General features: G+C 39.4%; 5 protein-coding genes and 1 non-coding gene across 6 annotated transcripts in view; 3 read left to right on the top strand and 3 right to left on the bottom strand.

Moving 5' to 3' along the window:
- Positions 1 to 7441, bottom strand: part of NIPAL1 (NIPA like domain containing 1) — a 22720-nt gene extending 15279 nt beyond the window's left edge. The window contains exon 1 of the mRNA XM_052642224.1: positions 7396 to 7441. Coding sequence (XP_052498184.1) covers positions 7396 to 7441 — 46 coding nt within the window. The remainder of the gene's footprint in view (positions 1 to 7395) is intronic.
- A 38608-nt stretch (positions 7442 to 46049) lies between these two features.
- CNGA1 (cyclic nucleotide gated channel subunit alpha 1) lies at positions 46050 to 59456 on the top strand. Its single transcript, XM_052642248.1, has 8 exons — positions 46050 to 46156; positions 47360 to 47479; positions 48414 to 48476; positions 54122 to 54163; positions 54247 to 54357; positions 55548 to 55655; positions 56429 to 56535; positions 58042 to 59456. The coding sequence occupies exons 1-8, from the start codon at positions 46050 to 46052 to the stop codon at positions 59454 to 59456; spliced, it is 2073 nt and encodes a 690-aa protein (XP_052498208.1).
- An 18144-nt stretch (positions 59457 to 77600) lies between these two features.
- NFXL1 (nuclear transcription factor, X-box binding like 1) lies at positions 77601 to 131842 on the top strand. The gene is made up of 22 exons (XM_052642181.1): positions 77601 to 77844; positions 80648 to 80821; positions 84499 to 84608; positions 86425 to 86555; positions 87976 to 88154; positions 88383 to 88544; positions 88646 to 88746; positions 89336 to 89450; positions 91035 to 91159; positions 91767 to 91889; positions 94867 to 94957; positions 99476 to 99596; positions 99829 to 99988; positions 101237 to 101328; positions 111074 to 111095; positions 111820 to 111960; positions 116005 to 116171; positions 119088 to 119157; positions 124413 to 124517; positions 128530 to 128616; positions 129430 to 129483; positions 131494 to 131842. Exons 1-22 carry the CDS (start codon positions 77601 to 77603, stop codon positions 131665 to 131667), a joined length of 2748 nt encoding a protein of 915 aa, XP_052498141.1. The 3' UTR covers positions 131668 to 131842.
- A 9977-nt stretch (positions 131843 to 141819) lies between these two features.
- CORIN (corin, serine peptidase) lies at positions 141820 to 446788 on the top strand. The gene is given in 24 exon segments (XM_052642198.1): positions 141820 to 141891; positions 142121 to 142159; positions 142161 to 142322; positions 208590 to 208734; positions 224713 to 224913; positions 260756 to 260963; positions 284910 to 285091; positions 335281 to 335394; positions 352548 to 352655; positions 353785 to 353895; positions 356540 to 356656; positions 359906 to 360013; positions 367939 to 368170; positions 371215 to 371360; positions 372504 to 372611; positions 390003 to 390116; positions 391447 to 391557; positions 392621 to 392750; positions 416690 to 416806; positions 419360 to 419409; positions 419565 to 419739; positions 433312 to 433583; positions 435647 to 435780; positions 446606 to 446788. Coding segments are annotated over 24 exon segments (3339 nt in total).
- A 4898-nt stretch (positions 446789 to 451686) lies between these two features.
- ATP10D (ATPase phospholipid transporting 10D (putative)) lies at positions 451687 to 576356 on the bottom strand. Its single transcript, XM_052642271.1, has 23 exons — positions 576255 to 576356; positions 540719 to 541045; positions 538081 to 538275; positions 523352 to 523556; positions 521007 to 521092; positions 513420 to 513526; positions 512999 to 513130; positions 512476 to 512603; positions 512114 to 512366; positions 499370 to 499608; positions 491140 to 491328; positions 488187 to 488793; positions 487347 to 487453; positions 484129 to 484255; positions 482314 to 482498; positions 478823 to 479135; positions 475875 to 475951; positions 474100 to 474225; positions 467943 to 468143; positions 462899 to 462979; positions 461554 to 461658; positions 456974 to 457161; positions 451687 to 452017 (listed from the first exon to the last, which is right to left on the bottom strand). The coding sequence occupies exons 2-23, from the start codon at positions 541006 to 541008 to the stop codon at positions 451687 to 451689; spliced, it is 4272 nt and encodes a 1423-aa protein (XP_052498231.1). The 5' UTR covers positions 541009 to 541045; positions 576255 to 576356.
- On the bottom strand, positions 465437 to 465509 carry TRNAC-GCA (transfer RNA cysteine (anticodon GCA)). Its single transcript has one exon. It is a non-coding gene; the product is annotated as a tRNA-Cys (tRNA).
- Positions 576357 to 576716: the final 360 nt, after the last annotated feature.

Raw genomic sequence — 576716 nt, 5'->3', positions numbered from 1 at the left:
CCGTCTAGACTGTAACCCACCAGGCTCCTCTGTCCATGGGATTCTCCAGGCAAGAATACTGGAGTGGGTTGCCATGCCCTCCTGTAGTGGCTTCCCAACCCACAGATCAAACCTGCACATCTTTCGTCTCATGCACTGGCAGGCAGGTTCATTACCACTAGCACCACCTGGGAAGCCCTAGAAGCAGTATGAGTTATGTGAATTTTACCACATATACAGTTGAGAAACAATTATTAAGTTCAAGTCTAGCAAAAGGTAAAATAACTGAATTCAGTTTTTTCATGGTTATTCTTTCATTTATCTCTGTAATTTGAAAATGAACCAACTTTGATTCAGAGATACAGGATAAATTCTGAGACAAAACTTCTAAATATTCCAAGGAGAACTATATTACTTCAGGGATAGTTTACTGTAACTGAGGAATTTTTCAGGCTGGTTGTTTTAGTAAGGACTGCTGCAAATTTTCACATAAGCTAGCTGCAGCAATCTAGTCCTGGACACTGTTCATCTCATCTAACCCCCAATTACTACCAAAGTAATTTTTAGTAGTAAGAATTTTGATTACATGAATTTTTGTGAAAACATCTGACTGAACTGGACAGAAAATTCCATGGCTGCATCAGTATCATTTACTATGTAGTTAACATAACCATTCCAAAACTTTATCTCTGGAAACAGTGTGGGTGGATCTCATTCCAGTGAAACAATACTCTTTCTGAACTGTTTACACAGCAAAATGTTTCCAACATTTTAGGGGGCGTGGGGCAGAGGATGATAAGGAAGCGCAAATAATCTTTGTTGCCTTTTGTAAGTTCTCATTGTAAATGAACATTAATGTTGCATGTTTTATGGCAGGAAAAATAATAAAATCTTGTCTAGTTACTGACCTTAGAACTTAAATTGTTTTATGTTTGGGGAGCATATGAAAGAGGAAGGCCACGGCAGATATGAACGAATGAGGGAGTGACTGGTGGGTAGGTGGGTATGGAGTGCTGCAGGGCAGGAGTGGAGGGATGGAGGAAGTGGAATATGTGGGCAGGGACACTGGAGGGTTTCAGAGCAATTAGAGATCTCAAAATTGAGGTAGCTTCTTAAGATTATAGTAAGCAAAATAATTCTCCAGGAGTTTAATCCAAACTTTATCTAACACAGAAAATCTATTACATTCCTTCTTTTTCATTTTAATAGACACTGCCAATAGCCCTATCAAGTATCTAAACCAATTTATACTCCTGTCAGCAAAGAGCATGTATCATTTCTTTCATGTTGTGTTGTTTTAAATATTGAATAACATTTAGGAAATATGTGTCAGTTATAAAGAAAAAATAATATACACCAACGTATCAACCACCTAATTTAAGAAATAAAACATTACCCCTCAAGGTAACAACTAATCTGATTTTCTGTCTAATAGTCCTTGCTTCAAAAAAAATGATTTCCTGGGACTTCCCTGCTAATCCACTGGTTAAGACTTGGCGGTTCCACTGCAAGGGACATGGGTTCAATCCCTGCTCAGGGACTAAGATCCTACATGCCATGGGGAATGGCCAAAAGAAAAAAAAAGAAATTTCCCCTATAAGATTATCTTTAAATAATAAATTGTTTTATTTTCTTCTTTTTGCACTTTCTAAAAATGTAATCATATAGCATGCATTCTTTGGTGATTGGCTTGCTTTTGAGGTTTATCATTCTGATGCTCTGGCTGTAAGGTTTCCTTTTTTCCCTACTGGTCTGTAGAATTCCACTTTATGACTATCTCACCAGGAGTTTTTCTATTTTATAGTTTGTGGACATTTGGGTAATTTGCTGTGTTTTTGTTTTTACAAACAGTGCTGCTAACGTTCTCAATTATGTTAAACCAAATGAAGTTGATGATATTTGACAGTTTTTGACTCAACAGAAAATAGCAGTTTCATATGATTCAACTTAAGTTGTATCTTCTAGGTACAGGTGTGAATGTCTTTTTACACACACTTAAAAATTTAACAACAAAGTCAAATTTTCTATAGGATTATATGCCTTTTCCCACCTTAAACTCCATTACTGATTGTCTATAATCTTGGGAAAGTTGAGTCATTACTCTTAACTTCAGTTTCTTTATCTCTCAAATGAGGGAGTTTGACTCAATGAGTCCAAAGATCCCTTCAGTACCTTTGGGTTTGATAATAAGCTATCTTGGTTTCCAGACTAATTTTCTTATAATTCTGGTAGTTCATAAATATCGCTGATGGACCAGCTCTAAATTCATAGGCACTTGTATCTGGAAGATATCTTAAAGAAACTGATGCCAAGATATTAAGTGACTTGGCAAAGCCACGTAACAGCCAAAATCAGGGCCAAATAATCCAATTCCCAGACTACTATTCTATTTCAGAAACATAAGAACAAAAAGTTCAAATAAAGTCAGTTAAAATTTATTGTTGTTTATACAAAGATGAAATGCTTCGAATAGCTTTTTCAAGTCTTATTTGTCTATAAAGAATAATTTGGGGCTCCCCTGGTGGCTCAGTGGTAAAGAATCTGCCTGCCAATGTAGGAGACACAGGAGGATCCCTGTTCCTGGAAGATCCCACATACCTTGGAGCAACTAAGCCTGTGCATCACAACTATTGACCTTGTACTCTAGAGCCTGGGAGCTGCAACAACCGAAGCCTGAGCATCCTAGAGTTTGGGTTGTGTGTAATACAGCAATAGCTGACTGATAGTGGTGGTTTGGTGGTTTAATTGCTAAGTTGTGTCTGACTCTTGTACCCCATGGACTGTAGCCAGCCAGGCTCCTCTGTCCTTGGGATTTCCCAGGCAAGAATACTGGAGTGGGTTACCACTTCCTTCTCTAGGGGATCTTCCCGAGCCAGGGATCAAACCCACATCTCCTGCCTTGCAGCCATATTTTTTACTGCTGAGCCACCAGGGAAGCCCCTAGCTGACTGATACACTTGCCTGTTTATATTAGCGCAGGAAAGAATGAATGAGATCTCTTCTGTCTCCTACAATTTATTCTCCAAATATCAGCCAGTGTGAATCAGATTACATCACTCCCCTGCTTAATTCCCCATGATTTTTCATGGCAGTTATAACAAAATTTAAATTTCTAATTTTTAAAGAGCTTTATATGTTCTGAAGCTTGCTCACCTCTGACATTACATTGCATTACTCTCTCACTCATTCCCTGAAACAACACTTTTCATTCTCTGATTCAATATATTTTTATTGAGAATCTACCATCTGTCAGGCATTTTCTAGAAGCTGGGGTTACAACTGTGAGTAAAGTAAAATTCCTGGGAAAATAAACAAGTGAAATAAAAACTACAGAATATGTTGACTGCCATGGAAAGGAGTAAAAGCAGCATAAAGGAGTATTTTTTAGGAGAGAGCATTGAATAGAAAAACCTCTCTGCTAAAAGTAAATGCAAACACCCAGATGTGGGAATTTACTTGAGGAGGGTAAAAGGAAGTTTACTAGCCAGGTTGGCTGATGAGAGAAGAGAGATGTTATGAGATGAGGCCAAAGAGTAGTAAGACATAGGCTCAGGTGAAATAAGCCTTTTGTTAAGTCCATCCTTTTGTGTCACTTCTCCTTCCAAAATTCTACAATGGCTTCCATTTCCATTCAGAAAAAATCCAAAATCCCCACCACAGTCTAAAATGGCCTATAGAATCCTGCCTCCATGTATCTCTGTAACCTCATTTCCTAATTTTCTCCCTTCTTTCTTTAATAGGCTTAATTTCTTCTCATCTTAGAAGCTTTTAAGTAAGTAGCCTTCACTTGTTACTTAGTTCTAGTAGTGGCTGGTATGGCTAACTCCTCTTCACTCAACTCTCACCTCCTTAGAAAGACCTTCTCTGCCTTTCCAACCTAATTTCTCACTTTCCACTGTACAATTTAACACTGCCAACCAAACAAATGTCCTCTTACAGCTTAATTATGGCTTTGTAACAACACTGTATATCCACAGATTTCATTTATTCAATAAACTACCATGTGTGTGCTAAGTCACTTCAGTTGTGTCCAACTCTCTGTGACCCTAAGGACTGTAGCCAGCCAAGCTCCTCTGTCCATGGGATTCTTCAGTCAAGAATACTAGAGTGGGTTGCCATTTCCTTCTCCAAGGGATCTTCCAGACTCAGGGATTGAACCCACATCTCCTGTGTCTCCTGCATTGGCAGGCGGGTTCTTTACCACTAGCGACACCTGGGAAGCCCAAATTACCATACAAGGCACCATGTTAGGTAACCATTCAACAACACTTAAATTCTTATTATACTTTCTGTGTGCCCGGCCTGTTCTAGGAATGTGGGAGACAGTGATCAACAAGATAGGTAAACAGGTCTTTGTTCTCATGAAAACTGACAATTTTATTGAGAAAACTAACAAAAAGACAATAATAATGAGGGTAGAATAGGAATGAGAAATAATTTGGAGCAGAAATGGAGAGAAAATTTGGAGAATGAGAAATAATTTTGCTATAAACTGGAAGTTTGGAAATAAACTGTGATAGGACTGGGTAAGAAGCCCATTATTTCAATTAATCCAAATAAAATTGAGCAGATACTGTTGATTTTTTTAAGTTAAAAATTTGTATCTCTAAACAAGATCATCCCACTATCAGTATTTCTGGAAGCCAAATACTCTATGAGGACTGTTGACCATCAGATTTCCTACATAAACTGCTGCAATTAATAACATATTGTTTTCTGAACAACCTTTAGTGAAGATTTTTACTAGCTTAGAGCACTTAAATTTCCGCACTTAGAGCACTTAAACTTGGAAAAAAAAACTTATGCTTTTAACTTTCTTGTAGAAATCTGAAGAAAATCTATTTTAGTGTAATATAAAAGAAGCTATATTTTATATAGAAAATACAGCTTGCCCTGCTAATAAAAGTTATATTCATTTGGTGGAATTTTGAGAAATGTTTATGATATGGTTTTTTTAAGAGTAAAATCTCAGAATCATTAACATATACCATTGCATCCAAGAGGCCAGAGAATGCAGATGGGCACCTACAAAAAAACAAAGTCTCAAATAATTTTGTACTTGGTTTGATTCCTAATTATGAAGACTTATTCAATTATTTGGGCCTCTAGGCCCAGACTGTCTTGCAAATCTCTCTGTTCTATTAATAGAACCCAGGTCAACGTTTGACACATGGGACCAAGGTCAATGTCATTTGAATAAATGAACAAACGAAAAATGGATCCTTTACTCCATGTCAGGTCAGACTCTGAAGTGTTTGCTTCATATGTAATCCCACCTCAATCTACTCCTCAAACTCTAAACTGTAGGAATTATTCTCAATTTACAGATGAAGAAAGACTTAAGGAGGGTATCATAGCTGAGAAGACTGCCTGTGAGCTCAGTTGCTTCAGTCATGTCTGATTCTTTGCAACTCTAGGGACTGCAGCCCACCAGGATCCTCTGCCTGTGGGATTCTCCAGGCAAAAGGACTGAAGTGGGTTGCCATTCCCTCCTCCAGGTGATCTTCCTGATCCAGGGATTGAACTGGAGTCATCTGCATTTCCTGCACTGCAGGCAGATTCTTCACCACTGAGTCACCAGGGAAGTTTCACTGATAACAATTCTGGTTTCTCTCAAGTCTTTTCCCCCAGCTGTTGTTCAGTCTCTCAGTCGTGTGCTTAGTCGTGTGTCCAACTCTTTGCAACCTCATGGACTGCAGCACGCCAAGGTTCCCTGTCCTTCACCATCTCCCTGAGGTTGCTCAAACTCATGTCCATTGAGTTTGCGATGCCCCCACAGTCCCACACAATTAATTACCACAGTTAACCCTTGGTATTAAACATGGAGGGCTTCCTTGGTGGTTCAGAGGTAAAGAATCAACCTGGCAAAGCAGGAGACTTGAGTTCCATCCCTGGATTGGGAAGATCCTTTGGAGAAGGAAATGGCAACCCACTCCAGTATTCTTGCCTGGAGAAGTCCATGGACAGAGGAGCCTGGGTGGCTACAGTCCGTGGAGTCACAAAGAGTCTTACAGAAATTAATGACTAAAAAACAATGATTAAACATGGAGCTTGAACATTTCTTGTTGGAACTAAATATATGAGCAAAGCAGGAAAATCATCCCTAAGTTCAAACAAGCAGGGTAATTCACACTTCCTCCTTACAGATCCTTGGGTAAACAAGAGTGGATGTGTTAGTAACAGTCCGACTTACTGGTTTAGGAATTCTTTAGACAAAGATTGACTATCTAGGAAATACTTCTAGATCCTACTGCCTTCAAAACCACTTTCAAAACTACAACTTTCTAATAGTTTGTGAATTGTTCAGGCATTTTACTCTGTGTTCGTTCTTTCTCTTCCTGGCATCGTTCTGACTCGTTCACTGCGTTCTGGCTTAAAAACAAAACAAACAATACTTCTCCACATCAAGGAATAAGCTGGGAGAGCCAAGGAAAGAGAAACTCGGGGGGATTTGCCCGCAATTTTAGGAAGGTAGAGTTCTTGCCACGCCTCTCTTTGTCCCCTCCCTCTTTACATCCTTACTGGGTAAATCAGAAATCAGCTTTCCTCTGGACTTTGTACAAACTGAATACTGTGATTTCTCCTGATACAAACTGTCCGCCCGCGCCCCCTCCCCGCCTGCCTGGTCCCCAGGTCCTTAGTTTCATCCCGAATTACATGCGCCTTCGGTACTGAAGTTGTAGAAAGCTCAGGAGCAAAAGGCAAGGGGCGGCGCCCTAACACTTTACCCGAAGAGGGTGGGGGCAGAAACCCAGGCCACAAAGCAGTGAGAAATCAACAAATGATCGCGCCCAGTTGCGGTCTCGGCTTAAGCAGCCAAGTGACTCTGCAGCGAGTCAGACGCGAGGCTACTGGGGTTGGAGGCGTTTTCACCTCTCAAAGAAAGAGGAGAGAGGTGGGCAGCCCAGCCTTGTCCAGCCTCCTCCCCCGAGGGTGTTCAGGGCGCCTGACCCTCTACTGTTCTTGAGCTTCGCCAAGCCAGCGCTGTGCAAAAGACTGGACGCCCGCCGGGTCCACGGCCGCGCCCTCTGCCCACGGGATGACGTCGACCACGGACTCTGGAAGTGAGTCTGAGTCAGTGGAAGCGTCTTTCTCGGATGAAACTTGGGAGTCTTCCCACAACACCCTGAACACCCCGTCAAGACACTCAACTCTCCATAATTTACGTGGACCTGTCTTCTGGAGTGGGAGTGGGAAGCCACGTATGTCTTGTTCGACTCAGGCATTCCCATAGAGTCTGGCATATTGTTGGCACCAATAAATATCTGTTGACGAGCTGAGTGAATGAATAAATGTATGAATGAGTACGTTAAGAGTCGGCGTTTCCCTTTCTAGACTCCACAAGTACCCGCGACCGCCCGCCGGGTCTCATCGCCACCCGGACGCCAAGTCCTCCGGCCCGGAGTAGACACTCACCTTCCCGGCAGGGCTCTCCGGGCGGCAGCCTCACCTGTGCCCCCATGGCCCCCGACGGGGCTTCCCAGGCGCAGAAGCTCGCTCCTCAAGCACCGGATTTTCTCCAGCTCCCCATGTAACCGCGTTGGGGCGGAGCCGCGGGGTCTCGGACTGCGGCGCGCAGACCCTGGCCCTGGGCAGCCTTAGCCAATGGGGACGGAGGGGTGGGGCCTCCGCTAGAGCCACGCCCCCGATCCGCAGGGTTGGGTGCTGATTCCCACAGAGCGGGCGGAGGCTGCAATCCGCCCGCGCAGGTACAGGTGGTAGGTGTGAGGACGCCCCCTGGGGACCGCTGCTGGACCCAAGCAGAGCAGAAGCACAGGCACACTTCGCGGGGTAAAGCGTCTCTCGGAGCGTGGAAGTCGCCAGGTCAACTCCCGGGGAATTTTGTGACGTAAAAGTCTGTGCTGAGGCCCCCTTCAGGCTCCTCCCTGGTCGAAATGCCCTCTGCCGGGGGATTCTGAGGGCCCTGCTTTGGGTGTTCGCGGCTTTGCAGGGAAGCTGTGGCCCCTGGGATTCTGCTCTGGTTACCAAGTAAAGTTTATTCTGGCGGCTTGAGAAGAGAGTTTGTTGTTTTTTACTATTATCAGCTTTTCCCTAAGTCCAAGTTGTGACCAACCTAGATAGCATATTCAAAAGCAGAGATATTACTTTGCCGACTAAGGTCTGTCTAGTCAAGGCTATGGTTTTTCCTGTGGTCATGTATGGATGTGAGAGTTGGACTGTGAAGAAGGCTGAGCGCCGAAGAAGTGATGCGTTTGAACTGTGGTGTTGGAGAAGACTCTTGAGAGTCCCTCGACTGCAAGGAGATCCAACCAGTCCATTCTGAAGGAGATCAGCCCTGGGATTTCTTTGGAAAGAATGAAGCTAAAGCTGAAACTTCAGTACTTTGGCCACCTCATGCAAAGAGTTGACTCATTGGAAAAGACTCTGATGCTGGGAGGGATTGGGGGCAGGGGGAGAAAGGGACAACAGAGGATGAAATGGCTGGATGGCATCACCGACTCGATGGATGTGAGTTTGAGTGAACTCCAGGAGTTGGTGATGGACAGGGAGGCCTGGCGTGCTGCGATTCATGGGGTTGCAAAGAGTCAGACACGACTGAGCGACTGAACTGAACTGAACGTTTATGATGGTCTTACTTTTCCATGCATATGTAGGCACTTTATGTGTGTTAACTCGTTATATCCCATAACATAGTCTGTTAACTCCTAGTTTACCGAGGAGAGATCAGAGGAAAAGAATGAGATTAAGTACTTTAACCAGCTATTCATTGGAAGGCTTGGTAGCAGGTCATTATACAGCACGATATGGGTATAATTCCTGGTAAAACTCTCACCACAGGAATGGGGTGCCTCTGTGCTCTGGGGCTTCGGCAGGGAAGGAAATACTCTTGTCTGCCTATCTTGCCTTTGCTGTACGTAATCATGAGCAGTGCTATTAACTTTGTTACCTAGGAGTTGCATAGCAGAGGCTTGATCTTGCTTTTCTTGTTCTTTGAGTGAAGAGTTTAGATCAGCGAACAAAACAATACAAGGTACACACTTTCACATGTGATTGCCTTGGTGGAGAAGGAATAGCATGGGGAGGTGAAAGTTGGAAGGAAAGGAGATTTATGCCAAACTTGGATTACTGTAAAGCTTTGATTTCTATTTAAACGTTTTGTTTATACCTTAGAGTTGAAAATTTTACCTTATCAAAGATTGGTGATAATAGCCAACATGGATCTAAAGTACTATTTATTTATTACTTAGTTAACTGACACATATGTAGCATTTATATGGACAAATATTCTGAGATCTTTATGAATATTTGCTTTTTAAATTATCATAATAGATAGAAACTATTCTTAACCCTCACCTACAGATAACAAAGGGGAGGCACACAGAGATTCAAAAACTTGCCTGTGAACATATAGCTAGTAAGTGGTGGAGCTGGGATGCTACCAGAGGCCTCAGAGTCTGTGCTCTTAACCCATTTGCTAATTGGATATTTTTAAAAAACTGAAAAATGTATCTTTGAGATGATATATAGATCTAGATCTGCAACTATTGAGTGGTTTTCTTCCTGATTATAGATCACTTTTTTCTGCTTTTTTAAATAAAATTTTTATTATTTATTTATTTATCTTTGGCTGCACTGGATCTTCATTGCTGCGGCAGTCTTTCTCTAGTTGTGGAGAGTGGGGAGTACTTATTGTGGTGGCTTCTCTTGTTGCGGAGCATGGGCTCCAGGCACGCAGGCTCCAGTAGCTGAAGCATTTGGGTTCAGCAGTTGTGGTGCACGGGCTTAGCTGTTCCCAGGCGTGTGGGATCTTAGTTCCCTGACCAAGGACTGACCCTGGTTCCCTGGACTACCAGGGAAGTCCTTGAGCATGATATTTAAAATTCATGATTTATTTCTGAATCTAAGCATCATTTTATGACTTGTATTGACAAGCAAACAGTACAAAGTTTCTCCACATAGAAATTGATAAAATAATCTATGATGACTCAAGTCTTATTTAACTTGGCACTGCTATCAGTAACACACAACCCTCTCTCCTCCGTGATAGGTTCCTTACCTACTCTGAATCCTTTGGAGCCCTTCTATATTTAATTATGTTGTTTAACTAGAAATTTTGTGGGCTTTCCAGGTAGTGCTAGTGGTAAAGAATCTGCCTACCAATGCAGGAGATGCAAGAGACACGGCTTTTATCCCTGGGTGGGGAAGATCCCCTTGAGTAGGAAATGGTACCCCACGCACACACACACCCCACACACAACCAGAAATTTGATACTCTAACAGTAATTATTAATTAATAGTGAACTCCAGGACCTTTTAGTAAATAATACCTTAATAGTTGTCATAATTGATGTTCTAATGTATGCTATACCTGTTGGAAGAGTTTTGTGTAGAATATCTCTAATTACCATTAAGTGATAAAAAGGATCCCTTCAACTATCAACTATACCGATGAAAACAAACACTTGCTAATTGGCAGAGCCAGTGTGCAACTCTACATTAGTTTGACTCCAAAGTCTGTTCGGTATTCTAAGCAACTGTTAACATAAGGTGCTAAAATTTTATTACTCAGCTTCTTTTAGATATATGAGAATTAATCAAAATTCTATCAGTTTTTTAAGATCAGTTAAATTCAGTAATAATAAATGTTTTCTTTTAAATTACATGATAGTTTATGAAGAGTTGTGTAATTTTAGTTTCAATAGCACAGTAGTTACTTAGGTATGTACACTTCTTATGGGTAGGGCTGTGATTCTGTAGGCTCTAAAATCCTATTTTATTCATTCAGTAGGTCTGGTTTTACAGGTTGGATGCTTATGATCTGTAATTAGTGTGTGCTCTCCCTATAAACAAATCTACTTGAAAACCTAAATTATAATTAAGGAGTTAGTTTGCTCATTAGCAGAAATCTCACCACGTATTGAGGGCTTCCCAGGTGACTCAGTGGTAAAGCATCCACCTGCCAGTGTAGGAGACTCAGGAGATTCAGATTCAATCCCTAGGTTGGGAAGATTCTCTGGAGTAGGAAATGACAACCCATTCCAGTGTTCTTGTCTGGAAAATCCCATGGACAGAGGAGCCTGGCAGGCTGCAGTCCATGGTATCACAAAGAGTTGGACAGGACTGAGCGACTGAGCCTGCACACATAGCCATATATTGAAAACCTCATTTGTGGAAGAAAGTTTACTTACTATGTTAGATATATCTTTTAACTATGAAATAGAGAAGACTTAAAAATATTTAAAAAATTGAAGTATAGTTAATTTACTGTGTGTCAGATGATACCACACTTATGGCAGAAAGTGAAGAAGAACTAGAGCCTCTTGATGAAAGTGAAAGAGAAGAGTGAAAAAGCTTAAAACTTAAGTATTAAGTTTTAAATGGCTTAAAACTTAAAACAACATTCAAAAAACTAAGATCATGGCATGTGGTCCCATCACTTCATGGTAAATAGATGGGGAAACAGTGGAAACAGTGACAGATTTTATTTTGGGGGGCTCCAAAATCACTGCAGATGGTGACTGCAGCCATGAAATTAAAAGACACTTGCTCCTTGGAAGGAAAGTTATGATCAAGCTAGACAGCATATTAAGAAGCAGAGACGTTACTTTGCCAACAAAGGTCCGTCTTGTCAAAGCTATGGTTTTTTCAGTAGTCATGTATGGATGTGAGAGTTGGACTGTGAAGAAAGCTGAGCGCTGAAGAATTGATGCTTTTTTTTTTGACTTCCAAGAAACTCTTTATTTTTTTATTTTTTTTAATTTTTATTTTTACTTTATTTTGCTTTACAATACTGTATTGGTTTTACCATACATTGACTTTATTTATTTATTTTAATTTTAATTTTTACTTTATTTTGCTTTACAATACTGTATTGGTTTTGCCATACATTGACATGAATCAGCCATGGGTGTACATGAGTTCCCAATCCTGAATCCCCCTCCCACCCCATATCATTTCTCTGGATCATCCCTGTGCACCAGCCCCAAGCATCTTGTATCCTGTATCAAACAGACTGGCGATTCATTTCTTACATGATAGTATACATGTTTCAGTGCCATTCTCCCAAATCATCGCACCCTCTCCCTCTCCCACAGAGTCCAAAAGTCCGTTCTAAACATCTGTGTCTCTTGCTGTCTCGCATACAGGGTTATCATTACCATCTTTCTAAATTCCATATATATGTGTTAGTATACCGTATTGGTGTTTTTCTTTCTGGCTTACTTCACTCTGTATAATAGGCTCCAGTTTCATCCACCTCATTAGAACTGATTCAAATGTATTCTTTTTAATGGCTGAGTAATGCTCCATTGTGTATATGTACCACAGCTTTCTTATCCATTCATCTGCTGATGGACATCTAGGTTGTTTCCATGTCCTGGCTATTATAAACAGTGTTGCGATGAACATTGGGGTACACGTGTCTCTTTCAATTGTGGTTTCCTCGGTGTGTATGCACAGCAGTGGGATTGCTGGGTCATAAAGCAGTTCTATTTGCAATTTTTTAAGGAATCTCCACACTGTTATCCATACTGGCTGTACTAGTTTGCATTTCCACCAACAGTGTAAGAGGGTTCCCTTTTCTCCACATCCTCTCCAGCATTTATTGCTTGTAGACTTTTGGATTTCTGCCATTCTGACTGGTGTGAAATGGTACCTCATTGTGGTTTTGATTTGCATTTCTCTGATAATGAGTGATGTTGAGCATCTTTTCATGTGTTTGTTAGCCATCCATATGTCTTCTTTGGAGAAATAGCCAAAGCAATCTTGAGAAAGAAGAATGGAACTGGAGGAATCAACCTGCCTGACTTCAGGCTCTACTACAAAGCCACAGTCATCAAGACAGTATGGTACTGGCACAAAGACAGAAATATAGATCAATGGAACAAAATAGAAAGCCCAGAGATAAATCCACACACATGTGGACACCTTATCTTCAACAAAGGAAGCAAGAATATACAATGGATTAAAGACAATCTCTTTAACAAGTGGTGCTGGGAAAACTGGTCAGCCACTTGCAAAAGAATGAAACTAGATCACTTTCTAACACCATACACAAAAATAAACTCAAAATGGATTAAAGATCTAAGTGTAAGACCAGAAACTGTAAAACTCCTAGAGCAGAACATAGGCAAAACACTCTGACATAAATCACAGCAGGATCCTCTATGATCCACCTCCCAGAATACTGGAAATAAAAGCAGAAATAAACAAATGGGAACTAATTAAAATTAAAAGCTTCTGCACAACAAAGGAAACTATAAGCAAGGTGAAAAGACAGTCTTCAGAATGGGAGAAAATAATAGCAAATGAAGCAACTGACAAACAACTAATCTCAAAAATATACAAGCAACTTATGCAGCTCAATTCCAGAAAAATAAACGACCCAATCAAAAAGTGGGCCAAAGAACTAAATAGACATTTCTCTAAAGAAGACATACAGATGAATTGATGCTTTTGACTGCAAGGAGATCCAACCAGTCCATCCTAAAGGAAATCAGTCCTGAATATTCATTGGAAGGACTGATGCTGAAGCTGAAATTCCAATATTTTGGCTACCTGATGCAAAGAATTGATTCATTTGAAAAGACCCTTATTCTGGGAAATAATGATTGATGGCAGGAGGAGAAGGGGATGACAGAGGATGAGATGTTTGAATGGCATCATGGACTCAATGGACGAGTTTGAGTAGGCTCTGAGAGTTGGTGATGGACAGGGAAGCCTGGCATGTTGCATTACATGGGGTTGTAAAGAGCTGGATACAGCTGAGTGACTGAACTGAACTGACTGAAGTGTACAGCAGAATGATTCAGTTATACATATATTCTTTTTCAGATTCTTTTCCATTATAGGCTATTATATTATAGTTCTCTGTGCTATACAGTAGGTCTTTACTGCTTAGCTATTTTATATATAATAGTACGTATATAAATTCATTTGTGTCACTTTTTCAGATTCCACATAAAAGTGATATTATATGATATGAAATAGAGAAGTTTTATAACTTGCCGTCAGTAACACAGTTAGCAAGTAGAAGAACTGGATTTTGAACCAAAGTGTATCTAACATCCAAAGCTGATATTCCTGACTGTTAAGCCAGATTGCCTCTCATAGGGAGTCATATGCACACTCCCTATCCCAGTGCCTGACATGTAACACTCCCCATTTTTTCTCAACTGAATAAGGACACTAGCATTTTGTCAGTCCTGCACATTTTATGTAGTTTGGACTCTGAGTTTACTGAATGAAGAAGAGTGAAAAGATATTTAATAAATGTATGTTATGTTAATATGGATACATACTAGCTATTTGGGAGTGGTAAACTGATGAAAATCATGGATCATTTCAGAAAAGAACAAATTTTCATGTATATACCACATCATGTTATAGTATCATGGGGTCCTGGAGCCCCAAATCATGCTAATGGGATTTAAGAAATTTTGGGTTCAAAGGGCAGTGGAAGGCAGTTCTCCTGTTTATCAGTATTGCTACTCTCAAAACTGTACAGCCTCTACTTTCTCTTGCTGAAATCCTGAATAATAAAGTAAATATAGGTACAAGAAAATACATAAGTTTTTCATTCATCTATTTCAATGAATATTACTGAGGCACTGATATGCACTAACTCCTTATTTTCCAAACAGAACCCCTAATCTCCCTCTATCCCCATCCTGTTCTTCTTGATGCCTTCCTATCTCATTAAATTACAGCCTATTCTTTGGTTTCATAGGTCAAAAAGTCTAAAGTCCACCTTGACTTCATTCTTTCACTCACACCGCCTCCCCCACCCCTGCCTCCATGTAGTCAATCAGCAAATCTTATTGTCTCTGTCTTAAAAATACATCCCCTTTTCATCATCTCCACATCTGCCATCCTGTTCTGAACCACTGCCATCTCTCACTGAATTGCTGTCTTAGCCTCCTAACTGTTCTTCACATGATCTGTCCTCTAAGACCTTAACTCCTTCCCCTCCTGTCTTTGCTTCCTCTAACCTAGCCACCTGACCTCTTTGATGTTCTTTAAATACTCTAAGGCAGTCCTGTTTTTGAGCTTCGCACATGTTTTCTCGCCAGGCAGGATCTGCCCTCCCAGAACTAGGCATGACTAGCTCTGTGCCTATATGGAGGTCTCAGCTAGGTGAGGTCTTCCCTGAATACCCCATCTGAAACTGTCCTGCCTTATCCCCAAATCATTTTCTCTCCCCCTGCCTTATTTTATCATGTTATTAATCACTGTCTGACTTCTGTATTTACTGCTTAGTTGATTGTCTTGTGCTATCCTATCCCATTAGAATGTATCCTCTATGAGGGCGGGAACTTTTTTGTTTTGTTTACTTTTAATAGTTTTGTTTTGTTTACTTTTAATAGTTTTGTTTTGTTTACTTTTAATAGTTTTGTTTTGTTTTAGTTTTGTTTACTATTAAACTTCTTAGTGCTTAGAAGGGAGCCTGGCACTGAATATCTGTTAAGTGAATGATTATGCATGGTATTGAGCTAAACACTAAAGATACAGTCGTGAATAACACAGACATAGTCCTTTGTGGAGTTTACAGTTTTTATAGGGGAGACAGACATTAAACAATGTAGCTCAGCTGGTGAAGAATCTGCCTGCAATGCAGGAAACCTGGGTTTGATTCCTGGGTTGGGAAGATCCCCTAGAGAATGGAGAGGCTACCCAATCCAGTATTCTGGCCAGGAGAATTCCATGGAGTGTATAGTCCATGGGGTCTCAAAGAGTCAGACACTACTGAGTGACTTTTACTTTACACAAGATTTAATTATTATGGTTATAAGTGCTGAGAAGACATCATTGACCCTTCTGACTGCAGGTCTTGGTGCGCTGGAAGACATACTGTCAAATATTTAATAATTTAGGGACAAGCACCAGAATCCTTTACATCACACAATTTTTTGAAATGAAAATGCAAAAGAATCAATATCACACAAATGAGCATCTACAGTTAGAGGCAGTTTAAATAGGATTATAAAGATTTAGAGGGAGCTGACAAAGCAAGGCTGGGAACCAGACTAAAAGTAGCCTACTAAACAGATAATCTAGTCTGGCTATGTTCTTTCCATCAGTCAAGGTTACTGCAGGTTCCAGGAGAAGAAATCCATTGGCAGACTGGGTCAAGTTAATTGTACTTTGGAGGGGAAAACAAAATGAAACAAGATGAAACATACTTTTACCCTTTTAAATTCGGGTAAATCAGAAAAGTATCCTAGTATGTGTGTTGTATATATAAAAACAACATTCCTACTTACCTTTGATTTCAGCAGAGATAATTTTCCCCCAGAAGTTTTCTTGACCAACTCTTTTCCTCTCCAAATCTAAGGGCTTCCTTTGTGTGCTTCCTTAGCCCTCTGTCACACTCTTTGGTAAGCACCTCTTGCTTTGCCTGTTTCCTTCTTGTGGATAATCTCTAAGGAAAGGGCTTGTGGGTGTGCTCCCAGACCTTAGAATAGCACCCAGCATAGTGTGGTGCTCAGGAATTACATGTTGAATGAATTCTATGCCTTTATGAAGGACTATTATTTCACATTGTTAAGTACTGTACACACAGAAAACACAGATTTTCATTTTAAAAAACTGAAGAGAATTACTTGGTCACACTCTGCTAGAATTATGTAATAAATTGTTTAGAAACAAGGTATTAAAAAATAGCTCTGTATCTTTACCTATTAGTTATTTAATAGCCACACATACCTGGCTATCAAAAGTCCAATTGCAACATGTTGAATACAGGTAAGGCCTAAGCAATGTGTTGCAAAGATCCAGTTTAGAGGAAAGCGAAAGGGGAGAGAGTGCATTATTAAGTGTCATCTTATATACGCCATGAGTGTGTCGTATGCTGTAATCTTGCTCCATTTTTCTCACAAAATGTACTGAGGGAGATATTATATTTCCATTTTACAGATAAATTGAGGCTCAGAAAGATTAAGTCATTTTCTCAAGACTGCACAACTAGTATCTCAAGAATCAAAAATATTCACTTCATCTTTAATTAAGTTTTGGAATAGGGAAGGTGCACAAAGGCAGTGTAAGCTAGCAAGGGAAGATAAAATAAATGAGAGCTTCTTATGGTGTGTGTGTGTGATTCATTGGGGAATAGCTATTTTATAATGGCAAGTTCTGTGAAGTTTTATGTCAACCAGGGGTTGAGTCGACAGGAGGAAGAAAGGTATCAGAATTATTGCCTCAACTTTCTTATTTAATTCATTGAATCATTCTAAGAGTATTTCAATTAACAAGCAATCCAGGGGAAAATGAATGGCACTATGAGGGAACAAGTTCCTAATCTTGTCATCTCGTTTTATTTTTAGGTATATTTGTTTTAGTTACATCTTTGGGCTTCCCGCATAGCTCATTGGTAAAGAATCTGCCTGCAATGCAGGAGACCCCAGTTTGATTCTTGGGTTGGGAAAATCCACTGGAGAAGGGATAAGCTACCCATTCCAGTATTTTGGGGCTTCTCTTATGGCTCAGCTGGTAAAGAATCAGCCTGCAGTGTGGAAGCCCTGGGTTTGATCCCTGGGTTGGGAAGATCCTCTGGAGAAGGGAAAGCCTGCCCACTCCAGTATTCTGGCCTGGAGAATTACATGAACTGTACAGTCCATGGGGTCAGTCACAAAGCTCTGGCGTGACTTTCACTTGGTGTATGAGGTAAGATTAGAAAAAGATTGCTCTAAGTAACTGTAAGATATTTCCTGAGCAGAAAATGTATTTTTTTTTTTTTTTCTTCTTTTTGGCCATGCCACGTGACTTGTAGGATCTTAGTGCCCTGACCAGGGATGGAATCTGGGCTCCTGGCACTAGAAGTGTGGAGTCCTAACCACTGGACAGCCAGGGAATTTTCAGGAAAATATATTTTCAACTTTTAAAAGAAAGTATACACATTTCTGATAGTAGACCAATTATTGTAAAATAAAGTTTAACTCTGCTATTTATCTTTATAAATGTTTAATAGTCACTTATTAAGTGTTTACCATGCTTTAGGAAGTGTAATAAACTCTTCATATTATTATATCTCATTTTAATCCTCAAATCTGCAAGGTATTATCATGTCCATTTCATGGAAACTGAAACTGAGGCCCAGAGTGTTCACTATCATGCTCTAGTCTCCGAGCTGGTGAACTTGGAGCTGAGGTTCAAACCAGGCCTGTGATTCCCAAACCTCTGCGTGTAAACTTAGCATGGTGTCACAGACAACACCCCAACCTAAAGGTAGCTGTAGTTCCTGTAAGAGACGGAAGTAAAGTGAACATTGAATTTAAGAACAAAAGGTTCTTTATTATTAGACAAGTATAATTTTCTGAAAAATCCTTACTTCTAAGAAGAGATCTCTAACTAAGCATATTAAGGAGGTCTACAGTAATAAATCAGAAAAACAGTTTTGTGAGTATGTGAAGTGAAGTGAAAGTTGCTCAGTCATGTCCAACTCTTTGTGATCCCATGGACTATACAGTCCATGGAATTCTCCAGGCCAGAATATGGAGTGGATAGCCATTCCCTTCTCCAGGAGATCTTCCTAACCCAGGAACTGAACCACAGACTCCTGCATTGCAGACAGATTCTTTACTAGCTGAGCAACCAGGGAAGCCCTTAGTGAGTATGTAAACTATCAAATATTGCATTAAAAACTCTGAGGAAAATTTACTGTTTGGCCATTAGAATAATATTCGGACACTAACTGTCATATCTTATTGCCACACCTAAAGTATGCCTTATTCTTTCAGGGACTCTCAGACTCATCCAATTTTATTTCTGACTAGATATGTTTCAGACATGCAGCTCTTCCACAAAACACATTAAATGGGTCAATGAATAAATAAATATACCTTATTTATATTTTAACAGTTTTATTATGATGGCACTATATTTAAAATTTTAGTCATAATTTGTAAAAGCCTATAATTCTATCCAGATTGTAATGCTGGATGAAGTGAAAATAGAACTTTAATAAAATTAATTAGCCAATATTAAATTGCAAATTTGTTAAGAGGTATAGTATGAGAAAACCCCTTTTGTTCCTAAATCTGTCACATATTAATAAGCCTGGGCTCTAGCAAAGGATAATGGTGCTTTGCTGTTATTTTCATCTGTATATAAATCCGCAAATCCAATACTGGCTCATGAAAATCCTCCTTTGTCAATGCCACAGAACTGTTTCTTTCCTTGGGAATGATTAAGAAAACTAGCTGTTTGTGCATGTTTGAAGAAAGGAAAAAGATCAGTGTATTTATTTCTTTTAAAAATTAGGAGCTGGATTTTGACAATGTCCAGATTTACACTATATCCCTGTTTGCTTTGGATACACCACTGACTTCTGTTTCTGGAAGACACAGGTATAGCGCTTAAGCAACCAAAGGTAAGCACTCAGTGGTAATTAAAATTATATTTTCACATATGTTTATATCTCTGTTTCGATTTATTAATGCATCAGCATTTGCTGTGTTTTCCATGGTATATGCTTTCTAGCTACAACTGATGGTTTTATTTTTATTGATTTCTCTGTATTTTTGACAGATAAATGAATATTCTACTAAACACAATTTAGTTAAAGATACAATTTTAGTTAAAAATAACACTAAATAAAGTCTGGCAATATGGTCCTGCTAATCTGAATATCACAGCATAGTAAATACTGCCTTTTTGCTAGTTTCAAGTTCAGTTTTTACAAATGCAGATATAGTTGATTTACAATGTTGTCTTAGTTGCTAGTGTACAACAAAATGATTCAGTTATATATATATAAAACATATGAATATCTGTGTATACATATGTTACATATATATATATTCTTTTTCAGATTCTGTTCTGTTTGGGTTATTAAAAGATATTGAGTAGAGTCCCCTGTGCTATACAGTAGGTCCTTATTGTTTACCTTCAAGTTCATTTTTAGAAGTCAAAACAATACCTTTGTTCAGATGTGTCTTTCCTCAAAGAAAGTATCATATACTAGGTTTTCTTTCTTTTTAAGATATTTGAAGATGGAACACTGTAAAATTCATATAAATCTTAATAAAACGCCCTGAAAATATGAGCTCCAACTCATTGGAGACATTTAAGAACTTTTTCTTACTTTATAAACATTATTATAGCAACCTGCACACTTCCCTTTAGAGATAAGTGGTCTAAAGAGGTTTAAAGAATCTTTCAAGGTAACATATTACTCTTATGTGATGGAGCCAGAATTTAAATTATCTTGCTTTCTTTTATTTCTCCATGATAGGCATGTATAATTTAATTAGACTTTAAAAAAACTTATCACTTATTTGATAGTTTTACTTTCCTGGCCTTCCTGGTGGCTCAGAAGGTAAAGAATCTAAAGAATCTGCCTGCAGGGCAGGAGACTTGGGTTTGATCCCTGAGTCAGGAAGATGCCCTGTAGAAGGGAATGGCTACCCACTCTAGTATTCTTGCCTGGAGAATTCCATGGACAGAGAAGCCTGGGGTTCAGTCCACAGGGTCACCAAGAGTCAGGAACTACAGAGTGACTGACACTTTCTTTTTTCACTTTATTTTTATAAACTTAAAACTACTGTTTATCATGTTTTTTGTGCCAAGATTCAGTCAGTTCAGTTCAGTTCAGTTCAGTCGCTCAGTCGTGTCCGACTCTTTGCAACCCCATGAATCGCAGCACGCCAGGCCTCCCTGTCCATCACCATCTCCCGGAGTTCACGCAAACTCATGTCCATCGAGTCAGTGATGCCATCCAGCCATCTCATCCTCTGTCGTCCCCTTCTCCTCCTGCCCCCAATCCCTCCAAGATTACAGGATTTTAAATATTTGTGCTTTCATTCTGTATCAGAAAGTTAAACTTCATTAAACTGAGCTTTTAAAATGTTCCTACTGTTAAAGACATATCTTTTCACTCCTTGACCTTTTCTGTTTATATATCCCTCAGTCAATTTGTTCCATTATATTTATTCTTTCACTTACTGTTCTTTCTATAAACGTTACTTACGGTTTTGTTAGATGAAGCAGGCAGATAAAAGAGAATGGGGATGGTGGTGGTTAAGCATCATGGTGTTAACTGTAAATAAAAGACCTAATAATTATTGATTATACTTTATATCCCATAGTGCAGGGGTCCCCAACCTCCAGGATCTAATGCTTGATGACCTGGGGTGAAGCAGATGTAGTAACAATAGAAATAAAGTGTACAGTAAATGTAATGCCCTTGAATCATTACCAAACCATCCCCTTCAACCCTGGTCCTTGGGAAAATTGTCTTCCATGAAATTGGTCCCTGGTGCCAAAAAGTGTGGGGACCATTGCATAGAGAATACACCCTCTTTCCTCTACTCTTGGAATATTGGTACATATTGATCACAAAAATAATCTCAATTATCAAAAAAGTATACATTTTCTAGTCACAGTCAAATAAAGTTAAAAATTAATAAGTTTAAATTAAGGACCCTACCCCTTAGAATTTAAAAAAAAAAAGGTGGGAAGGGGGAGAAATATCAAATAACTCTTTGAAGATAATAGCAAGACACTATTATAGATCTTTCTCTTTTATATGGAGGTAATTTTTTAAGCTATGAAATTAATAGTGCTAAAAACTTAAAAGTCTGGATAAAATAGATTATTTTCTATATAAACAAATCCCTAAATTTAAATTGAAAAAACTTAAATTGACTAAAACTTATGGACATGATTTTAAAAAGGGGTCCAAAACTACCTCCAAAAAAGCTACTGTACCCTAGATATTTTTATTTATTATTCAATAAAGACTTATTTGGTACCTATTGTGTGCCAGTGATTGTCTTAGATAGAAACTTTGCTTTGTTTCCTACTCTGTCCCTATCAATAGTTCAGCGGGATAAATCCACATAGGGCCAGAGCCCATCACCTGACGTAAGAGTGCATGGGAACTTAGGCCGTCATATTTAAAGTTTTGGCTATGGCACTAATCAAACAGCTGGCACTTTCCTACATTCCCTCAAAGGAAAAATAGCATGTACCGTCCCATTAGCAGACAACCATTATGCCAAGATTTTGAATTATGGTAATCTAGATACTCTAGAGTGTGAAGCAAGTGCTTATAATTACATGTAACAGTTCTCAAATGTTACAAATCTTTCCAGTTACAAATCAGCTTTAGCTGATGAAAGGTAACTGGTGAAGTTTAATGTATATTCTTGAAAAAAGAGGAAATTACTTATATAAGAAAACTTCCTTAACACAATAAAGAAAATTTATCTGGAACCAGTGAGAAAAATAGGAGAAATTCTAGGGACTGAAACAGAAGCAGGATATAGTATCTATTATTTAGCAGTGTTCTATAACTTGTACTGAACATAATGAAATGAGAAAAATAAACAAGATATACATTTTGAAGTGATAAAATTATCATTACTTGTGGGTATCGTCTACCTAGAAAATGCAAATGGATCAATTTAAAACTATTAAAGCTAAAGTTCAACAATGATAGGCTACAAAATAAATATATAAATTGACAGCTCTCCTATAAATCAGTAGTAACTAGTGAGACAATATGTTAAAAAAATCTTATTTACAAATACAAATTTAAATACATGGAATATATTTAACTAGAAATATGCATAGCTTGTTTAATGAAAATTATAAAGACTTAAAACATGTACTTATATGGTAGACTTTAAAAGCCATCAATAAATGAAGAGATGTCCCTTGTCAGGTAATTAAAAATTTTAACATATTAAGTATGTTGATTCTCTCAAAATTAATCCATAAATCTAATGAAATCTCTTTTCAAAGCACATTGTTTTCTTGGGAATTGATAAAATTGTTCTAAAGGCAATTGGGATTAAGAAATGTATACATTGTATTGTTATAGAAATAGTATTTTAATGTGATCATTAAAATGATATAATGTAGATGTTTAAGTTTTGAGAGTAGTGTTTGTGCAATAAAATAATATCAAAAGTAAAGCAAAGCTTTTTTGGAAGGTTTTTATGAGCCAGGCATTACGTAAGTTGCTCAGTTCAGTTCAGTTCAGTCGCTCAGTCCAGTTCAGTTCAGTCGCTCAGTCGTGTCCGACTCTTCGCAACCCCATGAATTGCAGCATGCCAGGCCATCCTGTCCATCACCAACTCCCGGAGTTCACTCAGACTCACGTCCATCGAGTCAGTGATGCCATCCAGCCGTCTCATCCTCTGTTGTCCCCTTCTCCTCCTGCCCCCAATCCCTCCCAGCATCAGAGTCTTTTCCAATGAGTCCATTCTTCACATGAGGTAGCCAAAGTACTGGAGTTTCAGCTTTAGCATCATTCCTTTCAAAGAACACCCAGGACTGATCTCCTTCAGAATGGACTGGTTGGATCTCCTTGCAGTCCAAAGGACTCTCAACAGTCTTCTCCAACACCACAGTTCAAAAGCATCAATTCTTCGGTGCTCAGGAGCTCATTGGTACCTGATCTCAAGTCTGGCGGGACAGACACTGATAACTGGATCATAATACAATAATGGGTCAGGGCACTCACGAAAAGTGTTCCACATTACATGAGTGCTGAGGGGAAGGCACAAGCACCCAGGCATCCTAATCCTAGTCATTAGAAATATTTGCTCTTTTCTTTATTCCTTACCTTCTTCAGACGGTGTTTCTTCTGCCAGGAGTGCTCATTTCCACTATTACCTTAGTAAACTCCTACTCATCCTTCAAAACCCAGTCACATATTCCCTGCTTTGGAGAGCTTTCACGAATCTCCTGACTCCACAGGGTTGGCCATTATACACACAAAATTGTCATGTTGGGTTTTTGTTACTTACAGGGCTCTTTTATTAACTTCTTTAGGGCTGGAAGCCTGTCTTAACATTCCATCCTTCCTCTTTTCTTCCTTGCCTTCACACTGCAGCAAGCTATATGGCACATAGCACACACTCAACAAGGGTTGAGAAACAAAAATATTCAGTAAAGATTAGATTATGTTATTTTCAAATTGTTTAAAGTAAAAATATCAGTAGTTTTAATGTGTTCTTTTGGGTATAAAACATAGATTTGTAAGAAAAGCAGGGAAAAAATTATCCTAAATTTCAAATAGACATTGTAACTGACAAAATTCCTGTGTAATTAGAATCCAGGGGACCTCAAGTGCTGGGTTAGAAATACTTATTTGCCTCTTTGTATGTTTACTCACTATTGTTTCCGTCAAATTTTGTATTTGCTTTGTCCCAAGGATGTAAAGAGCAGAGAAAGTTCTCTGCTTTTAAGAAGCTTAGAGAAGAATTGGTAAAGTGGAATAGTCATATGCAAATGTAGATGTATGTACAAAGAAATAAATGCTTATGGCTAACATAATGGTTTAAAATGTAGTCAATATGTATAATAGATGGTGAAATCATAACCGATTTTATGGAAGATGAAACCCTAATTTAGACTTTCCCCAAAGGCTTCTCATCAGCATACATTTTCTGAGAAATTCCATTCTCATCAGATTGCATTTCCTGAGAAACAAATTTTTGAGTGAGGTACCCTAAGATAAAGGTCAAGCAAACCTGCAGGTAATCATAATTTATTAATTTTTATGGTCAAGTGTTAGAATTCAGAATACTTCCTGATTGAGTGGGGAAAAGGGGGAGGATAACACATTAAGGCTTCCAACCATTGCAGAAAGTCTTCATTCTTATCCTTGATCAGTATAACACATTGCTTCTAGAGAAAATTTTCTTTGATGATGTAGGGTCTTGTGGTGCTCCAGGGTTTTAATATATATGACTTTATTGTTATAATCTATACTTAAGTGAAAGAGGAGAGTGAAAAAGTTGGCTTAAAGCTCAACATTCAGAAAAGGAAGATCATGGCATCCAGTCCCATCACTTCATGGGAAATAGATGGGGAAACAGTGGAAACAGTGTCAGACTTTTGGTGGGTGGTGGGGGGGGATGTCTCCAAAATCACTGCAGATGGTGACTGCAGCCATGAAATTAAAAGATGCTTACTCCTTGGAAGAAAAGTTATGACCAACCTAGATAGCATATTCAAAAGCAGAGACATTACTTTGCCAACAAAGGTCCGTCTAGTCAAGGCTATGGTTTTTCCTGTGGTCATGTATGGATGTGAGAGTTGGACTGTGAAGAAAGCTGAGGGCCGAAGAATTGATTCTATTGAACTGTGGTGTTGGAGAAGACTCTTGAGAGTCCCTTGGACTGCAAGGAGATCCAACCAGTCCATTCTGAAGGAGATCAGCCCTAGGATTTCTTTGGAAGGAATGATGCTAAAGATGAAACTCCAGTACTCTGGCCACCTCATGCGAAAAGACTCTGACGCTGGGAGGGATTGGGGTCAGGAGGAGAAGGGGACGACAGAGGATGAGATGGCTGGATGGCATCACTGACTCAATGGACGTGAGTCTGAGTGAACTCCGGGAGATGGTGATGGACAGGGAGGCCTGGCGTGCTGCAATTCATGGGGTCGCAAAGAGTCGGACACGACCGAGCGACTGAACTAAACTGAACTGATACTTTAAGTTTATTTAAAAAATATTCTTAGTTCTGATCATTGGGAATGGAGTAGCAGTTTTGCTCTTAGGACGTTTACTTTTCTGGCATTTATATCACTGTTTTCTTGTAAAATGTTTGGCTAAAAAAATGAGTTTGGAGAATATATTTGGGTATTTGATGGTTTATTAACTGCCTTTTGATTAATTTAGATTTTACTTTATGATGGCCCCTTTGCAAATTCTGTGAATTGTAAAGGTGATGATAATGACTAGGATAATAATGACTTCTGTAGTGAAATTGTTGCTTCCTGAAAAAGTGTTGTATTTTCTCTGTAAGTTGATAACAATTGTTTTAACAGTCATTCCTTGTGTTTGTTTGCTACGGGCACACATAGCAACAGTTTTGTTCAGTTCTCTTTTAGTCTTCATGGGAATTACAGTTAGCTTATGATCTTCTAAAGATAATTATTAAATAGTTGCTCTGACAAAACTGAGTTCTCAAAGTGTTAGTTCAAGGTGGGAAGGGTTCAAGAAAGATTACTTTAAGCATCTTAGCTCTCTTTGTCTCCCTTAGAAAGTTGATAGTTGTCTCTTTCTAAGCTTGGTAGTTATATAATTACATCATCAACTTGCTGCTGCTGCTAAGTTGCTTCAGTTGTGTCCAACTCTGTGCGACCCCATAGACAGCAGCCCACTAGGCTCCACCGTCCCTGGGATTCTCCAGGCAAGAACACTGGAGTGGGTTGCCATTTCCTTCTCCAATGTATGAAAGTGAAAAGTGAAAGTGAAGTCGCTCAGTTGTGTCCAACTGTTCACGACCCCATGAACTGCAGCCCACCAGGCCCCTGCGTCCATGGGATTCTCCAGGCAAGAGTACTGGAGTGGATTGCCATTGCCTTCTCCGATCATCAACTTGAATTTGTGTAAATCTTCATAGCCTTCAATATTACTTTGTGTGTGTTTTCCATTAACTCCCCATAAAGAATCACTATAGTAGCCAGGACAGGTTTTAGCATATATCTCCATCCTATGGAAGGGGAAACGAAGCTCAGAAAGATCTCTGCCAAGTTCTCACTGGCAATTTGGTGTAGAGCTGGGGCTAGAACCTAAGCTTTGCCAAACAGTAGATGGTTGTTTTCAGGCACTGGCTGCTTCTCTGTTGCAGAGCTGGCAAAGCCTGTTCTGGATGGTTACACAACTCTGGGAGCATTGTTAGATATTAAGAAAGAACCTAGGTTCTGCAATAGGATATTGAGATTGGGAAAGGACTGGAAAACATTATTTTCAAGCAAAACTGCTGATATAAATTATTTTTGCTACTAACCAAAATCTCATTTATAAATACTGCTTTTTTATTCTCATTAAGAAAATAAATTAGGCAAAATTACAGAATACAAAGAAAAAGCCATATACTGATGATCCTACCACTAAACACTTAAAATGTATAATATTAAAGTATTTATCCTTTCCATGCACATATGTAACATTTTTAATAAAACAGGATGATACCATAGTGTTTAACAATCTGCTTTTTCTGTTTAACACTATATCATGAACATTTCTACAAGTTGTTTAGTAATATTCTTTTGAGAAAATATATTAATATTTATCCTTTTATTATAAAGTTAATATGTGCACATTGTTTAAAGTTCAAATAATACAAAGATCTAGTCTCCAGAGGTAACTATTGTTTACAGTTACTGCATGTTGTTCTGCACTTTTTTTTGAGGGTTGAATTTTACTGGTTGCATTGGCAGATTAGAGTACATTCTTTAGAATATCTTTGCACTAATGGAGAAGAAAGCATTTCTCTTTAAAAAGGTACCTATTTACTTAGTGTCAATATAACAAATAATGATGTTGTTGTTTTTGTTCAGTCTCCCAGTCGTGTCCAGCTCTTTACGACCCCATAGACTGTGACGTGCCAGGCCTCCCTGTCCCCCACCATCTCCCAAAGTTTGCCCAGGTTCATGTCCATTGCACCAGAAATGCCATCCAGCCATCTCACCCTGATGCCCTCTTCTTTTGCCCTCAATCTTTCCCAGCATCAGGGACTTTTCCAGTGAGTTGGCTATTCGCATCAGATGACCAAAATATTGGAACTTCAGCTTCAGCATCAGCTCTTCGAACAAATATTCATGGTTGATTTCTCTTAAGATTGACGGGTTTGCTCCTTGCTGTCCAAGGGACTCTCAGGAGTCTTCTCCAGCACCACAGTTTGAAGGTATTAGTTCCTTGATGCTCTGCCTTCTTTGTATTCATACATACAAATAATAGATGAATACCAAATACATCATTTTTCTCAGTTTTTTTTTGGACATTCACAAAGAATTCTACTCCAGAAAGCACCAACATATAGGAATCCTCATACAAGTTGAATGATCTTTGGCTAATGCTAAAGCGGGAGTTGGTGATAGACAGGGAGCCCTGGTGTGCTGCAGTCCATGGGGTCGCAAAGAGTCAGACATGACTGAGCGACTGAACTGAACTGAAAGCTGAAGCTCCTACTTTGGTTACCTGATGCAAAGAGCTGAGTCATTGGAAAAGACCCTGATGGTGGGAAAGATTGAAGGCAGGAGGAGAAGGAGGTGACAAAAGATGAGATGGTTGGATAGCATTTTCCACTCAATGGACATGAGTTTGAGCAAACTCCGGGAGATGGTGAAGGACAGGGAAGTCTGACATGCTGCAGTTCATGAAGTCTCAACGAGTCAGACATGACTGAGCAAATGAACAACAAATAAGTAAACAGTGTGGGTGCTCTGAGCTGCATAATATGCAACTGTCTTTGTTTAAAGATGATGCTTTAAAGTCTGCATGCTCTGCCAGACTTAGAAACTGGATTGTTCAGTTCAGTTTTCAATTTTATCCAGAAGTAGTTCACTGCTTGGGTGGTATAATACGGTCAAAACATAGTTGTGATAATAATTAAATGAGATTAAAGGAGTTAGATTGCTTAGTAAGCCAAACACTGGTAAACAAATATTTCTTGCTAAATACTTTAAGGGATTTACATGTTAGTAAAGTGTATGAATGGCATTGCTGTTCTGTGCTGTGCTTAGTTGCTCAGTTGTGTCCGATTCTTTGAGATCCCCTGGACTGTAGCCCACCAGGCCTGTCCATGGGGATTCTCCAGGCAAGAATACTAGAGTGGGTTGCCATGCCCTCCTCTAGGGGATCTTCCCAACCCAGGGATCAAACCCAGGTCTCCCGCATTGCAGGTGGATTCTTTACCATCTGAGCCAGCCACCAGGGAAGCCCATGAATACTGGAGTGGGTAGCCTATCCCTTCTCTAGGGGATCTTCCCGGTCTAGGAATCGAATCAGGATCTCCTGCATTGCAGGTGAATTCTTTACAGCTGAGCTACCAGGGAAGCCTCATGAATGGCATTCAATTCAGTTCATTTCAGTCACTCAGTTATGTCCGACTCTTTGTGACCCCATGGAATGCAGCATGCCAGTCTTCCTTGTCCATCACCAACTCTGGATCTTGCTCAAACTCATGTCCATTGAGTCTATGATGCCATCCAACTATCTCATCCTCTGTCGTCCCCTTCTCTTCCTGTCTTCAATCTTTGCCAGCATCAGGGTCTTTTTCAAGGAGTCAGTTCTTTGCATCAGGTGGCCAAAGTATTGGAGTTTCAGCTTCAGCATCAGTTCTTCCAATGAATATTCAAGACTGACTTCCTTTAGGATGGATTGGTTGGATCTCCTTGCAGTCCAAGGGACTCTCAAGGGTCTTCTCCAACACCATGGTTCAAAAGCATCAATTCTTCAGTGCTCAGATTTCTTTATGGTCCAACTCTCACATCCATACATGACTACTGGAAAAACCATAGCTTTGACTAGATGGAGCTTTGTCGGGAAAGTAATGTCTCTACTTTTTAATGAGTGGCATTAGTAGAGCACTAATTTTGGAATTTTATGCTTTATAATATTATGCTTAATCAGAAATGTAAAATTAAAGTGAAGTTAATAGAGGACCAGGGGTACATATTCACTTGGAGGATAATAATAATGCCTAGCACCTAGCAGGCATGTTTTGAATGAATGAAAGAACCCAACTGAAAAATGTACCAAGAATATAAACTTCTAATAAATCCAAATGATTAATAGACTCATGAGAGTTTGTCCAACTTCTTCAGTAAAGGCAAATCCAAAACCATAGTGCAAACAAATTTGTCTCAATAAATTCAGAAAAAACACCCTAAAATCCGACAATATGAAGGTTGGTCTGGTGTGGAGGAAATTATATACCTGTATAGGATTCACAGAATGTAAAATGATAGACAACCTTGAGCAGAAATTTGGCTGATCTCATAAGCTGAAAGTAGAACCAGCCATTTCACTTTTAGATGTAGACATAAGGACTACTCTTGCACAGGAGTCTAAGGAAACATGCAAAGGATTTTTATAGTAGCATTGTTCATAATAGCAAAAAACTGGAAACAACCAATTTTCCATTAACAGAAAGAAGAGGTACAAACAGAAAAAAGGAGCAAAATATAATCTATATAGGTTACAGTATTAACAAACAAAATTATAAAATGAAATGGGAAGTCAAAATTATACACTTAACATGTCTCAAACTATGCTTTGGTTATGAATGCTTATATATCTATGTAAAATGAAGAATTGATGCTTTTGAACTGTGGTGTTGGAGAAGACTCTTGAGAGTCCCTTGGACTGCAAGGAGATCCAACCAGTCCATTCCAAAGGAGATCAGTCCTAGTGTTCATTGGAAGGACTGATGCTGAAGCTGAAACTCCAATATTTTGGCCACCCCATGCGAAGAGTTGACTCATTGGAGAAGACTTTGATGCTGGGAGGGATTGGGGGCAGGAGGAGAAGGGGACGACAGAGGATGAGATGGCTGGATGGCATCACTGACTCGATGGACATGAATCTGAGTGAACTCCGGGAGTTGGTAATGGACAGGGAGGCCTGGCGGGCTGTGATTCATGGGGTCGCAAAGAGTCGGACATGACTGAGCGACTGAACTCAACTGAACTGAAAACGATGGAATGAGCTGGAAAAATACACACCAAACTTACCGTGGTGGTTGCTTCTGGGTAGAGGGTAGAAGGAAGACAAGGTTGGAACTTGGTGGTGGCAGCTTGGTAAAAGGACCTAAAGTTTGGATATAAAGTTTAATTTTATTTTTAATTGGAAGATAATTGCTTTACAATGTTGTGTTGGTTTCAGCCTTACAACTATGTGAAGCATTGTTATATGTATAACATATATGTTATAAGTATATAATATATAAGCATAAGTATATGTGACTCCCTCTTGAAACTCCTTCCCACCCAGGTATAAAATTTTATTTTCAAAGCCATCAAATGTGGGAAGCAAGTTTGACAAAAGAAAAAAGTTAACTTTGTTAATTCCTGGTGGTGGAACTATGGGTAACATAATTTTACATTGTTTTGCATTCTGAAATGAGGGTCACTATTCATATCCTCAAATTTATTAATGTACGTTGTACAATATTCAGAAAATACAATAGTCCCCTTTCTATGCTTATTGCCCATTCTCATCCATGGTTTTCTTTTTTCAGAGGCAGGTAATAACTGTTACCACTTTCTTGTTGCATCTTCCTTTCTCTTTCTCCACACACATGCATATACACACATGAATATATATATATATATATGTATGTATATATATATCTTTTCTGACATATGGTAATATACTATATCTTTAAGAACTTACAATACCTGTTCATCTAGAAGTATTCTGTCCTTTTTAATAACTATACAGTTTTTATCCTGTCTTTTTTGAAGTAATAAAAAGGGAGAAAGAAATTGAGAGGGAGGGAGGGAAATTGGGACTTTGTTGCAGAAGAAAGGGTAATAATTCAATAGACAATGGTGAAATCTTGAAGATTCTAGAACAAGAATATGCTATGTATACGCTCCTTAAGAAGATTAATTTGGGAGTACTTTGAAGGAGGAACTGGGCAGAGGGTGAGGCTGGGGATAAATAAATCAGCTAAAAGACTTAGTCAAAGATAAGTGGCAACAAGCACCTGACAAACCCCTAGTGATAATTAGAATGAAAAAGTGGGAGTGTGGGCAAGAGCAGTTGTAAGATAGGGTATGTAAGACTTCACAAAGTGACTGGGCGGGGTGGGGGAAGGAAAGAGTCAAAGACAATGAACTCCCAAGTTCTCAGAGAATTAAGTGCATGAAAGAACAGTGATTCTATGACCAGAAATAGGCAAGTCAGGAAGAAGAGCTGGTTTGACAGGGAAAGAAGTGAAAGTCTACTTTTGAACACATTGGACACAGGGCTCTGAAATGGCTACTGCAGAAAACAAATGAGAAGAGATTGGCTAATAGGAGGTATTCAAAAAATTTGAAATGAATTAAAGAATGAAATGCAGTATTGAAGCCAAGAAAGATGGTCAGGGCTATTTATGTGAAATTTGGAGATAGCTGCATAGAAGTGAAGGCAGAATTTTATGCAAGAAAATGGGTGAAAGTATGAGTCCCTTTGTTTCTCAACAGTGCAGGATGTTGAATGCAGGACTGTGCATGCTATAGATTTCTATGTGATATGTGATATTACTAGTATGAATGGAAAGACACAGTGGAAAAAATTACTGGAGCAGACAGAGCACTGGTGTTTCGGACGTCTAGAGCTTCTTGCGTGCATGCGAAGTCGCTTCAGTCATGTCTGACTCTTTGTGACCCTATGGACTGTAGCCCAGGCTCCTCTGTCCATGGGATTCTCCAGGGAAGAATACCGGAGTGGGTTGCCATGCCCTCCTCCAGGGGATCTTTCAGACCCAGGGATGGAAGCCGAGTCTCTTAGGTCTCCTATACTGGCAGACGTGTTCTTTACTGCCATTGCCACCTGGGAAGCCTATTACTGATTGGTGAAAAAGGGAGATCCACATCCATGCCACGTTGCTAGTGGCTACAGGATCTTCAGATTCAGTTGTCCTTACAGTCCTGATGCGCTACACCAGAGTTGGGAGAAAGTGATAAACAGAGGAGGTGGGGAATGAGACTTTAGTCAAGAGGTTGGAACAGAGGCAAACAAGGAGATTTGGATTCATTTCTTCATCACTTTCACCCCTGCTTCCTCTGACCTGCATTGATTCATTTGGTCATTCATTCTTTCCACAAACATCACTGGGTACTTGCAGAGTTTGAAGTGCAATTCTTAATACTAAGGATTATATCCATTATATGCCATTGCCATTGCCTTCTCCAAGGATATATATGAATGAAACACAAAACAAAAACAAGCCCTTCTCTTAAAGAGTTCAGTCTAGTGAAATTATAGAAAATCCTGTCTGGTATTTTTCCTAAGTGGATTTAGAATTTCTACACAGTAAGGGTTTAGAGCGGAGAAGGCAATGGCAACCCACTCCAATACTCTTGCCTGGAAAATCCCATGGATGGAGGAGCCTGGTAGGCTATAGTACATGGGGTCGCTAAGAGTTGGACACGACTGAGCGACTTCACTTTCACTTTTCACTTTCCTGCATTGGAGAAGGAAATGGCAACCCACTCCAGTGTTCTTGCCTGGAGAATCCCAGGGACGGCGGAGCCTGCCGTCTATGGTGGGCTGCCGTCTATGGGGTCAATGCTATCTGGTAAGAGGTGGCGGCTAGGAACTTAGTTTAAAGCTATTTTTATTTACCAAACCAACTGTTTTTTTTTTTTTTTAAGTATATTTTTGGTGGTAGCTTGGCTCCTAAAGGACATCTTTGGAAGTTAGAACCCCCAAGGCTGCCACTTTGCTGAAGTCAATGTTTTAAGACATGCGTTTTGAGTCTATCTCACTGCCTTGTAAATAACTGACTGAATCCAAAAGGCACACTTGCTTGGAGAAGACAACACTGATAGGCATAAAGCAGGGACAGACAGGTGTCACTTGGGGCCACTGGTGACTAAATTCCCATATCATGCCTTTCCTGAGCTGTGCCAGAAAGAGCTTGAGCTTTACAGCTTGTGTGTGCATACCGGCACTGCAATAAAAGTTACATGAACAAATCTTTTAATCTCTTACATCTACTACTGCAGGCAGGAATCCTTCAGAAGAAATGGAGTAGCTATCATGATCAACAAAAGAGTCTGAAATGCAGTACTTAGATGCAATCTCAAAAATGACAGAATGATCTCTGTTCGTCTTCAGGGCAAACCATTCAATATCAGAGTTATCCAAGTCTATGCCCCAACCAATAACGCTGAAGAAACTGAAGTTGAACGGTTTTATGAAGACCTACAAGATCTTTTGGAACTAACACCCAAAGAAGATATCCTTTTCATTATAGGGGACTGGAATGCAAAAGTAGGAAGTCAAGAAACACCTGGAGTAACAGGCAAATTTGGCCTTGGAATACAGAATGAAGCAGGGCAAAGACTAATAGAGTTTTGCCAAGAAAATGCACTGGTCATAGCAAACACCCTCTTCCAACAACACAAGAGAAGACTCTACACATGAACATCACCAGATGGTCAACACCGAAATCAGATTGATTATATTCTTTGCAGCAAAAGATGGAGAAGCTCTATACAGTCAACAAAAACAAGACCAGGAGCTGACTGTGCCTCAGATCATGAACTCCTTATTGCCAAATCCAGACTTAAATTGAAGAAAGTAGGGAAAACCGCTAGACCATTCAGGTATGACCTAAATCAAATCCCTTATGATTATACAGTGGAAGTGAGAAATAGATTTAAGGGTCTAGATCTGATAGATAGAGTGCCTGATAAACTATGGAATGAGGTTCGTGACATTGTACAGGAGACAGGGATCAAGACCATCCCCATGGAAAAGAAATGCAAAAAAGCAAAATGGCTGTCCGGGGAGGCCTTACAAATAGCTGTGAAAAGAAGAGAGGCGAAAAGTAAAGGAGAAAAGGAAAGATATAAGCATCTGAATGCAGAGTTCCAAAGAACAGCAAGAAGAGATAAGAAAGCCTTCTTCAGCGATCAGTGCAAAGAAATAGAGGAAAACAACAGAATGGGAAAGACTAGAGATCTCTTCAAGAAAATTAGAGATACCAAGGGAACATTTCATGCAAAATGGGCTCGATAAAGGACAGAAATGTTCTGGACCTAACAGAAGCAGAAGATATTAAGAAGAGGTGGCAAGAATACACAGAAGAACTGTACAAAAAAGATCTTCATGACCCAGATAATCATGATAATGTGATCACTAATCTAGAGCCAGACATCTTGGAATGTGAAGTCAAGTGGGCCTTAGAAAGCATCACTACAAACAAAGCTAATGGAGGTGATGGAATTCCAGTTGAGCTGTTTCAAATCCTGAAAGATGATGCTGTGAAAGTGCTGCACTCAATATGCCAGCAAGTTTGGAAAACTTAGCAGTGGCCACAGGACTAGAAAAGGTCTGTTTTCATTCCAATTCCAAAGAAAGGCAATGCCAAAGAATGCTCAAACTACCACACAATTGCACTCATCTCACATGCTAGTAAAGTAATGCTCAAAATTCTCCAAGCCAGGCTTCAGCAATACGTGAACCGTGAACTCCCTGATGTTCAAGCTGGTTTTAGAAAAGGCAGAGGAACCACAGATCAAATTGCCAACATCCGCTGGATCACGGAAAAAGCAAGAGAGTTCCAGAGAAACATGTATTTCTGCTTTATTGACTATGCCAAAGCCTTTGACTGTGTGGATCAGAATGAACTGTGGAAAATTCTGAAAGAGATGGGAATACCAGACCACCTAACCTGCTTCTTGAGAAATCTGTATGCAGGTCAGGAAGCAACAGTTAGAACTGGACATGGAACAACAGACTGGTTCCAAATAGGAAAAGGAGTCCGTCAAGGCTGTATATTGTCACCCTGCTTATTTAACCTATATGCAGAGTACATCATGAGAGACCGTGGACTGGAAGAAACACAAGCTGGAATCAAGATTGCCGGGAGAAATATCAATAACCTCAGATATGCAGATGACACCACCCTTATGGCAGAAAGTGAAGAGGAGCTAAAAAGCCTCTTGATGAAAGTGAAAGAGGAGAGTGAAAAAGTTGGCTTAAAGCTCAACATTCAGAAAATGAAGAGCATGGCATCTGGTCCCATCACTTCATGGGAAATAGATGGGGAAACAGTGGAAACAGTGTCAGACTTTATTTTTTTGGGCTCCAAAATCACTGCAGATGGTGACTGCAGCCATGAAATTAAAAGACGCTTACTCCTTGGAAGAAAAGTTATGACCAACCTAGATAGCATATTCAAAGGCAGAGACATTACTTTGCCAACTAAGGTCCATCTAGTCAAGGCTATGGTTTTTCCTGTGGTCATGTATGGGTGTGAGAGTTGGACTGTGAAGAAGGCTGAGTGCCAAAGAATTGATTCTATTGAACTGTGGTGTTGGAGAAGACTCTTGAGAGTCCCTTGGACTGCAAGGAGATCCAACCAGTCCATTCTGAAGGAGATCAGCCCTGGGATTTCTTTGGAAGGAATGATGCTAAAGCTGAAACTCCAGTACTTTGGACACCTCATGTGAACAGTTGACTCACTGGAAAAGACTCTGATGCTGGGAGAGATTCGGGGCAGGAGGAGAAAGGGACAACCCAGGATGAGATGGCTGGATGGCATCACTGACTCGATGGACGTGAGTCTGAGTGAACTCCGGGAGATGGTGATGGACAGGGAGGCCTGGCGTGCTGCAATTCATGGGGTCGCAAAGAGTTGGACACAACTGAGCAACTGAACTGAACTGAACTGAGCTTCATATCCTCCCCTGTGAAATGGAGAAGATAAAGCTGTGACTCAGATTCTTGTGTGGATTCAATATGCTAAACTGATGTAACGCCTAACTGTAGCAGGCGTTTAATAAATCCTTCTCACCTTTGTCTCTTTGTCTCTGTGGTCCCCAAGTACATACAGAGGCTGGTAGAGGTAGACTGATGCAGAGAATGGACAGCATATAGTTCTTTCTCACTTGCCTGTTCTCATCCTGCCTACCTTTGTCACACCCAATGGCAAGGAGTCGTGAGTATTTCACAGAGATGTTCTCCCAAATGCAATCAGAAATGCTTCATTTCATGTCTAAAAAAAATGGTTAGAATTTGGTCAGATTCTGATGATGCCCAGGCTAGATGCCCCTGATCCTCTTAGAAAGAGGCTGACATTTTCTTACCTTTCAACTGCCTCTTCTAAATCCTTCACAGCACCCTTTTCTTTTTCCACTCTTTTCCCACTGGAACATATCTTGAGCATCTTCTGACCCCCTATTGCTGCTCCACTTTCATTAAATAATTTGGCACTTACCATTCAGATGTCCCTTTCCTGTTGTGTCTCGCTGTCATTCCGGGCAGCTTCCACACCTATGAAATATGCATTCGAGACATCTGAGTTCCTAGCTTCACAAGGTCTTTCCTTCTCTTTTCTTCCACCTCTCCACTGTGGTCACCCGAATCCTTGACTCATAGCTGCTTCACCTCCGCAGTTGTTAATTTCAGTGCAGCGTCTCATTTCCTGACCACAGCCCCCTCTGCTTCCTGCTCTTACTCTCTGAACCTGTTGTTCAGCCTCATTGAGACATTTGTCCCTTTAACCTTTAATTTCCTAACAAATCCTCTTTTCCTATCATCCCCCACTCCTTCAGCTGAAGCTCTGTGATGTTTTCTCTCTCACAGCCTCCTTACCTCTTGTCCCTCCACCCCAGTTGCTGACACCAGTCTCAGATCATTCCAGATACCTTTTGGGCTCTTCCTGAATGACTAGGTGTGGTAGGACATCACAGCACCCTGCGTACTGTTGCTGGGACCCAGTGATAACTGTAATCCTTCGGTAGATTTCTACCCCAGCTTCTTCCTGTCGCCTCACCCAGTTGGAAAACTGACCATGGCCCCATTAGCATCATCCAGTGACTCCTCATCCTTGTTAACACAGCATTCAGTGCAGGTAGTGAATTAACCCCTGCCTCCCTCTTCCCTTTTTTTCTTGTCATTTACTCACACAATCGTATTCTGCATGATTTGATCTGCTGTGCCTCACTGATGGCATCCTGCTGTCTCACATGCTTGCTTTTCTGTACTTGTTGCTTCTACCTACAATCTTGTTCCATGTTGTAATAGGCTTGGTGGGTGCCTGCTCTGTGTACAAGGTCTCTTTCGCCTTGTCTTTTTAGGAAGTTTTATCTCAAGCTCCCTGCAGAGGATTTGGTACATCCTCTCTTGGCTCCCACTGCACCCCTGGCCTGACATACCTCTTTGTGCTGGATAGCAACTGTTTGACTCCTCGAATCCTCTTTCACCATGTATTAGTTTCCTAGGACTGCTATAATCAACTTACCTAAACATGGTGGCTTAAAAAAACAGATCTATTGTCTCAGTTCTAGAAGCAGAAGTACCACATCATGGTGTTAGTTGGGCCATGCTCCCTCTGAAGGCACAAGGGAAGAGTCTGTTCCATACCTCTCTTCTAGCTTCTGTTACCTGCAGCTATTCCTTGGCTTGGGGATTGCTGTTGTTCAGTCGCTCAGTGGTGGCTGACTCTGTGACCCAAAGAAGGTCCCTTTCTTCTTCTCCTTCTCTTTTTCTGTCTGACTGCAAGAGCTAGGATCTCCAGTACAATTTGGATACTGCTAGAATATCTTTACCTTGTTCTTGGCTTTAGGAGGAATATCTTCAGTGTTTTCATCATTAGGTATGATGTCAGTTATAGGGTTTTTGTATTTTTTTTTGAATCATGTTCATCAACATGCCCCTGTCCTTCACCATCTCCTGGAGTTTGCTCAAACTCAGGTCCACTGAATCAGTAATGCCATCCAAACATGTGGATATATCTTCCCATGGTATTTTCTTTGTGTATCTCCACAGTCTTCCTTCGGTCAGTGTCTCTGTGCTCAAATTTCCCCATTTCCAGCTATCAGTTTTTTCCTCATGATATAACACTATTAAAATGTCCACTAACTTTGAAGCAAAGAGAAAATAACCTTAGAAATTGAAAGAGTGATAAGTAATTATTAACACTTATTTGGTTTCTTTTATGGGCCCCAAACATTTTGTTCAATGTGGTGCTCTTATCTTTTTTCCCATTATTAGTTGTGATCTCTTCAGGGTTGTAGTCATATCTGGGCTTCTTTCTCAAAGTAGCTGACAGAGAATTTTGTACGTAGTATTTATGTTTTGAATTGAACATATAGAATTCATTTCCTGGAATGCATGTTTCACTTTCATATTATTCATTGCTAATATACAGAAATAAAATTAACTTTTTTACATTGACTTTCTGTTCTGTGACCTTGCTCAGTTCACTTGTTTGTTTTAATATTTATTTTTCTATAGATTCTTTAGAGTTGTTTACAGATACTACCATTTCCTGTCTGAAAATAAGGATATCTATCATTTCTGAAAATATAGTTTCATTTTTATCCAATATAAAACCTTTCCAATATAGAACCTTGCTTCCCCCCACCCCTTTCTTCTGCTTCTTCTTCTCTTTTTCTGTCTTTCTGCAAGAGCTAGGACCTCCAGTACAATTTGGATACCGCTAGAATATCTTTGCCTTGTTCTTGGCTTTAGGGGGAATATCTTCAGTGTTTTCATCATTAGGTATGATGCCAGTTATAGGGTTTTTGTACTTTTTAAAAAATCAGGTTGAAGAAATTTCCTTTTATTCCTGGTTTGCTAAAAGTTTTTATTATGAATAGTCATTAAATTTTGTCAAATGATTTTTCCACATCTGTTGAAATGATCAGATTGTTTTCTTACCTTTTTCTATTAATATAGAGAGTTTCCTTGTTTTTTAAATTTATATTTTTCATTTAAGTTGTGAAGTTGACTTTTTCTTATATTAGTTGTTTGTGAGTTTTGTCTTTGAGAATTGATCCTAAATGTTTCAGATTTGCAGATCTGAACTGTAAGAGAGGTAATAAGATCAGCCTTGAAGTCTTTCTTGACCATTATTTTCTCTCTCCCACTGCTGTATTCAGAAATACAAATATTATTGGGTTAGTGTAGGGCCAATAGCAATGCCAAAGAATGCTCAAACTACCACACAATTGCACTCATCTCACATGCTAGTAAAGTAATGCTCAAAATTCTCCAAGCCAGGCTTCAGCAATACGTGAACCTTGAACTTCCTGATGTTCAAGCTGGTTTTAGAAAGAGGCAGAGGAACCAGAGATCAAATTACCAACATCCGCTGGATCATGGAAAAAGCAAGAGAGTTCCAGAAAAACATCTATCTCTGCTTTATTGACTATGTCAAAGCCTTTGACTGTGTGGATCACAATAAAGTATGGAAAATTCTGAAAGAGATGGGAATACCAGACCACCTGACCTGCCTCTTGAGAAATCTGTATGCAGGTCAGGAAGCAACAGTTAGAACTGGACATGGAACAACAGACTAGTTCCAAATAGGAAAAGGAGTACATCAAGGCTGTATATTGTCACCCTGCTTATTTAACCTATATGCAGAGTACATCATGAGAAACGCTGGGCTGGATGAAACACAAGCTGGAATCAAGATTGCCGGGAGAAATAGCAATAACCTCAGATATGCAGATGATACCACCCTTATGGCAGAAAGTGAAGAGGAACTAAAAATCCTCTTGATGAAAGTGAAAGAGGAGAGTGAAAAAGTTGGCTTAAAGCTCAACATTCAGAAAAGGAAGATCATGGCATCCGGTCCCATCACTTCATGGCAAATAGATGGGGAAACAGTGGAAACAGTGTCAGACTTTATTGTTTTGTGCTCCAAAATCACTGCAGATGGTGACTGCAGCCATGAAATTAAAAGACGCTTACTCCTTGGAAGAAAAGTTATGACCAACCTAGACAGCATATTGAAAACCAGAGACATTACTTTGCCAACAAAGGTCCGTCTAGTCAAGGCTATGGTTTTTCCAGTAGTCATGTATGGATGTGAAAGTTGGACTGTGAAGAAGGCTGAGCGCTGAAGAAGTGATGCTTTTGAACTGTGGTGTTGGAGAAGACTCTTGAGGGTCCCTTGGACTGCAAGGAGATCCAACCAGTCCATTCTAAAGGAGATCAGCCCTGGGATTTCTTTGGAAGGAATGATGCTAAAGCTGAAACTCCAGTACTTTGGCCACCTCATGCGAAGTGTTGACTCATTGGAAAAGACTCTGATGCTGGGAGGGATTGGGGGCAGGAGGAGAAGGAGATGACAGAGGATGAGATGGCTGGATGGCATCACTGACTCGATGGACGTGAGTCTGAGTGAACTCCGGGAGTTGGTGATGGACAGGGAGGTCTGGCGTGCTGCGATTCATGGAGTCGCAAAGAGTCAGACACGACTGAGCGAATGAACCGAACTGAACTGAATAGCATAGAGTAATGTTTCTTTAAATGTAATTTATGAACGGCTTGAAATATAATTACTTAAGGTGCTTGACAGAATTGTAGATTCCTCTGCCCCATGACATTCATACTCTGAGAGCAGGACCTGGGAATCTGTATTTTACACAAAATTTTCAGGTATCATTCATCCTAAATTTAGAACTACTGCTTCATAGTTAATTATGTTCATGTGTGTGAGTACACAGCATATCTTTCTGATAGTTGATATAAAAATGATACGATTCTGATTTTGCAGATGTGAAAACCAAGGCTGAATAAGGTTAAAAATCTCACTTGAGTTCATTCAACTAACAAATGGTAGAGGTAGATTTTGAACCCAAGTCAGACTGCTTCCTGGGCATTCATAATTTATATTCCAAGTTAATTTTGCCTGAGATAGTCATCAGGTTTCTCAATCATTTACTTTGCTTTATCTAAGTGAAGTATTTGTTTTAGTCTTTTATTTTAATTGGAGGATAATTGTTCTACAATGTTGTGTTGATTTCTTTGTGAAGTTTTTTTATTGCCTTGCTTCAGTTCAGTTCAGTTGCTCAGTTGTGTCCGACTCTTTGCGACCCCATGAATCACAGCACTCCAGGCCTCCCTGTCCATCACCAACTCCCGGAGACCACTCAGACTCACGTCCATCGAGTCAGTGATGCCATCCAACCATCTCATCCTCTGTCGTCCCCTTCTCCTCCTGCCCTCAATCCCTCCCAGCATCAAAGTCTTTTTTAATGAGTCAACTCTTCACATTGCCTTGCTTAAGTGAGAAAATTTTGTTATTTATTTAAAAATGAAAGCTGAAGCTTTGCAAAAACAGTTGTTTCATTTTGATGCAAAGATTCATGTTTGAAAACCAACAAAGGAATGAATTCTCTAAAAGAATTTTTTGTTTTTTGTTCAGATGTCTTACTAATCATCTTGTGGTACCAAAATAAGTTGAAAAGTATATGGAAAAAATCAACTATTGCTGACATTAAAAACCCTTTCTCAAACTACAAATTTTGCCTTTAAAATGTAAAAAACTTTAATGTAAAATTTCAAAATAAAATATTAGCAGCTAAAATTCAATACATATGAAAAGAATAACTTACCATAGTCAAGGAGATTTTATTCCATAACTATTAAAATAATTTATTAATATAGTTCAGTCTATTAATAGGGAAAATTGAAAGGAAAAATATGATTATTTCTATAAAAGCAAGGGAGCCTTAATAAAAATCAACATTCATTCCAAACTCTGATTATTAAAAATTAATAAAATATGAATAAATGGAGATTTTGCTACCATGTAGCAAACATTTCTCTTAAGCTAACAGTCAGTAATATGCTTAAGAGTGAACCTATAAAACATTCTCATAAAGCCAAGACCCATACTAGGTGTCTCTTAAGATAGTTTTAATATCAGAATATCAAGACTGTTTCTTGTTATGTTCTGGAATTTTTAGTCAAGGTAACTAGACATCAAAAAGCTAAATACCTCATGAAAAAGACAAAGAATAATTTGTGTAAGTTCTATGATTTCATTACTGAAAGCAGAAATTGTTTAGCATTAAAACTATTAGAAATATTTTAAATTATTTAACTTTAACTGTAAAGGTCAGTTAGGTTGGCTGGTTTAAAATAAATAAGTAAATAAATATTTTTTTATGATACAGCAGAAGCAATGGGAAAAAGGGAAAAGCAAGGGGAAAATGTCTTGACTATCATGATAGAGATAAAAATTCAAAATATCTAGAAATTAATAAAAATATAGAATCTATACATAGAAACTTTTTGAAAAACATAAAGAAAAATAATATTCTAACATTTTCTATAATTTTAATGCAAACTCCACCAAAATCTTTATGGTTGACAAACAAATTTTGAACAATGACATTTCAAGCTAGTAGGGGAAAAATAGACTATTGATTATTGGTTTAGTGCTATTTAGATTATTGACTAGCCATTTAGAAAATGTAAAGTTAAATCCCTACCTCACACCTTACACCAAAATTAATTTGATAGATTAAAATTTAAATGTGAAAAAGGAAACCATAGAAACAGTGGAGAAAATGTGTTGATAAATAATTATAAGGTCTAGAGTGGAATTTTGGGTATTTTATTTTTCTATTTCTATATTTTTCTTTTTTCCTAGAGTGAAGATATATTAAAAAGTGATTATGTGATATAAAAAATTTTTTTCCTATATAGAACACTTAGGCTAACAAGAAATTATGGGAGAAGGGAAGTGATTCTTTGTTTCAGGTGCAAGCAAAGTCCAGGTTTGGTTCATTCTGACATATTGGATAATATTATTTGTCCTTATTTAATCTTTTTTACTCATACATAGTTTTTCCTATGTTGAGATGGATGAAATAATCATATATTCTCCTTTTACTAAATATAAGGTACAGGATCTCCCAGAAAGAGTGGTCATTGATGACAATAGGAAGCCAGCATGCTATAAATATAACCAGAATATCCATGCTAATGCTGAAAAGGAGTCAATGAGATAGTTCTGAGTGGTTGTTTCTTTAAAAGTTGCTTTATATATATTTTTTGCTTTATACTTAAATAAATATGCACACTTTTATTAACAAGCATCACAAAAATCCTATTTACTGTTTTTTGACTACTGACCACTAGTTATTTTCATTAGTTGTATGAATAGTAGGGTGAAATAAAGAACATTATTTATTGCCATCCTCACTTGAAGATGTAACATTTTAAAGAATGAAGGGTATTTTATACATTTTCTCACATGAAATGGTGTCTTTTTCTTAGTTTTTGCTTTTCTATTTTATTCATAACAAAGGCAAGTTTCCCAACAAAACCCAGAGATCAGTGGTAGAAGAATAACAAAGGAAAAATTCCCAATCTATATAATAAAAACCTGGAGTGCAGGGAAGTGGGGAGGGGGGTGTTGTGGGAGGAGAGGGATGGCTGGATGACCAGCCACAGAGCATAAGATGGAGGTTTGGGATCTGTTGAAGTTGTCTAGCATCCCAGTCATCCTCTCACCATGTTGGCCTTCTTTGGGTCTTTATCAGCAGGACCACAGCAAGTGGTATTCAGTACAAGAACTGCTGTTCTTAGAACCCATGAACAGATACTGGGGTTTTGTTTTGTCAACTGGAATAAACATACAGCTTAAAAGCTGAGAATTGTATTTTATTTGGGGACATTACTGGGAACTACAGTCTGAGAGGCAACCTTGCAGATAGCTATGAGGGACTGATCCAAAGAGGTAGGGAGGGAACAAGGATATATGTATGAGTTTTTGCTGAAAAAAAAAAGCAAATCATGTTGTTGACCATCAAAAGATTACTGCTAATCACAAAAAACAGACTTCCTAAGATAATGATTTTAGTGCTTTTCAATGTGTGGGAAGTGTCAAGAGTCTGGGCTCACTGAAATTACTCCTTTGCTATGCATCTTAATTACCTAAGGCCAGTGGCCTGTTTCACCCCACTCTAGTACTCTTGCCTGGGAAGTCCCATGGGCGGAGGAGCCTGGTGGGCTGCAGTCCATGGGGTCGCTGAGGGTTGGACACGACTGAGCTACTTCACTTTCACTTTTCACTTTCCTGCATTGGAAAAGGAAATGGCAACCCACTCCAGTGTTCTTGCCTGGAGAATCCCAGGGACTGGGGAGCCTGGTGGGCTGCCGACTCTGGGGTCGCACAGAGTCGGACACGACTGAAGTGACTTAGCAGTAGTAGTAGTAGTGGCCTGTTTTCTCCATTCTGAATCCCCTCAGGGTGCACCTGCTCTAGTTGCCCCAATGACTTGATGGCTTGATGGCGAGCAACATGTACGTGTTGTTTACTGGAATGGTGGGCAGCATTCTTTGTTTATTGAAATAGCAACATTTTTTAAAATCCACAGTTTCCTTTTTTTTACTGATACCTAGCACTTTAAATCCCATGGACGGAGGAGCCTGGTAGGCTGCAGTCCATGGGGTCGCTGAGAGTTGGACACGACTCAGTGACTTCTCTTTCACTTTTTACTTCCCTGCATTGGAGAAGGAAATGGCAACCCACTCCAGTGTTCTTGCCTGGAGAATCCCAGGGATGGGGGAGCCTGGTGGGCTGCTGTCTCTGGGGTTGCACAGAGTCGAACACGACTGAAGCGACCTAGCAGCAGCAGCACTTTATTAGTGGGGAGTCTTGGTCTTGGGGAGGAGCTGGTGTGGATACCTAGTGCCCATCTAGGCTCATTTTTCTGGATATCAGATGTTGTCTCTATGCAACTTTAAAGGAAACATCTTTAGGGATGAAATCCTGACAGGGTGGCTCTGTGAATACCAAGCAGCAAGGGTAAGGGGAGGATCCTGGACACAGCTGGGCCCTTGGGACAGCAGAGCTTCAACATGGGACTCCGTGTCCATGGTGGGAGAGCAGTGGTTGTACACACAGGCACACTGTCCAGGCCCAGCAGGAACTTGTTTCCAGCCATGTCACTGCAGCTCACTGGAGACCCAGTAAGGAACTTGGAGTCAGTCAGGATTGCAGGGGTGTCATCATGGAGCTACTGGTTAAAGAACCCACCTACCAAGGTAGGAGACATAAAAGGCGCCGGTTTGATCCTTGAGTTGGGAAGATTCCCTGGAGGAGGGCATGGCAACCCACTCCAGTATTCTTGCCTGGAGAATCCCATGGACAGAAGAGCCTGGCAGGCTACAGTCCATAAGGTCAAAAAGAGTCGGTCATGGCTGAAACACTGAGCATGCATGCACCTCTGGGCGCTAGTGGAACATCAGGAAGGAAGGCAAAAGCAGATCTGCCTGTTGGCCATTCACTTTGTGTAAAGCTGGGCTCCAGCCGCCACAAGATTGGGTTGCTTTGTTCTTGGTGTTTTCCTGATGCCTTAACTGGTTGTATGGAAGCTGAATGGTATGTATATCAGCATAACACAGGAAACTTGCTAAAATGTGGATCAGTCGCATCTTTATTCACTCCAAAGTTTGAATCCCACTTGAGACTCATTGTTTTTTTCTGAATGCCTGTAGAAATTCATATCTGATTACATCCATTTTGGTATTTTATTTTATAGCTTTTTATTCTTACTTCATTGTTGGGTGTGTATGTGAAGTCCCTGTAATTTTGTTCTACACTTACATTGTCTAAATATTTCAAAGTTAGGGTAAATCCAAATTAAAAGAAGTTCTACACTTCTGGTACATTCTTGAATTAAAAAAAAAATACACAAAAACCTTTCTAGTGGTAATTAAAGTATTAGACCATTACTATATTCTATTAAAAATAATTTCTACCTATAACTAGAAATAAGATTGTTAAGACAGCCTTGGAAGAATGATAGAGTGAAACTTTGGATTATATTTGTAAGTATATAAAAAGTCTTCCTGCTAACAAGACATTTTTCTCCCAGATATTAAACTAACCATGAAGAAAATGATTATTAATACATGGCGCTCTTTTGTAAATATTCCCAATGTGGTTGGACCAGATGTTGAAAAGGAAATAAGAAGGATGGAAAATGGAGCATGCAGGTAAATGCACACTCTTTTCTACATATTTTTAATACCAGCCACCATTCTTAAGTTTGGATGGGCTTAACTGCAGTTTAAGTTTTAATTTCAAACCTTGAACTTCATAATTTATTTAATTTAGTGAATTTGCTTCTACTTTGTGACAGCCTAACTTGTCTAACAAATGAACAGAGATATTATTGTGGGCATTCTTTAGAAGCACCTTTGCCAAATATTTCCTTTGTCACTGGCAGGACCTTTCCTCACGAAACATTTCACATCTAAAGGGACAACAGTGCCATGGAGAAATATGGGGAAGAAGAATAGTGTGAAATGCTAATGTGTTTTAAGAGTATGATTTAAAGTGGTCACCCTATAAATGAAGCGAACATGTATAAATATAGTTGAATTTATTTTTGGTGAAATGAAATGTTATTACAAGTTAATTTAAAAACCTGTATTTTTTGACCTAAAGTGTAGGTATCAAGGGCTACCCTGGTAGCTCAGACTGTAAAGAATCTGCCTGCAATGTGGGAGACCTGGGTTTGATCCTGGGTTGGGAAGATCCCCTGGAGGAGGGCATGGCAATCCGTTCCAGTGTTCTTGCCTGGAGAATCCTCATGGACAGAGGAGCCTGGCGCACTACAGTCCATGGGGTCCCAAAGAGTTGGACACGACTGAGCGACTAACCACATAGATATAAAGGGGGCTTCCCTGGTAGCTTAGCTGGTAAGGAATCCGCCTGCAATTCAGGAGACCCTGGTTTGATTCCTGGGTTGGGAAGATCCCCTGGAGAAGGGATAGGCTGCCCACTCCAGTATCTTGCTTGGAAAATCCCCATGGACAGAGGAGCCTGGTGGGCTGTAGTCCATGGCATAGCAAAGAGTCAGATACAACTGAGCGACTGAGAACACATGACACATAGATATTATACTTTCCATCTGACAAACACTAACATTATCATCTCAGTTCATCAAACAATACAAATTTGAGAGTCCTAGAGAGTAGTTTCCTAATTACACGTATTGTGCTGGATTGTGCATATACTCTAATTCTGTTCTTGAGAGTAAATTGCTACTTCTGCACAGTTTGCATTTCAGTCTTAGTACACATTGTTGTCTGTGTGTGTTTGAGAGAGAAGAGATCCCCTAGTGAGAAATGTCGTTCCCCTATAATGGTTTAAAACGTTGATCTAATTCATCTTTGCCACCTTTTGGACCGTAGCTCCTTTTCGGATGATGATGACGACAGTGCCTCTATATTTGAAGAATCAGAGAGTGAGAACCCCCATGCAAGGGATTCCTTTAGAAGTAATACACACGGAAGCGGACAACCATCACAGAGGTGAGCAATGTGATCGGTCCCTCCACACTTGTTTTTAAACTACTATTTAGATGAAAGAAAGGCACTATTCATCCACTTGGTGGGCTTGGCAACCTTGATAAGCTTGGCAAACCTTCCTGCTGCCCAGCTACTCTGAAGTACATTCTGTTCCTTGCTCTTTTCTTCTCTTGGGAATCTGCCACTGCCTGATGATAATTTATGTGCTCGGGGCTCCAAGTCATAAACACACTTTCCAATGTTTCCCTGAGACCCATGTCTATCCCTTAGGAAATCTCATACCTGAGTCCTCTCTGATTTCCTCCTCTTCTCTGATGCTTCTTCCAAGCAAATGTATGTGAGAGGGATTAGCTGTCTTTCTCTAAAATGCTCTCTCCCTTTCAACCCTACTTACAGGGAAGTCAAGTATTAGGGTGAGTATCGAGAAGAGAAAACTTAACAAATCCACCTCAAACTGTTGACTCTGAGAGTGTAAAAGAAGTGTAGTATTGGTGTGGATGAGGGGTTCCCATTCTATCATGCTTATTTACATTTTCTTTGGCTTTGTCCCTCTTTTTTCCCCTCTCCTCTTTCTTTCCCCGCTGACCACCTTCAGTTTTCCTGTTGTTTTCATTTCTCTTATCTTCCATGACAGTCTAAGACTTAGATCTCTTGCTGAGAGTTAGCAGCATCCAAGTTGGCTCACTCAGGTTGTAGAGAACGGTAATGTGATCCATTGTAAGCACTGATGAATAGACATTTACTGATCACTTTGATTCCCGGCACTAACATTCAGCAACTCACACTTCATGGAAGCTCTCTATTTTCAAAAATTGCCTAGGCACTATTTGTAATGGGTAGAAACTGGAAAGCATTTGTTCTTTAAGACTGTTTGCTTACCATGGACATTGTATATATGGTAACTACAAAGTCTTTACTGTATTTTTTCATTTCCCAGGGAGCAATACTTGCCTGGAGCCATTGCACTTTTTAATGTTAACAACAGCAGCAATAAGGAGCAGTAAGTATATCGGCAATAGAAAGCCAAACCTTTGTTTTTAAAGAAAACCAGTAAAAGGCATAAAAACATCTGAATGTGTTAGACTCCAAATACTTATTTGGCAAACTCTATCTAATACAATTGCAAGATATTTTTTTGTTTTGTCATTTGGTTATTTCCTTCTGAAAAATGGACCTAGCCATGTTAAAAGTAGTATGTGTTTATTTAAATACATGTAGGAAACCCTTGTCTAGAGCATATGTGCAATTGTACCTCCATGTGGTTAGGGTTAGGGTGGCTGACCAAATAAATGAAACATTATTAATCGTCCTCATTCTAAGTCAATATGTCTTAGATCAAGTTTCCCTGGAGACAGTCTCTGGGATGGAGGCTTGTATATGGAGGTTTATTGGGAGTGCTTTCAGAAATGACACCTAGAAGGGAGTTAAGGGAGGAGGACCGGGTAGAGAGAGAAGCTGGGCTTCGTAAATAGAGTTGATGTGCCATGTGGCCCTTCAGAATTGTTCTATAGTTAGGTGATAGGACTGGGCTTTGTATGCATGCACGGTCATTGGATGAGGGCTGCCTCAGGAAGGGTGGCATAATTTTGAGCATGGTGGCTTCCTTCAGCCAAGGCCACCCAAGGGAGAGGGAAACTATAAGCTGGTAGTAACCAAAACTGGACAATGGCGCTGGTCAAAGCCCTGAAGCGAAAAAGCAAATTAGTATCCATATTATAGAGCTCCGCGGTGTCTCAGCAGTAAAGAATCTGCCTGCAGTACAGGAAATGCAAGAGATGCGCGTTCGATCCCTGGGCTGGGAAGAGCCCTTGGAGAAGGAAATAGTAATCCACTCCAGTATTCTTGCCTGGAAAATTCCGTAAACAGAGGAGCCTAGCAGGCTACAGTCCACAGAGTTGCAAAAGAGTTAGACATGACTTAGCAACTGAGCACAGCATCCATAATATATATTGATTCAAGTCAGAATTATTTGATACCCTTTCTATGGTGTAATTAACTTGCCACCAAGTGACCGCTTTCCTCAAGTAATGGTACTGTTTTAGAGTCATAGCATTAGTCTTTGTAACTGGAAGGTTAGACAGTGTTAGCAGCAGTTAAATCACCTGGGTGAATGGGACCTCTGTGCTGGGCCCATACTTCATCTCCATCTCTGCCACCATGGTCTCTCCATTCATGTCCATGTTGTGTCAGCACTGAGGATGCCAGTGACAGAGGGTAGCTTTATCAGCAGGCAGGTTTTTTCTACTTGGTTGTTATTATTTTCCTTTTCCATGGCACCTGATATTTGATGGGCATTAACATGGGATACAGAGATTTTAAAACTTTGTGCCCATGCCCCTGAAGTCCATTTAGTCTGCCTGTTCTCCAGAATTATTTTTGCTGATCTTTCAGTATTTTTTCATCAGGTCCCTGACCAACCAGCCAATGCATTGTGACTGTCCATGAATCCTTGTACGTTCTTAATTTGAGCCATTTCTTTTTTTCCACCAAGTGGATGACTATGCAGTGTTTGACACTGTCCCATTGGTAAGATTAACCTCACTGTCTTTAAGGCTACCTCTCCATAGTGCTTTTCTGTAGACAACAGCTCATTTTGCCTTAATCCAAAGTGCCAAACTGACTCATGATAGATCATGCTTTATTAGCTGTTCATACAAAGCAAATATATGGCCACGATAGGGCAGGAGGAGTAGCTTTGAGACACCAGTGATAGATGACATGGGGAGAAGGTGCTGAGCCACCTGCTCAATCCCAAATATACCACTTTATCATATGATAGACTGCAATACAACTTTAGGACTTATTAGTCCAGCTCATGGTCAGCAATCATTGTCTATCCTATGGTTAGATAATCCTCCTTAAGGTCCCAGTTAACCTGATGTCATTGGTACAGATATAGTGGACCAATGTGATAGTCTGAGGAATGTCCAGATGGCCCAGGTCCCTTGAGATTGTCATGATAGTAGGTGGGAGAGTTAACATAGCCCTGGAAAATACTGTAGATGACATACTGTTGTCCATCCCTTGTGGATATGGACTGTTTATGACCTTCTTCCCTGATAGTGATTAAATATAACACATTCACCCGAATATATCACTGACCCCGAATCTTAGGAATCTAGTATAGATTGGGTGAGTGTATTGTTTTTCACATTCACCACAGTGGCTGCAATGGGAGCTACTATTTGGTTGATTTTGCAGTAGTCTGCTGCTGTCCAGCAGGATCCATTTGGTCATAGTAGGGGTCAGACATTGAATTAAATGAGAATGTGATGGGGAAACACCACCCCCGCGTGCATTAGGTCTTTAAGGATTGATTTCCTTTCCTGTCCAGGATGCAATATTGTTTGTTTGTTTGTTTTTTGCTGGAAGGTAGGAAACAGCTTTATGGCTTCCACTTGGTCCTCCTCACTACATTAACTCATATTCCACAAGCCAAGAAACTTGTGGAGATGTTGTTGTTGTTGTTCAGTTGCTCAGTCATGTCTGACTCTTTGCGACCCCATAGACTGCAGCACGCCAGGCTTTCCTGCCCTTCACCATCTCCCAGAATTTGCCCAAACTCATGTCCATTGAGTCAGTGATGCCATCCAACTATCTCACCCTCTGTTGTCCCCTTCTCCTCCCATTCTCAATCTTTTCTAGCATCAGGGTCTTTTCCAGTGAACTCATTGGAAAAGAGCTTTTCACATCAGGTGGCCAAAGTATTGGAGCTTCAGTTTCAGCATCAGTACTTCCATTGAATACTCAGGATTGATTTCCTTTAGGATTGACTGGTTTGATCTTGCAGTCCAAGGGACTCACGAGAGTCTTCTCCAGAACCACAGTTCAAAGGCATTAATTCTTCGGTGCTGAGCCTTTTTTATTGTCCAGCTGTCACATCCATCCATGACTACTGGAAAAACCATACCTTTGACTATAAGGACCTTTATAGGCAAAGGAATGTCTCTGTTTTTTTAATATGCTGTCTAGGTTTGTTACTGCTTTTCTTCCAAGGAGCAAGGGTCTTTTAATTTCATGGCTGAAAGTGGAGATGAGGTTTCTTCTAATGGTCAGATAGATTTATTCTGTTTATACTTGAGGAGCTGGAGAAAGTATAAACACATCACACCTACTATGACAAGTATATTCAGTAATGATTTCCCCAGTCTTCCCTGTAAAGAGAATCAATGGATTTCAAAGGAGGAGAAGGGGACAACAGAGGATAAAATGGTTGGATGGCATTGCTGACTCAATGGACCTGAGTTTGAGCAACCTCTGGGAGTTGGTGATGGACAGGGAAGCCTGGTGTGCTGCAGCCCATGGGATCGCAAAGAGTTGGACTTGACTGAGCAACTGAACTGAACTGAACTGGAGAAATGACCACAAGGGGACATCTTTAGACCCAATGGAGGCCCCACGAATTACTACCAAACCACCATATGTCCCCCATTTTAATGGAGGGGGCATGGTAATGCTTTAATTTAGTTCCTGGGTCTCAGTAACAAAACTTGGGTCCTCTACCAAGCGGTTTTTAATCTATCTAGGCATTCTTTTTTCCCCCTAGGGTGCGTGTCTGCATGCTAAGTCACTTCAGTTGTGTCCGACTCTGCAACACTATGGACTGTAGCCCACCAGGCTCCTCTGTCCATGGTGATTCTCCAGGCAAGAATACTGGAGTGGGTTACCATGCTTTCCACCAGGGGATCTTCCTGACCCAGGGATCCGACCTGTGTCTCCTATGACTCCTGCATTGCAGGCGGATTCTTGACTGCTGAGCCATCGGGGAAGCCCCACTAGGGTACAATTACCTAAGTAAATGACCATTGACTTTCTTTAGGGGAAAGACTGGGGAAATCGTTACTGAATATACTTGTCATTGCTGTTGCAGTCCTTCTTCGTGGGAGCTTGGCTTTTCCTCCAGTCAGTGGTTTCATTTTTGAAAGCTTACTCAGGTTTAGAAACTATTCAAGGGGTTGTGACTTTTTATTGGGGTAACTTGCCCTCAACCTCCTGATCATCCATTCTTGGTTTGTTTTTTTATTGTAAATGTTAAACAGTACCCTAACAAGTCATTGGGATGCCCACCTATCTAGGAACACAGTAGACTATTAACCCCTTCTATAGCTTTCTGTGGGTTAAAGGCCCTGGCTACTATGTGCACTTAACTGCTAATTACAACAATCAGCCCCACTTCTTTTCTGATGGGTAAGCACTGCTGCTGATCTCCATGATTTTAGATCCTGTCATCCCTATTGCTCTCAGGGAATCTGGTTCTATACCCAGGTCAGTGTCTCTCACTGCTCGCTGAAGTAAACAGAGGACAGCACCACTGAGCTGCTTAGTGACGCTGGTGCCCCCCTCACCAGCACAGTCCCTATCATTTTTGTATCCTCTCAGCCCTTTTAGGGAACACAATCAGTTGGTGAGCTAGTTTCCTTACTTAGTATATTCATTTTAGCATGCCACTTCTCTGAATCTTTCTGATACCTCCTTCCACCATCTGCCATGACATTTTGTAATCTTTATGTCACTTAGTGTGAGCCATCACCTTTTCCAAACTTTTAAATGCCATCCAAGAAGGTGCCAGCACCATCTCCCAGGGTCTGTGTGAGGACGTAAAATCCTGTATCATAGGAATGTACTCCTATAGCTGTAAATTCCATCTTATCTGACTTTATATTCTGTTCCTGTTTGTACATGACAACCTTAGGTGCCAAGCCCCAGCTCCTTGTCAATTTTATCTCCTGTTTCTCCTTGGTAGCAGTTTTCTACTTCCACTGGGCCATTCCTACCCAGATGAAGTTCATTGGTATATTTGCACCTGAAAGTTTCCCTCCCTTTAGCATTCTTCCTCTTCTTCTCAGCCTCTACAACTCTTACCTATACCTGGATGCCTACGTTTATTCCTACTTCTCTTTAACAGCATTCTCTGACTATCCCAGTAGTAATGAGATGCTTGTTCATTCAACTCTGAATAATATATTTTCCCAAGACATCTGAGCCAACAATGACAGCCTACTATTACTTTTGCTCTGACTCCAGAATCCATTCTTCTGCTGACAGAGAAAGCCAACTGCAGAAAGAGGCCTCTAATCACATACTCTCCACTCAAGAAGAAACTGGACATAGACGATGATCTCAAATCCAGTGAATGATTCTAAGAACTGGAATTGTAATTCTGTTACCACAGAACTTTTTGACTGCTCATAAAAGATTGCTTCAGCCAGGATTACCCCTCTAGAGAAATGTCTTGACATTTTCTGGAAATCTCAAAGTTCTTATTCAAGTATAAATCTAAGTGACATCAAGAAGCTGAAAGTTTAAGTAACCATTTTTTGGATATGTATTGAGACTTTGAAAGTGCACTCTTGCATCTGTTATTTTGTAAATTTCCCTCCTTGGGTTTATGCCTTTATCCACCTCCAGTTTCTCCAAATTTCTACATGCACTAATTCCTGGGAATTTTTATTTGCTTCTTATCTGGGTATGTGTCTATTTTTGGCTGAACGCTCCATTAAGAGACAAGATTTCTGGTCTCTGAACATGGGGGTGTGTCTTTGAACACAAAGCTCAGAATTCTTGCCCAATGAAGAGAAAAGTGAGTAAGAATGGAAGTCAGAACGTGATTTGTTTATGTGATGCAAACACTGTTTTTTCCTATAGAGAACCAAAAGAAAAGAAGAAAAAGAAAAAAGAAAAGAAGAGGTGAGACTTTGGCTTGAATGAACCCACATTTTTCTGCCCATAACGTTTTTGTATTTTACCAACTGTATCGCTCACTTTTTCAGCAAGCCAGATGATAAAAATGAAAATAAAAAGGACCCAGAAAAGAAAAAGAAGAAAGAAAAGGACAAAGACAAGAAAAAGAAAGAGGAGAAAGGCAAAGATAAAAAAGAGGAGTAAGTATTTTTAATGGCATTGAGATTGGAAGTAAATTTGTGATAGGTTTTGGATGCAGAGATAATTTCCCAGAAATTTACAGGAAAGAGGCCCTTAAAGGCTAAATAAATTGTTGTCCAATGTGAATTAATTTTTTTTCCAATTTCCATAAAATTAGCAATGGTAGTCTTAATCTTAATTTTCTCATCAAGAACTTTCAGTGTCATAGTTAATTTCCTTCCTCAAGCACTGATGAAGATAAACTTATTATTGGGACATATTTAGGATCCAGAGAAAATTGCATTTCTAGGCTCTTACCGTCATTTTTTTTATTTGAAGTAAAAATTTAATAATGAACGTTTTTGAGTCATCCATACTATATGGCAAATAATCTAAAGTAAAGTAGTCTCATTACAAAAGCCATGCTTAAGAGTTAGAATTTCATAAGAATAAGACTGAGTGATGTTTTCCGAGCTATCTTTTTACTTTATAATTAAAGAAAAACTTGTTCTTTTAGCTTACTCAAAGAAAACACTATCAGACAATGGTTTAATTATTTGTGTCTGTTAGAAATTTGTTGATGTTGTATAAAGGGAAAAATCCTTAAAAATAATAGGCTTGATACCAGAAAGTTTTTAAAAATGTCATTTGATGGTATAGTTTCTTCCTTTCTTCTTTCTCTCATTCTCTACTTCTTCTCAATTCTTCATGCACACTTAAGGATGAGTACTTTTTATTAGATTGTGTTATATTCTTCTCTCCATACAGATGAGAAAGAAGCCACGAGTCCCCCTCACAATGTGGTCCCTGATTGTTATATTACCTGGTAAGGGGAGTGGCAAAACCATCATTCTCCCACCACCCATAACCCTCCAAAGGCATCTGTGGAATATCCAGAGTTTGGCATGATCTATGCCGTTGTTCTTTCTCAGTAGCTGGAGTGATAGAAATGTCTGCAACATCACAGTTAAACAAGGGCTTAGATAAAGTGTAAAGTATGGTTTAATGTGAGACTAATAACTATCCACCCCTCACTAACCACTTTCTTATGATTAATGCACTATGTCAAACTGGTCTTCCCACTGTGGAGTGAGCTTCTCCATCTTGTTTTTATATCATTAATTGTGGGTGATGGGTGTAACCATATTTGATATGTGAAATAAAAATCTTGTTTCTTGGTAACCTTCCCTTTATTTCTAATTGCTGGTAGAGAGAAGAAGGAAGTCGTGGTTATTGATCCCTCAGGAAATACGTATTACAACTGGCTGTTCTGCATCACCTTACCTGTTATGTATAACTGGACCATGATTATTGCAAGGTGTCTGTATATTTTTATGGATCTCAACCCACTTCTAGTTCCCAATTTCACTGACTTAACAGTTTGGCTTAGAAGAACTCTTTAGGACATACCTTTCTCCACCACCAGTTTTCTAGATGTTACATTCTCTGTGTTTTCCTAAGATCAGAAGTTCTTTGGTTTCCAATATCCTTGGAAATCCAGAACTGGGATGGGGGCATAGTTTTAAACTTTTGAATTGCTCAATCATTTAATTAGAGTTTTGGGAAAAACTTTTTATTTTCTTTGGCCTGCAAGAAAAAGAAAGTTGCCGAGACTGGAAAAAGATCAAGGATCTAGGTTTTATAGAGCAAGATGGGTTTCCCAAGTAGTATCTATGATTCCTTGTCTTTTAGACAGTGAACATCTCAGTCACCTAGGGCCAAGTGTGATTTCCTGAGGCACTTTGGGTAGAAACAGTCAGTATGAACCTGGTTACCAATGTGTATCACCAAAAATTATCAGTATTTTGACATTAGCTTGAGACATTTATTTTCATTTAATATTTTCACAAAGCTGACTGGTATAATGGAAAGAATGTTGAAATTCAGAAAGGTGAAAAAACTAAATCTAACTCTCAGATTTGGGAATAAATTTGGAAAAACCATGGTTGAGTAAATGGATTCTAAGGACCCCTCCTCACCTTAGTGTATTATATTTCTCATCATGATAAAAATTATACAAAGAGGACTTTTATTTAAATTTATCTAAATCAGTCCCATTTCATTTTATTTATATAAGTTTTTCTTTTACAGAGCATGTTTTGATGAACTTCAGTCTGATTACCTAGAATACTGGCTTGTTTTTGATTACTTATCAGATATAGTCTATCTTCTTGATATGTTTGTACGGACAAGGACAGGTAAATATGTTTAGTTTGGATATTTTGCAATTTTGTGCTTTTGTCTCCATGTTTAATTTGAAATTTATTAATTCAAATATTCTTAAAGAAAACAAAGAGTTGTTTGAGAAGAAAAGTCACCATTGAAAGCAAGAGTACCATATACTCACCCATAGGCTGGTGTCTGTTAGTTGCTCAATTGTGTCTGACTCTTTGCCACCCCATGGACTGTAGCCTGCCAAGTTCCTCTGTCCATGGACTCCTCCAGGCAAGAATATTGGAGTGGGTTCTCATTCACTTCTCCAGGGGATCTTCTTGACTCAAGGATTGAACCTGGGTCTTCTGCACTGCAGAAGGTTCTTTACCATCTGAGCCACCAGGGAAGGCCAACCCACAGGCTTAGGCCACTCCAACTGATTCAGAAGGACATTACTAGCAACCTTCTGGATGTGGATTGATGGCTTTCCTCCATTAGCCTGTTCACTGGGTTTATACAAGGCAGGAGGAACAGAGAGAAGAGAAATATTCTGCAGCTCTGTGAGGAAAGGGTAATTGCTACTTAACAGAGGTACCTTGAAGAGACATGGGGGAAAAGGTCATTGTACTTAGCAGAGCTGTCCTAGAAATATTATAAGAAACAGGATATACATCCTTAATTCAACTTTATGGTTCATGGGGGAACATTATTGACCAATAATCTGGGCAGGATCTTATAGCTTCTTACTTAAGTATTCTTGTTAAATAGGTATAAGCTTATTGTTTCTATACTATTCTCTACATGCAAAGGTAACCTATGTATGCAGAGAATGGCTTTTAAGAATCCTTATGTAAAATAGTGACATTCTCTAGTATCATTTAAACAATATTTCAGTTCTGTTCTATGCACAGCTCTGGTAACCAAAATAGGAAGAGAAATAAAATTTTCCCTAGTGAAATATATCAAGCATTGAAATTCTGAGTTTAATACACAAGGCCCATGGTAGCAGCTTAAATGAAAGGAAGATCCTAGATGTCTAATTTAGCCTGGGGAAGGGCAAGAAAGAGATATGAAAATGAAGCCTCGAAGGAGATATACTTCACATTGAAGGGGTAAGGCAAGACTATGCAGGTTAGTCAAACAGCAAGGAAGATTACCCAAGCTTCAAGGGTGAGGCTGGGATTCTGACAAAAAAATGGCATGAGGAATTAAACACAGTGCTAGAGCGTGCAGAAGACTTTGTATGAACACTATTTATAAAAAGAATAGCTTAACCTGGACAAGACACTGAGCCTAGAGAAATTTGCATATATACCTTATAGATACATACATTGCATATAAACTCTCACTTTTGTACTTATAGAGCCTGATTTTTTATTTCTGCAAAAGAACATTTTCCACAGCCGTATGTTGATCTCATTACATTGCTGAAAGCGTATTTATTGAAATGAACTCTTGTTTTGAACTCAACGAAGTTGGTTGAAAGTTACTTTAGAAAAATTCACAATGGCATAAAAAGGAATAACATTTTTTTTTTTTTTCTATTTTAGGTTACCTAGAACAAGGACTACTGGTGAGGGAAGAGCGTAAACTCATAGAGAAGTATAAATCAACCTTTCAATTTAAACTTGATGTTCTATCAGTGATCCCAACTGATCTGCTATATATTAAGTTTGGCTGGAATTATCCAGAAATTAGATTAAACAGATTGTTAAGGATCTCTCGAATGTTTGAGTTCTTCCAGAGAACAGAAACACGGACAAACTACCCAAACATCTTCAGGATCTCTAACCTTGTCATGTACATCATCATCATCATCCATTGGAATGCGTGTGTGTACTTCTCTATTTCCAAAGCTATTGGGTTTGGAAATGACACATGGGTCTATCCTGATGTTAATGATCCTGATTTTGGCCGTTTGGCTAGAAAATATGTGTACAGTCTTTACTGGTCTACACTGACTTTGACCACTATTGGTGAAACACCGCCTCCCGTGAGGGATTCTGAGTATTTCTTTGTGGTTGCTGATTTCCTCATTGGAGTGTTAATTTTTGCCACCATTGTCGGTAACATAGGTTCTATGATTTCCAACATGAATGCAGCCAGGGCAGAATTTCAAGCAAGAATTGATGCGATCAAGCAATACATGCATTTTCGAAATGTAAGCAAAGATATGGAAAAGCGAGTTATTAAATGGTTCGACTATCTGTGGACCAACAAAAAAACAGTGGATGAGAGAGAAGTCCTGAAGTATCTACCTGATAAACTAAGAGCAGAGATTGCCATCAATGTTCACTTAGACACATTAAAAAAGGTGCGCATTTTTGCAGACTGTGAAGCTGGTCTATTGGTGGAGTTGGTCTTGAAATTACAACCCCAAGTCTACAGTCCTGGAGATTACATTTGCAAGAAAGGGGATATTGGCCGAGAGATGTACATCATCAAGGAAGGCAAACTGGCCGTGGTGGCTGATGATGGGATCACTCAGTTTGTGGTATTGAGTGATGGCAGCTACTTTGGTGAAATCAGTATCCTTAATATTAAAGGTAGCAAAGCTGGCAATCGAAGAACAGCCAATATTAAAAGCATTGGCTACTCAGATCTATTCTGTCTCTCAAAAGATGACCTCATGGAAGCTCTAACTGAGTACCCAGATGCCAAAGGTATGCTAGAAGAGAAAGGGAAGCAAATCTTGATGAAAGATGGTCTATTGGACATAAACATTGCAAATGCTGGAAGTGATCCTAAAGATCTTGAAGAGAAGGTCACCCGAATGGAGAGCTCAGTAGACCTCCTGCAAACAAGGTTTGCTCGGATCCTGGCTGAGTATGAGTCAATGCAGCAGAAACTGAAGCAGAGACTAACCAAGGTTGAGAAATTCCTGAAACCACTTATTGACACAGAATTTTCAGCTATCGAAGGATCTGGAACTGAGAGCGGGCCCACTGACTCTACACAGGACTGAAAAGCTAGTTTTTCATAAGGACATTACTCAGGATCCTTTTGGTAATGTGATGAAGGTACCTGTAAGCTGGAAGACAAGGATGACTCAGCTGGGAATTTTTCCATAGGGAAAATGTGCTTTGTTGCAGGGCACAAAGCCATACATTCACTTGTGAGGTACTGTGGTTAAAGAATCATCACACTTAGAATTTTTCGCAGTGAATAACCTGCGAAGATATGAACCAATTAACTTGTCAGCATCTCTTATCTTCTAATTTTTTCACATATGGTCCTCTTATGTAACACTGTTTATAAAAGTGAACAAGCATCTCTCACTTTCAGACAATTTATACTGCTCAGGAGCAACTGAAAATTATCATGTACCTCATGTTCAGGATGATATTTAAAAAGAATTAGAATGCAATAAAGTGAGATAAATCCTAAAGCTATAGAGAATATTATTTATTTGATAATTTAGTTGAGAGTTTAGGACATTTTAGAGCTTCCAAGTCATTTTAAAGACCTTCATCATTTACTCTAGAGCTTGGGAAGAATGGTTGAAACTTCTTACTGATATAAGCATGACAAATCATATTTATATATGTGTGTATGTGTGTATATATATGTACACACGCACACACACTTACATACACACATGGTGTGTGCATGCTCAGTCATGTCTGACTCTTCGCGGCGGCATGGGCCGAAGTTCGCCAGACTCCTCCATCCATTCTGTACATACACACATACACATGACTATGCTGTGCTTAGTTGTGTCTGGCTCCTTGTGACCCCATGCACTATAGCCCACCAGGATCCTCTGTCCATGGAATTTTGCAGGCAAGAGTACTGGAATGGGTTGCCATTTCCTCCTCCAGGGGAACTTCTGGACCCAGGGATTGAACCTGCATCTGCTACATTGCAAATGGATGCTTTAGTACTTGAGCCATCGAGTAAGCCTTGTTGTTGTTGTTGTTGTTGTTTTAGTTGCTCAGTCTTATCTAACTCTTTTGCAACCCCATGGGCTATAGCCCACTAGGCCCTGGGTCCATGGGATTTCCCAGGCAAGAATACTGGAATGGGTTGCCATATCCTTCTCCAGGGATCTTCCCGACCTAGGGCTCAAACCCACGTCTCCTGCATTGCAAGCAGGATCTTTACCACTGAACCACCTGGGAAGTTGAAAATCATGAAATTGAAAATCATAAAATATTATAAGAATCTTTATATAAATTTTAAAATTTATGATTATTAAGGCTTGATAGAAGTTGGCTACTGTCTCCTTTCTCTGACTGACCAGCAATAAGAAAAAGAGATAAAGCTAATACTTTTGCTGGGTGATGAACAAAGGAAATTGTTAGAAAGTGAGACCTGGAAGTACTATAGTCCAGCATGGGCATCATGGGAGCTTCTTAGCAATTCAGAATCTCAGGCCCTACCCCAGACCTGCTGTATCAGAATCCAAATTTTAGCAACCCCCTAGGTAATTCATACATTAAAGCATGAGAAGACAGCCATGAAGGAGTTAATAGGAGGATGGGTCTAGAAAAGAAACGGGAATTATATGACAAGTGTGTGTTCGCAGAAGACACTGACAATCAGTTATACAACTCTACTGCTAAACTCAGATGTGGCTCAATAAATTCTTACCACAGATCACTGGGATTGACTTCAGATTTCTGCTGCTGCTGCTGCTAAGTCACTTCAGTCGTATCCGACTCTGTGTGACCCCACAGATGGCAGCCCACCAGGCTCCCTCGTCCCTGGGATTCTCCAGGCAAGAACACTGGAGTGGGTTGCCATTTCCTTCTCCAATGCATGAAAGTGAAAAGTGAAAGGGAAGTCGCTCAGTCGTGTCCGACTCTTATAATATGACTTAACATGACTTAATATGACTTAACATAATATGACAATAATACGACTTGTTAATTTGACATTTCAGATATCCCTGTGGACCTCAATCAGTGTATGCCAATGGTAGAAGTTATCCTACTCTATCAACAGGATATTTGTTGAATTAAATGTTGTCTTTGCCTCGAAGCCTTTGAAGACTTCCCTTCAACATCTTACCTATATCTTTAATATCGACAGGCAAATACTTCACTGCAGAGGAAGTGGTTAGTCTTGGAATGGGTGAATCATAAGTAATAAAAAAATATGGCTTCTTCATGAGACAAGTGCTTCTTGTCCTCTCTTTTCTTTCTTATTATTCCTTTTCCTTCATCTCTGTTTTATTCTTTTCTTTGTGTTCTTTCTTGTCTGCTATAAAAACCTCTAAAACACTGGAAACAGGCTTGAAGGCTCCTCATAGCAGGCAGATTTGCCGGGAATAAGTGAGGGTTACACACCTGGCTTAGAGCTGTCTCCCAAAGGAGGAGCAGCCCCAACCACAGCATCCAGTGGAGGGCACATTGAATCTGATCTGAGCTAGAGACATATCCAAGGGCTTTGATTTGATGACTTCTGACCCCAAGCTCTCAGCTTACATCAGATAGGTAGCAGGTTCTTGGTACAAAGCCTTGGGCTAAGGAGGGTTTAGCCAAATCCTTTTTCATGACTCTTCCAGGTGAAGACTCCAGTTTTAGACACCTGGAGTGTGAAGCATTACTTTACAACTGAGCTCTGGCTTCATGCTGCTGTTGCTGTTAAGTCGCTTCAGTCGTGTCCGACTCTGTGTGACCTCATAGACAGCAGCCCCTGAGGCTCCCCCGTCCCTGGGATTCTCCAGGCAAGAACACCATTTCCTTCTCCAATATATGAAAGTGAAAAGTGAAAGTGAAGATGCTCAGTCTGGTCCGACTCTTAGCGACCCCATGGACTGCAGCCTACCAGGCTCCTCCTTCCATGGGATTTTCCAGGCAAGAGTACTGGAGTGGGTTGCCACTGCCTTCTCTGCTGGCTTCATGAGAAAATTGAAAAAAAAAAAAAAAAAAGACAGGGAACATGTGGCTTTGGTGAGACTGATGGTAAGTGTGCTGACTTGGGTACATGTGGATGTCAAAGCAGGAGTTCTCTTTTATCAATCCAGAGACCATCCACATTCCATCCTGATCCCGCACTCCAATGGCTGTCTGGGACTAGGATCTTAACATGTTAAGACTACGACAGGCTTGATGTAAGGACAAGTGAAGGCTGGCTGAAGTTGGAAGATCTTTAGTAATGGCATCTGAGAGGAAATGAGAGGGAGAATTCTGGGACTTGTAGATGGCAGATCAGAGAGAATATGACCCAGGCTTGCCAATGTGTCTGGTAAGTACTCTGCCTTCTTCCCAATTCTATTATAGTATGATATAGGAAGAGATTACTTCAAGGTTTTGCAGAATTTTTTAAAATCAACTTTTCTAACTTGAAATATGATGTGATTAAGCTTCTTACCATTAGGAGGCAATATCGGCCTATAATTATAAACTTCAGAGCATGAAGCTGTTTTTTTCTCATAGAAATTGTAGGTAGTAAAATCAGAGCTCTTTGGTAACAATAGGCAGTCTTTCTCTGACATGAATATTTCCAGAAGATTTTAGTATAGACTATATATTAGTCTAAAAAAAAAGCATGATCAAATAAAGTATAAAATACAAATGTAATGGGTAAAATAACAACATAAATGGAAGCATTTTAACATTTCTTATTTTCAGGAAGTTCATCCAGGCACTAATATAATTTCATTGCAAGAAGCTTTTGCCAATGTGTAAGATACATTTTAAAGGTAAGCAAAATGGGGAGAAAAGGAGCAAGCAGCATTTATATTGAGCTTCATTTTATATTTTTATTTTTTAAAAAGTCCACCTCTTTAAAATGTTTGAAAACCACAGATATGTTTTAATAGTGTTGGATGAATCTATGCGTGGCTTGGACATTGTCAGTTTAAGTTATATTCTTCCTTATGACTATTGAAATTGTATTAATGGATGTCCTAGTTTATAGACTATTCAGAATATAAAATACAAAAAATATAGTCTTATAGACTCGGAAGAAACAGTTTGCTATTTGCTGGACTAGTTAATATCAAGGTGAAGAGAGAAAGTGGGAAATTCAAGAAAAGGGAATCAGAGAACATAGAAAATGCATGCTCTAGGGATCATCTTATTTATCCCTCCTCATTTTGAAAATACAGAAATGATGATCAAACAACAGTAAAACTGATGAGTATATAGTAATGGGAACTCTGAATGAGACTGGAAATTTTTGCCATATGTTGGAAAGCAATATGCTAATATTTGCTAGAGCTGCAAGTTGGGTTAACCTAAAACCCAGAAAGTTCATTCTTAGGGGTTTATAGTCACTACAAATATTGGCCACATTCTTCAACAGTGAGACATGTTGAAGGGTGTAGTAGTAAAAAAATGTAAACAACTTAAATGATCATGGAAAGGAGATGACTTATAAATTGGAATACATTCATATAATGGATTCTATAAAATGTGTGAATACTAACAATTGCACCCATCTCACATGCTAGTAAAGTAATGCTCAAAATTCTCCAAGCCAGGCTTCAGCAATACGTGAACTGTGAAATTCCAGATGTTCAAGCTGGTTTTAGAAAAGGCAGAAGAACCAGAGATCAAATTGCCAACATCCGCTGGATCATCAGAAAAGCAAGAGAGTTCTAGAAAAACATCTATCTCTGTTTTATTGACTATGTCAAAGCCTTTGACTGTGTGGATCACAATAAACTGTTGAACATTCTGAAAGAAATGGGAATACCAGACCACCTGACCTGTCTCTTGAGAAACCTGTATGCAGGTCAGGAAGCAACAGTTAGAATTGGACATGGAACAACAGACTGGTTCCAAGTAGGAAAAGGAGTACGTCAAGGCTGTATATTGTCACCTTGCTTATTTAACTTATATGCAGAATACATCATGAGAAATGCTGGGCTGGATGAAACATAAGCTGGAATCAAGATTGCTGGGAGAAATATCAATAACCTCAGATATGCAGATGACACCACCCTTATGGCAGAAAGTGAAGAGGAACTAAAAATCCTCTTGATGAAAGTGAAAGAGGAGAGTGAAAAAGTTGGCTTAAAGCTCAACATTCAGAAAACGAATATCATGGCATCCGGTCCCATCACTTCATGGCAAATAGATGGGGAAACAGTGGAAACAGTGTCAGACTTTATTGTTTTGTGCTCCAAAATCACTGCAGATGGTGACTGCAGCCATGAAATTAAAAGACGCTTACTCCTTGGAAGGAAAGTTATGACCAACCTAGATAGCATATTCAAAAGCAGAGACATTACTTTGTCAACAAAGGTCCGTCTAGTCAAGGCTATGGTTTTTCCAGTAGTCATGTATGGACATGAGAGTTGGACTCTAAAGAAAGCTGAGCACCAAAGAATTGATTCTATTGAACTGTGGTGTTGAAGAAGACTCTTGAGAGTCTCTTGGACTGCAAGGAGATCTAACCTGTCCATCCTAAAGGAGATCAGAACTGGGTATTCATTGGAAGGACGGATGTTAAAGCTGAAATTCCAATACTTGGGCCACGTGATGTGAAGAACTGACTCATTTGAAAAGACCCTGATGCTGGGAAAGATTGAGGGCAGGCAGAGAAGGGGAGGACAGAGGATGAGATGGTTATATGGCATCACTAACTCAATGGACATGAGTTTGGGTAGGCTCTGGGAGTTGGTGATGGACAGTGAGGCCTGGCGTGCTGCAGTCCATGGGGTCGCAAAGAGTCGGATATGACTGAGCGACTGAACTGAACCGAACATTTATGTAGTTCTGAGTTTGTGCCAGGCTGTGTCCCATGTGTTTTCCAGATGTCAATTCATTTAATTCTCAGGACAACCTAGAAGTTAGGTTCTCTTATGTCTCCTGTTTAACAGACGAGGAAATGGAGCCACAGAGAGTTTACTTATTTTGCCTGATGCCCACAAGAAGAAAGTTACACAACCACTATTTGAATCCAAGCCCTGAGGTTCCATTGTGATTGTTCTTAACACTTTCATTTGTGCAGACTCTTGAATGTACATATAATTATTACCTATACAAAACTTACAAACATACATCAAAGTACTAGGTAGCACTTATGGATGTGTACCTGTGATATAACAGTTTAAAAACAGGCAGGGGAATAAGCAGAAATCAGGAAAGTGATTACTTCTGTGTTGAATGGAGAGAATGGGATGGAAGAGAGACTGGAAAATTCATAGGACTTCATTTATATGTTTTATATATTTTAAAACAATATGAAGGAAGTAACTCCAAATGTTAAGATCTGACAAACCTACATACAAATACGGACATATCTTCTCTCTATGATTTTTGGTATATTTGAATTATTTCACAAGAAGAAAAAAGATGAGTTAAGTATAAATTCACACAGCTAGTTTAGTGCCAAAGCCTGGACTTTTAACCCTTGGCTCAGTGTTTACTTCACTATGAGATTGTACTTGATTGCTTTCTACACAGACGAACTTGAGTGCTTTATGAGGCTCAACTTGGTGGTTACATGCCTATTACCTGTGTTTCCACTTGAAGTTAGTCAGAGTGCATCTTAAATCACTCGGAGACAATACCTTCTAGAACTACATTCCACGTCTGGCTCTTGGTTTCCTGATGAGTTCAAGGTGAAAGAATGCATTTTTCACCCATGCATTCCTTTGGGATTCTGAAAATAGCAATTTACCACAAAATTACTCACCAGCCTGACAATGTTGGCCCTTAAAAATAGTTGATATTCCCTTTCTTGTCAGATTGCCAGTTTCTCCTCTCTTCAGTTAGGTTCCTTTTTGTTTCATCTAGGCTGAGCTTTGGCCAGTTGGACTTGGTCCAAGAAGCTACTTGAGTCAGAGAGCAGGGAGCCTATTTCCTGGGTTTGTCACAAAGATTCATGATGCTGAGGAGCACAGGTATCCTGGTGGCACCCAAGTCCATGGTGCTCCCTGATATCCTCCAGTGGCCTCATTGTGGCAGAAAGAGTGTTGAAGGATGAACATCTGTCTACCATTACCTAGGGGGACTCCAGGATAGGAATGTAATTTGTTTCCACTCAGTTTTTAGTGTAACAAACCTCTCTCCCTAGTTCCTTAGTTTGCTAAAGATAAGGATAATTAATAGATCTACATTTCTGGTTTTTTCCATTGTTCCATTTCTGATATAATTTCAACGTGCCTAAAAAAAGCATAAAATATATAAAATGACCAAAGAAGCATACTATAGTAAAGTAACATGAAATTTACCTTGATTATATTCCTTTTATTTTTATGTCTAAAAGAACCGGGCATTTGAAATTCATTGATTAAAGAGAGACAAGACTCCTCAGTGGTAGAAAAATGAGAGTTGTTTTATTAATGAACTGAAATAATGGATATGTCTTTTTAAAAGAAATTTTAGTGCTAAACTCTTTAATATAGATCTCTTGACTTAATGCCACTGACCTAGTCTTATTTCTTTTACCTTGAGAGGTAGCCTTCTCCACTGGTTGTTGTTATTCAGTTGCTGAGTCATGTCTGACTCTTTGCAAACCCATAGACTGCAGCACACCAAGCTTCCCTGCTCCGCTGGCCCACATGCCAAACCAGAAAGCTTTTTTGAAGCTCAGAGAGAGTAACCAAAAATAAATCACACACACACACAAATACAAATACATAATACAGATTAATCATATTTCAAATACCTATTTGCCATCAAATGTAGTATACTGTGATACGGGCAATGCAGATTGAGCCTTTGCTTCCTGAGCCCAGTTATTATCACTTTCTTCAAATTATTTGAGCCTCTCGAACTGAAAGCCATAACTGAATAATCTATTTGAGCTGTAAATAAATTTGTGAACAAAAGGAAATCAGTAGATATCACTTATTTAAACTTTTAAAAAGTTATTGTAACAATGGTTACCATAATTATTTTTTGAATTTTATAGTAGACTTGGAACAGATATCATACAATAAGTGGTAAGGATAAATAGATTCCCTAGGTATTGACTCTGTTGGGACTGGTCACATTTGAAAGTGAAAGTGATGTCACTCAGTCCTGTCCGACTCTTCACGACCCCATGGACTGTAGCCTACTAGGCTCCTCCATCCATGGGATTCTCCAGGGAAGAGTACTAGAGTGGGTTGCCATTTCCTTCTCCAGAGGATCTTCCCAACCCAGGGATTGAACCCGGGTCTCCTGCACTGCAGAGAGACACTTTACCATCTGAGCCATTTAAGATGTTTAATTAAACAGCATCTTAAAATCAGTAGATGGGCTTCAGTAGGGGTAAGTTCTACTGGAGTGAGTACATTTGGGATAAGATAATGAAAATTATAATTTTAAAATAATTGGCTCTAAGCAATCAAAGGCAGTGAAGGCTTATATAAGGAATTTGCAGCTAGTAATGTTCTCAGTGGAGATTACAAAAAGATAAAAAAAAGACTGGATTTAATTAGGAAGTTTTAAGAAGAAACATGCTCTTGCCTTTGTAGGAAATCATGGGGCATCTGAACTTAGAATACTGTATGCATTTCTGTTTAGTGAACAGAATGTATTTTATTAGATGTGGATGGGGTCTAGAGATTGACTAAAAGGGTGATAGAGTTGCCACATGTGAATAAATGGTCCACAGGTAGGGGGAGTGTGGGACTCCAGCTGGGTGATCAGGAGTATAAGTGACAACCGAAAGACTAGTGACTGGCATCTGAAGTGAGGAGGCCAGTCTTGTGGGACTGAGCCCTTAACCTGTGAGATCTGAGCTCTCCGGGCAATTGTGTCAGAGCTGAATTAAATGCAGGACACCCAGTTGGTACCCACTGAGAATTGAATAATTATTTTGTGTGGAAAAATCCACACATCTAGTATCAAACGTGTTGCTGTACATAGAGAGAAATGTGAGAGCCAGCTTTTGGTGAACACTTGATGTGTTCTAAGCAGAACTCATGATTTTTTCCCCCAAATATGTTCCTTCCCTAATATTCTCTATCTCAGAAGAGGGCACTGCCATTGGCTCAGTTCCTTGGATAAAAAACTTTTGACTCTTAATTTCACACCTGCTATCATAATTTGTCAGTGAATTTTGTCAGCTCAACCTTCAAAACATATCCTGAATCTCACTATAAGTCATCATATCCAAACCGCCATCTTCACTTGGACTATACACAGCATATTAAAGGTGTCTATTGCAACTCTTACTCCCCTTTCCCCAATAGCCCATTTCGAGGTAGAGCTGCCATTGCAATCTTACAAAAACAAAATCCGATCATGTTACTTCCTTGCCTCAGCTTGCTCACAATTAAATCCAAAATCCTCACCGTAGCCCTACATTAAATGGCCCCAATCATCTCTCTGATTTGGTGTCCTACTGCTCCTCTGCCTGCTCAAACTCTTAGTTATATTGGCCTCCTTGTTGGTCCTTAAACATACCAAGTATGCCCCCTTTTCTGGGTCCTTGTTTTCTTTTTCTCTTTCTGGAAAATTCTTTCCCCAGTATCCAGTGGGTGTTGCACCTTCATTCAGATCTCTGCTCAAATGTCACCATGGTAGAGTAACTTCTCTGCTCAGTCTAAATTGAAAACCTCTTCACCGTACCTCCCCACACAGATCACTGCTTCATATTCTATCTTAATTTATATTTTACTTGTTTGCTGTCTGCTTTCCCCATTCAAATGTAAGTTCCATGAGGCCAGGTACTTTATTTCATGTGCTGCTCTATTTCCAGTATGTAGAAAATGTCTAGGCATAATAGGGGTCTGTTGAGTGAATTAATAAATGCATTTTCCAACCAATCCTGGGAGATATAACTCAAGAGTTCAAATTAAGGTAACTGAAAGATCATGATTACGGTAGTGTGATTATTTGCACATCTGAATTTGTAAACTGAATCCGACAAGTACAATTTAATTCTATGTAGCCATTCTTTTACAAGGCTCTTCCTAGCTCAAATTTTTCTATTATTTCTACATTCATTTTCCTGAAAAATCTCCCTTTTATAATGTCATCTCCCTTCTCTTGAACCTCACAGTGGGTACTTAGTGTCAATATTGAAACCAAAATTTTCTGTTTCAAAGTGTTCTCCAACCCCATTAGTCACCTTTGCCTGGGGATTCAAAGAATTTTCTTTTGTCTGGTTCAAACATGTGCTTTGTTTGTTTTCAGTTCTAAACCTTGGCTCATTCCGTCCCTACGAAATACAGTGCCTCTTACTTACAACACAAGAGAAGACCCTACACATGGACATCACCAGATGGTCAATACCAAAATCAGATTGATTTTATTCTTTGCAGCCCAAGATGGAGAAGGTCGATACAGTCAACAAAAACAAGACCAGGAGCTGACTGTGGCTCAAATCATGAATTCCTTATTGCAAAATTAGGACTTAAATTGAAGAAAGTAGGGAAAACCACTAGACTATTCAGGTATGAAGTGAAGTGAAGTCGCTCAGTCGTTTATGACTCTTTGCAACCCCGTGGACTGTAGCCCACCATGCTCCTCCATCCATGGGATTCTCCAGGCAAGAGTACTGGAGTGGGGTGCCATTTCCTTCTCCAGGGGATCTTCCTGACCCAGGGATCGAACCCAGGTCTCCCGCATTGCAGGCAGACGCTTTAACCTCTGAGCCACAAGGAATACCCATTCAGGTATGACTTAAGTCAAGTTCCTTGCAATTATACAGTGGAAGTGACCAAGAGATTCAAGGGATTAGATCTGATAGTCAGAGTGCCTGAAGAACTATGGACAGAGGTTCGTGACATTGTACAGGAGATGGATCAAGACCATCCCCAAGAAAAAGAAATGCAGAAAAGGAAAAATGGTTGTCTGAGGAGGACTTACAAATAGCTGAGAAAAGAAGAGAAGCTAAAGGCAAAGGAAAGATATATCCATCTGAATATAGAGTTCCAAAGAGTAGCAAGGAGAGATAAGAAAGCCTTCCTCAGTGACCAGTGCAAGGAAATAAAGGAAAACAATAGAATGGGAAAGAGTAGAGATCTCTTCAAGAAAATTAGAGATACGAAGGGAATATTTCACACAAAGATGGGCAGAAATGATATGGACCTAACAGAAGAGGAAGATATTAAGAAGAGGTGGCAAGAATACACAGAAGAACTATACAAAAAGATCTTCATGACCTAGATAACCACGATGCTATGATCACTCACCTAGAGCCAGACATCCTGGAATGTGAAGTCAAGTGGGCCTTAGGAAGCATCACAATGAACAAAGCTAGTGGAGGTGATGGAATTCCAGTTGATCTATTTCAAATCCTAAAAGATGAAGCTGTGAAAGTGCTGCACCCAATATGCCAGCAAAGTTGGAAAACTCAGCAATGGCCACAGGACTGGAAAAGGTCAGTTTTCATTCCAAGTCCAAAGAAGGGCAATGCTAAAGAATGCTCAAACTACCACACAATTGCACTCATCTCACACACTAGTAAAGTAAAGCTCAAAATTCTCCAAGCCAGGCTTCAACAGTATGTGAACCATGAACTTCCAGGGGTACAAACTGGAATAAGAAAAGGCAGAGGAACTAGAGATCAAATCGCCAACATCTGTTGGATCATCCAAAAAGCAAGAGAATTCCAGAAAAATATCTATTTCTGCTTTATTGTCTATGCCAAAATCTCTGACTGTGTGGATCACAACAAATTGTGGAAAATTCTGAAAGAGATGGGAATACTAGATCACCCTACCTGCCTCCTAAGAAATCTGTATGCAGGTCAAGGAGCAACAGTTAGAACTGGACATGGAACAACAGACTGGTTCCAAATTGGGAAAGGAGTACGTCAAGGCTGTATATTGTCACCCTGCTTATTTAACTTATATGCAGAGTACATTATGCCAAACTGGATGAAGCACAAGCTGGAATCAAGATTATCAGGAGAAATATCAATAACCTCAGATATGCAGATGACACCACCCTTATGGCAGAAACTGAAGAAGACCTAAAGAGACTCTTGGTGAAAGTGAAAGAGGAGAGTAAAAAAGTTGGCTTAAAGCTCAACATTCAGAAAACGAAGATCATGGCATCTGGTCCCATCACTTCATGGCAATTAGATGGGGAAACAGTGGAAACAGTGGCTGACTTTATTTTTTTGGGGGCTCCAAAATCACTGCAGATGGTGACTGCAGCCATGAAATTAAAAGACCCATGCTCCTTGGAAGAAAAGCTATGCCAAAGTTAGACAGCATATTTAAAAGCAGAGACATTACTTTGTTGACAAAGGTCTGTTTAATCAAAGGTATGGTTTTTTCCAGTAGTCAGGTATGGATGTGAGAGTTGGACTCTAAAGAAAGCTGAATGCTGAAGAATTGATGCTTTTGAATTGTGGTGTTGGAGAAGACTCTTGAGAGTCCCTTGGACTGCAGGAAGATATCAAAGCAGTCCATCCTAAAGGAAATCAGTCCTGAATATTCATTAGAAGGATTGAGGCTGAAGCTGAAATTCCAAAACTGTGGCCACCTGATGTGAAGAACTAACTCCTTGGAAAAGACCCTGATGCTGGGAAAGATTGAAGGCAGGAGGAGAAGGGGACAACAGAGGAAGAGATGGTTGGATGGCATCACTGACTCGAAGGACATGAGTTTGAGCAAGCTCTGGGAGTTGGTGATGGACAGCAAGCCTAGTGTGCTGCAGTCCATGGGGTTGCAGTGTTGGACACAACTGAGCGACTGAATTGACTGACCACTTACATCCACATCTTAGTCTGCCTTTAATACTTTTCTCAGTTCACAGCGTCTCAGTGAACCTTCTCATTCCTATTCTGGTTCTTTATTTACAATGAACCCTTCCCATCTCTGAGTACAAATATGCAATGCCTGGCAATACTGGATAACTGCCAAAGTCAGTTTTTTAAAAAAATTATTTATTTATTTTTGGCTCTGCTGGTTCTTGGTTACTGTGGGGGCTTTCCTCTAGTTGTGCTGAGCAGGGGCTACTCTAGTTGCTGTGCAGGGGCTGCTCATTGCAGTAGATTCTCTCTGTGGAGTACAGGCTCTAGGACACATAAGCTTCAGTGATTGTGGCATGTGGGCTCAGTAGTTTTGGTTCCCTTGGCTTTAGTGCACAGACACAATAGTTGTGGCCATAGGCTTAGTTGCTTTGAAGCATTTGGCATCTTCCTATACCAGGGATTGAACCTGTGTCTTCTGTGTTGACTGGCAGATTCTTTACCACTGAGCCACCAGGGAAGCCTCAGACTCAATTATTGATTGATGGATGGGTTATTTAGCTGAATATTAGAAAATAGTTTAGATGAAATATGAATAAATATTTGGTTAACTTTTGTTTCTGAAGGTTTTACTAGAAAAAGAAACTGATCACCCAGTTTAAAAATTATGCTATTTTAATGAATTAACATTATACAATACTACTTTTATCACTCAGTTCTCTCAGTATTAATAAGTAAAGCAAAATAAGAATCTATCCTTGAAAGTTATTTGTGTTTAACCTGGCTAGAGAAATCAGCCTGATTATTCAGTTTTCTAATTTTCTTCTGTCCCACGGAGAGCACTTCTGTCTCACTTATTTCAACTGGTATATTTTGCACTTTATGTTGTACCTTTTATTTTCTTGACACTTCCCCTCTTTATTTCCTTGTTAACTATTTTTATTTTTGCTGTCAATGTGATTGGATCATATCCAATATGTCAAGTAAAAGGTATTCAGTGCTTGTATCAGTCTTGGTCCAATCAACAATAGAAACCACACAGTGGGTTAAGTTTAATAGAAAGAATTATTAAGCTCTGATAGAAGAAGGACTAGAAGGAAACTACGTATGGTATTCTAGGACTGAGGGAGAATACCCAAGGAAGGACAAACTTGGAAGTGTTTCCCTCCCCAGGATTGATTCAGTCTGATTGGAGAAGGTGTAGTTTAGCCCACTGGATAGCAGAGAAGCTTGCTGGTTGGTTCTGGCCACAGCTGTTCTGCAGTCTCCTGCAGAGTGCAGTGATCAGAAACCAGAGGGGTGAGTTTGCAGAGGGGATGGGAGCCAAGGCTCAGGGGCGCTGTGGCAGGTGTGAGGAGGGTGTCAGCTGCAGAGGGAGTGGTGACTCGGGGGATCAGTGGTGAGCAGAAGACCCTAAGGTCGGTTTCCATGTTGAGAGGGCTGCTCTGGAAGATTATCTCCAGGCCAGGCAAATGCTGCAAGGTGGCTGACCTACTATATATACAGCAGCAGGAAATAACAGGAGAGCGTCTTGCTTCCTCCAATGCTTCTCCAGTGCCCTCTGCTGAGAACACTTAACATCTCTGTGGAGATGCTTCAAGTTCAGTCCTGTCACAGAGCACATACTAAAGGGTGAATAGGAGCTGAGGGGCAATGTATTGATAACAGGCAAAGTGTTTACCTGAGTCTAGATGTATTTGTCAAAGATAAATGTATTCAGGGAGCTATACTGATACACTGGCAAAACGAATCCGTATCAGGGAGACATGTCAGTAATGGACAAATAATTTTTAAAATGACTGGACAACAGGGGTATTCAGACATCCTATTTTTTTCTATATTTTATTTTAGGATTCTTTAAAAATTGAGCTGTGTCATACATATAGTTGGAGAAGGCAATGGCATCCCACTGCAGTACTCTTGCCTGGAAAATCCCGTGGACGGAGGAGCCTGGTAGGCTGCAGTACATGGGGTCGCTAGGAGTCGGACATGACTGAGCGACTTCCCTTTCACTTTTCACTTTCATGCATTGGAGAAGGAAAAGGCAGCCCACTCCAGTGTTCTTGCCTGGAGAATCCCAGGGACGGGGGAGCCAGGTGGGCTTCCATCTATGGGGTCGCACAGAATTGGACACCACTGAAGTGACCTAGCAGAAGCAGCAGCAGCAGCAGCATACATATAGTAAATTGCACAAATCATAAACGTATAATATTTTGAGTTTTAACATATGTACACACAAGTAAAACTACTACCCAGATTAAGATAGAATTTTCCCACCACTCAGGAGAATACCTTATTCCTCCTCCCAGTTAAAATTCTCCCACCCCTACCAGAAGTAGGCACTAATCTGGCCTCTGTTACTTGTTCAGGAACTTCATGAAATTGGATTCACAAGTAAGTCACCTGTTGTGTCTGGCGTCTTTCGTTCAACATGATGTGTGGGTTGTTCCTAGTTTTTGACTATTATGAGTAAAGCTGCTATAAAATGAGTTTTTGTGAAGCTGTGCACTCAGGTCTTTCAGGTATATATTCAGAAGTGGAATTACTTGGTCCTTGGAACATGCTTTAGTAGTGAGTCATGTTTAGCTTTAATAGATACAGCCCAACATTTTTCTAAAGAGTTTGAACCAATTTCCACTCCTACCAAAATGTATGAGAGTTCCAATTGCTCCATATTGTTGTCAGTAGTTGGCCAATCTTTTGTTTTTCGCTTTTCTTGAGGGTAGTATTTTTAATAATTAAGATTATTAGAACTATACAATTATATTTATCAATTTTTATAATCTTAACTATCTAGTATTTATCATCTTCATGTATTTCTCATGTTCCCCTTTGATAAATAGAACTTGTTTCTTTCAAATGTTATCTGAAATTTCAAAGTGAAAATAGCAGAAAATGGTAGCTTTTGAAATGTGCTTTTTACCTATACTTCCACATTATAATATCCATCAGCTCTCCACTAAGCTTTTCGAGAATACTATAATAAATGCTTGCTCATTCACGTAGCGTATAACATTCTTTTTGACACCACTGTAGTTATTATGATTATCAATTATCTTTGTAAAATGGCAAGGGAAAAATGGCAAGGGAAAAACTCTGAACATGTGAGCCTTTTGCCTGATTAGGGCCTCTAAACATAAGCGGAATTTCTATGTAAACATTGCTTTTTCACAGTAATTAAGTAGTATGGTGTTTTTAAGAGTATAGTACAGGAGTCACACAGCTCAGCTGCAGTCCTGGCTCTGCTAGGATACTTAATAAGAAAGTTTTCTGTGTCTTTATTTTCTAATTTACAAAATGGAATAGAAAACAACACCAGGTTATGTCAAGGGCAAGGAACTTAACCTCTCTATCCCTCAGTGTTCTCAGCTGTAAAATGGGGATAAAAATAGGATTATTGAGTATCACATTGTTAAAACATATATATATGTAAAACACTTTGCATAGTGCCTGGAACTTAATAAATGCTATATTAATATTAGGTATTTATTAATTAAGCTGAAGAGTTGTAAAGGGCCGTGTAGTCTCAAACAGCAATTAATATATTTCTCAATCCCAGACAGACTCCAGAATTTTTAAGATTTCTCCCACTCTTCTCTTTATCTATTATTGAAAACAGCAGAGCCAGAAGAATTAGGACCAGACCTGGCTCTTAACTACTTTTCCTGTTGTTGTGAAAGTAAAAATCGGCCTGCTTCAGAAACAGTATATTATAAACTATAAAGGACTTTGATACTAATGCCGTTAGATTTATCTTCTACATCCCTTTAGTTCAGTTCAGTTCAGTCGCTCAGTCGTGTCCGACTCTTTGCGACCCCGTGAATCGCAGCACGCCAGGCCTCCCTGTCCATCACCATCTCCCGGAGTTCACTCAGACTCACGACCGTCGAGTCAGTGATGCCATCCAGCCATCTCATCCTCGGTCGTCCCCTTCTCCTCCTGCCCCCAATCCCTCCCAGCATCAGAGTCTTTTCCAATGAGTCAACTCTTCCCATGAGGTGGCCAAAGTACTGGAGCTTCAGCTTTAGCATCATTCCTTCCAAAGAAATCCCAGGGTTGATCTCCTTCAGAATGGACTGGTTGGATCTCCTTGCAGTCCAAGGGACTCTCAAGAGTCTTCTCCAACACCACAGTTCAATAGAATCAATTCTTCGGCGTTCAGCCTTCTTCACAGTCCAACTCTCACATCCATACATGACCACTGGAAAAACCATAGCCTTGACTAGACGGACCTTAGTCGGCAAAGTAATGTCTCTTGCTTTTCAATATTCTATCTAGGTTGGTCATAACTTTTCTTCCAAGGAGTAAGCGTCTTTTAATTTCATGGCTGCAGTCACCATCTGCAGTGATTTTGGAGCCCTCCCCCCTCACCGCCCAAAGTCTGACACTGTTTCCACTGTTTCCCCATCTATTTCCCATGAAGTGATGGGACCAGATGCCATGATCTTCGTTTTCTGAATGTTGAGCTTTAAGCCAACTTTTTCACTCTCCTGTTTGACTTTCAGAAAAGCGTTTTCTCCACTCCAGCCACTTTACCGCAACACTCCCTCGGCTTTCCCTCCCTCTTCCCCGACCTCAAGTAATTTTCTCGTAAACGCCTTTTCCCATCTGCGAGAAAAGTTCTCTGGCACCAAAGACAGTGGGCAGTCAATTACGACCACTGGCACAGACTCCAGCTAGGTTCAGGGAAGTTGCGAGGAAAAAGCAGCAACCTTCGGTGTCTTGAACACCTCAGGGCCCCGCCCACTTCCCCATCTAGTTCGCTCTCTCTGCGCCCCGCCCGCCCGAAGTGAAAGTGAAAGTCGCTCAGTCGTGTCCGACTCTTTGCGACCCCATGGACTATACAATCCACAGAATTCTCTAAGCCAGAATACTGGAGTGGGTAGCTTTTCCCGTCTCCAGGGGATCTTCCCAACCCAGGGATCGAACCCATGTCTCCCGCATTGCGGGCGGATTCTTTACCAGCTGAGCTATAAGAGAAGGCCGAACCCCAGAGCATTTCGGGAACTGTAGTTTCCGAAGTCCCGATTCAGTTGGCGCATGCGTTCCGAGGACTTGCCAACACACAGAAAAGGTCCCGGATGAGGAAGCGGCCGGTGATGCCACGCGTTCTGCGATCTGTGGGCCTGGACTTCTGGGAATTGTAGTCGCTTGAGGCCGGCGCCGTCGGTAAGGAGACGTAGCTTTCCCTGGGGTTTGCTTATGCAGTTGCTTCCCGGCGGGATACGCCGGGTCAGTCGGTTGTTCTCCCATCACCGCGCTACTCTGAGGCCCAGGAGGCTCTTTCCTTCTCCCTCGACTCTTTCTCCGTGGCTGTATGCGCCTTGCTCTGCAGTCCATTTCTCTGCCTAGCTCTTTCCCTCTCCTAGCCATCTCCAAAGCCTGGGCGTAGTGGGGGCTCGCCCTCTGGGAGAGACAGGGCCTCGACCTTTTCAAATCCGGACCCCGTCCGGCGGAGACCCTCCTTACTCCACCCTCATCTCGGTTTCCCTCACTGTCCTTTTCCCCAGACTCCTCGGCACCACAGCCCTCACGCTCCTTCCACTTTTTTTTTTTTTTCCCCTCTGCAGGGATGGAAGCTTCCTGGCGCCAGGTGGCCGGTGGTCGAGGCCGAGCCCGAGGACGAGCCACTGCGGCCCCCTCCTCAGGAAATGGAGTCCATCTCCGCGGCGCCGGAGGAGGGCGGGAGAAGGGGTCGGTGGGCGCTGCTGGTCCTGGCCGCAGCCCCGGAGGAGCGGCCACCCCTGCGGCTGCAGGTAGCTCAGCGCGGCGCAGCCCCGCGGGGTCTGAAGCGTCGCAGACTTCCGTGGCCGGTGGTGAGAATGGCTCCTGTTCTCGGGCTCACCTGAATGCCCACCTCCTAAGGCACTTCCTAGTCTGAGCTGCCTCGGCGTTCACTACTTTCCTTCTCCTTCGGGAGTTTATAATTGGCCTCACTTCTCAAAGCTTTCAGGCAGCTGCTCATTCTAGGCCAATTCCCATCACACCTTATTCATCATCAGTTTAATTGATATTAATCTTTGTTATTTCTCCGTCCCGTAGTCTTCCCCTTCACTCTTGTCTGTTGAATCCCTAAGGTTGCAAATCGTAGCCCAGCGGTCTGATATAGCATATAGTTTGGTTAACACAGTGCGTTAAATCTGAATTGATTGCCGGCAGTTTTTTGGTTTTTCTTTTTAAAATTTCATAAAAATCCGGTTAGTAACTTTTCTTCTAAAACACTGTGGCTTTGGTACTTTTATGCGTGGCAACAGTCGGCTGGGCCGAGTTACAGAAGTCCCTTTTAGATTGGATTTAGGCTTTCCCCTTCGGATTTTGTCTCCAACTGGTTGTCATTTTCCATCTTTGTTTGATTACTTAGTTTAGTAACTTTAATTATCTATGTCCTGTACGCACTTGACTTTGTGGTACTGTTTTCTACTGGGGTCACAAATTCCTAGTCACAAATTTCATGTCCTTTCCTGGATATATCTGGTGTGGCCTCCTTCAGCTTGTCAATATCCTTCACCCAAGGCAAGAGACAGGAGTTGGAGCTAACTCTCAGAGATAGTGAAGGACAGGGAAGCCGGGCTTGCTGCAGTTCATGGGGTCACCAAGAGCTTAGTGACTGAACAACAAAGCAGTGTTTTGGTGGAGTGCACACATGCAGCTTTCAGTTGTCCACAGTAGTGAACGAGTGCAGAGGGATCAGGGAATAATCCTGGAAATCATTTTATTGTTGTATTTTTCAAAATATATTTTTTTAGGTGGAGGAGCAAATTGAGCTTCTGAATGTTTTCCCTCCTCATCTAACTTAAAATTTAGGTGATATTCTGAGTTTATGATAGTGGTGAGTTAGAGTATGATATTGGTGGTAGTGAGGTATGCAAGAGGGAGACTTGTGAACAGTTTTGGTGAACTTCCTTGGATTTTGTAGATAGAGAAAAGCAAGCATCCTTCAACTGGATAATTGAGGTTTGACTGTAAGAAATAATATATGGGAAGGTTTCTTTGTCAGCTGTCTTTGAGATGATCTGATCTGGGTCTGTTGATCAGGTTATGAATGTTTTTATTATATCTGCTTCAACCTTTAAAAAATTTTTGAGTCATATATCTTATATCAATTAGTTTTCTACTAGCACTCAAAGATTCCTATGTAAGCTCTGTACATTTTCCTCCAGTTTTACTTGAAATATCCAGGAGTTCCCAGCCAAGCCAGCTGCAATAAGAAAAGGAAAGCATTTCATGAGGAAAATGAAGATAAAACATCATTAAATACAAATACACCACCTAAAATAGGAAAATTTGTATGAATAGTGACTCATCAGTTTCAAGCATAAAGTGCATTTCTTAGTGCGCTGATGAATTAAGACACTAAAGAATTAAGATCAATTCAGTATGTTTGTGGCTCCTTTCTTGAACTGTGGTTGCTGTCCAAAGAGTTTATTAATGTTTGCAGAGAATTCTGATAGTCCTTGCTCTTGAGGAGTTTGAAGTCTCATTGGGAATGTGCTATGAAGTAGTCTAATTCTTTTTTGCATTATTTAAGCAAGTAACAAAGTCAGAAGTACAGACATTGCTAAACAGAATAATGGAACTAATTCAAAACTTATTTAACATTTCTTTTTGGAATGAAGTTGTGAGAAGCACATTTTCCATGTTAGCAGTGGGATTCCATGTTTGTGTGGGATTCCTGTGCTTAGTCACTCAGTCGTGTCCCACTCTTTGCGACCCCATGGACTGTAGCTCGATAGGCTCCTCTGGCCATGGGGAGCCTCCAGGCAAGAATACTGGGATGGGTTACCATGCCCTCTTCCAGGGGATCTTCTTGTGGCCCAGGGATCGAACCCAGGTCTCCCACATTGCAGGCAGGTTCTTTACTGTCTGAGCCACGTTCAATCACTTCTTGTGTGGGATTAATGTTCAGTAAATGTGTTTTGTGACCACATGCTAATAAAGACAAAAAAGTTCTTGTGCTTTCTAACCAGCAAATTGTAAACGTAGTGGGTACACAGTGAATATTGCTTGTGCTAAGTGTTTGGTGGACCAGGCCATGTTGGGTTTGTAGTATGGAAGAAGATGATTTGAAAAAGCACCTGGCTTTGCTGATTCTGATGTGCTCCCTGTGGGTATGTTTCCCACCTCTTAAGAATCACTGTGTACCATTCATGTAAAACTTTTTTTCATTATTGGAGTATAATATCTTTGCATTGTTGCGTTAGTTTCTGCTGTACAACAAAGTGAATCAACTATGTGTATCGTTTCCCTCTTGAACCTTCCTACCATTTATTTTTAAACATCTTACTTTGATTTTGTTAATGTCCTTGTCTTGAGGTTGATCACCAGTTTTTTGATACTTTAACATGCCTTTATAATTTAAAAAATTGATTTGTTAGTCACTCTAGAACAGTTTGTTGCATTTAGCAGAATATTTAACAAAAGTGAAAGTTTATATTGTGGTATTCTCTTTACCTATATGATAAGAAATTTGCAAATACTTTTTTTCATAGATGACAGTAAAATAGAATGCACCAAAGGTGACTTTTAAATCTGTATTTTAATAATGTGTTGGTATCTCATGTCTTGCTTTTTGTGAGATTGTTTTGCAGAAATGAAAAACATTTTTTTTCTATTAAGCAGAGCTAATGTCTCAAAAGAAATTTGAGGAAATCAAGAAGGCTAATCAGGCTGCAGCCAAAAAAATTGTTGAAGGACACTTTAGCTCTTCATCTGAAGAAGAAGGGGATGAAGATTTTGAAGGAAAAAGAGGAAAAATAGTTGCTAATACGTTTATAACTTATACTACTCAGACAGGTACTGTATGAGCTTTTACATTTTGATATTTTTACATCAAATGAAAAATATATTCCTGACTTTTTGTAACACCTTTACTCTGTGTGGGATACTTTTTGTATCTTAAGAATGAACATTCTTGTGCTGTGGAGTTGAATTTTTAAACCTTTTACTGTTTGCTGCCTTTGTGGCTAAGTCACTTCAGTTGTGTCCAACTCTGTGCGACCCCATAGATGGCAGCCCACCAGGCTCCCCCATCCCTGGGATTCTCCAGGCAAGAACACTGGAGTGGGTTGCCTTCTCCAATATGTGAAAGTGAAAAGTGAAAGTGAAGTCAGTCAGTCGTGTCCGACCCTCGGCGACCCCATGGACTGCAGCCTACCAGGCTCCTCCGTCCATGGGATTTTCCAGGCAAGAGTACTGGAGGGGGTGCCATTGCCTTCTCTGTTTACTATTTGAGTTGTATGTTTTATCACAGTAATAGGATGACAATGTCTTTTATAGCCTTAGAAATTCTCTTTGATGTTTAATTGGCATCTCATTAGTATGCCTGGGTAGTGGCAATAGGGAATCTTCCCTGAGAGATGAGTTGGGTCCAGTTGTTCCTGATGACGGTTTGATTGCACTTGAAGACTTTGAATACTCCTTTAAATTGATTCTTCATTTTTTTCTTTTTCATTATGTTAAATGTATCTTGGAGTCAGTTTCATTTCTTGACTTTATTCCTTTATTTTATATCTTACAACTTCTGATGTTTATGCTTTAAAAAAAAAATCTTAGTCTCCTCAGGTTCAGTGTGTACAGTCACATTGTATGTTGTATATATCTGGGTTACTTAGCCACATTTGTTTATGAGAGCAAGGGGCAAAGTGATGTTGCTGTGAAGATTTGGTACTAAGTGTAGAAATAGATTATTTTCAGTGAAGTGCTCTTATATGTTCCACATTTTATACTTACAGTCATTGCTGGAAGCATTCTTGTATGTATTATCCACATTAGTTGTTTGCTGAGTATATTGGTAGCATCATGAGCCTGGGTACATATCATCAAAATGGTTTCCAAGGAATTTACTATATCTGGCAAGGAATTAAGATTAGGAAGCTTGACTAAGAAGTCTGGCTCAGCCAGGTAAAAGTTGGTAAAGAGGAACCTTGAAGTTTCTTGCTTTTGAAGGACTTCATAGAAAGTAACTTAAGGTTTCCTTCAAGAAGACCTCACTTAAACCATTCTCGGTACAGGTGTTATTTTTAAATAGGAAATCCAGTGGTATAACTGAGTATTTCTGTCTAGTGTTTAGAAAACTTTTATCATATATGAGTTTTGTTCTTTTTTAACCCAGCTTTCATCTCAAAGTGTTAATGTTGTATTGTGTCAAATCCATAAGTATTTTGATATCCATTCCATTGTGTTCTGTACTTTGCCTCTACCAAAGTCAGGAAACTTGACTGGTACAGTAAATGCCAGAGTTATGAGATGGTTCCCATCTCGCGTTAGTGAATTGAACAACAGAACTTAACCGAAGAAATTGGATTTTTTCTGCCTGAGCACAGCCTTTATACTTTGATGTCAAGTTTCAGACTTTAATGGTCAGCTTCCTGTTGGGTATTGCTGTCTTGCTGGCCTATGGAAACATAAACATATGTTGAAAGATAACTTCTTTATTGTTTTGTTTTCTTTATATTAATTAGTAGTGCCACAGTTTTCCCAGTCACCCACCTAAGGCAGAAATCTGGGAGCAGGGTTGGCATATACATGACATGAGTATATTTTATTTGCTCCCACTCTTCCCCTCAGCCTATGTCAGACAGCTCTTCAGACACAACAGTCTTTTCCTTCTGAATCTTGGCATGAACATTGACTTTTCAAAGCAACACAATCTCATTGTCACCAAGTCCTGCTGAGTTTTACTTCCTAAATTTCGTAAATTCACCCCACCTTTCCCCATACTGTCATCACCTTAATTCAGGCCCCTACAGCTGTTTAATAGGTTTAATAGCTATTAAATAATAGTTATTTAAATCCATATAATAGCTCTGTGGGGTAGATATTATTATTACTACTATTTTAAAGATGAGAAAGCTGAGATGGGGCACATTGACTTGCTAAAGGTCATTTTTTGCTTCATCTGCTGTAACTACCTCCTCTCTGGTACTTCATGTTTCCAGGCTTGGCCTCCTCACAGTCATTTTTCTTCAGTTGCCGGAGTGATCTTGTTAAAATGCATGACTTCAAATGCCATCCTAGCCACCATGACATCTTGGGCAGTATACTTTATTGCTGCAGCCAAGTTTTAACACAATTTTCAAAGAAGTCTTACATAAATTTTATAAATATAAGATTAAACTATTAAAGTCTATTCATCTTGCTTTTTATCTTCTGTGTTACATGGTAGCTGTTAAATTAGATAAAATTTTAAAATGCTCTACATTTGTTAGAGCCAGCTATGTCAAAGAGCAAAATAAATACATAGAATATGGTTACTAAGTCTGCTTTTAAGGATTCTCAATCAAACTTTGATGTTTGTTCAAAACAATTGTCTTTAGTAAGTTTATAGTATTTTATAGTTTTGGGAGTGATTTTATATATATTTTATTGAATAACCTAAATTATACTTGTGTTTATAGTATGGTAGAACAAGATTTTGTGACTTTTGTGTTTACTTAGATGGTCTTAGGAAGTAAAGAATTATCCAAGTGTCCTTTTTATTTTTCTTTTTGATGACATAGATTTTGGCTTGTACAATTTTATTGCCATGTTCTGTACTTATGAGAGTTTATGCTAGTAGTGTACTTTTCTTGGAGACTTGGTTAACCCCTATTGAATAATCTTTATTATACTAAAGGCCTGTAGGTTTATTTTTCTTACACTAAAGTGACTCAGATTATTGTCCTTTTGGTGTCATGTGAGCTTTGGGGTTGTTTTTCTGCCTTTTATTGTGCTGTTATTTCTTGGACCTTCCTGTATTAAACCGTTGCTGCAGCATAGCATAGTGGTCAAGAGGGCTCACTTTGGAGCCATACCGAAGTTACTTAAATGTTATGTGCTTCAGTTTTCTCATCTGTAAAATGAAATTAAAAACATCTTATTTAATCTTACTGAAATACAAATAGTGCAGTGTCTACCAAGTAAATGCTTAATGATTGCTTAAAGAAAATTCAGTGTAGTAATTTTTTTTCTAAGTCATGCTTCCTTTTTAAGCAGAAATAGCATAATTTAATGAAACAAGGTTATTGTACTGGATTGATCTTTTCATTCGACAGATTTTTACTAAGAACATGCTTTTGTCAGACAGACTCGTAACACACAGACTCTTACGCACTTACACATTGATGGACATATGCTTATATTTAGGCTCAGTGGCTCTGCTGAGCTGCTTTTCAGTTCCTTTCACCTCGCTTTAGGTATGGTTTCTCTTATTACCTGGCATCTTGCTGCCTTTGCCTGAGGCTCTGCCCCCACCGGATTTGTTAAGGACTGTAACAGCAGGTAAACTCTGAGAGAAGGTCAAAATAGAATGCATGGACTTTGTGACCTCTTGGCAGTTCACTGGTTGCTTTTTTTCTTTAGCTTCTCCTTTTTTTAGCTGTAGTTTGAACAATTGATAATACCAGACAGTTCTCATGTAATGTAGTGTTGTTGGTGACTGTGTTATTTTCAGATGTTGCTTAACCTTAAGTTTTCAATTTTTAAATTTCAAGATGGAGATGTACGAGAATTAGAGCGAACGAAACAATACTTAAATGAAGCTTTTCAAGCCGGGGCTATGACATGCTTAATTTGTATTGCTTCAGTGAAGAGAAACCAAGCAGTAAGTTTTTGTCCTTATCTAAAATAATGTTATCATCTCCCTCAAATATCTTATTTTGCCTGTATAATTTGCAATCATTTATTACTCTTTTTGCTTATTTTTGTTCAAAAATGTTTCATTTAAGAATTCTATTTATAAATTGATATTCAGTTTTGGGGAATCTGTGATTAAAAGAAAAATACCTCTAAATGAGCAATGAATATTTTCAGCACTATTTATAAAACTGAAGCAAATATCTTCAGTTTCAATGCATATGTCATGTTGATAAAGCCTTTTTAGCATCAGTACGTTGTAGAGATTCACAAGTACTGAAATGTTAAACTATATTTCATTACTTTCACCAGGTTTTAAAAAATATAGTTGTGTTCCCTGCCTTCAAGGAAGTAAAACCTAGCAGTGACATTTATGGTTTTATTAGTGAGCTTCTCTTGTGTTGAAGGTGCTTCTGGAAAGTGGCTAGGGTTAATGGGGAGAGATGGATTCAGAGATAACTTATGTACTTAGAGATTCTATGGCCTAATGGTGAAGTTAATATATATGTAAATTTAAAGAGCATTAATAAAGCAATTAAGGGGAAGTGATGACTGAGTGTGATAGACTCACCGTTTAGACCTCAAGTTAATCCTCTGCTGTTGTAGCCCCATTGCCTAGAGAAGGGCAGTGTGGTCAGATGTGAAATGGATGGGTCATGTAGAATGAACCAGAAATTTAAGCTGTATCAGATAGGTTAGCATAGCAGCTGCAGGTGCCTTTAGTGCTTCTCGTTGGCTTACTCTGAATTCAGCTGCAGTGGAGGAATAGTCTCTGCATTAAACACTTGCTGTTTAATGCTGTTTTCCCAACTTCACTGCTTTCTCTTTGGGAACTAACTCAGCAGGAAGTACTGAAGCAGGGCAGAATTAATGCCCGCTGGGGCAACATTCTACCATAGGAAGCTGGGGGATGAGTGCCCCAGCTTCCTTTTTGCTAGTGGTTAGGGCTGGAGTTGTCCTAGGCATGTTTTATGTGGTTCTTCACAGCATTCCGAACGGGACTGAACTTTGGCCCTTAGTGGTAATCAGCTGAGTAATATGCAGTTTATTTGCATTTTCTTTTCTCTCTCTTGACCTTTTGCTTCTATATCACAGTTCTTTTCTTAGGCACTGCTTTTTTTGGGGAACTCAAACTAAGAAGTTAGCTTTTTTTCAGTGCTTCTGCTAGCTTATGATATTTATATATATATTTTCAAGTTTTTTTGTTCACCCAAGTTTTAGAATTTAGCGTTAATCGTGAGGCTAATAGATTTTTTATAACAATGGGGCAACAGAGATTATATGTACATTCTTGTGTTTAAGGATTCCTTTTGTGGTGTTATTTACAATTAGAAAAACCTAAATGTACAACAACCCATAATTTGTTAAATTATAGTATATAAATCAGTGTGATACCTGCTATACAGCTATAAATATCATGTTGTATGGACATATTTGATAAGGGTAAATGCTTATACTATGTTAAAAAAAAGGCTATAGTTACATATCAGTAAGTGTAGTATGACCTCATTTTTTAAAAAGTATGAAATATATACAAAAATATTAGAGATTTTTCAGAATGTTAGCAGTAGTTTCTAGCTGAATGAATCTGAATGGTTAATATTATTTTTCTTTTAAGTGTTCTACATGTAAATTAATTTTTTTAAAGAACATTTCTTCTATTATGCTAGAGGAAGGTTTTTTCCTATAATTAGCTCTTGAAAATGGTACTTATTTTAAAGTATTGTGGAATTATCAAAGAAAAATCATTTTGTGTTTGTTAATCTCTGATACCTTTGTCTTAGGTTTGGAGTTGTTCAGGATGTTTCTGTATATTTCACATGCCCTGTATCCAGAAGTGGGCTAAAGACAGCCAGTTTCTGGTATCTTCTCTGACGGATGATGATTTTGGAAAGAGAGATTATCCCTGGCCTTGGTAACTTTCTCTAATTTAGTTGGAGTGCTTAGTAGTAAGTAAATGAAAATTGTAGCTTTTAAGTTGCTTTATTGGCAATTTCATTGTCCATGCTTGGCCTTCAAGTAGTCATTTGGTTTGTGAAGATATGAAACCTACTAATGGCTCCCGCCATTGCACTGGTTCCTTTTGGTAACTAATAAATCATTTAGATTCTTCCCCCTCCCCTGCCCCCCCAACCACAAAGCAATGTCTTAGTTATCTTTTTTTTTTCCATTCTGGTTTCTTTATTTTTATTGTTTTTAAATGTAAATTTATTTATTTTAATTGGAGGTTAATTACTTTACAATATTGTATTGGTTTTGCCATGCGTCAACATGAATCCGCCACAGGTATACATGTGTTCCCCATCCTGAACCCCCCTCCCTCCTCCCTCCCTGTACCATCTCTCTGCATGATACTGGATGCTTGGGGCTGGTGCACTTAGTTATCGACTAGAATCCATTGAAATTCTGCAGCTTCTCTCAGGAGCTCCTGTTTGTATATTTTAGTATTACATTGTACAAGACTGTCATCTAACATTTTCATCATTGGCTTCCTAGTTTTATCCTCGAAATCTATCAAAGCTTCAGGTTATCCAATGTCATTAAATTTTCTACATCTATTATTTTAGTTTGGCTTCTAGGACCAAAACTGCTTTATTTTAGTCTTGCTGGGTAAGAATCTGTTTTAGCAGAGAATGTGAAACAGTATTTGAACTTTTCTTTGACTTAGGCATATTTGAAATATATATATTTTTGTATTAGATGTTAAATATGAATATTTTTTATTTTCAAATATTTTTCCCCTTCTAGATTTTGTCATGTTTCTTGCTGCTATATTACCTACCTGTAACCTGATTCCTCTCTTCTGCTTGCTATTGCTAATATAGTTTGCTTATTTGTAGACCACCCAACCAAACTTTTAAAATAGTGAGCCTTATAAAATTGGAATGAATAACTCAAGAATAAAGTTCAGGTGGTTAGTAGAAAGCTAATGATGCTTTCTTGTGTAGCTATATTTTAGATATGTGTTGTTTAATACAGTAGCAACTAGCCACATGCAGTTATTTATACTCTTAAAAATAATGAAATAAAAAATTGTTTCTTTCTCAGTTGTATGTATTAGCCACATTTCAAGTGCTCATTAGCCATATGTGGCTAATGGTTATGGTGTTGGACATGACAGGTATAAAACACTTCCATCGTCTCAGGAAATTATTGGACAGAGCTATTCTAGATGGTTGAAGTTGATTTTAGTAAAATCTTGTTTCTTACTAATATAGAGATGGAGCAGAGGTTACATTAACTGGTTGTATGTACTCCATTGTTAAGTATATTTATATCCCATCTCATGTCACTTTTATAAATGAAATTAACTTCAGGAATTTCATTTTTTGTAGTCCCAAATGTAGGTTTGAATACAAACGATCTGACACACCTAGTAGGTACTATTGCTATTGTGGAAAAGTGGAAGATCCACCTTTAGATCCGTGGCTCGTGCCTCATTCGTGTGGCCAAGTATGTGAGAGAGATTTTAAACCTTCTTGTGGCCATAAGTGTTTACTCCTCTGCCATCCAGGTGAGTTATATATTATATTTTTTGTCGTTTGTGGGTAGTTATTTCTTACATTGAAGCAAAAAAATCATTGTGAAAGTTGAACCCAGAGCTTAAGTGTACATAAGAAAATATTTGAAGGGATTGCCTTTTAAAGTATCAGGAAAGTGTTAGGAATTACTGATAGGTGTAGGAACTGAAAATTTTAATTTTTGACTTCTGATTTTTTTTTTTCCTTTCATTGGATTCTAGGTCCTTGCCCCCCTTGTCCCAAGATGGTCACAACTACTTGCTATTGTAAGAAAGCAAAACCTATCCCTCGCCGGTGCAGTGCTAAGGAATGGTCCTGTCAGCTGCCATGTGGACGGAAATTGCTTTGTGGACAGCATAAATGTGAAAATCCTTGTCATGCAGGTAAAAGGTCATAAGTGTTAGTGTTCCAGCCTTAAGCAGAAGTCAAAGCAGTCTCCATTGCTTTTATGATGTTCCATGCTTATTTATCATTTTGATTTTAGGAAGTTGCCCACCCTGTCCAAGAGTTAGTAGACAAAAGTGTGTCTGTGGCAAACGAGTAGCTGAAAGAAGCTGTGCAAGTCCACTGTGGCACTGTGATCAAGTAAGTGTGTATGCATTTTGAGGAGTGGGTGTTAAAGTCTATCAAAGCATATACAATTAGAAATGCTAGTTAGGTTTAGTTGGATAAAAAGAGAAGAACAGCAACTCAGATGAATTTTATTCATGTTTTAGGAAACTTTTCAACTTAGTATCATTTTAATTACCAGGAGAATTTTTTTTTTCAAATTAACAGCAACTTGTTGAATTTCAGATTTAGTACATATGTACTGTTTCTTGCTAGCTTTTTCTCCTTCTCTTTTCCCTCTTCTTGAGTTAATCCACTTGAGGAAGTAGGGTTGATTTTGTAGCTTGTCTTAGAATTGTCGTGGCTTTAGTACCATTGGAAATCTTTGGTGGATGACCACATGAAACTGTATGTTCCTTTTGCCTTTATTATATTTTAAAGATATACTCTGGCACATAAGAAACGTGTGTGTGTGTGTGTTTATGCACATTCATGATACCGATGTAAGAGAGAAAGCATAATAATATGAGGAATATAAAGAAGTTGCTTATTTGTGATTGAGAAATTATTATGTATACAAAGTCTTGTTAACTTTTAAGTCTTTAGCATTTATTGCATGTTCTAGGTGTGTGGGAAAACACTACCATGTGGTAATCATACGTGTGAGCAAGTTTGCCATGTAGGTGCTTGTGGAGATTGTCCTCGATCTGGGAAAAGGTTCTGTCCGTGTCAGAAGTCAAGTAAGGCTTTCTAAAAAATCTTTAATCAGATTATGATTAATTGTTATGCTAATTATTATATTTTCCCAATTAGTTTTCTCTGGAAATCTATAATGTCATTTCAATAATAATATAAATTCAATATTAGATACCTACACACCTGGGTAACAGGACAATGTAGCCTGCTGGATTAAGAACTCAGATTTTGGCCCCAGACTTCCTGAGCCTCTGAAATGGGTGTCTTGTCAATCTCAGACCAACCTCTTTTCAACCCATCAAAGCACATTGAAGGTGTATCTTCAGCTTCCATCTGAACGTTCTTCCAACTCCCCTATTCTTTTAACCCCTGACCAGTGAAGAGAAGTGATTCAGGGAAGTAAATGTCAATATCCTGCGCTGCATGCTGATAAAACAAACAAAAAACTGAACTAGAGTGATAATAATATGATCTTTGATTATATAAGGGTCACCATTCTGAATAGCGTGCCAACACATATAAATCTGGGTGAGTTAAGACTGTGATGAATATAAGTATTGCAAGATATATTCCTGATTTAGTTCCTTCCTCTGATCCCATTTCTTTCTTTCCTTGCATGAATAAATCTCTGCTAAAATTAAAAAAAAAAAACGAAAAAAGAAAAAGACTAGGCATATCTGGGTTGAAATCCCACTTTCTTGAACTATACTTTTCCCAAGTTAAATGGGGATAATAGTAGTACCTTCTTTATAAGATAATTGTGAGAATTAAGTGATAAAATGCACATAAATTATTTAGGATAGTGGCCAGCACATGAAGGAAACCTAATAGTTATAAACTCTTGCCATTATTCTGTATTAGATTGTAGGTGAATTTAGTTTTGACTACTTTGAGATAAAGGCATATAAGAGTTTCAGTTGACGTTCACTTTCTTGATTTAGCACCAGTACCAGCACACATATTTGTGAGATTATTGCCAGCATTAGTTATAAACTTAATGGCCAATTTCATAGTTTCAAAATCTAGATCTTTTTTTTTTTCATCCTATGAGCTTGTTTAGAGCAATTTTCTTTTTTTTTTTTTTAAATTCTGTATATTGTAGAATTCTTCCTAGTAGTTTCCAGGGACTTATTCATTTCTTTAGAAAAGTATTTCTGAAGTAGTTAGCTCATAAAAATGTGCTTCCTGAGTATGGTAACGTGTCATGTGTCAAATTGTTTTTAAAATGCATAAACTTTGGGACTTCCCTGGCACTCCAGTAGTTAAGAATCCTCCTTGCAATGCAGGGGACCTGGGTTGGATCCCTGTTTGGGAAGTAGGATCCCACGTGCCACAGAGCGGCTAAGCCTGAGTGCTTCAGCTAGAGAGCCTGTGCGCCACAACGAAGATCCCACGTGCTGCAACTTAAGATCTGATGCAGCCAAATAATTTTTTTTTTTAAAAAAACATAAACTTTACGAATATTAGGGGTTGTTTTCATTAAAGTGAACTTTTCCCATTAATTATGTAGATGCAAAAACTCATGTCAGAAAGGCCTGTCATTTAGGGAATCAGAAGTACGTGGCATATTATTAGTGTTTTATAATAATATATGTTATTAATACTGATTTTTTTTTGTCTGCTTCTAGAATTTTCCTTGCCTTGTACAGAAGATGTACCAACTTGTGGAGACAGTTGTGACAAAGTACTTGAATGTGGAATCCATAGATGTTCACAGCGTTGTCACCGAGGCCCTTGTGAAACATGTAGACAAGTCAGTCATCTCCTGTAATAGCTACTTTTTTAACAGCTGTCATAATATGTCAAATGGGATTGTTTTATAATTGTTCTCTTAAACATCTGTTGTCATGATCTAACATTTATTATGATGAAACAGGAGAGTATGCCAGCAGTTAAATCTGCAGTTACTGTTTATTTTGTATTCCTTGGTAAAAGTTTGAATGTTGTCATTTTTAGACTAATGTGGACTTGTTTGTTCTCAGTAGGCATTCAAAGCAACAATGAATTAGGCTTAGTGATGATGGAAAAAAATGCCTAGATGTCATTTTAGTTTTGACATACTACCAGATAATCCAGTTTTCTTGTTTTATTGAAACTAGATGTATAGATGTTATGGTGTAATTAGATATGAGATTTTAATTGTTTTACTATTTAATATCAAGTTTTTCCTAAATTTAATAATAGAAATTCTGTGAAGTCTTTTTGGAACAAGTGTCTTAGAAAATTCAGCCTTTGTTTTTTTTTAAGTCTTTAATACAAAAGGCTCTTAAAACTTTTCTCTTTCATTTTTTAGTAATTATAGAGATAGCAATGTGAAAAAAATCATATCAACAAAAGTCAATAGCGTTTGATTCTTCCAGGAAGTGGAAAAGCATTGTCGCTGTGGGAAGCATACAAAACGAATGCCGTGCCATAAACCTTATCTTTGTGAAACTAAGTGTGTTAAGATGCGGGACTGTCAGAAGCATCAGTGTAGGAGAAAGGTAATAAGCTTGGAAAACTGATTTTTAAATTCTTTTGAGTTTTTTCCTTTTGGGGCCCATGATAAGTGCCATCTTGACTTGTTCCTCAGATATTTAGACATATTCTTTGCTTCCTATATGAAATACTAATAAATATTCTACATTATTGTTTGTATTAGTGGGAATTCTACCACGGTTTTTAAATAACAATGGTGTCCTTTTGTCCTGTGCATAATTCTTTTGTCTTGATTCTCTGGCTGTTTCTGTTCCTTGACTAAAACGTCATAGCAGTGTTAGCAATGTTATTTGGTTTTGTAGAGGCTTAACTTCTGCTGTTCAGATCTTAATTGTAGAAACTTGGTTCAGTATAAGGAGTATTTTATTGAGTCTGTAGATTTGCAGTTTTTTCAAGCCTCTTTTATTATTATAAATTATCCCTCTCTCTCTGGTAAGATACCTTGTTCTTAAATTTATTAAATACAGTGATTTCAACTTTGTTTTTCATAGTGTTAATACAGTAAAGCTTTCCCATCCTTTTGACTTATTCATATCTTTATATTTAAAGTGAACATCTATGCAGAGCACTTAGATTTTTTTAATTTTGTTTAATCTTTAGTGTTTAATTTGAGTGTAGATCATTTACATTTCTTATGATCTTTAATAAAATGGTTGGATTTAAATCTATCATTTTGCTATTTATTTGCTCTTTGTTTCTTTTCCTTCTCTTGTGTCTTCTGTTTAATTGAGCGTTGCTTTTCAATGATTCTACTTTACCTCCTTTATTTGATTCTCACAAATTTTATACCATTTTTTAAAATAATCTTAAATATGTTGTTTTTGCTTTAAATAGGTATCTTTCAAAGAATTAGAAAAAAATAGGTAATCTTTTATATTTATCATCAAACTCATGACTTTTGCCATTTTTCATCCTTTTATAAAGATTCAGGTTTCTATCTGGTTTCATTTTCTTTTATCTGAAGAACTTCCTTTAACACCTTTGGAGTGCTGTTCATGGAGTCTTTCAATTTTTGTAAACTCTAGCTTTTGTTTGTGAAAAATATTTTTACTGTATGATTTTTATTTGACAGTTTTCCCCCCATACATTAAACAATTTTTGTTATCTTTGTTCTTCTGTATGTATCTTTTTTCTTTGGCTGTTTAAAAAGATTTTTCTCCTTATTATTAGTCTTCAGGAATTTATTAGTGATTTCCTTTGTATTGCCTTCTTCATGTTTCTTTTGCTCAGCTTTTGTTGAGCTTCTTGTATTTCTTTATAGTTTTCATCATACTTATGACATTTTCGATCTTTATTTCTTCAAATATTTCTCCTATTCTTTGCTTTCTGACACTCCAGGGATGTATATGTCAAACTACTTGAGGGTCTATAGTTCTAATGCTTCACTGATGCTCCATTTATTATTTAGTCTTTTTAAGGTTCATATTTTATGTTAGCTTATATTGCTTTATCTTTAAGTTCACTAAGTTTTCTTTTGCATTGTATAATCCCATTTTTAATCCCATCATGTATTTTCTCGTCTCAGACAGTATTTTTTCATCTGAGACTTGGAGTTGTGTCTTTTTCATCACTTCCATGTCTGTCCTTTTCATGCTCATGCTTTCTTCTATTGTCATCAGTATAGGTGGATGGGCTATACTTCACATGCCTATTTTAATGTCCTTATCTACTAATTCTGTCATCTGTCATTTTTGGGTCTATTTTTGTTGATTGAATTTTGCTTTCCTTTTGGGTTATTTTTTCCTCCTGGGTCACTTTTGATTGGTTTCCAGATATTAAGAACTTTATGTTTTGTGCTACCATTTCTCCACAAATTCTAACCATACTGGCTTCTTAACCTTGAATTTTGTCTCCTTAAATTGGTGAGACCACTGGACTTTGCTTGTAATTTTTCTCCTTGTGCTGCAGTGTGGAAACTTCCAGGTCTAAGCTTGTGCTATCATAGGACTCACCTTTTTTGTTTATCTCTTCATAGGGTTTCTGTCCAATGTTGCCTAATTGTCCAAAATCTGAAAACTGTTGTTTGATATATTTTGTCTGATTTTCTAGTTGTTTAAAGCAGGAGAGTAAATCTGGTCATTATTGCTCATCATGGTGAGAAACAAACACCTAAAACGCTTATTGCAATGATCTTCTTTTCCCCCATTGGCACTGGGAAAGTGATAGGCACATAGTATTTTTTGGTAAATACTTATTGAATTGAATCAACTATTTTAACTTTTAATTGCCTTTCAATAATGTATATTTTGTTTTGAGCTATTTTTATATTCTGAAACTTTTTCTTAAGTAGGTTACAAACCCGTGTTTCTTTAAGGCAGTTGTAGTCTGTATTTCGTTTCCAAGGTTTGGATATATGAGAAGTCAAGGAGTTAGAGTGGCAGATGAAACTTTTAAGTAATTGCTTTGTGTTCATGAATGAAAATTGGGACAAGTCTTAAACAGCTATATTTCTCACAGATTGAAAATTAAGAAGTAACAAACTAGAGAGTGCTGAAATCAATTAGCCTGTCTCTGCTTCTTTCCTTTAGTTAGACTCTGATTCTTTGGTTTGAAAATAATTGCCCACCTAATTTATATAATGCACTGGCTTTATTATAGTTAACTCTTAAAAATAGGCAGATTGTTTGCCTAAATTGATTGTAGAGTTTGACCACATGCGTTCCCATGGTTAATGTTGTCAGTCTCTGCATAGATAAGTAGAAGAGAATCTCTTATGGAACTATTTTAAATTATAGAATAGTTAACTAAAGGGCACATAAATTTAGTTTGATTTCACAAAATTAGGTCATTGTCTATTTAAACTTACAAGTTCATAGTATAATGTATTCTACACAAGAATGTTAATACTCTTGAATATTCTTATTCTTATAGTGAAAAGAACAATCTTTTGATTTCCCTAATTTCTGTGAATAACTAGTAATGACATTCATATTATGTATGATTTTCAAATTATCTGTTCTTTATATATTGCTTTCCCTTCAGTGTTGCCCTGGAAACTGTCCACCTTGTGATCAAAACTGTGGACGGACTTTAGGATGTAGAAACCATAAGTGTCCATCTGTCTGCCATAGAGGTAAAATTTAATAACAGCTGTAATTTTATGTTTATATTTACATAGTGCTTTATAGTTGATAGAGAGCTTTCACATTTATTACCTTACTCTTAACAATCTTGAGACGTTAGAGTAGTCGCTAGTATCCTTATTTTATGGTCGAGGACATTTAAGCTGAAGAGGATTCAGTGATTTCCTTAGGGAATTTTCTAGCAAAGCACCATAGCCAAGATTTGAACCCAGGCCTTCTGAATATAAACTTTAGTTCTTTCTGTAATACCATATTGTTTCCTTTCTTCTACCCAATCTTCCCCATATAGTTTTTAAGCTAGTAGGTTTTTCAGTACTATTTTGAATTTTAGACATTTATATGAAATTAAGTTTAGTAAAGGAATGAATATATTCTTTCCAGTGAGTCTCAAAATTTTTTATCTCAAGGCCCTTTTACACTCATTTTGGACCCAAAGACCTTTTGTTAATATGGGTTTTATCTATTGATATTTATTGTATTTAAAATTAAAATGTAACATTATTTTATTTAAACATAGTAATAACCCATTACATCTTAATACAGTAACTTTTTTGCGTGTGAAAAATAAGTATTTTCTGGAAAAAAAAATTAGTGGGAAGAATGGTATTTTGTATTTTTGCAGATTTCTTTAATGTCCAGCTTAGTAGAAGATAACAGGATTCACGTATCTGCTTCTGCATTCAATCTATTGTGATATCCCTTGGCACATAGCTTCTGGAAAATTCTAATCTATGTATAAGAGATCTGGCACACCACCTGAAAGGGTCTCAGGAGTCCCTGACATTGAAAACTGAGTTAACTTTACTCATTTGGAGTATGTTAGTATGAAGTGAAATCTCTGGAAAGATAGTATATGGTCTTGGGAAGAGCATGGACTTAAATTAAGAGGTCTGAGTCAAGTTTGAACTTAGTAGCTGTATGACCTTGGACAAACGACTATACTGTTTTTTTTTGTTTTTGTTTTTCTTTGGGATTAGGTGGATGCCAAATATCTCTGTTAATGTCTTCGTCCTTTCAGAAATCTTGGAAGGTGAATGACATTAGTGTTGTTCTGTGTAAGGAGGAAGAAGGCAAAGACTATTGGCCCAAGGTTATAGAACTAACTAGTTACAGAGTCAGGATGTGAACCCAAAACATCAATAAGTATTTTTGAGTGTCTTCTAAGTACCAGGCACCGGGATTACATGAGTGAATGATTTGACAAAGTACCTGCTTTTATGGAACTTATTTTGTAGTTCTCCCTTAATTAGAATAAAAATAAATAAATTAGTACAGAATATCAGATAGTGACAAGTATAATAAGAGAATTAGAGTGAAATTAAAATCGTGTTAGTGGAGATGATATATACTGCTTTAACCTAGTGTGGTCAAGTAGGATGATGTGTGAGGGGGACCCTGAGAGAAGTAGGGATCAGACGCTGTGGAAATGGGGATGGGGCGGTGGGATTGCAGATGCCTTAGGACAGAAACATTTGAGAGGACTGAAGTGACTGTCCAAGGAGATGAGGTCAGAGAGAGGGTGGGATAAAGGACTGCTGAGGAAAGGAGAATATGTCTAGGGCCTCAGAAGCCACTGTTAAAACATGGCCTTCACTTTAAGTTGAAAACTTGACTGGTTGTATGACCATCAAAGAAATTAGATCAGTAGTTGAGAATTTTCTCACCAAGAAAAAAAAGGCCTCATTGATATTTACACATGATTTTTAACAGATAAACATTTAAGGTATATAGAAGTTTAATCTCTTTGTAAATTATTTGATAGTATATGTAAAAAAGGATTGTGCCCCAGCTCATTATGTATCTTACAGAGAAAGAAAGAGAAAATTACAGGTCAATCTAACTTATGAACATGTTTGTGAAATTAGTTTTAACCACTCAAATCCAGCTAGGTGGTATTAAGATATCCATGCAGTAATATATGGTTGGTTTAAGATTAGTAAATCTAATATGTTTCCACTACATTAATAGACTAAAGGAGAAAAGAGATCATTTTAGTAAATGTCTGAAAAACCGTTAGTAAAATTCAAAATCCATATATGATGAAAACTTAACCAGGAATAGAGGAGAGCATCGTTAACCTGATATATAGAGTATCTGCAAAAAGCATAAAGCGAGCATCATACTTAGTGGAGAACTGTTGAAAGCATATCCCCATCTTGTACTCCTTTGAAGCAGATCCCATAAATACTTCAATATGCATCTCTAAAAGATGGATTCTTAACCTGAAAATAGTTAATCTGTTTCTTAATATCAGCAAATATGTGGTGTTCACATATCTTGTTGTTTCATAAATAGCTTTATTTTTTTACTTCAGTTTGTATGACTCGGAAATCCTACTAAGATTGACATTGTAGTTGGTTGATGTCTCTAAAGTCTGTTAATCTGTAATTTCCCTCTCTTTTTATGATTTTCCATCTTTTTCTTTAGTCACTTTAGAAACTAGATTGCTTTATACAGTTTATAGAGTCTGGATTTTTCAGAATGCATCTCTGTGGTATTATTGAATTTTTGGCATTTTCCTCTGTATTTCCTATAAACTGTTAGTGGGACTAGTGGTTTGATCAGATCTAGGTTCAATTATTATTATTATTGTTTGGCAGAATGTTTATTTTAAAAAAGCTTATTAGCCCCTAACAAAATTTATCTTAATGGAAAGTGTATGAAAATACCATTGTACAGCTCTTACCACAATTGCATAAGATATGTAAAATCATTATTTTATGTCATTTCCCATTATTCTAGACACCTTCATAATCTAAGTTATACTGTAAGTCATAGGAAGAGCATGCTGTCTGCATGTTTGCATTGTGAATATATGAAAGTTCAGTGTGTAGTTCTTTTAAGTTTAAGACCGTCTATGGTTATGGTTCCAGAATTATTGGGCTTTTGACCCACTGGTCACTATAACTCTATGCTCCTTTTTCATTAAAAAAATACTGTAACTGAAGTTATTTTAGTTTATCTGTCATGTTGTACTAGTGTCTGTAATGGGTTCATTAGGAAGACTGTTGAGGGAAATTATCCCTTATTCTCAAGATTTAATTTAAAAAAAAGAAAACTAATACTGAAGTTTAGGATGGCAAAAAGACGTTTGATAAGTTTCTCTCTGAATTGCTGAAGATGAATGAAAATTATCATTGTTAAATGTGGAAATTGATACAATGTGCTGAGTAAGAACAGACATAAATATTGCTATTAATTTTTAAAAAATGTGACATCTAGTCATTCTTTTGGAAGGAACAAAATAAAGTTTGTTCAGGTGAGTCAGGATGACTTGGTTTGCGTTACCATTAAGATAATACTTCATTGGATTATACTTACCAAAACTCTGAAGTCTAAGTCTGGTAATTTGTATGATACATGTGTGTTTTTTCTCTATGATGTTTTTTGTTTTCTTTTTCTGTGGTCATTATTTAACTTATTAAGTATTTTAAACTTTTGTTTGTTTTGAACTTACAGAATCTTTAACCAGACTATTTTTTATCATTAATCTGTTTTTTATTAGGTTAACTGCTGTTCAGTATTTTGCTTGGTCCTGACACCTAGGCAGCGATGTCTTGAGATACTTACTTCCTAGTTGAAGACTCTTTATTCCTTTTTTATTATTTCATTTTTAATGGGGTGCCCTACTGGGAAAACAGAGTAGAAAGAAAGCCCGTAAGAGAATGTCAAAGCCTTGGGGAGAACGTATTAGCCCATTTTAAAAGATTTCTTTTCAGTTGGTTTTGTGTGTTTCTACCAACCCATAACAAAAGAAGGTGAAAAACTAAAACTCTAAAGATGTTCCCTTTTGAAATATTTAGAAGAGAATTATTTGGAATTATAGCCTAAAATGAGATTTTACAATTTAGTCTTTTCTCAGAGCATGAGTAATGGAAAGTTGACTGTACTTGTTAATAATCTGATGAAAGAAGTCTCTCATATTGGGGAATTTATCTTAAAATAATGTACTTGAATAAATGTATGTATGAAATTAAGCCAAAAAGATTATTGCTAACAGATTTTCCAAAGACTTAGCTCCATTTTGCTTATATAATTTTAATAATGTGTTATTTGTTACTTAGAATAGAACTTTTAGCAAATTCTAAGGAAAATTCTAAAACTTTTTGTTGAAGTACCAGTGTAGATACAGAGAAGTATACAGATGGCAAGTGTACAGTTTGATGACTTTTTATAAACTGAACCTACCCATATAACCAGAACTCACATTATTAAACAGAACATTACCAGCATTTCCAAAACTATTTTTGTGTCCTTTGTAATCATCATCCTGATTTTAAACAAAGTAGATTTAGTTTTTCCTGTTTATTTTATGTAAATGGAATCATACTCTTGGTGTCGAATTTCTTTTGCTCAGTGTTATGTGTGAGGTCATTCATACTGGTTTTATTCTCATAGTAGAATCCCATTGTGTGAATATACTAAACTTATTGATTCTGGTGTTTATGGGAATTTGGATAGTTGAGGAACTTTCTCTTTAAGTTTCAGACATTTTTTTTTTTTTTCAGGTAGTTGTTACCCTTGCCCAGAGACTGTAGATGTGAAGTGCAATTGTGGTAATACAAAGGTGACAGTACCCTGTGGCCGAGAACGTACCACAAGACCCCCCAAGTGCAAAGAACAGTGCGGGTTAGTACAAAGCTCTGCACAGACTTACATCTGTTATCTTAGAGATTTAAATTCATATCGATTTTTAATTTTGTTAATATTTTCAGTTTTGCTTTAATGTTCTAAAATATTAATATTCACAATATGATCATTCTGTGTGGAATCAGAATATATATACAAATAAATAATTGCACTTTAGATATAATTGTTCAGTGATCAAAGTAATTAAAAAAAATTGTATTTTATAATTTAGTCGGCCACCAACTTGCCATCATACAAGTCAAGAAAAACATCGCTGTCACTTTGGTTCTTGTCCTCCATGTCGTCAACCTTGCCAGAAGGTTTTGGAGAAATGTGGTCACTTATGTCCTGCTCCATGTCATGATCAAGCATTAATAAAGCAAACTGGCAGGGTAAGAGAACAAATATTACTAAGAGATAATGCATTTCTCTGGGTTAGGTTTTCTTAATTTTACTTAGTCATACAACAAGCGATGATTAATTACTTGAAAGTGAAAGTGAAGTCGCTCCGTGGTGTCTGACTCTTTGCGACCCCATAGATTGTAGCCCACCAGGCTCCTCCGTCCATGGGATTCTCCAGGAAGGAATACTGGAGTGGGTTGCCATTTCCTTCTCCAGGGGATCTTCCCGACTCAGGAATCCAACCCAGGTCTCCCACATTGCAGGCTAACCTCTGAGCCACCAGGGAAGCCCAATTAATTACTGGGTATTAAACACTGTGATAGGAGCTGGGTCATAGGTATAGGGCTTCTCTGGTAGCTCAGCTGGTAAAGAATCTGCCTGCAATGCAGGAGACCCTGATTTGAGTCCTAGGTCGAGAAGATCTGCTGGAGAAGAGATAGGCTACCCACTCCAGTATTCTTGGGCTTCCTTGGTGGCTCAGGTGATAAAGAATCTGCCTGCAGTGCAGGAGACCTGGGTTCTAACCCTGGGTTGGGAAGACCCCCTGGCGAAGGGAAAGGCTACCCTCTCCAGTATTCTGGTCTGAGTCCATGGGGTTGCGAAGAGTCAGACATGACTGAGTGACTTTCACATATGGTTTAAGACTTGACCTTCTGTCTTTAGAAGCTTACAGTATAGAAAAGAAAAGAAACCAATAAACAAATGTTTGTAAGAACAGCATAATAGTCATTTTATAATCATGCAGATGAGTTTGTGGGTCCTCCATATATGGTGGTTTAGGGTTATAAATATCTCCTAATTTTTTCAAAGATTGCTTCACACATTCAGCAAATATTTACTGAATTCTTACTATGTGTTAAGCATTTTTCTAGGTGCTGGGGAGATAGCAGTGAACCAAACAATGGAGGTTAAATTCCATTGGTGGAATTTAGATTTTGTGATTCTGTTTTGTTTTGTTTTGTTTGGGCTTATAAGAAGTGGAGGATGCTATGCTGCCTTCGTTCTGTTATTTAAAAACTGCAATCTGCCTCAATTTTTAATATAAATGTGTTAGAGGGAAACAATGTAGTGGAATTTAAGGATGTAGTAAAATATTTCAATAAGCACAATTTGTTGATTACTTGAAAAAATTTCAACCTGCTTGAGCAGAGGATTTTTGGAACTGTTTTCTTAGATTCTTAAACTGGCCATACAATTTAATTCCTCTGACTTAAAATTGGTATGTATTTTACTTGTAGCACCAGCCTACAGGCCCTTGGGAACAGCCTTCTGAACCAGCATTTATTCAGACTGCATTGCCTTGTCCTCCATGTCAAGTTCCTATTCCTATGTAAGTATTAGAATTTTAGCTTTTTTTTTCTTTTTAATTTATTTTTGTTGTGGCATGTGGGATCTTTAGTTGCAATATGTGAACTCTAATTTGGGGTATGTGGAATCTAGTTTCCTGACTTGGAAACTTGGGCTTTCTGCATTGGGAGCAGAGTCTTTAAGATCTTTTGACATAGTCCGAAGCATATCTTAAGAAACTTCTCTCCTTTTTCTTTTTGTAGTTCATTATTATTTCAGGCCTAACCTGTAAAGTGGGCTTCCCTGGTGGCTCTGGTAACCTGGTATCTCTTCCCTGGTAGCCTGTAAAGTAGTCTGTCTTTCTGTTTCATTCTTTTCCAAATATATTTTGCATACTGCTTAAAATATTCCTCTAGATAACTTTTTTTGAGTCATTTTCCCCAACTAGCGTTTTAATGGGTCAGTTTAGCCACTCCTACTCTTCTTTTGGTTACTGTTTGCATGGATAAATGGACAGATTCTTAGAAATACATAACTGTACTGAAACTGACCCAAAAAGAAGTAGGAGATCTGAGTATAACTAGTAAAGAGAGTAAATTAGTAACAAAAACCTTACCACAAAGAAAACCTCAGGACCAATGACTTCACTGGTGAATTCTATCAAACTTTTAAAGAGTTAACACCAGTGTTTTACTAAGGAGGGACAATTCCTGATGCATTCAGTAAGGCTAGAATTTCCCTGTTAAAAAGAAAAAGACAGGAAAAATACAGTCCAATATCCCCTTTTTAATATAGATACAAAAATTTTTAGCTAGATATTAGCAAACTAAATCCAGCAATGTACAAAAAAGAATTACATACCATGGCCAAGTGTGTATATTCCAGAAATATGAATTTGAATCAACCTCAGTCATTCATTCATCAATGATTGATTAAAATCAATCAGCTTAGTTCTTCATCAGTAGAGTAATAGGCAGTTGATAGATGCAGAAAAACATTTGACAAAATCTGACACATTTTCTTGATAAAAACACTCAACAGTCTTGGAGTAAGAGGGAGCTTCCTCAACCCAATGAAGGATAGCTATGAAAAACCCATAGTTACCATCACACTTAATGGTGAAAGATTTAAAGGTTTCACCCTGAATATCAGGAAGAAGACTAGGATGTTTGTTCTGCCACTTCTGTTGAATGCTTTACTACAGATACTAGCTAGAGCAATTAGACTAGAAAATGAAGAAGTAAAACTGTTTGGATTTTCAGATAACATGATCATGTGTATAGAAGATCCTAAGGAATCTTTCCAAAAATTATTAGAGATATTAAATGAGTTTAATGAGGTTATAAGAATCATGAATATACAAAAGTCAATTTTATTTTCTATACACTAACAGTGAACAATCTGAAAATTGAACTAAGGAAACAGTTCCATTTCCAATAACATTAAGAAGAATAAACATTTTGTTTATTTAATAAATTTGATAGAAGAAATCCAAGATTTCCACACTGAGAACTATAAAACGTTGGTAGAATTTAAAGAGGACCAAAAACTATAGTACTGACATCAAGATAGACATAAAGGTCAAGTGCATAGAGCTGACAGCCCAGAAGTAAATGCATACATTTATGGTCAGTTGATTTTTGGCAAGAGTGTCAGAATAATTAAATAGGGGAAAGAATACTTTTTGTAACAAATTGTTTGGGGACAATTGAATATTCACATGGAAAATGAGCTCAAATTCTTACATCACAGCATATGTAAATAGTAACTCAAAATGGATAAGAGGCCTACAATTAAGGACTAAAACTACTAAACTCTGAGAAGGAAACATAGAATAAAATCTTTGTGTCCTTGGGTTAGGGATTATTTTATTAGATATGACACCTAAAACATAAATAAGAGAAAAAATAAATTGGAGTTCATAAAAAGTAAGTCAGAGGACATTATCAAGAAAGTGCACATTAAGGACACTATGAAAAAATTGAAGATAGCTCACAGAATGGGAGAAAATGTAAATATATATCTTATAGGAGTATATTATCCAGATTATGTAAAGAATTCTTAGACTGAGAGACAAAAAGACTAATAATCCAATTTCAAAATGGTCAAAAACTTAGAATAGGTGTTTCTTCAAAGATCTACAAATAGATAATTAGTACATGTGAAAAGATGCTCCATGTCACCAGTTAGGAAAATATACATCAAAACCACCAAGAGATAGCATTTTATACCCACTAGGAATGCTAAAATAAAACAGACATATGATGTGTTGGTGAAGATGCGGAGAAATTGGAGCCGTTATGCATTGCTATTGGGAATGTAAAATGGTGTAGCTACTTTGGAAACAGTTTGGTAGTTTCTCAGGAGACTAAACAGAGTTACCATATGACCCAGCAATTTTGCTTTAGATCTATACCCAGGAAAACTGAAAATATATGTTCTCAAAAACTTGAACATGAATGTCCATAGCAGCATTATTACTAATAGCCCAAAAAGTGAAGACAACTCAATTGTCTGTCAACTGATGAATGGATAAGCAAGATGTGGTTTAGTCATTCAGTGGAATATCAGTTCAGTTCAGTTGCTCAGATGTGTCCGAATCTTTGTGACCCCATGGACTGCAGCATGCCAGGTCTCCCTGTCTATTGCCAACTCCTGAAGTTTACTCAAACTTGTGTCCTTTGAGTTGGTGATGCCTTCCAACCATCTCATCCTCTGTTGTCCCCTTCTCCTGCCTTCAGTCTTTCCCAGCATCAGGGTCTTTTCAAATGAGTCAGTTCTTTGCATCAGGTGGCCAAAGTATTGGAGTTTCAGCTTCAGCATCAGTCCTTCCAATGAATATTCAGGACTCATTTCCATTAGGATGGACTGGTTGGATCTCCTTGCAGTCCAAGGGACTCTCAAGAGTCTTCTCCAACACCACAGTTCAAAACCATCAATTCTTTGGTGCTCAGCTTTCCTTATAGTCCCAATTCTCACATCCATACATGACTACTGGAAAAACCATTGCTTTGACTAGACAGACCTTTGTTGGCAAAGTAATGTCTCTGCTTTTTAATATGCTGTCTAGGTTGGTCATAACTTTTCTTCCAAGGAGCAAGCTTCTTTTAATTTCATGGCTGCAGTCACCATCTGCAGTGATTTTGGAGCCCAGAAAAATAAAGCCTCTCACTATTTCCATTGTTTCCCCATCTATTTGCTGTGAAGTGATGGGACCGGATGCCATAATTTTAGTTTTCTGAATGTTGAGTTTTAAGCTAACTTTTTCACTCTCCTCTTTACTTTCATCAAGAGGCTCTTTAGTTCTTCACTTTCTGCCATAGGGTGGTGTCATCTGCATATCTGAGGTTATTGATACTTCTCTTGGCAGTCTTGATTCCAGCTTGTGCTTTATCCAGCTCAGCGTTTCTCATGATGTACTCTGCATATAAGTTAAATAAGCAGGGTGACAATATACAGCCTTGATGTACTCCTTTTCCTATTTGGAACCAGTCTGTTGTTCCATGTCCAGTTCTAACTGTTGCTTCCTGACCTGCATACAGATTTCTCAAGAGGTAGGTCAGGTGGTCTGGTATTCCCATCTCTTTAAGAATGTTCTGCAGTTGTTTTGATCCATACCGTCAAAGGCTTTGGCATAGTCAATAAAGCAGAAGTAGACTTGTTCGTGAGTGTCTAGGAGTCTCTGGCTGAGATGTGGGTTGGCAGTGGCCTGCTGCAGGGCTGGGAGCACCGAGTGTAGCAGTATATGCATGGGACCTTTTGAAGGAGGTTGCCATTATCTTCATTACCTCCACCATAGGTTGGCCCCAGGTAAATAACAGGGAAGGAACACAGCCCCACCCATCAACAGAAAATTGGATTAAAGATTTACTGAATAGGGCCCTGCCCATCAGAACTAGACCCAATTTCCCCCTCAGTCAGTCTCCCCCATCAGGAAGCTTCCATAAGCCTCTTACCCTTCTCCATCAGAGGGCAGACAGACTGAAAACCACAATCACAGAAAACTAACCAATCTGATCACATGGACTACAGCCTTGTCTAACTCAATGAAACTTATAAGCCATGCCATGTAAGGCCACCCAAGATGGATGGGTCATGGTGAAGAGTTCTGACAAAAGGTGGTCCACTGGAAAAGGGAATGGCAAACCACTTCAGTATTCTTGCCTTGAGAACCCCATGAACAGTATGAAAAGGCAAAAAGATAGGACACTGAAAGATGAGCTCCCCAGGTTGGTAGGTGCCCAATATGCTACTGGAGATCAGTGGAGAAGTAACTCCAGAAAGAATGAAGAGACAGAGCCAAAGCAAAACAACACCAGTTGTGGATGGGACTGGTGATGGAAGTAAAGTCTGATGCTGTAAAGAGAAATATCGCATAGGAACCTGGAATGTTAGGTCCATGAATTGAGGCAAATTGGAAGTGGTCAAATGAGATGGCAAGAGTGAACGTCGACTTTTTAGGAATCAGCGAACTAAAATGGACTGGAATGGGTGAATTTAACTCAGATGACCATTATATCAACTATTGTGGGCAAGAATCCCTTAGAAGAAATGGAGTAGCCATCATAGTCAACAGAAGAGTCTGAAATGCAGTACTTGGATGCAATCTCAAAAATGACAGAATGATCTCTGTTTGTTTCCAAGGCAAACAATTCAGTATCACAGTAATCCAAATCTATGCCCAGATCAGTAATGCTGAAGAAGCTGAAGTTGAACAGTTCTATGAAGACCTACAAGACCTTCTAGAACTAACAGCCCAAAAAGATGTCCTTTTTATTATGGGGGACTGGAATGCAAAAGTAGGGAGTGAAGAAATACCTGGGATAACAGGCAAATTTGGCCTTGGAGTGTAGAATGAAACAGGTGAAAGGCTAACAGAGTTTTGCCAAGAGAACGCACTGGTCATAGCAAACACCCTCTTCCAACAACACAAGAGAAAACTCTACACATGGACATCACCAGATGGTCAATACCAAAATCAGATTGATGATATTTTTTGCAGCCGAAGATGGAGAAGCTCTATACAGTCAGCAAAAGCAAGACCAGAAGCTGACTGTGGCACAGACCATGAAATCCTTATTGCCAAATTCAGACTTGAATTTAAGGAAGTAGGGAAAACCAATAGACCATTCAGGTTTGACCTAAATCAGATCCCTTACAGTTATATAGTGGAAGTGACAAATAGATTCAAGGGATTAGGTTTGATAGAGTGCCTGACGAATATGGACGGAGGTTTGTGACATTGTAAAGGAGGGTGTGATCAGGACCATCCCCAAGAAAAAGAAATGCAAAAAGGCAAAATGGTTGTCTGAGGAGGCCTTACAGATAGCTGTGCATAGAAGAGAAGGGAAAGGCCTAGGAGAAAAGGAAAGATATACCCATCTGAATGCAGAATTCCAAAGAATAGCAAGGAGAGATAAGAAAGCCTTCCTCAGTGATCAATGCAAAGAAATAGAGGAAAACAATAGAATGGGAAAGAGTAGAGATCTCTTCAAGAAAATCAGAGATACCAAGGGAACATTTCATGCAAAGATTGGCTCAATAAAGGACAGAAATGGTATGGACCTAACAGAAGCACAAGATATTAAGAAGAGGTGGCAAGAATACACAACTGCACAAAAAAGATCTTCATGACCCAGATAATCATGATGTTGTGATCACTCCCCTAGAGCCAGACATCCTGGAATGCGAAGTCCAGTGGGCTTTAGGAAGCATCACTATGAACAAAGCTAATGGAGGTGATGGAATTCCAGTTGATCCATTTCAAATCCTAAAAGGTGATGCTGTGAAAGTGCTGCAAATATGCCAGCACATTTGGAAAACTCAGCAGTAGCCACAGGACTGGAAAAGGTCAGTTTACATTCCAGTTCCAAAGAATGCTCAAACTACCGCACAGTTGCACTCATCTCACAGACTAGTAAAGTAATGCTCAAAGTTCTCCAAGCCAGGCTTCAACAGTACGTGAACCATGAACTTTCACATGTTTAAGTTGGTTTTAGGAAAGGCAGAGGAACCAGAGATCAAATTGCCAACATCCGTTGGATCATCCAAAAAACAAGAGAATGTCGAAAAATTATCTACTTCTGCTTTATTGACTATGCCAAAGCCTTTGACTGTGTGGACCACAACAAACAATGGAATATGATTCAGCCATAAAAATGCATGATTTTTTGATATATTTTCATGTTACATGGTTGAACCTTGAAAACATTTCATTCTAAATGAAAGAAGCCAGACACAGAAGGCCACATAATAAATTTATATGAAATGTCCATAATAGGCAAATCCATTAAGACAGAAAGTAGGTTAGTGGTTGCAGAGTCTGGGGATAGGAGACCATGGAGAATGATTCTAATTGTTTCAGGGCTTCTCTTTGGGTCATGAAAATATTCTAGGATTAAGTCCTGGTGATTTTAGTTACACAACCTTGTGAATACACTAAACACCTCTGAATTGTACTCTTTAAAAGTATACATGTTACGGTATGTGAATTTTATCTCAGTTTTAAAAAGGAGAACATGTATAAAGATCCTTCTAACTCTGATATGATTTTTTAGTAATATGCATAACAAAATTATTGTAAAGTATATATTAAAAATATTACTTGTCACATGAATTATCAAGGTAATATAATTTCTTATTACTGTACAGTGTTTTTGTTTTCCTGTCCTCTTGTTTTAAAAATAACATTACATTTGATAATAATTTGGCCATGTGGTATAAGAATTCTGAAGATGTATGTATAACATACATAATATGTGCTATATCATTTAGGGTGCCTTTAGCTTCAAGTAACAAACTCTAAATAAAAAGCAACATGGTAGCATTTATTTCTTGCACAGTTAGACTGATGTTAGAACTGCTTCATAGTTGGTTAATCTGATTAATTCAGGTACCTCATTGAGGGCCCAAATTTGGTCCTTACTTTGTATCCTTTGTATAGTCTTTGCTCTCTGGGTATTTGCCTTTCTGATAAACTTCCCATCCAATTAGTAAAGTTTCCCAAGGGAGAAATGGAAGCTGTTTGTGCCTTCAGCCATCATTTTCTTTAAAGACTGAGGAAATTTTTCCCGTAATAAAATTCTTCTTCACTTTTCATTGGCTAGAGTTGGATCACATGACAATTTCTAAACTAGTCCCTCGAAAGGGACATAAAATATTTGCTTTGTTTTTTTAAATGGACTTTATTTTAAAGATGACTTTTAAGGTTTACAGGAGAATTTCACAGAAAGTACAAAGAGGTCTTGTTTTCCTGCCATTCACACACAGTTTCCCCTGTTTTTAATATATTACATTAGTGTGGAATTATAGTCTTTAAAAGTATAAACTTTATGGCATGTGAATTTTATCTCAGTTTAAAAACCAAAAACACACACACATATATAAAGGTCTTTGTAACTGTGATATAATGCTTTTTCAGTGGCATGTGTAACATAATTATTATTATTATGAAGTATATGTTGAAATGTATTATTTGTCACATGAACTATCCAGGTAATATAATATCTTTCTTAGAGCAGAATTTTTTACAGCTGAGGAACTGATACTGATACATTATTATTAACTAAAGTTTATAGTTTACATTAGGATATACTTTTCCAGTTGTATGTGCATAATCTCCTGCCTGCATCCACCATTACTTACCATACAGAATAGTTTCACTGCCCTAAAAACATCCTGTGCTACACTTGTTCATCCCTCACCTGCTTGTCCCTCAAGCCCCTGGAAACTGTTCATCTTTTTCTTTCTTTTACTGTCTCTAGAATTCTTCCTTTTTCAAATTGTCCTGTAGTTGGAATCCTACAGTATATAGCCTTTTTAGCATGTTGCACTTAATAATTTACATTTAATTTCCTGTATGTCTTTTTATGGCTTGATGGCTCATTTCTTTTTATTGCTAAGCAATATTCCATTGTACCACAGTTTGTTTATTATTCACCTGTTGAAGGACGTTTTGGTTGTCAAAGTTTTAGCAGTTATGAAGAAAGCTGCTGTAAACATTCATGTGTAAGTTTTTTGTGGTCATATTTTTCAACTCATTTGGGTAAATGTTTAGGAGTGCTGATTCTGGATCATATGGTAGACCTATGTTTACCTATATGAGACAGCGCCATTTTGCATTCTCTCTAGCAGTGTATGAGAGTTCCCTTTGCCCTGCATCCTTACCAGCAAATATTGTCAGTGTTTTGGATTTTAGCTGTCCTAATGGGTGTGTAGTAACAGCAACATCTTATTGCTGTTTTAATTGGCATTTCTCTAGTGGTAAATGATGTTGAACATCTTTTCATATGCTTATTTGCCATTTGTATATATATAAAGTGTCCTCTGTTCAGATCTTGCCCATTGATTTAATTGAGTTGTTTGATTTATTATTATTGAATTTTAAGAGTTCTTTTATATTCTGCATACAAGTCCTTTACCAGCTGTGTTTTTCCAAATATTTTCTCCCAGTCTGTGGCTTATCTTTTCATTTAAGTGTTCTTATTTAAGTGCTTACGGCAGAGCAGATGTTTTGGGTTTAATGAAGTCCAACTTAGCCATTTTTCTTTCCTGGATTGTGCTTTTGGTGTTGTATTTAAAAAGTCATCACCAAACCCAAGGTAACCTAGATCGTCTCCTCCTGTGTTTTATAGTTTTGCGTTTCACATTTAGGTCTTTGATCCATTTTGACATAACTTCAGACAGGTATAAAGTCTGTTTGTATTTTTTTCCATGTAGATGTTCCTTTGTTCCAGCACCAGCTATATGCTGAAAAGTCTATCCTTTCACCGTTTGATTGCCTTTCTCTGTCAAAGATCAATTGACTATCTTTGTGTGAGTCTGTTTCTGGGCTCTCTGTTTCATTGATGTGTTTGTCTGTTCTTTCACTAATACCGTACTATCTTGATCACTGTAGCCTTGTAATAAGGTTTGATGTTGGGTAGTGTCAGTTCTTTGCCTATGTTTTTCAGTACTGTGTTGGCTATCCTGGGTTTTTTTGTTTTTCCATAAAGACCGTAGACTCAGTTTGTTGATATCCACAGAATAACGTGATGGGATTTTGATTGTAATTGTGTTGAATCTAGATGAAGTTGGGAAGAAGTGACATTTTAACAGCATTGCACCTTTCTAAAGATGAACATGAAATATCTCTTCATCTATTTAGGTTTACTTTTATTTCTTTCATCAGTGTTTTATAGTTTTCTTCATATAGATCTTATTATTTATTTTGTTAGATTTATATCTAAGTATTTCATTTTTGTGTGTGCTAGTATAAATGGTGAAAGTGAAAGTTGCTCAGTTGTTTCCTACTCTTTGTGACCCCACGGACTATACAGTCCATGGAATTCTCTAGGCCAGAATACTGGAGTGGGTAGCCTTTCCCTGCTCCAGGGGATCTTCCCAATCCAGGGATCAAACCCAGGTCTCCCGTGTTGCAGGCGGATTCTTTACCAGCTGAGCCATAAGGGAAGCCCAAGAATACTGGAGTGGGTAGCCTATCCCTTCTCCAGTGGATCTTCCTGACCCAGGAATTGAACTGGGGTCTCCTGCATTGCAGGTGGATTCTTTACCAACTGAGCTATCAGGGAAGCCCGGATATAAATGGTAGTGTGTTTTTAATTTCAAATTCCAGTTCAGCAGTTGGCTTTTGTATATTAACTTTGTATCCTGGAATCTTTCTATAATCACTTATTATTTCCATATGTGTTTATTTTTTATTGTTAATTTAAAAACCAGTAGAGTTAGCATCTTTGCTTTAAAATATTCTTTTTGAAGAATGTATAACGTTTTCATTTTTTTTCTTAAAGGGAATGTCTTGGAAAACATGAGGTGAGTTACAGGCACAAGCTTTAACTAAAGCTTACAATCTATTAATATATTCCTCTTCTATATGATGGCTATTAGAAATAACAAAGTCAATGTATTATCTTTTTAGTGCTCTAAAGAGTATAAGAATTTGTCTACTAAGTATTCAAAAATATACAGTGCTTTTATTTGAGAATTAGCCTATGAATATGGATTCACTACAGAAGCATTATATTGTTGAGTTTCCCTTTTAGGAATAGGATATTCTGCTTCTTGGCATTCATTCTTTGGATTTTTTTTTGATAGATTACTTTGATTTTGATAGTAATTATTAATGAAATATGTTAGATAGAACTTGTTCTCAAATGAAAATCATTTTGGAAACATGCTTCCAGTAGGCTGTGTATGTGTGTACGTTGCTGCTGCTGCTAAGTCACTTCAGTCATGTCCGACTCTGCGACCCCATAGACGGCAGCCCACCAGGCTCCCCCATCCCTGGGATTCTCCAGGCAAGAACACTGGAGTGGGTTGCCATTTCCTTCTCCAGTGTATGAAAGTAAAAAGTGAAAGTGAAGATGCTCAGTCGTGTCCGACTCTTAGCGACCCCATGGACTGCAGCCTACTGGGCTCCTCCGTCCATGGGATTTTCCAGGCAAGAGTACTGGAGTGGGTTGCCATTGCCTTCTCTGGTGTACATTGCTAATTTTCCTTTTTTTCTTAAAAAATTTTTTTTTTCTTAAATTTTAAGGTGAGCCCTCTACCATGTCATGCTGTAGGACCGTATTCTTGTAAAAGAGTTTGTGGACGAACCTTAACTTGTCAGAATCATGTATGTATGAAAGAGTGTCACAAAGTAACTGAAACAGATTCCTGCACTGACAAAAAAAAGGTAATGTCCTTGGATTGAATGTATACATGGTTATGATATGCTTAAAACACTTTCTTTTAATAATTATGCCATAAATATTTTGCTATAATTTATCTCTCTTGTTGCCCTCATCCCTTCTCCTTCCTTGCTTTTCCTAAGACAACCAGCTTGAACACTTGGCGTATATCTCTCTTTATCTTTGTGCTAGCTCATAATAATATGCCTTTTACTTTGGTACTCTTTACATGCTGTACCTGTGTTACTACATAGGATTTGATTTTATGATAAAAGTACAGAAATTGTCCTTTTTAGACAATAGCGGCAGTATCACCTCTACTGCTATCCGTTTATATCTCAAAGTTTTGTCTGGAGCATTTGCTCTCAGCTGTTTTTTAACTCTAAAATGGGTAGTAGGTGACGTTCACGATTTTAATAAATTCTCTGTTGGCAGTAAATAACATCACAAACATGGGATATGTGTAAATTGTGTGAGATTTACTAAAATTAGCATTTTACAAGCATATGAGATATCAACCTTAAAAAAAGTCTAAAAGTTGCCATTTTGCATAGAAAAACAAATGTAGCTAATCAAATTTCAAATAATATAAAATTTTATTTTTAAAATATTGTTTTTTCTTAGGTGTCCATTTTGTAGGGAATCCTAATAATTTAGCAGTGTGCTTAATAAGGAATAAGTCAAACATTTTTAAGCTTCATTACTAAGTAATGTTACATTAACAGATGTTTAAATTATTATATGAATTGTGTTATTGAAAATTTCACTTGCATTGTTAGATGTTTTGATCTTTGATTTGGTAATTATAATACATGGCAACATAAATGTCCGTAGTATATTCTTTTTTGTGTGTAAATATATGTGTAACTTGTATTGCTTATAATTTCTTCATTGAGCTATACCTTGATCCTTAGTAAAAATACTGTCATGATAAAATGAGGAAGATACTAGACTTATAAAATCGAACTAATATAATGATTAGAATCTCTTCAGAGAATAGCTGATGTATGATATATGGCCAGAATATCAACTGAGTCAGAAAAAATTCATTTAAAGAAGTGGGGAATTACAGTTACCTTGGATTACTTGACATGGCTTCCTAGACAGTGAATTGCTCTGGCAAAATATGAGTTATAAATTATGTGCAATTCTTCTCAATGTAGCTACAAGTTCATCCCTATCTCACATTCAGGGAAGGCTACTGCAATGTACGTGAATGAAAATTATTTTGGAAGATAACTTTGTAATATTCTAATTTATGTACTGAAAATTAAATAATTCAGAAACTTTTAAAATTCTTTACTGTAACATTTCGATTGAGTCTCCTATAAGTCCTGCTTTATCTTTTCTCAGTATATATGAAGATATTCTGTTACAAGTTCTTTATAGTCCCCTACTTAAATATAAATTCCTTGGGTCAGGGACCCTCTCCAATCTTGCATATTCCTAGTATATGGGACAATACCTGGCACACAATGCTGAATAAGTATTAATGGAATAAGTTAATATATATTTTTTAAAAAAGAAACTATAGAGGAATGTTTGATAATTGAAACACTTTTTCTTTGTAATCCTGCATGTCAAAAATAGCTTAGAATTTTATGTCAATTAAAAAATACATAGAGATGCTCAGCAAAGTCCCTCTCTGGTCTAGTAATTTAGTAATTTACCTAATATGTATCTACTAAAGAACTGAATTTGTGTTGGTTGTTATTCAGTCGTGTCCGACTCTTTGTGACCCCATGGACCACAGCACCCCAGTCTTCCCAGTCCATCACCAACTCCTGGAGCTTGCTCAAACTCATGTCCATAGTGTCAGTGATGCCATCCAACCGTCTCGTCATCTGTCCCTTTCTTCCCCTGCCTTCAATCTTCCCCAGCATCAGGGTCTTTTCCAATGAGTCGGCTGTTTGTATCAGGTAGCCAAAGCATAGGCGCTTCAGCATCAGCACCAGTCCTTCCAATGAATATGCAGGATAGATTTCTTTTAGGATGGACTGATTTGATCTCCTTGTTGTCTAAGGGACTCTCAAGAGTCTTCTCCAACACCACAGTTCAAACGCATCAATTCTACGCTCAGCCTTCTTTATAGTCCAACTCTCACATCCATACGTGACTACTGGAAAAACCATAGCTTTGACTATATAGACCTTTGTTGGCAAAGTAATGTCTCTGGCTTTTTAATATGCTGTCTAAGTTTATCATAGCTTTTCATCTAAGGAGCAAACGTCTTTTAAAGTCTTGGGTGCAGTCACCATTTATGGTGGTTTTGGAGCCCAAGAAAATAGTTTGTCACTGATTCCATTGTTTCCTCATCTGTTTGCCATGAAGTGATGGGATTAGATGCCATCATCTTAGTTTTTTGAATGTTGAGTTTTAAGCCAACTTTTTCATTCTCCTTTCCATTAAGAAGCTTGTTAGTTCCTCTTCACTTTCTGCCATAAGGGTGGTATCATCTGCATATCTGAGGTTATTGATATTTCTTCTGGCAATCTTGATCCAGCTTGTGCTTCATCCAGCCTGGCATCTCACATGAATAAATGAGAGCAATTGACATGGATACTGTGCAAATAGGAAAAGGAGTACGTCAAGGCTGTATATTGTCACCCTGCTTATTTAACTTAATGAAAGTGAAACTTCTATTAACTTAAGTGAAAGTGGAGAGTGAAAAAGTTGGCTTAAAGCTCAACATTCAGAAAACTAAGATCATGGCATCTGGTCCCATCACTTCATGGGAAATAGATGGGGAAATAGTGGAAACAGTGGCAGACTTTATTTTTTTGGGCTCCAAAATCACTGCAGATGGTGATTGCAGCCATGAAATTAAAAGATGCTTACTCCTTGGAAGAAAAGTTATGATCAACCTAGACAGCATATTGAAAAGCAGAGGCATTACTTTGGCAACAAAGGTCCGTCTTGTCAAGGCTATGGTTTTTCTGGTAGTCATGTATGGATGCAAGAGTTGGACTGTGAAGAAAGCTGAGTGCCGAAGAATTGATGCTTTTGAACTGTGGTATTGGAGAAGACTCTTGAGAGTCCCTTGGACTGTAAGGAGATCCAACCAGTCCATTCTAAAGGAGATCAGCCCTGGGTGTTCTTTGGAAGAAATGATGCTGAAGCTGAAACTCCAGTACTTTGGCCACCTCATGTGAAGAGTTGACTCATTGGAAAAGACTCTGATGCTGGGAGGGATTGGGGGCAGGAGGAGAAGGGGATGACGGAGGATGAGATGGCTGGATGGCATCACTGACTCGATGGACATGAGTTTGTGTGAACTCCGGGAGATGGTGATGGACAGGGAGGCCTGGCGTGCTGCAGTTCATGGGGTTGCAAAGAGTCGGACATGACTGAGCGGACACGACTGAGCGAATGAACTGAACTGAACTGACATGGATACTAAGTTATGAGGGTTAAACATTTTTATTATCATCCCCAAATTCAGCCATGATTACAAAAGAGGTGCTTTGTTGAGCTACATTAAGGTCCATTTATTTGTAAATGTAATTTAATCTTGTCTCACTGAAGTGCATTCAAAAATAAATTAGACTGTTAGTCATTTTCTTTCCCTTGTGTACATGTTTCTCCTTGGCCAGATGTGATTAATATTCCTAGAACATTGATTGCTTTGGTAATTTTTATTTATGTGTTAACAGTGTGTTGATTTCTTTAGTTAGATGATGGTAATACTTCTTGAGTGGAAATTGGTAAGCTATTGCTGTTTCCTCCCCACCTCCCACCACTGACTAGGAAGTAATTTACATTTTAGTAGGAAAGCTTCATGTAATCAAGTCCATTTTAAAGGTGAAGCAGTTTGATCAAATGAGGTTGGTAGACAAAAATCTTTGTGAGTTATGGTCCCATTGATAATCCTGCTGTTATTCATTTGAATATTTTTAGAAGAGTGTAAGCATAGCACCATTTTATTAACTGAATTTCTGAGAGCTGCAGATGTCCTTTCTTTCAATGAGATATAAAAATTTTATAGCTTTAGCTGTATAGAAATGTTAGATTTCTGTATTTCAATGGTTGATCTCATTGGTACTTACCAGGCTGGCCCAGAATGCCTTCACTGTGAAGAAGGGTGCTCTAAATCACGGCCGTCGGGTTGTCCTCATCCGTGTGTCCTGCCATGTCACCCTGGAGAGTGTCCTCCATGTGTTCAGATGCTTAGAATAAAATGTCACTGCAAGATCACAAGTCTTTATGTGGAATGTAGGTCAGTAGACTGAAGAAATACTCTTGTTTTACCAGCCATTTTAACTGTTATCTTTTTTTATAATTCAGAACCTTTAATACAATACTTTAAGGAATATTTTTCAGTGTGGTCCTTAGAGGCTGGAGGCCTTTATTTTCCGGTAGAGATCTGGAAGGAAGAAATGTAGGCTGTTTCACCTTCCAGATACTTTACCTAGATTTTAATCAGGGAAATTCTCTTTTTTCCATTTGGGTATTTCATGTAAGATTTTGTTAGGAAAAAGCCTGCTTTTAGAAAAACAACAGAAGCACTCCTATAGCAGATTGTTCAAATACCAGTGTCAGCTAGGGTTTTGTTGGTTCAAAGTTGACTTGCGCATAGTTACTTAGGCACAATTTTTAAATCGTAGATTTAAAAGGTAGGCTTTTGTTTATTGCAGATGTTACTGTTATGGCAGTTATCTTACTAGGATATGACTTCTATATTTTCCTTACTTAAAAATGCAGGTTTTTGCTTGTGGATTATGTGGAGGGAAATTTTTTCTTTTTCATTTTTTTTCTATTTAGTCATGATCTGACATAATTAACCATTTCACTTAAGTCTGTCAAGTGAGATTTTTGTAAGTATGTTTTACTCAAATTAAATTTGGGAATATGAGTTTATTTCTGACTTTTTGGACCTTACTTTCAGAAAAATGGTAATCAGTTTAGTTGCTCAGTTGTCTCCTACTCTTTGTGACCCCATGGACTGCAGCACTCCAGGCTGCCTGTCCATCACCCAACTCCTGGAGCTTGCTCAAACTCATGTCCACCGTGTCAGAGATGTCATCCAGCCATCTCATCTTCTGTTGTCCCCTTCTCCTCCTGCCTTCAATCTTTCCCAGCATCAGGGTGTTTTCCAGTGAGTCATCTTCACATCTGGTGGCCAAAGTAAATGCTGATAGTATCTTAAAAATTTTGTTACTTATACTCTGCGGCTGCTAAGTTGCTTCAGTCGTGTCCAACTCTGTGACCCCAGGGATGGCAGCCCACCAGGCTCCTTTGTCCCTGGGATTCTCCAGGCAAGAATACTGGAGTGGGTTGCCATTTCCTTCTCCAGTGCATGCATGCATGCATGCTAAGTTGCTTCAGTCATGTCCAACTCCATGTGACCCCATGGACAGCAGCCCTCCAGGCTCCTCTGTCCATAGGATTCTCCAGGCAGGAACTGGAGTGGGTTGCCATTTCCTTCTCCCACTTACACTGTAGACTGATGGTTTAAATTGGAAAGTCAGATTTTATTCTTTTTAAATACTAAAATTATTTTGTTGAAATTAAAAAATTACAATTTTTAGTTTTAGAAATTTTGTAAGAAGTAGTTAAGGGGACAATATTGCTTTATTAATGAGTGTTAGTGATGAAAAGAGGCTGTTTTCTTCTTTCCTTTTTTGGGACTGTGCCCACTGTGAATCTTAGTTCCTCAACCAGGGATCGAACCCATACTTCTTGCAGTGGAAGCATGGAATCTTAATCATTGGACTGCCAGGAATGTCCCAAGAGTTTGTTTTCTTTGGTCTTGCAGTGTCCTAAATTTGCCCCTCTGGCTTCTTTTTCATTTGTCATGTAGTCTCCAAAGGACACCTCCTTTTACCTTCTTCCACAAAGCATTGCCTTTCTAACACTGGCTCCTTGATTCTTGCATACTTTTTAAAAGCGTCTTCTCTTGCTTTGATTTACCAAGACTTTTTCAGTATTTTTACATTTGTGGTAGACTTTTTCTTCCTGGTACAACATTAGCTCATTCCCTGTCTTCTCATACCTCTCATTTTTTCCACAATTCTATCAAGCTGTCTGTAAAGATTTGCTATGGGAGCTTGAGAAATAGCTCTGCTAGGAGTTGGTGTTTATTTGTCTACTTACAGGTCATTTGCAATTTGTAGAAATTTCTATCTTCTAGTTTTGCTGACATCATGGAATTTCGGTGATTCTGTTTGTTATTAATGAGCTGAATGATTTTGGGTAGAAATGTTTGGAGGTAGATGGATTGGAAGTGGTTTCCATTACCACAGCTATAGAGTTCTTTTTTCCTTTTCTTGAATCCATGGTTTTATACAGAATTCTTCAGTCAGTATTTTTTCTGATAATTTCATTTACTTTCCATTTCCTAAGCCATCTTTTCCTTTTAGTCATTTTTTGCTTCATGCAGTTTCTTCTATAGAAATTAGTTATAAAAAATACAGGCCTTGAAAAACTTGTTTCTAATTATGAGAAACAGGAACAAAATTATCTCTAAAGTTCAGAGGGGAGCACTTTACTTGTAAGAATGAAAATATAGAGCCAGTATGAAAACTTTAGTTGCAGAGCCAGTATAAAAACGATGTTATTATTACATGAAACTGTCAAGAAAATTGCCTGTGTTATCTAGGGTACAAGTTTTAGCTAATTTGATATAGATACTTAAGATAATAGTTTTGACATTAGTGAGGCTAAACTTATGGTGTATTTTAGCAATTATGTCTAGCGAAAGGAATAGGAAAACAAAGAATAAAGGAAAAGAGAAGAAAGGTAGAAGAGAAAAGTGAGATATGTATGATGGGGATTTTTAGACTGTCATTGGTTACTGACTCATGTATGTACTGTTCAGCTAGCTGTTTGTTAGAAAGTAGTTTTATTCATTGGTGTTTATGACTTCAGAGTTACCCCCTGTATCAGATATAAAAGCACAGACTGATTTCAAGTGAACTGATATAAAATAAATCATTTTCTAACATTAATAAATAGCTTAATCCAGAATCAACTGAAAAAAGTTTTTCTGAGAAGCTTATTGCATTGCTGTTTGAAATTGTGAGCTGTTTTTATTTTATTTATTTATTTTTTTTTGTGAGCTGTTTTTAGAAAAACCATACTATAAAATGGACTTTGCTTTGACTGTCATCAAAACTTCCTCTCATATTTTTAGAAAAATAACCACAGCTGATGTAAATGAAAAGAATCTATTGAGTTGTTGCAAAAATCAGTGTCCTAAAGAGGTAAGATTTAATACAAGTTTTTTACATTGTATTTCTTGGGCATTGTTTCTCTTTTGTTGTTTGTTCATCCTATTTTAGATCTTATCTGGACTCACTAGATATGTGGGCCCAGAAAGCAAAATGTGATTGATACATGTTGTAGTTGGGGTAAGTGCACATCTCTTTGCAAAATTTTGGGATAATAGGAGCAGGAATGATCCTTTGAAGATTTTTTTATGACCTAATGTTTTCCCATCTTGAAATATAAGTAGATTAGGAACTGTGTGGCTCATGGGCAGTTGGACAGTAAATCCACAGTAGAAAAAACAGATCGCATGTGTGTGTGTATAAACCTTAAAGCTCATTATTTGAATTAGTATAAAGCATTCATGTATGAAGTTTTTCTTTTAGAGATTATGATGCTGGTACATGCATTGTTTTCAAGCTAAAAGTATCAAAAGTAGTTCAGAAAAATTGTTCAGAGTGAAAAGGTAAAAACTCACTGGGAATAATTTTGAGTATCACTGGCAGTAATTTTGAGAAACCAAAGCAGTCTATCTCTGTTTGACCAACTTAAAAGTTAAGACAGTCCTTTTTTGATCGTTGCAGTAGGGAAGTGACAGTTATTTGATTTATAAAGGAATTCTTTTTACTTATAACTGTACTAGTAGCACCTTTTTTCTTTAATTCTTTGTCTTTATATACTTACCTAAGTGTTTCTTATCCTATTTAGAATCAGGAAGAGATGACAGCAAAGTCGTAACTATAGTAGTCTGTCTCTTTGATTAAAGAAAAAGCAAATCAATGTGTGATATGCCTTTTTTATTAACAGTATTTCCTTTTAACTAAAACTTTGGACACATTTGTGGATTTTTGTTTAAGAACTATTGGAAATTGGACCTGGGAATTTTAAAAGTTACGTGAGATTATAAAAGGGAGAAATTTCAAGCAATACATGCTTATTTTAATAATCCTGTCTTTGTTATATAAGTGAAACCTGAGGCATGGGATATTTCAAATTTAATTTTCTGAATTCTTCAAATTCTGAGTTTCCCCTTGTTAAAATACATTTTCTTGTTCAGATTCAAGTTTCAGATAATAAGTAGTTGAGAATGTTTTATTTTTAATCTGACACAGTAATTTGGGGTGAGATTGCTGTCAGAAATAAGCATTTAAGTCAGGGATCACTAATTTGCAATTTAGCATTGCTTTGGTTATGATTTGTTTGTGATCCTGTTATGATATTTGGGTGGGACTGGAGCTGAATATGCACTATTTATTTAGAATTTTTTTTCCCATGCTCATCATTTTTTAATTCTAGGACATTCTGGAGACCATGTTATTGCTAGTGTCTCCTTGGACTTTCTTGAAAAATATATCCTTAAGTTGGGAACAGTCCATATGGTTATTAAGGTTTAGAACAGTCTCGGAGTAGACAGGTGAACATTATTATGTCTAATAGAATTCAGTCTAGTTTATGTTCTGATAAGGCTACAGCAGTGGTTTTCAAACTCTGATGTGCATCAGAATCATTATAAGCACTTGTTAAAACAGGTTAATGGGCCCACACCAGAGTACCTGATTTTGTGGGCCTGGAGTGGAGGTCCCGGAATTTGCATTTCTAATAAGCTCGTACATAAGGATGATAGTATTGGTCTGGTACAGTTTGAGAACCAGTAGACTATGATGGTATCAACCAAGAACTATCTTTCTGAACTTGCCACAGAAATCTTGGACTCAGACTTAAGATACAGGATTATGACAAATTCTGATGCATTGATAAATTTCTGTTTGTTTTCTCTTCCCCTTACCATACTATAGATTTCCTATGGGCAGCGACTGTGTCATATTTGTCTTTGTATCCAGTCCCTGGTTGTACTTAATAGGTAGCTAGTAAATGTCTATTGAGTGTGAGTGTAAGAGTGAACTGTGGGGATGGCATAAGTGTGTTCTAGTTACATTGCTTCTCTGATACACACTCCATGTGTCTTATTGGATTGTTCAGTTAAGTTTGAATTAAACTTAGAGGAAATATATAAAGATAGCGTGAAGAACTGAACCTTTATTTAAAACGTGCCTTGTATATACAATTCTACTTTTAAAATCATTTCTGAATTTGGTTTTATCATTCCCATGCAAGCTTTTCTATTTTTCACTTGGATACATTATTTAATGTCTCTGTATATCAGATTGTTCATGTGTAAAATGGAGGCAGTAGCAATACTCATTTCAGAGTGCTGAATATTAAGTGAATCAGTAACAGGTAAAGAGCTTAGTATATGGTAAATGCTATGGATGTTCCAGCTATGGTGATGATGATATGGGTATTTATCCACAAATAATATTGATATGCAAACTTTCTTTAATTATTTTTAAAGAGCTTTTAAATTTATTGGGATTAAAATGAGACATTTTGAACTAGACAATATTGCTTGTTGGTAAGCCATTTATTTTGACTTACCAAAGTGCTAGCAAATGATATTAAGGGCTGAGTAGAGTAGAGGAAAACCATCTTACTTTAAATGGGAAGGGTAGGATATCTCATCTTTAAATGAATACCAGGGTTGGATGTTATTTAAAAATGTCTTTTTTTTTGCTGTGAAAAAGATACAGTCATTGTATATATTTTACATTCTAGGCAATTTTCTTTGGGACTACTTTTTTGCCCTTTCAGAATATAATCTGGCTTTTGAGATAATACATGCCTGCACATCTAACAGGGAAATGGTTATGTGATTTGATTTTTTAAATAATGAAATGATTACGCACTCAACAGTGCATAGTACATATATGTACAGTATAAAAATGGTTAAAAACTGAACATCATATAACTCCACCTAAGTCAAAAAATATAGCATCTTAGAAGTCTACCAAAGTTCCTTTCTCTCCAGCACACTGAAGAGACAGAATAATGATCAGTAAGAGACCACACTGTAGCCATGAGTCAATATAATTTCAAAAAGATCTTTCCTTACTGATTCTGGTATGTTTCCCTATTCACTTTCCACTTCAGAATCACTGATTTAAAGTAGAGTGCTTAATTACTTTCAGAGAAGATGACTGATGTAATTACATCCAAGATTAAGGAAAGAACAAGATGCTGTAAAGACGTATTTTGAAGGGAAAAAAGGATAGGTGGTGAGCTAATGCCAAGTGTTTGTCTTGTTTATGAAGACAGGCTAGAGGCACTGGCAGGAATGAAGGTGAGAGGGAGGTGAGGGAGTCCCTGAAACAAATACTCTGAGACAGGTGTTTGATAGTGAATAAATATTGTGCTTGTTAAGTTGTGTTGAGGGCCTAGTATTAGGTGTAGAGAAAAACGAGACTGAAGTGGCCCAGAAATGCCTAGTGTGGAACTCATTCTAGTAGGTAGCATTGCACTATGCTAGGATGAGTGAAAATGCAGTATGAATGATCCAAATTTAGTTTTGGTATTGTTAGGTAGTTAGAATAGGAAACAGGAGTCTAGAATGGCAGTGGCTAAAAGATAAGGAAGGGAAAAGCCCGAGAAAATAGAGCAAAGGAAGGTCCGAGGATTGGAGTGAGGATCTCAGGTAGAACAAACAGCACTCCTGGCTACCCCAGTTTACACAGGGCAAGGCCCAGGGAGGAGGAAAAGACATAAAAAGAGGAGCCAAAGGGAAAGGGGTCTCTCTCTCTCTCTCTCCCCTATGCACTGGGGCGCTCTTCTCTTCGCATCTGTGGGTCGACATGCCCTCACACCTCAAGGATGAATTTTCCTGCTATTTTCTAAGTAAAATAGAGCTGTAAAACAGAGCTGTAACACTAATTTGTCTAAGAGCTATAACACGGTCTGTTCGAGACCTAAGAGCTATAACAAGCTCAAGACCCGAGAGCTGTGACGCACTGAGGGCTTTAACGTCCGTCACTCCAAATCTTTGTTGTGATGAGACAGAACCGAGGAGCATACGCTTGCCTGACAGTATGATTGTCTCAGCTAAAAATTAAAAAAATTTGAAAGCTGGTTGCATACTCGAGAGAGACTAAAGACAATAGGAAAGGATTCTGAATTTCTTAAAGTGGGTGGTAGAGTCAGTAATTTGAAAGATCAGTCTGGTGAATCATAAAGACTAGAATTTGGAGAATTCAGATATTTATTGAGGTGTCCACTATTTGTAAATAACTTTGTTAATGAATATGAGAGACAAAAAGAAATATAAAACCACTGCTCTTAACTAAGTTGCAATAATAACCTTTATTAGATACCTAAATATATTAAGCCCATTTAATCCTCACAACAGCTTTATAAAGTTTTATTACTCTTCCCATTTTTAGATGTGAAGCACAGAAAAGTCAGATGACTTACCCAAGGTCCCATAGCTAGTCAGCAGGGCATCTGGGATTCAGTTGTAGGCAGTATGATTTTGAAATTTAACCGCTAACCAGTGGGTGTGTCTTTTATATTCTCGTTGGAAAGGCAGAAATATATGAAGTGGTTTTAAAAATGATTTTTAAGTTGAAAATAATACAGGCAATGTCACAATAGTTTAGAAATAGATTATTATTGTTTTTCAAAGGTAGGCAAACTCATGCCATGCTTTAATGATGATTTAAGCTGCATTTTGAAATTTGTATAAGATTTGAATAGAAAAAAGAAGAGAACCCTTTCATTTGAAAGCTTGACTGAGATAAGAAAATAGTATATAAAGTCAAGGAGCACATAGACATCACAGCAATTACTGAATTGGTTTGGCTACCTGTTTGGTATGTTTTAATTCAGAGTGGCAAGCCTTTTAGAGTAAAAGGCTAAGCAGTTGTATCACAGTACAGTGGCTTAAGGACAAGGAAATTTTCTTTCTCACATAACAGTGGAAGAGAAGATAGATGTGTCACTGTGCTCCAAGGGACCCAAGTTAGCAGGGCAGCTCTGTTCTCTTTGATGGGATCCTCATTGCTCTAGATATCCTCATTTCCAGCATACTGGGAAGGGAAGAGCATGGACCTGTGCTCTTAAAAGCTTTAAGGCGTGGAGGTGCTCTTGATTACAGTCCATTGGCCAGAGTTTAGTCACAGGGCCCTAAGTAGCCTCAGGAGCGATGTAAGGTGTACTCTTGGAGTGGAACCAGGTAGAATATTGAATATTTCTGGGAATTAAGATTATTTATATCTAAAAGAAAAAAATGAAAAACTTAGCCAGTTGTCCAAGATTTATTGACCCTATTGTAATGGACTTTTTCTTAAAATAGTTGTTGGGGGAAAGGGGAAGTAGAGTATGACTATAAATATGAAATTGTTTTATTTTGGTTTTATTTTAGCTTCCTTGTGGTCATAGATGCAAAGAAATGTGTCATCCTGGTGAATGTCCCTTTAATTGCAACCAAAAGGTGAAACTTAGATGTCCTTGTAAAAGAATAAAAAAGGTAAATATTTTAAATTATTAAAAATTATTTTCTATGTGCATTTTTTTTTTTTTGGTGGGGAGAGTATGTTTTGGTAGTTCTTTGACTTTAATTTTTTGCCTTTTAATTTTAAGCTCTTATTTCGTAGAGTTTTTTCATTATTGGCCTATCTCTGTAAATCCTTATTTTAAAAATCAGCATTGTTTGGCAGCTAGTTTTCTGCAATTTGATAGTTAAAGAGGATTATTTTATATTGGAACTGAGTTCAGTGCTGTTTTTTAGACAGAATCTGTGTTCTAGATTTGAGGTCTCCACATAAGTGACAGTGCGAGTAATGGAGTGAGTTTCATGATTTAAGAAATGGTCTGGAATGAACCTTTGTTGCTCTTACTTATGGAAGTTTTTTATAATCAGTATTCTGTTGTAAAAATGTTACCTTAAAAAGACTTCACATACTCAGCCTTATAAAATTATAAAATAACATTCAAACTTGGAGAGAATTAATTTTAAGATAAAGTTACAGTTAAAATGAAAAAAAAAAAGATAAAGTTATGGTAATGGAGGCGTGAAAGGGCAAAAGCTAATGGTTGGAAAGCTCAGTGGTAGCAAACTACATACCGTTTGGCAAAACTTAGAAAGGGCTCAGGTCAGTTCTCCTTTTCCTTGACTTCCCTGTTTACACTGTGGATTCTTACAAAGATTTCTTTACTTCTGATTTTCTCTTTCTCAGCTATAGTTGTAACTCCTTGTTTTCTTCACATTATTATGGTTGTTCGCTAAAGCTGCTCTTTCAGTTTACTCATTTACTCATCTATTCAGCAAATATTTATTGAAAATCTTTTGTTTTTATTGAGGACCTTTGCTTTTCTTCTGCTTTTACAGCTCCAACTATCATTTCCTGGATTGGTTATTTCTGAGTTTAAATTTATAGGCCTAAGTTTTTCTGGAGTTGGATCCCTAAGTTTTAGGTTTTTAGAGGGATCACCTCTGTATGAAAATCAGTACTCAGTCAAATCACTTTTAATCTGAAATGTTTCTCAGGTTTTCTCTCAAACCTCATCTTACTATCCAGGTGCAGTTTGCCACCCCTTAGAACTGGCAACAGCTTATTCTTAGACTTTGAAAACAGCTTCATAGCAGATTTCCATGCCTCTAATCATAATACTTCCAATCCAAGTTCTTCACTGCTTCTTCATTACTTGGGAAAAACTAAGCACTGTATAAGGTATACATGTACAGAATTATGGCATAGGAGGGGCTCTGTCTTGGCCTGCTTGTCTGGTGATATCCCCTGTTGGTCCTTCCTGTGATTTGTTTCTTAAGTGCGCTGACATGTTGGCTATATTCTGCTTTAATACGTGATACTATTTATGTTCCTTCTGTATAGAATATAAATTTTTTCCCTTTACTGCCCCATTTTGTATAATCCGGTTTATGCTTACTAGCATACATGCAAGCATTTCTTGGTTTGGGAAGATTTTCTTTCCTTCTGCCTCCTTCTGAAAGGACTTAGGTGCTCCTTCTTCTTGACTTCCTTTATACTTTGTGCTAGGTTCATGACTAAGAGCTTTGTGATTCTAGAAATGTGTGTAACCGTGTTTACATAGACTTACTGAAAGGAATAAAACAGATGATGCTTATGTAGCAGTTAGCACCATGACTACTCTATGTTTAATAAATAGCAGCTGCTATTATTATTATTATTAGTTTAGCATTTACCATATTAATTTTTTCCTTATTGTATCCCCTATTCCTAATGCAGTGCTTGGCATGTAATAGGTACTCTATAAGTACCTTTTGAATGAGAAAAGATATTGTAATCTTTCTTCCAGACTGATAGACTTAATATCCACTAATATGCAGTATTTATTTTTGTCTCTAATGTTTCTCCATGTTATTTTTCCTTTAGATTATTGTTGGACGACAAGGCTGTTTATCACCAACCTCAGCCAGAATTCTGTGCTATAAAGTCCTTTTATTGAAGTGTATGTCCTTTGCTCAGGATTTGATGATCTCATTTCCTTACTCTGGTAGATTTGAACTTAAAAACTAGTTTCTGAGGGTGTGGTGAGAAAGGAGCAACTTGGTACCAATAGGTACACTTACAGCAAAAATGACATCTGGCAGCAAGAAATATGGAATGAATAAAAGGCAGACAAAGATCTACAGAAGCAAAGTTCAGACTATTTAAAATAGAGACCACTTATTTTATTACAGTTCAGTTCAGTCGCGCAGTCATGTCCTACTCTTTGCAACTCCATAAACCACAGCATGCCAGGCTTCCCTGTCCATCACCAACTCCTGGAGTTTACCCAAACTAATGTCCATTGAGTCAGTGATGCCATCCAACCATCTCATCCTCTGTCATCCCCTTCTCCTCCTGCCCTCAATCTTTCCCAACATCAGGGTCTTTTCCAATGAGTCAGCTCTTTGCATCTGGTGGCCAAAATATTGGGAGTTTCAGCTTCAACATCAGTCCTTCCAATGAACACCCAGGACTGATCTTCTTTAGGATGGACTGGTTGGATCTCCTTACAGTCCAAGGGACTCTCAAGAGTCTTCTCCAACACCACAGTTCAAAAGCATCAATTCTTCGGTGCTCAGCTTTCTTTTTAGTCCAACACTCACATCCATACATGACTACTGGAAAAACAATAGCCTTGACTAGATGGAACTTTGTTGGCAAAGTAATGTCTCTGCTTTTGAATATGCTGTCTATGTTGGTCATAACTTTCCTTCCAAGGAGGAAGCATCTTTTAATTTCATGGCTGCAGTCACCATCTGCAGTGATTTTGGAGCCCCCAAAAATAAAGTCTGACACTGTTTCCACTGTTTCCCCATCTCTTTGCCATGAAGTGATCGGACCAGATGCCATGATCTTCGTTTCTGAATGTTGAACTTTAAGCCAACTTTTTCACTCTCCTCTTTCACTTTCATCAAGAGGCTCTTTAGTTCCTCTTCACTTTCTGCCATAAGGGTGGTGTCATCTGCATATCTGAGGTTATTGATATTTCTCCTGGCAATCTTGATTCCAGCTTGTGCTTCCTCCAGTCCAGCGTTTCTCATGATGTACTCTGCATAGAAGTTAAATAAGCAGGGTGACAATATACAGCCTTGACGTACTCCTTTTCCTATTGGAACCAGTCTGTTGTTCCATGTCCGGTTCTAACTGTTGCTTCCTGACCTGCATACAGGTTTCTCAAGAGGTAGGTCAGGTGGTCTGGTATTCTGATCTCTTTCAGAATTTTCCAGTTTACTGTAATCCACACAGTCAAAGACTTTTGGCATAGTCAATAAAGCAGAAATAGATGTTTTTCTGGAACTCTCTTGCTTTTTCGATGATCCGGTGGATGTTGGCAATTTGATCTTTGGTTCTTCTGCCTTTTCTAAAACCAGCTTGAACATCTGGAAGTTCACAGTTCATGTATTGCTGAAGCCTGGCTTGGAGAATTTTAAGCATTACTTTACTAGTACACAAATTGATTATAGTCTTGATGTCACCTCATCAATAAAACTATATTTTTTATTATTTCATTAAGGAATCAGTGAAGTACAGAAAGAAGGTTTAGAATGATTTTCACCTCAGCTCTTTTAAAAAATATAAGTGGTTGAGAAAAAAACTTGTAGCTCTCCAAAAGACTCTCTAGAGCCACACTGTGGTGATAGCCACTAGCCACTTATGGCAATTTAAATTAGAATTTTAATGAATCAACATTAAATAATATGTGACATGACATTCAGTTCCTTGATTTCAGTACACTTTGAGTACTCAGGCACCACATGTGGGAAGTGCTACCCTTGTGAGTATAGCATTTCCATTGCCTCGGCTAGCTGTGTTGGATGGCACTTCTCTAGCACCTTCCTGGAGGCTTCAGAAGAGTAATAGGAAGCAATAAAGAGAAATGAAGAATAAAAATGAAATAATAGGCATAATCTTAAGCTGCTAGAGAAATTTTGCTTTTTTATGGCATGCAGTTACTACAACTTTGAGGGAAATCTTTTGAAGTAAAAATTAAAAAAATTTTATTTGTAGGAAGTGCAGTGCAACAAAGTACGTGAAAATCAGATTTCCATAGAATGTGACACAACATGCAAAGAAATGAAGCAGAAAGCATCTGAGGTAATGTCAAGTTAAATGTCATTTTTAATGTGTTAGTGGCCTTTCCTTATTTATTTTATACATTAAATTTATGTGCTTATTATGAAGGACTTGAAATCTCATCCTTTTTTGTTTTTGTGATAAAAGCCTAGTGTATAGGCCTATTTTAAAACTCTCAGATGTGCTGGTGTATGCTAGATATAATCTTTATTGTCTGGTGTGTACTAGATTTTCCCATACTCTGTACCAGTTAGTAGATGTACTCTGGAACATAGTTACTCATCTTAATGTTAGTTTAAGCTTCCTGAAAGTTATGTTAAAATATTACAAAAATAAAATTTTAGGGTTCTTTGCTGTTTGGGTTACTTTTAGTGTCACTATTTCCCTCCATTAACCCAGTGAATAAACTTTTGGTTTTGTTTGAAACTAAGGATTTCCTTCCAGAGAGGGCGTTTTAGGAAAATGGTCAATTTCATCCCTAGGCAAACAGTAATATTTAATAATTGATTATAATCTTAATATGGTAACTTAAGAGTAAAAGTCCAGTTTTATAAGTATTTCAGTTTACAGTGTTGTAACTCTGTGTGTTATGATCTAGTATCTTATAGTTGTTCGGCTGAATAAGATATAACACTCTACTTCCCCTCACACCCTGTTAGATAGTACCCTAGTAACACTTCTCAGTGTATAACATTTATGGTTCTTTAAATAATTTTCAGTATGAAGCTCTCAGAAGTTGTTATAGGTTAGTGGAGCCTGGAAGGAAAGATGTTAAAATTCTGTATAAAATTTGGTGATTGCAATGTTAATTTAGTTTTAAATGTCTATAAACAGTTAAAAGAAGCAGAAGCCAAAGCTGCCCTTGAAGAGGAAAAACGAAGACAACAGGTAACAGAAAACACCCAAACTTAGGTCCTTTTTGCATAACTGTTAGTTTTTATGCAGATACAAGATATGTGGAAACATATAAACTAGGTCAGCTCAATTCTGGACTGAAAATATAGTTCCTTGTAAAACAAAAATTATCCGTTTGTTTCGGTCCAGGTATCCTGAACCTCTGAAGGAAGCATGGGACCCTGTATGTGCCCAGATATTCTGTGTATTTTGTGTATTACCAATTACTTCCTTGTCGATTTCATCCATTCTCCAGCGATAACACCTCTTTTGGTTTGAGTGACAGGGGGTCAGGACATGGCAGCATCCGTTTTAAGGCATCCCCTAGAGTGCGCATCTTCACTCATCTTACTGAGTTGTAGGTTGTCTGTGACAGATAAGTGCTGTTTACTAACCAATACATTTTTTTTAATAATACACCTTCTTATTTCCCCATTAGACTCTTGAATGCCTTCAAGAATTCTTAAATTTTTATCTGCATTCGAGATAAAATGTGTTACCTAGATAACAAGTACATTCTTATACCTCCTGTTTGTTCACATACTATATTTATTGATCATATATTCCAAAGAGTAGCTTAACTTTCTAATAGTGACATGTAATTTTTTATCAGTTTGCATTTTGAGATACTTCAGTGCTTAGCAAGTAGTGTACATTGTATGTAAACTACCACCATTATGAATGAAGAAACTGAAATTTGCATGTCTTGAGAGAGGGCATTAAAAATAACTCATGTAGCAAGGTGGGATAAAATAACCTCTCATGTTTTACGTTCTGTAAAGTTGATTTGCCTAATATAAAAAAATAAATTATCAGAGCTAATGCAATAAAACATGGGTTGACTGGAATCCTGGAGATTATTAATAGTCTAGGGTGTCCCTTCTCCTTTTTATAAGCCATTATGGAGAGAAATCTTAAATAGAGTCTCTATTTACTGCCTTTTAAACAGTGTATAGAATATAATATAAACCACTTTTGACAACTGTGAGTCATCATTTATGGATCAGTTATTTTACTGTGTCAGTGGTTCTCAAGTTTGACTGCTTTTAATATATTTTGACCTTTTGCTGTATATCACAACCACTTGAGAATATTTTGATATTTTGGTTCATTGAAGAATGTCACTTTCTGTTAAATTAAGTATTGAATATATGTTAGGTCTTCAGATGTGGTTTATGAGCAAAGTTATGGATATGTTAACTGAAGTTTCTATTTCCTTCTTTTAAATGAACATTTATAGATTTTTGCATGAATATTATATATATGTTGATAAGTGCCAGGCTTTAGTTAATAATAATGCAGTGTATAATATTATATTGTCATGCATTAAAGCTTAATAAGTAAGTTCTTTACAGTAGACTAAAAATCTACACTTTATAATGAGTGTCATCAACTTTTTTAAAGTTATTTTTTAGAATGAATTTTTATATAATTCTTTCTAAAGGAGTCATTTTGGTTTAAAGTATGAAGCATTTTTGCCCTGAAGAATTTTTACTCTGTTTTTAAGTGTATTTGATTGAGAGGAATCAATTTCTGGCAGCTTTTTCTATTCACTTACATGAATGTCTTCCATAAAAGTCATTAATATTTGTTACCAGCATTGTGTAAAACTAGGATTATAGGTATCTTTATCCTAATGGGTCGTCTATCTGCACTTGCTGGAAGCTCTGTATTATAGAGCCCTATTAACTACAGATTAATGGTGCTAAATAAAACTAATATCTATATTTTAAATCAGATGTTTCTATATTTAGTATCAAAAGCAGGCCATCAGTCTGAAATAGTCTCTTTCACCACTCTCTAGTTCCAGTTCTTCTTACCTCAACTCTGAATTTGTTGAATACGGTCAGTAGTGGAAAGATAGTATTTTTAAAAAATCAAATCTGTATATTAATTATATAACATTACTATTAAAACATTTCCCCAGTTTATTTTTGTCTGAGTGGAAAAATTCAAGTCAATGTGTATATTGAATTTAATAAAAATGATACTGTTTTGATTTAGGCTGAACTGGAAGCTTTTGAAAACAGACTGAAGGGTCGTCGGAAGAAGAACAGGAAGAAAGATGAAGTGGCAGTTGAGCTAACCCTATGGCAGAAATATAAATATTACCTCTTTCCACTGTGTGCAATTGTGGTAGTAGTGTTTGCATGGTACATAGCCCATGCTGTGGATTAAAAAATGTTTGACTTGTTAATATACCTCAGATTAGATTTAGATAAGTTGTTAAATTTGGAATATTAGAAAGCAGATGCTGTAGAACACAATATATATTCACATTCATCTCTGTATTCTCTTTGAACTCTTGTTAGAAGGATAGAATGTTAAGCTTTACCTTAATTAGCATCCTAAAAGTGGCACTATAACAGTATTTAATAGTAAAAGCATGACTGAAATTGTAAAATATTTCATAAGGCATAGATAGTGGCAAGGTAACTGTCAGTTGTTTGTTGTGCTTCCTTGTATTAACATACCTATTTCATTTACTATTTCAAGCCATCTTTTTCTTTTTTGGCAAAATTAAGATTAAACTGAGCCATATATGTAATTAGAGGAATATTTTACAATGTTGTGGTTACTTATTAAAAGGTACTTTTCCTGATCGTGTAACTTTGTACTTTTTAAAAAATATATATTGTCTAAAGGACCTCTTAAGTTATAACATGAAGCTATATAATTAGACTCTAGAAGTTGGTTTATTAGTGAGGAATTTTTATCAGTTATTACTGTTTTATGTAGTATGTTCCTCAGAGGAAAATGTAATTGTTTTAAAAAAATGCTAGGCTAGATTCCTTACATGTGGTTATTTCTCATGTAAGAAGCTTCTATCTGAAGTTGGCATGTTCTGTAAAACTTTTATGCATTTTTTCCAAAGTAATAAAAGAAAAACTAATATTTATGAGCAACATATGCTGAGCACAGGCTTATAAACTTTATGTACATTATTCTCATTTCTTCTTACCACAGTCCTATTGGTAGATTTTTTTTTCAGCTGGAAATAATCAATTCTTATGAAAACAAGCTAACAGAGAAGTATCAATAAGCTGAATCTCTTTGAATTGTAAGTCATGTAAAATGGTTTTGATATTTAATTTTTGTACGATTAATTAAAATTTTTCATACCAGATTTTTAATGTAGAATATTTACTATTTAAAACATTCAGGAACCTATAATTTTATCAATGTATAAAACTCTAATGCTTGTTACAAAACATAGTAATTGACAGGTACTAAAAAGTGGTAGAAGTACTACGAAGGATTTTAAAATTTTGCTTCCTTTAACTCAGTTTGTTTAATGTTACGTTCCTGAGTCAGGTATTAGCTGGTGTCTAAAGTGGGAAGACAGCCATTCCTTTCTTTATTGTATTTTTGTTTTAACTTTAGATTTTTTTTTTAATCTTTCCCAGTGTTAGAGTTACTGTGTTGGTGTCTTAGAAGCTCTAAATCAGAGCTCTTACACTCAAGTCATTACCTTACTCTAATCTAAAACTAATATTAATTAAATGATTAGGTGTCCACATTGGAAGCTCTTTTCATGTATTTCAAGATCTTGGCCTAATAAACAGACCTGGAGATTAGTTCATGTCTGTTTGTTGGGTTTCTGTTCTTGCTAAGTTTTCTTTCCAAGTTTTGCAGAAGAATTTAGTGAGCAGAAGACGGAGTGAATAACACAGTTTGCTGTTTTTTATTTGATTGGCTAGTAGCTCAGAGCTTAATTAGCCCAGAGTCACACAACTGTGCATTCATTTATCCAATCAACAGATGCCTTTACTGTGTGATGGGTACTTTTTAGGTACTGGAAATAATGGCGGTCCTTTCAGGGACCTGTTAAAGAGTAGAAGAAAGCAGGCAGGAAATAGATACACAATAAAATGAATGTGATTTCACGTATGGTAAGTGGTGTTAAAAAATGAGAGAAATGTTACCGAAAGTGATGGGGGTGGGGGGCATGGGGAGCGTGTAAAGGCACTAACTACTTAAATTGAAAAAGTCCCTCTGAGGTGGGGACATTTGAGTTGTGACCTGAATGACCTTCAGTTGATGTTCTGAGGGAAAAGTCTGTGAGTGAGAGAAAGCAGCAAGAAGAAAGTCTTTAATTGGGAGATGCTTGGCCTGGCTGAGGAATAGGTGGAAGAGCCAGTGTGTCTGGAGCTTAGTGAGTGACAGGGAAAGAGAGTCCAGGGCCATTTCTTAGCAAGGTTGGTAAACCGTGGTATGGAATTGGAGTTGATTTCTAGTTGCAGTGGGCAGCCACTGGAAGTTTTAACTGGGGAATAATTATTTGTTAATTCAGACTTAAATTGAAGAAAGTTGGGAAAACCACTAGACCATTCAGGTATGACCTAAATCAAATCCCTTATGATTATACAGAAGTGAGGAATAGATTTAAGGGACTAGATCTGATAGACAGAGTGCCTGATGAACTATGGACAGAGGTTCGTGACATTGTACAGGAGACAGGGATCAAGACCATCCCCAAGAAAAAGAAATGCAAAAAAGCAAAATGGCTGTCTGGGGAGGCCTTACAAATAGCTGTGAAAAGAAGAGAGGCAAAAAGCAAAGGAGAAAAGGAAAGATATACCCATTTGAATGCAGAGTTCCAAAGAATAGCAAGAAGAGATAAGAAAGCCTTCCTCAGTGATCAATGCAAAGAAATAGAGGAAAACAATAGAATGGGAAAGAGTAGAGATCTCTTCAAGAAAATTAGAGATACCAAGGGAACATTTCATGCAAAGGTGGGCTCAATAAAGGACAGAAATGGTATGGACCTAACAGAAGCAGAAAATATTAAGAAGAGGTGGCAAGAATAAACAAACTGTACAAAAAACATCTTCACGACCCAGATAATAATGATGTTGTGATCACTCCCCTAGAGCCAGACATCCTGGAATGCGAAGTCCAGTGGGCCTTAGGAGGCATCGCTACGAACAAAGCTAGTTGAGGTGATGGAATTCTAGTTGAGCGATTTCAAATTCTAAAAGATAATGCTGTGAAAGTGCTGCACTCAATATGCCAGCAAGTTTGGAAAACTCAGCAGTGGCCACAGGACTGGAAAAGGTCAGTTTTCATTCCAGTCCCAAAGAAAGTGCCAAAGAATGCTCAAACTACCACACAGTTGCACTCATCTCACACACTAGTAAAGTAATGCTCAAAATTCTCTAAGTGAGGCTTCAACAATACATGAACTGTAAACTTCCAGATATTCAAGCTGGTTTTAGAAAAGGCAGAGGAACCAGAGATCAAATTGCCAACATCTGCTGGATCATTGAAAAAGCAAGAGAGTTCCAGAAAAACATCTATTTCTGCTTTATTGACTATGCCAAAGCCTTTGACTGTGTGGATCACAATAAACTGTGGAAAATTCTGAAAGAGATGGGAATACCAGACCACCTGACCTGCCTCTTGAGAAAATTATATGCAGGTCAGGAAGCAACAGTTAGAACTAGACATGGAACAACAGACTGGTTCCAAATAGGAAAAGGAGTATGTCAGGGCTGTGCAGAGTACATCATGAGAAACACTGGGCTGGATGAAGCACAAGCTAGAATCAAGATTACTGGGAGAAATAGCAATAACCTCAGATATGCAGATGATACCACCCTTATGGCAGAAAGTGAAGAAGAACTAAAGAGCCTCTTGATGAAAGTGAAAGAGGAGAGTGAAAAAGTTGGCTTAAAGCTCAACATTCAGAAAACGAAGATCATGGCGTCTGGTCCCATCACTTCATGACAAATAGATGAGAAAACTGGGAACAGTGGCTGACTTTATTTTTGGGGGCTCCAAAATCACTGCAGATGGTGATTGCAGCCATGAAATTAAAAGATGCTTACTCCTTGAAGGAAAGTTATGACCAACATAGATAGCATATTAAAATGCAGAGACATTACTTTGCCAACAAAGGTCCATCTAGTCAAAGCTATGGTTTTTCCAGTAGTCATGTACGGGTGTGAGAGTTGGACTATAAAGAAAACTGAGCGCCAAAAAATTGATGCTTTTGAACTGTGGTGCTGGAGAAGACTTTTGCGAGTTCCTTGGACTGGAGAGATCCAACCAGTCTATCCTAAAGGAGATGAGTCCTGAGTGTTGAAAGACTGATGTTGAAGCTGAAATTCTAGTACTTTAGCCACCTGATGCAAAGAGCTGACTAATTTGAAAAGACCCTGATGCTGGGAAAGATTGAAGGCGAGAGGAGAACGGGCCGATAGAGGATGAGATGTTTGGATGGCATCACCGACTCAACGGACATGAGTTTGAGTAAATTCTGGGAGTTGGTAATGGACAGGGAGGCCTGGCATGCTACAGTTCATGGGGTCGCAAAGAGTCAGACATGACTGAGTGACTGAACTGAACTGAATAATTTCTTACTGTTCTTTTAAGATAACTGTCTTCTGACTGCTGTGTGGAGAAAAGACTATGCAGAGGAGAGTAAAAGCAGGGAGTGAGGTAGGTGGGAGGCAGCCCAGGGTGGAGGGGCTGCTATGCCGGGATTCAGTGATGCAGGCCTGCAGTTCCCACGGTTCCCTGTTGCCCTGAAGGAGTGATCTGAGGACACTGCAGAACCTGCTGTGCAGTGAGTGAAAGGGGAGGAAATAAATTCTTTTAAGGTCAAAATTAAATTTTGTCCAAATGCTTAATGCTAATTTGTTCTGAAGTTATTAAAGTGGTACCTGTTGACCTTTTTGCTTCAATCTGAGCCAATTAGAGAAGGAATGAAAAAGTTACCAAGTAGCCACTCACAATGACACAGATAAAAATGTTAATGTGATGGCCTTATTTTCCTATTTACTTGTGTCATTTAAAAAGTTTATTAGTTTACTTGTTGAAATTTGTGGCATATTTATATTGAAATCTTTTAGTTTTCCAGTTTAAACATTTTTAGGGATTGAGCAATACCTAATGTTTGTATTTCAGTTAATTTCACTCCTCAAATCTAAATTCAGAAAATCTCAAATAAGGGCTTCCCTGGTGGCTCAGACTGTAAAGTCTGCTTGCAGTGTGGGAGACCCAGGTTCCATCCCTGGGTGGGGAACCCTGGAGAAGGAACTGGCAACACACTCCTGTACTCTTGCCTGGAGAATCCCATGGACAGAGGAAGGAGCCTGGCAGGCTACAGTCAGTGAGGTTGCAAAGAGTTGGATATGACTGAGCAACTTCACTTTCACTTTCAATCACAAATAAGTTGGTGAAATCTTTGCTAAATTGCCAAATGAACTTTACTGAAGCAAGACATTGAAAATATTTGCTTTTGCCAAGAAGTCTGATGCCTGAACTTCATGGCTATGAATGTTAAACTTTCTAAACAGAGGTAAGTATCTGTGTTAGTGTTTAAAGATGTCCTATAGGAATTTTTGACTCTTCACTTTATTTCTGATGACCCAAGGACAACTCCAACTGTTAGGTTTGCCCATATCTGGGTGCTAGGAAGTGAAACAGAAGTCTGAGCTCTGGAGCTAGAGTTTATATAAAAGTAGCTGTGTCTCTTTGATCTGTGGAAGGTGCCTCTTTATTGAGTGACAGTGATTTAGACCTCCCGAAGCCTTGGACCTTAGGGTCTCCCTGTGAGGTAGGAGGAGGAAAGGGCAGAATACTGATTACTACCTCTGAGAAGAGATGTGAATTTGGGAGGGTTGAGAGACATCAGAAACCCCTCTGCTTTCTCTTAAGGGTGTTCATTCTTTTCTTGTGTTTCAGAGTCTTGGTCTGTTGAGCAAGTTTAGGTCTGTTGCTTGCCAAGCTGCTGTTCTTGCTCAGTTTTCTTTCCAAATGCAAAGGCATGTATTTCAGTGGTACTATGAGGAATTATCCATATAGCCTGAAATTCCACAGTCTAGATTCATCTGAGTTAAAACATTTCTAGGGAGAAATTTCCTAGACATCCCTAACTAACCTCTTCTGGCTGTTGTGTATCTTCACACAATGTTTTTTCCTTGTAACGCTGCACAGTACCTATCTTTGAATTCTATATTTGTTTGTTATCTGTCTCCTTCACTAGCAGGAAAGCTCCACAAGGGTGGGGGTGTGGTTTTGCTTACTGCTGTAACTCTAGAGTGGGAAACCGTGCCTAGCCACATAGCAGATGCTGGTTTTAGTTTTCTAGGGCTGCCACGACAAATTATCACAAACAGTGGCTTGAAGCAACAAAAACTTATTCTCTCAGTTTAGGAGGTCAGATGTCCAAAATCAAAATGTCAGCAAGGTTGGCTCTGGGAGATTCAAGAGAAAGAAAGCCTTCCACACCTCTCTCTTAGCTTCCAGTTTGGGGCAACAGTCCTTGGCGTTTCCTGGTTTGTAGATACATCAGTGTGTCACCCCCATTTCCACATGGCCTTCTTGTCTATGTGTGTCCTTTTCTGACTCTTCAGAGCACTCTCTGTAGTTAGAGCCCACGCCACTCCAGTATAATCTCATTTTACCCAATTATACCGGCAAAGACCCTATTTCCAAATAAGGAAAGTTATATATTTAGTTCCAGGTGGACATTAATTTTGTGGGGGGTGCAGGGGACACTATTTAACTCACTGCAGTGCTCAGTAAACATTTGATGGATGAATGAGAGGATTCACAGTATAATTTTGGGCTGTAAACTTTTGGGGCATTTTTCATTACTGTCTTAATTGTACTGCAGGAGGTAGGGGTTAAGAGGTCAGTCTAGTTCCAGATTGCTTGGGCTCCAGTTCTGGGTCTATCCTTTTCTAGTTGTGAGGTCTTGGGCAATTACTTAACTTCTCTTAGACTTCATTTACTCCTCATCTGTAAAACAGAAACAAGGAGAAATAGTAGATTATTGTGTCTACAACTATTTTAACTGTGTTTTTTTTATTGGAGTATCATTGCCTTACAATGTTGCATTAGTTTCTGCTGTACAGTGAAATGAATCAGCTATATGTATACATATATCCTCTTCTTAGACCTCTCTCCCCCTGTCCCACTCCATCCTACCTATCTAGGTTATCACAGAGCACCAAGCTGAATTCCCTGTGCTATACAGCAGGTTCCCATTAGCTATGTCTACAGCACTTATGTTTGTTTAACCCCTGTGACAACTTACGCAGTGGGGCTATTCTCATTTTACAACAGAGGAAATAGGTTTGGTTCAAGAATTCAAAACTGGAAAAATACACGTTACTTTGTGAACATACACTCTGGCATACAGTGCTTAGAAATTCTTAACTATGATGATAGATAAATCATCATAGTGACTTAATGTCGTGAGTTCTCTTACAGATTCACAAATCAGAAAAACAAATTGTAAACTGGGACATTTCAGTTTTAGCTCATGTGGTCATCATTGAGGGGGGTATCCTCAGGAAGGGGTTTCCCCAGGGGCTCAGCAGTAAAGAATCTGCCTGCATTGCAGGAATTCAGGTTCGATCCCTGGGTCAGGAGGATCCCCTGGAGAAGCAAATGTCAACTCCAGTATTCTTGCCTGGAAAATGCCATGGACAGAGGAGCCTGGAAGACGACAGTCCATTGGGTTGCAGAGACACAACTGAGTGACTGAGAATAAATGAGCATTCTTAGAAAAACTAGACAGGATGTGGGCAGTCAAATGGCAGCCCTAGAGGTGGGGAAGACTAGCACTAGGTATGTGAGGGTGTTAGAAATAAAAGTCCTTTGAAACTTTTTATGGGCCAGTTCTTACTACCTTCTTCCCAGGGACTACTCTATAGAGTATGGGATTAATACCCCAGAAATAGTATATACAGCAAACAACGTCTACATGGGCTATTTTTATCATACAGAACGTTTCAGCATGCTGGAATATATTACTACAGATATGGGTATGTTTTTGCCTCTTAAGTAAACTCTCCCTGCAATTGGTAAATGTCCAGTTTGCCTATTTCTTGCTGTGTTCTTCATGTATTTTTTATTTTAAAGTCTTCGTATCTTTAGATCTCAGCTTAAACTCCCTAAAATACATTCTTACCTTACTTGCAAGTATTTTTCCATAGTTTATTTACATTTGTGTATGTTTGTTTAATGTGTTTATTATTTCAGAAAGTTCTCTAAGGGCAGGAACTCTATTTTGTTCATCTGGCAGCTAACAAATCTTAAATTAGAGTGTTAGTTGAATGAATAGATAAATTGGTAAGTCTTGGGATAATATATCTATTTTAGCTGCTGCTTTCCTATTTTCAACCTGGAGTACTGGCTGCTTCTCTGAGATGTCTCTTTCCTGTTCTCAAATGGCCTTCATTTGTAGTACTAAGCACTGAAATCAGTCTGTAATATGCAATGTGATCCACGTTTGATCTGTAAAGTCACCCTTTCCAGAGGTATACTCACTACCTTTACGTTAATTTGCCCATAAATCCCATTAAGATATTTTCTTTTAAGCCATCCAAATAGATATATGTTTGAAATATTAGACAATAAAAATTTCAAAAGGCTGTAAATATTCGTTTATGTAAAATGAAAAGTATAAGAAACTAGGTGATGGTTTTCACTCTGAGTTGAAAAGCAAACGTGGCAAATTTTTTAAAAAGGAATAGTTCATAGGTCATTGAATATTATTGTGAGCTTGCTGCAAATTCAAGTTGGTTCATAACATAACCTATGTTATGAGGTTTCTAACATTTGTTATGATTCCTTATATCAAAGAAGTTTGTTATAAAGCATATAAAAATAGCTGTTTACCTTCATGCAAAGACTACCTCAGATATTTACTCTGTTGCCACTGGTACCTAGCATTGGTTGGGTTTTCTTGCTAAAAGGAACCTTAGAAAATGTCATTTTACACAATCAGTGCAGTCAGCTTTAGTTCTCTGAAGGATGGTCCTGTATAGTAGTGGCTAGTTCAGATTCCCTAATGTAGCTACTTGAATGTCACAGTTTCTGTAGCACCTCCACCAGAGGGCAGAAAGTGGAAGCAAAAGAGGTGAATAAACAATCCACCCTTGGCTTCAGAATGCCTGTAGAAATACTGATGATTGAATCCAACCCTCATTTTATAGATGGAGTTGACTGCAATGAAAGACTAGGGGGTTTGCGCATGGACAAATTGTTTAGGCTCTTGATTTCAGGCTGGTGTTCCTGTGGTAATGATGACGTGTGATGAGACAATATTTTAGAACATAGTCCTGAAATTACCCTGCCTCTGCAGAATTCCAGCTCCGTACTTGCTAACTGTGTAAACTTAAAATTAGGCTGGTTACTTTGATTCTCTCCCAGTTTCAACTATTGTATGATGCACTTATTACATTTTCTACTTTCTCATTTCAATTCAGAAGCAAAATACTGATTCCCCCACCCCCAATTTTACAAGTTATCCCCCTCTCCAGTTGTAATATTGAGGGAACAGGTGCCTGGTACTTGTTTTTATTGACTATTCATAGCTGCCTCCAGAATACCAGAGATGCATTTATTCAGTAACCTTATGAGTGATTTGTGAAATTTTCATTAGATCTTGACCGAGGTTGGATAAAAAAAAAATATTTCTCAGCAAAACTCAATGTAGTGCTTTTCTGCCAAGCCTATGACAACTCTCTTGGGCTTCAGGTGATAGTCTTTATCATTATAAATACCTGCGGTGCTCTCTTGGAAGCTACGGGGAGGAGAAGCAGCTGCTGGTGAGTGGCTGAAAGGCACAGAGTTGTTGGCCTCTAGGGTTCAGCCTGTGGAAGTCCTGGGCATGAAATTGCCACCAGGCTTCTGGAAGCTGACTGCGTTACTCCGGGTCCCTGCAGCCTTAGCAAAGTCTCAGGCAGTCTTGCAAAAGCAGTTTCTTCCCTAAACACAGAATCTCGATTCCATTTTTCTAAAGCAAACAATGATTACCCTAGAAAACATACGTTTTTGTTGAGATAACAAACTTGGCCCTTAATTGACAGTGGCTGCAGTTATTTTGATTTTTACGTGGCTACGCTCAGGCCAAGAGACTGGTCTAGGATGCGATGAGATCTGGGAGAGATGAGAAGCAATTCCTTTGCTCTCAGTTACTCTGTCTTCCCCCAGCCCAAACACAGTTCTCACCCTCTTCATGCTGCCATCTCAGGTCGTAAGTGTGGGGGAGGGTTTGGGTGGAAGACCAGCGGTCCACTTGGCTTACCCCCCAGCCCCTGAAGAATAACTTATTTGAAAAACAGCCTAGAAGAGGTGGGGTTGCGGAGGATCTGTCATCAAGGGTTTTTATGGGTGGGGCCTAGGGACACGAGGGAAGGGAGGGAGTGGTCCGCGGGTAGGATCTGACGAGCAGACAAAACGTGGGGCCCCTGTCCCTTGAAGGGCAACTTGTCTCTTCCTGAGCGAGGAGCAAGGAATCCGTAGTGCCTTTCCCAGGGGCACGCAGAGGAGAGAGAGACCAAGAGTGGACGGAGGAAAAAGCGAGACATGCTCTGCACGAGACAGTCCCCTGCCCTGGCTCCAGAAGAGCGCTACCGCCCAGCCCTAGCCCCGGAGCGGGTAAGATCCTGTCGCCAGACAGGTCAGATGACCTCTCAGTCCGGATGGATTCAGGGTCAATCCTTCCTGTCCCGCCCCCTCCTCCCCTTGGATGCCACCTTCCCCCACCGTCGGTGAGCTTCGGCTGTCCCAGCCCCACGCTATAACCAGTCCTTGGGCGCAGGGTCATGGATAGGGTTTCCTTTAGCCCTCGAGCCAGGTCGGTCCAGAGACACGCTCTCCTTGCCAGGGGCGTCGTCATGTCCCAGGTACGCACCCCCCCCCCCCACCCACTGCCCCTCTTCAACACGGAGTCCTCCACGCATCAAGTGGACTCGGTGGCGTCCGGGGTCCGGAGGAGGCTGCTGAAGGAGACGTTGGAAACAGCCCCTTGGGGGTCGAAGTCGTCTTTGCGCATCTGGAAGGAGCGCGCAGCATCGCAGGTCCCAGACGTAAGCCTCTCAACTGCGCGCGCCTGTCTCCGTCCCTCCGAGCTCCCGGATTCACGCTCAGTTCCCCTGCCACCAGTGGTGCCGGTGATCATTGGACCATCTGAGCGTGGGCATCCTAGGACTGGTCCGACTTGCAGGGTGCTGGCAACTCCTGCGTCCCCTGTGCGCAAACTTGGCGGCGTGTACCGGCTCTGGACGCAAGGAGCGCGGGGCCGCCTGGGGACGCAGGTTCCAGCTACTTTGGGTTCGGCGAGCTCTGATCCTGTCCTGGGAAGGGACAGCATTGCCCCTGATTTGGGAGCAGAAAGGTAGGGAAGAGGAACACGGAAGGTCCTCGCTGGCCTGATCCCACAGGAACTGGGTCTCTTTTGCGCTGTTCTTGTTCGATGTCAGGAGGGTCCCGGAGTCCACTTGCTGCTGCGGGGTTCCGGCAGCGCAGAGCCGGGTACCAGAGACGGTTCTCTGGAAGGGGATGGAGGGCTGCGCGGGTTAGGTGTTATTGGGTCGAATCCTGCCAGGACTCGTCCCCAGCTCTTGCGGCGAGCTCTGCACCCCGGCTGCCACCCTCTCCCGGCCGGTGGATGGCGATGTAGGCACTTTTTGCAATACTCGGTAATCCTAGGACAGAGTTCTGCGTGCTCAGAACTAGGAGCTCATAAGGGAAGCCGCCTGGCGGGGCATTCCCAGGGAAGCTGTCCTGTCAATTCAAAGTGGAGCTTTCCTCCCGCGGGAAAACTTCTGAGAACAATGTACTATAAAGACAAACTAACTCCTGAATGAGACCAGACGACTTCTCTGTGCGCATTTGTATTTTGTAGTCTCCCCCGACCCCTCCTTGGTAAAGTAATTTACTGATGGAAGCAAAACTCTGCAAAGGAATGCCGACTGCCACCAGAAAGGAAGTGAAGTCAGGACTTAGTGGTGGTCATTTCCCAAAGACACATACATTTTAGCTGAAGGTGTTAGAAATTAAAGATGTTGCAACACATTACTTTTGGGAATGGTGGTGGTTTAGTCCCTAAGTTGTGTCTGACTCTTGCGACCCCATGTAACCCCATGGACTGTAGCCCGCCAGGCTCCGCTGTTCATGGAATTCTCCAGGCAAGAATACAGGAGTGGGTTGCCATTTCCTTTGAAGGGGATCTTCCCTACCCAGGAATCAAACTCAGGTCTCCTGCATTGCAGTCAGATGATTTACCGTGAAGGAAGCCCCACTTTTGGGAGTAGCCCAGAGAAAAGGACAGGAAACAATGGGTTTTTAAAAAGCTATAAAATCAGTTTTTGTCACAACAGTCACCTGCTAGGTTGTATTATTAGGTGTTAATAATTTTGTTGTGTAAACTTAGGCTAGAAATCAGTCCCCATAGCCAGGTTCCTGGAGCTTGAGAGATTAGACTAGCTGTCTGGGTAGACAAATGTGATTACTGGGCTAAGCTGGTTTTCCATAGAATTCTTCCCAGGACACACCGAGAGTTGCATGAGGATGAACTATTTTCAGAGTTATTTGGGTGTGGATCACATAAGTCTCACAACCTCAAAATGCTGTAAAGCTTTATTTAGGGGGAAGGGGCTCTTCCCAGAGGGTTCCTTGCAGGATCAGAGCACAGGACAGGGATGAAAGGCTCAGTTAAACTTCCAGGAGGTTAGACAAATAAGGATTGTTGTATTAATCTCATCAAGTGTATTTCCAGGCATAATGAAACTTTTTAAAGGGATGCACAATTAGTTCCATTAGAAACCTTCTTCATAATACTGCAGAAATCTTATTTATAGCACAGCAGGGATCCACACCTCCACCACAAACCACCTGTGGTTTTGTCTTGGGAGGGCCATCTTTCCCACCATGGCTTCACCTGATTTCCACACTTGCGGTATGTAATGACCTTCACTAGCCCTTTTCCACTGCTGGAGACAAACAGGAGATTGGGGGAGAAGCTGAGCAGCCCAGATTTAGCATTGTCACTCTTGATTTGAAACCAGTTATTTTCAAACCTACATACCATTTCTTAGGTATCCCGGCTCTCGGTTTTCCTCATTCCCTTACTTCCAGCCTCCCCTGCTGTGAAGACCTGTAGTCTTGGGGTTTCTAAGTGTCACTATGGCCAGGGAAATGGGGGCTCCCTGAGGACCAGGAAAGCTGGATGACAGAAATAGTGCTAAATGTGTCCCAGGAAGAAGGTTTATTTAATCTGCCAATTTGGCCTTAATAAGTTAGTAAGCAGGTACTCATTCTTGCCTCCTGTTCTTCTTGATTAAGTGGAAAATGGGGCTGGCTGCTTAGAGGATCCTGATTTGTATGGAATACTAGATCCACACTAAACACTCAAGTAATTCTCAGACCTGTACCTGTTCTGCAAAATCTACTCAGACACACATATATACACGAATCCATGCATACCCATTTTTGTGTTTCAGACCCTTCAGAGAGGGTGGAAATGGAAGACATCACAAGAGTGAAAGGTGCTGTAAATGGAGTGCCTTGATGACTAGAGTATGGATTTTTATGTCAAAGCTGTATTCAGATCTCTGGCCCTAGCCTGTAAAAGCTGTAAGGCCCTGGGCAAGTCAGAGAATCTTGCTGAACCCTGATTTCCTCATCCAGCCGATAGAGATGATCACTGACTATCTATAAGAGCATGTGAAGATTAAGGAAACAAATATGTCCTGTAGCCAACCCACCAGGCTTCTTTGTCCATGGGATTTCCCAAGCAAGAACACTGGAGTAGGCTGCTGTTTCCTCCTTTAGGGGATCTTCCCGACCCAGGGATCAAACATGGGTCTCCTGCATTGCAGGCAGACTCTACCACCTGAGCCACCGGGGAAGCCCAAATATGTCCTAGAAATACTCTACATACATCTGTACCTTCTGTGAAGGCTTCCTCTCCTGTTTTTACTTGTGGGGCTAGTCACATCTCAGATTTCTGAGACTCTCAGGTTTGTCTCTACAGCCAGCCTTCTGTGATTCTAGAGCAGTGCCCTCCAATAGAGTAGCTGCTGGCCACATGTGGTTATTTAATTATTATGGTCATTTAAATGAATCAAAATTAAATTAAAAATTTAGTTTTCCAGTCTCACTGGCCACATTTCAAGTGCTCAGTAATCAAATGTGGCCAGTGGTTACTCTATTAGACAGTGTAGACAGAACATCTCATTCACTGAGGAGTGTTCTCTTAGTTCTAGAGCTCTTTGCTTGAGTGATAATTTAATGAGACTCTCAGATGATAAAGGTTTTTCTGTCCAGCACTTCCCTTTGCTTTTTTTCCTCTTCTTTTCCTCTTGTTTTGCATAGCTGAATCCCTTCTGTTGTGTCACAGCCAGAGCATTTGTTGAACGGTAGATGGGTGTTTATAATTGGCATAATTTATATAATTATAGAATAAATGATATATAGTATTTATTATAAATCAATCAAGTGTGTGTATTAGTCACAAAATCCTTAGAAAGTCTCCCATCACTGATGATTTTTGCTAACGTAGCATCCTTTTCCTTTCACGGTGAGATTTATGGCTGGTGGTTTTCCTGGTTTTAGAACAGGAATTCTGATATAATAGAGGGAGACTCTTCTCACTCTTATGTACCCCTTGTTCAGTTGCTAAGTCATGTCTGACTCTTTGCAACCCCATGGACTGAGGCACTCCAGGCTCCTCCGTCCATAGGGTTCTCCAAGCAAGAACACTAGAGTGGGTTGCCATTTCCCTTTCCATATGTACCCATAGGTACCCTTATGTATTGTACTTTTTTCCATAAGAATGACAATATTGATCTATTTTCACTTACAGTGGGGTTATGTCCCAATAACCCTTCATTTTATTGTTTTTTAGTCACTTAGTTGTGTCTGACTCTTTGCCACCCCATGGACTACAGCACGCCAGCCTTCCCTGTCCTTTACCATCTCTCAGAGTTTGCCCAAACTCATATCCATTGAGTTGTTGATGCCATCCAACCATCTCATCCTCTGTGGCCCCCTTCTCTTCCTGCCCTCAATCTTTCCCAGCATCGGGGTCTTTTTCAATGAGTCGGCTTGTCACATCAGGTGGCCAGAGTATCGGAGCTTCAGTTTCAGCTTCAGTCCTTCCAATGAATATTCAGGGTTAATTTCCTTTAGGACTGACTAGTTTGATCTCCTTGCTGTCCAAGGGACTCTCAAGAGTCTTCTCTAGCACCACAGTTCAGAAGCATCAGTTCTGGTAGACATGAATTTTTGAGGGACATTATTCAAGCCAGTACAGATGTGCAGACAGGTAATCCTTTCCCTGCCCTAAGTTTATTCGGTTCCTAGGACTTTGCTAAATCTGCTTTAGTGCATAGTCCATAATATTTATTATTCTTATAGCAACCACCATGCAGGTTGGGAGAGTATGTGTGCTTTCCAAATGGGTGTAGAGTACATGGGCTGGCTCGCTGAGTCAGCTGCCCTTTCCTAAGCCTGTCACTGTCCCCAGCCCATCCTCCTCTACTTCTTTCTCTTCGCTCAGAAAGAGCTGCTGTTGTCCCGGAGCACTGGTGTATCTGGTGGCCGCATTGCTGAGGGCTCTGTAGCCGTGTTTGCTCAGCTCTGAGCTCTGCTGAAGGATGCCTATAAATTATGTTTTCCTCTGAGCCTGTTGGCAGTGACCTCCCTCAGCTCACCTTTCAGCAGCTGTTTGAATATTCTCCTGCTGTACATTTTTCCATGTTCAGACCATCAGAGCTTGTGGTGACAAGTGCAGTATCGGTGCTGATTGGGGGTAGCTGGGGATCCAGGGTGCTCCTGTAGGTCATCCATCTGGCCATTCAGTATCAGTGCTGAAACTTACAAGCAGCTCAAGAGGATGTCTGTGAAAAAGGGCCAGCCAACCAACAGGCTGGCTTAAGAGTAGGGCAGAAAATATAGCTATGGGTTGTAAAGGTTGTTTTGGTGCCACTAGTTTGAGCTTAGCTTGAGTCTCCTTTGAACTTTCGGGCTGACAGCATTTAGAGAGTACCTTTTGTTTCTAGCGCTTGGGAGAGTTTTAAGGAAAAGTTCTTATGCTGCTATGAAAGTAAACGATGCTAGGCTCTCCAGAGCCATGAAGGTCATTCTGCTAAAGTGTCACAGCTGCATCTTAAAGGTTGATAGCACCAGAAAATTTTAATCATGTGTCCATGAACCCCATGAGTACTGAACAATCTCTATGAACAGTTCAATGTGAATTTTTCTGGCCAGGGCAATATAACTCTCTGAGAACTTAAGAGCCACATGCTAGAACAAGATAACCTTGTAAGAATTCAGTTGCATCACCTGGACAGAAAGAGAGGTAGATTCGTCCATTTATTCAACAAACATTTATGTGCCAGGCACAGTACTTGGCACTTGGGATGCACCAATGAATAAAACAGAGATTCATGTCTGTGTGAAGCAAATTCGTTTCTAATTACGTGGTAAACACTATTATCGGGAGCGCAGGGAAAAGAGAACTGTTGACGTGGTATGAGTCACTTTGCCTGTTGTTCTGCTCAGTGCCCTGGAGTGAGAGCACAAATGAAGAGAAGGGAATCTGCTATTAATTTCAGAACTCCAGTGCCTTTTATATGTATCCAGCTTGCAGGCCAACATGTGATCCTGTGTTTAAAGATCAATGCCTTTTTTTCCCTTCTAACCTCAGGCCAATTAATTAATCTGGTACTCAACTGTTGAGCTTGTTCCATCTCTGGAAAAACTAACCATGTGGGATTGATTGACAGAAGTTATATTGGTCTCCAACGTGGCACTTTCTAAAGGATTTTCAAGGATTATTTCGATATTACATGATTTTCAGGATTGTGTACCTATTTCAGAGTCTCATCCTGCAAGCAAGGTGCCACTCCTCTGTAGGGTGGTTTGGTTATCAAAACTGTATGATTGCACTTAATGTTTCTCTGTGGATCCTTTAAAGCAATTTTGTTTAATTTGACACAATCAGAAATGGGAGCTCTAGTCTATCTGATACTGAGTTGCTGTGAGACTTTACAGAAGTCAATTAACTTTTGGATCCTGGTTTCCTCATGTATAAAATGAGGACTAGACACTCTCTAAAGGCCCTTCTAGATCTAAAAACTAGATTTTCATGTTGCAGAAAAAACGAGGAGCTCATTGTACCCTTATCCTTTTTCTTTCTCTCCTCTCTTTCAATTGAGAAGTGCTGCTGGGTGAAGGGCATCTGAACTGATGCTGGTATCTGCTTCCCTCTTTGTGGGTTTTGCTATTTCTTTTCACAGTGACCTCTGCCAAAGTGCAGAATGGCCTGTTCAACTCCAAGGAAGACTGAGCAAAGGAAATTTGCTCACCAGAAGCCAGGTTTGTCTGGGGATATCTTCTTTGGTTCTAAGTCAGATCTGAGCGTTTCACCCAGGCATGCAGATTGTGCATGGTAGAAAAGGTGTAGAGAGACAGTCATTGGTGTTGAGGGCCTCACAACAGGTGGTCCACATCAAGCTGGGAGCCAGGCATGCGTCTATTGTTGGCTGCAGGTTTGTCAGAAACAGCTTTTGTTATGTTGAGGTGTGTTCCCTCTACGCCCACTTTGGCAAGAGTGGCATCATGAATGGATGTTGAATTTTATCAAATGCTTTTTCTGCATGTTGAGTTGATCATGTGGTTTCTGTCTTTTCATTTGTTGATGTGCTGTATCATATTGATTTGTGTATGTTGAACTATCTTTTTGACCCTGGAATGAATCTAACTTGATTGTGGTGTATGATTTCTTTTTAATGTGTTGCTGGATTCATTTTGTTAATGTCTTGTTGAGTTTTTGCATCTATATCATCAAAGATACTGGCCTGTAGTTTAACATTTGGTAGTGTCTTTGTCTGGTACCAGGTATGCCTCTAGCTGAGCAGGAGTTTAACACAGGATAAAGTCCTTTCTCACCTGGGTAGGTAGGATACACCTCCTCTGTGTTCACAGTTAAAAAATAAAAAATAATAAAAATAGGTTCAGAGTGGCAAGGGAATAAAATTTCCAGGTGAAGAGAATTCTGGGATCTCTGAAATTTGGAAAGAATCAGATATAAAAGAACTCAGGAAGTAGAGTGAGCTTGATTAAATCATTAAACCTGAGCCAAGATAAGCTCAGGGCAGCCCTGGACGCTGCGGCACACAGACCTGGCTCAGGTTCTTACCCATCACTTATTAGGTGGGGGCCACTGCAACAGGTATATTCCCATTAGGCTTGATTTCTTTCTTGGAAGAATGGGAATAATGTTCCTCTCCCTGGATTCTGATTGATGGCTCAGTGAAATAATGCTTTATGAAAGTGCTTTGTAAGAACACAAGTTGCTACATATATATATGTATGTGCATATATATGTTCCTGTTGTTTTCCAGTGGAGAATTTAGTTAGTTGTACACATCCCTAAGTAACAACCTCTTGATTTGAAATCTCAATTTTGTGTCATCAGTTGCTTTCCCTACAGAAGGTTGAAAGAAGATATATTGCTTTCAACATTTAGGTTCTAACTGTAAGACAAAAATAAAACATTTGAAATTTAGCATTACCCTGCTTCCTTTGTGGTCTATAGCAGCATCGGCCAACAGTAATATAATGTTGGCCACATGTGTAATTTAAAATTTTCTAGTAGCTACATTTGAAAAAGTGAAAAGAAACAGATTAATTTTATTTTTATTTATTTTAATTGGAGGCGAATTACTTTACAATATTGTGGTGGTTTTTACCGTACATTCACATGAATCAGCCATGGGTGTACATGTTTTCCCCATCCTGAACACCCCTCCCACCTCCCTCCCCATCCTATCCCTCAGGGTCATCCAAGTGCCCCAGCCCTGAGCACCCTGTCTCATGCATTGAACCTGGACTGGTGATCTATTTCACATATGTTAATATACATGTTTCAATGCTATTTTCTCGACTCATCCCACCCTTGCCTTCTCCCACAGAGTCCAAAAGTCTGTATTTTACATCTGTGTCTCTTTTGTTGTCTCGCATATAGGGTTATTGTTACCATCTTTCTAAATTCCATATATATGTGTTAATATACTGTGTTGGTGTTTTTCTTTCTGACTTACTTCGCTCTGTATAATAGGCTCCAGTTTCATCAACCTCATTAAAGCTGATTCAAATGCATTCTTTTTAATAGCTGAGTAATATTCCATTGTGTATATGTACCACAGCTTTCTTATCCATTCGTCTGCTGATGGACATCTAGGTTGCTCCCATGTCCTGGCTGTTATAAACAGTGCTGTGATGAACATTGGGGTACACGTGTCTCTTTCAGTTCTGGTTCCCTTGGTGTGTATGCCCAGTAGTGGGATTGCTGGGTTGTATGGCAGTTCTATTTCCAGCTTTTTAAGGAATCTCCACACTGTTCTCCATAGTGGCTGTACTAGTTTGCATTCCCAACAGTGTAAGAGGATTCCTTTTTCTCCGCACCCTCTCCAGCATTTATTGTTTGTAGACTTTTTGATAGCAGCCATTCTGACTGGTGTAAGATGGTACCTGATTGTGGTTTAGATTTGCATTTCTCTGATAATGAGTGATGTTGAGCATCTTTTCATATGTTTGTTAGCCATCTGTATGTCTTCTTTGGAGAAATGTCTGTTTAGTTCTTTGGCCCATCTTTTGAATGGGTCGCTTATTTTTCTGGAATTGAGCTGCATGAGCTGCTTGTATACTTTTTAGATTAATTCTTTGTCAGTTGCTTCATTTGCTATTATTTTCTCCCACTCAGAAGGCTGTCTTTTCACCTTGCTTATAGTTTCCTTCATTGTGCAGAAGCTTTTAAGTTTAATTAGGTCCCATTTGTTATTTTTGCTTTTATTTCCATTGCTCTGAGAGATGGGACATAGAGGATCCTGCTATGATTTACATCAGAGAGTGTTTTGCCTATGTTCTCCTCTAGGAGTTTTATAGTTTCTGGTCTTACATTTAGATCTTTAATCCATTTTGAGTTTATTTTTGTGTATGGTGTTAGAAAGTGTTCTAGTTTCATTCTTTTACAAGTGGTTTACCAGTTTTCCCAGCACCACTTGTAAAAGAGATTGTCTTTTCTCCATTGTATATTCTTGCCTCCTTTGTCAAAAATAAGTGTCCATAGGTGCATGGATTTATCTCTGGACTATTTTGTTTCATTGATCTATATTTCTGTCTTTGTGCCAGTATCATAGTGTCTTGATGACTGTAGCTTTGTAGTATAGCCAGGCAGGCAGGTTGATTCCTCCAGTTCGTCTTCTTTCTCAAGATTGCTTTGGCTATTTGAGGTTTTTTGTATTTCCATACAAATCTTGAAATTATTTGTTCTAGTTCCCTGAAAAATACCGTCGGTAGCTTGATAGGGATTGCATTGAATCTATAGATTGCTTTGGGTAGGATACTCATTTTCATTATATTGATTCTTCTGGTTCATGAACATGGTAAATTTCTCCGTCTATTTGTGTCATCTTTGATTTCTTTCATCAGTGTTCTATAGTTTTCTAAATATTGGTCTTTTATTTCTTTAGGTAGATATATTCCTAAGTATTTTATTCTTTTCATTGCAATGGTGAATGGAATTGTTTCCTTAGTTTCTCTTTCTGTTTTCTCATTGTCAGTGTATAGGAAAACAAGGGATTTCTGTGTGTTAATTTTATATCCTTCAACTTTACTATTCATTGATCAGCTCCAGTAATTTTCTGGTGGAGTCTTTAGGGTTCTCTGTGTAGTGGATCGTGTCATCTGCAAACAATGAGAGTTTTACTTCTTCTTTTCCAATCTGGATTCCTTTTCTTTTTCTGCTCTGATTGGTGCGGCTAAAACTTCCAAAATTATGTTGAATAGTAGTGGTGAGAGTGGGCGTCCTTGTGTTGTTCCTGACTTTAGAGTAAATGCTTTCAATTTTTCACCATTGAGGATAATGTTTGCTGTGGGTTTATCATATATGGTTTTTATTATGTTGAGGTATGTTCCTTCTATGCCTGCTTTCTGGAGGGTTTTTATCATAAATGGATGTTGAATTTTGTCAAAGGCTTTCTCTGTATCCATTGAGATAATCATATGGTTTTTATCTTTCAGTTTGTTAATGTGGTGTACCACATTGATTGATTTGCAAATATTGAAGAATCCTTGCATCCCTGGGATAAAGCTCACTTGGTCATGATGTATGATCTTTTTAATGTTATTGGATTCTGTTTGCTAGAATTTTGTTAAGAATTTTTGCATCTGTGTTCATCAGTGATATTGGCCTGTAGCTTTCTTTTTTTGTGTGGCATCTTTGTCTGGTTTTGGTATTAGGGTGATGGTGGCCTCATAGAATGAGTTTGGAAGTTTACCTTCCTCTGCAGTTTTCTGGAAGAGTTTGAGTAGTGTAGGTGTTAGCTCTTCTCAAAATTTTTGGTAGAATTCCGCTGTGAAGCCGTCTGGTCCTGGTCTTTTGTTTGTTGGAAGATTTCTGATTACAGTTTCGATTTCTGTGCTTGTGATGGGTCTGTTAAGCTTTTCTATTTCTTCCTGGTTCAGTTTTGGAAAGCTATACTTTTCTAAGAATTTGTCCATTTCTTCCAAGTTGTCCATTTTATTGGCATATAGTTGATGCTAATGCTCTCTTATGATCCTTTGTATTTCTGTGTTGTCTGTTGTGATTTCTCCATTTTCATTTCTAATTTTGTTGATTTGATTCTTCTCCCTTTTTTTCTTGATGAGTCTGGCTAATGGTTTGTCCATTTTATTTATCTTCTCAAAGAACCAGCTTTTAGCTTTGTTGATTTTTGCTATGGTCTCTTCTGTTTCTTTTGCATTTATTTCTGCCCTAATTTTTCTGATTTCTTTCCTTCTACTAACCCTGGGGTTCTTCATTTCTTCTTTTCCTAGTTGCTTTAGGTGTAGAGTTAGGTTGTTTATTTGATTTTTCTCTTGTTTCTTGAGGTAGGCTTGTATTGCTATGAACCTTCCCCTTAGCACTGCTTTTTCTGAATCCCATAGGTTTTAGATTGTTGTGTTTTCATTTTCCTTCGTTTCTATGCATATTTTGATTTCTTTTTTGATTTCTTCTATGATTTGTTGGTTATTCAGAAGTGTGTTGTTTAGCCTCCATATGTTTGTATTTTTAATAGTTTTTTTTTTTTTCCCTGTAGTTAACATCTAATCTTACCACATTGTGATCAGAAAAGATGCCTGGGATGATTTCAATTTTTTTGAATTTACCAAGGCTAGATTTATGGCCCAGGATGTGATCTATCTGGAGAAGGTTCTCTGTGCACTTGAGAAAAAGGTGAAATTCATTGTTTTGGGGTGAAATGTCCTATAGATATCAATTAGGTCTAACTAGTCCATTGTACCATTTAAAGTTTGTGTTTCCTTGTTAATTTTCTGTTTAGTTGATCTATCCATAGGTGTGAGTGGGGTATTAAAGTCTTCCACTATTATTGTGTTACTGTTAATTTCCCCTTTCATACTTGTTAGCATTTGCCTTACATATTGTGGTGCTCCTATTTTGGGTGTATATATATTTATAATTGTTATATCGTCTTCTTGGATTGATCCTTTGATCATTATGTAGTGTCCTTCTTCGGATAAGCAATGGCACCCCACTCCAGTACTCTTGCCTGGAAAATCCCATGGACGGGGGAGCCTGGTGGGCTGCCGTCTATGGGGTTGCACAGAGTTGGACACGACTGAGTACCTTCACTTTCACTTTTCACTTTCACGCATTGGAGAAGGAAATGGCAACCCACTCCAGTATGCTTGCCCGGAGAATCCCAGGGACGACGGAGCCTGGTAGGCTGCCATCTATGGGGTTGCGCAAAGTCAGACATGACTGAGGCGACTTAGCAGCAGCAGCAGCAGCAGCAGCAGCAGCAGCAGCAGCAGCAGCAGCGTCCTTCTTTGTCTCTCTTCACCGCCTTTATTTCAAAGTGTATTTTATCTGATATGAGTATTGCTACTCCTGCTTTCTTTTGGTCTCCATTTGAGTGAAATGTCTTTTTCCAGCCCTTCACTTTCAAGTCTGTTTGTGTCCTTTGTTTTGAGGTGGGTCTCTTGTAGACAGCATATATAGGGGTCTTGTTTTTGTATCCATTCAGCCAGTCTTTGTCTTTTGGTTGGGGCATTCAACCCATTTACATTTACAGTAATTATTGATAAGTATGATCCTGTTGCCATTTACTTTGTTGTTTTGGGTTCAAGTTTATAAACCTTTTCTGTGTTTCCTGCCTAGAGAAGATCTTTTAGCATTTCTTGAAGAGCTGGTTTGGTGGTGCTGAATTCTCTCAGCTTTTGCTTGTCTGTAAAGCTTTTGATTTCTTCTTCATATTTAAATGAGATCATTTCTAGGTATAGTAATCTGGGTTATAGGTTTTTCTCTTTCATCCCTTTAAATATGTCCTGACATTCCCTTCTGGCCTGATGAGTTTCTATTGAAAGATCAGCTGTTATCCTTATGGGAATCCCCTTCTGTGTTGTTTGTTGTTTTTCCCTTGCTGTCTTTAATATTTGTTCTTTGTGTTTGATCTTCATTAATTTGATTAATATGTGTCTTGGGGGTGTTTCACCTTGGGTTTATCCTGTTTGGGACTCTCTGCGTTTCTTGGACTTGGGTGGCTATTTCCTTCCCCATTTTAGGGAAGTTTCCAATTATTATCTCCTCAAGTAGTTTCTCATGGTCTTTCTTTTGTCCTCTTCTTCTGGGACTCCTATGTTTCAAATGTTGGGGCGTTTGATGTTATCCCAGAGGTCTCTGAGGTTGTCCTCATTTCTTTCAATTCTTTTTTCTCTTTTCCTCTCTGCTTCATTTATTTCCACCATTCTATCTTCCACCTCACTTATCCTATCTTCTGCCTCTGTTATTCTACTGTTGGTTCCCTCCAGAGTGTTTTTGATCTCAGTTATTGCATTATTCATTATTAATTGACTCTTTTTTATTTCTTCTAGGTCCTTGTTAAACATTTATTCCATCTTCTCAATCCTTGTCTCCAGGCTATTTATCTGTAACTCTATTTTGTTTTCAAGATTTTGGATCTTTTTTACTATCATTAATCTGAATTCTTTTTCAGGTAGACTCCCTATCTCCTCCTCTTTGGTTTGGTTTGGTGGGCATTTATTGTATTCCTTTACCTGCTGAATATTTCTCTGCCTTTTCTTCTTGTTTAGGTTGCTGTGTTTGGGGTGGCCTTTCTGTATGCTGGAAATTTGTGGTTTCTGTTTATTGTGGAGGTTCCTCCCTGTGGGTGGGGTTGGACAAGTGGCTTATCAGGGTTTCCTGATTAGGGAAGCTTGCATCAGTGTTCTGGTGGGTGGAGCTGGGTCTCTTCTGTCTGGAGTGCAGTGAAGTGTCCAGTAGTGAGTTTTGAGGTATCTATGGATTTGGTGTGACTTTTGGCCACCTATGGGGCTTCCCTGGTGGCTCAGAGGTTAAAGCGCCTGCCTCCAATGCGGGAGACCCAGGTTTGATCCCTGGTTCAGGAAGATCCCCTGAAGAAGGAAATGGTAACCCACTCCAGTATTCTTGCCTGGAAAATCCCATGGACGGAGAAGCCTGGTAGGCTACAGTCCATGGGGTCGCAAAGAAGGGGGAGTCAAAAGGAGAGAGACCAATCTAGCCAGTAATCAGTTCCCTAAGTGTTCTCCACAGCCCGGAACACCCAAAGAGATTCACAGGGTTAACTAGAGAAGAGAAGAGGGAGGGAGGAGATAGAGGTCACCTGGGGTAGAAAAAGGAGAGTCAAAAGGGGAGAGAGCAATCAAGCCAGTAATCACACTTCTAAGTAAAAGTGGGTACTGAAGATTGCATTCGTAAAGGTACAAAATTGATAACAAATACCAAAAAGCAAAGATTAAAAATCAAGAGTAGAGGTTAGACTCTCAAACATATAATATTAAAAAAAAACAAAGAAAATCACAAAAATTAAAAAATATATATATGAAATTTGCTTTAAAAATAGGGTCTTTTTTTTTTTTTTTTGAAAGGTAATAGTAGGTTTTAAACAGAAGGCAATGGCACCCCACTCCAGTACTCTTGCCTGGAAAATCCCATGGACAGAGGAGCCTGGTAGGCTGCAGTCCATGAAGTCGCTAAGAGTCAGACACAACTGAGTGACTTCAATTTCACTTTTCACTTTTATGCATTGGAGAAGGAAATGGCAACCTACTCCAGTGTTCTTGCCTGGAGAATCCCAGGGACAGAGGAGCCTGGTAGGAGGCCGTCTACGGGGTCGCACAGAGTTGGACATGACTGAAGTGATTTAGCAGCAGCAGCAGCAGCGGTAGGTTTTAAAAGTGAAAATGAAAGGAGTAATAAAGAACTTAAAAATAAAAAAATTTTTAAATTAAAAAATGATATTAAAATATATCTAGGAATTTCTCTGGAGCTGTTGAGGGCAGTGTGTGATCGTTTCAGTTTCAGATGTTTCCTTGTTCCAGCTTATACTTCTTCTCAAGGTCTATCGGCCCCTTCGAATGTAGTCAGTGCTAACTACAGGGTTTTAATCTGTTGCACCTGTCATTTCCAAAGCGGTTCCCTCTTTGTTTATTTTGGGTTCCTCTGTTTGCAAGTCTCTTCAGTGTCTAATTTCCACCCTGACACAAGGGGGCGAAGATGGTCATTTATTTAGGCTCACTTATTCAATTGTACTGTGGGGAGGGAGGAACACTGCAAACAAATATCACTGGCATGTGTGGGGGGTCCTTGCAGTGTCTGGGCCACATTGGGTTTGCCCCCGCTCATGGTATGTGTGCTTTCACGGTCTACACTGCTCAGGCTCCAGGTTGCTCTGCAGGGAAACTGTCTAAAGCAGGCCCTGGGTTGCATGCACTTCCCAGGTCTAAGCTGCTCAGGTTTAGGTTCTCGGGTACTCCAAAAAGGCACAGACTCGGTTGGGCCTGTACTTTCTGCCCTTCCCAGGTCCGAGCAGCTCACCCCAGGTGTGGGGGGTGTCTTATTGCCTCCCCCATCCCAGCTTCTTGGTTTCCTGGGTGTGCAGTGAGAGTGCCTTCTCAGGTGTGCTGTGTGTCTCCTCTGGGGAGCTGATCTCTGGCTGCGACCCTCCTGGAAGATGTCAACCATCCAGAATCCCAGGAAGACTTGGTTAGCAACTGGGAGCCTGCTCACAGTTTGGTAGAGGATGCCATCTCTGGGGCGGAGTTTGCCCCTCACCTTCCAGCTCTGGCTGTCACCTGCCTGCCTCCTTGCCTCTGGCAGGGGGTGGGCTGGTCCAGATTAATTTTAATAATATGTTGTATTTAACTCACTCTGTCCAAGATTTTGTAATTCACACATGTATACAGTGCGTGTGTGCTCTGTTGTGTCTGACTCTGTGACCCCATGGACTACAGTCCGCCAGGCTCCTCTGCTGTGGAATTCTCCAGGCAAGAATACTAGCGTGGGTTGCCATTTCCTCCTCCAGGGGATCTTGCCAACCCAGGGATTGAACCCGCATCTCTTCTGTTTTCTGTGTTGGTGGGTGGATTCTTTACCACTGAGCCACATGGGAAGCCCAATTCTAACATGGAATTTGATATAAAAGTTATGAATGAAGTTATTATTTTCAGACTGTCTTCAAATTTCAATACTCTTACAGTGCACAGCAATCCAGGTGAGTTGCATTTTCCAGTGCTCTATACCCACATGTGGCCAATGTCTCTACTGTATTAGACAGTACAGGGCCATGTGGAGTATACTAAGTTGCATAATGGACTCCCAAATATAGCCACGTCCTGATCCCCAGGACCTGTGAATACCATTTTTAAGGCCAAAGGGGTTTTGCAGCTGTGACTAAGATTTCAAGATGGGGAGATTGTCCTGGATATCTGGAAGGAACTGATGAGACCATGGTGTCTTTATAGGAGGGAGGCAAGAGGGTCAGTCAGAGGAGAAGGCAATGGATGTAGAGCCTGGAGAGATGTGCTCTGAAGATGCAGGAAGGGCTACCAGCCAAGGAATACAGACAGGTGGCCACTAACAGCTGGAAAAGGCAAGGAAATAGATCCTCTCCTCAAAGAATTCAGAAGGAAGTGACCCTGATGATACCTTGACACCTTGACTTAGCCTGTGAAACCAATTTCAGACTTCTGAGCTTCATAAATATGAGGGAAATAAATTTGTGTTGTTGTAATTATGGTGGTAATTTGTTACAGCAGCCATAGGAAGCTACTTCATTAGGAATACTCAAATATTATTTCCCAGGCTCTTTTGAGGGGGTGTTCCCCTGGCTACAGCATCTTAAATACTTTCAGTTGGCTTCCCCCAGCTTCCCCTGCCCATTTCTAGGGCTGCTGCATGGGACTGCTGTCCTCCCCAAGCACTGGGGGCTGTCTTACTCTGACTCAATTTGCAACCTTTGATAACAAAACTCACCTGGGGTCTCATCACTGCCCTGGAAGATGAAAAAGTCTTTTCACATTAGAGTAAGGGGTGGCGCTAGTGGTAAAGAACCCACCTGGCAATGCAAGAGATGTAAGAGATGTGGGTTTGATCCCTGGGTTGGGAAGATTACCCTGGAGGAGGGCATGGCTACCCACTCCAGTATGCTTGCCTGGAGAATCCCATGGACAGTAGAGCCTGGCAGGTTATGGTCCATAGGTTCACAAAGAGTCAGAGACAACTGAAGTGACTTAGCACAGCACATGCTGGAGGAAAAAAAATGGTTTAGAAAGAATTACTGGCTGTCTTTACTGATCTGTTCAGTGTTGTAAATCTAAAAATGTGCTAAAAATAATGTCAATTAAAAAATATGTACTGTTGTGTAGGTTTGATAGGGGTAAAATTTTGCTCTTGTACCTTTATCCAGAAATGTTTGTGAGGGTGTGATTAGATCAGTAAGGTTTAGTGTGCATGAGAATCACCTGCAGGGCCTGATGCAACACTGCTGGATCCTGCTGCCAGAATTTCTAACTTAGTAGATGGGGCCCCAAATGTGCATTTCTAATAAGTTTCATGTGATGCCAATACAGCAGGCAAGGAGGAAGATGGGTGGGTAGGTAGGTATTGGGAGAGTCTCTCTGAATACTAGCATGAAGGTAAGACTTCTAGGCCTCACCTCCTTGGGAAGGTGCAGCATCATTGCTGAGAAGACCCCCCCAGGCTGGCCTGCCCTCCCCCACCAGGACGCACACAACCTCCTCTTCCAAGGTAAGCTCTGCAGTCGTTGCCACAAAACTGCAGAGTCACCCACTGCCCTTGCTTGGCTGTTTTCTGCCTCCCACCCTGAGGTCTAAAGTAGGTATCAATCCTGAAATCCCCAAGTCTCAGCTAAAAATACCTCCTTTGGCACAAACCAGCTGACGTCTCAGATTTCCCAGCCAAAGTGAATCCCCGGTCCTAGGGTTGCCCTAGTGGAAAGTCCATAAGCAGAAAATGCCAGGTTAAAAAAAGCTCTGGGGAGGCCCCCTGAAAGCTCTCACCCCAGCTGCCTATTTGGGGTGGCCAATTCCAGGCCCCGAGGGTGGACATGGGAGGATTAAGCCAGGAGTGGCTGTGTTTGTTCAGTTTCATTCTGTAGAAAAGTTCTGCCAAACTTGAGACCAGCTCCCTTTCTCCTCTGGTCTTTGTGTTTTTGTTTTTTTAAAATGTAAATTCTAGACTTGGTAACTATCATTCTAAACCTGGCCTATCCTGATTTTTTTTTAATTAAAATTTTTATTTTTACTTTATTTTACTTTACAATACTGTATTGGTTTCACCATACATTGACATGAATCCACCACAGGTGTACATGTGTTCCCAAACATGAACCCCCCTCCCACCTCCCTCCCCATAACATCTCTCTGGGTCATCCCCATGCACCAGCCCCAAGCATCCTGTATCCTGCATCGGACATAGACTGGCGATTCATTTCTTACATGATAGTATACATGTTTCAATGCCACTCTCCCAAATCATCCTACCCTCTCCCTCTCCCTCAGAGTCCAAAAGTCCGCTATACACATCTGTGTCTCTTTTGCTGTCTTGCATACAGGGTCATCATTGCCATCTTTCTAAATTCCATATATATGTGTTAGTATACTGTATTGGTGTTTTTCTTTCTGGCTTACTTCACTCTGTATAATTGGCTCCAGTTTCATCCACTTCATTAGAACTGATTCAAATGTATTCTTTTTAATGGCTGAGTAACACTCCATTGTGTATATATACCACAGCTTTCTTATCCATTCATCTGCTGATGGACATCTAGGTTGTTTCCATGTCCTGGCTATTAAAACAGTGCTGCGATGAACATTGGGGTACATGTGTCTCTTTCAATTCTGGTGTCCTTGGTGTGTATGCCCAGCAGTGGGATTGCTGGGTCATAAAGCAGTTCTATTTGCAATTTTTTAAGGAATCTCCACACTGTTCTCCATAGTGGCTGTACTAGTTTGCATTCCCACCAACAGTGTAGGAGGGTTCCCTTTTCTCCACACCCTCTCCAGCATCTATTGCTTGCAGACTTTTGGATCACAGACATTCTGACTGGTGTGAAGTGGTACCTCATTGTGGTTTTGATTTGCATTTCTCTAATAATGAGTGATGTTGAGCATCTTCTCATGTGTTTGTTAGCCATCCGTATGTCTTCTTTGGAGAAATGTCTATTTAGTTCCTTGGCCCATTTTTTGATTGGGTCGTTTATTTTTCTGGGATTGAGCTGCATAAGTTGCTTGTATATTTTTGAGATTAATTCTTTGTCAGTTGTTTCATTTGCTATTATTTTCTCCCACTCAGAAGGCTGTCTTTTCACCTTGCTTATATTTTCCTTTGTTGTGCAGAAGCTTTTAATTTTAATTAGTTCCCATTTGTTTATTTTTGCTTTTATTTCCAGAATTCTGGGTGGTGAATCATAGAGGATCCTGCTGTGATTTATGTCGGAGAGTGTTTTGCCTATGTTCTCCCCTAGGAGTTTTATAGTTTCTGGTCTTACATTTAGATCTTTAATCCATTTTGAGTTTATTTTTGTGTATAGTGTTAGAAAGTGTTCTAGTTTCATTCTTTTACAAGTGGTTGACCAGTTTTCCCAGCACCACTTGTTAAAGAGATTGTCTTTACTCCGTTGTATATTCTTGCCTCCTTTGTCAAAGATAAGGTGTCCATATGTGTGTGGATTTATTGCTGGGCTTTCTATTTTGTTCCATTGATCTATATTTCTGTCTTTGTGCCAGTACCATACTGTCTTGATGACTGTGGCTTTGTAGTAGAGCCTGAAGTCAGGCAAGTTGATTCCTCCCGTTCTGTTCTTCTTTCTCAAGATTGCTTTGTCTATTCGAGGTTTTTTGTATTTCCATACAAATCTTGAAATTATTTGTTCTAGTTCTGTGAAAAATATGGCTGGTAGCTTGATAGGGATTGCATTGAATTGCTTTGGGTAGTATACTCATTTTCACTATATTGATTCTTCCGATCCATGAACATGGTGTATTTCTCCATCTATTAGTGTCCTCTTTGATTTCTTTCATCAGTGTTTTATAGTTTTCTATATATAGGTCTTTAGTTTCTTTAGGTAGATATATTCCTAACTGTTTTATTCTTTTCGTTGCAATGGTGAAATGAATTTTCCCCTTAATTTCTTTTTCTACTTTATCATTATTAGTGTATAGGAATGCAAGGGATTTCTGTGTGTTGATTTATATCCTGCAACTTTACTATATTCATTGATGAGCTCTAGTAATTTTCTGGTGGAGTCTTTAGGGTTTTCTATGTAGAGGATCATGTCATCTGCAAACAGTGAGAGTTTTACTTCTTCTTTTCCAGTTTGGATTCCTTTTATTTCTTTTTCTGCTCTGATTGCTGTGGCCAAAACTTCCAAAACTATGTTGAATAGTAGTGGTGAAAGTGGGCACCCTTGTCTTGTTCCTGACTTTAGGGGAAATGCTTTCAGTTTTTCACCGTTGAGGATAATGTTTGCTGTGGGTTTGTCATATATAGCTTTTATTATGCTCAGGTATGTTCCTTCTATTCCTGTTTCCTGAAGAGTTTTTATCATAAATGGATGTTGAATTTTGTCAAAGGCCTTCTCTGCATCTATTGAGATAATCATATGGCTTTTATTTTTCAATTTGTTAATGTGGTGAATTACATTGATTGATTTGTGGATATTGAAGAATCCTTGCATCCCTGGGATAAAGCCCACTTGGTCATGGTGTATGATCTTTCTAATGTGTTGTTGGATTCTGATTGCTAGAATTTTGTTGAGGATTTTTGCATCTATGTTCATCAGTGATATTGGCCTGTAGTTTTCTTTTTTTGTGGCATCTTTGTCAGGTTTTGGTATTAGGGTGATGGTGGCCTCATAGAATGAGTTTGGAAGTTTACCTTCTGCTGGCGACGGAATGAAACACCAACACTGCAGAGTGGTTTAAATCTTTATATTTTTAACACTTGCTTCTTACAGCTACTTTATTTTATATCCCTTGCACAACAAGCTACAGGGCAAGCTGCCAAGCACTATGATTCAGAGACTATACAGTGCGCAGGCGCAGGGCGAGATAACCTTTACCTTGACTTATTTACTGCAGCTAAGACTGTGTTTTGGGGAACTTCTTTATCAACTTAGAATCCGTTTTGTCCCAGGGTCTGTTCCTTTTGAGGAATCAGAGAAACATCCTTGTGTGCAAGAAATGTTCTTTTCCCATGGGAACAAACAGGATTCTTAGCTGAACATCTCGTTTGCAAGAATGTTCAGCCCTGGTTGAGAGTCTCGTTTGCAAGCACTTCTCAACCTTCCTTAAACCTAGTTCCCTACACTGGGCAGAACATCTCGTTTGCAAGAATGTTCAGCCCTGGTTGAGAGTCTCGTTTGCAAGCACTTCTCAACCTTCTTTATACCTTGTTCCCTACAACCTTCCTCTGCAATTTTCTGGAAGAGTTTGAGTAGGATAGGTGTTAGCTCTTCTCAAAATTTTTGGTAGAATTCAGTTGTGAAGCCATCTGGGCCTGGGCTTTTGTTTGCTGGAAGATTTCTGATTACAGTTTCAATTTCCGTGCTTGTGATGGGTCTGTTAAGATTTTCTATTTCTTCCTCATTCAGTTTTGGAAAGTTGTACTTTTCTAAGAATTTGTCCATTTCTTCCACATTGTCCATTTTATTGGCATATAATTGCTGATAGTAGTCTCATGATCCTTTGTATTTCTGTGTTGTCTGTTGTGATCTCTCCATTTTCATTCCTAATTTTATTGATTTGATTTTTCTTTCTTTGTTTCTTGATGAGTCTGGCTAATGATTTGTCAGTTTTATTTATCCTTTCAAAGAACCAGCTTTTGGCATTGTTGATTTTTGCTATGGTCTCTTTTGTTTCTTTTGCATTTATTTCTGCCCTAATTTTTAAGACTTTTTTCCTTCTACTAACTCTGGGGTTCTCCATTTCTTCCTTTTCTAGTTGCTTTAGGTGTAGAGTTAGGTTTTTTATTTGACTTTTTTCTTGTTTCTTGATGTATGCCTGTATTGCTATGAACTTTCCTCTTAGCACTGCTTTTATAGTGTCCCACAGGTTTTGGGTTGTTGTGTTTTCATGTTCATTAGTTTCTATGCATAATTTGATTTCTTTTTTGATTTCTTCTGTGATTTGTTGGTTATTCAGCAGTGTGTTGTTCAGCCTCCATATGTTGGAATTTTTAATAGTTTTTCTTCTGTAATTGAGATCTAATCTTAATGCATTATGGTCAGAAAAGATGCTTGGAATGATTTCAGTTTTTTTGAATTTATCAAGGTTAGATTTATGGCCCAGGATGTGATCTATCCTGGAGAAGCTTCCATGAGCACTTGAGAAAAAGGTGAAATTCATTGTTTTGGGGTGAAATGTCCTATAGATATCAATTAGGTCTAACTGGTCTATTGTATCATTTAAAGTTTGCGTTTCTTTGTTAATTTTCTGTTTAGTTGATCTGTCCATAGGTGTGAGTGGGGTATTAAAGTCTCCCGCTGTTATTATGTTATTGTTAATTTCCCCTTTCATACTTGTTAGCATTTGTCTTACATATTGCAGTGCTCCTATGTTGGGTGCATATATATTTATAATTGTTATATCTTCTTGGATTGATCCTTTGATCATTATGTAGTGGCCTTCTTTGTCTCTTTTCACAGCCTTTGTTTTAGAGTCTATTTTATCGGATATGAATATTGCCACTCCTGCTTTCTTTTGGTCTCTATTTGTGTGGAATATCTTTTTCTAGCCCTTCACTTTCAGTCTGTATGTGTCGCTCATTTTGAGGTGGGTCTCTTGTAAGCAGCATATAGAGGGGTCTTGTTTTTGTATCCATTCAGCCAGTCTTTGCCTTTTGGTTGGGGCATTCAACCCATTTACGTAAGGTAATTATTGATAAGTATGATCCCATTACCATTTACTTTATTGTTTTGGGTTCTGGTTTATACACCCTTTGTGTGTTTCCTGTCTAGACAATATCCTTTAGCATTTGTTGGAGAGCTGGTTTGGTGGTGCTGAATTCTCTGAGCTTTTGCTTGTCTGTAAAGCTTTTGATTTCTCCTTTGTATTTGAATGAGATCCTTGCTGGGTACCGTAATCTGGGCTGTGGGTTATTTTCTTTCATCACTTTAAGTATGTCTTGCCATTCCCTCCTGGCCTGAAGAGTTTCTATTGAAAGATCAGCTGTTATCCTTATGGGATTCCCCTTGTGTGTTATTTATTGTTTTTCCCTTGCTGCTTTTAATATTTGTTCTTTGTGTTTGACCTTTGTTAATTTGATTAATATGTGTCTTGGGGTGTTTCACCTTGGGTTTATCCTATTTGGAACTCTGGGTTTCTTGGACTTGGGTGATTATTTCCTTCCCCATTTTAGGGAAGTTTTCAACTATTATCTCCTCAAGGATTTTCTCATGGTCTTTCTTTTAGTCTTCTTCTTCTGGGACTCCTATAATTCGAATGTTGGAGCGTTTCATATTGTCCTGGAGGTCTCTGAGGTTGTCCTCATTTCTTTTAATTCATTTTTCTTTTTTTCTCTCTGATTCATTTATTTCTACCATTCTGTCTTCTATTTCACTAATCCTATCTTCTGCCTCCATTATTCTACTATTTGTTGCCTCCAGAGTGTTTCTGATCTCATTTATTGCATTATTCATTATATATTGACTCTTTTATTTCTTCTAGGTCCTTGTTAAACCTTTCTTGCATCTTCTCAATCCTTGTCTCCAGGCTATTTATCTGTGATTCCATTTTGATTTCAAGATTTTGGATCATTTTCACTATCAATATTCAGAATCCTTTATCAGGTAGATTCCCTGTCTTTTCCTCTTTTGTTTGGTTTGGTGGGCATTTCTCCTGTTCCTTTACCTGCTGAGTATTCCTCTCTCTCTTCATCTTGGTTATATTGCTGCGTTTGGGGTGGCCTTTCTATATTCTGGAAATTTGTGGAGTTCTCTTTATTATGGAGCTTCCTCACTGTGGGTGGGGTTGTATCAGTGGTTTGTCAAGGTTTCCTGGTTAGGGAGGCTTGTGTTGGAGTTCTGGTGGGTGGAGCTGTGTTTCTTCTCTCTGGAGTGCAATGGAGTGACCAGTAATGGGTTATGAGACGTCAATGGTTTTGGAGTAACTTTGAGCTGCCTGTATATTGAAGCTCAGGGGTGTGTTCCTGTGTTGCTGGAGAATTTGCATGGTATGTCTTGCTCTGGAACTTGTTGGCCCTTGGGTGGAGCTTGGTTTCAGTGTAAGTATGGAGGCATTTGATGAGCTCCTATTGATTAATGTTCCCTGAATTCAGGAGTTCTCTGATGTTCTCAGGCTTTGGATTTAAGCCTCCTGCTTCTGATTTTCAGTTTTATTTTTACAGTAGCCTCTAGACTTCTCCATCTATACAGCACCGATGATAAAACATCTAGGTTAAAGATGAAAAGTTTCTCCACATTGAGGGACACCCAGAGAGGTTCACTGAGTTACATGGAGAAGAGAAGAGGGAGGGGGTAGTTAGGGGTGAGTGGAATGAGATGTGGTGGGATCAAAAGAGGAGAGAGCAAGCTAGCCAGTAATCACTTCCTTATGTGCGCTCTACAGTCTGGACCTCTCAGAGGTATTCATGGAGTTATATAGGGAAGAGGAGAGGGAGGAAGTAGACAGAGGTGGCCAGGAGGATAAAAGAGGGAAATGAAAAGGAGAGAGACAAATCCAGCCAGCAACCAATTCCTTAGGTATTCTCCACCGTCTGGAACACACAGAGATTCACAGAGTTGGATAGAGAAGAGAAGGGGGAGGGAAGAGACAGAGGCCACCTGGTAGAGAAAAAGGAGAGTCCAAAGGAGGAAAGAGTGGTCAAGCCAGTAATCTCACTCTCAGGTAAAATTGGGTAGTGAAGTTTGGGTTTTTAAATGTACAAAATTGACAACAAAAACCAAAAAGCAAAGATTAAAGATCTATAGTAGAGGTTTTTTCAAAAATACAATATTAAAGAAAAGAAGAAGGAAAAAAGAAAAAAAAAACAAGAAAAAAAAAACCAAAGCCACAAGAATTATTAAAAAACACCAACAACAACTACACAAAGACTATATATGGTGTTTGCTTTAAAAAATAGTCTTCTTTCTTTTTTTGAAAAGTAATAGTAGGTTATAGAAATAAAAATTAGAGGAGAAATAGAGGACTTAACAATTTTAAAAAGTTAGGGAAAAAAAAAAAGAAGAAAAAGAAAAGAAGAAAAAACAACCCCACAACAGCATCAACAAAAAATAAAAAAACAAAAAACAAAAAAAGAAAAAAGAAAAAAAAAAGGAGTGATTGTAAAAATAGTAAAGATATATCTGGCCCTTTCTCTGGTGTTGTGGGCAGTGTGGGGTCACTTCCAAGGCGGTTCCCTCTGTTTAACTTCTTATGTTTGCTGGTCTCTTCAGTGTCTGATTTCCATCCTGACACAGGGAGTGGGTGGTGGACACTTTTTTTTTTTTTTTTTTTTACGCTCACTTGTTCAGTTGCGCTGTGGGGAGGGAGGGATGCTGCAATGAAATAACACCGTCGTGTGCACACAGTGTCTCAGCCCCGCTGGGCCTGTCCCTGCTTGTGGCGCACAAACCGCTCCAGCTCTACGTTGCTCAGCTGGGAACCATCTGAGGCCGGCCCTAGGCAGTGTGCTCCTCCCCGGTCTAAGCCGCTCAGGTAGCCCTCAGAGGCGCAGATTAGGTTGGGACTGCGTTTTGTGCCCTTCCCAGGTCCGAGTATCTCAGGTGTTTGGCGAGCCCGGTCGCTGCGACTTGTCGCCTTTCCTGTCTCTGCTGCTCAGTTTTCTGGGTGTACTGCTGGCGCCCCTCGTGAGGCAGATGGTGACTGTCAAGCACCCCCAGGAGTCTTAGCAAAGAAGCCTGCTTGCAGTTTGGTAGATAGTCTCTCCAGGGCTGCGATTGCCCCTTTCCAGCCCTTATGGCTCTGGCTGCCTGTCCCCGGCGGGGGATGGTCTGCAGCCGGCTATTTCCGTTCCATCCTTTGTTCTGTGCATGGTCCTGGCAGTGCGAGCTTTTCGCGTGGTAGCTACCCCACAGTCTGGTTTGCTAGCCCAAGTTAGTTCGTTCTGGTTACGCGTGGGGCATTCCTGCCCGATTCTTACAAAGCTCTGCAGCCCGCGCCTCCCGCGCCTCCCGCACCTCCCTGCTCTGCCCCCACTTGTTAGTGGTGTATGCAGGCATCTGTGCTGCTTTTCCGCTGGGGGAGTTACTGTTGGGCTTGTAATCTGTTGGTTTTCATTATTTATTTATATTCCCTTCCTGTTATGTTGCCCTCTGTGCTTCCAAGGCTCGCCACAGACTCGGCAGGGAGAGTGTTTCCTGGTGTTTGGAAACTTCTCTTCTTAAAATTCCCTTCCCGGGACAGAGCTCCCTCCCCACCTCCTTTGTCTCTTTCTTCGTCTTTTATATTTTTTCCTACCTGTTTTTGAAGGCAATGATCTGCTTTTCTGGGTGCCTGATGTCCTCTGCCAGCATTCAGAAGTTGTTTTGTGGAGTTTGCTCAGCGTTGAAATGTTCTTTTGAGGAATTTGTGAGGGAGCAAGTGGTCTCCCTGTCCTATTCCTCCGCCATCTTAGGACCGCCCCCTATCCTGATTTTTATTCTGCCTTTTTCTGAATAACAATTGAGCTCCCCAACCTTACTGAAATTAAAATGGAGATGAACATTTCTGAACGTGTCCTTGGTTAAAAATGGAGTGGTCCCTTGGAAGGAGCAGATTAGTATGTGCCCAGGTCTGAGGTCTGGGTTCCTGGGGACAACCCCAGCTTGCCTATTGACTCTTTCCCCATGAAACCAACATTTTTGCTCATTTTGTTTAATTTGTTTTGTTTTTTGTGTGTGTGCTTAGTTGCTCAGTCTTGTCCGACTTTGCGACCTATGGACTGTGGCCTGCCAGTCTCCTATATCTCTGGGGATTCTCCAGGCAAGAACATTGGAGTGGGTTGCCATGCCCTCCTCCAGGGGATCTTCCCAACCCAGGGATCGGTCCCAGGTCTCCTGCATTGCAGATGGATTCTTTACTGTCTGAGTCATGGTTTTGTTTTGTTTTGTTTTTAAATTAAAATATGGTTCATTTACTATGTTGTATTAGTTTCAGGTGTACAGCAAAGTGATTCAGCTATACATATGTGTATATCTGTTTTTTTCAGATTATTTTCCCTTATAGTTTATTACAAAGTATTGAGTATAGTTCCTTGTGTCAGAATGGTAGGTCCTTGTTGGTTATCTGCTTTATGTATAGTAGTTTTTATATGTTACTCCCAAACTCCTCATTTATCCTTCTGTTTTCTCCTTTGGCAATAATTTTGTTTACTATGTCTGTGGATCTATTTCTGTTTCATAAATGTTTATTTGTATCATATTTTAGATTTCACATAGGAGGGATATCCTATGATAGCTTTCTGACTTACTGTTTCACTTAGTATCATAATCTCTAGGTCTATCCATGTTGCTGCAAATGTCTTTATTTCATTCCTTTTTATGGCTGTGTAATATTCCATTGTTATATATATATATATATATATATATATATATATATATATATCTCACATATTTATCCATTCCTTTTTCTTTTTTTTTCCTGATGTGTCCTTATTTAAGGCCAACTCACTGCACCAGAAAGCAGCCTAATAAAAGCTGATTTGGACAGGAACCTTCCAACAATGGCTATGATACAAAGTTGATTAATGAAATTTGGCCAAAACTCAATGAACTTTCAATTCTAATGTACTGATATTTAAAGAGGAGGACTTAGTATAGGAAAGATAAAATACAGCAATTGAATCAAAGTTGCAATCAGCAAATGCTTGCACTGGGAACTCAGTTGCATATTCCTGTCTTTGATAGACTCACCTGAGGTTTCCAAATCTGTTTTTTTTTTTTTTTAAGGAGTTTTTGTTTCTTCTTTCACAAAGATGTATCCATTCATCTTTTGATGGGCATTTAGGTTGCTTCTGTGTCTTGGCAGTTGCAAATGAACAGTGCTGCAATGAACATTGGGCACCAAGTTTTATTTGTATTGTTTTAACTTTACCTCTGTTAGCTGAATGTCAATAACAGGAACAAAAATGCTCTCTGGATAAGAAATAGATACTCCTAACAATATTCTTTAATCATTTTGGGTCAGAAACTCCTAAAAACTGGCACCTCTCCCCTCCTTCCTTCCTTAAAGAAAGTTTTCTTAACAGATGAGAAATATCTTCTTTCCAGAAAAAATTATTTTCCCTATAGAAAGTAAGAAGAAGGAGAGGAAATGGCAACTCACTCCAGTATTCTTGCCTAGAGAATTCCATGGACAGAAGAGCCTGGAGGACTACAGTCCATGGGATCCCTAAGAGTCTGACACGACAGTGATTCATACTTTCATCACTTTTCATGGGAAATTAACAATAACTATTTTAATTTTTTAATTAAAATTTTAGAAACTTTTAATTTGCAAAAGCAGGCTTTTCTTTTTAAATGTTTGCTTCTCCAAGGCAAAGGGAAAATATAACAAATTATCCTACTTGGCCTTTTACTCCTTAATAGGCTTTGTCTCCCCAAGACAAAAAGAAATACAACAAATTATCCAAATTGGCCTTTTCTAGATGCTCCCTGTGAGGCGGAGAAATAGGTAAACTCTCATGGGAAGTAATGAGCGCAGAGCTTTAGTCAGGGTCTGGCTGCTGTAGCAGAAAAAATTACACACACAAAATACACATCCTCACAAAGACTGACTTAAACGTAGCTGAGAAGTCTGCAAGAGCCAGATCTTGTCATTTTATTCCTCTTCTCTGGGTGTTATAAGTGAGAAAAGAGTGAAAGAATAACATGGGTTGCTTTCTGTAGGCCTCAGACCTTTCTGTGGAGTTTCCTTTTCCTGACTCTGTGCTGAGTAGCTGAGTCTGGAATCTGGTCAGTGGGTGGAGCAAGGTGCCCTGAGGGGCAGCACAGTGGCTTAGAACCCATGGGTTGAGGACAGCATCACTGTGGAGGGGTGGCCAGTGGGATGTTTAAGAGTCCAGGTAAGGTGAAGAGGGTGTGAGGGACAGGGACCTGGGGTGGGGAGTGGTCCGAGTTGAGCAGGATGAGGAAGGCACAGACACCGAGTAGCCAGGGAGGAATGTCAGCGCTCCCGGCAGGGTGAGCATGGCACCCCCGCAGGTGATAAAGTTGGGGGATTCTTTACAGTCTAGGTGACTGATAGAACAAGCTCAGAACAAGCCAGGTTTCTTGTTGTCGGGGGAAAAAAAAGTTAAAAATAGGGAAAGGCAGAAAGCTAGACTTATAAGCCTGATGGGATTGGAATTGGAAATATGGATGTAAATGTATACATTTCAAGATACAAAGGTAGAGATATAGAAATAAGTATAGATGTGAATGTCTGTGTGTGCACACATGCACACACGAGGGCACACACAGTATAAATACATTTTCCCCTTCAACTCTGTCAGCTGAGAAGAGACTGGGAATAGCCACAAGCTAAGACCATTGAGCATGCCCTGTGAGAAACAAGGGGCCTCCAGATCTTGGTTTCAAATAACATTTTCTACTGAAAGAAACCAGGCTCCTCAGAGAAATGGCTAATTCCAAGGGTCAGACAAGGAAAGTAAAAGATGAGTCCAAAACATCTTGTTCAGAAAGCAAGAAAGTGCTCAAAGAATGATGTGGGCATGTTCAAAACACAGAAGCTAGCTTGAACTGGCTCCCACTGGCTAAACAGAGTGAGATTTGAGCATCAGAATAAATAATGATAGTAGAGGTGACAAACTGTTAAGTAAAATAGAAAATGAAGAGCCCATGCATATGTCCATAAAAGAATGAGCTGGGATATTTACATAATCAGAATCTCCCTGCAAAATAGTTACTGATTACATGGATGGTAGAAGAGAGTAATATTACAGGGGACATGGCAGTCACCATCTTTATCATGTGATTAATGGAATTATCATCAGCAAAGGGACAAATCAATAGGAGGCAATGAAAAGAATGTAGTATTACTTTCGTGATATTACTGCTAAAGTTATCATAATTTAGCCTTAAACCACAACTAAGGAATATTCTATAAAATAACTGACCTGTAATTTTCAAAGTGTCAAAGTCAAGGAAATGGAAAGAAGACAGAAGGAAGCCAAAGAACCATGAGAATTAAATGCAATACCTAATTCTAAGTTAGACCATTTTGGTTTAAGGGGTAGTGTTGGGCCTTGGCAAGATTGGAAAGTGTTCTGAGAATTAGATGGTGGCAATGTGTCCATGGGCTTCCCTGGTGGCTCAGCTGCTAAAGAATCCACCTGTAATGCAGGAGACCCTGGTTAAGTTCCTGGGTTGGGAAGATCCCCTGGAGAAGGGATAAGCTACCACTCCAGTATTCTTGGGGTTCGCTGGTGGCTCAGACAGTAAGGAATCCGCCCACAGTGCAGGAGACCTGGGTTCGATCTCTGGGTTGGGAAGATCCCCTGGAGGAGGGCATGGCAACCCACTCTGGTATTCTTGCCCAGAGAATCCATGTGAACAGAGAAGCCTGGAGGGTTACAGTCCACAGGATCACAAACAGTTGGACAGGACTGAGCGACTAAGCACAGCACAATGTTATCCATGGAATTTCCTCTGGTTATGTAGGAGAATGTCCTTGTTCATAGGAGAAACCTATCCTAGAGTGTTGGGGCATCCAGTTAGCAACTTAGTGTCAAATGGTTCAAAAAACAAGCTCTTTGTATTTGTCGTATTTCCAACTTTTCTATAAATATGTAGTTGTGTCAAATTTTAATAAAAGGGAAAGAAATTTTGATTTCAAGAATTTTATGTTTGTATCTACACTAACAAAGTTTATTTGTAATCACTAACTTTTTGGCAAACTTTCTTTATTTTTGAAATCTGTAAACAATTAGTATATGTTTAATATACAATTTGCTCATATTTCCAAAAGTGAATATTTTTTATCTTTTACAATTGAAACAGGATTATTTTATAATCATTTTATTCACAGTTATCATCCTTCACTGCATTTTTCTGGATCAGTTCAGTTGCTCAGTTGTGTCCAATGGACTGCAGTATGCCAGGCTTCCCTGTCCATCACCAACTCCTGGAGCTTGCTCAAATTCATGTCCATCAAGTCAGTGATGCCATCCAACCATCTCATCCTCTGTCATCCCCTTCTCCACCTGCCTTCAGTCTTTCCCAGTATCAGGGTCTTTTCCAGTGAGTCAGTTCTTTATATCAGGTGGCCAAAGTATTGGAGCTTCAGTTTCAGCATCAGTCCTTCCAATGAATATTCAGGACTGATTTCCTTTAGGATTGACTGTTTGATCTCCTTGCAGTCTAAGGGACTCTCAAGAGTCTTCTCCAACACCTCAGTTCAAAAGCATCAATTCTTCGGCTTTCAGCCTTCTCCAGGGGATCTTCCTGACCCAGGATCAAACCCGCATCTCCTGTGTCTCCTGCATTGCAGGTGGATTCTTTTCCCACTGAGCCATTGGAGAAGCCTCAAATAATAGCATAAATAATACTAACTCAGTTGTATCTCTCTATGTGTAAGCAAATATTGCCCTTTCTCATTAGTGTATGCCTAGCATCTAGAACACAGTCAGGAATGGAATGGATTAATACCTGTTGAATAAATAACTGAACTCAACCATCTCAGCCTTCTTTATAGTCCAGCTCGCACATCCATTGCCCTATTGGTAGAAATGTAAATTGCTACAACCATTATCGAATACGGTATGGAGATTCTTTTAAAAAATAGGAATAAAACCACCATATGAACCAGCAATCCCACTCCTAGGCATATACCCTGAGGCAACCAAAATTGAAAGAGACACAAGGGCTTCCCTTGTGGCTCAGCTGATAAAGAATCTGCCCGCAATGTGGGAGACCTGGGTTTGATCCCTGGGTTGGGAAGATCCTTGGAGAAGAGAAAGGCTACCCACTCCAGTATCCCAGAGTATCCTGGAGAATTCCAAGGACTGTATAGTCCATGGGATCCAAAGAGTCAGACACGACTGAACGACTTGCACTTCACTTCACATCCATGCATGACTACAGGAAAAACCATAGTTTTGACTATATGGACCTTTGTTGCAAAGTAGTGTCTCTGCTTTTTAATATGCTGTCTAGGTTTGTCCATAACTATTTGTCCAGTCTATTCTCTATGTCTGTTTCTGTTCTGTTGCCCTGTAAATAAATCCTTCAGTACCATTTTTCTAGATTCTATATATATGCATTAGAACACGGTATTTATCTTTCTCTTTCTGACTCACTTCACTCTGTATTATAGGTTCTAGGTTCACCCACCTCATTAGAACTGATTCAAATGCATTCTTTTTTATGGCTGAGTAATAGTCCATTGTGTATATGTACCACAACTTCTCTGTTCATGGACATCTAGCTATTGTAGATAGTGCTGCAATGAACAATGGGATACATGTGTCTCTTTCCATTTTGGTTTTCTCAGGGTATATGCCTAGGAGTGGGATTGCTGTGTCATATGGTGGTTTTATTCCTAGTGTTCTAAGGAGTCTCCATACCGTCTTCCATAGTGGCTGTATCAATTTACATTCTCACCAATGGTGCAAGAGCATTCCCTTTTCTGCACACCCTCTCCAGCATTTATTGTTTGTAGGCTTTTTGATGATAGCCATTCTGACCAGTGTGAGGTGACATCTCATTGTAGTTTTGATTTGCATTACTCTAATAATGAGTGATGTTGAGCATCTTTTCATGTGTTTGTTAGCCATCTGTCTTCTTTGGAGAAATGCCTGCTGAGGCCTTTTCCCCACTTTTTGATTGGGTTGTTTGTTTTTCTGGTCTTGAGTTGTATGAGCTGTTTGTATATTTTGGAAATTAATCCTTTGTCAGTTGTTTCATTTGCTATTATTTTCTCCCATTCTGAGGGTTGTTTTTTCACCTTGCTTATAGTTTCCTTTGCTGTGCAAAAGCTTTTAAGTTTAATCAGGTTCCACTTGTTTACTTTTGTTTTTATTTCTGTTACTCTAGAAGGTAGGTCATAGAGGATCTTGCTTTGATTTATGTCATCAAGTCCTTCCTCTGCAGTTTTTGGAAAGAGTTTTGGAAGGATAGGCATTAGCTTTTCTCTAAGTGTTTGATAGAATTCTCCTGTGAAGTCATCTGGTCCTAGGCTTTTGTTTTTTGAGAGATTTTTGATCCCAGCTTCAATTTCAGTGCTTATAGTTTGGTTATTCATAATTTCTATTTCTTCCTGGTTCAGTCTTGGAAGATTGAACTTTTCTAAGAATCTGTCCATTTCTTCCAGGTTATCTATTTTATTGCCATATAGTTGTTCATAATAGTCTCTTATAATCCTTTGTATTTCTGAATTGTCTGTTGTAACCTCTCCTTTTTCTTTTCTAATTTTGTTGATTTGATTCTTCTCTCTTTCCGTTGATGAGTCTGGCTAAAGGTTTGTCAATTTTCTTTATCTTCTCAAAGAACCAGCTTTTAGTTTTATTAATCTTTACTATTGTTTATTTCATTTCTTTTTCATCTATTTCTGCTTGGATCTTTATGATTTCTTTCCTTCTACCAATATTGGGTTGTTTTTTCCCCTCCTTTTCCCAGTTATTTTAGGTGTAAAATTAGGTTGTCTATTTGATGTTTTTCTTGCTTCTTGAGGTAGGATTGTATTGCTATAAACTTCCCTCTTAGAACTGCTTTTGCTGCATCCCATATGTTTTGAGTTATCATGTTTTCATTGTCATTTGTTTCTAGAAATTTTTTTATTTCCCTTTTGATTTCTTCAGTAACCTGTTGGTTATTTAGAAATGTGTTATTTAGTCTCCATGTGTTTGTATTTCCTACACTTTTTTTTCTTGTAATTGATATCTAGTCTCATAGCATTGTGGTCGGAGAAGATGCTTGATACAATTTCAATTTTCTTAAATTTAGTGAGGTTTGATTTGTGACCCAAGATGTGGTCTATCCTGGAGAATGTTCCATGTGCACTTGAAAAGAAGGTGTATTCTTCTGCATTTGGATGGAATGTCCTGAAGATATCAATGAGATCCATCTCACCTAATGTATTTAAGACTTATGTTTCCTTATTAATTTTCTGTTTTGATGATCTGTCCATTGGTGTGGGTGGGGTGTTAAAGTCTCCTACTATTACTATGTTACTGTCAATTTCTCCTTCTGTATCTGTTAGTGTTTGTCTTATGTATTGAGGTGCTCCTATGTTGGGTGCATAGATATTTACAATTGTTATGTCTTCCTCTTGGATTGATCCCTTGATCATTATGTAGTATCCTTCCTTATCTCTTGTAATTATCTTTAAGGTCTATTTTGTCTGATATGAGGATTGCTATTCCAGCTTTCTTTTGCTTCCCATTTGCATGGAATATATTTTTCCATACTCTCACTTTCAGTCTGTATGTGTCTTTAGGTCTAAAGTGGATTCCTTATAGATGGCATATATATGTGTCTTGTTTTTGTACCCATTAAGCAAGTCTGTATTTTTTGGATGGAGCATTTAATCCATTTATATTTAAAGTAATTATTGATATATATGTTCCTGTTGCCATTGTATTAATTGTTTGGGGTTGATTTTGTAGATCTTTTTTCTTCTCTTGTATTTCTTGACTATATAAGTCCATTTAACATTTGTTGTGAAGCTGGTTTGGTGGTACTGAATTCTCTTAACTTTTGCTTGTCTGAAAAGCTTTATTTCTCCATCAGTTCTGAATGAGATCCTTGCTAGGTACAGTAATCTTGGTTGTAGATTTTTCCCTTTCAGTACTTTAAATATATCCTGCCATTCCCTTCTGGCCTGCAGAGTTTCTGCTGAAAGATCAGCTGTTAAGTGTATGGGGTTTTCCCTTGTGTGTTACTTGTTGCTTCTCCCTTGCTGCTTTTAATATTTTTTCTTTGTGTTTAGTCTTTGTTAGTTTGATTAGTATGTGTCTTGGCATGTTTCTCCTTGGGTTTATCTTGTGTGGGACTCTCTGTGCCTCTTGGACTTGATTGACTATTTTCTATTCCATGTTGGGGAAGTTTTCAACTATAATCTCTTCAAAAATTTTCTCATACCCTTTCCTTTTCACTTCTTCTGGGACCCCTATAATTTGAACGTTGGTGCATTTAATATGGTCCTGGGCATCTCTGAGACTGTCCTCAATTCTTCTCATTCTTTTTACTTTATTCTGCTCTTCAGAAGTTATTTCCACCATTTTATCATCCAGTTCACTGATTCATTCTCCTACTTCAGATATTCTGCTATTGATTGCTTCTATTTTTCATTTAAGTAATTATGTTGTTTGTCTCTGTATGTTTATTCTTTAATTCTTCTAGATCTTTGTTAATTGATTCTTGCAGTTTTTCCATTTTGTTTTCATGGTTTTTGATAATCTTTACTATCATTATTCTGAGTTCTTTTTCAGGTAGTTTGCCTATTTCCTCTTCACTTATTTGGACTTCTGTGTTTCTAGTTTGTTCCTTCATTTGTGCAATATTTCTGTGCCTTTTCATTATTTTTTTTAAACTTATTGTGTTTGAGGTCTCCTTTTCCCAGGCTTCCCTAGTGGCTCAGATGGTAAAGCATCTGTCTGCAATGCAGGAGACCCAGCTTCAATCCCTAGGTTGGGAAGATCCTCTGGAGAAGGAAATGGCAGCCCACTCCAGTATTCTTGCCTGGAAAATCCCATGGACTGTGGAGCCTGGTAGGCTACCATCCATGGGGTTGCAAAGAGTCAGACATGACTGAGCGACTTCACTTTCACTTTCACTCACTTTCCCAGGCTTCAAGGAAAGTTGAATTCTTTCCTTGAAGAAGGTTGAATTCTTTCTTCCCTTTGGTTTCTGCCCTCCTAAAGTTGGTCCATTGGTTTGTGTGAGCTTCCTATAAGGTGAGATTTGTGCTGAGTTTTTGTTTGTTTGTTTTTCCTCTGATGGGGAAGGCTGAGTGAGGTGGTAATCCTGTCTGCTGATGATTGGGTTTGTATTTTTGTTTTATTTATTATTTAGATGAGGCATCTTGCACAGGGTGCTACTGGTGGTTGGGTGATACTGGGTCTTGTACTCAAGTGGTTTCCTTTCTGTGAGTTCTCACTATTTGATATACCCTAGGGTTAGTTCTCTGGTAGTCTAGGGTCTTGGAGTCATTGCTCCCACTCCAAAGGCTCAGAGCTTGATATTTTTCTGAAGCAATATTCTGGAGCAACACCCCACCATGTGCGGCCAATGGCAGTAAGGACATGGTTTTTTTTTTCCTTTCATTAAGAGGCTCTTTAATTCTTTGCTTTCTGCCATAAGGGTGGTGTCACCTGTGTATCTGAGATTATTGTTATTTCTCCTGGCAATCTTGATATATTGTTTAATATGTATAATCAATCTTGATATATTGTTTAAATGTTTAATAATCACCTAATCTTGATGATATATTGATTTTTATCCTTTCCATTAAAAAAATCAATATATCAAGATTGGGTGATTATTAAACATTTAGAGGTAAATAATCTGCTTGCAATGCAGGAGACTCTTGTTTGATCCCTGGGTCAGGAGGAGCCCCTGAAATAGGAAATGGCAACCTGCTCCAGTATTCTTGCCTGAAAAATTCCATGGACAAAGGAGCCTGGTAGGCTACAGTCCATGGACCAGAAAGAGTCTGAAGTGGCTGAGCATCCACAAACATTTAAAGACATCTCTTCATTAGTTTAGACTGCCTTAATTGAGATCCAGAGATTTGCTTCTTCATGGGCAAATTAGATATATCCACAGTGTGTACTAAGTCACATCAGTTGTGTCCAACTCTTTATGACCCCATGGACTGTAGCCCGCCAGGCTCCTCTGACCATGGGATTCTCCAGGCAAGAATACTGGAGTGGGTTGCCATGACCTCCTCCAGGGGATATTCCTGATCCAGGGATTGAACACATATCTCTTATGTCTCCTGCATTGGCAGGCAGGTTCTTTACCGCTATGACACCTGGGAAGCCCATATCCACAATATTGTACATTTTTAAAAAATTGTCAATTATATGTTTTCTTTTGTTTCAAAGTACAGATGACTTTAGCATTGGAAAGAAAGTCAAGAGAATTGACAGGTGTTATTCTTTGTGAAATACTGCATTTTGATTTTTAAAATGCCTTTTTACTTGGGAATACTAACTGTGGAGAGATGTCAAAATAAAATTTAAAAGTATGGATATACCAATGAAATCTGTACTCTCAAAAGCCTTTTTAAAATAACAACTTATAATTTTAGGAAATGTTAAGTAATTCTTCTTTTTTTTTATTTTTATTTTTACTTTATTTTACTTTACAATACTGTATTGGTTTTGCCATACATTGACATGAATCCACCACGGGTGTACATGTGATCCCAAATATGAACCCCCCTCCCACCTCCCTCCCCAAAACATCCCTCTGGGTCATCCCCGTGCACCAGCCTCAAGCATCCTGTATCCTGCATTGGATATAGACTGGTGATTCGATTCTTACATGATAGTATACATGTTTCAATGCCATTCTCCCAAATCATCCCACCCTCTCCCTCTCCCACAGAGTCCAAAAGTCCGCTATACACATCTGTGTCTTTTTTGCTGTCTTGCATACAGGGTCATCATTGCCATCTTTCTAAATTTCATATATATGCGTTAGTATTGGCGTTTTTCTTTCTGGCTTACTTCACTCTGTATAATCGGCTCCAGTTTCATCCATCTCATCAGAACTGATTCAAATGTATTCTTTTTAACAGCTGAGTAATACTCCATTGTGTATATGTACCACAGCTTTCTTATCCATTCATCTGCTGATGGACATCTAGGTTGTTTCCATGTCCTGGCTATTATAAACAGTGCTGCAATGAACATTGGGGTACATGTGTCTCTTTCTATTCTGGTTTCCTCGGTGTGTATGCCCAGCAGTGGGATTGCTGGGTCATAAGGTAGTTCTATTTGCAATTTTTAAAGGAATCGCCACACTGTTCTCCATAGTGGCTGTACTAGTTTGCATTCCCACCAACAGTGTAGGAGGGTTCCCTTTTCTCCACACCCTCTCCAGCATCTATTGCTTGCAGACTTTTGGATCACAGACATTCTGACTGGTGTGAAGTGGTACCTCATTGTGGTTTTGATTTGCATTTCTCTAATAATGAGTGATGTTAAGCATCTTTTCATGTGTTTGTTAGCCACTCATATGTCTTCTTTGGAGAAATGTCTATTTAGTTCCTTGGCCCATTTTTTGATTGGGTCTTCTATTTTTCTGGGATTGAGTTGCATAAGTTGCTTGTATATTTTTGAGATTAGTTGTTTGTCAGTTGTTTCATTTGCTATTATTTTCTTCCATTCAGAAGGCTGTCTTTTCACCTTGCTTATATTTTCCTTTGTTGTGCAGAAGCTTTTAATTTTAATTAGATCCCATTTGTTTATTTTTGCTTTTATTTCCAGAATTCTGGGAGGTGGATCGTAGAGGATCCTGCTGTGATTTATGTCTGAGAGTGTTTTGCCTATGTTCTCCTCTAGGAGTTTTATAGTTTCTGGTCTTACATTTAGATCTTTAATCCATTTTGAGTTTATTTTCATGTGCGGTGTTAGAAAGTGATCTAGTTTCATTCTTTCACGAGTGGTTGACCAGTTTTCCCAGCACCACTTGTTAAAGAGATTGTCTTTACTCCATTGTATATTCTTGCCTCCTTTGTCAAAGATAAGGTATCCATAGATGTGTGGATTTATTGCTGGGCTTTCTATTTTGTTCCATTGATCTATATTTCTGTCTTTGTGCCAGTACCATACTGTCTTGATGACTGTGGCTTTGTAGTAGAACCTGAAGTCAGGCAAGTTGATTCCTCCAGTTCCATTCTTCTTTCTCAAGATTGCTTTGGCTATTCGAGGTTTTTTGTATTTCCATACAAATCTTGAAATTATTTGTTCTAGTTCTGTGAAAAATATCGCTGGTAGCTTGATAGGGATTGCATTGAATTTGTAAATTGCTTTGGGTAGTAAACTCATTTTCACTATACTGATTCTTCTGATCCATGAACGTGGTATATTTCTCCATCTATTAGTGTTCTCTTTGATTTCTTTCATCAGTGTTTTATAGTTTTCTATATATAGGTCTTTAGTTTCTTTAGGTAGATATATTCCTAAGCATTTTATTCTTTTCATTGCAATGGGAAATGTTAAGTAATTCTTAATCTTTGGGACTCTTGTGATAAATATTAAACATTTAGCACAGTTTATAATGTATGTATTAATATATTAAAAGCATGGGAGGGGAGGGAGAAGTGAGTGGGACGAATGGAGAGTAACATGGAAGCATATACACTACTATATGAAAAATAGATAACCAATGGGAATTTGCTGTATGACTCAAGGACCCCAAACCAGGGCTCTGTAACAACCAAGAGAGGAGGGAAGAGATGGGAGGTGGGATGGAGTTTCAAGAGGGTGGGGACATATGTAAACCTATGTCCTGAATGATGGAGTCATGTTGAAGTATAGAAGAGTCCAACACAAAATTGTGAAGCAATTGTCATTTAATTAAAAAGAAGTAAATTTATTAAAAAGCACCTTGGGAAACATGTGGAAAGAATCTGAGAATCATTACTATAAATGAAATCATAATTCTAGTAATTCAGTTTTGAATGTCTATATGTAAGCATTCATTAATATTCCTTGTCATTGAAATATTTTCATTATTAGACTCTCCCTCTTGTAGTTAAGTTGAACATGTTTTTTGGTCTTGTTTTTTCTGAGGTATTACTGATGTACAATATTATATAGGTTACAGGTGTACAGTAGTACACCTGTATATGGAGTCTATACAGTGTATAGATTCACAGTTTTAAAGGTTATACTCCACTTTAAAATATCCTTGTAGCTTGTGTTATACATAATAGTTTGTACCTCTTAATTCTCCACCCCTGCACTGCCCCTTCTCCCTTCCCTGTCCCCATGATAACCACTTAGTTTGTTTGCTGTATCTGGAAGTTGGCTTCATTAGTGTTAATATTCACTAGTTTGTTGTATTTTTTAGATTTACATATGAGTGAATACATACAGTATTTGTCTTTCTCTCTGATTTATTTCGCTTAGCATTATACCCTTCAAGTCCATCCATCTTGCCACAAATGGCATTATTTCATTCTTTTTTATGGGTGGGTAATATTCCTGTATCCATACACCACTTTATCCATTCATCTGTTGCTGGATGCTTAGGTTACTTCTGTATCTTGGCATTTATAAATACTGCTGCTATGAACATGGGGATACTAGTATCTTTTAGTATTAGTGTTTTTGTTTATGTCAGATATATACCGAAGTGAAATTGCTGGGTCATATGATAGTTCTATTTTTAGTTTTTTGAGAAACTTTCATGCTATTATCCACAGTGGCTGCACCAATTTATATTTGTACCAACAGTGTATGAGCCCACCAGGTCTCTTTTTCTCCTCATCCTTGCCAACATTTGATATTTTTGATGATAACCATTCTGACAGGTGTGAGGTGATATGGCATTGTATTTTTTTTTTAATTGAGGTTTTAATTTGCAGTTCCCTGATGTTTAACAATGTGGAGCATCATTTCATGTACCTGTTGGCCACTGGGATGTCCTCTTTAGAAAAAATGTCTATTCAGGTCTTTCTGCCCATGTCTAAATCAGGTTGCTTGTTATTTTGATGTTGAGCTGTTTATATATTTTAAGTATTGACTCTCTTATCAGTCATGTCATTTACAAAGAACATATTACATTTTAACAAAAAAGGCAAGTTTGGGGATTTTTTTTTTTTTTTTTTGCATTACCACAAATTCTGTACCTAGTGTTTTGTCTATATAGCACTTATCACAATTGAAATTAGGTGAATATTTGTATAGCTATTTACTGTTTTTTCTGTGGTTGAGTGTGTGTTCCATGAGGACAGGAGCTATTTGCTTGCCCATTTCTCTACCTTCATATCTTAACACAATCTGGCAAATCACTTTCTCATGTGCTAGTCATTTTATTATTTTTTTTTAATGAGCTCATTTTGCAGGATGGGGAAGGGTTACATGGATATGCAGAGTGGTTTTAGTTTTCTTCTGACAGGCACCTAGTAGAATCTCCAGTCTAACTAATATATTTTTATATTAGTTTCCTACCTTCAGAATTGTGCACCTTGACTATCATAAATTTGGTGCCAAGCCCTGCTCATGAGACAGGCTAGGAATTTTTTTATATTTTCATAAGAGCTTTTAACTTGTTTCCCCTTTACAGATATGTTTCTTTTGGTCCTTTCCTTGGGCCAACCAAGAGGAAACTTTTCTAGAATGTGTTCTAGAAATGTTTCACTGAGAATGTGTTCCTCTGAGCATCCTGGCTTGAGTCAAGGCTCTCAGCTCCAACTCTTAGCCTAGACCTTTTCTCAGGTTCCTTCCTTATCCAAACCGAAAACCCAAGTGAACTGGGCCTATTTTGAGGTCCAGAACCCATTTCTCCCTGCACCCCTAATTGCCAGAACTCTCAGCCTCAATTTTCACACTTCATACCCTGGATTTCAGTTTCCCTGTCTTTTCTCACCCGAAAGGATTTCACTCTTTCTTGTGAATGCAGCTATATATTTAAATTGGCCTAATTTTGGCCTAAACAATAGTTGAAGAAACCATCAGTGGTTTGATTTGGGAGGGAAGTGACACTTCTGGGAGTCCACACTCTTGGTTCCACTTTTGTACTTTGTAGACCCAGAAAACATCCTGAGAGAGACTACTTTTCTAGCCTTGGGGTGGTCATGGCAGTTGGAATCTCCTGGACTGTGTGTAAAATTTTGGGGAGGTATTCTATATTTGATAGGACTCCATTGCTTATAAATTGTGGAAAACTTGCTGCTAAGCTGCTAAGTCTCTTCAGTCCTATCTGACTTTGTGCGACCCCAAAGATGGCAGCCCACCAGGCTCCCCTGTCCTTGGGATTCTCCAGGCAAGAACCTTGGAGTGGTTTACCATTTCCTTCTCCAATGCATGAAAGTGAAAAGTGAAAGTGAAGTCGCTCAGTTGTGTCTGACTCCCAGGGACCCCATGGACTGCAGTCTATCAGGCTCCTCCATCCATGGGATTTTCCAGGCAAGGGTACTGGAGTGGGTTGCTATTTTCTTCTCCAAAGTGGAAAACTTCAGTTCAGTCGCTCAGTCGTGTCCGACTCTTTGTGACCCCATGAATCACAGCACGCCAGGCCTCCCTATCCATCACCATCTCCCAGAGTTCACTCAGACTCACTTCCATCGAGTCCGTGATGCCATCCAGCCATCTCGTCCTGGGTCGTCCCCTTCTCCACCTGCCCCCAATCCCTCCCAGCATCAGGGTCTTTTCCAATGAGTCAACTCTTCCCATGAGGTGGCCAAAGTACTGGAGTTTCAGCTTTAGCATCATTCCTTCCAAAGAAATCCCAGGGTTGATCTCCTTCAGGATGGACAGGTTGGATCTCCTTGCAGTCCAAGGGACTCTCAAGAGTCTTCTCCAACATCACAGTTCAAAAGCATCAATTCTACGGCGCTCAGCCTTCTTCACAGTCCAACTCTCACATCCATACAGAACTACTGGAAAAACCATAGCCTTGACTAGACGGACCTTAGTTGGCAAAGTAATGTCTCTGCTTTTGAATATACTATTGAGGTTGGTCATAATTTTTTTTCCAAGGAGTAAGCGTCTTTTAATTTCATGGCTGCAGTCACCATCTGCAGTGATTTTGGAGCCCCCAAAAATAAAGTCTGACACTGTTTCCACTGTTTCCTATCTATTTCCCATGAAGTGATGGGACTGGATGCCATGATCTTTGTTTTCTGAATGTTGAGCTTTAAGCCAGCTTTTTCGCTCTCCTCTTTCACTTTCATCAAGAGGCTTTTTAGTTCCTCTTCACTTCCTGCCATAAAGGGTGGTGTCATCTGCATGTCTGAGGTTATTGATATTTCTCCTGATAATCTTGATTCCAGCTTGTGTTTCTTCCAGTCCAGCGTTTCTCATGATGTACTCTGCATAGAAGTTAAATAAGCAGGGTGACAATATACAGCCTTGACATACTCCTTTTCTTATTTGGAACCAGTCTGTTGTTCCATGTCCGGTTCTAACTGTTGCTTCCTGACCTGCATATAGGTTTCTCAAGAGGCAGGTTAGGTGGTCTGGTATTCCCATCTCTTTCAGAATTTTCCACAGTTTATTGTGATCCACACAGTCAAAGGCTTTGGCATAGTCAAGAAAGCAGAAATAGATGTTTTTCTGGAACTCTTTTGCTTTTTCCATGATCCAGCGGATGTTGGCAATTTGATCTCTGGTTCCTCTGCCTTTTCTAAAACCAGCTTGAACATCAGGGAGTTCATGGTTCATGTATTGCTGAAGTCTGGCTTGGAGAATTTTGAGCATTACTTTACTAGCATATGAGATGAGTGCAATTGTGCAGTAGTTTGAGCATTCTTTGGCATTGCCTTTCTTTGGGATTGGAATGAAAACGGACCTTTTCCAGTCCTGTGGCCACTGCTGAGTTTTCCAAATTTGCTGGCATATTGAGTGCAGCACTCTCACAGCATCATCTTTGAGGATTTGAAATAGATCAAGTGGAATTCCATCACCTCCACTAGCTTTGTTCATAGTGATGCGTTCTAAGGGCCACTTGACTTCACATTCCAGGATGTCTGGCTCTAGATTAGTGATCACATCATCATGATTATCTGGGTCATGAAGATCTTTTTTGTACAGTTCTTCTGTGTATTCTTGCCACCTCTTCTTAATATCTTCTACTTCTCTTAGGTCCATACCATTTCTGTCCTTTATCGAGCCCATCTTTGCATGAAATGTTCCCTTGGTATCTCTAATTTTCTTGAAGAGATCTCTAGTCTTTCCCATTGTGTTGTTTTCCTCTATTTCTTTGCACTGATCGCTGAAGAAGGCTTTCTTATCTCTTCTTGCTATTCTTTGGAACTCTGCATTCAGATGCTTATATCTTTCCTTTTCTCCTTTGCTTTTCACCTCTCTTCTTTTCACAGCTATTTGTAAGGCCTCCCCAGACAGCCATTTTGTTTTTTTTTGCATTTCTTTTCCATAGGGATAGTCCTGATCCCTGTCTCCCGTACAATGTCACAAACCTCATTCCATAGTTCATCAGGCACTCTGTCTATCAGATCTAGGTCCTTAAATCTATTTCTCACTTCCACTGTATAATCATAAGGGATTTGATTTAGGTCATACCTGAATGGTCTAGCGGTTTTCCCTACTTTCTTCAATTTAAGTCTGGATTTGGTAATAAGGAGTCAGCTCCTGGTCTTGTTTTTGTTGACTATATAGAGCTTCTCCATCTTTGGCTGCAAAGAATATAATCAGTCTGATTTCGGTGTTGACCATCTGGTGATGTCCATGTGTAGAGTCTTCTCTTGTGTTGTTGGAAGAGGGTGTTTGCTATGACCAGTGCATTTTCTTGGCAAAACTCTATTAGTCTTTGCCATGCTTCATTCTGCACTCCGAGGCCAAATTTGCCTGTTGCTCCAGGTGTTTCTTGACTTCCTACTTTTGCATTCCAGTCCCCTATAATGAAAAGGACATCTTTTTTTTGGGTGTTAGTTCTAAAAGGTCTTGTAGGTCTTCATAAAACCGTTCAACTTCAGTTTCTTCAGCGTTACTGGTTGGGGCATAGACTTGGATAACTGTGATATTGAATGGTTTGCCTTGGAGACGAACAGAGATCATTCTGTCATTTTTGAGATTGCATCCAAATACTGCATTTCGGACTCTTTTGTTAACCATGATGGCTACTCCATTTCTTCTGAGGGATTCCTGCCCGCAGTAGTAGATATAATGGTCATCTGAGTTAAATTCACCCATTCCAGTCCATATTAGTTCGCTGATTCCTAGAATGTCGATGTTCACCCTTGCCATCTCTTGTTTGACCACTTCCAATTTGCCTTGATTCATGGACCTGACATTCCAGGTTCCTATGCAATATTGCTCTTTACAGCATCGGATCTTGCTTCTATCACCAGTCACATCCACAACTGGATATTGTTTTTGCTTTGGCTCCATCCCTTCATTCTTTCTGGAGTTATTTCTCCACTGATCTCCAGTAGGATATTGGGCACCTAATGACCTGGGGAGTTCCTTTTTCGGTATCCTATCATTTTGCCTTTCTCTACTGTTCATGGGGTTCTCAAGGCAAGAATATTGAAGTGGCTTGCCATTCCCTTCTCCAGTGGACCACATTCTGTCAGACCTCTCCACCATGACCCACCTGTCTTGGGTTGCCCCGCAGGCATGGCTTGGTTTCATTGAGTTAGACAAGGCTGTGGTCCTAGTGTGATTAGATTGACTAGTTTTCTGTGAGTATGATTTCAGTGTGTCTGCCCTCTGATGCCCTCTTGCAGCACCTACCATCTTACTTGGGTTTCTCTTACCTTGGGCGTGGGGTATCTCTTCACGGCTGCTCCAACAAAGCACAGCCACTCTCCTTACCTTGGATGAAGGGTATCTCCTTACCGCTGCTGTTCCTGACCTTCAGCGTGGGATAGCTCCTCTAGGCCCTCCTGTGCCTGCTCAGGAAAACTTAGAACTGGCTAAACCAAAGAGGACATGACTGTCTTGGGTTTCCTTGGTGTTTCACAGATGCCAAGAGCAGGAAAGCAGGCCAGAATGATGAACTAGAGGCTGGTGGGACCTTACAAAAAAGAACACCCTCAGTTGTGGGTATTCAGTGTCCACAGATAACATGTGTTGTGCCTCTGGTCTTTGCTTCTGTATCAGGACCATGTGAAACCCTTCACTGGGCTAAGGTTGATGGGATCATTTCTCCTCTCCCATCATCTTTCACATTTTTTAAGGACTCCGATTCCCTCCTTATCCCTCCCTTATCATTGTATTGCTTGCTGCTGCTGGTGCTGCTGCTGCTAAGTTGCTTCAGTTGTGTCCAACTCTGTGCGACCCCATAGACACCAGCCCACCAGGCTCCGCCGTCCCTGGGATTTTCCAGGCAAGAGTACTGGAGTGGGGTGCCATTGCCTTCTCCAATGCGTGAAAGTGAAAAGTGAAAGTGAAGTCGCTCAGTCGTGTCCGACTCTTAGTGACCCCATGGACTGCAGCCCACCAGGCTCCTCTGTCCGTGGGATTTTCCAGGCAAGAGTACTAGAGTGGGGTGCCATTGCCTTCTCCGGTATTGCTTGCTGGGAATGGTCATTTCCTTGCCAGGGTCCAGCCCTGGTGGATCCAGGGTGATTCGAAGGTGGGGATGGAGTCGGCATCCTTGGAAATAACTTATTCAATTACAGATAGAGAGGGATTAGAAAATTAGCAGAGAAAAAGAGGCTGAATAACTTGGTTTACGTGGGATACCAATAAAATTCCAAGACAAGGAATTTGCACCACCTATGTTGGGCCACCGGTGCCACTTGAATATCAGAAGGTGCCCCTCCTTGGGCTCCTTCTCACGTGGGCTTGAAAACCAGGGCAAGTAAGTAGACGTGGTGAGCACCCACGCTCCAGATGGGAATTCAGCCAGAAAAACGGGGAGCAAGAAAGAACGACATGGGGGAATCAGTCTTTCCAGAAACTGATCCCAATTTCTTTATTTTTAAGTCTGCTTATATACCTTTTGTTACACATAGGGATGAATACAGAGTCACGTGTGGGTCAGCAGTCCTGACCTTTGTCAAAATCAGGTGCTTTACATAAAAAAAGATCTTAGGAGTTTTACATCATCTTCTGGCCATGAGGCCTGCTGACATTTTACGACCCTTTCTTTCTGATAACCAAAAAACTTATTTTTTCCAAGGGTGTTTTTCTTAAACCAGGCACCACCCTCCAAATAAAGTTGCATTCCTATAGGGTGAGGGTGTAGTGAGTTACAATCAAGAAAGGAATTTTTTTAACCCAAGGTTAACATGATTAATCTTAAAGGTTAATACTTATTTCTCCTATATGTTAGTTATATTCATTATAAGAGCAGGGAATATGGAGATTTAGCAGCAAACATCAGCCCAACAAATGAAAATCCTTTCACCAATGTTCCCCTTAAGATCTATTTAGTCTTAAGATAGTGATAAAGTTACATTTTTTAGCAAGGGCACAGTGATTTATAACAAAGTACAGTGATCTATTACAAAAGAGAGAATTCACTAACTCAAAGAGTCTAGTATTGCTAACCTTAAAAACTACTATATTTCCTTTTCTATATTCCAAATACATTGATTAATATATTCCCAGGTACCTAAGGATATGGAGGCCTGGCAGCAATCATTGACTCAATAATGAGAAAAGCCCTATGCTAATTAAGACTCTCAAAATACTCCAAAACTCTCTGTACTGTTTATGGTTGAGAGGTAGTAAACAATCGTGTGTAGTGGCAGAAGTATGGATAATCCTGTCACACAAGCTAGTTTGCCAGCAGAGAGGTTTGACCTGAGACACCCTTATCCCACCCAGGGCAGGGAATTAGCAGCAATTATTGGCACAACAAATGAAAAACCCTTTACCAATATAATTCCTAACCAACCCACTATACTGACAATTTCCCAAAAGAATTTGCCTTTAGTGAGTCTAAAACATCTCATGCCTCTCAGGTTGGGAGGCTGTAAACAATCACATGTGGCCTGACAAACTTATACAGGTGGGCTAGATAACCTTCAGAGGAGTTTGTAAGTTGAAACACTCTTGTCACGCCCAGGAATTTTTATTGACTTGGAGCTGCATGTTTACTCCTTCTCTGAGAGAACCGGTGGGGAACAGCCCCCCATAAAGTCAGAGGTGTAGGCGAGAGCATGAAACAGTAAAGTAGATAGACTCTGGTTTTGGGGGTAGATGCTTGGGAACTGGGGGTTTCCTGAGGCTTGATCACGCCTTTGCGTATGCCAAGCCTCCTTCCTCATGACCTTTGTCATGGGTGGAGTTCCTCACGCTGGCCCCTGGCAATTTCCTCATAAGATATTTTCTTTCCTAGACTGTTTTTGTCTCTGTTTGTTCCCTCCTCTTCTAGGGAGACCTCACTAAGTTTGAAAGCCTTCAATCTGTTTGAGTTTGGTTATTCTCCATTTGTATTTCATGTGGGTCTGTACTCCTTGCTGGGCTTGCGTTTAGTTTCTTTTTGCTTTCTGGCCAACAGTTTCTCCCTTTCTTACTCTTCTAAATTTTCCCCTACAAGGACTCCTGTAGCCAGAAATATGCTCAGTGAATTCAGGGTCTGCCAAAACCTTCCATTTCAAATAAACCTCCCCAGCTGGTTAATTTCTATCCAAGAGGTTTTCTTCTATCAGGTCCTCTTCTAACCTAGGTTTGGACTTAGTCTGTTACGGACTGCCCAGTTCTCTTTTAAAGTGTTTCAGCTTTGCTGTGTTTTCTCTTATTTCTATCAATTTTCTATAACATTCAGTAAGTGTATACACAATACTTATGTACTCACCTATAATAACTGTGTCAGACTGATACTTGATGCTAAAGACTTCTAGAAGGATATATGTTATCTGGATTTTCTAAATCTTACCCCATCCAGTATATCTCGATTTTCAATAGCTGCTTGACATAGCTGTCCAGTCTTGAAGGCTTGGTTCCCTAATTATTCTTTGTTAAAAAATAGTTTTATTTTTGACTGTGCTGGGTCATGACTGCTTCATGGGCTTTTCTCTAGGGGTAGGGGTGAGGGGCTGCTCTCTAGGTGCAGCATGCAGGCTTCTCATTACAGTGGTTTCTCTTATGGTGGAGCATGGGCTCTAGGGCATGTGGACTGCAATAGTTGTGGCACGTGGGCTCAGTACTTGTGGCTCCTGAGCTCTAGAGCAAAGGCTCAATAGTTGTGGCATGTGGGCTTAGTTGCTCTGGAACACGTGGGATCTTCCCTGATCAAGGGTCAAGTCCATGTCTCCTGCATTGGCAGGCAGATTCTTTACCATTGAGCCACTGGGAAAGCCCCCTAATTATTCTTGTAATGAACTATCTGCAGCTTTAAGAAAGTGTGAAAGTGTTAGTCACTCAGTCATGTCCAACTCTTTCCAACCCCATGGACTATTGCCCACCAGGCTCCTCTGTCTATGGAATTCTCCAGGCAAGAATACTGGGGTGAGTTGCCATTCCCTTCTCCACGGGATCTTCCCAACCCAGGGATCGAACCCAGGTCTCATGCATTGCAGGCAGATTCTTTATCATCTGAGCTATGAGGGAAGCTTTAAGAGGCTTTCAGTAATTTCTCAGGTCCTTTCTTCCTTGGGGGCAGTCAATTCATTTATTCTTTGAGAGCCTGCCCTTTCTCCACTGTTTGATTTCTTCAGGTTCCAGACATATATTATCATCTAGTAACCTCTAAGAACATCTCCTCTTTCTAACAGTCTAAGGGTATTAGACTGGTTATAACTCTTTGTCTTTCTATATTGATATGTTTAGATCTTTAGAGTCACATTTTCTCCTTCCTATCTGCTCGGCCTATCTGCTCAAACCTCAGTCTTTCTCTTAAGGAAATCTCTTCCTTCAGCTTCATCAATTCGTTGGTCTGAAGATAAGACTGAAGTGTGTTTTTCAAACCATTCCACATTGACTTCCTGAGTTAAACTGCTTCTGTAGAGTCAGGACATTCAATTGCACAGGCCTTTTGAATTGCTCTTTTAGCTTTGCATTTGTAAAAGTTTTGTTGAATTGTGTTCTTACTTCACCTCAAAAAGATGGAATACACGAAGATAAAGGCTTGCATTCTCTTTTGTTTTGTAGCAAAACCAACTACCATTCTCTGATGAAATCAATGAATTAGGTCTCTAAAATCTAGAACCATTGTCAGAGGTTAATTAACACATTTAGAGTGAATTAGAACCATGAGATGGAGGACAATAGAATGGGAAAGACTAGATAGAGATCTCTTCAAGAAAATTAGAGATGTCAAGGGAACATTTCATGCAAAGATGGGCTCAATAAAGAACAAAAATGGTACGGACCTAACAGAAGTAGAAGATATTAAGAAGAGGTGTCAAGAATACACAGAAGAACTATACAAAAAAGATCTTCACGACCCAATCACAACAGTGTGATCACTCACCTAGAGCCAGACATCCTGGAACGTGAAGTAAGTGGGCTTAGGAAGCATCACTACAAACAAAGCTAGTGGAGGTTGATGGAATTCCAGTTAACCTATTTTAGATCCTAAAAGATGATGCTGTGAAAGTGCTGCACTCAATATGCCAGCAAATTTGGAAAATGCAACAGTGGCCACAGGACTGGAAAAGATCAGTTTTCATTCCAATTCCAAAGAAAGGCAATGCCAAAGAATACTCAAACTACTGCACAATTTCACTCATCTCACACACTAGCAAAGTAACACTCAAAATTCTCCAAGCCAGGCTTCAACAGTATGTGAACCATGAACTTCCAGATGTTCAAGCTGGATTTAGAAAAGGCAGAGGAACTAGAGATCAAATTGCCAACATCTGTTAGATCATTGAAAAAGCAAGAGAGTTCCAGAAAAACATCTGCTTTATTGACTATGCCAAAGCCTATGATTCTGTGGATCATGACAAACTGTGGAAAATTCTTAAAGAGACAGGAACACCAGACTACCTTACTTGCCTCTTGAGAAATCTGTATGTAGGTCAGGAAGCAACAGTTAGAACTGGACATGGAACAACAGACTGGTTCCAGATCAGGAAAGGTGTATGTCAAGGCTGTACATTGTCAATTTGTTTATTTAACTTGTATACAGAGTACATCGTGAGAAACACTGGGCTGGATGAAGTAAAAGCTGGAATCAAGATTGCTGGGAGAAATATCAGTAATCTCAGATATGTAGATGACACCACCCTTATGACAAAAAGCAAAGAAGAACTAAAGAGCCTCTTGATGAAATTGAAAGAGAGTGAAAAAGTTGGCTTAAAGTTCAACATTCAGAAACCTAAGATCATGGCATCTGGTCCAATCACTTCATGGCAAATAGATGGGGAAACAATGGGAACAGTGAGAGATTTTATTTTGGGGGGCTCCAAAATCACTGCAGATGGTGACCGCAGCCATGAAATTAAAAGACGCTTACTCCTTGGACGAAAAGTTATGACCAACCTAGACAACATATTAAAAAGCAGAGACATTACTTTTCCAACAAAGGTCTGTCTAGTCAAAGTTATGGTTTTTCCAGTAGTCATATGGATGTGAGAGTTCAACTATAAAGAAAGCTGAGCGCTAAAGAATCGATGCTTTTGAACTCTAGTGTTGGAGAAGACTTTGAGAGTCCCTTGGACTACAAGGAGATCCAACCAGTCCATCCTAAAGGAGATCAGTCCTGAATATTCATTGGAAGGACTGATGCTGAAGCTGAAACTCCAATACTTTGGCCACCTGGTGCGAAGAACTGACTCATTTGAAAAGACCCTGATGCTGGGAAAGATGGAATGTGGGAGGAGAAGGGGCTGATAGAGGATGAGATGGCTGGATGGCATCACGGACTCAATGGACATGAATTTGAGTAAACTCCAGGAGTTGGTGATGGACAGGGAAGCCTGGCATGCTGCAGTCCATGGGGTCGCAAAGTCAGACAAAACTGGGTGACTGAACTAAACTAATGGAGGACTGAAACACTTGTAAACAAGCTCTGTGTATCTGAGTAATTGGTTCCACCTCTTGTTGATTTCTTTCCATGGACCTGAATGCAGCTTATAACAATGTGGACTAAGCGTGTCCTGGTTCCCTCTGCCCCATGGTTAACTCGTAGTCCTTTCTGCAAACCATGTGACTCTCCTGTTAAACAGTCTTGAAGTTACCCATGATGCTGTATATGGTGGAAGTAGGCTGTCAGCTCCCAGATGGCAAGGACCGTCTTTCCTGTCTTCCTATACTTACAGCTTGGCTGTGCACAAAATAGGTGCTCAATAAGCATGAATGGAATAAACCAAATTAATGAGATTTCTAACATGAAACAGACTTTTTTTTTGGTAATGGAAACCTCAGTGCATACCATCTCTATATTGTCCAACTAGATCTTCATGAAACACAGCAACATGTATGATAAATGTTGAGTTTGAAATCCACTTTTGCTCCAGGTATTCAGGAAGAAACTGCTGTTCCATCTAATGCATGAAAACCTTACTTGTATTTTTTTTTTCTTTACTACAAGATTCAGCAGGTAGGTTCAGTAGGTTGTCTTCAACATCTGTTTATGTTTTACTTTGCATTGAAATGCCTGAAATGAATTGTTGTAGAGTATAAAATCTATTTTGTCTTGTATGCATCCCCTGATTGTTTTCAGCTGTAGAAAGTTTGGTTTGTAGTTCTCTACTCTGCCAATCAGTTTCAGTTTTTGAAAGTCACAAGATTTCCATGATTATTAGATCAGCGAGTCAATTAGGTGTCTACAGTGGGCACAAATTCAATAGCTTCCTTCATGCTACACAAAAGATAGGTTTGGCTTCATTTGGAAATCTGAGGTTTCTCTGAATTATGCCACAGCTTCCTTAGGAATGAAGTAACTTGTAATCAGAATGTGAAATTCAGAATATTTTAATTAATAAATGTCAAATATTTAATTTCCTAAAGGATGGAGAGCACAACCCTCATTTTTCCCCCTATTCTGTAGTCTTCATTGTTTCCAGAAATACATATTGAAAAAAAGGAGGGACCTTTAAGACTCTGCAATATATGCAGAAAGAGTTCTGATATTGTATCTGTCTTAAATGGAATCTTTTATTACTTCAAGATTTGTATCTGCTGTAAAATGATATCATTGACATATTTGAGATTGGGGGCAAAGCCATCTCAAAAGAGGACATGGGGTCTCATTTATCTGCCTCATCTAGGTGGGGGGAGTTGCCTGCTGTTTCTTTCCAAGATCATCTTCAGAAACTATCACAGGCATGTGACCCTCCCACCGGGCTCTAAAGAAAATGGGGTTTACCTTCAAAGTTCTCATGTTGCCTTTGAAGACATCTCCTCACTTTAACAAAGGTTATAACTTTCCTCCAGGGAGACTGATTTGAACAAATTTCATGCTGTGTGTTCAAGAAAAATCAAGACTCCTACAGCTTTCTAAAGTTGAAAGAGACATTGTTATTATCATTATTTCCTTACTTTTCTTTTGCTTTGTCAATTTCATTTTATTGTTGGAATATTTGTGGTTGGAGCAAGGCATTTATTTTTTATCCTTTATTTACAGATATGAATATATGGTTGGAACAGGGTGATGACTTTATAAGCTCACCTAGATTTTCAGTGGTGGAGACAGTATCGTAGAAATTGCTTCTGAAGCATTCTAGTCTTTTCTCTCATGTTTCAGACTTCAGCTAAATAGCACTACCCTCCAAACAAACACCGAATTGATATGCTGTCTGGATATTGGATTATTATTACAGGTCTTCTTGAAAGGAAAAATATAGTGTTGATATTTGGTCTCCATATTGAATAACTGTTCTGGGATGTGTGACTAGGAAACTCCAGGGAGGACTAGTTGATGCTGTTAATTTTCAAAGAAGAAAATGTGAGCAGGACTGGATTGCAGAACCATGTGTTCTGGTGTGAATTGAGTAATTTCATTTTGAAAGAGTGTGTGAGTTATTTGAACTTTATATGCTTCAATTAAATGCCAGAAAATGGGATGAAAAGACTTACTGAAAACCAGAAACCAGATGCTTGTTCTTCAGGCCTCTTGGGGCATTAAAAACAAACATCACAACAAAAGACATTTGGGTTTGGTATACTTCACTGATGGATGATTTGGGAGACCTTTTGCTTCTTGACAGAGTGGAAGCTAGTATGAGCGAGGACTGAGAGATGCCTGGTTTGAGAAATAGCTAGATGATTGATCTTATATTCAATAAATCTTCTCTTGATTCACATAAGGAGTGATTTCAGTTTATTGAGGACAGAGAGGAAAGCATCTAGCAGTGGCAGATTTTCCTTTCTAAAATAAGTGGATAACATTGGCTCATTTTTACTCAGTGTACAGAGAGTGGAGGTAGTTTGGAGAAGCTCCATCTCTAACACTGAAACAACAATTCACATCACATTTTGGACTGATGGTTGTGTGCAGGATACTGTTCCAGGCTGACTGTCAGCTGGTGGAGTCTTAGCATCTGCCTTTTCTCAGGATCATGGATCATGGACCATGGACCATGAGGACCATGATGTGACGATGTAACATCTCCACAGAGTTTAGAGGGAGCTCCTGCGCCTGGTGCAGGCTACATCAGCTGGAGTGACCTTGTGCTCATGGCAGGCTGTTCTCTTGTAACAGTAAGTATGAAGGCCTGTGCAGTTCACCACCTTCCTGTCTAAAGAATCAGGGTGCTCAATGAGCCTCAAACCAAGTACATGGTATTGCCTTTGGATGTCTTGTTCTTAATTGTTTTTAACACTGTAAGCAAATTTTTTGTGTAGGACAGATGGTCACAGAATTCTACCATGATTTTACATACAACCCCATCCATTAAAATGTGCACATTCGTTTTAGTTTAAGAATATTTTCTTATTTTGACTTGACCATATCATAAAGTTGAGAGCTATGAATAGAATTTTACTAAATCCAGATTGACGTATGGATTAGGATAAACTTTGTGTAGTAATATTTGTGCAGCTGAAGTTCAGACTATGTTACTTAACTATCCTGCATTAACCAAGTATACTTAATTTCACAATTGGACTTAATATAATTATTTCTTCATAAAATCTATAATATAGCATCACATTATAAAGGTAGAATTACCCTTTACATTTTAAAATATTCTGTTGAAGAGAAACAGTTTACATACAACTTCAAGTTTGTCTCTTTGTAATTTAAACATGTCCTATTTGAAATAAAGATATTAGCATATCTCTTATATTTGATGCTATACCTTAAAAGTAGTAAGCTGATGTTAGTCTCTTTGTGGATGGTATCATTTGGTGAATATTATAAATTCTCGAGCTCTTGTAGGCCAAAATGGCATATGTTTAGCAAAACTTTGGAATTTTTCTTCTTGTTGTTAATTGTTGTTGATGTTATTAAATATAAACTTGAACCTCTTTTCTGTTTCAATCTTTGCTATTGAAAATGATTTTTCTTGCACTGTCTTAAAGCATACAACATCTTTGGGAACTGATGATCAAGGCCAATACTTACATGTCATTCTCAGGGCAAAACATTTGAAGCTATGGAAGTTGTAGAAGATTTCACATTTTCTGGAATTCCATTTCATTCTCTGGCAGTATTTTAGAAATTCTTTATAATTTGCTTATTTTCTTATCATTTTCCATGTCTGCAAAAGGTGGAGAATAGTAAACTTCTGTAAAGATTCCACATAATCAAGGCTTTATTAGATAATTAGGTTAAAGTTTTAAAAATAACTTTGAAATGTGAGCTCTAGAAATAATACCACAGAGAGGCCGTTTCTAAGACGTAGCTCTCATTGTCCAACTGCCGTGAGTGGTCATCCTCTGTTAGGCTGTGTCTGACTTGCAAGGAGGGCAGAAGCATGGAGACTCAAGAAGTCTGTTGCTTACCCTGCAATGGCTACATTATGAGATCTGGTCCTGAGTAGGTTTGGGATCACCTGAGGTCAGCTCTGTGTGGCTCAGTGGGGGAAACCTCAGTCTGTCTTTGTAGACAGATCTGGAGAGTAGATAGCGTGTTCCAGGAAGCTCCGAAAGCAGTGTTCTAGAATTCAAGCCAAATTAAGAACCATGGATCTCTAGTCACCTTCAGAATTTCAGAAAAGGGAATCAGTTTAGAACTGCCTTTTTCGTTGATTAGCTTGAATTATTTTAATTAAATTACTCACAAAGATCCTCACATTCCTCTTCTGTAAATGGGTATGGTGATAGCACCCACTCAGTAGAGCTGTCTTGAGTATTTCTGTATCTGACACATTTAGAGGAATGCCTGGCTCACAGGAAAAGGTCAATGGGTTTCTGGCTATACTATTACTATTATAATGACTGTAATAATTATTCACACATGGAGCAGCAGCATTCAATTCCTTGTATTTTTAAGACTCTTCTGACAATGGGAGGGTGTAGTAGAAGAGTTTATCCATTATTTTTGATATTTTTATGAAGTGTGTGCTACAAGCCAGGCCCTTTAAAAATACTGGGGCTACAATGAGAAGCAAAACCCAGCTTGGTCCCTGACCTCATAGAGTCTACAGTCTAGCAGGAATAATCAACATAATCTAATATTCAAACAAATATATGTAAATGATAACTGGGATATAGGACAGAAAGACCAGAACAAGCATGGGTCATGAGTTGATGTGTAAGGGTGACTGCTGAGTGACTCCCAAAGGTTGGGGATGGAGGGAGGCCAGTCCAGGCAAAGAGTGATAATGGGGAACTGAGAGGACCTAGGTGGCTGATGTGGAGAGAAGGGGATGGGCTTGAGAAGTGTAAAGTCATGAACTGCTGTAATTAACCTGGTGTAGGCAGGGCACACCTAGAGAGTCTCCAGATCCTGCTACTCCAAGTATGGTCCTCACACCACCCTCATCAGCATCCTCTGGGAGCTGGTAAGAAATGCAGAATCTCAAGCCCCACCCCACCACCTCCAAAGCTACTGGGTCAGACTCTCTGCATGTGATTCATGTGCACACTGAAGTCGGAGAAGCACTGTCTTCTAGAACATGTTAGGAAAACTGGTTTTTGTCTTTCAAGTCTCTGGAGGGTTTTATGTAGGCAGGTGATACATCCACATGAGCATTTTGAAAAGACCTCTTGGGTCAGTGTGGCATTTTGAAGGAGAAAGGTGAGGATGTGGGGAAAGAAGGTAGGACCAACCTTATTTTGTATGGTTTGCTGTCTACTAATCCCTATTTAAAAACATTTTGGCTGTCACACTTTACTTAGTAAATTACAGATTAGCAATTTTTAATTACAAATCACTAAATTGTAAATTTTTCTTCTGAACTTATCCTGATTGATGACATAAGTGCTGTGCTTAGTCGCTCAGTCATGTCTGACTCTTTGTGACCCCATGAACTGTAGCCCGCCAGACTCCTCTGTTCATGGGGATTCTCCAGGCAAGAATACTGGAGTGGGTTGCCATGCCCTCCTCCAGGGGATCTTCCCAACCCAGGGATGAAACCCAGGTCTTCAACATTGCTTGTGGATTCTTTACCTTCTAAGCCACCAGGGAAGCCCAAGAATACTGGAGTGGGTAGCTTGTCTTTTTCCAGCCAACAGGAAAGAGGAAAGGCAATACGCCTGTCTCAGAAAATACTTCCTGGAAGTCACATTGACCATTTTGAAATTCATCTCATGGTCCAGAGCTTGACCAGATGGCCTCACACAACTCTAGAAGAGACTGGGAAATGGTGTCTTTATTCTAAATGTAGGGTTCTGTTTCTAAGATCAAAGGAAAGAATAGATGCTGGGAGTCAGTTAGTCTCTTTTTCATACCAGAAACTCAGATGAGGCAGAAAGAGATTGCTTCTGTCTGGGTAGTCAAGGAAGGCTTCCTGAATGAGATGGAGTTTGAGTTACTCCTTTAAGGATTGGGATTTGTGTAGATTGATGTGGGGGAAATAGTCTGGAACCATGATTTTGAAACTGTGTGCTGAAGTACCCTATGACACTGCAGTGATTCATAGAGGCTGCTGGTAATTTTCAATTTTTGAGGGAAATCTAGTGATATTTGACATTTGTTGGTTACCAAATGAAATACTAGCTTGACATAGTTCACATTTTCAACGTGGGATTGTGCTCTATTCCTTTTGAGGTCATTCTATCTTCATAAATCTGGGTTCTTGGTGGTTGCTGTGTAGAAAGTTGTACCAGGCAAGAATCTACTTGGAACAGGCAATGTGTGGAGGTGTTTTTCAATCTGATTCTGAGGTTAAAGTGTTGAGCAGTGCTCAACAGATGCATACATCCCAAGATGGTAAGTAATCGTGGTTAAGGATGGCATGAAAATATCTAAAGCTTTTAACTTGTATGTAGTAGTTTTTCAAATGTTTACCAAATTTTTAGGATATAAGTACTTACAAAATTGTTGGATGAAGCTACTTAATAAATGGAACCATTAGGCACTTCTTTTGGCCTAGGTCCACTGAAAATAATACCTAGACACTGATGGTACCATGAACCTAGAATGTCTGGGGATTGCTGATGTGTGGGGTTAACAGAGTTACAAGCCTACTTCTTTCTTAACATAGGTGGTGTTGAAAAATATTTTTCTATAATAAAATCCATGATAATTTACTTTTTAAAACAACATTTTCTGACTTCAAAGTTGATGATAGGAAATTTGAGTATGGAGTAGTACTAATAAATAGTCCTAGTAAAAACTGATGTTATAAATTTTAGTATATTTTCCCTGAAAGGAAATATTTTTATTATTTTATCAAATATATTCTCTCCCCTAAAGTGTTTTTGGATGATTTAAGAATAGCCCTTATGAGGCATATATCATTTTTTAAAAAAGGATTATTTACATAGTTATGTACAGAGAATTTTTGTTTAGGTGGTTGAGTTCAGTTATTTATTCAATGGGTATTAATCTATTCCTGACTTGTGTTCTAGATACTGGGCATACACTAATGAGAAGGGGCAATATTTGCTTACATAGAGAGAGATACAACTGAGTATTGTTTATGCTATTATTTGAGGCTTTTCCAGTGGCTCAGTGGGAAAAGAATCCGCCTGCAATGCAGGAGACACAGGAGATGCGGGTTCAATCCTGGGTCAGGAAGATCCCCTGGAGAAGGAAATGGTAAACCACTCCAGTATTCTTGCCTGAAAAATCCCATGGACAGAGGAGCCTGGCAGGCTACAGTCCAAATCGTAGCAAAGAGTCGGACATGACTGAGTGACTAAGCACGTTAAGCACATTGTATGCTATTATTTTTGCCTGTTTTTGCAGAAGCAGGAATAAATTTGTAGTTTCTCTTTTATAATCTCCTGAGTATCTGTTGGTCCTTAGAGTTTATAATGCATGTTGCAGTCCTATTTAAGTTTGAACATCCCTGAAACTTAGTGCTTTCCTTTCTTCTTCAAGTGTAATGCATTAAAAGTCTGGATAATTTTTTTTTAAGATTATCTTTGAATGTTTTTATGAAATAACCATGTATTACAGCAATAATTATGCAGTTTCTTTTTTTATTGCCAATTTGCCACCAGTACAATTATATCGGGTTTTACTAAGGGCCCTAGTAAGAGATAATGTGATTTTCTTAAAAGAATTTATAATTTGATTTGGCTATCATATTAAGATTTATAACAATTAAAATAGCCATGGATGCAGGGATACACTGATACTCTGTATCAGGAGTTGGCAAACTTTGTCTGTAAAGGGCCTGATAGTAAATATTTTTGGCCTTGTGGGCCACATGGCTCTGTTGCAACCACTCAGTGCTGTTGCTGTAGCAGGAAAGCAGCTGTAACAGTATACACATGCATGAACAGGGCTGTATGCTAATAAAACTTTATGGTAAAAACAGGCAGTGTTGACGCAATTCCCATTTGATGGTTTTTATTTTCTCCATTTGGTGGGAATTGGGATGGATCCTTTTCTGAAAGTGAGGGCAGAAGGCAGAAGAGTAGGGAAAGATAGTCTGAGGAGAATAGAGAAGACTTTAAACTAGCAATCAGTCAGTCCTGTTGAGTAACTTTTTACAGCCACACATTCAGTTGTCAGGTGTAGATATATAGAGAAGATTGTTGAATTCATCTCATGTTGACCTTTATAAGATGAGGGAGAAGAAAATCCAGAGGGGGCAAAGTGGTTCAGGGCATTAGCAAGAGTATCATTGAAATAACGATCCAAAGATTTTAAAGAAGGTATGTAGGGAAATGAAGAAAGGAGAAAGTTGATAGAGTTGATAGAGTGGCAGAAGAGAGAGGATCAATGGACAAAGTCCTGCAAGTGTCAGAGAATGGCTGTTGTGATGAATGGATAAAGAAGATGTGATATCTGTCTCTCAATATGCACACACAATGGAATATTACTCAGACATAAAGAATGAAGTAATGCCATATGTAGCAAACATATGGACCTAGAAATTATCATACTAAGTATGATAAGTAAGCCAAAGACAAATATCATGATATTGCTCCTAAGTAGAAGCTAAAAAAATACAAATGAACTATTTAGAAAACGGAAATAAACTCACAGACATAGAATACAAGCTTATGGTTACCAAAGGGGAAGGGAGGGGGTAGGGATAAATTAGGAGTTTGGAATTAACATAGCCAAACTACTTTATATGAAATAGATAACCAACAGCTAGGTCCTTGTTGGTTATCTATTTTATAGATAATACGGGGATTGATACTCAATATTTAGTAATAATGATAAGGGAAAAGAATCTGAAAAAGAATATGTATGTGTGTATATACACACAATTAACTGAGTCACTGTGCTATACACATGAAACTTACACATTATAGGCAAACTATAGGCTTTAAAAAAGAGACAGAATGGCTGTTGTGAAAATAGTTTAATCAGTATGCCAAGAGGCAAGCATAACAGAATTAAAAATGTAAAAGAGATGAATGAGAAGATATCCCAATGGAGCCAGAGACTCAAGGAGATATTCTAGTTAGGTAGATTATATTCAGCATATGTAAGCCAGCATGATACCTTTTAAAATAAATGTAGTCTTTAAGACATAAGAAACGAATCTTTACCAACAAGATTAGTAAAACATAAGAACTACAATGCAAAAGAATGCTCAAACTACCACACAATTGCACTCATCTCACACACTAGTAAGTAATGCTCAAAATTCTCCAAGCCATGCTTCAGCAATACGTGAACCGTGAACTCCCTGATGTTCAAGCTGGTTTTAGAAAAGGCAGAGGAACCAGAGATCAAATTGCCAACATCTGCTGGATCATGGAAAAAGCAAGAGAGTTCCAGAAAAACATCTATTTCTGCTTTATTGACTATGCCAAAACCTTTGACTGTGTAGATCACAATAAACTGTGGAAAATTTTGAAAGAGATGGGAATACCAGACCACCTGACCTGCCTCTTGAGAAACCTGTATGCAGGTCAGGAAGCAACAGTTAGAACTGGACATGGAACAACAGACTGGTTCCAAATAGGAAAAGGAGTATGTCAAGGCTGTATATTGTCACCCTGCTTATTTAACTTCTATGCAGAGTACATCATGAGAAACGCTGGACTGGAGGGAGCACAAGCTGGAATCAAGATTGCCAGGAGAAATATCAATAACCTCAGATATGCAGATGACACTACCCTTATGGCAGAAAATGAAGAGGAACTAAAAAGCCTCTTGATGAAAGTGAAAAGTGGAGAGTGAAAAATTTGGCTTAGATTTCAACATTCAGAAAATGAAGATCATGGCATCTGGTCCCATCACTTCATGGGAAATAGATGGGGAATCAGTGGAAACAGTGTCAGACTTTATTTTGGGGGGCTCCAAATTCACTGCAGATGGTGACTGCAGCCATGAAATTAAAAGACGCTTACTCCTTGGAAGAAAAGTTATGAGCAACCTCGATAGTATATTCAAAAGCAGAGACATTACTTTGCCGACTAAGGTCCGTCTAGTCAAGGCTATGGTTTTTCCAGTGGTCATGTATGGATGTGAGAGTTGCACTGTGAGGAAAGGTGAGCACCGAAGAATTGATGCTTTTGAACTGTGGTGTTGGAGAAGACTCTAGAGAGTCCCTTGGACTGCAAGGAGAGCCAACCAGTCCATTCTGAAGGAGATCAGCCCTGGGATTTCTTTGGAAGGAATGATGCTAAAGCTGAAACTCTGGTACTTTGGCCACCTCATGGGAAGAGTTGACTCATTGGAAAAGACCCTGATTCTGGGAGGGATTGGAGGCAGGAGGAGAAGGGGACGACGGAGGATGAGATGGCTGGATGGCATCACTGACTCGATGGATGTAAGTCTGAATGAACTCTGAGAGTTGGTTATGAACAGGGAGGCCTGGCGTGCTGCGATTCATGGGATCACAAAGAGTTGGACACGACTGAGTGACTGAACTAATCTGAAGAACTACATATTTGAAATATGTGTGGGTCAGCCAGTTGCACTGTTCCCTGCTCGCACTGTTGGAATGCTTGGCTTACAGTTTCAAGTATGTGGAGGGTAGATTCTCGAAGAGGGTACCTTCTGCAGAGAGGGCTGTTGAGTCCACCTAAATAAAACTTAGGAATTGTCTTACTGGTTTAGCTCATCTGGCCTCATTCACCCGACAGTAAAGTCTGAGAGTTGCATTATATTCAGAAGAACCTCAATGGCTTCCCCAGTGGCTCAGATGGTAAAGAATCTGCCTGCAGTGCAGGAGACCTGGGTTTGATCCTTGGGCTGGGAAGATCCCCTGGAGAAGGAAATGGAAGCCCACTCCAGTATTCCTGCCTGGAAAATCCCATGGACAGAGGAGCCCGGTGGGCTACAGTCCAAGAGATCACAAAGAATCAGACACGACTGAGTGACTAACACTCTCACTTTTCAAAGGGCCTCTGACTAATGCAGCATTTACAGTAATAGTCTTAAGTGGCTATGAATGCTAGAGAAAAGTTAAACACTTGAGGAAAGGGCTGATGTTTCCTCTAAGTATTTCTTAGTTCTAGATTTTTTCTAAGTATTTCTTCCTCTTCCCCCCTGCATAAAAGGAATCAATTTCCTAGTCACTGGAGAAAGCATTTGCACTAATCATGAATATGGTTTCTGGAGATCAAGCACTTGTTGATATACTTATATAAGACAATAAAATGAGCCACTGGCACTTTCCTACTGATTTTCACTTATGAATACTAAATGGGATGTATTTGGCCATAGGATTTCAGATAGCACTGAGGCCACTGTACATTTGCCACCCAAGAAGATCATTCCTACACTGCTCTTGTGACCTCCTTAACAAAGAAATCTTTTCCATTGTTGTGGAAGCCAAAGAAAGTTCATAACTCCTTACCTCTCTGGGTGTATTTTATCACTCTTTTAAATTATAACAGGACTTTTCAGTGATACTTTTCTGAGAATCATGGCTAGTTCAAGTGCTGGTTCTTTACAATGTCTTAAGTGATCTTCTAGCAAGAAATTGTATTCCTGTCTTTTCAATTCCTGTAAGCCTCACAGTGCTGATCATTTGCTATCTCAAAATGTAGTTATTTATGTCCATATCTTACCTCTCCTACATGACTGTGAGCTTTGGAGGAACAGTTGTTCTTAGATTATTGTTAAATTCATCACTGTGCTTATTATAATTAGTAGATGTATCAATAACCACTTCTTGAGTAAATGAAGCAAAGAAGTCAGTTCTACTATGGTCTCTGAGCTATAGTTCCACACTGGTTTTTTTACAGGTAAATGTTATGTCCAAGCCTCAAAGGATACTGCCCATCACTGTTATAATCAGTGTGTTATAAAGATATTATATTGCATCATTCTGTTAATTCTCATTGAGTGAAATCTGAAACTGGCCCCCATATATGGAGGACAAGGAGAGACTGAAGAAAGAGGTAGACTGCTGGGATCCAGCCCCGGTGGATCCAGGGTATCCGAAGTGGGGACTGCGTCGGTGAGGAGAGATTTATTTATTTAGAGATATAAAGAGAGATTAGGAAAAAATAGTGCAGTGGAGAAAATAGAGGAGAAAAGAGGCTGAAATTCCTTGGTTTACACAGGAAGCCGATAAAGCCCCAAGACAAGGGACTTGCACTGTCTACATAGGCCGCAGGCGCCCTCTTGGTCTCCTGAGGGAGTGAAGACGCAGAGCGCCTTCCCGTTCAGGTCTTAGGAGCCCAGGCAAATGAGTAGACATGGCGAGCCTCTGTACTCCAGACGGGAATTAGCCTGAAAAGGAGAGAAAGAAAAGACACGAGGGAAACCAGTCTTTCCAGGAACTGGTCTATCTCTTTATTTTTCAGGAAAGCTTTTATACTTGAAGTTGTACATAGAGATAAATGGGAAATACAAAGTCATGCGGGGTCAGCAGTCCTGACCCTTATCGATACCAGGCACTTCTTTATGCATGCATACAAAGTTCTTAGGTCATTTTACATCATCTTCTGGCCAGGGGGCCTGCTAACATTTTATGACCCTTTCTTTCCGATAATGGTCAGTCAGCCAGAAAACTTATTTTTTCCAAGGGTGATTTTTCTTAAACCAGGCACCACCCTCAGAAGGCGCCAGATAAAGTTGCATTCCTACAGGGCAAAGGTTCAGTGGGCTATAATCAAGAAAAGAATTTACTAGCCTAAGGTCTAACGTGATTAACATCAAAGGTTATTACTTATTTTTCCCATATGCCAGTTATATCAATTAACGTATATAAGGGACAAGGGATATGGAGACTTAGCAGCAAATATTGGCTCAACAAAGAAACCCTCCACCGGTATATTTCTAACAATCCACTAATACTACACTAACAATTTCTAACTTCTCAAAAGACTCTGTATTTAAAAAGTTTAGAGCTTCTCGTGCCTCTCACGGTTGGGAGGCTGTGAACAATCACATGTGTGGTTGTAAGAGGCCAGATAAACTTGTCAGGCAGGCTAGAGAGCCATCAGAGGAGTTTTGGGACTGAAACACTCTTGTTATGCCCAGGAGACTTATTAACTGGAGCTCTAAGTTAACTCTTTTCAGAGAAAGGTGGTTAGGGATAGCCCCCTGTTAAGTCAGAAGAGTTGGTGAAAGGCATAATGGAATAAGGCAGACAGACTCTATTTTTGGGGTGGATGCTCAAGAACGTCCAGGGGGGTTCCCTCGAGGCCTGATCTCGCCTTTGCCTGTCAGGCCTGTTCCTCATGACCTTTGCCATGGAAGGGATTCCCCATGCTGGCTCCCAGCAGTAGATCATTCCAGATTGCTAGGTGGCAGTTTTAATAACCAAGGTAACTTACTTGCAAGGTTTGTCTTGGGTGACTACAAGGTCATTAGATCTCCACACCTGCCAGAATCATATAATGGGATTCAGTCATGTGTACCATCTGGATGGTCTCAGCAGCACATTGCTTACTCAAGGCTGCATCCTTGAAAACAGCTTTGGCTGTGGGAACAGTGGGTGTAACATACATTCTGAGGACAGAATAGTGGGTGAGGAGCCTCTGATTGCCTGAGTCCAGCTCATGGGTCAATGTGGTGGGTCACATCCTTTTCATGACCTCCTCCAAAATGGTGCCAATTATTTGTATATTAAGTCTGAGGGCTCTCACATTGGTGGGTCGATTAAACCAGGTTCAAAAGGCATGGATCAGTAAAGGTGTTAATCTAGGAAATCAAGCCATTCTCAAGCTAACATCATATGTTCATTCAAGTAATGTCTCCCACAGAGAATTCTTAAAATTATAGACAGTGTCACCACATCAGTATGTTTAGTGAACACTGTTTGAAATATGTGTTAGTGAACAAGAGTTGATTTTGATGTAGGAGGAACAAAGCAGAAATAGAGAATGGCATATGCCTTGCATTGCATCAAAGTTGCCTTTTTATACATGGGAAACTATCAGGTGTTAGTGATATGCCAGAAAAGATCAAGTGTAAGATCATTGGTTAGGACTTCTCAATTGTGATATGGCTTTCTCAAAGGTCATTTGGTTTTAAAAATTAGATACTTCTCACAGGGGAAGAACCAACAAAACCTGGTAATGAATGGCATGGAGGAGATCATGGAAAAGTCTGGAGTCTTGGGATTATAGGAGCAGTGGAATTTGTTTTAGCACATATATGGAAGTCAGGAGAAGAACTAGTTTGAAAGTGAAAAAATGAAAGTGAAAGTTACTCAGTTGTGTCCGACTCTTTGTGACCCCATGGACTATACAGTCCACGTAATTCTCCAGGCCAGAATACTGGAGTAGGTAGCTTTTCCCTTCTCCAGGGGATCTTCCCAACCCAGGGATTGAATCCAGGTCTCCTGCATTGCAGGTGGATTCTTTACCAGTTGAGCCACAGGGTAGGGATAAAGAAGGAAATAAGTTTGGTTGTGGACATGCTGAGAAGAGATGACACTATGCATTAGGCATGAGAAATTTATGATCTAACTTGAAAGGAAGTTCAGGACTCAAGAGATTCAAGAGCTGGGTACACCAAGGCTATAGTTCAAGGTCTGAAACTGTCAGAAATGGCATGGAGAGTCAGAAGTCTGAAAGAGAACCATAAGAAACATTTTAATTAATGGGATCAGAAGTGTTGCTCATTGTGACTCAAATCACTTTTAAGTCCATCTCTGTTGAGCAAGTTACTGCACTAAGCCAGTTGCAATACATGAATTTCCAGACATTGTTACTGACAAGAGATTGAGCTAGCAAAATTTAAAGTTTGAAGATAAGAATTCCAACTTGAATCATCACTTTTGTACCTCATCATTCTCTGATGGGCTGAAGGGGCAGTGTGGACAACAGAGAGATTGTCAGTGGCCAGCAGAACAGGCTCTCTTTCATTACTCAGCCTGCCACTTAATAAGTAGTAAGTAATATTCAATCTTGATGAATTATTAATGGTTAAAAGCTTATTTTATCCAGACTCATTCACATTTGGGTTAGGACTAATGAGACAAACAAGAATGAAATCTGGATGATGCCCTGTCCACCCTACTCACCAGTATTTAATCTCTGCATTAGGCAGTTTGCTTAGAGCTCTAGGTCAAGGTGAGTTCTACTGTGGAATAATACCAAATTAGCAGATAAGTTTAAACAAAATTAAGATGGAATATGGTTATAAGTCCATATACTCCTGAAAAACATTTCAGAAATAGATGGTTTGCTCTGCCCAGAATATGGTTTGTACAATCATTTGTTTATTTATTAGTGGGATTTGGTGACTAAACTCATTTCATGCTATGTAGTACACAGGAAAATTTAAGCATGATACTGCTGTGGCTCAAATGGTAAAGCATCTGCCTACAATGCGGGAGACTCGAGTTCGAGCCCTGGGTTGGGAAGTTCCCCTGGAGAAGGAAATGGCAACCCACTCCAGTATTCTTGCCTGGAAAATCCCATGGACGGAGGAGCCCGGTAGGCTACAGTCCATTGGGTTGCAAAGAGTTGGACACTAATGAGTGACTTCACTTCACTTCACTTCTGCTCTAAATGGACTGCTGTCCTCTAAAATGTCATACTGTGTATTGAATTGGTTTGCAATATTAAAACCATGTTTCATTTTCATCTTCTACTTTAGGTCTTGGGAGCTGATGATGATGACATGGGTGATGGCTGCTCTCGGAAGCTGACGACTGTGAATATTCTTCGTTTCCTCTTGCTGGTCCTGATTCCATGTATCTGTGCTCTCATTGTCCTGCTGGTGATCCTGCTCTCCTTTGTTGGTGAGTGATGCCATTATTAAAGAAAAATGAAGTTAAAATTAACATTAGTATGATTCGTAAGAGTGGTTTCTGCTGCTCTGGATGGTGGTTTACTACGGGAGGATCTTTCTGGGCAAGGAGAAATCTGATTGCTTTTGCATTTGTAAAAGACAAAAGACCTGAATACATTATAGGGAACTGATGGTAGAAAGAAATGAAGGCAGGGAGACCAATTTGGTGACTGGCTATCATCTGAGTAAAAGATGGCAAGAGCTTGAATTAAAGCATTTGGTGCACGAAAATCAATGGAAATCAAGACTGCTTAGGATTTTGGCATGAAGGAGAAAGAGGAGTCAAGGTTGACTCTCGGATTTCTAGCTTGGGCAACTAGGTTGGCTTTGGTGCCATCTGTTAACATGGGAAGAAAAGGCAGAGGACTGAGATGCAGGTAGATGGAGGTCAGGCTGGAAGTTCAGTTAGGACATGATAAGCTGGAGATTTTCATGGGACAACTGAATACAGTAGAGCCATAGTTTAAGTGCATTTATCATGAGCAAATTCAACAGTGCAGGCTGGGCCAAGAAATGGAGGACTGTAAGAATTTCTTAACTTCCTAAGAAAATTTCAAGGTAAATTGTGAGTCTGTGTGATTTTTTGGCTTCTGTACACTTCAGAATTTAACTCTCATCCTGCTGTTACTGGTTGGAAGCTGGAACCATCAGGAAGGGAAGCTGAGAAGGGAGCCTAGCCTGCCTGTATTTGTGAAGGTGGGAGTCTCAGCGGAAGTAGCAGGGGTAGATGAACTGTGAGGAGAAAGTGCACTGATTCAAAGCTGAGGACAAAGCCTTGGAGGATGCTGGTGTTCAGGGGAGATGAGAAAAGAGGAAGGATCAAGAGGTACCAGAGTTGTTGGACAAGAAGGAAAGGATCCCAGAGATGCTGGGTTTCATAGAAGCCTAGGGCAGAGATGTTCAGAGGTCACAGGGTGACAAGTAAGAAGAGGGCAGGAAAACCGCAGGTTTTCGGTTGGAGTTTCTGTCGCCCTGCCCCATATTGTGCCTGCTGTGGTCTGCGCTGGACTAGAGGCAGGACAAACCCTGAAACTGACCTCTGCCCCTCTCTTCTGCCAGGACTCCCTTCCCTCCAGACTTGGCCTGTTTTTGTTTCCTTTCCTGTGCCTTCCAGTAGTTGCTTTTTTATATTTTGTCCAGAGTTTGTAGTTGTTACATCTGGGAGAATCTGTCTGGTAGGTGCTCCCTTGGTCATACATCTGTCATTTGGAATGCTCTCATTGTCATAACCGGAGAAGGCAACGGTGACCCACTCCAGTACTCTTGCCTGGAAAATCCCATGGGCGGAGGAGCCTGGTAGGCTGCAGTCCATGGGGTCACTAAGAGTTGGACACGACTGAGTGACTTCACTTTCACTTTTCACTTTCACGCATTGGAGAAGGAAATGACACCCCACTCCAGTGTTCTTGCCTGGAGAATCCCAGGGACGGGGGAGCCTGGTAGGCTGCCGTCTATGGGGTCACACAGAGTCGGGCACGACTGAAGCAACTTAGCAGCAGCAGCATTGTCATAACACTGTGTGGAATGGCTCACACACTCTAAAGAATACTTCCTTTCATTCTCAGGGTGAAATGCTAATAGAAGTTTAAAACCCATTTTTAAGTGCTTTAATGCTTAGAGGCCTCTGAGCAGAGGCTGTTCAGTTCAGTCGCTCAGTCATGTCCGACTCTTTGCGGCAGGGTTCTATTATAACAGTGCTTTACTTGGATTTATTGATTTATTTAAACATTTTAATAACTTTATTAAAATATAATTTACATATCATACAATCCACCCATTAAAAGGTGTGTAATTCAGTAATTTTTAATATATTTACAGGTAAGTTCAGTCATCACCATAGTCAATTTTTGAACATTTTCATTGCCTCAAGAAGAAACTTTCTTCTCTCTTAGCTGTCTGTCACCCTTCCATCTTTCTGTGTCCCCTCTGCCCCAGCTCTAAGCAACCATTAATCTACTATATGTTTCCCCTTTCTGGACATTTCATATGACCATGTGTGGTTTTCGTGACTGGCTTCTTTCACCCCACATACTATCTTCAGGGTTCATCCATGTTATTGTATGTATCAGTATTTCAGTCCTATGGCCAAATAATACTCTGCTTTATGACCCAGCAATCCCACTGCTGGGCATACACACCGAGGAAACCAGAATTGAAAGAGACACGTGTACCCCAATGTTCATCGCAGCACTGTTTATAATAGCCAGGACATGGAAACAACCTAGATGTCCATCAGCAGATGAATGGATAAGAAAGCTGTGGTACATATACACAATGGAGTATTACTCAGCCGTTAAAAAGAATTCATTTGAATTAGTTCTGATGAGATGGATGAAACTGGAGCCGATTATACAGAGTGAAGTAAGCCAGAAAGAAAAACACCAATACAGTATACTAACACATATATATGGAATTTAGAAAGATGGCAATGACGACCCTGTATGCAAGACAGGAAAAAAGACACAGCTGTATATAACGGACTTTTGGACTCAGAGGGAGAGGGAGAGGGTGGGATGATTTCGGAGAATGGCATTCTATCATGTATACTATCATGTAAGAATTGAATCGCCAGTCTATGTCTGACGCAGGATACAGCATGCTTGGGGCTGGTGCATGGGGATGACCCAGAGAGTTGTTATGGGGAGGGAGGTGGGAGGGGGGTTCATGTTTGGGAACACATGTAAGAATTAAAGATTTTAAAATTAAAAAAAAAAATAAATAAAATAAAATTAAAAAAAAAAGAAAAGTAAAAAAATAAAAAATCTATCAATTGATGGACATGTTAGTTGTTTTCACCTTTTGACTATTATGAATAATGTTGCTCTGAACCTTCATGTACATAAAACAAGTTTTTATGTGTACATGTTTTCATTTCTCTTGGGCTTATCCCTAGGGGTACAATTTTTAAAAAATCACCTTATGAAATTAGGAAACTGACCAATTTGCAACCATTTCTTGGTACTATTCTAAGGTACATTTTTAAAGGTAACCTTTAGAAAGTGAGTGTTTTCTGGCACTGTCTTCAAAAGCATTCTTTTCATATGTTCTGAACCAGATGATTTCATATAGATACATTAAGTAATCTCTGCCCAGATAAACATTTCCTGTTTTATAACTGAGATGTTTACTGTTGTAGTGAGCAATAAAATAATTTTATATCTCTGTTTTAAAAAACCTCACTAGATTCTTCTTGCTTTTAAGAATGTTCTGTTTGATTTGAGTTTATAATTTGTGCTCTTTCAAAGCTTTGCAGTTATTTCTGGGTCTCTAAGAGATGCTGGAATGCCATGTACGAATAGCAGGAGCTTTGGCTTCAAAAGGTGAAGAGATGATAGTGAGAGGATTTTTGACTAGGAAAAGATAGTAAAAGCCTTATGCTAACAAACACAGATGCATTGTGCCTCTCTCATTTTCTGTTTGGGCTTCTGGCATGCATAAAATCAAGATGGCAAAGAGATTTCTGAAATAAGAGAGTCAGACTTCCTGAATAATTATTTCTGCAGCAGGCTATGGAAAAGAGCAATAGCAAACTGTTTCTCTCCTCAACCCTTAAACTGAAGTTGGAGCTACAAAGGTTTTGTTCAGTTTAATTTATTATAGTTTAGACTAGAAAAGTTCAGTTTTCATTCCAATCCCAAAGAAAGGGAATGCCAAAGAATGCTCAAACTACTACACAATTGCACTCATCTCACACAATAGTAAAGTAATGCTCAAAATTGTCCAAGCCAGGCTTCAACAATATGTAAACTGTGAACTTCCAGATGTTCAAGCTGGTTTTAGAAAAGGCAGAGGAACCAGAGATCAAATTGGCAACATCTGCTGGATCATCAAAAAAGAAAGAGAGTTCCAAAATATATCTATTTCTGCTTTATTGACTATGCCAAAATCTTAGACTGTATGGATCACAATAAACTGTGGAAAATTCTGAAAGAGATGGGAATACTAGAACATCTGACCTGCCTCTTGAGAAACCTGTATGCAGGTCAGGAAGCAACAGTTAGAACTAGACATGGAACAGCAGACTGGTTCCAAATAGGAAAAGGAGTACGTCAAGGCTGTATATTGTCACCCTGCTTATTTAACTTCTATGCAGAGTACATCATGAGAAACGCTGGACTGGAGGAAGCACAAGCTGGAATCAAGATTGCCAGGAGAAATATCAATAACCTCAGATATTCAGATGACACCACCCTTATGGCACAAAATGAAGAGGAACTAAAGAGCCTCTTGATATGGTAAAAGAGGAGAGTGAAAAACTTGGCCTAAAGCTCAACATTCAGAAAACTAAGATCATGGCATCTGGTCCCGTCACTTCATGGCCAGTAGACGGGTAAACAATGAAAACAGTGGCTGACTTTATTTTCCTGGGCTCCAAAATTACTGCAGATGGTGACTACAGCCGTGAAATTAAAAGATGCTTGCTCCTTGGAAGAAAAGCTATGAACCAGCCTAGACAGTGTATTAAAAAGCTGAGACATTACTTTGCCAAAAAAGGTCTGTTTAATTAAAGCTATGGTTTTTCCAGTAGTCATGTATAGATGTGAGAGTTGGACCATAAAGAAGGATGAGCACCAAAGAATGATGCTTTTGAAATGTGGTATTAGAGAAGACGCTTGAGAGTCCCTTGGACTGCAAGGAGACCAAACCAGTCCATCCTAAAGGAAATCTATCCTGAATATTCACTGGAACGACCGATGCTGAAGCTGAAACTCCAATACTTTGGTCACCTGATGCAAAGAGTCAACTCATTAGAAAAGACCCTGATGCTGGGAAAAATTAACAGCAGGAGAAGGGGACGACAGAGGATGAGATAGTTGGATGGCATCACTGACTCAGTGGACATGAGTTTGAGCAAGCTCTGGGAGATGGTGATGGACAGGGAAGCCTGGTGTGCTGTAGTCCATGGGGTGGCAAAGAGTCAGACATGACTGTGTGACTGAACAACACTCAAAAATTGGCCAAAATTGTTCTTATCTCATTTTAACTCTAAAAGAACTGGAGTCTGTGTATTATGGCCATCATTTTAGTAATCTCATATTCCATAACCCCATAACCCTATGAGAAAGCCATTGCCATAGTATAGTTTAATTGCCAATGAAGTAGCTAGGAAGAAATAAAGTTTATAGACTGCTGGATTTGTGATATGATGCCAAGTTTCACTTGACTCTTCTGCTTAGGCCTGAGAGCTACTTTCATTCCTCTTATAAGAGCTTAAACTGGCAGTGGGCTTTGCTGCCATCACATGACTGCAGGAGTCAGCTTGTGCCATGAGATGCTTTATTAGAGCTTGAACCAATGCCTAACAAATTATTTATCAATAATATAAAAACATTACATATGCAACACTTTAAGTGAAATTATATTGACATGTTGAGCAACATTGAACTAGCATAAAATTGTAGGTATAATCTTATACTGTTCATTCCTTGAACAGGCATTTATTGAGTGACTGTTAAGTGCAAAGCAGGCTTCCCTGGTAACTCAGCCAGTAAAAAAATTTTCCTGCATTGTGGGTGACCTGGGTTTGACCCCTGGTTTGGAGAGATACTCTGGAGAAGGGTGCCTGCTCCAATATTGTGGCCTGGAGAATTCCATGGACTATATAGTCCATGGGGTTGCAGAGGTGGACACGTGCACTTTTACTAAGTGCAAAGCGATAACCTATGGGTCTTGGACACAGCCGTGAATCAAGCTTCCTCCATGGGACTCCCAGTTCATTGAGGGAGGGGCACATAGAAAATGATCACATAATTGATTAATTATCACACAGGTAGCTCCTATGTGGGAAGAGACAGTTTTTCTGAGACAGGGTGTGAACCCAGCCTGAGAAGCCTTCGTTGATGGGGGAGCACTTTACCCATGACCTCTACCATGGGGATATCGGAGTAGGGGAGTGGATCTGGGTGGGGCTGTTAAAAGGTCCCTTTGACACTTGTCTGGAGAAAGGGTTGAAGTGGGTAGAGTATGTGACAGGGAGAAGAAATACAGTTATTACAAGAATCCTGCAGACATGGTGCTTTGGAATATGTTCTACACTGATTTTTGCAAAATTTATTCATCTCAATTTATTTCACTAAAATTAAGATCCCAAAAAAACTCTTTAAAATGCTCTTAACTTTTTCTTGCTAACAGCTGAAGACTTGGTTTCAAAGGTTTATCCATTCATCCACATCTAAAACAAACTGTTCTAGCCTTACGCTTATGAAGAATAGCCTAAGGCTACCATCCTAGTTTTCTCAAAACTACAAAAAACCTATGTGGGGCCTATTAACTTTTTAATTTTTGTCACTCAGTGAAGAAGAAAGAAATTATCATGGACATATAGGAAATATAAGTAGTCTGTTTTTCTTTTTTTAATTAATTAATTAATTAATTTTTAATTTTTACTTTACAATACTGTATTGGTTTTGCCATACATTGACCTGAATCCGCCACAGGTGTACATGAGTTCCCAACTCTGAACCCCCCTCCCACCACCCTCCCCATATCATCTCTCTGGGTCATCCCAGTGTACCAGCCCCAAGCATCCCGTATCCTGTATCAAACCTAGACTAGTGATTCATTTCTTACATGATATTATACATGTTTCAATGCCATTCTCCCAAATCATCCCACCCTCTCCCTCTCCCACAGAGTCCAAAAGTCTGTTCTTTACATCTGTGTCTCTTTTGGTGTCTTGCATACAGGGTTATCATACCATCTTTCTAAATTCCATATACATGTGTTAGTATACTGTATTGGTGTTTTTCTTTCTGGCTTACTTCACTCTGTATAATCGGCTCCAGTTTCATCCATCTCATCAGAACTGATTCAAATGTATTCTTTTTAATGGCTGAGTAATACTCTATTGTGTATATGTACCACAGCTTTCTTATCCATTCATCTGCTGATGGACACCGAGGTTGCTTCCATGTCCTGGCTATTATAAACAGTGCTGCAATGAACATTGGGGTACACGTGTCTCTTTCAATTCTGGTTTCCTCGGTGTGTATGCCCAGCAGTGGGATTGCTGGGTCATAAGGCAGTTCTATTTGCAGTTTTTTAAGGAATCTCCACACTGTTCTCCATAGTGGCTGTACTAGTTTGCATTCCCACCAACAGTGTAAGAGAGTTCCCTTTTCTCCACACCCTCTCCAGCATTTATTGCTTGTAGACTTTTGGATTGCAGCCATTCTGACTGGTGTGAAATAGTACCTCATTGTGGTCTTGACTTTCCTCTTCAAAAATTCTAGATGAGCTAGAGATCATTGGATTTAAATATAGTTTTTCTCTTACCAAATTTCTTAGCAGCTGTGGCTTTTACAAGAATTTGGAATCTGAACTTCGTAACGTACAATGTTGTGTTTTGAATATAATTTTAAAAGGGCAAACTTCTCAGATCCTTAGTTTTTTTCCACCAGAACCTTAAGATTTTCTATGCAGTTCTCAAACTTGAGAATATTTTTTCTTTAATTCCTTGGGTCTGAGGTTATGTATAATGTATGATGTTTTGGAAAAGGCAGTCTAAAGTCTTGTATTCAAAGTGTAGTCAGTGGACCAGCAGCATCAGCATCACTTGGGAGTTTGTGTGAAATGCAAAATCTGGAATCCTGGGCCCCTCTCCAGACCTGCCAAATTTCCTTTCAAACAAGCTCCCCAGGTCATTTCTGTGCTTCATCCAGTCCTTAATCCACTGTAATCTGATCTTTTCTTCTTTCCTTCTTTTCATACTACTATATCTGCTCTGCCCCAGGGCCCCAATGTCCTTTCATTGAAAAGCAGCATTTGGAACCTGTGTGTGTTTGAACAAGACTTTGGAGAGCCTCTGTTTTCGCTCTGTGTTTACATCTGCTCACAGTGAGCATGCTCAGTTTTGACTACTCCTTTCTTCTTGAAATGCTCTTCTGCTTTGCCTGGATATTATCATTTCTAATTTTCTTTCTATTTCTGTCTGCTCTTTCTCTGTGTCCTTAAGCTCATCCTTCTCTATGTGCTAAGTCACTTCAGTCATGTCCAAATCTTTGCGACTTGTAGCCCACCAGGCTCCTCTGTCAGTAGGATGCTCCAGGCAAGAATACTGGGTTCTTCCCAACCTAGATGATTGAACCCTCATCTCTTACGTCTCCTGCATTGGCAGGAGGGTTCTTCACCACTAGCACCACCTTTTTGTACCTAGCCAGTAAATTTGGGAGTGTCTACCTTAGCTCTCTTCTCACTTTGCACCTATACTTCTCTAGACAGTATCATGCTCTCCCATGACTTCTTTCATCATTCATGCATTCAACAAGTGTTTATTGAGGCCTACACTGGAGCCAAGCATTCTACTGTGTGCTTGAAATGTGGTCATGCATACTAAACCTTTTTAACTTTGAAGAGGCAGACAAGAAACAGCCAATTTCACTTGAGTGTGTTAGTGATATAAGCAGAGTGTGATCAGGGAAGCACATTTGTGGGGAAGTCTGGTAAGACCTTCTGGAGGAAATGTTTAGATTGCTTTGGATTTAGATTTCTTTCCCCTTGTGTGTTTCATTGCATTTTACACTCAATGTATCCATAATAATTACAGTAACAAAAGTAAACTTATACAATGTCTATTTTTCATTCTCTATTATCTATTATATCAGTCAGGGCAGGCTATGCTATGTTGTGTAACAAAAATAATCATAATATATTAGTGGTTTATCAACACTGAAAGTCAGTTTCTCTTTTGCAGCACATGCTTTACAAGATGGCAGGGGGGCTGTGCTCATTCAGGTCACTCAGGAACTAAACTGATGGACTAGCCGCCATCTTGAACCTTGAGGTTATTGTGCCAGAGAGAAAGAAAAAGAGTCCTAGAGGGTTTTTTTTTTTTTTTAAGTATGTAGTATGGCATCATTAATTATAATCACAATGCAGTACATTAAACCCCCAGAATATACTCATCTTATAACTGGAAGTCTGTACACTTTGATCAGCATCAAAGATGTCAAGAGACAGAGAATGAGGCCAGAGAATGTAACCCCAGCATGTGTCCTAGTAGAATGGGAGAGAGTTGAAAATATTTGATGAACAACTCAAATGACAATCATCCCACCTCGGTAAATATCTTCATTTACCCATAGCTCAGACTGGAAGCCTTTAAGGGACCTGTGACACTTTTTGTTAAGTTCTTATAATTTTGCCTCTGAAAGTTCTCTCTCAAATGTTCCCCTTGCCCTCACTGCTTTTGCCTTGGCTCAGTCCAGCTTTTTTCCCTTGGGCTATTGCAGTAGCCTTCTAACTGTCTGCTAGACTTAGCCCCTTTAAGCATCACTGTTGTCTGAGTGGTCATTTTAACATTCTACCCCATTTAAGACCCTTCAGAAGTTCTCTATCATGACAAGATCAACTCCAAAGCTTTAACAAGAATACCCTTCACAGTCTGGCTCCACTTCCTTTGCTCCTGTCAGCTCCCTGTGTGCTAGCCATGTTTAGTTACTTGCTACTCAGCTTTTGCATATTTTCCCCCTTGTTCTAACTAAAAAGTTCTCCATTCCTTAATGCGGGGAATTGTTTCCCCATAAATGCTTGGCTCAAACCTAGAAAATCCCTAGTTATCTTTTAAGATTCACATGGAGGATCATTATCCCCTAAGAAATCTTTCCTAATTTTCCTAAATGGAGTCTCAGCTTCTTCTCTAATTTTTGTCAACAGATTGTCATACGCATATCATTCTCAAAGCATTTGTATCATGGTCTGTATTTTTACATACATACCTGTCTCCCTCAGCTCATGTGTAAACATCTTGATGAAAGCCTCTAACTGAAGTTTGTAATTTGCTCTCAGTAGAGAGTAAATACACAGCTCCTGGAACATAGGAAATGCATGCTTGCGCTCAGTCCTTAAGTCCTGTCTGACTCCTAGAGACCCCGTGGACTGTAGCCCACCAGGCTCCTCTGTCTATAGGATTTCCCAGGCAAGAGTACTGGAGTGGGTTGTCTCCTCTTCCAGGGGATCTTCCCAATCCAGGGATCAAGCCTGCATTGGCAGGCAGATTCTTTACCCCTGAGCCATAAATGTATTACCACATGACTAGAGATATAAATGTACTAACCACATGACTAGAAATGTTAAAGCTGAAGCTCTAATACTTTGGCCACTTGATGTGAAGAGCTGACTCTTTGGAAAAGACCCTGATGCTGGGAAAGATTGAAGGCAGGAGGAGAAAGGGACAACAGAGGATGAGACGGTTGGATGGCATCACCAACACAATGGAGATGAGTTTGAGAAAACTCTGGGAGATGATAGACAGGGAAGCCTGGCATGCTGCAGTCCATGGGGTCACAAAGAGTTGGACATGACTGGGTGACTGAACAATAAGAGATATAAAGATGAGGAGTTTATTTCAAACTCATAGGAAGATAAATTTCTTACACGCCCATGATGGTTGAGTTTTTTAACTTGTGTACCTTGTCCAAAGTGAAAAGCATGTGTGACTATCTGATTATGGGTATATATCTTATCCCAACTCAATTCTTGGGCTAAGTTAATGTAAGCTTCAGTTTCCTTCTCTCTGAAACTTCATCAAGAAGGGTTAATTATAGCATAGTCATAGTATGGTTGGAAGTCTAACTAGTAAAGATACTTAGTCTAGTGCTTATATTAGTTTTGTATTGCTGCTGTAGTATTAATGCTGTAATGAAGCTTAAAATAACAAACGTCGTAGCTTAGAGTTATAGAGGGTTGTTTGAAGTCTAACTAGTAAAGACTAGTTATCATAGGATTGTTGGAAGTCTAACTAGTAAAGATACTTAGTCTGCTGCTGCTGCTGCTGCTGCTAAGTCGCTTCAGTCGTGTCCGACTCTGTGCGACCCCATAGACGGCAGCCCACCAGGCTCCCCTGTCCCTGGGATTCTCCAGGCAAGAACACTGTATTAGCTTTGCATTGCTACTGTAATATTAATGCTGTAATGAAGCTTAACATAACACAAATGTAGTAGCTTAGAGTTATAGAGGTCAGAAGTACAAAATAGGCCTCATGGGGTTAAAATTAAGGTGTTGGTAGGCGACTCCGGGAACCAGTCTGTTTTCTGCCTTTTCCAGCTTCTAGAGTCTTCCTACATTCCTTGGTTTGTGGCCCCCTTGCCATCTTCAAAATGAGCAATGGCTCATTGAGTCTTTCTCACACTGTTATAGCTCTGACCTGCACTTTCTTACCTTCTTCTGTTTATAAGGACCCAGTGAGTACCTTCACCTTGATAGTCTAGGATAATTTCTCCATCTCAGACTCCATAACTTACATTTGCAACCCCTTTCATCAGGTAAGGAGTGTGAAAGTAACCTATGCCCATGTTCTGGGACTTGGGATGTGGACATCTCTGGGGGAGCATTATTTTGGCTGCCACAGTGCTCAGTCTACTAGATGTTTCGATAAGTGATCAGTAACGCTTGGTTTTTACTATTGGAATTGCAGACCATTTCTTAAACATTGTGCTTCCCAGGTGGCTTAGTGGTAAAGAATCCACTGCCAGTACAGGAGATGCAGGTTTGATCCCTGAGTCCTAAAGATCCCCTGGAGGAGGAAATGGCAATCCACTCCCCTATTCTTGCCTGGAGAATCCCATGGACAGAGGAGTATGGCAGGCTATAGTCCATGGGGTTGCAAAGATTCGGACATGACTGAGCGTCTGAATGCTCCTGTTGCTATTGCTAAGTCGCTTCAGTCGTGTCCGACTCTGTGCCACCCCATAGACAGCAGCCCACCAGGCTCCCCCGTCCCTGGGATTTTCCAGGCGAGAACAATGGAGTGGGTTGCCGTTTCCTTCTCTAATGCGTGAAAGTGAAAAGTGAAAGTGAAGTCACTCAGTCGTGTCCGACTCTTAGCGACCCCATGGACTGCAGCCTACCAGGCTCCTCCGTCCATGGGATTTTCCAGGCAAGAGTACTGGAGTGGGGCGCCATTACCTTCTCTCTAAATGCTCCTAAACATTGTTAAATAGAACTGTGTTATAGCTGAAACACTTTTGCAACATACAACCCTGATACAGTGTGGCCTTCTATTAACAACTTAGCATGAAAGGGCCACAGTTATTTTGTTCTAAAATAGGGTTATTTTATCCTAAAATAGGGTTTTGAAAATTTCCTTAGCCATTTTATTATGCTGGGATATATTTAAAGCAAAAGGAAATTGGCATTTATTTTTAAGTACCTTATAGCCCTAAGGGGGCTTCCCTAATTTGTCAGTTGGTAAAGAATCCGCCTGCAATGCAGGAGTCTCTGATTTGATTCCTGGGTTGGGAAGATCTGCTGGAGAAGCGATAGGCTAGTCACTCCAGTATGCTTGGGCTTCCCTTGTGGCTCAGTTGGTAAAGAATCTGCCTACAGTGTAGGAGACCTGGGTTTGATCCCTAGGTTGGGAAGATCCCCTGAAGGGAAGGCTTACCCCCTCCAGTATCCTGGCCTAGAGAATTGCATGGACTATATAGTCCATGGGGTCACAAAGAGTTGGACTCGACTGAGCAACTTTCACTTATAGCCCAAAAAAAGACTATTTTACTTTTATTACTATTACTGTGCAGTAATGACTAACAGTTACTGAGAACTTACTGTGTGCCAGGAACTGTTCCAAGTGTGTATTGACTAATACAGCCCACTGAGGGGAAATGCTGTTACTTTCCTTATTTTGCATCAGTTGAGACTTTGCCCAGAGTTTCAGGGCTGGTGAGTACTAGTGATGGGATTTAAACTCAGGTGGTCAGGCTTTAGAACCTATACTTTTAACCACAGCACTATAAAAATAAGAATGTGGAGAAGTATGTGGCAACACTTGATGAATGAACACTCTACTCCAGACTAATAACTCATAGCATTTTTATAGCTCATCATGGTGTAGCTTGAGAGTGTTTAGTCTTATTGAATTCTGTTTTCTGTGCTTTGAAAAAAAATGCATAATAGAGGGCCAACTGTGAGTTGAGAGTTAGTTTCCAGAGATGCTTGAAAATATTGTCTAGTGAGTTCAGGCTTTTAAAGACAGGTCCTTTAGGTTTGTTGTCTCTATCTGTTGTCTTTCTCTCAAAAATATAGTTTAAGGACATTAGCTGCAGCTACTACCATATATCATGTGTTATCTTTTTTTTCTGTCAACTTGCTTTGATGTAGAGAGTTTAAGAGCCAGGAATCTGCCTTTTTTTTTTTGAAAGTTATTATTCAAGTCAGTGTTTCCTGAAAGAGTCAGTGTTTGCTGCTACTGCTGCTGCTAAGTTGCGTCAGTTGTGTCTAACTCTGTGCGACCCCAGAGACAGCAGCCCACCAGGCTCCCCCATCCCTGGGATTCTCCAGGCAAGAACACTGGAGTGGGTTGCCATTTCCTGCTCCAATGCATGAAAGTGAAAAGTGAAAGGGAAGTCGCTCAGTCGTGTTCGATTCCTAACGACCTCATGGACTGCTGCCTACCAGGCTCCTCCGTCCCTGGGATTTTCCAGGCAAGAGTACTGGAGTGGGGTGTCATTGCCTTCTCCAAGTCAGTGTTTACAGAATATTTTAGAGTAAACATGTTATTAACACTTTCAATACTGTTGCTAAGTGAAAAACTTATAGATGATTAATAAAGCCAGTCATTACAAACAAAATGGTAAGAACAACTGTTGAAGTATTTCGCATGATAAGGAACCCGATTTAAATGCATCACACAAGGATATGACTGAGGAACTGGCATGTGTTCAAACTGTGTTAACAAAGATGGATACTGATCATAGGGTTAGTGCAATAAGTAAATTGACTTTATGGACCTTATATATTCATTACAGCCGCATTAGTGGAAATGAAAAGTTATGTGCAATAACATCTCTTTATGCCAAAATTAGTAAAGAAGAGAGCAAACTAGTAAATTAGAAATAAAATTGTATCTAATTAATTAGTAACTTTTTTTGCATGAATGTAATACATATTTTATAGTGATCAAGTCTATTGTATACATTTTGATTTACAGTAAATTCTAAATCACTTTGAAAATCAAAATCAATTAAATGAAGTCTTTTCTTTCACCTACTGCATTTAATATTTACTCGTAATCACAGTTTGGGGAGTGTGTTACCTGCACCACATGGTCATGATTTAGCTTTTACACTCCACTGTTTTATTTAGAGTCCTTTGGCAGATGAAACTGTTGACCTTAGTTAGCTAGAAAACAGCTGCTTTTCTATTTTGATTTAAGTTAATGTTTTCCAAGTGTCAAGCACATGTAGAGAAATTTTTTCCATAGACTGATATTAAACATTTTATTTATATTTCTTTTATTTTTAATGGTCCATGAGCTGTTTAGAAAAGTGAGAGCCAGTTAGAGCATTCACTGTAAATGCTTTTGAAAAAAAAAAAATCCCTTGGGTATTAGTATAATGGATCAATATCACATTCATTTATTTTAGTGGTATACTCAATCAGAGTGCTGTATTCTGGAAACACTCTGTTGTCTATTTTGACTACGTTAAAAATACATGATCTCTTTCAAAGTTTTCAGATTCTCTGCCTAAAGCCAATGCTAGAGGATTCCCAACAATCTTAGGTTAGGCTCTTTGTTTTGCTCATGAATAAATACCTTGAGAAAGTGACCAGTTGATAATCTTACTTTAATGCCTGTTTCTTCTAATCATGTTTTGTAGCTTCTGGTCAAAGACAAGGATGACTTAGTTTCTTTTAGTTTTGTTGGAATTGCAGTTATTTTTTGGATTTCAATAAGTCTTGGCAAATTTTGAGTCCTCTTATTTTTAGTATTTACTGTGTGTAGTTCATTGAAAGCTAGTGTCAAATGTGGAGACACAGAAGGCTGGAGGTATGCTGGTGCTCTTGTCCTCTGTGGCAGGTAGAGATGGAGAGCTGTGTGCTGGGTACTGCTAAGCTGCTAAGTCACTTCAGTCGTGTCCAACTCTGTGCGACCCCACAGACAGCAGCCCACCAGGCTCCCCCGTCCCTGGGATTCTCCAGGCAAGAACACTGGAGTGGGTTGCCATTTCCTTCTCCAATGCATGAAAGTGAAAAGTGAAAGTGAAGTCGCTCAGTCGTGTCCGACTCTTAGCGACCCCATGGACTGCAGCCCACCAGGCTCCTCTGTCCATGTGATTTTCCAGGCAAGAGTACTGGAGTGGGGTGCCATTGCCTTCTCCGGTGCTGGGTACAGAGTAGCATAAAATGATGTGTGAAATTGAAACACCATGATAGCAGGAAGGAAACACTAAGTTCCCCATGTTTTATTTGTGGCGAGTCCCAGGTGAGGTGGGCACTAGGAAACCTGGGTGGAGACTCTAGTTTCTAAACCTTTAGCTCTTGAGAAGCAATAGTCTCCTCACAGGGTTATGTGATTTATGGTAGAAGAGATTATGCTTGTCCCAATGATGTGGGTGGATTTGCTGGCCATCATCTTTCTCTTTGCTTGCCCAAGAGGGCAGCTCTAGAGTTTTCCTAATTTTTTTTTTAAATAAATACTTCTAATAATGCCGACTAAGGTCTGTCTAGTCAAGGCTATGGTTTTTCCAGTGGTCATGTATGGATGTGAGAGTTGGACTGTGAAGAAAGCTGAGCACCGAAGAATTGATGCTTTTGAACTGTGGTGTTGGAGAAGACTCTTGAGAGTCCCTTGGACAGCAAGGAGATCCAACCAGTCTATTCTGAAGGAGATCAACCCTGGGATTTCTTTGGAAGGAATGATGCTAAAGCTGAAACTCCAATACTTTGGCCACCTCATGGGAAGAGCTGACTCATTGGAAAAGACTCTGATGCTGGGAGGGATTGGGGGCAGGAGGAGAAAGGGACGACTGAGGATGAGATGGCTGGATGGCATCACGGACTCGATGGATGTGAGTCTGAGTGAACTCCAGGAGTTGGTGATGGACAGGGAGACCTGGCGTGCTGCGATTCATGGGGTCGCAGAGTCGGACACGACTGAGACTGAACTGAACTGAATAATGTCTTAAAATATCTTTTTTTGATCTTTCAGGAACATTAAAAAAGGCCTATTTTAAATCAAATGGGAGTGAACCTTTGGTCACTGATAGTAAAGTCCACGTGTCTGATGTTATTCTTAATACAATTCATAATGACGAGAGCACTGTGACGTCTGCTGCCCATCCCACCCAACACATTCCCGCCTGGACTATGGATGCTTCTCTCTCAGGAGACCAGAATCACAGGAACACAAGTAAGTCTGAAGGTGTTGAATGCCTGGGCCCTTTAACGTCTGTGGAATCCACAGGTAGATTTTTGAAGCATGGTGACTGATGCTGTTAATTCACAGTCCCTTACTGGTCAAACAGGAAAAGCTCTGCTCCCTTATCTGGCAAGCATAGCTGAGTGTCCTCTTTCTAAACATGAAATACCATCAGTTCAGCCATCCAGATAGGGGACAGAAGCAAGAAATAAAAATGTACCAGTGCCATTCAATGTTTGTGAAGCATAAAAATCTATGCTGCTTGAATTAGTATAATGGTGTTGATTTTGTCACCTCTGAATGCTTGTGCCTCTGCCTTAAAGTTTTAGGTTACTTATGTTGAGATGGTTAAATTAATAAGTAAATTAAGTTACTTATTTTGTTATTGGTACCTCATGGCAGGTAGCCCAGTTCTATGGTTCTAGGTATTTTCACTGTCAGCATCTTTGCCTTAGACGTCTTTGCTACAAACATTTCTGCCTCCTAATTAATTGGTTGTAAGTTAATTTTGTCATAAAAGATAATGAAAAATAAAGGACATTTGAAAAGATTTAATGAAACAAATTAACAAGATTTTAAAAACTTCATGGCTAAATAAAAAAATTTTGAATACGTTTGAAATATGTGTAGATTCATGGTGATGCAGCACAAATAACTGATTTTGTGAGTTGTACCTGGTCTTCAAAGTCTTCTGTTTGTAATATTTTTATACACTATTTTTTTTTTTTTTTGCATGATCATTTCTCTTCACTTGGCCTTAGGCTTTTCCTTCTTTGCTAAAATTTGTCCCTTCATTAAGAGAGGCATCAGTCTCCAAATCCTAGGATGTGTATTTGTAACTGAGTTCTGTATTGCATTGTGACAGTCTTCTACAGTGTTGTATGTTCTTGGCATATTGTCACATGTTTGTTGATAGACTTTCTGAAGTTCTATGGAAAATGTGGGTTCAACTCTGCGCCACTGAGGTCCTCAGCCTCCTTCTCCTCCAGTGTAGTGTGTTTCAAAATAAGAAACCATCTTGAAGCAAATCATTGTCTTCTCTCAGCTCAGTAAAGCTATCAATATCATCTCTAGCTGAAAGAAATGCTAACACATTTCACTTCGTTGAAAGCAAACTGTCAGGCCCCAAATTGTCAACCATTAGTTTATCTTTCATTGCAAAATTGCCATACAGTCAGTCAGTTACATGGTGAAAATGTCTGCGACAGAGATGCTTATAGTGAGAAAACCAGGCACACGGTTCTGTGATAGAATGCCGAGGAATTTGAGGGTTATCCCCTCATCTGTTTTCCAGGTTGTCTATATGTTCTTTCTTGTTTCCATGTTTTCTAAGCTGTGAGATTTATTTTACTTATTGACTGATGAATAATCATACCTTGAGGAAAATGGCATGTGCAGAACTTCTATTTGAGGACAGATGGAGGTATTTGTCAGTTATTCCAGAGAAAGAGCTGGGAGAGAGAGGGAAGACAGAAAGTGTGGAGTTGGGTCTGAGATGGTGGCAGATGATATGCTCTGGAATGTAACTCTGTCCCTCTCTAGTTCTTTCAGGAAAGTTCCTAAACTTCTAGAATGCTAGTGGGAGGGGATTAGTATGGAAATGACCCAGTCAGTACTCATACATCATAATCAGAGCTCAGTCACTGGTAAAAGGTTCTCTGCAATGGTCTTGATTCTTACTTTCTGCCTCCTAAAACAATGTTGTGTGATTGATAAAACCCATTCATCCCTGATCACTTTCCTGTTTGTTACTACCTCTTTCATTAAAACCTCCAGGGGAGAATCATATCTTGGGTCTAGGAAAGAGTATTTATTTTCATTCTGAGCCAGGAAGGGAAGGATTAAACTGACTGTTAAGCTATCACAGTATAAGTTTGCCAGCATCTGAAGAAAAGCAGGATTATTCTGTTTCTCTAACCCCAAAGAGTCAGAATATTTGGATTCTACAGAGCACCAATAGAAGTTAACTGTTTCCTATGCTTTGTGTTCACCAGTGATTCCTACAGATTCATATTCATTACCTGACAGTAATACTGCAAACCCAAATTATGCCAGGTAAATTGTATTTTTCTCATGAGTTTAATTTTAAAATTTTGAATATTTTGGTCATGACTTAAACACCTCATTATTCCTAGTACTGTGGTTTTCAACAGAAGGACAGAAGTAATTTAAGCAAAAATTCAGTCCAGTTAATGTGGTTGCAATTATAGTAACTGGTATTTTGAAAGTTCCATCATTGTTAACATTCAAATAGAGGTGACAAACACATACCCTGAAGAGTAAAGAAATATATAGTCTCGTCCTTGTCACTCAGTTTGGAAATCTGATGGGAGTCTGTTTGACTCATTTTCTTGTCCTATGGCTGGAACATTGCTTGAGAATATGAACATAATTGACATGTAAAGGAAATCCAGGTGAAATTAAAATGCTTAATTGGAGAAAGGTCAACACCTTTGAATATGTGTCATTCTGTGTTCTTAAATGTATTTGATTGTTAGCCTTGAGCTTTACTGTCTGATCATAAAGACTCTCAATAGACTGTCTATATTAACTAAAATTATTTACCGTAAGGGATTTGACAGTTTATCATGCATTTCAATAATATTGCTAGCCTGTGAGTATTGAGCTTTGGACAGTTTTGGGGGCATGTTTGAATATTTTCTCTGCGGTTATTTTTTTAAAAAATTTTATTGAAGTATAATTGATTTACAATGTGTTAATTTCTGCTGTACAGCAAAGTAATTCAGTTATACATACATATACATACTTTTCCATGTTCTTTTCTATTATGGTTTACCATAAGGGTATTGAACGTAGTTCCCTGTGCTATACAATAGGACCTTGTTTATCTCTCTGTGGCCCTTATAATTAATAAGGTATACAGGACCGATATATACACCGTTTTTCAAGGTATGAAATTGAGGCTTAGGGAAATCAAGTTGACGTATCCAGTGTCACTTGTTTACAAGTCAGTAACCATGGAATTGGGATTCAGATCTTGGGGCTCCTGGACCAGTGTTCTTTCAAGAATATCATGCTTCGTTATTTAATTTCACTGCTTTCTTTGCAATAGCAGGAGCATTTCTGAGCAAATTTTAAGCTCTAGGAGAGTAGAGAAATAATCTGCTTTGTTTACTGCTTTATTGCCTGTGCTCAATAAACTATTTTTTGAATGAATAAATAAACTACAGTCACTTCAAAAATTTAATTCCTGATTACTTTTATTGGTAATGCCTAATCACCCTTCTGTATTTGGTATCTGTTTAGTCAGTTTTACCTAAAGTATCATTTAATGCTGTGTATCTCTATTAACACATAGTAGAGAATTTCCTTTTATTCCTTTAAAGAATTATCCTCTAATTAAAAGTCCTTTTAAATTTGTGGCACATGTAAAAGCTATTTGAGTCTACTTCAGTCCAAAAATACAGTGGCAAGACATTCTGTCCTATCCAATATCCTGGGTAGAAAAACAAGGGGAGAACTCCTGAAAAAGTACCAGGAAATAGCCTTTCCTAAAGACATTTTCTTTTAGGGGTCCTTAGTATTATACCAAAGCATAGAGTACTGCAGTTTGTAAAATTTAACCAGCATACCTCCTATGTTACACTATGCGGCAGAGTTGGGCTTTGTAAATATGAAATAGGCTTTGTGTGACATCTGTTACATTTGGAGTTTCATCAGTTGCGTTTTGAAAATCAGTTTTAATATAGAAAGGTAAAAGGCCCACAGTTATCTTTCATGCTATATTTCAGCAAGGGATTTTTCTAGATTGCGTTCTGTATGTGGATTTTTATTTTCATCTTTTCTTCTTACATATATAAGATTTAAATAATTTAATATAAATATTAATATCCTTATAAATATTTAAGCAGGATATATTGAGTTTTAAGGAAAGGGAAAACTCTTTTACCAACCAAAAGCATTTGGGTTAAAAGTAATACAGCATAAAATAAAATAACCTATAAGCTCTAATCAGGAATTAGCGACAAGAGTGGGCTAATGTGCTGAAAGCGTATTTTGTTCTCTTAGTGAACTTTTTGTTGTGTGTGCGCTGTCACTTCAGACGTGTCTGACTTTTTGTAATCCCATAGACTGTAGCCCGCTAGGCGCCTCTGTCCATGGGATTCTCCAAGCAAAGATACTGGAGTATCTTTCCTCCTCCAGGGGATCTTCCCAACCCAGGGATTGAACCTGTATCTCTTATGTCTCCCGCATTGGCAGGCGGGTTCTTTACCACTAGCACCACCAGGGAAGCCCACTCTTACCTGCTCCTAAATCTTCTGTATCAGGTGAAAAATCATCATACTTCTCATTCACTTAGAAAAAAAGCTTTTTTGAGATACAATCCACATACCATAAAATTTGACCTCTACTATATATAAATCAGGTTTTTTTTTTTTTTTTTCCCATGTCAATTGGCTTGTGGAATCTTGGTTCTCCAATGAGGGACTGAATCTGGGCCATGGCAGTGAGAGTACTGAGTCCTAATCACTGGACTGCCAGGGAATTCCTAATAACTGCATATTTTAAAAATGTATTCACAGATTTGTGCAACTACCACCACCACCTAATTTTAGAATATTTTCATCACTGCAAAAAGAGATGCTGTATCCATTATTGCCCATTTCTCCTCTTCCTCAGCCTGTATCCAAAATTAATCTACTTTTTGTCTCTATAGATATGCCTGTTCTGAATATTTCATTTAAAGGGCATCATGAAATAAATATGTGGTTTTGTGACTGATTTCTCATATTTTTCCTGGATATGGGCACAGCCCTGGCCTTCTAGTTTTCCAGGGAATACGTCAGAGCTTTTCAAAGGCCCCTTCAAACATCTCATTCCCTAGTTTTTCCTTTGAAGTATTTTGGTCAATCTCTTATTTCTAACAGGTATCCTTGCTGAAGGTAACTATGATGTTAAACAATTACCATAGATTGTTTTCAACAAGTACCCTGGGAATAGAAATGTTTGTGAAGAGAAAGCTCTGAGTTAAGTCAAATAAAGACAAGTCCTGAGCATGAATCCTTTTCAGGGAGCTTCTAGACAAGTTGAATGGTGACAGTTCTCTGGAGACAGCTTTTGGGGAGCTTCAAACTCATTCTTCCCCCTCCATTTCCTTCTAGTTTGCTGGTTTTCATAGTTACCAGGGTTGAGAAGCTGTTGGTTTTCAAGGCTTCTGTGGACCTGAGGAGAGGGTGATGTGAATAGGGCAAGTTGAAATGCTACGAAGTTCTTGGTTCTCACTGTGATTCCACCATTTTTCTTGAAACAAATGTTCCTCTAATTAAGGCAGACCTTTAGTTAAATTCCAAAGTTCTGGAAAATATGATTATTGACATTTTTCCCAGTGTTTTTATTGCTTTTATGGAGAAACAGATTTTTGGAGGATCTTACTGTGCCGTTCTGGAAGTGTTTCCCAACCCTGCTTTTATCTTCCTTATCTACTCTATTGCTTCTTTTGCATTTCCTCCAACACTGACAGTTAATTTTTCTTCTTTTTATGATGAATAAGTATGATCACATTATATATTATTTTAAAATGGAAGATTTTCTTCTTCCCCTTTTTTGAATAAATCACTTCATTTCTTCTTCCTTTGGCATCATATTACCCTATTTCTGCCCACAGTTAGCCCATGTTACCCTAGTGTATATGATTTTGTGGTTTTCTCTATGCTCATACAGTCATATAAACATATATACCTAAATGTGTATACAGAATAACATATACACCGGATTGTTTCTGTCTTGAGAAATGGAATATTTCCTGCCATATCAGTAAACAAAGGATGTCACTGTCATCAGTGATTGCAGCCACCACCCATGGTGAGTTGGTGAGCCCTGAAGGAACTCAGGAAGGAATGAATACCTGCCACCTAGCAACTATGAGACTGTAGCCACTCCATACAGTGAGCCCTGAGGAAACACAGGATGTGAAAACACAGGATACCATATAGGTGAGGTGCATGTGAAAGAAATGATTTCAGTGAGCCCAGACTCTTGCATTTTCTCATACATAGAAAAGCACTAAATTCCTTAACTAGACATCTGGTTTTCTTTAATTAACAATAATCTTTTGACATTTAGACTACCTGCTCTTTGTTGGAAAACTCCTATATAATGCTGAGTCGGACATGACTGAGCAGCTAACACTTTCATGCTTCTTCACCTCCTCACCTCGTCAGAGCAGTTCTATTAGAGTTACTTGAGATGTTACCTCCTGGGCTTGAAGTCCTAAAAATTCCTGCCAAATAAAACATAGCTTTCAACTTTTAGGTTGTGAATATTTTTTAAGTCTAACTCATTTTTGTTTTTCAGAAAATGAGGTCACATTTATTACATACAATTTTATATATAATGTTTTTCTCACTCAAGAATACTTCATGTAGGACTTCCCTAGTGGTCCAGGGGTTAAGACTCTCTCTGCCAATGCAGGGGACACAGGTTTGATCCCTGGTCTAGAAAGGTTCCACATGCCACAGTGGCGCTAAGCCTGTGCACCGCAACTGCTGAGCCCATGCTCTAGAGCCCATTCTTCACAATAAGAGAAGCTGCCACAATGAGAAGCCTGTGCACCACAACTAGAGGGTAGCCCCAGTGCAGCAACAAAGACCCAGCACAGCCAAATAAAATAACTTTTTAAAAAAAGAATATTTGATGTAAGTATCTCCAAGACAGTGATTTAGCTCTAATTCATTATTACAATGATTGAATGACATTCTGTACTGGCATTACACCATAATTTATTTCAACCATTCTCCTAACAGTGACATTCACCTTATATACATATTTTTCTCTTCAATGAACTATATAGTCTCTCTTCTGAAGATAAAATGACTTGGATCATGACAGTGAAACAACAGTGATTTATTAACACTGATAACTCTGTACCAAAACGCCCTAAACACGCACTCTGAATTTGCTGAGTGCAGAAAGTTTATACACCAATCAAAAACCTTAAGCTTATTCTTTCTTAGAGTTTTCTGTTTTTAATACAGTATTAGCTTGAAAGTGAGTTCTGCAAGAATATGAAGCTAAGAGAATCAGAGCAAGATCTGAAATTATACTTGGATGACTGTATCAGGAAGCTATCCAAATGGGTAATAAGGGGAGGGGGGTGTCTAATTAGACATCTGAAATCACATAAAGTCCCTTCTCCTTTTCCCTTGACATTTTCTAATCCTGCCAGAGTGGAATCCTGGATGTCTTCTTTATATTCGTTGGAGGTCATTTTTGCTGTCCTAAGAGTCAGGTACCCGTCTCTATAGATTACTGACTGTAGGTTATTGTGCAGTTTGGAGGGGGAATCTGTGCTTATATGTAAATGTGGATGGGTCAATGGCTTATCATTCTTCTGTTGTTTCTTGGACGTATTTCTCTACCTGGGGCCTGAGGAACCTCATATGTTTTCTGGGGGATCAAAGAATTCTCTATAAGAATTTCTTAAATGTAGCCTTCTATTTCAATGATAAAAAGTAGTTAATGTACACCTATTCTTGATAACCTGGATAACTGTCTTATAACAAGTACTGATATGAAATTTTGGTGCTTGTATTTGAGTTTCTATTTATGATAAAGTTTCTGCTAAGCTTTATTTCTTAGACATTTGTCCAGCCATTAAGAAAGGAACAGAGGCAGGTTTGAGAGTCTTCTCAATGGCGGAACTAAAGTATACACTGGCATGTTGTACAAAGGATGTCTTTGTGGCAGTTAAAATAGAGGAAAACTGACTTACTCAGTGGGGATACATGGTAGCATAAGCTTCCTAAATACAGGAGAACTTATGCTTTAGGAGTTAGCACCATATTCATAGTGTTTTAGCAGAGCTATTGCTGCTGCTGCTAAGTTGCTTCAGTCGTGTCCGACTGTGCGACCCCATAAATGGCAGCCCACCAGACTCCCCCGTCCCTGGGATTCTCCAGGCAAGAACACTGGAGTAGGTTGCCATATTCTTCTCCAATGCATGAAAGTGAAAACTGAAAATGAAGTCACTCAGTCGTGTCCGACTCTTCACGATCCCATAGACTGCAGCCCACCAGGCTCCTCTGTCCATGGGATTTTCCAGGCAAGAGTACTGGAGTGGGGTGCCATCGCCTTCTCCTTTAGCAGAGCACTGTTAACATTAATTCATTAATGTAATTAACTTAAATCTTACTAGTTTTGTAGTTTCATTTCTATTTAATTTATATATATTGACTTTATTACATGTTAGATCTATAGGTATAAAAGGGTTTATACTTAATTTTTATGTATACCTGCATAACTTTCTTTCTGTGAAAAAGCCTGTACAGTTCTTCAACTTGTGAGATACTGATTTAGGGTACCTGAATTCTTGCTGTTCATGACATATTCTCTGGAAAAGCAGTGATACTCTGCAGCAGAGCTTCTTAACATTTTTGTGCCAGGGACTCCTTTGACAATCTGGTCAAGCTTATAGTTGCATTCTCAGATAATTTTTTGATGCTTACAGCATACCAAACATAATCATAAAGAAAAACAATCTTATGAAAATCTAATTATCAAAATATAAATATAAATTCATAATATAGTAATACATGTATTTATTTTTTAACACATTAAATAATGATATCTAGCCTAGGTCAATAACTGTAATTTTATAACATGGATGAGCATACATTATACTTTGAAATGTCTGTAATAAGTCTATGTTGATATGAAAACAGTTATGATGTCTAATTTGTTTTTCTGATTGTTATCTACATTGATAATTTAAGTAAGCTAAATTTCATTTGAAGCTTATTGGAAATAGAAATAATATTTTTCTCCTGTCCAATTTCTTCACAGACAGCAATTCTCTTCTAACTGAAATATAGTTGTTTTTTAATATTGTTTAAGGTGTACAGTGAAGTGATTTGGTTGTGTATATATATATATATGTATGTAAATATATATATATTCTTTTTGATCCTTTTCTATTATAATTCATTATGTTATAGAATATAGTTGCCTGTGTTATACAGTAAATCCTTCTTTATTTATATATGGGAGTGTGCATCTGTTAATCCTATACTCCCAGTTTATCCCCCTACCCCTTCCCCTTTGGTAACCATATGCTTCTTTTCTATGTCTGTGGATCTGTTTCTGTTTTATAAATAAGTTCATTTGTAATATTATTAGATTCTACATATAAGTGATATATAATATTATCTTAGTCTGACTTACTTTATTTAGTATGATAATCTCTAGGTCCATTCATGTTGCTTCAAATAACATTACTTCATTCTTTTTAATGTCTGAATAATATTCCACTGTATGTATATGTGTGTGTGTGTGTGTGTGTATGTATATATATATATCTCACATCTTCTTTATCCATTCATCTGTTGATATACACTTAGATTGCTTCCGTGTCTTAGCTGTTGTAAATAATGCTGCTTTGAACATTGGGGTGCACATATATTTTTGTATTAGAGCTTTCATCTTTTCCAGATATATGCCTGGGAGGGGGATTGACAGCAAAACTTTTATGTATGAAACCATTGAAGTCTTTGGATTATAATTAAGAACATATGCTTTAGAGGAAATTAGTGGATTTTTTTTTTTTTTTTTTAGTACTTGAGAGAGTCTGAGATCTGCCTAAGCTACTTCATTAGGAATTTGCTACTTTCAAAATTTACTGTAGTCATGACCCTGAACCGCATCCCTTAGGTGCTCTGCTGGCCACCAATGTTAGATTCCAAGCTTCAAGTATAGTTGGTTGCCCTCTCCATATACTAACTTATATTCTTTAGGCTTAAAGAAGAGTTATGAGAGTCAGACATGGGTTCTGGCTAATATCAACATCCAAGCAAGAACAACTGAAGCATTTAAATAATTTTTGCCTACTTATCTGGTTGGCGTGGTAGTGTTCTAATAAAGACCTCCTTAATTCTTAGGAGAGGAAAAAGGAAATTTGAATATAGGGATGGACTCCTTTTTTTTTCCCCTCCCCACTCTCCTTTCCTTCTTCTTCATTCCATCTGTAGAGGACTCTGTCCCTGGGATGTATTGGGTTCCTCCCAGAGAGAGCAAACTCAATCTTTGCAGAACTAGGGTTTTGAAAGGGATGATGGAACAGTGCCTGGTTCATTCTCCTTTGGCTCCAGTCCTTGGTTCACTCTCCTTTGGCTACAGTCCCATTCCTCCCATTGCAAAGATTTCTGGGCAAGACTTCCAGACCCCTGCTCCAAAATGAATCCTGCAGTCCTCCACAGTGACATCTGCCCCCAAAGGTAATGTGCCTATAATACATTATTAAAGCAAACAAGAGTTAGAGTTAAATTGCCATGTCAAAAAGGCTTTTGGTTACTCTTCAGAAACAACAGCCACATACATTTGATTCATGTAGAGAATAAAGAAAAAAAGTAGCATGCTGATAACAGCATTACAAAAACAGTCCTGATCAAATCCAAGGACAAAAATGATCTTTTAAAAGCTAAATTTGCATGTAAAAGTGTGATTTCAAAGTGTGTAATTTAATTTACTCCATGATTTTGAAAGCAAATTGGCACTGTATATATTCTTTTGCCTGAATCGCTCAATTTGCTGTCTCAGGTTTCTAGTCTTTGTACAACTGTGTGTTGAGAGCAAGAAGCCCATCAGCAGGAATCTGTTTGCTGTTACTTGTGCCTTTGGAGAATATGCCTTTTCACTTACTTTAGTTGAAACGAATATGGTAATGACTTTTCCAAGCCAAAAGCTTTGCATCAGTTTACATGTGATGCAAACCATTCCTTGTCTCTTAGTGTTAACATATTTTATTTTTTGCTGCTGTGCATTATTAATACTTGCAGGAGGTGTTTAACTGATAAAACTTACAGTACTTGTTTGTGATTATTTTAATTGGTGTAAACTCATTCTGATGCCAGCCTACCAAATCTTATAAGACACCAGTATCTTATAAGCTTTGTGAGATATCTCAGTTTCTGAGAGGCAAGCTGAAACTCCAGTACTTTGGCCACCTCATGTGAAGAGTTGACTCATTGGAAAAGACTTTGATGCTGGGAGGGATTGAGGGCAGGAGAAGAAGGGGATGACAGAGGATGAGATGGCTGGATGGCATCACTGACTCGATGGACACGAGTCTGAGTGAACTCTGGGAGATGGTGATGGACAGGGAGGCCTGGCGTGCTGCGATTCATGGGGTAGCAAAGAGTCGGACATGGCTGAGAAACTGAAATAAACTGAACTGAACTGATGTTAATACTAGGAATCACCACCGGCTCTTAAATAGCTATTTTTGGGTGCCAAGCTCTGAGGTTTGGCTCTGTAGAGTATAATGGTGGATCAGATAGAAATCCTGTCTTTAAGTAGCCAGTTGTCTAGTAACTGCCTTGAGACATGAACATTTTATTTATAACCTGAGAAATTCATAATGGAGGTTAAGAGAATAAAGAAAACATAATTCATTTCAACTGTTAATTCTTTAAAAGACAAGATTGCTAATTCATCCCACTTTTTTCTATAATAAATCTTTCTTCTAAACATCATCAAGTTTTATTTACAGTTATAAAAGTTTTGTTTTGAAGGTCTGCCATGGATTTTCCATTTTTAATCAGATTATACTGTTTCATTCTTAGATTCAAAAACTTATTCATAATATAATTCTTAGATACATTGAATAGAGTCTTTTGTTTTCAGTTTTATGGATGGTCCACTATGCTTTTACAGGTACTAATGAGAATTTTGCATGCTAAGTCACTTCAGTCGTGTCCAACTCTGTGCAACCCCATGGATGGTAGCTCACCAGGCTCCCCTGTCCACAGGATTCTCCAGGCAAGAATACTAGAGTGGGTTGCCATTTCCTTCTCCAAAATGAGAATTTTATCATCTCAGAAAAAGGGATATCAGGAATTCTATAATTCCTTGAAATTGCTTTCCAATTCTTCCATTGTTTATTAAAGGCAGAGGGTTAGTTTCTTCTGTGGTTATATGTTCATAGATACACACTAGACAAAGGCCTCTAGGATATACATTTCAGAAGACTGATGATGATCAGTCTTATGGTTATTAAGCCACAGACCATTTTTTGTTGAAAGTACATTTCCATTTTTGTTGAAAGTCAACAAAAATGGAAAATAGAATAGGGGAGGGTTGGTTATGGGAGGGAAGAGAACACCTTAAATCAAAAGTCTTTGCTTGTTCTAGAGTTTGGGGATTTGCCAAGTGGTCATATTGTGGCTGACCATAAGAGGCAGTGAGACAGGTGAGGTAGTGAGACATGGGGACACCATCAGTATTCAGTAGGGACCTGTCACCCTTTCCTTATCTATTATTCCTCCTTTTTGGAATGGGAATGCCCCCTCATTCCTCTCCCACCATTTTGTTTTAGAATCACATAATTTGTCTAGTTTCACACATTGACAGCTGAAGAGGAATTTTGCCTGAGGAGCAATCATATCTTGAGTCTCCCTCATATTTAGATGATCTAGATGACATTTAGATGAGACTTTAGACTTCTGTGTGCATGTGTTTTCTCTTCCTTATGATTTTCTTTTTATAAATTATTTTTAATTGGAGGATAATTGCTTTACAATGTTGTCTTGGTTTCTACCATACATCAACATGAATCAGCCATAGGTATATATATGTTCCCTCCGTCTTGAATCTCCCTGTCACCTCCTACCCCAACCCACCCTTCTAGGTTATCACAGAGCACCAGGTTGAGTTTCCTATGTTATACAGCAACTTCTCATTAGTTATCTATTTTACATATGGTAATGTATATATTTCAGTGCTACTCTGTCAATTCATCCCATCCTCTCCTGCCCCTGCTGTGTCAATAGTCTGAGTAAGTCTTCATGTCTGAGTAAGTCATAAGTTTCTGTTTGAGTAAGACTTTAGATTTTGATGCTGAAACAACTTAAGACTTTTGAGCTGTTGGGGTGAAGTGAATACATGTACTTGTGGGAAGGACAGTGAGTTTTGGGGAGCCACGATTAGAATATTATCAATTGAATGTACGACAAACCTAAACAGTGTAATAAAAAAGCAGAGACATCACTTTGATGACAAAGGTCTGTATAGTCAAAGCTGTGGCTTTTCTAGTAATCATGTACAGATGTGAGGGTTGGACCATAAAGAAGGCTGACCACTGAAGAATTAATGCTTTTGAATTGTGGTGCTGGAGAAGACTCTTGAGAGTCCCTTGGACTGCAAGGAGATCAAACCAGTCAATCCTAAAGGAAATCAATCCTGAATATTCATTGGAAGGACTGATGCTGAGGCTCTAATACTTTGGCCACCTAATGTGAAGAGCCAACTTATTGGAAAAGATCCTGATGCTTGGAAAGATTGAGGGCAGTAGAAGAGGGTGACAGAGGGTGAGATAGTTGAATGGTATCACTGACTCAATGGGCATGAATTTGAGCAAACTCCAGGAGATAGTGAAGGACAGAGAGGCCTAGTATGCTGCAGTTCATGGAGTCTCAAAGAGTTGGACATGACTTAGTGACTGAACAACAACATTCCTCCAATATTTCATATATTGAGGCCCTGGCCCCTAATATACTTGTGATCATTTGTATATCTTCCCTGGAAAAATGTATTCAGGTCCTCTGCCTATTTTGAAATCGGATTATTAAAGATTTTTGGGGGCTGAGTTGGATGAGCTCTTTATGTATTTTGATTATTAATCCCTTTGCTAGATATATGATTTGCAAATATGTTCTCCTGTTCCATCCATTATCTTTTCAAACTTTTTGGTTTGATGTAGTTCCATTTGCTTTTTTAGCTGTTGGTGCCTGTATTTCGGCATCTTATCAAAAAAATCATTGCCAAGACCAGTGTCAAGGAGCTTTTTTCATATGTTTTTTTCTGAGATGTTTCATGGTTTCAGGTCTTACATTTACATCTTTAATCCATTTCAAGATTCCACTAGGTAATCTTATTATTATATTGGGGTTGTTATTTTAGAACTACTGTTTGCACATTTTAGGAGAAAACAAGTATTTATACTCATAATTTTAGGAACAAGCATTTTCAACATAAAAGAGGTATAAATATAAAAACAAATTAAAAGCCTGTAACCTTAATTTTGAGTCGGTAATGTCAGTATAAATTCGGTATTTTTTTTCTCCTTTTAAAATATATACTAATTTATCTCAGTTTACCACAAAAAGCCTTTAAGAAGTGGCAGCCCATGAACAATGAACACATCTGATGGCTAGTTATTGAAGAATTGTATTTTTTTCCAAAAATTAATATTTATTAACCAAATGTTACATGTTTTTTTAAATTTTTACATCTTATATTTAACATTCAGTCTTAAAATGAAGTTATTTTGATCTTTTTTTAACTATTAAACTTACTAACTTAATTTATATTTTGATGTTCATGATTCTGATGTCATAATGAGATATGGTTGCCCCTTTCATATGCAAACTAACTTACTCCTTCATTTCAGGAAAAAAATTATAACATCTTTCAAGTCTTTTCTCTTCCACTTTTGGGTTCTTGAATTCAGAACATTTTTTGTTGTTGTTGAATTGCTGTCTTCCTTATGTTTATCTTCTTAATTATTCTCATAATGATTATCATTAATTTCTTTAATTTTTACATACTAGTTCTAAATATTCTTAGTATTAAATTAATTTTTTAGTATTACAGTCTCATTTTCTTTTATTCCAGTCTTTTTTTCTTGTGTCTTGTTCCCTTTTTGATAAACTTATTTTCTTATTGCTTTCTTGTAACACATAGCAGTTTTTAAAGGTCTGTGTGTTTTGTTTTTGAATTATGTTTTCTTTCCTTTGGATTTTTAATCAGTCTTTTGTTCTTCTTCCCCCTCTTCCTCTTAATCCACCCTATGTTGGATAAATGTGTGCCAGGGTCCAGTCCCAGTGGATCCAGGGTAATCAGAAGGGGAGATGGAATTGGTGTCCTAGGAAAAAGCTATTTAATTAGAAATATAAAGAGAGATTAGAAAAGAATAGTGTAGTAGGAAAATTAGTGGAGAAAAAGAGGCTGAATAACTTGGTTTACATGGAATATCAATAAAACTCCAAGACAAGGAATTTGCACCATCTATGTAGGCCACTGGTGCCCACTTGAATAGCGGAGGGTGCCCCACCTTGGGCTCCCTCTTGCTGGGTCTTAGAAGCCAGGGCAAATAAGCAGACATGGCGAGCATCCATGATCCAGATGGGAATTCAGCCAGAAGGGGAAAGAAAGAATGACACAGGGGAATCAGTCTTTCCAGAAACTGATCCATTTTCTTTATTTTCAGGTTTGCTTATATACTTTTTGTTATATATAGGGATGAATACAGAGTCACGCGGGGTCAGCAGACCTGACCCTTGTCAAAATCAGGTGCTTCATACAAATGTATACAAAGGTCTTAGGGGTTTTACATCATCTTCTGGCCATGAGGCCTGCTGAGATTTTATGGCCCTTTCTGATAACGGTCAGTCAACCAGAAAACTTATTTTTTCCAGGGGTGATGTTTTCTTAAACTAGGCACCACCCTCCGAAGGTACCAGATAAAGTTGCATTCCTATAGGGTGAGGGAGCAGGGGGTTATAATCAAGAAAAGGAATTTACTTAGCCTAAGGTTTAACGTGATTAATATCAAAGGTTAATACTTATTTCTCCTATATGCTAGTTATATTCATTATAAGGGCAGGGAATATGGAGATTTAGTGGCAAATATTGGCTCAACAAATGAAAAACCCTTCATCAATATAATTTCTAATCAACCCGCTATACTAATAATTTCTAACTTCTCAAAAGAATCTGTTTTTAGAAAGTTTACAGCATCTCATGCCTCTCACGGTTGGGAGGCTGTAAACAATCACATGTGGCCAGACAAACCTGCTCAGGCAGGCTAGAGAACCTTCAGAGGAGTTTATAAGTTGAAACACTCTTGTCACTCCCAGGAATTTTTTATTAACTGGAGCTGCAAGTTAACTCCTTCTCCGAGAGAGGTGGTGGGGGACAGCCTCCCGTAAAGTCCAAGGTGTAGGTGAGAGCATAAAACAGTAAAGTAGGCAGATTCTGGTTTTGGGGTAGATGCTCGGGAACAGGGGGTCTCCTGAGGTTCAATCCTGCCTTTGTATAATGCTGAGCCTCCTTCCTCATGACCTTTGCCACGGGCAGAGTTCCTCACGCTGGCTCCCGGGAAATGTGCAATCATTACAAATAATGCTGTGGAAGTGTACATACTGATATATATAAATGTTAGGACCTATTAGTAAATAAGCAGGCTGTTAAATAGTATGCACATTGAATATGTACAATGAATTGTAATGTTAAATATATATGATATATATTTTGAAAGAGAAACACTAGTAAAATAAGTCAAATTTTAATAAGTATTGCAGTATATATCCTATATGGAAACCCTATTAAGTAGATACTATTAATACCCCCATGTTACAGTAAAGAAATGAATGTTGAGAGAATTTAAATATCAACTGTAAAGATAGTAAGGAAGCTGGCAGATGTATTTAGGTTATTTGACTTCAGTAATTATATATATCTAAATTTTTACTGTGGTTATTTCTGAGTCATAGTACTATAGGTAACTTCTTTTTAAGAAAAAAAAAAAAACACCTGTTTTTTAATTTGGCTACACCAGGTATTATTTGCAGCATGCAGGGTCCTTAGTTGTGGCTTGTGGGATCTAGTTCTCTGACCAGGGATCAAGGCTAGGCCCGCTGCATTGGGAGCACAGAGTCTTAGCCACTGGACCACCAGGGAGTCCCTGTTGTTAACTTTTTATATTCTTCTTTGCACTGCTCTGTATTTCCTGTATCTTTCACCTTTCACAAGCACTTATGGCCTTATAATAAAATAAATAGCTACTAAAGACTCTAAACAATAGTATGTACTGACTAAATAGTGATATCACCATGCTGCTGCTAAGTCGCTTCAGTCGTGTCCAACTCTGTGCAACCCCATAGATGGCAGCCCACCAGGCTGCACTGTCCCTGGGATTCTCCAGGCAAGAACACTGGAGTAAGTCTTTTAAAATAAATTTCCACTTCTGTTTACCTCATTTCGTGGCTAAATTACATAGATAGTTTTGTATATGTTATTTAATATAAAATCTTAATTGACTTACATAGGATATGGAAATATAAGAAATAAATATAGCTTAAAATTCTGAAGTCAGATAATTCAATAATATGATTTAAGTTATATCCTTTTCTCTCTTAGTTCCTTTGTGCACCCAAAGTATAGGGTTTCTTTCTTTTATTTTTTTTTTCAAATTTCAAAATTTGGAGGATACTTTTATTTTTCTCTATTGTTGAGCAAATAAGACAGTAAGCCCTAGGTTTCTGGTTTCTATAGGAAAAAATACTGTAGCCAATGATGCTCAACTTCCAAAATTTTGAGACAATTTAAAGAAATCTTTAAACAAAGAAGGCTGTTATACTTTTTTTCAATATTATAAGCGATTTCAAATATACATAATATAATAATCACCATAACTTCTTACATCTTGCTATTCATAACTTCTTTCTGGGTACTTTTCTTTCTGCTACTTCTTTCTGGGTCTCTCCTTAATTAAATATACTCCTTGGAAGTTCTTTCAGTGGAAACTTTCTAGTTTTTGTCTAAAATTACCTTATTTAACCCTCAATATTATGGTTTAGGTACAGAATTCTAGATCGACGTTTTTTTTCACCCATCAACTTAAAAAATTTTATTTTACATTTTTCTGTACTCTTGTGATGCCATCAGAAGCTTTAATGCAAATTTAATTTTTATCTCTTTGTAGGCAACTTGCATTTTGTCTTTGGAATCTTAAAAAAATTTTTTCTTTGCATTTTCTGGTTTCACTAAAGTGACTATATTGTAGATTTCTTTTTTTTAATTGAAGTATAGTTAATTTATAATGTTGTGTTAGTTTCAGGTGTACAGCAAAGTGATTCAGTTCTGTCTCTCTGTCTGCTTCCCTTCTCTCTGTAATATATATATATATATATATATATATATATATATATATATATATATATATTCTTTTCCATTGTAAGTTATTGTTGTTGTTGTTCAGTCACCCAGTTGTGTTTGACTGTTTGTGACACCATGGACTGCAGCATGCCAGGCCTCCCTGTCCCTCACCATCTCCTGGAGTTTGCCCAAGTTCACATTCATTGCATTAGTGATGCTGTCCAGCTGTCTTATCCTCTGACACCCTCTTCTCCTTCTGCTCTCAATCTTTCCCAGCATCAGGGACTTTTGAAATTAGTCATCTGCTCACATCAGACGACCAACATACAGGAGCTTCTGCTTATAGGTTATTAGATAACCTATAAGCGATTAGATATTAAATAGTTCCCTGTGCCTATAGTAAATCCTTGTTTTTTTATCTGTTTTATAGATAGCAGTGTGTATACGTTAATCCCAAACTCCTAATTTATCTCTCTTTCTTCTATCCCAACTATCCCTTTTGGTAATCATACATTTATTTTTTTGTGTCTGCGAGTCTCTTTCTATTTTTATAAATAAGTTCCTTTATATCATTTTTTAAGATTCCATGTGTAAGTGATATCATATACCTTTAAAATTTGGATTTCTTTGTCTGACTTACTTCACTTAATATGATAAGCTCTAGGTCTATCCATATTGCTGCAAATGGCGTTATTTCATTCTTTTTAATGGCTGAATAATATTCCATTGTATATATACCACATCTTCTTTTATTGTTCAACTGTTGATGGACACTTAGTTTGTTTCCATGTCTTGGTTATTGTAAATAGCTGTACTATGAACACTGGGGTGCATTTATCTTTTTGAATTAGAGTTTTCTCTGGGTGTATGCCCAGGAGTGGGTTTGCTGAATCATATGGCAACTCATCTTTATCAATAGTTTTTTAAGGAACCTCCATGCTGTTCTATATATGACTTCACCAATTTATATTCCCACCAACACTATACAGGGTTCCCTTTTCTTCATGCTCTCTCCAGTGTTTATTATTGTATATTTCTTTTTGTATGTCTTGTTTACAAGGTGTGCTTCTTGAGTCTGAGGATTCAGGTCTTCAGTTTGGGAGCTTTCTCGGCTATTAATCCTGTGACTGTATCCTTACTCCTGATTTTTCTGTTCTCTTTCTGGAACTCTAATTATCTTATGTAGGACATTCTCATTCATCCTCTATAAATCTTTCTGCTGAATTTTTTGGTATTTTCTCAGATTTATTTTTAATTCTCAAGTTCTTTCTTCAGTGGTATCTAATATTCTATTTTAATCTGTTCAGTGTTTTTATTTTTATTTATTTTTATGTCTTGCTCATTAACGCAACTTTAATAACTAATAATGCTTGGCACATAGTAAGAAAAATCATGTTTAACTGTTGTGAACTCTTTCTTTCATGTGCTAGGAATTCATAGCCATGCCCATGTTCAAATTTTTTTAATTGAAGGATAATTGCTTTACAGAATTTCATTGTTTTCTATAAAACCTAAAGATGAATCAGCCATAGGTATACATATGTCCCTTCCCTCTTGAACATCCCTTCCGTATACCTCCCCATCCCACCCCTCTAGGGTGATGCAGAATCCCTGTCTATGTTTCCTGAGACATACAGCAAATTCCCATTGGCTATCTATTTTACATATGGTAATGTAAATTTCCATGTTACTATCTCCATACATCTCACCCTCCCCTCCCCTCTCCCCATGTCTGTAAGTCTGGTCTCTATGTCTGTTTCTCCACTGCTGCCTTGCAAATAAATTATCTGGTACCATCTTTCTAGATTCCATATATATGCATTAGTATACGATATTTATCTTTCTCTTTCTGAATTACTTCACTCTGTAATAGGCTCTAGGTTCATCCACCTCATTAGAACTGACTCAAATGCATTCCTTTTTTATGGCTGAGTAATATTCCATTGTGTATATGTACCACAACTTCTTTCAGTGGACATCTAAGTTGCTTCCATGTTCTAGCTATTGTAAAGAGTTCTGCAATGAACATTGGGGTACATGTGTCTTTTTCAATTTTGGTTTCCTCAGGGTATATGTGGAGAAGGCAATGGCACCCCACTCCAGTACTCTTGCCTGAAAAATCCCAGGGACAGCGGAGCCTGGTGGGCTGCCATTTATGGGGTCGCACAGAGTCAGACACAACTGAAGCGACTTAGCAGCAGCAGCAGCAGCAGCAGGGTATATGACTAGGAATGGGATTGCTGGGTCATATGGTGGTTTTATTCCTAGTTTTTTAAGGAATCTCCCCATACTATCTTCCATTGTGGCTATATCAATTTACATTCCCACCAATGGTGAAAGAGCATTTCTTTTTCTCCACACCCTCTCCAGCATTTATTGTTTGCAGACTTTTGGGTGATGGCCATTCTCACCAGTGTGAGGTGATGTCTCATTGTAGTTTTGATTTGCATTTCTTTAATAATGAGCAATATTGAGCATCTTTTCATGTGTGTGTTAGCCATCTGTGTGTCGTCTTTGGAGAAATGTCTTTTGAGGTCTTTTTCCAACTTTTTGATTGGGTTATTTGTTTTTCTGGTATTGAGTTGTATGTGCTGCTTGTCAGTTCAGTTCAGTTCAGTCACTCAGTCATGTCTTACTCTTTGCAGCCCCATGAACTGCAGCACGCCAGGCCTCCCTGCCCATCACCAACTCCCGGAGTTTACCCAGACTCATGTTCATTGAATCGGTGATGCCATCCAGCCATCTCATCCTCTGTCGTCCCCTTCTCCTCCTGCCCTCAATCTTTCCCAGCATCAGAGTCTTTTCAAATAAGTCAGCTCTTCACATCAGGTGGCCAAAGTATTGGAGTTTCAGCTTCAGCATCAGTCCTTCCAATGAATACTCAGGACTGATCTCCTTTAGGAGGGACTGGTTGGATTTCCTTGCAGTCCAGGGGACTCTCAAGAGTCTTCTCCAACACCACAGTTCACAAGCATCAATTCTTCGGTGCTCAGCTTTCTTTATAGTCCCAACTATCACATGCATACATGACTACTGGAAAAACCATACCCTTGAGTAGACGGACTTTTGTTGGAAAAGTAATGTCTCTGCTTTTAAAAATGCTATCTAGGTTGGTCATGACTTTCCTTCCAAGGAGGAAGCGTCTTTTACTTTCATGGCTGCAATCACCATCTGCAGTGATTTTGGAGCCCCCAAAAATAAAGTCTGCCACTGTTTCCCCATCTATTTCCCATGAAGTGATGGGCCATGATCTTCGTTTTCTGAATGTTGAGCTTTAAGCCAACTTTTTCACTCTCTTCTTTCAGTTTCATCAAGAGGGTCTTTAGTTCTTCACTTTCTGCCGTAAGGGTGGTGTCATCTGCATATCTGAGGTTATTGATATTTCTCCCGGCAATCTTGAATCCAGCTTGTGCTTCCTCCAGCCCAGCGTTTCTCGTGATGTACTCTGCATATAAGTTAAATAAGCAGGGTGACAAAATACAGCCTTGATGTACTCCTTTTCCTATTTGGAACCAGTCTGTTGTTCCATGTTTGGTTCTAACTGTTGCTTCCTGACCTGCATGTAGGTTTCTCAAGAGGCATATTTTGGAAATTAATCGTTTGTCAGTTGTTTCACTTGCTATTATTTTCTCTCATTCTGAGGGTTGGGTTTTATAATCTTGTTTATAGTTTCCTTTGCTGTGCAAAAGCTTTTAAGTTTACTCAGGTCCCACTTGTTTATGTTTATTTTTATTTCCATTACTCTTGGGAGTGGGTCATAAAGGATATTGCTTTGATTTATGTCATTGAGTGTTCTGCCTATGTTTTCCTGTAAGAGTTTTATAGTTTCTGGCCTTACATTTAGTTCTTTAATCCATTTTGAGTTTATCTTTGTGTAAGGTGTTAGGAAGTGTTCTAATTTCATTCTTTTACATGTAGCTATCCAGTTTTCCCAGCACCATTTATTGAAGAGACTGTCTTTTCCCCATTGTATATTCTTGCCTCCTTTGTCAAAAATAAGGTACCCATAGGTTCATCAGTTTACTTCTGGGCTTTCTATCTTTTTCCCATTCATCTGTAGTTCTGTTTTTGTGCCAGTACCATACTGTCTTGATGACTGTAGCTTTGTAGAATGACTCGAAGTCAGGAAGATCGATTCCTCCAGCTTCATTTCTCTTTCTCAAGACTGCTTTGGCTTTTTGGGGTCATTTGTGTTTCCATATGAATTGAGTTCACTGAGTTTTAAATCATAATATCCACCTTTGCACAGTGGCAGTTTCCTAGCCAAGGACGTTTATCTGAGATGTGATTATTGCTAACTAAATTATAATATTCATACATACTTTTTATTTCTAGAGATTCTATTTGGTTTCTTTTTCAGTCTTCCAGATCTTTATTTATAGTGTGTCATTCTTTTCAAATGGTTTCAATTACTACATTTTTGTCTTTAGTTGTTTTATTCATTCTTGCTTAATAGACTCTGTCAGATTGCTCAATTGTCTGAAGTTCTCCACTTTAGTTATTATTGCTGGTTGTGACTAATGACTTATTATTCTTTCTTCGAGTGAATTGTTTCCTGTTTATTTTATGACTTTGGATTATAAACTTTTTGGATTCAGGGCATGCCACTTCGGACAATTTTGTGTTTGGTTTGGCTAGTCAACCCAGGATATCACTGTCCCAGGGCCAATTTTTGTGCTAATTTTTGGCTTGGGGGATTCTTGGATTACACATGTAGTGGTAAATTCAAATCCATGGGACCTCCAGAGTTGTACTAAGAAGAGCCCAAAGAAAGGCTTTTGTTTCAAACCAGATTCTAGGCAATCAGACGATCTCCCTGATCATATAGCTGAGCTAATTGAAAGTGAAAGTTGCTCAGTTGTGTTTGACTCTTTGTAACCCCCTTGGACTAGACCATGGAATTCTCCAGGCCAGATTACTGGAGTGGGTAACCTTTCCCTTCTCCAGGGGATCTTCCAAACCCAGGGATGGAACCCAGGTCTCCTGCACTGGAGGCAGATTCTTTCCCAACTGAGCCACCAGGGAAGCCCAAGAATACTGGAGTGGGTAGCCTATTCCTTCTCCAGCGAATCTTTGCTACCCAAAATCAAACTGGGGTCTCCAGCGTTGCAGTCAGATTCTTTACCAGCTGAGCTACCAGGGAAGCCCTAAATTTTGTGGTTAGTGTGATTTGTTATGCATGTATGCTAAGTCACTTCAGTCATGTCTGACTCTTTGCAACCCCATGAACTGTAGCCTACCAGGCTCCTCTGTCCATGGGATTCTCCAGGCAGGATTATTGGAATGGGTTGCCCTGGCCTTCTCCAGGGGATCTTCCCAACCCAGGGATCGAACCCGCATCTCTTACATTACATTACCACATCTCCTGCATTGGCAGGTGGGTTCTTTACCACTAGTGCTACCTGGGAGTTCTTGCTTTTTGTGGGGGTCTTGGTTCCTATTTGTACTTCCTATGGACTCAAAGCCTCAGCTGTTTGTTGAGATTGGTGACTTCCTCCAAGACAGGATCATTACAGTATCTGCTTATGAAATGTTCACCCATATGCTCTTCATTCCTGTGATGTCCTACTCACTGCTCTTGTTTTTGATTTACCCTTGCATTTCTGCAATTTTGAGATGTCCTTTTCTTTATGGAACATTCAGCTGTTTACATAAAAATGTTTATTTTGTTTTATCAACTATTTCTAAAGGTTTATAATGGGTGGGCTTTCAGATTACTTAGTCAACAATATTTAAGAATCTTTTCTTCAAAATAATTTTATACAGAAATTTTTAATCATATACAAAAGTAGAGAGACTAGTACATGAATGCACATATGCCCTCTTTTACTTTATCAATATTTTATTAGTTTTCTCAGGATCTTTTGTAAGCATGATTTCTAGTAGAGTTTATACTTGCTTCCATTGTTGAAAGTTAGGCTGTTGTCTGTATTGTTTGCACAGAGAATTTTGATATTAACCAGTTTGTAATTAAAATATTCTATTTCATAGTTTTAGGAAATCACCTGGAGAAATCAAAGTTTTTATAAAGCAGTATGTTAAACTACAGTGAATATTCATCATTATTAAAATTTATAATCAACAATTTCCCAATTATTAGAAACAAAATTGATTCAACATTTCCCTCTTGTGTTGGGTATTTCTTGCCTTCCACAGCATCCTTCAGATCTCTGCCTCTTTAGGTTCACATTATATTTGCCCCATTTGAAGCTGGAGCAGCCTTATCATTTTGATTTGGCTTCTTGGTATTCCAACTCTATACATTCATTCCCGTGTTAAACTTCCTGTGTTTATCTTTTTTGGCTTAATTATCCCAGAACCTTCTATCCTAGTTATTTTCATAGCCATCCTAATGTGAAAAAGTCAAGGAGTGGAGAGGTTTCAGAATTTACATTTTTCAAGGCCAGATTTATCACACAGCCATATTTTATGTCATTGACAAATGTATTCTTGTTATCTACTATAGTTGGTAACACTTAGGAAAAAAACTAGTCCACAGTTTCTTGCTTGTATCTTATTGATAAAGAAGACTTTAATGTCCAACAAATGTCTTCAACTTTAATCTGACAAATTCCCCTAATTTATCCATAGTAGAGATATAATATAGTCATTAATATTTGCTTGAGAAACTGTGTATCAAGGAAGCAAAATGACTGTTTTGTAATGAATTTGCCTTGATTTGCTTCCTTGATACACAGTTTCATTGGAAGGACTGATGCTGAAGCTGAAACTCCAATACTTTGGCCATCTCATGCGAAGAGCCGACTCATTGGAAAAGACTCTGATGCTAGGAGGGATTGGGGGCAGGAGAAGGGGACGACCACCAGGGTCCAGCCCCCGCAGGATCCAGGGAAACCTGAAGGAGAAACGGCGTCGGCGATTGATTTAGAGAGAGAAGGAAAGAAAGTTGAAGATAAGAAAATAGAGGAGAGAAAGAGGCTGATATTCCTTGGTTTACATAGAAAGCGAAAAAAACTTAAAGACAAGAAGTTTGCCCTGTTCACGGAGGCCACAGGTGCCCTCCCGGTCTCCCGAGGGAGTGAAGACGCAGAACGTCTTCCTGTTCAGGTCTTAGAAACCCAGGCAGATAAGTGAACGCAGGGAGCCCCCATGCTCCAAGGGATCAGCCTGAAAAAGAGAGGGAGAGGGAGAGAGAGAGAGAGAAAGAGAGAAGAAAAAACACAGGGTGACCAAGCTTCTGCGAGGCCCAAAAGCTTTATTTTTCAAAAGGTACTTTTATACCTTGCCTTATACATAGAGGGAAATGAAAGATGCAAGGTCATACAGAGTCAGCCCAAACATTCCAGTGGTTTTGCCCTTATCGAAACCAGGATTTTTCTGCATATCTTTCCCACAAATGATGTTTTGTACAGTATCTTCTGGCCTTGGAGGCCTGTGAACATTTTATGACCCTCTTTTGATAAAGGCTGCTCAACCAGAAAACTTAAGATTAATCATGTTAACCTTGGGTTAAATAGATTCCTTTCTTGATTGTAACTCACTACACCCTCACCCTATAGGAATGTAACTTTATTTGGAGGGTGGTGCCTGGTTTAAGAAAAAACACCCTTGGAAAAAATAAGTTTTTTGGTTATCAGAAAGAAAGGATCATAAAATGTCAGCAGGTCTCACTCATGGCCAGAAGATGATGTAATATCCCTAAGACCTTTCTTTTACATTTATGTGAAGCACCTGATTTTGATAAAGGTCAGGACTGCTGACCCCCGCGTGACTCTGTATTCATCCCTATGTGTAACAAAAGGTATATAAGCTGACCCAAAAATAAAGAAATCGGATCAGTTTCCGGAAAGACTGATTCCCCCATGTCGCTTCTTTCTTGCTCCCGTTTTTCTGGCTGAATTCCCATCTGGAGCATGGATGCTATTCCACATAATCCAAGTTATTCAGCCTCCTTTTCTCCACTAATCTTCCTACTACACTATCCATTTCTAATCTCTCTATATCTGTGATTAAATATGTATTTTTCCAAAGACGCCGGCTCCGTCCCCACCTTCAAATCACCCTGGATCCACCGGGGTTGGACCCCGGCAGTTGAATAAAAGAGTTTCATCAAGTTATGAACATTTGGCTACCATTTAAACATCTTAGAATCAGGTAGTATGGATGTGTGTTTAAATGATAGGGGAGATCTAGTTTTATACATATATATATATTCATGCACATATATATACACATATATGTATATATACACACATATATATTATACTGAAAGCTTGAAGATTTGAAAAATATTTCACCAAGTGGCTTGAGGTTGCTTTCAAAATGTTAAGTCTGGAATATTTGTAATTATACAAAAACTGTTAAACCCTAAACCTCGTAATTCTCCTGGCAGGAGTAGCTAGCTCTTAATTCTGACCATTTACACAGTGTTACCACTACAGATGGTGATTGCAGCCATGAAATTAAAAGACACTTCCTCCTTGGAAGGAAAGTTATGACCAACCTAGATAGCATATTAAAAAGCAGAGACATTACTTTGCCAACAAAGGTTCGTCTAGTCAAGCCTATGGTTTTTCCAGTGGTCATGTATGGATGTGAGAGTTGGACTGTGAAGAAAGCTGAGCACCAAATAATTGATAATTTTGAACTGTGGTGTTGGCGAAGACTCTTGCGAGTTCCTTGGACTGCAAGGAGATCCAACCAGTCCATCCTAAAGGAGATCAGTCCTGGGTGTTCATTGGAAGGACTGATGCTGAAGCTGAAACTCCAATACTTTGGCCACCTGATGCAAAGCGCTGACTCATTTGAAAAGACCCTGATGCTGGGAAAGATTGAGGGCAGGAGGAGAAGGGGATGACAGAGGATGAGATGGATCGATGGCATCATAGACACAATGGACATGGGTTTGGGTGGAATCTGGGGGTTGGTGATGGATAGGAAGGCCTGGTGTGCTGTGGTTCATGGGGTCTTAACGTGTTGGACATGACTGAGCAACTGAACTGGGTGTATATTCTTCGGTATCAAGTGATTTCTATTCACAGGACAAAGTCTCTCCATAAATGTGGAAGGATGCTGAGAACAAACACAAATAAATAATATCTTATCACTTAGTCCAGTTGTTGTAATGAGAGCAAATTAAGATAATGTTATAAAGAGGCCCAGGAGTACTTTGAATGGTGTGCTTATGGGAACTTTGCTGAAACCCCCTCCTGGACCACCCCCCCCCCCCCCCCCGCCCCAGAAAGCTGGTTCTCTGAAGCAAGCCTTCGCTGTGGCTTCTTACTCCAACAGAAAATCTGAGCTGCTATGATTAATCTAGTGGAGAGAAGGGAGCTGCTTTCCTTTGATACTTTTATTTGGTGGCTACAAATCTTTAGTAAATATGAAATGATGACAACTTAAATGTTATAATATGAACAATGAAGACAGATGAGCCTGTCTTCAATGAGCCTGAATATAAATTATTGAAAATCAAAACACTGACATCTAAATTTGAGAAAATATATTTGTGCTGCCTCAATATTTGATTCTGGTATATTTCTTAAGAAAGGAGTTCACTTTCAAAACTAACTTTCCTTTGTCCTGTCCTAATAAGTAAAGATTTATTGTGATATTAGGCTCTGCTAATTAAAGCACGTCTGCTGCTTTGTTTCTTGCTGAGTATTAGTACTATGACTGTGTGTATCAATGCCAGACAGTAAAGTGTCTGTTGTCTGTCTCCCGTGACTAGAATAAAAGCTCCATAAGGGCAGGGATTTTGTTTTCAGTTTCAGTTCAGTCACTCAGTCGTGTCCAACTCTTTAAGACCCCATGAATCACAGCACGCCAGGCCTCCCTGTCCATCACCAACTTCCGGAGTTCACTCAGACCCACGTCCATCGAGTCAGTGATGCCATCCAGCCATCTCATCCTCTGTCGTCCCCTTCTCCTCCTGCCTCCAATCCCTCCCAGCATCAGAGTCTTTTCCAATGAGTCAACTCTTTGCATGAGGTGGCCAAAGTACTGGAGTTTCAGCTTCAGCAGCATTCCCTCCAAAGAAATCCCAGGGCTGATCTCCTTCAGAATGGACTGGTTGGATCTCCTTGCAGTCCAAGGGACTCTCAAGAGTCTTCTCCAACACCACAGTTCAAAAGCATCAATTCTTCGGTGCTCAGCTTTCTTCACAGTCCAACTCTCACATCCATACGTGACCACAGGAAAAACCATAGCCTTGACTAGACGGACCTTTGTTGGCAAAGTTAATGTCTCTGCTTTTCAATATGCTGTCTAGGTTGGCCATCACTTTTCTTCCAAGGAGTAAGAGTCTTTTAATTTCATGGCTGCAGTCACCATCTGCAGTGATTTTGGAGCTCCCCAAAATAAAGTCTGACACTGTTTCCACTGTTTCCCCATCTATTTCCCATGAAGTGATGGGCCCAGATGCCATGATCTAGAGGCTTTTTAGTTCCTCTTCACTTTCTGCCATAAGGGTGGTATTATCTGCATATCTGAGTTATTGATATTTCTCCCAGCAATCTTGATTCCAGCTTGTGCTTCTTCCAGCCCAGCGTTTCTCATGATGTACTCTGCATATAGGTTAAATAAGCAGGGTGACAGTATATAGCCTTGACGTACTCCTTTTCCTATTTGGAACCAGTCTGTTGTTCCATGTCCAGTTCTGACTGTTGCTTCCTGACCTGCATATTGCATCATGTCATTTGCTCTGTGAGCTACTCTAGTGGTTCAGACGATAAAGAATCTGCCTGCAGTGAAGGAGTCTTGGGTCCAAGCCCTGGGTTGGGAAGATCCCCTGGAGAAGAGAATGGCTACCCACTCCAGTATTTTTGCCTGGAGAGTCCCATAGACAGAAGGGCTTGGCAGGTTACAGCCCATGGTGTCAGAGTCGGACATGACTGAGTGACTAAGCACACACACATGCACATTTGCTCTGCTCCTCAAGCAGTGCCTGACACAGATACTGCTACTACTAAGTCGCTTCAGTCGTGTCCGGCTCTGTGCAACCCCATAGACGGCAGCCCACCAGGCTCCCCCGTCCCTGGGATTCTCCAGGCAAGAACACTGGAGTGGGGTGCCATTTCCTTCTCCAGTGCATGAAAATGAAAAGTGAAAGGGAAGTCGCTCAGTCGTGTCCGACTCCTAGTGACCCCATGGACTACAGCCCATCAGGCTCCTCTGTCCATAGGATTTTCCAGGCAAGAGTACTGGAGTGGGGCGCCATTGCTTTCTCCTGACACAGATAAGAAGTCAATAAATATTTGTTGAATGAGTAGTGAAAAAGTAGTGAATGAGTAGTGAAAAAGCCCACCAGCCTCCATGGAACTCATGGGGCCCCAACCAATGTGGTTGAAATTCCAGGGAGGAAATATCTTCAATTTTAATGTTTGGATTATGGGCACAGCTGTTGATGGAAAGAGACTTGGACTTGGTTAGGATGATTTGAGTTGAATTTTAGCTTTGGCATTTATTAGCTGTGTGAATCTTTAATTTTTTTAAACTTAAACTTGTTTATTGAAGAATAGTTTATTTACAGTGTTGTATTAGGTTCAGATATATAGCAAGTGATTCAGTTATATGTGTGTGTATGTGTGTGTATATATATATATATATTTTCAGATTCTCTTCCATTATATGTTATTATAAGATATTGAATGTAGTTCCCTGTGCCATATAGGTGGTCCTTCTTATTTATTTATTTTATGTATAGTAGTGTGTATATTGGAGAAGGATGGAAGAGCCTGGTAGGCTGCAGTCCATGGGGTCACTAAGAGTTGGACACGACTGAGCGATTTCACTTTCAATTTTCACTTTCCACTTTCACGCATTGGAGAAGGAAATGGCACCCCACTCCAGTGTTCTTGCCTGGAGAATCCCAGGGACGGGGAAGCCTGATGGGCTGCCGTCTATGGGGGCGCACAGAGTTGGACACAACTGAAGTGACTTAGCATCAGCAGCAGCAGTGTGTATATGTTAATCCCAAACTCCTAATTTATTCCTCCTCTTGCTTTCCCCTTTGGTATGTGAGTCTATTTCTGTTTTGTAAATATTATTTGCATCATTTCTTTAGATTCCACGTATAAGTGATATCATATAATATTTGTCTTTCTCTGTGTGACGTACTTCACTTAGTATGATAATCTCTAGGTCCATCCATGTTGCTGCAGATGACGTTATTCTTTTTTATTTAGTTGCTCATTCATGTCAGACTCTTTGCAACTCCATGGACTGTATCCCACCAGGCTCCTCTGTCCATCAGATTCTCCAGGCAAGAATACAGGAGTGGGTAGCCATTCTCTTCTCCAGGGGATCTCTTGACCCAGGGATCAAACCTGGGTTTCCTGCACTTCAGGCAGCTTCTTTACTATCTGAGCCACCATGGAAGCTCTATTCTTTTTTATAGCTGAGTAATATTTCGCTGTATACATTACTACATCTTTATCCATTCCTCTGTTGATGGATATTTAGGTTTAGTGATGTGAATCTTATGGGAAAATTACTCAAACCTTGTTTCCTCAGCTGTGAAACAGAGTTACTTGTAAGGAGGGCAAAGTACATGAAAGGGCAGAAAACAATGCTACAGTTTTTCAGTAAATAGTGGAGATAAAAATATGCAGGTAAAAGTGCCATATGTAACCACAAAAAGCTAGAATTTAAACTACAGAGGTAGGAATGAGAGTTATCATCTGGGAAAACAGCAACAAAATTAATGACAGACTGGATGAAAGGAATGATAAAGGAAAACTTGTGAAGAGGGCCAGTGCTGCCGTGGCTTTCTTCCCAGATCACTATAGCAGGCTGTGTGTAGAGAACTCGCCCTTACAGTCCTGTCAAATCCTCAAGATCTGGAAGTCAGACAAACAAATGTTGAAGCATCCACAAGGAAGTCTTGTAAAGAAAATTCATGAGGTAAAATAAGTAAGTTAGGGCAAACCAAGCCAAACTCTGATAAAATATTCCCTTCTGATACAATGGAATCCTTATCAGTAGCCCTTCAATTAAATGTGAAATCATACATAGGAAGTCAGAAAGGTTACTGAGGTTTCTTGTTAGTTTGTGTCTACAAAAGGTTATCTTTGGTCCAGAAAAGACAGCAAAGTACTTTAGAAAGTTGACATTTTATTATTTTTAATTTAAGAAGATTTTTCCTGTCAAATAACACTATTATGTGATAATCATTATGGTTTAGATACTATTTTGCTTTTATTTAAATATGATCTTTGTTTGGTCTTAAGGGATTTTTAAAAAGAACCCATTGCTGAAATAAATTCTGTGCAAGAATTTTCTGAAGTTAATTTTGCATTAAAAATAATCATATAAGTAAGAATTTCTAGCTCCACATTACCTAATTCCAAAAGTAGACAACACAGAATTTATCCTAATTCCCAAATGAGCATAAGGAAAACTTTTAAAGCAGACCTATCTTTCTTTCCTCATTCCAGTAACTAGAAGTTTTAGCAATGTGATGTGAGTTGAGAAAGCCCCAGTTTTATCTAGAAACTATTGAGTCTGATTAAGAAAACAAAAAAATCAATATCTTCTTCAATACAAGCAGCATTTTATTTTTCATATTAAATTTTTTCCCTCAAATTGGGACCTGTGTTTTAATCAGCATATACTTTGATAATTTGTTATTAAATCATGCCTTATTGGCAATGCTGTTTTAGAATTTAGGAACTAATTAAAATAAATATTTCTGGTTCACCAGAAATACATTGCATCAAGAAGTAATTTTGCTCTTAAAATCTGTTTCTAAGTTTTCCTCCTCAAGTTCACCAACTTAAAGTAACTATTATTTAAAAGACACATTTAATTGAATAATAATGTCTATAGGAACACTATGGTTAATTATTTATTGTATTATTTTATCTATTCTTACACAGCAACATCCTTGCCTTCTAATTTCTACTGGAGTCAGTAGTAAATACCCAGGGAAGAAAAACAAACATTCCCCTCTTTTCTCTACCTTATGAAAATCAAGTTGGAAGAGCAGCAACAATAAATGAATCCGTTTCCAAAAGTGCCCTTCCTTTCCCCTCAGAGAAATGACTCTGCATGGTGCCTATTTTGTAGTTGGCTTATGCAAAATCATTTGCCCCTCATGAGAATGTGCACAAATTCAAGACTAGAATTACATGTTTCAAAGGCAAGAACATTCTGGGGAAAAAACAACATTTGACATGCACACTGAGGCAGAAGGGATGATGATAGGAAATTTATACAATTTCTTGAATATAAAAGGCTTGAAATCAAGAGTCTTAAAAAGTAATTTCCTTTTATATTTTTTGGCTATTAGCAAATTCTCAGTTGAGTGCTTTTCTGCCCAGATTCAAGTTTTTAGTCATTCTGTGTCACGTGCAATTATGATTCTGTCTTTGTAGTAATTTTTTCCCTACCGTTAGTAAGTACCCTGTTTTTATCGTTTCTGTCAGGTATTTTTGATCAGCAAATCCAGTTGTTCTTCATTAAGTCTTCCCTAGTCATTCACGCTACATTGAGTTCTTGCTCTTTTGAATTCCTTTGGCATTTGTTGTATTATTGACAGCTGTGGTATAGAGGGATGAATGCTGGCCTGAGAGATGGAGGACCTGTGTATCAGCCCCACCTCTGTTACTGACTGTTGTTGTTGTTACTGACTGTTGTTGTTGTTACTAAGTTGTGTCTGACTCTTTGTGGCCCCATGGAGCTACAGCATGCCAGGCTTCGCTGTCCTCCACTATGTCCCGGAGTTTGCTCAAATTCACATCCATTGAGTCAGTGATGCCACCCAACCATCTCATCCTCTGTTACCCACTCCTCCTCCTGCCCTCAATCTTTCCCAGCATCAGGGTCTTTCCCAATGAGCTGACTCTGTATCGGGTGGCCAAAGTACTAGAGCTTCAGCTTCGGGATCAGTTCTTCCAACGAATATTCAGGATTGATTTCCTTTAGGATTAACTGGTTTGATCTCCTTGCAGTCCAAGGGACTCTCAAGAGTCTTCTCCAACACCACAGTTCAAAAGCATCAGTTGTTTGGCGCTCAGCTTTCTTTATGATCTAACTCTCACATCCATACATGACCACTGGAAAAACCAGAGCTCTGACTAGACGGACATTTGTTGGCAAAGTGATATCTTTGCTTTTTAATATGCTGTCTAGGTTTGTCATAGCTTTCTTTCCAAGAAGCAAGCGCCTTTTAATTTCATCGCTGCAGTCACCATCCACAGTGATTTTGAAGCCCAAGAAAAAAATCTGTCACTGCTTCCACTTTTTCCCCTTCTATTTGCCATGAAGTGATGGGACTTGATGCCATGATATTCGTTTTTTGAATGTTGAGTTTTAAGCCAGCTTTTTCACTCTCCTCTTTTACCCTCAAGAGGCTCTTCAGTTACTGAGTGTCCTGCCAATCACTTTTTGTCTATGTCCCTAGCTACCTATTTGTCTATCCATCCTGTCCATCCATCTATCACATTTCCATCTACCTACATATCTATGAGGACTTTAGTTCCTTCATCTATAATGAGAGTTTATAATCCTAATAGGATTACTTTGGAAAACTCTATAAAACTATTATATAAGTATAAAACATTATTATTTTTGTCCATACCAATTATTTTGAGACATATGTTAAGGTTTCAGACTATTGTTTATCATTTTTCTCTTTTCCCAAAGGAATTTGCTATTAGAAAATCTTTTTTTTTCTTTTGTACAGCTCACACTGTCATGAACATGATAGAGCCAACTAAAGTATGATTTTCCTTATTATCTTGTATTTTTTAAGTGATCACTCAGTATTCTGTGTTTTCTTTGCCTTGGTGGGATAAATGAACCTTTTGATGATCTCATCCAAAATGGCTTGTCATCAAGTATATACACCCCAAAGCTGATGACTCCTAAAGAAAATAATGTAATATAAAATGAAGGATACCATGTGATATTATCTATGAATATAAATATGGATCTTGTGGTATATCATTTTACGCTTTTTGGCCTCTTTCTTTCATAGGCCATTAGGAATTATCTTCTTTAAAAACTGTTTTTAACATTATAACCCTCTTTGTGTTAGCTTAAGGTAGCTCCAAATGGAAGTTACTCAGAATACATAAATTTGAAGATCTAGAATTTCCACATAATAGCTGTGCACTCCTCAACAGATACCTTAGCTTTTCCAAAACTGGCTTCGTGTGTAATACAGAAATGATATCACTTTCCTGGGTTATAGAAATGAGATCATTCTGAACGAGGAGATCTGAGCACTTGTTTTGGTGCCTGGCACAAACCTGATTTGTAATCGGTTTTCTTGATACTGAATTTTTCATGAATTGTTTCATATTTTGGATGGACATAAATTTACTCTTACCTCTTGTAAGCCAACTTTTCTGCTTGTAGCACATACATAGAATTGTATCATTTTGAACTCCACTGTCTGTACCTTCTTTTGGCTTGTAATGCTCTCCCACACCAATGCATTTTAACTTCCTTCCTGAAAGACTTCAGTGTCATATTTGTGAAACTTGCCCAGAACTCCTACCTCGGCACTCATGTGAAGCTGAATGCATGTTTATGCCTATTTGTGTTCTGTCTACATATTTTAGTTTGGATTTTTCTTCCTTTCTGATTCCTTTATTTCCCATTTTGCATTATGAGTTTGATGAAGTCTAAAAAAATGCACCCTTCATTTTTTGGCCAATCGTGCAAATTTATAGCATGAAGGAGAAGAAAAAGCCATGGAAGTGATCCTTCTCAGGAGCGCCAGTTTGGAGGAAAATAAGGTCAGAGTCTCTGAGCTGACCCTGAACTGTTGACATGGGCAGGACTGGAAACTCTTGATAATCATCTATTTTAAAAAACAGGATCATGGTATAACAATTAGTTTGTGATTAGTAACTTTTACTTATTATAGACATCATTCTATGTGATTAATAGTCTTCTAAAGCATCTTTCATGTAACTGAGTTTTCTGTTGTTTGTTCCATAATATTTTAAACCAGTTTCCTCTGTTGAATGTTTAGGTGATTGCTATTTTTTTAAAGTATAAGCTGTACAGAGATGAAGATCCCTGTAGATAAATCCATGTGCACAACTGTGATTTTTTTATGATAAATTTTTAGAAATACTACAGTGTCAAAGTATATGCATTTTTTAAATACATATTTTTTGATACATATTGCCCAGCCCAGCTGTGATCTAGAATAGTGATTGCCATCTGGCTAGGTGAGAGTGTTTTTCTTCACACATTTTCCCAGTACACAGATGTTATCCCTCTGTGAATATTAGCAGCTTGATTTTGTGATCACAAACATACTTCTTTTCTCTTTCTTTTCTGAAAAATTTGTTATGTGATATTTAAAGAGTACACTCCATTTGTAGTTATTACAAAATATTGGCTATATTCCCTGTGTATACAATATATCCTGTAGCCTATCTCACACCTAGTAGATTGTATCTGCCACTCCCTTACCCCTGTATTCCACTCCATTCTTACTGGTGACCACTAGTTTGTTCTCTGTGTCTGTAAGTCTGCTTCTTTTGGTTATATTCACTAGTTTGTTGTATTTTTTAGATTCCACATGTCATGATATCATATAGCATTTGTCTTTCTCTGACTTATTTCACTTAGCACAGTACCCTCCAAATCCATCCATGTTGTTGCAAATGGCAAAATTTCAAATGTTTCTTTTTGTTGATTTAGTAGGTTTCAGTTATATATATATATATGTATATATATATATATACACACACACATATACATATACACACACACATATACATATACACACACATATTACATTTTTATCCATTCGTATTGATGGACACTTAGGTTGCTTTCATATCTTGACAATTGTAAATAATGCTGCTATATATGTATATGTCTTATTGTACGTCCATAATTATTCTGACTTGCAGATTTATTTTATGGTATGAACACATTAGCCTATCATATCAAATGAGCTTATAAATATATAATTCTTATGTGTCTTCTCCTCAATGTAATTTTCTTACCTTCCCAGGTGCCTGCATGAACATCACCCACAGCCAGTGTCAGATATTGCCCTACTACACCACGCTGACATCTCCCCTCTCCATTGTCAAAAGCATGGAAATGGAGAAGTTCCTCAAATTCTTCACCTACCTCCATCGCCTCGGTTGCTATCAACATATCATGCTTTTTGGCTGCAACCTGGCCTTTCCCAAGTGCATCAGGGATGGTGCTGACAGGTATTTTGGAACCAAAAGCATTCAGTGATAAGAGTCAGTGGTAGCAGGAGTGTCTGAGAGTCATCTCAAGCTACCGCCTTTTGTTTTGATTGTTGTTAAAGGAAGAAAAAAACCCCACACCAGTCATAGCCAGTGGTAATTCTTTTGAAGTAGACATTTTTGGAAAATCTGGGATAATTTTATTTATGGCAATAAATTATTCAGGCTGGTTATGGCGCCATCAGTCGTAGTAGTCAGTAAGTGTTTTGGTCTTCCAGCAGAAGACAGCACACTCAAAGGGTGATGGAAAAGAGAGGATTTATGGAGGTGTGGGCAAGGTTACGAGAACAAGGGATGGTCAAGGAGCAGACAGACCTGGAGAGGGCTGCGGGCAAGGGGTCTCCCAGCAAGTCAAGTGCTGTCACTTAAGACCAAGGAGCAAGGACACTGCCAGCCAGTTGGTCCTGCAGGGAGAGAGAGGAGGGCATAAACGCCCTGACCTCACTCTCCTCCTGCCTTCCTGTCTGCCAAGGCCTCACACCAATTGCACTTGCCCACAACCATTGGGCAAGGGCAAGTAATTGATGTGAGCACAATAGATGAGATCCAAAATCTCATCCCAATATCATCAGCTCCGAAGTCCCAAATCTCATTTAAATCCGATCTGGGTAAGACACTGGTGATTCTTATGGTCAACACTTGAACCCAGAGCGTTTGAGGAGGAGGACAAAGGATAGAAGCAGAGGGTCAGAGGCTGTCCAGCATGATGTCAAGTAGGATTAGAAATGATTTTCTTTGGGGGGCCCTGAGGGAGAACATGTGAGTTCGTGTGTTTTGTAAGCTCATTTTTTTTTTTAACGGAAATATATGGACATGTGACATTAGTTCTGGGTGTACCACCTGAAGCAATATATGTGTGTGTTGTAAAGTGATCACAACAGTAAGTCTAGTTAACATCCACCACTACACATAGTTAACAGGTTGTTTTTTTTTTTCTGATGAAAACTTTTAAGATCTTCTCTCTTAACAACTTTCAGACATGCAATGTGGTATTATTTACCATAGTCTCCTTGTTTACATTATACCCCTATGCCTTATTTATTTTGAAATAGTGTAATTTCAATATTATATTAAATAATTTTCTATCAAAGTAAATCAATATGTTATGGAATATTTGAAATTGTATACAGCTTTTTAAATTTCAAAGCATTGTTAAGTACATAATCTTATATTACATCAATTATTTTCTGAATTAATGTTAGAAACTTGTCAGGGTAGTAATGAGAGAATGAATTGTATTTTTAAATTCAAATAGGTTTTATGTTATTTGTACCAATTTAATGTATAAAGAATGTTTTGAGTATAACAAAGGTATTTATTATTTTAACTGGAAAAAGCCTACATTACCATAAAATAAAAACCAAGTAGAGAAGAAACAATAGATTCTAAATTGTAGAAGTAAGTATGCAAGCACTGTTAACAGACACAGCTTTCAGGAAAATGTTTCCTTGAAAGACTCATTTGCAGAGAATGCTTGCATAATAAAGAGAGAAACTCTGTTAGGTCTTTCTTAAGAGTCAAACTTTGTAATAGTGGCAGAGAACTATCTGTTATGTTCCTAGAACAGTGGCATTATAACCTGGTGGTGGTTACTTTAATTTCCTAGGGTGACTGTAACAAATTACTACAGGCTGGGTGTTTTAAACAGAAATTTACTCTCTCACAGTTCTAGAAGCTAGAAGTCCAAAATCTGTCTGGGCTGTGCTCCCTCTGGGGGTTCCAGGGAGAGAATGCGTTTCCTTTCTTTGCCAGTTTCCAGTGGTTTCAAGCATTCTTGACTTGTGGCCATGTCACTCCAGTCTCTGTCTCCATCTTCACATTGCCTTCTTCTCTGTGTATCTTTGTTTGCCTTTTGGAGACACTTGTCACTGGACTTAGGGCTTACGCATGCAGATAAGCCAAGATGATCTCATCATCACCAGATCTTTATATCTGCAAAGGCCCTTTTTTCCCAAATAAGGCCATATTCATAGGTTCCCAAGGTTAAGACCTGGCCATGTCTTTTGGGGGCCACCATGGCTATGGTTTTTCCAGTGGTCATGTATAGATGTGAAAGTTGGGCTGTGAAGAAAGCTGAGCGCTGAAGAATTGATGCTTTTGAACGGTGTTGTTGGAGAAGACTCCTGAGAGTCCCTTGGACTGCAAGGAGATCCAACCAGTCCATTCTAAAGGAGATCATTCCTGGGTGTTCTTTGGAAGGACTGATGCTAAAGCTGAAACTCCAGTACTTTGGCCACCTCATGCAAAGAGTTGACTCATTGGAAAAGACTCTGATGCTGGGAGGGATTGGGGGCAGGAGGAGAAGGGGACGACAGAGGATGAGATGGCTGAATGACATCACCGACTCGATGGACGTGAGTTTGAGTGAACTCTGGGAGTTGGTGATGAACAGGGAGGCCTGGCATGCTGCGATTCATGGAATTGCAAAGAGTCGGACATGACTGACTGACTGAACTGAACAGAACTGATTCGACACACAGGCTAGAAGTTGTGCGTCTAAGCCTACTCGTCTGTAAAATGTAGATAATCATGCTTTACAAAGTTCACGTGAAGATTAAATGACAGTGTGAAGCTTTTATGAAGAGCTCGGTAAAAGTCAGCAATAGCTCTCAGTGGATCAAAAAGAAGAGGCAGTACTGATGATACTGAGAGCACAGAGTATTTCTACTATATGCTAGATATTGAAGGATTGCAGGAAACATGGAAGATACTGTATGAATGGAAAGAAAATTAGGTAGAATACTCAAGGTTGCTGGAGTTGGATTCTGTTTCTGCATAATTTCAACAATTTCACTTATATCTCTTTGCTTTAATTTCTCTATGGACTCATGAGTATGTAAATAAAACAAAGAGAGAGAGTGCATTCAGCCTCCAGGAGACTCTTAAACTCATTTTGATCATCTTTTTATGATAATTCAATCTCTACTCCAGCTAAATCAGTTGTAATATTCTAGTTAAGCTGCTCAGAGTCTGCAGGGCACATTTAGGTAAAATTTGTTTTTCTCCTGACCTAGTTCATCCTGAGAAATGCTCTCATGTAAGAGTTTTCCATTTTCTCTGTTATAATGGATAATAATTTATAGTCAATTTTCAGGTATCTTTTGGGGACTTCTCCTACTTTTTATAACACTTATTATTGTATTATATTTACTTTTCTAATTGTACTTTCAGACCAGTGTGCATGAGACCCGCAAGCTAAATGTAATAAGCACAATCAGTTCAGAAAGGTAAAACATACAAAATAATTCTTATCCTATTATATATCAAATATTTTTTTATATTTCACTATTTTGGATCATTTGTTTTACTGATTTTCTCTACTATTCAAATAACGTGTGCTCACTCAATCATGTCCGACTCTTTGCAGCCCCATGGACTCTATGAGACTTCTCTGTCCATGGGATTCTCCAGGCAAGAATACCAGAGTGGGTAGCCATTCCCTTCTCCAGGGATTCAAATAATAGAAAATTGCTTTTATTCTATCCTAGAGAAGACAGATACTTAATAATATTTAGAGTTAAATTTTAAAACATCGACTGTGATATATAAGTAGTACATTTTTTAACCTGTCCCTTTAAGATCTCAACTATACTCAGCTATATTATATAGCAATGAACTTACTCTATAACAATTAAACTTAACAGTTTAATTGAACAGTTTCATTAATAGTTTCATTTACTAAAGAATAAATGTGTGTATCAGGGACTATAATACAGGATAATTAAAGGATACCTTATAACACAGAATAATCCATAGTTATATTGATTCAATAAAATATATCTCAAGGTATAGAGATTTGGCTGATAAATGATTTAGGTAGCTCTAATATTATGTGACTTAGAAGGAATAGCTTAAAAATATCAGAAAGTTGGTAGAGAGAAATGAGCAGTTCCTAGGCCAGTAGAATGACAGCTGTTTCTGGATGACTTTTGACACACTTTAAGTCTCTGTGTTTGGAAGAGGAGGCAGCCATTGCAGCCACATGCTTTTGATATATAACCATCACCCTTTCCTACAGGGCTGAAATAATAGGCCTATGACTTTACAAAGCTGAAGCAGGGTTAATGGCCTGAAAGGTGCAGCCTTGGCTTTGTTTCTAGAAGACACCCAGGAGATCCTGCTAGTCTTCATTACCTCACTTACACCTTCTAGTACTTTGCAGAGGAACTTTGCTCATGAAATAAATTCTTAACATTAAAAAATGGGATATTTGCTATTGATTTTTTCCTCTGGAGTGCTGATTTGCCTCTCCATCCTTAGCAGATATTTTTAACATCTGTAGAAAGGAAATAATTCTTATTTACTGTTTATTTTGGTAGCTCGTATACCATATTCAAATGATACGGTGAGGATGAACATGGTTCCTACCCAAGGGGCTAAGTCGCTTTAGTTGTGTCTGACTCTTTGCAACCCCACGGACTGTATAGCACTGCAAACCCCTCTGTCCATGGGATTCTTCAGGCAAGAATATTGGAGTGGGTTGTCATTTCCTCCTCCAGGAAATCATCCCTTACCCCAGGGATCAATTCTGAGTCTCCTGCTTTACAGGCAGATTCTTTACCACTTGAGCCTACACAAGGATGACTTGCAAATTTGTGAAGTGTTCCACGTTTTTTGCTTTTTGATTAAGACAATTCATATAAAGTATTTGTGCTTCCCTGGTGGCTCAGACGGTAAAGCGTCTGCCTGCAATGCAGGAGACCTGGGTTTGATCCCTGGGTTCGATCCCTGGGTTGGGAAGATCTCCTGGAGACGGAAATGGCAACCCACTCCAGTACTCTTGCCTGGAAAATCCCATGGATGGAGGAGCCTGGTAGGCTACAGTCCATGGGGTTGCAAAGAGTCAGACATGATTGAGTTATTTCACTTTATAAAGTATTTAGCGCAATACCTGAGTCATCATGTCCCAATCAAAGTTTAGCTAATACATCAATTTTGGAGTCAATATTTCTCACGCCAGACCTAATTGAATTTGTCCAAAAAAGTATGAAATATGTCAGTTTCTGTTATACATATTTTAGTCGTGAAAATAGATAAATCATATGAAAAAAATATTTATTTATCCACATAACTAGGGACTAAAGAAAGCTTATATCTCAAACCTGGGATGTATAGGATAGTTTTCTGCCATGTATTCAAGTTTCATAGCTTTGTGGAAGGGGTTGAGGGAGGTTTCTCAAACGAACTTCTTTAAAAGCACTATGCTTTCCCCTGAATAAATAATATGTTCCCTGGACATCAGAGAACTTAATCTGGCAAATGCAGAGAATGCACTTGAAAGTCTGGGGACAGACGAAACCTGACTTAAACCACAGCCCTGCCAATGTGCAGCTATAAGGTTTTGGCACTTCAGTTGACCTTTCTGACCTTCAGTTTCCTCTCCTGTTTAGTGAAAGTGATAATTCCCACCTTTTAGTTGCATTGCATTCGTCAAGTCAGCAAATCTGGAAGACCCATGAGTGGCCACAGGACTTGAAAAGATCAATCCTCATCCCAATTCCCAAGAAGGTTAGCACTAAAGAATGTGCTAACCATCGGACAATTTCACCCATCTCCCTTGTTAGTAGGGTCATCCTTAAAATCTTGCATGCTAGGCTTCAGCATTATGTCAACCAAGAACTTCAGATGTCCAAGCTGGGTTTAGAAAAGGAAGAGGAACCAGAAATCAAATTGTGAACATTTGCTGTATCACAGAGAAAGCTAAGGAATTCCAGACACATCTACCTCTGTTTCATCTACTATGCCAAAGCCTTTGACTGTGTGGATCATAATAAACTGTGGAAAGCTCTTAAGGAGATGGGAATACCAGATCATCTTACCTGTCTCCTGAGAATCTTGTATGTACGTCAAGAAGCAATAATCAGAACACTGTATGGAACAACTGATTGGTTCAAGATTGAGAAAGGAGTACGGCAGGGCTGTCTGCTGTCACCCTGTTTGTTTAATCTATACGCTGAGCACATCATGAGAAGTGCTGGGCTGGATGAGTTACAAGCTGGAATCAAGACTGGTGGCAAAAACATCAACAACCTCAGATATGTGGATGATACCACCCTAATGGCAGAAAGTGAAGAACTAAAGAGCCTCTTGATGAGGGTGAAGGAGGAGAGTAAAAGAGTCAACTTAAAAATAAATATTAAAAAAACTAAGATCATGGCATCTGGTCCCATTCAGTTCAGTTCAGTCGCTCAGTCGTGTCCGACTCTTTGCGACCCCATGAATCACAGCACGCCAGGCCTCCCTGTCCATCACCAACTCCCGGAGTTCACTCAGACTCACGTCCATTGAGTCAGTGATGCCATCCAGCCATCTCATCCTCGGTCGTCCCCTTCTCCTCCTGCCCCCAATCCCTCCCAGCATCAGAGTCTTTTCCAATGAGTCAACTCTTCACATGAGGTGGCCAAAGTAGTGGAGTTTCAGCTTTAGCATCAGTCCTTGCAAAGAAATCCCAGAGCTGATCTCCTTCAGAATGGACTGGTTGAATCTCCTTGCAGTCCAAGGGACTCTCAAGAGTCTTCTCCAACACCACAGTTCAAAAGCATCAATTCTTTGGCGCTCAGCCTTCTTCACAGTCCAACTCTCACATCCATACATGACCACAGGAAAAACCATAGCCTTGACTAGATAGACCTTTGTCGGCAAAGTAATGTCTCTGCTTTTGAATATGCTATCTAGGTTGCTCATAACTTTTCTTCCAAGGAGTAAGCGTCTTTTAATTTCATGGCTGCAATCACCATCTGCAGTGATTTTGGAGCCCCCAAAAATAAAGTCTGACACTGTTTTTACTGTTTCCCCATCTATTTCCCATGAAGTGATGGGACCGGATGCCATGATCTTCGTTTTCTGAATGTTGAGCTTTAAGCCAACTTTTTCACTCTCCTCTTTCACTTTCATCAAGAGGCTTTTTAGTTCCTCTTCACTTTCTGCCCATGGAAGTAGTGACATTTCCTCTTCCTAGGCTCTAAAATCCCTGCAGATGCTGATGGCAGCCATGAAATCAGAAGACATTTGCTTCTTGACAGGAAAGCTATGACAAACATAGGCAGTGTGTTGAGAAGCAGAGATGTTACTCTGCCAACAAAGGTCCATACAGTCAAAGCAGTGGTCTTTCCAGTGGTCATGTGTGGTTGTGAGAGCTGGACTGTAAAGAAGGCAGAGAGCTGGAGAATTGGTGCCTTCCAACTGTGGTGCTGAAGAAGACTCCTGAGAGTCCCTTGGACAGCAAGGAGATCAAACCAGTCAATCTTAAGGGAAATCAACCCTGAATATTCATTGGAAGGACCGATGCTGAAGCTTCAGTATTTTGGTCCTCTGATGTGAATGGACAACTCATTGGAGAAGTCCCTGATGCTGGGAAAGGTTGACAGCAGAAGGAGACCTATATGGCATCACTGATGGAATAGACATGAACTTCGGCAAACTTTGGGAGATGGTGAGGGACAGAGAGGCCTGGTGTGCTGCAGTCCATGGGGTCACAAGGAGTCAGATATGACTGGGTGACTGAACAAGGGTTTGTGTGTGTGTATCAAAAAGAGTGATTTATACACAGTGCTCATACATGCTCTGTATACTCTAGCACACAGTAAGTTCTCCATAAAAAGTAGTATTATTAAATAATAAGTAAATTATTATTTTTAACTGTAAATAGTATTATTATTGACGTGATAGTCAAAGATGGTATGTGAGTTTCTGGAAGGGTATAAACTTCTTCACCTCCTTCAGAGATACAAAATTTGCATATTTTTCTCATTCTTTTTATCTTCTAATTCATTTTCCTCTTTGCTGCCAAAGTGACAATTTAAAAACACAATTAGCACTATTGTATGTTATATGGAAGTTGTTAAGAGAGTAAATCCTATGAGTTCTCATCACAAGGAATTTTTTTCTATTTACTTAATTTTGTATCTGTATGAAATGATAGATGTTTTCTAAGTCTATTGTGGTAATCATTAGCTGTATATTCTAAACGTATGCAGTGCTCTATGTCAGTTGTGTCTAAATAAGACTGAAAGGGGAAAAAATAAAAACACAAATTAGGTGATGTCATTCTCCTGCCCCTACCCTTTCAAAGGTTTTCCCTTAGACTTAGATTACAAGCTCAACTTCCGGCTGTGGCTTTTCAAGACTTTCTTGCTTCTCTGGTGTCATCAACCCTACCACGGCGACACTGATCTTTCTCAAAAATGACAACCTTTTCCCATCTTCCTTTGCACGTACTTCTCCCTTCATCAGGTTGGATCTATCTCCTTGAACTATGTCCTCTCCTCAAAAGACATCTCCACAGAAATCTTCTCTGGTCACCCTTGGTGGTTCTATTGTCTTTCACTGCAGCCTGGCTGTGTCCCTTTTCACTTGTCTGTATGTCCTCTGTCTAACTTTATAAGCCCCACAGTGGCAGAGAACTTATGACTTTCTGCATTGTTGTATAGCCAATGTCCAGAGCAGTGCCTAGCTTATAGTAGGCACTCAATAAATATTTGCTGGAATGAATGTATCAATAAATAAACTCTTCCATTAGGGAGCTCTCCTAAATGTCTGGGTCAATGGGAATTCAAAGTACTTTGACAGTAGTTGGGGATTGCTTTTTATAATTGATATGTTCCTGAAAATTCATGCCTAAACCATTCTATATATGTTAAATAATTACAGTTTTACATTGAGTTGTATGGTATCAAAGATGATTTAGTTTCCTTCTGGATCAGGAAATACTAGATTATACTTGAGGGTTGGCTTGGTGGTTCAGTGCTTTTCTTTTAATATTGACTCATATGCATCAGTTAAAAAAGACCTTAGGTCACCTTGAGTTGAAAATCTTAGACCTAAGGTTCATTTATGGAGCAGAAACAAAACAATTATAAGTATGTCTAGAGAAAAAGGGCCAGAATAGTGATTCAGAATCTGTTCATGTGAAGAATAGTTGGGGCACCTGGTGGTGTGAGGGCCCTGAGTGTGCACCACAGCCCCCTGCAAATGCTACTGGGCCATGACTGGAAGAGCAGTTTTTCTCTGTACTTCCACAGGGCAAAGAGAAAACCAGTAACTGAAAGTCATAAAGAAGTAAAGTCTAACTTGACTAAGGACTTCATGAATACTAAAGTTGTCCTGTCGTTGTGTTAGTCGCTCAGTCATGTCCAACTCTTTGCGACCTTATGGACTGTAGTCCTCCAGTCTCCTCTGTCCATGGAATTCTCTAGACAAGAATACCAGAGTGTGTAGCCATTCCCTTCTCCAGGGGATCATCCCAACTCAGGGACTGAACCCAGGTCTCCCACATTGCAGGCAGATTCTTTACCATCTGAGCCAGCAGGGAAGCCCCACTAAAGTTGTATATATATGGAAATGTTGTCTCAAGAAATGGTGAATTGTTATTACTAGAGGTATTTCAATCAACTGGTGAGGACTTAGTGGAGTCACTGTGACAAGGACTCTAGCATCTTATGGTCAATTAGTTTCTTGTGGATGAAGGGTCAGGTTCAACAGTGGCTCATGGTTCTAATTCAAGGAACTCTAAAAACCTATGAAAAGAGATGTAAAAAATTAAATTTACCATGACTTTTTTCAGGGACACTTTTATATTTGCTTTGGGAATAATAGACAATTCAGTTGGGGGGCCTTGTGGGAGTTGCGTTGACATCCAATGGATCCAGTAGCTGCAAACGGTCACCTAACTGTCTTTAGAAAGGATGAGCTGAGTTACCTGCAGGACTTCTTTTCTGCCCAGTGGGGCTTGTACGTTGGGACCCTGCTAGCCAAAGCCCTCTTTCTCTCTGTTGTAACTGTCAGGTTCTCCCCTAAATAAACGTTAAAGAAATGCTTACAGTGTATCACCTTGGGGAAATGTTAAATTACCTGCTGGAAACACCTCCATGTCTTGATTGGCTTGGCTCTTGCTCAGAGTTGAAAGGTTTATGGTAGAAAGTAGAACTTCTGACTCTAGGTATTTAACTTATTGACAGGAGATATATTAATATATCTTTCGTTACCTGAATGTTATCACCAGAGATGTTTCAGTATTCACTTACATAACAAGTCACCGGCCATAGAAATTAGTTTCTGTAAAAAGCTCCCAGTCAATATTGTGTTAAGATCTGCCTGCTTTTCACCCTGAATTATGTGTTTTGCTTCTAAAATCACGACTGGAATTCTGTGTTGCTATCTTCTACTCACCTTGTGTTCATCTTTTAAGCTTTTGGTTTTGCTAAAATCCTGGTAGCTAAATAAAAGTTCTAGGCATATTTTGTTTCAGCTACTCTAAAGGAGAAAAAATTGTTGACAGAAACAAGAGGTATTTAAAATTTCTGTTTTTGGAAGACACAATTGATTCACTTTTTATCAGTGCCCTAGGCTTCCTTTTTAGAAATAACAGGGTTCCCTAGAATAATGAGTCGATACTCTAGCCCCATTATTTAAAGTTACAGTGAATGTTTCCTGTCATTTCAAATACACAGATAAAGTTTTCCTCTTTCAACTCTATCCATTTACTAAAGACAGCCAAATCACCAAGATGGCCTCTAGGTGAATAGTCAAGATAGGCACCAAAGTTGATATAGGAATGAATTTTCAAAAATATTTGCTATACTGGAATTACAAAACCTCTTCTCCACCATCCAATTTATATTCAGAATTGCTACTACTACACAGCATTAAATTACTACCGCATTGTTGAGTTTGATTTCTACTGCTAGCCTTTTAGTAAAAAAGTAACAGATTTGTTTGTTTATAATGTAATTTTAGAAGGCTTACTGTATTCTTAAAGACATGATTTTGTAAGACAGCATGTGCCACTCACCTATGGAAATGCGATCCTGAAATAATCTTAAAAGCCAATTGAAAATTATGGTTAAAACAATTTTTGAAGAATTCATAAATTAGGTAGTCCACATAAACTTAATTACTTTTTTTTACTGCTAATTTGTTTATTAGAGATTTTTGTCTATGTCCCAAGAACTCTAATTTTGTCACATTTGAGAATAAATGGAAACATGGCAGAAAAAAATTTTTTCATGATTATATTTTTAAAGAATTTTTATGGGTCAAAAAGAGGCTTTGTTGCTAATACCAAGTAAAAATTCAGAAAGTCATCTGCCACTTATTTCCCTGATTTTATCTGCTAACTAGAAAACAGAGGTCTTTTCGGCTACAGCTGTGCTGTCTCGCTGGCTGTTTAGGTGGTCAATTGTATCACAGTTCACTTCTCAGTCTCAGGCAACATGGGTGATTGAGTCTGCTTAAGGCCATTACTTATAAAACATCAAATGATAAGTAAGGTTCCATTTTATGTGCCAGAATGGCTCAAAGTGTGGATAATAGTCAGATAACTCATATTATTTTTATTTTACAAAGACACAACGCTGTTGAATCAGGACACAGGAGCTCAAATCTGTTATGCACAGAGCCCATATCTCCGAACCGACCGAGAGAGAGCAAGTCCACCCCAGTAATGCAAAGGCAAGAAGGGAGTTTATTTCTAGCGTGCTAGGGCCCAAGTCTCATCCGGCACAGCGGAATCCGCCAAGAGCCCCGAACAAAAGAGTATGGTGGCTTATATACAGGCAGTTCTTTGTCTCAGTTACAGGAGTAGCTGGCATTACATGATTGGCCAGGCAGGATGAGCGCATGTCCTGTCTTTTTCTGGTAAACATGACTCAGGTCCTAGAGCCTGTCGTTTGGTCCCTAACAAAATCTCCCTGAAAATGCCTTGTCAAATTACTGACAAAGTCTCAAGCACATATATTTCATCAGACTCAGTGGAGTAGTTTGTTTACTTTTGTCTTCAATTATATGGATGTGGCTAGAATTTAGATTTAGTGCTAGTGACTCACTGCATTCAAATATCCCTATATCAGGCATCACCTTGTGATGTGCAAAAAAATCAAAACAGCTGCAAAAAATAATTGAATGATAGCAAATTTCTTTTGTGATTTGTTAATTCTCTATCCCATGGGCCCTGGTAAGTATGTCAAGTATTAATGAGAATCAGGATCATGTTGTGTAGAAGGTTATGGAATTTTATGTTCTCTTTTAGGGGTGTTTGTGTGGTTTTACATTATTCACACTTGTCTTAATTCGAGCTGTGTTTATCTGTGGGCATTTCCTCAGGTTCTCTATTTTAAGGGTGACATTTTACTGTTGATATATAAGCAAGACACTTATCCCCTGGAGAAGGAAATGGCAACCCACTCCAGTATTCTTGCCTGGAAAATCCCGTGGATGGAGGAACTACATGGGCTACAGTCCATGGGGTCGCAAAGTGTTGAACACAAATGAGTGACTTCACTTTCTATTCATCCATAGAAGTTTTACTGCCATTTGCCCTTACATGGGAATTATTTCAGGATTCAACCACATAGAATTTGGGGGCAGCAGGGGAGGAAGAAACATGCGAGCAAGGAGAGAGTGAGCTTTTGTACAAACCATTAAGTTGGGAGTTAGGTAGTGGTGATTCTGCTCCCGACTTTGCTACTGACAGCTTTGTTCCAAGAGGCCACCAGATTATTCTCTGCATGTGATTCTTTTACTTCACAAACAAATATTTTTGGAGTGCTTGTTGTATACTGTATTTGGCAGCAAACAAAATAGACAAGATCCTTGACTTCATGAACCACATATTATATTGGAGGAAGATCAGCAATGAGCAAATAAATAGATTTTTAAAATTTATTTATTTATTTATTTATTTTACAATAATACTGAATATTTTTTATTGAATGCACTTTTCATAAGATAATACTTAAATTGAAGAAAGTAGGGAAAACTACTAGACCATTCAGGTATGACCTAAATCAAATCCCTTATGATTATACAGTGGAAGTGAGAAATAGATTTAAGGGTTTAGATCTGATAGATAGAGTGCCTGATGAACTATGGAATGAGGTTTGTGACATGGTACAGGAGACAGGGATCAAGACCATCCCCATGGAAAAGAAATGCAAAGAAGCAAATTGGCTGTCTGGGGAGGCCTTACAAATAGCTGTGAAAAGAAGAGAGGCGAAAAACAAAGATATAAGCATCTGAATGCAGAGTTCCAAAGAATAGCCAGAAGAGATAAGAAAGCCTTCTTCAGCGATCAATGCAAAGAAATAGAGGACAACAACAGAATGGGAAAGACTAGAGATCTCTTCAAGAAAATTAGAGATACCAAGGGAACATTTCATGCAAAATGGGCTCGATAAAGGACAGAAATGGTCTGGACCTAACAGAAGCAGCAGATATTAAGAAGAGGTGGCAAGAATACATGGAAGAACTGTACAAAAAAGATTTTTACGACCCAGATAATCATGATAATGTGATCACTCATCTAGAGCCAGACATCTTGGAATGTGAAGTCAAGTGGGCCTTAGAAAGCATCACTATGAACAAAGCTAGTGGAGGTGATGGAATTCCAGTTGAGCTGTTTCAAATCCTGAAAGATGATGCTCTGAAAGTGCTGCACTCAATAGGCCAGCAAATTTGGAAAACTGAGCAGTGGCCACAGGACTGGAAAAGGTCAGTTTTCATTCCAATCCCAAAGAAAGGCAAAGCAAAAGAATGCTCAAACTACCACACAATTGCACTCATCTCACATGCTAGTAAAGAAATGCTCAAAATTCTCTAAGCCAGACTTCAGCAATATGTGAACCGGGAACTTCCTGATGTTCAAGCTGGTTTTAGAAAAGGCAGAGGAACCAGACATCAAATTGCCAATATCCACTGGATCATGGAAAAAGCAAGAGAGTTCCAGAAAAACATCTATTTCTGCTTTCTTGACTATGCCAAAGCCTTTGACTGTGTGGATCACAAAAAACTGTGGAAAATTCTGAAAGAGATGGGAATACCAGACCACCTGACCTGCCTCTTGAGAAATCTGTATGCAGGTCAGGAAGCAACAGTTAGAACTGGACATGGAACAACAGACTGCTTTCAAATAGGAAAAGGAGTCCGTCAAGGCTGTATATTGTCACCCTGCTTATTTAACTTCTATGCAGAGTACATCATGAGAAATGCTGGACTGGAAGAAACACAAGCTGGAATCAAGATTGCTGGGAGAAATAGCAATAACCTCAGATATGCAGATGACACCACCCTTATGGCAGAAAGTGAAGAGGAGCTAGAAAGTGAAAGAGGAGAGTGAAAAGGTTGGCTTAAAGCTCAACATTCAGAAAATGAAGATCATGGCATCTGGTCCCATGACTTCATGGGAAATAGATGGGGAAACAGTAAAAACAGTGTCAGACTTTATTTTTTTGTGCTCCAAAATCACTGCAGATGGTGATTGCAGCCATGAAATTAAAAGACACTTACTCCTTAGAAGAAAAGTTATGACCAACCTAGATAGTATATTCAAAAGCAGAGACATTACTTTGCTGACTAAGGTCCGTCTAGTCAAGGCTATGGTTTTTCATGTGGTCATGTATGGGTGTGAGAGTTGGACTGTGAAGAAGGCTGAGCACTGAAGAATTGATGCTTTTGAACTGTGGTGTTGGAAAACACTCTTGAGAGTCCTTTGGACTGCAAGGAGATCCAACCAGTCCACTCTGAAGGAGATCAACCCTGGGATTTCTTTGGAAGGAATGATGCTAAGGCTGAAGCTCCAGTACTTTGGCCACCTTATGTGAAGAGTTGACTCATTGGAAAAGACTCTGATGCTGGGAGGGATTGGGGACAGAAGGAGAAGGGGACGACCGAGGATGAGATGGCTGAATGGCATCACTGACTCGATGGACGTGAGTCTGAGTGAACTCCGGGAGTTGGTGATGGACAGGGAGGCCTGGCGTGCTGTGATTCATGGGGTTGCAAAGAGTCAGACACGACTGAGCAACTGAACTGAACTGAACTGAATACATAAAATTTTTTTTTTAAATAATACTATGTCAAGTACAGATATACTATTGATAAATGCAATGGAAAAAATAAAAATAAAGGAAGTGGAGAGCTTGGAGAGTGTGGGTATGATGGCAAGGGTTAGATTTTAAGTTAAGTGTCATTCAGGAAAATCTCACTGAGAAAAAGATGTGGAAACCCAGGATCCATGAAGATATGGGAATTCAGGAAGTGAGGAGAGCCAGATATCCTGAGTCCTGTGATATCTGCCCCAAATGAGAAAGAGGGCATGATGGAAACAATCCTGCAAGCAGATACTGTTGGCAAGGATGCAAATGTTGGGGGGTAGATATAAGTGAGAGTTGGAGGGTCTTGCCAGGCACGTGTAGAGCTTGGGAGCTCCCTTTCAGCTTCTGACAGTTTTTTCAACAAAGATGTTAGGAAAGTTATTAATATATTCCTTTAGCAAGCATTTATTGGCACTTACAATGTGCTAGGTGCATTGTTTGATGCTGAGGATACTTTGATGAATAAAACACATTTTGCCTTCAAGGGACTCAGCCTAATAAGGGACCAGACATGAAAACAATTACATCAATGTCCAATGCAATCAGTTTAAAAAGGTGTGTGTTATGGGGACAACACAGAGGGTCTCTCCATTAGGCAGTATTAGGGAAGGCTGCTCCAAGGGAGGAAGTAATAGCTGAATTATATTTGGGAGGATAAACAGAAGTTTGCCATGTGGACAAGGTGGAAAAAGAGAGCAGCCTAAATCTATTTTGTATTAGGGGAACTACAACTAGCTTAATTTTATGAGAACAAAAAATAAGAGAATAAATGGATGTGAGGGAGGTTGGGAAAGTAAAATTAGTGATACTTAGTAATCAATTGCATATGAATGGTGAGGGTGAAGCAAAGGTTTGTAGGCCTGGGGACTTCGGTAAACAGTATTACCACCAAGAAAGTCGTTTATCTCAAAGGGAAACTGGTGGCTATGGTGGTGTTGGGAGATAGCGGGGTGTTGTTGACAGAAAGTCTTCATCTGGTTCAACAAGTGCATGACCATAGTTTTCCTTTCAGCAGAGATAAAAGCAGCTTTCTTTCTGGAGGAGATGATGTGATTTATACTGGCGTTCAGTGCTACGCTGGTAAATTGGCTCCCTGAAAAACAAAACTATTATTTGTAGCATTTGCTGATTTTTGTGGTGTAAAGATTCCTACTAGATTTCAAGCTAATAATAGTTGAACAGTCTCCTCGCACAGCACTAATTTTGTCCCCTGAGAGGTATTTGCTGAGCTCCCGCTTGGTGTGAGGCATGCAGCCGTGTGCTGGCTCTTTCTCCTGTATTTCTCTTTGTTCGCTTCCCACCCTCCTCCAGCCCACTCTTCCCCACAGGTTAGTTTTAACAGTAGGTCTGCTTTCTAGCTTCTGGTGGCTCAGAGAGGCAGTCCTGATCTCCTCATTTTTTATTTACCTGGTTACACAGTTTGGAATTGCCTGCCTCACTGTGAGAGGCTGTGGCTCCTATCAGGCGGCCTTCTGCATACAGCTCTCTCCGAGTTCCAGTAACTGCTTCTTCACCTTTTCCCTTGATTCTGGGATGCCAGCAGCAATCTGTCCCCACAGGCTGCACTACCCCTAGTTGGTTTTTTGAAACCTTTGCAGCATCTTTGTAAATGGGCCTTTCGTTAAATGCTCTGCAGTGACCCTACTTGAGCAAGCTGTTTCTTTCATGCTGGAACTATGATTATTGCAAATGAAAAATAAGACAGACACAGTCCTGGATTTTTAAGAAATTCAGACTAATGTGACCAAGAAATACCTTGACTTCTCCCATGATCTCTCTTCTGGTGTGAGACACTGACACCCATAAACGTTCACCAGCATGGTTTTCCATGCCCATGCCTAGTGAAGCTGGGAAGCAAGGGAACCTCTTTCTTGCTCCCATTATGCCCCACCTAAGCCATATGTCTCCTGAGGTCGCTTGAGGCCACCAGAGATCTGGATGTAGGAATCTGGTGCCATTGGTCCATCACACAAAGAGCCATCTGTTGTTATTCATGTTTTCTGGCAGTGCTGATGAATTCATGCTCCTGTGTGATTTGTGAGTTTATACCCCTGTGTTATCTGTGGACTCATGTTCATGAGATGAGGTCAGCTAGGTGAGACATTCTGGAGCACTGGGCTGGCATCATAGCACTGGCTATGAGATCTTTTTAAGTTTCAATTTTCTCATAATTAAAAGGAGGAAATAGGAGTAGATTTTCTTGCAAGATCATCCGTCATTAGCATTCTCTTCATAACTAAAGTCTGCAGCTCTGGGAGCTCCCTGACTATGACCTTGTGAGAGCTCTTCACTGAACAACTTGTTTTTGTCTTCAGTTCAGTTCAGTTCAATCGCTCAGTTGTGTCCGATTCTTTGTGACCCCATGAACTGCAGTACGTCAGACCTCCCTGTCCATCATCAACTCCCGGAGTCCACCCAAACCCATGTCCATCGAGTTAGTGATACCATCCAACCATCTCATCCTCTGTCATCCCCTTCTTCTCCTGCCCTCAATCTTTCCCAGCATCAGGGTCTTTTCAAATGAGTCAGCTCTTCACATCAGATGGCCAAAGTATTGGAGTTTCAGCTTCAACATCAGTCCTTCCAATGAACACCCAGGACTGATCTCCTTTAGGATGGACTGGCTGGATCTCCTTGCAGTCCAAGGGACTCTCAAGAGTCTTCTCCAACACCACAGTTCAAAAGCATCAACTCTTCAGTGCTCAGCCTTCTTTATAGTCCAACTCTCATATCCATACATGACCACTGGAAAAGCCATAGCCTTGACTAGATGGACCTTTGTTGGCAAAGTAATGTCTCTGCTTTTTAATATGCTGTCCAGGTTAGTCATTACCAAAGACAAATTTAGGAATTAAAAAAATATTGTATAAATCTCATCAGTGAATAATACATCTAACTCAATAGCATGCCTCTTACCAAGTGATATATCAAAGAGAAATATTTTAGTTAACTATTGCTGCATAGCAGATTACCATAGACTTGGCAGCTTAAAACAGCACACATCTATTATCTAACAGATTCTGTGATTTGGAACCTGGGAGTGCCTTAGGTCCTTTGTCTCAGGATGTGTCATACAGGTTACAGTCATGGTATTGTCCAGGGCTGGGGTCTTGTCTGATGGCTTGCCTAGGAAAGGATCCACTTCCAGGCTCATGTGATGGAAGAATTTCAGTTCCTTAAGGTGGAGGGTCTCAGTTCCTGGCTGGCTATTGGCCAGAGGACAACCTCAAGTCCTTGCCAGTAAGCCCACCCGATACGGCAACTTGCTTCAACAGAACCAGTGAGGAAGAGAGTGCTAGCAAGATAGAAGTCACGGTCCTATGTACCCTAATGACGCAAGTGACATTCCATTATCTCCTACTGACTGTTAAGTAGGTCACTAACCAGCTCACATTCCAGGGGACGGATTATACAGAGTATAAATAGTGTGAGGTAGGGGTCATTGGGGGCCATCTTAAAGTCAGCCTTTCACAAAAACTGCTCCTCTCCCATGGGAAAAGAGTTTTAAATCCTGAGCTTTTCTGATATACTCAAAGGTTAGTTTATTTGTCAGAAATAAAAAGTGACAGTGAAATGCAATGTGGGATCCTAAATGAAGATCTTGGTGATGTTTGAATCGGGTCTTTACTTGAGGTAAAGATATTGTATGGTGTTAATTTCTTGGTTCTGATAATAGTACTGTAGTTGTGTAAGGTGTTTGCTTTGGGGGAGCCTGGATAAAGGCCATATGGAAACTTTATGCGTTATTTTTAAAAGTTTTCTATAAGTCTCTAAAAGTAGTTTAAAGTAAAAAGTTAAATATTAGATAAAATTAGCTACAGGAATATTATTGTACAACATGGGGAATATAGCAAATATTTTATAGCTGTAAATCAAATGCCATGGGCTTAGTTGCTCAGTCGTGTCCGACTCTTTGCAACCCCATGGACTATAGCCCCCCAGGCTCCTCTGTCCATGGGGATTCTCCAGGGAAGAATACTGGAGTGCCCTCCTCCAGGGGCTCTTCCCAATCCAGGGACTGGACCCAGGTCTCCCGCATTGAAGGCAGATTCTTTACCATCTGAGTCACCAGTTCAGTTCAGTTCAGTCGCTCAGTTGTGTCTGACTCTTTGCGACCCCATGAATCGCAGCACGCCAGGCGTCCCTGTCCAACTCCAACTCCCGGAGTTCACTCAGACTCATATCCATTGAGTCAGTGATGCCATCCAGCCATCTCATCCTCTGTCGTCCCCTTCTCCTCCTGCCCCCAATCCCTCCCAGCATCAGAGTCTTTTCCAATGAGTCAACTCTTTGCATGAGGTGGCCAAAGTACTGGAGTTTCAACTTCAGCATCATTCCCTCCAAAGAAATCCCAGGGCTGATCTCCTTCAGAATGGACTGGTTGGCTCTCCTTGCAGCCCAAGGGACTCTCAAGAGTCTTCTCCAACACCACAGTTCAAAAGAATCAATTCTTCGGTGCTCAGCTTTCTTCCCAGTCCAACTCTCACATCCATACATGACCACAGGAAAAACCATAGCCTTGACTAGACGGACCTTAGTCGGCAAAGTAATGTCTCTGCTTTTGAATATGCTATCTAGGTTGGTCATAACTTTTCTTCCAGGGAGTAAGTGTTTTTTAATTTCATGGATGAAATCACCATCTGCAGTGATTTTGGAGCCAGGGAAGCCCATAAATCAAATATAACCTTTAAAAGTTGTGAATCTCTATATTGTACACTTGTAACCTATATAATATTGTACATGAGCCATATTTCAAAAAAAACTAAGAAATTAGAAAAAAATGAGTTATAAAACCTAAAAATCCTTTAGCTATTATATATGCCTACAATGTGGCTATAGCTTATTCAATAATTTTAACTTTATGTCTTTATCAGAGCTATTTTTGCAGATAAAAATCTGTAAATTTGTGGGTGGGGAAATGGGGAGATGTTGGTCAAAGGGTACAATAAAAAATATATATATGTAAATATAGGAAATTTAGTAGATAAATTTGCTTAAAATTGTATAGGTAAAATCTATAATTTTTTGTATTAACAGAGAGATAGTTTGAGTAGCGTTCCTAATGAAAATCCCCTAAAAACCTCATTATTAGTATATAGTAGAAGTATTTATATTTGTATGTATTTGTTTCAACAAAATTACAGAGGTAAGAATTTTCTGCTTAAGCCTTAGTTGAAATGTTTTAGGGGGATTTTGCACAACACCAAATATCCTTCAAATGTCCATTTAAAATAATCACCTTTTCTAAAATAGTGTCCTGATACCCAAATCTGACTCCTTCCCTGTTCTGAGCACTGTTTTCAGATGTCAGTCTGCTGGTTGCTTAGATATCAGCACTTATATTCCAAAATAGTGTGGTCTGTCTCAACACACTCTTCCATGTGATGAAAAGTAAAATGCTTCAACCCCTTGTAGGCACTTGAATTTCATGCAAAGCAAGGACAAATGGCTCCTCATTTTGCTCAGTGTTTGAAAGGGCTGCTAGTTATTAATACCCCATCACTATTTCACATGTCCTCATCTGGCAATTTAAAGCCTGTGGGTCTCGGTTGGTTACACCTCTCAAGAGAGCTATTTGGAAACACTCTAGACATTTTTCTTAGGCCCTATTTTTAGAATGGAAGGCCTAATGGTATTTTAATGTTTCTATATATTCCCAGATCAAGTCTCGAGAAAAAAAAAAATATCTGTTACCTTTTGAAATTTAGCAAAGCTGGTGGGATTATCACCACTCCTCTGAGAAGCATTGTGTTAAAGAGTGAATTTTGATTCACAGAATGTCAGTGGTAAAAGGACTATGAAAAATCAGCTCTTCCAAATCCCTCACTTTTCAAATGATGAAACTGAGTCTTGTATGAATGAACTGTTGGCCAAAAATCAGACAGTGAGGAGTGGCCAACGTGAAAAGTTCAGAGGGGTAGCTTATGATTTCCTACAGAAAATAACTCAGGTGAGGGTCAATGACAAGAATTGAGCTTCTGAGTTATAGACTCAGCTTTAGAGTGAAAGTGGTCTGCTGGACCCCTGTGTGAACTTTCATCGCCTTTACCATAGAAGGCTCTGAATGAAGATGTGGAGTGATCAAAGAATATGTGGGTTCAGAAGTGAGGAAAGGTCCAAGAAACACCTGGGAGAGTTTGGCCCCAAGTGCTACTCAGCCTTGTAGTAATCTTCCCCCCGTGACAATGTGGGATGACTTTTCCCTCTGTAAGTGGCACCTGGAATTCCATCAGAGATTCCTTTGGTCCAGCAAGCAATCTTCTAATGATGCCAAAAACCTCTGGAGGGTGAAGTGTCCATCTGTTATGATGTACAACTCTGTGTTATTTTCATCTCTCTTCTTTGAAAGTCTCATTTCAATCAGCTCACTTGGGGAACATAGCTTTGACGGTAGGAAGGGGAAAAATGTTTAGCAGCAAGTATGGCTTCCCCGGTGGTGTTAGTGGTAAAGAATCCGCCTGCCAAGCAGAAGACACGACTTTGGTTCCTGAGTTGGGAAGATCCCCTGGAGGAGAAAATGGCAACCCACTCCAGTATTCATGCCTGTAGAATCCCATGGACAGAGGAGCCTGGTGGGCTACAGTCCTTGGGGTCACAAAGAGTCGGACACAACTGAGTGACTAAACAATGATGCTCTGGTGGAGGTGGCTTTCCAGGTGGGGTGCTGGAGTGGGGTGGGCAGGATGGTATCAGGACGTTGGGACACAGGTCAGGGACTAGGAAGCAAAGGAAGAATGCTGAAACCAAGCCAAGCTTGCTGTGTAGCTTTATTGTGGGCTCTTACACCTGGGAAAGAAAGAGAAAAGCCTTTACCCTTTCCTAGTGTTTCTTAGCCCCTTTGGCAAATACTGATTGATTGGAGGTTAAGTAGAAGTTTGCAGAGTGATGGGAGAACCCAACTACTGTGTATGTGGTTGGTTCACTGGGAAAGTGCATACCAGGTTTTGAATTAACCTTGAGTTATGCTTTTGGGACATACATTCCTAAAGTAAGGACTCATGTGTAATAGAGTAGTTAATAGTCCTTGAATCGGTTGGCCTGGGTTTGAATGCTGGCTGGGACACTCACTAACTCAGTGATCTTGGAAGAATCTCATCTATTTTCTGTGCTTCAGTTTCTTTATTTGTATAGTAGAGATGACAGTAATGGTATTGCTGGTGGTGTACTGTAGTGAGAAATGAGTTAATGTGTATGTAGCACTTAGAGCCTAGCAAAGTAGAAGCAGTTGCATAGGAATTCTGTGTTCTCCACATTCCTCCACCACGTTTCTCGGTTTTATTTGAGAAAATATGTAAGGTCTCTGGAATAAGATCTAGGAAAGAAAATCTTCGCAAAAATGTTACTTAAGCAGAATTTTCAGTTCTATGAATATCTAATTTATTTCCTGAATGGCAATCAGGTGTCTCCTTTCCACTGAGATACTTGCTTGGACTAATTCATATTTTATGTCTAAAGCTAATTCTTTCAAATGCAAAACTTCTTCTCACATCTTCACTAACAAATTTGGATATATGTTAATATAGTTATGTGAATATTAGGATTCTAAAATTTACTTAATTTTAAGACAAGTTTCTGAGAAGAAGGACAAAAGTGTTTGTATCTAAATGTAATTGTTGAGTACTCTTTTCCCACATTTTTATATATAAAAGATCCTTTCATAGACTTGATCCTTTCTGTTTTAACTCAGTGGCTGGCATATCCCTTTATGTTCCAGTGATCTATAGATGAATGAGTGCAGAATTATAAATGTGTTTGTTGGATCAAGGAGTTCTTAAAGCCAAATTATTAGGTCCTTATGTGAGAATATGAGATATGGGATGGTAGATAGGGCATGGGTTGAATGTTAAAAATCTGGATTCTCTCCCTGCTTCATCTGCTATGAAGCTGTGTATCTCAGAATCTCCCTAGACTTCCCTCAGATGAAGGATTTGAATGAGGTATTGATTAAGATTTCTTACAGATCTGATACTGTATGATTCTGAAATTTCTGATTGACCTTGCATTTTTGAAGTGTGTGCTTTGCTTTGACTGACATGTATATTTTCTTTCCTAGTTTTCTTAAAAATCATTTGAGATGCCTTTGCCAGATGACCAGCTAGGGTGAGAGGTGCTGTCCATAGCTCAAAGTAGAAAAAGCTGCCTGGATCTGCAGGAAAACAAGACCATGACCTTGACATTGTAGTGTCCCCATCCCCAGACACAGGGACTCAGATCCAGCAGTGTTTGATTGCATGTCAGATGAATAAAGACAAACTCCAAAGCATTATTACCTTACTGCTAGTGGACAATTGTTTGTGTTTTGCTATTTTGCAGAAGATAGCATAGAAATGAAAAGGTAAATTACTGTACAAGGTTTCAGAGTTGCCATTTGTTTGTGTAATATTTTCTGTTCTAGGGAGACAGTGTAGGTTAAGGAACAGCTTTCTCTCTATCTGCTTCTCAGAGATACTTTGAATTTCTCAGAGGGTTGATAAAGAAATGAGATTAACCTATTTTGTGATCTACTTCTGCCTTTTCATTTTGGGGACATTCATTTTCATGTTAATTTATTCCTTATGGCAATGGCACCTCACTCCAGTACTCTTGCCTGGAAAATCCCATGGACAGAGGAGCCTGGTAGGCTGCAGTCCATGGGGTCGCTAGGAGTCGGACATGACTGAAACAACTTAGCAGCAGCAGTAGAGCTGGTTTTTGTTTTTGTTTTTTTTTTTTTGGTTGACAGGTTTACTTAACACAAGAAATCTCAAAAAAAAAAAATCATTTTGGATAAAACCTTCTACAAGAGAGAGTTAGATGATCTGTTATTCCCTCTGTTATTCCTTTCATTTCTAGCTTATTCCCTCTAGAATCATGACAGTGAGGTGGCTAAAATGCTTGTTACAGGGTTAAAGGTTGTTGTTGACAATTCAAGTTGTTGATTATAGTAAATATAAATTAAGGTATTATTGTAGCATGGGTGGCCAACTTTTCTTTAGTTTAATTATTATTTTGAGAAAGAGTCTGTAAAAACATTAATTTCCACCTTTCTCTTTTCTTCTAGTCATGGACTCCTGCCTTGTAGATCCTTCTGTGAGTCTGCAAAAGAGGGCTGTGAGTCAGTCCTGGGAATGGTGAATGCCTCCTGGCCTGATTTCCTCAAATGTTCACAGTTTAGAAACCAAAGTGAAAACAGCAATGTCAGCAGGATTTGCTTCTCACCACAGCAGGAAAACGAAAAGCAATGTAGGTGTCTGCATTTTGTTGCATTTTTTAAAGTTTTTTTAATTGAAGTTCATGCTAGGAAATACACAAATAATGCGTATAGTACAATAAATTTTAACAAAGTGACCAGAGTCATGTAACCAGCATCCAGACCAAGAAATAGAATAGTAACAGCAACCCAGAAACCCAACCTTCCTACCAGTGATCTGACCCTCCTAAAAGAGACCTCTATACAGGCTTCCATCACCTCAGGTAATTTTGCCAGCTTCTGAACTTGATATCAGTAGTATCAATCGTACAGTATGCATGCCTTTTTTGTCTCACTCCATTTGCTCAACATTATGTTTTAGAGATTCACTGTATTTTCATCTACTTGTAGTTTATTCATTCTCATTTTTTATGGTATTCTAATATATTTTATGGGGTTCCCTGGTGGCTCAGTGGTAAAAAATTCACCTGCCCATGCCTGCCAGTGCAGGAGATGCAAGTTCAATCCCTGAGTTGGGAAGATCCCTGAGAGAAGGAAATGGCAAACCACTACTGTACGCTTGCCTAGAAAATTTCATGGACACAGGAGCCTGGTGGGCTACAGTCTGTGGGGTTGCAAACAGTCAGACATGACAGCAACTAAATAATATGTTTTAGACCACAATATAGTTTTCTACTCTGCTGTTGACAGACATGTGAGTTGTTTCCAGCTACTGTGCATGGTGATGCTATGACTATTCTTGTACATGTCTTTGATGGAACATGGCTATGTCTTTGTTCAGCAAAACAGTTTTTTAAAGTGGTTATGGACATTATATTCCTCCTAGCTATGAAAGTTGCACTTGCTCCAAATTTTCCCCAACACTTGGTATTGCCAGTCATTTTCATTTAAGCAGTTCTGATGGTAGTGTTGTGGTATTTCTTTGTGGTTTTAAGTTGCATTTTCCTGATGAATGGGGCTGAATTTTCAAGCTGTTTTGGTTATTTAAATATCCTTTTTTGTAAAGTGTCTGTCCAAGTATTTTGTCCATTTTTTGATTGGGTAGTCCGTCTGTTCCTGATTTGTAGCTCTGCATGCATTCTGTATAGAAGTTATCTGTTGGATATATGCATTGTAAAGGTTGCCCACTGGCTGGCTTACCTTTCTTCTGTTAGTGTCTATTATGGGATAGAAAGTCTTGATTTTAATGGGTCTGTATTATTAATCTTTTCCAATCCTCAGTTTTCCAGATTCTCATGTTACAGTATGTGAAAGCCTCTTTCTAAATTACTAGGAGGGCCCTTTGGCTTCCACAACATGAGTTACAGTTGCCTGCAGTTTTGAGTTCTTTTTCTAGAATATTGATGCTTGAAGGCGATGGCACCCTACTCCAGTACTCTTGCCTGGGAAATCCCATGGATGGAGGACGTAGGCTGCAGTCCATGGGGTCGTGAAGAGTCGGACACAACTGAGCGTCTTCCCTTTCACTTTTCACTTTCATGCATTGGAGAAGGAAACGGCAACCCACTCCAGTGTTCTTGCCTGGAGAATCCCAGGGATGGGGGAGCCTGGTGGGCTGCTGTCTCTGGGGTCACACAGAGTCGGACATGACTAAGTGACTTAGCAGCAGCACTAAGCCATCCAATCCATTGTCCTTATAGTTACTTACTAAATACATGGTAAGTCACCCCATTGAGTGCATTCTTTTCTATAGGTTAAGTATTCCAGTTCACTTCTGATAACGATTTTAACAATTGGACCACGCCTGATGCCAGGGAATGTCTGTCTCCACCTACCATCAATAATGGCAACTTCACTCTCATGCCAGCAGTGAGTGATCCAGATCAATAACCCCATCAGACTGCCTGCTTTCCAGGACCACTCCTGCAACTGTCACAAGCTGGGTCTTTCAGAAGCAGTCACTGAGATGGAATTTGTTGTACAGGGTGTTTATTAGGTATCAGCACTTGTGTGAAGGAGGAGAGAGAAGGCAGGATTAGGTGGAGGCAGAAGCTGAAATGTGATCCAGAGCCACTGAAGCTTTGGCTAAATCCTCAGGGAGTTCTGGGGCTCATGTGGTCTCAGGGACTTGTTCCATGTTGGGACAAGTCAACCAGGTCTTTATACCCCCACCTGAAGCCGCCACTGGATGTGATCCTTCTTGGGAAGGATGTGCTCTTGTTTAGGGCCGTTCTCTGAAGCTGAGGCTAAACCTGAAGCATCTGAAGCCTGTTGGCTGACAGTGGGGGAAGCAGATTCTCTCCTGAAGGGCAGGAGTGTAGACTGGGAACAGACCACATTGATCCAGTAAGAAGTGCACTGATTTTGCTCTCTGTTTATAAGACAGCATCAGTAAGACTCCACCTCCCTCCCATTTGTTTCCATTCTGAGAATGCGTTTCTCTGGTGAGCCTTGCTGTTAGAAACCAAGGTGTTTATTGCTTTCTGTTCCTCCTTGGCAGTCCCAAGTTGTAATTTTTTTTTTTTGGTAGAGCAGCAAGATTGCTAGATTTCCACTTGGCTTTACAGAGGTTTTCTACCTAACTCTTTGGCTTGTTCTTCACAGCAGAAGCCTTTAGGGGAAATCCTTCCACATGATAGGCCTGCCCTTCTCTGTGTCTCCTTTCCCGCTACATCCTTGGCGCCTTAATTTCCCATTCCTCTGGTAGCATCAAAACTCGAATTTTTGTCTGTCTACCTCTGTGGGATTACCAAAAAGTTCTACTGGCTTCTCTGCCTCTTTGCAGTGGCCCTATGTCCAGGTTCTCAGTTTCTAGCACTGTGCCAGGAATCGGCAAGTTCCAAGGGGTAAAAGCATCCATACATAGAATGTAGACTGTTTGATCTGAAGTTGTCTTCTCTCTGGATCTTAGCCACTCACCTCTTAATAGTCTCACCAGCTATCAGAGGCCTTTAAACGGATGTTTCTTGTGTTTCATCTGGCTTTTCCAGTTTTACTTGATGGGAGGGACATTAACCTGTCACAAGTTACTCACCCAAGCCAAAAGTAAGGGTTTGTTTATTTCTTTTTAACACACTGTACAGTAGAGGTCTACTGCTAAATTAGGATTCCCTCCAAAAGGTTGTATACAGCAATAAACAACCAGAATGATGAGTGAGTGTACATGAAAAAGAAGCCCTTTTAATTCTTTTTCAGCTACATCTCTCCCATTTTAATAAGAACACTTTATTAGTCGTCATTTGGAAAAAGTAGCCTGTTGATATAGGATTGAAGAATCTACTGAGAAAATTTGAAAATAAAAAAATCATCAGTGTTCCATAACATGATGGTCCTAAAGTATCAGTTTTTAAAATCAAAGTAATACCAATATTCTTTAATAGCTCTAGGTGAAATGCTGCTTCACATATATTCCTCAAATATCAGAAGATAGTACAGATCTTTCCATCTTGGAAAAGATTGATGGCTTTGGAAAAGATCTGGGAAGATATATTAAAGAAACTTACGTTTTAAGAGAACAGAAATGTCCTAAGTACACTCATCTGAGATCCTCTATTTGTCAACCTTTTTAGAATTCTTTATACTCTTTTTTTTCCATGTAGAGTTAATTCTCTGAAAATGAGTCTGATAATCAGTGTTTGATGCAGTATTTTCCTAGAATTTAAAATAATTTTTCCATCTCATGCTTGATAGATGAACGGTATGCTAGCCATCATAGGTATATTCATAGGGCATGTGCTAGGAAAGAACCACAGTTAGCTGTGATATTTATGTATGCATGAGAATATAATTTCTAGCACACACACACATAGTTACTTAAAAATGTTCATATACTAAGAATATTGTATGCCAGGTAGAAAAGTATGAATTATATAATATTACCTTAATCATATAAGGGTTTGTGTTGTAGGAGCAGTTATGAATATAACTTGTGAAAGTCTTTTTCTCATTTTTTCACTAATTTAGTAAATATTCATTGAATATTCAGTTCTGAGCATTATTGCAGGTAATATGAAAAAATAAAAGGAAGTACAGAAACCACGATATTGGTTTATATCCACCTGGAGTGATGGTTCTCAACCAGAGATAATTTTGTGACCCCTCCACCTGGGAACATTTGACAATGTCTAAAGATAATTTCCTGGTGGCTCAGATGGTAAAGCATCTGTCTACAATGCGGGAGACCTGGGTTCGATCCCTAGGTCAGGAAGTTTCCTGGAGAACGAAATGGCAACCCACTCCAGTACTCTTGCCTAGAAAATCCCATGGAGGAGGAGCTTGGTGTCCATGGGGTTGCAAAGAGTCAGACATGACTGAGCAACTTCACTCAGAGATAATTTGGTTGTCACAACTCTGGGGACAGAAAGAGTTGCTACTGGCATTTTGCAGGTAGAGACCCACCATACTGTAAAAACATCCTGAAGGACATAGGGCAGCTACCCACACAAACTGTTTGGTCCCAAATGCCAGTAGTGCTCCTTTTGAGAGACTCTAGGCTGGGCGTGATGTTTTGCAAGGTACTTTCTAGTAATAATAATACTTCTCGTACTCCCTACCTTTAAGGAGTATTAAGAGTTAATACTTTAAGGAGTGTTAAGCCTAATTTGGTAGATCTATATATGAGAATGTGAGAAACAATGTCAAAAGAACATTAGTAACTCCATATAGCATGCTGGCAGATAGAAACTATAGAACACAGGTTAAATGTCAATGGAATAGAAGTGGAGTCAATGACATAAAGGAGTTCTGAATATTTGAAAAATGAAGGGTCTCGCTTGACACAGAGGAAGCAAGGGGGTGTCCTGGGTAGGCATTCAGCACTGCGGACCTGTGTTGGGTGTCAGGTGTCTATTTAGCCCATGAAACAAATGATGATTAAAAGTTGACTCCCATCTTAGTTTTCTCCTTCCAACTTGTCAAGTCATTTGCCCAAGAAAACAGCAGCCTCGCTTTTACCTTGTGAGCCCCATTCTCCTTTCCAAAGTGCTTTCACAGCTGTTAGCTCACATTGCTTCCAGAGTAAATCTCTGAGGTATTATCATCTTCATTTTATAAATTAGGAAACTGAGGTTCAGGAAGATTATCCCAAGATTATTTTAAATCAGCCCCCCAGTTCTGTTTTCATCCTGGGACCGTCCTGGGATTTGATTATTAATCTTTGAATGCTCCCCTCTGTTACAGCCTCCTTCTCACAAGAGCTTTCAAATGCCTTTTTAGACTGAGTTGAGCCAAAACTCACAACTTGTAATAGCTGCTTTTCCCAATGCACAGCTCTGTAAATTTAATTCATCTTGTCATAGCATCTTTTAAATCAGTCGTAACTCTGAAGATATTTTGTTCTCATATGGAAGGATACTCAGTTGTCTTACCCTTTCTATCTTCTATCAATGCCTGGTCCTGTAAAGTAAATAATGTGCTAACGTGATAATGCTGTGGAAACTGTTCTCAGGTTTTTAAAATAAACATTAGTGTGTGTTTCCATAGTTGAGCTGTGAGAACTCAGAGGGCTAAAGGTCAAGGTCCATCAATCATTCTGAGCTGTCTGACTAGCCCTTTACTCTACCTTGTCTGAAATTGTGTATGGGAAGTAGTTTAGGAATAGATCTCTGCTGCTATGAAAGAACTTCAGCTATTTATCCTTTCATTTTCCTCTTCCTTTTCCGAGTATCTTATTTGCTTTCTTAGCTTTGGTTGTTGCGATAAACCACTTCAGTATGTTAGCTCCAATATATTGTTGTCTCAAGATCTCAGTAAAACATAATACCCCCTTTCTCCTTTTGTGTTGTGAATTCACTTGGGAAAATTACTCTTTCTTTGAGGTAGTGTCAATATTTTGCCAGAGGTAGATGAGTAGAGTTACCAAAATTAGCCACACATTTTTCATTACAATGAATAATCAGATATAATGAGATTTTCCTAGAACCTCAAATTTTGTAACATTTATAATTTTAAATTATTGACAATTTAAATTATAAAAGCATGTTCTTTCTTTGATATATCGCTGCTTCTTTTAAGGGCACCAAACCTAAATCTGAAGACTTGTTTTCAAGCCCTAGTTGTTTTATTTAATAACTGGGTGGTCTTGAAGCAAGTTTCATAAACTCTTTTTACTTCTCTTTCCTCAATTTTGTTTTACAGTAGGAATAATACCTGGGTGGTAGAATGGTTTTATGGACTAAATAAAATACTGTATTTAAAAATATTTTGGAATCTATACTGCACTATGAAAATGTAAACACTTCAGTATAACAGACATTTAGAAGCATGTTCTATGGACCATGTAGTCAGTCAGGAACTGGGAAGGAAAGCTGGAATGCAGAATTTTTTAAAAAGCTTATTTATTTGGCTGCATCAGGTCTTAGTTGCCCCTCATGGGATCTCTTTAGATGTAGCATGTGAGATCTAGTTCCCTGACCAGAGATCTAACCCAGGCCCTCTGCACTGGGAGCATGTAATCTTAGCCACTGGACCAGGGAAATGCTGGCATGCCGACTTTTTAAAGTGCTCATAAGCCCATAGAGAGCTAGACAGATGAGGACACAGGCAGGGCCTAAGACAAGGATTTGAGCACAAATCATATGTTTGGGAGAGGTGTGGACCAGTGGAGGAGTAAGGAGGTGGTTCAAGGGATGGAAGGTGGCCAGTAAAGGTAAATTATGAATCCAGCTACCATTGTGGTCAACTGGAGCTTAATGTCATGGTAAAATCTGGGAAATAGTGTATGAGTTGTACAATATGACTCCAAATTACCCGACTAGAGTGATGAGAAACTTGGGGATACCCTTCCTTCCTTTAGCCTTTGAAGCTGATAAGGATCTACCACAGCCTATAAGTACTATGTCCTGTAAGAGCAGAGACATGGGATTGTGGAGGAGGAAGTCTGAAACCTGGCTGCACCCTACAACAGAAGGCCTTTGTCTCTGGTTATTTCTCCTTCATCTGTGGCACTCTCTTTGCCTTTGTTTCTAGAACACTGCTCTGTTTTGGTTTGTTTCCCATACTCTGGCCACACTCCAGTCTCTCCTCCTCTCCTGGCTCCTGAAATATTGATATTCCACAGAACTCTGGTCTCAACCCTCTTTCCTCAATAGTCTATTCATTTTGTCTAGGAAACCTCATAGTTGCTCGTAGCCACATAAGTACTGATGACTCTTAAATCTGTACTTCATCCCCAATTTTATTCCATCCCTCAGGCTTTCAACCTGTATTCTGAAGTCCTTGCTCCAACCTCTCAAGCAAAGCTACTTTCCCCTAGATCTCCGGGAATTGTCATCCATGTTGCTGAATTCTATGGGAAGTTCTCAGTCTTCCCCTGACTTGACCTCCTGCAAATTTTGCCACATTTAATCACTCTCTTCATCCAAGATAAACCCTTTAGGCTTCCAGGGAGGTTTTCTTTCTACTTTTGGTCTGTGTGCATATTCAGTTGCATCTGATTCCTTGTGATCCCATGGACTGTAGGCCACCAGGATTCTCTGTCCATAGGATTTTCCAGGCAAGAATATTGGAGTAGATTGCCATTTCCTCCTCCCGGGGACCTTCCCGACCCAGAGTTCAAACTCGTGTTTCCTGCAAGTCTCCTACACTGTAGGCAGATTCTTTACCTCTGAGCCACCAACAGAATTTCTTTCTACTCTGGCCACCTATTTTCAGCCTCCTTTGATGTTTTCTCCTCATTTCTCTCACCTCTAAACACTGGAGTGCCCCAGGGCTCATTTCTTGGATCGCTCCTCTTTTTAATGGTCTAGTTCAGGCTCATGGCTTGAAATACCACCAGACACTGACATCTACCAGCATGGATCTCAAACCCGCACATCCTCTAAACTCTGGGCTTGCATGTATATGTATGCTTGTGCTACACACTCACACCACACACACACGCACACACTGCTTTCAGCTTTCTAGTTATTTCTACTCGAGTGTCTGCAAAATGTGTTAAGCATAGTAGGTCCTACATACTACCCTGATCTAGTATTGCCCCCACCCCTGCTCTCTTCCAAAGGCTACTCATGTTAGTAAGTAACAGCTTCATTCTTCTAGTTGTTTCAGCCAAAAGCCTTGTATTATCCTTGACTTTTCTCTTTCTCTTCCATACCATATCTGACCTTTCAGATATCTTACTGTCTCTACTGTCAAAATATATACATAATCCAACCAGTGTTCACTATCTCCATGACCACCCCTGGCTCTGGTCATTTCAGTTCCTGCTTGGATTATCCTTCCACCTCCTTATTAGCATCCTTGCTTGCCCCAGCAGGTTGTTCTCCATACAGAAGCAAAAGGGATCATTTAAACATTTACATCTCTCCTCTCTAAGTTTTCCCATCTCCCTCAATATAAAAGCTACTATCCCTACGACCTTCAGGGCACTCCATCAGTATCATTGCCTCGCATGACTCCAGGGGGGCGCCAGTCACACAGAATTCAAGATAAACAGTGCCTGCTAGAGTTGTACAACACAGACATCCTGCCCTTCATTATCTTGCCCCTATCATCTCTCTGATTTTTCTCTGAATACTTACCTTTTTGCTCTTAAGGCTCCAACTCCTCTGCCTGCAATGCTCTTCTCCTAGAGATATTTTCTCAGTTCTTTAAAGCACCTGTCTGTAGGGCAGTAACATAGAACATGTTAGGGAGAATGATCACAGATAAGGGAAGGAAGAGAAGCCATGGGAATAACAGCTATTGTTACTATTGTGGTTATTAAAAGACTTGGAAGAACTCTTAATAAACTACACAATCAACTTGTCCAGTACTTGAATTTCATTTGGCTGTGAATTGAACCTTGAAGGTTTTAAAAATCATTTAAAGTCCCTAACAATCTCTTTCCATCTATGAACCATGAGGAATGCTCAGCTTGTGGATTTCCTCTGTTTTCTGTGAGAGCCAGTCTTGTTTTGACTTCCCTCCTTCCCATGCCAGCTAAAGAAGCAGTGCCAAATAAAACAGATTTCTTGTTGAGCCTAAGTACTAGCTCTTCTCTTTGGGTTCAGTAATTCTTGTTTATAGATCATTTGAGATTAGATGTCTATTCTCTGCCAGATATTGCTTTGCTTGAGATGGCACAGTGGTTCCTAAAACAGAAATAGAGAGATGTCCTTTCCTCACCTGCATTTATTCATTCTTCCTCTATTTTCAAGTTAATAGCATAGCTTGGAAGTTGATAACTCAGAAACCCAATATCATGGGTTGATCCCTGTGCATCTTACAGAATATTATTTTGTTCAGTGGCTGCTTTTTGTTCCATATTGCCTCTTGCTATCAGAAATCCACATTTGTGGTCTTACAGATGATAATAAAATGCAGAAATGTTTATCAACAAAGCAAAAGTTTGATTTTTTTGATATATGTAATTATAAATTCATAGTGCTAAGCCTATTATATTTTGGTCAATAAGCAGTCTGACCACTCTAACAAGAATGCTGGTAATTCACATGTGAACAATTCAAAGTCTGATCTATTTTAATTCTATCTCCAGCTTTATATATCTATGTTGATCAATTTAATCACAGCAGATACATCTTTATAGAACCAGGTAGCTGAATAAAATTGCTGGTTGTTTTTTTTTCCACACAATAAAAATATTAGCTTTGTTCTGTTTCATATTTCTCTCTAAAAATTCCTAAGACTGGATACTACCTGTCCTTTTGATGGACATAACTCCTTACACTCAGTCAGTTCTCCTTTAAATTGAGCTCCAGGAATGTGGCAATTTCCTGATAATTCAGACATCCTAGAGTTTGAACTCTACACTCTGGGCCACCCACTGAAACTAATGCATGATTCAGAATCATCTCATCAAAGTCTGAATCTCTTCTGAAATTGAGACTTCATTATGCCAAATAGCATCACGATTTTTATAACTTCAATTCCATTGAGCTCAGCAGTTGGGAAGTAATTGCCATCTCCATTTCATCTGCTCAATCCATATGTTTGGAGTCTAAACCTCTGTGCACATTTAAACAAAATGAGCCAAATTCATATTGAGGAGGCTGTGTATGTAACATAGTATTCAGAGGTATGGTCTTCCAAATATTTTTGCTTGTGGGACCCTAAAAGGATTTTGAAAAATTATATACCTCTTTCACAATTTTAAGTTAATATTTAAAAACTTTAAATCATGAATGTAAGCAGTTGACAGAGTACAATCTAAAGGATATTACAATAATCAACATTTTAAAAATGAAACTGTTATATTACTCTTTTAAATGTGTTCAGTGGAATTTAAATACCATAGTGACTTGGCACTCACAGCCATACAAAATTTGCAAGCTCTTCTTTTAATATTGGACAAATATTATATAGCTTCTCTTTTCACACTTCTATTTCCCTTTGCTCACAGAATTTCATTCTGGCATATTCTTTTAAATGCTTATAATTATTTTTATCACCTTAGAAAAAAGCCATATATGAGAGTGGATGGAAATTATTACTTACAAAACACTTCTCTCATTTATGAGACTGAGTGTTAGCATTTTGATTAACTTTCTGTAGTAATTGTGACTTAAGTCTATTATGTGTTTATAAATAATTACTAAGCTCAAATGTGACATTTGTTGGAAATTCATCTCTCATTCTGTTAGATGGGATGATTTCTTTTAAAACTGGTTTGTGTAGAATGGAACAGGGTTTGGCATCTATTCCATTTCTACTTTTTTTGTCTTCTGGATTGTAATGACTTAAAGACTTATTCATATAATTAAGTACATGGAAATAAAAGGAGTTTACCATAATAATGATCTTTAATTATTTAAAGAATTTTCTAGGTTAATATAAAAAGTCACATAGTAATAATCTACCATTAAAATTATTAGAGTCTTGGTTTGATTCTTCTCCTATTTTTGAAAGTAAGAATTGGAAAGCACTTTACTTGCCCATGAATTTATTATCCTATCATTAGTCTTCATGGTCTCAATTTCTGATAATTTTACCAGGATTTATCAAACATCTATTTATTTTATTTATCTAACATCTTTCAGTTAGATCACTTTGTTTAAATCCGTATACTGAGAAAGAATTGGGAAACTGAAATATTGTTAATTTCAATTTATCTTTGATAATACAATAATTTTGATGAAAAGCTTTATATGCTATCATATCCATTAAATATATGCATCAAAACTTTGAAGCTGTTTATTTGCTTCATTCAGTTTACATAGAATTTACCTAATTGATAAAGCCAAACTTCACTCTTAAACTAATTGGCCAAATTAGAGTGACTTTCTAACAGAAATAAGCTGAGTTTTAGTTTATATTAGTGTGTTAATATATGTCCCTGTGTAAAGTATCTTACTTTACTTCTTAATATACACAACAAAATTCAGTTTTTTCTTGTGTACAATTCTGTGAATTTTAACACATGCATAGATTCATATAACCATTAACACATCAGGATACACAATAGTTCTATTACCCAAAATGTGTACTCATGTTATCCTTTGTGGTCAAACCCACATTCCAACCCCATTGATCAGCTCTTCAGACTTTTAGTCATACCTTTCATGTAAACAGAATTACAGTATCTTTTGAGACTAAACTTCTTTCACTTACAGTGATACCTTTAAGATTAATTCATGTTGTTACTTGTATCCACTATTAGTGTTATTTTTACTATTAGTATTTGATTTCTATGTATGATGACTTACTTGTTGTAGGACATTTATTTTTAATGCATGCCTGTACCTCAAGCTCAAGCAAGTTTTCCCAAACCTCATCCTGCGTGGCCCCCAGGACTCAGCGCCCCTGAGTTGGCATGTCCTCTTAGCTGCCCTCTCTGCAAGATTCCCAGCTACGGCCTAAAGGACATTTTTTATTTCCAACTTTTAGTGATTATGAGTATTATTGCCAGCCATTTACTTAAATTTCTTTATGCAAATTCCTCCAGGATAAACACCTAGATTGGTAAGTGTTTTATTATATAGGAATTGCCAAACTGTTTTCTAGACTGGCTGTTTTGTTTTGCTTTCTCACCAATAATATATGTGAATTCCAGTTGCTCCATAATCTCACCATTGTGTGGTATTGTCTGGTTAATTTGTATTGCTTTTGTGTTAGCTATTCTACTAGGTATGGAGAGGTATCTCATTGTGGTTTTAATCTGCATTTATTTGATGACTAGTGAATGAGCATCTTTAACATGCTGATTTCCCATTGGTATGTCTTTTTTGGTGAAGTGCCCATTCATTTCCTTTGCTCATTTTCTCCCCCTTGGGTTGTATTTCTTATTGTTGAGTTTTGAGAGTTCTTTGTATGTTCTCGGTGACAAATCTTTTATTGATTATGTGATTTGGAAATATTTTCTCCCAGCCTACACCTGTCTTTTCATTCTCTTCACATTGTCTTTCACTGAACAGACACTTTTATTTCAATGAAGTCTAATTCATCAATCTTTTTTTGTATATTACATGATTTTGTATCAAAGAACTCTTTGCCTTAGGTATGTGCATGAAGATTTTCTCTTATAATTTCTCCTGAGACTTTTATACTTTTCATTTTATTTTAAACTATGGTGAGTTAAATTTTGCATAAAGTGTGAAGTACAGGTCAAGTGGTATTTTCTTTTTCAAATTGTTATACAATTTTTCTAGGATCACATGTTGAAAAGACTATCCTTTCCTCATTAAATTGCTTTTGTACCTTTGTTCTGCTAATTTACCATGTTCATGTGGGTCTGTTTCTTGATTCTACTCTGTTCCATTCTGTATCTACCCAAAACCATTCTATCTTAATTATTATAGCTTTATAATAAGTGTTAACATCTTGGTGGTGTGAATTTCTCACCTGTGTTCTTATTCAAAATTTATTTTTACGTTCGAGTGTCTTGTCTTTCTGTATAAATCCTGCAGTGATTTGATTGGAATTGTGTTAAAGCTATCAATCAGTTTAGGAAGATGTCAATTTGATGGCTTAATCATATTGAATCTTTTGAACCATAACCTTGGTTTATCTTACCATTTATTAGGTCTTCCTTGACCCTGATATCAACATTTTCATTATATAGATTTTGCACATATTTCATTGGATTCTTTTAGAGCTGTTGTAAAAGGTATTGTTTTTATGATATTGGTCTCTTATTTTTCTTTGTTGTTATGGTAAACAGAATTGTAATATACTCTCCATTACCCAGGAGTGCCACTCTACCTATATAATTTCCCAATTTTTGAATGTCGACATGAATTGTGTATATGATATGATAGTCACTTCTGTTATATGTTCCAGCTGACTTTGAGAAAGGTAGAGTATGAATGGAAGGACTGACATAATCATTTGAATCCTTAAACTCTATTCTTGGTTCCTGATAGTTTTTATTATGAAAGATATTGAATGTTATCAAATGCTTTTTTCTGAGTCTGTTATTTTGATCATTTGGTTTCTCTTTAGTTTGGTAATCAGGTGATTACATTTTTAAAATTTTTTGGATGTTGAACTAGCATTGCTTCTGAGAATAAACCCCACTTGGTTGATTATTTTGTGCCTAAAGATGATTTTCCTTGAATTTATTCTATCAGGTTGATGGAAAAGCTCAGTCATTCTGAATGAACTTTTTGGCCAACCCAGTAGTAGGGGGCTGCTGTGATTCTTTGTGGAGAATCCCATGGACGGAGGAGCCTGGTGGGCTGCAGTCCATGGGGTCGCTAAGAGCCAGACACAACTGAGCAACTTCACTTTCACTTTTCACTTTCGTGCAATGGAGAAGGAAATGGCAACCCACTCCGGTATTCTTGCCTGGAGAATCCCAGGGACGGTGGAGCCTGATGGGCTGCCGTCTATGGGCTCGCACAGAGTCGGACACGACTGAAGTGACTTAGCAGCAGCAGCAGCAGCTGTGATTCTAAAGTCTAAATTTATATCTTTCACTAGATTTAGGAAGTTATAATCATTTATTTTTCAATTTTCTGTACAAATTTTTCTCATTTCCTTCTTGGATTTTAATGACATCAGTGTTAGATCTTTTCATAGTACCCAACTGGTCCCTAAACTTATGTTCTTTTTTTTTTTTTTTCTTTTCAGTCTTTCTTCTCTCTCATGCAGGTTGGATAATCCGTTAATCTATGTTGAAGTTCACTGGCTCTTTCCATTGTCATCTCTGTTCTGCCATTCTGTGGCTCTTAAAAAAAAGGAACTTAGTTATTGTATTTTTTAGTTCTAAAATTTCTACTTGATTCTTTCTTGAAGTTGTTATTTCTCTACTGAAAACTTCTGTCTTTCCATTCATTTCAAACCTATTGACCATTACTTCATGGAGCATGTGTATAATAGCTGCTTTAAAGTCTTCGTCAAGTAATTCCAACATCTACGTCATCTGAGGGTTGGTGTTTATGTTTTCACTGGGGTTACTGAGAATGTTCTGCTTTTTAGTCTGTCAACCGATTTGGAGTAACAAGTCGGCATTTTGAGTACATTATGAAATTCTAGGCCCTGTTAAAATTCTCTGGAGGATGTTGGTTTCCGCTTGTGTTTTGTTGTTTCATAGTCACCTGACCCACTGGGATTCAGGTCACAAGTTCCATTATACTTTCTGTGGGCTTTGGTTCCAATGTCAGTTTAGTTTTCAAAGACTTTGTTGTACCTCTTGGATCCTCCCCACATGTATGCCTCCTGTGGACCAGTCTGGTACCTGGGCCATGCCTACATTGCAGTTTACTTCTCAAAGATTTTGGTATTATAGTTCAAGCCATTTTTACAGATTCATTCCCGGGAAATACGCTCAGAACTTCATACACAGCTTCCTCCTCTGTGGCCTCCTGGAAACTCCCTAACTCCCAGGGACCCTTCCTCCTGTTTTTTTGTTTAAAAAGCTGTAGTTTCATCACCCATTCAGTGTCATACCCACCACTGGGGCGAATACACAACCTAGGCTGTTGCTGTCTACCCTGTTGCAAGCATACTGCTTTATTACTGGGACCTCCCTTCAAAGGAGGGTCAAGAGAAAAGACACCTCGGGGATTTCCCCTTCTCTTTGCTGGGCAGGGACCCTCCCTTCCATTTCTCTGACCAGGGAGAGAGTTTCTCTTGACCATGCCAGCTAAATATTTCCATAATTTTACTACCCTGATTCTGTGTTGCAAAATATGGGTGGAAAAAGAAAAACACTAGAAAACGCACTTCGTTATTAGTCTTTTTTTTTAATTGAAGTATATTTGACATATAGCATTATGTTAGTTTCAAATGTACAATGTAATGACTTGATATTTGTATTAGTATATTTTAAGTTAAGTTCCCTTTTCAATCTGCCTGTTATTCCTTCCTTTTCAGATACCAAGGATAACTTGCTTTACGTGTTTTGTTGACAATATTCAGTTATAATTAGAGGGGTAATGAGGTGGAATGTTCTTATTCCATCTTAACTAGAGCTGGAAGCTTAGGCTCTCACTTTCTATCTCTAATTTTAAGATATGTATTTAGGTAGACAGACAGACAAAACTCAAGGCTTTGACACAAATTTGCTGTCTGAAGGAAATAAGCACTCTTGCCTTCAGTGCCCTTTTAGCTTTGCCCATCAAGAGGTTTTCCTTAAGGACAATGTATTCTCTGACATTTGAGGGGTGAGGATGCAAGACAGCTAAAGGGAAGGTAGTTTGTACTGTCTACTGTTTGGAACTCCAGAGGCTTCACCCTTTAGGATTATATACCACCACAGGCTTGGAATGGATAAGAGATGTGTTTTTACTTGTTTCAAGTCATTCATAGGACATTCCGACAGGGGAGGTGAGAAAAGAAAAACTGATGATTTCGTCCTTGCATGTGGCCTCAAGTAAAGGCAACTGTAGTAGAGAGGGAAATTAAGGATATGGAAATTGATTCCCTAAAAATCTGCCTGTATGTGCCCTTGGAAAGTCTTTGCCTCTGGCTGTTGTGGAATCATACAGGCCTGGCTACTATTCTGGTTCTGCTTCTCCAGTGATAATCTGAAGTTGGAAACAGACACATTTAGTGTAGATATGAATCACAAGTGACAGAAAAGGATGTGCACATGTACAAGTGACAACATTAGTATATATGGAAGTGATAACATTAGTGATATGTGATAAGTATCAAGCACAGAGGGCTTCCCAGGTGGCACTAGTTATAAAGAACCCAGCTGTCAATGCAGGAGATGTAAGAGACACAGGGTTCCATTCCTGGGGTCGGGGAGATCCCCCGAAGGAGGGCATGCAACCCACTCCAGTATTCTTGCTTGGAGAATCCCATGGACAGAGGAGCCTGGCGGGCTATAGTTCATAGGGTCGCAAAAAGTCAGACACAAGTGAAGTAAGTTAGCACACATGCACGTATCAAGCACAGAAAAGTGCTGAGTAATTGTGAAGGTGGAATAGTTAGAGGCTGGTGGGGCTAATCTATGGAAATGGCATTTTGATAGAGATATGTAGAAGGGACGATCAATTACTTTTAAGTTAAGCTTCTCTTGACTGAATATGGTTAAAGGCAGTTATGAAATTAAACAAGAAAAAAAAATCCCCAAAGATATAGTGGTCAGACTTTCCAATCTAAATAAGACAGTCTTAATAATAACATTTAATGGGAATAGCTGTAACAATAATGATACATAACATTTGCTTAGTATTTATTATGTATAAAGTGCTGTGCTAAGTGTTTTAGAGACATTTTCTCACAGCAGCACTGTGAGGGTTATGGTTATTCTTCCTGTTACAGCCTGAATGTTTGTGTCCCCCTTCTCAAATTCAAATGTTGAAACGAATTCCCTCTGGAGTGGTATTACGAGGTGGAGACTTTTGGGAAGTAATTGGGTTTAGATGAGGTTGTCAGGGTGGATCCCATGATGGGATGTAACCTTTTATTAAAAAAAAAAAAAGAAAAATACCAATATTTATTAGTGCTTAGAGAATTGCTAAGAGTCGGACATGACTGAGCGACTTCACTGTTCACTTTCATGCATTGGAGAAGGAAAGGCAACCCACTCCAGTATTCTTGCCTGGAGAATCCCAGGGACGGGGGAGCCTGATGGGCTGCCATCTATGGGGTCACACAGAGTCGGACACAACTGAAGCAACGTAGCAGCAGCAGCAGCAGAGAAATGCGGCAAACCCTGAAGAGAAGCAAAAATGCCCTTTTAAAGAAAAGAGCCCAGAACTTGCTCTCTCCCTGAGCACACACCAAGGAAGGCCGTGTGAGAACATAAATCAGGTGGGCCCTCACCAGGAATCTAACCCTGCTGGCACCCTAATCTTAAGATTCCAGAAGCGTGAAAAATAAATATTTTTTGTTTAAGCAACCCAGTTTGCAGATTGTTATGGCCACATGAACTGGCTGAGATACTGCCCATTTTGTAGGTGAGAGAGCTGATGCTTGGAGAGGTTAAATAACTTGCTCAAAATTACAGACGCATGACTTGACAGAGCTGATATTTGAACCTGATATTTGTTTTGATCTGGGCCTGTTAAGAGTTCAAAGACCTAGAATGACCCTGTTATAAAACATAGTGCACTCATTTTAAGAGAAGAAAAGAGGATTTCTATGTGCATCTAACTTAATAGCATTCAGAATGAGCACAAAGTGCTGTGTGTAGACTACTTATTTAAAAATCACTCCTTGCAGGTACTTAGAATAAAGATTAGACCTATCACATTAGGCCCACAAAAGAAGCAAAGGGTTTATTTTATGCAGAAAGTATATGTTGTATAGGGACATTTCTGTATATATGTACATGTGTCTATATAAAACACACAATTGCATATATTAAGCAAATACCTTAACCTAATATCAATAACCTCAGATGTGCAGATGACACCACCCTTATGGCAGAAAGTGAAGAGGAACTAAAAAGCCTCTTGATGAAAGTGAAAGAGGAGAGTGAAAAAGTTGGCTTAAAGCTCAACATTCAGAAAACGAAGATCATGGCTTCTGGTCCCATCACTTCATGGGAAATAGATGGGGAAACAGTGGAAACATGGCTGATTTTATTTTTTTGGGCTCCAAAATCACTGCAGATGGTGATTGCAGCCATGAAATTAAAAGACGCTTACTCCTTGGAAGAAAAGTTATGACCAACCTAGATAGCATATTCAAAAGCAGAGACATTACTTTGCCAACAAAGGTCCATCTAGTCAAGACTATGGTTTTTCCAGTGGTCATGTATGGATGTGAGAGTTGGACTGTGAAGAAAGCTAAGCACTGAAGAAATGATCCTTTTGAACTGTGGTGTTGGAGAAGACTCTTGAGAGTCCCTTGGACTGCAAGGAGATCCAACCAGTCCATCCTAAAAGAGATCTGTCCTGGGTGTTCATTGGAAGGGCTGATGCTAAAGCTGAAACTCCAATACTTTGGCCACCTCATGCGAAGAGTTGACTCATTGGAAAAGACTCTGATGTTGGGAGGGATTGGGGGCAGGAGGAGAAGGGGACGACATAGGATGAGATGGCTGGATGGCATCACCGACTCGATGGACGTGAGTCTAAGTGAACTCCGGGAGTTGGTGATGGACAGGGAGGCCTGGTGTGCTGTGATTCATGGGGTCGCAAAGAGTCAGACATGACTGAGTGACTGAACTGAACTGAACTGAACAATTTGTGATTAGATACGCAATGGTTACCTGTACATACCCCATCAGCTTCTCTCTCTTGTATTCTTTATGGGAATGTTTCTACTTTTCTTTTTATTTCTCATGGTTGGCCTTTTGAATAAATCCCAACACAGGACAAAAAGTGGCTGTTCAGTTTATAACTGCTGCTATTGACCTAAAACTCTGAACTCCAAGGAAAAGTTTAGAGTTTTGCTCTCAGGCTCCTTCAACAAGATGTCAGAAATGTGAGGCTTAATTCAGGCTAAGACTCTGTACTGAAAATAAGTGCCTGTTGGTAGGCTTCTAAGTGAAGAAAACATACAATGCTCAGATCTGCCCGGTATAGAATAGGAGTGATAAAAATAAAAGAGCCTCAAAATATTTTTGTTTCATGAAATCTTCTATTCTGCCAGTCAAATATAGAGGCAGACATGAATGCACTGACCTTTTATTTATTTCTGTTATCTGTAGCACATTTTTGCTATTTTTATGAAGCAAGGCCTTACAAGTTGATTTGACTGGAGCAATATGAAGTAAGATGCAAGACAACATACTTCTAGCAAGAAAGCAACAGCTGTATCTAGGACCCTGGTTCACTAAAATCAACTCAAATGTGAAAAACAGAATGTTCTGGATGAGGTGTAAAGTTTATCACTCAAAAATCTTGAGAGTCTTTGGTAGTTACTCTGTCCACTCAGTAGCATGTGAAAGGTCTGAAAGAGTTAATGTTTTCTGAAATTGCTTCATATACCCAGCCAGTGGCCCCACAGGACCTGGCTTTTTACACCATAGGATTTTATGAAATACTATTCTTTGGAGTGGCTAAGCTGTTTCCAATTTTCCCAATTTGGACTTCAGAAGACCCTCTGCCAAGAGTAACTTTTGAATAGAGGATTTTTACAGATTTTTATAAGATACAATCTGAAGACTGGAAAGTTTCTTGCTTAATTGCAAAACTCAACAGCCAGGGGATTAATATTTGAATGTTGTAAAAAAACATATTTATGTTGTTGTTCTAATAGAAAACCAACTGTTTCATATGATGTAATAGCCCGTTTAGAAGAGCAAATTACTAGAAAAATTTAGGTAAAGGGGAATTATTCTTATGTTCCTTCTGTTTTCTGGGAATTCAGCTTAAAAGACATGCACTCATGCCTTCTTTCAGCAGTTATGGAGCATCACCTATGCGCCATTCATGTGTGCAGCAAAGAGGCTTGGCGTGTCTACCCTGTGTTGAGATTGTTTCTGGCACTGGGGATTCAGGAGTAAACATGGCGGACAAAGTCCTGTGCTGAAGGACTCATACACTGGAGGTTTGTGATCCACTGGGGAGCGGAAAAGGCAGAAGGAGTGATAATAAGCAAATGTTTGGTTGGGAACAGGTAGAAGGTAGTGGTGGTCTTAGTTCCCAGCCAGAGATTGAATTCAGGCTGCAGCAATGAGAGTGCTGAATCCTAACCGCTAGACCAGTGGCCAGTGACAAGGCCCTGGCCCGTACTGCTTTGCAGAAAATGATTTTCCACAAAGAAATGGAAAGTAATGAAACAAGTAAAGTTTATTAGGAGGAAAAAGGGTACATGTGAATAGGCACACACAGGCTGGTTCAGAGAGAAAGTTCCACTCTTGTGGTAGTTTGAATCACTATGGGCCATTTCTTTTCGGTTTTCTTCAATCAATCATCTTGCTTCACCTGAGTTCATATTTGGTGTATCTCAAGGTCTTCCCATTTGTCTGCACACATCGCTTAGCCAAGATGGAGTCTAGGGAAGAGGCTTATGGGTAGGTTGACATCACTTCTCTTTTGACCTGCAAGGAGCCTTTCTGTGTATGTATAGTTGGGAAGGTCTTCTTGACCTTGAGAATGAGAAATATATGGTTTCTGTCTTTTATCTGGGCAGGTCTCAGCGCCTCCTTCTCTTCATCCTGGATTATTTGTCCACAGGCACAAACTCCAGCTGCTCAGCCTGGGGCCTATCTGTCTCCTGCCTCAGTGGTTGCACCATTTGTCAAAGTAGAGGCTACAGGGAACAGAATAGTTTGGGAATAGTTTGACTTGTGAATTTCCTGGTCTCATGAGATAGTGATTCGTGTCACTAATGTTGTGTGTCCATCTTAGCATTTGGTGCCAAGTCAGATGCCCAACGGAGAAGGCAGTGCTGACCCACTCCAGTACTCTCACCTGGAAAATCCCATGGATGGAGGAGCTGCAGTCCACGGGGTCGCTAAGAGTCAGACATGACTGAGTGACTTCACTTTCATTTTTCACTTTCATGCATTGGAGAAGGAAATGGCAACCCACTCCAGTGTTCTTGCCTGGAGACTGCCAGAGATGGGGAAGCCTGGTGGGCTGCCATCTATGGGGTCGCAGAGAGTCGGACACGACTGAAGTGACTTAGCAGCAGCAGCAGCAGCAGCAGATGCCCAAAGGCCATTCTGCCTGGCTGGCTGAACTCTAGTCTATTTTTATTCCTACTTGGGATATTGTGCTCATTTGCAGCCTTGTTCTCCCTCCCCTGTGCTGTCTCTGTACCTCCTCCAAAGTTCATTGCCAGTTTATCACTCTTATGTTGTGTACAGGGCTGTCTGTATCTTTGTTCCTCTCGTATCTGGTACTTAGCCTTCCCAGTTTCTTCCTGTCCTGGCATGATTCCCCAAACAATATCAACTGAAACTCCTATAATCAGCAGTCACAAAATGTAATAAGGGTGTTTCTTCACCCCTATATTTAAATGTCATGCCAATGCTTTATCTTTTATTCTGTGTCATGCCTCATATAGGTCTCATAGATTGAACCCGAAAGACTAAAATACTGGAGAAATTTGTCGTTGGGCTCCTGGTCCCAATATTTTTTTGTACAGGGCAAATGCCATTAAATTACAAAATAAAACCAAGGATATAAAAGCAGTTGGCCATTTAACCTCACATGTTTAACTTTTAGATTTCATCTGAAGGAAAGAAGTAGGTTGTGGAAAGTGATCTGAGCCTGCTTGGAAGTGTGAGAGATAGTATGGATGAAGGATGGGGGCCGGTGAAAGAAAGGGCTGAATGAAGGATTTCTCTGCTGGAAGAATACAGACTGGTTAGAGAGGAAATGAAAGCTGGGAAAACTGGAGGGGGCCTTTGAAGTGGAGAATTGGGAGTCTGCACTTGATAAGGAGAACAATAGTGAGGCCACTGGCGGGGTGGGGTGACCTGGTCAAAGCTGTGGGTGAGAAAAAACATTTTTTACCGACCGGTAAAATTGAGTATGTACCGGTTTTGCATGCTTGAGTTGTCTATTAGAGCCATTGTTGTTGCTGTGAAACACCCTGAAGGACGTTACAATGGAAAATAAATGAGAAAAATCCATGGTTCTGAGATTTCTGAGTTTCAACACAAAAACATTACTTTTCCCTTAAGGAAACTAATTACAACTTGTCGTCTTCTTCAAAGGCAAGCATCTTTTTGGACTTGGCCAACTTCATTTTTTTTTGAAAATTTGCTTTAGTTGTGATGTTTGTAATATTATTTCTATAGGAATTTTGTTTATAACATCAGAGCTAATAGGGACTTCTCTACTTTGTATTATAGAGAATGTATTCTCTATTTTTTTCCAATACATTATCCTTTCAGTTAACATTTAAAAGTGGCCTTATTTTCATTTACTTTTTAGTAATATTTGTAAAGCATTAGCATTCTTGTGTTATAATTGAAGCCATCTTTTTTTAAGCTGATGCACAGAAATAAATGCCTCTTATCTAGGTTGGAACACTGAGACTTTTCTCATAGCTGTATTTAGCTATAAGTTATAACTGATTGCAATTTATAAATCATTAATTATAGTTTATGATAATAATAATTATAAATAGTAAAAGAACTTTATATACATTCATATATATACACATATATATGTGAAAAATACTGTTCTCTGTGATTTAACATTGAGTTGGATCTAAAAGGATATGACACTGGACTAAAATACCCAGGCAATGACTCTAATTGTGTTTCTGATAGAAAACAAAGGTGTTTAAATGCTTTTTGGCTAATATAACCCTATCGACTCAGAACTGTTGAGTTGCAGAAGTTGTGTACATATACAATCATTTTATACAGTTGCTTATATAACTGTTATGTGTCATTGTTTAAAGGCAAATAATTAAAACACATTGGATAAAAGAAAAAACTTTCATATTTGCAAGTCTGTTCTTTTGTTTATTGTTGCAACTTCATATGCCTTTCTTCTTCTAAAATCATGCAGTTAAACCAAAGTCTAGGTATGTGAAAGCCCAAGGACAAATCAAATATTGGAAGATCACAGTTGTTTGCACTAAGCACTGAATACTCCAAATGAGTCATTGTATAAACTGAACAGATGTTGGGAGCAAGTTGGCACGCTGTAATGAACCTCATTTTCATCATATATCATTGGGTTATTCTTTGGCGCCTCCAAGGGTAGATGTGCTTTCTAAACAACCAATTTACTACTAGGGAGCAACATAAACAAGTAGGGAAAACAGAGTACTACATTTAGTTCAATTGAGTATGTCAAATGACAATTTGAATAGCTTCCTTAACATTCAGATGTTGAAAAAAATTCTTCTACTTCTTTCCTTTCACTTCAGGGAGGATACCTTATGCCAAACAGATGCAGAGTTTAAACTACTCTCGAAAGCTCCCTCGAGGAAGTTTGAACAAAATTCCTTGGCAAACCTATTTCAATCTGTCATACTTTTTAGCAATAGGAAATTGGCCCCTGCCTTTTATTGCAGCATTTTTTTTTTTTTTTTTTTTTTTTACACCAGCTCTTAATGGAGTAGAAAAGGCATTTGGGCACCTTCTTCCATGAAATCTCCCGTTATGTGTCTAAAGAATATTATGAAGATTATGTCATCAAACCAGTATCACCAGGTGATCCTGACAGAAGGCCAGATATACTTTAGGTGTGTTCTAGTTTCTAGTATACTATTCCTACGTCCATGATCATACTCTTTGATTCTTGTTTCTGGTAAATGATTCCTATTTCCAGGATCATAATCTTGATTCTGATATTAAAGATGTTCCCTTGGTGAGATGGTGATGTGTTTCCAGGTTGTAGTAATCAGTAGAATTTGATGGTAATATTTATTAATTTCTGCAGGTTAGAGAACTTTGCTTTTTTTCCCTAGTGTTTTATGTTTTAGATATTCTAACTGAAATAAACTATATCATTTAACATTTACTATTTTGCTGTCTTCATGGATCTTATTTAGACAAAATCATTTAAAATCCCCACTCTTTGAAAGGCCTCCTATTTTCTTAGTTTCTTTCTTGCATTATCCCAATAACTACTCAAGAATTATAATGGTCTTAAGGCCAGGATTGATTCTTATCAAAAATCATTTAAAAATATTAGTCACAATAGCAACATATATATATATTTAAAATCAACTTTCTGAGTTCTCTTATTATCATCCAGTTTTTTACTTTATGAATAGATTTGTTGATTTGAAATCACACCCATCATTTTCCTTTATCTAAAGAGTATGTCAGTTTGTTCTATATTAGGATCAGCAAATTACAACCCCTGAACCAGATACAACCTACAGCCTGTTTTTTAAATAAAGTTTTATTGAAACACATCCATGCCCTTTCATTTACATATTCTCTATGACTACTTTTGCTCCACAATGGCATAAACAATTGAAATAGAGATTGTACTAATTGCAAAGCCTAAAAAATTTACTCTGTGGCCCTTTAGAGAAAAAATTTGCCAACTTCTGTTCTAGATTAATTTGTATTTGAAAAGGAAAGATATAAGCATCTGAATGCAGAGTTCCAGAGACTAGCAAGAAGAGATAAGAAAGCCTTCTTCAGCGATCAATGCAAAGAAATAGAGGAAAACAACAGAATGGGAAAGACTAGAGATCTCTTCAAGAAAATTAGAGATACCAAGGGAACATTTCATGCAAAGATGGGCTCGATAAAGGACAGATGGTATGGACCTAACAGAAGCAGAAGATATTAAGAAGAGGTGGCAAGAATATGCAGAAGAACTGTTCAAAAAAGATCTTCACGACCCAGATAATCATGATGGTGTGATCACTAATCTAGAGCCAGACATCCTGGAATGTGAAGTCAAGTGGGCCTTAGAAAGCATCACTATGAACAAAGCTAGTGGAGGTGATGGAATTCTAGTTGAGCTGTTTCAAATCCTGAAAGATGATGCTCTGAAAGTGCTGCACTCAATGTGCCAGCAAATTTGGAAAACTCGGCAGTGGCCACAGGACTGGAAAAGGTCCGTTTTCATTCCAATTCCAAAGAAAGGCAATGCAAAAGAATGCTCAAACTACCGCACAATTGCACTCATCTCACATGCTAGTAAAGTAATGCTCAAAATTCTCCAAGTCAGGCTTCAGCAATACGTGAACCATGAACTCCCTGATGTTCACGCTGGTTTTAGAAAAGGCAGAGGAACCAGAGATCAAATTGCCAATATCCGCTAGATCATGGAAAAAGCAAGAGAGTTCCAGAAAAACATCTATTTCTGCTTTCTTGACTATGCCAAAGCCTTTGACTGTGTGGATCACAAAAAACTGTGGAAAATTCTGAAAGAGATGGGAATACCAGACCACCTGACCTGCCTGTTGAGAAATCTGTATGCAGGTCAGGAAGCACCAGTTAGAACTGGACATGGAACAACAGACTGGTTCCAAATAGGAAAAGGAGTCCGTCAAGGCTGTATATTGTCACCCTGCTTATTTAACTTATATGTAGAGCACATCATGAGAAATGCTGGACTGGAAGAAATACAAGCTGGAATCAAGATTGCCGGGAGAAATATCAATAACCTCAGATATGTAGATGACACCACTCTTATGGCAGAAAGTGAAGAGGAACTCAAAAGCCTCTTGATGAAAGTGAAAGAGGAGAGTGAAAAAGTTGGCTTAAAGCTCAACATTCAGAAAATGAAGATCATGGCATCCGGTTCACTCCATGGGAAATAGATGGGGAAACAGTGGAAACAGTGTCAGACTTTATTTTGGGGGGCTCCAAAATCACTGCAGATGGTGACTGCAGCCATAAAATTAAAAGACGCTTACTCCTTGGAAGAAAAGTTATGGCCAACCTAGATAGCATATTCAAAAGCAGAGACATTACTTTGCTGACTAAGGTCCATGTAGTCAAGGCTATGGTTTTTCCTGTGGTCGTGTATGGATGTGAGAGTTGGACTGTGAAGAAGGCTGAGCTCTGAAGAATTGATGCTTTTGAAGTGTGGTATTGGAGAAGACTCTTTAGGGTCCCTTGGACTGTAAGGAGACCCAACCATTCCATCCTGAAGGAGATCAAACCTGGGATTTCTTTGGAAGGAATGATGCTGAAGCTGAAACTCCAGTACTTTGGCCACCTCATGTGAAGAGTTGACTCTTTGGAAAAGACTTCGATGCTGGGAGGACTGGGAGCAGGAGGAGAAGGGGATGACAGAGGATGAGATGGCTGGATGGCATCACGGACTCGATGGACTTGAGTCTGAGTGAACTCTGGGAATTGGTGATGGACAGGGAGGCCTGGTGTGCTGTGATTCATGGGGTCGCAAAGAGTTGGACACGACTGAGTGACTGAACTGAACTGAACTGAGAGCCTTGGATCAGACACTAGAAAATCTGGGTTCCAATCCTGCCTCTTCTTTCTAATTGGCTCTGTGACTTTGGCCAAGTCAACTTTCCTCATCTTTAGGATGAAGAGGGAGAGGCAGGACTGTAGGATTTCCAGTCTCTTCCAGTTTTAAAATTCCAAAAACCTAATTAGCTCTATTTTACCTAAAATAAGTTAAAATTGATTTTTTTTCTTATGGATTGAATTTTGGGTTTTTCATAATCCCTCTTGAGCATGTTAGATGTACATCAAAATTTCCATATGTGTTCCATGATTTTAAAATAATATAGCTCACCTGTATGAGCTTTACATTTGCCAAGTATAGGGGTAGACACTTGACCTTATTTTTTTTTTTTTTGTCTTCAGAATATCTGTCTATAGTAGGTATGAATGTTAGCACCTCTTATTAGAGGCAGAACTGGGACTTGAAGCCAGTTTTGGTAAAGCTCCATTGTTTTTCCACTGTAGCAAAATGATCTCTTTGCTTGTGCTATTTCTATGTTAGTTCAGTCATTTCAATATAAATTAGCTGCTCACTTTCCAGAGGTTACCACCCAAATTATTCAGAACACAACCAATAATTAAAAAGTAAAAATACAGAAAAGATGAACAACCACATAGATGTTCACTTTACCATTAAAAATATTTCCCAAGGTCTTTCCTAGCATGTTCATTTTTACTTTGGAAACAAATCTAAAAACTGGCTTTTTTCTTTTTTTGGTTTCCCAGATCTGTAGTTAATGGCAAAAAATTTTGAATGAAGGTGGATAGAACTACTGGTGCAGGTATCTCTACCTCAGTAGAGATGCTGACCCCTGAACTGATATATAATGTATGGGAAAGGATGAGACACTCCAAATGGCAAGAGCCTAAAGCAGGCAGCAGTTTTAGGCAGCTTAGCATAGGGCCTGATCCCCCTCTCCTCCCTGCCACCTGTAACTTTCCTGAGAAAGTTGCTCCTTGTAAAGACCCTGGGGCAGCAAAGAAATGTTAAAACTTGGCACTCTCCATTTAATAAGGTGGAGAACAAGTGTTCTATTTTACTGAGCTTTAATAAAATTATGAAAGATGTTAGGAATCTTGAAGGGAAACACTTTAGCTATTTGAATTTTTCTCTATGTGAACTATTTTCTTCCTTAAAAATGCTGAACAAATGAAATATTACCCTGTACAGACTTAAGAAATCTTTCTGCAGATATTCACTATTTTGCCTCCTTTTTCTGGTCTTTTTTTATTGTCTTATTCATTGTTCACTCTCTGAAAACAGGACTCTAGAGATAAGTAATTAATTAAAAGTCTGCCTTTGCAGTTTCATCTATTACCAGATTTTCTCCACACCTAATTAAGTCTCAAGGTTTTCCATTATCTCTTTTTATTCCCAATAGCTTTCAAGAAGGTTTATTGTTCTCCTTTTGCTTTTAAATTTTTTTTCAAAGTAGAAGCCCATTTTCTCCTCGAGTTTTAAAAAACCGTCTTGCACTGATCCGTTGTGTATTGTTGATTGTAAAGTTAATCTTGTAAGAAGGTGAACTTATTTCTACTGCCAGGCTCTTGTGGGGTTGAGAGGAGTGAATTTGGTAGCTTTTTTGTTTCTCTGTTATACTCACTTCTTGGTTTTGTCTTTTTAAATTTTAATTTAAATTAAATTTTATTTTTTATTGAAGTATAGTTGATTTCAAATGTGTTTTAAATCAGCAAAGTGATTCGGAGATATATATATATATATATATATATATATATATATATATATATATATGTTCTTCTTCAGATTCTTTTCCCTTATAGGTTATTACAAAATATTGAGTATAAATCCTTGTGCTATACAGGGGGTCCTTATTGGTTATCTATTTTATATATTTATTTCACCAGTCCCTAGACCACGGTCCTTGTCTAAGTGATAGAAGCTGGTTGAACCCTGTATTTGTGCTTCAGCTTGTAGGAGAGCAAAGAGAGGAAATAAATGGCAGCAAGTCCCTTTTAAAGCAGGCAAAGTAGAAGAATCTGCTTATTTTCAATTGTGGACCACTTAGTAATATGGGACTGGAAATGTCCTCAGTTCGGCAATCTTGGGTTCACCTTAAACTCCACTGTTACAGAAGACACGGAGAGCACAGGAGGATGGACAGCCAGCAGTCCCTGCCATGTTTCTCTGGTGGTTCCCATGTCTAGACAGTGACTCCAGTAGGATGGACTTCGGTGGGTGTGGTAAAAGAGATGTGGGTGGAGGATGTATATGGTGACCTCCTGAGATGCTGGAACCCCTGCTGTTGTAACATCTTGAAAGAACTTGTCACTGATTTTCACCCCATCTCACCCTTCTTGCCTTTCTCTTTGCTTTGAAAGGCTGGGGCAGGGCTGGCTTGATGGGCTGGTGAACCATGCAGTGGCACAGGACTTTTAGAAGACTTTCTTGCTTGGTTTAATGCTCTGCTGTCACTGTCTTGAAATTAACAGCTTTATCTTTATAATGTGTTTGTGAGATTTAATGGGACAATGGAGCATGCATGGAGTGTGTGTGGCAGGGATATGCTAGGTGGTAGTGTGTGCACACTCAAATGCATGATGGTTGGGAGGTGTGGGTGCTGAACAATTGGCCTGTTGGCCCAAAGAATGTGCTTGTGGACTGTCTGGGAACCCATAGGGCCCCAAAGTGACTGGGTTGGGACCTTGGCCCAGATTGGTGGCCATGATGGTGTCATGACACAGAAGCAACGACAAAAGTGGGTTCTGAGGGGGGCAGCCGTGGGCTTGGCCCCAGGGAAGAAGAGGGCCTCCCCATGGGATCCTCTGGGAGACCAGCTTGGTGGATTGTCCCTGCAGCCTGTCTCAGTGGCATCTGCACAGATATTAACTCTCTACCCAAATTTCGAGACACAAGCTACTAGTGCTCGAACAGCAGACTTTATTAGTAAATTATTCACTACAAAAGCACACACATGAGCATTACAATAAAGCACTTATCAAGGAGTTACTAGAATTCTTCAAAGATTTAAAAATCCTTGGTTTTCAAAGTTGAAACGTTGCAAAAACAAGCATCTATGGGCTTGGAAATAGAAATTACAGTTAACCATTGTCAGTGGAAATAGAACACTACTTTATGTGTGTCCCTTATTAATGAGGTGCACTATTTTTGCGTGCACCACTTGTTAATGAGGAAGATTACAAAATGAACGTTTCCTTAAAACTGATGATATAGCTATAGAATGTATAAACAGATATTTTGAATAGTATGCAGATTTTGAAGTCACTTTTGATTTCTTGTATGATCGCCACAATTTACAGGAAATAACAGAATAAACACTAAAATGCCATTGTAGAAATTTACATTTAAAATTAAATTCAGACTTACATGGAACTAATTCATATGAAGAATTAAACCTTTTCATTAATTGCTCCATGAGAATCATTAGCTCTAGATGTGCTAAAGTTTGTATTTTAAAATAACTAATCAAAAATGTACCCCAGTGTTGTCACAGGGTATAAAATAGCCATAAAAGAACAAGGAAAGTTGCATCAGAAAAAAGATCCTTGTCAAAATTAAATATTAACAAACATTGTTTGCAATCTTGCTTTCTTTCAAGTCATTTATACCAGCTTCCATTGTATAGATTGAAAATAATATTGCTAAAAATATACATTTTGATGAGTTCATGAGTTTGCAGAATAATGAGTCAGAAAAATCACGTTAATCATGCATTGTTATTTCTTAAATTATGATACAAAATATTTTTTTGTTTAACTTATAAGTTATTGTTTATCACATACCACAATGACTGCTAGTATTTTTTTAATTAATTTTTATTGAAGGACAATTGCTTCATAGCATTGTTAGTTTCTGCTATTCAGCAAAGTGAATCAGCTCTATATGTATATATATCCCTTCTTTTTTAGATTTCCTTCCCATTTAGGTCACCGCAGAGCACTGAGTAGGGTTCCCTGTGCTATACAGTGGGTTCTCCTTAGTTATTTATTTTATACATAGTGTATATATGTCACCCACTTCAGTATTCTTGCCTGCAGAATTCCATGGACAGAGGAACCTGGCAGGTTACAGTCCATGGGGTCGCAGAGAGTCGAACATGACCGAGTGACTAACACACACACACACACGTATGTCAATCCCAATCTCCTAATTCATCCTACCATCCTCTCTTCCCCCCTAGGTATCCAGAAGTTTATCCTCTATGTCTGTGTCTCTATTTCGGCTTTGCTAGTAAGTTCATCTGTACCATTTTTTTAGATTCCATATATAAGCGATATACAGAATTTGTTTTTTCTTTCCGACTTACTTCATTCTGCATAACAGTCTCTAGATCCATCCACATCTATGCAAATGGCACTATTTTGTTCCTTTCTATGGCTGAGTAGTAGTGCACTGTGTACATGTACCACATCTTATTTTTCCATTCTGCTGTTGATGGATATTTAGGTTGCTTCCATGTCTTGTCTATTGTAAATAGTTCTCCAGTAAACACTGGGGCACTGGGGTACATGTATCTTTTTGAATTATGGTTTTCTCTGGGTATATGCCCAGGAATGTGTTGCTGGGTCACACGGTAGTTCTATTTCACATTAAGGAACCTCCATACTGTTCTCCATAGTGGCTATACCAATTTATATTCCCACCAACAGTGTAGGAGGGTTCCCTTTTCTCCACACCCACTGTAGCATTTACTGTTTGTAGACTTTCTGATGATGGCCATTCTGACTGGTGTGAGGTGATACCTCATTATAGTTTTGATCACCACTTCTCTAATAGTTAGTGATGTTGACCATCTTTTCATGTGTTTGTTGGCTGTCTGTATGTCTTTTTTGGAAAACTGTTTATTTGGGTCTTCTGTCCTTTTTTCCATTGAGTTGTTTGTTTTGATATTGAACTGCTTGAGCTGTTTGTATATTTTGGAGATTAATCCCTTGTCAGTTGCTTTGTTTGCAAATATTTCCTCCCGTTCTGAGGGTTGTCTCTTTGTTTTATTTATGCTATCCTTTGCTCTGCAAACACTTTGAGTTTAATTAGGTCCCATTTGTTTATTTTTATTTTTATTTTCATTTCTCTAGCAGGTAGGTCAGAAAAGATCTTGCTGAAATTTATGTCAAGGAGTGTTCTGCCAATGTTTTCCCCTAAGTGTTTTATGGTGTCCATCCTTACATTTATGTCTTTAATCCATTTTGAGTTTATTTCTGTGTATGATGTTAGGGAGTGTTCTAATGTCATTCTTTTACATATAGCTGTCCAGTTTTCCCAGCACCACTGTGATGAGACTGTCTTTTCTCCATTGTATATTCTTGCCTCGTTTGTCATAGGTTAAATGACCAAAGGTGCATGGGTTTATCTCTAGGCTTTCTATCCTATTCTATTGACCTATATATCTATTTTGTACCAGGACCATAGTGTCTTGATAACTGCATAGTCTGAAGTCAGGGAGACTGATTCCTCAAGCTTCATTTTTATTTCTCAAGATTGCTTTGGCTGTTCAGGGTCTTTTGTATTTCGATACAAATTGTAAAAATTTTTTGTTCTAATTCTGTGAAAAAAAGCCATTAGTAATTTGATACAGTTTGCACTGAATCTGTCCAAACTGACCCTGACATGACCCCAACGTGATCAGCTTGGACAGATTCAATGCAAACCCTGTCAAATTACCTGGGTTGGAAAAATCCCCTGGAGAAGGAATAGGCTACCAACTCCAGTATTCTTGGGCTTCCTTGGTGGTTCAGTTGGTAAAAAATTCACCTGCAATGGGGGAGACCTGGGTTTGATCCCTGAGTTGGGAAGATCCCCTGGAGAAGGGAATGGCTATCCACTCCAGCAGAATTGCTTGGAGAATTCCACGGACAGAGGGTCCTGGCAGGCTACAGTCCATCGGGTCACAAAAAGTCAGACACAACTGAGCAGTTTCACTTTGCATTGAATCTGTAGATTGCTTTGAGTAGTATACTGCTCTTTTTATTTTAACTGATAAAATAATGGAAAATATGCTTATGTTTTAGTATTTTTAATGTCCTTCCCGCCCCCACCCCACGTCTTCACTTTCACGTGTGTAGCTGATCCCAGCAGGGGAACTAGTCTGCTCAGCTTTCTGCGGCTACCTCTTGGCTGCCTTTTCTATGCCTGCTACAGAAGAGTGTGAAGTCCCGTAGTGTCTCTGTGCTCACATGTAGCTCTTTTGAGTTTTTAAAAGGGACTTTGGTTACCGATGAAGAATGAGAGAGAGAGGGAGGACAAGGCCAAGCTCCTGGTCAGGACTCTGTCCTCTTCTGGTTGTTTGCTCGGCTCTCTTGACTCCTGGGAGAGTCAGAAGCATGTGTGGCTGATAGCTCCAAAAGCCCAGATGGCTCTTGGTTGCACCGAAGCCTGATATCAGATTCATTCACCTTTAGAGTATCATTCCTGAGTCTCTTGAACACTCTCATTATAGGAGTTGAATTGAACAGCAATTTCCCCCTAGTGAACTTGCATGGCCCAAGATGCCTGTCACCGTGGACTCCTCCTGCAGTAGAACTGACTGAATTATCCTGGAACCAAGAATAGTGACTAGAGAGAGATGCCAAGTCATGGCATCTCTGACACAGGGAATGGGAAGAGGAGGTCAATCAGTAGATGGGAGAGAAGGCACACCTACCTGAGCCAGTCATCTGCAGGTGGATCTTTATATGTAAGAGGCATAGAAAAAAAATAGCAAAATATCACAGCATCTGTGGTAGGCAGAATAATACTCCCCCTGCCAAAGATATCCCTGTTCTGGGCCCTGGAACCTGTGAATACATGAATTTGCATGGCAGTGGGGAATCACAGTTGAAGATGGAAATAGGGGTGCTTCTCATCTGACCTTAAAACAGGGAGATTCTCCTGGACTATCTGAGTGGCCCAGTGTAATCACAAGAGTCCTTAACAGTGAATGAGGGAAGCAGAAGAGGAGGGTCAGAGAAAGATGTGAACATCCATGCAAGATTACAGAGATGCTCTGTTGCTGGCTTTCTAAGTGAAGGAAGGAGACCAAGAGCCAGGGAAGGGGGGCCCAGCTGCCAGAAACTGGAAAAGGCAAGGAAACAGATTCTCCCCCAGAGCCTCCAGAAGGGAACACAAACTTGCCAGCATCTTTATTTTAGCCCAGCGAGAACCATGTCAGACTTCTGACCTGCAAAACCTATGAGACAATAAACTTCTGTTTTAAGCCACCCAGTTTGGGATGATTCTTTACAACAGAACTGAAAACTAATCCAGAGCCCTTGAGTGTTTATATTAGATGCATGGGCTTTGGAATGAAATTGCTTGGGTTTTAGTAAGTAGCTCTGCTACTTATTAGATATGTAATGGGAGAAAGTGATCGACATTTCCAAGTCTTGGTCTCATTCTCTGATGAGATTATCACCTCATGGCTGTGTTCTTAGGTATGTTGTTGTTCAGTCCCTCAGTCGTGTCCAACTCTTTGTGAGCCCATGGACTGCAGCATGCCGGGTTTCCCTGTCTGTCCTTCACCATGTGCCGGAGCTTGCTCAAACTCATGTCCATTGAGTCAGTGTTGCCATACAACCATCTCATCCTCTGTTGTCCCCTTCTCCTCCTGCCGTCAATCTTTCCCAGAATCAGGGTCTTTTCTAGTGAGTCGGCTCTTCGCATCAGGTGGCCAAAGGATTGGAACTTCAGCTTCAGCATCAGTCCTTCCAATGAATATTCAGGATTGATTTCCTTTAGGATTGACTGGTTTGATCTTGCAGTCCAAGGGACTCTCAAGTCTTCTCCAACACCACAGTTCAAAAGCATCAATTCTTTGGCACTCAGCCTTCTTTATGGTCCAACTCTCACATCCATACATGACCACTAGAAAAACCATAGCTTTGACTATATGAACCTTTGTTGGCAAAGAAGTGTCTCTGCTTTTTTGTTTCTCATAGCTTCTCTTCCAAGGAGCAAGTGTCTTAATTTCACGGCTGCAGTCACCATTCACAGAGCCCAAGAAAATAAAGTCTGTCACTGTTTCCATTGTTTTCCCATCTATTTGCCATGAAGTTCTTAAGTATAAATTAAGGCAAAGCGTTTCAGACATTGCCTGATAAAGAGAATGTGTTTGATCGGTATTAGCTTAAAGTTGTGGGTATCTAATCCTGGGTGGGATTTTTAGCGAGGGAGGCCCTCTCACCTCTCTGATTCCTGTGGAGTTCACTGCCCCCGCTTCTGTGGCTCCTACTGCTCCCACGTTGACCCTCTGGGGCCTTTGTACCCAGGTATGTCCTTGCTGGGGCCCACTCTAGATTTTTCCTAATTTTATACTAATTTTTCCTAATTTTTTATACTAATGTTTAAATAGAAAACATTTGTTATTTTTAATAAATAATTTAAAATATCTTTGAAAAAATAAACAAAAAATATAAGTATTTATAAAGTGCTATCTCTGGAGGTGTTGATCATTGATAATGACCTGTCTCTTGTACTGTCTATAAGGCCTCATGCTTTCTGCCATGCTCCGTACTGTGCCTTTTGCTGACAGACCCCAGAATTCTAACTTGGTTGAGTAATCGAGGAGTCCCCGGGAACTGCCTTTTAATGGTTGAGTTTTGGCATTAGTTAAATGAATAAAATCCAGCTGGGAAATATTTTAGGCAGTGAGATCTCCCAAGGGCCCTTTGAATCAAGCCAAATTTTACAGAGTATTTGGCCTCCTTTTCTGTCTACTTGTAAATGGCCCTGGAATGGCCATTTTCTAAGGAGGATAGTTGCAGAGAAAAGTTGGCAGTTTTCTTCACAGTTTTTAGAGCAGAAAAGTTTGTAGCTTATGACTAACATGTCAGAAGAACTTTTCTGCAGTGAGGAAGCCTTTTATTTCAATGTGGGTGCCATGGTGAGACCTTCTAAAGGCATTTGTAAATGAGATTATCTGGTAATGAGATCACCTGCTGAAAAATTATTTCCATTCCACAAAAATCACATTAGGTACAAGTGACAATTCTAAAAATGTACATAAAGCCATTTGAAATAAAGCTAATAACTGGATTTCTGAAATTATTGGTTGATATGAGAAAGGAAAAAGTCAATTCTGAAATAATTGCTCCAAGTACTTTGTTCCATATAATGCATTGGTCTGTGAGAATTCTTATTTTTGTGTCTGTATTTGAAGTAAAAATGATTTTTAATGTGATTTTATTTTTATTTTAACTTTTTTTTTTTGGCTGCATGGCATGTGGGATCTTATTTCCCCAACCAGGGATAGAACCCATTCCCCCTACATTGGAAGTGTGAAGTCTTAACCGGTGGCTTGCTAGGGAAGTCCCATTATCTTATTGAACATAATTAGTAAAGATGCGCAAAATACTTTTCCATCACTGTCACACATCCAGACACTTGTCATAGTTGTAGCATGGGCTCTGTGCTTTGCTTTGCTTCAGGATGAGGTCTCCCTCTGGTGGTCAGTGTTAAGAAAGGGACTGGCTGAAAGTAACTATCCAACTTCTTCCCTTTGCCGTTTTACTGAAGCTTACATTTGGAAAGCGTCTCGAGAGTTCTTTTATTCTGCTCCACTAAATACAGATCAGGTTGTGTATATAATATTTTGACCATTTCAGCAATATGAGAAGTATCATAGGAAATGATAATCAGGAATGATACCCTAGCAAAAATTAGTCAGTCAATCTGTAGCCTTTCACCTACCTATGGCCATGGCAAAATCAGTTTTGACTATTAGGAAGCCTGACTTGACTTCTGTATCTCTGTGGCCTATTTTTGGCATGCCTTGACCAGTCTTAATTTTGGCCATGGTATTTTCCTTCTACTCTAGATAGATTCTGGGCTGAGTGCAAAGTTTATTTAGCCACACCATGTGTCCATTGCTCTTTTAGGGCCTATGGCTATCATAGGAAACCAAACAGACTGCATCTCTGCCCTCCTAGAGTTTCTGTCCTATGACACAGTTTATGAGGACCTAAACCATAAAGGCTGATATAGTTGACTTCACATATATGTAAAACTTTTCTATAGCTGAAAAGACTGTGAATTTAAAAGACCAGTAAGTGATGGTCTAGGGAAAATAATTGAAGCAGATGGAGTCTCAATAAATCAATAAGGAAGAAAACCAGTAGAAAAATGTGCCACTCTTTATAATAGCCAGGACATGGAAACAACCTAGATGTCCATCAGCAGATGAATGGATAAGAAAGCTGTGGTACATATACACAATGGAGTACTACTCAGCCATTAAAAAGAATACATTTGAATCAGTTCTAATGAGATGGATGAAACTGGAGCCGATTGTGCAGAGTGAAGTAGGCCAGAAAGAAAAACACCAATACAGTATACTAACACATATATATGGAATTTAGAAAGATGGTAATAACCCTGTATGCGAGACAGCAAAAGAGACACAGATGTATAGAACGGACTTTTGGACTCTGTGGGAGAGGGAGAGGGTGGGATGATTTGGGAGAACAGCACTGAAACATGTATACTATCATGTAAGAAACAAATTGCCAGTCTATGTTGGATACAGGATACAGGATGCTTGGGGCTAGTTCACGGGGATGATCCAGAGGGATGGTGTGGGGTGGGGGGTGGGAGGCGGGTTCAGGGTTGGGGGCTCCTGTGCACCCGTGGCAGATTCATGTCAGGGTGTGGCAGAACCAATGCAGTATTGTAAAGTAAAGTAGAATGAAAATGAAAATTGGAAAAAAAAGCAAAAAACTAGAAGGAACAAACTCAGAACTGGATAACCCAAATAAAATTTAGAATATGGAACATGCCTTTTTTTTTTAAAAATTTTTGTTTTTACTTTGTTTTGCTTTGCAGTGCTGTACTGGTTTTGCCGTGCGTTGGCGTGGGTCCGCCGCGGGTGTGCATGGGTTCCCGGTCCTGGGCCCCCCTCCCATCTCCCACCCGAAGACATCTCTCTGGATCATCCCCATAAAAAAAAAAAAAAAAAGAAAGAAAGAAAAATGTGCCAAAGATACAATTAGGAAGAACTTTTTATTCCTCTGTAGTAATAATTGGCAGAAGCGCGATACCATGATTTCAAATTTACCCAGTTATAGACACGAGCAAAGGATGCCTTTTAGAAAAGAGGAGTCTCCCAACTGGAATTCCCTATGAATTTCCACAGCCTGTCAGGTTGTGAAGGTCCCAGGCTGAGTTCTCCCCTCTGGCGCCAACAGCCTCTGTATACTGAGTACCGCTGCCATCTTGTGCTTCTGCTTGGCAACTGCACGTTCCATATCCTTTTGACAGGTGGGAGAAATGGACATCTCCCCAGGGACAGCACCCCCAGGTGAGCTCAGTACCCCCATAGCCCATGCACCACTGGATGAAACTTGTGTTACAACATTTCCCAGTATTAACTTAAGCACAGGAGGCTGATCAGTGGAGTATTTTTAGAGGCGACTACATCTCCACTCGGTCTGCAGTATCGAGAGTTTATAGTGACAGGCACATCGTTTTGACTTTCCATTATCTGCAGCAACATCTTTCCTCCTCTTAGGGGTAAAGCAGACCTTTCTTTAGTTGATTGAGGTCTGACCTTGGTGTCAGATTGCCATTCGTTTCTAGTTCTGTTCGTCTCTTCTGAAATTCCAGCCTCTCTCAAACTCTCTTCTCTTCTGCCTGGGCTTGTCCCACTACTCCCCACTCTCCACCATTGACTGGATCACTGTATCTTGTGTACAGGAGACATTATTCCTGTTTACTGTTTACAAAAGACCATCTGAAGATTTTGGAGAAAACTTTCATATTTTCCCCCTCCCTCTGAGCTCTTGGGTACTGTGTACCCAAGTCTTCTAATCTCAGTAAGTTGGCAGCTATGACTGTGGAATGCAAGTTAATTAAATTGTGCTTATATTTAGTTTTAGGCAAGGTTGATTTTTCCATGTCAGGTTTAGTCTGTGTGGCTTTGTTATATATAATACTGGTAACCAGGGATACTAGGAGAGATTTTACAAAGCTGTGCTGTGAAGGGCATGCAGAGAAGAAAGTGGAGGAAGCACGGGAGAGAGAGTTCAGGGACCTCTGTGTTCCACCAGCATGTAAATCATTTAAGAAGACACTAACGATTTAACAGTGAAAGTCAGCTTTCCTGGAGCAATTGACTTCCTTTTTTTTGCTCTGTGAGCCAAAGAAAAGTTACTAAATTCTAATGTTGTTATATTGGTTCCTATGGGTGTTGATCGCTTCAGACAATGCTCTTTCTCAGTTATCTTGGTTGTTACAATGAATGACATTGTCTTCACTTCCAGGTCTAAATGGGTAGTATTATATCTGCAAGGTTGGTGAATAACATGCTCTAGTTATTTGCAGGTTAACTCTTTAAGCACAAGGCATTTTTAAACACTTTGTGATGGCTGTCTTTGGGAAGCAAATTACACACTTCCCAGCCTTAGTAAACGGAACGCAGTGGACTTTACATGATTTTGTGCCTGGCACTTTACATCTGTTGCTGATTAGTGTATACTCAAAGACAATTCCAAAACAGGTAGAATTCAGATAAGGAAACTGAAGCCCCCAAAACTTAAATAACTTGGTCAAAGCAGCACAGGTAGCCTAATTTAAATCCAAGTTTGTACCTTTTCTACAAAATAACTTTCATTTTGGTACCATAGGGTCACTGTTATGAATAATTGCATTTCTTGTCTGTAGACCCAATCTATGTCAGGATATTAGGATGAGTATGAATTAATTTTCTCTCCATTTTCTTTTAATCATAATAGCATTTAGAATTGAAGTGACCTGATTATCAGGGGTAGTTTAAACTTGAAGGGTCAGGTAACCAGAAGAATCTAGGTTTTCCCAACTCTGCTTTGACCCGAACGATGGAATATGTGCTGTTCCCATGGTCTCCTGCATCGGGGCAAGTGAATGGTTTGCTATGATCAGTTATGAGGATGGAGAGTAGAGAGGATTTTAGGCAGAGCTTCAACCCAGGGGTTCAGAATCTTGCATCCAGCTACTGGCGATCTGATCTGCCAATTTGATAGATGCTACAGTATCTTGAAGATAATGATAATGTTTGGAATACTCTGTTACAGTAATTAACAATAATTAACAGTAATGGAGAATAGGTGGGAAAGTGGTATGGTACAGTCTTCATGGGATTGGAAGTGAATTTTTAGGCTCTAAGTTAGAACTGTAATCTTTTTAAATAGAAGTATAGTTGAATTACAATGTTGTATTAGTTTCAGGTGTACAGCAAAGTGATTCATATATATATATATATATATTTTATATAGTAGTGTAAATTGCTTAGTCACGTCTGACTCTTTGCGACCCCACAGATTATAGCTTGCCAGGCTCCTCTGTCCATGGGATTCTCTAGGCAAGAATACTGGAGTGGGTTGCCATTCCCTTCTCCAAAGGATCTTCCTGACCCAGGGATCAAACCTAGGTCCCCTGGATCACAGGCAGATTCTTTACCATTTGAGCTATAAGGAACTCTCTCTCTCTCTCTCTCTCTATATATATATATATATATAGTTTTTCAGGTTCTTTCCCCTTATAGTTTATTACAAAATATTGAGTATAGTTCCCTGTGCTGTGCTGTAGGTCCTTGTTGATTATCTGTTTTATTTATAGTAGTGTGCATATATTAATAGCAATCTCCTAATTTAATCCTGTAATCTGTTCTTGAAAGATATTTTTTCAAAGTTTGTTCCTCGGGAATTTCTAAACATGTGTATGTTTATTCTATTTCTGGGTCTCAAGACCCACAGTACTGCAAAGTCATAGATAATTTATTCAAACTTTTACATTGTTAGTACATAAAATGGACAAAGGTAAAAGACACTGGGACTAAAAAGAAATTTGGTTTGAGTTGAAAATGGCATTTGCACCTATGAACTTATAAAATGATATCAGTTCAGTTTGTATAGCCCAACAATTACGAAAAATACCCTGCAATGGGTCTTCAATCTGATTATTTTTCTGTTTGTCTTTCTTCTAAGTCTTTCCATAGATGTTGTGACTGAGTTTTACACATTTAATAAAGATTGAAAAATGTTAATATGTATAACATTTTAGATACTACCATATGCACACACAAGACTGTTATTTTCTTTCCAATTCATATATAATCTCCTTTATTTCTCTTAGGGTTATATGCATGCATAACTCTTTTATAGAAGACATCCTACCTTTGTTTGAAATTTGTCAAAGGTAGTGTGTATAGTGTCCCATCATTATCAGTTTTATGATTCATAATGAATAATGGCAAAATGTGATTTGAGACAGCCATATGTTTGGAGAAAATCTCAAAAATACTTTGAAGTACCACTAGGTGAGAATTACTTGTGTATAAGATGTAGGTTTTATTTCCCAAAGCAAGTTTATAAAGTATAACTCCCCGAAATGGTGGAGTAATTATCTCTGAATTTAGAAATCTCTGCCTGCCTAATAATACTTCCTGACAGGGAGGGTCAACTATAAACATTGAGTTTCAAAATTTTTTATGTTCTTTAGAAGTTATGTTACTGCATTTATTTGCAGGAAATAATAAATAGCAGAGTTCTGTCATATATCTTATTTTCCAGTTGTTTTTTTTTTTTTTTTACAAAATTGGCTCTTAGAGCCCTATTTAAGACTTTTAGACTCTAAAACTTGAGGTAGTAAACTTGCATATTCTTTTAATTAGACAATACCTGTTTGAAAGTTGTTTCTCTCGTTTCAAAAAATTTCCTTTCTCTTCTCTTTCTCAACTGTTGAATGAATAGAGATTCCTTTTCAAAGAGTTTCTTCAGACTTCTACTTGGCAGTCTATTTCTGCCAGTCTCTGACCATAAAGCTTGACTTCCTGCTTTTTACTCTGCTCTTTCTTTACTTTCTCCCCTGTCTAATTAGATTTAAAATCTACTGGCCAAGGTTTTGTCTAACTTTATTTTATATTGTGATTTTACTTGAGATGTTGAGTGATGACATGAGCTGCTTTCTAAACTCGATTTCCATCCCTTCTCCTATCAGAGTGTTTCCAGTTACAAATCTATTCTTGTTTCCTGCTAATGATTTTTAGATAATTTTACAATGACTGTTTTTTTCCCCAGAATGATAGATCTTTCATGCTGTTGGACAGGCAATAAGTATACTTAACTCTGATTTTCAGAAATTTAAGGTGAAGGCCAGCTGGCAGAGTTTCCACTCAGTCAAAGCATAGCTTTATTTCAGAGGGGGGAAAAATGAGTCAAGGAGTAACTCAGTCATAAGGACATTTAATTGGGGGAGTTGTTTTGAACTTGCTTTGAACATTGGTTTGGCAGAGATGGTTTCTCACTAATAAAAACAAGTTATATAATAGGCACTGAGTTGGACTGTAGTGAGGGGATTGGTTTTACCTTGTCTTTGCAGCAAGGTGTTTGCCGCAGATCATAAAGGAGGAAACCACGTGGCACTTCTATTTTTAGAATATCTAAGTTAAGAACTCTCTAAATGCATTTATACAACAGGCATTATTGACCACCTAAGACATACTACCTTGGAACAAAGATGTTGAAAGGTACTAATGGAAACATTTGCTTCCTCTGCAATGAATGAAAAAAATCTGTGTAATAGATGTGTGTGTTGTCATCTGTGAGTTCTCAGAAAAGGGAGAGCAGCCTTGAGGAGAGAATGACTGAGCAGAGACTTGTGTGATCACCCAGGGCAAGGCATAATGGTGGAAGTGTGTGAAGGGGTAGAGACATCTCCCAAGGTTTGGAAGGGGCCTGGGCTTTGGCCTGTCCCTTATGTAGCAGGGACTGATGAGCACTTGCTGAGGGGAAGGACAGGGCTCAGAGAGGAACAGCTCTGTGGGACAGCCAGGAAAGCTGACATCAGGGACCAGGGCCCTGGCATGACTGTGGTGAGGCAGTAACATGGCAGAGCATCCTGTCTACCACGAGGGCTTAGCATCACGAAGCCCTCAGCCGTTCTCTAAGGAATTAAAGCTAAGCCTCTTCCTCTATTCTTAATCCTTGTACGACCTACGGAGGGAGAGGCCCCCTGAAGCATGCCTGAGTAATATTTCTTTGCACTTTTTTGAGTGGGGAAGTGTGTATTAATTTGATTTAGAAAAATAGAGTGATGTGGCATCTCTTGCCCCACAGTGTGAGGGAGTTAGGTCTGCACCCACTGCACCTTCAGGAAGGGCTGCTCTGACCTCGCTGTGGCCCTAGGTCTCAACTCTCACGTGTGTTTCTCCTGTTTTAGACCTTTCCTGAACTGCCCGCTTCCCACACCCACCCCACTCCGAAGGTTACTTATCTTGCATCCCCTTCTTTCAAGTTTAAGTAAATGAAAAACCAAATAGTCTAAAATTAAATTCAGGGCTAAGTATTTCATCACCAAGAAAATGAAGTAAAATGTAAGCTCTCTTAGACATGAACTGAACACTTAAAATCTTAAGGCTGAAGGGGTTTTCAAACTTGTTTTTGGCAGCAGAAACCCATTTCAAAGGAAATTATACATAGACTCAAATACATAAACCAAGCAATGGTAGAACCCTCTGGTTGAAGTGGAGAAGGGTGACTCAGATACCCCCTTCACCCATGATGTGGCCCCAAATTCCCTTTCCTTGGTACCCTGGAGTTCATCTAAAAGCCGCCATGTTAGCCCAAGGAATGGGTACTGTGGGTGGAGATGCTGGGAGAATGTTAGACACACTATCACAGGTCAGTGGGGAAGGTTATTTTAGGTAGAAGGGCCTTTGATACTCATTGTTCTAACATAGGAACAGATGCTGCTCAGAAGCCAGACTTGTCCGTGGGTTTGAGTGAGTGTCCTGCTAGAACACAGAGGGACTGTCATATTTCACCAGCAGTTTATTCCTCTAGCAGTTAAAAGGACAAAATTGTAGGATACCTATTGCTTATCCAGGTAGAACCAATAAACAGGAGCAATCATGTAGTCCTGCTGGGCACCTTAAATTCTCACTCTTCATTTATTCCACTCTAGACTCAGTACACAATGGTGAGAAAAACTGATGAAGCTCCTTCTCTCAAGGAGCTTACATTCTAGAAAGGAGAGAGTATAAGCAAACAAATACATATCTTCTGCTAATATCGATTATATGAGTCATGAAGTAATAGGAGTTCATTTGATAAGTCCTGATGGGGCTATTAGAAGTGGCTAGCACATGTACCCCACATTTAACAGGTGTCTAATAGATGAAGAGGAGGAAGGAGAGAATGATTACTAACCTCGGAAGATAGATACTTCTGAGGAAGTCACATTGCAGTGATGGGGTTAAAGGGACAGGCAGCTATAAGACAGCCTTCATTTTTAGATTGTAAATATATTCCTGATGTTGATGATCCTCCATCCCTGAGCTCCTGTATCTTCAACAGTGGTCATAGTTTATTTGACCTGTGGCAACCTGGAGGCAGAACTTAATACCACTCCATGCTCCCTGCAAAAAATGTACTTCACACAAAAGCCTTAAAAACCACATTTCTAATGATATTGACGAACCTATTTGCAGGGCAGGAATGGAGATGCAGACATAGAGAATGGACTGTGGACATATCAGAGGAAGGGGAGGGTGGGAAGAATCGAGAGAGTAGCATTGACATATATACACTAGCCTGTGTAAAATAGCTATCTAGTGGGAACCTGCTGTATAGAATGGGAGCTCAGCTCAGTGCTCTGTGATGACCTGGAGGGATGAGCGTGGGGGGGAGGGAGGCTCAATGGGGAAAGGATGCATGTATACTTTGGTTGTTTCAGATTGTTGTACAGCAAAAACCAAAACAACACTGTAAAGCAATAATACTCCCGTTTTAAAAAGCACATTTCTTTTTTGCCCCACTTCCCTTGTAGTCTACTGCCCCATTTGATTATTCTCTTCTGGAGCAAAAATATTGTCCTTTCATTCTGAGTTACTTCCTCTCCTCTCATTCTCTCTCAAACGTATGCCGTCAGACTTTTGTTCTCACTGGTCCATTGAAACTGCTCTTACCTGTGTCCCTGTTTCTCACTTTCGTCTTACCCGACCCATCAGCAGGTCCCTTCTGGTGCAGCAGATCACTTCCTCCTCTTTGACATCTTCTCCTTTACTTGGCTTCCAGGATAACACATCACGTGCTGGGTTTCCTCCTACCTCCTTCGCAGCCTCTTCGCTGGCTTCTCCTCTTTCCTGAAACCATTGCCTGTGGAGTAGTTCCGCCCTCATTCATCTTCTCTGCCCCATCTCGCTGAGTCTCACTTTTCTCTCTCTTCACGAACCATTCCCCTCAGGATCTCACCTAGCCATCACTGGCTTTAAATTGATTTGCTGATGACTCATACTTTTATTGTTGTAGTCCTGTCCTCTTTCCTGGACTTTGAACTTATGTATGCAGTTGTCCCCTCAGCATTTTCACTTGGGTGTCTACTTGACATGTCAGACTCAACATGTCCAAATTGTAACTTCTGATTTTTTTTCCCGTAGTCTTGCTCCTTCAGTTGTCTTCCCCATCTCAGCAGATGGCAGTTCCTGTTGTTTGGCTGGGTGGAAACTTAAAGACACCATAGGCTCTTGTCTTTCCCTCACAACTCTCATCTAATGGGCCAGAAAACCCTGCTGGTTCTACTTTCAAAGTATGTCCAGCATTTAATGATGTCTTGGCCTCTCCACCATAATCCCCTCTGAGCCCCCATCATCTCTTTTTGGATTAAATCCAGTAGGCTTCTACCTGTTATCCCTACTGCTTCTGTGGCTTCTCTGGAATATTTTCAGCACAACAAGCAGAGATCCTTGAAAACATAAGTCAGATCACACCACTCTTCACTCAAGTCGCCGTGTAATGACTCTTATTATCTAAGCTACAAAATCTTTGCAGAGCCTTGTGTTTGGGGCTTCCTGTCTTCTCTGCCTGATCCCTTGCTTCTTCATCCCTTTACTGTCTCTACCTTAGCCACTTGGTCTCCTTGGTGTTCCCCATACCTGCCAGCTGTGTTCTGGCCTGACGGTCTTTGCTTCCTCCCTGAAATCTTTCCCTGAGATTTCATTAACTCCTTCCATCTTTGAAGGTGCTGTTCAGATGTCAACTTTTAACTTGGAGGCCTGTCCTACCCCAGGCCCACATCTGCTATCTCTCTGTTGTACTCTTTTTTGCTTTATGGCCCTTATCATATTCTAACCTAATATATAATAATTTTCTTATTTATTATGTTCATTGATATATTCTCATCCTTACAAAAAGGGATCTTTCTGTATTCATGCTCCTAGAAGAATGACAAATTGGTTAAATAAATGAGTGGAAAAAACTTAGAAAGCAACATGCTGCTGCTAAGTCACTTCAGTCGTGTCTGACTCTGTGCGACCCCATAGACGGCAGCCTACTAGGCTCCTCCGTCCCTGGGATTCTCCAGGCAAGAATACTGGAGTGGGTTGCCATTTCCTTCTTCAACATAATCCTTGTCAATTCCATATGGCAGATAGGGAAGTGATTACATCTACCATCGACAACTTGAAATGTCCCTTTAGATATTTCTGTTTTCCAAAGGGTCTTCTCTATACTGCACCTCAGGGAGATTCAACCAAGTTTTTAACCTCTCTTTCTCTCCCCCAAGACATTGCCCGACTTCACTGGCTCCTCTGTGTCTATGGGGATTTCATTCTTTTCAGACAGAGCTTTCTGTAATCCATCCATACCTAGTCTAGATGTCTTGAAAGTGGAAGTGTGAAGCGCTCAGTCATGTCCGACTCTTTGAGACCCAATGGACTTTGGTATCCAACAAAAGGAAGGGCCTTCCAGTTCATATGACTTAGAGGGCAGAGTAAAGACAAAGTTAATTATTGAGCAGCCACTTGGATTTCCTCTCTCCTTTCTCACCTCTTGGGCTTCTGTCCCTGGGTTGGAAAGATGCCCTGGAGAAGGAAATGGCAACCCACCCCAGTATTCTTGGCTAGGAAATCCTGTGGACAGAGGAACCTGGAGGGCTACAGTCCATGGGGTCACAAAGAGTGGGATACAACTTAGCGGCTAGACAACTACAACACTCACCTCTTATCTTTCACCCCACTCCTTTTATCAACCTATTATAGGGAAACACAATGCTCTCTCCAAGAAGTATTCTTGTATCACCTCATTCTTTTTCATATGGTCAAATAGCTTTGTAAAGGGTAAGAGCGATGGTGGTTTATAGTAACTTAATTTTGAGCACCATGTGGAATGAAGGGCTGACAAACTCTCGGTCAGTAAAGGCTCAGGCGATGCTGCTGTTGTGTGCCAGGTTGCTTTTCTCTTCAGAGGTAGAGTTGAATTTGAGCTTTAGGCTTTAAGCAAGGACTCAAAGGCATGGTGAATGAGGATACTATGCAGTCAGAGACCAGTGAGTAATTTCTGAGAAAAAACTCTAGAAGTTAACAGGCAAAGTAATAAGAGGATTTGCTGATATACATGCTGTATTACAGACAGAGAGACCTGAGAGGGCTGGAAGCAACTGCAGAAAATCTGAAGTTTGCTTCAGGCTGTAGGTGTTATTTCAGCAGTTTGTTATCAGAAGCAAAAAGATTGAAAAGAGCAGATCATCCTCAGGGGTATATACTCTTCAGAATCCATGAGATTCTGAAGTCCAAGTGATTCATAATTGTCTTCTTCATTAGGATATGTAAACTAGTATCTTAAGCAATATATCTTTGTATACTGCTATTAGTGTATTAATATTAATTGTCATATCTGTAAATGGAAGTAATTTTGGTGATGAAGCATCTTTAGTTCTTAAAATTCCTTTATTAGATGATGGTCAGTAGAGTATATGCTACATGAAGGTGAAGTTGTTTTGTTTTCTTTACTGCTCTATCTGGCATTACTGCTAGAGTAATGCTTAGCACATAGGAGCCAGTAAATATTTTCTCAATCAATGAATGAACCTGCCACTGAGCAATCTGCCATTGATCTAAAGTCCAGTTTATACACTGTAGAATTATAGATGATGTTAATGAAAATGATGTCAAGATTGGATAGCGTGACTTCACCTCTGGGAATATCCCTTTGTCATCTTAAGGACTCAGTCTAAAAGCTATTGGAAGATGATTGTTATAAGACAGTGACAGTTATGGTTGAAAAATCTCTCATTTTAAGAGATTTTAAGAGCTCTCTCAGGGTGTTTTCCAAAAAATTGAAAGCTCACAAAGAATGTCATCTCATCTTGTCTAGTTTACCTGAAGGACAGATATTTATCTTTTGTTTAGAAAGGAAAAGGCAAGTTTGAGTGTTTACCTGAACCTGGTACCCTTGAACTGAGTGCCTATCAACCGTGCAGAGAGTGGCTATGGTGTGAAGGATTGGGCCTAGAGCCCAGACCTCACGACTCTGGGGTGTTTTCATGGATTCTCAGCTCTATGGCTTTGGGCAATTGCAGTCTTAAGCACACAATGCTCTAGTTTCTCTGTTTGTAAACTACCACTTACCCTGAGGAAGTTGTGATAGAATTCCTGCTTGTGTAGATATTGAGGACTCTAGAACTTCTAAATGAGATATGTCTGATATATTTTGCTAGTTGAACTGTTTTACACAAATACAGTTTTACACAAAAGTGAAGATTCTGAATACAGGTTAAGAAGACATCAAACAGAAAGAGAATGTACAAAGATATCCTAGCTGTACAAAGAGTATTGATTAATGAAGCTGTGAACATCCAAAGGACTTGCAAAGGGAGAATAAGAATAAAGAAACAATTTTCAGTGTCTTAAAACCACGGACAGCCACTTCTCCAACTGAGAAACCACACAAAAGAAGTCAGTTTCTGCTGAATCAGCGAAGACATGGGATGTCAGTAATCAAAACATGTCAGCAGTGTCATGTTTTAAATTTGATCCAGATTTTATTGAACCTTACACACAAATGGCTTTATTGGAGTAGAATATATGGGGTCTTAGAGATGAAGCCTAGATGTTAGGAGCTATTTAATGTTGAACTTTGAGCCACATTTCCCAAGGAATCATCAAACCACAATGTAGGGAATGCAGTCATTCTTCTGAGGGGTTGCAGCTGCTGAAATGCAGACAGATGGAATTTCTGCACTTTCTAGTGTAGAACAGAAACAATCTCACAATAGGATGCACACTTACTCTTTGAAAACTTTCTCTTAACCCTAAAGAGACACTATTATATAGACTGGCCAGTAATATCTTTACTGTTTTGGGTTTTCATTTTATATCTGGTTTCCTGTATGGTCTTGAGGAGTTTCTGTCTGTAGCTACTGCTGCTGCTGCTAAGTTGCTTCAGTCGTGTCCAACTCTGTGTGACCCCATAGACGGCAGCCCACCAGGCTCCTCTGTCCCTGGGATTCTCCAGGCAAGAACACTGGAGTGGGTTGCCATTTCCTTCTCCAATGCATGAAAGTGAAAAGTGAAAGTGAAGTCGCTCAGTCATGTCTGACTCTTCGCGACCCCATGGACTGCAGCTAGAGGAGTACAATTCTGGGCTGAGTCCTCTCAGTTCAGTTCAGTCGCTCAGTCGTGTCTGACTCTTTGCGACCCCATGAATCGCAGCACGCCAGGCCTCCCTGTCCATCACCAACTCCTGGAGTCCACCCAAACTCATGTCCATTGAGTCAGTGATGCCATCCAACCATCTCATCCTCTTTCGTCCCCTTCTTCTCCTCTAAGACTCTATAAACCTTAAGCTTGTTGTATGTCTTGGCAGTTGAAATCCATAGATGCCATTTGTATTGATTCAGAAATCATGGGATATAATGGAAATCCAGATTTTCATTGTTGATACTGTGAAGGTTACACATGAATTACCATCATAAGAAACATACCAATTGACTGGTACTTAATGTTCAACAAGGCTTCCCTGGTGACTCAGATAGTAAAGAATCTGCCTGCAATGGAGGAGACCCAGATTTGATCCTTGGGTCAGGAAGATTCTCTGAGAAGGGAATGGCAACCCACTCCAGTATTCTTGCTTAGAGAATTCCATGGGTGGAGGAGCCTGGCAGGCTATACCCATGGGGCTGCAAAGTGTCGTGTATAACTGAGCAACTAACACACTTGCACTTTTACTTAATGTTCAACAAATTGAAACTCTGATTCCTTGATAGCATTGCAAGATAATCCATTAATTGCATTTTTCCTTTGCCTTGTGGCAATATATTTTGCTCCATTGAGATGGAAGTGACTTTTCCCCTTTAATTAAGAACCTCCTGAATGGCAGCCTCTCTGCTGGGGAATGTGGAACATGTAAGCATCATGGACCTTACTGCCTGGAATGTTTCTGAAGTTTTCTGTATTTCAGCTTGTGGTTAAATGTTCCATATTTCTTATTTCCCTTTAGTTAGACAACAAGATTCATCTCATCAAGGAATACACAGTTCCTTAAATACAAAAACTTGGACTTATTCATAATGATTTACTTTGTATGAAGGCCAAGAAATAAGATTGCTGGGTCAAAGATTATACACGTTTAAAAGGCATTTGATGCAAATTGCTAAATATTGAAGTGTATTTTAACACCCATTTTGTTGAATTAATTTGTCCTTTGAGTAATGGTCTCCCTTAGAAGAATCTTTCTAGCTTCTTCTCCCACATTTTATGTCTAATGTAGTTTTGAAATAATTGAATATTTGTTGAATTTTGAGGAGAAAAAGAACATAATATTTAAAGCAAAGAACACCAAAGTGCAACTGGGTTAAGGAAAAGAAAAGAAAGAAAATATTATTAGCCAATGTTGTTTCACATTCCTTATGCCAAAATAGGCTCTAACATTTTTAACTGGCTTTTTTATTAAGCCCAGTTAATAAATATATTTCAATACAAGGCATAGGATCTCTATGCCTGTGTTCAAGCATATATCAACTATTTGTATCTAACTTTCTCTGCATGACACTGTTTGTTGTAGAAGGATTTTAAATGTTCAATAAATTTCACTTTAAAATAATTTTCAGTTATTAAAAAAAATACTCCTGCTTGGTATCTTTCTGCACATAAGTTGTGCAATAGACAAGGCCGCTCTCTTGTGCTATGAAAGCCCACTGGTGAATTTCCTTTCACTTTTCTCAGGCAAACACTTTGTATTCTTCTCAGGTAATTTTACAATTAATGTTCTGGAAAGCCAGAGAGGAACTGGTGACAATGAAACTGAGGGGGTTGGGAAACACATCTGTTGAACATCAAGAGAAGGTTTTCTTTCTGTTCTTTATTTCTCCTAATTAAAAAAAAAAAAAAGCACAACACCCTTTTATTTATTTTGACATTGCTTTTCTGCCTCTCTCCTTTTTTTTTTTAGCACTCTGCAGAGGGGGCGAGAGCTTTCTGTGCACCAGTGGCATCTGTGTCCCCAGGAAACTGCAGTGTAACGGCTACAACGACTGTGATGACTGGAGTGACGAGGCTCATTGCAGTATGTGACAGGCGGTGTGGGGGTTGTCTGCAGGGATATGGCTTCTATTCAGGGGCCTGGAAACCAGAGCATTCCATTGTCTAGTCCTGACAACCCGGCGCTTGGGTGGACTGCTGTTAGTTTGCTTTTCTTTAGTGAGCGAAGTGTTTATCTTCCCCCACCCCACATGACAGCCGCATGTTTGTGCACCTTTCAAAAGCCTGATTCCATTAGGAACTTGACAGCTAGATGTGTTTTGGAACAGGTTGGGCTCAAAGTGTTTTTCCTTCAAGTATCTTAAAATTGGAAAAAGGCTTTTCATTTATTTTCTTTGGGTGAGGATTTTTGTTTTTGTTTTTAAAGTTCTAAGAGTATAAAGGTCAACTTAAAAAAAAAAGGATATTTTTAATAGGAACATTTTTTACCCTCATGATTTTTAACATTCGTGACACAGAAAACACAAAATTTCTTGTTTGTTTATGCTTCCTCTCAGCCTGGAGCGAGTTAAGGCATGAACCAACTGTTCTGTGTCTATGGATCAGTAACTTCAGCCTTTAAACATCCTCCACTTTCTTATCATTGATTTGGTTAGTTGTTTTGACCAAAAATGGTGGTTTGTCCAATATTGTATGTGCTTGCTTGAGCTGCCTTACAAAATACCACAGGCTGAGACTTAAACAACAGAAATGTATTTTCTCACAGTTCTGGAGGCTGAAAAGTCCAAGATCAAGGTCCGACAGGGTTCAGTTTCTGATGAGATTTCTGTTCCTGGCTTGCAGGTAACTGCCATATGCCTGTGTACTCAAATAACCTCTCTGGGGGGAAAGCAAGAGAGGGGGAGAAGGGGAGAGGAGGGAGGAGGTAGGGAGGAGAGAGCTCTCGTGTCTCTTCCCCTTCTTATAAGGGTATCAGCTCAGTTGAATTAGGGTCCCACCCTTCTGATCTTTATCACTACTTCACAGGCCCTGTCCGTCACATTGGGGATTAAAGCTTCAACATGTTGCTGAAACTCAGCCTCTGTTCACTGGTACAGAGTAGAAACGCAGAGACAGACTTTTGGGTGAAATAGAAAAGAGTAGCTTTAATTGCTTTGCCAGGCAAAGGGGGCCTCAGTGCACTAATGCCCTGAACTGTGTGACCCACCCTGAAGAGGGTAGTGAGGAGTTTTATAGAGTTTAGGACATGATCAGCTCATGGATAGGGCTTCCCTGGTGGCTCAGACAGTAAAGCATCTGCCTACAATGCCGGAGACCTGGGTTCAATCCCTGGGTCAGGAAGATCTCCTGGAGAAGGAAATGGCAACCCACTCCAGTATTCTTGCCTGGAAAATTCCATGGACAGAGAAGCCTGGTAGTCTACAGTCCATGGGGTCGCAAAGAGTCGGACATGACTGAGCAACTTCACTTTCACTTTCAGCTCATGGATAGGTCTTGGCTTGGTTGTTTCAGGTAAGTTTCAAGCCTTATCAACCTTCTGGTTTCAACCAGTCTAAGGTCTGTGTTCTTGTGGTCAGCATTTTTCATCTGGAGGGGGTCTGCTTCCTGTAAACACGACTTACAAGTGTGTGTCAGGCATTTATCTGTATCTTTCAGGGAACTTGGAGTTTGGTGATTCTGTTATGTGACAGAATTGTAGTCTAAATCATTACCGGTTCCCCAGCCCAACAGCTGCTCTTTGTTTCTACATCTTCACATTTCCCAGTCATTAACTCTTGAGTCAGACAAAGACAAGGGCACAAGGCTTGTACATGGTTTCAAACCTATAAAATTTGGGAGGACACAGTCTTTCGGTCCACATCAAATGTGTATTCAGATCTCAAATTGGTTTGCAATTATGCAACAGATAAAATGGAAAAATTAGTCTCAAGAATACATTGCAGGATCTGCCTCCAAAACAAGCCCATATGCAATGGTATTTGAATTGCTTTTTAATGGTTATATGACCAGCAATTGTTACTGTGGGAAAAGCTGTGTTTTCCTTCCTGTAGGAGTTGCCAAAGCTTTATAAGAGCTCCTCTCAATTGCTCACCTCAATTGAAAAATTCCTCTGGTATGTTTGCCAGGCAGGCCAACTCTTCTTCCATATGAAGGCTTCTAGGACATTTATTTGCCATAACTTTTGAAAGGCAGTAGATTGTGGTAATATTTAGTTAGGGTCAGTATTTCCAAAGCTGGTATTCCATAGTACCTGAGTCTTGAAAAATGCCTGGGAAAAAAGCATGAGAAATGATGTCTGTCAGATCTCTGTTGCTTTAGTCATATCCAGCTCTTTGTGACCCCAGGGACTGTAACCCACCTGGCTCCTCTGTCTAGGGGATTTTCCAGGCAAGAGTGGCTTGACTGTAACCCACCAGGCTCCTCTGTCCAGGGGATTTTCTAGGCAAGATTGGCTTGACTGTAACCCACCAGGCTCCTCTGTCCAGGGGATTTTCTAGGCAAGAGTGGGTTGCTGTTTCCCGCTTCAGGGGATCTTCCTGACTCAGGGATTGAACCCATGTCTCTTGCAACTCCTGCACTGGCAGGGGGATTCTTTTACCACTGAGCCACCTGGGAAGCCCTGATCTACTTCCTAGAGAGTTACAGTACATATTTGCTCACTAAAGTTTCTGATAAATCCCAGTTTTTTTTTAAACATTTTATCTTAACTTGGTATTTCCTCAAAATTATTTGTTTACATATGACCTCACATTTATTTATTCATGCATTTATTTATTTTATATAATATCTAGCATCCTATAGAATTTCAGTTATGTTGCTCATATTCTGTTAGAAATATTTTCACTAGGATATTTGTCTTTATAACTTGGAATTCTCTCTTCAGAAAAACCTATGGTACATGATTGTATATGAAAACCAGTTTCTATGGGATGTATATTTACACTGGGCTTCCCAGGTAAAACTAGTGGTAAAGAACCCACCTGCCTGTATAGGAGACTTAAGAGACATGGATTCAGTCCCTGGGTTGGGACGATCCCCTGGAAGAGGGCATGGCCACCCACTCTAGTATTCTTGCTGGGAGAATCCCATGGACAGAGGAGCCTGGCAGGCTACAGTCCATGGGGTTGTGAAGAGGGGGACACCACTGAGTGTCTGAGCACATATTTACATTAGGTAAGCAAACACCCTCTTCCAACAACACAAGAGAAGACTCTACACATGGACATCACCAGATGGTCAACACCAAAATCAGATTGATTATATTCTTTGCAGCCAAAGATGGAGAAGCTCTATACAGTCAACAGAAACAAGACCAGGAGCTGACTGTGGCTCAGATCATGAACTCCTTATTACCAAATCTAGACTTAAATTGAAGAAAGTAGGGAAAACCACTAGACCATTCAGGTATGACCTAAATCAAATCCCTTATGATTATACAGTGGAAGTGAGAAATAGATTTAAGGGTCTAGATCTGATAGATAGAGTCCCTGATGAACTATGGAATGAGGTTCGTGACATTGTACAGGAGATAGGGATCAAGACCATCCCCACGGAAAAGATGCAAAAAGCAAAATGGCTGTCTGGGGAGGACTTACAAATAGCTGTGAAAAGAAGAGAGGTGAAAAACAAAGGAGAAAAGGAAACATATAAGCATCTGAATGCAGAGTTCCAAAGAATAACAAGAAGAGATAAGAAAGCCTTCTTCAGGAATCAATGCAAAGAAACAGAGGAAAAGAACAGAATGGGAAAGACTAGAGATCTCTTCAAGAAAATTAGAGATACCAGGGGAACATTTCATGCAAAGATGGGCTCGATAAAGGACAGAAATGGTCTGGACCTAACAGAAGCAGAAGATATTAAGAAAAGGTGGCAAGAATACACAGAAGAACTATACAAAAAAGATCTTCACGACCCGGATAATCACGATGGTGTGATCACTCACCTAAAGCCAGACATCCTGGAATGTGAAGTCAAGTGGGCCTTAGAAAGCATCACTACGGACAAAGCTAGTGGAGGTGATGGAATTCCAGTTGAGCTATTTCAAATCCTGAAAGATGATGCTCTGAAAGTGCTGCACTCAATATGTCAGCAAATTTGGAAAACTCGGCAGTGGCCACAGGACTGGAAAAGGTCTGTTTTCATTCCAATCCCAAAGAAAGGCAATGCCAAAGAATGCTCAAACTACCACACAATTGCACTCATCTCACATGCTAGTAAAGTAATGCTCAAAATTCTCCAAGCCAGGGTTCAGCAATACGTGAACCGGGAACTTCCTGACGTTCAAGCTGGTTTTAGAAAAGGCAGAGGAACCAGACATCAAATTGCCAATATCCACTGGATCATGGAAAAAGCAAGAGAGTTCCAGAAAAACATCTATGTCTGCTTTCTTGACTATGCCAAAGCCTTTGACTGTGTGGATCACAATAAACTGTGGAAAATTCTGAAAGAGATGGGAATACCAGACCACCTGACCTGCCTCTTGAGAAATCTGTATGCAGGTCAGGAAGCAACCGTTAGAACTGGACATGGAACAACAGACTGGTTCCAAATAGGAAAAGGAGTCCATCAAGGCTGTATATTGTCACCCTGCTTATTTAACTTATATGCAGAGTATATCATGAGAAATGCTGGACTGGAAAAAACACAAGCTGGAATCAGGATTGCTGGGAGAAATATCAATAACCTCAGATATGCAGATGACACCACCCTTATGGCAGAAAGCTTAGAGGAACTAAAAAGCCTCTTGATGAAAGTGAAAGTGGAGACTGAAAAAGTCGGCTTAAAGCTCAACATTCAGAAAACAAAGATCATGGTATCCGGTCCCATCACTTCATGGAAATAGATGGGGAAACAGTGGAAACAGTGTCAGGCTTTATTTTTCTGGGCTCCAAAATCACTGCAGATGGTGATTGCAGCCATGAAATTAAAAGACGCTTACTCCTTGGAAGAAAAGTTATGACCAACCTAGATAGCATATTCAAAAGGAGAGACATTACTTTGCTGACTATGGGGTAGCGGCTGGGAGGAGCCACCCCTTACCCGAGGCCAGGGGCAGTGGCCTGGAGGAGCAACCCCATGTCCAAGGAGCGGTGGCTGCTCAGGCGCAGGAAGGCCTAGAGGAGCTATCCCACATTGAAGGTCCGGAAGGGCAGCAGTGAGGAGATACCCTTCGTCCAAGGTAAGGAGCAGCATCTGCGCTTTGCTGGAGCAGCTGTGAAGAGATACCCCACGCCCAAGGTAAGAGAAACCCAAGTAAGATGGTAGGTGTTGCAAGAGGGCATTAGAGGGCAGACACACTGAAACCATACTCACAGAAAACTAGTCAATCTAATCACACTAGGACCACAGCCTTGTCTAACTCAATGAAACTAAGCCATGCCTGCAGGGCAACCCAAGATGGGCGCGTCATGGTGGAGAGGTCTGACAGAATGTGGTCCACTGAAAAAGGGAATGGTAAACCCCTTCAGTATTCTTGCCTTGAGAACCCCATACTTTGATAGGATACTGAAAGAGGAACTCCCCACCCAGGTCAGTAGGCGCCCAGCACGCTACTGGAGATTGTTAGGCAGGCTGGTCGGCTTAATGAGGTGCATAACAGTGCCGGGGACCTGAGTTATGTTTCCTGTTATCTTGAAGAACATTCCTTAACCAAATAAGGAAAAATTTCTATATGCGATAGCATAAGGAAGGCGTTGCATGAGCTCATTCTGCCTGTCCAATCAGGTATCGCCAAGTACCCTGTAACTGAGACAAAGAGCTAACTGTATATAAACCGCCATACTGCTTTGTTCGGGGCTCTCGTCTGATTCCCCTGTGTCGGATGAGGCTTGAGCCCTAGCGTGCTAGAAATAAAGATTCCCTTCTTGCCTTTGCATAATCACGGTGGACTTCTCCTTGCCTCGGCTGGTTCAGAGATACGGGCTCGGTGCATAACAGAGATCAGTGGAGAAATAACTCCAGAAAGAATGAAGGGATGGAGCCAAAGCAAAAACAATACCCAGCTGTGGATGTGACTGATGATAGAAGCAAGGTTCGATGCTGTAAAGAGCAATATTGCATAGGAACCTGGAATGTCAGGTCCATGAATCAAGGTAAATTGGAAGTAGTCAAACAGGAGATGGCAAGAGTGAATATTGACGTTCTAGGAATCAGCGAACTAAAATGGACCGGAATGGGTGAAAAGGTCCAACTAGTCAAGGCTATGGTTTTTTCTGTGGTCATGTATGGATGTGAGAGTTGGATTGTGAAGAAGGCTGAGTACTGAAGAATTGATGCTTTTGAACTGTGGTGTTGGAGAAGACTCTTGAGAGTCCCTTGGACTGCAAGGAGATCCAACCAGTCCATTCTGAAGGAGATCAGCCCTGGGATTTCTTTGGAAGGAATGATGCTAAAGCTGAAACTCCAGTACTTTGGCCACCTCATGCGAAGAATTGACTCATTGGAAAAGACTCTGATGCTGGGAGGGATTGGGGGCAGAAGGAGAAGGGGACAACAGAGGATGAGATGGCTGGATGGCATCACAGACTCGATGGACGTGTCTGAGTGAACTCCGGGAGTTGGTGATGGACAGGGAGGCCTGGCGTGCTGCGATTCATGGGGTCGCAAAGAATCAGACACGACTGAGTGACTGAACTGAACTGAATTTTGCTATGGATTTGGGAGCAAATATTATACAAAGCACCTACAGTAGGGATTTTAAGTGGTTCAATATAATTATATACAGTAATGGGAGTTACAGAGGAATCTCTTGTTTATCCCCTAATTATGGCCCATGTTGTGTCATATTCAAATTCTACAGATGCCTCTACCTCTGAGGTAGGCCAACACTGGCTTCATTTCCCATTGCATGGAACATTACACTCTAAACAGTAAGAGGAGCTTTCTGCTGCATTTGTTGAAAGAGTAAATTTTCCCAGTCAGTCACTAAACAAAGAAGGTATTATTATTATTCTGTAAGGTAGTCAGCAATGTCCCAGGAGTGGAAGAGTTTATTAAGGAAGATATAGGTTTTCCTTCCTCATGAACATACTTCAAAAACCATTTGGCTTGGTTCACTGAGGAAATACACCCCTTCAGAATACTTGTTCATGAAAATACTTAGTTAGACATTGGAAGCTTTGCATGTAATTGTTGCTGACCTTACAAGGACATCTGCCTCTGCAATTTAGCATGCCAGGGCCTGTGGTATTGCAGCGTGTGTGTTTATGGAAGGGGCCACCCTCCTGTTGTCACTGTGCTGAAGTGAAGGAATAATGTCACGTCTGACTTAGGGCATGGATCAGAGCTGGAATGCAGCCCACAGATACTCCCAAGGGGAGAAGGAGGTTTTGCTGGACATTCTCAGTTGGAGCTCAAGGATTTACCATGTTCTGAGGGTTCTGACAGGTACAGGAGGAGGACTGCCTTCCTAGGAAGGAAGGGAGGGGGTTTGCTGTTTGAGTGAGTTCTCAAATCAACTGTGCTGGAAGCATTTACCTACATGATGTGATTTAATTTTCAGCAAAGCAAGTATGACTCCTTTTTGTTCAGGTACAGAGGTGAAGCTCATGGCAATGAAATAATTTGCCAGTGGTTCAAAGTGCCAGATTAGAACCCACTCCTGAACGGGTCCAAATTAAATTATTTTATCTTAATTGTGCTGCTTTTGACTTGCCAATGTCCAGAAAGTGCAAATTTGGTGAATGATTGTGCTCAGATCATTCGTATGACAGGAAAATGTTTAGTTTGGGTGCTCTGTTATGTTGAGGGAGAAATTTGTCTTTACAGTGGCTCACCAGGTGTCTGGGACTGCTTACTGACCTCCTCCCAACTCATTTTGTTGTGTTTCTTGATCTCTTCCTTGCGTGTGTTAGTTGCTCAGTCATGTCCAACTCTTAGCCACCCTGTGGACTGTAGCCCGCCAGGCTCCTCTGTCCATGGAATTCTTCAGGCAAGAACACTGGAGTGGGTTGCCATTCTCTTCTCCAGGGGATGTTCCTGACCCAGGGATCAAACTCAGTTCTCCTGCATTGCAGGTGGATTCTTTACTATCTCAGACACCAGGGAAGCCCTATCTCTTCCTTAAGTATTGGTAAAACGGACAGGTATCCAACCGCTGAGAATTTTAGAGGTGTACAGAAAAGATTTTTGAAAATTAGGAAGTGCTTTTAAAATTTCTAGTTTTGTGACTTGAAATAGGCTACATCTCACCCCTTGGTTTTCCTTGTCATCAAGACCGGCAGCACAGTAGCATCTCCAGGAAGCCCCACTTGCAGAAATTCTAGCTCTGTCAGTCTGGAGGGGGCGCCCCGGCAGCAGTCCCTTTGTGAAACTCTGCCACTGATTCTACAGCGCAGTCAGGTTTGAAACCACTGCATTAGAGGGTGTCTGGTGTCTCTTTTGTTGCTAATATTCTGTCATCTTTGGATTCTGTAACCAGCTCTAGAACAGCATCCTATATGTAGCAGGTGCTTAGCAAATGAAAAAGCCTCAGGAAAAGGGTTGTCACAGGGAAAAGAACCGCCACAAAGTCCTCATACTTTATGCCATGTAAACCAATGTCAAATAATTTCAGAAAAAAAAAATAATTTCAGGACTCATTCACTCTGAATTTGGGGTAACATTGGTTGTTACCCCATTTATTTTTGTGTACTGTGGTAAACTAATTATACTGAGTTAGCTAAATATACTAGTTAGCATACTTAGTTATACTAATTATCACACAGATTAATACGAGGTCTTGAGTCAGACTGCCTGGTTCCTATTTCTTTCTTTCCTGCTTTCTTTCTTTTTGGCTGTGCTGGGTCCTCCTTGCTGTGTGGGCTTTGCTCTAATTGTGGCAAGCGGAGACTGCTGTCTAGCTGCAGGCTTTTCATTGTAGTGGCTTCTCTTCTTGGGGAGCATGGGTTCTAGGGCATGCAGGTTTCAGTAGCTGTGGCACGTGGGCTCAGTAGTTGCAGTTCCCAGGCTCCAGAGCATAGGCTCAATTGTTGTGACACATGGTTGCTCCAAGGCATGTGGAATCTTTGAGGACTAGGGATTGAACCCGTGTCTCCTGCATTGGCAGGCAAATTCTTTACCACTGAGCCACCAGGGAATCCCCTCCTATTTCTTCTTTATCATTTCCTACCTCTGTAAATATGGCAAGGTACTCCATCTCTCTGGGGTCTTAGTGTCCTCATCAGTAAAGTGAAGACAATAAATAATATTATCATACTAACTACCTATAGAATTGTTGAGCAGAACAATGAATCACTAGATGTCAAGTACAGAGACTAGTGCCTGGCATGCAGTAATTCTCAAAAGGCATTAGGATTTATGGTTGTGACTGTGGTTGCTATCTTATTCTCCATGTCATCCTTCCAACATCCCTCCCATTCCAGTCCCACCAAAGGTCAGGTGATACATTGTGGAGGAGACAGAAATACTACCATATGCACAATGGTTTTAAAAGTAGCACCACATGAAGCTATCTTGGAAAGGAGGCTACCCAAGTAGCGCAGAATAAAAACTGATATTCCAAATAATATTTCTGAATCATCAAAAATGACTGTAGCTACTATATCTATTAAGACAGGGAGCAAAGAAATACTACAAAGATTTCTACCAAATTAATAAAAATAAAAATATTTCATTCTGCCCTAATGGAAGAAGTTTCAGATGTCTGGAAAATTCACTCCTGTTTTGAGACCATCTGGTGATATGGAATGATATTGAATAGTCTTCAATTCCTGCTATGTGTGAAGCATGTTCTAGATATGTAGTAAATATAAAGACTGTTAAGACATGATTTTTTTTGCTTCATGAGCCTTTTAGTCTAATCAGGGAAATGGCATAGAGATCATAACATAAACACAGAGATAATTAAATATCATATTTTAGAACAATGTAATGGATGTGCATGCTAAGTCACTTCAGTTGTGTTGGACTCTTTGTGACTCTGTGGACTGTAGCCTGCCAGGCTCCTCTGTCCATGGGATTCTCTAGGCAAGAATACTGACGTGGGTTGCCATGCCCTTCTCTAGGGGATCTTCCCAATTGAGGGATTGAACCCATGTCTCTTATGTCTCCTGCATTGGTAGGCCAGTTCTTTACCACTAGTGCTACCTGGGAAGCCCAATATAATAGGTATGGCAAAGCAAAAGATGGTATAAACAGAAAGATCTTGTGAGAGAGAAGAGCACAGATCACTGGTTGCCAGACTGGCATGAGAGAGCCAATGGGAAAGACAGGATTAAAACTGGCCTTGGAATAAGGTGATGCTTGGATATCCCAGAACAGTAGCTCTCTGTCGGAGGCAATATTCCCTTCTAGATGTTTTGTACTTTATGGAGACCTATTTGATTGTAACCACCGGGGAAGTTTAAGGGGACGCTACTGGCATTTAGCGGGCAGTGGCTGGGACTGTTGCTAAACATGCAGCGTACAGGATAGCTCCCACAACAGAGTCACCCAGCCCCAAGTGTCCACAGTACTGCAGTTGAGAAATCCCATTTTGGAGCTAGAAGTCAATAGCTGAAAACCCTCAGGACATCAAGAAGCCCAGGTCACTGTAACAAGCTGGAAAACTGTGGGCAAACTGGTTAACCTCTTGGTCATCTCAAAACAAGGCTGTTTCTGGGTGGAAATTGAGCATCCCTACTAGAATCCTGAGTTGAGGCAACATGATTATGTTTATGGACTCAAGAGACTGAGCAAATTGAATGAGCCTCTTGAAGAAAGATTTTCTGTTCCTTAGCTGTCTCTTTTCATTTAATGACAATTTTGGGGGATAAAAGTTAATAGTGTAAGATGCCAGACTGAAATAAATATTAACATGCAAGAACTTTAGAAGTAGCATTTTGTATCAAAACTCTCATTCAGAAAAAAAAGATCTGTATCTAGAAAAATACCCACCTAGTTTATGCAAAATTATGCTTGTATTGAGCAAGAAAAGCACAGCAAGCAGCTTCTGTAAGTTTTGATCTGTTGGCCCCAAATTGCACTTAGAGCATGTCTTTTCAGGTGAAACAAACATTTTTTCCAATAAAAGGAAGCACTGTGATCTTTGTTATTTGCTATGTATTTCTGGGTGTGCAGTGCCTCTGGTTAAGGTTTTCTGTGTTTACTAATCACACAGACCTTAGGGAGGTAACAAGTTGTTTTTCAAATGCAGCTAATTTTGTATCTAACATCTGAGAATGGCTTCTAACCAAGAAAATCATAGCAGTGGAAAGTTGAGCTTGTACCTGTATGAATAATGAGGAATTATAAAAAAAATATTTGAATCATCTCCATTTATGAAATAAGTTAATCAATGACAGCATTAATTTACAAAATATATCCAATGAGCGTTTTTTGTATGAATTATCAGGGGTCCCAGAATGGACCTTAGAAATATTTTAAGCGTTCTCAGGTTAATCAGATTCTGAAAGAAATATTTGATTCTCCAGTCCTACCATCCAAAAAAGTGAAGTGTACTGCTTAAAAAAAATTAATTCGTATGTTTAAAATCTATCACCCCTTCACACTGCCTCCTCCTTCTGGTGATGTAAGTACTTCTGCACTGATGGTCAAGGTGAAGATCCCCCGTAATGCTGATTCTAGCATGCTGATTCAAAACTTCTCATAAGAGATGAAAATAAAACAAAAGTCAAAAAGATCTTTAACATTTCCCGAGGAAATGTATATATCTTGATGCACAAGTTCCCCAACTTAGCTCAGTGGGCAGGAGAACCTCAATCAACCTTTCTTGACTCAGCCGGTATGTGCGTGGGCAGCTCAGCTGGCAGTAGGGTGCAGGATGGGGAGTTAGCACCCTAGGCTGAATGGGGGGAAATAGTACGGTCAAGGTGAAAACTGGCACCTCTTTTTAGTCCTTATGTTTTCCCTTATGATGGTTGTCCTCATTTGAAAATTATCTGGCCTAGGGGAAATGAGAAAAAAAAAAAAGGACTTACAAGGTTCTGTATGTGTTTATGTGTGTGCATGTGTGTACGCCCTCTTAATGATGGTGCTGAACAGATGATCTCTAAGGCACATTCCATTTCTAAAATGGTGTGATTCTGAAAGTATTTAAGTGACCTCTTAGACGAGTGCTCTTTGAAATAGAAGCTGATGATTCATGTAAATAACAAGTATAATATTTTGATGTGGCTCACAGTTTCACTAGTCAGTGCCTAATATTTTTGATAATGAATTGTTACAGAATTGGGGATGTTTAAAGAGGTGCATGTGTGCAAAGTTGCTTTAGTCATGTCTAACTCTTTGCAACACTGTAGCCCACCATGCTCCTCTGTCCAGTCAAGAATGCTAGAGTGGGTTGCCATGCCCTCCTCCGGGATATCTTCCTGACCCAGGGATCAAACCCACATCTCCTGTATTGGCAGGCAGGCTCTTTACCACTAATGAGACCTGGGAAGCCCCAAGGTAAAGTACCCATCATCGATTGTATCAGAGGCAGACTTTTGCTTCAGGAGAAACAATTAGCTGGAATTCAGGAGGCTGGGATGTTTACCATGAGATTCTTGACCTTTACCAGTCAAGCAGACTGATCCTCATATGTGACTTTATTTCCCACTTCTTTCCTTTGTTCGTGCTTCTTGCTTTTCTTGCTTTGTTCTTGTTGCTTGTTCTTGCTTTGTTCTTTCCTTCTACTTAAAACATGCTGAAATTTTCATTCCATCCACTCTACTAAAATTGTGCACATCTTCCATGATCCCTCTCCAGCCTTAAGAATCTGTTTTTGAACTTAATTCACTCCAAGGGAAAACATAATATTGGGTTGGCCAAAAGTTCATTTGGATTTTTCCATGACATCTTACAAAAAACACCTGAATGAACTGTTTGACCAGTCTAATACATTTAAGAAATTTAGTTGCTACTAACTACAGCCTTTACATGTAAACATTTTTACCTTATTGAGGTATAACTTATCTACTGTAAAGTTATTTAGTAAATTTATAGGATTATGAAACCCTCACCATGATCCACTTCTAGAACTTTCCCATCTTTCCCCACATTTCCCTCCTTTTTATCTGCATTCAGTCTTCACTCCTACATCTCCAGCCACAGCCACATCTGTCTCTGTAAGTTTGCCTTTTCCAGAAACTTTATAAATGGGTCGCACAATATGTGGTTTTTGTATTTGGTTTCTTTCACTTAGCAAAAGGTATCTGAGCTTCATTGCTGCTGTCACATGGATCAATAGCTTGACACTTTCAATTGATGAACAGTATCCCATTGTATGAATGTACTACATTTTGCTTGTACACTTACCAGTTGTTGAGCATTTGGATTATTTCTAGGCTTTGGCTATTATGAATAAGACTGCGATAAACATTCACATGCCAGTCTTTGTGTTTCACTTCTCTTGGGTAGATTTCTAAGAGTAGAATTCATGAATCTCATGAAGTCATAGTTAAGCTTATAAGAAGCTGACAAACTGCTGTCCAATATGGCATTATTATTTTACACCCCCACCAACTACATATGAGGGTCTCAATTTCTCAGAATCCTTGTTAATACTTGATATTGTCTGTCTTATCTATTACAGCTATTTTAGGGGATATATAATAGTATCTTATGGTGGTTTTATTTGCATTTCCTTAATGATGAATTACACTGAGCACCTTTTCATGTGCTTATCAGCCATTTGTATATCTTTCATGAAGACTTTCTATTCAAGTTCTTTTGTTTGTTTGTAACTGGGTGGTTTGTCTTATTATTGAGTGTAAGATATCTATGTATATTCTGGATATAAGTCCTTTATCAGATACATGCTTTGAAAATATTTTTTTTCAGCATGTGACTTGTCTTCTCTTCTTTAAAACAGCATCTTTGGAAGCACAAGTGTTTTTAATTTTAAAAGTGGAAGTGTTTAGTCACTCAGTCGTTTCTGACTCTTTGTGACCCCATGGACTGTAACAGCCAAAGGAATCTGTCCATGGGATTCTCCAGGCAAGAATACGGGAGTAGGTAGCCATTCCCTTCTCCAGGGGATCTTTCCAACCCAGGAATCAAACAGGTTTCATGCATTGTAGGCGTATTCTTTACTAACTGGGAAGATCTTTTTAATTTTAATGAATATCATTTATTATTTTTTAGGTTTGTGCTTTTATTATCATATCCAAGAATTCTTTGCCACCCCCATCAGAAAGACTTTTTTCTTATTTTTTTTCTAGAAGCTTCATAATTTTAACTCTCACATTGAAATCTATAATCCTTTTTGAGATTTTTTGATATGGTTTGAGATAAAGATCAGAGTTCAACTTTGCATACTTGAAATCCAGTTGTCCCCACATCGTTTGTTAAGAGTATTCTTTTCCCATTGAATTGCCTTGGCATCTTACATACATTATTATTTATGTCTTCCCCTAACTCTATTAAATAGTTGTTCTTTTCATAATTTCATAATTAAGTTTACAGACACAAATTTTAACTAATACACTCAACATCATAGCCAATAGATGGAAGAACTAGGATAAGAGTTCTGGTTTACTCAAGAACAAGATCTGTCTTACTAAAATTTCCTTCCATGATGTTTATTCCAACATCAAACTGTAAGCTTCTTGAGGTTCAGTTCAGTGCAGTTCAGTCACTCAGTCGTGTACGACTCTTTGCGACCCCATGGACCACAGCACTCCAGGTTTCCCTGTCCATCACCAACTCCTGGAGTTTACCCAAACTCATGTCCATTGAGTCGGTGATGCCATCCATCCATCTTATCCTCTGTTGTCCCCTTCTCCTCCTGCCCTCAATCTTTCCCAGCATCAGGGTGTTTTCAAATGAGTCAGCTCTTCGCATCAGTGGCCAGACTATTGGAGTTTCAGCTTCAGCATCAGTCCCTCCAATGAACACCCAGGACTGATCTCCTTCGGAATGAACTGGTTGGATCTCCTTGCAGTCCAAGGGACTCTCAAGAGTCTTCTCCAACACCACAATTCAGAATCATCAATTCTTCCATGTTCAGCTTTCTTTACAGTCCAACATCCATACATGACTACTGGAAAAACCATAGCCTTGACTAGACATAACTTTGCTGACAAAGTAATGTCTCTGCTTTTTAATATGCTGTGTAGGTTGGTCATAACTTTCTTTCCAAGAAGTAAGTGTCTTTTAATTTCATGGCTGCAGTCACTGTCTGCAGGGATTTTGAAGCCCCCAAAAATAAAGTCAGACACTGTTTCCCCATCTATTTGCTATGAAGTGATGGGACTGGATGCCATGATCTTAGTTTTCTGAATGTTGAACTTTAAGCCAACTTTTTCACTCTCCACTTTCACTTTCATCAAGAGCCTCTTTAGTTCTTCTTCACTTACTGCCATAAAGGTGGTGTCATCTGCATATCTGAGGTATTGATATTTTTCCCGGCAATCTTGATTCTAGCTTGTGCTTCCTCCAGCCCAGCGTTTCTCATGATATACTCTGCATAGAAGTTAAATAAGCAGGGTGACAATACACAGCCTTGACATACTCCTTTTCCTACTTAGAACCAGTCTGTTGTTCCATGTCCAGTTCTAACTGTTGCTTCCTGACCTGCATATAGGTTTCTCAAGAGGCAGATCAGGTGGTCAGGTATTCCCATCTCTTTCAGAATTTTCCACAGTTTATTGTGATCCACACAGTCAAAGGCTTTGGCATAGTCAATAAAGCAGAAATAGATGTTTTTCTGGAACTCTCTTGCCTTTTTAATGATCCAGTGGATGTTGGCAATTTGATCTCTGGTTTCTCTGCCTTTTCTAAAATCAACTTGAACGTTTGGAAGTTCACGGTTCGCATATTGCTGAAGCCTGGCTTGGAGAATTTTGAGCATTACTTTACTAGCATGTGAGATGAGTGCAATTGTGTGGTAGTTTGAGCATTCTTTGGCATTGCCTTTCTTTGGAATTGGAATGAAAACTGACCTTTTCCAGTCCTGTGGCCACTGCTGAGTTTTCCAAATTTGCTGGCATGAGTGTGGCACTTTCACAGCATCATTTTTTAGGATTTTAAATAGCTCAACTGGAATTCCATCACCTCCACTAGCTTTGTTGTGGTGATGCTTCTTTCTAAGGCCCACTTTTCTTCACATTCCAGGATGTCTGGCTCTAGTTGAGTGATCACATCATCATGATATCTGGGTTGTGAAGATCTTTTTTGTATAGTTCTTCTGTGTATTCTTGCCACCTCTTCTTAACATCTTCTGCTTCTGTTAGGTCCATACCATTTCTGTCCTTTACTGAGCCCATCTTTTTTTTCTTGACGAGATCTCTAGTCTTTTCTATTCTATTGTTTTCCTTTATTTCTTTGCACTGATCATGGAGGAAGGCTTTCTTATCTCTCCTTGCTATTCTTTGGAACTCTGCATTCAAATGGGTATATCTTTCCTATTCTCCTTTGCTTTTCTCTTCTCCTCTTTTCACAGCTATTTGTAAGGCTTCCTCAGACAGCCATTTTGCTTTTTTGCATTTCTTTTTCTTGGGGATGGTCTGGCTCCCTGTCTCCTGTACAATGTCATGAACCTCCATCCATAGTTCATCAGGCACTCTGTCTATCAGATCTAGTCCCTTAAATCTATTTCTCACTTCTACTGTATAGTCATAAGGGATTTGATTTAGGTTGTACCTGAATGGTCCAGTGGTTCTACCCACTTTCTTCAATTTAAGTCTGAATTTGGCAATAAGGGTTACATCACTTTTTCTTATCTTGGCATCATAATCTAGGACAGTACTGCTTATCTGAGGGTCATGCTATGAAACATTCAGTTGATTTAAGTGGTAAAGTTGTGTGAGTAAGTAACGACTCTGTAATGTAAATGACTTTTTCTCTTTGTTACGTCTGTGTTTACCATTGACAAAACTAGACTTTCATTTTAAAGTAAACTTTATAAAGAAATAACTACTCACTGTCTATGAAGTAATCCTTTTGTATGAAACTGAACTTCAGTAGAAACTATGGTGGATTGAGAATGTGTTTTCTCATATTTGGCTATAAGGAAGTGACATAGAGTGGAACGTGGGTATTTTCAGGGAGTGATAAGAGCATTGGCTTGGGAGCCAGTGGGTCCTCGTCATGGTTCTACAGTAACTTGTTATATGACCTTGAGCACATCAGTGGCTCCCTCCGCACCACAGTCTCCTCCCCTGGGAAACAGCAGATGTGGACCAGGTCACCATTATGATCCTCCCCCCCCCCCCCCCGCCCCCATGATATGCTTCTGTTATATTATACCAGCTACTACTGTAACATCCTATTATGCTCTGATGACCCATCAGTGGCTTGGTTTTTTTTTCCCCCCAGATTGCAGCGAGAATCTGTTTCACTGTCACACAGGCAAGTGCCTTAATTATAGCCTCGTGTGTGATGGCTATGATGACTGTGGAGATCTGAGTGACGAACAAAACTGTGGTAAGTAACATTATTTCCCTAAAGGTTTTCATTGAAAATTATAGGGACTTATAATCAAAATCCTGTAGTTCATTGTTAGTGTGGTTAGTGAGTTAAATCACAAAATGATTGGTTTCTTAATTTTCAGGAAGAGCAGGCTTTTTCAATTACTCATCTGCCGTATCTTATGTGTAAATGTAATATTTCTTGGGTAAAGTCATACTAAGGGAACATAAAAGAAGTGGAATGGAAATGGGAGTTAGCATGTTTTTGTCTCTTTGAAAGTGTTTGTTTCTTCTCTGGTTGGAGTCAGTGGCTCACGGTTAGATTCTGAGCTCTTGAGAAAAACTCTGCTTGCAATTCTTGATCCTTTTGTTAGGTATAACCCAAGACCTCGCCTGTATTTGATTGCCATGCACTGCAGGGCAACTTCTGCTGTGGACACATCAAGGGTTTGTTTTACGTTCAAAAGCTCACCTTATCTTTTAAAGAAGGAATCCACATACTAGTTGCACGTTTGTACCTGTAAACAACATCTTTCCAATACAGCCCACACCAGCCCCTGCTAGCCAGTTGTCTTTATGTTGTACAAATTCAGCTTTTTTCCACATGTGATATACAGTATTTTTCTCTAACTTATCTCATTTAGCATACATTTACACAACATTTTATGTCAATTATATCTCAGTTAAAAAGAGGAATGAACCTTTTAAAGTTGTTGTTGTTTAGTTGCTAAGTCATGTTCAATTCTTCTGTGACCCTGTGAACTGTAGCCCACCAGGCTCCTTTGTCTATGGGATTTCCCAGACAAGAATACTGGAGTGGGTTGCAGTTTCTTTCTCCAGGGGATCTTCCCAACCCAAGGATCGAACCCATGTCTCCTGAATTAGCAGATGGATTTACCACTGAGCCACCACATTTTAAAGAACTGTGTTTGATTCTGAATGTCCTCTCCTGAATTATTAATAAAACCAGCTGAATTCTTCTTGCTTGTTTACCATTTTGACTCTGTAATTAGCTCTCAAATTTTTGGTAGTGTATAATTTAGTGACAGAAGAACTTTCTAACTTGTACTGGCACTATGAGCCATACATTCCAAGTGTTTGTCATGTTGGTTCTCTCCATCTTCCTGAGTGCTTGCTTCCTCCAGATTGCAATCCCATAGAGGAACATCGCTGTGGAGACGGGCGCTGCATTGCCATTGAATGGGTGTGTGATGGGGACCACGACTGCGTGGATAAATCCGATGAAGTCAATTGCTGTGAGTGCCCTGAAGGTTTTCATCTTGTTCATTTTTGCACTTCTGTCTGTTTAGTCAAATACACTCAAGGTTCACTATCTAAACAGTGCATTCTTACGCTTTGGTCCTGGCCTATACAGATGATAATTGAATGGTATGATGACAGTAACAGTGTAGTATAACTGATGTCTGAATTTCTTTCCCCAAAACTCAAAGCCTGACTTGGCCACTGTGGCCAAGCAGGTGGCTGTTTTCTCTCGCATTACCCACAAACCTTCTTTTGTGACTTTGTCAAAGCAGATCTTCTCCCCAGAGACTGGGAACTTTCTGTCTGCAAACAATATATTAGCAGTTAAGCAAGAGCCTCCACACATGCTCACCATTTGTCAGAGAGCATAGTGAGAACTGACAGAGAGAAGAGAGCCTTCAGGGCTGATGGAGTTACACAGAGTGTGTGATGATATTGTTACTTCAGAGCCTGTCTTATTTCTGGTGAGTATATCTGGAGAAAACCAAAATTCAAAAGGGTACACGTACCCATATATTCATAGCAGCAGACCCGGGTTCGATCCCTGGTTTGGGAAGATCTCCTGGAGAAAGAAATGGCAGCCCACTCCAGTATTCTTGCCTGGAAAATGTCACAAAGAGTTGAACACGACTGAGCGACTTCAAGACATGGAAGCAACCTAAATGTTCCTTGACAGATGAATGGATAAAGAAGATGTGGTCTGTGTATACTGTAGAATATCACTCAGCCATAAAAAATGCTGAAATAATGCCATTTGCAGCAACATGGATGGACCAGTAGATTATCATACTAAGTGAAAGAAGCTAGACAGAGGTAGACAAGTAGCATATGACATCACTTATATGTGGAATCTAAAAAAATTACACAAATGAACTTATTTGCCAAACAGAAGCAGACTCACAGACACAGGAAAAAAATTTATGTTACCAAAGGGGAAAGAAAAGGAAAAATAAATTAGGACTTTGGAATTAACATAGACACACTGCTGTATATAAAATAGATAACCAACAAGGTCTACTGTATAGCATAGTGAACTATACTTAATATTTTGTAGTAACCAATAGGAATAGGTACATATACATAGATGTATATATGTATAACTGAATCACTGTGCTATATACCTGAAACTAACTATTATAAATCAAGTATACTTCAATTGCTTTTTTTTAAAAAAAGACTCTTCAGGTAGCTGTTATACTACCTAATAAAATCTAGTATGGCTTGCCACATTTTTTTCCTAGAAAGTATATTATACTCGATAGGGAATAATAAAATGATTAAATAGAAGCTAAAGAAGAGTGATATTGACCTGAAAGAGTTAAGGCAGTGCATTTTATGCATATTCAAGCTAATTAAACTTTTTATTCCATCTTTTACTGTCTAATAAAAGTAGAAACCGTGGCTACATATGAGATTAGCTGTTTAATTTGCTTGTAATTTAAGGCAAAAATAGAAATGTAGGTTGCATGGCTTTTATTTTGACATAAGAAAACTCATTTAAATTAATTAACAAACACTATGCTCAGCTTTCCTCTTTCCTGAATTATATTTGAACTGGTATATCATCTGAGTCCTGAGTGGACATTGTGGAAAAGGATGGACTGTATTTTGATGGATCTTGGAAAAGCAAGAACATGGTGCTTATGTGTGTATGTAGACAGCAACTCTGTGAAGGCTGAGGTCACATGATACAGGGGTTTCTGATGCTTTAAAAGACAATAGGGATAGAATTAAGACAACCAGTTCCTGGAAGGTTAATGGTCACTAGATCATCCTTTTAAATATCAGATGTCATAAGCAAGTTTTGAAATAAAGTGTTTATTGTGGGGTAGGTATAATGCATTAGGTCAGGTTGGTGCATTAGGTCAGGTTGGTGCAGAGTGAAATGCTGGGGCTTAGGGTTAGAAAATCTTCCTCCATATTCTGGCCCTACTTTTCAACAGCCTTGAGAGTATGACACACACACTGAAGTCTCTAAGCTTCAGTTTCTTTATTCTAAACTAGGTTGATAACTTGCACTTGACAAATTTGTTATGAGGATTTGAGATTAGATATGTTAATACTCCTAGCACAGCTATTGCCACAAAGTAAACCTTTAATAAATTGTAGTTTTCATATCATTGGTATAACTGCTTGTTGTTTAGTTGCTAAGTAACATCCGATTCTTTTGTGACTCCATGCACTGTAGCCCGCCAGGCTCCTCTATCCATGGGATTTCCTGGGCAAGAATACTGGAGTGGATTGTCATTCCCTTCTCCAGGGGATCTTCCTGACCCAGGGATTGAACCCACGTCTCCTGCATTGCAGGCAGATTCTTTACCAATAAGCCACCTGGGAAGTCCAGTATAACTACTACCATTGTTAATACTATTTCACTTATGCAGTGATCTAGAAAAGGTTAGTTTTAAGCAAGTGCTACTTAATAGGGTAAGAGAACTTCCAGATAGAAAACCTTGCATTCCAAGAACACTTGGCATGAAAAAACTTAATGACACATTCATTCATTTGGGCAGAGCATTCAGATGTTTAGAACACTTCATTTCTTGGTGATGCCAGATAAACAGGAATCATGGATATGATCCGCACACTGAAAGAAATACAGATAATTAAAATGCATGTTATTTTGGTGTTCCCTAGCATGTCACAGCCAGGGGCTGGTGGAATGCAGAAATGGACAGTGCATCCCCAGCACTTTCCAGTGTGATGGAGACGAGGACTGTAAGGATGGAAGTGATGAGGAGAGTTGTAGTGATGGTAAGTGTGTGTTCCAACCCCAGAAATAGTCTTTCCTTGGGAGCAAAACAAAACTTTGGAAGTTACCTAGTGCTTAAAGGATTCCCACAGAAATAGTTTCAGATTGCCTAATGCACTGGTCCCCACAGTTCCGGTCAGCCAGAAACAGTTTTCTGTGGTAAATACAAGTCTCAGGCAACTTACACTGAAAACTCATTCCTAAGGGTAAAAAATAGTGGTTAAACACTTAAACAGCACAGGTAGATTCAGTTAGCTGTTTTATGGGGAAACACTACAATAAAGAGAGAAGTGTAGCACATACTATTCAGTTCAATTAGATTCCAGTTAGAAGGAAATGGCTTCTGAAATTGAATGCAATGGCTTCCAAAAATAACCATGTGCAGAGAAGCCATTTAATGCCTCCCATTGCCAAACAATATGCTGGAACACATTTTAAAAGCAGTCTTATTATCTGTGAAGCCCTCAAAGAAAAAGTAAGTCAAATAAATTGGTTTTCTGTTGGAAAAGAAAGCTCTACCCTGATTGTCTTAAGCCTCAGTTTGTGTAGAAGTATCTCTCAGTACAGGGCTAGTGGTATCTTTTGACTTAAAAACCACTACGTTTGTCTATAAGTCTTACTTGCGTCTTACTAACATAGCCTTGTTGTTAGGAATGTGGAGGTTGCCGCTCAGCTGCCTGGGTTCAGACCCCAGCTTCCACTTACTCCCTGGTTGACTTTGGGCCAGTAATTTAAGCCTGTTACTTCTCAATTTCTGTATCTGTAATCTCAGAATAATGATAACTACTTCATAGAGATGACATGTGTTGAGTACTCCATAAATGTAAAGATAAGCTATTTTCTGTGGCTGGTACCTGAAAGCCTGTCATAGGCTGTGTGTATCCCACATCAGCTAATGAGCTTGGTCACCTGTAACTAAATTAGATTTGCCGTAATGAGTATTGCTATTAGAATAGTTTTAATGAGAATGGATTGTAGACCAAAAGAGAGAGCCTTTTAATCACAGATTTATTCCATAAAAAACTAGATAAGGATAGCTTTGTTTTACCAGTTTTGAAAATTCAGAAGGAAATCCTTTTCTGGCCTTGAGTGATTCCATATCAGCCAAGAAGCTCCCTTTTGCTCAAATAGTTCTCTCTACATTATTCAATGCTGTTTGAAATAATTTTGTATTCTTTACTATGCAGTGGCAGGATTTGCCAGTATTTCTTTATATCTGTGAGATTCAAGAAAAATCACATGATAAAATAAAAAAGAAAGGAAAGTGAAATTGTAGTGAATTTAGATTATTCACTCTGCTAAATTCAATATACTAAAAGTATATTGTGGTGCTGGGAATTCAGTGGCAAGCAGAACAGCTCATGGGGCTGGCAGCCTTCTGGGAGAGATAGGCGTGAAACAGTAGGTCTGGTAACCAGGGAGGGATGCAGGCCAGGAAGGAAATTCAAGGTGCTAGGATTTGTTATTATGGATGCATGTCCTGGTAAAGGGCTTCTGGGAAGCTGCCCTGAAGAGGACGTATTGGAGCTACTATCTGAAGAATGAATGGAATTAGCAAAGGATAGTGGGACTGGAGAAAGCATTTCAGACACAGGAAACAGCTTGTCCAAAGGCCCCAAGGTGGAAAGAGCAAGGTAGCATAGAGGAGTGGGAGAACGCCATTGTCTTTAGAGAGCTGAGAGTGAAGGGCAGTGAGTTACAACACAACAGAGTCACTGTCAGCAGTAATCACTGACTGCTTATGGTCGGCTAGGCTGGGAGGAAGGCCGGGATCGCTTCTCCCGGGGCTTGGAGCCCTATTCAAGACAGAGGCCTTTACAACCCTCAGCTTCACTCTCAGCCTTCCTGTTTAGTCTCCCTTAACTAAGGGAGTGACTCCAATACATCCTGCTATTGGCTTGGGAAACCCATCCTTCCCTCTTACCCCAGCTTATACCATCTGCCTAAAAACTCCTCTGAGAAGCTTTCTTCTTACTGCCCTAATTTGCTTTTACTGCTTTTTACATGTATCTTCAGGGAGCAATGATCATATGGCATTATAAGATTTCGTTCATGAAGATATCCCTAATTAGAGTTGAAACTATCAGACTTTTTTAATCTTTTAATGCTCAGTGCCTTGCTGGCAAACTAAGTTGTCACATAGCAAGCACTTAATATTGGCTCAAATAATGAATGCATGGTGTCTGAATAAAAATTTTTTAAAAGAGACTAGTATTCATGGAACTTAGCCTGACTTACCTTGCAAAAAAACCTTTTATCTGCTAAATATTGAAAAAAAGGGAGTGATATCTCTTTTTCGCAAGGCTATGATATATAGTGTTGTTCATTAACGGTACTAGAAGGGAGAGTCCAGTATACTAAATATTATATTTAGAATTATAGGTAAGATTGTAGAACTTAGAATTCTAGATAAGAAAGTCCAGTATAATAAATATTGTCAGAATTATAGGTAAGAATGATTGTTATACTGTTACTTATATTTAAAAATGCCTTGCAAAATATTGTAGAGTCCAGATGATGTGTCTAAAAATAATTGACTATAATGGGGGCAAACTAGAAAGAGAATGGGCAGTAATTTATTGCCTTTTCCATTTATCTACAAATGACCAGGAAATCAATGGGAAAAGCAGTTTTCTCTCCATGTACCTTAAGGAAAAGCCATTAGGCTGACATTACTGTTGTCATTCATTTGGAAACAAGAAACCTAATTCTCAGGTCATTGCAGCTGGGGCAGTGCTACTTTCCAGAGACACACCAAAAATATGGATAACAGCTGCTTACAATCCTGCCATGATAAAGTACCCTTATTATATTGATGTTGATGCCCTATTTATTATTAAGGAGAGCATTTTCCTTAGAGGGAAGACTAGAGCTGGGATCAAATGAGACTTTAAAATATTGGCGCTTCCCTCAAATTACTTGAGTTTTCTTTTGTCATCAGCTGTATGCACCCGTGTAAATACGGGTGCATATAGTTTTTTCATTAAAAACTATAACAACCTATTTTTAAAGGATGGATTGCCCTTTAGTTTCTTCATTCCTGAAGAGTCCTTCTGGAATAACAGTGTTGTATTTAGCTGCAGGAAAATTAATCCAGAAAGTACCTACTCAGCTTGTGTTCAGTATTTTTGAAGACGCTGGAAGGAAATTAGAGTTGTGTCCTTCCTCAGCTCTGGATCCTTCAGACACTAGTGCTTAGAATTTACTTACGGATGCTGATGAAAGTGAATGTGCCTTTCTCTCTTCTGTAGGTCAGACTCTATGTCAAGAAGGAGACCAAAGATGCCTCTACAGTTCTTGCCTTGGTTCATGTGGTGGTAACTCTCTTTGTGACCCCAGCAACAGTGTGAATAATTGTAGTAAGTACAGCCTCTGACAAATGCAATCACTCTGTCAGGATATGCATTCAATGTTTTCCTTTCTCATTTACATTAAAATACTGAAGTCTGGAATCCCTCCAAAATATGTATATGCATATATTTTCTCTCTCTCTTTTTTTTTTTAAAAGGTTGCATGTGGTAGCAGAAAAGAAGCAAAGTGGTCTTAATTAACTGAAATCATAAACAAATGTGTCACTGTGAATGGGCTATAAATCCATGTTGTTTAATATCATTGGCATGACTTTCCACTCAGCATCAGCTCCTATATATTATTTTCCTGGTTCCATCTGCAGGCAGATGCTATCGTTCTTCCTTTTTAAAGCCCAGCCTCAAAAGTAGAAACTTTATCTGAGAAGCAGATATAAAATTCATCTAAACAACCACATAAAATTTTGGCGGTCTGTTCTTGCGATAAAATGTATTCTTACCCTCCCAGGAACTTTGCTGACCTAGAACAGTCTTGTGGCTGTTGTGTTCATTTGTGTTGGTGACAGGGGAAAAGCTCCAAATGGTGTAGACAGGTGGCTTTCTCCAAACTGGCTTATGAGGAGGGATAATTAGGGGAAGATGGAATGGGCAAGGTGAGCAGAAAGACTCTCCCGGGGAATTTAAAATGAATCGGAAAGTCCCCAAAGGCCCTGATTTCTAGTAATGGTGTCTTACTTCTGGACTCTGCCTTCATAGTCTACTCCCTTCTTACACTCTTTAGAACTAATTTTTGGCCTCCCTGTCAGGTTGGGCTTAAGATTCAGAAGAGGTCTGTCAAGCTTTCAGTTGACAAGAAGGTGTGGCTTCTTAGCACAGATCCTGGCAGTGAAGGTCCTAGAGGCTGGGAGGTTGAAAAGCTGAAGGGTTCAGCTCCCTGGAATTGTTCAAGTTTTCAGATTCTAATTTTACTCATGACTTTTCTGGGTCAGCATAGAGCTTATGGGTGGGGAAAGCCCATACCCCTTAGGGGACTTTTAGGGGTGAAAACAGTGGGCTGGATAGGAGACTGAGGGAGACAGCCACTTAATAACCCATCTGACAAGATTTTTTATTTTCATGAGCACTTAATAACTGTTTGGCTGAAAGCACAATTCCCAGTCCTCCACTTCCCATAGGGAGAGAGCAGTGCAGATAGTTACCAGTCTGACTACTAAGACATGTTACCATTTTATTCACTCTAAACTCCATTAAATATATGTATATGTGTGTATATGGTTAGTCTTTGCTTATCTCGGACTCTTCCTTGGAACTTGTTCAGAATCTTTTTTTTTTTTTTTCTTTTACTTCACTTTGAACTTGGGTTGCAGAATTTTGGACAGTGACAGTGTTGTCTCAGACATGTGTATTTTACTAAAGTTTTGAGGGTTATCTGACATAGCATGGCACTGTTAGATTAAAAAATTTTGAGAGAGCAATGTTAGCCCATATCAAGTTTAGGTGGGGAGTCACTAGGTGTATGTTTTCCTGTTTTCTCTATACTTGAAATATTTTAAGATTAAAAATGTAAATGTCTTTACATCTGTCAAAATAAAAGAATTTGTAGGAAGAGCACTAGATAACTTGGCTCATATATATATTCAACCAGTACTTAGCCTGTGATGTTCCAGGGACTCTGTGCACTTTTATGGAAAAGAAAGGAGACATGATTTCAGCCTTCCTGGAGATTACTTTTCAATAGGGGGATCATTTACCACCTTCCCACTCATATATATAATTTAATTTTGGTTTCCTTTTTATGTTCTTCAAATGCGCTCACAATTTCCCTAGCATCTCACTGTCTCAGCAGCTTCCTCTTTCATCACAAATGTTTTTGCCAGGCTCTCTCCATGTATATTCAGCAGACACTGGAACACCTCCTCTTCTGAGTGTCAGGCACTGGGCTAGTCACTCATCCCCATTCCTTGTGTGTGATTAAAAACAGTGTATAAGTCTAACTTCCAGTTGAGAGTAAAGATGCTACTCCCTATTTTTCAAAGAGTAGAGACACACACAAAGTAGATAAAGAATGGTGTGTGTCTACTTGGTTCTCTATAAAAACATGGACAAGCAACATCTCCCCTCAGAAAACTCTTAATCACTTGAAAATGTGATTAATCACTTAAAAATCTTTGCTGCTACCAATAAGACCCTGTTGTTATTTAGATTCTGGGGCACAAGTGAGCAGCACTGTCATTCCCTGGCTGCCTGCCAGTGGAGAATATGGGTTTGGAAAATGTGGATGTTTTGTCTGGTGGAGTCAGCCTCTCTCACTGGAGTTGCTGGGATGCTAGTTCTTAAAGACAGTGGTTCTTGTTGTCCCATAAAAAATTATGTAACTTCCTAATTGTCCCTGAAGATGTATTGGGTAGGGCCCAGGCATCAGTATTTTCAAAACCTCCCAGGTGACCCCAGTGTGCAGTGCAAGTTGAGAACGATTGTTTTGTGGCCTGATGAGGCTGCAGAAATTAGTAACATCTTGAAAGAGGGTGTGAAAAATGTCTTCATGGTTTTTGTATTTTTCAATGGATAAGTTTCATGGTTTATCTCAGATTCCCGCATGTGGCTACAATTTAAAGAACAAAAGCCTAAACAATATAGCTCAGATAATAGTGTTCAGTGATAGGCCAGTGTCACCATATCCACTCACGCCCAGAATCTTTAATACGTCTGTACTCTGCTGGGAGGCAAAAGCAGATAGCTCCTTGCCTTGGGGAGTAGGAACAGGGATGTAATGTCCCCTCAGTCGGGGGTGTAGGGACTAACCCATCACTTGCACCTTGCAGTGTGCGATCCGGACAGCCGGGAAACCTGGTGGAGGGAGCAGCTCCCGGGCATGTGTCTCTCTCTGCCTCCCTGCACCCAGGACCGCTGTGGCCATGCGAAGCCAGAAATGACTGTCATGCCTCAGGGACTCCCCTGAGTTTCCCATAGTGTTCCAGCAGTCTTTCATTCTACGTGTTTGCCCATGTACTTTTCCCTCCAACACTCATTTTAATAACACAGAAGGAATGGGGGCACAAGTGACTAGTCCAGTGCTGGACACTCAGCAGAGGGGATGTTCAAACGTTTGCTGAATATATATGGAAAGGACCTGGCAAGAACATCTGTGATGAAAGAGGAAACTGATGAGACAGTGAGATACTAGGGAAACTGTGCTGAGTGTGTTTGAAGAACAGAAAAAGAAAACCAAAATCGTATATATGAGTGGGAAGATGGCAGTATGATCCTCCCACTGAAAAGTTAAATCCAGGAAGAAGTAACAGCTTTGTTATTTGAATAATTTCTCAGGGGTATGTCAATTTTCTGGCCTCTCTTTGCAGTCTCTAGTTGGAGGAACAGAGAGTGTAGAAGTGTGATCAAAGAGTCAGGTGAGAAGAATGGGCTCTTTCTAAAAGCATTTTCAAGGAGTAAATGAAAAGTAATTGATTGAATGAGAATATTGCCATATGGTAACCAGGAGAATTAATAGGACGAGACATTGAGCATGGACAGGCAGCTGTAGACATCACAAAGAGAAGTTGCTGGACGTGTCGTTTGATGAGAGAACATCACAGCACCTAGAACCTTGTCCAAGTCCTGGTGAAACCTAACCAGCCTCCTGGCTTCAGCTGCCAGTGTTCAGGTAACAAGGAGTACAGGGGTACATGTTTTACCTGCCTAGAGTGTTCCATCAGCAAAATCCAGACTGGCGCCCTCCAAGGTCAAGTCCCCAGATTTTTCAATACTTAAATATTAAGGAGAAAGAAAGACATAGAGGGGGAACATAGCTATTATAAGAGACTTAGATAGGTTTTCAAAAATGGGTAGCCAAACTGTAGTATGTAGGTTGTGGTACATACACACTTAGGTAATACAGCTATAAAGAAGAACAAGGAAGTAATGACTCTGAAACTCAGTAGTTACTTTGTAGGAGAAGAGGAGAATGTTGACATATGACAGGATATATGGAAGGGCGCCTGTGATGGTCTGGTAAAGTTAAATTTCTTGACCTGAGTGGTGGTTACAAGGATGTTCACCTTATAATAGCTCTTCAAATTATTGAAAATAATAAAGACAGAGATTTAAAATGAAAAGTGAAAGTGGCAGTCGCTCAGTCATGTCCAACTCTTTGGGAGTCCATGGACTGTAGCCCACCAGGTGTCTCCGTCTATGGGATTCTCCAGGCAAGATTACTGGAGCGGGTAGTCAGTTCCTTCTCCGGGGGATCTTCGCCCAGGGATCAAACCTGGGTCTCCTGCATCATAGATGGATACTTTACTGTCTGAGCCACAAAGTTTGATGCAAAGGTGAACCTGAGGATCGTATACATGCCAATGGATGTTGGAAGTGACATTTTCTCATGTAAATGACCATAACCTAATACATGATTCCCAATGACTTAAGATATTGTGTGTGTGCTAAGTCGCTTCAGTCGTGTCTGACTCCTTGTGACCCTATGGATTGTACCCCGCCAGGTTCCTCTCTCCGTGGAATTCTCCAGGCAAGAATACTGTAGTCAGTAGCCATTTCCCCCTTCGGGGATCTTCCTGACCCAGGGATGGACCCCACATCTCTTATGTCTCCTGCATCGGCAGGCCGGTTCTTTACCACTGTTGCCACCAAGATGTAACATGGTTTAGTTAACAATCCTGTCTGGGGGTTGAATTCAGAGTTTGAAAGGTGGGCTATCATTGAGACTCCATCACGACATTTCTTTCAACAGATATCTTTTTAAACCTCATCTATGTTCAGGATGCCTTGCTGAGCACTGAAAACATTGGAAACAGCCCTGTGGTTGCTAAACGTCCTCACATGTTTGTGACGCGATCGCCCTCTAGTGACTGTTGTAAATCAGGCACATATGTGAGTCTAATGCTTAAGATAAAAAAAGTTTGATACCATAAATCCCAGAATTGGAGGTTGCCAGATATCTTGGAGAAGGAAATGGCAACCCACTCCAGGATTCTTGCCTGGAGAATCCCAGGGACGGAGGAGCCTAGTGGACTGCCGTCTATGGGGTCGCACAGAGTCGGACACGACTGAAGTGACTTAGCAGCAGCAGCAGCAGATATCTTGAGAGTTTATCTTGCTGAGCATTCCATTATGAAGGAACAAAACACAGGATTCAATCAACCTCAATGCATTCAATAAAGATCTCAGAATAGTATATGATCATAACTTAATCCTTTCATCTCCCTTGACACTGAAATATTTAAAGCCTGTATCTTATCCCAAATCAAAAGTGATACATCCCCTACATATCAAAAGAGAGAAAAGTTGTCCACGCGATATGTTCATTAGTTAATATCAATGAAAGGAACTGATAAAAAAGTCAAAACTTGATAGGGTGGTTGAGGAAAAGAGAAAGAAAAGGTGTCTACAGGGGAAAAAAGACTGCATCAAAATATGTGTAAATGATCCCATTTTGGGGGGTAAAATTTTAAGTATATTGAAGAAATTAGGAAAAACATAGAGGTTGAGCTGTTTCTACTGCTTGGTCATGATAGGTTATCAAGCAACAAAAACAAGTTGAAAAGTAATAGTGATAGTACAGTTATCCTTTGGCGAAAGCATAGACATATCTCTGCCTGTGGTATGTAAACTCTTATGCATATAAATATGAGCAAATGAAAGGCCTGAAAGGATTAAAACTGTCTTTTAGCTTTGAGGAAAGTTAAGAGAAAGGGAGGTGGGGAATGGAGAACTTTTCCTATATGCATCTTTTTATTGTCTTTATAACAAACATGCATTTTTTGTGTGTAATCTGAAATCAAACATTTCATGTTACTCCTCTTTCACAAATCAGAGAAGCAAGAATTTGAACAAACCCCATCCCTCTTCCATCTCTTTCTTCTCTCTACACTGTAGGCATCCTCAGGATTATGCCAGATTTGGAGAGTTACTTCCCCAGTAAACTGAGTCTTATATATGTGGTCATGAGCTTTTTAATCTGATCAGTGTCAAGCTTCCTATAGCATAGTCTCTGAAAAGCCCTCAGATTCTTAAAATCGAGAAATCATCCCAGAGCTGTTTTACTATTTCACTGCAGTCCTAATTGCTAATCTGTTTGCCTGCTTACCACTTCTTAGTTAAATAATTAAATTTAACTTGAATAATTACCCTTAAGGCATGACGTCTTTGGTGGACCTGTCTTGATTCTACAAAGACACTCCGTTGATCACCTCTTTCCTCTGGGAATGAGGCATGTCTACAGCAGAAAAGGGACAGAAAGCCTTGCTGCTGCTTTCCCCCAAATCTGTCCAAACTCCTTTTGTCCTGGGAAGTCTTCCCAAGCTGCTTCTGTCCACTTTGTCCCTTTGGGTTCAAGCATTTTGTCCAGTCCTGCTGGCCTAACCTGGTCACGTTATATCCCTGGAGACTTAGACTGCTTCAATGGCTTGGACTATATTTTGAATTATTTTTACATTTTAAAGTGCCTAGGATAGTTTCTGACACTTTTCTTCCTCCTATCCTCCCTTAATTCTCACACTATGCTTGGTGCAGAGGCTGAGATCAAGAAATAAGGTCTCCAGGGAACTATATTTAATATCTTATAATAAACTATAATGGAAAAGAATCTGAAAAAGAATTCATTTTAATTATGTATGTAAAACTGAATCGCTTTGCTATACACCAGAAGCTAACACAACACTGTAAATGAGCTATACTTCAATTTTTAAAAAAAGAAAGTCTCACTTCACAGAAGTCTCAGCATTGTGTGGGGAAGACAAGTAAGTAAGTGAAGAATAGAGCAGAGGGCCCTGTGGGCACGGCAGGTATGTCCTGGAGATACTCTGGCGCTCCTTCTGGGAGTGGAAAAGGAAGAGTGGTTGGCCAGGAAGCCTTCCTGGAAGAGATGTTTGTGCTGAGTGCTGCAAACCAAGGAGAAATTAGCTTGGTGAGGAGGATGGGAAAGGATTATTCCAGGAAGCAAGTGTTGACAGATAGAAACATGATTGCATTTGAGGGGTGATTGCAAGTGTGTGAAGGAAAGAAAGAGATAAAAGCTACCAGGAATCACGAAGTCATGCAATTCTTAAAATGTCTGGTGTCACCAAGCAAATGTTGCTGATGAGATAGGATGGGTGATGAGGCTAGAAAGTTAGGCTGTGGTTTGGAGTGTGAAATAGCCTTGGATGCCAAGCTAAGGGTTAGGGACGATCTCTCTGGCAATGGATATCTAATGGACTTCAGCCTCCTCTTGCCCTGGAATTGTGTAGCTTTACACGTTGATCAGTGAATCTCTGGTGGCTCAGACAGTAAAGAATCTGCCTGCAATGCAGGAAACCTGGGTTTAATCCCTGGATTGGGAAGAGTCCTTAGAGAATAGAATGGCTAAATGGCTACTCACTCCAGTATTCTTGCCTAGAGAACTCCATGGACAGAGGAGCCTGGCATGTTACAATCCATGGGATTGCAAAGAGTCAGACACAAATGAATGACTTTCACTTTTCACTTTCATATGTTTATTAACCACAAAACACAAAAAAGTCATCTACTTGCCTCCTCAGCTAAATTCATTAATTTTTATAAGTGACTCACAGGGTGATGGGGAATGCATTAGTTTAGAAATAATGGATAAATCAGAAGATGACAAATTAAAGTAAAAGGAAGCAGGAAAAGGAGTCACTTTCAGATAAGTGAGACCAAGGGGAAAATGAGGAAGACTTTCTGAAACATTCATTCAGGGCAGTGTGCTGGCAGATGCATATACAGAAATGAGTCTTGGCTTGTCAAGACATCTCATGAACCACACTATTTATCTTTTGATGGCAACCTCATGTACTGCTTGCATTCTAGTCTTAAATACTTTTAATAAAGATTGTAAAATAGACTTTAATTTTGTAAGTTGTTTTACATGTGGAATTATAAATATAAAAAAATGAAATTTCATAAATAAAAATATATAATATGTATCTGTATGTGTGTTTTTCTTTTGTTGTTGTTGTTATTGTTAGGTCAGTGTGAACCAATTACATTGGAACTCTGCTTGAATTTGCCCTACAACCATACAAATTTTCCGAATTACCTTGGCCACAGGACTCAGAAGGAAGCATCCATCAGCTGGGAGTCTTCTCTTTTCCCTGCACTTGTTCAAACCAACTGTTACAAATACCTCATGTTCTTTGCTTGCACCATCTTGGTACCAAAGTGTGATGAGGATACACACCAGCGTATCCCACCTTGCAGGTAACACAATGGCATCTCCCCCAGGCATCCTCTTTTTCCCTCAGGGAGAACCAAGGGAATAAAGATTTTGTTTGAGTTTAGACAAAGTACCTATTTTGCTAAGAAGCTCTTGTGTTTAACAAATTACATATTAAAATGGTAAAGAAGTGGAATTCTAAAATGAGTATCTGAGTAAGAAGTCATTGCTGAAGAACCAAACTGCCTTTGATAATAGTTCATGGACTTTAACCAAATAAAATCACGTGTTTCATTTTGGTGGATCAAGAAGTGGTTTTTTAAATGTGAGACAGCAGAAGGAGGGATCTGTCTGCCTCTTGATCTAGCAGTGTTGATGTATTTAAAATGCTGTTTTCTAATTGTGTCAAAAGTTAGGAGACATCACAGCAACTTCTCAGGATAGACAGGGGATGAACATAGAGTTTTTCTACCTGCTTGGGTGAAATTCAGGACAGCATTTCAAGAGGATGGCTTGGACTTAGGATATGAGTGATGTCCTGTGGTTAGGACTATGACACTGGAGTCCACCTTCTGATTCAAGTCCTGGCTCTTTCTCTAGCTACTTGTAGCCTGAGACCGTTTCCTCGATCTCTTCCAATCCCAGTTCCTTTACTTGTAAGATCAGGATTGTGATGGTGGTTGGGTTGAGTTATTGTGAGATTAAGATTAGACAAATGTACAAAAAGGTGAAGCTTTGCCAGTTGATTGTGAGCCCAGACTAAACACTGCTCTGATGTTAGGACAGGAGCACAGCTCACTACTTTGTGGCGGTTTGGCCTTCTTCTCTGCCGTGTGTCCTGGGTTATAGTCAGAGAATGTACGCATGCAAAGTGGCTGTCATAGAGGTGGGGCTGCTCGCCTCAGGCTGCTTTCCATCACGGAGTGAATACACAGATGTGCCTGCCAAAATGTGAGTGATAACTGTGAAAACGATATGTTTGGATCAGAAGTCATTCAGAACTTAAAGAAAAAGCAGTAATATCAAAACAGTGAACAGATGAGAAAACAAATTAAATACTGAATATATCAAATGGATGACAAGGAAGGGTCATCTATAGAGTCAGGACAGGAAACAATAAAATTTCAAAATGACTTGGGAAACTGAACAAAAGGTACAAGTAGAATAATAATACAATGTAGGCTTGTGTAAATATACTTCTGAAAATTTCTGTTAAATGCCTTTTAAAATATTACTAATAAAACATCTACCAGTTTTATGTTAACATGTTATTTGTAAATCTTATTCCATTTTTGCTAAGCAAGGTTGATGATAGTGAATACTTACTTTTAATAGTACTTAACAAATTCTTGTATTTGATTTTTCTTTTCATATGTGTATAAACATCTCCCTAACATAGTGTTCTCTGGAACAAATTTATATCCACATATAACTGATAATTTTAAGATTTAGGTTTCATATTTAAATGCCTAAGATGAGATGGATCCTGAAATACTATACAGTGAACAATTTGGTGACCTGATTCTAGGTATTTTAGCTTTGTTTCTTAGCACATATACATCTTTCATTTTTAGTAGCTATCAAAGAGAATTTTACATTATGATATTTGTATGAAAATATTTTTTGTATAAAGAGAGTAATATACTGATATGCTCATGGGGTTGCACATAGTTGCTTTTGCCAGGTTTGTTTATTGATCTTAAAATTCAGTTTTTAAGTTATGAATTGGAAAAAATCTAATGTTATTGAGCCCTTATAATGTGCTAAATACTTTAGTTGCCATACTCAAAGTAACCTTTTGGGACTGTTGTCCCTGTGGTTGAACACCGCACATATTATGATACGAACAGTGTGCCATGGAGTTGTAGTGCCATTTATTTTATTCTATTTTATAGGGAAAAAAAGTGGTAGAGTCAGGCAGTACCTGACTTCTATCTGAAATAGGTATCTTTTGGTTAATTTAAAATAGCAACAGCAATTGAGTTATATACACCTTTTATTAATCTGCAACAAAACTGTTCAATCCAACAGATAGTTGTTAAACACTGTTGAGCTTCTCATTTTTGCCTCATATGGGAATGCCAGGGCTTTGTCTTTGCCCCAGATTCCTAGGGTAAACCAGCATTAAGTTATGCTCTGTCTTAAATCTAGACAGAGTTAAATCAAAATGGAGACTTTTTGGAAACTTCTCTGTTCAATTGCTAGCCATTCCTTATCTTGTTGATATTAACTTAGTTTAAAGTTGGAAACTTTTGAGAAATGAGAATGTCTTTAAAAGGAAATAAGAAATTTGCCTAGGAACTTACTTTGGTTATGTCTACTTAACATTTAAAAACTAATTTATTGGTTATATATTGAGGCAAAACTACATTTTTTTCCCATCTGAAGTAAAGAAATCTTCTTTGAGACATGCTGGTGCCTCAATTTACAATATTCTAGGTACAAATGAAGTAATACATTAAAACACCTAGTGCAATGCTTAGTATATCTTTTCTTTAACAAAAGCCAACACATTAATTTTTTACCAACTTGAGCTCAACATAGATGGGTTTGGGAGAAGCACGAGGTTTTTCAACAATATTGATGTAAGCTGAAGTATTGCCTTTAGGGAAGACAGGTTAAAACTTGAAATGGCCCAGTCACAGGGCACCAGAAGGGGCTGAGGGTGTTGTATAGATTCCATGCCCTTTGGTGGCAGAGTGCCCATAGTGATGCTGGGGACTTGCTTGAAACAAAAATGTTGGAGAATGTGTCTGCCTGAAGACAAAAGAGAAAGCAAGAAAGGTAAACTGGAGAAGGGAATTCATGTTCTGGGAACAACTCTATTTCCATTCCTGCAGTAGAGGTTTTTTTTTGGTGAAACTGTGTTTCAGAAATCTATTTCCCTTGTAATGATATTACTTATTTTGGATTCCCAAATACCTATTATGTGTATGTGTATCCATATATACATTGACACACATACACACTGCATACACACACCACATATATACACTGACCCACGGCTGTATCGAATTAAAAGTCCTGTGTAGATGCCTAACATTTGGTGTAGCTATTTCTGCCTGTAATGTCTTTTTTGCTCTTTTAGAGCTCTCTGTGAGCATTCCAAAGAACGCTGTGAGTCTGTTCTTGGGATTGTGGGTCTGCAGTGGCCAGAAGACACAGATTGCAATCAATTTCCAGAGGAAAATGCAGACAATCAAACCTGCCTAATGCCTGATGATGAAGTTGAAGGTTAATTTTTACTAATTTTTAAATCAATTACAATGCAGTATCTAACATGAATGAATAAATCAGCTACCTTTAGAAGTTTCTTTATTGTTGTTTTTATTTGATTGCCAATAGAAAGGCTATGTAGGTGGTGAATCTATAAACTTGATTACATTGAAGAATTTAATACTCATCTATTAGACACTGTATTCATTTTAAAAATAACTTGCAGAGATGACTTTATAATAATCTCTGTGTTTATTGTAAACACAACTCACAGAGTCCATTATATATGGAAGCTGCTTTTATACTAGAGGGTCTTGAAGGTAACAGTGAAGATAAATCCATGGCTCCTTCAGTTCAGTTGCTCAGTCATGTCTGACTCTTTGTGACCCCATGGACCTGCAGCACACCAGGCTTCTCTGTCCATCACCAGCTCCCAGAGCTTGCTCAAACTCATGTCCATAGAGTCGCTGATGCCATCTATCCATCTCATCCTCTGTCATCCCCTTCTCCTCCTGCCTTCGATCTTTCCCAGAATCAGGGTCTTTTCCAATGAGTCAGGTCTTCACATCAGGTCGCCAAAGTGTTGGCATTTCAGCTTCAGCATCAGTCCTTCCAATGAATATTTAGGACTGACTTCCTTTAGGATTGACTGGTTTGATTTCCTTGCAGCCCAAGGGACTCTCAAGAGTGTTTTCCAATACCACAGTCCAAAAGCATTAATTCTTCGGCGCTCAGCTTCAAGTGCAAAGCATTCAAAGACCTTGGCCGTGTGAGATGATCAGATAGAGAAATGCCTGCTCACCAGGTGGAAAGATTAGAATGGGAAACAATTTGACAAATGAAAGGAGGGCAGTTAGAAGCATTGGCTTCCTAGGACATTTCAGGCTCCAGCAATTGTCTGTTCAGAAAGAGAAGTAATTGTTGGAAAGCATAAAGACACAAAACAGCTAATGTGGAGATATGATGCCAAGGATTAAGTAAAATGATGCTGAGGGCAGACAGAAGAGAACCAAGTAAACTTTGGTGATTTCATCTTGGTGAAGGGCCATCCTTATCTTCACTGATATCTTCTCCACATCATCCCACACGTAAATGAATAACATAGCTGATGGGTCTGGGTTTTCTGTTTGTTGGCAGTAATATGGCCCATTGTTTTTACAGAATGCTCACCTAGTCACTTCAAGTGCAGCTCAGGACGGTGTGTTCTGGCTTCCAGAAGATGTGATGGGCAGGCTGACTGTGATGATGATAGTGATGAAGAAAACTGTGGTATGTATGTGAGATGGCACTTTTCTCAAACATACACTAGGATAAGGGGTTGTGTTAAAATATGTCCGTTATTTACTGACAGTTTTAAGTACACAATGGCACCCCACTCCAGTATTCTTGCCTGGAAAATCCCACGGACGGAGGAGCCTGGTAGGCTGCAGTCCATGGGGTCGCTAAGAGTCTGACATGACTGAGCAACTTCACTTTCACTTTTCACTTTCATGCATTGGAGAAGGAAATGGCAGCCCACTCCAGTGTTCTTGCCTGGAGAATCCCAGAGACGGGGGAGCCTGATGGGCTGCCGTCTATGGGTTGCACAGAGTCAGACATGACTGAAGCGACTTAGCAGTAGCAGCAGCAAGACTGAATGTTTAGACATTTACTTCTTAAATTATCAAACAGCAAGACATGAGTTATAAATGTTTTTCCTGTTAGTTCCATTGATTTTCTCTAAATTACACTTCTGTTTATAACCTTGATGACATACGTGCAAACCCTCAGTAAAATGAGAAGCTCTTCACAAATGTAAGAGATTATTTTTATTGAGAGATTCTAAAGCAGTTGTCATCTGTTATAAGATCAGAATAATGCTGTCCTTACTTATAATTCCCATATTGTTAAACAGGCATCTAGATACACAAAGACAGACTACAGGCTCCAAAGTTTACGTTTAATTGGGATTAAATTTCATGCCCTCTATGATTTTTGTCTCTGCCCACAGAGGATAAAACTCTTCCTGGCATTTCTGCCTTTGAGTTCCAAAGTCACCATGGCAAATGCAAGAAATGCCAATGGCAATTTAAGTGGAGCTAATTCCCATTTTACTTCCCTGCAAACCTTTGTACTTGGAACCTCAAAATGTATCAGGGAATTGAAAACAGACAATGCTCTTCACTAAGTAATATGCTGGAGTAAAGCAAAATGATTGAACAGCTAGCCAAAGAATAGTTTGGTTATGACTATTTAGCTTGTTCTGCTTTAAAAAATCTGACATTTTTTGCTATTGAAAACACATGAGGCAATGCATCTTTTGAAATCATTTTATTCTTTTGGCCTTTGAAGGATGAAATATTGCCTTGCTCCCCAAAATGAGTTTTCCATAGTAGACATTGCCCTTCTAGTCTAGACAAAATGTCACAAGCAATCAACTGAAATCCTATCAGCTGTGATAAATATGGATAAGTGCATTTTCTAGAAAATCAGAGCTGTCAGAATGATGGTCCAGTGACCAGGGGTAATTTTGTTAGGGAGGAGCATACAGTTTTTTGTGAAGCTACTGTTGCTTGCTTTGTTTGTGGGCTTTATATAAATAAACAAGCCAATACTCATTGAATATCCCCTATATAAGTAACTCATTAAGAATCTATTGGATTTTTTTTTCACTAACTATGGGCTATGGTATTTTGAGGTGCAGCTTAAACTAAACTATCTTAGATTGTTCAAAGAGAATATCATTGTTCAATGATATTCCATTGGGTGGCTAGACCGAAATTTGCAATAGGGTACTAATTATTTGAGAAATGTAAATGCTCAGTCTCAAAAAAAGACTTTGGAAGATTAAATGGTCTAAGGTCTAGAGTATATTTGGTAAAGAAGAAATTTAAAGCTCTGTTCATTACAAATGATCCTAAAATGTCAGATTTCTAGGTAAGCTATAAGTTTCTGTGCATACTCGAATCTAACAATTACAGGCTCACCAGAACTATTGAATAAGTTACCTAATCTCTATAAAACACTCAAAATACTGATGATGTTATTGAGAGTTCTAGTTGAGGAAAGTTAAAAGTCAGTAATAAATTAATACGTTGAGGGTATTAATTGCCCCCAGCAGTATTAGTTCATGAGAAATTAATTTCTCATCATATCTTTCAAAGTGAATTATAATAAATATTTTATGTACAATCCCCCTCAGAACATATGCAGGGGTTTGAATGGGCATGCCCCATGCTTTGGGGGAACACAGCACTTAAATCAAATGAGGAAGTAGAGGAAGGCCCAGCAGAGAGAGAACTGCTGGGAAACCATCCCCTCCCGACTTTGCCTCCTTGCTCAGTCTGTCCCTTTGTTTCCATGGGCATGGGCAGGCGTACCGCCTGGCAATACAAACGCCAGCTCCAGCGAAGCAGCATTTCACACCACGCTTCATGTCTTTCTGATTTACTCTGCCCATTGTGGTGTGGAGGTCACTTAAATGCTGGGGCTTTACCGAATAATGTGACAATTAACTATTCACTTTCACACATCTGTCGCTCCTCCAGAACGTCTTTCAACATAACTGGGTTTTCCCCTCAAAGCAATACTTCTTTAACTTAGTTGTAAAAGAATTGATGGGTTGGAAAGCTGTGTGTCTTTGACACTTGCAGCAGGAAAACATGGTGGTCAGAGCACGCCGTTTGTAAATACTTGTCAAATATACACATTAAGCATTTAGCAATGGGTAATGCTAAATTCTGAAGTAGCTCCTGCTCTTGTGGCAAATTTTTGTTGTTGAAGTTGCACTGCTTGTGTAATTGTTAATGTAAACAACATTTATATTGGAAATATTGGCGTTATTAGAAATGTCTTCAGCAAGTGTTTGGAAGCATTATGTAGATATGAACACATCATTCCAGAATTGCTTCACGGGAGGGAAGCCTAAAAGGTAAGATTGCTTTACAGAGTCAGTACTGTTTCTTGTCTTAAAATAATAATTTGTCATTACTTGAACCTCTACTATGTAGATGAAGTTGGCTGTATGTCTAGCAAGTGGATTAAAGAGGCTTATTTTCTTTTTTTTTTTTTTTTTTTTTTTTAATTTTAAAATCTTTAATTCTTACATGTGTTCCCAAACATGAACCCCCCTCCCACCTCCCTCCCCATAACATCTCTGTGGGTCATCCCCATGCACCAGCCCCAAGCATGCTGTATCCTGCATCAGACATAGACTAGCGATTCAATTCTTACATGATAGTATACATGATAGAATGCCACTCTCCCATATCATCCCACCCTCTCCCTCTCCCTCTGAGTCCAAAAGTCCGTTATAGACAGCTGCGTCTTTTTCCTGTCTTGCATACAGGGTCGTCATTGCCATCTTTCTAAATTCCGTATATATGTGTTAGTATGCTGTATTGGTGTTTTTCTTTCTGGCTTACTTCACTCTGTATAATCGGCTCCAGTTTCGTCCATCTCATCAGAACTGATTCAAATGAATTCTTTTTAACGGCTGAGTAATACTCCATTGTGTATATGTACCACAGCTTTCTTATCCATTCATCTGCTGATGGACATCTAGGTTGTTTCCATGTCCTGGCTATTATAAACAGTGCTGCGATGAACATTGGGGTACATGTGTCTCTTTCAATTCTGGTTTCCTCGGTGTGTATGCCCAGCAGTGGGATTGCTGGGTCATAAGGGAGTTCTATTTGCAATTTTTTAAGGAATCTCCACACTGTTCTCCATAGTGGCTGTACTAGTTTGCATTCCCACCAACAGTGTAGGAGGGTTCCCTTTTCTCCACACCCTCTCCAGCATTTATTGCTTGCAGATTTTTGGATCGCAGCCATTCTGACTGGTGTGAAGTGGTACCTCATTGTGGTTTTGATTTGCATTTCTCTGATAATGAGTGATGTTGAGCATCTTTTCATGTGTTTGTTAGCCATCCGTATGTCTTCTTTGGAGATGTGTCTATTTAGTTCTTTGGCCCATTTTTTCATTGGGTCATTTATTTTTCTGGAATTGAGCTGCATAAGTTGCTTGTATATTTTTGAGATTAGTTGTTTGTCAGTTGCTTCATTTGCTATTATTTTCTCCCATTCAGAAGGCTGTCTTTTCACCTTGCTGATATTTTCCTTTGTTGTGCAGAAGCTTTTAATTTTAATTAGATCCCATTTGTTTATTTTTGCTTTTATTTCCAGAATTCTGGGGGGTGGATCATAGAGGATCCTGCTGTGATTTATGTCTGAGAGTGTTTTGCCTATGTTCTCCTCTAGGAGTTTTATAGTTTCTGGTCTTACATTTAGATCTTTAATCCATTTTGAGTTTATTTTTGTGTGTGGTGTTAGAAAGTGATCTAGTTTCATTCTTTTACAAGTGGTTGACCAGTTTTCCCAGCACCACTTGTTAAAGAGATTGTCTTTACTCCATTGTATATTCTTGCCTCCTTTGTCAAAGATAAGGTGTCCATATGTGTGTGGATTTATCTCTGGGCTTTCTATTTTGTTCCATTGATCTATATGTCTGTCTTTGTGCCAGTACCATACTGTTTTGATGACTGTGGCTTTGTAGTAGAGCCTGAAGTCAGGCAAGTTGATTCCTCCAGTTCCATTCTTCTTTCTCAAGATTGCTTTGGCAATTCGAGGTTTTTTGTATTTCCATACAAATCTTGAAATTATTTGTTCTAGTTCTGTGAAAAATATGGCTGGTAGCTTGATAGGGATTGCATTGAATTTGTAAATTGCTTTGGGTAGTATACTCATTTTCACTATATTGATTCTTCCGATCCATGAACATGGTATATTTCTCCATCTATTAGTGTCCTCTTTGATTGCTTTCATCAGTGTTTTATAGTTTTCTGTATATAGGTCTTTAGTTTCTTTGGGTAGATATATTCCTAAGTATTTTATTCTTTTCGTTGCAATGGTGAATGGAATTGTTTCCTTAATTGCTTTTTCTACTTTCTCATTATTGGTGTATAGGAATGCAAGGGATTTCTGTGTGTTGATTTTATATCCTGCAACTTTACTATATTCATTGATGAGCTCTAGTAATTTTCTGGTGGAGTCTTTAGGGTTTTCTATGTAGAGGATCATGTCATCTGCAAACAGTGAGAGTTTGACTTCTTCTTTTCCAATTTGGATTCCTTTTATTTCTTTCTCTGCTCTGATTGCTGTGGCCAAAACTTCCAGAACTATGTTGAATAGTAGCGGTGAAAGTGGACACCCTTGCCTTGTTCCTGACTTTAGGGGAAATGCTTTCAATTTTTCACCATTGAGGATAACGTTTGCTGTGGGTTTGTCATATATAGCTTTTATTATGTTGAGGTATGTTCCTTCTATTCCTGCTTTCTGGAGAGTTTTAATCATAAATGGATGTTGAATTTTGTCAAAGGCCTTCTCTGCATCTATTGAGATAATCATATGGTTTTTATTTTTCAGTTTGTTAATGTGGTGAATTACATTGATTGATTTGCGGATATTGAAGAATCCTTGCATCCCTGGGATAAAGCCCACTTGGTCATGGTGTATGATCTTTTTAATGTGTTGTTGGATTCTGATTGCTAGAATTTTGTTGAGGATTTTTGCATCTATGTTCATCAGTGATATTGGCCTGTAGTTTTCTTTTTTTGTGACATCTTTGTCAGGTTTTGGTATTAGAGTGATGGTGGCCTCATAGAATGAGTTTGGAAGTTTACCTTCCTCTGCAATTTTCTGGAAGAGTTTGAGTAGGATAGGTGTTAGCTCTTCTCGAAATTTTTGGTAGAATTCAGCTGTGAAGCCGTCTGGACCTGGGCTTTTGTTTCCTGGAAGATTTCTGATTACAGTTTCAATTTCCGTGCTTGTGATGGGTCTGTTAAGATTTTCTATTTCTTCCTGGTTCAGTTTTGGAAAATTGTACTTTTCTAAGAATTTGTCCATTTCTTCCATGTTGTCCATTTTATTGGCATACAACTGCTGATAGTAGTCTCTTATGATCCTTTGTATTTCTGTGTTGTCTGTTGTGATCTCTCCATTTTCATTTCTAATTTTATTGATTTGATTTTTCTCTCTTTGCTTCTTGATGAGTCTGGCTAATGGTTTGTCAATTTTATTTATCCTTTCAAAGAACCAGCTTTTGGCTTTGTTGATTTTTGCTATGGTCTCTTTTGTTTCTTTTGCATTTATTTCTGCCCTAATTTTTAAGATTTCTTTCCTTCTACTAACTCTGGGGTTCTCCAATTCTTCCTTTTCTAGTTGCTTTAGTTGTAGAGTTAGGTTATTTATTTGACTTTTTTCTTGTTTCTTGAGGTATGCCTGTATTGCTATGAACTTTCCTCTTAGCACTGCTTTTATAGTGTCCCACAGGTTTTGGGTTGTTGTGTTTTCATTTTCATTAGTTTCTATGCATATTTTGATTTCTTTTTTGATTTCTTCTATGATTTGTTGGTTATTCAGAAGTGTGTTGTTCAACCTCCATATGTTGGAATTTTTAGTAGTTTTTCTCCTGTAATTGAGATCTAATCTTAATGCATTATGGTCAGAAAAGATGCTTGGAATGATTTCGATTTTTTTGAATTTATCAAGTTTAGATTTATGGCCCAGGATGTGATCTATCCTGGAGAAGGTTCCATGAGCACTTGAGAAAAAGGTGAAATTCATTGTTTTGGGGTGAAATGTCCTATAGATATCAATTAGGTCTAATTGATCTAATGTATCATTTAAAGTTTGCGTTTCTTTGTTAATTTTCTGTTTAGTTGATCTGTCCATAGGTGTGAGTGGGGTATTAAAGTCTCCCACTATTATTGTGTTATTGTTGATTTCCCCTTTCATACTTGTTAGCATTTGTCTTACATATTGCGGTGCTCCTATGTTGGGTGCATATATATTTATAATTGTTATATCTTCTTCTTGGATTGATCCTTTGATCATTATGTAGTGGCCTTCTTTGTCTCTTTTCACAGCCTTTGTTTTAAAGTCTATTTTATCGGATATGAGTATTGCCACTCCTGCTTTCTTTTGGTCTCTATTTGCGTGGTATATCTTTTTCCAGCCCTTCACTTTCAGTCTGTATGTGTCCCTTGTTTTGAAGTGGGTCTCTTGTAAGCAGCATATAGAGGGGTCTTGTTTTTGTATCCATTCGGCCAGTCTTTGCCTTTTGGTTGGGGCGTTCAACCCATTTACGTTTAAGGTAATTATTGATAAGTATGATCCCGTTATCATTTACTTTATTGTTTTGGGTTCGGGTTTATACACCCTTTTCGTGTTTCCTGTCTAGAGAATATCCTTTAGAATTTGTTGGAGAGCTGGTTTGGTGGTGCTGAATTCTCTCAGCTTTTGCTTCTCTGTAAAGCTTTTGATTTCTCCTTCGTATTTGAATGAGATCCTTGCTGGGTACAGTAATCTGGGATGTAGGTTATTGTCTTTCATCACTTTAAGTATGTCTTGCCATTCCCTCCTGGCCTGAAGAGTTTCTATTGAAAGATCAGCTGTTATCCTTATGGGAATCCCCTTGTGTGTTATTTGTTGTTTTTCCCTTGCTGCTTTTAATATTTGTTCTTTGTGTTTGATCTTTGTTAATTTGATTAATATGTGTCTTGGGGTGTTTCGCCTTGGGTTTATCCTATTTGGAACTCTCTGTGTTTCTTGGACTTGGGTGATTATTTCCTTCCCCATTTTAGGGAAGTTTTCAACTATTATCTCCTCAAGGATTTTCTCATGGTCTTTCTTTCTGTCTTCTTCTTCTGGGACTCCTATAATTCGAATGTTGGAGCGTTTCATATTGTCCTGGAGGTCTCTGAGATTGTCCTCGTTTCTTTTAATTCGTTTTTCTTGTTTCCTCTCTGATTCATTTATTTCTACCATTCTATCTTCTATTTCACTAATCCTATCTTCTGCCTCCGTTATTCTACTATTTGTTGCCTCCAGAGTGTTTCTGATCTCATTTATTGCGTTATTCATTATATTTTGACTCTTTTTTATTTCATCTAGGTCCTTGTTAAACCTTTCTTGCATCTTCTCAATCCTTGTCTCTAGACTATTTATCTGTGATTCTATTTTGATTTCAAGATTTTGGATCATTTTCACTATCAATATTCGGAATTCCTTCTCAGGTAGATTCCCTACTTCTTCCTCTTTTGTTTGGTTTGGTGGGCAACTCTCCTGTTCCTTTACCTGCTGAGTATTCCTCTGTCTCTTCATCTTGGTTATATTGCTGGGTTTGGAGTGGCCTTTTTGTATTCTGGTAGTTTGTGGAGTTTTCTTTATTATGGAGCTTCCTCACTGTGGATGGGGTTCTATCAGTGGCTTGTCAAGGTTTCCTGGTTAGGGAGGCTTGTGTTGGAGTTCTGGTGGGTGGAGCTGGGTTTCTTCTCTCTGGAGTGCAGTGGAGTGACCAGTAATGGGTTATGAGACATCAAGGGTTTTGGAATAATTTTGAGCTGCCTGTATATTGAAGCTCAGGGGAGTGTTCCTGTGTTGCTGGAGAATTTGAGTGGTATGTCTTGTTTTGGAACTTGTTGGCCCTTGGGTGGAGCTTGGTTTCAGTGTAGGTATGAAGGCATTTGATGAGCTCCTATTGCTTAATGTTCCCTGAATTCAAGAGTTCTCTAATGTTTTCAGGCTTTGGACATAAGCCTCCTGCTTCTGGCTTTCAGTTTTATTTTTACAGTAGCCTCTAGACTTCTCCAACTATACAGCACCGATGATAAAACATCTAGGTTAAAGATGAAAAGTTTCTCCACATTGAGGGACACTCAGAGAGGTTCACTGAGTTACAAGGAGAAGAGAAGATGGAGGGGGTAGTTAGAGGTAACTGGAATTAGATGTGGTGAGATCAAAAGAGGAGAGAGCAAGCTAGCCAGTAGTCACTTCCTTATGTGTGTTCTATAGTCTGGACCGCTCAGAGGTATTTACGGAGTTATACGGGGAAGAGGAGAGGGAGGAAGTAGACAGAGGTGACCAGGGGGATAAGAGAGAGGAATGAGAAGGAGAGAGACAAATCCTGCCTGTAACCAGTTCCTTAGGTGTTCTCCACTGGCTGGAACACACAGAGATTCACAGAGTTGGATAGAGAAGAGATGGGGGAGAAAAGAGGTAGAGGCCACCTGGTGGAGAAAAAGGAGAGTCCAAAGGAGGAGAGAGTGGTCAAGCCAGTAATCTCGCTCTCAGGTAAATTTGGGTAGTGAAGTTTGGGTTTTTAGATGTACAAAATTGACAACAGAAACCTAAGAGCAAAGATTAAAAATCTAGAGTAGAGGTTGGATTTTAAAAAATACAATATTAAAGAAAAGAAGCAGAAGGAAAAAGGAAGAAAGAAAAAAACACACAAGAATTATTTAAAAAACAAACAAACAAAAAAACAAAACAAACCAAAAAAAAACAAAAAACTACCAACAACCATCCAAAGGCTATATATGGTGTTTGCCTTAAAAAAAAAAAAAAAAAAAAAGTCTTTTTTTTAAAAAATATTAATAGTAGGTTATAGAAATAAAAATTAGAGGATAAATAGAAGACTTAACAATTAAAAAAATAGTTAGAAAAAAAAAGAAGAAAAAAAAAGGAAAAAAAAAAAAAGGAATGATTTTAAAATTATTAAAAATATATCTGGCCGTTCTCTGATGTTTTGGGCCGTGTGGGATCACTTCCAAGGTGGTTCCCTCTGTTTAACTTCTTCTGTTTGCTGGTTTTTTAGGCTCACTAGTTCAGTCGCGCTGTGGGGAGGGGGGATGCTGCAAACAAATAGCACTGTCGTGTGCACAGTGTCTCAGCCCCGCCTGACTTGTCCCTTCTTGCGGCGTACAAACCGCTCCGGCTCTACGATGCTCCGCCGGGAACCGTCTGGGGCCGGCCCTAGGCTGCGTGCACTTCCCCGGTCCAAGCCGCTCAGGCCGCCCTCAGAGGCACAGATTCGGCTGGGACTGCGTTTTGTGCCCTTCCCAGGTCCGAGTAGCTCAGGAGTTTGGCGAGCGCGATCGCCGCGGCGTGTCACCTTTTCTGCCGCTGCTGCTCAGCTTTCTGGGTGGACCGCTGGCGTCCCCCGTGAGGCAGATTGTGAGTGTCCAGCACCCCCAGAAGTCTTAGCAAAGAGGCCTGCTTGCAGTTAGGTAAGTAAAGTCTCTCCGGGTCTGCAATTGCCCCTTTCCAGTCCTTATGGCTCTGGCTGCCTGTCCCCGGCGGGGGATGGTCTGCAGCCGGCTTTTTCCGTTCCGTCCTTTGTTCTGTGCTCGGTCCTGGCGGTGTCTTATGTTCGAGCTTTTCGGGCGGTAGCTATCCCACAGTCTGGTTTGCTAGCGCAAGTTAGATCGTTCTGGTTGCGCGTGGGGCGTTCCTGCCGGATTCTTACAAAGCACTGCAGCCCGCGCCTCCCGCGCGTCCCTGCCCTGCCCCCACTTCCCAATGGCGGATGCAGGCGTCTGTGCCGCTTTTCCGCTGGGGGAGTTACTGTTGGGCTTGTAATCTCTTGGTCTTAATTATTTCTTTATTTTTCCTTCCTGTTATGTTGCCCTCTGTGTTTCCAAGATTCGCCACTGACTCGGCAGGGAGAGTGTTTCCTGGTGTTTGGAAACCTCTCTTCTTAAAATTCCCTTCCCGGGACGGGCTTCCCTTCCCGGGACGGAGCTCCCTCCCCACCTCCTTTGTCTCCTTTTTCGTCTTTTATATTTTTTCCTACCTGTTTTTGAAGACAATGGTCTGCTTTTCTGGTTGCCTGATGACCTCTGCCAGCCTACCGAAGTTGTTTTGTGGAGTTTGCTCGGAGTTGAAATGTTCTTTTGAGGAATTTGTGAGGGAGAAAGTGGTCTTCCCGTCCTATTCCTCCGCCATCTTTTTCAACACCAAAGAGGCTTATTTTCATTTTAACCTTTCTTAAGCATTGACATCTAAGCTATGGAGAAAAATCTGGGTGGAGAAATGAATAAGAGGGGCATAAAGGAATGGCAACCTAAAGAAAGTAACAGCAAAATTATAATTCTGAGCTTTGCCTTTACATTATAGATTTGAGCTTGGGCTTGTGAGACTGAGGTTAGCTTTTTTAGGTCTGTGTCCACAAGGAGGTGAGCTGCCTGCAGGAGTAAGGTGGTTCCTGGGCTGTGATGTATGCAGCAGGTCCTCTCAATGGGGAGGTTAAATGAGAATAGAGTTTGAACAATTTTTCCGCATCTACTGGAGAAATAAAATCCTTCGTTACATGAATACAGCTTCACAATTACTAATCAATCACTACTCTACATAAAAGGCATTCAGCATACACAGAAAGATGGACAACAATACAAATGCGAGTGTCCTTGAGGGACCTTCTGTTTGTCTTCAAATGATTAAAAACCATTTCATTATCTATCTTTGATCTCCTCTTGGGTGATAAAATGTAATAAAACATTTAATTCTAACCTGAACTTCTTGGAGTCAAAACCCCCTTAAAAAAACAGAATATAATCTCTTTGTGACCCCATGAACCATAGCCCGCCAGGCTCCTCTGTTCATAGAATTCTCAGGGGATCTTCCCAACCTAGGGATCAAACCTGGGTCTCCCCCACTGCAGGTTGATTCTTAACTGTCTGAGCCTGAGGGAAGCCCCAACACCCCCATAGCTGTGTTTTAAAGCCTTTGGCTCTGATATTGGTGGGGTTTACAGCTTGACTTTAAATGTTTTCCAAAAGACTTTTTTCTGTTGTAAGAAATACATAAATACTTTTAAGGAGTTAAGAAGGACTTAACTGTTATGTTTTTTTAACACTGCAGAGAGCCAGTCTCCATGCCTCTGCGTCTCTTTGTTCCTTTGCTGGTAGAAGAGACTAACTTCCTGCTCTGTGACTGGAAGACAGAGTGAGGGTCATTGTGTTCATCTCATGTTCAGTTCAGTTCAGTTCAGTCGCTCAGTCTTGTCCGACTCTTCACAACCCCATGAATTGCAGCACGCCAGGCCTACCTATCCATCACCAATTCCCAGAGTTCACTCAAACTCATGTCCATCGAGTCAGTGATGCCATCCAACCATCTCATCCTCTGTTGTCCCCTTCTTCTCCTGCCCCAAATCCCTCCCAGCATCAGAGTCTTTTCCAATGAGTCAACTCTTCACATGAGGTGGCCAAAGTACTGGAGTTTCAGCTTTAGCATCATTCCTTCCAAAGAAATCCCAGGGCTGATCTCCTTCAGAATGGACTGGTTGGATCTCCTTGCAGTCCAAGGGACTCTCAAGAGTCTTCTCCAACACCACAGTTCAAAAGCATCAATTCTTCGGTGCTCAGCTTTCTTCACAGTCCAACTCTCACATCCATACATGACCACAGGAAAAACCATAGTCTTGACTAGATGGACCTTAGTCAGCAAAGTAATGTCTGCTTTTGAATATACTATCTAGGTTGCTCATAACTTTTCTTCCAAGGAGTAAGCGTCTTTTAATTTCATGGCTGCAGTCACCATCTGCAGTGATTTTGGAGCCCCCAAAAATAAAGTCTGGCACTGTTTCCACTGTTTCCCCATTTATTTCCCATGAAGTGATGGGACCAAATGCCATGATCTTCGTTTTCTGAATGTTGAGCTTTAAGCCAACTTTTTCACTCTCCACTTTCACTTTCATCAAGAAGCTTTTTAGTTCCTCTTCACTTTCTGCCATAAGGGTGGTGTCATCTGCGTATCTGAGCTTATTGATATTTCTCCCGGCAATCTTGATTCTGGCTTGTGCTTCTTCCAGCCCAGCATTTCTCATCTCATAATACGTGCCCACAAATGTACTTTCAGGATGAGACTTAGGACTGATCTCTGACTAACTTAATTATTTCATGTTAAGGAGCAGATATTCTCCTTCCCTTTAGGTAGTTTTCTGCTTGGTCAACTCTTTGATGTCATTTGGTATCTGGGACAGGCAGCCTGAAATGGTGTGTCTTGCTCTATGTACACCTAGTGTGTATTGTCACTCAATCATGTCTGACTCTTTTGTGACGTCATGGCCTGTAGCCCACTAGACTCCTTTGTCCATGGAATTTTTCAGGCAAGAATACTGGAGTGGGTTGCCATTTCCTTCTCCCGGGATCTTCCTGACCTGACCCAGGGATGGAACCCAGGTCTCCTGCATTGCAGGGGATTCTTCATTGCTGAGCCACTAGGGAAGGCCATATAGACCTAGAGTGCCAAGTTCCTTCAGTTGTGTCCATTGTGACTCTATGCACTGTGGCTGCCAGGCTCCTCTGTTCATGGGATTCTCCTGACAAGAATACTGGAATGGGTTGCCATTTCCTTCTCTAGGGGATCTTCCCAACCCAGGGATTGAACCCATGTCTCTTATGTCTCCTGCTTTGGCAGGCAGGCTCTTTACCACTAGTGCCGTCTAAGAAGCCCATGTAGACCTAGACTCGGATTTAAATCCTGATTTAGCACTTGGAGGCTGTGTGACTTTTGACCAGTCATGTAACTTCTCTGGGCCTCAGCCTTCTCACCTGTAACATTTAGAGAAACCTTCCTTTATCCCTCACAGCTTGGAATGCATATAACAAGCCTTATTCAGTCCTCAGAAGGCAGTAACCAAGAGCCAAGCTGTCATAGTGCTAGGAAATCAGGAGGCATGTCCCCCCATCCCCAGGTCACCTCAGGGATCTCCCTTGAGGGAAGGAGCCTTGTCTAGCTTGGTCTCTGACAGACCAGGTCTTATATGTGGCAGAAGAGAGCAGGCTGGGTGAAGTCCCTGATTTACACCGTGAACATGGACATCAGGGTGGCACCTTGTCCTGGAGGAAGTGCTTGTTTTGATGGTGCATGTCTCCATCTCCAGGATGACACACTGAGCATGGCCCCGACCCTACGATATAAAGCCTGTCAGTTTCTTCAGGCTGCCTCTTCCCAGGGTATTGGGCCAGCACATGTGAAGAGGATGGCAAGAAGATGCCACCCCTAAAAGGGGGAGGTGACTTAGGAATTGGGAAGTCTACTGGGGCTTTCTGGGCAGAGACGAGAGCTCTATGACTTGTGCTGGCGTTGGTTGCCTCTGCCGCTTAGGCCTGGAGTCTGGGGGAGGAGCGGGAGGCAGGTCCTTTTGACCTGGCTGTTACCACAGGTACTATGGCTTTTCTTTGAGATTTGGGCCTCGTAGTCAGGGGTCCCAGGCTCTGGAGGGGCTGTCATACCTGCCAGGCCTGAACCTCACTGTTCAGCTGCCGTGATCCGCTCTGAGGTCACATCCATAGCCACTGGGACAGCTGCTGGCTGACGATGGCTAGATCCAGCCCAGTCCAGCTTCTACCAGCACCAGGATGCAGAAGGGCCTTTCTCCCTTGCTCTCATGAGCAGCTCCTCCGTGGCAATACTTTTGTTCTTTTTTTGTGGCAATACTTTTTATCTGATATACTGATCAAGTTAGCAGCCCTGATGAACAGACCTAATTACCTTATACTTGCATAACTGAGAGCTTCATAAAGAACAAGAAGCATCTGTTTTAAGGTGGTTTGCTCTCTTCATCTATAATGACAACTTTTTAAAATTTTATTTATTTTTAATTGAAGGATAATTGCTTTACAGCATTATGTTGATTTCTGCCAAACATCAACATGAATCGACCATAGGTTTACATATGTCCCCTCCCTCTTGAACATTTCTCCTACCTTCCTTCCCATCCCACCCGTCTAGGTTGTTATGAGCCCCTGTTTGAGTTCCTTGAGTCATAAAGTAGATCCCGTGGGCTATCTACTTTCCATATGGTAATATATGTTTCTGTGTTGCTCTCTCCGTACATCTCACCCTCTCCTTCCTTACTCTGTCCTACTGTGTCCATAAGTCTGTTCCCTATGTCTGTGAATGACAACTTTTTTGATGGAGAGACAAGGTTCCCCAGTTCAAGTGGGATCTGTCCAAGACAGGGAAGCCAGCTTCACAGAATTTTTGTGAATATGAGAGTGAATAAGTTAAAAACTCAGCAGAATGCTTAGCACACTTAGGTGATGAACCATTCCGGTTTGCCTGGTACTGCGAGTGGTTTCTTGGAAGGGGGGTAGATTGATGCTCAAGCCTGCAAAGTCTCAGGAAAACTGGGATGAACTGTCACTTTAGCAACACACAGTGGCCGCTGTGAGTGGCCATGGCCTCTGTGCAGGGGTGGCTGTTATCCTGACGTCAAAAATTATTTGATTGTATAAATTACAGCTGCATTAGACATCCCATCCTATCCATATCTGTTTTTCATTTTTAATGGAGTCATACCCTCTTCCTTTTAAAGCATACATTTAAAGCATAATTACACCAAAAATGCCACTTTAAAGAGAGAACAGTTTCTTCACAACATCACAATATTGTCTTCCATGGGACTCATGTCCTGACCTTTTTTCATCCTAATTCATTTATGCTCATCGTATCTCCACAGAAGAGGGCATTAGGCTGCACAAACTTTTATTAGAAAAGAGAATTTACAGAAGGGAAATTACTGACCAGAGAGTACTTATTTCTCCCTTATAGCAACCCTTTGTAGCAGGTGTTATTACTCCTGTTTTAGAGATATGGAAACAGAGGTTCAGAGAAATTAAGAAACTTATCCAGGGTCATACAGCTAATGAGATTGAAGCTGGGGTTTAAATCCAGATGTCTGCCTCTAAGCTCTGTTTCCCTTGCTCTTACCTCTGGCACATGCTATGTATTCTCAATGTACAGACAGCTACAACTAAGGACTTAGACCTTCTTCCCAACTGGATATTTCTCCATAAGGCTGGATTTGGAGCAATTTATTTATTTTCTCTAACTCTCAATTTCGTCACTTAGGAAATGATGATTGTAATTCTGACATTGTGGTGTTATTTTAAGAACTAAAACTAGTATCTAGAATGTGGATTTAGGGTAGATAATAAGTGTTACTTCCTATTATTACCCTCTGTGAGGATGCAGATCTTATGTCCCAGTAGATTGACTTGTGTGGTCTTTTCTCAGCTCATTCCATGTGTTCAAGTTCTTTGTACTTTTGTGAATAGTCAGAAAGACTCATGCTGTTTTCTCTCATCATCTGCTAGCAAGTGGTGTTGTTTGTGATGAGAGTCTCATTGTTAGAACATTCCAGATGATGTCTGTATTCTCGGTTAGCTGAAAACTCCAAATAATATCCCCATGAGTTCCTAGAATAGATGTCCCTGGGCCTAAGACAATTCCAGATAGTTAGTGAAGGACTCTCACTATTTATTTCCTACACAGTTCTGTGATCAGATACTCTCCGAATGTCCTATATGTTTGAATGATGAAGCACTTTATTTTAAAAATATCTTATTGTATTTTTTATTAACCCTCCCCCCCCCCTTTTTTTTTGGCCATACCGTGTGGCATGTGGGATCTTAGTTCCCTGAGCAGAGATAAAACCCATGCTCCCATCAGAATCCTAACCGCTGGACCACCAGGGAAGCCCTGAATGGTGCAACCACGCATGGTTGGCTGCTCAGCTGTGTCTGACTCTGCCTCCTGCCAGGCTCCTCCGTCCATGGGATTTCCCAGGCAAGAATACTAGTGTGGGTTGTCATTTCTTCCTGCAGGGGATCTTCCTGACCTAGGGATCAAACCCATATCTCCTGCATTGCAGGTGGATTCTTTTCCTGCTAAGCATCTGAAACACTTTAAACCTAACTTTTCCCATAGTAAAAATCTCTCTTCTGTGAATTTATTTTGATAATTTTTCAATGAAAATTCTTTTTTTAAAGCAGATTATTTTCCTATGAGGGCCTCCAAGAAACTTGAGTCAATCATCTATGCCATTTCTCTGAGTGATTTGTACCAGGTCTGATGAGAAGTTGTGTCTTTAAAGACACTCCTTATTTCATCACTGCTTGGTGTTTCATTCACTATAAACTAAACTACCTTTTTCTAGGAACAAGAAACTTTTTGTTTCTTACATGAAATAAAGTTCCATTTAAAATTCATATGTGTTGAGAGTCTACTGAGGGCTAGCTGCCATTCTAGGCAGGGGAGTCAAGATGCTCAAAGATGAATATATGTGGTCTCTTCCTCCACACACTCACAACATGGTGAGAGTCATGGGTCCAACCTGAGTGGCAAGAACAATTAGACATTTGGCATGTTTTAGTGAACATATAAATTCACTGTCTATGAATCAAATGACATTTATTAAGTTCATTGCAACAGCTTGTTATTTTATAGACAGATTACCATGCAAGCTTATAGTCTTTATATTTATTTCTCATATAATAGATAGTTTCTAATCTTAGATTTCTGGCTACACTACTGAAGGTAATGGCTTTCATACCTGGCTCACCAACTAGTTTTGTAGATATTTGGCATAGGAGTTGCCTCTTTTGCTAAACACACAGATGGCGTTACCATTTGTTGATTGAAATTACATTTAAAGATAATATACATTTAGATCACTAGGTTTGGGCATATTTGCTTAAAGTGTAACTCATCATTTTAGATATCTTATGTGTTGGCAAATTGGCTCAGAAAGCAAAAGGAACAGCAAAAGATGAATGTTACTGTACAGTTGCTTTTTCATTTTTTTCCTGTTTCCCATATGTCACTTTTGATCTTCTCCTGGAAGAGATGTACTATTTATAATGCAATATGGAGATTACCAAGCATTTATACTTTCAAAATTACATTTTCCATGGTATACAGAAGTCAAAACTTGCTAAGAAGAAAGAAATCCTCCCTTTATATTGTCATTCTTTTTTTACTTTGTTTGATCAAAGCCATAGTTATTTTCACCTTCACATCTATTGCAAATAACCTTTCTTTCTGTCTCCAGGATGTAAGGAGAGAGATCTTTGGGAATGTCCATCCAGTAAACAGTGTTTGAAGCACACAGTCATCTGTGATGGGTTTCCAGACTGCCCTGATAACATGGATGAAAAAAACTGCTGTAAGTACTTATTGGGCATTTGTCAATGTGACATTTTATTTTAAACATTAATTACCCCTCATTTTGGATAGGTGAGAAATTTGGAAATACATGTCAAAAGCTTTTTGTATTTTCAGACTTTTTGACTAAAACTTCACTTGGAAAAATATATGCCAAATACAATCAAATGTGTAAAATATAGGCATGATGATATTGGTCTAGAAGCATCCTTAGGGAGAACCGATAAGAAAAGATGGTGTCTCTTCCAGGCCACTTCTCTTCCAGGCTAGGACACAAAGCCTTGGATGGCAGGGTTTGGTCAGGAACTACCTTGTAAAGTACAACCTACAAAACCACAAGCCGAGACGCTGATTTTAGGTGCCATGTTTGCTCCTGGGCTAATAACTGTACTCAGGAAAATACAATTGTAGTGAGAAAAATGTCATGTCTTATTTAAACGACTTAGGATTCTTTCCCTGGACAGTGGCTGGTGTGGAGGCCTGAATAAAAATCATATTCCCTTAAGAAAGGAGAAAGAAAAGTAATAGATATTAGATAGGCAATTAAGGCAGAGAAGGCAATGGCACCCCACTCCAGTACTCTTGCCTGGAAAATCTCATGGACAGAGGAGCCTGGTAGGCTACAGTCCATCGGGTCGCTGAGTCGGACATGACAGCGACTTCACTTTCACTTTTCACTTTCATGCATTGGAGAAGGAAATGGCAACCCACTCCAGTGTTCTTGCCTGGAGAATCCCAGGGACGGAGGAGCCTGGTGGGCTTCCGTCTATGGGGTCGCACAGAGTTGGACACGACTGATGTGACTTAGCAGCAGCAGCAGCAGCAGCACCAGGCAATTAAGGAGTTTGGCTATAGTTTTTAAAAACCCAAGAGAAGATTAGTGTGTGACTCTGAGAGTCACTTAATACTAGAGATTAAAAAAAATAAAACTAACCATAAATGTGGACAGAGCTGGGTTTCATCCTAGAGTGACTTCAGTCTGCTCATGTCCAGTGCTCAGCTCAAGCCACTTCAGATTTTAGTTCTGTGCTCTCATCTTTGGGATTTCTGCTGCTCTGGGTGCCACTTTTTCAATGCTGTGGTTAGTAGTAGAGAATTTAGTCACTTGGAGATGGTAGTGCTGTTTAAATGCTTGCTGTTTGTGTGGATGGACATCTCAAAAATGAGATCGTACCAGCTTTGCTCTTCGGTATCGACTCTTACTGGAAGGCCTCGGCCACCACATCTTTTCCTCCTTTGATGCACCTGTTGGCAAACCGTGAGGTGCCTGTTAGTGCAAATGCCATCCATTCCTAAAATGTTTGTCTCCTCCCTTCTTGTTCCCCTGCCAGCATTTTGCCAAGCTGATGAGCTAGAATGTGCAAACCACGAGTGTGTGCCGCGTGACCGGTGGTGTGACGGTGAAGCCGACTGTATAGACAGTTCCGATGAATGGGACTGTGGTGAGCTGCTGGTTTCTGCCGTCTGCTCTAACACCTGGTAGCCATTTAAGTTAAATGAATCCTAACTGGCTTTATGGATCTTACTAACCAAGTTCATCTATTCTACTTTACTACTGTAAAAGCAGTCAGCGGTGATTTGTACATGCTATTTCCAACTCACAGAACACTTCCCCCGAGGTGACTTCTCTATTGTCTGTCTTACATATGAAAATATTTGGGTTCAAATTTTTATGATCATATAACTTTCCATATGAATATAATTTTAAACTCTATCATCCCCCAACTTTAACATTTATCAATAGTTGGTCAATCTTATATCACTGACACTACCTGGAATAAGATATTAACGTGGCCTTTCTGTCTGCCCTATATTCTTGCTCTATCTACTACCTTCCATGCACAGGACTCAAAGGCATCTCCCACTGGTGTCCCAATATTGCAGTTTATAATCTTGAGTTTGGTTCATTCTGTCATCCTACACTTATCCCTCCTTCCATTCCCTTGGTCCTTATTTTGGCATCGTCTGGCCAAATCATAATTATTAAATGTATTATCATTAATTGTGCAGTGTTTCCATAAATGATCTGTGGGGTATGAAGTACAGAGGATTCTCTTTTATGATAGAAGAATTAGCCCATATGCCACATTAATCCAAAATTAACATCACTCACACATTTACATTCTCAAATACCTTCTTGAAAGGAAACAATTTGAATGAAGTTACAACTAGCTCCTTCTAATTATTCAAATCATTGGATAAACTCATGGGAATGGGACTGCCTCTGGCCATCTTCTAACTCATAATGAAAAGTTGAGAATTGCCTGTCCATTTCCCTAAGAGTCTTTAGTTCTTGGAGGGCAGAGAACACATCTAACTCATTTTCTAGTCCTCTGCCACATGGTGATCACTATGGTTTGCAGAGCGGAAGAATTCACCAAATAGTTTTTAGCTAAAATAAATAAAAATACATGTCTGCAAGTAAAATAAAGGCATGTTATCATGTGGTTTCATGAGAAGAGATGTTTTAAATTAGAGTTCCCCTCCTTTTTTTTCCCCACTCAGTGACCCTCTCTGCAAACGTGAACTCCTCCTCATTCCTGATGGCTCACAGATCTGCTGTGGAACACCACGTGTGTGCGGATGGCTGGCAGGAGACACTGAGTCAGCTGGCCTGCAAGCAGATGGGTTTAGGGTAAGGTCAGTAGTTTGTAGCCCTGATGAATTTCTCAGAGGGCTTCATGGAACTTGGCAATAATGTCTTCCTTATGAATTCAGGATGAGTTAGTGCTCTCACACCCAAAAAGCACAGGAAATGAATCAGGTGAGAGGACTGTTTTTAATTACAGGCACCTGCTCTGAAGAGTGTGGGTTGAAAACCTACTTTAATAAAGCCTCTGAAAGTAAATGAAATGATTGTATTTTAAGGACTTCTGAAATGAAATGCTTTTGTTATTTATAAAAGCATTAAGATGGTTTCTTCCAAGGAATCTGATGGGGAAATCTTGCAATTTTCCCCCAAAAGGTTATTGAAAATGCCTTTTTAAGCAATACGCATTTTTCAATAAGTTGAGAAATAGAACATGAAGTTGCTGGTATTTCAATTTAGCCTATGTATTGCAGAAAATGTAAATCAGGAAAGAGTTCACCATTTTTGCTTCTTAGAATGAAAAGACAATCACCAGCTTTGATACACACACACTGAAATTAATACTTTGAAAGTGGGATTCTTGGTGTGTAAGCCTTTCTTTTCTAGTTCTGTTGGGATTGGAAAACAATAATTGAAAGGTCTTAGAATATATGTGGAAGTGTGTGTGTGTTTATACAGTTAAACATATAAACACACATAGTTTTTTTTTCTTTTACTGATGATGTATGTGAGGTTTGGGGGAAATATAGAAATGATGGAAATAAAAAGTTATAAAATTCTAGAGTAAAAGACTGAGTTAATCTCATTTCCCAGTATTCCACTGAGCAAACTTGAAATATTTTATAATAATGAGCCATCCAATTATGGGGTAGCAACCTGCCGCACATTCTTGCTACCCCAGTTTGAAGAGTTATGTAAATACTAGCATCTTCAGCCTATTTTTCCCTATGTGAAGTCCTACATCTTTGGAAAATTGAGTAACTGTTGTAATAAGAGAGCTTTAAACTTTGCCAGAGTGGAAAAATTATATTTGTCAAGATCCATTAAACTGTACTTCATTTTCAAAACTTCCTCATTGTATCTAAATGAAAGGAGTTGTGATTGTGACCAGAGATAAATTAAATGCCTTTTGGAAGAGCTTTACTTTCCTCTCGCCAGACACAAGGTAATTTCTTAATATGGAAACCTGATTACATAATGACACAACTCCACTGAGATTTCAAAGGGAAAGTTGGAACTACAAAGATTTTATAACCAGAAAATTCTCTTGACAAGCCACTCTGTTCTGTTGTAAACAGAAGGAATCATTTTTAAAATATTCTGCTTTATATTTCTCCTAATTTTGAGGATATTGAATTTAAATTTCTTATTGTGGAAAAAATACATGTCATAAAACTCACCATTTCAGCCATTTTAAAGTGTACAATTCAGTGGCATTCAGTGTATTCATAATGTTGTGGAAACATCATCATCTGACTTCTTTCACTAAGCATAATGTTTTCATGCATCCATGTATCAGTGCTTTATTTCTGTTTATGGCTGAATAATATTCCATTGTGTGGATACACCATATTTTAAAAATTGCTTTATCTAGTTTTATTGTTGGTTGTACTGCATCTTCATTGCTGCACGGACTTTCTCTAGCTGTGGCAAGTGGGGGCTGCTCTTTAGTCGCTATGCCCAGGCTTCTCATTGCAGTGGTTTCTCTTGTTGCAGAGTATGGGCTCTAGGGAGCTTGGACTTCAGTGGTTGCAGCATGCAGGCTCAGTGTATGCAGCTCTGAGGTCTAGAGCACAGGCTCAGTAGTTGTGATGCATGGGCTTATTTGCTCCACAGCATGTGGCATCATCCTGGACCAGGAATAGAACCAGTGTCTCTCGCATTGGCAGGCAGATTCTTTACCACTGAGCCACCAGTGAAGCCCCTTATTTTAAATCTGTTGATCCATTGATGAAGTATTAATTTTAGGGTTTCTGCTTTTGGCTATTGTGTGTATATAGGAGTTTAAAAAATCTCTTTACCCCATTGTTTCATTTCTTTAACACAGTGGGAAAATCTTTGCAATATCTTGGATATTTAAAATCTAGATAGACATTTGGATTTTTAAAAGATAACTGTATTTCATAGGAGGGCTAGGAACATTTGAGGGAGAGCAGTATAGTTGAAAAACCATAATTGTTATGTGCCTGAGTTAATGGGTAAGAAGTGATTCATCTTCCAAGGAAGTGAGTACAAAAGGTAATATTAGGTTTCTTTTTTAATATACTTTTGGATTGCTTTTGAATTTACGCTTCAGTTTACATGGGTGGCTCATGAATTGACAGATACCTAGAAAGTCAGGCTGGGGCAGGAATAAAGATCATTGGCAAGACAAGGCCAAATTCTTACCGTGGGACTAGGATACTTAGGAAGCTGCGGTTAGCACTATGCTTGGAGACCAGCTGCTGTGCTGCACACTCACAGTTCTGTCACTGGTATTTCAAATTAACACTTAAGTAATCCTGCATCTTTGAGTCATTCCCTCCAGATCCAAAGTCCCTACTGTTAAGGTCTCTTTGGCCGTGACTAGTCACTGACCTATACTGCAGCTGTCAGAGAGAGGAGAGAGGAAAGAGGAAAGAGCTGTCTTCCTTTAGCTTCTGGGGTGGAGTAGTCACTCTATGGACCTGCCTTGGTACTGCTGAACAGACTGTGCATCCAAAACTTGAAGTGTGAAAAATGATCCCAACTAGTTCTATTCCATATCTTCCTCCTATTGTTTTTTGAGTATCTGCTTATGGACCTTGCATTGCATTGTGTGGAGGATGCAAAGGTGAATAACATCGTCAAAGAGCTTATAACGTAATGGGGAAGACATATCAGTAAACAATCAGTTTTTAAAAGGAAAATCTTTTTGTCATCTGAGAAAACTTCACTTATAGCTTGGCATTTCTATTAAAATTGTATAAGAAAAATACTCAACTCTAATATTACCTTGATAATATAATATAGATTCATTAAATCGTTCACTCATTCAGTAAACATTTATAGAGAAAAGCACTGTAGTGTAGTATCCAAAACAAACATACCTTAAATCCAAATGGATCATTCATGGAGCTAGTTTGTTAAAAATGCAGATCTATACCAAGTGACATGTTTTGCAGGGATTCTATTGAAATGCTTTTATGATAGAAGCAGTTGATTAAAAACACCTGCACTTAGAGTTTTCTCAGACCCAAATTATGCTTTCCATGTCTAACAGCAGAAAAGCTAGACTCTCAACTAAGTGCTTGTCCAAATGAGAGGACTCAGAATTCTCTTCTGAAGCTGAAAGACATTTTATCTCCATCTGTAGGTACCTCTGGAGTTCACCCCAGCTGGAAGTACGATGGCTCTTTGATTGGATAAGGGTATAAATCAAGCCCCTAAATTCTCATGACAGTATATTGACTTTGCTACCTGCGTATCCAGTATCAAAAACATATGGACATTTATTTAATCAGCAATACAAATCAGAATTTAGACTGCCTCCTAATGCTTGCCAAATGTTCAGTTGAGACATCTGATATTTGGGGAAGTTGGTCAAAGAAAATGTGATTCTTTGTGTCTCTTGGCCTCATCAGCTTATCTTTATAAAAGTTAGATCATCTGGAAATAGGCTATACTATTTTGGCAAAAATTCCTTTATAGAATTAGTTGCAATTTGATTTTATGCCCTAATCCTTTAGAGTTGGTCAGTAGAGGAAACATCCTTCCAAAGAATGTTTCTGTGTCTTAGGCAAAACCACAAAGACAGCATCTATTGTATTACCTAATAGCCCCTGATGTAAGATTTACATCATAATTTTTCCTAACATGTATTCCCAGGACAAAGTTTCTAATTTCAGAATTCATTTGTCATGTGTGAACTATTTAATCCAGGATGGTTTCCTTATTGATTGACTTCCACGAACCTCAAAGACAGATCCAGTCGTCTGTAGTAATAAATCTAGCCCAGGATGCTGGTCCTGTACATGTAAACTATGGAAAGGAAGCACAAAGCCTTGTAGTTTTTTTTAAATTAGAATATAATTTAGATACCATGAAATTCACAGTTTAAGTGTACAATTCAGTTGTTTTTAGTATATTCACAAGGTTATTGTAACCATCATCACCAATTACAGAGTATTTTCATCAAAATAGAAACTCCATTTTCAATAGCAGTCATTTCCCAATTCTTCTCCTCAGCCCCTGAAAAATACTGATTTACTTTCTGTATCTATGGACTTGCCTATTGTATACATTTCACATATAGAATCATGCAATATATGCTTTTTTTGTCTAGCTTCTTCAACATAACACAATGCTCTTAAGATTTATTCACATTGTATGTTGTATCAGTTCGTCAATCCTGTTTATGGCTGAATAGTAGTCTATTGAGTAGATAGAACCACCTTTTGATTATCCATTCATCAATTGATGGCCATTTTGGTCGTTTCCACTTTTTGGCTCTTATGAATGATGTTACCATGAACATTTATGTATAAGTTTTTGTGTGAACATATATTTTCAATTCCCTTGGGCATATATCTTAAAACTAGAATTATTGGGTCAAGTGGTAACATTATGTGTAACTTTTGAATAACTACAAAACTGTTTTCCAAAGGGGCCACACCATCTTATACTCCACCAACCATGCAGAAGAGTTCAAATTTCTCCATCTCCTCACCAACACTTTTTCGTATTTTTGATTGTGAGTATTCAGTGTATTCAAAAATGATATTGTTCATTTTTTGATCTGGGTGGCCAAGAGAGGGAATGTGTAGAGAGAAGATAAGAAGACCAAGAGCTGAGCCCTCTCATTAAGAGGATCAGAGAAGAGAAGTAGCAAGCTAAAGGAGATGAAAAAGAATTACCAGTGGGGTGGGAGTATGTTGTACCCTGAAAACCGAGTGAGGAAAGTCTATAAAGGAAGAAGTGATGGTCAGTTCTATCAAATGCTGTTGAGAAGTAAAATAAGGACTGAAAATGACTATTAGTCAGCAACATGCATGTCATTGACATGAGCAGTTTCAATAGAGCAAGGGAGCAAAAGCCTGAGAGATAGTATGATAAGAAAAGAGAAACAAAAGACAGTAAGCATAGAACTTTTTTGAGCAATTTTGCCAAAAAGAGAAGCAAAGAAACATGGGTAGTGCCTGGTGAGGGAAACTGCAATAGGAGATCTTTGGTGCCTCCATTTCCCTGAAAGCTCTCACTGTTCCATGACTGAATTTCTATTAAAGGCCTACCTGCTATAGTAAAAACATCATGTCCAATTTCTATAGACTGAATGTTTATGTCCACTTTAAATTCATAGGTGAAATCCTAACCCCAATGTGATGGTGATAAAAGGTGGGGCTTTGGGAGGTGATCAGTACATGAGGGTGGAGGCTTCAGGAATGGAATTAGTGCCCTTATATAAGAGGTCACAGAGAGTTCCCTCCAGCCTTCCATCATGTGATGACACAACAAGATAGCCATCTATGATTGAGGAAATGGGCCTTCAGTTCAGTTCAGTTCAGTTCAGTTGCTCAGTCTTGTCTGACTCTTTGCAACCCCATGGACTACAGCATGCCAGGTTTCCCTGTCCTTCACTATCTTTCGGAATTTACTCAAACTCATGTCTATCGCATCAGTGATGCCATCCAACTGTCTCATCCTTTGTTGTCCCCTTCTCCTCCTGCCCTCAATCTTTTCCAGCATCAGAGTCTTTTCAAATGAATCAGTTCGTCACATCAGTTGGCCAAAGTATTGGAGTTTCAGCTTCGGCATCAGTCCTTCCAATGAATATTCAGGACTGATTTCCTTTAGTATTGACTGGCTTGATCTCCTTCCAGTCCAAGGGACTCTTGAGAGACAGAAATAAATTATTTTCTGTCAAAAGTCCTCTTTCTTTCCATTTTTTTAAAACCAAATAAGTTTAGATTATTTTCCTCAACTGGTAGGCCTGCTATAAGCTAGATCATCTCTTTTTCTTCAAATTCATATCCTTTTACATTCTCCTTCTCTTTCCAGACTGGCTGGTCTTTTATCTGTGCTTTATAGGCCCATTCCTTCCTGCTGCTGCCTCTGAGTCCACCGATGATTGTTTTTACATTTCCAATTCAAATTCTTCAGGGCCTTACTCAAGCCTCATGACTTCTATGAAGCCCTTCTCATATCCTTGACTTCTTTTGTCCCTAAATTTCCTGTGATTACTTAAAAATCAATACAATGTGATAGCTCTCTTAATTCTACAATGATATATATCATGCACATTTTTTGATTCTTCATTTATTTCCCAGAATAGGTTACACAGAATAATAATGACCAACCTTACTTGTATGCCAGGCTGTTCTGAGTACTTGATACGTATTATCTCAATTTATCTACATTATTATAAGACAAATAGTATTGTTATTTCTACTTTACATAATGAAGAAACTGATGATTAGAAAAGTCAAGGAACTTGCTAGGTTGCAGAAAAATACAGAGCTAGGATGTAAGTCCAACTAAGGGCAAGAGAACTCTTCGATATGACGAGTAGATCTGATGAAGCACCCAGTTCTTCAGTAGACATGCCATGATTGACGTGGTCACCCACCTTCTCAAACATAAACCTCATTTAGTAGTGCTTTGTATGGGAGTTATGTGGCAAGTCTTAATTACATGAAAGAGCATGTATAAGGATATGAATTTCAAGAAAGAGAGATGAACTAGCTTATAGCAGCCCTACGAGTTGAGGAAAATAGTCCAAACTTATTTGGCTTTTAAAAAAACGGAAAGGTCACCTAGTGATCTTATCATTGAAGGATTTTTAAGTAAATAGCAGTAAGGAGGTGGTAATGGTGGTAGAAATTCATCATGCAGGACCATGATCCAAACATTTCTCATGTTTTGAAAAGTCACATAGTAATAAGTACATGCTTGGTTTATTTTAAGTAGAAATCAGGTGAAGCAAATCCACAAAATGCTGTTTTCTTTTACATGTAGCTTTGTAACTTCTCTGGCAGATATGTGGTTTGGGCATGGGGAAAAAATTTCTTAACACATTCCCAAGAAGCTGCCAGTCATATGACTGTCTGGCTGAGAAGAAAATCATAAAGTCCAATGTGTAAGTGTAAAATTCTCTGAAATATGCTGTACTGGGGCGAACAGGAAGAATAATTTTCCTGAAAAATTGCTGCATCCTAAAGGAAGAGGAACTATTTTTTAAGTTCTTCCATGAGAAGAATCTTCCATGAGATGATGCTGTTAAAGTGCTGCACTCAATATGCCAGCAAATGTGGAAAACTCAGCAGTGCCCTCAGGAATGGAAAAGGTCAGTTTTCATTCCAATACCAAAGAAAGGCAATGCCAAGCAATGTTCAAGCAGCTGCACAATTGTGCTGATTTCACATGCTAGCAAGGTAATGCTCAAAATCTTTCAAGCTAGGCTTCAGTAGTATATGACCTAAGAAATTCCAGGGATACAAGCTGGATTTAGAAAAGGCAGAGGAACCAGAGATCAAATTGCCAACATCTGCTGGACCATAGAAAAAGCAAAGGAATTCCAGAAAAACATTTACCTCTGCTTCATTGACTACCCTAAAGCCTTTGACTGTGTGGATCACAACAAACTGTGGAAAATTCTTAAGGAGATGGGAATACCAGACCACCTTACTTGCCTCCTGAGAAACCTGTATTCTGGTCAAGAAGCAACAGTTAGAGCTGGACATGGAACAACGGACTGGTTCAAAATTAGGAAAGGAGTACATCAAGGCTATATATTGTTATCCTGCTTATTTAATATGCAGAATACATCTTGTGAAATGCCAGGCTGGTTGAGGCACAAACTGGAGTCAAGATTGCCAGGAGAAATATCAGTAACCTCAGATATGCAGATGACATCACCCTTCTAGCAGAAAGCGAAGAGGAACTAAAGAACCTCTTGATGAAGGTGAAAGAGCAGAGTGAAAAAGCTGGCTTAACACTCAACATTAAAAAAGGAAAATCATGGCATCCGGTCCCATCACTTCATGGCAAATAGATGGGGAAACGATGGAAATAGTGACAGACTTTATTTTCTTCGGCTCCAAAATTGCTATATATGGTGACTACAGCCACAAAATTAAAAGACACTTGTTCCTTGGAAGAAAAGCTATGACCCACCTAGACAACATATTAAAAAGCAGAGACATCACTTTGCAAACAAAGGTCCATATAGTCAAAGTTATCATTTTTCCATTAATCATGTACAATGTGAGAGATGGACCATGAAGAAAACTGGGTGGTGAAGAATTGATGCTTTCAAACTTTGAGACTGGAGAAATTCTTGAGAGTCCCTTGGACAGCAAGGAGATCAAACCAGTCAATCCTAAAAGAAATCAACCCTGAATATTCATTGGAAGGACTGGTGCTGAAGTTGAAGCTTCAATACTTTGGCTACCTGATGCAAAGAACTGACTCATTGAAAAAGACCCTGATGCTGGGAAAGATTGAGGGCAGGAGGAGAAGTGGGTGACAGAGGATGAGATGGTTGGATGGCATCATTGACTCAATGGACACGAATTTGAGCAAACTCAAAGATAGTGAAGGACAGAGAAGGCTGGCATGCTGCAGTCCATTGGGTCACAGAGAATCAGATACAACTGAGCGACTGAACAACAAATGAGACCACTAGGTATGAAGCTTTAATAAGCAAGAGCAAGGTGAGCCTACCAATTGTCTTAAGAGCATATCCGCATGATCACTATCAGCAAGCTATGCCAAGAATTCAGATTATTGGTTAGCAAACTGAATCTCAAACTGTCTCATTTGGGCTAATGAGTAATTTATGAAATGAAATGGAAACCTCTCAGTGATGTAGGGAAATTTGCCATTATTAACTATAAACTATGTAAGATCCTAGGTTAATCACATTTTTATTTACTCTCTTTCCATTTTGTGATAAAAAATGTTCATCATTAAAAATGGACTCACACAGAATTTGTAAAATCAAAGATGGTTTCCATGAGTTCTCCAGAATTAAGTACTGTCAAAACACACCTTTCCACCAAAAATTCAGGGCTACTTGTGAGCAAGAAGGTCTTGGAATGGGGAATGAGCAATCTCTTTAAAAGTCTTTGAAGGCATCAGATTCTCTGGTCCTCGTTACATATTGCTCTTGGGCATGAATATCAATGGGTCCTAGGTAGATAAGAACATGATTTGCATCTTGAGAATCCATAAGAAATTGACCAGAAAGACCTGTGTTATCTCTGTTAGAAGTCCTTATATGGCAGCCTGTGGCTTTTGGAACTGTACCAGAGACTCCCGGTGATGACTTGACTTCTCCGTGTTGTCTTTGAAACCTACTGCAGTCTGGCTTGCTTTTTACTCCCAAGACAGAGTTTATAGCAATGATATTATCTAAATGCCAAACCCACTGGTCTTTTCCTTTAATTTGTACAGTTTGGAATCAAAATCCAGTTTCTTACTCTGACTTACAAGGCATAATCTGGAAGCTGCCTCCCTCTCTGATCCTATCTCCTAGCACTTTGCATTTGTCTGATAAACTTTAGACGCATTGACCTTATTACTGATATTCCAGTGCTATAAACTTATTCCCATCCCAGATGCCTCGGCTTCACTGTTACTTTGTTCAGAAAGCTGATCTCTAGACCTTAACAGGATCACCTCCATCTCATCAATCATGTCTCAGCTTGAATATCAACTACTTACAAAGGTCTTGACAACCTTCATTGGAGCAGCTTTCACAGTCACCAAGGTACTCTCTTCTTCAAAGCATCTACTGGTATCAGAAACTATTTTTTCACATATTTGTAATTTGTTCCTCTCACTAAAGTAGGTAAAATAGCTCCTCGAGAGGTTCACTCTATCTGATATAATACCAATGTGCTGCCTCCATTTCCATTCTAGCATATTAGCCTAATTAATAATCCATTTTAATCCTTGTCCATCTGACTATGTCATTTGTTTAAGTTCTGTTAGGGTGATATTCCTTCAGCACTGAGTAAAGCAAGTTTACTGAATACTGGGTATTAACCCATTACATCATTCATGAACACAAGCCTAATTTCTACCCAATTGTGTACCCTTCCTACATCTTCCAAGAGCTAACAAACTAACATGTAGATCTTGACTCTGAGGCATAATAATCTTTTAAACTAAAACTTTCAAGCGAAGTCACTTGTAGCAGACTTTTGTTGGGCTGCTTCTCTGCATTCCTCCTTTCCTTGGGGACCTGCATCCCTTCATTTTTGGGGACTTGCTTCAGTTCCCATTTGATCCTTGGGATCCAAAAGGGAGCTGCTGTCTTTAGACATGATCCACTTTTCTTGGCTTCAGTGATTGGTAGAGGGTAGGTGATACATCATCCAAGCTGGACAAATCAAAGGACCTCATTCTTGGGCAACAGTGATTGGTTTTGTGATAAAGTCTTTCAATAAGATTTAAGTGGATTTTGGCAAAAAGACTTCTTTTTGGTCACAAAGATGAATGGATTTGAGTTTAGAGCTGCAGACAGCCTGTCCCCTGGGTTGTGGAAAAGTCACTTGGAGGTCACTAAAACCACCCCCCCCCCATCTTTTCTCCCTCCTTCTCACTGATGGAAGTGGAGATGAGAGATGGAGGGTCCTAAAGGTTCTTGGCCCTGGGCACCAGCTATCCTAAAGGTCATCCCCATCCCTTTAGGGGCTGACTACATTTCCACATTTTGATATTCAGCTATTCTGTCACTATTTTGGGTTCTAAAATGCTCTTTTTTGTTGTTGTTGTTGATATAATACTGTTAACTGAATTTTTTTAAAGCCCTGAAATTTGAGTTATTTTATATTGTAGCATACCCAGTATCATAGTCTGCCTTAAAATTTCAAATTGAATAGAGGTACACTTTCTATGGGCTTCCTAGGTGGCTCAGTGGTAAAGAGTACACCTGCCAGTGCAAGAGACACAGTTTTGATCCCTGAATCGGGGAGATCCCCTGCAAGAGGAAATGGCAACCCACTCCAGTATTCTTGCCAGGATGATCCCATGGACAAAGGAGCCTGGTGGGCTACAGTCCATGGGTTGAAAAAGAGTCAGACACAACTCAGCAACTGAACAGCATACACACACTTTGTATATACCTATAATCTCAAGATAAGAGAGGCAAGAGCAATTGACATAGCAAGGATCCTATTAGAAAAATAAATTCTACCTTGGCTTCCAGGCTTTCTGAACCAGTGGAATAAAAAATAGCATATTACAATGAAAACTGGTGATCTCTACACTGATGAACTGAAAGAAGGCAAAGACAAACAGGAAACACTTTTTAAACAACTAAATAAGTTGCTGTCAAGAAAATACTGAGTCTCTGTCTCTTAAAAAAGAAAAAAATATAACTGTCCCCAAAGTTTTCCTCCAACATGTCAAAAAAGAAATGGGATTTTTTTTTTTTAGATAAAATAGCTAGAAGGAAATACTTGGTCTACTATAGATTCTGAAAGAGGTATGTATTTATGCTCAAAAATATACTTACAGTCTGACACCAATTATTGAGTTTGTTTTATAAGTTTGAATTCTTATAGATGATCAAATGACTTAAATTTTATGACTGCTTTATTTTTATACTTTTACTGGTGTTTATTTTAAATAGTGCTTTATTTGTTAGTTTTATTTTTTAATTTATATTACAATGATAATGCATATTTAATAGGTACAGTTTTATAATTTTTCATTAGAAATGAATTATTTAGTTCCATTGATTTATTTTATGAAATATGAACCTGTTATAATTTAATTTTATAATCTATTACTTCTTTTTGTTTATAGATGGTTTTTGTCACTTCCACCTATAAATCATGGCCTAATACAATTATTATACTCTACCTCTGAGGTAGACAAATGAATGAAAACATATATTTTCAGTAAAGATTATATACAATAAAAATATTTCTAAATACTTAATTTACTGGGAAAATAATTCAGACTTTATGGTTTTCTTTGAAAAATTTCTGTTGTGGCAGTCTTTGTTGTATAAAGCATAAGCTCAGCTATCTAACCAGACAAATGATTCTATAGTCATGTTCACTGGCGTGTGTTTGAAACTCATGATGCCTTTCCATCAGTATTTCTAAACCATCCTTCTACTTGGCAAAATAATTTTACTGTCTTTTACTATTAACGTATTTAATCTATAGGAACCAAACAGAGATAGTAACATGACAGGGTACAAGAAAAGACTTTTGAAATCAGATATAAAATATTTAATAGAAATTTTCCAAGTTCTGAAGAGGATATTTAGAATTGCAAATAATATATCCACCACACAAGGCATTTGTATTTCAAGACTAACCGTCAGTCCCCAAGGTCAAAGACTCATGATTTTCCCAAGCAACAGATACTATAGAGCAGTCCTTGTCCTTCCACTGCAATGGAAGGTAAGTTTAGGTAAGTTTAGGTAAGTCCTGCACTACTGTGTTGCTGTCAAAAGTAAGGAAGCCCTCGACTTTAAGGAGTTTATGCTGAGTTCATTTTTTATGTAATCAGTCCTAGCATAATTGTAACACAAGGATGATATGCCTTATTACTAAATACCAAGTAACCTGAAAATGTGATAAAAATAGGCCACATTATCTAGAGATCTGATTATTCACCTAAGCCTTACAGAATTCCTTTCAGAATATCAGGATGATTTGGAATCCTAGGTATGTTCTTTCTTCTCATTTCAGTAGAGGTGGGGTGGGATTATGTTATACGTTTTTTATTTGTGTCTTCTGGCCACACGTTTCAAGAAGCAAATTGAAGTGAAAATCTCTTGCATCTGTGTGCAGTGCTACCTTTAGATCCAGAGCAGAGGGGCCTTGTGCTGGACCCCAGGACTTAGCACGGTATTTCTCAACCAGCAGTGACTGCCCCAAGGCAACATTTGGAATTGTCAGTAGATCTTTCAATTGGCAGTCCAGGGGTGGTGTGGAGATAATGACATCTTGTGGGTAGAAACCAGGGGTGATGCTGAACACCCTACAGTGCCCAGGACAGCCCCATATAGCAAATAATTCAGTCAGTTCACTCGCTCAGTAGTGTCCGACTCTTTGCGACCCCATGAATCGCAGCACGCCAGGCCTCCCTGTCCATCACCAACTCCGGGAGTTCACTCAGGCTCGCGTCCATCGAGTCAGTGATGCCATCCAGCCATCTCATCCTCTGTTGTCCCCTTCTCCTCCTGCCCCCAATCCCTCCCAGCATGAGTCTTTTCCAATGAGTCAACTCTTCACATCAGGTGGCCAAAGTACTGGAGTTTCAGCTTTAGCATCATTCCTTCCAAAGAAATCCCAGGGCTGATCTCCTTCAGAATGGACTGGTTGGATCTCCTTGCAGTCCAAGGGACTCTCAAGAGTCTTCTCCAACAACACAGTTCAAAAGCATCAATTCTTCAGTGCTCAGCTTTCTTCACAGTCCAACTCTCACATCCATACATGACCACTGGAAAAACCATAGCCTTGACTAGACGGACCTTTGTTGGAAAAGTAATGTCTCTGCTTTTCAATATGCTATCTAGGTTGATCATAACTTTTCTTCCAAGGAGTAAGCGTCTTTTAATTTCATGGTATCTGGCATCAAATGTCAGTAGTGCCAAGGGTGAGAAAGCCTGATTTAGAGGGACCACTGTGGTCTTTCTCCTCAGCTATGCCTCACCTTATAGGGCAAAGAGTCTGTCCATCAAAAGGTGTACCCACTGGGAGTCTGGTGCACTGTATTCAAAGTATGGTCTCAGGCCACAGCATCTGTATCACCTGAGGTCATGTTAGATAGGGCAATTTAGGAGCCTCATCTCAGACTTATCAAACCTGGAAATCTAGGTATGGGGCCAACAACCATTGTTGTCACTGGTCCTCCAGTGATTCTAATGAATGCTAAGATTTGAAAACCACTGATTTAAGGAGTCCAAGCTTTCTTTCTATATTTGACTTGAAAGTTATCTTCATCAAAATGGGAAGATAGAATAATTTTCTTTAACAGCTTGTTAACTCAAATTATAATATCTAATATCTAATATGATATAGTATCAGTTCAGTTCAGTCACTCAGTCATGTCTGACTCTTTACAACCCCATGAACTATAACACGCCAGGCTTCCTTGTCCATCACCAACTCCGGAGCTTGCTCAAATTCATGTCCATCAGGTCGGTGATGCCATCCAACCATCTCATCCTCTGTCATCCCCTTCTCCTCCCACCTTCAATCTTTCCCTGCTCAGGGTCTTTTCTGATGGGTCAGTTCTTCGCATCAGATGGCAAAGTATTGGAGCTTCAGCTTCAGTCCTTCCAATGAATATTCAGGACTGATTTATTTTAGGATTGACTGGTTGGATTTCCTTGCAGTCCAAGGGACTGTCAAGAGTCCTCTCCAACAACACAGTTCAAAAGCATCAATTCTTTGGTGCTCGGCTCTCTTTATGGTTCAACTCTCACATCCATTCATGACTACTGGAAAAACCATAGATTTGACTAGATGGACCTTTGTTGGCAAAGTAATGTCTCTGCTTTTTAGTATGCTGTCTAGGTTGGTCATAGCTTTTCTTCCTAGGAGCAAGCGTCTTTTAATTTCATGGCTGCAGTCACCATCTGTGGTGATTTTGGAGCCCCCCAAAATAAAGTCTGTGATGGTTTCCATTTTTTCCCCATCTATTTGCCATAAAGCAATGGGACCAGATGCCATGATCTTAGTTTTCTGAAAGTTGAGTTTTAAGCCAACTTTTTCACTCTCCTCTTTCACTTTCATCAAGAGGCTTTTTAGTTCCTCTTCACTTTCTGCCATCTGAGGTTACTGATATTTCTCCCAGCAATCTTGATTCCAGCTTGTGCTTCACCCAGCCCAGCATTTCTCATGATGTACTCTGTATATAAATTAAATAAACCAGGTGACAACGTACAGCCTTGATGTACTCCTTTCCCAATTTGGAACCAGTCCATTGTTAGATGTCCAGTTCTAACTATTGCTTTTTGACCTGCATACAGATTTCTCAGGAGGCAGGTAAGGTGATCTGGTATTCCCATCTCTTTAAGAATTTTCCACAGTGTATTGTGACCCACACAGTCAAAGGCTTTGGCATAGTCGATAAAGCAGATGTTTTTCTGAAACTCTCTTGCTTTTCTCGTGATCCAGCGGATGTTGGCAATTTGATCTCTGGTTCCTCTGCCTTTTCTAAATCCAGCTTGAACATCTGGAATTTCTTGGTTCACATACTGTTGAAGCCCCGCTTGGAGAATTTTTGAAAATGATATAGTATATTGGCCTCTATCTATACTGTTGTTCTGGGCCCCCCACAAGTGTTTGGCAAAGGTCTATATCTGGGTCTTATTTTCTCACACAGTCAAAAGAGGACATTGAAATAGATTGTGGTTGAATTTTCTTCTCTGCATATGATTTCATTGTTGCTCTAGAAGCATGTGACTTCATTCCCTGCATAGACACGTTAAGATACAGTGACTCTGATGTTTCATCACTAGAAAGGTGTTGTTTTGCTCTTTTGGTCTCTGCCCAAGAGGATTTCTTTTTCTCTTGATATACATCAAACTAATTACCAATGGGCAAACAAAATTTGAGTAGTTAAGTTCCAGATATATTTTCATAGCATGGCTTACATTATATGCATAGTTATAAAAATTAAGATGTATGGGCACACCTAGTCTTGAAAAGTATGTAAACTGACATTACTCTCTGAAGGGGAAATTCATACTATTCATCAAAAATTTACATTTGATTCAATAGTTTTATTTCTAGGTATTATTCTCAAGTCACGCTTGTGCATATGGGCAAAGGTGAGTGGTTAAGGTGTTAACTGCTGCTTTTTCATTATAACTCCAAATTGGAAATGGTCTCAGTAGAGGATTGGTGAAATAAATGTATGTGCATGGAACACTGTGCAGCTATGGAAAGAACGTGGTGTGTGCTCTGAATAAGAGGAGGGCTGCATGGTGCTCACAGTGTTAGAAGAGGTACTCTGATGTCAGACCAAGGAATGCAATATCGGAGCTGTGTGACCTGCGGAAAATTTTGTATTCTCTCTTTGCCTCAATTTTTTCATCTCCAAAATGGTGAATACCAATAAAGCATACTTCCCTGGTGGCTGGGATGGTAAATAATCCACCTGCAATGTGGGAGACCTGGGTTCAATCCCTGGGTCTGGAGATCCCCTGGAGGAGGAAATGGCAACCCGCTCCGGCATTCTTGCCTGGAGAATCGCAAGGAAAGAGGAGCCTGGCAGGCTACAGTCCATGGGATTGCAAAGAGTCAGACACTACTGAGCGACTTTCACATGTACATATACATATGTCACAAAGTTGAGAGGATTGAATAATATAAAACAAGTTAATCTTATAGTGTGTTGCCTATAGAAAATAAGTAATAGTTATTAATATAATCATTACTAATATTATCTAGCTATTACTGTGCAAAGACTTCTAAGATAGGTCCTTAAATGAAAACATCAGCACCATACAGAACAATACTGTTGTTCAGTCAGTGAATCATGTCCGACCCTTTGCGACCCCATGAACTGCAGCACACCAGGCTTTCCTGTCTATCACTATCTCCCAGAAATGTATATAGACTAAAAACAGAGGGATACAAGCGTTATAGACAGTGCTTGGCAAGGATACTCAAATGCTATTTACAGTGGTGATTTTATACATCTTGGATGGGAAGAATATTTTTTCATTGTATAATGTTTGGATTTTCTTCCATGTGTAAGTGTTACTTTTATGATTTTTAAAATTATTTAAAGAAATGTTGAAACCACACAGATGCTCAGATTCTGTATGATGGCAGAAGTTGAGCCATATGGATTCACCGATTTTTTTTAATGGGTGATAAGATGACATTTCTAGTGCTGTGAAGCCTGCTAGTGTTTAAGAGTTTCATGGAAAACTAATTTTCATAATGATACTGCTTTCTTCTTGATGAATTTCTTAGGTTTTCCATTAGACGTAACTGAGAGGTTCAGGCTAAATTGCCTTTCTTGGAAGCTAATTGAATAAAATGCAAAAACATCCCTCAAGGTGATTGAAGGGACCTTGGTTCCTTTGCAGTGATTTTCCCAACCAGCCTCAGTGTGAATCCTATGCTTATGCCGAACCATCCTCATGTGAGTCCCTGTTGCCCTGTGAATCTGCCTAAGGACTGTTTTCATTAAATAACAGATCTGAAGGTGATCTTCCTTTGGCTTTTTGCCAATAAATTGCATGAATTTAGGAGACCACGGATTGTTCTACTGCAGACAGAAATTCTCAGGATGCAGGTGTTAACAGAAACCTTGAAACCTTGAGTGGTATGCATGACCTCTGATTTCTCTGCTTCCCATCCCACTGTGCCTCCACATACAGCACTTTTGGGATTACTGGAAAGCCACAGCCTTATTTTGATGAAGGAAGAAATTTCCCATTTTCCAGTCAGTTTTGTGGCATATTAGATTATATAACAGTTCATTCAAGATCCTAAATCAATTAAAGCTTGTGCAATGCTTCTTAAAGTATGGGAGGGGTTATGCCATTAAAAAAAAAATCAAATGATTAGAGTTCATCTTTTATGAAGAACTCTGTTTTGTTTTTACTTTTTTGGCTCTTATTCTTTCCTCAAGTCGTTAGAGGGTTTTATTAAAAATAACTGCATTTGGTGAGGTTTTTAAGAAAATTTTTTTTCTATTTTGTGATTACAGTTGTTTTTAAATAATGGTAACTAGGTGAAATGGTAACTTTTCTTTCAATGCCACTGAATCTAACTTTCCTTCCCTTTCTGTGCTCTCTCTGTTTTTGCAAAAATAAAAATAAAAAAAAGACATTCTATTATCAAAAGAGCAAGTTGCTAAGCTCAGACTTAGTGCTACTACCACTTCAAGGTTTCCAGGTTCATTTGAATCCTCACTGCTGCTCACCATACTTTTATCTTTGATATGTTTTTCTAAATACCTCCACCAGGGAGCAACTTCATATACACGTCAGTTTCCTCACCATTGCACACCCCCTGCCACTGCCCCTCCCCCACACCTTTCATCTGAGGATCTCCCCTCCTTCTTGAAATGAAAAGTAGAGACTATCTGATTATCATACTGTTCATGGGGTTCTCAAGGCAAGAATATTGAAGTGGTTTGTCATTCCGTTTTCCAGTGGACCACGTTTTGTCAGAACTCTCCACCATGACCTGTCTGACTTGGGTGGCCCTACGTGCCATGGCTCACAGTTTCATTGAGTTGGGCAAGACTGTGGTCCATGTGATCAGAATGGTTAGTTTTCTGTGATTGTGTGTTTTCAGTCTGTCTGCCCTCTGATGGAGAAGGATAAGAGGTTTATGGAAGCTTCCTGATGGGAGAGACTGACTGAGGGGGAAACTGGGTCTTGTTCTGATGGGCTCAGTAAATCTTTAATCCAATTTTCTGTTGAAGGGTGGGGCTGTGTTCCCTCCCTGTTATTTAATCTGAGGCCAAACTATGGTAGAGGTAATGAAGATAATGGCGACCTCCTTCAAAAGGTCCCATGCAGGCACTGCTACACTCAATGCCCTCAACCCACACCTTCGTGAGAGACTCTTGGACGCGTATGGGCAATTCTGGGTCAGCCTCTTGTGGGGTCACTGCTTCTTTCTCCTGGCTCCTGGTGCACACAAGATTCTGTTTGTGCCCTCCAAGAGTCTGTTTCCACAGTCCAGTGTAAGTTCTGGTGGCTTTGGTGGGGTTAATGGAGACCTCCTCCAAGAGGTCTTATGCTATGCCTGTGTCTACTGCACCCAGAGCCCCTGCCCCTGCAGCAGTCCACTGCTGACCTGTACCTCCTCAGGAGACACCCAAACATGAGCAGTATGAAAAGGCAAAAAGATAGGACACTCAAAGATGAACTCCTCAGGTCGGTAGGTGCCCAGTATGCTACTGGAGATCAGTGGAGAAATAACTCCAGAAAGAGTGAAGGGATAGAGCCAAAGAAAAAGCAACACCCCGTTGTGGATGTGACTGGTGATGGAAGTAAAGTCTGATGCTGTAAAGAGCAATATTGCATAGGAACCAACAATGTTAGGTCCATGAATCAAGGCAAATTAGAAGCGGTCAAACAGGAGATGGCAAGAAGAACGTCAACATTTTAGGAATCAGGGAACTAAACTGGACTGGAATGGGTGAATTTAACTCAGATGACCATCATATCTACTACTGTAGGCAAGAATCCCATAGAAGAAATGGAGTAGCTGTAATAGTCAACAAAAAAGTCTGAAATGCAGTACTTAGATGCAATCTCAAAAATGACAGAATGATCTCTGTTCGATTCCAAGGCAAACCATTCAATACCACTGTATTCCAACTCTATGCCCCGACAAGTAATGCTGAAGCAACTGAACTTAAACTGTGGAAAATTCTGAAAGAGGTGGGAAAACCAGACCACCTGACCTGCCTCTTGAGAAACCTATATGCAGGTCAGGAAGCAACAGTTAGAACTGGACATGGAACAACAGACTGCTTCCAAATAGGAAAAGGAGTACATCAAGGCTGTATATTGTCACCCTGCTTATTTAACTTATATGCATAGTACATCATGAGAAACGCTGGACTGGAAGAAGCACAAGCTGGAATCAAGATTGCCGGGAGAAATATCAATAACCTCAGATATGCAGATGACACCACCCTTATGGCACAAAGTGAAGAAGAACTAAGGAGCCTCTTAATGAAAGTGAAAGAGGAGAGTGAAAAAGTTGGCTTAAAGCTCAACATTCAGAAAACAAAGATCATGGCATCTGGTCCCATCACTTCATGGAAAATAGATCAGGAAACAGTGGAAAGTGTCAGACTTTACTTTTTGGGGCTCCAAAATCACTGCAGATGGTGATTGCAGCCATGAAATTAAAAGACGCTTACTCCTTGGAAGAAAAGTTATGACCAACCTAGATAGCATATTGAAAAGCAGAGATATTACTTTTCCAACAAAGGTCCATCTAGTCAAGGCTATGGTTTTTCCTGTGGTCATGTATGGATGTGAGAGTTGGACTGTGAAGAAAGCTGAGCACTGAAGAACTGATGCTTTTGAACTGTGGTGTTGGAGAAGACTCTTGAGAGTCCCTTGAACTGCAAGGAGATCCAACCAGTCCATCCTAAAGGAGATCAGTCCTGGGTGTTCATTGGAAGGACTGATGCTGAAGTGGAAACTCCAATACTTTGGCCACCTCATGTGAAGAGTTGACTCATTGGAAAAGACCCTGATGCTGAGAGGGATTGGGGGCAGGAGGAGAAGGGGATGACAGAGGATGAGATAGCTGGATGGCATCACTGACTCGATGAACATGAGTTTGAGTGAACTCCAGGAGTTGGTGATGGACAGGGAGGCCTGGCATGCAGTGATTCATGGGGTTGCAAAGAGTCAGACACGACTGAGCAACTGAAATGAACTGATGAAGACATACAAGACCTTCTAGAACTAACCCCCCTCAAAAGATGTCCTTTTCATTATAGGGGACCACAATGCAAAAGTAGGAAGTCAAGAAATACCTGGAGTAACAGGCAAATTTGGCCTTGGAGTACAGAATGAAGAAGAGCAAAGGCTAATAGAGTTTTGCCAAGAGAACACACTGGTCATAGCAAACACCCTCTTCCAGAAGACTCTACACATGGATATCACCAGACGGCCAAGAGTGAAATCAGATTGATTATATTCTTTACAGCCAAAGATGGAGAAGCTCTATACAGTCAGCAAAAATAAGACTGGGAACTGACTGTGGCTCAGATCATGAACTCCTGATTGTCAAATTCAGACTTAAATTGAAGAAAGTAGGGAAAACCACTAGACCATTCAAGTATGCCCCAAATAAATTTCTTTACAATTATACAGTAGAAGTGACAAATAGATTCAAGGAATTAGATCTGATAGAGTGCCTGAAGAACGATAGTTGGAGGTTCATGACATTGTACAGGGAGCAGTGATCAAGACCATCCCCAAGAAAAAGAAATGCAAAAAGGCAAAATGGTTGTCTGAGGAGGCCTTACAAAGAGCTATGAAAAGAAAGAGAAGCAAAAGGCAAAGAAGAAAAGAAAGCTATATCCGTTTGAATGCAGAGTTCCAAAGAATAGCAAGGAGAAATAAGAAAGCCTTCCTCAGTGATCAGTGCAAAGAAATAGAGGAAAACAATAGAATGGGAAAGACTAGAGATCTCTTCAAGAAAATTAGAGATACCAAGCAAACATTTCATGCAGAGATGGGCACAATAAAGGACAGAAATGGTATGGACCTAACAGAAACAGAAGATATTAAGAAGAGGTGGCAAGAATACCCTGAAGAACTATGCAAAAAAGATCTTCATGATCCAGATAACCACGATGGTGTGATCACTTACCTAGAGCCAGACATCCTGGAATGGAAAGTCAAATGGGCCTTAGGAAGCATCACTATGAGCAAAGCTAATGGAGGTGATGGGATTCCAGTTGAGCTATTTCAAATCCTGAAAGATGATGCTGTGAAAATGCTGAGCTCAATATGCCAGCAAATTTGGAAAACTCAGCAGTGGCCACAGGACTGCAAAAGGTCAATTTTCATTCCAATCCCAAAGAAAGGCAATGCCAAAGAATGCTTAAACTACCACGCAGTTGTACTTATCTCACACGCTAGTACAGTAATGCTCAAAGTTCTTCAAGTCAGGCTTCAACAGTACATGAACCGTGAACTTTCAGATGTTCAAGCTGGTTTTAGAAAAGGCAGAGGAACCAGAGATCAAATTGCCAACATCCACTGGGTCATTGAAAAAGCAAGAGAGTTCCAGAAAAACATCTGACTATGCCAAAGCATTTAACTGTGTGGATCACAATACACTATGGAAAATACTTAGATACGGGAATACCATACCGCCTGACCTGCCTTATGAGAAATCTGTTTGTAGGTCAAGAAGCAACAGTTAGAACTGGACATGAAACAACAGACTGGTTCCAAATCGGGAAAGGAGTACATCAAGGATGTATATTATCATCATTCTTATTTAATTTATATGCAGAGTACATCATGCAAAATGCTGGGCTGGAGGAAGCAGAAGCTGGAATCAAGATTACTGGGAGGAATATCAGTAACCTCAGATATGCAGATCTCAACATCCTTATTGCAGAAAGTGAAGAAGAACTAAAAAGCCTCTTGATGAAAGTGAAAGAAGAGAGTGAAAAAGTTGGCTTAAAAGTCAACTTTCAGAAAACTAAGATCATGTCATCTGTTCCTATCACTTTATGGCAAATAGATGGGGAAATAGTGGAAATAGTGACAGACTTTATTTCTCTGGGCTCCCAAATCACTGCAGACGGTGACTGCAGCCATGAAATTAAAAGATGCTTTCTCCTTGGAAGAAAAGTTATGACCAACCTAGACAGCATATGAAAAAGCAGAGACATTACTTTGTCAACAAATATCCATCTAGTCAAAGCTATGGTTTTCCCAGTAGTCATATATGGATGTGAGAGTTGGACTGTGAAGAAAGCTGAGCACCGAAGTATTGATGCTTTTGAACTATGTTGTTGGAGAAGACTCTTGACAGTGCCCTGGACATCAAGGAGATCCAACCAGTCCATCCTAAAGAAAATCAGTCCTGAATATTCATTGGAAGGATTGATGCTGAAGTTGCAGCTCCAATACTTTGGCCAACTGATGCAAAAAACCGACTCATTTGAAAAGACCCTGATGCTGGGAAAGATTGAAGGTGGGAGGAGAAGGAGATGAGAGGGGATAAGATGGTTGGATGGCATCACTGACTCAATGGACATGAGTTTGAATAAACTCCTGGAGTTGGTGATGGACAGAGAAGCCTGGCATGCTGCAGTCCATGGGGTCACAAGAGTTGGATACAACTGGGGGACTGAACTGAACTTAACTGATCTGATTATCTGATTTGCATTCTCTCATGAATTCTCTTGAATTCTCTCCCCATCTCCAAATCCAAGTACCTACTTCCTTCTCTCCTACTTTCTTCCAGATTCAGAAGGAACCCCCCTTTCTCCTGTCTAAAATGAATTCCACCACCTCATCGAGCCATGATAACATCATGTGAAAAAGATCCAAAAGATTTTCTTCAAATATGGATTGCCTAAGTGAACCAACTATTTCTTAAAATATCAGATATTTTACATAAAAACCCAGACATTTTTGAAATTTAAAATTTTCAAGCTTGGCTACAGGGCAACTGTATTTATGTGATACCTGAATGAGGCATTCAAAGCAGAGTAGTGGTGGAAGCTGAGTGAGATTTAGGTAAACAGCAAAATGATGCTCACCCCTATCTCTGCTTTTTAGAGTCCTTCCTAATTTTTAGTGCATAAAGATTTTGCAGTATGTTGAAAAAATTCCACTTACAATTTTATACTGTCTAAGCAAACACTAAATAGCCATTGATTTTCTCTACTTATTACTTATTATAAGATATTGCTTTATTGAAAGATTACACTAGATAAGAAAAGAAGATGAAAAAATACTCCAGGCAATTAAATTTTATTTACTTTTTTTTGATTCCTGCCTAAACTTGCTCTTGTTTTTCAGGTATCGGCTTTTACATGGCATATGTTAGAATTCCAACACCTCAGATGTACAAATATATTACAGCAGAGAGTGACTAAAATAGCTGTGACATTGTGGATCTTTATTGCTTCAGGATACTTTCAGTAACTTCTCTTGCTGATCACATTCCATAGCAAACTTTTTTGAATACTAATCCCCCTCTTGAAATATTGACTATTAATTTAACGCTGCTTTTTTGTAAGAGTTGTTATTGCTGTTGTTTAGTCACTAAGTCTTATCTGACTCCTTAATGACCTCATGGACATAGCCCCCCAGGCTCCTCTGTCCCTGGAATTCTCCAGGCAAGAATACTGGAGTGGGTTGCCATTTCCTTCTACAGGGGATCTTCCTGACCCAGAGATCGAGCCCGCATCTTCTGCATTGGCAGGCAGATTCTTTACCACGGAAAGTAAGTGCTCAGTAATGATATTGCTTTGTCAAAGATCATTGTATTAGAATATTTATCTGGTATTTGTCTTTCTATTAGGGAACCATCTGTGACCAAATTGATAGAGGAACAGGAGCAAGACCAACAGTGGCTTACATTACGCTCCAACTGGGAGAGCCTTAATGCAACAACTTTGCATGAACTACTGGTAAAAGGGTAAGACAACCCATCACTAGAGCTGCGTAGAGTGGATTATGGAGCAAAGGTCTATCATCAGGGCCCTGCTTCTGTTTCAGATCTAAGGTATTCTACATGTATCACATCAAACAGGAACTTGCATAGACTACCTAAGGACATTTGTATTTCAACATCATTTGGCTTTTTTCCTTCTTTGTACATACATCTTTTTCTTGTGGCTAATTGCATTTTTTAATTATGATGACAGAAACTATCGTAGTGTAGCATGCGGAACTTGGGTTCTAATCTTGGAGTGTTTTTCACATCCTGTTTGAAATAAATTCTTAATGTCTACAATTCCTACAGATGCTACTTGGAACTAGTTAACAGAGGAAACTGAAGTCATGACAGCTGATAAAACTCAGAGAGTCTGAGAAAAAAAAACAGACACACAAAGAAATTGTAATCAAGTAACCTCGAAAATTTACTTCTGAAAAATTTCCCCTAAAAAAGGTTGTGGAATGTTAAGCGTTGCCTCCCTCATCTATGGGCAGGGGTGCAGGAGAAAGATACATTGAGGGAATTAACACATTTAGTGATTATGACATTACAGGGACATAGCTATAGAATATTTACATAAAACTTGCTCAGATTCACAGCCCACAAATGGTAAGTGCTATTCTCTGAACTCAAAACAAGTTTTTATGACTCCAAATCTTTTAATTAGTGCTAGAGAAACCACCTCTTAAGAATTTCAAAGAAGAAAATTAAAAGGTGGGTCATTTTTCTTTAGATGTCTTGACATTTTCCCTATAGACAAAACTGTGTCCCAATTTCTGAAAAGCTGTCAACTGAAGCGCTTTCTCCAAAACAATGACCTGAATCTTCCAACAGAGTGGCTTGTTTTTCCAAACTGGAACTTCCAGGAAAGCCCTTCTAGGTCGGTAGATTGATGGATAGATGGATAAAGTGACTTGAAATGGGAAGTCAGTGGATCTAATTCTAGTCTTGCCTTACTACCTAGATGTGTGATCCCACACAACCTCAGTTTCCTTTTAAAATAAAAGAGTTAAGACAGATAGTCTGATCTTTCCGTATTCCTAAAAGCTATGATTTTAAGATCTAATAGATAACAGCTAATTATTGCTATCTTTTCTATGCCAGGTTTATTGTTGAGCTCTGAGGGGATGTAGAAGTGATAAGGGGGACAAGAACCCTGGTCTCAGGAAACATACACTTTAGAGGTGAAAAGAGAGAGTATAAGCAATAAGAAACAGAATGAATTTCACATATTTGGAAATGCTACAAAGAAACTAAGGATAATGAGACAAGAGTGAGGAAGATGTATGTGCTTTTTTTGTATTATATAATTTATTGTATACACAGATCCCCATGCAAATTTAGCAACAAAAGAAAATATAGCAGGTCTTCAAAAAGGAATGTGGAAATTAATACTTAGGGTTTTTTTTTTTTTTCTGACAGATCAAGGATTCTAAGCACATCTAGTCTCAAAGTGTTTTTTTCCTTTAAATTTGCGTTGTAGAATAAATGCTTAGCAGAGAACCTTGTGATATAAACTATCACGCCCTGAACTGAATTCTCTTGTGCAGCCACATTGATAGATGCTTAAACATGGCCATGTGTTTTCCTTCAAAACTTAACTCTGATTTTTAAAAATCTTTGCTTTCCTGGATGCATGGTTTCTATAAATTCCACCTATTGATTCTGATCCTGCCACCTAGAGTAACATGGCATGAATTTAATCCCCCTTCTTCCTGTCAGCTAATCATAGATACATAGTTTAACACTGGAAGTTCTCAGCAACATAGAAAACAAATGTATGGTTACTAAAGGTGAAAGGGAAAGCAGGGAGAGACAAATTAGGAATATGGGATTGATAGGTACAAACTACTGTACATAAAACAGATAAGCAACAAAGATCTACTGTATAGCATGACGGATTATATTCAACATCTTATCATAAGCTATAATAGAATAGAATCAGAAAAAATTACTGAATTACAGTGCTGTATTCTTGAAACTAACACAATATTGTAAATCAACTACAGTTTTTTAAAAGGTAATAAAGTCTCTACAAGATTCTCTTCTAGTCTAAATATTCAGTTCCTTTGTCTGTTCTCTAACTTTTTGAAGTAATTCATTATTTCTCTCAAACCATTTCTCAGTTTCTTTTGGACATGCACGCCCTCTCTATAAGCATAAAGATTGGACATGCTCCCTCCTCACCACACGTTCTGAGAAGCAGACTAGTTCTTTCCTTTTCCTCTCCCTACTTTGAAAATCACTGAGTTTATATTCTGGGTGGTGCAACCAGCTTAGGTGATATGAGAAACCTGGCTAACTGTAGTTTCGCTTCCCACAAATGTGAAACTGTATTATCATGATGTTAAATACACCAAAAAAGTACATCCTTCCTATACCTCCATCCCAAAGTGATAGCTGACCACAGCCCTGACTTGAGAGTTCCTGTCTTAAGTACAACCTGCGTCTTGCTTTCCACTGGTAAAGTGTTTGAAGTAAACAATAAATACGTAACTTAATATTATGCCATTTTTTTGTTTCCAAATCTAGGCAGTCCTGTTATAGCAGAAGTAAGATTTCTCTTCTGTGTGCTAAGCAAGGTGAGAGAATTCGTGGTGTAACAATGGTATCTGAACCTAACTGGATTGGCTCAGGGGGAGAAATGATCTCGTGTACATGACAGCGAAGATGCAGGCACCCAGTTGGGTTTGGCGGTGAGTCACATCTGTCTGTCCTCTGTCCTGCTCCTTGGTAGACTGTGGGCGCCGCCCTGCTGCCCGGATGAACAAGAGGATTCTAGGGGGCCGGACGAGTCGCCCAGGAAGGTGGCCCTGGCAGTGTTCCCTGCAGAGTGAACCCAGTGGGCACATTTGTGGTTGTGTCCTCATTGCCAAGAAATGGGTTCTGACGGTCGCCCACTGCTTTGAGGGGTAAGCTGCACCTTTTCTTTTGCTCTGCCTGGATCTGATCTTTTGTCATTTGGGCATTCTTAAAGGCATATGTCATTCTGTAATTCAATGCAGAAGTCACAGTTGATCTTCCCAGGCCTTTATCTGCTTAGATTTTTCTGCCCTTGGTGTTATCATGCTCATTTATTGGCAATAGATGTATACTAATCATGATTTATGTCCTGAAGAGGGAGGGGCAGGAGGAAGTAAAGAAGACTGACTCTTCAGCCAGCATTAGTCTCTTTTCTAGCCCTCTTAAAGACATCAAATGCATATGAAGTTAAACAGCAGGGATTTACTTGGATACTATAGTGACATTAGGAGGCTAGAGGAATTGGTGAGGAGTTTGGGAAGCAGAGTAAAAGAGAAAATATGTGTATTAGGGCTGCCCAGAGAAACAGACCAGTGAGAGAGTTTTCAGGGAATTGGCAAACGTTACTGGAGGTTTGGTGAATCTAAAGTCTGAAGGGATGGCAGACATGCAGGAGGCTCGGGTAAGAGCTGCAGTAAAAGTCCAAAGGCAGTGTGCTGGCTGGCAACTCTGTCTTGCTTTGGGAGGGAATCAGTCTTTGTTCTATGATGGTCTCCAACTGATCTGGTAAGGCCCACCCACATTATGGAGGGTGGTCTGCCAAATGTTGGGGCACCATGGTCCAGCCAGTTGGCACATAGAATTAATCATCAAAATATACCTAAGAGGAGCAGAAAAATAAGATCAATGGGAAACCTATGTCAAATTGACAAACATCCCTGAAGAAGGTCCTTGTTGGTTTAGATTGTTATTATATAATTTTTGAGCAAAAAAAAAAAAACAAAACAAAACCCCAAAACCCTAACCAAGCAATAACAACAATAGTAACAATGAAATCCAACCATTTTTTATGCCCATGGAGGATTCTGGAAGTTAGACATCCAGACAGGACATAGCTTGTGGTTTGTCTCTGCTTGGCAATGTCAGGGGCCTCTGCTGGAAGGTTCTAAGGTTCTGAGGCTGGAACCATTTGAAATCCGGCAGCAGATTGTGCCTGTTGGCAGGGGCCTGTGTTTCTTGCCAAGCAGGACTCACAGCTTGGTGGCTAGCATTCCCCAGAGCAAGAGTCCCAAAACAGGAAGTCAGGAGAAAGCTGTGTCACCTTTTTTGATCCAGCCACCAAAGACGCACAACCCCCTTCTGCTATGGGGTTGATGAGAGCTGTCATAGCCCTACTCACATTCAAAGGGCGGAAACATGGAGCTCTTCTCTCAGAGAGGAATGGCAAAGTATTTGAGAACTTGTTTTAAAATCCACTATCCTTCCCATTTCTTCCCTTTATTTTTAATAATTTTACTTTATTTAAAAGTATTCTTGCCTGGAGAATCCCCATGAACAGAGAAGCCTGGCAGTCCATGATGTTGCATAGAGTCTGACATCACTGAGTGACTAAGCACAGCACGGCAATAATAAGTAATAACAGATATTTAAAACAAAAACTCACAATTCTATCACTTCATTAAATTGGTTATTGTCATTTAACCAGACTAATTTGTAGGAAGTCTACTATTATTTTTCCTCTGTGCTCAGTCACTCAGTCGTGCCCTACTCTTTGTGGCACTATGGATGGACTGTAGTAGGCTGCTCTGTCCATAGGATTTTCCTGGCAAGAATACTGGGGTGGGTTGCCGTATCCTTCTCCAGGGGATCTTCCTGACCCAGGGACTGGACCCTTGTCTCCTGTGTCTCCTGCATTGCAGGCAGATTCTTTACCACTGAGCCACTGGGGATTTCCTCAGCTTTGCTATTTACTGTGTGACCATGGGTCAATTTATAAACTTCTCTGAGCTACAGTTTCCTCATCTGTGAAATGAGGAAAATAACAATCCCGACCTCACAGTGTTGGTGGAGGCATCAACTGAAATAGTCTCTGTAATGCCTTAAGAATTATGCCTGACACCAATGAAGACATCAATAAAGGTAAATATTTATTTTTAATATATTATTACTATAAACATGCATTCTGACTTTTTCCCTTAGTGTTATGGCGTATTTTTGCATTTTGCTATTTCTATCTCCTTCCACACTCGTTCTCTTATACTTTCTCATCATCCTCAAGGTAACCCCTAGCGATTGTTCCTCCACAGATATAAACACCCGTTTTTCACAGGGTGTCATTTATTTTTACAATTTGAAGTTGCACTCTGTACTTTTGTTTGTCGGTTGATTTTCTCACGTGGCAGTACATCATGGACATCCCCTCCAAGTCAATGGATGCAGCACAAGCTCATTCTTCTTCAAAGCTAAATGACACTCCATCACAGAGACTCAAAATAACTTTTTCTATTAATATTATTCCTGAGTTGATAGACATTCACCTTAGTCCCAGTTTACTCTCATTTTAACAACACTGCAATACATCTTCTTATACAAAGCTACTCACCTATTAGTACCCTTGTTTCTACAGGATAGAGTCCCAGAACATATATTCATCTTCATGTGGGGGTTAAAGAAATGAGTACATCTTTAATTTCTTGAAATTCTAACCCAGTGAGGAGACAGACATCTAAACAAATAATTAGAATATAACATGAGAATTGATTATAAAAGGGAAATGTGTATGTCTAGCTATTTGATTGCTCTTTTGGGGAAAATATAGTGTAAAAAGTCAAACCAGAACCTCCTCTTGAGAACTTTTAATGTGTAAGAGCAACACCAAATGATAGGAAGAGTCTGTGTAGTATGTCAGGAAATACATTGGAATGTTATTGCTTTGGAAAGGGCCAGATGTTTCCAGATGTCTTTTCCAGTTCTGATTTATAACTCCTTGATAAGCAGAAGATTGTGCTAGCAAGCGCCTTCATCAAAAGATGATTACCTAAATGAATCCAACAGCTCTTTAAAGGAACAACACCCTTTATACGCGATTTCATTCAGTTCATGGGCCCCTTTTGTCATTTCCACATGTGGTATCCAAGTTCCTTCTTTCCGTCAAATCCACTGACAGACCTGTGAAGTGAAGGAGGAACCTTGCAACAGAGAAGAAATATGTGTTTATAATTAAGAACATGGATATTCTGTCAAAAGTCCTGATGAACTTTTGTAGAACTGAATTTCACAGATGTCAAGTGGGGCCTGGCCTATCCATACAAAGTTAGAAATTGCCCAATATCAAGCAAGTCTTTGCTTGAATGGGTGCTATGTCTTTGATTTTATTTTACAGTCTCTCCAGTGGCCTCAAAAGTTTTTGAGAACCTCTAATTGTAAGCCTTACTCTCTGGAGGAATCATTGATTGTTATAATTAATGGGATTTGCTTCATATCCTGATCCCATACTTTGGCAGGGCCCAGTGTGACCTGTCAGTAGGTCTTTGCAAGCCTGTCTCTTTTAATTATATTCATGGGGGAGGGGGGAGACAATGTTGTCTTGCTCTTCCATGGAGAAGTATTTTAAAATCCCAAAGGAAAATTAAAAACATGAGGTACTAAGTGGATTAGATGAAGTCACAAATGCCCTAATAAAAATTAAACTTCCACAGTTCTAAGAAAGAAAGACATTGAGTTTCAGGGGCAATTTAACAAGCAATTTTCCTCCCTAATTCCATCTCCAAAAGACTAAAGGATGAACTTCCTAGGCTGGCACACAACTCATAATTTTCAGAAGTGTCTGATTCCTCTCCAGGAAGCCTGCATGAAAAACTATCCTTTTACTATATGATCGCAACACTTAACCCTGCCAGGTAACCCAAATCTTGATTTCTACCACACCAGTTCTTTACTCCAAGACTTGCATTTGCTTATTTGTATGTCTCCTATTATTTCAGTCCATCTGCCTCTTCCTCATCTCTTTTTCTTTCCCCAGCTAACCTAGTTCCCTGGGATCATTACTTCAGTTCTCCCATCAGGACCTTCAACTTCTTTACCCCTACGTCTTTCTGCCATACACATCAGGTGGACCTCTAACTAAGAGTCAATGTGAATAGCACATGTTCAATCTTATGCTCTTTAGAACTGAGACATTTACCCAACCATGCAGTTTAGTGTCATGTCTGACTTTCAGCACCCACTGGACTCTTAATAATACTCCGGACAGCTCTCTTTCTCATTCCCCATAGAACAAAACCCTTGTGCTCCCCCACCTGTCCTGATCTAACAGTGTTTTAATACAATCAGGAGAAGAAGTGATGGCTGGGTCTGACTTTTTATTACTGAGCCCACATGATATCCTCATGGTCACTTCTTTATCTTCTAGGTGCTTATAAACGATGCCAGTTATTTACAGTCTGTTCTTTCCATTCTGTCACCTTGAGAGATTTGATCCATTCCCATCAAGTACTGATGTCCACTAAAACAGGTATTCTCCATTTGGAATCCACATGTCTCCTGGGGGTGCCGTTTTCCAGCATCACCAGAGAGTGAGCAACTGTGGTGACCCTGACCTGACTCCATGCTCCCAACTTCTCTGTCCCTAAAGAGGCATTCTCTGCATTCTACCCACTCCAGTGGCAAATGTCTGGGTCTAGGATCTAGGCAAGCAGGTGGCCTAAACTTTGGGCCAATCCCTATAGTTTCCGGGGCTTGCAGAAACTCATTAAAGAATTCTCCCATTTCCAACCTTTGTAGTTATTGTTTCTTCTAGTCTTGCAGCTACCTATTCACATACTCTGCACCTGTGGCCAAACAGCTGGCCATTGCTGGAGAATATCACACACCTGACTGCTACCTAAGCTCGTGTCAAATGTATGATCATGAATCTCAAATGTGCATCTAACAATGTGGTACCCACCAATATATGTTCACAGTAAAGCCACTTTTCCATTCTCAATTATTTGACATCTTCTCCTCTCTCCCCAAATTTCCTTCACCCTCCACTGGTCTCATCTCATTCTTCATGAGAAAACAAACATTATATCTTTGGCCTTGTTGCACCCCTAATCCCAACAAGGTATCTATGCCAGTGGCCATGTTCCAGCCTTTGTCTTGAGTAATGATGGAGGATGTGTCCTTGCTTCTATTTAAAGATAACCATATTCCCATTCATCTTTCCAAAGATGGTTTTTCAAATTATCACTGCTGTTTTTCATCTGTTTCTTTCCTTTTGCTGGGTCATTTGCTTCAGTAAACATGTCTCAGTGTTCCAACTTAAACCTCTTTCTCTTGACTTCGCATCCCCTCTTCAATTATTGCCACATTTCAGCTATTATTCACAGTAAGACTCCTCAGAGTTTCCTGCAGTCGCTGTCTCCACTGCTATGCTTGCTATACTCACCTCAGGGCACTGCGGTTGCTCTCTCGTCAAGGTCACTTGAAATGGCACTTACCAAAGTCTTCAGTGACTTCCATCTTGTCAAATCCAACGGTCAATTCTCAGTTTCCAACTTACTGGAACCCTCCCCAGTATTTGAGGGCTACATCCTTTTTGAAATACTTTATTCCCTTTTCTTCTAAAACAACAAAGAAAATCCTTATGTCACTGACTTACCTCCCACCCACCTCTTTCTCCCTCTCTCTCTCTCTTTTTTTTTTTTTCAGCTTCTCCTTTTTTAGAATACTGAACATTTTAGTTCTCCAGGTGTGTTATGGATGGCACATTTGTGTTCCCATGTTGAATATCCAACCCCCAAGAGGGTGGTATTAGGAGTTGGGGCCCCTGAGAGGTGATTAGGTCATGAAGGTAAAACCCCATGATGGCATAAGTGTCCTTAGAAGAGCAAGAAAGTTGGCCCTCTCTCCCTGTGCCTTGTAAAGATACATCAAGATCACCATCTATAAGCAAGGAAGAGAGTCTTCACCAGAACTTGACCCTGCTAGCGTCCTAATCTTTGTCTTCTAACCTCAACAACTATGAGATGTAACTGTTTGTCGTTTAAACCACCCAGTCTATGGTGGAACTAGAAATATTACCTTATCTGCTACTGACGCCTCCCATAGTCTTAGACCAGGCATCACCTCTACACTTCAATGTACTAAGCACTTAAAAGTTTAATCACATGGAAGATGAATCTTCTGGGATGTTCTCTGAAGATCATTCTCCTTGAATGAAGGTATTAGAAGTTAAGGAAAGTTCAAATAGTTTTGCTTTGTTTTAGTTTACTACTACTATTAAATTATTTACCCAGATAGAAATCCTCTTTTCTTGTTCTTCTCACACATTATTTTGCTAAGAGCCATTTTAATTTTTCCTTTTTGTTCCCCCTATTGATTGATTTGTTGAAGTATAAGGAATTCCCTTTGCTCTTGGACATGGGGTAGCCCCCTCTTACAACAAAGGTCCATCTAATCAAGGCTATGGTTTTTCCTGTGGTCATGTATGGATGTGAGAGTTGGACTGTAAAGAAAGCTGAGCAGTGAAGAATTGATGCTTTTGAACTGTGGTGTTGGAGAAGACTCTCGAGGGTCCCGTGGACTGTAAGGAGATCCAACTAGTCCATCCTAAAGGAAATCAGCCCTGAATATTCATTGAAGGACTGATGCTGAGGCTGAAACTCCAATACTTTGGCCACCTTTTGGAAAGAACCGACTCATTTGAAAGGACCCTGATGCTGGGAAAGATTGAAGGCAGGAGGAGAAGGGGACGACAGAGGATGAGATGGCTGGATGGCATCACTGACCCAACTGACATGAGTTTGAGTAAAATCTGGGAGTTGGTGATGGACAGGGAGCCCTGGTGTGCTGCAGTCCATGGGGTCCCAAGGAGTCAGACACAACTGCATGACTGAACTGAACTGAACTGAAGGAATTCCCTGGTGGTCCAGTGGTTAGGACTCCATTCTTCCACCGCCAGGGGCCCAGATTCAATCACTGGTCAGGGAACTAACATCCCACAAGCCACACAGCATGGCCACAAACAAAATTTATTGAAATAAGTTAATTTACAATGTTTTGTTTGTTTCAGATGTACAGCCAAGTGATTCAGTTATACATATACATAATATTCATTCTTTTCCCTTATAGATTATTACAAAATACTGAGTATACTTCTTTTCTTAAATAGTACATCCTTGTTGGTTATCTATTTTACATGTTGTGTGTATATATTAATCCCAAACTCCTAATTTATCCCCCACTTTGGTAACCATAAGTTTGTTTTCTGTGTCTGTGAGTCTATTTCTGTTTTGTTTATACATTCATTTGTATACTTTATTTTTAGATTCTACATATAAGCAGTATCATATGATATCTGTCTTTCTGATTTAGTATGATAATCTCTCACTTCATCCATATTGCTGCAAATGATTTTATTTCATTCTTTTTATGACTATTATTCATATTTCTTTCTCCATTCATCTGTCAGTGGACATTTAGGTTGTGTCCATGTATTGGCTATTACAAAGAGTGTGTCAGTGAACATTGGGGTTTATGTATCTTTTCAAATTACGGTTTTCTCCAGATATATTCCCAGGAGTGGGACTGCAGGATCATAGAGTAGCTCTGGTTTTCATTTTTTAAGGTGCCTCCATACTGCTCTCTGTAGTTGCTGTACCAGTTTACATTCCCAGCAATGGTGGAAGGGGGTTCTATGACTAAGACTTTTTGACAGTTGCTGCAATTTTGTGCCATTGTTCTGTGATAAACTTTCCAGTTTCAAAGCTCTGAGATTCATATGTTGCTACATTTACTTTATTAGCCGATTCATTTTCTTACTACAATAATTTGTGATGGTAAATCAGAATTTGGAACTCAGACTCTCCCCTCTCTGTTTAGCTGCACTTGCTTTAAGAATCTCTGGACACATTGTCCTTTTTTTCAAAATATTCTTAAATCTGATTCTCAAGGTCTAGGATGTATATCTGACTATCCCCTTTTCTTGCTTTTTTGGGACCCTGGGATAATAGAATTGTTCACTTCTTTAAGTTCATCATTGAAGGCTAGATCTGCATCATATCTGGGGGACACATTCAGGAAAGAGAAGGTATCTTCCTGATGTCTGCCATCCTATCACTCATCAGCCAGCTTCCACCCATCATGCATGCTTTCCCCTCTGTGGTCAAAACCTGATTCCTGTGCTGATGCCTATGACCTCTCCTCTTCGTTTCAGAGAAGCTTAGTATAAAGGTTGTGTTAGAGGTTTAACGGCTTTCTGGTCTGTTACTTAGTATCTCTGTGACTTTAGATGAATCACTCATCTGCTCTGAGTCACTGCTTTCTCTACTGTGAAATGGAATAAGCATTCCTATTTACACCTCATAACTGGTGAGAAGATGATTTAACTGACATGTAGAAATACTTGGAAACCACAGAGATCTTACACTAAAAGAAGAATCTAGATCTGATCTCTTTTGCTTGTTGGATGCATTTAAAAACTTTCAGTCAGCACTTCAAACTATGTATGCTTTACATAAAATCCAGAACTCTGGCTTCTCTGAAGCGATTTGAAGGTCAGGTCTCACTGGACATTCCAACACAACAATCATGAGTGGGAGCTGAGAGGCAGATGGCCCTGGAGACGGCAAGTCTTGTGGTCTGACACCTGCTATTATTGACTGATACTCAGCCCCTTTATGCATTTGTTTTGTGGTCACTCTATTCTAAAGTCTATTCACTGTGTGTGTTGCAAGAATTCTTTAAAAAAATTACCAAGGGCATGTGCAATATTAAAAGTAAGAGGCTTCTAAGATTTGTAGAATAGTAATGATGCTATTCAAATTATTAATACTTCCAAGTCACCATCTGGCTGTGCTATTTATGGAGTAAGTCTTGTAAAACAGAGTGATTTCTATCACAAATATTAATTATAAATATTATTTTTATTTTCTGAAAAAGGGTAAATAGTATAAGTTATTCAAATTAAACTCAGGGTGAAAAAAAGGGGAAATTCTGTGCTCTTAAGAAAAGGCAAAGATAGAAGATAATCTCTAAACCTGGCCAGCTGAATTAAGTGAAAATGTGGTGAGTTTATGTTTAAGCTAGAGTTGAGTGTGGCAGATTGCAAACTGAAATTGGTTATTGTGTCCAGAGACCTTGTGCCTTCAATTCTGTATAAACTCCCCTGGACATCATAATGTATCTGAAGTATATAAGTAGTTGTGTATTCTGTCTAGAGTGATCACTGAAGAATTAGGAGTTGAAATCATATTATCTCAACATTATCCATAATGTCTATTCATCGTTAAGACAGGAGTATAAACATGAAGCAAATTAAATGTGAACTTCTGGTAATGAAATGCCATCTAGAGCAAGAATTAAAGGAGAAAAATGTCTCTTAACACCTTCCTCAGTCATTTTTTATTGTTATTATGAATTTTTTCACCTGGCTTCATGAGGATGTTTGTACAAATTTCTTTAAGGATTGGCCAGTTTTTCCTGCTGTTGCTTTGAAGTCTGACAGCACTGAGAAAAAAATCCCCCTGATGCTGAAGATTTTCAGCTGCTCTACTTGGGTTTTCATCTTTGTAGCCCAACTTAACTCTTTTCTAAAAGGACTACATGAACATAGCTTGTTCCTGTGTTTCTCTACTGGGTAGTTTTTACTGAAACTGGATTTGTGTGGCCTTCATGTAGCCCTGTGTCCTCTTTTGCTTCTACCCAGAAGGGAATGACTCATTCTTTCTAGCACACACTTAATATACTAATACAGCATTTCTACACACCTCCCTCACTTCATGTACCCCTTTTGAACAACAGGTTATTGTTTTCCCTGGTGTTTTCCAGACTTGGAAAAAACATCTTAAGAGACTTTATTTTTCCCCTTATCAGTTCAGTTCAGTCGCTCAGTCATGTCCGACTCTGCGACCCCATGAATTGCAGCACGCCAGGCCTCCCTGTCCATCACCATCTCCCAGAGTTCACTCAGACTCACGTCCATCGAGTCAGTGATGCCATCCAGCCATCTCATCCTCTGTCGACCCCTTCTCCTCCTGCCCCCAATCCCTCCCAGCATCAGAGTCTTTTCCAATGAGTCAGCTTTTCGCATGAGGTGGCCAAAGTACTGGAGTTTCAGCTTCAGCATCATTCCTTCCAAAGAAATCCCAGGGCTGATCTCCTTCAGTGGACTGGTTGGATCTCCTTGCAGTCCAAGGTACTCTCAAGAGTCTTCTCCAACACCACAGTTCAAACGCATCAATTCTTCAGTGCTCAGCTTTCTTCACAGTCCAACTCTCACATCCACACATGACCACAGGAAAAACCATAGCCTTGACTAGATGGACCTTTGTTGCAAAAGTAATGTCTCTGCTTTTGAATATGCTATCTAGGTTGATCATAACTTTTCTTCCAAGGAGTAAGCGTCTTTTAATTTCATGGCTGCAATCACCATCTGCAGTGATTTTGGAGCCCAGAAAAATAAAGTCTGACACTGTTTCCACTGTTTCTCCATCTATTTCCCATGAAGTGATAGGACCAGATGCCATGATCTTAACAAAAAGGAAAATAGAACAATGTCCTTACTGAATATTGAAGTATATGTATTTCCTGTTTTTTTTTTTGTTTGTTTGTTTCCTTTTGGTGGGTATTAATGCCATAATGACGGTCAGGAAGAAACAGTTAGAACTGGACATGGAACAACAGACTGGTTCCAAATAGGAAAAGGAGTACGTCAAGGCTGTATATTGTCACCCTGCTTATTTAACTTCTATGCAGAGTACATCATGAAAATCCCTGGGCTGGAAGAAGCACAAGCTGGAATCAAGATTTCCGGGAGAAATATCAATAACCGCACATATGCAGATGACACCACCCTTAGGGCAGAAAGAGAAGAGGAACTAAAAAGCCTCTTGATGAAAGTGAAAGAGGAGAGTGAAAAAGTTGGCTTAAAGCTCAACATTCAGAAAATGAAGATCATGGCATCTGGTCCCACCACTTTATGGGAAATAGATAGGGAAGCAGTGGAAACAGTGTCAAGACTTTTATTTTGGGGAGCTCCAAAATCACTGCAGATGGTGACTGCAGCCATGAAATTAAGACGCTTACTCCTTGGAAGAAAAGTTATGACCAACCTAGATAGCATATTGAAAAGCAGAGACATTGCTTTGCCAACAAAGGTCCATCTAGTCAAGGCTATGGTTTTTCCAGTGGTCATGTATGGATGTGAGAGTTGGACTGTGAAGAAGGCTGAGTGCTGAAGAATTGATGCTTTTGAACTGTGGTGTTGGAGAAGACTCTTGAGAGTCCCTTGGACTGCAAGGAGATCCAACCAGACCATTCTGAAGGAGATCAGCCCTGGGATTTCTTTGGAGGGAATGATGCTAAAGCTGAAACTCCAGTACTTTGGCCACCTCATGTGAAGAGTTGACTCATTGGAAAAGACTCTGATGCTGCGAGGGATTGGGGGCAGGAGGAGAAGGGGAAGACAGAGGATGAGATAGCTGGATGGCATCACTGACTCGATGGACGTGGGTCTGAGTGAACTCCAGGAGTTGGTGATGGACAGGGAGGCCTGGTGTGCTGCAATTCATGGGGTTGCAAAGAGTTGGACACGACTGAGCGACTGAACTGAACTGAACTGAACTGACAGTAGCTTGTGTCACAAGAGGCTACTGAATATAATAACGTTTAGCAGTTTTATTAACACGTTTTACTGTTAGAATTACATTAACCGGGATATAGCAATTAAGTCTGTAAAGTTTACTCAATTTCATTTTGTTCCAAATAGTTTGCAGTGTTCAACTATTTGTCATACCACCTGTGATTTAAGCAGATAGATGAATATTTTTTGTAACCAAAATTTAGTAGCTTTGAATTGAGGTAAGAAGCTATTAAATAGGTAGACATTTGAGATCAATAATTGTTCTATTTCAGAGGTCTTAAACAATAGAATTTGAGTGAGTGTTGAATTTCTCAGATGGTCATATGCTTACTCCTCTAAACTGAAAAATGGAACAGGGAAAGAGAGAGAGGGAAGGAAGGAAGAAAAGGAGAAAGAATGACATGTTCTGTAACAGATGGTTTTATTTAATGAAAAACAACATGTATAATATCATGTAAGAAACGAATTGCCAGTCTAGGTTAGACACAGGATACAGGATGCTTGGGGCTGGTGTGCTAGGATGACCCAGAGAGATGGTATGGGGAGGGAGGTGGGAGGGGGGTTCAGGATTGGGAACTCATGTACACCCGTGGCGGATTCATGTTGATGTATGGCAAAACCAATACAGTACTGTAAAGTAAAAAAAAAAAAAAAAGTAAAACAATTTTGTAACATTATCCTGTAATGTTCATGCTGTAGCACTTTTTGCATTTTATTATAATAGTTTCTTTTATTGTATATCTTCACTCAGTCCTAAAGTTTGTATCTTTCTTGCTCGTTACTGAAATCCCCAGCACAATATCTATATATCTATAGAGGTATATTTGTCTCTATATGGGTATTATATATATTCAAATAATATCAATTTTATTGAGGTATAATTGATGTACAGTATAAGTTTCAGGTGTACAACATAGCAATTCATAATTTTTAAAGGCTATATTCTATTTAGTTATTTTCAAATACTGACTATATAAGGACCTACTGTATAGCACATGAAACTATATTCAATATCTTTTAATGACCTATAATGGAAAAGAATCTGAAAAGAATTATGAACAGGAAACAAATTTTATATAATTTTAGTTTTGAAAAGGTCACTCTGTGTGAGGAGACTAGGTTATGGGGTTAAGAGTAAAAGAAGGGCCACCGTTTGGGAGAGGTGAGTAGCTTAGATTAGGACTGTAGTGGTGGCAGAAGGGGAAACAAGATTCAGGATATATTTGAAAGTGGAGCAGTGAAGACTTGCTGACGCATTCAGTGCTGTGTGTAAGAGAGATGATCCAATATTGCGTAATGGGTGGCTGTAAATAGCAAATAACTGTAGAATGGATTCTATAGCTCAAAGGAGAGGATGGAGCTGGAGATACACATTTGAAAGTTACAAATGCCATTTGGTTGGCATTTAAAGCCATCTGACTAAGTAAGCTCTTCAAAGGGGTAAGTGAAGAATGAGAAGACTAAAGCCAGAGCTCTGGGTCACTTCAGTGAAGACACTGAGAGCAGAGGAGGAGGACGCAACAGAGAGGAAGAGGTCCCAGAGACAGGAGGAAATTCTGGAGCATGGGGAGTTCTCGAAGTCAAGTGGGAAGGTGTTTTAAAGTGGAATTAGATAGACTATTCCTGTCAAGTGTTCAAAAGCAGTGATGTCTGAGACTACCCATTATAAGTTGTAGGTGACCTTTTTTTTAAGTTGCTAGCTTGAAATTTTCAGAAGCCTTCCTTGAAAACTTGACATTTCTCTGATGCACTGGGTCCTTCTTGGAGGGATCACTTAACCTCCGGTTTTCATTCTCTTTTATTTTTTTTCTCCTGTCTCTTCTTCATGACTTTTCATCATCTTTCCCAGTCAATGAAGCAAGTAACTACTCTGTCTCCCTTTCAAAGTGAACAAGTGTTATTTTCCAGAGCAGCCCCATTTAGGAAGCCCAAGCTTTGCTTTCCACAACAATATGATATTTACCAATTGCTCAAGTGTTATATAAATTTTTATAAGAATACATGGGATATGGGAGTGGAGAGAGCCATTATTTACAAAAAAATATTTAAAAATCATATATAAATTTTAAAAGATAAATCACAGTTTAAGATGCTAATAGCTCTTGGATCATTATTTTAGGAGAGAGAATGCTGCCGTTTGGAAAGTGGTGTTTGGCATCAATAACCTAGACCACCCATCAACATTCATGCAGATGCGCCTTGTGAAGACCATCATCCTGCATCCTCGCTACAGTCGAGCGGTGGTGGACTACGACATCAGCATAGTGGAGCTAAGCCAAGACATCAATGAAACAAGCTACGTCCGACCAGTCTGCTTACCCAGCCCGGATCAGTCCTTAGAACCTGATTCTTACTGCTATATCACAGGCTGGGGACACATGGGCAACAAAAGTAAGTCAGGATTCTTGGGAGCACTTACCTTTCAGCTTTTAACTGGAAAACACTAGGGTACTTCCTAACCTTTGGTAATCATTTCCCATTTTCACTTAGAGAGTCACAAATAGCGTGTGTCACTCCCCCTTCCGCGCAAATTGTAGAAGTCAATACTTCGTCATGCACTTAAACTTGCAAACCCAAATGAAACCTCAGAAGTCCCTCTCTATACCTCATTTCTCCAGGGAGCCCCTACAGATGCTTGGAGCTGACATGCAAGATCAGTTATCCCTGCCTTGATAGGGATTGTATTGAATCTAGATTGCTTTAGGTAGGATAGTCATTTTGACAATGTTGATTCTTCCAATCCAAGAATGTGGATTATCTCTCCATCTGTTTGTGTTATCTTTGATTTCTTTCATTAGTGTCTTACAGTTTTCTGAGTACATGTCTTTTGTTTCCTTAGGTAGGTTTATTCCTAGGTATTTTATTCTTTTTGATGAGATGGTAAATGTGATCATTTCCCTGATTTCTGTTCCTGATCTTTTGTTGTTTGTGTTGTTTGTGTATAGGAAGCCAAGAAATTTCTGTGTATTAATTTTGTATCCTGCACCTTTACTGAATTCATTGATTAGCTCTAGTAGTTTTCTGGTAGCATCTTTAGAATTTTCTATGTATAATATCAGGGTTTCCCTGGTAGCTCAGAAGTTAAAGCACCTGCCTGCAATACGGGAGACAGGGTTCCATCCCTGGGTTGGGAAGATCCCCTGGAGAAAGAAATGGCAACCCACTCCAGTACTCTTGCCTGGAAAATCCCATGGATGGAGGAGTCTGGTAGGCTACAGTCCATGAGGTCGCAAAGAGTCGGACAAGACTGAGCGACTTTGCAAACAGTCAGAGTTTTTTCTTCTTTTCCAATGTGGATTCCTTTTGTCTTCTCTGATAGCCGTGGCTAGGACTTTCAAAACTATGGTGAATAATAGTGGCGAAAGTAGACATTTTTGTCTTGTTTCTGATCTCAGAGGAAATACTGTTTTTCACCATTGAGAACATACAGAAATTTAGAAATTTGTACTGCTGTCTCTCAGCTGCCTGTAAAGGGCTCTTACTTTGCTTGACCTGTTAAAAGTTTAGAGTAAGAATTTAACTGCTATTTTCTTTAATAGTAAGCACTGGCCATGCCAACTATGTCAGTGTAGTACTGCAGCTCTCAGGGATGATGATACATATCGGTGTCCTGTTATCCACCTTTTGTTGTTGTTTAGCCACCAAGTCGTGTTTGACTCTTCGTAACTGTAGCCTGCCAGGGCCCCCGTCCATGGGATTTCCCAGGCAAGAACTTTCAGGCAAGCTGGAATTCACACATTTTCTCTGCTCACATAAGGGACACTTTTCCCTTTGGACATCTTTCTGACATATCTTCTAGGATTAAAGGTTCTGATCTAATGATGGCTACTGTAGCACATGGTGAGATAACATTGTTTAAACCAAGGATGGGACAACCATTCCCCTGTTACTCTGAACAGATGATCTAAACTTTAGCAGAATGGACTCACAGGCTGAGCTGTCACAGAGCTGGCAGCCTCCCATCTGGGGCAGAGCTCTGGCTTGATTATTTTCATTGTAATACCTATTGTTTATGTTGCCGCATGTAATAAGAGAGGGAGGCAGTTTCCTGGTGGGGCCAGTGGTTAAGATTCAGTGCTTACACTGCAGAGGCCTGGGTTCCATATCTGGTGGAGGATCCATCCTGCATGCTGTGTAGTGCAACCAAAACACAAAAAATAAATTAGAAAACCCATTTGTAAAAAATGAAAGGGAATCCATGAGCCAGGTTACTTAACCAGTCTGTGCCTCCATTTTCTCATTAACAAAATGGAGGCACTTGACTAATGGAATGACTGCTATCAGCACTTCTAATTGGAAAATTTTGATTCTAAATAAGCTTTGTCTTTGAAATAACATTCTAAGAATATGGTTTTCTTGATATAAACATGTAATGATTTCCTATATGACTAGCCTAATTTTTGAGTCATTTTACCCTCATGTTTTATTTCTTTCCCTTTTTTAAAAAAATCCAGTGCCTTTTAAGCTGCAAGAGGGAGAAGTACGCATTATTTCTCTGGAGCAGTGTCAGTCCTACTTTGACATGAAGACCATCACCAACCGGATGATCTGTGCTGGCTATGAGTCTGGCACAGTTGACTCGTGCATGGTAAGTTGCTCTGTGCTTACCAAAGAGATTCAATTTTGCAATAGGTTCAGTAGGTCCATAGAAGCTCATTATTATTCATGTGTGGCTCCTTGGGAAAGTGTTTTTGAAAATAACTTATCAGATGTTTCCAGTATCTCTTCTAAATACTTTTTAATAACTCACTGAATTCTCATAATCATCACTTGTGGAAAACAAGGGACCATAGAGGTTAAGTAATTTACCCCCTATCACCCAGGACTAAGGTGGTAGAATGAAGTTATGAATGTGCTTGGCCACTAACTATCCTAGAAGCAAGGATTAATGTGAACACATTTCTCTGTGTTGCCAACATGACCCGGAGGCTCACCAAAAACTCATGCCTCAGGACAGCTCTCTACAGAGAGCTCTATGTCCTTTCATAGACATGGATGCTCCACAGTGCACTGCAAATGTTCAAGTTTGTCTTAGTCTAATTTTGCGCAGCTTTTTTATTCAATTCTATTTTTCTCTTACTTCAAGTTGAAGGAAAGTCTTTTAAAAACCAAAGCAAAACAGTTTGTTTTTTGCCAGGCAGACCTAACCTCAACTGTAAAATGAAATGGTAACTACTAAAGGGAGGGGATGGAAGGTTGATTCTTGAAAGACAAATTAAGGCCCAACATAGACATGGGTGTAGTCGTGCTCATATAATAATAAGAATTGGGTCCTGTCAACTTCTTTGGTGGTGGCAGTTCCACACTGTGGGCATCTTAAACACATACCAGATGCTCTCTAACAAAACCCCAGGTAGAAAAGAAGAGAGACAAAAGGCTACTTTTTTTTTTTTTTACCAAGTCTAGGAGAAGGAAATGGCAACCCACTCCAGTGTTCTTGCCTGGAGAATCCCAGGGATGGGGGAGCCTGGTAGGCTGCCGTCTCTGGGGTCACACAGAGTCGGACACGACTGAAGTGACTTAGCAAGCAGCAGAGCAAAATTATTCATCAGAACCTCTCATTATCTTCCTTAACTGCATCAATAGGACACATTGGAGGCCATGGTCCTCTGTTAAGGTCCAGAAATAATGGGACTCAATGTTGAAACCAAACAAACTTTGGCCTGAAGTCCAGTATTATGAAGAGGAAAAGAGGACCAAATTGTGCCTTTATCTGTATCCTTCTTTCATTTCAAATTGCTGCTGCTTCACTTGTTTCCCAGCTAACATGTCCACCTGTCTCACTAAGCTTAGCTCAAACTCTACTCTTAAGGGGATCCTATGTTCCCCTCTAGCTGGAAGCAATTGCTCATTCTTTTGAAGACTCCTTTATTTATGGCCCTTAGATTTTGCTTTCATGTAAAGTTTTTCTCATTATCCAAGTGGACTTTTGGCCCCTTTATGGTAAAAATAGCTCCTACTTCTGTAGACATTAGACAGAATCCTCCAAAAAATAGATTCTAAATAATTATGTGGCTAAGTTTCTGATCTGGAAATGTAGGGATGCTGTAAACATATCCCATTTTAATAACAAGCATAAATAAGTGGTGGTAGTGGTGGTTTAGTCACTAAGTTGTGTAGCACAGCATAAATCTTAATTTTTTTTTATGTAAGAGGAGATGAAAAACTGGAATATGTCTAATCAAAATGTTTCCAGTAAATTTTGCTTAAAAATCAATCAGGCTTTCAGACAGAACAATTTAGTCAGCCCCTTGAAAGGCCTATGCTTATTAGCTAGGCTTGTGTGCTCACTTGTGTCTGATTCCTTGCGACTGCATGGACTGTAGCCCACCAGGTTCCTCTGTCCATGGATGTTTCCAGGCAAGAATATGGAGTGGGTTGCCATTTCCTCCTCCAAGGGCTCTTCCTGACCTAGGGTTTGATCCCATGTCTCCTGTCTTGGCAGGCAGATTCTTTACCACTGAGCCACCAGGGCTTCTCGTTAGTTAGGTTTATAGCATTGGTAAATTATGAATATGATGATCACCACTTCTAGGAAATGGCATCATATATTCAAACCTGAAAGAGAAAAATTTCAAAGTAGGATACTCTACGCAGAAAGATTATCATTTAGAATAGAAAACGATAAAGAATTTCTCAGACAAACAAAAACTAAAAGAATTGAGCAATATTAAACCAACCTTAAGGTCCATATAGTCAAGGCTATGGTTTTTCCAGTGGTCATGTATGGATGTGAGAGTTGGACTGTGAAGAAAGCTGAGCACTGAAGAACTGATGCTTTTTTTGAACTATGGTGTTGGAGAAGACTCTTGAGAGTCCCTTGGACTGCAGGAGATCCAACCAGTCCATTCAGAAGATCAGCCCTGGGATTTCTTTGGAAAGAATGATGCTAAAGCTGAAACTCCAGTACTTTGGCCACCTTATGCAAAGAGTTGACTCATTGGAAAAGACTCTGATGCTGGGAGGGATTGGGGACAGGAGGAGAAGGGGACAACAGAGGATGAGATGGCTGGATGGCATCACTGACTCGATGGACGTGAGTCTGAGTGAACTCCGGGAGTTGGTGATGGACAGGGACGCCTGGCGTGCTGCGATTCATGGGGTCGCAAAGAGTCGGACAAGACTGAGCAATTAAACTGAACTGAACTGAAAATAAATATTAAAGGGTCTTCTCTAAGTAGAAAAGAAGCAACAATCTATTGGAAAGGAAAAAATCACAGGAGGAGAAGCAAATACATAAAAAGATTGCTCAAGTTCAGTCACTCAGCTGTGTCTGACTCTCTGCGACCCCATGAACTGCAGCACACCAGGCATCCCTGTCCATCACCAACTCCTGGAGTCCATCTAAACCCATGTCCATTGAGTGGGTGATGCCATCCAACCATCTCATCCTCTGTCGTCCCCTTTTCCTCCTGCCCTCAATCTTCCCCAGCATCAGGGTCTTTTCAAATGAGTCAGCTCTTTGCATCAGGTGGCCAAAGTATTGGAGTTTCAGCCCCAAGAAAAAGAAATGCAAAAAAGCAAAATGGCTGTCTGAGGAGGCCTTGCAAATAGCTGTGAAAAGAAGGAAAGCAAAAAGCAAAGGAGAAAAGGAAATCTCTACCCATTTGAATGCAGAGTTCCAAAGAATAGCAAGGAGAGATAAGAAAGCCTTCCTCAGTGATCAATGCAAAGAAATAGAGGAAAACAATAGAATGGGAAAGACTAGAGATCTTGTCAAGAAAATTAGAGATACCAAGGGAACATTTCATGCAAAGATGGGCTCAAAAAAGGACAGAAATGGTGTGGACCTAACAGAAGCAGAAGATATTAAGAAGAGGTGTCAAGAATATACAGAAGAACTGTACAAAAAAGATCTTCACGACCCAGATAATCATGATGGTGTGGTCTGGCTCACCTAGAGCCAGACATCCTGGAATGTGAAGTCAAGTGGGCCTTAGGAAGCATCACTATGAACAAAGCTAGTGGAGGTGATGGAATTCAAGTTGAGCTTTCAAATCCTAAAAGATGATGCTGTGAAAGTGCTGCACTCAATATGCCAGCAAATTTGGAAAACTCAGCAGTGGCCACAGGACTGGAAAAGGTCAGCTTTCATTCCATCCCAAAGAAAGGCAATGCCAAAGAATGCTCAAACTAACACACAGTTGCACTCATCTCACACCCTAGTAAAGTAATGCTCAAAATTCTCCAAGCCAGGCTTTAGGAATACATGAACCATGAACTTCCAGATGTTCAAGCTGGTTTTAGAAAAGGCAGAGGAACCAGAGATCAAACTGCCAACATCCACTGGATCATCAAAAAAGCAAGAGAATTCCAGAAAAACATCTATTTTTGCTTTATTGACTATGCCAAAGCCTTTGTGTGGATTACAATAAACTGTGGAAAATTCTGAAAGAGATGGGAATACCAGACCACCTGACCTGCCTCTTGAGAAACCTGTATGCAGGTCAGGAAGCAACAGTTAGAACTGGACATGGAACAACAGACCGGTTCTAAGTAGGAAAAGGAGTATGTCAAGGCTGTATATTGTCATACTGCTTACTTCACTTCTATGCAGAGTACATCATGAGAAACGCTGGGCTGGAAGAATCACAAGCTGGAATGAAGATGACCAGGAGAAATATCAATAACCTCAGATATGCAGATGACACCACCCTTATGGCAGAAAGTGAAGAAGAACTAAAGAGCCTCTTGATGATAGTGAAAGAGAAGAGTGAAAAAGTTGGCTTAACGCTCAACATTCAGAAAACAAAGATCATGGCATCTGGTCCCATCACTTCATGGGGAAACAGTGGCAACAGTGGCTGACTTTATTTTTCTGGGCTCTAAAATCACTACAGATGGTGACTGCAGCCATGAAATTAAAAGATGCTTACTCCTTGGAAGAAAAGTTATGACCAATCTAGACAGCATATTAAAAAGCAGAGATATTACTTTGTCAACAAAGGTCCGTCTAGTCAAGGCTATGGTTTTTCCAGTGGTCATGTATGACTGTGAGAGTTGGACTATGAAGAAAGCTGAGCGCCGAAGAATTGATGCTTTTGAACCGTGGTGTTGGAGAAGACTCTTGAGAGTCCCTTGGCCTACAAGGAGATCCAAGCAGTCCATCCTAAAGGAGATCAGTCCTCAGTGTTCGTTCATTGGTAGGACTGATGTTGAAACTGAGAAGGACTGAAGATCACTTAAATATGCCAGTACAGAGATTAAGAAGCAATCAAAATTTTTGTAAAAGTGAGTATAATAAATTTAAAGCAAGTATAGTAATGGGTCAACATATTTGAACTCCATAGTAATCACAAATTAAACACATACAATAGTTTCACAGAAATCTAAAAAAAAGGAACTCAAGCATACTTCAAAAGAAAATCATCAAAGCACAAAAGGAAAAACAAAAAGAACTCAAAGAACTATAAAAACAACTGAAGTAAGGTTTAAAATGGTAATACATACATACATAATTATTATTTTATATTGGGGTATAGGTGAGTTACTATATTGTGTTAGTTTCAGGTGTACAGAAAAGTGGTTCAGTTATATCCATTCTTTATCAGATTCTTTCCCCATGTATGCTATTATATAACATTGAGTAGAATTCCCTGCGCTATACAGTAGGTCGTTGTTAGTGATCTGTTTTCTACATTGTAGTGTGTATATGTTAATCCCAAACTCCTAATTTGTCCCCCTCCCCACCTTTCCCCTTTGATAACTATGTTGTTTTCTAAGCCTGTGGGTCTATTTCTGTTTTATAAATAAGTTCATTTATATCATCTTTTTAGATTCCAAATATAACTGATGTGATATTTGTCTTTCTCTGACATAATTCAATTGGTGTGACAATCTCCAGGTCCACCCATGATGGTGCAAATGGCTGTATTTCATTCTTTTTAATGGCTGAATAATATCTCATCATATATATGCAGTATATTTTCTTTACCTATCATTCTGTCTATGGGCCAGTAAGTTGCTTCCATGTTTTGGCTATTGTAAATAGTGCTGCAATGAATATTGGGGTGCATGCATCTTTTTTGTTTTTTTTTCCCCCAGATATATGTCTAGGAGTTGCTGGATCATATGGTAACTCTTTTAGTTTTTTAAGGAACTTCTGTACTATTCTCCATAGTGACTTTACCAATTTACATTCCCACCTACAGTGTAGGAAGGGTTACCTTTTCTCCACACTCTCTTCAGCATTTATTGTTTGTAGACATTGATAATGGCTCTTCTGACTAGTCTGAGTTGATACTACAGTGTAGTTTTAATTTGCTTTTCTCTAATAATTAGCAACATTGAATATCTTTTTATGTTCTTTTTGGTCATTTGTATGTCTTCTTTAGAGAAATGTTTCTCTCCTGCCCATTTTTGATTGGGTTGTTTTTTTTGATATTGAGCTTCATGAGCTGTTTGTATATTTTGGAGATTAATCCCTTGTAAGCTGTCTTTTTGTTTAGGTGGTTTCCTTTGCTGTGCAAAAGCTTTTAAATTTAATTAAATCTCATTTGTTTATTATTTTTAATCTTTATTACTATAGGAGGTGGATTGAAAACGATCTGCCTATGTTTTCCTCTTAGAGTTTTGTAATATCCAGTCTTACATTTAGGTCTTTGAGTTTATTTTTGTGCATAATGTTAGGGAGTATTTTAATTTCATTCTTTTATATGTAGGTCTCCAATTTTCCTAGCACCACTTACTGAAGAAGAGACTGTCTTTTCTCCATTGTATGTTCTTGCTTTCTTTGTCATATTAATTGACCATAGTTATGTGGACTTATTTCTAGGCTTTCTATCCTGTACCATTTATCTATAAGCCTGTCTTTGGGCCAGTACCATACTGCTTTGATTAGTGTAGCTTTACAACATATTCTGAAGTAACAGAGCCTGATTTCTCAGCTTTTCTTTCTTTCTCAAGATTGCTTTGGTTATTTGGGATCTTTTGTGTTTCCATACAAATTATAAGATTTTTTTTGTTCTAGATCTGCAAAAAATGACATAATAATTTGATAGGGATTGCACTGAATCTGTAGATTTCCTTGGGTAATATAGTAATTTGGACAATACTGATTCTTCTAATCCATGAACATGGTAGGTATATCTTTCCATTTATTTGTGTGTTCTTCCATTTATTTGTGTGTTCTTCAATTTGTTGCATCAGTATCTTATAGTTTTATAAGTACAGGTATTTTGTCTCCTTAGGTATGTTTATTCCAAGATATTTTATTTTTTTGATGAAACAGTAAATGGGATTGTTTCCTTAATTTCTCTTTCTGATCTTACATTCTTAGTGTCTAGAAATTCAACACATTTCTGTGTATTAATTTTGTATCCTGCAACTGTACCAAATTTATTGATGAGTTCTAATAGTTTTCTTGTAGCATCTTTAGGATTTTCTGCATGTAGTTATGTCATCTGCAAACAGTGACAATTTTACTTTTCATACTTTGGATTACCATTAATTCTTTTTCTTCTCTGACTGCTATTGTTGGGACTCTCAAAACTACGTTGAGTAGAAGTGGCAAGAGAAGACATCTTTGTCTTGTACCTAATTTTAGAGGAAATGCTTTCAGCTTTTCACCATTGAGTATGATGTTTAGCTGTGGGTTTGTCACATGCTGTGCTGTGCTCAGTTGTGTCTGATTCTTTGTGACCCCACAGACTGCAGCCCGCCAGGCTCCTTTGTCCATGGGGATTCTCCAGGCAAGAATACTGGCGTGAGTTGCCATGTCCTCCTCCAGGGGAATCTTTCAAACCCAGGTATTGAATCCAGGTCTCCCACATTTCAGGTAGATTCTTTACCAACTGAGCCACCAGGGAAGCCCAAGAATACTGGAGTGGGTAGCCTATCCCCTCTCCAGGGGATCTTCCTGATCCAGGAACTGAACCAGGGTCTCCTGCATTGCAGGCAGATTATTTACCAGTTAAGCTACCAGGGAACCCCATATATGCCTTTATTATGCTGAATTATGTTCCCTCTATGGCCACTTTTTAAAAATGGGTAAGGAGTTTTGTCCAAAGCTTCTTCTACATTTATTGAGGTGATAATACAGTTTTTATTCTTCAATTTGCTAACGTTCACACCACAAACTGGGTATAGAGGGAATATATCTCAACAAAATAAAAGCCATTTGTGACAAACTTACAGCCAGCATAATACCCAATGGTGAAAAACTGAAAACCTTGAAGGGAAAGAAAACTGTCATTATTTGCAGATGATATGATACTCTATATAAAGAATCCTAAAGTCTCCATACAAAAACTATTAGAACTAATAACTAAATTCAGCCAGGTAACAGAATAAAAAGATTCATATACAGAAAGCTATTGCATTTCTTTACACTAAATGGAATATCAGAAAGAAAAAAATTGAAAAAAAAATTGTTTTTAAAATCACATTAAAAAATACCTAAGAATAAACTTAACCAAGGAGGTGAAAACCCTTATGTACTGAAAACTAAAATGTTGTAAAGAAAACTGAAGATGATTCAAAGAAATGGAAAGACATCCAATGCTCTAGCATTGAAAGAATTAGTATTGTAAAAATGGTCATACTACCCAAAGCAATCTACATATTTAATGCAACCCCTGCCAAAAAATCCTGATTAGTGAAGAACTGAGTCATTTGAAAAGACCCTGATGCTGGGAAAGATTGAAGGTGGGAGGAGAAGTGGACGACAGAGGATGAGATGGATGGATGGCATCACCAACTCAATGGACCTGAGTTTGAATAAACTCTGGGAGTTGGTGATGGACAGGGAGGCCTGGCATGCTACAGTCCATGGGGATCGCAAAGAGTCAGACATGATTGAGTGACTGAACTAAACTGTCAAAATACTTGTGACATTTTTTTTTATAGAACTAGAACAAATAATTCTAAAATTTATGTGGAATCACAGAAGATCCAGAATTGATAAAGCAACTCCGAGAAAAAAGAACAAAACTTGGAGACATACTCATTCCAGATTATACTACAAAGCTGCTGCTGCTAAGTCACTTCAGTCGTGTCCGACTCTGTGCGACCCCATAGACGGCAGCCCACCAGGCTCCCCTGTCCCTGGGATTCTCCAGGCAAGAACACTGGAGTGGGTTGCCATTTCCTTCTCCAATGCATGAAAGTGAAGTCGCTCAGTCGTATCTGACTTGTAGCGACCCCATGGACTGCAGCCTACCAGGCTCCTCTGTCCATGGGATTTTCCAGGCAAGAGTACTGGAGTGGGGTACCATTGCCTTCTCCGATACCACAAAGCTACAGTAATCAAAATAGCATGGTAACAGACATATGGATCAGTGGAATAGGATAGAGGCCAAAAATAAACCCACACATTTTTGGTCAATCTCTAAGGCAAGAATACAGTGCAGAAAAGACAATCTCTTCAATAAGCGGTGTTGGGAAAGCTGGACAGCTACATGTAAATCAATGAAATTACAACAAAAATATACATAATTATTATAATTATACAGAAATTAACTCAAAACAATTTAAAGACCTAAATGTAAGACATGCCATAAAACTCCTATAAGACTACATAGGTAAAACATTCTTTGATATAAATTGTAGCAATACTTTTTTAGACCAGCCTCCCAAAGCAAAAGAAACAGAAGCAAAAACAAACTAGTGGCACCTGATGAGAAGAACTGACTCATTGGAAAAGACCCTGATGCTGGGAAAGATTGAAGGCAGGAGGAAAAGGAAACAGGATGAGATGGTTGGATGGCATCACTGACTCTATGGACATGAGCTTGAGTAGGCTCCGGGAGTTGGCGATGATAGCGAAGCCTGGAGTGCTGTAGTCCATGGGGGTTGCAAAGAGTCGAACATGACTGAGCAACTGACTGAACTGAAAAAATAATACAAATGAATCTATATATACAACAGAAACAGATTCACAGACATAGAAAACAAACTTCAGTTACCAAAGCAGGGAGGGATAAATAAGATATAACAATTATTATTATACAAATATTTCTATTTATATAAGTAGTAACATGTAAATAATAATTATTGTTATAATAATTATTAACCTGTAGTTATTTCATGAGAGTTAAATAAACTAACACAGGGAAGGTGTTTAGGAGAGCATCAATAAACACGATTTCTATTTCTCAACATTACCAAGTGGGAGGACCATAGATACACTTCCAAGTTTGAAATTCTTGCAAAGCAAGGAGTGTTTTGTAAATATCTGTCATGATTCCACATGCTTACTTATTTTCTAGAGTATCTATCTTCTCTTTTGAGGCCATGCAGAACATATCTCTCATATTCTCATCTTTTCAGATATAGAAAATATTAGCATTTTTAAAGCCATAGTGTCAATTATATTGGGACAAGGAAAACTGAATAAAACTTAACTGTAATAACTTCCCTGGTGGTTCAGACGGTAAAGCGTCTGCCTACAATGCGGGAGGCCTGGGTTCAATCCCTGGGTCGGGGATATCTCCTGGAGAAGGGAATGGCAACCTACTCCAGTATTCTTGCTGCCACCCACACCACCCACCTCCCCGCCCCCCCGGCCAAAAAAAAAACCAACAAGCGGTTTAAAGAAATATTTAGCCTTCCTTGGTGGCTCAGACGGTAAAGAGTCTATCTACAACGTGGAAGACCCGGGTTCGATCCCTGGGTTGGGAAGATCCGCTGGAGAAGGAAATGGCAATCCACTCCAGTACTATTGCCTGGAAAATCCCATGGACAGAGGAGACTGGTAGGCTACAGTCCCTGGGGTCGCAGAGTCAGACAAGACTGAGCAACTTCACTTTCACTTAACTGTAATTACTTTACTTAAATATTAAGAATTAATGTCTCTATGCAAATGAAATCTCTATGTATGCATTATAATAAGTTTTACTGTAATTCTTATGTGGTATTTTCTATTTAAGCATGGTAATTCTCTTCTATTAAATATAGTAAGTATTAAGTTTTTCTTACCTTGAGTGTGTTTTACTTAATACATTCATTCACACAGCAAGAATCTTGAAAGTGACTTATTTTTAGATTTTTCTAGCACTATATTTTTTGTGAGAAAACTATCCTTGAACATGTTCTACATTTATAAACTGGATCAAAATTAAAAGAGTTAGATCATTTAGGGACTCAGTCCTGATATACTTAAAATTTAAAAAAAAAGTTTGATATATTTCGGTTAAGTGTAAGAAATGACAAAATGTCCTCCGATTTCACAGAAAAAAAAGAATATAGTCCTTTCTCAAGCTACCTCTATTCTTTAATCAAGACTTAAAATGTTCATTTGGAAGTTCTGTTTATGTAGGGGAAAGCATGTTCCCTTTACACATTGACGAGACCTTTGTTGAAATTTTTCAGGACATTGGTTAAGCTGGGTTTGGCTTTATTTTACCCTCAGGATAGTATGGACACATGAGGACTCTGAAATATCAGTGACTAACATCCCCTGCTCTTCATTACAGGGTGACAGTGGTGGGCCTCTAGTTTGTGAGAAGCCGGGAGGACAGTGGACATTATTTGGCTTAACTTCATGGGGCTCCGTCTGCTTTTCCAAAGTCCTGGGGCCTGGAGTTTACAGCAACGTGACATACTTTGTCAAATGGATTGAAAGACAAATATACATCCATACCTTTCTCCTAAACTAATTCCAAAGATGATGAGACTTTTGCCAGCAACATTCAAAGAAAATGGCCTTTTCGACGGTGGAGGATGTCCTGTAGAGAGCTGTACAGAAGCACTTTTCATAGACAGGGATGCTCCACAGTGCACTGCAAATGTTCATGTTTGTCTCAGTTGAATTTTATGCAGGTTTTTTTTTTTTTTTCAATTCTGTTTTTCTCTTACTTCAAGTTGAATGAAAATCTTTTAAAAACCAAAGCAAAACAGAGTTTGTTCTTCTGCTAGGCAGGCCTAACCTCAACTGTAAAGTGAAATGGTCAACTTGGGAAAGAGAAGAGCGTAGGGACCAGGGTAACAGGTTAGAGAAAGTTCCCTCTTGTCCAGTCATAAAAGGACATTGAGACCCAGGCTGATGAATCTTTGCCAGCAAAATGAAAATTTCTCCAGCATAAGAGCATAGTGGCAAATTTCAATAACAACATCAGAGGCTTGCTTTTGATTTATGAAAAGCCAAGATAATTTACATGCTTAAGTTATTCATTATTCTTCTTCTAAAGTTTGCATAATTCTGAGAACTTATGAAAGACAGAGCATCCATTTAGGTAGCTGAAAGAGCAAATCCCATCGACCACAAAGTTCTTTTCACATCAATATTAGCACTTGATATGAAAAGACTGCACATTTGGAATTTAAATCCAGGTTGTAATTGCATAGGAAAGTCTCCATAGACCCTTCCCAGAGTTGGGGTTTGTTCACTCTGTATCAGTTAAGCAACTGAGATTTTGACAACTAGGAAACTATTTGTGGGAAAAATTTCTTTCTGTCTTTGTGACAATGAAGTTGAGGTTAAACTTTGCTAAAGGAGGACCTGCTTTAGAGTAGAGAGATGCAATTTTTTAAGGAAATTAAATTTTACTCCACACCTAATTATTTTCCAGTTTTTCTCTATTCATCCATACCAATAAGGTTACAGAGATGTATTTCAAAGCACAGTAAAATTTTTTGCATGAGGAAAAACATTTTGTAATTTTCCTTAAAAGATATTTAATAGCTGGTGTTGCCATTTATCCCCATAATTAAAACAAAAAAATTAAATATGCTTTTAAGTACTATGTCATGATGCACATCAATTTACAAAGGAATTGGTGGTTAAAGTATTTTTTTCCCACTAAAAACCTTCAAAACACAAATCTTCACATGTACCTAAATTTAATTTATGGGCTTTCCTGGTAGCTCAGCAGTAAAGAATCTTCCTGCAAATGCAAGAGACACTGGTTCAATCCCTGGGTTGGGAAGATCCTCTGGAGAATGAAATGGCAACCCACTCCAGTCTTCTTGCCTGGGAAATCCCATGGAGAGAGGAACCTGGCAGGCTACAGTCCATGGGGTCTCAAAGAGTTGGACACAACTGAGCACCTAAACACCAACAAAGGATTTCCTCCACAGCCTGGGCTGCCCCAGCACCCCCCGAGACTACCTGCAGTTTTATACATGTCGTTTTGTACTCTCTCCTGTGTGTTTTCATAGGTGACATTCGCAAAGCTGTCTTGACACTTTCCATGTGATTCATCTCTTGTTCTGTAGTTTGTATAAACCTATCGAGAAGGTAAAATCCAGCAACTCAATTATGGTCACAACTGTATGAAAGCTTAAGAACATACATCAGTTCTGTTATATAATGGAACAACTTATGCTCAACTTATGTTCAGTGAAATGTATATACTTTAGTTATTTTAAATAACCCTTAATACAACAACCCTTATACAATTAAAATGGTATAATTTTAATTGGATGTAAAACATGGAGCAAGCCCCAGAAAACGTTTCCCACCAATCAAAATTTACTGTCTTTTATCTCACTCCCCCAGGAACATGCTCTTTTAAATGCCACTACCCTACTGCTCTCCACCCGGGTGCCCTTTCCCAATAAAATCTCTTGCTTTGTCAGCAGATGTGTCTCCTTGGACAATTCATTTCCAAGTGTTAGACAAGAGCCCAGTTTCGGGCCCTGGAAGGGGTCCACCTTCCTGCAACAAATGGTGACTCTGGCGGGGACTCTTCTTCGCTGAGACTGACATCCTGACCACTCAGGGTACTCAGGGGCCAGCTTGCCTGCCAATGGACCAGACCCAGCTGCCGTAACTGGAACCCTTTTGTTCTTGGTCTCCTCCTGACGCGGACAACTGGCCAGAGTGCCCCGACCAGTAAGGAACAAGAGACTTTATTGACCTCTCCCCCCTTCCCTCTCTTTTTCCTCTCCTTTACCCGACCTATCCTTCCCTGTTTTTCTAGTCCCCCGGTCCTGGATGCAGGAATCTGGTCAAAGGACCCTCAGCCTGAGCTGAGGATTGGAGACTGATCACCTCCTCTTGGCAGAGAACTCGAATTCTGGTTCTGGTCTGGTCTGATTTCTGGCAGGGCCGAGTTCCAGTCCTCCCTTCTCTGGAGGCCCAGGGAAAAGTCCCGTAACGCTTGGGTATCTATAGGTGGCAGGAGACGTCTGTAAGGCCACCCCTTTCACCCTCCTCTCCCGCCTCCTCCCTTCTTCTTTCAACCTGGCTTCCTTTCCTCCCTTGAAATCTTTGATGTTAGTACTTGGATTCTTGTATTTAAGGGCTTCCCTGGTGGTGCAGAGGTTAAAGCATCTGCCTGCAATGTGGGGGACCTGGGTTTGATCCCTGGGTCGGGAAGATCCCCTAGAGAAGGAAATAGCAACCCACTCCAGTATTCTTGCCTGGAGAATCCCATGGACGGAGGAGCTTGGTGGGCTACAGTCCACGGGTCGCAAAGAGTCGGACACGACAGAGCGACTTCATTTTCACTCTTTGATTAGTCTGAAAGAGTTTGCCGATAATCTCTAATCACCCATTGAGTGTCCAAGGAAAACCTTAGCTCTGGTAAGAGGATAAGGATTTTTGTCTTCTAGAACACATTTTGGGAATCTAATCCAATTCCTTTATAAATCTTTTGGGGTAAAAATTATATCACAAATATATACTAATTTTTCTTGGTTACTAGGAGCAAATTGGGCTCCCCCAAATTTGGTAAAATATGCTGAATACTTACCGAAAATGCTGGAACATCAGCTTAGGAAACTGCATAAGAGTTATTCACTTGGAAATGAGAATCTTTAAAGGCTTTATAAAGACCCCAAATCTCTGCCTGAGGACCAGATGTGTCTCAGAATCCAGAATTTTAAAAAATTTAAAAAGCATAATATTAAAATGTTTAGTAGCACAGTAACAAAATTATTAATATTTTTGTGGCAAAATATATGAGTAACTATATTAAATAGTCTTGTATCTGTTTAAGACATTGTATTTGTGCTTAATTTATGAAAACTTTTTCAGTTTTCAGAGTTCCTGGGATTGCTGAAGAAGAAGTTGTAGACCCATAACATGAACTGTTGTGTACAGATAATTTATATCGGAGAGACTGACCTTTTTTTAGTCATTTGGACTCATTCCTTAGATTCTTTTTTAAGTGAATATATCTCTAAATTTTTATTTATCAGAAGATGATCTCACAGAGTAAATGCTAGTTGCTATGAAGATAACAGATGATATGACATCACTGACTTTTCCATATAAGGATAGGTCAAACAATATTCTTTAAAGGTATTGCTTTGGGATTTTCCTTCTCAGTTCTGGTACCAATTACTATTGGATTTGATGAGTATCAGAGTTATGACAGCTTTTAATATACATTATTTATTAAAAAGTTTAAAAAATCATAAGAAAGCAGATAGCTACCTCCATTAGCCATATGGGATTTTGGATATATGCTAGAAATCAGTCTGTATAAAAGACCATTTGCAATAATATTAGAAGGCTACAAAAAATATCAGACCAGAACAGTAGGCAACAAGTAGAAAATTAAACCCTGAGAACACAGCTGAATAGTCATTAAGAAGAGCTTGATACAGACACAGAACATTAGCATGGAGATTTCATGAAGGAAGTTCTGGGTTGGCTGATAATTTTCAGATGAATGGATACAGAATTTTAAAAGAACTCGACAAGAATACATGATCTTATAATAATACCTGGCAGTTGTGGTAGAAACTAGTTTTCTTGTTCCAATTAAAGCCAGCATACATGATTTGCAACAGCAATGGACTTGGTATAGACTTTCATGTCCTAAATGTAATTAAAAGCAAATCTAAGAACCTCAGAGAATTCTCCTGAGAATCACCTGTATCAGTGTCAGTTTATAATATCTCATTTTTAGAGGTTGAAAGAGGTTGAAAGTATTTGCATGCCAGAAAAGTTATAGGGTAAAGACGATAAACCCTCAAATGGTCTCCTGAAGACTGTTTTGATTGTCTCATATTGATCAGGCTACTGTCAGTTTTAGAATACAGGAAACTGCCAAGGTGGCCTAGACTCAACTGATTCCATTTTCCTTACCTATGGGCTCGATCACCTCACTGACAGCATGTGTACAGAGGCAGACCTCATAAAAAGTCTTCTTTTGACTAGAAGCCGAGAGCGGAATGCATCTCCATGGACCCCTGGCATCCCTGCTGCCCCTTTCTAACGGGGACTCCATCTCAGGAGAACACTGAAATGAGCAGAGTCAAATAAATATATGTCCCAAATGAATCCTCTTGAAAATATTTGCATTTATAGAACAACTAAAATGCTTTCACAAAATCCAAAAAGTTTCATGAAAGCATCTGAATCTGAATTAAATATTTCACTTCTCTAAACTCTGTCCAGGTCAAATTCCAACGTCCATTACACATGGATCCACAAACGTACAGTAAAAGTCATCACATAGGCTTTTCCAAACATTTCCAGTAAAACGTTCTTGTCCCTTAAGGAAAAATCAAGTCATGCTGCTTTGGCAAAGGAGCCTCTTCAAAGTTGCTTTCCCAAATTTGATGGAATACTGGCATCTCCAAGGAGGATATCCCGCTTTTTTTAATCCTTTGAGGGTCCAGCCATCCCTGAGGCCTTAGTTTCAGAGAAGTCTGAGTCTAAAGCAGTTTCACATACAGGTAAGTTTCCTTTCTCAACAGCACAAGCAGTTGCCGACATCGCTGCAAAGACAGCAGATGGGTCATAAATGGGTATTCTCTCTGACTCAACCGCTGAGTGGTCAGCATACTTAGACGTCAACTGATCCATCTGCCCAGGCCCTCTCCACTTCTTGAGAGCTTCAATCCTCTCCTCTGCAGGCAGTCTATCCAAGTGTTTTGCCCTCAGAATTGGAGATGGAAAGAGGGATCCCTGAAGAACTCTGTATATAAACCTAGGTGACAAAAAGCATCACAGAATTACATTCTCCTCGAATGCATTATGGGCCACAAAAAATACTCACCGATTAGAAAAAGTAAAAGGGTCTGGTGGCCCTTCTTGAGGTAAAGAGGGAGGATAAGTGAACTATAAAATGGAGATAACAACATGAAATTAATGTTTATTAAACACTGAGAAAATGAGTTCCTGACTGTCCAACAAAAAATAAAATCTGTAATAAAAGTAGAGATACCAACAGAGCTACATTACAGTCTTAATGTTATCATGTTAATGACCAGAGATGTATTAATGCCATAGGTGTTAGTTTCTTCAACAATCCCCTAGTCTGTTAAGTGAGACAATACATGTGAAGCAGGCAAAGCGTTGGCAAAGTATTTTTTAAAATGCTAGCTTCTAGTTTTCTATGGCTATTGTAACAAATTACCACAAACTTGACCCCTTCAGGCCAAGCTGACAGTATTTAGGGGCTTCCCTGGTGGTTCAGCAGTAAATAATCTGCCTGCCAGTTCTGGAGACATGGGCTCAATCCTTCGGTCAGGAAGATCCTCTGGAGAAGGAAATGGCAATTCTCTCTAATACAGAGGAGCCTGGTGGGCTACAGTTCATAGGGTCGCAAAGAGTCAGAGATGACTTGGCAACTAAATAACAACAAGAACATTTGCAAAAACCTTGTTGAGTCTCCAATGTATGTTATGGGCATTTATGCCATTAGATAAGAGGGTCCGCCACAGATCTTTCCTGTGTATCTCACCTCCTTCCTTGGTGACTGTTGAGGTGACTGAGAGGATCCATGAGTCACAAACCCAATCTCTTCAGCACCAGCAAAGGCTGTTCAGCCACACTCTTGGCCCTCTCTCTCGAGCATACTCCCAATAGCAAATTGCCTAATTTTAGCAACTTTTGAAATCTGGGTAGGCTGAGAATTTTCTAAATCTAGTTTCTTTGGACTTAACGGTACCTTCTCTCAATCTCTTTTTCTTCACATTTTCCCAGGTTGTTGTTCAGTTGCTAAGTTTCTATAAATAAGAACAAGAAGAAACTAGACCAAACCTTCAACACTTTGCTTAGAAAACTCCTCAGCTAAATACCCAAGTTCATCACTTACAAATTCTGCTTTCCACATAACAGTAGAACACAATTCAGCTAAGTTTCCTGTCACTATATTGCCAAGATTCCCTTTCCTCCAACTTCCAATAATGTTTCTCATTTCCTTCTGAGACTTTGCCAGTGGTACCTTTAACACTCACATTTCTAGCAACATTGCATTAATGACCATTTATGTATTTTCCAAGATGATTTATGTTTCTCTGACCATGCTTTCTATTTTCTTCTGAATTTTCACCAGCAGACACTTTAATGTCCATAGTTCTATTGACAGTTTGCACACATGCCTCAAAATTCAACAGTCTATAATGTACCTCACAGTTTTTCCAGGACCTGCCCATTATCTAATTTCAAAGCCTATTTCACATTTTTAGGTATTTATTACAGCAGTACCCACCTTCCTGATACAAAAGTCTGCATTTGTTTTCTATAGCTGCTGCACCATAAACGTGCTGGCTTAGGACAACAGAACCTTATTTTCTCACAGTTCAGCAGGCTAAGAATTCTGAAATCTGTGTTTTCATCTCAATCCCAAAGAAAGGCAATGCCAAAGAATGTTCAAGGTACCACTGCACTCATCCTACACGCTAGCAAAGTCATGCTCAAAATTCTTCAGGCCAGGCCTGAAACAGTTCGTGAACCATGAACTTCCAGATGTTCAAGCAGGATTTAGAAAAGGCAGAGGAATCAGAGATCAAATTGCCAGCATCCACTGGATTACAGAAAAAGCAAAAAGTTCCAGAAAAACATCTATCTCTGCTTTATTGACTATGGCAAAGCCTTTGACAGTGTGGATCATGACAAACTGTGGAAAATTCTTCAAGAAATGGGAATACCAGACCACCTTACCTGCCTCACAAGAAATCTGTATGAAGGTCAAAAAGGAACAGTTAGAACCGGACATGGAACAATGGACTGGTTCCAAATTGGGCAAGGAGTATGTCAAGGCTATGTACTATCATGCTGTTTATTTAACTTGCAAGCAGAGTACATCATGTGAAATTCCAGGCTGAATAAAGCACAAACTGGAATCAAGATTGCTGGGAGAAGTATCAATAGCCTCAGATACTTAGATGACACCACCCTTATGGCAGAAAGAGAAGAGGAACTAAACAGCCTTTTGATGAAAGTGATAGAGGAGAGTGAAAAAGCTGGCTTAACACTCAACACTCAAAAAACTAAGATCATGGCATCCAGTACCATCACTTCATGGCAAATAGATAGGGAAACAATGGAAAACATAACAGACTTTATTTTCTTGGGCTCCAAAATCACTGCAGATGGTGACTACAGCCATGCAATTAAAAGATGCTTGCTCCTTGGAAGAAAAGCTATGACTAAAGTAGACATCATATTTAAAAGCAAAAACACTACTTTGCTGACAAAGGTCTGTCTACTCAAAGCTATGGTTTTTCCAGTAGTCATGTATGGATGTGAGAGTTGAACTATAAAGAAAGCTGAGTGTTGAAGAATTGCTGCTTTTGAACTGTGGTGTTAGAGAAGACTCTTGAGAGTCCCTTGGACTGCAAGGGGATGAAACCAGTCCATCATAAAGGAAATCAGCCCTGAATATTCATTGGAAGGACTGATGCTGAAGCTCCAATACTTTGGCCATCTGATGTGAAGAACTGACTCACTGGAAAAGACCCTGATGCTGGGCAAAACTAAAGGCAGGAGAAGGGGATGACAGAGGATGAGATGGGTGGATGGCATCACTGACTCGATGGACATGAGTTTGAGTAAGCTCCAGGAGGTGGTGATAGACAGGGAAGCCTGGCATGTGCAGTCCATCGGGTCACAAAGAGTTGGACATGACTGAGTGAACCGAACAACAAAATCAAGGTGCCGGAAAGGCCATGCTCCCTCTTGTAGAGAATTCATTTCTTGCCTCTTCCAGCTTCTGGTGGCTGCAGGCATTCCTTAGCTTGTGACCAAGGTATTTCTGTTATCATGGTCAAAGTGCATTCTCCTGTCTGTGTCAAATCTCCCCCTGCCTCTCTGCAAATGGCACTATTTCATTCCTTTTTATGGCTGAATATTCCATTGTGTATATATACCACATCTTTATCCATTCATTGCTTCCATGTCCTAGCCACTGTAAATAGTGCTGCTATGAATATTGGGGTACATGTGGCTTTTTAAATTATGGTTTTCTCAGAGTATATTGCCCAGTAGTGGGATTGCTGGGTTAGGGGCTTGTTTGTTTTTTCAGGTTACTACAATAATAATAGGTAAAATTGTACTGTTAATGCACTTGAAAAAAGTTTTCAAGCTATAACTTTAAAGTTATAAAGAAAAGAAAGTGAAGTCACTCAGTCATGTCCAACTCTTTGTGACCCCATGGACTGTGCATGCCAGGCTTCCCTGTCCATCGCCAGGCTCCTCAGTCCATGGGATTTTCCAGGCAAGAGTACTGGAGTAGGTCGCCATTTCCTTCTCCAGGGGATCTTCCCAACCCACGGATCAAACCCAGGTCTCCCACACTGCAGGCAGACGCTCTACCGTCTGAGCTACCAGGGAAGCCCATAACTTTAAAGTAAAACTGTTTCTTCCTAAATTCTACACGTTCATCTTGTCAGTTTTTAATCTGAAAGTTGGTAACAACAGCGAGAACTACAGAAGCAACTCAGTTTACCAGGGATATTGTTAAGTATACAATTGTAGCCACCACAGAATGACTCGGGTGGGGTTTTCTTATGCATTTCTAGAAGGGACGTCTATCCACAACAAAAGGTTGTTTCTTATGATGATGTTACAGATTGGGGTTGGCAAGCTTTCATCCAATAGGCCAGACAGTAAGGCTTGGGGCACCAGACAGTCTGTGTTGGAACTATTCAACTCTGCTATTATAGTGCAAAAGCAGCCATAGACAGTACATAAATTAGTAAGTATGTCTATGTTCCAATAAAATGTTATTTATAAAAACAGGCAGCGGGTCAGAGTTGCTTGTGAGCCAATATGTCAACCCTGGGAGCAAATAATATGAAATCATCATTTTGATGTTTATATCATATTTATAAAGGGAGAACAATTCTTTGCTATAGTGTTTTCAGCTAAACAGATTACACAAAACTACAAAGGGGAAGAGCTCTAAGGAGTCTGAAGAAGCTATAGATTAAAAACCCAGGCATACATCTGAGCCATTTCCATTGACATGAGAAACGGAGTTAAACTTAAATGAGGAAGACAACTGAAGTCCGAAAGGAGGTAAGCTTTCAAAGTTTATAGGTTTTAGGTGAGACTGCTACATGTCCCTCAGTACCCATTCTCCCTTCTTTTTAGAAACCACCAGATTTTAGCCACTCAGAGTTCTGCATACCCAGATTCTAGGTGATGGGATATGAGCAATGATGGATATTACATTACACCTGGGTCATATCACTACGAAAAAGAATAAAAAGAGCAAAGTTGGAAAACTACACGGCCTCCATCTTCTCTTTCTCCCTCCTGTAGGCAGAGATGCAGGGCAGGGATGCAGGACCAGAGTGTACTGGTGGTGACCAGCTTCAGTCATGCAAATGAAGGCAATGCCCTTGGGAGATGGCAGAACAAAACAGACAAAGGAAAGGATCTGAGTCCTTCAATAACTTTGGGAAGCAAAGCTGTCCTATCCCTGTGGACTATCAACCAGGCTAGAAATTTCCTTGAAAGAGAAATAAATCTTTTCATTTGCTTAAGCCACTTTTGTACTCTGGTAAAAGAGATAAAACCAATATTCTAACTACCACATAGACCGACTTTTCTACTACTAAACATGATGGTCTAACCATCTATTCTTAGTAGTTGCTAGAAGAATTCTAAACCTATGATTTTGCTTCCTCTCTTGATGATAAAACAAATACCATACCTGGGCAGTAGAGCAACACAGGTTGTGAGAACACAAACTAAGTAGAACACTGGATCTGCCATGTGCTCCTGCATAATCCAATAGGGGTTGGATGGTGGGTTACAAATTACACACATGGCTCCAAAAGCCAAGGCGAAGAAAAAATAGGACAAGATGCTCCCAACGATGACCAGCATGTGGATCCATGTCTGCAAGATAAGAAAAGGAAGGGAAATGAATATACTGATAGTTCCACAGTCTGGCAAAATCTGCTCTTTTGAAGAAACATCGTATTTAAGCAGTGGGTGAATGGTATAACAAATCAGTGAACAAAACACAAAATATTGAAGCACAAGAGCATCCTTCATGAATAGCTCATATCACTGTGTAAGTTATATAAAATGAAATCAAATGCCCCAAAGTAATTCTGATGACTAGCTCGTTTTGTACTGTCCATGCTTGGACTTTCCAGGTGGCTCAGACCATCAAGAATCTGCCCACAGTGTGGGAGACCTAGGTTTGATCCCTGGGTCAGGAAGATCCCCTGGAGAAGGGACTGGCAATCTACTCCAGTATGCTTGCCTGGGAAACCCCATGGACAGAGGAGCCTGGTGGGCTACAGTCCATGGGGTCGCAGAGTCCCCACAACTAAGTGGCTAACATACACACATGTTCCTAATACACACACAGGTATTAGGATTTTCTTCCTATTTTTCCATATAGTCACTTAGTGGTCTGTTTCTTCTTTGAGATAATACCTTAATCCAGTGAACTTCAAACGTTATCCATTTAAGGTGGTAGACATCACTGTTGTTCACCAATATCTCATTCTCTGCCTCTAATAAACACTCAAAAGAACTGCATTTCCCCACTACCTTGAAATTAAGCATGGCTGTGTCTTGCTTGGACCAAAGAAATGTGAATGGAAAGGATGTGCAAACTTTCCAGTTAGAAGCATCGAAGAGCAGGTGTGCAATTTTCCATACTGTCTCCTTTCTTTCCATGTTTGACCAAGATTTTCTTTTGGGGAATAATTTCAGGTGGTACAGCTATAAGACATGGCTTGGGTCACTGAGCCACTCCTTGGAGGACAATCGCTCTGAAGTTCTCTGCAACCTTAGTAACTCTACATGAGCAAGATACACATCTTTGTATATCACATTATAACCTATCCACCTTCATACCTACACAGAGCTTGCATTGTTATTTTTATTATTTTGCTATAAATGGGCTTACTAAATAACTTTATTTAGAAAGAAAAGCAGATCACTACCTTAAATATAATATCTGCATTTTCTATCATAACAGCTTTGAGTCTGGGGTCTGATCTATCTTTGTTACAAAAGGAAATTAGCAAGATTTACTGTGATAAAACATGATAGCCCCAAACAGACTTCTTTTTTGACATAATCCAAAGTATGAAAGAGTCACTTTCACATTATCTAATTGTCACTGTTATTTAGTGCGTGTACAGTCCCACCTAAAATCACTGTGTACACCATGGTGGTATTTATCAGTCTTTGGGGGGAAGAATGCTTTTATTAATCTTTTTTACTTTCTAGGCCTAAAATTCTCAAACAAGATCCAATTTTCTGTTTTCTTCTTAACCTTGCAAAGTACTTTTCCAGGATAGATATCTTCACAAAAATCACAAAAACAGTTCGTGTTTTGTAAACATGCACAAAATGCTCAGAAAATGTTGGATGAATTCTCAATTAAGATCCTTCTGCCAACGCAGATATAGGGAATAGACATGTGGGCAGGGGGAGGGGGGTTAATTGGGAGATTGGGACCGACATATGAGCAGTGCCGTATGTAAAACAGATGGCTAGTGGGAAGCTGCTGTATAGCACGAGGAGTTCAGCTCGGTGCTCATGGTGACCCGGAGGGGTGGGATGGGTGGATGTTCCAAGAGGGAGGGGATATATGTATAAATATAGATCCAGGTTTGATCCCTGAGTTGGGAAGATCCCCTGGAGAATGGAATGGCTACCCACTCCAGTATTGTTGCCTGGAAAATTCCATGGACAGAGGAGCCTGGCAGGCTATGGTCCATGGGGTCTCAAGGAGTGGGACTTGACTGAGCGACTAACACTTTCACTTTCATAGCTGATTCACCTTGTTGTACAGCAGAAAATAAAACATTGTAAAGCAACTAGGGCTTCTCTGGTTAAAAAAAAAGATCTTTATGCCTCTGAAGACAATGATTTTTTTCTTTCTCAAATGTTCTTCCTTCTCACTGAGCCCTACTGCCAGGGTTTTCTTTTTCCTTTTAAGAAGTACTTTTGGCAAGTGAGAAGTGACTTGATGGAGTTGACCTGTTTAAATAAATGGATGCAGATAAAGTCAAGGGATGCTGGGTAAAAACCTACAGGGAGGGGAGAGAAGTGACAGTGAGATGGTGAGTAAAAGGTGATGGAAACCAATTCATATTCTCAGAATGGCTGTTACTGACAATAGACCTCCAGAGGCCATGAGCTCTATCCCACCCTGCAGTGTGAGAAACAATTCTTTAATGATACATTCTTTATATAGTACTCATTGTTCTTGGCATCTCGCTTTTGCTCCCCTTCTCTTAGTGAAGACTCCCAGAATTATGTGCAATCTTGACAAAACATTCCTCTTTTGCCAAAGCCTGTGACTAGAACTAAGGAAATAGAATTCTGTCACCAGGGACTGAACTTGGAGCACAACGAATGTGGCAAGAATAGAGAGAAAATGACTGGGACCAGTTCAGACTACAGTACCATCCTGACAAGCTTATCCATTGCTTTCTGTTCCCTGGATCTCTGGAGTCACTCTGAGTCCTCAGGACATTGTTTTGTTTTATTATGATCTTTCAGTATATTTTTAATAACTTTTCCGTTTGCTCAGGTTAGTTAAAATAGATTGCTGTTGCTCATAACCACTGAACCCAAACTGACACTTGACATATTAGCATCTTTGCAAAACCTTTTGATGTCAGAGCTTATGACATTTCCTTAGGCAGTAGCCAAAAGTATCTACATAAGAGTTTAAAAATGAAATTAAATAGATACTAAAATAATCCCCAATATTTTAGTTCTAGAACTCCCTTTACTTTTCCCATACGGTATCTGCAGATATTAACTTTTTGTAACACTTTAGCCTTATAAAGTTTGGTTATAGAAGGTTATAAGCAAAGCATGTGATGCCAAAAATATTCAGCCCTACCTAAAAAATTATAATCTCATGATATAACCTCATTATCATTTACAACTATAATTTCACCCAGCTATTTCCTATATAAAATGCATCACCAGTAAAATGTTAAATCACCCCCAAACATTGGTCATGTAATTATTTATTCAAATATTTTTTGAGTACCTACTGTGTGCCAGCCTTGTCCTAGATACTGGTATACAATGGTAAACAAAACATGAATTCTGCCCTCAAGAAGATTACAGTCTAATGTAGAAGGGAAACATGAATAGCATAATCACATAATTACATGAATTATAAATTATTATTAGGATTATGAATAAAGTAAGAGGATGATAGAAGAAAATGGATGGTTAGGAAAGGGTTCTTGAGAGAAGCAGCATTTTTGCTGAAACCAAAAAAAAGCCAAAGAAACGAAAACTTTTGACCTGGGTAAAGTGCAGGGATCCAAAAGTAAACAAGGGATGCTCCCGTCAGAAGATATGGTCAGTGCTAAGACCCTGATGTGCTAATGAGCTCATTGTACCTGAGAAAAAGAGGGACAATGCGGTGCTAGTCCGCAAATAAGTGGAAATGACATTGGAGAGAGAAGAGGCGGCGTGGCTGCATGAAGCATTATAGGCTGTTAGCTTAGGGCTTTTAGATTCTATTCCAAGTAAAATCGGAAGCCACTGAAGGGGTTTACCCAAAGGAGAGCCAAAAGGTATGCTTTATATTTCAAAAGGATGATTTTGGCTGCTTTGTAGAGAAGGGCCAGCAGAGTCAAGAGTCAAGGTGAGAAGATCAAGGAGGCCGTAGCTATAATTCAGGAAGAAATGACAGAGGCTTTGATGACAGCAGAGACAATGACAATGGAAGTGAGCGAGCAGCATAAATAATCACAGAGGCAGTTTCTGTACTAGCTTTGTTTCACAGCTATCCTGCAATCACTCTGAAGAAAAGACTTAAGTTTCTCATTTAGTTGGCAACTAAGTTCAAAAAGGTGTAGGTATAAATGAAATGAATGGTAAAACTTTTGGAGGGAGAAAAAAAAATTTTGTTTATGAGAAAAGCATAAAATTATTACTTACAAAAGTCACTATACCAGGATTAAGGCACAACACCTGTTTTCATTTTAGTTGAAGGCATCAGCTTTGTCTTGAAGAATGCTGGCCAATGCTGGTAATTATTTCTCCAGCCTGACTCACACCATGAAGCATTCACACTATGAGCACCACCAAGGGGACCAGGCAGGTGTTCCCCACTCCCCCTGGCTGCACATTAACCTTAGCGTAATAGCGCTCAACAATCCACGAGAGTGGCTGTGAGTTACCCTTCTTCCTTGGAGTCATTGCTCTTCTCATTACCATTTGTTTTCTAGGCATGAGGACATTTCTCCAACAACAGTTTCAGGCTACTTCAGAGGCAGGAAAACCACTCACCAAACTCTTGCTTTCTATCACCAGATGGAGGAGAATGACGAACAGAGCAGCTGTGTTCAGGGGGTTACCAAATGTAAAGATGTCAATGTCTGAGCCCTGGTAGGTCTACAAAGAGAGGATAAAAGTTGGTGATCTTGGAGAGTTGTGCACACTCTGGTGTATCGTCACTTTATTCCATGGCCCAAATGAGAACCGAGTCCCTTTCTTCAGTGTTCCTAATAATTGGTCATTTAGGATAAATAAACAAACATTTTTAGAAAAAGAGACTGAATCCCAGAGAGGCCATCCAATCTTTGGATTTTTCAGTTGGAATTATGTTTTATTCTGAATCTTAATTCATCTTCTTTGATTCTTTTACTTATGTTTCTGATTCCTTGAAGTATACAGAAATTTCAAATATGTTCCACTTAACAGAGCTGCAAACCTTTGAAGCAGATACTATGGCTAACTTGAGTTTTTGCCATGGTTAAGTAAATATCCACCCCTCTCATATGCTTCTGTCTTTAAGTCCTTAACGTATTCCTCACATGACACAGTTTTCTGATATTTTATAATTCTAGTCATTCTTTTCTAAATATACTTTAGATTGCCTTACCTATATTCCTCTTGAAATACAGTATACCTTGAATATTCTAGGTGGGTAAATTCAAATAGTTTTATTTGAATAAAGAATGAAAATTGTTAACTTAAAGACTATTACCTTTTCCCTTTTTGTTAATGAACCTTTGGTAACCATCCATGATCAAATTAGTGTTTTCTTCTGGGGAGGGAGGTGGGTGAATGGGCAACTATATCATGCTGCTTGGTACTGGTCTAAATTTTTTAAATTAATTTTATTAATTCTTTGTTTAGTCATATTTTTTCCATTTTTTACCTGCATAACAGGGTGGTTTTTTTTTTTTTTTTTTTTTTAGTTTGGGGGATACTACCTAAATTTAATACTCTGAATGTCATCCTGGTAGAATTAGTCCAGCACTAACTAATAATAGCTTTCATATTCTGACTTTGCCTCTCTGATTTTGACTCATCTAATTATACACCAGGCTTTCAACTTTATTCAAGTCATTGATGAAAATTATCAAGCAGTACAGGGCTAAAAAGAGAACCAAAAGGATTCAGTTGGCACTTCTCTTCAAATTTAACCCGTTACCTATCATCTAGGCACTTCTCTCCAAATTTAACCCACTACCCTACCATAGTTGAGAAAAGCATTATATTTAGTCAGTTAATGACTTAATTCCATGAGCAATCTACCCTCATATACCTATTCTAAATGCTGACACCGGTGACAGAGAGGCACCATTTATTCATGAACAACAAATCCTTTGAGTTAACAAGGACTCACATAGTAAGGCACAAAGAAGCAGACCAGGCTCTGATAAAAGGCATCCAGCAAAGTAATCCAGAAGGTGAGGGGTAAGTATGCCTGAAAACAAAGCAGATATTGGGGAGGGAGAAAGATTAATAAGGGTCAAAGCAAAATCAAGGCACACCACCAGCCAGGGCTTGTTTTTGCTTCTCTGAGAGAAAACTCTATTCCTTCAGTCTCTCATTCATGACACAGGTCAGATCTGTAAGTAGTAGTGAAAGAATAAGGGGGTGATAATTGAATAAAATGAGTTCACAGGTGAAGAAAAACCTGAAGGAACTCCTCAACTTGTATTGCTTCTAACACTGGATCAATCTTAGTCCCTTCCCATGATCTAGGAGGTCCCGTGTGGTCTTATCATTGAAATCCCTGCTCTCCAGGGTCATACCCTCCTGGTCTAATCTTCATTCACCATCCTCCCAACACACAGACTTCATCTGTTTCTCAAATATCCCAAATCCCTTCTTTCCTCAGGGTTTTCCATGTGCTGTTATCTCTGCTAGAAATTCTTCCTAGACCTCCTACACAACCAGTTCCTCATTATTCATATCCTAATTCAAATATCACTCCTCATAGAGGCATAGACCCCAGACCAATCTAAAAGTTATGTCCACTTATCATTTACTATTAACACCAGGGATCCTTAGAAGTCCTTCATTACAATCAGAAATCATCTTGTTTACCTAATCATTTAGGTAAACAGAATGCAAGCTTCATTAAGTGGGAAATTGAATAATTTAGATTCTTTTACTCAAATGATTAAAACAGTGCCTGGTAAACAGCAAGTACCCAAGAAATATTTCTTGGATTAATAAACTATTTTTACCTAACTTTTCATGTGCTAAACTGCTTCCTACCAGAAGTCTGCAGAAAGAGAACGATCAAGTATAAATACTAGTCAAATGATTGAAAACAGGTTTTCAAATAAAAGATAATTTTGAACAAATAATACTGTGTGTGCAGGATTCTGAGGCTCCATTCAGACCTGATAGGAAGGATGGAGGGCCATGGTTTATTAGTGACATCTGCCACGGATAAAAATGACAACACATACATCATATCCTTGAGCTACTTTTTCCTTTTCTTAACATGTTATTAGTCTTATTTCCTTTAAAATGAAAAAAGAGGCTGAAATTGTCTTCAAAATGGGTAGCTGTCTTCTAAAGCTTTGTAAGTGTTCGAAATCTCCATATACATTCTTCCAGCCCTCAAAAGAAGTTTGAGGCATCTATCTTTTTTTCTTTTGTTCTTTAATCTCTTTGTCCTCTGGAAAAATCAAAGTGATGAAGAGTCATGGTTTCCAGTCTACCTTTCCCTGTATCTTCTGTTACAATTTTCTCATTGGAATGATGGAATCTTCTACCTGCCTTTCTTCGAGTGTCCATAAACTAAGCACAATCAAATGGGTGGAAGAGAATGTAGCAGAGTCAAAAGGGCCACCAAAATGTCACTGGACAAGAGAGAACAATTCTGGGATAAGTTAAAATACAGCTCCATGCTTCTAAGGGGACAGAGGCTGCTCAAAATATCTAGAGCCAAAAGGTAACAAGTACACTTTCTTCACAGTCATGTGAATTAGGGGACTTCAGGGTAGGGAAGTGTCAAGGATAAGACAAATGAGAGGCTGAAAGGAGTAACTCATGAGATCTCTGGAAACTGAAAGGCAAAAATCTGGACATGAAGTTAAAGCCAGAAGGCTGTGTGGGTGAAGAAAGATGGTAATGGATGACAGCTGTCTGGAAGGGACACCTCTCACTGCGGCCTTCCAGACCCATCTCCTTTCAAGGAGAGATGCTATAACCCTGGAAAGTTATCTTTCATGACACCAAAGACAGGAAATGGCCCAAACATAAAACAGAATTTGTTTGGAGGCCAAGTTCACAGAAAGGACAACTCTTCTGGAAGGTAAATCAATGAAATCAATTACCTTTTATCAATAGCCACATGCTGGGACACTGCCTGCAATCACCATGTATTACAAAACTGGCCAGCTCAGTAGAACAGTGTGTGCACAGAATTGATAGCAGGGCTCAACAACAGGAAACAATGACCTCAACTCTTCCAGGGTAAAGACCAATTACAATCTTCAGGCTGTACAAATGGGCTTCTGAAACACCAGCTATAAAAACATTAAAGGTCTCCCTTCTATTCTTCTTTCCTCAATGGACTTGGAATTTAACTTAGACCTGGGGTGCAGGACAACTTCACGACTATCAGCCAAGCATTCCTGCACCCCTGGCTTTGAACCTTAAGTCAGATTGGACTTTTTTAGAATACCCCGTTTGGTTCTTTGATTGAAATGAATTGGATGAAACTGAAGAATTGTAAGGATTTCCTCCTCCCTGACTTCTCCTTGCATTGACTGCCCCATGAGCCTTTCCCTTCTCTAGGGGTTCTTCCCAAACCAGGGATTGAACCCAGGTCTCCCGAATTGCAGGCAGATTCTTTACAAGCTGAGCCACAAGGGAAGCCCAAGAACACTGGAGTGGGTAGCGTATCCCTTCTCCAGCCGACTTTCCTGACCCTGGAATCGAACCAGGGTCTCCTGCATTGCAGGCAGACTCTCTACCAACTGAGCTATCAGGGAAGCCCATACCCATGAGCCTAAGGATATTAACTTACTCTCCAGTCTGGAAAGGTAGTTCAAGCCAGAAAAAAGTTGGATTGACAAAAATAAAGCATCATTTTATATTTAGGATTTCCTCAAATTTCTGGTTAAGTCTAGGGGTGGGATAAAAACAACAACATTGAGAGTGTAATATGGCTAAACTTTTATACATATTATTTTACTTAATCTTCACATAATCTCCATAAATAAAGAAACTGGAGTACAGGCAAGTTAAGTAACTTACCAAGGTCACATACCACTGAGCCAGAATGTAAACTCAGGCTAACCATCACCCATCATTTGCAACATGTGCTGTTCTGGGTCAGTGTCTTCAGATTAGTGAGTCCAGTGAAACCCAATGCATGAATTTCTTACCATGGGTCTCATTTTCATTTCTCCAGCCCTTTGACAGGAAACCCTCTTTCCTAAACCTGTCCATGTGGTTAAGATCTGTCCTCAGGAAAGATCCATATCCCAGGGCTGGTTGGTGAGAAAATGATCTTTCTAGTCACAACAATACACATAGGACTCAAATCCCAATGCACAAGACCTGAGTTCAATGCCTGGGTAGGGAAGAACCCCTAGAGAAGAGAATGGCAACCCCCTTCAGTATTCTTGCCTTGAGAATCCAATGGACAGAGGACCCTGGCAGGCTACAGTCCATGGCGCTGGAAAGAGTTGGATATGACTGAGCGACTAACACTGTCACTGTCAGCTGAGCCAAGGAGTCATAACCAGCACATTCACAGCTGATTTAAGAATAACGGTGTATTACACAACACTGTAAATCAACTACAGTACAAAATAAAAATTAAATTAAAAAAAGAATAATAGATGTCACCATTAGTCCTCGATTGCGCAGTTATGGGGCCAATATATTTCCCTTTTTCATTAAGCCAATTTGAGCTGGTTTTCTATCACCTGAAACTGAAGAGTCCTGACTAACACAGACTTCTTCTTAAGGCTAGAATATTTTACGAGACTAAGCTCTCAGCTTTGTCCTTTACAGGTATCTACAGGTTGCTGGTCCACCTCTGTCCCTGTGATCCTGAGCACTTATGAGAGCACTTTGGATTTCTGGCCATTAAATAGCAAAGGGGTTGGGAGCACCCAAGGACTGACGATAACATCAGTGTTCTTTCAGCATCGCAGCAGAGGCTTGGGAACTGGGGTTCATCTGCACCACCCATGAGCTCGGTGACATGGGTGGATTACTTAAGATACCTGCCTGTGCCCGACTTTCCTTATCCACAGAGTAGCTAACGATAGCATCTATTCTGCAGGGTCATTTTGAGAATTACATTTATGTATGTTAAGCACTTTACATACATAAATGTATGTATGCATATATATATGCCTGGCATATAAGAGGCATTACATAATGTTCATAAGGCTATCTCAAAAATAGTTACTAATTATGTAAAAGATGAACTAGACAAAAGAAGAGTTTTGAGACAACTAGCTCAATTAATTGGTGACTATAATATTATGGGTAACAGGTAATGAGGGCAGAGAGAAGGATGGAGAGGGGACAGATATAAGGGATATATTGGAGGTGGGCAGACAGGACTGAGAGGTTAATTAAGTGGAAGATGGACACAGGTTTAGGGAGAGGGAGGCAGTAAGATCATACCCCTATTTCGCATGACAGTAAAACCTGAAGCATTTAATTTTGGCTTTAGAACCAGACTAAGGAGCGTTCCCATCCCAGTTCTGCTATTTTTTTTTTTTTTTCATAGCTATGAGATTTCTGGAAAAATTCCTCAGCTCCTTTGAAATTCAGATTCTTCATCTTAGAATGGGAACACCACCAGGTTTTCTCTCAAAGTGCTTTGTGAAGATAAATGGGACTGTGAATACTTCGTAGTTTGCCCAATAGAAGGCGCCAGGGGTTTAGGAAATACTGCTACTGCTGCTGCTGCTAAGTCGCTCCAGTCGTGTCCGACTCTGTGCGACCCCACAGACGGCAGCCCACCAGGCGGCCCCGTCCCTGGGATTCTCCAGGCAATAACACTGGAGTGGGTTGCCATGTCCTTCTCCAATGCATCAAAGGGAAAAGTGAAGTCGCTCAGTTGTGTCCGACTCCTAGTGACCCCATGGACTGCAGCCTACCAGGCTCCTCCATCCATGGGATTTTCCAGGCAAGAGTACTGGAGTGGGGCGCCACTGCCTTCCAGATAATGTTATTTGTAAGGTCTGAAGACTGGAGTTCTTCTTAGAAGCACCTGAGGTCTTTCACAGTTTTGCTTTCTCTTTGTTACGTCTGCTGTGTTAGCAGAGATCTTCGGAAACAAACACAGATGATTCAGATACGTTTCAATACACCAGAGTATTTGAGCCAAGCACCCCGGAAGATGCCTGACTTTGACGACGGCTGTATATCGGTGTGCACGTTTTTGCTGTAGCACCCACCTCTGACCTCTGGCCACTTCTGTAGAGCTCAGGCAGCTGCATGAGAGTCTCTGCAGACACGTCTTTCTCTAGGACTCCATAAATGACGGGAGGTGCAGATGTGAAAAGAAGGTTGAAGAAGATCAAGACCCAGTAGTCAGTCATGGATGTTCCTGAAAACCCACAAAAGAACTGGTACCAGAAAAGGAGGTTCACATAGGCCTAGGGACACAAAGAGAAAAAGTCGCATCTTAGAGTCTGCTATGAGAGCCATGACCACACATGCCACCCAGTGCTGTTCTGAATGGTGTGATCTCAGCCTCTCAGTACAGCTTCTTTGCTGACGGAATGGAGAACCACAGCTGACCTTACAGCTTTTTTTTTTTTTTGGTAAATGTTTTATTAAAACACACACACATACAGTCAGTTTACTATGTGGTGCTGGCACTCATGATTCTAAGAGCTTTATAAATCATTCATTTAATTTTCATAACAACTTGGAAATTATTGCTGTTCCTATTTTACAGATGAGGAAAGTGAGGCATGGAGAGGCTAAGGAACTTGCCTAAAGTTACCCGGCAAATAAGTGGCAGAGCCAGGATTCAGAGACATTCCAGCTCCAGATGAAGAGAAGCTGGACCTGCGCTGGTAGGTAGCAGCCATCACAACAAATGTTCATTCAATTGCTTTTTGGGTTCTCGATTATTTTTTTCGTGGTGAAGTGGGATGGTGCCAGTGGGTGGGCAACCATCCCAGTTTGCTTGAGGCAAAGGGGTTTCTCAGGACACAGTACTCTTATGACTTAAACAGGGGCAGACCCAGGCAAACCAGGACAGGTGGTCATCCCAGAGGCCAGGCACATACATTCACAATGGTTTCGGTATTTTGTCTCATGTGCAGTGAGTCTGCAATAGCAAAAGCTTTCTGCCCAGAAGCAATGTAGGACACAGGAAAGGTCATTCAACTCAGATTTAGGGGGTTTGTTTCAAGTCCCAGGGGACACTTTCTATATGACTATATGACTTTAGGTCATTTTAAAAACCTCTATAAATTTTGGTTTCTATGTCTGAAAAAGACATAGAGAATTATACCACATCAGGTCTTAATATCAAGATCCAGTTAGAAACTGCTCATGAACTATAAAGTGCCTTTTTAGTTCAGTTCAGTTGCTCATTTGTGTCCGACTCTTTATGACCCCATGGACTGCAGCACGCCAGGCCTCTCTGTCCATCACCAACTCCTGGAGTTTACCCAAACTCATGTCCATTGAGTCGGTGATGCCATCCAACCATCTCATCCTCTGTTGTCCCCTTCTCCTCCTGCAGTTTCCAAAGTCTATTGTGATCTACACAGCCAAAGGCTTTGGCATAGTCAATAAAGCAGAAATAAGATGTTTTTCTGGAACTCTCTTTGCTTTTTCAATGATCCAATGGATGTTGGCAATTAGATCTCTGGTTCCTCTGCCTTTTCTAAAACCAGCTTGAACATCTGGAAGTTCACGGTTCACATATTGCTGAAGCCTGGCTTGGAAAATTTTGAACATTACTTTGCTAGCATGTGAGATGAGCACAACTGTGCAGTAATTTGAGCATTCTCTGGCACTGCCTTTCTTTGGGATTGGAATGAAAACTGACCTTTTCCAGTCCTGCAGCCACTGCTGAGTTTTCCAAATTTGTTGGCATATTGAGTGCAGCACTTTCACAGCATCATCTTTTAGGATCTGAAATAGCTCAACTGGAAAAGCTCATCACCTTCACTAGCTTTGTTCATAGTGATGCTTCCTAAGGCCCACTTGACTTCACATTCCAGGATGTCTGTGGCTCTAGGTGAGTGATCACACCATGGTAATTATCTGGGTCATGAAGATCTTGTTTGTATAGTTCTTCTGAGTATTGTTGCCACCTCTTCTTAATATCTTCTGCTTCTGTTAGGTCCCTACCATTTCTGTCCTTTATTGAGACCATCTTTGCATGAAATTTTCCCTTGGTATCTCTCATTTCCTTGAAGAGATCTCTACTCTTTCCCATTTTATTGTTTTCCTCTATTTCTTTGCATTTGTTGCTGAGGAAGGCTTTCTTATCTCTCCTTGCTATTCTTTGGAACTCTGTATTCAAATGGGTATATCTTTCCTTTTCTCCTTTGCTTTTCACTTCTCTTTGGTAACCCACTCCAGGGTTCTTGCCTGGAGAATCCCATGGACGCGGGAGCCTGGTGGGCTACAGTCCACGGGGTTGCAAAGAGTTGGACTTCACTTCACTTCTCTTCTCTTCTTTTCACAGCTATTTGTAAGGCCTCCTCAGACAGTCATTTTGCTTTTTTGCATTTCTTTTTCTTGGGGATGGTCTTGCTCCCTGTCTCCTGTACAATGTCATGAACCTCTGTCCACAGTTCATCAGGCCCTCTATCAGATTTAGTCCCTTAAATCTATTTTTCACTTCCACTGTATAATCATAAGGGATTTCATTTAGGTCATACCTGAATGGTCTAGTGGTTTTCCCCACTTTGTTCAATTTAAGTATGAATTTTACAATAAGGAGTTCATGATCTGAGTCACAGTCAGCTCCTGGTCTTGTTTTTGCTGACTGTATAGAGCTTCTCCATCTTTGGCTGTAAAGGATATAATCAATCTGATTTTGCTGTTGGCCATCTGGTGATGTCCATGTGTAGAGTCTTCTCTTGTGTTGTTGGAAGAGGGTGTTTGCTATGACCAGTGTGTTCTCTTGGCAAAAGTCTATTAGCCTTTGCCCTGTATCATTCTGTACTCTAAGGCCAAATTTGCCTGTTACTCCAGGTGTTTCTTGACCTCCTCCTTTTGCATTCCAGTCCCCTATAATGAAAAGGACATCTTTTTTGGGTGTTAGTTCTAAAATGTCTTGTAGGTCTTCATAGAACCATTCAACTTCAGCTTCTTCAGCATTACTGGCCAGGGCATAGACTTGGATTACCGTGATACTGAACAGTTTGCCTTGGAAACGAACAGAAACCAGTCTGTCATTTTTGAGACTGCATCCAAGTACTGCATTTTGGCCTCCTTTGTTGACTCCTTTGTTGGCTACTCCATTTCCTCTAACAGATTCCTGCCCACAGTAGTAGAAATAATGGTCATTTGAGTTAAACTCACCCATTCCAGTCCATTTTAGTTCACTGATCCCTAGAAGGTTGACGTTCACTCTTGCCAAGTTTGACCACTTCCACTTTGCCTTGATTCATGTACCTAACATTCCAGTTCCTATTCAACATTGCTCTTTACAGCATCAGACCTTGCTTCTATCACCAGTCACATCGACAACTGCGTGGTGTTTTTGCTTTGGTTCCATCCCTTCATCCTTTCTGGAGTTATTTCTCCACTGATCTCCAGTAGCATACTGGGCACGTACCAACCTGGGGAGTTCATCTCTCAGTGTCCTATCTTTTTGCCTTTTCATACTGTTCATGGGGTTCTCAAGGCAAGAATAAAGTGCCTTTTAATTAACATTAATTGATTAAGATATTATTATTATTGGCACCATAGATACCTTGGAACACTTTAGGATGGGGGCCACAGTCCTTAGAATAGAGTTTCTTAGCCTAGGGTCCATCGATATGCATTATGCATTGCTCCTGAAAACAGTGGTTTAGGGTGCTATTCTGGGGACTGAATCCATAGCCTTCATTACTATCTCAAAAGTTGTTCAAGATGAAAGAACCACAGTCTCAGAAAGCTAAGCTACTCAAATGGCTTCTGATACTGGCCCTATTCTCCATAGTTTACAAATCAGTCCCTGTTTGGCTAGGCAAGAAAGAGGCAGAAACAAGTAGAGAGGATTGCAGTGTGAACAGCCATCAAGGTTTACAGAGCAGAAAGACCATGGGGTCCCTGCTCCTTGGTGATGGGCTTTCTACAAATAAACATTCTCTCTCTCCAAGAATATGAGGCATCCCTTTCTAATATTAGCTAGAAACATGCAGTTAAAAGGAGGGAGTGATGGAGTAGGCTGCATCATAACTGCTGCTGTTTGTTTAGTCGCTAAATCGTGTCTGACTCTTTGTTAACCTTGGAGTGTAACCCACCAGGCTCCTCCTCTGGGATTATCCTGGCAACACTGGAATGGGTTTTCCATTTCCTTTTTCAGGGAATCTTACTGACCCAGGGATCAAACTTGTGTCTACATTGCAGGTGGATTTTCCACTCTTGAATCAGGGCATTATAATATTAATAGAAGTAGAAAAATGCAAAGATATGAAAATGAAACCTAGGAGAGGGGCTCCTTTCTTAAAGTCACAGACCACTAAGTCCTGGAATTTTACATTAAAATCACAGCCTAACCTACAGTCAACACTCAGACAGAGATATTATGCATTTCAAATATTTTTGTAAAGTTTTTTATTAACACTTTGACTAAATGTTCAGCTCAGTTCTGTCGCTCACTCATGTCTGACTCTGCGACCCCATGGACTGCAGCACTCCAGGCTTCCCTGTCCATCACCAGCTCCCGGAGTTTGCTCAAACTCATGTCCATAGAGTTGGTGATGCTATCTAACCATCTCATCTTTGATCGTCCCCTTATCCTCCTGCCTTCAATATTTCCCAGCACCAGGGTCTTTTCAAATGAGTCAGTTCTTTGCATCAGATGGCCAAAGTACTGGAGTTTCAGCTTTAGCGTCAGTCCTTCCAATGAATATTCAGGACTGATTTCCTTTAGGTTTGACTGGTTTGATATCCTTGCAGTCCAAGGGACTCTCAAGAGTCTTTTCCAACACCACAGTTCAAAGGCATCAATTCTTCGGCACTCAGCTTTCTTTATAGACCAACTCTCACATCCATACATGACTACTGGAAAAACCATAGTTTTGACTAGATGGACCTTTGTTGGTAAAGTAATGTCTCTGCTTTTTAATATGCTGTCTAGGTTGGTAATAGCTTTTCTTCCAAGGAGCAAGCGTGTTTTTAATTTCATGGAGGCAGTCACCATCTGCAGTGATTTTGGAGCCCAAGAAAATAAAGTCTGTCACTATTTCCACTGTTTCCCCATCTATTTGCCATGAAGTGATGGGACTGGATCCTAGTTTTCTGAATGTTGAGCTTTAAGCCAACTTTTTCACTCTCCTCTTTCACTTTCATCAAGAGGCTCTTTAGTTCTTCACTTTCTGCCATAAGGGTGGTGTCATCTGCATATCTGAGGTTATTGATATTTCTTCTGGCAATCTGGATTCCACTTGTGCTTCATCCAGCCCGGCATTTTGCATGATGTACTCTGGTGACTAAGTATGCTAATTCTAATTAGTAAAGTACCAAGAGCTTCCTGAAAAGTTCACTGTGCTAGAAGAAAAAAAAACATGTTCCTGCTGATGATAGACAAACACACACATGCACAGATCTAAAAATGACCCAAAGTCATCTTTTCCCTAAAGATGGTATTTCAGTAGTGATGTAAATTTTTGTTTACTACTAACTTCCTACATATGGACTTAAAAGACGAAGAATAAATTTGGTTGAAAATCATGACATATTTACCTAATCATCCCACTAAGAAGGGATTTAGGTGAAGCAACCTAAGGTCAACATGGGTTTATAAAAGAGAAAACTGAAATTTAAGCAATAAGTTGAAGACTAAAAGCCAAGATGCTTAGTAATCAAATTCTGCCCTTTTCAGAGTTACAGCTACCAAGTACAAACACATTTTACAGGCTTGCCATAGAATTCCTTATCTAGTGGTACTAGCCAGCTCTATAGGCTAAGGTACTATCCTAGGATTTCATTTGTATCTGCATCTTCCACATACCACATGGGACATCCATTAGGGACAGCAGACTTTTTTTTTTAAGTAATCTCCTATAACATGGAAGCAAACCTTTTCATTCTCTACTGACAGACAGCATTACACATTTCATAATTCTGCTTGTCACAATCATTTTACAGAAGGTCAAAAATTGGATTCTAAATGAATCAGACAGGGTTTAATTGAATTTAAATGCATAGGGAATAGAAAATGCTAGCAGATGGACAAGCCTAGCAATTTGCTATCAGCTGCTGAAACATAGCAGATTATTCCTAGTAAGACAGCAGGAGTCATCCTGGCTGCTTCCCAAACATCAACAAGCAAAGTAAGCTTAAGGCTGGGCCCTCCCTCTTCACCCCTTACACCAGCAGGAGAGGAAGGGCCACAGGGAGAAGGCTGAGTTCTCTGGAGCTACATACCACGTTCTTGTAGAAAAAATACAGAATCATGTTGGAAAGTCGGGTATAACACCAGTGCCCGTGGACGAGGAGGAGCTTGCTGAGATGTCTAAACTGAGAAACAGCAAAGTCGCTGGCCATCACAGCCTGTGGAGACGGCGGAGAGAATGTCACCCTGAGCAAAACATGTTAGAACAGACACAGCATGGCAGCCTGACCTCCAGCAGGCTCAGACTGGTCAAAATGTGGTTTAAATGTAGTATATCACACAGAGACAAATATCAAACATACATGAAAATCTAAAAAAAAAACAACAGGAGTACAAATGAACTTATTTGCAAAACAGAAAAAAGTCACAGATGTAGAAAACAAATTTATGGTTACCAGGGTGCAAGGGGACAGGGATAAACTGGGAGATGTGAAAGTGAAGTTGCTCGGTCGTGTCCAACTCTGTGCGACCCCACAGACGGCAGCCCACCAGGCTCCACCGTCCCTGGGATTCTCCAGGCAAGAACACTGGAGTGGGTTGCCATTTCCTTCTCCAATGCATGAAAAGTGAAAAGTGAAAGTGAAGTCGCTCAGTCCGTATCTGACTCTTAGCGACCCCATGGACTGCAGCCTACCAGGCTCCTCCGGCCATGGGATTCTCCAAGCAAGAGTACTGGAGTGGGTTGCCAGTGCCTTCTCCGAAACTGGGAGATAGGGACTGATATATATATACTATATATAAAATAGATAACTAATAAGGATCTATTGCCCAGTACAGGGAGCTCTACTAAATACTCTGTAATAGCCTATGTGGGAAAAGAATCTAAAAACAGTTGGGTATATGTATAATTAATTCATTTTGCTGTAAAATTGAAACTAACATAGCATTGTAAGTCAGCTATACTTAAATAAAATTTTTTAAAAATATGTAGTTTAAGCCTTACATGGAGATACCCCCCCCAACGCCCCCCCAAAAAAACCCTCTCCAAACAAGCAAAAACGCATGCATACAGAGCCTTAACGGGTTGCCTGGAGTTACCACTCAGCTTTCCAATATGATCCAATGAAGCAACACTTCTCTCTGGTCTACTATTCATGATGTAATTTCAGCAAGTGTGCTCTCCCTAGAAAGCAGCTCCCTTAGAACTCTGAGGGAGCATTTGCTTCTCCTCAACGAAGAGAATACAAAAGTATACAGTTATGACTTCACGTGACTATTAATAACACGGCAGGCAAAGGAGGTATTTGAATTTCTCATCTTTTGTAAAGACATCAAAGTTTACAATTCTCAGGAAACCCTAAGCTGCACAGCCCACTTTCTTTTGGCAGCACTTGCTCCAATCATGACAAGCAGTCTTTTGGCCAAGCCTCTATCTGAGTTTTGTGCCTACAACACTATCCAATGCATACACGTGCACACATAAAAACTGGCAAGCACACCTCCCTCATTCTCTCCTATCTTCTCTTCGCTTCTCCCTCTCTCTTTAGGATCTTTAGGTCTTTTATTCAAATCCTTAGTAGCTCTCAGCGTCAAGCCATAGTTATTGCAGAGATAACACATATGTTCTTATGATTTAGATACGTTTTATTTTTAAAACCAAACAAATGAGTTAAAATTACCCAGGAAAATACCATAATACTCACCCAGTTAATAATCACTGAGCGAATGAATGGATAAACGCCCTGTCACTCACTTCTGAGCTAGCTGCAGACAGCTTCACTCTACCACAGAGATGTGACCGTGGAGAAGGCTGCCTTTGGATGGGAAGGTCAAGTTTATGGTATTTGGGTGTACAACATCTACTTACCTGCATGCCTTCTTGCCCAGAGATACCAATGCCAATGTCTGCCACTTGAATCATGCTGACATCGTTGGCACCATCACCTTCGTGAGACAGGAGAAGAGAAACAGATGAGGAGCAAAGAAAAGATGCAAACTGCAAATCAGTAGCAGCCTCTCAAGCCAACAAACGAATCCTTCAAGGTGTATCCCATGTCTCCAAGCTGCCTGGAAGCTGGCTAAGCAGGAATTCAAGGTGGCCTCCTATTGCCATCAGAATTCCAAATCAGTACCACCTGAAAATCCTTTACCTGGGCTAGCCTCCCCTTTGTCTATGTCACTCACTCTACTTCCAATTTCCCAGATATACTCTGCTTCTTCTAGCCCTGCACCTAGTGTTTCTCTATAACACTGCACTCATCACCCCCGCCCCACCTTGCTAGATTTTAACTGCTCTCTCAGCTTAGATATCACTTCCTCTGGGAAATCCGTCTCATATTCCTTTTAAATAATACTTCTTTGCTTATTTTTGGCTCTGCTGGGTCTTTGTTGCTATGTGTGGGCTTTCTCTAGTTGCAGTGAGCAAGGGCTACTCTCTAGTTATGGTGCGAGGGCTTCTCTTTGCAGCGGCCCCTCTTGTTGTGGAGTAAAGGTTCTACTGAGCATGGCCTTCAACAGCTGCAGCACACTGGCTTAGCTGCCCCACAGCATATGGAATCTTCCTGAACCAGGGATTGAACTCGTGTCTCCTGCATTGGCAGGTGGACTCTTAGCCACTGGACCACCAGGGAAGTCATCATATTTCTTTTAGATATAATGCCCCTTCCTTAGGTTTCAAGTACCACTGAGTGTCTCTCTAGTAAACCTGTCACATGATATTATGGTTGCTATAGATTTCCTTGTCTCAACACAGGGGAAACTTCTTAAGAGGAGTTATTACATTCCCACTGGTAATGAGCATTGGTTGTTCCCAACTGCCCAGCAAACTTTACTTGTTTTCTAATGAAGTATCCTACCTTTTCCTGGGGACTGAGTCTATGTGTTTTGTTAGGATGAACCCAAATCTCCAGATTTGGGATGGGCAACTGAAGAAAGCCCGGGGAATTAGCATCATCTGTTCCCTGGCCTCAGTGATTGGTTCAGAGATGGATACATGATTCAACTTAATTGATATAATTGACATGTCCAGGGCTCTAGCCTCAGGAACATATGGATCCAGGGCCTTGAACAATTCACTCATTTATATGTTCTTTCAATAGGACAGTTGAACAGAATTCCACCCTAATCCTGATACTTTATTCCAGCAACTTGAAAACATGTACTACTATTTCTCTGAGGTTGCTAATAGGATGAGATATAAAGGTGGGAATTTTCAGTGGCTAGAACAGCAAGCATCCTGAGGGGAGAGGCTACCTGAGACTGAAAATAATCCAGGTAGAAGCAGAGACTATAAGGGAAGACTGAGTTCTCATTGTGCTAATGTCTGAATTTTGGTGTGTCACAGAACTTAATCTCACCCTGTTTCTCTTTTACACTTATATTCATTTTTGGTGATCTTATCTAACATCAAGGCTTTAAATATCATCACTAGGCTTCCCAAATTTATGTCTCTAGCCACTCCTCACTGCTAAAATCTCAGACTTTATCTCCAGCTGCCTGCCTAACATCACTGCTGACATCTAATGGATTTCTCAAACTTAATGTGTGTAAGACCCAACTCCTGCTTCCTGACTCCATCTCAGTAAATGGATACTCCATCCTTTATATTCTTAGAGATAAACCCTTGACCTCCCCCTTGACGCCTACTATTCTTCAACATATCCAAGCCATCAGCAAATTTCACCAGCTCTTTCTTCAAACCATGTCCATTATCTGATCACATCCCAGCACCTCCTCTGCTCCCCCTTGGGCTCAAGCCACAGTTCTCTTCTCCCTGAATTATTCCAATAGCTGCTCAACTGGACTTCCTATGTCCTTGTGACCCAGTGGTTACTCCCAACACAGTAGCCAATGTGAACCTTCTCCACTTAAGGCAGCTCATGTCCCTCCTCTGCCCAAAGTCCTCCTGTGGCTATCTCCACAGATAAAAGCCAAAATTCCTAACGGCCTCCAAGACTTTACATGATCTGGTTGCCTGCCACGTTTCTGCCCTTCATTAACCTGCAGAAGACTCTTCGTTTTGCTCAACCTGCTTTGGGTTTGACACACTGAACACGGTCCATATCCTGACATTTCACTGTCTTCTCTGCCAGAAATTCACCGCCCCCCTAAGATCTCCTATGGCTGCTTTATCATCTCCTTCAAGTCTCTGCTCATACCATCTAATCAGTAAGGCTATCTCTGAAAAACCTATTTTAAATAGCAGCCCCTTCCCCCTCCCCCAATGCTCTTCATCCCTTGACTTTAATTTTTTCAATAGCACTTGTCACTATCTGACATCTTAAAGCTTTATACCTTTTTGTTTTGTTTCACTTTTTACTGCATTGCCCTCCTCCTAGATGTAAGCTCCTTAAGAAGAGGTACTCTGTTGGTCTTGTACACTCGTCTTTATCTACTGCCTAGGATAATGCCTGGTACATAGAAGGCACTCAATAAACAGTTGTTGAACAAATAAATAAATGAATTGTTAATTTTCCTGACTTTAACTTTCTTGAAGGTAGAACTCAGGGACTTATCAGGTCTATGTTTAACTACATAACCCTCCTAATCCAGGTGATCTGGGGATCTGATATGTAACACAGACTCCTATTATGTTGTTTTCTATGTCACATCTCTACCACCTGATTCATAACAGGGGGCCAAATAGGTGATGGAGGCCAAAGGGGAGGCAGTCAGGGGATGGAGAGAAAGAAGGGAGGAGAAGGACAGACCCACAGAAGGGCAACAGGATGTACGGAAGAAAGGATAAGCAGAAGAATCAGCCTTTGGTGTGACATGAAAGGGAGAAGCATGGGGCTGGGTCCCACTTCCACTCACCGATGGCCAGGGTCATCACCCGGAGGTGGCTGCGCACCAGTTTTACCACCTCGCTCTTCTGCAGGGGTGTGGCTCGGCAGCAGACGACAGCTTGGCAGCAAGCAGTCAGCTCCAGGAACTGCTTCTGCAGACTCTCTTGCAGGGCAAACTCCAGGGTCTTCCCTGTGATAATGAGTGCAGCCCGAAGCCCTGAGCCCTGCAGGGTGGGAGGAGGCTGGTGTAAACCGGCACTCAACGATGCTTGCTCTGGAGAAGCTGGGTTCTTCTTCTGAAGTTCTTTCAAAATTGTATCCATCAGCATCTCACAGGCATTCTTGAAACAAGAGGCACAGACATTTAGCCTCGGGGCTCCCTTGCTGGCCACTTTCAGCTAAATTTATCACTGCTATTCTTTAACATCTGCCGATCCAGGCAACCCCAGGGAGGGAGTAACAGGTTCCTTTTGAAGACCTCACAGCTCTTCCGCAGAGACTTCTATGTGTATGTGGGAAGGGGATAAATGGATGAGAAACATCTCGCTTCCAACTATACAACTGAGAAATAGGTGTAAGATTTGTTATTTGTGCAGTTTACTTCTCAAACTATAAATCTCAAGTGCGCTCTGGTCTCATTCTTCCATTTTCTATGTGCTTGGCTTTAGGCAAATTATATAACCTCTCTCACCCTCAACTTTCTAATCTGAAAAATACAAATGTCTACATTATACAGCTGTTGTGAGGAATAAGTGAAATAATGCACGCAAAGCGCCTAGTGTAAAGCACAACACTCGGAATTTAAAACAGTAATTATTATTTTTCTCTTCTTTTTGATTCAATACATTTATTCACTCATTCACTTAACTATTTACTGAGAATTCTAGGTGCTGGGGACAAGTCAATGAACCGGAAGTCCCCACCCTCACCGAGCTAACATTCTGGTCCTGTTCTCAGCGGTCTCATCACGGCTGGTTTGCATACAATCCCTCCACTCTCCTCACCCCAGGCTTGTTAGGAAGGTCTCTGAAGACAGACAGCACTTTTAATTTATTTTTGAAACCATCATAACACCTAAAAGAGGACCAAGTTAGTCACTCAATAAATATTCATTGATGAATTCTACTCAAAACAAGCACAATAAATTTAACCAGAAACTATAGTGTCAAATGACACACAGAGCCAAACAAAAGCCTAGAGCAGTGCATTTAAGTTTATACACTCAGTCTAAAAAAATTTATTCATGAAAGAGTTCCTCACTCAGAGGCTATTTTCTCTTATTTCAAATGCTGTTTTATCAAGTATTTCTCAACCCACAATAAAATAGATGAAAAGTAGGTATGGATATGTAGGCACACATGGACACAACAAAGACTTAACAACCACATACACAATAAACAAGAGATTCAATTTCAAAATGGCAACCTTTACCATGGGTACAAATCTGATCCCATACACCTCAAATGTCCCCAATGAATCAACTATGCTCATTAGAGGCTCAAAATGTAATTAAAAAAAAGACAAAAAATTATCTTTAAAAACCCTCTGGAGTTTGGTTAAATTAAAATGGTACATTTGGAAGGTAACATACTCTGCAGTCATTGAAAATCAAGATGCCTGTTAACCTGTTGCGAGCTGTTTAGTTGCTAAGTCATGTCGGACTCTTTTGCAACCCTATGGACTGTAGCCCGCCAGACCCATCTGTCCAGGTGATTTCCCAGGCGAGAATACTGGAGTAGGTTGCCATTTTCTTTTCTGGGGGATCTTCCAACCCAGGGATCGAACTCACATCTCCTACAGTGGCAGGCGGGTTCTTTACCAGTGAAGCACCAGGGGAGCCCTTACACCTGCCAGGGGCCATATTAAACAATTTATATTTTCCCATTTAATATGCACAACAATGCTATGAAATGGGCACTACTCTCACATTACAGGTTAAGGAAAATGACTCAGGTGGTTAACTCCCAAAGGTCACATACCTGGTCACTGGCAGGCTAAGCATTTGAATCCAGGTCTTACTAGACTTAAGGGCACATCCATTTTAGTGAGTAAAATGACCAGGCATTTTCTGGTGCTAACTCCCTTGCTGATACTGGGATCTGGCTGCTAGTTTTGCTTATGGGTTCCTGGGCCACTGTCCACTGCCAAGGAGAACTAAGTCTGTATTAAGGAAAATTCTCTTCCCTCAAAGTGTACCATCTAGTTGGGTATTGACTGAAGACTGGCCATAAAAACATGGCTAATCAAACACGGTAGCCTGTGGCCAAGACCCAAGACATGATCCGGGTGGCAAGTTCCAGAGAACTTCTGAGAGGTAGGTTGCTATGGCAAAATGAACGTGACTGATAGAGCCTGACAACTTAGGAAGGAAGGAGGAAGGTTTTCCAAGCAAATTATACAACATGCACAAATTCTTAGTGTCACTGTATTAAGAATCTTCAATAAAATGCCTGTTTAACTAATTAGATTATTTGTGTTAGAGATTAGTGACAGGACTTCCCTGGTGGCTCAGACGGTAAATTAGCGTCTGTCTACAATGTGGGAGACCTGAGTTCGAGCCCTGGGTTGGGAAGATCCCCTGGAGAAGGAAATGGCAATCCACTCCAGTACTATTGCCTGGAAAATCCCATGGACAGAGGAGCCTGGTAGGTTACAGTCTATGGGGTCGCAAAGAGTCGGACATGACTGAGCAACTTCACTTTCACTAATTAGATTATTTGTGTTAGAGATTAGTGACAAGGCTGGAGGGAAGAGGGTATTGGAAAATATAGGCTGAATCCAAACCTTTTAAATTCCTTCTCCTTAAAAAAGGAGAATAAAAAACTTTTTTCCCTTCAAGTTCTTTCAACTTTTGATATTCTCAGGTGCACTGTATAAAATCTGCCACTAGAGGGCAAGATTATCCTCTGAGCCTAATTTTAGAATTATCAGGAAAATATTCACACAATTACACCAGAAATCACTTCCCCTCAGCTTGAAAGGGAGGAAGATGCCTGCCTCACATCTTGACATATTTTGTCATCATGGGCTAAATCTGGTCAACTCAGTGACAATTCAATATGGGGGTAAGAGAGAAGCAAATCCACTGGAAATTCTTTTAATGGGAATTTTTTCCTTTGAATCATTATATTTTCCAAGCTTTTAAAATAACTAAACCAGCTACATTGCTGGACAGTAGTAGCAGTACAGTTGCTAGGTCGTGTCTGACTCCTCTGACCAAATGGACTGTAGCCGGCCAGGCTCCTCTGTCCATGGAATTCTCCAGGCAAGAATACTGGAGTGGGTTGCCATTTCCTTCTCCAGGGGACCTTTCTGACCCAGGGATCGAACCCGGGTCTCCTGCATTGCAGGCCCGACTCTTTATCACTGAGCCACCAGGGAAGTCCCACTGCTGGACAGAAGAACTGATTATCAAGCAGCTAAGGGTCATTGGTTTTTCCTTCTCCTAACAGTCATGAAATCACAAGTATTCCACTGGCTTTGGAAAAAAGGAGACTGGGCTAATCTCAGGGTACATACTTTACTTTCAGTATTGAGGATAAAGAGCTTGTCATTTGGCTCCAGTAATTTGCACGCATAAGCAATATTGACAGCTGTCTCCTGTTTGTCCCCTGTCAGCATCCAGATCTTGATTCCAGCTTTGTGAAGGGCTTCTATAGCCTCAGGGACCCCCTCCTGCAGACGATCTTCAATGCCAGTAGCACCTAAAAAATAACCAGAGTTCAATAGCGCTTGTAAGAAACAAAAGCCAGCTGAAGCTCGCCTAAACTGTGATGGAACCTATCTGTTAGCTGATCCTGTTCTGAACTATGCAAACCACTCCAGTAGCTTCAAGGGGTCCAAATGAAATGTTGACTCCTCAGACCAAAATCATATACAAAAAAGTAATATTGGGGGAGGAAAGCCTTAGCACTCTATGAGTTTATCAAACTCACTTGCTCTCCTTCTGGCTAGCTTTCTTCTAGGGGGATTGAGGGGATTTCATTCAGTTACTTATATAAACTTACTCCCCAATTTTATAATTCTATGATACTCCCAAGGGTAAAGACAGGCTTTTAAAGAATGTTCTGGTCAGTAACCCACCATATCTATTTTTAATGCTCTTTCACACTGTTAAGTCCATAATTTCCTTTTCTAAAACAACTGAGACTAGCTATATTTTGGAACTCAAAAGCTCTGCAGATTTTTAGGTAACACGGTACATGAGTCATATCTTATAATATCTGATAATCAAGCATATTAATATTTCTTTAGCAAAACTTATAAATTACAATAATCACACTAATTAGGATAACAAATACTTTAAACTGTCTTATCAAATCAGGCCTGATCTTGCCACTGAATGAGTTTTGGCACTAAAGCCACAAAGCATGTTGAGTTTGGGACTGCAGACGAGGAAAAATGGATCTATTATAGACCACTCACACTGTCATGCAGAAACGACTTGGGAGGAAGATCATTACTCAACTGGCTAGAGACCAAGTCAGGTCATTGCTTTTCTCTGAACCTGAGGAATGGAGCTTAGAGACTGGTATTTTGGTGTGTTAGCATTTGTATTAGTATCTAGAGGTTCAGACCCTAAAACTGTTTTTCAACCTTGACTGCCTCTTGGGAACTACTTGGGGAACTTTGAAAAATTCAAATACACAGGCTATATATCAGGCCAACTGAATCAGATTCTGTGGGTAGGCACTGGTATTATTTAAACTCCTCCAGGTGATTTTAAGATGCAGTTCAATCTGAAACAAGAGGTGTCAGGTGTGCAACTTTTAGCTGAAACCAAAAAGTTAAGAGAGAGAAAAAAAATTTTAGTCCAATTGCAGGCACAGAATAAAGAATATGGGCCCTAGGGTGAGGGATGGATAGCTCTGAGCTTCTCCCCAGCTCTGCCAGTGACTAGACTGTGACTCTGAACAAGTCATTAAACTGCTCTGTGCACCAAGTTTCTTCTATGTAAAACAGATCTGTAGTGTGGGATTCAAAAAGACAACATATATTAAAAAACCTTATCCAATATCTGGCAAGAAACTCTAGCTTTCTTCTCTTGACCAAGGGTATTTATTCAGCTTTATATTCTATGCTAAGTGTTGAATTGTTAAATGATCTTAAGGATGATCACGCTGAGCCTACCACAAATGAAGTCAAGTTTACTGTGGTCAAAAACGGACTGGGAAGGATTGGAAGGTGGGTAGAAATCAAACTGGACAGGGTGGATAGAAACACATATATCTATTAGATCAAAGTGGGAAAAAAGGCACTGGTGAATAACTAATACAGAGACATTAGGCATTAAAAAAAATTCTCCATTAAGACAATACACCGTAGTCCACCTACCAAGTAAAGTTAGTTTGTTCTCCAACCTCATGGCAGATTCAAGGAGTAATTCTTCCCTGTTGTCAATGCTGGTTTCAGCTAAAAAATGATTTCTCAGCCACTCTGCATATTCAGTGTCACTCATGACCTATGGGGGAGGGGAAAAAGCTATGAGGCAAGCTATGTGATAAACCTGTCAAGACCCACACTAGAAAAATATCAAACCATGAACTCATTTTAGGTATTCCTCTTTCTGGGTTCACTTAGGCCAGGTCCAAATACCATACCCGGTAGCAAACCTCCCAAGCTCTGTGATCAGACTAGTAAAACCCTGAGGATGGATGGACCCTGTAGCTCAGTATCTCTGGGAAATTCTACTCTTAAGATGAAAGTGGGTTAATCTATTTAATTAAGCCAGGAACTATGCAGAGAGAAAGGAGCCACTTGAAAGTGAAATCCAGGGGGATTCTAACGGTGCAGCTGAGAAAGTGGTGTTAGGTACTCAATTTCAGGTGTCACATAGCTACAGCAGCAGCAGTTTTGTTTGGCCGCACCAAGTGGCACGTGGGATCTTAGTTCCCCTACTTAGGGATCAAACCCACACTCCCTGCATTGGAAGCGTGGACTCTTAACCACTGGACCACTGGGAAAGTCCCACCTTTGATTACTTTTGATGGTTGGTTTATGGGGTGAGTTATTCATAGGGGTTAAAACAAAGAGGAAGCCAGATGAGTGAAGCAAGAAAGCTCGCTTCCAAACAAAACATCAAGTGGAATTCCTAGAGAAAGAACCAATGCTACATGTTCCTCTGTTTTCAGATTGCTGTAGAGAAGAAATCTACTTTCAATTCTTATAAAGCAGCATGGAGTTGATGGGGTGAGCCAATTTCTCTACTCATTCTTGCCCACAAGGTAATTTGATTTGGGAGAATCTGACATCTGCTGGGCTCTATCTTTATTAGGACAGAATCATTCCACTGAAAAGGCAGAGGCTCTGTTTTGATCTTGATTACTTCACTCTTACAACCATGTGTGAGACAGGCTTTTGATTATCCTTGCAGCTGATATTAAGTGCTTCGGAGTCTATAAAATATGCTACTTTCCCTAAGGCAGTTCCCAAGAATTAGAATTTGGGAAAGAAATGAGAGATGCCTGCACTGGTCTCAGGACCTAGTTACAGTCTCCAATTCAGTTAAGACTCCAATTCAGTCTGCAGTTCTCTCAGGAGCTCTATCATTTAGGAATTATCGGACAGCCAGTAAAGAATGGATGCTTTGATCTACCCATTTCTCTCCATGTTCTCTACTAGTTACAGCTCACAATGAAGGACAGAAAATTGACACTCTGGCTTCTAACACAGCAAAAATTAACTGCAGGGCTCAGATCCAGGGAGGGAGAGGATGACAGAATGGGTGGGAGGTAGTTACGGAGAAGCAATAGAGTTGGCAAGAGCAGCCTTCCTGGTTCTCCTCCAGTATTTCCCCTGTGTGAACTGACAGATAAATCACTGAAGGACAAGAAACAAGGAACAAAGTCTTAGCTATATCTTGATAGCAGACTCCCTTCCCTTCCCCATAAGTACATTCTTCCCTTGTCCTAGGCCTTACTAGATTTTCCTTCCCTACCTTAAGTAGACTTTTCCATCTTCTCCTGCCACAGCTCTCATCAATGAGCTAGCTGAATCTCCACTGAAGGAAGAAACATTACCTAGGTGTGCATTTGGGGATACAGTTGTAGGGATGGGACTCGGCATGTCTTGGCTTATTAATAAGGGACAGGAATCTAAAGGTGTAAGGCTTTGCATAGGCTTATTACACCTGAGTGGGCTTCCCAGGTGGCACTAGTGGTAAAGAACTTGCCAGTACAGGATACATGAAAAGATGCGGGTTCAACCCCTGGGTCAGGAAGATGCTCTGGAGAAGGAAATAGGAACCTACTCCAGTATTCCTGCCTGGAGAAGCCCATGGACAGAGGAGCCTGGTGGGTCCACAGGGTTGCAAAGAGTCAGACACAACTAAAGCAACTTAGCACAAAGCACACATTACAGCTGAGCAGCTGGACTTGGTCAGTACTGAAGCCAGGCCCCACTGGCCAAGGGGCACAAAAAAACTTGATGAATTTACTCTTAAAAGACTATGTATCTCAGTTTCTCCCAGGCTCCCAGGGATGGTTTTGGTAGTAACACCCCTCAAATTACTTCTTGGAACTCTACTTTCTTATTACATAACTTTTTATGTAGAAAGGAAAAACTAGGTCTCAGGATTATTCTACATAGAGAATAATCAAAACTGAGATAATATTTAGGGAATTTATCTGGATTTACAGGTAAAGATGTACAAGCCAACAAGGAAAAAATATCAAGAACTTCTAAGGGGAAAATAAAGGCCAGTCTCTGGCCTCATTCATTAAAAATGCTACAAGACAGAGGAAAGACATTTACAAGGTACTGAGAGCCAGAGAGTAGGGTCCAGGGATTTTTACTCCCAGCCATACTGCAGTTTCCATGGGCTTCTCCAGGCAGGAATACTTTGCCGACTAAGGTCTGTCTAGTCAAGGCTATGGTTTTTCCTGTGGTCATGTATGGATGTGAGAGTTGGACTGTGAAGGCTGAGCGCTGAAGAATTGATGCTTTTGAACTGTGGTGTTGGAGAAGACTCTTGAAAGTCCCTTGGACTGCAAGGAGATCCAACCAGTCCATTCTGAAGGAGATCAGCCCTGGGATTTCTTTGGAAGGAATGATGCTAAAGCTGAAACTCCAGTACTTTGGCCACCTCATGAGAAGAGTTGACTCACTGGAAAAAAACTCTGATGTTGGGAGGGATTGGAGGCAGGAGGAGAAGGGGATGACCGAGGATGAGATGGCTGGATGGCATCACGGACTCAATGGATGTGAGTCTGAGTGAACTCCGGGAGATGGTGATGGACAGGGAGGCCTGGCGTGCTGCAATTCATGGGGTTGCAAAGAGTCCATGGGGACACGACTGAGCGACTGAACCAAACCGAACTGCTGTTTCCAAATGAAAATACTCAGATCTATTGAAAACTTTTCTGGCAAAATACTCTGAGAACAAACTCTGACCAACTAATACATAAGGAATAAGGAAGCTATATGAAAAGAAAGCCACTGGCCCAGGAACTTTCTCAGATATCTGGATCAGGGTTTGATACATGCTTGTTTTCATTAAATGATGGTCGAACACATGAAAGAAGGAAGCCTTTGGGTGCCCCAAGCAGCCTCACCCTCTTCGCTATACACAGAGTGCGCAGCCCTCGTTTGGCGTAGTCATCCAAGTGCTTCTGGGTTTTCTCCCTTATCATCATCTGCTGTTTTTCCAGACCTGGTCCATCTGAAATAATTGACGAAACACAAGTGCTCCTACCAGTTTATCCGACAGACATTTTAAAAAAATAATGGAACCTTAATCCATAACAAACAAAAGGCCTCATAGTTTTGAATCCTAAATGTGCATTTATAAAAGGGATCCCCTCAGAATAAATCTTTCCCTTGTTCCTTTCTCCTTGGGGAGAAAAAGGCTCCCAAATTAATGCAGATACCATTCCCACAACAGTGATAATGACAGTAACAATGATTATACTGATGCTGGCTGTCTTCCACTGAGCACTTACCATTTTCTAGGCTCTGAGCAGAGGCACTGCATATATTGCATATAGTATATCCCTTTGATCCATTATCTGCTGATTATACTATGGACAAATGTTATTTGTTTTTGTAAAAATGTGAAAGCCTATACTTGAGAACCCTAATATTGCATAAGAATTATATAAAAATGTGAAACCCTATACTTGAGTGTAACTTCTATTGTTTTAAATGTTTGTGTCCTCTGCCATGAGTTACACAACATTCTCACTTTCAAAAAAAAGAATACAGACTTGAACCCTGGTCTATGGAACCCCAAAAGTTAGGTGCTTTCTCACCAAATCCTAGGCAGCTTCTCCTACTTCATCAAGTGTGATGGATCCTCACAGATCTGCTTGTTTGCCTTTACAAGACCATTGAGAGTGGCCCTGTGATCATGAAGCCCTTCCCATCACTTCTTTCTCAGACCTGCATGAACCCACCTGGGGAAGCCACAGAGAGCAACTCCATGATCGTGGAATCAGCGCCCTTTGTATATACAACCACTTGGTTGGAAAGGGGGTGCCGGACCACCACGGACATTCTTTTCCTTACTGAATCGAAGGGCAGGATATGTAGGAGTTGAAATGTTAATGGTCCCAAAGCAGCGAAGTCCACCACGACCTGCTCTGGGGTCCGGGACTGCAGAGTGCACTGGTAAGCCCGGGCAGCGTACACTAAGGCGGCTTCATCGGGGCTCTCAGCCTCATAACACAGGCTGGAGGTCAAGGGCTGTCCAGCGAGGGCTTCCACCTTGCCATTTGCGATGCCTGCATTGCTGTTTTGTTTCTCAATTTCTGTGGGACATGCTGAGTTATCAGAGCCCTGGAGGCTCTCACTTGTCTGGGAGATCTCTTCCTCCACAGGTGAGGCTGGTTTCATTCTATTAAACAGAGAGAGTCTGCTCACAAAGGCGTTTGGGACTCCAGATGGCTCTTTCCCACTGGCAAGAGATGGTGAACTCGACCTTCGGACAGACAGTCTCTGGAAGAGGTTTTTAATCTCTTCCAAAGATTTAATGGGTATTCCACGCAGAGAAGAGAGTCCGACCTAGGAAAGATAACATGAGAAGGTCTCAATAAAACAGCCAAAAGCAGTTGATAACAACTATGAAGTCAAACTAGGGGACAAAAGGACAATGAAAAGTTACCACTCCCTTACATAGCAAACTGTTTCATATTTAACAATGATGCAAAAAAATTAATAAAAATAAAAGCAGCCATTATGAAAAAGATGTACTAATGTTGGTAGCACTGTGAATTTCTACAACTATTTAGGAAGAAATCTGACAGCTCATAGCAAAAGACATAAAGTGTGCTAATATTAGTAGCAGTGGGCATACTTTTAGGAAATTTTTCTGATAAAATAACCTAATATAAAAAATTATCTTTATTATATGCATCCTAGCAATAATAATTTTAAAATTATAAGTATTCAATAATAACAAATTAGAGACATCTTAAAATGTTATATAATATTTAAATATCAAGTTTATAAAGATTACAGGGCCATACTGAAAAAGCTATAAAAATAGTGTGAGCAGCAGAAAAACAAATGAGTGATTTGTAGAAGTAAATCAAAAGACTAACAAAATGTGTTTTTTCTTTCATTTTTCAGATTATAAAAAAGGTTGTTAATTTGACTTAAGAAAAACAGGCCAATAAAGTAGTTTATGGAAGACTATCAATATCATGATATGAATTCAAATTTCTACTTTTATAGAACTTTTTCTTGTTCATATTCTGATTTCTTCCAGATCTTAACTCTTACCAGTGATTCAATTTAGAATTTAATACTAATTGGGAAGACCAATTAATTGAATTGTAAAATTTTCACAATAGAAATGTCCAAGAATTAAATAATTTTCACCTAATAATTATTAACTTTATGATAGTTTGAGGGACTCATGTTGGTCAATTTGCAAACTTACTGGCAACTCAAAAATGAAAAGTGAACTCAACTACAGATGACGTTTCTGTATTACACATGAATTCCAATGAGCTCTTTATTCACTGCCTTGCTATCACTACCTTAAAATATCATAACACTTAGGCTTATATATGCCTACAGAGATTTTATTTCAGGCCACAGAATATTACATTCTTTGGGGATAAGACAACTCTGTTTCTTAAGCAGAAAATGCCAGAAGATGTCTGCATTGGAAACAGACGTATATCAAAAGGTGTTGTAACGGAGAAAAACAGAATAACCAGTGATTTATCCTCTAACTAGATAACTTCAAAGAGCAAGTTTCTAATTGAAATCTTATAAAAATACAGTTTCTGATCAAATGAAAGCTTAATGAGAAGTTATTTTCATGTTAAAACTGACCACCTCTGAAGTTGCCAAGAGAAAATGATCTAATAGAAAATGAAAATTTAATTGGGTTGTGTTGCAAATTGAATTTTAAGTGGATGCATGCAAAAGGGGAAATAGTTATACTCAAGGAAGACAGCACAGCGAGTGGTGAATCACCAATCTCTAAAGCAAGCTTTCCTTTTTAATTGAAAATGAATTTTCCATGAATTCTAAGCTACAAAGAGACTTTAAAGATTCAGCTTGTGTGGGAACAGCAGAACCTTGGTATATTATAGATGTATTGGATCTTCCAGTGATTGAGTTTACATTACCCAAGTGGCATATGAAAAGGTATGTTATCATTAAACATGATAATGAATCTAATACTTTATATTTTGCTTGATGTAGTGCATATGTTGGAGGTCTCAGAAGTTTCACAGAAAGCTTCAATTTGGTAGGCAAAGTAAAGCAAAATGAAGAGAGTCACATTTGCCAAGAACTGCTCTCATTAGCTATCCTCCTGGAAGCAAAGTAGTGTAGTAGCATGGATCCATACTCCCTGGGTTCAATTCTATTTCCTCAACAAACTGGTCCTGTATCCCTGGGCAAGTTACTTAAGCTTACCTGTAAAATGAGGAGTAGCAGAATAATAGAACCTAACTCATGGAATGTTGGGAGTATTAAATCTATTAATACCAGTAAATCACTTAGAACATCATAAATTCAGAGTACAGGTTAAATGATGTATAAATGTTACCTGTTACTATTGTTAATTACAATCCATATAAGACCATGGGCTTCCCAGGTGGCGAAAGTGGTAAAGAACCCACCTGCCAATGCAGGTTAGATGTAAGAAACTCCAGTTCGATCCCTGGGTAGGGAAGGTCCCCTGGAGGAGGGCATGGCAACCCACTCCAGTATTCTTGCCTGGAGAATCCCCATAGACAGAGGAGCCTGGCAGGCTATGGTCCATGGAGTTGCAAAGATTTAGACATGACTGAAGCAACTTAGCATGCATGCACAGTAAGAGCACATAACAAATATATTTAAACCCAAAGTTCTCTTCTGGAAGGTGACCCTCGTTTGCATTAGTCTTACCTTTTGCCGTGGCTGGTTAGGAGCAGAAACCACTACTGTGTTGCATATTGCCAATGCAATAAAGAAGTCGATGATGTACAGAGTCTCCAGTGGTGGATCTGGGATAGTCTCATCCGTTGGGGTGAAGAGCAGAGGTGTAATCTGACTAAACTTGTCCAAAAGCCTGATGTCTGGTACCACATCTGTTTCCTGAATATCCAATGAGACAAAGTGTGGTCACAATAAGCATCTAAAAATATGAGTTTTAAATCTACACAAGAAGCATGATTTCTAACCAGAATCTACGAAACATGAGACAGTATACTATTCTTTTTTAAAAAATTTAATGTACGTGGTATCATGGGAAGTGAAATAAAAGGAAATAAAAGACAAAAAATTAAATGGAAAATCCAGAATGCATAATATGAAAGGAGATTACCTTGACTATTAAACAAAGTAAGAGACAGAGACAATGCCTTTCACCAAATTCTAATTGAATGAGTGTTTCCTTATTTTGAAATATACAGTGCAGAGCTATATTTTATTGTAGGATTCTACTTTGGGCATAGATTCATCCCACAGCAACCGATGAATATTAATTCTTTTAAAAGTGAGCATGTTGTCCATACTATGTTATTTTAACAAAATATTTCATGGCTCAAGTCACTACTATTGTTTAAAAACCAACCTTCCAAAATAAAAACTATAAGCAGGTTAACAGAGTTTATCTGTATTTCCCTAGTAATACCTTACAAGACATGAACATCCATGCTTGCTATGCTAAGTTGCTTCAGATGTGTCCAACTCTTTGCGACCCTATGGACTGTACCCCCTTGTTCATGGTTCTTCTGTCCATGGGATTCTCTAGGCAAGAGGACTGGAGTGTGTTGTCATTCTCTCTTCCAGGGATCTTCCCAACCGAGAGATAGAATCAGTGATGAACATTCAAGGGTCCCGCGAAGAGAGTTCTGATTATCAAATATATTTGGCAACTGTGACCTATGGCCTTCCCTTTTGTACAATTCCTTTTACAAATTGGCTTTAAGAAGTTTCACTATTGGGGGAAAATATGTGATTCTGTTTAACACAGTACTTTTGACACTTATTTAGAAGTGCTAGCTTTAATGAATGAAGTTCCTTTATAATTTTGTAATATGTAGTCAACTGCTTTCGAAATTTTTCGGATGACTCCAAAAAGGGATCGTCGTCTCTGAATCAAGTTTTCCACAAAGAGCCACTGTATTCTAGAGGAGTCCAGGATGCTGGCAAAGCATACTGACTTCAGGAAAGCCAAGAGAGGCGATGGAGAGAACAGACTCAAATGAGATGCTTGATGTTAGACTCGGTGATCTTGGCTTGCGTTTTACACTTAGGAGTTCGGTCAAGGATTAACACAGGCCCAGCAAGCAGAGAGCACAGGCTGGAAAGCATACGGGCTTGGGCTCCAGATCCACTACATGCTCTCTAGGGGCCTCAGGCAACTTACTTATTTAACCCTCTGAGCTTCATTCCTTCCGAAGAGCCTTAAGAAGTGTACCTACCTCAGAGGCTGGCTGTATAAAGGAACTGAGACAACAAGGGAGACGAGACCAGCACAACAGAAACTGAAATAATTGTATGTTCCTTTTTCTTCTGGAATGACACTCACTTTCAGGCAGTTTACCTGGTTCACAGTGGGTTTCAAAGGTCCCAGTTGTCTGCTGTCAAAAGACATTCTTACATTTCTATCTAAAGACAGCATCTATTGTTCTGTGATAGTTTACTCAGCAAAAATTTGAACCATGTTGTGTCTGATAGAGTTTGTAAACGTTTGTAATCTGATGACTGCTCATTAACTAGTTGGCCACATTCCCTCTCAAGTCTCACACAGAGTAACACTGAGCCAGCAAGAGTCTGTGCTGTGCCCTCAGTTACTTGGAGAACCATCCCTTCCTTGAGGATCCCCTTGCCAAAGTTAGTTACAAGAGAGTGGCAAGGTCTGATGCTTGGGAACCTTGTTGCATGGAACTGATGAAGGCTATGATGATACTGGCATCTAGTGAGTGTGAGAGAGGCTACAGGCTGGAGCAGTATTTCTAAAGGCATCCTTCTCAAAATGTTTATACATATTAAGCAAAACTCCAAAGAGTTCCATACTAAAATAAGTTTAAGAAATGTTTAAATAGGTCTCGCTATTGTAGCACTTCTAAGAGTGTTTATAAGGTACCGGGAATCTCCAAGAAGAAGCCAGTATGCAGGCTTTGGCAATGTTATCTCTAAGAGACATTCGCTCTTTGGCACACAATCAGGGTTGAGTTACAGACCTTAGAAGCAAACAGTGATTTTATTGTACTGATGATCTCCGCACTGATGAGTAACTGGCTTCAGAACATCAGGACTCTACTTCATTCTAAAGTTACTCTAAGACTAATGACAGATTTGTAAGTTCCATCTTGGTGACAAACACTGTTGACATAAATCAATCTAATGTGTCATTCAGGGAATTTAAGACCTGATGCTGTGGCCACGAGAATAAAAGAAGACATGGAGCTGACCAAAGCTGGGACTCTGATTGGAAACCATATTTACAAAAAGAATTGTCGAAATAGATGTGAAGAACTCAGGACCATACAAGACCCTAAAAGCATCATATATATATATACATATACATATATATATATATATATATATAAAGAAGAGCCCAGAAGATTTAAGGAATGAGCCACGTCAAAATGAAGCTTCAAGAACAACACATTCTTCCCTTTAGTTGGTGTCTCTAACAAGTTAATCCTGAATGACTAAGGTGTTTAGTTCCTGAACTCAGGAGAACTATAGAGTTATCACACATAATTGTTATGTATAAGATGGTTTGACAGGGTTGTTTTTTTTTTTCTTCTAAGATCCAAATCTTCCTCATGGAAACCTTCTATTTCAAAATTGACTTTTGCTTTTTTTTTTTTTTTCCTGTGATGGACAGCTCCTGCCTTCTCTGAACTCGAATTAACCCAAGAACCAAATCCACACCATCCAGCTTTAAATAATTCCATGTATATGTACTTCTCTCCCCACAGCGAAAGTTCCTTTAAAGGAAGGAACCTGTATCTTATAGATTTTTGCACACTTTTTAAAATTGAAGAACAGCTGATTTACAATGTCTCAGGTATACAACAAAATGATTCAGTTGCATATACATCTATTCTTTTTCAAAATTTTTCCATTCTAAGTTATTATTTGGTATTGAATATACTTCCCCAAGCTATACAGTAAGTCCTTGTTGCTTATATATTTTATGTATTCAGGTCAGTTGCTCAGTCATACCCGACTCTTTGTGACCCTATGGACTGTAACACGCCAGGCTTCCCTGTCCATCACCAACTCCCGAAGCTTGCTCAAAATCATGTCCATGGAGTTGGTGATGCCATCCAACCATCTCATCCTCTGTCATCCCCTTCTCTTCCTGCCTTCAATCTTTCCCAGCATCAGGGTCTGTTCCAAGACCTTTTCATGTATGGTAGCTTGTATCTCTTAATTTAACCACAACTTTTTTTTATGTATAGTAGCTTGTATCTCTTAATCCCATGCTCCTAATATATCCCTTCCCCCTTTCTTCTTTGGTAACCATAAATTTGTTTTCTACGTTTGTGAGTCTATTTCTGTTTCATAATAAACTCATTTGCATCATTTTTTTAGATTTCACATGTAAGTGATATCAGGCTTCCCTGGTGACTCAGTGGTAAAGAATCCACCTACCAAGCGGGAGACTCAGGCTTGATCCGGGGTTAGGAAGATCCCTCGGAGAAGGAAATGGCAACCCACTCCAGTATTCTTGCCTGGGAAATCCTATGGACTGAGGAGCCTGGCGAGCTACATTCCATGGGGTCACAAAAGACTTGGACACAACTGAGTGATTAAACAATATGTATGGATGTGAGAGTTGGACTGTGAAGAAGGCTGAGCGCTGAAGAATTGATGCTTTTGAAGTGTGGTGTTGGAGAAGACTCTTGAGAGTCCCTTGGACTGCAAGGAGATCCAACCAGTCCGTTCTGAAGGAGATCAGCCCTGGGATTTCTTTGGAAGGAATGATGCTAAAGCTGAAACTCCAGTACTTTTGGCCACCTCATGCGAAGAGTTGACTCATTGGAAAAGACTCTGATGCTGGGAGGGATTGGGGGCAGGAGGAGAAGGGGACGACAGAGGATGAGATGGCTGGATGGCATCACAGACTCGATGGACGCGAGTCTGAGTGAACTCCGGGAGTTGGTGATGGACAGGGAGGCCTGGCGTGCTGCGATTCATGGGGTTGCAAAGAGTTGGACACGACTGAGCGACTGAACTATGTGCTGAATGTTAACTGTTTTCAAACTGAGAATGACTTGGACCCACTTTGCTTATGCAAACTCGAAAATGTCCAAAGTTTAATAATGAACAAAGATACTCCACGTGGGAAATAACATTGACCAAGGTCTAACACTGTGCTCTGTTGTTCAGTTGCTGAGTTGTGTCCAGCTCTTTGCAACCGCATAGACTGTAGCCCACCAGCCTCCTCTGTTCATGGAGTTTCCCAGGCAAATTTCCCTGGAGTCGGTTGCCATTTCCTTCTCCAGGGGATCTTCCCCACCCAGGAATCAAACCCATGTCGCCTGCTTGGCAGGCGATTCTTTACCACTGAGCCACCTGGGAAGCCCAACACTGCACTCTACTCCTCTCCTGTCACCTGTACCTAAGGTTTTTCTCTCATTCCCTGCTGCCGCCCTCACTCCAATCTTAGGGACTCAGCACTCCACCTGGACAACTTTGGCTTAAATATAGATACAAACGCCTTCTGCCTTAGATTCCTAAATACCAAAGACCTATGAGAAAAGACAAAGGCCAACAGCCACACAGGCACAGCTGCTCCTCCCCACTACGTTCTCCCCAGTTGTGTGGTTGCACACACTACATACTGTCTGCCTGAGTGCTTTTCCTTCCTTTTCTACTGTGTAACCCTCTACTCATTCGTTTACTCATAACATCAGTTTTACCTCTTTTGTGCAGCTTTTCTTGATCCCTTCTCATCCCCACAGAGTTGATGACTCTCTTTGTGCCTTTTTAATACTATGGATTAACTACCATTACTGCATCTTCAATACAGGATTACCTCTATTTACTTTTTTTAATTTTTTTTTCACTTTTTACTTTATTTTACTTTATAATACTGTATTGGTTTTGCCATACATTGCCTCTATTTACTTTTATGTCTGCCTCCTCTATCAAAAGCAAAGCTGAAAGCTGGGGATGCGTCTTATCCGTTTTATATCCCAGGCTCTACTATTATGTCATTATCTTCCATTATTCCATTTATGGAATATTTGCTCCATAAATATTTATTATTGATCCATGGAATCAGCAACACCTCAAGGAAAGAGGGGTGCACAGAATCTATGGGATCCTGGGTGCATGGAACTGACATCCTAGGTGGGGGGAGATAAATTAACCTATAGATAGATGGTTCTAGATCCAGACAAGTGTGCAGGAGATGGAACATACTTTGGATTGGGTGGTCAGTGAAATTTACTGAATCTTACTACCATGTTGAAAAATTGATGTTTTTGAACTGTGGTGTTGGAGAAGACTCTTGAGAGTCCCTTGGACAGCAAGGAGATCAAACCAGTCAACCCTAAATGAAATCAACCCTGAATATTCATTGGAAGGACTGAGGCTGAAGCTCTAATACTCTGGCCACCAGATGCAAAGAGCTAACTACCGGAAAAGACCCTGATGCTGGAAAAGATTGAGGGCAGGAGGAGAAGGGGATGACAGAGGTGAGATGGTTGGATAGCATGACTGATTCAATAAATATGAGTCTGAGCAAACTCCAGGAGATAGTGAAGGACAGGGAAGCCTGCCATGCTGCAGTTCATGGGGTCACAAAGAGTCTGACAGGGCTTAGCAACTGAACAACAAGATTTACTGAGGAGGTGACATCTGAGCTGAGACCTCAGTGAAAAGAAAGGAAACAGCCATATGAAGACCTAGGAGGACAGCGCTCCAGGTAGAACGAATAGCATGCTTGTTGAATGAAAACCTCCCGAGGATTAAAGAAGCATAAAAACACTGACTCACAAAGTCAAGGTTTCTGTTTCTAAAGTAGGTCATGTGAGTCCAGGACTCAAGGTCCTCAATGTCATCCTAGCTCCTGAAGCTGGCACACCTTTGCCAGCCCTCTGCCTTGGACCCTCCCTCGCTGACTCTCCCCTTGCCTCCCACATGAAGGGCACCATCTTAACAACTTTTCACTTCCAGACATCACAACCCTCATTGTGCTTTCACACTGGTGTTCTACAACCTGGGATACATGAACACACTTTTAGTATCATATGTACAATTTTCATAGATGCCAGCTTTTCAGGTTAAAGGATCTACAGTTTTCTCAAAATAATCTTTAGTCTCCAAGAAGGATAGAATGAGCTTGTCTAGAGCAAGCATGAGAGATGGTCTCGTATCTCAAGGAAGACCTCGTCATCCTATATGTAAGGGTCTGCTATTCAAAACACAAAACAATGCAGCAACCCCAGAGAAGCTGCATAATCAGCACAACACATGGAACTGGAGTATAAGGCAAGTCAAAATAGATTGACCAGGAAGACTGAGCCTGTTGAGCGGCTTCAAATAATGATACTTCACTGAGAGCAGACATGGGAGGCTCTGACCTTAGATGCAGAGGATTCAAGGTGATGAAGTCCTTGCTCTCAAGGAGCAAGGTCCACATCAGAGGCAGAAATAAGGCCAATGATATGAGGATTAAGGGACTGAGGGCAGGAGGGACTGTGTAAACAGAACTTGGAAACAAAGAGTCTGAGAAGTCTTTGGAAGAAATGATATTTAAAGAAGTATTTCATCAGATCTGGTAGATAGAGGTAGGTGGTGAGGGGAGAATGAATTTTAGACAGGGGAAATGGTACAAAAACCATAATGACTCCAAATTAGGAAATAATCCTTTGTTCCATGAAGAGAGTGAGGCTGGATCGGGAAACTGAGAGGGAGGCCATGGTGCAGTCCCACCTGGTCATTAGTATCCCTGACTTCCAAGTAAACATGAGTCAACATGGGGTTAACTGCAGGTGGCTGGAAAAGGTAAAAGATCAGCAGAGTAATGGGCAAAACTGATAAAACAGAAGAAAACAGATATCTACGTCTGATATAGCCTGAAAATGAGTACAGAGAAGAGGTTGTATGCATTCTTTACTTTTTTTTTTTTCTTCTCAGAGATTGGAGAAAAAATAAGTCCAGATGTTTGGAATAGCTTGACATATGGTAATGATAAGATATAACAGGTATTATATCCTTAGAGCCAAAGAAATAAATGCATTGGATGAGTTTCAGTGAAATGATCTTCCTCGATTCTAAATTGCCCTATTTGTTGGAACTTTGAAAAGAGCCAGAATCCCCTCAAGGCCTTTCTAGGACAAATGAGATCCCTGGGGTATGCTCAGATTGCATATCTACTATGAAAGTCTATATAAATTCACTGCAGAAACAAAAGTCTTCCCAAAACTGTTTATGTCTTGTTATGTCACCTAATTCTGAGATCACCAACTGCTTATCAGTCTCATGGCTACAGAATCCTCATCTTGAATGAGGATAAGGAAAAGTTAATGAAATGTGGAGGGCAGAGAAGGCAGCTGAAATTTTATCAGTGATTTTAAGTGCAGCAAAAGTTTTGATTTCTAATTCTTTCTCACAAGCATCTTTCCTCTTTCCCATTTTCCACATGGTTCTTCCTCCATATTTTCATCCCAGGACTTAAGAACACACCTTCTTGAGCTCTGATATAGAAACACTAGAAAATGATCTGCTGAGGACTAGGAATGGAGAAAAGGACACAGATTTGGTGGGATTTCAGGGAGGATTACAAAGAGATAAAAAGGCCTTGGAGGATACTGAAAGGCCTCTGATTTCTCAATCAATTAGACACACTTACCAGTGTATGAGATACTTCTGCTAAGTTGTGCTGGTTCTGAAAGTGAGCCATGCTCATTAAAGCAAGGCAGCTTTCTCCAGGCTCAGAAGTGATTGACCTTGACCAGAAACATGTTTTTCAGGAATGGTATACTATCTCTTGACACTGATCTCCAAAATTAAGATATTGTGAATGTGTGGCAATCAGACTGAACTTACACAGTCTCTTCTCAGGGAGAAAAGACAACAGTGTGTGGCTCTATGATAATTATGAGAGTGTTCTTTCATGATTCATCACAGACAGACAAGTTGCAAGTCACACTGTCACACTTACAATGGGGCTACTGAAAGCAGCCTGTCTGGAATGAGGCACTTCACTGGCTCCTTCTCTACTTTCTAGAGCAAAACAGCTCCCAGTAAGATGATTCGAGGAGATACTTCCTAGAGGCCGATTGTGAACTGTCCTGCAGCTGGGGGCCCTCAGTTTCGCCATATTGCTGAGGGAGCCACTGGGAGTGTCGGCAGAATCTTCATCTTCAGAGGCAGCTTCCTGATAGGATTCCAACCTCTTGGCTGAGGGAGAGAAAACCACAGTGGGTCATTCCCTGAGATGAAACACTTGCAGGGCGAATATATCAAGCATTTTCTTAAACAGCTATTTCACGTGATCTCCTCTTTTAAACTTGGCTTCCAAACTCCTTCAATACTCTGAATTAATGAACCTGCATCACTGAGAAAAGTAGCAGCAATGAGAGAAGCCACATGAGTTCCTCTCTTCACCACCTACATACTCTTCCTCTGTGGTGTCATCTGGTCCCATCTTTAAACTATCTTCTCTGTGCACAGTTTTGGCACATATCTGCATGGTTCACTCCCTTACCCCTTTCAAGTCTCCTTGAAGTCATGTCCCTTTGTCAGTGAAGACTTTTCAGATCTAACCACACTGTTCATTACATAGCCTACCTCAGAACTTACCACCATCTATACATCATAGACCTTATTTTTAATTCTTTGAATCATCCATTAGAATATAAACTCCAAAAGGGCAGAGAATTTTGCCTTTTGTTAATATGCTATTCCTAAAACCCAGGGCAGGGGTTGATACTCAAAAAATACTAGTTGAATAAATAATGGACATCTTAAATTTGGTATGGTAAATGTAGACTGCTCCTTCTAGTCCCCCGGGCTCCTGTCAAATCACTCTTTCTCATCTTTGTAAATGAAACCTAAATATCTACCTAGCTATTTATACCAAAAATCTAGGATTATCCTTGATTTCTCTTTTCTTCCTTATCCATAGTATTGAAAGCATCACCAACAGCTGCCTATTATTCATCTAAAATATATCCCAAATACCAAAACTTCTCTTCATCTCCATCACCTTAATCCAACTCACCATCATCTCCCAAATGGACCAGAACAATAGCCTCCTGACTGGTCTCCTTGCTCTATGTACTCCACTCCTGAAACAGTAGCTAGAGTGATCTTCCAAAGATAGAGCAAATCAGACTACTGCCCACACAAAACTTTCTAGTGGCTTCACAGTTCACTTTGAATAAAATCTGAATTCCGTATCTTCGCGTACATAACTCAAAATGATCTGGCCTCTGATGACCTAACTTTTCTGGCCCCTCTTCTACGCTAAATCTAGCCTCACTGGCCTTTCTTTACTTTGAAAACTGCCAAGCTCATTTCTGTCTGAGGGCCCCTATACTAGCTGCTCCATCTGACTGGAAGGCTTTTACTCCCGAATTCAAAAACCAAGTCATTCAGATCTAGGCTCTGATATCCCCCCTAGAGAGGCCTTGCTGAACCATCCCATTCAAAGTGCTTTCTATTCATTCTGTATCATAAAGTGTAAGTAAATGTTAGTCATGTCCAACTCTTTGAGACCCTATAGACTGTAGCCCGCCAGGCTCCTCTGACCATGGGATTCTTCAGGCAAAAATACTGGAGTGTCATGCCATTTCCTACTCCAGGGGACATTCCCAACCCAGGGATCAAACCCAGGTCACCTGCACTGCAGGCAGATTTTTTACCATCCACACCACTGGGGAAGCCCAATCAGCCCATTTTAATTCTCTGCAAAACAATTTTTAATATTTTTTATTTAAAAATTAACTTGTGAAGCTGTGAAAGTGCTACACTCAATATGTCAGCAAATTTGGAAAACTCAGCAGTGGCCACAGGACTGGAAAAGGTCAGTTTTCATTCCAATCTCAAAGAAAGGCAATGCCAAAGAATGCTCAAACTACTGCACAATTGCACTCATCTCACACGCTAGTGAAGTAATGCTCAAAATTCTCCAAGCCAGGCTTCAACAGTACGTGAACCGTGAACTTCCAGATGTTCAAGCTGGATTTGGTAAAGGCAGAGGAACCAGAGATCAAATTGCCAACATCTGCTGGATCATGGAAAAAGCAAGAGAGTTCCAGTAAAACATCTATTTCTGTTTTATCGACTATGCCAGAGCCTTTGGCTGTGTGGGTCCCAACAAACTGTGGAAAATTCTGAGAGACATGGGAATACCAGACCACCTGACCTGCCTCTTGAGAAATCTGTATGCAGGTAAAGAAGCAACAGTTAGAACTGGACATGGAACAACAGACTGGTTCCAAATTGGGAAAGGAGTACGTCAAAGCTGTATATTGTCACCCTGCTTATTTAACTTCTACGCAGAGTACATCATGAGAAACACTGGGCTGGAGGAAGCACAAGCTGGAATCAAGATTGCTGGGAGAAATATCAATAACCTCAGATATGCAGATGACACCACCCTTATGGCAGAAAGTGAAGAGGAACTAAAAAGCCTCTTGATGAAAGTGAAAGTGGAGAGTGAAAAAGTTGGCTGAAAGCTCAACATTCAGAAAACAAAGATCATGGCATCTAGTCCCATCACTTCATGGAAAATAGATGGGGAAACAGTGGAAACAGTGTCAGACTTTATTCTTTTGGGCTCCAAAATCACTGCAGATGGTGACTGCAGCCATGTAATTAAAAGATGCTTACTCCTTGGAAGGAATGTTATGACCAACCTAGATAGCATATTGAAAAGCAGAGACATTACTTTGCCAACAAATATCTGTCTAGTCAAGGCTATGGTTTTTCCAGTGGTCATGTATGGCTGTGAAGAGTTGGACTGTGAAGAAGGCTGAGTGCCGAAGAATTGATGCTTTTGAACTGTGGTGTTGGAGAAGACTCTTGAAAGTCCCTTGGACTGCAAGGAGATCCAACCAGTCCATTCTGAAGGAGATCAGCCCTGGGATTGCTTTGGAAGGAATGATGCTAAAGCTGAAACTCCAGTACTTTGGCCACCTCATGCGAAGAGTTGACTCACTGGAAAAGACTCTGATGCTGTGAGGGATTGGGGGCAGGAGGAGAGGGGACGACAGAGGATGAGATGGCTGGATGGCATCACCAACTCGATGGATGTGAGTTTGAGTGAACTCCGGAGTTGGGATGGACAGGGAGGCCTGGCGTGCTGCAATTCATGGGGTCGCAAAGAGTCGGACACGACTGAGCGACTGAACTGAACTGAATTTTCTCCAACAGAAGTTCTATGACATGAGCGGCCTTGTGTGTCTTGTTTATCATTATGTCCAGTGTCTGGAATGGAGAGTAGACAATCAAAAACTACAGGCTTGTTTGGATTGCTAGTTATCTGTATTCATGCCAATTCTAGCTACTGAATAGGTATGGCTTTCAGAAAGTTAATTTATAAAATAAAGAGAATCTGCATATTCTATTTATTTTAATAGCTTCTCTCTCTGTTTTTTAAGGACAATGAGAGACTAAGAGGCAACATGGCGATTCTGTGCTCTAGGACTAAGTCTTTCAAAGAGTAAGTGGTTTCCAGCAAATCACTTGCCTTTCTAGGCCTCTGTTTTCTTACTGGAAAAATGAACGATTTGGACTCAATGACTTTAAGATCCTTTCCAATTCTGCAGTTCTGTAAGTTTATTATATTCTCTGCCTAAAAAAATACAAACTATCTCCCTATATGTCTTTTGTACTTCAAAAACAGATATATTTATTGCATCCCAAATACTCTGAGGTTCTCCATTCTTACCCGTGCCTTTGCTCAAGATAGCCATTCTCTTTTCTACTTACCTTAGTCCTAGTTCCTCACTGAAGACCTCTGCTTCATCCCACTCTCTGGTACCACTTTATAGCTTAGATGCACTGCTAAATGTTACTATGTGCCAGTTATTTGTCTTACTTAATCACTGTAACAACCTTCTGAGGTAGATATTATCAATATCTTCATTTTATAAATGAATAAATAAAAATTAAGTAAGTTTCCCCATCTCACGAGAGTGATACAGATCAGTTTTATATCCAGTTCTATTAAACTCCACAGCCAGTGCTGTGAGTCTTCATGCTATACTGTTACTAAATATAGCCCCAAAATTAAAATGGTCAATATTCCCTGCTTGATTTCAATGAGTCCATGTTTTGTAGTTTAAACATTATATGAATAATGAATAAGGGTATGAATAGACATATGAATAACATCCCTAGCATCAAGGGAAAATCCACTGTAGGAGAGAGCATTAGCACTTACTGAATACCTCCTTTTCATCAAGCATCTTGCTAGGTCCTTTATTTTTTAAATTTTTTATTGTTTTATTTTCCCTTCCTTTTTTTCAAACTTCCCCTAGCTTTCTTTGCTGATCCTTGGCCACCTTGCCAGGACCACTGCCTGTGACTGTACATGCTGCGCTAAGTCCTTTATATAAACAACTACATATAGCTGTATATATATATTTTTTATCTTTAAAATAATGTTATTGGCTAGAAATTATCACTGTTCCACTCTGCAGCTAAGGAGAGTAAGACAGTAAACAGTTCAGAGTGGGTAGAGCTGGGATCTGAATTTGAGTTTTCATGACTCCAAAGTCAGACAAGTACCTGCTATATGTCCTTAGCAGTTACTTATAGGGCCTCCCAGGTGGCACGAGTGGTAAAGAACCCACCTGCCAATGCAGGAGACATAAGAGAGGTGGGTTTCGATCCCTGGGTTGGGAAGATCCCCTGGAGGAGGTCGTGGCAACCCACTCCAGTAACCTCGCCTGGAGAATCACATGGACAGAGGAGTCTGGCAGGCTACAGTCCATAGGGCTGCAAGGAGTCAGACACGACTTAAATGACTTAGCACAGCACAGCACACAGTTACTTGTATACAAGAGGTTAGCTCAGTGATTCTGAATGAGGGTCAAATTTATCTCCTAGCAAACATTTGGCAATGCCTATTCACAATTTGGCAATTACATCTTGGGAGGAGTGCTATGCCATGCAGTGGGCAAAGGCCAAGAATGCTTCTAAATATCTTAAACAACTCCCCATTAACACAAAGTCATCCAGCCCAAAACGTCAACAGTGCTAGGTTGATAAATGCTTGAGTAGATAAAAAAATTTACATACTGATAATGTGATACCATTTTAAAATAATTAAAATACTATACAACATATATAAACACGAAGGTTATACTTTGGGAATTTCTCATAATCATCATTAGGGGAAGTATTCATCAAGGAACTGTGGAATTAGTATAGAGCCAGATAGCTGAGCTGTTCCTGTAGGATGAACTTGCTCAATAGGGACTGATAAAACTATAAAGACATGGAGTAACTCAATCTTTAATAATTTGTGGGAAGCTATGAGAAATAAATCGGAGAAGGCAATGGCAACTCACTCCACTACTCTTGCCTGGAAAATTCCATGGACAGAGAAGCCTGGTAGGCTTCAGTCCATGGGGTTGCAAAGAGTCAGACACGACTGAGTGACTTCACTTTCACTTTTCAGTTTTGTGCATTGGAGAAGGAAATGGCAACCCACTCCAGTGTTCTTGCCTGGAGAATCTCAGGGACGGCAGAGCCTGGTGGGCTGCTGTCTATGGGGTCACGCAGACTTGGACACAACTGAAGCAACTTAGCAGCAGTAGCAGCAGCATGAGAAATAAATAGACAAGTTACAATGTGATTCAGAAAACAAAGCTACTAAAAGCCATACTTTTAGACTCTGAAATTTTTTTTTAAAAATTGAGCATGAGAAGCAAAGGTTTATTATTGTACTGATAAACAAAATCTATCCAAAGGACCACCAAGACTTTTATTATGTCTCCTAAAGTAGACTAGAAAAGTTCCAATCAACCTCACAGTGGCAAGAGAATTCTTACCTTCCAGCTCATAAAAGAAAATATACAAAGTCTGTAATGTTTCCTTTGTCTCAAGGTAGGTACTATGTTAGATGCTACATTAACTACTTTATTTCTCTCTTATTTAATCCTAATCTCTTTTCTCTTCCAATGCTCCTGTTCAAACATCCAGTAACCTGTTCACGGCCTATTATTTACATTTATGTGGTATCTGGAAGAAGTGAGCATTAGCCTATGGAACAAAACATTTATCACACTTTTCAACGTGCTCTCCAAAGGGCCAAACACAAGGATGAAAAGCATAGGACACTCAGATAAACTTCTTTCAACTATATCATCCCCATATCCTCCATTGAACATTTTGCTATGAACTAATTACACAAACATTTCCAGCATTCCAACTTTCACCTGCTCGTAAACAGCACACCCAGTTGAGTTTCTTTCAACTGTATCATCCTCACAACCTTGACACAAAGCCTTTTATTCTAATTCCTCATATTTCCAGCATTCCAAGAATTTCTAGGCCAGTTCTTCAAAGCCCCAAACCTTGACCAGTGCAAATCCACCTCCAAAACTGACTGCTTGAAAATCAAAACAATATAGAAAGGCACCACTGAATTTAAACCTATGACACTTAAAAAGGTATTTTTATGTTTCCAGGTGTCCCTCCCACGTTGGACCATGAGCTTCTCAACAGACAAGTCTATCTCTTATTTTGACACGACAACAATGTGCTCGGTCGCTCAGTCGTATCTGGCTCTTTGTGACCCTATGGACTACATCCCACCAGGCTCCTCTGTCCATGGAATTTTCCAGGCAAGAATACTGGAATGGGTTGCCATTTCTTCATCCAGGTATGACAAAAATACTAGCAACTAATATTTATAAAGAATTTATTCTGTGTTATGCTCTACGTGCCTTTTAAAAAATATATTTACTTATTTGGCTGTGCTAGGTCTTAGTTGCAGCACACGGGATCTTTCAGTTTCAGCATGTGGGATCTAGCTCCCCTGACCAGGGATTGAAGCTGAGTCCCTGGCATTGGGAGTACAGAGTCTTAGTTACTGGACCATCAGGGAAGTCTCCAAGTGCTTTTTCATAATTTACCTTCTCTTATCCTCTTAATCACCCCCCTGAAGTAGATACTATTAATATTACCAATCCTTTTTTTATCATAGCCCAGAGAAATTATATCACTTGCCCAGAGTCACACAGCTTGCTGGCGGTGAAGATGGGAGTCAGATTTAGGAGGCTTGATTCCAAAATCCTTGTTTTTAGAAACCACTGAAGGCTGCCACATTCTGTCAGACCTCTCCACCATGACCGGCCCGTCAACAACAGACTGGAAAAGGAGTACGTCAAGGCTGTATATTGTCACCCTGCTTATTTAACTTCTATGCAGAGTACATCATGAGAAATACTGGGCTGGAAGAAGCACAAGCTGGAATCAAGATTGCCGGGAGAAATCTCAATAACTGCAGATATGCAGATGACACCGCCCTTATGGCAGAAAGTGAAGAGGAACTAAAAAGCCTCTTGATGAAAGTGAAAGTGGAGAGTGAAAAAGTTGGCTGAAAGCTCAACATTCAGAAAGATCATGGCATCTGGTCCCATCACTTCATGGGAAATAGATGGGGAAACAGTGGAAACAGTGTCAGACTTTATTCTTTTGGGCTCCAAAATCACTGCAGATGGTGATTGCAGCCATGTAATTAAAAAATGCTTACTCCTTGGAAGGAGTTATGACCAACCTAGATAGCATATTGAAAAGCAGAGACATTACTTTGCCAACTACGGTCCGTCTAGTCAAGGCTATGGTTTTTCCAGTAGCCATGTATGGCTGTGAGAGTTGGACTGTGAAGAAAGCTGAGCGCCAAAGAATTGATGCTTTTGAACTGTGGTGTTGGAGAAGGCTCTTGAGAGTCCCTTGGACTGCAAGGAGATCCAACCAGTCCATTCTGAAGGAGATCAGCCCTGGGATTTCTTTGGAAGGAATGATGCTAAAGCTGAAACTCCAGTACTTTGGCCACCTCATGCGAACAGTTGACTCATTGGAAAAGACTCTGATGCTGGGAGGGATTGGGGGCAGGAGGAGAAGGGGACGACAGAGGATGAGGTGTCTGGATGGCATCACTGACTCGATGGATGTGAGTCTGAGTGAACTCCGGGAGCTGGTGATGGACAGGGAGGCCTGGCGTGCTGCGATTCATGGGGTCGCAAAGAGTTGGACACGACTGAGCGACTGAACTGAAAGGCTGCCACTACGTCCATCAAATTTACAAGCTTCATCATAAAGGCACTATGCGGACATACCCAAATTGAGGGGCACCCTACAAAATCCCTAAAGAGTGCCCCTCAGAATTCTTGAAGTGAAAAGTAAAGTGAAAGCGTTAGTCGCTCAGATGTGTCCGACTCTTTGCGACCCCCTGGACTGTAACCCTCAAGGCTCCTCTGTCCATGGAATTCTCTAAAGCAAGAATACTGGAGTGGGTAGTTACTCCCTTTTCCAAGGGATCTTCCTGACCCAGGGTTTGAACCAAGCTCTCCCGCATTACAGGCAGATCCAAAAAAGGAAAGGCCAAGAAACGCAAAATCTAGAGGCACCTAAATGATGACTAAGTGGTATCCTTGGACAGGGTCTGAGACAAAAAAGACCTTTGGTAAAAAGTAAGGAAGTCCCAATAAAGTCTGGATTTTAGTTATCAATGAAGTATCAATATGGGCTCATTATTTGTGACTAATGTATCTTAAGACTAATGTAAAATGTTAAGGGAAGCTAGGCAGGAGGAGCATACTGGAATGCATAATATTTTTATAACTTTCCTGTAAATCTAAAACCATTCTAAAATAAAATGTTTATTATTAACATTCTTTTTCAGAAATCTTTTAAAGGAGTTTAAAAAATTTTAATATCCATACAAGTCACCTGAGGTATTGTTAAATGAAGATTTTAACTGAAACTTTAAAGAGGGGCCCAAGACTCTGCATTTCTAAGATACACCTGGGTGTTGCCGATGCTTAGTCCATGAAACAAATTTATAAGTTGAAAGGCTTTAAATCAAGACATGGCGTCATCAAATGTATTTAGTTCAACTGCATAAGAGTAAGGGGTTATTTCCCAGCAGTAACATTTTCGATGGAAATATCTCGTAGGCAATTCTTTTGACAGAAAATCGTCCTGAAGGCTTAACTAATTTTCATTTCAGTGAAAATAAGGCCTCAGGGTTAAGTTCTGAGGAAAACTAGCCTGTATCATTCTCCCCTTCAGCACTGAGGGGGGCGGGGAAGGAAGGTATGTGTTTGTACGCATATGCTTGTTTTTAAACCATTATACAAGAGACTTGTCTCTTGAGGGCTTCCCTGATAGCTCAGTTGGTAAAGAATCCACCTGCAATGCAGGAGACCCCAGTTTGACTCCGGAGTTGGGAAGATCCCCTGGAGAAGGGATAGGCTACCCAATCCAGTAATCTTGGGCTTCCCTGTGGCTCAGCTGGGAAAGAATCCGCCTGCAATGCAGGAGACCTGGGTTCAATCCCTGGGTTGGGAAGATCCCCTGGACAAGGGAATGGCTACCCACTCCAGTATTCTGGCCTGGAGAATTCCATGGACTGTATAGTCCATGGGGTCACAAAGAGTCGGACACAACTGAGCGAATTTCACTTTCGCAGACAAGAGACTAGGAGCTCTGAATGTATATATGGTAGAAAGGTGTGGACAGGAAATGTCAACACCTCCCAGAGGTGGTGTAACACTTGTTGGTTCACAGATATCTTACCAATTACAGTTCAGTCCTGGTAGCATTTGATTCTCAGTCACTTAGCATCTTCCCTGCACAAGGGGCCACAGAAGAGAAGCACTCACTGGGCAGCAGTGTATATATTGAGGGACAGGGCAAGAGAGGGCTGGTACCAGCTCTCTTGGATGCTACAAAATTAAAATCCCAAAATACAAAAAGTAATACAGCATTTCCCACCATATATTTTGTGAAACGTGACTGCTATAACATACTTCTCCAAAATAGGAATTTATACTCAGATAATTTTGGAAAAGACTAATCTCACAAATGGACATGGGGTTTAACTCCAGTGATGTTCACTGCAGTATTGTTTACAACAGCAAATGACTGTTCATAAGCTAAACTAATGGTTGATCCGTTACCTAAATCGTGGCAATTATTACAATGTGATACAGCATAACCATTAGAAAAATAAGAAGAGAATGGAAAGGCAATCATGATGAAGTCTCAAGACTTAGAAATGGTTATAAAAGTCAAAGCACACTGTGATGTCACTTTGTTTAAAAACATATATTAATGTTTACAGGAAAAAATACTCCAAAGAAAAGCACTAAAATGTTACTAGTGGTCCAGTCAGAGTGGTATGACCTCATCAGGTACAAAGAGGTGTCAGAACATCCCTGAGGTCAGATAGATTCAAAACTAGAGGTTCTGCTACTTGCCTTGAAGAAGTGACTGCCATGCTGTGGAGAGGTCACAGGGCAAGGAATGATGGGCTGTCTCCATGAACTCAGAACAGACCCAAGGTGACAGCCAGCAAGAAAGCAAGGGCCACAGTCCTACAACCTCAAGACTCTGACAATTCCAAAACCAGGGAACTAAGAAGAGGACCCTGAGCCTCAGGTAAGATCACAGCCCCAGCCGACCCCTAGATTTCAGCCTGGTGAGAGATTCAGGGAGGACATAGCTACCTGGACCCATATTCCTGACCCACAGAAGCTATAAGACAGTATATGTTATTTGAAGCCATCAAATTTGTGGTAACTTGTTATGCAGCAATAGAAAACTAATACCGTGATAAATAACAAACCAGAGAAGTATTTGCCACATGTAGAAGAAAAGAATTCTGTCAGCATCGGTATTCAAATTATTGTTTTTCAAATAATTCAAATTATTGAACAAAGGGTCAATACAAGTGCATAAATGAAAATGGACTCTAGCCAGAGACAGCCTAGCCAGGGACATACAAGCTGAACACCAACCCTGCCTTAATGGATAAAATCCTCCTACAGACTACTAAGAATAAGAAAAACTCATTCGTAAAATAGGAAGACATGTAAAATAGATTTTGTCAAGGAAATTCAAATGGCTAAAAACATAAAAAGTTAGCATCTCATTGCTAATCATAGAAAAATTAAGACAATGAAATGCTAACTGCATCTACAAAACTCACAAATTAAAAAGAATAGCTTCATCCCATTATGGTTGGGTAGGAAAAATAGATATTATTCTTATGGGTTGTGAGAATGTAAATTAGCACAATGCTTTAGAGATAAATTTTGTGGGATCTATAAAAATTCTATATGCATACTTCTGGATCTAGCAAAACCAACTTTAGATATGTATACAGAAATGGATATTGCATGATGAATTTTATTTTGTACATTATAATTTTTCATCTTGTCTATCTTCTTGCCTTAAACTGTAAGCTACATCAGAAACTCATGTCACATGTTAGGAGCTCACAAAATATTTGTTGAATGAATAAGTGATGTTAATTGCAAGTACTATTATAACGGGCTTCCCAGATGGCACCAGTAAAGAAAGTGAAAGTTGCTCAGTTGTGTCCAGCTCTTTGTGATCCCATGGACTATATAATACAGTCCATGGAACTCTCCAGGCCAGAATACTGGAGTGGGTAGCCTTTCCTTTCTCCAGGGGATCTTCCCAACCCAGGGATCGAACCCTTCTTCTGCATTGCAGGCGGATTCGTTACCAACTGAGTGCACCTGCCTGCGAATGCAGAAGACATAAAAGACACAGTCCTTGGCTTGGGAAGCTCCCCTGGAGGAGGGCATGGCAACCCACATGAGTGTTCTTGCCTGGAGAATCCCATGGACAGAGGAGCCTGGAGGGCTACAGTCTGCGGGATCACAAAGAGTCGGACACCACTGCATAGACTTACACACACACTGCTATAATAGCAAACTAAGCTTGATCACATACAATGCGATACTATGAATTTCATGTTAACTCATGAACTGACTTAGAAAAACGCCCATGAGATATTGAGGAATAGAAAAAGCAAATTGCAAAGTAATATTATTACATAACTTATAAAAGAAATGTGCAAATATTTATTTTCACATATATAAGAATATACATAAAGAAATGGATGGTTATATATTCAAATTATTAACAGTGGTTCACCTCTAGGTTAATATGTTTTGGACACTTCTCAGAATTATCTTTATAAGAGCATATTTACTTTTGTAAATAATAAAATTAATGAAGTTCAATTCTTAAAAGAAAACTTGTAATTTATATATTTACTTCCTCTTATCTGCTCATCTTATTTCTTCTTAAAATAGGTATTCCTAGCCAGGGACCAACAGTTACCTATGGGCTGAGTGATGGGGTAAGGGAAGACTGTTGTCCCTTTGGAATTATTAAAAAAAAATTTTTTTTAAGGGATATGGTCCATAGGAAGAAGGGCATGGCAACCCACTCCAGTATTCTTGCCTGGAGAATCCCATAGACAGAGGAGCCTGGCGGGCTACAGTCCATGGGGTCACAAAGAGTTGGCCACAACTGAGTGACTAATACACACATGCTCCATAGAGTTTCATGAGATTCTCAAAAATATCTATAATGCAGTATCACTGACACCGTACCTAACCCCAAACCTTCTACAATTGCTAGCAATTTCCTTTCCTTTCAGAGAAACCATGGTCAAAAAAAAAAAAAAATGACGGAGGCAGATTCTGACTTTAACCCACTAACTCTCGACTGACTTTTGACCTACTAACTTTTAAAGAGACAACAATGAAACTCCACGAGCATCTGGAGGAATTAAGTACACAATGATTAAATATCACACTTCTGTGCCAGAATTACCGAACTGTTAAGTTGATGCAAAAAAGACAAACCTCAAGGCTGATTTTCACAGAAACTCAACACTCACCATTTTCTTCATGGCAGTAATCAAAGCCTGCCACACTACATCTTCGAAAAACCATCTTATTCTCAGTGAGGGTTCCTGTTTTATCAGAAAAGAGGTACTGAATCTGTCCAAGATCCTCAGTGATGTTCAGGGCTCGGCACTGAACGGTAGAACCCATTTTCTCATTGTAGAAATCCACATCGCTTTGAATAAAATATATCTGGCCAAGCTTCACAATTTCAATGGAAACATAGAGAGAAATGGGAATCAAGACCTAAGAAGAACCAAACAATTTAAAAACGTTAAAGGGAGAAAAGAAAGGATGAAAAGCTGGATAAGTAGCAAAGATTTTAAAATTGTATGATGAGCTCAATAGAAATTACCTGTAACAAAATGATCATGGTCCAAAACATATAGAAACCTGCCAACACTGGTGATATGATATGTCCATCTGGCTCAGGGATATTAAAAAAGGGTATGTTTTCATATCTGCTCAACCAGATTCCATGACCTTTCAAAAAATGCACAGACATCAAAAGGTTGCTATGTATATATTATGCAAATATAGAACTTTATTTCTAAAAAAAGAGAGATGACAGTATTTATTTTGGTCGAACACCAGCTGTTTGAGAAACAAATTCAAAAGACTACATGTTCTCCTGCTTCTGTCTCTCTTTACATCTCTTCCCAGGTCCCTTTATTACTGTGGCCACATGTAATCAATATTAATGCTTTTCCAATTAGAGAATGAGAGAGATGAAGATGTGAGGAAAATAATTATTGGCAAATAACTACCCCCACTTACTGGAGTCAAACTTAGATTCATAAATATCATTTTGAAAATATAATACTTTAAAATGAATATCTTGAGGGAAAGATGTCAGCAAATAATCAAATTCTACCTACCCAATGCACCAGTTAAACACATTATAACCAAAAGTAGGACACACCAGAGGACATCTGTATTTGCTCTTCTTTCTAATTTGCTGCGCTTATATCTTGGTCCGCTGTTGTTCAGCATTGCTTTGGTTTCATGGCCTACATGGGTAACACAATATTCAGAAAATGTGGAAATTAAAGCCAAGTAGCAAATATCATATTTTTAAGTCTCTCTGGCAGACAATTTAATGAAAAGTAGTTATGTAATACAGTTTGTTAAATTTAGTTTCCATTTGTGATCCATTTAGAAAAACAGAGACCAATGATTAAGATTATCAAGACAAAATTTCCTTTCTGCTGCTAGAGATTGCATTCGAATAAGTGGAAAATATTAACTTGCAGGAAAGCACAGAGGAGACGATGGTGAAAAGTCAGAAGGGTAACCAACCTGCATAGACCACAATGCCCATGACAGCCTCTGTGTTTCTAATGGTGCATCCTCTAAGTAATAAATTCTCTTTACTGAGACCCACACGCTCTCTGTTGGAATGTTCTCTATAAAAAAGACAGCATATAGATTTATTTTTAAATAGCAAAAATGGGAATGTAAAAATAAACACTATGAATTTTGAGTTTTCTTGATTAGAGTATAAAGTTAAGCAGTTCACAGGAAAAGTTCCAACTCTTGATGTACTTGATCTAGTTATTTCCCACTTTGGCTGCGAAAAAAGACACAACAGGTTTCTAACACTGTTTTCTATCATTCATTGTTTGCCAACTACTAGTACTACAAAAACTAAAAGATAATCCAAATAAGAAAACTATTTTCTATAGTAGAAACCTGTATTTGGGAGTAACTTAATAGCTGATGAAGGAAAAGTTCTTAATGAGAAGGGAAAAGTTCTTAATGGAATTAGAAAATTACTATCTTGGTCCTGGTGAAATCAAGGATTATTCTTGGGCAGTAATAGTTAATGGCTACTAAAATCATTAGGTAGAAGAAGGCTGGTGGGGAAGTTTATAATGAAAGGGTAAGGCTGACAATACCAATCTTAACATAACTACAGGACATCAAGGCCTCCAGAAGTTTAGGGACAGAAACTGCTCATCCCCCTGGGAATCTAATCAAGCTTCTATGGGGATGAATCAAACAGGAGTCTGTGGCATCAGGGGATCTGTGAATCCTTTGAAACTGTATACAATATTTCCCTGTGTGTGTCTATGTATGCACATTCATATACATTTGTCATTTTCTAGACAGTATTTCTTTCATCAGATTCTAAATGTCTGTGAAGAGTTTTCAGGAAACAAGGTCAGAAAAACATGTTAGCCATCACCCAAGGATGCAGTTGGCCAAATCTATGAAATCTGCAGGGGTAACCTCTGCAGGCAAAATGTTCTAATTAACAAGTGAGTGGCATGCGGGGTGGGGTGGGGGTGGGGGGTGGGGAGGAAGGGAGCTGGGGGAGGGGGGCAGAAGTGGTGGAGGGAATAGGCGGGGAAATTTAGAGACATACCAACTAAACACAACATGCATACCTTTGTTTTGATCCTGGTTAGACTATATTAACTATAAAAAAATTTGAGATAACTGGAGAAATTTAAACAAAGACTAGGTATTAGATACTATCAAAAAAATTGTTAATTTACTTAAATGTTATAATGATGTTATGACTATTTTTCTATAAAGTTTTTTTCTGTTGTATATTCATAGTGAAGTATTTACAGTGAAATGATGTGATGTAGGGGCATATAGGGAAGGAAGTAGGAGGATAATTTAAACAAAGTTGGCAAATTATAAAATAGCTAAAACGGTGAGGGCCTATGGTGTTCATTACACTTTTCTTCCTACTTTTACATATTTGAAATCTTCTGTAATAAACAGTTTTAAAATAATCAATGTAATCACTTGAATAACTTACTATAGTGGTAAAAACGCAGAGCAGACTCATTGGAAAATTTTTAAAAATAAGCAAAAAGGTATTTCACATATTTTGTGAAAATGCATACTAAATTTCAGAATTAAGGTTAGTTTATTTTCTAAGCAACAGACTACAGTTTATGAGTTGTTTCCTCTTTGTTCTATCTAGGGAAATTGTCATTATATCTGCTATCTTGCAAGGAAAAGCAAAAAGAAAGCTCTTCAAGAGAAGTTTGAAGAGCTTTCCTACTCTTCAAATGAGGAGGAAAATAGACAAATCTGTTTTGTCATTTTACTCCTCTAACTTGCAAAGCATTTTCTTTTAAGAGGTATGTGTTTACATTCCTTCATATATATGGGTTTATGCACAAAGAGAGACCCATGGGGTCATAGTCAGAACCAGCAGTGTCCTTGGGTTTAACCTAATTCTATCAATACTTCCTGGATTTACAGATGAGGAAATTAACCCCAATATTTACATTCCCAAGTAGCATTCTCAGGCACGTATCCCAGGCTTGATTAGGCTCCTCAACAACATAGCATTTATTATTCTTAGAATCTTTACAGGAACAGATATAATATACAAAAGCATCAGTTACAAAATTTCTTAGTGTATTAAAACTTTTACCCTGGGATCCTCATTTTTCACCATTACATCCCTCTAGCTTACCACCTTTATATTAAAGCCCAACTTTTATCTTGATTGTACTGGCTCCAAACTCTAAACATCCTGCACTCGATGAATGTGTATTTGGCACGCATGATATGGGACCTTCAGATTCTGTGCAAGACATGGACTGTCTGATTACAGCCTTCATCCATTCAAGAGCCTACATAATATGTACCATATGCCCAGCACACCCACCTGAATGCTGAGAACAGAAAAACAAACTTAGATAGTCTTGGCCTCTGTGGTTTAACAGGAGGTGATTCATATAGAAATGTCAAAGTATAATAACAATAGTATAGTTACTATGATAGAAATCTGATATTCAGCATACAACATGGGCACAAATAGGGAAAAGTCAGTGCTTCCTGAGAGTAAGAAGATCAGAGAAGCCATCGATAATATAGAGAGTGAGCCTGAACATCTCTATTTCTGTTAATTTTAGAAAATAGGTCACACAGCAGGAAAAATATAAGGATCTAGTTCAGCAGCTAAAAACTATTTCACAAAAAATTACTGTATCCACCTGGGCTGACTCTACTAAATATGCATGCTCTGACTCAGATTCTGTGCAGAGTACTATATTCCAGACCACACAGAAAGAGACTAAAGTTCTATTCTTTTCTGTCCAGAATTGTGCCAGAACCTAGTCTGAGCTTATCAAGTGAGTCAGCGTTCCCAGTGAGGGGCTGTACAAACTGGACTCTAAGGTATTTTTTGACCTGGACCTCAGGTGCTGAAGTCCAGGTTAGAAAAAATGACAACCCCCAAATCTTCCAATTACAACAGGAAATTGTACAAATAGTCAGCAGTTGAGAAAATAATATTAGGAAATGATTCTTCTTAAACTTATGAGCATGTTTCTGATGGCAGGAGAATCTGCTAACTTCACTTCATCATCTCGCCTCTCTAGAATATACTATACAGCTCACCTACCCTCCAAACATACTTAAACCACTTACGACTCCACAAATGCACTGTGGTCTCAGGCCCCTATGTCATTACCTGTATTGGTCCCTCAACCTAGAAGGTCAGTAATTCTTTGTATTTACTTGTCTGCCTGGTATCTTCTTATTTTTGATGGTTTAAGTCTGGCATTATCTCTTTATCTGGACTAAATCCTTTCCCTTTTCCCACTGCATAGCTTCCTGTCCCTGCATCAACACCTATCTGTATCAGATGCTACTTAAAGATGCTACCACTATGTTCTAAACTTCCATCTTGACAATTCTCTGAAGTTTTAAACAACCTGACTGAAGAATAACAAGAATCATACAGTAAATACATATACTGTACACATTTAAAGTGCAAAATTTGATGTTTCAACGATTCCCTTGTGAAAACATCACTACAATTAGAAAAATGAACATATCCATTGCTCCCTAAGGTTTCCTTATGTGTTTCTGTAATCTTTTCTTCCTATTCTCCCTCTCCCAGGCACCCACTATCTGCTTTCTATCACTATGAATTAGCTTTGTTTTTTGAGAAATTATATAAATCAAATCATATAGTATATATTCTTAATTGTCTGGCTTCTTTCACTCAATATTATTTTGAGGTGCATCCATGTTGCTGCATATATCACTAGTGGATTCCTTTTCACTGAAGCGTAGTATTCATTGTATGGCTCTATCATTTGTTTATCCATTTACCTGTTGATGGAATATTTGGGGCTATTCCAAATAGCGCCAAATAAATAAAGCAGCTCTGAAAATTGGTGTCCAGGTTAGTACACGAATAAATGTTTTCCCTTGAGTAACTACTTAGGCGTAGAATAACCAGATCATAAAGTAGGTGTGTATTTAACTTTTTAGGAAATTTCCAAACTATTTTCTAAAGTGACCGTGCTTTTTCCATTCCCACCAGCAGTATATGCATATTCTAGTTTCTCTACATTCTTGTGAAAAGTTGGTACAGTCCAGTCCTTTTACTTGAGGAGTTACACTCCTAAGGCTTTAACTTGAATCTTTTCACACAGGTATGTAAAGTCCATCTATTGTCTTTGGTGAAGTGTCCAATATTTTTGATCATTTAAAAACTGTATTGTTCATTTGCTTATTGAACAATAAGCAAATAATAAAGACATTTTATTTAATAATAAAGAAAGACATATATTCCAAACACAAGTCCTTCATGAGATATACACACTGCAAACTATTTTCTTCCAGTTTGAATGAAAACTTATGTTTTCATTCATTTAGCAGTGTCACTTGAAGAGAATAAGTTTCTAATACTGATGAAGTTATTTAATTATTTTTGTCCTTTTATGAACTGCACTTTTGGAGTTGTATCTAAGAAATCTTTGACTAACACAAGATACCAAAGATTTCCCCTATGTTTCCTTCTACGAGTATTAGAATTTCAGGTTTTCAGTGAAGTACAGGATCCACTTTTAGTTAATCTTTGTGGTGAGAGGTCTGTGTTGAAGTTTATTTTTTTGAATATAGATGTGTAATTGTTGCAGCATCCTTTGTTGAAACAACTAACCTTTCTCCACTAAACTGCTTTTTCATCTTTGTAAAAACCCAGTTGTCCATAAATGTCCGGACCAATTTCTGGACTCTAATCTACTCCATTGACCTATGTTATACCATTATGTAAAAAAAAAAATCTGGTGGTCTTAGCCCTCCACATCTGTTCTTCTTTTTCAAAGTTGTTTTAGTTAGATGATTCTATTGTCATATAAATTTTTAGAATAAACTTACCAGTTTCTAAAACTGAAATTTAAAAAAAGCAGGGGGGGGGGGGGGGCGGGGCGCGGACTTCTCTGATAGCTCAGTTGGTAAAGAATCCACCTGCAATGCAGGAGACCCTGGTTTGATTCCTGATTCAGGAAGATCCCCTGGAGAAGGGATAGGCTACCCACTCCAGAATTCTTAGGGTTCCTTGTGTCTCAGCTGGTAAAGAATCCACCTGCAATGAGGGAGACCCAGGTTCAATCCCTGGGTTGGGAAGATCTCCTGGAGAAGGGAATGGCTACCACTCCAGTATTCTGGCCTGGAGAATTCCATGGACTGTATAGTCCATGGGGTGGCAAAGGGTCAAGCACGACTGAGCGACTTCCACTTTCAAAAATAAAAAACTTTGTTGGAATTTCAATTGGGATTACACTGAATCTACAGATCAATTTTGGGGGAAAAATTGACAACACTGAGTTTTAATGCATGAACAACAAATGTCTCTCTATTTAGTTACATCTTTAGTTTATCTCAACCATGTTCAATGGTTTTCAATATGTAGGTCTTTCATATCTTTTGTCTGATTTATTCTTAAGTATTTTTTCTGATGCTATTGTAAATTGATTTTTTTAAAGTTTTGATATCTGAATGTTCTTTATATGTACAGAAATACAATTAATATTTTTATATTGATCTTATTTCCTATAACACTGCTAAACTATTAATTCCAGTTGCTTTTTAATAGATTTCATCACGTTTTCTACAAAGACCATCATCTCATCAATAAATAAAAGACAGTTTTACTACTTTATCACTTGCTGCTTTTATTTCATTTTCTTTACATTAGCTAGGATCTCCCTGAATAAAAGTGGTAAGAGATAATATTCATGTCTTGTTCTTGATCTTAGGGGAAAGATGTTTCAGTTCAGTTGCTCAGTCGTGTCCGACTCTTTGCAACCCCATGAATCGCAGCATGCCAGGCCTCCCTGTCCATCACCAACTGCCGGAGTTCACTGAGACCCACATCCATCGAGTCCGTGATGCCATCCAGCCATCTCATCCTCTGTCGTCCCCTTCTTCTCCTGCCCCCAATCCCTCCCAGCATCAAAGTCTTTTCCAATGAGTCAACTCTTTGCATGAGGTGGCCAAAGTACTGGAGTTTCAGCTTTAGCATCATTCCTTCCAAAGAAATCCCAGGGCTGATCTCCTTCAGAATGGACTGGTTGGATCTCTTGGTTTAGTTCTTTACTATTCACCACTCCAGTATTCTTGCCTGGAGAATTCCCATGGATAGAGGAGCCTGGCAGGCTACAGTCCATGGATTCAAAAAGAGCTGGGCACGACTGAGCAACTAAGCACACAGCACACCAAGCATGCTGCTAGCTGTGTGGGTTTTGCAGATGCCTGTCAATAAGAAGAGAAAGTTTCCTTCTATTTTCAGTTTGCAAAAATGGAAGTTAGATTTTGTCAATGGAAGTTAGATTTTTCTATGTCCAGGAGATTCTCACCTGGTTTTTCTTTTTCATTTGTTAATTATGGTTTGCTAATATTATAAATTACATTGTTTGATCTTCTAATGTTAAGCCAACAGTGCATTTTTGGTATAAGTTCTACTGAGTCATTATTACTTTCTTCTTTATATATTGTTGGGTTTGCTTTGATTTGCTATTAATCTGTGTAAATTTTTTGCATCTATGTTCATGAGGGCTATAAATCTTCCTTTAAATGTCTCTGTACATGAGGGCTATAAATCTTCCTTTAAATGTCTCTGTACTCTTTTGGTATCAGGATGATTTTGGTGTCAAAAGATGATTTAGGAATTTTTGGTTCTCTGCCATCTTCTTATAAGATCACCACTATGAAGTAGGTCTAATTGACTTCTCTTAAACATCAGGAAGGATAAAAAGAGTCAGTAACTTGGATCAAAAAATAAAGCACTTAAGTGGCAGAAGCCAGCCAGAAATCAGGTAAGACCCTAAATTCTAGCTCCCATTGGAAAGGGATGCAGATGCCATAGGAAACTTCCAGATGGATGTTGCTGTGGATTCCCACACTTTTTCTTAAATGTGTTTCAAAGTCATTGTCTAACTTTTACCAGCTGAGTTGCCCACCTGCTCTAATAGGATAGAAGGACACCATCCTGTCATGCCACTTAAGCTGCCATGTCTGTCCAAACACTTTCTTCCAAATAACTAACATGTCTTGGGCTTAACATGGAGCTCATGTAAATCATTCGTATATCACTGAAAAAGATTCTACAGTTATTTTAAGAACAAGATTTTGTGTTATTTTAAAAATATACATAGGTAAATATTTATCAAATAATTAAAATAAGCCAAACTTATAGGAGAAGGCAATGGCACCCCACTCCAGTACTCTTGCCTGGAAAATCCCATGGACAGAGGAGCCTGGTAAGCTGCAGTCCATGGAGTCGCTAAGGGTCGGACACGACTGAGCGACTTCACTTTCACTTTTCACTTTCATGCACTGGAGAAGGAAATGGCAACCCACTCCAGTGTTCTTGCCTGGAGAATCCCAGGGACGGGGGAGCCTGATGGGCTGCCATCTATGGGGTCGCACAGAGTCAGACACGACTGAAGTGACTTAGTAGCAGCAGCATAGGTGGCTTAACGTACAGCCTTTAGTGATTTAACTTGGGTATAAGTACACAAAAGTTTTGTGTTTTTGGGTTTTTTTTCTTTTTAGTTAAATATAACTGCAACATACAATTCCACTCACACCCACATAGGAAAGTCTTGTATCACTCACAGGAAGCCTCGGAATCTGCTGAGGTCATTGTTTGGACTTTCACATTCTATCCTACTGGAGAATTTCTCAGGATCAACCTCAGAGTCCTAAAAATATATATATTTGAAAAATTAGCACACAAAAAATAAGGGTTAAATCTTGATATTTAAGTGTTTATCCTTTCACCAATTAAGATAAAAGGTATTCATGTCACAAAATATATGTCACAAATTACCCAAATGAAGGAAAGTACACATAATTATGAATGAATAGATAAGATGAGAATGGTCCTACAGGGTTAATAAATATCTTCAGGTGGTGAGAATGCCTGAACCGTACACTGAAATTCATGCAGGACTCCCTGCAGGAGGGAGCTTCTCCTATAAAAAACACTCTTTTATCCGGAAGACACTGAAAAGCTGAAAATACTTTTCTTATTGTTCTTTAAACATACAGGTAGTTTCTGAGATTAAGTGTATATCTATACACACACACATGCACACACACACACACGTAATATAGGCCTCCCAGGTGGCACTAGTGGTAAAGAACCCACCTGCTAATGCAGGCAACATAAGAGGTACGGGTTCAATCTCTGTTTTCGGGAAGATCCCCTGGAGGAGGGCATGGCAACCCACTCCAGTATTCTTGCCTGGAGAACCCCATAGACAGAAGAATCTGGTGGGCTACAGTCCATAGGGTCACAAAGAGTCAGACACAACTGAAGTGACTTAGCATGCATGCATACATGTATATAAGTAGCATGCATTTAATCTCAGCAAATTTTATTTAAAAATTTAATCTAGATCTAGATTAAATCTAGATATATCTCACAAAATTCTGTAAAAAATAATTTTAAAATGCTTTATGAAACCAACAAGTGAATAAACAGTGTCTTACAGAAAATAGGCACGGCTTCTATAATGCATGGATTCACTAAGAACAAGCCACATCAACCTTATATCCTTTCCTTTTTTTATATGGTTTTTTGGATAATACGATAAATGCTACTGATATATCTCAGTATATATTGATATATATATATATTGATATGTGTTATCAGCAAACATTTGAAAAATATGAGTCATATGATCGTGTGATTTGGCTTGCTAATAATTGATATTTACTGAGTTCTTCTAATGAGTTAAAATCTATATTATGCCCTTTAAACATCTTAACTATTTTCTTCTTCACTAGATACTATAATTAGGCCTAATTAACAGATGAGGAAAGATACACACAAAGAGGACCAGTAATTTGCTAAAGGTTTCAAAACAAGCAGGTTTTTAGAGTCAGGATTATAATTGAGGCCATCAGAGTCTGGAGAGCCGACCCTTAACTGAATGTAAGGTACGCTGATTAATCAACTGGCATCACCCCTCAAAGTAGGTATTTAGTGGTATGTAATTTCCAAGTGGTAGAGGATTTTTACCAATGTTTTAAATGTGAAAATGATTACAAATGGGACAATGACAGGAAGTTGAGAGGCGTAACAATCACAGAGGATCCAAATTAATCTATAGGTAGAAAAACAGACTTAATGTGACAAAATCGAATTTACCAAAGATAAGGATATTACGAGGTTACAATATTTTTGGTCTGTAAGAAACATGACTTAATAGTAGTTCAAGTAAAAAAAAAAAAAAAGTTACATTTAAAAATACCTTATTTTAAGTGCTTCCAGAGAAAGGAAAGGAAAACTGAAAGCACTTTGCACAATGTTTTTATATATGTTACTTCATTCTGTCATACAACAGGCTATGAGGGAGGTGTCATCATTTCCACTTTAATCACCTGAGGCATAAAGTGTTTAAGTGACCTCCCCAAAACCACACAGTAATTAAATGACAGAACTGTTTCAATTTTACTCAAACCTGTGTTAATATAAATTCAAAGTTCTTATTTCCCTCTCCACAGCACGTGAAGAGTCAGAGCTCTGTGGCATGAGAAGTTATGAAAGTCTTAAAAGGCCTTGATACATAAGTAATTACCAGATTTTAGGAACAATACCAAATGATATCTCCAGCTTCAAGAAAACAACATACAAATAGAAGCTTAAGAAAAACAGAAGTTGATCATTTCTATTACAAAAGAATTTTCCAAAACTGCTAGGTTTCGTAAATTCAATTCCCAGAAATGTGACTGTCAGAATGAAATGTCTGAACTCTGAAGTCATTATATCCTATTATCTATGAAATATGGCACACTTCTACTGATATCTGGAATTACATTAAGCCCTCGAGACTTCTATTTTGTAAAGGTAAAAATAAATTTGAAACATCTCTTTATCTGTACTTGTGAAAATGAGCTCAGTCATCTTCTGAAAAGAAAATGTTAATATCACCAATGGAGAACACATTTTTTACCTGCTCTGCATATCTCCGAACCACCTGCTTCTGTTTTAAATTGCTCTCTCCATCAAGACCAGAAGTCTCAATGTGACAGATTCCATCTGGATCAGTAGAAAAGAGTAAAACCATATCTGCAGGAATGACCTCATTGCAGGAAAGGTGAATAAAGTCCCCAACAGTAACATCTTTCCAGCATCTGTCCACATACTTTTTCTCTTTCCTAAAATTGAAAAAAAAAAAAAGTTTAAAAAGAATCTCAAGCCAAAAACTCAAATAGTTTTTTTTAGTTTATAATTTAAAGTATTAGGGTGATTTTAATCGGTTTAATGCTAAAAGGAGAAGCCAGAGAATTTGTAAAACTTAAATTCCACAACTTGCTTCATCTGAAAATTTAGTTACTAAGCATACAAAAAAATATTTTTTCAATTTTTTCCTGTGAGATTCTGAACTATTATGTTAATTGAGTGATTCTGGAATGAAATTAAAATTATCACTGCTGCTGCTAAGTCGCTTCAGTCGTGTCCGACTCTGTGCAACCCATAGACGGCAACCCACCAGGCTCCACCGTCCCTGGGATTCTCCAGGCAAGAACACTGGAGTGGGTTGCCATTTCCTTCTCCAATGCATGAAAGTGAAAAGTGAAAGTGAAGTCGCTCAGTTGTGTCCAACTCTTCGCGACCCCATGGACTGCAGCCTACCAGGCTCCTCCATCCATGGGATTTTCCAGGCAAGAGTACTGGAGTGGGGTGCCACTGCCTTCTCCGAAAATTGACACTGGATGGGTTTATTCATAAATGAAGCAATTCCTGTGTGCTCTCCATGTCAGGTATCAAGGATCCAAAAGTGCATAAGACACATTATCTGCTCTTGGAAAGCTTCTCATCTGGTAGATAGGATGAGTAAAATAAACTCAAAAGAAGTAAAATAAATACCCAGACATTTGAAAAATCATTATACCAGCATATTAACACTCGCAGTGTATGTATTCAGTCACTAAGTTGTGTCCAACTCTTTGCGACTCCATGGACTTTAGCCTGCCAGACTCTGTCCATAGGATTTCCCAGGCAAGCATACTGGAGTGTGTTGCCATTTCCTTTTCCAGGGAATCTTCCCAATGCAGGGATTGAACCCGTTTCCTACATCTCCTGCATTGGCAGGCGGATTCTCTACTACTGAGCCACCTGGGCACCCCATTAACACCCCCAATTATCATTTAATAGAAATACTGGTTAAAACAGTTCTGAGTTGGCTATAGCTGATCCCTAGAAAGGAAAATGAGAATTTTTAACCCTTTCTGAAAGTGCAGTTTTTCATTCTATATATTCAATTCTTTTAAAAGAAAGGCACATTAATTGAGGTTGATTTGCCTTAAATGTCCTGGTTTGTGTTAAAGTTTTACCAAAGTTTTCATGCCTTTTCATAAAAAAATGGCATGAATTGGATTCCACGAAGTATTTTCCTTAAGAGTAGAATAGGAAATGTGTATCACAGAAAACCATGTAACTCGTTAAGCAGCATTTCGCATCCAATGATTCCAACAAGGTCTAAAAAGATCTGTCTCATTTCCTTATTGTCTCCCATGTATCTGTAAAGAACTATTACTTGTCATAAAAAGGCACTTATTTTTAAAGTAAAGATTTTCTATTATGGAGCTAAATATTCAAATTCATTGTCAAGAAGCTTAGGAGATAGCTATATTCTAAAAGCTATATGACCTATATATTAAAAATGAATGCATCATATTAAATAGAAATGCCACATGAAGCCAACACTTATATACTTCTGCTACACAGAATTATATTGTTATTTCAAGAAATAATTCATCCAAAGGGCTACCTAAGAAGAATATTTTCAGGATATATTCTCGCAAAATACCTTATGTACAAAGTTGAATCCAACTAAAAGAATTCCTTAATTACCTGAAGAGTTTGTTAGTTTACCACGAAAGATAAATCAATGGTTTAACAGTTTTTCTTTAGTGTTTGACTATATCAGTTTACTCTTCCATGGAGGGAAGAAACAGAAGACCCAACAGGTAGGCAGGAATCATATTTTGAAGGTTCAGTCCTACTGCCATTCCTAGAAATAAGGATTTTCATTTCATAAAAAAAAAAAAAAAGACTGGAAAATCACTAAAGGTTCATAGAAGAATATGATCCTATTTTTACTTGCTAAATCCTGCTGCAGAGTAATGGATGGACTATTGGGTGGCAGGCTGGTTAGAATAGGAATGGCAAGAAACCAATGGAAAAATATTGAAATAATTCAGGGGAGGGATAAAGATGATTACAATCAAGACAGTAACAAAAAGGATGGATAAAATGAGATTAAATCAAGACATATTTGGGTATTAGAGACAAGTATTCTGACTTATTATACAAAAAAAAGTTATCAAGGATGATGCTGTGGTTTCAAACCTTCATGGTGAATGGTACTTTTTTTTTTTTTTTTTACCATGTCCCAGGTTTTAGAAGTAACTGGATGCATCAAGGGGAAGATAATAAATCTAGTTTAAAAAGTTTTAAGTAGGATATAAAATTGAAGAAGTCCAGCATTTTGAGGGTTTTGATCAGAAGTTCACAAGTAGAAATACAGTACCTACAAATCCTAGGCACAGAGAGAGCAACTGACACCAGGCAAGGAGATCCAACCAGTCCATTCTAAAGGAGATCAGTCCTGGGTGTTCTTTGGAAGGAATGATGCTAAAGCTGAAACTCCAGTACTTTGGCCACCTCATGCGAAGAGTTGACTCATTAGAAAGACTCTGATGCTGGGAGGGATTGAGGGCAGGAGGAAAAGGGGATGACAGAGGATGAGATGGCTGGATGGCATCACCGACTTGATGGACAGGAGTCTGAGTGAACTCTGGGAGTTGGTGATGGACAGGGAGGCCTCGTGTGCTGCGATTCATGGGGTCGCAAAGAGTTGGACACGACTGAGCAACTGAACTGAACTGGACTGAAGGATATGAGATTCCTTAGGGAAAGAGACTTCAAGGTGATAGAGAAGTGAAGTAAGATTCAAGAGGAAATGTTGGAGAAATCAAGAAAGAAGGAAATTTCAAAATATTTACTGTTTACAACAGCTAGAACATGGTGACAACCTAGATATCCATTAACAGATGAATGGATAAAGCAGCTGTGGTACATATATACAATGGAATGTTACTCAGCCATAAAAAGGAACAATTTGAGTCAGTTCTAATGAGATGGAAGGAACCTAGAGCCTGTTATACAGAGTGAAGTCAGAAAAATAAGGATAAATGTTGTATACTAATGTATATATATGGAATCTAGAAAGCTGATACTGATGGAATTATTTGCAGAACAGCAGTGGAGACACAGATATAGAGAACAGACTTATGGACATGGTGGGTGGAGGGAGGGAAGAAGGAGAGGGTGGGATGTATGGAGTGAGTAACATGGAAACTTACATTACTATATGTAAAATAGATAGCCAACTGGGAACTTGCTGTATGACTCAGGGAACTCAAACAGGTACTCTGTAACAACCTAGAGAGGTGGGATGGGGAGGAAGATTGGGGGGAGGTTCAAGAGGGAGGGGATATATGTATACCTATGGCTGATTCATGTTGATGTCTGGAAGAAACCAACAAAATTCTGTAAAGCAATTATCCTTCAACTAAAATTTTTTTTAAAAAGGGAGTTATCAGAGTAACAAAAGCCACAAAGGGATCATGTCTGTGGTATGTGGTTATTAGGATGTCTGCTATTAAGTAGGGAATATGAAAGTTGTTGACATGGAGAGTAAAGAAGAAAGTGAGACCTCCAGTGGGTTAAGGCATGATTAGAAGTTGAAGGAGGAGTCTACTTCATGAAGTTTAGCTCTGAAAGGAATAAAGGGTGAAAGTAGCCACTGCAAGGGAAGGGAAGGCAAAGGACAGCAAGGATGAAAGAACCGGGCAGAAAAAAAAAGGAGAACTGGACACACACACACACAGCATGCAAGGAAGAAGCCCATGGAGAAGGCAAGGTAGGGGAGAGGAGAGAGAACGGGCAGTGTTGGTTGAAGCGATCGAGAAGTAACAAGGAATGGAATTAAGAACACAGATGAAAGGACTACTATTACAAGGAAGGGAGTTACTGCTTCATGTAAAGTCAGAAGAAAGCAGCTGAAGATGACATAAGCAGGAATTGAGACACCTGGTTCATGCTTAATGACCTCTACTTTTTCTATGAAGAAAGGTGTAAGGAAAGTTGCTGAGAATTTGTGAGAGTAGGGAGAGAAGACAGACTTGAATACTAGCGTTAAGGATTTTATTTTTCTTTCAAACCTAAAAATAGAAATCTTCTAAGGGACAAATTTATTTACTCTCCACTCTACATTGGAACAAAATCCAAATGAGGTTAATTTTACAACTGAATGAACTTCACTATTCCCCATTTGGAGTTCATACTCGATTTTAAAAAGTGGCTAATGTCCCCAGTAGCTGGCTGCGTGTGTGCTTAGTCACTCAGTGGTACCCGATTCTCTGAGGCCTCATGGACTGGAGCCCATCAGGCTCTTCTGTCCATGGGATTTTCCAGGCAAGACTACTGATGTAGGTTACCATTTCCGCCTTCAGGGGATCTTCCCAACCCAGGGATTGAACCTGTGTATCCTGCAGATTCTTTACCACTGAGCCATACTGATCTTAATTTATGCCAGTTACCATGTTAGATGCTAAGAATACAAAAGTGATTAAGTTATTGTCATTCCCCTAGAAAGCTATAGTCAAAATGTGAAAAAGAACCACAAACAGCAATTTTATACGATAGGTACGCACAGGCTCTTTTGGGAGCAAATAGCCGGGACATTGACCTCTGGAGGAGGTGCATCCTGCAGGATGATCTAGAGTCATGTGAAGAAAGTGGGATGGTGTAACTGTCAAGAGTGACAGTGGAGGCATAACGCCACAGGGTATGGGTGTGTACGATGTTTTAAAACTGCAAGCTAAGCAACAATGTTCATTGCCAATCTTAACTAGCTTTGAGAATATATCAATGTGGTAGACGCTAAATGAGGTTTATTTCCTTCTTGGACATAGAACTAAAACTAGCACAAACTTTCTTCTTCTCTCACAGCCTAAATCTACAGCTAGAATTTCCTGCATCTACTTGTTATTTGTTGCTTCAATATTACTCTCACCGTTTAGGATATGGCACTTATAATCCATCCTTCAGGTTAACTCAATCAGCTCAGTCCATTCTCTCAGTCATCTCCAACTCTCTTCGACCCCATGGACTGCAACATGCCAGGACTCCCTGTCCATCACAAACTCCTGGAGTTTACTCAAACTGATGTCCACTGAGTCAGTGATACCTTCTAACCATCTCATCCTCTGTCGTCCCCTTCTCCACCTGCCTTCAATCTTTCCCAGCATCAGGGTCTTTTCCAATGAGTCGTTCTTCGCATCAGGTGGCCAAAGCTTCAACATCAGTCCTTCCAATGAATATTCAGGACTGACTTCCTTTAGGACGGGCTGGTCGGATCTCCTTGCTGTCCAAGGGACTCTCAAGAGTATTCTCCATCACCAGAGTTCAAAAGCATCAATTCTTTGGCTCTCAGCTTTCTTTATAGTCCAGCTCTCACATCCATACATGTTACTGGGAAAACCATAGCTTTGACAAGATGGAACTTTGTTGGCAAAGTAGTCTCTGCTTTTTAATATGCTGTCTAGGTTGGGCATAGCTTTTCTTCCAAGGAGTGTCTTTTAATTTCATGGCTGCAGTCACCATCTGCAGTGATTTTGGAGCCCAATAAAGTCTGTTACTGTTTCCACTGTTTCCCCATCTATTTGTCATGAAATTATGGGACCGGATGACCTGCTCTTAGTTTTCTGAATGTTGAGTTTTAAGCCAATTTTTTCACTCTCCTCTTTCACTTTCATCAAGAGGCTCTTTAGTTCTTCTTTGCTTTCTGCCATAAGGGTGGTACCCTCTGCATATCTGAGGTTATTGATATCTCTCCTGGCAATCTTGATTTGTTTGTGCTTCTTCTAGCCCTGCATTTCTCATGATATACTCTGCATAAAACTTAAATAAGCAGGGTGACAATATACAGCCTTGACATACTCCTTTTCCTATTTGGAACCAGTCTGTTCTTCCATATCCAGTTTTAACTGTTGCTTTTTGACATGCATACAGATTTCTCAGGAGGCAGGTCAGGTGGTCTGGTATTCCCATCTCTTCCAGAATTTTCCACAGTTTATTGTGATTCACACATTCTAAGGCTTTGGCATAGTCAATAAAGCAGAAATAGATGTTTTTCTGGATCTCTCTTGCTTTTTTGATGATCCAATGGATGTTGGCAATTTGGTCTCTGGTTCCTCTGCCTTTTCTAAATCCAGCTTGAACATCTGAAAGTTCTTGGTTCACGTACTATTAAAGCCTGGCTTGGAGAATTTTGAGCATTACTTGACTAGTGTGTGAGATAAGTGCAACTGTGTGGTAGTTTGAGCATTATTGGCATTGCCTTTCTTTGGGATTCGAGTGAAAGCTGACCTTTTCCAGTCCTGTGGCCACTGCTGCAATTTCCAAATTTGCTGGCATATTGAGTGAAGCACTTTCACAGCATCATCTTTCAGGATTTGAAACAGCTCAACTGGAATTCCATCACCTCCACTAGGTTTGTTTGTAGTGATGCTTCCTAAGGCGCACTTGACTTCGCATTCCAGAATGTCTGGCTCTAGGTTGGTGATCACATCATCGTGATCATCTGGGTCGTGAAGATCTTTTTTGTACAGTTCTTCTGTGTATTCTTGCCACCTCTTCTTAATATCTTCAGCTTCTGTTAGGTCCATACCATTTCTGTCCTTTACTGGGCCTATCTTTGCATGAAATAGTCCCTTGGTATCTCAAATTTTCTTGAAGAGATCTCTAGACTTTCCCATTTGCTTTCCTATTGCTTCCATTTCTTTGTATTGATTGCTGAGGAAAGCTGCCCATTTTGCTTCTAGACCGATTTTGTTCAATGTCACCCAGCTTTTATGTCAATGCATAAGCACTGGGGAAATTTGGGAAGAATATATTCGATTAGTAATAGTAATTCCACTGGTGGGAGTTGGCTGCAGAGAGGTGAAAAGGTGGAAAATGTGGACTGCTACTTCCTACTTTAACGAATCTAAAGAAAGAGTGGGATTATGAATGAATTTTTCTTTTTGACGTTCATCAGTACTTCTCTGAAAAAAACACTAAAAACAATTTATATAATGAATATCACTGGCACAGAGCAGCTCAGATTTATTGCTTCAGTTCAGTTGCTCAGTCGTGTCCGACTCTTTGTGACCCCATGAACCGTAGCACACCAGGACCCTCTGTCCATTACCAATTCTCAGGGTTCATCCAAACCCATGTTCAATGAGTTGGTGATGCCATCCAACTATCTCATTCTCTGTGAGAGAAGGGGACTTCTCCACCTGCCCTCAATCCTTCCCAGCATCAGGGTCTTTTCAAATGAGCCAGCTCTTTGCATCAGGTGGCCAAAGTATTGGAGTTTCAGCTTCAACATCAGTCCTTCCAATGAACACCCAGGCCTGATCTCCTTTACGTTGAATCTCCTTGCAGTCCAAGGGACTCTCAAGAGTCTTCTCCAACACCATAATTCAAAAGTATCAATTCTTTGATGCTCAGCTTTCTTTATAGTCCAACTCTCACATCCATACATGACTACCGGAAAAACCATAGCCTTGACTAGACAGACCTCTGTTGACAAAGTAATGTCTCTGCTTTTTAATATGCTGTCTAGGTAACTGACTTTATTTTGGGGGACTCCAAAATCACTGCAGATGGTGACTGCAGCCATGAAATTAAAAGACAGGTACTCTTTGGAAGGAAAGTTATGACCAACCCAGACATTTATTGGAGGCTTTATCCATTCATAAATCATTTAATTTTTATATCAATGTTATGTAGTTGGTACTATGAATGCCCTATGTCCCACTCCCCACCTCTTACAAACGAGAAAAACTGGCTTAGGCAGGTTAAGTTTCTAGTATTTCTGGGATTAAAACAAGGCAAGTAGCTCCAGAGTCCACCTCTCAAATACTGGACTTTACTCCCAGTTATAACAACTTATCAATGACCACCAAACAGAATATTGATTAACCATGTATTAGAAAGTGAATTTCAAGAACTATTTTAGAAACTGTCACACATAAATAAGGTTAATACCTTAGAAGGCCACTAATATTTAGTTCCAAGAATAATGAAATACCATGGATTTCTGAGATAATCTAAAATATTAACATCACCTAGTATTTTAAAACTCCCAACATCGCAAATGGCTCAATGGGTAAAGACTCCGCCTGCAATGCAGGAGACATGGGAGACGCCAATTCGATTCCTGGGTTGGGAACATCTCTTGGAGAGGGAAATGGCAACCCACCCCAGTATTCCTGCTAAAAAAATCCCATGGACAGAGAAGTCTGGAGGGCTGCAGTCCAAAGGGTTGCAAGAGTTAGACACGACTAAGACAAGGCAGGAGGAGAAGGGGACAACAGAGGATGAGATGGTTGGATGGCATCACGGACTCAATGGACATGAGTTTGGGTAAACTCTGGGAGTTGGTGATGGACAGGGAGGCCTGGTGTGCTGCGGTTCATGGGGTCACAAAGAGTCGGACACGACTGAGCAACGGAACTGAACTGACTGAACTGAAGCACACACCGAAACACCAACAATACGGTGATTTTTAAAGATCAGAAAACAATGCAAGTTCTTGGATGGCAGGCACTTTGTTTTTTTGTTTAAACCTCAATCTCTCAGAGCCTGCAACACAGTATGCACCTAAATTTGTCAGATGATTAATAGCATTATTTTCAACACGCTTCTAATATACTTGAAGCAAATCTTAAAACCTTACCAAATGGCTGCCATTTTAAAGGCAATCTTAAGAATGTGAAGTTTTTGATAATAGTTCATTCTAACTTAATTGAGGTATAATAGGGTTTAAATGTTTACTTTCTGTTCTAGCATTTGTTATTTCCCAATGATACTTTCCCAAATAAAATTAAGCACCTTGTGAAAGACCAGTCTCACAAATGAGAAACAAATTATCTGCATAAAAATGTTAATGCTTCTTGCAAAAGCTTGCAAAGTTTAATGACCCCATATTTTCAACTTACTTTTACTGAGAAATAATTAGTACTTTAAAGTAATTTCTTTGTATTTCACAGGAATTTAAGTTAGTACATTAACTTAAATGAATAGCAATAAACAGACAATCTTTATTTCTCTATATTCTTATAATTTGTTCCAAGAACAGTGAGGGGTAGGCATTGGAATATAAGCATTATTTCTTCTACAACACCAAAAAATAGGCAAATTACATAGAATACCAGTTAATAAATGAAAAAGAATTACCAGATTCTATTATGAAATGCAATCATAAAATGATATCTCAGACTAGACTTTAAAATAACTGAAAAGAATATTGCCTCTCATCTTCAAGTTTATATGCAAATCATCTAGAACAGATCCAAAGGACACCTGAGGAAAAAACTGTACCATGTCTCCCATTAGGAAATTGTAATAAAGGGGCTCCCAAGTAGTGCAGTGGTAAAGAATCTGCCTGCCAGTGCAGGAGATGAGAGAGACGTGAGTTTGATCCCTATTTGGGAAGATCCCCTAGAGGAGGAAATGGCAACCCACTCCAGTATTCTTGCCAGGAAAATTTCATGGACAGAGAAGCCTGGCAGGCTACGGACCATGGGGCCATAAAGAGTTGAACGCAACTGAGACACCAAGCACACAGTGTTTTACTAAATTCTCAATTATTGATTAAATGACTTGATCATGTAACAAATACAGACTCTAGCTTATAGTTGTTATTAACCTACAATAATTGTAATAGCTAATTTTTACTTAGTGGGCTTCCCTGGTGGCTCAGATGGTAAAGAATCTGCCTACAATGCAGGAGACCTGGGTTCGATCCCTGGGTTGGGAAGATCCGCTGGAGGAGATAATGGCAACCCACTCTAGTATTCTTGCCTGGAGAATCCCCGTGGACAGAGGGGCCTGGCAGGCTACAGTCCAGGTCACAAAGAGTCGGACACAAACAGGTGACTGAGCACACTACTTAGCACTTAGAAAGGGGTAGGTGCTATGCTTACTGTTTGGTCCTATTTTATTCATAATGAAAGAAACTGGAATTTAGCTAGTTTACATAATTTTTCCCAAGACTATACGGCTACTAAGTATGAGAATCAGAACTGTTTAGAGCAACCCTAAAAGGGAAATATACAGCATCAACTCTAACCTCACACTAAAAATTAGAATTTATGTACAAGAATTTGTATTTAAAAATATATAAGAAATATTCTCTCCATTTGCTAAATTTGATACTGAGTAATCGTAAAATTGGTTATAATTTGGAATTTGTCCTTCAGATAATCACTGTAAAATTCCACTTCCTGTAGCCATGTTTTGAAGGCAGAGATTGTATCAGCATTTCATCTCTCTGTCCCTGGCATATGAAAGCATTTAAACGTCACTAAATGATTCATAGCACTGTTTCAGTAAAGTGGTCTATGAATTTAAAAACCATGGCCTTTTAATATTTTATTTTTCTATACAACACATCATTTTTTTCTGGTTCCCCTTAGACTATATAAGAAAAAAGAGAATATTTTCTTATTTAAGTACAGTTCACAGCATCTTTGGGATTTCCCTGGTGGCTCAGATGGTAAAGAATCTGCCTGCAGTGAGAGAGACCAGGGTTCAATCCCTGGGTGGGGAAGATACCCTGGAGATGGGAATGGCAACCCACTCCAGTATTCTTGCCTGGAGAATTCCATGGACAGAGGAACCTGGCAGGCTACACAGTCCACAGGGTCACAAAGAGTTGCACACGACGGAACAACTAATAAACACACACAGAGCATATACAGCATCTCACAAAAGAGAAAAAAAGTTCCTTTGCTTCAATAAGTCTTTAAAACAAATTTTGGGAAAGCCACTGAATAATTCTAATAAACAAAATTCAGATTTCTACATATATCAGCTTAAGTATCACTTCTTCAGAGAAGCCTTCCCTCTTCATTTGCTCATATAAAATGAAAGACAGCTCTATCATCAGGACAAGGCTTTGAGTTATTTTTCTCCCAAAACAACAACAAAAAAATTATGCCATCTGGTTGAACTCTTTGTCAGTCAAGTGAGCCTTAAATTTGTTCAGAATATACTTCTGTTTACTTCTCGGTTTAAAACTATGCTTTTAAACCGAGATATCTTTTATTCTGACTTGCAAACTAAAATATAACAGGTTATTTTATAAGTTTGACAGATTAGGAATTACTCTCTTATGAATGTTGGCTCTGTATCAGAGCACTGAAGTCAACCCAAGAAATATGCCACATGCTTTGGGATCTCAGAAGAGTAGCACCTGTCAAACAGTACCTGTGAAGTTTCTCCAAAGGCTGAAATAGGTGCCTACCTTTGAACTCAAACCTCAGTCTTCTACCTCATTCCATGTTCTCCCTTGAGGATTTAAGTCAAACTCCTAAGAATCCCCTCTAAACGGACTGATGACTTTGAAATTTCTCTCTGCAGCCTTTCCTTCCCTCCAGAAATTCTGTCATATGTTCCTATTTGCCCACTGGACATTCCTCTGGGATGCCTGTCTTGCTACTGTTTCTAGTTCATTCTACCTTAGATGAACTTAATGCTCCCTATTTCTATCTGTGGTATTTTACCCTACAAATCTGAAAAAAAAAAAAAATCACAAAATTCACCAAATTCCACTGGGCCCTTCTATACAGTTATCTAGTCTATGAAGTCCTTCCTACACTTAGCACATACTCCTGGTAGTACCCTGGATTGATTAGCAGACGCAGATCCATAAAGAAGCCATTCTTATGACCCGAACTGACCAATATTCCTTAAACCACAACTTTTACTATGCCGTTTCTTGGCCCAAAACGTGGATTCTGTACCACTCCAGGAAAATATCTGTGATGGTTAATTTTATGAGTCAACTTCACTGGTTGAAAGGATGCCCAGGTACCTGGTTAAATATTATTTCTAGGTGTCTCTGGGGGTGTTTCTGGAAGAGATGAACATTTGAATTGGTGAAGTGAGTAAAGCAGATGGCCTTTCCCAGTATAGGTGGGCATCATCCAATTTGTTGAGGGCTTGAATAGAACAAAAAGGCGAAGGAAGGCTGAACTCACTGTCTGCCTGACTGATCTGGTACACTGATCGGCCCTGGACATTCCTGGTTCTCAGGCCTGCAGACATGGATTGCAATCTACACCAACACTCTCTGGCCTTCAAACTACACGACAGACAATTCTCTGGCAGGCTACAATCCATGGGGTCCCAAAGAGTCGCAAAAGGACTTCTTAGCCTCCACAATCCCATGAGCCAATTCCTTACAATAAATCTTATTCCTATTGATTGTATTTCTCTGGAGAGCTCTTTTATTCAGTGTGTAAGCAGTAGCCTGGGCATGACATCCCTCCATAGCAGGCCTCAAACTCCCCTTTTATTTCTTATTGTTGTTCTTTAGTCGCTAAGTCATGTTTGACTCTTTGCAACCCAAGAACTGTGGCCTGCCAGGCTCCTCTGTCCATAGGATTTCCCAGGCAAGAATACTGCAATAGGTTGCCATTTCTTTCTCTGGGGCATCTTCCTCACCCAAGGACTGAACCCACATCTCCTGCACTGGCAGGTGAATTCTTTACCGCCGAGTCACCAGGGGATCCTCTTATTTCTAATTATAGCCCTTTTACTGGGCCACTACCCTCAGGCCAAATTAACCTATTCATTGTGCTCAGAATACTCCATAAACTTTCCAAACTCTGAATGAAAAAAAGTGACACCAAAACCTTATTTGTAAAGCAGCAAACACAATGAGAATTTCATAACTCTATCCTTAATGATAACTTTTAAGTAGATACATTTCTCATGAAAAGGAACTTCAGAGAATTAACCTTATAAACCTGGCATTGGCATTCACAAAAGCCATATGAATAAGGACTTAAAAATATTGCTCCTTGAAAAGGGAACCGTCCTACGCTGTTGGTGGGAACGTAAATTAATGCAACCAGTATAGCGGTTCCTTAAAAAACTAAAAATAGAGATACCATACAATCCAGCAATCCCACTCTTAGGCATATATCCACAGAAAATAGTAATCTGAAAAGATACAATGCATCCCAATGTTCATAGCAACACTCTTTTTACAATAGCCAAGACACGGAAGTAACCTAAGCGTCTACTGACAAATGGATAAAGAAGGTAAAATGTGTATATTCACACATACATATACACACAATGCAATACTACTCAGTCATAAAAAGAATGAAATAATGCCATTTACAGCAACATGGATGCAGGTGGAGATCATACTAAGTGAAGTAAGTCAGAAAGAAAAAGATATATCACTTATATATGGAATCTACAATATAACACAAATGAATTTATCTGTGAAATAGAAACAGACTCCCAGACACAGAGAACAAACTTGTGGATGCCAAAGAGGAGGAGGGTGGGAGAAAGAAGGATTCAGAGTTTGAGATTAGCTGATACAAACTATTATTTATAGAATGGATAAATAACAAGGTCCCACTGTATAGCACAGGGAACTATATTTGATATTCTATAATAAATCACTTACCAAGTGAACTACAGGGAAGCACTATAATAAGTCAAAATGGAAAAGAATATGAAAAACAATGTCTATATATGCATAACTGAATCTGCTGTACAGTAGAAATGAATATAACTATACTTTAATAAATTAAAAAATATATTCTCCTCTTTGATATATTAATTCCATTCCTAATTATAATGGGGAAATCATCATAGATCTTCAATACTTCTGTGTAAGAATATGTACTGATACATTTTCAAAATTATATAAATATGGGAAATATTTAAATTGTCTTAGAGTCTTATTACAATGCAGCTATTAAAAGAGCCTTCTTGATGGATAAAGACAGGGGAAATATTTATGATGTAAATTAGGCTAAAATAATAGAATAAAAACAATATATGTAGTACAATCCCAATTTTGTAAACCCTCCTATGTTTCCCTACCACACACAATATGTATGACTTCAAGGAACACATCACAGCATTATAAATAGTTGTCTCTGGACACAGTTTGTAAATGTAGTCATTAATATACAGCACAGTTAAACACTCACCTTAATGGACTTCACTCCTGGCTACACAGGCTATTTCATAAATACCTGAAATAGAAGTCTCCAACAGAGCAAGTATGCTTATAAGTCTTCCTATTATGAATGCCCTCAGTTGCTGCTGCAACAGGAAGGGTTTTATAGGCTTCTTGCTTTGTTTACAAAAAAGAATGCACTTCTCTGTATCTCACAATTCCTTTCCTCCACAAGAAACTCACCTTCTCTCATATCCCATCTCGTTTTTCATATTCATTCATATATTTCATGTCCCATCCTCTTAATCCCAAATTGTAAATATCTAGGGTTAAAAGCTATCTGCTTGCTTTCCTTCTTATGGTTTGAAGTTTAATTCTTTCAGCTCTACTTATACCTAAATTATAGAAGCTTTTACTTTATCAACATCTGGTTGACAATGGTTTAATGTGTTTATTGTTTTCCTATGATCCTGATTTAAATGCACTCGAATTTTAATAAACATTAGTTAAAAACACCATCCTACCCCCAAAAGTGTCCTAGTCACATCTAAGGGGTGGAGAGTAACATTCTGCATGTTTCTAAATGATGCATGTATATTCCCCAGCATAGCTTCTGTTACACTTACCTACTATAAACTTTTGTTACTAGGTTGTTGATCTGTTTGTCAATTTTGTATTTTCGGTAATCTTCCAAGCCATCTTTAATTGCAATAATTGTAAGGACAACCACCAGCGGCAGCATAGTAATTTCTTTTTGGAAGGCTTCTACCAAAGGCACCCAGTTCAGAACAACTAGAAACAGGAAATATAAATTGGCGACTCTGAAACCCAAACACACACAAGGAGGTGTTAACAAAGCAAGCAAAGCCTGGAACAAAAGAGGCCAAAGACCTGATGGTGTTTTCCCACAAGTTTCTATCAGTTGATTTTGGATGCTACAAAACAGAACTAGTGAAATCTAACATCTGAATTAACAATTTATTATCCCTGCAGACATCTGGTTGGACATACTCTAATAAATATGAGGTATCATTCATTAAATCTATTACAGTCAATATTGCAGTGTGACTATTGTGAGTTGTGTAACATAATAAAGCACAATAGGAAGTACTACTTTCTTTTCAAAAGTTCAAAAAACTTAAGAGGAAATTCAAAGTTAATACATTGCAAAAACAAAAAATTAACTCTAATGTTCCGAAGTTAACTTGATTGTCCAAACATTAGATTCAAACAAGGTTCAAAATAATTAGAAAATCCTGAGGGTTTATTTTTCCCTGAGATCAACGCTTCCATTTCTGCTTTCACATTACTGAGAACTACTTTTTAAGGAACTACTTCTCTCTTTTATATGATCAAATATTTCCCACTGGACCCTAAGGCAAATGCAAGCAGCCTTTTTCCTTAAAAGAAAGAAACTAAATCTCAACTTTGCATGGTCCCTTGAATTTTTATCACTTATTTTTCCCACGGCCAAACTTCTCAAAATAATCTACACATATTCCTCATTTCTCACCTCCAATTCCTCTTCCCCTGAAATTTTGGCTACTTGCAACCCTTTTTGCTTCTTCTGTGGCTTCAGTGATTTGCATGTACAGTTCAGTTCCGTCGCTCAGTCATGTCTGACTCTTTGCAACCCCATGGACTGCAGCACACCAAGCTAACTGCATCTAGATGTATAGGACCGGGCCCTGAACTCTGTTCAGGTTCTAATTCTATCATGGGCACAACTGCAAACTCCATACAAGACAGAAACATCCACAGTAGTTAAAACCATTAATTCAACAAATTCACATCTGTTCTTTAACCATATCCACTGTTCCATAACTGCATGGAATATACAGAGATTAAAAAATGAGGATGAATATATATGAAATGAATAATACTGGAAAAAATAGCAATAAATGCTGAGAATCTCTATACTCACATTAGCATCTCAAACTCAACATTTACCAAACAACATAACCTTTGAGCCAACCTTCTTGTTGTTCCTGTCTTTCTTTTTTCTCTTAATAATCCTGGTCATCATAACTCAATTTGCTCACATCATCTTTTCACTCCTTTCACTTATTCCTTACATCTATCCATAGTATTTGTAACAGATTATCCTCTTTTTCATCCCCACATTGTTCTACGTTCAGGTCTCTATTACAGCTTGCCAAGATGTATGCAGCAGCTTCCTAAATGTTCTATCCTGCTTTCAATTAGCCTCTAACAGTACCAGTCACAGAGGACTACTTCCCAGGCCTCCAGCAAATCTTCCATGCCATTGCCATTCTGCTTTTCTTTGTATTCCTTCCTCCATCTGAAATGTGCTTTACAGATATCTCTGCCTTGAAAATCTCAACCTTCATAATTAACTTCACATGCCACTTTCTTTCTATTGCTCTGGCTAATAGTAGTATTTCTCTTTTTGAGGCTTCCATCCTGGTTGGCAGCACCTTATAGCACTCATCACATCCGCTGTGTCTTTTCATTGTATGCACATCTTGCTGCCCTTGCTAAATATAAGACTCCATAAGGAAAGAAGCTTCATGTAACCTTGCATTTCCTTCAATACTTAACCTGATGAAAGGGCTTCAGTAAATACATATTACACTGAATTATATCTGCTTTACCTCATCTTACCGCTTACATCTGTATTTACTTCAGAGCTCTATTTCCTCCTTTTATGAGGAAGAAAAAGCTAGGAGCTAGTGGCTAAGACTCCCTGCTCCCAATGCAAGGTGCCTGGGTTCAATCCCTGGTCAGGGAACAAGATCCCACATGCTGCAAGTAAAGATTCCTTATGCCACAATGAAGATTTAAGATCCCATGTACTGTAACTGGGACCCAGAGCAGCCCAAGAAGTAAATAAATAAATATTTTTTAAAAAAGAAGAAAAGGCTATAAGTCAAATTTAAATGCAGAATTAACATTCTTTTAACGGACAGAACACAAAAGCAAGAGTGAATAGACTGAAGGTCATATCCCCTCATTCACTTCTGGCAGGACACTGGTTAAACTACAGGGCCAAACTTAGTTTCCTTATCTGTAATATGAAGATAACAATATCTTCTCTTGTCACAAGAAAGCATTTTATTAGTCCTAAAGTGTTATACGAATGTAAGGAGTCATCATTTCACAATGGGACCCTACCAGAAATCAAAGGTAATGTCACGAGCGTTAGGCTTAGGTATCAGACATTATGAAAATGAAAAATCTTATATATTAATCAGAATGACAAAGAACATTCTAAGTTTTTTTTTTCCCCAAAAATAAAAGTACCTGTGAAATTGTTCAAACAAATTTCTCGGCACAAAATTCAACAGCGTGTACTTTGTTGTCCGTATTCTGTTGTTCACGTAGGTTCCAGAGAACTTTTCATACTCCTCCTTGAAGAGCTGGAGGTGGGGAACAACAACCCGATGCTTTCCTGCCAGTTTGGGGGTCTGGGAGGACTTGCCCCCGCAGGCAAGCAGAGAGGAATAGCTGTATGGTCTCTCATCATCGTCTGTGTTCGTACGGCCGATCAGCCGCTGCCAGTGATACCTGGCCCATTGAAGAGGCTCGGTCATGTCCAAAATGCGGGGAGATCCAGGTTGCACAGGTAATCTGGCAAAACAAAGAAAAATCCATTAAAACAATTCTCATAAACTTCTGGAAAGTCTTAAGGAACAGTATAGTAAGATTAAATTTTTTCTATACTAAACAAACAAATGACTCAACAGTTTATTTAGTATTGTTTTATCGTTTAGTTGCTCAGTCGTGTCTGACTCTTTTGCGACCCCATGGACTGTAGCCTGCCAGGGTCCTCTGTCCATGGGATTTTCTGGGCAAGAATACTGGAGAGGGTTGCCATTTCCTCCTCCAAGGGATCTTTCCAACCCAGGGATCAAACCTGCATCTCCTACATTGTAGGTGGATACTTTACCTCTGAGCCACCTGAGAAGCCTTATTTAGTTTAGAAGGTAGCAATATGAAAGTAAAAGAAGTCACTAAAAGTCCATTTTAACCAAATCTTAATGAAATAGAGCATACACCTTCTGTCTCATGGGCTGATCACCTAACCAACAAGAGATAGCACCCAAAAGGCCACTCCACAAGTTGAGACAAAAACTTTCTGCTTAATGTGTACAAGTCTCAATTTATCTAATCAATTTTCTCATCCTTGAAATGGGATTGTCACACATGTCAGGAGACTGTTGGGAGGATTAAGGGAATAACATATAAATCACCTAGCATGAAGTCTGATATGGAGGAAGCAATCAGTAAAGCCCGTGCAGATTACAAAAATAGCCACAAATGCTTTCCATCCCTGTAGTCACACCCCTTTACCCATGAAGTGGTGAAGTCTTTCTCTACCTGCTGAGTCTAGGCCTGGTCTCATGGCTTGCTTTGACTAATGAATCACTAGTAAACCTGATACAAGCAAAGGCTTGCAAAGTGCCTGCTCATGGGACTCCCTTAACAACTCTTTTCCCACTGCTCTTGAGAACCCTGTGGCCACTACCACGTGTCTAGCCCAGCCTGGCAGTACTCATGATGAGTACTCATGACCCATTTAGCAACCATTGCTCCTATCAACATAGGGGTGAGGCCACTGAGTGCCAGCAGACTGACAACACCTGAGTGTGCCCAGATGATACAATCTAGAGCAGAGATGAGCTGTCCCAACTGAACTCTACTCCCACGGTCAACCCAACACACTCTGAGTCAATGAAAGTTACACCACCAAGTTTTGGGGTGGTTTGATAGAAAACAAAATCTCTTACATCTCTTCCCTCATTTTCTCTATTTTTGAGTGTGTATTTTCCAAGAAATTCAGCCCTTCCTAGAACATGACCTCATTAATTTAAGAAAAAAAAGCTCTAATGTTCATTAAGAGCACTCTATTCCAAGCACTTTGCAAAAGTATTTAAGGAGATCCAACCAGTCAATCCTAAAGGAAATCAGTCCCAAATGTCCATTGGAAGGACTGATGCTAAAGCTGAAACTTCAATATTTTGGCCATCTGATGCGAAGAACTGACTCACTGGACTCATCAGGGTTACTGGAAAAGACCCTGATGCTGGGAAAGATTGAAGGCAGGAGGAGAACGGGATGACAGAGGATGAGATGGTTGGATGGCATCAGCGACTCGATGGACGTGAATTTGAGCAAGCTCTGGGAGTTGGTGATAGACAGGGAAGTCTAGCATGCTGCAGTCCATGGGGCTGCAAAGAGTCAGACACGACTGAGTGACTGAACTGAACTGATCTTATTTAGTATTTAATCTTATGACAGTCATTATTTTACTTCACAAAAGAGGAAATAGGTTTAGGGAAGTTAAATGACTTGCTGAAATTTACATGGTTAGCATGCAGATAAGGTTGATTCAAATCAAATCTTTCCAACTCAGTCTGTTTTTAACTATTAATGTGCTTCATTTAACTTCACATCCAGAGTAACTGGTACTTAGTAGATAGCCAGTAAAAGTTCACTGAGTAGGCGAGGAGATTGGAGGGCAAGGTCTGGAAGCCTTGCTGTCTATTCTTGCATTATCAATGTCACTGCATTTACTTGATCATTTTAGGGTAGAGTTCACTTCTGGAGATTTTTAGTAAATCTGTGGGAATGTCCTGGTAATCTGTATTGGTAACAAAACTCCCCTGATGAATTGGATTCAGGTGGTCCATGACTGCATCTGCAGAAAAACTAGGTCATGTGGTAGAAAGTACATGAGGTTAGAAATACAGAGACCTGGAGCCTCATCTCCAGAATCTCAGGGTCTAGGTGAGGCAATAGGTATGTAAATATATAAATGCAATCCCAAGTGCAAAAGAGTCTTCAAGGTAATGAAGGAGTTTGGGCAAATTCTCTAAGCTTCCTTCCTTTCTAAGCTTCATTTTAAGCTTATGTCTATGATTTTCTCTAAAGTATAATAACTAATCAGATATAGAAATTATCCCCCTAAGAATATTAAAATTATATTCAGCTTTCATGGATCTGAAATCATAAATCAATATGTAGCAGCACTGGAAGATCTGGTCCTCTTCTAGTAATTCTAGTGAATCAATATTTTTAACAATCCATTCAGCTAATATACTTATTTACTCTATATTGGTCCTTAAGCAAACCAAGAGATTACAGTTACGCAGCATCACTATCACTGTACTTATAGAAAATAAGTTGAATCACAAATAATCTCACAAGAATTCATCAGATCTTTAAAACTTAAAACAATAAAAACAAGTAAGAGGCAGAAAATCCCCTTTAATGGGAAGAACACAATAGCCTCCAAATGTGTGTATTTGTGCCTGGATATAGACACCCATAATAGACAGCATCTACTACCAGTGAGAGAAAATATCCAAAAAGTCAGTTTCATAGTTGTATACTAGGAATAGAAACAAGACAAAAAAAGTTCTACCCCATCGGTTTGCTGTCCTTTGGAGTTTGCTCTCTCAAATATCTGTCCATAGAGAGCTAAATCAAAGTAGACTGGTCAAAGTAGTCCTCTTTTAATATAATGTTTTAATTTATCTCTGAAGTAATTTGAAAAGCCTGTTTTTCACTTCAGTATAAGTGATGCATAACAACATGGGGGCTTGGGTGCCCATGCTGCTCATTGTAGAAAATCCACATATAACTTGTACTTGGCCTTGCATTTCCAGTTTCCAAGCATCTGCAGACTCAACCAGCCAGCATTTGGTAATATTGTAAACATTTACTACTGAAAAATATCCTAGTTTAAGTGGATCCCTGCAGTTCCAACCTGCATTGTTCAAGGGTCAACTGTATATAAATTAGCTTCTTAACCTATAAGAAGTAATGAGAGCTTGGAAAGCTTAACGTAGTTCATAAGATATCCAGAAATTTTCCCAGAATAAGGATGTAAGATAGTGCTTTACTGATGAATCAGTAGATAATGTAAAATACTTAATATAAGCACTAAACACTTTTCATGTACTTCATCCCATCAGGTGACCATTATGACAAAACTTAACTTTTAGAAGGCTGAAACTAATACAATTTTTCATTATTTCTGGAAACCTTAAGAGTTTGCATTTATAATTAAACTCTTAAGGCACAGGAGTGTGCATCCTGCTAGGGCCCTCAATCTCATACAACAATCTAGATTCTACTTAGATTTTTAAATTTCACAATAGAGTTTCTTGAGAATGCAAACTTAGAAATGATGAAGCAAATACAACACGTGGAAGTGTTAACTTCAGGTCACCTTTCCCCATTCACTCAGTTCCAAAGAGGCAATTCTACAAATGGAAAATGCTTCATTGCCAAAGTATCCCCAGGTCCACCTTCCTCTGAGCTTCTCCAGTGCCCTTAAACTTGCATTAGGTGCTCTTTTTACTCATACTATCTTCCCCCTTCCCCATTTTCATCCTCTAGGAATTTCAGTAACACAGAATTGGGACTGGCTCAGTGTCCTCCTCAGCATCCTCTCTCAGTCATGGAGTCTCTGTCCTACTCTCTAAGGTCATGTGACTTGCCATCTTGTAACGACCCTCCTTCCCTTCATCACAGCCACTCTTGCCTGAAAATTAATGACTGGATTAAAGGACTGATCTCCAGAGTTCTTGCCTGGAGAATCCCAAGGACGGAGGAGCCTGGTGGGCTACAGTCCATGGAGTCACAAGTGTGGAGGTAATTAACGTGTGGTGAAAATCCTTTCAAACTTCCAGCTTAGAATTTATACCATCTTAGATTCAGGGGGAATGACCAAGGAATCTGCTTAGTCACTCTAGCTCAGAGCTTTCAAAATCTAACTGCTAGGACAGTGGGAAATACATTCTATTATGCAACACATACACATATATAGCTGAAACAACAGTACTACAAAGCAATTCTTGCCCTTCCTACTTGCCATGCAAGCATCTTCTATCCTACTCTTATCTTTCTCTTTCTCAATCTCTCTTATTTTAATACTGTTCAAGCTGGCACCAAGCTGGTTTCAAGGTCCACTAACATGCTGCTTTATACACTTTGGAAAGACACTGATTGCACATGGCTCCTCAGGGGTTGAACACACACATGGAAGAGTGGATACATACATCCTCTGATGGCAGAAGGCAACCAAAACACAGCAATTGGACTAAAGGCCCAGGAGAGGCCAATACTTTCCCCAGTAGCGAGAAGCCAGAAGCAGCTTTTTCATCTTTCTCCATTTGCCTCAGCAAACTTAAAAGCATACAAATATTTAGAAAAAGCTTCATTATTACTTTCACATAAATGTTCACGGAATTTTTCCTTTAAGATATGAAGGGACAGCAAATCACAGTAAATCACAGCAAGAATCTTGACATAAATTTAGACTTTAGAGATTATTTCATCTAGAAGTCACAAGCCAGTAGCCCTTAAGCAAATTTCTACCTAATGATGTATTCTGTATCATGGTGTTGGCAAACACATTGTTTTACACTTTTTGAATATAGGACTAAAATTTTAAAATAGAGAAATTCACATAAAATACCGATAATTGACTTCTTTTAAAAAGAAAAAAAGTACAGAACACTGGGCATATATTTTCACATGGTAGTGAACATCGAAGTTTTTTTTACCATAGCTCCTCATCCTAATCTTGCCTTTTCTGGTTCACCAATTTTAATTGAGTGAATGAACACTCTGATCATCACTTTTTAACAAATCAAATTTCTCCTCTATAGACCCAGGTTTGAACATCAGTTGCATCACTTAACAGCTATGTGGCCCACATAATTAACCTATTAGCCTCAGCTGGCTAAGGAACACAAGGAGGCACCATGAAGTGTCATGGGGCACACAGTAGATGAACAAGAGTCATTCTTTTCCCCACTCTTCTCCTTGGCTGTTTCTGAACATAAATCAAGGTTGCAAACCCTGTACATGGGGCTGAAGTCCAAACTTTCAACATACTGCTTGCAGATTAAGGTTGTCCAAGTCTAAGTAAATGCTCTGTTCAATATATCTAATGATAACTTGCAAAGTAAGCAACATTCAGTAGGATACAAATAGAGATCCAATCACAAAAGACAGACAAGACATAAAATGACCTTTATATCATCTGATCTCATCCTCAACCATTAACTCTACAATTCATTCTATGTTTGTGAATAAACTGTATCCCACTCCTGTGGTGTTTTCCAAGTTCCCCCAACAAGAATGCCCTGGGAGCCCTGTTAATCAGCATCCCCTAGGCCCCTCCCCTGGAGATTCTGATTCAGAGGCTATCGAATGGGGCCCACAAATGTGGAATTTAATAAGTACCCAGATGACTTACCAAGGAGGTTGCCAAGTATAACCTACACCCTGCACCTTGGCAAATCTGCCCTCTCTTTGTGGCAGGCTGATCAATCATATAGCAACTCACCACATAAGCCTCTCTTCACCCTCTAGACTTTTGGCTTTACCTTAGAGAGGGAGAGATGGAGAAAGATCCACACAGGAGATACGGTACATTGATCCCTTCTCTGCTCTCATTACAAACCTGAGCATGACTCAGGCACTGCAATCTATGCTGCTGCTGCTGTTAAGTCGCTTCAATTGTGTCCGACTCTGTGCAACCCCACAGACGGCAGCCCACCAGGCTCCCCTGTCCCTGGGATTCTCCAGGCAATAACACTGGAGTGGGTTGCCACTTCCTTCTCCAATGCATGAAAGTGAAGTCGCTCAGTTGTGTCTGACTCTTAGCAACCCCATGGACTGCAACCTACCAGGCTCCTCCATCCATGGGATTTTCCAGGCAACAGTACTGGAGTGGGGTGCCATCACTGCAGGTAGCTTCATTTTTCAAAGTCAGGGAACATAGCTATGTCCTTTCCAGACTCCAAAGAGTCTAACTAATGCTTGCTCAAAGTGAGATGATTAACAAATGGCTGATTACTGAAGTTTACAGAAAAGTAATAGAAGGGAAATAGAAACAAAAACACACTGTTTCCTTTTTCATGGCTCAGCCTGGCCTTCCTTCCACAAAAGGAAAAGATGAAAGTTTAAGGCAACAGAAATAATTCACTTTCAGCTTTGACTGCATCATTCTGTCTTTATTAGTAGAAGGAGTCTGCTTCTCCAAGTCTGAAGGACTTTTTTAGGAAATCATTCTGTCCTACTAGATTTGTAAGATCAATAAGTGTATAATCGTGATCAAGAGCATAGACAGGAGCCAGACACCAACATCAATTCCTGGCACCTCCACTTGCCACCTAACCTCAGTTAAAGACTCGTGAGGATTCAGTGAATTAATATATGTAAAGCTCTTAGAGCAGTGTGGGAAGCATGTAAGTATTAAGTAAAGATTAACAACTATAGTGATAATTTGGGAAATGTTTTCTCAACTATAGTAGTTTTTCAGAAGTGTTAATTGAGAATGTTATGTATAGTATTGATAGTAACGACTATACCAAATTACTCACTGATGTTTCATTTCTTAAAGTGCATATCACTCACACTCAACCACCTGGTCACACAGCTTTAGCAACTTAGTTCTTTCACTGAGCTGGAGAGTCTGCCAGGCAACCAACTAGCTGAGCAGAGCAACACGCTCTCAACTATCCCCAAAGGATAAAGAGAGCACTCTGACAGACAAAAGTGCTAATGAGCAACTTCATGTGAAGCATTTTCAGAAGTTTTCAAGAACATCATTCATAATTCAAAGACTTTTCCCACTCCATGAAGAGTTGATTTGTCATGGTTTTCCACTAGTAAACCAAAAGGCTCCATGCTTTATTTGACCTCATCCTCTGCCACTAACCCTTGAAAATTAACACAGTTTTTTAAACATAACAAGAACTAGGTGCCTAAAGGTCATTCATCATCACTTGGAATAAGAAAGAACGTTTTAGATCTGATACATCACTCCTGAATGAGCTTGTCCTTAAAAGATAGAAGATTATTTCATTAAAAAGGAAAAAACCTACATAGGCTTTATTAAAATCTCCATTTCTAATTTCATTTTTAGTTTAAGAGCAAACTACTACTATATGAAAATTAGTAGTAGTTTGTTGTAAAATGGATTACAACAAACTTGCTGATGGTTAGTGATGGAAAAATACCACTCAAAGTTAAACTATATGGAGGTGGGATGGGGTGGGAGGTAGGTTCAAGAGGGAGGGGTCATACATAAACCTATGGCTGATTGATGTTGATATACGGCAGAAACAAACAATATTGTAAAGCAATTATCCTCCAATTAAAAACAAAGAAAATTTTTTTAAAAGATTAACTATATGTAAAGGACTGCAGGTTCCTGGGCTCAGCATGCCCACTTGAAGCCTAATATTACCCAGAAATATGGAGTCAAAGGCCACCTGATTCTGTACACCTTGCTTTAACTAACACATTAGCATTTTATCTGGGATTTAAAAGTTAATTAATATGACCATAGATCCTAAAGATCAAGATTCTTAATACATGCTGATACTAGGAGAGAGGATCTGGCATGAGATGAATACAAAACAAATGCTACATATACCCAACTGCAATACTACTTCATAGCAAGGCAACTATATGGCTGGAAAAAAAATGTTTTATTGTAATAATTATTTATCACCATCATATAAATATCTGTATGTACTAAAATATGTATGCATAAATTTTATAACTGCCACAAGAAAATTACAAACTACTTTCGCTTATGAGTATTGTTGGGGAAACAATAAAATTTAGCAAATGAAATACAATTCAAAAGAACAGCTGCTGGTGGTCTCAAAGGGTTGACAGCATCCTTAACCAACAGCCAGCAAGGAAACAGAGACGTAGGTCCTACAACCACAGGAACTGATTCTGCCAGCAATCTCAATAAGGCTGTAAGTGGATCCTTCCCCATCCTAACCTCAGACTTTGAGACTTGAGCAACAAACCCAACCTCACTGTTCCTGGACTTCTGATCTATGGAATTATACACTAATAAGCTGGGGCTGTTTTAAGCAATAAACTGTGGTAATCTATAGAAAATTAACACAGAGGCCAAAAACTAGATGCTTTTATAAACAGGAAGATAACATATGGAAAAGTGGAATTTCAAATTGGAAAATGGTAATTTAACAACTCTGGAATAAACTGACATTCATCTTGAAAACCGAAAGCTAAATTCCTACTCTATACATTAAAAATATATCTTTTATTAAAATTTTAATAAATTTATAATTTAATAACTTTTAAGTTAAAAATAAATCTCTATTAGAACTGATTCAAATGTATTCTTGATTGGGAGCTTGTATACACCCGTGGTGGATTCATGTCAATGTATGGCAAAACCAATACAGTATTGTAAAGTAAAATAAAGTAAAAATAAAATTAAAAATAAAATAAAATAGACAGTAAAAGCCAAAAAAAAAACCAAATCTCTAGATTAAAAACTTAAATACAAAAATTACAATAAATTTACCAGAAGAAAATTTAGAAAGATTTTTTTTTTACTGTTAGCTGAGAAAAACTTTCCAAAGCAAGAGAGAAGTTAGTAAAGACAAATGTTTTGACTATTCCCTTATCTATCATCTATCTTATATAGCAAAAATCATAAATAAAATCAAGAGACAAGTGCAGCTCATAATGATGGCTGCTGCTGCTAAGTTGCTTCAGTCGTGTTCAACTCTGTGCGACCCCATAGGTGGCAGCCCACCAGGCTCCCCCATTCCTGGGATTCTCCAGGCAAGAACACTGGAGTGGATTGCCATTTCCTTCTCCAATGCATGAAAGTGAAAAGTCAAAGTGAAGTTTCTCAGTCGTGTCTGACTCTTCGCGACCCCATGGACTGCAGCCTACCAGGCTCCTCCGTCCATGGGATTTTCCAGGCAAGAGTACTGGAGTGGGGTGCCATTGCCTTCTCCGCATAATGATGGCAAGCTCTTAATATTCCTAGTAACCAAATCAGTCATACAAATTTATAAGAGAAAAATAAAAAGGCCAATAAAATTGGGTAAGGAATATGAATAAGCGATTCTCAAAAGAGGACATCCAAAGGGCCAATAAATATGAAGAGACCCTCAAGCCTCACTAGTCACCAGAAGGTTGCAAACTGAAGGTATAATGGAGATACTGTTTTTATCCATATGATGGATAAATATTAAAATAATTATAGCCTGTGCTGGTGAGGATAGGTATAAACAACCCCCTGGTGAGGATAGGTATAAACAACAGGAGTGAAAACTGCTACGATCTTCCTCCTCTTTTACCCTCTCTCATGCCCCCCATATTGACAGTATCTCTTAAAATTTTAAATACATATGAATACTGATGGAGTAATGGGCTTTCCCAGTGGCTCCGTGGTAAAAGAATCCACTGTAATGCAGGAGACTCTGAGACACAGGTTCAATTCTTGGGGAGGGAAGATCCCCTGGAGGAGGAAATGGAACCCACCCCAGTCATCTTGCCCAGAAAATTCTATAGACAGAGGAGCCTCTACAGTCCATGGGGTAGTCCTCATGGTCACAAAGAGTCAGACATGACTCAATGACTAAACAATACCAGCAACTAACAGCAATTCCACTTTGGGGAGTCTTACCTGTATGTACAAGAATGTATACTGTAGTTGGGTTTTTTTTGGCACTAACAACCTGGAAATATCAAGAAAGTCAACTGGAGAACAGCTAACTAAATTATAACATCCACATTATGGGATATTATGCATATATTAAAAAAAACATTTCTCTAACCATTGACCTGGACTGATAACTGTTTAGGTACTAAAGCAGAAAAGGAATAAAACAAATGACAAAGAAATGTAAATGTAATAATCCAAAATTTGCAAAAACGAATGAAGAACAGACTAATACGAAAGACCTGGGTTCAAAGAATGGTGAGAAGAACTTGGACACAGTTCAAGTTTCACTTTGGTTTACCACCCTAATGAGTAAACAGGATCTGCAAAGATCTGCGTGGCTGTAGCTCCTATCCCCTGCCTAGTTTCTCATGAAGTTATGACTACTTAGGAGCTTTGTCAGTTGTGGAGAATGAGAAGCCCATCAAGAAACAACAACTTGGAATTAAGCCTTTTCAATTTCTTAGGCTGCAAAAGGGTCACATCAACACAAAAGAGTCTACTGATTAGTAACCAAGGACTGGTCCTCCTGCAGCACAGATTCATAGTCTAGGTTTTATTTCTTACAGCATCACTGAATTTTCCATTGACTGGCCTTAGCACAAACTGCCTCAATGTGTGCATGTTCATATACATTTGCAAGGACATGAATGAAAGTACAGAAAAATTCACACAAGTCTATTAATATTGGTTATCTTGAGGAGGGAATAAAAAGAAAACAGAAATTATTAACTTTCCTTTTGTTATAGTAAAAATGTGATGTTGTTCACTCACTCGGTCGTGTCCAACTCTTTGTGACCCCACAGATCACAGCACACCAGGCTTCCCTGTCCTTCTCCAACTCTCAGAGCTTGCTCAAAGTCATGTTCATTGAGTTGGTGATTCATCCAACCATCTCATCCTCGGTCGTTCCCATCTCCTCCTCCTTTCAATCTCTCCCAGCATTAGGGTCTTTTCTAATGAGCTGACTCTTTACATCAGTTTGCCAAAGGATTGGAACTTCAGAATCAGCCCTTCTAATGAATATTCAGGGTTGATTTCCTTTAGGATTGACAGGTTTGATCTTGCAGTCCAAAAAACTGTCAAGAGTCTTCTCCAACACCACAGTTCAAAAGAATCAATTCTTTGGTGCTTAGCCTTCTTTATGGTTCAATTCTCACATCCATACATGATACTGGAAAAACTATAGCTTTCACTAGATGAACCTTTGTTGGCAAAGTAATGTTTCTGCTTTTTAATACACTGCCTAGGTTTCTCACAGCTTTTCTCCCAAAGAGCAAGCGTCTTAATTTCATGGCTGCAGTCAGTGTCCACAGTGATTTTGGAGCCCAAGAAAATAAAGTTTGTCACTGTTACCATTGTTTCCCCATCTGTTTGCCATGAATAGCATCTTCAGATGCTATTATCTTAGTTTTTTGGATGTTAAGTTTTAAGCCAGCTTTTTCACTCCACTCTTTCACCTTCATCAAGAGGCTCTTTAGTTCCTTTTGCATTCTGTGATAAGGATGGTATCATCTGCATATCTGAGGTTATGGATATTTCTGCCGGCAATCTGGATTCCAGTTTATGCTTCATCCAGCCCAGCATTTTGCATGATGTACTCTGCAAATAAGATAAATAAGCAGGGTGACAACAGACAGCCTTGACGTACTCCTTTCTCAATTTGGAACCAGTCCATTGTTCCATGTCCATTTCTTAACTGTTGCATCTTGACCTGCATATAGATTTCTCAGGAATCAGGTAAGGTGGTCTGGTATTCCCATCTCTTGAAAAATTTTCCACAGTTTGCTGTGATCCATATGTCAAAGGCTTAAGCATAGTCGGGGAAGTAGAAATAGTTCTTCTGGAATTCTCTTGCTTTTCTATGATCCAGCAGATGTAGGCAATTTGATCACTGGTTCCTCTGCCTTTTCTAAATCAGCTTGTACAACTGGAAGTTCTCGGTTCATTCAGTGCTGAAGCACAGCTTGGAGGATTCTGAGCATGACATTGCCAGCGTGTGAACTGACTACAACTGTGCGGTAGTTTGAGCATTCTTTGACTTTTGTCTTTCTTTAGGATTGTAATGAAAACTGACCTTTTCCAGCCCTGCGGCCACTGCTGAGTTTTCCAAATTTGCTGGCATATTGAGTGCAGTACTTTCACAGCATCATCTTTCAGGATTTTAAACAGCTCAGCTGGAATTCCATCACCTCCACTAGCTTTGTTTTAGTGATGTTTCCTAAGGCCCACTTGACGTCACACTCCAAGATGTCTGTCTCTAGGTGAGTGATCACACCATCATGGTTATCCAGGTCATTAAAATCTTTTTTGTATAGTTCTTCTGTGTATTCTTGCCACCTCTTTTTAATATCTTCTGCTTCTGTTAGATCCTTACCATTTCTGTCCTTTATTGTGCCCATCTTTGCATGAAATGTCCTCTTGGTATCTCTAATTTTCTTGAAGTAAAAAGATTTTTAATTAAACTTTTTGAAGGAAGAAGCTGTAAATAATAGCTATGAAACAGTCTAAAACTGCCCGTGTATAGATGTGAGAGTGTACAGATGTGCCAAAGAACTGATGCCTTCAAACTGTGGTGCTGGAGAAGACTCTTGAGAGTCCCTTGGACAGCAAGGAGATCAAACCAGTCTATCCTAAAGGAAATCAACTCTGAATATTCACTAGAAGGACTGATACAGAAGCTGAAGCTACAACACTTCTGGTCACCTAATGCAAAGAGCCGAGTCACTGGAAAAGACCCTGATGCTTGGAAAGCCTGAAGGTAGGAGGAGATGGGGATGACAGAGGAAGAGATGGTTGGATGGCATCACCAACTCAATGGACATGAATTTGAGCAAACTCCAGGAGATGGTGAAGGACAAGGAAACCCGTTGTGCTGCAGCCCATGGGGTTAAAAAGAGTTGGACACGATTGAGTCACTGAACAACAAAGCAGCTGAGCTTAACATTAGGCCTGCATGATGCTACATGAGCCAATATTCTTTTTACTCCAGAGGCTAAAAAATAAACGAAGTTTTGAAAATTACAAGCTATCAATTTTAAGCCTAAAATCAATTAAGTTCAGAAATAAACATAAACCAAGATCTGCTTAGAGAATAAGTACAAGCAATTCTGCAAGGATTATTACTGATTATGAAATAAATTTTTCATGTCATTTAAATTTCACAACATGGTGTGGAGTTTTATTTCCGTTTTTCAGAAGAAGAAACAAGAAGTCAAGGAAGGTTTCCAGAACTCAAGACATACAATGTTTGATTCCAAAGGCATGCCTTTCCAACTAAACAATGCTACTTATATATAAAATTAAAAATAATCAAATATAATCATTTTAAGCTAAATTATTTCTAACCAGGGTATATTTTTCTAGACAATATAAAAGCTAGTCATTCAATAAGAGCATACCTAAAATTACATATCATACTATGTTCCCTCTTGTACATAAACGTACTTGAAAGCAGTCAGTTCTCAAAAACCCCATTTCCCTTAATGAATGCTTAGTGAAGCTTGCAGCAGGGCAGATTACCAAAGGTAAATACAGGATAATGAACTCCCTTGAGTCCAGCAGGTATTTTAAAATTTCTGAGATCATCCCATCACGAGCCAACAAACAACTTGAAATATATACACGAGCTCACTCACCCTAAAAAGAAAAACACGTTTGTGCATAGTCATTTCAAGATGCCTTTTGTGGATGTCAAATGCCAGGATGCATCAGGAAGTCTTGAGACACACCCCTGAGTCTGATACAGCAAATCTAGGGTGGGGATCTAGAATCTACATATTTAACAAGTTTCCAAGTAGTGCTGGTATGCTAGTCCTGGGACCCACTTTGAGAAACACCATTCTATGCTATTCTAACACTATTCTATTTACAGTAATCCAAGTCTATGCGCCAACCACAGATGCCTAAGAAGCTGAAGAGTTCTATGAAGATCTACAAGACCTTTCAGAACTAACACCCCAAAAAGATGTCCTTTTCATTATAAGGGACTGGAATGCAAACTAGGAAGTCAAGAGATATCTGGAAACAGGAAAGTTTGGCCTTGGAGTACAAAATGAAGCATGGCAAAGGCTAACAGTTTTGCCAACAGAATGCACTGGTCACAGTAAATACCCTCTTCCAACAACACAAAAGAAGACTCTACACATGGACATCACCAGATGGTCAATACTGAAATCAGACTGATTATATTCTTTGTAGCCAAAGATGGAGAAGCTCTATACAGTCAGCGAAAACAAGACTGGGAACTGACTGTGGCTCAGACATTGAACTCCTTATTGAAAAATTCAGGCTTAAATTGAAGAAAGTAGGGAAAACCCCTAGACCATTCAGGTATGACCTAAATCAAATCCCTTATGATTATACACTGGAAGTGACAAATAGATTCAAGGGATTAGATCTGATAGAGTGCCTGAAGAACTATGGACAGAGGTCCGTAACACTGCACCAGAGGCAGTGATCAAAACCATCCCCAACAAGAAGAAATGCAAAAAGGCAAAATGGTTGTCCGAGGAGGCCTTACAAATAGCTGAGAAAAGAGAAGCAAAAGGCAAAGAAGAAGAGGAAAGATACATCCATCTGAATGCAGAGTTCCAATGTACAGCAAGGAGAGAGAAGAAAGCCTTCTTAAATGATCAATGGGAAGAAAAGGAGGAAAACAATAGAACAGGAAAAACTACAGATCTCTTCAAGATTAGATACCAAGGGATCATTTCATGCAAAGATGGGCACAATAAACGGCATAAATGGTATGGACCTAATAGAAGCAGAAGGTATTAAGAAGAGGTGGCAAGAATACATAGAGTTCAATTCAGTCACTCAGTGGTGTCCTACTCTTTGCAACCCCATAGACTGCAGCACGCCAGGCTTCCCTGTCCATCATCAACTCCCAGAGCTTGCTCAAACTTATTTCCATTGCATTGGTGATGCCATCCAACCATCTCATCCTCTGTCATCCCCTTCTTCTCCTGCCTCAATCTTTCCCAGCATCAGGGTCTTTTCTAGTGAGTCAGTTCTTCGTATCAGGTGGCCAAAGTATTGGAGTTTCAGTTTCAGCATCAGTCCTTCCCATGAATATTCAGGACTGATTTCCTTTAGGATGGACTGGTTGGATCTCCTTGCAGTCCAAGGTACTCTCAAGAGTCTTCTCCAACACCACAGCTCAAAAGCATCAGCTCTTCAGCACTCAACCTTGTTTATGGTCCAATTCTCACATCCATACGTAACTACTGGAAAAACCATAGCTTTGACTAGACAGACCTTTGCTGGCAGAGTAATGTCTCTGCTTTTTAATATGCTGTCTAGGTTTGTCATAGCTTTTCTTCCAAGGAGCAAGTGTCTTATAATTTCATGGCTGCAGTCATCATTTGCAGTGATTTTGGAGCCCAAAAAGACAAAAAAAAAGATCTTAATGACTCAGATAACCACAACGGTCTGATCACTCACCTAGAGTCAGACATCCTGGAGTGTGAAGTTAAGAAAGTGAAGAGGAACTAAAGAGCTTCTTGATGAAAGTGAAACAGGAGAATGAAAAAGCTGGCTTAAAACCCAACATTCAAAAAACTAAGATCCTGGCATCCAGTCCCATCACTTCGTGGCAAATAGATGGAGAAATAATGGAAACAGTGACAGATTTTATTTGGGGGGCTCCAAAATCACTGCAAATAAGATGCTTGCTCCATATTAAGGCCAGGCAAGGGTAATACATCACCAAAAGCACTGAACTATTACTTTTGATTCCTGGTGGTTAGTATCATGAAAGGAAGTGCTACATGAGAATATAAGAAACTGAGTATCTTTCACTTTGACCACTAAAAAATCTTTGTGACAGTTCTATCATTTTTAGGATGCTAAACAGGAAAAAGTCCATTTTACTTAAGCACATACCCCTTTCTAGAAAAGAATGTTTAAATCAAGCTCACTCAGTCCCAATTCATTCAAGAACCATGGCCTGAAAAATAGACTCAATGGTTAATAGTGGGGAGACAGAAACAAAAAATGCATTTCTATTTACATCAGAGCAGCAGCCTCTAGCCCAGAATAAGGGAGGGGGCCAAGCAGAGCAAAAAGTGACAGGCTTATATCATTGTTGATGAGTCAAATTAGAATTTTCAAAAACAACATTTTTATTTGGGTAGCCTATCCCTTCTCCAGGAGAGCTTCCTGACCCAGGAACTGAACTGGGGTCTCCTGCATTGCAGGTGGATTCTTTACCAACTGAGCTATGAGCGAAGCCCCAGAAAGAAGACAGCAGTATCAAATATAACTGGGGTAAACAAATGCATTGTTTTATATAGAAAAATTTATCCATTCTTAGTGTTCCAAACTTATATTAAATACAAAGAGTTTCTTCAATTTTCCTGTGTGAGAATAAAGCCTATACACACACACACACACACACACACACACACACACACACACACATATCTCTCCCAATATATAGACACTGAAACATATGTCAATATATAGACACATAAATATCTACTATCTCTCTTTAATATACCTCAACTTTTTTCTGAAGGGATAACACACCTAAATGAGTCACCTCTGTCTGATGCTTTGACTCAAAACTGAATTAAGCCAGCAAAACTACAGGTAAGTGATGCAAGTATATGCCTGTACCTTTGTTATTGGGAACTAAAAAAAAATCTCACCTATATTCATAGCGAGTTCCCACTCTCTTAGTCTATTCTTAAAGCTGAAAAAAAAATAAACATACGTTAAAAGGTTAATAAGGACAAGATAAGGGGGCCCGCTCCTGCCACTATTATTCAACATAGTTTTGGAGGCACAGCAATCAAAGAAAAATAAAAGGAATCCAGGTTGGAAAAGAAGAAGTAATACTATACATAGAAAACCCTAAAGATGCCACCAGGAAATTACTAGAGCTAATCAATGAACGTATTAAAGTCACAAGATATAAAATTAATACAAAGAAATCCCTTACATTTCTATACACTAACAACAAAAATATCAGAAAGAGAAATTAAGGAAATAATCCATTCACCACTGCAACAAAAAGATAAAATACCTAGTAATAAACATACCTAAAGAAACAAAAGTCTTATATGCAGAAAACTATAAAACACTGATGAAAGAAATCACAGATGAAACAAACAGATGGAGAGATATACCATGTTCTTGGGTAGAAAGAATCAATATTGTGAAAACAACTACAGTATCCAAAGCAATCTATACTTTCAATGCAATCCCTATGAAAGTACCAATGCTATTTTCACAGAACTAGAACAACAAAAAAAAAATTTCACAATTTGTATGGGAACACAAAAGACCACAAATAGCCAAAGCATCTTGAGAAAGAAGAATGGAGATGGAGGAATCAACCACCTTGACTTCAAACTATACTACAAAGTTATAGTCATCAAGACAGTATGATACTGGCACAAAAACCAGAAATATAGACCAATGGAACAAGATAGAAAGCCCAGAGATAAACCCATGCACCAATGGGCACCTTATCTCTGACAAAGGAGCCAAGAATATAAAATGGGGCAAAGACAGTCTCTTCAATAAACGGTGCTGGGAAAACTGGGCAGCTACATGTAAAAGAATGAAACTGGAATACTTCCCAACACCATACAGAGGGATCAACTCAAAATGGATTAAAGACCTAAATGTAAGACCAGAAACTATAAAACTCTTAGAGGAAAACATAAGCACAACACTCTTGGACATAAACCACAGCAAGATCTTCTATGACCCACTTTCTAGAGTACTGGAAATAAAAACAAGCAAATGGGACCTAATTAAAAGCTGTTGCAGAGCAAAGGAAGCTATAAACAAAGTGAAAAGACGATTTTCATAATGGGAGCAAACAACAGCAAATGAAACAATTGACAAAGGATAAATCTCCAAAATATATAAGCAGCTCATGCAGCTCAATACCAGATAAACAACCCAATCAAAATATGGGCAGAATATCTGAACAGACATTTAGCCAAAGAAGACATGAAATGAAGTGAAAGTCGCTCGTTGTGTCCAACTCTTTGCAACCCCCCGTGTACTATAGAGTCCATGGAATTCCCTAGGTCAGAATTCTGGAGTGGGTAGCCTTTCCCTTCTCCAGGGGATCTTTCCAACCCAGGGATCAAACCCAGGTCTCCTGCATTGCAGGCAGATTCTTTACCAGCTGTGCCACAGGGGAATTTCAAGAATACTGGAGTGGGTAGCCTTTCCCTTCTCCAGCGGATCTTTCTGATCCAGGAATCAAACCCGGGACTCCTGCACTGCAGGCGGATTCTTTACCAACTGAGCCTTCAGGGAAGCCAAGAAGACATAAAGATGCTAATAAACACATGAAAAGATGCTCAACATTGCTCATTATTAGAGAAATGCAAATCAAAACTACAATGAGGCATCACCTCACACTGGTCAGAATGACCATCATCAAAAAATCTACAAACAATAAGTGCTGGAGAGTGTGTGGAGAAAAGGAAACCCTCTTGTGCTATTGGTGGGAAGGTAAATTGATACCACCACTATGGAGAACAGCATGGAGATTCCTTAAAAAACTAGAAATAAAACTACCATGTGACACAGCAACCCCACCACTGGGCATATTCCCTGAGGAAATCATAACTGAAAAAGACACATGTACCCCAATGTTCATCACAGACCTATTTACAATAGCCAAGACATGGACGCAACCTAGATGCCCAACAACACAGGAGAGGCTAAAGAAGCTGTGGTACATATATACAATGGGATATTACTCAGCCATAAGAAGGAACATATTTGAGTCAGTTCAAACGAGGTGGATAAACCTAGAGCCTATTACACAGAGTGAAGCAAGTCAGAAAGAGAAAAACAAATATATTAACACACATAGATATGGAACCTAGAAAAATGGTACTACATGAACCACTTGCAGGGCAGCAGTGGAGACAGACAGCACAGACTTGTGGACACAGTGGGGCAAGGAGAGAGCAGGACAATTTGAGACAGTAGCTTTGAAACATATATATTATCATATGCAAAACAGAGAGCCAGTGGAAATTTGCTACATGATGCAGGGAGTATGTGACAACCTGGGGGGGGGGGTTGGGGTGGAGGCGGGAGGGAGGTTCAAGAGGGAGGGGACATATGTATACCTATGGCTGTTCATGTTGCTGTATGGCAGAAACCAACACAGTACTGTAAAGCAATTATCCTCCAATTAAAAATAATTTTTAAAAGGTTAATGATAGCAATCGTTAATACCATGTTTTGACACTGATAATCCTAGATGCTTCTAAAATAACATGTTATTGAAATGACAGAACAGCATGTTTTTGAGATTTAGTTATTCAACTCTAATAAAATATGACTCATTCTATAAGCCTAAGATGATAACAATATCTACCATTTTTAAAGACATGTCAAGTTCTGTGCAAGGGATAAATACACATTAACGTTAGTTCTTACAATAAAGTACAAATTATTATCCCCACTTAAATGAGGAAACTGAGGCTCAGAGTGAGAAACTCACCCAAGGCTAATGCAAATAAGCCTCTGTAGTTATTAGGAGGCTCTGACACAGGGCAAAAACACTTGAGCAACAGAGGCACAGAGGATCTCCAAAGAATGTAAGGGTGGGAAGAACAGGACTAGGATAAGGAAAAGTCACTTAGAAGGAAAAAATACTGAAGGCATACTTCATTTGAAAAACTGAAGTTAACAGATTCAAATTTAAACTTAAATTTGCATTTAAGTTTAAAAAATGTATTAGATGCCTTCAATAGAAAGTTTCCATATATTTGAAACATGATTCACTATATACACATAACATGTGTTTAAAATAAATGATTCATTTTTATTCTGCCTTCCATATTCTCTGACCCCACAGGGACCTTCAAGCAGCCGCCCCCTCCCGCCACCTCCTCATTGCCTTTCATTATTGCGTGGCCACACTTCCCTACTTAGTCTGAATGTTGTGGTCAACACTGCTATCACTTCTTTGTATAGTTTCTCAACCTCTTAGCTCCTCTTTCACTTCTTTCTTGGCCAAACCCTTACCCTAGTTACAGCTTACAGAAAACCCAAATGAACTTCCTGGCCGACTCAAATCAGTTTGATCTGAATCTCTACATACTCTGTTCCAATACTGAAAAGTTGAAAGTGGCTAAGAGAAATACACAAGGTCCCTGAAGAGTGTCACTTCATTTTTTTTTATGTTTTGCCTTTGTGATAGCAGCAATATTTTTATAAACATGCCAGGGGACTAGAAGTAAGAACTTGTGCGAAGATATGGTGGCAAATAAGCAGGCTTAGTGTTACTTTAAATTCTTGACCATGAACTACTAGTTGACCAGACCTGCCAACTGCAGTCATACAGCATTTCTAGTCTCTTCACTTTCCCACTTTTACCAACAACTGTTTTAGACTTTCTAATTTCCAACAGCTCCCTTTCTGCTGAAGACCATATTTCTATTTTACTGGGAAAGTCAAAGCCCTCAGAAGAGAACTTCTACAGATTCCCCACCACATAACCACCCTCCAGCACAGACTGGATCTCTTCCTAATTTCCAGATATGTACTTCTGATTGCCAGCTAGTCAGCTCATCTCCATCTGGGCTCACCATCAAATGGTAACATGTGCAAAATGGAACTCCTGATACTAGCCCCACCAAAACCTGCTTATTCCACAGATTAGTCTTGTCAGTTAGTTGAATGTAGCTCCATCCTTCTAGGACCCTGAGCCCAAAGGCCTCTGGATCATCCAGGGTCCTGTGTCTCACAAACCACACAGTCAGTAGATTTTGTTGATTCTATCTTCCAAATATGGGGCTTCCTGGATGGCTTGGTGGTAAAGACTCTGTGAATGCAGGAGACGCAAGAAACGTGGGTTCAATCCCTTAGTTGGGAAGACCCCCTGGAGTAGGAAATGGCAACCCATTCCAGTATTCTTGTCTGGGAAATTCCACAAACAGAGAAACCTGGCGGGCTACAGTCCATGGGGCCACAAAGAGTTGAACATGACTGAGCACCACCACCATCACCTTCCAAGTATATCTGGATTCTCAACACTTGGCATCACTCCACCACTATCACCTGAGTCCAACACTCGAACTTGCCCTGTTAACGCTTCATTTGGAACCTAAAACTTCTTCCGCAATTTAAAATTCTCTAAGTTCAGTTCAGTCGCTCAGTCGTGTCCGACTCTTTGCGACCCCGTGAATCGCAGCATGCCAGGCCTCCCTGTCCATCACCATCTCCCGGAGTTCACTCAGACTCATGTCCATCGAGTCCGTGATGCCATCCAGCCATCCCATCCTCGGTCGTCCCCTTCTCCCCCTGCCCCCAAATCCCTCCCAGCATCAGAGTCTTTTCCAATGAGTCAACTCTTTGCATGAGGTGGCCAAAGTACTGGAGCTTCAGCTTTAGCATCATTCCTTCCAAAGAAATCCCAGGGTTGATCTCCTTCAGAATGGACTGGTTGGATCTCCTTGCAGTCCAAGGGACTCTCAAGAGTCTTCTCCAACACCACATTTCAAAAGCATCAATTCTTCGGCGCTCAGCCTTCTTCACAGTCCAACTCTGAGGAGCGGTGGCTGTGCAGGCACAGGAGGGCCTAGAGGAGCTATCCCACATTGAAGGTCAGGAACGGCAGCGGTAAGGAGATACCCCTCGTCCAAGGTAAGGAGCAGTAGCTGTGCTTTGCTGGAGCAGCCGTGAAGAGATACCCCACGCCCAAGGTAACAGAAACCCAAGTAAGATGGTAGGTGCTGCAAGAGGGCATTAGAGGGCAGACACACTGAAACCATACTCACAGAAAACTAGTCAATCTAATCACACTAGGACCACAGCCTTGTCGAACTCAATGAAACCAAGCCATGCCTTCGGGGCAACCCAGGACGGGCGGGTCATGGTGGAGAGGTCTGACAGACTGTGGTCCACTGGAGAAGGGAATGGCAAGCCACTTCAGTATTCTTGCCTTGAGAACCCCATGAACAGTATGAAAAGGCAAAATGATAGGATACTGAAAGAGGAACTCCCCAGGTCAGTAGGTGCCCAATATGCTACTGGAGATCAGTGGAGAAATAACTCCAGAAAGAATGAAGGGATGGAGCCAAAGCAAAGACAATACCCAGTTGTGGATGTGACTGGTGATAGAAGCAAGATCCGATGCTGTAAAGAGCAATATTGCATAGGAACCTGGAATGTCAGGTCCATGAATCAAGGCAAATTGGAAGTGGTCAAACAAGAGGTGGCAAGGGTGAACATCAACATTCTAGGAATCAGCAAACTAAAATGGACTGGAATGGGTGAATTTAACTCAGACGACCATTATATCTACTACTGCGGGCAGGAATCCCTCAGAAGAAATGGAGTAGCCATCATGGTCAACAAAAGAGTCTGAAATGCAGTACTTGGATTCAATCTCAAAAACGAAAGAATGATCTCTGTTTGTCTCCAAGGCAAAATTCTCTAAAGGGGACGCTTATTCCTTGGAAGGAAAGTTATGACCAACCTAGACAGCATATTAAAAAGCAAAGACATTACTCTGCCAACAAAGGTCCATCTAGTCAAGGCTATGGTTTTTCCAGTAGTCATGTATGGATGTGAGAGTTGGACTATAAAGAAAGCTGAGCACCAAACAATTGATGCTTTTGAACTGTGGTGTTGGAGAAGACCCTTGAGAGTCCCTTGGACTGCAAGGAGATCCAACCAATCCATCCTGAAGGAAATCAGTCCTGAACATTCATTGGAAAGACTTATGTTGAAGCTGAAACTTCAATACTTTGGCCACCTGATGCAAAGAGCTGACTCATTGGAAAAGATCCTGAAGCTGGGAAAGACTGAGGACAGGAGGAGAAGGGGACAACAGAGGATGAGATGGTTGGATGGCATCACCGACTCAATGGACATGAGTTTGGGTAGGCTCCGGGAGTTGGTGATGGACAGGGAAGCCTGGCGTGCTGTGGTTCACGGGAGAGTCAGACACGACTGAGCGACTAAACTGAAAGGCTACCATGTTAATTATAATAAAAGCCACGAAGGCCACGCACACCTACCTCCCAATGTCCTCTCCAATCTATTCCTCCGCCCCTCCTTCATTCCACTCCTTACACAGCCTTGTCTCAGCAATTTATACTTTTTCCCTTTCTTATTTTTCATAAACTTAAGTCATTTTCTAACAATCTATAAATTTTTTTTGTATTTTAGTTCTTGTCTCCCCTCCCAGAGTAGAAATTTTTATCTCCTTTGTCCACTGATGTAACCTGCGCTTAGAACAGTATCAAACCCAGAGCAGACTTCCAACACATATTTGTGGAATAGACTTATGAACGAATGACTAAAATAACACCTCTCTTATATGCAGTAACAACCAGAATACCTCTAACAATCTTACACATACCAACTCTAGAAGTAATATAAGCTTAGTTATCTCATGGTATTATAGCTTTTATTATATATGCTAAAATTATTATACTTTGAAGATCTTTAGCAGGTAACCCTAAAATGGCTGCTAATAAGACTCTGCAACAAAAAAGACATAAAAGGGGAAATAAAACAAATAGAACCTATTTTTAAAAATAGCAGAGGAATTTGAATTTCATTGTTCTAAAACTCTCAGGAAGGAAGTTCCTCTGAGTACCCTATTTTTTTCAAGAGGTTTGAAGTTTATCCCTTAAATATCAAAATAACTTCTTCATGATAGAAATCATTGTGTGTTCTCAATTTTCCTACATTTTATACAACATTTTGAATAAGCTTTTCTTTCTGAGAATTCATCACCAAAATGCTCAAAGCACCAATTATTGTAAAGTACCCCATATAGTGATGCCTTCAGGGTCTTCAGAGGCATATCTATAGGTTTTCAACCAGCAGTTGAAGACCTTGTTTTGAATGTTCATGACTATTTTCATAGGTTTGTGTTTCCCTTGGCTGCCCAAATATCTGCCTTTATGAAATTTGAACTCATATTTCCAACTACTTTAGAACAAATAAACTGAATTAACCACCTCAGCGGTCTTCAGGAAGCAGAAGTATAGAAACAGAAGACTTATTTTAGTGAAACCTATTCTCACTGTTCAGAGATTGCTTTTCCTTACATTTGTTTAATAAATAGCTACCAAAAGGCTACCATATGTCAGCAAAGTACTGTCCAGGCATTACAACCAAAATGATGAAAAGTTATGTGTAAACTCTGTGGTTCTTGTCTTCAAAGACCACACAGTCCAGGAGAGGGATCCTGCAAGAAGTTCATGCGATTCCCTCATTGCCTGAAATACTTCAGAGATCAATTCCCTTGGGACCAACTTTGACATGTTTATGGCCAGGCTTCAGAACAGCAAATACTGAGAGCATTAAAACACTAACCAATAGATAAGTAAGTGGAGCTAAACCCCAGATAAGTGCTCATTTTGAAAACTACAAAGTATCTTTTTAAACTGGCAGAATACAAATTTCCTAGTGTGTTATCTTTATTCATTCATACAAAGACTGCAACCTTCAGCTCTATGTGATGAAGTGTGTATTTTTGTGTGTGTAAAACATAATAAACACACTGTATTGTGATCATCAAGATAAGCTTTAAAAGATTATTCAAAAGATAGAGGAATGAGCTATAATTATTATTTTCATGTCTGTTTCCTCTATGAGACCATCTGGTATACTGCTTTAACCAGTAACTAACTGGACAATGCCAAGCACATAGCAAGTACTCAATGAGTATTTTTTTAAATAAATTAATGTCCAGTCAGGTTCACTGTGGTACACTATGCGTCCAGGGAATGAGTACTCATCAAAAAAGAATTTGATTTTTAAGAGGATAAGAGTCAAGCAATCAAAAAAGTGTGGGGAAAAGTACTGTTGAATGATGGAGTGGGGTGCTTTGGTGTGATTCTACTTGGTCAATTCCACCTGATTTTTGAAATCCAAAGAAGACAAAGATGGTCAACAGGCACATGAAAAGACACTCAACATCACTAATCAGAGAAATATAAATTAAAATGAGGTATCACCTTACGCATGTCAGAACGGCTATCACCAAAAAGTCTACAAATAACAAATGTTGATGAGGATGTGGAGAAAAGGGAATCCCGGTACACTCTCGGTGGGAATATAAACTTGTGCAGCAGCCCAGTGGAAAACAGTATAGAGGTTCCTCAAAAAACTAGCATATGATCCACCCATTCCACTCCTGACTATGTATTTGAAGAAAATGAAAATCCTAATTCAAAAAGACCTATGTTCATTGCAGAATTTATAATAGCTGAAATATAGAACCAACTTAAGTGTCCATCAACAGATGGACTGATAAAGATGTGGTACACACACGCATACACACACTCACAATGGACTACTACTTAGCCATTAAAAAAATAGTGAAATTCTGTCATTTGCCACAACATGAGTGGACCTACAGGTTATTACGCTATTAGGTCAGGCAGAGAAAATCCTGTATGTTATCACTGATACATGGAATCCAAAAGATGAAAAAGAACAAATATAACAAAACAGGAAAAGACTCACAGATACAGAGAACAAATTAGTTGTTACCAGAAGGGAGAGGGAAGGAAAAAGGGCAAGACAGGGATGGGGATTAAGAGGCAGAAACTACTATGTATAAAAAAGCTACAAGGGCAGAGACTGTACAGCACAGGGAATACAGCCAACATTTAATGACAACTTTAAATGGAGCGTAATCGATAAAAATATTGAATCACTATGTTGCATATAGGAAACTAATATTGTAAATCAACTGTACATCAAATAACAATTTTAAAATTAAGTAAAATAACAAAATAAAGAAATCTTAAGATTCTTAAGCCTAAGCCTGTGTCCTCAAACTGCGAGAGATCTGAGTCACTGGAAAGTTTGCGAAAGCACAGATTCCACCTGGTACACACACACTCTCGCCCCAATTTGATTCAGTCAGTCTGCAGTGGGGCCTATGAACTGGCAGTTCTAATAAATTCGAATGATGTTGATGCTCTCACACTGGGGACCAGACTTAAAACCATGAGCCTAGGCAACCCAAATTTGCTCTGAAGAGATTTTTTGTACCTTTTAAAAATTTTATTTTTTATTGACTATAGTTGATTTACAATATTGTGTTAGTTTCAGATGTATAGTAAAGTGACTCAGTCATATATATAGTTCCTTTTTAAAAATCCTTTCCTATTACAGATTATTACAAGATACTGAATACCATTCCCTGTCCTACACAGTAAATCCCTATCTATTTTATATGGAGTGGTGTGTATCTGCTAATTCCGTAATTTATGGAATTTATCCCTCCCCTTACTCCTTCCCTTTGGTAACCATAAGTTTGTTTGTTTTCTATATCTGTGACTGTTTTAGAGAGACTGATTTTTAATTTAAAGTATATATTCTCCATGGATTCATTACTATTAAGTATCATTTTTATGCAACTATTCATTTACTCCCCAATGATGCATACATTATTTAAATAATTAGTGAAACTACTTTTTTATACATAAAAAGTAGGGAAATTATTTTCTAGATTAGTCATCATGGAAATTTGTAAAAAGCAAAAGAAAATAATACGCTTAAAAGAATATGGAATAATAAGAGGAAAAAAGCATAAATTGGGAAGTGGAGTTATTTGCAGCTAAAATGGAAAGAATTTAGGCATTGAAAGAATGTATATACTCATAAAACTAAACAGACCACAAATGTTTTCCAAAGGCCTCTTGCAGATCATTAACCTGAGCTATTAAATTATAAACCAAATAAACACATGAAAGACTATAATTTTTAAGCTTGTGGCATTACTGGATAAATGATGAAGACAGATACTATCTTAGTTGAATTATTAAAAAAATATTCCAGTATAATGAACAAGAGGTTTAATTCATTTCTAAAACCTTTTTTTAAGATTCAATTCTGGAAGTATTTTGGTCACTTAAAATATGATATAAATATTTCAGATAATTTCACAATGGATAAAAATAACTTCAGCACATGACAAAGTAACACAAGCACAGATTACATATGTCAATTACTTAAACTGTCGCAACATACATACACTTGACCCTTGAACAACATGAGTTTGAACTGCATACGTCCACTTATATGCTGACTGCTTTCAATAACTATAGTACTACACCAACCATGGCTCGCTGAATTATGGAACTGATGATATGAAGGGTCAACTCTGCATTCTGAACATCTGTGGATTTTGATATCCACAGTGGGTTCTGGAACCAACCTCGCACAGATAGGCAGGGATATGTAAGTAAGTGTTAGTCACTCAATTGTGTCTGACTCTTTGCGATCCCAGGGACTGTAGACCATCAGGCTCCTCCGACCATGGAATTCTCCAGGTAAGAATTGGGTTGCCATTCCGTTCTCCAGAGGATCTTCCTGACCCAGAGATCAACCTGGGTCTCCTGGATTGCAGGCAGATTCTTTACAGTCTGAGCCACTAAGGGCTAAGGGCAGGGAGGGATGACTGTATTTAAACTGTCCCCAAAGCTTGCAAGTTAAGTGTTATTAAGTATAGTATATACATAGCAATAAGATATAGATGAAAACTACAAATGGTATTAAAAAGAAATGGATGGTGTTCACTGGAATTAGAAATTGGATTCATGATAAGTGGTCAATTCCAATAATTACTAGATGCCCTCCACCCTCCAAAACACATCCATTTGAATTAAAAGTGATATTATATTCAGCTGTTTTCAAAACAGCAGATTCATCTGCAGTTAGCAGAAAGAACACAGGCTCTAGAGTTCCAATGGTACTGACGCTCAGATTCTCAGTCTGTATCACAAGCTCTTAGCCTGAGCCTCAGTTTCCTCATCTGTAAAATGGAAATAAAATCATAGGCCTCATACTTTTTTTTTTCCATTTAAATGACAATTTTTGCTTTTTAACTGGAGGACAATTGGTTTACACGATTGTGTTAGTTTCCGCTAAACATCAACATGAATCAGCCATGGGTATACATATGTCCCCACTTTCTTGAGCCTCCCCTGCTCCTCCCACCCCAACCCACACCTCTAGGTTATCATAGAGCACCAGGTTTGAGTTCCCAACATCATACAGCAAATTCCCACTGGCTGTCTATTTTACATATGGTAAAGTATGAGTTTCAGTGACCCTCTCTCCTCTTCCCCTATTGCGTCCACAAGTCTGTTTTCCATGTCTGCGTCTCCATTGCTGCCCTGCAAACAGGTTCATCAGTACCATTTTTCTAGATTCCACTGATACATGTTAATATACATTTGCTTGTCTCTTTCTGACTTACTTCACTCTGCATAACAGGCTCTAGATCCATCCACCTCATTAGCACTGATCACATGTGATCCTTTTTATGTATACTATATACCATGGAATACTACTCAGCCTCACACTGTTTTAAAAGGAGGTTTATGAAATCAATGTACCAGTACTTGTCCAGCACACTGAAAGTGCTCAACTTCATTCTTCCAACTAATGTTTGCTGAGCTTCCACTATTATGCCGGCATTATAACAGGTAACAGAGATTAACCAGAGAACAAAACACAAAAATCTCTGTCTTCTAGGAGCTTACCTTTGAGTGTTCATTTCCTTTACCTTGTCTTATAGGCACAGTGCTGGTACTTTGAGAATGAATAAACATGCCCAGAACCAGTCAAAATACTCAATTCGACAAAAATAAAATAAATAAGTCACACTAATCATGCAGTACATACCTTTACGGAACTAGAACATCTCAGGAGATACATGACATGAGACTGGAAGACAGAAAAGTAGGGTAGGCTGCCCAAGAGACAGAACTTTAACTGAGTCTTGGGAAATGTTGAGAATCAGCTATGAGATCTGTAAATTTTAGAAAAGAAAATATGAATAAAGGTAAGGCAGCTGGAAAACCCTGTAACCCAGTGTTACATAACACTGTGTAGTTCAATATGGTTTGCGTTTTAAGTACAAAATAAGGAATGATGGGAAATTAAGAAGGATATCTAGTAATAAGTCTTTAAGATGAAAAAATTATATTCAAAGGAATAGGATATTATTAAAAATATATATTTATGATAAAAATTCTCAACAAAGTGAGTATAGGGGGAACATACCTCAACATAGTAAAGCCCATTTATGATACACCAACAGCTAATCCTATTCAATAGTGAAAAGCTATGACTTTTCCCTCTACAATCAGGAATAAGACAAGTATGACCATGCTCCCATTTTTATTCAACACAGTACTGGAAGTCCCAAGTTACACAATCAGAAAAGAAAAATAAGACATACAACTGGGAGAGAAGTATTAAAACTATCACTAGTAGAAGATGACATAATATTATATACAGAAAATTCTAACAATTCCACCAAAAAAAAAAGAAAAACTAGAATAAATTTAGTAAAATTGTAGGATACAAAATTAATATACAGAAATCTGTTGCATTTTTATACAATAAAAATGAGCTACCAATCTCATTTACAATTGCATCAAAAAGAATAAAATAGCCAGGAATAAATCCAAAGAAAATGAAAGACCTGTACTCTGAAAAATATAAGACCTTTATAAAAGAAACTGAAGTTGACCTCCAATAAATGGAATGATATATTGTGTTCATGGATCACAAGAATATTGTTAAAATGAACGTACTATCCAAAACAATCTACGTATTCAATGCAATATCTATCAATTCATCCACAGCATTTTTTCACAGAACTAGAATAAGTAATCCTAAAACATGTATGAACTACAAAAAATCCTGACTAGTCAAAGCAATCTTGAGAAAAAGAACAAAACTAGAGGCATCATGCTCCTTAACTTCAGACTATACTACAAAGCTACAGTAATAAAAACAGTATGATACACACACAAAAACAGACACATGGATTAATGGAACAGAATAGAGAACCCAGGAAGAAGCCCACCCACATCTGATCAATTGATTACTCCATGACAAAGGGGGCTTCCCAGGTGGCATCAGTGGTTAAGAACCTGCTGGGCAATGCAGGAGATGTAAGAAACTTGGGTCTGATCCCTGGGTCAGGAAGATCCCCTAGACAAGGAAATGGCAACCCACTCCAGTATTCTCACCTAGAGAATCCCATGAACAGAGGGAACTAGTGGGCTACGATGGTTGCGAAGAGTCAGACACAACTAAAGCGACTTAACATGTATGACAAAGGAGGCATAAATATACAATGAGGAAAAGACAGCCCCTTCAATAAGTTGTGTTAGGAAAACTGGACAATCACATGTAAAAGGATGAAAAATAAACCAAAAATAAACTTGAAAAGTGAAAGGCTTCTACTAAGACCTGATACAAAAAACTCCTAGTAAAAAACAAAGGCAGTATACTTTTATATCAGTCCTAGAAATATTTTTTATGGATATGCCTCCTTAGGAAAGGGCAACAAAAAGCAAAAATAAGTGGGACCACATCAAATGAAAAAGCTATTTCACAAAAAAGGAAACCATCAACAAAATGAAAATACAACTTACTGAATGGGAGAAGGTATTTGTAAATGATATGTCTGATAAGGGGTTAATATCCAAAATATATTTTTTAAAAAAACTCATACAACTCAGTAGCAAAAAGTAAAGCCAGTCTGACTAAAAAATGCACAGAATCTAAATAGGTATTTTTCAAAGAAAACATATGGATGACCAAGCATTTGAAAAGATGCTCAGCATCACTATTCAGAAGAGAAATGCAAATCAAAACCACAATGAGCTATTACCTCACACCTATCAAAATGGCTATCATCGAAAAGAAACATCAAGTATTGGTGAGAATGTATAGGAAAGGGAATGCTTGTGCACTGTTAATTGAAATGCAAATTGGCTTTGCCACTCTGGAAAACAATACAGAGTCCTCTCAAAAACAGAACTAAAAAGCAGAGACATAGCTTTGCCAACAAAGGTCCATCTAGTCAAAGCTCTGATTTTTCCAGTAGTCATGTATGGATGAGAGACTTGGACCATAAAGAAGCATGAGCATCAAAGAATCATGCTTTTGAACTGTGGTATTGGAGAAGACTCTTGAGTCCCTTAGACAGCAAGGAGATCAACCCAGTCAGTCAAAGGAAATCGGTCCTGAATATTCATTGGAAGGACTGATGATGAAGTCCCACACTTTGGTGATGCGAAGAGCTGACTCTATTGGAAAAGACTCTGATGCCAGGAAAGATTGAGGGCAGGAAGAGAAGGAGGTGACAGAGGATGAGATGGTTGGATGACATCACCAACTCAATCGACATGAGTTTGAGCAAACTCCGGAAGGACAGGGAAGGTTGGCACGCTGCAGTCCATGGGGTCACAGACAGTCAGACGTGACAGAACGACAATCACCACCACATGCTTAGCAATTCTTCTAGGTATTTATCCCCCCAAATTAAAACACTAAAGATACATGCACCCCAATGTTCACTGAAGCATTATTTACAATAGCCAAGATATGAAAGTAACCTAAGTGTTCCTCAATACACAAACAAATACAAAAGATGTGGTATATATGCACAATGGAAGATTACTCAGCCATAAAAAAAATAATGAAATCTTGCCATTTGTGACAACAAGGATGGACCTAGAGGTTATTTTTCTTAGTAAAATAAGTCAGAAAAAAGATGAATGCTGTATGTTTTTAGTTATATATGAAATTTAATAAAGCAACAAACAAATATAACAAAGCAAAGACAGACTCAAATATAGAGAACAAATTAGTGGTTGCAGGAAGGGAGGGGGAATGGATCAAACAGGTGAAGAGGATTAAGAGGTGCAAACTACCTTATAAAATAAATAAGTCACAGGGATATAATGCATAGCACAGAGAAAACAATCAATAATATTGTAATAACTTCATGCATAATGTATAAACTATTGAATCATTATATTGCACACTTGAAACTAATGATATTGTAAGTCAACTATTCTTCAATAAAAATTTGTTAAAAGACAGGCATTTTTCTAACATGGCAAGGTTAATTTGTCGGCTGAAGGACATCACAGATTAGTAGAATATGTCATTAAACTATCTGAGAATACCTCTCTATGGAAGACTTTAGCAAAGAAGAAAGGACAGTTAAGATTTTTAGTAGAACTTTCTATGTATTATTATAGTCTGTAAGAGGAATGAGAATTTTTAAACATAGTGCTAAGTAATTACGAGTACTATAAACTGAAGAATGCTTCCCTGGTGGTTCAGACAGTAAAGTATCTGTCCTCAATATGGGAGACCTGGGTTCGATCCCCTGGGTGGGGAAGATCCCCTGGAGAAGGAAATGGCAACCTACTCCAGTATTCTTTCCTGGAAAACTCCACAGACTGAGGAACCTGGTGGGCTATGGTCATAGGATTGCAAAGAGTCAGACACTACTGAGCTACTTTACTCACTAAACTGAAGAAAGACTTCACATTTTTGGATAATGTAAAGCTAATTTTCACCTTCCTTATAACCAAAATAATAAGATTTATAAAATTATTTATCCTACCTAAAGAGTTAAAATTTTGTAAGTTTGTTTTTTAACATAACTGTAGTTGTTCCCATCTTCCTCTTTCAGAATGGCCTTAAACGGAGTAAGTAGATTTTAGCAAAATAAATTAAGGGAGGAAATCCCATGGACAGAGGAATCTGATGGGCTGTAGTCCACAGGGACACACTCTTTTACAAAACTGGCACCACCATTACTTTTCCTCTGTGATACTAGCTTTGTGAAAAGTACTGTTTCTATGACTAAGATGGTTTCTAAAATGAAATAAATCCATCTACAGTAGAAATGTCCTCCATCTTAGTAAAGACGTAAATTGAGAGGCATGCTCAAAGAAACGAGTTTATTTGGGAATAACAGAGGAATTACAATTTGGGACACCTGAACTACATAGCAAGCCAGAAGTGAGTTCATTGAGGATTTGGAATGTTGTTTAGTAGCTTAGTCATGTGCGACTCTTTGGAACCCCATGGACTGTAGCCCACCAGGCTCCTCTGTCCATGGGATTTCCCAGGCAAGAATACTGGAGTCAGTTGCCATTTCCTTCTCCAGGGGATTTACCCCACCTAGGGATTGAACCCACATCTCCTGCAATCACTGGCTTTACCACTGAGCCACTGGGGAAGCCGGCAGGGTTTGGAATAGGCTGTGTTTATGGGCAGGGCATGTAACGAGAGAGTTCAGTGAGTATCTGTTAAAAAGTCAAAATAAACGGAGACCTGCTTTGAAAATTCCCTGAGCAGATACGACCAGTCTAATCATACAAGAGAAACTCAATGTAACTCGTTTTTTGGACACCAACCTGACCTGGGTCATTTATTTTTTACTCTGGAAATCATAAGCAAAAACTTTACAATGCTGATAAAAGGCAAAACTTCTGATTAACTCCTTGACATTTAAGAAAATTCCAAATTATCGACTTCTGTGTGTGTGTGCTTAGTCGCTCCATGCTGTCTGCGACCCCATGGACTGTACCCCGCCGGGCTCCTCTGTCCATGCGAATTCTCCAGGCAAGATTACTGGAGTGGACGGCCATGCCCTCCTCCAGGGGATCTTCCCAACCTAGGGATCAAACCAAGGTCTCCCACATTGCAGGCAGATTCTTTACCGTCTGAGCCACCAGGGAAGCCCTCTGTAAATCAGGCATTTATGGGAAATTGGTCTCCCAGTCTTTAAGCTTCGCTTTCCTAAAGGCACATAAGGGAAATCATTTATTCTATCAGTTTCAGATTGAAATTCTTTCACAGCAGGGAGGAAGGGAATGATGTTTTAAGAGAATATACTCACAACAAACCTATTTCAGCTGAAAAGGAAACCTGCACAGCTGCTAATGCTTTGAGTTTTGAGGATCCTCAAGTGATCTTGTTTGTAGCATTTTCTTTGGTTTTGCCTCATTAAAAAGACTACTTTCAACTAGATCAGACAACAAGGTCCGTAAACACGGCTTGAATATGTGGACATTTTTTTACCTCTTTTCAAGTTAATTCTAAGTCCATTGGTCTAACAGATGTATCATCTCTGTTCTATTACAAATTATAATCAAATTCTAAACGTTTCCTCCATTTACTAACATCAAAATAAATGATATCCCATTCAAATTCTATTTAGTCACTAAGCAATCGTATTGAACAAATATCCAGTTATTAGGCAAAGGTCAAACAGTACTGACATCCTATTTTAGACTGCTCAGATTCTCCATCTTTTTCATACAACTTAACAAATGTTTAGCAGTTACAGTGTTACTTTTTAAGACTGTCTAAAAGTTTTTGAATGTTGGAGAGTTGTTTTTCAAATTATATAGCATGATCTCCTTGTGATAAATTATCACAATGTAGGTAATAGGTATCTGTATCATGGACAGAAGAGTTCAGAAGGAGAGAGATTACCTTGTGGGGTAAACTGGAATGAGTGCTTACACCTGGGCACTGAATGAATTTACCGTTACAATGATCATGTGCTACACATTGGCTCTAAACAAGCCACCAAATCTCTCTTTCTGATGGTACTCTTCCCAGAAACGGTGACCTAGCCGAATTTCAAAATATTTATCTGCTCTGGAGTTACTTTTCGGATATAGTAACATTGGTGGATAAGGAGTGCCCTATCCTTGTGGGTCCTCTTTCAAGGTTGATTAGAGTCAGAGACTTGCCCTCAGACTACGAAACTGTTTTTCTCCTTGAAAAGAACTTATGTGAAAAGAAGCAAGAAAAATCTTTGGTTTTATTTAGATAACACTCTAAATACCCGAGTAGACGTGCCCTTATGATTATGAATAGTTTAAATACATGATTTCTGAAGGCACAGGGAGCCTGACCTTCCAGAATGGAGGGTTTCACTAACCAACCAGATGTCTCTCTGCTGTATAAAGTATAATCACAGGTTTTACAATGTAAAGTAAAGGGTGCCCCAAACAACAATGAAGCTCTGCATTAGTGTTTGCATGGAAAATTGAGGGCTTTTTGGTAGGGCTCCTGTAAAAACTATTTCTGAACAAGCTCCAACACAAACACCTTTTTCTTCCTAAGGAATCAATCCGTGGTTTATCTACTGGGTAAAAATTTCAATCCCTATTCTATTCATTATATTTGAAACAGAGCCAAAATTGCTTTAAACTGTTCGATTTCACAATGAGATGACAAAGGGTGTGTGTGCATAACCTATCTTTTCATAAAATCCAGCATTCAGAAAAGATAGTCATCCCTCTCCTGTAATCAAGTGACTGAAAATGGTGTAAGATTCTTCTTTTTAAAGTTTAACAAAGCTACAAAGTCCAGTTTTGAGGTACTTCATCCGATTTGAACACCACTATTGCGGGAGGCAGACGACAGAGAGAGTAAAGAAACAGAGGAAAAGAGTAGTGAAAAGGAAGGCAAGGAAACCGTCAAAGAGGCTCGCTGGTTCACCCTTACCAGTTTCTCTCTGGGCACACATCACAGCATGATGGTCACAAGTCCCAAGATGCAAGAGAAGAACCAAGCACAGATCCGAAGAGAGGAGGCGGGTTATGCTTCTACGCCAGCCATTTGACTTGGAAGGAAAAAACCCAACAAAACACTTCTCAGACGGCTCTCAAAGTCAGCTGCCAAAACCCAAGCCCAGCCCCGGCGGAGCTGGCAACCTTCTGCTCCCGGCGGCCCGCCCCCGCGGCTCCGCCTCCCCTTTCCGCTGGGATGCAGAGTGGCCCGAACTTCCGCGGAAGGCCAATCGCTCGCCGCCCCGCCTCTCGTGACGTCAGGTGCAAGGGGCGGGCCGGGCCGCCGAGGGGTTTCCCAGCTCCAGCTGTTGGCGGGAGCTTCCTGTCTGCTTGATGCAGATGTCTCCCAGTAACCCAGAACCTGCCTGCTCAGGTGTTCGGTTTATTTTTGTATCGC

Source organism: Budorcas taxicolor, chromosome 6, assembly GCF_023091745.1.
Source record: "Budorcas taxicolor isolate Tak-1 chromosome 6, Takin1.1, whole genome shotgun sequence".
NCBI classification, from domain to species: domain Eukaryota; kingdom Metazoa; phylum Chordata; class Mammalia; order Artiodactyla; family Bovidae; genus Budorcas; species Budorcas taxicolor.
Note: the sequence above shows the minus strand (reverse complement) of the source record. Positions and strands in the feature narration are given on the sequence as shown.

Bases quoted from the DNA above. Each gene is read 5' to 3' on its own strand.
- NFXL1 (XM_052642181.1), top strand. From the start codon at position 77,601: ATGGAAGCTTCCTGGCGCCAGGTGGCCGGTGGTCGAGGCCGAGCCCGA. The intron at 99,597-99,828 runs GTTAGTACAAAG...TTTATAATTTAG, and splicing joins AAGTGCAAAGAACAGTGCGG to TCGGCCACCAACTTGCCATC. The intron at 119,158-124,412 runs GTAAGATTTAAT...GTTTTATTTTAG, and splicing joins AAAATCAGTGTCCTAAAGAG to CTTCCTTGTGGTCATAGATG.
- ATP10D (XM_052642271.1), bottom strand. From the start codon at position 541,008: ATGACCGAGCCTCTTCAATGGGCCAGGTATCACTGGCAGCGGCTGATC. The intron at 512,604-512,998 runs GTAGGTAGAATT...ATTTTTTGAAAG, and splicing joins GTGTTTAACTGGTGCATTGG to GTCATGGAATCTGGTTGAGC. The intron at 512,367-512,475 runs GTAATTTCTATT...GGTTCTTCTTAG, and splicing joins CCATGATCATTTTGTTACAG to GTCTTGATTCCCATTTCTCT.
- CNGA1 (XM_052642248.1), top strand. From the start codon at position 46,050: ATGAAGAAAATGATTATTAATACATGGCGCTCTTTTGTAAATATTCCC. The intron at 47,480-48,413 runs GTGAGCAATGTG...TTCATTTCCCAG, and splicing joins AGCGGACAACCATCACAGAG to GGAGCAATACTTGCCTGGAG. The intron at 55,656-56,428 runs GTGTCTGTATAT...TTTCTTTTACAG, and splicing joins TGGACCATGATTATTGCAAG to AGCATGTTTTGATGAACTTC.